This window comes from Pseudorca crassidens, chromosome 10 (assembly GCF_039906515.1).
Source record: "Pseudorca crassidens isolate mPseCra1 chromosome 10, mPseCra1.hap1, whole genome shotgun sequence".
Taxonomy (NCBI): Eukaryota; Metazoa; Chordata; class Mammalia; order Artiodactyla; family Delphinidae; genus Pseudorca; species Pseudorca crassidens.
The window spans coordinates 32,175,439-32,631,624 of NC_090305.1; the positions used below are offsets into that span (position 1 = coordinate 32,175,439).

General features: G+C 48.8%; 16 protein-coding genes, 1 long non-coding RNA gene, 2 other non-coding genes and 1 pseudogene across 58 annotated transcripts; 8 read left to right on the top strand and 12 right to left on the bottom strand.

Moving 5' to 3' along the window:
• Window positions 1–66,577: 66,577 nt before the first annotated feature.
• On the bottom strand, window positions 66,578–84,447 carry VEGFA (vascular endothelial growth factor A). The gene is made up of 9 exons (XM_067755754.1): window positions 84,439–84,447; window positions 81,573–82,349; window positions 78,516–78,564; window positions 75,143–75,339; window positions 74,248–74,324; window positions 73,844–73,873; window positions 71,916–71,987; window positions 70,662–70,793; window positions 66,578–68,518 (listed from the first exon to the last, which is right to left on the bottom strand). The coding sequence occupies exons 1-9, from the start codon at window positions 84,445–84,447 to the stop codon at window positions 68,497–68,499; spliced, it is 1,365 nt and encodes a 454-aa protein (XP_067611855.1). The 3' UTR covers window positions 66,578–68,496.
• Window positions 84,448–88,385: 3,938 nt separating this feature from the next.
• Window positions 88,386–163,845, bottom strand: LOC137231941 (uncharacterized). Of its 3 annotated transcripts, XR_010946822.1 has the most exons (5): window positions 163,644–163,845; window positions 161,372–161,502; window positions 150,996–151,053; window positions 96,473–96,575; window positions 88,386–88,914 (listed from the first exon to the last, which is right to left on the bottom strand). It is a non-coding gene; the product is annotated as an uncharacterized lncRNA (long non-coding RNA). The 3 variants fall into 3 exon arrangements; XR_010946823.1 differs by lacking the exons at window positions 88,386–88,914; window positions 96,473–96,575 and adding an exon at window positions 97,571–97,814; XR_010946824.1 differs by lacking the exons at window positions 88,386–88,914; window positions 96,473–96,575; window positions 150,996–151,053 and adding an exon at window positions 155,535–157,350.
• Window positions 163,846–163,903: 58 nt separating this feature from the next.
• Window positions 163,904–179,393, top strand: MRPS18A (mitochondrial ribosomal protein S18A). Of its 3 annotated transcripts, XM_067752842.1 has the most exons (6): window positions 163,904–164,029; window positions 170,817–170,848; window positions 173,270–173,377; window positions 175,771–175,894; window positions 176,126–176,195; window positions 178,973–179,393. In XM_067752842.1, the coding sequence occupies exons 1-6, from the start codon at window positions 163,918–163,920 to the stop codon at window positions 179,115–179,117; spliced, it is 591 nt and encodes a 196-aa protein (XP_067608943.1). In that variant the 5' UTR covers window positions 163,904–163,917; the 3' UTR covers window positions 179,118–179,393. The 3 variants fall into 3 exon arrangements, with proteins under 3 accessions (XP_067608943.1, XP_067608945.1, XP_067608944.1); XM_067752844.1 differs by lacking the exon at window positions 173,270–173,377; XM_067752843.1 differs by lacking the exon at window positions 170,817–170,848.
• RSPH9 (radial spoke head component 9) lies at window positions 174,991–194,761 on the bottom strand. 2 transcript variants are annotated; one of them, XM_067752839.1, is made up of 5 exons: window positions 193,293–194,761; window positions 189,896–190,061; window positions 187,283–187,412; window positions 186,658–186,804; window positions 174,991–175,322 (listed from the first exon to the last, which is right to left on the bottom strand). In XM_067752839.1, the coding sequence occupies exons 1-5, from the start codon at window positions 193,517–193,519 to the stop codon at window positions 175,195–175,197; spliced, it is 798 nt and encodes a 265-aa protein (XP_067608940.1). In that variant the 5' UTR covers window positions 193,520–194,761; the 3' UTR covers window positions 174,991–175,194. The 2 variants fall into 2 exon arrangements, with proteins under 2 accessions (XP_067608940.1, XP_067608939.1); XM_067752838.1 differs by lacking the exon at window positions 174,991–175,322 and adding an exon at window positions 179,830–180,037.
• Window positions 194,762–195,413: 652 nt separating this feature from the next.
• MAD2L1BP (MAD2L1 binding protein) lies at window positions 195,414–205,603 on the bottom strand. The gene is made up of 4 exons (XM_067752840.1): window positions 205,476–205,603; window positions 200,698–201,131; window positions 199,919–200,178; window positions 195,414–197,432 (listed from the first exon to the last, which is right to left on the bottom strand). The coding sequence occupies exons 2-4, from the start codon at window positions 200,744–200,746 to the stop codon at window positions 196,920–196,922; spliced, it is 822 nt and encodes a 273-aa protein (XP_067608941.1). The 5' UTR covers window positions 200,747–201,131; window positions 205,476–205,603; the 3' UTR covers window positions 195,414–196,919.
• Window positions 205,032–212,895, top strand: GTPBP2 (GTP binding protein 2). Of its 3 annotated transcripts, none has more exons than XM_067752830.1 (12): window positions 205,032–205,247; window positions 207,038–207,064; window positions 207,351–207,535; window positions 207,873–207,981; window positions 208,189–208,386; window positions 208,686–208,860; window positions 209,018–209,237; window positions 209,668–209,803; window positions 209,923–209,981; window positions 210,591–210,762; window positions 211,212–211,376; window positions 211,609–212,895. In XM_067752830.1, the coding sequence occupies exons 1-12, from the start codon at window positions 205,062–205,064 to the stop codon at window positions 211,783–211,785; spliced, it is 1,809 nt and encodes a 602-aa protein (XP_067608931.1). In that variant the 5' UTR covers window positions 205,032–205,061; the 3' UTR covers window positions 211,786–212,895. The 3 variants fall into 3 exon arrangements, with proteins under 3 accessions (XP_067608931.1, XP_067608932.1, XP_067608934.1); XM_067752831.1 differs by lacking the exon at window positions 205,032–205,247 and adding an exon at window positions 205,845–206,699; XM_067752833.1 differs by lacking the exon at window positions 205,032–205,247 and adding an exon at window positions 206,705–206,818.
• Window positions 212,896–214,325: 1,430 nt separating this feature from the next.
• On the bottom strand, window positions 214,326–243,897 carry POLH (DNA polymerase eta). Of its 4 annotated transcripts, XM_067752827.1 has the most exons (12): window positions 243,572–243,897; window positions 242,842–242,864; window positions 240,064–240,204; window positions 239,664–239,798; window positions 238,011–238,228; window positions 226,007–226,176; window positions 224,298–224,401; window positions 223,072–223,191; window positions 222,355–222,478; window positions 221,531–221,596; window positions 218,313–218,482; window positions 214,326–216,722 (listed from the first exon to the last, which is right to left on the bottom strand). In XM_067752827.1, the coding sequence occupies exons 3-12, from the start codon at window positions 240,198–240,200 to the stop codon at window positions 215,837–215,839; spliced, it is 2,130 nt and encodes a 709-aa protein (XP_067608928.1). In that variant the 5' UTR covers window positions 240,201–240,204; window positions 242,842–242,864; window positions 243,572–243,897; the 3' UTR covers window positions 214,326–215,836. The 4 variants fall into 4 exon arrangements, with proteins under 4 accessions (XP_067608928.1, XP_067608929.1, XP_067608927.1 ...); XM_067752828.1 differs by lacking the exon at window positions 242,842–242,864 and having other exon boundaries at window positions 238,101–238,228; XM_067752826.1 differs by lacking the exon at window positions 242,842–242,864 and having other exon boundaries at window positions 243,572–243,895.
• A 69-nt stretch (window positions 243,898–243,966) lies between these two features.
• Window positions 243,967–289,648, top strand: XPO5 (exportin 5). Of its 8 annotated transcripts, none has more exons than XM_067752819.1 (32): window positions 243,970–244,257; window positions 245,892–246,013; window positions 246,943–247,015; window positions 248,096–248,233; window positions 248,629–248,811; window positions 251,750–251,776; window positions 252,320–252,505; window positions 253,141–253,217; window positions 256,485–256,584; window positions 257,478–257,561; window positions 258,178–258,303; window positions 259,207–259,297; window positions 260,952–261,080; window positions 262,640–262,758; window positions 263,842–263,997; window positions 265,213–265,254; window positions 265,579–265,668; window positions 266,438–266,637; window positions 267,447–267,546; window positions 268,390–268,571; window positions 279,778–279,878; window positions 282,027–282,123; window positions 282,944–283,080; window positions 283,789–283,886; window positions 284,464–284,510; window positions 284,942–285,039; window positions 285,666–285,728; window positions 286,507–286,589; window positions 287,043–287,150; window positions 287,286–287,423; window positions 287,627–287,791; window positions 287,972–289,648. In XM_067752819.1, exons 1-32 carry the CDS (start codon window positions 244,153–244,155, stop codon window positions 288,107–288,109), a joined length of 3,603 nt encoding a protein of 1,200 aa, XP_067608920.1. In that variant the 5' UTR covers window positions 243,970–244,152; the 3' UTR covers window positions 288,110–289,648. The 8 variants fall into 8 exon arrangements, 6 of the variants coding, with proteins under 6 accessions (XP_067608926.1, XP_067608925.1, XP_067608923.1 ...); XM_067752820.1 differs by having other exon boundaries at window positions 251,753–251,776; XM_067752824.1 differs by lacking the exon at window positions 287,286–287,423 and having other exon boundaries at window positions 243,969–244,257.
• Window positions 262,036–262,107, bottom strand: TRNAD-GUC (transfer RNA aspartic acid (anticodon GUC)). The gene has a single exon. It is a non-coding gene; the product is annotated as a tRNA-Asp (tRNA).
• Window positions 289,649–290,202: 554 nt separating the features above from the next.
• Window positions 290,203–299,755, bottom strand: POLR1C (RNA polymerase I and III subunit C). Of its 2 annotated transcripts, XM_067752836.1 has the most exons (9): window positions 299,611–299,755; window positions 299,413–299,484; window positions 292,243–292,350; window positions 291,874–292,006; window positions 291,470–291,589; window positions 291,231–291,383; window positions 290,926–291,075; window positions 290,704–290,820; window positions 290,203–290,559 (listed from the first exon to the last, which is right to left on the bottom strand). In XM_067752836.1, the coding sequence occupies exons 1-9, from the start codon at window positions 299,677–299,679 to the stop codon at window positions 290,441–290,443; spliced, it is 1,041 nt and encodes a 346-aa protein (XP_067608937.1). In that variant the 5' UTR covers window positions 299,680–299,755; the 3' UTR covers window positions 290,203–290,440. The 2 variants fall into 2 exon arrangements, with proteins under 2 accessions (XP_067608937.1, XP_067608938.1); XM_067752837.1 differs by lacking the exon at window positions 290,926–291,075.
• Window positions 299,756–299,831: 76 nt separating this feature from the next.
• On the top strand, window positions 299,832–304,089 carry YIPF3 (Yip1 domain family member 3). 2 transcript variants are annotated; one of them, XM_067752834.1, is made up of 9 exons: window positions 299,833–300,070; window positions 300,538–300,735; window positions 300,923–301,029; window positions 302,318–302,363; window positions 302,501–302,593; window positions 302,745–302,876; window positions 303,074–303,187; window positions 303,386–303,509; window positions 303,604–304,089. In XM_067752834.1, exons 1-9 carry the CDS (start codon window positions 299,990–299,992, stop codon window positions 303,750–303,752), a joined length of 1,044 nt encoding a protein of 347 aa, XP_067608935.1. In that variant the 5' UTR covers window positions 299,833–299,989; the 3' UTR covers window positions 303,753–304,089. The 2 variants fall into 2 exon arrangements, with proteins under 2 accessions (XP_067608936.1, XP_067608935.1); XM_067752835.1 differs by lacking the exon at window positions 302,745–302,876 and having other exon boundaries at window positions 299,832–300,070.
• Window positions 304,090–305,649: 1,560 nt separating this feature from the next.
• LRRC73 (leucine rich repeat containing 73) lies at window positions 305,650–309,017 on the top strand. Of its 2 annotated transcripts, XM_067752854.1 has the most exons (6): window positions 305,654–306,445; window positions 307,067–307,227; window positions 307,574–307,696; window positions 308,078–308,178; window positions 308,319–308,541; window positions 308,686–309,017. In XM_067752854.1, the coding sequence occupies exons 1-6, from the start codon at window positions 306,174–306,176 to the stop codon at window positions 308,754–308,756; spliced, it is 951 nt and encodes a 316-aa protein (XP_067608955.1). In that variant the 5' UTR covers window positions 305,654–306,173; the 3' UTR covers window positions 308,757–309,017. The 2 variants fall into 2 exon arrangements, with proteins under 2 accessions (XP_067608956.1, XP_067608955.1); XM_067752855.1 differs by lacking the exon at window positions 307,574–307,696 and having other exon boundaries at window positions 305,650–306,445.
• Window positions 309,018–309,469: 452 nt separating this feature from the next.
• TJAP1 (tight junction associated protein 1) lies at window positions 309,470–333,536 on the bottom strand. 8 transcript variants are annotated; one of them, XM_067752850.1, is made up of 12 exons: window positions 333,437–333,536; window positions 332,832–332,923; window positions 323,779–323,908; window positions 316,961–317,058; window positions 316,171–316,296; window positions 314,539–314,567; window positions 313,636–313,797; window positions 313,361–313,427; window positions 313,100–313,129; window positions 312,211–312,318; window positions 312,026–312,109; window positions 309,470–311,261 (listed from the first exon to the last, which is right to left on the bottom strand). In XM_067752850.1, the coding sequence occupies exons 5-12, from the start codon at window positions 316,267–316,269 to the stop codon at window positions 310,161–310,163; spliced, it is 1,680 nt and encodes a 559-aa protein (XP_067608951.1). In that variant the 5' UTR covers window positions 316,270–316,296; window positions 316,961–317,058; window positions 323,779–323,908; window positions 332,832–332,923; window positions 333,437–333,536; the 3' UTR covers window positions 309,470–310,160. The 8 variants fall into 8 exon arrangements, with proteins under 8 accessions (XP_067608951.1, XP_067608953.1, XP_067608950.1 ...); XM_067752852.1 differs by having other exon boundaries at window positions 316,171–316,293; window positions 333,307–333,502; XM_067752849.1 differs by having other exon boundaries at window positions 333,307–333,502.
• A 14,248-nt stretch (window positions 333,537–347,784) lies between these two features.
• On the bottom strand, window positions 347,785–347,856 carry TRNAE-UUC (transfer RNA glutamic acid (anticodon UUC)). The gene has a single exon. It is a non-coding gene; the product is annotated as a tRNA-Glu (tRNA).
• A 1,508-nt stretch (window positions 347,857–349,364) lies between these two features.
• DLK2 (delta like non-canonical Notch ligand 2) lies at window positions 349,365–354,479 on the top strand. Of its 5 annotated transcripts, none has more exons than XM_067752865.1 (6): window positions 349,365–349,650; window positions 350,496–350,622; window positions 350,898–350,961; window positions 351,959–352,089; window positions 352,556–352,700; window positions 353,560–354,479. In XM_067752865.1, exons 2-6 carry the CDS (start codon window positions 350,547–350,549, stop codon window positions 354,293–354,295), a joined length of 1,152 nt encoding a protein of 383 aa, XP_067608966.1. In that variant the 5' UTR covers window positions 349,365–349,650; window positions 350,496–350,546; the 3' UTR covers window positions 354,296–354,479. The 5 variants fall into 5 exon arrangements, with proteins under 5 accessions (XP_067608966.1, XP_067608965.1, XP_067608963.1 ...); XM_067752864.1 differs by lacking the exon at window positions 349,365–349,650 and adding an exon at window positions 349,777–350,095; XM_067752862.1 differs by lacking the exon at window positions 349,365–349,650 and adding an exon at window positions 349,777–350,006 and having other exon boundaries at window positions 350,307–350,622.
• On the bottom strand, window positions 354,412–375,157 carry ABCC10 (ATP binding cassette subfamily C member 10). Of its 5 annotated transcripts, none has more exons than XM_067752857.1 (22): window positions 374,950–375,157; window positions 374,532–374,703; window positions 370,634–371,852; window positions 369,266–369,493; window positions 368,470–368,626; window positions 368,132–368,241; window positions 365,796–365,875; window positions 364,996–365,167; window positions 363,512–363,610; window positions 362,909–363,098; window positions 362,094–362,171; window positions 361,746–361,940; window positions 361,178–361,331; window positions 360,794–360,983; window positions 358,530–358,873; window positions 358,050–358,219; window positions 357,455–357,546; window positions 356,847–357,100; window positions 355,773–355,918; window positions 355,578–355,675; window positions 355,220–355,332; window positions 354,412–354,894 (listed from the first exon to the last, which is right to left on the bottom strand). In XM_067752857.1, the coding sequence occupies exons 2-22, from the start codon at window positions 374,690–374,692 to the stop codon at window positions 354,741–354,743; spliced, it is 4,404 nt and encodes a 1,467-aa protein (XP_067608958.1). In that variant the 5' UTR covers window positions 374,693–374,703; window positions 374,950–375,157; the 3' UTR covers window positions 354,412–354,740. The 5 variants fall into 5 exon arrangements, with proteins under 5 accessions (XP_067608958.1, XP_067608957.1, XP_067608959.1 ...); XM_067752856.1 differs by having other exon boundaries at window positions 357,386–357,546; window positions 374,950–375,156; XM_067752858.1 differs by lacking the exons at window positions 374,532–374,703; window positions 374,950–375,157 and adding an exon at window positions 374,704–374,815 and having other exon boundaries at window positions 357,386–357,546; window positions 370,634–370,762.
• A 16,136-nt stretch (window positions 375,158–391,293) lies between these two features.
• Window positions 391,294–391,720, bottom strand: LOC137232896 (RWD domain-containing protein 1 pseudogene; annotated as a pseudogene).
• Window positions 391,721–397,864: 6,144 nt separating this feature from the next.
• Window positions 397,865–425,127, top strand: ZNF318 (zinc finger protein 318). 4 transcript variants are annotated; one of them, XM_067752868.1, is made up of 10 exons: window positions 397,865–398,050; window positions 401,631–401,782; window positions 406,765–407,404; window positions 408,410–409,855; window positions 411,639–411,738; window positions 413,579–413,883; window positions 418,615–418,818; window positions 419,277–419,376; window positions 420,293–420,411; window positions 420,700–425,127. In XM_067752868.1, exons 1-10 carry the CDS (start codon window positions 398,015–398,017, stop codon window positions 424,018–424,020), a joined length of 6,423 nt encoding a protein of 2,140 aa, XP_067608969.1. In that variant the 5' UTR covers window positions 397,865–398,014; the 3' UTR covers window positions 424,021–425,127. The 4 variants fall into 4 exon arrangements, with proteins under 4 accessions (XP_067608969.1, XP_067608971.1, XP_067608970.1 ...); XM_067752870.1 differs by lacking the exons at window positions 397,865–398,050; window positions 420,700–425,127 and adding exons at window positions 398,621–399,183; window positions 418,928–419,025 and having other exon boundaries at window positions 420,293–420,307; XM_067752867.1 differs by lacking the exon at window positions 397,865–398,050 and adding an exon at window positions 398,628–399,183.
• Window positions 425,128–432,503: 7,376 nt separating this feature from the next.
• Window positions 432,504–445,661, top strand: CRIP3 (cysteine rich protein 3). Its single transcript, XM_067752874.1, has 9 exons — window positions 432,504–436,043; window positions 442,762–442,976; window positions 443,236–443,330; window positions 443,745–443,802; window positions 443,899–444,030; window positions 444,819–444,890; window positions 445,013–445,107; window positions 445,206–445,263; window positions 445,440–445,661. Exons 1-9 carry the CDS (start codon window positions 435,982–435,984, stop codon window positions 445,493–445,495), a joined length of 843 nt encoding a protein of 280 aa, XP_067608975.1. The 5' UTR covers window positions 432,504–435,981; the 3' UTR covers window positions 445,496–445,661.
• A 109-nt stretch (window positions 445,662–445,770) lies between these two features.
• SLC22A7 (solute carrier family 22 member 7) lies at window positions 445,771–452,369 on the bottom strand. 2 transcript variants are annotated; one of them, XM_067752873.1, is made up of 10 exons: window positions 451,974–452,369; window positions 451,226–451,329; window positions 450,937–451,091; window positions 450,645–450,813; window positions 449,652–449,775; window positions 449,214–449,323; window positions 448,505–448,719; window positions 448,190–448,298; window positions 447,033–447,239; window positions 445,771–446,624 (listed from the first exon to the last, which is right to left on the bottom strand). In XM_067752873.1, exons 1-10 carry the CDS (start codon window positions 452,367–452,369, stop codon window positions 446,570–446,572), a joined length of 1,644 nt encoding a protein of 547 aa, XP_067608974.1. In that variant the 3' UTR covers window positions 445,771–446,569. The 2 variants fall into 2 exon arrangements, with proteins under 2 accessions (XP_067608974.1, XP_067608973.1); XM_067752872.1 differs by having other exon boundaries at window positions 451,226–451,353.
• Window positions 452,370–456,186: the final 3,817 nt, after the last annotated feature.

Sequence of the window (456,186 nt, forward strand, 5' to 3'; positions counted from 1 at the left end):
TCTCGCATAAGGTGGAAGGAGCCGCTGCAGCCTCTTCCCCCTCAGCACCTCCCTCATCACTCAGCCCGGAGCCTCTGCTGGTGGCTGTGGCTGTACCTCCAGCCCCTCCCAGGGTCCCCAAGTCCTTTCCAGTAGAGGATAGTTAAGGCAGCTAACTGCTAGTAAAGACACACCTCTGAATCTGTCTCCCCTGACTTTGGGGAAGCCTGACATTGTACCCCACTGGCCCTCGTGCAGGCGGGATCCCCAAACTGGAGCTTTCACTCATCTTGGGAATAGGAAGGGCTTGGCTGGCTCAGAGACACATCCAGCTGCGAGGCACACGCCCTCCGACCTTCCAGGGGCAGTCTGGCTGGGGTCCCCACTCCTAGTGAACAGACGGACTCTGTGCTCTGTGAGTCGTGTCCTTGCACAAAGGCTCACATCTGGAAGGGTCGCACACTTGGTTTAACGCTCTGCTGTCACCATCTTGAAATCCTTAATAATTCTGAGCGAATGGTGTGGCATCTTCATTCTGCAGTGAACCCCATGAATTAGGCAGGCAGTCCCTCCTGGAGTTTTGGAGGACGTCCAGGAGGCAGCCAGACCGGGATCGTGAGGAAAACTGGGTTCTAGTCCCAGCACAGCCTGGATGATGTATGAGCCTGGGCAAGTCCTTGTCCTCCCTCTGGAACTCAGTTTCCCCAAGAGAACCTTGACTTGGAACACTAAACTAGTTTATCTAGCTTGAATACCAAACACGCTGTCTGGAACTATCCAAAAAGCCAAGCTCAACAGGGGCCTAAATAAATCAGAGATCGTTGGAAGATAAGAGACAGGGAGGGGACAGAAAAGAAGAAGGGGTCTGTCAGCACCCGTCTGGACAGAGCCTGGTGCGAGGAGTGTGAGGGAAGCAGAGCTAGGTGCCTGTCTTGGGCCTCTGCGTCCCTTCCCTGGGGGCTGGGAAGGCCAGGCAGGGAGAAGGGGTAGTCCAGTTGGCCATGGGCATGGAGGGAGGGCAGGCAGGGTCCCGGTGCCCATGACCCTAGTGGAAGGCACCCCCTGTGGGCAGAGCCCCCTCTGAGCCAATGCTCTGTTACCATCCTTGCCTTTGCTAGGTGGGAGGGCGGGCTCGTGCTTAGGGAACAACAAGGGGTCAGCTGCTCAGGTGATGCTGGCCAGGACAGCTCCTCTCCCTTCCCGGGTCTAGTAGGACCCAGAGTCTTCCCCAGGATGGTTCCCCCAGACCCAAAGCATGGCGGGGCCGTGTCCAGCTTCCATTCTCCGACCCCTTCTCACTGACCATTATATTAGCCCATATGCCAGGGAAGAGGCCCGGGAGGAAACAGTTCCACTCCTTGGGAGCTGCAGGCTGCCCTCTCTCAGGACCCTCAGGGCAGGGCCCGGCTTTATGCCTGCTGACACAGGGCTTCTGTGGGTCCCTGAGGTGTTGGCTGGCTTCCCCACTGGCTCCAGAGGCAGGGGCTGGGTATCTGCCCAGCATGGGGGCTTCATGGGGCAGGGATAGATTTGCTCTCCTCCGTTTCCCCTCAGTGGTTAGGACAGGGCCCCGCACGGTGAGCGTGGATGGGGTCCCACTGGGGCGCACGGCTCTCGGGGCTTACTCTCCAGACGTGACACGTGAGCCTGCTCTTCCCGATTTTCAGGAAAGAAAGGCCAGGCCAGCCTGTGAGCTCCAGGAAACTAGGGCCCTGCCCATCTGGTTCCCTAGTAAATCCCAGGTACCTGCCCCCTAGTAGGGGCCCGTTTATATTCATTAACCAAATGAATGAATGAATTCATTTTTCAATTTCATTGAATAAAAGAATGAAATAAAGAACGAATGAAGCAGCACCTGGAAGCTTCCAAGGAGATGTGCCTTTGCTCTTACACAGGCCCTGGGTAACCAGACAGAGTTCTTCTCTTCCCTGTGGTTTGCTCTTTGGATCTGGAGCTGAAACTGAATGAACGGAGAGGGGTGGGCATGGCCCTCGTCCAGGGTCTGGGGAGGCGCTGCCCAATCTCTCGGGGTCTCTAGGTCACAGGAACTCAGACTCACAGCACACCAGGATAGAAGGGACCCCGGATCCTCATCACCAAACTCCTCAGGCTCAGCTGAGGCCACTAAGGCCCAGAGAAGGGAAGGAACTTGCCCTAGGTCACACAGCGAGTTGGTGGGGAAATTAGTGCTAGGACCTAGAAGCCCTGACTCCCAGCCCGGAGCTCCTTCCATCTCACCGGCAACCCAGCTATGCCAGGCCTGGACACCGTGAGTCTAGGTTCATCCCTGGTCAGGCAGGCTTGGCCTGTGACCTGGGCCCTGGCTGTCCCCAGAAGTGGCAGCCTGGCCACCTGCTGGCCAGAATGCTTGGAATTGCCTGGGAAGCAGCAGGTTTACAGTTTGTTTGGAATCAGACAGCCTTGCACAACCACGAGGCCTGCAGGAAGCTGGGCAGACCCCTTTCTTTTCTACCGCTGCTCTGGAGCCAGAGGGCCAGCGGGCCACAGGGCACACAGGGCTGAGCCCAGATCAGGAAAAACTCAGGGCCCCACTGTTTATGGTGGGGATAGCTCCGGCTCTGTGATCAGACCTCATGCAGGGAGGGACGTCACAGACAGCTGCTCAGGCAGCAGTGGGAATGGTGGCCAGGACCCCAGGCTGGGAGATCAGGCTCTGCCCCCCACCCCAAGTTACAGGCTTGGGATGAGCTCCAGCCGCCCCCTCCCCTGTGCTGTACTCCCTGACAGTTTCCAGGTAGGTTCTGTCCCTCTCTCACCACCACTTGGCCGTCAGTATCAGATGGCCCCCATTCTACAGACGTGGCAGCTGAGGCTCCGTGAAGGATCCAAACCCAGGTCACTCTGGCTTGGAAGTCTTCTCCCTTCCCCGCATTCTGCAGTCGAGTGTCTCGTGACACTGTCCAGTTCTCGTGGCAGCCTGCCTTCCCAGACCTCTCTGTTAAGAAAGACCCATGGGACCCACAACCATGGGAAAGATACATTAGGCGCTGATGTTAATGGACCGTGTCAAGTCAGCAGACCTAACCAGCTCATTCTCTTCTAGCTGAAACCTTCCATGGCTCCCCAGTACCCACAGGGTACGGCCTTAGCTCCCCATCCTCTACTGTGATCTCACCCCTGCAGTCCTCTCCGGACTCAGCACCATGCTCTCCCTGCTTCAAACCTCATGATCTAGTCCCTAGAAGGTGACTTCTAAACCAGCCCTGGCCATGCTGTTTCCAGCCTCCAGACTTACATTCAGGGAGGGTACTCTCTCTGCCTGAACACCCTCCAGCCCCCTCCTCCCTTCTCATAATTTGAGATTCAGATAAACCATTATCTCCTTGCCTTCCACATGCCCCCCAAGGCTCAATCAGGTCCCCCTCCCATGCCCCCTTAATCCTTTGGCATACTTACACCTCACTAGAGAGGAATGATCTGCCTCTGTGCCTAGCCACCTGTCTACACTGTGAACCAGGCCTCCACCTCTCAAACCCAGTGCCTAGCACTGTATGGGGTATCTGATGGGTATGCGATGAATGCTTATTGAATGAATGAATAAAACGGAGCGATGCCCTGGGGAGGTGAGCCCCAGAAGTTATGGGAGTGTCCAGAGGGCTGGGAAAGTCCCTGGCCAGCCAGGAACCCTGTCCCTCCCTGGAAACACTGGCCTGAAATCAACAAGGTGAAATTTAACTGGAATAAATGAAAAAACTTCCTGGCGGTATCCAAGAAGGCTGTGACCAGGTGGCCCGCAGCCAGGCCAGGGGAATGGAAGGTCACCTCCTGCCCTCCCCACGGGAGGGTCTGCCATCCCAGTACCAGCCAGGGAGGGTGTGGCCTCCAGAAGCTCCTCGGACTCAGTCCAGCCCTCTCTCCCCTCTTGAGCAGCATAATACCTCCAGCTCTTGCTCCACAGGCAGGCCCAGAAGTCCATTCACTCTCAGAGGGAAGAATGGAAACTTTAAATAAAGAAAGGCTATGTAAGCTTCTAGAAACACGCCAATGGCAGTGAGCCAGGGAGCAGGGAGGCATCCCGTCCAGCCTTCCTGCCTTCGGCAAGGTCCTCAAAATGACTGAGCACTTCAGCACCAGATTCCTGACCAGGGAGCAGCTGGGGGAGAGAGAAATGTGCTGTCCGCAAAAGCATAATCAATATTGTGATTTAATATTGGGAACATAAAAACACACACCCTGTTGTTCCCATATACCAACTGTAGACAAGGTTCCTGGCCGATGGAACGAGGCAGGGGACAGTGGGGCAAACCACGGGGCCACAATTTAAACAAAGTTGACCTGTGCTGCCTGAGTCGTGTTTTTCAGGACGATTGTTTATAGAAATTGGTAAGTTATTAATATTAATGGTTGTCATGCATTGTTCCCTTCCTTAGCACTGTACCAAGACAGCATTTTTTATATGCATTCTTTTACTTTGCCTCATTTAATGCACTAATTATACTTTGCTTTATACTTCTTTGCTAAAGGTAATCTTCTGTGTGTTTGCCTGAATTCTCCTACCTTGCCAAGCACATGAAAATGCTTCGGGATGGATAAACAGCTAAGTTTTATACAATTCTTGCAATAAGACCAGTACAATTTTAGCTTACTGGTGGTCAGAGATGAGGGAGAAACTCCCTGACTTTCTTGCAACGCCTTCTTCTCTTCTCTGAAAATGGTCACACACCCTTTTATCCCAGAAATCCTTGGCACCCACTCTGCTCGCTGAACTCACCAGAAGGTGTTACAGGTGTTTTCCACAATCCTTATATTTTTAAAAAATATTTATTTATTTATCTGGTTGCGCCAGGTCTTAGTCGCTGAGGGCGTGCTCCTTAGTTGCGGGCGTGCTCCTTGGTTGCGGCTTGTGGGCTCCTCAGTTGTGGCACACAGGCTCCTTAGCTGTGGCATGCAGATTCCTTAGCTGTGGCATGCGAACTCTTCGTTGCGGCATGTGGGATCTAGCTCCCTGACCAGGGATCGAACCCGAGCCCCCTGCATTGGGAGTGTGGAGTCCTAACCACTGTGCCACCAGGGAAGAAGTTCCTTCCACAATCCTGTTTTAATCCAATGAGCCTTTTGAGGACAGGTCCCAAAAGTATGATCTTAAAACCACCACACCATGCCATTCTAACTGAAAGAGTTCATGTTGCTGCCTTTTCCTTGTTTTTCTTGAAGATACTTGTTAGTATTCTGATATTCTATTAAAAGTTTTATTAAAACTCTGGAAAAAAAAAACCAAAAACACCACAGCAGCTATTAAAAAAAAAAACCCACTGTAGCAGAATCGCCTGCGAACTTTACTGAAAGTACAGATTCCTGGGCAGCCCCCAGTATCTTCCTGCTCCAGAGTCCCTGGGGAGGGGCCCAGGAATCAGCCTTTTTTCATAAGCTTCCTGATTGATTCTTCTGTGCACTTAAGTTTGAGAACCTCTGGCCTAAAGCATGGTAGGTATTCAGGAAATGTGTGCGGAATGAGCTACTAGTGAATGAGTTTCAAGAGGTACAGTGTAAACAGAAGCGCCACATCCACGGAATCGCTTGGTATTCTTCCCGGCTGACCATGGCATTGGGCAATGTTGCCTCTGAGCCACTCACTGGACCTTGCCTGGACACCGTGCTCCATCCCCATGGGGCTTAGGTCGGTGTTCCTGGTGAAGGTTTCTCTGAGAGCGATGAGGTTCCTCACTCTGTCCCTAGTAACTCCTGTTGGTGGGTACCCAGAGGCGGATGGCCAAGGGATCAGTGAATCCCGCCCCTCCACACTGCAAACTGTATTCTCTGCTTTCTATGACCAACTGGGCCAGGGTCACCTTTTGTGGCCAAGCTGTAGGTTCAGTTCTAGTGCAAAACAAACACTTGCCCTTTGGTGCCCATCACCCCCTACTTCTGGGTATAGACCACTCTGTTTTTGAGTAAGCCATATCTTTGATCCTGTGTACAGACTGACTCCTAATCCTAGGTGTAGACTGACCCTTCGTCTTGGCTACAGCCTGACCCTTAATCCTACCTAGCCCAAATCGAATCCCCCTAAACCAGAAAACAGGCTGACTCCTAACCCTGGTCAGAGCTGATTCTAAACCCTGATCTCCGCCCCTGTAATTCTAACCACAGAGTGGCCCAACTCTACATAGATTCTCCATAACCCTGACCACAGACTGACCTGGGGCTGGTCTACGAGAGGGGGTGGGGGGAGCAGATGGGAAAGGGATGTGCTGTCAGTGGAGGCCAGAAAGTCATGGCCAGAAAAAAAGGGACGGGGTCTGATCAGTCAGAGTTTTGACGGCTTGTATCTTCCCTGCCACAGCCTGGCGGGGCCTGAGGGCACTGGTACCTTGTGACCTTGGCCGGGCACCAGCCTCCCCTATTGCTGCCTGGCTGCCCCAGGGCCCCTGCCCAGCCCCACCGCATCCACCGCAGGACCAGACGGGAAAGGGAAGATGACTGGCCCCGATGCAGGGCTCAGGAATGTGCAGGTATCATTAGTAGACAGAGGCCTGGCACGTGTTGGCCTGTCTGCTCCCACCCCCTCCACGGGGGCAGACCCCAGGGCACAAGTAGAGGGGGTGAGCCTGGAGTGTGGTGTGGGAAGGCCGAGTAGACTGTCCAGATGGGCGACTGGGTCTGACTTCTCCCTGCCTCACCTAGGTAGGGACCTCAGATGTCCCATGAATAGGGTGGGAGCAAAGGCTGTTAGGAGGCTGGTGTCTGGTCCACAAGACTCAGCTCACCCTTAAAGGTTTCCACTTTCCAGCCAGATTTGAAGAAAATTCAGTCTTGGATCTAAAGGAACAGGGGTGAAGAAGACTCACCTGTGGTTCCAGTTTCAGTGGTCACCCCATCCTGGCCGTAGGAAACATTTGGGTGCAGGGGTGACGCAGCCCTCCCCTCAGCATCATAGCCTCAGGCCTTAAGGAAACCCCCCAATCTGAAGGGAAAACAGAAACCCTGACTTCAGAAAGCTCCCCGTGTGAAGGAAGACACAGAGGCCCTACTTCAAGCCAAAACACAGCCCCCTCCCCTGCCAGTAGTGACGTTGTGTGTCCATGGTACTGCTGGCCACGTCGGGGCGGGGGCGGGGGGAAGACTAAAGGGGGTGAGACAGGTTTATCCAGGCAGCCTCCTTGGAGATGATCCCCACATCAAAAGGAAGGCCAGCTCGCCCCTCACACACACACCCTCTGCTGGGTCCTGAGAGCACCCCAGCCCCAGGAATGTTCAGGGCCCAAACCATTTCCTTCTGTGCAACCCAGTGCCCAGCCGGCTAGAAGCCTTGCTGCTTCCCCCTGGGGAGTTTAGGAGGGATGGGGGGCAGAAACAAGCCTCCCAGGCATTCCTCCCACATTCCTGGGGCCATGCCCTCCTTCCTCCCTGCCTCAGCCCAGCCATAAACTATTTCAGGCTTGCAAAATCTGGGCTGTAGCTCTCCTACTCACAGCCCCCAGCGAGGCTGAGGCCTGGGCCCCTGCCAGGAAACCCGCAGCACCCACAGAGCCCAGATGGTTCTGGTCAAGTGGGATGGAGGAAACCGGGTATCCTCTTGGGCCACCTACCATAGGGGTGGGGGAACAGAGAGGGTGGGGCAGAGCCCCAGAGCCACACTCCCCAGAGACTGTGTCCAGGAAAAAGGGAGAAGTGTTTAGGAGGACAATCCAGCATGTGTTTGGGGGTCCAACAGGGGCTGGGGGCATTCAGAGGGATGGTCTCATATAAGGCCCACCTCCCCTTCCCCCATCCCCAGGGTCAGGTCATCATTCCCATTTTATAGATGAGAAAACTGAGCCTTCAATCAAGTTTTTCTTTGGGTTTGTGTAATGTCTCCCCATCTGACCATATGCATTTCAAGAGCCTGGTCTTCTGTCTCTCCATGCTAGCCCCTACTCTCCAGCCCACCCAGATGTCAATAAATGTCATTGTCCTTTCTCCTCCACCCCAACTCCCACATACCCCTGCCCTAGATACCTCTGCAGCACCCCATTTGCCCTCCTTTCCCAGAACCCTCCTCCATGCTCCCTCCCCTCACCCCCTGTGGGTTGTTACTTCCTTTCCCCCTCCCTCTCTGGCCACGGGCTATCTGTGTTAACACCTCTGGTCCCCTCTGTGCCTTGGAGGCTGCTCTGGGACCTGACCTGCTTCTCAAGAAGAATTCTTTCCCCCAAGCCCCAGCTTTCCCCTCTCTCCCCAAGGCCCCCTTCCAGAGTCCCAGCCAGCGTACCTAGGCAACATGCTCCCATCTTCAGGCAGCTGGGGCCTGAAAAAAAGGGTCTGAAACCACCTGCTCCATGGGACAGAGGCCGGGTCTGACACCTCTCCGTATTATCAGGGTCTAGAATAGAGAAGGCCCACGAGAGAGGTAGCCAACAGATGAATAAATCAACAAACGAATGACTGAATGAATCCCACGATTCCACACCGAGCGACTACGTGTTCTAGATGCTGACAATATGGCGATAAATAAAATGGGGGGGGGAATTCTTGTCCCCACGGAGCCTCATTCTAGTGGGGCAAGGGAACAGAGGACAAAGAGAATCCACATATAATGTCAGGTACTTCCAGAAGCAAAATAAAGCTGGAGGCACCGCGGGAGGGATAGGCTGGGTGTGTCTGAAGGATGTTCACCAAAAGGGTGCTTTATGCGTATTAAGTCAAAGGATGAATATGGAAGATGCTGGGTGAGGTTCTGACCCTACACTGCCACTAACCGTGGCAAGTCAGGCCTCCTCCCTGAGCCTCAGTTTCCTTCTGTGTAAAGTGAGGCAGTTGGACTGGAAGGCCACCAAGGACGGGCCTCGGCTTTGACCTTCCAGGACTCCAACACATTATGCCTCTGTGAATGCGATGGGAACATTACAGGCAGCTTAGAAGCGGTTCTGAAGGAGACCGTCCCCTGCCCCAGCTATTCCCCAGGCTCCAGTTCTTCTGTTGATGTCACAAAATCTGCATGTTGAAGAGTAGATTTGCATTCTAGGTCCCCAAGCTCCTGGGGTGGCATGTGGTGCAAATGTCAACAATTAGCACAAATAACTAGACTCATATTCAGGGAGTGGGGGCAGGATCACCTTGGGCTGCAAGGAAGGTAGAATTCGCTGGAGGCCTGGGAGCCAGCCCTGCTTCTTCTCGCCTCTTCTGGTGCCCTCATTCTCTAATCCCTAGTCAGACAGCCCCGGCTGGGCTACCCTACAAATGCCCACAGGGACCTCCTCACAACTGACTCCTGACAGCAGGACCAATCTTTCATCCAGGGTTGGGGGATAACCTCACGTAAACCCCTAAGAGGAGCTGCGCAAACCTGAAACCAGCCCTGCCCCGCCCGATGAGCCTCCAGGGTTTGCAGCAGCCTGGGGGGTCCCGAGCACCTCCTCCTTCAGGCACCACCCCCCATGCCAGGCCAATCCTAGAGGCTCCAACCTCGAAAGCCTCCCCAGACCAGTGAACACTGTGGCTTCCGCTCGCTGTGGCTGCCAGGCCAGGATTTGCGAATCTCACACGCGTACACACACGTGCTCTGACCCAGAGTCTTGTGCGTGCTCTCACACACAAGCCCACGCTGAAGTACATAGAGAATTCCCAGTGGGACTGATGATTTGTGGAAGGAAGAAAACTGACATTCGTGGGGAGCTTTACTTTTGCCCGTCACATTTAACCCTTCTCCCACTGGTGGAGTAATATTTGAGCACTCCTGTTTTACAGAAGAAGAGACAGAGGGTCCAAGTCACACCCTCCCCCAAGGAAACAGCAGATCCAGGAGTGAGCCCGGCTCTGTCAGATGCCAGCCCCTGTGAGCTCGCTGCCCCACGCAGGATCCCAAATGGGCGCACATGGAGGGGCTGTTGCAGAAGGAGTCCAGAGCCAGTGGTCCAGAGCCCGAGGCGCTGAGCCTGGTTCTGCAGCTGCCTCTCCAAGGGGACCTGGGTGCAACTCTTCCCCTTCCAAGGCCTCAGTGTCCTCACCTGGGAAATGGGAATCAGAACACCTCTCTTTTCTCTGCATGGGATTAAACCAGATGGCCCTTAAAGGGCCCTTCCAATTCCCACGTCCAGGGTCCTCTGAGGCTAAGCTTGAGCGTCGGGCCACACAAGGCTGTGCGTGAACCTGGCAGGGCCTCCCCGGGTGGCCTCTTGCCTTGCCTCCCCATTGGGGTGGTGGTTAGAGGAGGCCGTGCCAGGCTGGGCCTTTTCTTCCATTGGCCCCTGAGCCCGAGCCCCTCTGGTGCTGACTTACAGTTTCGCCTGTTGCTGACATCAGCACCCATCTGTTTGTGGTGGGAAAAGAGGCCTCCTAGGGAAAGAGGTTTGCAAAATCTCAGCCAGGAAGGACCTCCCAGCTGGGCTGTTGGAGCAGGTTTGGTAAATACCCTGGGCAGGCGCCTCTGGAACCAGGATTGCGTGACCAGAAAGCAATGCTTCCCTCAGGTGACCTGCCCCTTCCCCAGGCACCCGAAACCATGATCAAATTTTCATCCCCGGCTTTGGGTCTTCCAGCTAGTTCCCTGAACTACTCAGCGCATTCTTCCTCAGCCCAGCCCATCTCCTGCACCACTGTCCCCCACCAGTGCTGTTTCCACCCTCTATCTGTCATCTTCAACCACCAAAAGTCCATCATCCCTCCTCCATCTTCATCCTCACCCCTACCTCCAGCAGCGCTCCCCCACCCCAACCCAAAGGTCACTATCTAATCCATAATCAATCTCACCCCCTGTCTAAATTCTTTACTGAGCGATAAACTTTGGCCGGAATGATATCCAGAACAGCTGCTCCAGGAGACAACAGCGTTCTGTCTGCTACTTGACTGGTGTCCCTTCCAGTGGGGTCTATTCATGTGGCCATCTACAAATCCTCAGAAGATGTGGACACTTCCCTTACTTAATAACCAGCTGTCCCAGGGTGAGCTGAGGGGGGCCCAGCTGGATGCGGCAGCATCTCTAATTCCTCTGAGCAAGCAGTAAGCAATGTACCTGGCTTGTTTAAACACAGATAGTCCAGGTGCTGAAGAACAATTAAAAGTGATCACAGTGGATCAGCCTCCCTGATCAGTCTTCCCTGTCTTAAGCTCAGATAAGCCTATAGAGGAATCTGTTTCCAAATCTATCATCTCTGACAGCAGATACGCTGGATTTCCCCTTGCAGAGCCAGCTGGGCTCGATGGAGTTCACACTGCAAGTAACAGCAGAAGAGTTGCCTGAGCCTTCATCCAGCCTGATGTGTCTGCAACTTAAGGGCTAGAAATTATTCCAGAGAATCTTAATTAACGTTCAGTTGTGGTGTAGGAAAAAAAAACAAACAGACTCACTTTGGGGTTCAAAGTCTAAGTTGGAGTCAAGAAAAGACTTGTGTTGGAATCCTGAATCTGTCATTTAACTAACGTGCCTCTGTTTCCTCATCTGTAAAATGAGAATGAGAACATCCTCATATTCGCCTCATAGGACTAGTTTGAGGGTTGGGTGTGTTGAAGAACTCTTAAGGACCTTTTTTCAAGCTCAGCCTGACTGCAAGATTGAACAAGAGCTGAATCTGAGTAGTCATTCTAGAACACTGCCAGAAAAGCTGCACTTACTATCTTGTCTGACCCATGTAATTTTAAGAGTTCTTTTTACGTGGGTCACTTCCAAAATCAAAATTAAGCCTATTACCGACAGTGCAGTTAAAACAGGACAGTGAGTTCCGATAATTTCTTTTATGAAACCACTTACTTATTTTTATACGCAGACACTCTCTCCAGCTTTGATCTGTTTTTATCTTTATGATACGTTGGAGACAAGACGTTGTATCTGCTCTTCCCTGTGTAAGTCTGGCCACGCCCTTTGGCCAAAGGCAGCTGGAGTGTGAAATTCTATCACTGTCATGGTCACTAGGATCTGAATGTTTCTTGGGACTTGTGCAGAAAAGGAAGCAGACGTCTCTCCCCCTGCCCTCCCCAACCTCCCACCAGGCAGGAGGAGGGTTCAAGCTAAGCCTGCAGAGGACAGACCAAAGCTCTAGGCCGCACTTCTCAAAGAGTGGTCCCCGGCCCGGCCCGGCAGCATAAGCCTCACTGAGGAACTTGTTAGTTGTGCAAAATTCTCGGGCCCCAGCCCACGTGTGCTGAATCAAAAACTCTGATTTATGCACTTGAGGATGCATCACCCGGGTTTGAAAACCACCACATTCGAGAACAGAAACCCTCAACCACAACATGCATGGACAGTAGGAAACGTTAAGGCACATCCAGGTCTGAGGAAGTCATTTTAGCGTGGTAAAGAAAGGAGGGAGGGCATGATGGGCGCAGGCCTGGGCGCCCAGCCCTTCAGCACTCCTGTCAGCATGCGGGGAGGGCAGCCTGGATCCAGAGAGACATCAGAAATCTTGGGAATTACGGGGCCGAGAGGGAAGTGGTAAAGGAGCAGCTTGCCTGGTGGCCTCTCACTGGCTGGGGGTCCCAGCAGCTTCCCACAGTTGCCTCTGTTGGCAGGAAACTCCTCCTTCCCCAGGCTCACCCTGAACTCATTAGTGATGCTGGCATTTCCAGCTGTGGTTTGGCACCAGGGTCTGGCACCCTCCCAGACCCGGCCCAGGGCTGTTTCCCCGATAGGGACCTCAACCAGAGGACCTGAGTTCGGGGTGCTCAGGCCTCGACTGTATAAGGCCCCCTGGCCCACTGCACTGTCACAGTCCCCCCTCCTCCCTCCCTGTGTGCCTGGCACTGCACCCGGCCTTGGAGCTAGGGTGAAGGGACACAAAAGCCATGACTTCTGCCCTCAAAGAGCCCACCAAGTAGGCCACTGTTCCCCAAGTTGTAAACCGTGTGCACATTGTGCCGAGTTCTTTGTAAACATTATAGAACTTAATGAGACCGTCACCCATGAAACAGATACCAACCCAGGGCAGTGAGCTATGAGCACCAGAAAAGTGTGGTTGGCCACGTGTGCAGAGTCCAGAGAGGGGTGTGGCTGAGAACAGGGGAGTGGGGAAGGTTCCCCAAAGGGAGGAGACCCCGTGCTGATTTGGAGAAAAAGGATGTGGAGGAAACAAAATATTGTCTCTCTGTCTCTAACCCTCTTTGTCTCTGTCTCTACCTCTCTCTACCTTTTCTTCTTCCCATACATAGACCCCTCTATAAATGAGCAAGCTCTTTTTATGACGGACTGTGATCCTGTCATTAAAACTCTATTGGGACGATTCACTGGAGACTGGGTAAACCAACGGTGGAATAGCCGTACACTGGAATACTGCTCAGTGAGGAAAAGGAGCTACTGTTGTAGCACGTCCTGTTGTCCATGCTACAACATGGGTGAATCTCAGAGGCCTGATGCTCCATGAAAGAAGCTGGATAGAAAAAACGACACACTAACAAGATGATCCCATTTAATATGAAATTTCTGGAAAAAGTAAAACTACAGGAAGAGAAAACAGATCAGCAGTTGCCTGAGGTTGAGAGGCGGAGTAGGGACTGAGACAAACAGCACAGGCAGCTTTGCCGGTGACAGAAGTTTTCTAAAACTGGATCGTGTTGATGGTTGCACAACTATGTAAATGCACTCAAATCACTGAATGTGTGCTTCAGATGAGTCAATGTGGGGATAGATAAGTTTTACCTTCTTAAAGGAACATGACAATTAAAACAAGAAGATAGGGCTTCCCTGGTGGCGCAGTGGTTGAGAGTCCGCCTGCCTGCCGATTCAGGGGACACGGGTTCGTGCCCCGGTCCAGGGAGGATCCCACATGTCCGCGGAGCGGCTGGGCCCGTGAGCCATGGCCGCTGAGCCGGCGCGTCCGGAGCCTGTGCTCCGCAATGGGAGGGGCCACAGCAGTGAGAGGCCCGCGTACCACAAAAAAAAAAAAAAAAAAAAAACAAGAAGATAGTGGATGGATGGTTCGACATGTGAAAAAAACGATTGTTGTAACATGTTGATCGTGTGTTTAGATCATGAGATTGTATTGCTACGGGTGCCCCCTGTATAATTTTTTCAGCTTTTCTGTATGTTTGAAAGTTTTCACTATAAAATGTTGGGGGATCTTATAAAAGGATCTATGATTTAAAAAGGTCACTCTGACCACCAGAATGGCAACATGAGCACCACGGATGGTGGTGGTGGAGAGGATGTGGAGAAACTGAAACTCTGACTCACTGCTGCTGGGAGCAGAAATTGATAGTCACTTTGGACAACAGGTAGTGTCTACCCTATGATAGTAATTCCTCTCCTAGGTATATGAGAGAAATGTGTACGCTTGTACACCAAAAGCCACAGATAAGAACGTTTATAGCAGCTTTATTCACCATCGCCCTAAACTGGAAACAACACAATAATTACCAGTGGAACAGATGAAAAGTTGTATATTTATATTATGGGACTCCACGCAGCGATGGGAATGAATGAACCACGCACAGACAACATGGTGAATTCACAACGTGTGATCACCGTGTTGAGCAAAAAAAGATCACACACAACCAAGTACATGTGATGTGATTCCACTTATATAACATTCCAAAGTCAGGCAATACTAACTGCCAGGAATAGAAGACGGAAGAGTGTCTGCCTTAGGTTGGGGCAGCAACTGGGAGGGGCATCGAGCAAGGGTTGTGGGAAGCTGGCAGTGCTGTTTATTAGATGATTAATTGCATGTAAAACTCATAAGCTGTGTGTAAAAAATGATCAAGCTAGGAACGGGATTTGTGTACTCTTTGGCATGAGTGTTTTAATTAGATAAAAATTAAGTTTATTAAACAGTTAAAAAAAAAAAGAAACCAATTTGACCTTCACTTAAGGAAGCTCTCACCTTGAACCTGACCCCTGAGGGGCTCCCAGAGACGTAGTCAGTTTGCTTCCGGCTACTCTGAGCAACCTGGGATGGTCCCCACACCATGTCTAGCAGAGGCACAGACCTTGGCATTTGTTAGATCTGCAAGGTCATTGGAGGGGAAAGAGGCATCAGATGCTTTGATGCCAGGCTAGCCCAGGGAACCCGCAAAGTCCTAGAAAGTTTGGCACTCCACCCTAAATCAGAGTGAATCATAAAGGAGCATTCCAGCCGGGGCCTGTGTGAGATCAGGGTACATGCAAACTGTGGGTGAGAAGAACGTGAAGAATTGGGGAGAGACGTAGCAGGTCCACTCTCCTGCGCAAAGTCGCCATCCTCAAATAATCCTCTGCCTTGCCAAAGTCGTCTCAAAGGGCTTTAACAAAAATCTGCTAAAACGTACTCAGTCGGAACTCCTTTTGTAAAAGGAATACTCACCCTTTAGATGTATTTGTGAGGTTTCAGTATTCAGATGACAGGTCTCGCAGCGCAAGATCTGCCTTTCTTTTTCTTTATAGCCAACTCCAATTTTCCGTGAAGGGAAAGGCGAGAGGTCGGTTTATAGGTTATCTATAACAGGAAATCTAATTCCAGGTAGAACAGTCAGGCTTCCCCATTATCACAGCTAATTTTGGACTGGCATTGTCCATCTGCCTCCATGTGTGTGATAAAACGCTAAGAATGTGACTGGAAATCCCAAGTCCCTGACACAGGAGTGAAATAGTGACAACACGCACAATCTAAAATATTATCAGATTTCACCGACAGTTTTGCTGTGTTAACAGACCCAGAAAAAAACAACCATCAACAATGTATAAACTCGTTGTGAACACCATAATATTTAAGAAAAATGTGGAGAATGAATGAATGAGCAGGGGCCTTGGCAGAGCGAAATTTTGGAGACTTTTGCTGGCCGATGACCTTTCTAGCCCGCATCATGAGCTGGCTTCTCCCAGCAAATACCCTGATAGAGTTGCTGGGTATTGGGGGAGGGGCTCTAAGGCCAGATGATCCCCTACAAGCACCATAACAGCCTTCTGTGCCCAAACAAGTTTGAGAAATGCTGTGTTCAAGCGAAACAAACTGTTGGCAAGGCTATGGGGTAACAGGCTCAAATACAGCTGGCAGCGATGCAACCGGGAGCATTCTTATGGAGGGCACCCTGGCAGTATCTTTTGAAATTAAAAATGCACATGGCCTTTGACCCAACAATTCTGCTCCCTTGGCATTTTTCCTACACTCCCACAAGTAGCAAGTGACATGTGGGCAAGGATATTTGTTTTGCAACATTGTTTATGATAATAAAAGCCTGGAAACAGCCCCACTCTCTGGAAGGGGGTCTGGCACACATCTTGGGAGCAGTGGCTCCCATTTATGGAGTGCTTACTGCACGTCAGGCAGGATCCTAAGCCCTTTACAAGCATTATCTCATTTAATCCACACAAAACGCTCAGGGGTAGACGCCCCTCTTCATCCTGGTCGACACATGAGGAAACTGAGTCCCTAAGAGATTAAGTAACTGGCTTGACTTGAAACAACTGGTTTGTAGTAGAGCAGCAATCTACACGCTGACATTCTGCTTCCAAAGTCAATGCTCTTCACCTCTCCATCACATTTTCCAAATGAAAATTTGAATCACCTCTTCGATGGACTGCACTGGAGCCATAAAAAAAGCCCAAGACAGCCCTACGTGTGCTGATACCAAATGGTTTCCAGATATATTGTTAAGTGAAAGAGGCAAAGTGCAGAGCAGTGTGGGGCAATGGGAGAAAAAGTTTATAAGTACATATATTTCAGACTATCTTTAGAAGGGTGTACAGGAAACTGGTAACTCGGATGCCTCCAAGAAAGGGAACTAAGAAGTGGCTGGAGGAAGAGACTTAACATTTCTGTTTGAATTTGTTTTCAGCTTTTTATTTTATTTTGAAGTGATTTCAAAATTATGGAAACGTTGCAAGGAGAATTGCCTATACCCTAGATTCATTCATTTTTACTGTGCTTGAACTTTTTTTTACCATGTCCATACAGTACCTCTTTGAAATAAAAATTAACAAGACAGAGTTAAACAAGCATTTTCTACCACAGAAATTCTGGAGACTCTAAGATGCTGGGTGTTCAAATCTCTCAGAAGCGAGTCGACTGCATAAGCCTTTTTAGGAAGTTGATCTTGAAACACTCTGCCCCCTGGAACAGATGCTTCCTCACCAATAAGGATGTGACTGAGCCTAGAGTTTTGGAGAAGGGGGCTAAGGACGCTTCCAGAACCATCAAGCTGAGGCCAGGAGCAGCCGAGCCTGACTCGGGGGATGAGGCAGGGCTGACACGGGCCACAGGGCTGCTGCCCTCGGGAGGTTCTCTCCACATGGTAAGGACCACAGCAGTCAGGGACAAAACAGAGGGGTGCCAGGTGTCCAGGCAATGCCAGCCAGCCCTCCCAGTCCTGCCTGGCCCCTTTTATTACCTGCTCAGACCCTGGTGCCTGTGGACTCGATGCCTGAGATGGGCTGAGGGCCCCTACCCTGTAAGCCAGACACTGGGGGGAAAATCTCGTGTCCAAACACATGGTCTAAATAGACAGAGGGCAGAGGGCAGGCTCCCTCTGCCACCTTAAAGGGCACTGCCTCCTCTGAGCACTTTTTACTTAATCTCCGAGCCTGTCACTTGCCCCCTTCCCGGCCCAGCCCCTGGGGCTCTGTTGCCCTATAATCATCTGCCCTAATTTTTCTAGAGCTTTGCAAGGGTCATCAGTCTGTTTCATGTGTGCGTCATTCTCTCCTGCCCCCACTATCACCTGGGATTTTTGTGATAACAGGGCTGTGTCTCCTCAGACTGGGGCTCCCTGAGGGCAATTCTGCATCTCCCCCTTCAGACTGGGGGTCCTCAAGTTGGGGACCTTGGCGAGCAATAGATTGGGCCCTGTCCCTCTCCTCCCACTGTCCCTTTTGGTTCCAAGGCCAAGGCTCTTTGCAGGCACACATGTCACACACCCCCAGTCTGGGTGCATGCACTCCCTGAGGCCCTTTGCCTGCCTGAAAGGGAGGCTGAAGGCCTGTAGCTGACACCAGCGGCCGGTGGTGGGGCCATTGCCTAACAGAGGCCCGGCCGCAGGTTTCCGATGATTCAGCACTATGGCCTGCACAGGACTTCTGTGGGGCTGGACCCAGGACAAGGCTTCTCAGAATCAAGAAGCAGGAGGCCCAAGGAGCCCAGCTCACCTGGGGACCCTACACTGTAGCCCTGACACACTGGGAAGGAGACACACTTCCTGGGCCCCTCCTGGCGGCCCCAGGCCTGGCCTCTCATAGCACCTGGGCCTGAGTGCCAATGCCTGGGCCTGGCTAGAGGTTCCAGGCCAGTGTTGGGCCAGGAGAGCCCACTGGTGGGGCTGTAGATCCCTCAAGCAAGGTCGTGGCCCCAGGGGAGAGGGGCCTGGTGGCCAGGGAAGGGGACCCAAGGGCCAGCCCAGGCCTGGGGGGCCGGCTTGGCAGTTCTTTTTCAAACCACTAGATGTCACTTCCATTTCAAAGGAACCCACTGGTTGGCATTTTCCCCAGTCAGGTCCCCCCCACTCCCCACACCCCCACCCCCACACCCCCCCCCATCCGTCTCCAAGTCTTAAAGACACAGGCCACAAAGGAAAACTCCACTTTCCCCTGTGGACCAAGACATTGGAAACCCAGCCAGGAGCTGCCTCCAAGCCTGAGCTGAAACTTCCAGGAGCTCCATCATACCCCACCCCACCCCTGCGAAGGGGTAGAACCCCCATCTCCCCGTCTCCCACCACCCTACAGCTTCTTATGGGGATGGTATTTTCTGAAACCAAAAATGAAACACATGGTCAAACTAATGTTGAATGTATTTAGGGGGACAATACTTAAAACAGGGGGAGGACTTCCCTGGTGGCGCAGTGGTTGAGAGTCCGCCTGCCGATGCAGGGGACGCGGGTTTGTGCCCCGGTCTGGGAGGATCCCACATGCCGTGGAGTGGCTGGGCCCATGAGCCATGGCCGCTAAGCCTGCGCATCCGGAGCCTGTGCTCCGCAACGGGAGAGGCCACAGCAGTGAGAGGCCCACGAACCACAAAAAAACAAAAAAAACAGGGGGACACATACGCCCAAAGATCCTACGCAGGACCAAGAGGTTCAAGATTCAGCAGAGGCCATGTGGTCCAACCCCTGGCTTCAGACCATCATCAGGAATTTCGGGGGGAGATCTGAAGGGAGTTTCCAGAGCTCTGCTCTTCTTAACCCACATCCCCAATATTCAGTCAACATCTCTAGGTTGACTGGTGCCAATATTACAGTTTACAATATGATTTATTCCACTTGAGTGCTCCACTAATCTCCATGAGATAAGTATAACTTAACCCCATTTTACAGATGAAGAAACAGAGGTGTGGAGAAGATCAAGTGAGAAAGTTCCTTGAGTCTCTTGCTGCTCTCACTTCATCTCCCTGAGCCAGGCCCTCACAGAGAGGGAGGCTGGAGCCAGCTAGTTGGTTTTATCTGCAGCTCAGGTGGCTGCTTAAAGACTTACTCTTTGGAGCTCATTAATTAGTCCTGTGGTTTCCAAACTTCGTTGCACATTAGAATCACCTGGGGAGCTTTTCAAACTCCTGCTGCCCAGGTCACCCCCCTACCAATTAATTCAGAATGTGGGAGGGCTGGAGTGAGAGCTGGATGTCTAGGTTTTCCAAATGTCCAGGTGGTTCCAATAAGTAGTCAAGTTTGAGGACCGCTGCTTCCATCACCCCACTCCCGGCCAACCACCAACCACTGAGGGTTTACTTATAAGCTTGTCCCGGTGAGGCATGTAGGCTGTATGCTATTACGTAGCTCATATTTCATAATAGGATACTTAGAAACAAAGGCCTCACACGCTAGGTACACATGTATTGTTACTTTTCTACAGAGAAGTGAGGCAACTTGCCCGGTCACCCAGCTCCTAAATTAGCAGAACCAGGACGAAAACCTAGTCTCGGGCGTTCTCAAACAAATGGTCTGGCCTCTGACAAGGTCAGCTTCTTCCAGAGCTGTTAGCTTAACACAAAGAAAACAGTTCCCAGTCAGTATCTGACCCCTCGCCCTGGCCACTGACTGACGGCCGTCATAACCACGACTGACCCTTAATCTCCACCACAAGCTCACTCCAACCTGACCACAGCTTGACCCCTAACCCTGACCATGACTGACCCCTAATTGAGATCCCCATTTTACAGATGAAGAAATGGGTGGAGAAGGTTGAGGAAGTTCTTCCTTGAATCCTTCCTGAGGGCCCAGGCTGTCCCTAATCCTGGCCACTGTCCCACACACATTTGTCACTTGTCAGAATGTGGAGGGCTCGGGCAGCCCGGTCACGACACTGGTAAATAACTCTGCATAGTGTCATAATTACTAACAATAATAAACACGTGGGGCCTGTGTGCCAGCCAGGAGGTTGCTGTTTTCATATCCATGATCTCTTCAAAGGATCTCCTGTACTACTCTATTAACTATCAGGTCAGGTGTAAAGACTTCCCAAAAGCTAGAAAACCTCCGGCCAGTCCTGTCACCTCTCACCTCCTCTCCTCCGTGTACCCAAGGCTTGCCCTTCCCCACTGTATGATCAAACACACACACACACACACACACACACCCCTCATACACACACACACCCCTCATACACACACACACACACACACACACCCCTCACACACACACACACACACCCCTCATATACACACACACACACCTCATACACACACACCTCATACACACACACCTCACACACACACACACACACCTCATACACACACACACACCTCATACACACACACACACCCCTCACACACACACACCCCTCATATACGCACACACACACCTCACACACACACACACACCTCACACACACACACACACCCCTCATACACACACACACCCCTCATACACACACACACACACCCCTCACACACACACACACACACCCCTCATATACACACACAGACACCTCATACACACACCTCATACACACACACCTCATACACACACACACCTCACACACACACACACACCTCATACACACACACACACCTCATACACACACACACACCTCATACACACACACACACACACCCTCACACACACACACCCCTCATATACACACACACACCTCACACACACACACACACCTCACACACACACACACCCCTCATACACACACACACACACCCTCACACACACACACCCCTCATATACACACACACACACACCTCACACACACACACACACCTCACACACACACACACACACACACACACACACCCCTCCTTGGCTGGAATGCCATTGCTCCGCCTCCCCAACACCCATGACCCAGGATCCCCCCAAGACCTTGCCTCCGCAGGAAGTCTACGGGGCACCGAGGGTCCCACGTTTTTCCTGATACTGACCCCCTCCAGGACATGTCACCAGGCCCAAGAGAGCGAACAGCCCCCCGGCTGAAGCATCTTCACCAGGTACGGGAGGTCAGGGCCAGCATATCCTTGGGGGTGAAGGTCACATGGCAGAGGTCACTCGTCTACACAGGCACTCACATACGCACACATTCACTAAGTGTTTATGGAGTTCTGAGCAAATGTAAACGTGGCTCCCTCAGGCTGCCCCCAGGAGAGGGAAAACCGTAAACACCTCCAGCTCTGGCCAGCTCCCCCAACAAGGCAGGTCACCTCCCAGGACTCGGGGACCTCATCATCACAGGGACTGGCTGTACTCATCTACCTTCTCTTTGGCGAACAACACCTAACCTCCTGTCCCCAACACAGGGGGAAGTCTCCCTCACAGGATCCTGCTTGTGCTTCTCCTGAGCCTTTGCCCAGCTGTACCTGCCCCGGGGAATGCCTCACCTCTCTTATTCCTTCCAAACTCACCACCCTGAAAGGCCCACATTAAGTCTCACCTCCTCTAAGACACTTCCACTGATCTCTGTCACATACAGGGAGTACCTTCTGGAAGAGGATTTAGAACCAAAAAAGCATCTGTGGAATAAGACCTACTATTTCACTGTTAGAAATTCATTCCTTTGGCTTGGATATTACTCTCTCCTCAGGAAGGGTCCTTGGGTATTTATGCAGATGTGCCCCATCAGAAGCAATCGGTACATAGGGGGCACTACACTGGAACATGCATTCTGGCTCTAACTCTTTCACTACCTGCTTGAGAGGATCATGGCCCTCTGAATGCACAGTGAGGAGGATGGGCCTGAAGATCTCTCGGGCCCCTCAGCTCCAGGAGACAGTGGTTTCTCCTTCCGATCAAGGCTTTTTATTGGGAAATCACACACTTGACCTTCCCACTTTGAAATGTCGCCATAACTTTAAAGGCGGAGAGAAATCCTACTGGGTCAGGCCTAAAGTGGGACAAAATTAAGTTAGCTCTAAGGAAGACTGTGCATCACAAAGCTTAGGGAATGGTCAAAGCAAAACCACAGAATGTTTCAAAATGCAAGAAAGATGCCCCTCAAAGTCTGAATCTGAATTTACTAGAGGTTAGGACCCTTTTACTATTTTATTTTATTTTTTTAAAAGGAGAGAGAGGGTGACCTCTCCTTGAGCAAGGGGGTGGGGGGCAGGCCTTGATAGAGTTTCCAGTGCCAAATGATAGAGTGCTGAATGGCCCAGGGCCTCACCCCCGCCTCCTCCATTGTCCCCCATTCTGCTTAATGAAGGCTCAAACCAGAACAGCCAATGAGGCTTGGAAAATCCGCCTGTTGTGAGAGAGGATTTTCCATAAATCTCCCTCATTCCGGCGGCGACAGCCCCGTGCCTACGGAGGGAGGGCTGCCTGGCTCCTGGGGACCCTCCTTAAGAACAGGTGCTTTCTGGCCAGCTCCTTGCTTCTTCGGGCCCCTTGGCTCCCTTGGGGGAGGGGGTTCGGGGGTAGGAAACCCACCCAGCTTCCCCAGAGCCATCTCCAAGGAAAATGACCTTGGGTCCCTTCCGGCCTGCCAGGGCGAGGACATGGGCTCTGACTCACCAACGGCATGGCAGTATGGAGGGTCGCTTGGCATCAATTTGCTTGCCACCCGTTCAAGTCCCACCTTGTGAAACTTTATAGACCTGCGTTATGAAGTATGGTAGCCACTAGCCACATGTGGCTATTTCATTTTAAATGAATGAAAATTAGGTTTTACAAATCCAGTGACTCAGAATTTAGTTTAAGTGCATAGATTAAGTGCTCTGAAGCCACATGTGCCCATCTAGAACCTTTTCACCATCTATTCTATTGGACAGCTCTGCCTATAACCACTACTAGGCAGAGTAGCCTCGCAGAGGTGAAGATGGGCCCATTCAGGGCAAAATTCTAGCATCAACAACAGGAACAGAAATCTGGCACTGACAATGGAGAAGGCCTCAAGGACTCAGGGAGCCCCATCTGGGGGGCAGACAGCCCCTGTCCTCAGGGAGCCCTCAGCCCAAAGAGGGTTAACTAATTCCTTGGCCAGATCTTGTTTTCCCCAAGCAGGTGAGGAGGAAAGGGTCCAGCTGTCACTTAGCAGGCTCATTAGTGATGTCTTCTGGGGCCTTGCCCTCCCCATGGGTAATTATTAACAGGCCTCAGGTGTGAGAGAGCATGCAGCCTTGTCCCCACCCTCCCATCCAGCTGACTGGGCCAGCTGGGCATCTTGGGGGGCCCAGAGCTGAGAGTCCCACCTGGAGACAGCCCCAGGCTGAGTGCATCGCCCCCCTGCCCCCCACTCTGAGCCAAGCCTTGCTTCATGTTGGTAAGATGAACCTCCATCCAGGGACGGGGCACTGACCAGGAAAGCTGCCGACCACTTCCTGATTAAACAATAGAAACTGTTCAGCAAAACTGTTCCACATTTGCTGAGACTTCTGTTTGCCTTCTCCATTAGCTTAACAAGCATGGATGGAAAGATGACTAAGGTTATTAGTGACTGAGTGTAGCTGGGACAGAAGGGCCAGGAGAGGATGGGGTGGCAGGGGCTGGAGCGTGGCTGAAGAAGCTGTGAGTCAGACAGAAATTGTGAGTACACGGGGCCTGCGCCAGGCTTGGGAGCCTCAGGCCTGAGGGGAGGGGGCCCAGGATCAGAGATGGCAAGTGATGGCTTTAGCCTTGTTACCGTGGAAACAGCGTGAAAGAGGGTGCAAGCCCCTGGGTGGGTCAGTGGGCCTGGGGAGGAAGAGGCCTATTCTGCAGCCACAAACGGTGGCCCAGCCCAAGCCCGGCCCTCAGAGGACCCATGTTCACACATACTGACAAGGGCCTGGGGATGCCACCAAGGAGCCCCACCTGGACCTCTTGCTGGTGGGTGGAAAGGGTGGCAGGAGGAGTGAGTTCTTAGAACCTTCTTCCTGTGGCAGATCCCAAGCAGGCCCCCGGCCATTATCCATTTCAGTAGGTTTCTGATTCTTTCAATCATACGCCTCTATCGATAAAAAATCTGTGACGTGTGCCCCAACAAATGTATATTTCTTTATAATTTACATGTACTCTCATACTAATAAATTATGTACATGATTGAAAAATACACAAAAACTAGACATTTTAAAAGGATGAAAGAAAAAATAAAGTCAGTTTCCAATTCCTTCCCAAACGTGGACGGATCAGTCCTGTTGCACCCTGTTTTGGAGACCACTGATCTACTTAAAGAGTGTGGGTGACACATTGCTAACTAAGCTCCTTAAACAAGCAAATCTTGTGTTTGCAAATTTGACATCAGCCGTGCCCCCCAGGTGAATGTTAAGATTAGTTGCTATCTTGAAATTAGTTTGAACGTGAGTGAACCCTTGTGCGAGGGTAGAGATGGTGGCAGAGCCGGTGTTGACAGCTGACGACAGGCTGAGAGGTTCTCCCACACACACCCCATCATCACTTTGCCTGTGTTCTTCCTTCTGTGTGGAAGGCCCTTCCACCTTTCTCCACCTTGACAATCACTCATCCTTCCAAACTCCAAATCTCTGCTCTCTTCCAGGATATCTTCCCTGAATCTCAGGCTGGACAAGGGTCCCACCTCTAAGATCCCACAGCCCAGTATGGACACCTCCATCCTGGCCTTTACTACATTCCCTCTGCTCTCCCTAGACTGTGAACTCCTACAGGGCACTGGGTTGCTATATTCATCTTTGTATCCCCGGCCACCAGCATACACAGACATGGACATACCCACCTATATGCACCCCTTGACTGGTGTTTCATGGGATCACCTCCTAAATCAGCTACTAGTGCTCAAATCCTTCTCTCGGGGGGAACCAGGCCAAGACACTGACATATATTAGGTGCTTAACAAATTCTAATTGAGGGTCTATTGAGCAACATCTATGTCCAAGACACGGAGGGTTCAAAGGGGGGGAAATCTCACTGGGCTGGGGCAGTAGCGGAAGGTTCCTGAGGAACCTGTGGATAGAGTTGGGCCATCCAGGATGGGCAGGGTGGAACAGGCAGACAGCAGTGGAGATGGAACTCCCAGGAGAAGGAAGAGCACGAGCAAAGGCGGGGATGCTGGAAAGAAGGCGACCAATCCAGAGAGCAATGAGGAAGTGTTGAGTGACACACCCCACCCTTGCCCCAAGGGGTTTCCCTGTTCCATGCCTAGGCCCTGGGTTCCTCCTTCTCCGAGTCCGGAGTCTCAGCAGCTAGACTTGGGGCTTGGCATCTCAGGGGAGGAGATTCTCAGGAATTCCACGCACTGGCAAGGAGCAAGCCCCCTCCCTGCCCCCACGCTTTGGAGCACTGCTCCCAAGAGCTTTCCCAAGACAGGCGAAGGGATTAGGCCGACTTCTGGGAAGGCTGATGCCTCCACCTGCCCCCTCTCCCCACGTCTGCAGAAGGGAGGGAGGCAGAAGGAGGGAGCCAGGGGTGCTCTCCGTTTCTCTGTTGATCATTAAATGCAATTAAAAGTAGGCAGGAAACAAATCTGGGCACGCCAAGAGTGCCCTGAAAATCCCCTCGTCCACCTTGGCCTCTGGGGTTCCTGCCTGAGCTGGCAGCCATCCAGGCAGTGGTGGCCACAGCAGCAGCAGTGACGTCCATCCTGGGCAGCCACACTCAGCCAGGAAAGGGGCGTCCAGGTTTGCTCTGAGGCTAAGTCCCCACCCCTTAGAATGAAACTCAGAGAGGGCTGGCCAAGGAGTCCAGATACCTCATGCCCAGGCTGACTCTGCCATCTGCTAGTTGGGGGACCTTGGATAAGTTCCTTAACCTACCCGTGACTCAGTTTCCCTAGCTGTACAATAAAGGAACTGAATACGGAGTCCCTTCAGCTCTGATGTGTTATGTTCTAAGTCTGAGCTGCATTCTGCCCAAGGTTCTTCAGCCCAGATATTCGAGGGACTGACCCACAAATCTCAAACTAAACTGCTCTGGGGTCCCAGGCTGGGGCCAGAGTGCTATTGTAAAGACCATGACAATTCGGGAGGAGGGAAGACCAGCATTTGAACGCTCAGGCAGGTTCCAGGGGGTGAGGATCCTCACTGGCCCCTCTCTGAGCCAACCAGGCCCCAGCAATACCAGGCCCACATATTTTAGGGTCAGATTGCCTCTAGTTTCTCTCCTCTCTTCTCTTTTCTGAGGAGAGAGTGGTCACCTGGAGCAAGAATATGGGGTCACAGAGAACAAATCACGAAGTTAACCTTCTTTTCTCCTTCAACAGGGTCTTGGGTCCTGAGAGACACCATGGATACTATGATTCCAGGGAAACCAGAAGGGGCTTAGCACCCCGTCATTCATTGGCGCCTCCCATCTTGTGATTCTCGCATGCCACAGAGGGCCAACATGGAAGCACAGCATGGTCTTTGGTGGAGGAGGTTGAACCTCAGGGAAACTTCCCCACCGATGTGAGGTCCCAGGGACCTGGCCACGTTCCCGGGAAAGCGCTCTAAATTAATACACACAAGGCCCCATCCCATCCATCCACAGGCAAGCCGATGTGGCTTCTCCAGGCACCTTCGGATATGAAGATGACTTGGGTGGGTCCTGCCATGGTTAGAATCTCTCCCTGGAGCCAGTTGTCCACAGGTTAAAGCAAATAAGGTCAGGGGCATGGGCCCTTCCTGGACCCCTTAGCCCTGGGAAATACTCCACTCTCTGACACTGCATCCATCTCACCCCAGCCAGACCTTGTAAATAAAAGCATGTCCAAATTAGAACTATAGTAGGATACAATTCTTCACCTAGGAGATTGGCAAAAATTCCAAAAAAAAAAAAATTGAGAGCACGCTTTGTTAGGCCAGGCTGTGGGGAAATAGTCACACTCATCCATTGCTGCAGGAAGTTTAATTGTTACAATCTCTGGAGAACAATTTGACAATATGTATCAAGATTACAAAAGCATATACCCTTTGACCAACAATTCCAGGTCTGGGAATTGATGCTACAGATATACCTAATAGTGTGAAATGACGCATGTAGAAGATTATTCACTGCCTCATTGTTTGTAAAAGCTAAAGATGGAAATGACCTAACTCAACAAGGGACTGGTTGAATAAATGACAGGTCAGCTGTGCAATGGAATACTATGCAGCTGTAAAGGGGTGGGGAGCGGCATCAAGACATTCCTTATGTACCGTGACCCAAATTCCTCGAAGATCAACTAAACTGGAGAGGTGAGGTACAGAACTATGTGTAAAGTATGCTACCTTTTGTGGAGGAAAGGGAGGAAATAAATAAGAATAGAAACTTAAAAATCCATGCCTTCCCTTGTGGAGACAGGGTAACAGCTTAAGAGCATTGGAACCAACTTGCCCTGCCCATGCCTCCACCTTGGACTGAGGAGTGAATGAGGTAACAGGAGAAAGTCAAGAGCTCTGGACCGACCAGGGGAAGGTACCCCAAGAGCCTGGCTGCAATTAGTCCTGTCCCCAGGCCTCCCCCTCATCCCCCAGGGTCTTCTCATTTACAAGCTAACCTCAGGAAGTAAGTTTGAGCACACTGCCCCTGGCCTCATTAGGGCCAATTGTCCTGGGCCAATGAGGAAAGAGCAGAGGTGGGGCTTAGTATGTAAATGAGGCATTGTATCTGGTAAAAGCAAGCCCTGCCCAGGGAACAAAACCTTAAACTATGTTGGTTGTCGCTGGCGCTCTTCACACCACAAGTGATGATTTGGCTTCAGCACTAAAGTGTCTGTCCTCCGTTTGAAATTGATTGCTTGTATTCTATTCTTTGTAGTTAAACTGCAAACTGATTCTGGTTTTTGAGTCGTGTAAAGGCTGCTAGTGAAAGGTGTTTTATATCTAGCTGTATGTCTGCCTATTTCTAAGCGAACCTGATTGAAGTTAATACTGGGGCCCCCTAAGGATATTTTCCCCTTGAAATGAGGCTCTAGTTGGGGAGGGGGGTATCCTCTTGGGAACACAGTAGGTGCTTAGAAAATGTTTGCTGAAATAATTATCTAATTTAAGTAGGAATCAGATGGAAGCCAGAAGGTCCTGTCCCCCGCCCCCCGCATTGATTGCAGTTGGTGAGGAAGCTAGGCTTTCATCAAGGGAAAGCAGGGGCCCACACCTGGCCTGTATCCTCCACACACCTGCCTGGGGCCTCCAGTTTTCTGCCTGATCTTGTGGTGGTGGCAGACCAGGGCAGACCACTGGCGACAAGGGGCGTGGTCCCCCCAAGTCGACTGGAGCGAGTTCCTGAGATAGGGATGCAATGGCAGGAATGTGAGGGGCCAGAGGCAGTGATGGACCCCGCCAGCCCAAGAGCTGAACAAATATTGACCCTAAGCAAGGCGGCCTCTTGAAAGCCCTCCACAGGATGCCTCTCGCTGTTCTCCTATCTCCAGCCACCCTCACCTAGTGCCTCCAGCAGCGGGGGAGGGGAGTAAAGGGCTGCTGCTCTCCCTTTGGGACCCAAGGCCCAGAAACCCTGGGCCGGGGACACTGTGTCAGCCTCGCTGGTCCTGGTATGAAGTTCTGGGAGCTTCCAGGCCCGGGTCTCACTGTCCTCTAGGCTCTCCAGCCTGGATGTGGGTGGTACCTGGAATAGGATGTGGGCTTCCCTGGAGCCAGGCTGTCCTTAAAATGCCCCAAGGAGGCCCTTGTCCCAGTGCGTTCATTTAAAAAAGAAACTCACTACAGGTCATGGACAACTGTGTAGCAGTCAACTGCCTTCCCAGTTACTAATAATAAGTAACATTTATTAAGAAACTTCTGCATACCAGGCACTAAATGCTTTACATGTATTAACACATTTAATCCTCACCATAACTTTAAGAAATGGGCATTATTTTTTTATCCCCATTTCACTGAAGCAGACACCAAGGCACAGGGAGAGTGACAAATGCCAAGTAGAGAAAAGTCTCTCAGAGATATCATTCGGCCATTCAGGGTGTGGATGTAGAAATGTGGAGATGGGAGGTACTTTGAGAAGGTTGGGTACCTGCCACCTTTTACAGATGTGGAGACTGAGGCCCTGAGGGGGGAATGACTTGCACATAATAACTCGGGCCGCAGAGCAAAGGCGCTGAATCAAAGGTGCTGCTGACTGGTTGACATTCCTAGGAAGCTGACCGCTGAGCCCTAGGGTTACCTGAGGTCTTGTCTTCCAAGAATCCCAAATGCTTTGTTTTCTTTTCCTGCAGGCCTGATACTCTGGGTAAACACCCCCAGCCCCTGTCCCCATTGGATCTCTTTCTCCTCTCCCACCTCACTCATCCTCACCCTGACATTTTCTCACATCACCCCAGCAAATTGCTTTCCGGGTCCCAGTCCCAGGGCCCTGTCTTCTGTGGCTTCTCCAGTATGTTTTGGAAAAACCTCTATGGGTCTCCCTGAGGGCATTGGGCTGGCTGATCCCCAAGAACATGCCCTCTGTACCTCTGAGGTTCTAGGAATCTCAGACTCTATTTCTATATTCCACAGAGTGGTTTCTGTCTCCACCTGGACCCTGCTTGGACCCTGCAGGGAGCTGGGGTCTGCTCTCAGTTTCACAGCCAGGTTGGGAGAAAGTCAAGAATGGGGACAGGAAGGGTGGGGAGCTCGGAGAGGTGTATTCAAGAAGGGGTTCACTCATCACCACCCCCTAGTCTCCTAACCAGATTTCATCACTCCATCCCCACATGGCTTGCCAGCCTCCAAGGCCTGGGCTGGACCCCTAGGACCCCTCTGCTGGTGGGGGAAGAATTCTAAGAGAATGTAAGCTGAGATGGGGTGAGGTGGGGTCTGCGGCTCACTGACCTCAGAGGCTGACCTCCCCTCAAGGACGCTGAGGAGCCCTGGCTGGGGATGGGGCTGGGCCCCTCCAGCTCTGCCAAGGGCAGCGCCTTCTGCTCAGAAGGAAACACAGCCTGTGTGTGTGTGTGCCCTGGCCTGCCCCTCCCCAGGCTCGCCCTTGCCTCCCAGGTCGGTGACCTCTGGAACTCTGAGAATACTCAGGAAATCTCCCATCCTTCTGCTTGTCTTTAGGTCAGAATCACTGCACGAGATCCCCAAGCAGGGAGAAGCCTCCTGGGTGCTCGCCTCAGCTCTCACTGCCCACACGCCATTTGGGAAAAGGGCAGGGCAGCCCCCCAGAGCCCCACGCAGACCTGCAGGTGGCCCACGCTCACCCCAGCCCAGCTGGGGCCTCAGTCTGTGTGGCGGTGTAGAGTCCACATCTTGCAGGGGAGGCTCTCAAAGAGGCACCAGGCTCCCCACGTCCCCAGGACATGCATTCCCAGGCTCCAGGAGAGCCTGGAGGCAAGAAAGGATGAGGCACAGATACCTTCCAGGGACCAGGGACAAGCAGTCAGAGGAAAACCATCTAGTGTTGACACACTGAGCAGGCTGGGAACTAAGGAGGTATCTTGGGATGGGAAGTGGAAGCCAGGCCCAGAGCATAAGTGGGTGCTTCAGAACACAGAGGAATCCCTCCATTTCTTCTACCTGATGCAGATGAGCTGGGCTTGAGAACTCCCTAGGGCAGAGCTGTGTCTCCCCTCAGACCGGGGGTTGTCTGAGTTTTTTTCCTCATCAGACTAGAAGTTTCTAGAACATGGACTAGGAGCCAAGAATAGAAGTTAAAGAAGACCAATTCCAAGCCATGACCAGAAAGAACTCACTTTTTTTTTCTTTGTCATTTCAATTATCTTTATGGAAAATAAAGCCCACACACATGCTGGATATCAAAAAATTTTCAGTTTGGTCATCAAGCTCACCTACTCTGAGAAACACATCTTCATCTACCAGAAGGAAAAGAGGAACAGCTAAAATTTCATCTCACTTGCTTTTTAAATTAGACAATATATCCAGATGGTTCTAATATCGAAATAATACACAAGGATATGCCTTGAGAATTCTTACCCCAATACCTCCATTCCTCCCCATTCCAGCCACCATATGTCATCACTCACAGCAGCCTCTATGTGTCCTTCCAGTGTCTGTTAATGTAAATACAAGTGAATATTCTTGCTTTCCCCTCCCCAGAGAGAAATTTCTGGTAGCTAGAACTAATCCAGTCAATAGCTCAGGTGTGATGCTCAGGTGTGACGCTGACCAGACTGACCTTCAGGCCCCTCGCCTGGGTGGGGGTAACCACCCGTAGCCCCACTTGCTGTGAGGAAGGTGACAGCCTAGGTAATGGCCCAGCATACAGCAAGTGCTCAATAAGTGAGTGCTTATTGTTGGGGGGGGTGGTTAAAGGAGAAATCATCTGAATTCAATCTGTTCCCTTACATTGGGCTAAGCTGGGCTTGTGGGCAAGTGGATTTGGAGAGAAGAGCTCTCCAAGTAAAGAGGACGGGGAGGGAGGGGGGACTGAGAAGTGGGGTGAGGCCAGCACAGATGTGGAGCAAGCGGCACTTCTGAGGTCTGCGTGTTCTGAGAATCTCCCCACCAGGCATCCTGGTCCTGGAACAGAAGTCATGCCCGTGTTTCCCTGGTAGCTGGGGCCCAGCAGCCTCGGAGGCCGGGTCTAAAGCCCTATCTAAGGTACACAGCGTTATCTCCATTCCCCTCGCCCGGGGAGCCCAGGCCTCCCAGTGGTCCTGGCTCCCACTGCTTCGTTAACGTTTACCGTCACTGGAGATCGGCAGGCACGCACAGAGCGGGCGCCCCCCCCCCGCCCCCACCTGGAAACGAACGCATCCCTGTGAGCCCCTCCCACAGCCAGGCGGGCACCAACGGCAAGCCCTTGCACCCCCCGCTGGCAGCCCCGGCTCCTTCAAGCACAGGGAGGGACAGTGAGACAGATCACCCAGATCTCACCGTCCAGCCCCCACGTGGCTGGTGCAAATCAAGACGCGCTGTAATAGGTGTAGAATGCGTTCAGATTGTGAAGGCTTAGCCTGAAAAACTAACATTGATTATCTCAATTAGTTTTCATCTATTGATTACCTGTCGATAATATTTGGGGATATATGAGGTTCAATCAATACATATAAGTATATAAAAGCTATTATTAAAATTAATTTCACCTGTTCATTTTACTTTTTTAATGTGGCTACTAGAAAAATTCAAAACACAGACATGACTCATTACAATTCTATTAAACAGTGCTGACCAAGAGCATTACAGGAAATATATCTTGGAGGCTGTACCCTTTCCCTCCTGTCAGAACCGGCATAGGGTCACACCACCTCTTCCGGCCCCTAGAGCCTGTCCCGCCTCCTGCCATCAGATTGGGGTCCTCTGAGGTCAGGGGCCAGGTCTCTGCTCTCTCCTCCTAGCTGTGCCTAGACAGCTGGGAGGAGCGCAAGGTGGCAACGTGGGAGCCGGCCATCCACACCCTCGGCCAAGTCAGTGAGGGCGTGGCCCAGGGAAGGCCCTGCCCCCAGCCCTGTGGCCTGCCATAATCACAAGTCGCTCATCTCATTCCGCTGGTCTTAAGAGGAGGCATCATTTTCCCAAGACTTTGGATGCAGTCATTCAGCAAGTTGTGGAACACACCTGGCTTAGAAACGGCTTGGAATGTTCACAAATGGCAAAATGTCACGGGGAATCCACAGATAAATGTAGGAGAGGTCATGGCACACAGTCTGTCTCCTTTCAGCCTCATTCCACCATTTTTTGACACACAAACCCTTCCCAGGAGGGCTCTTCTCGGAATGGATGATGTCCCCATGTCCACTCTCTCCCAAGCTCAACAGTTTAGCTCTTTACCCTCACAAAGCCTCTTTTCCAGGTCCTCACCCTCTATGCGCCCCCTGCACACGCTCACCATGTCTCCCCCTCCACCCTCCCCAGCTGAACCTGATTCACTTCGTGTGCTGTGCTCAGCGGGTCAGTCACCTCCCTCGCGCTGAATATGTCCATTAACCCAACCTATAACTGCCTTGCTTTTCAATCACTACACGTTACTGTTGACACATCATGAGTTGTCAACAAGTCTCCAAGTCTTTTCCACTAAGTCCCTCTGCTGCCTCCCACTTAGACAGTTGGTGTTGGGGACCCCAGTACAGGGCCTGGAAGATGCCATCTTGTACCACTGGATGCCTCGTGGCCACCTGCTGCGGCCCTTCTGGGTCCTGATTCCCTCACTGGTGCTTCACTGCTCTGGTCAATTCTAAGGTGAATCCTTCAGCCCGGTTGACTTCTCAGTACCATTTGGCACAGTTGGTCACCCTCTTATGAAAACCTTTTTTTCACTTGATTTTCCAACCGTCACACTCTCCTGGTTTTCCTCCTTCTCCCCTGGCTGCACCTTCTCAGCCTCCTCCACTGGCTCTTTCTCAGCTTCCCAGCTCTGTAACGTTGGAATTCCCCACGGCTATTCTTTGAACCCCTTCTTGCTTCTCGTCCTTATTTTCACACACTCCCCTGGTGAACTCATCTGGATCAGAAGCTTTAAATATTATTTATAAATTAATGCCTCCCAAATTTAAATCTCCTGCCCAGACCTCTCCTCTGAATCCCAGACTCACACATCCATCTGTACATTGTCATCTCCACCCGATGTCTAAGGGGCATCTCAGACTTAGCATTCCATACCTGACCTTCTGATCGCCCCACTCCCACCAACATGGCCACCCACAGGCCGCACCATCTCAGAATTTCGGTCCCGTCAACTCCATCCTTCCAATGGCTCAGACCAAAATCCTTGCAGTTACATTCAACTCCTCTCTCTCTCTCCCATCCCTATCCAATTTGGCAGCAAATCCTGTTGGCTCTATATTGAAAACATATCCAAATCCAACCATTTCTCTGTCACTTCCAATCTGGTTCAACCCACTATCATTTCTCGCTCGGATTTTTGCAAGAGCCTCATGACTTTTGCCCCCGCTCTTTGGATTACTACAGTTTCCCTGCTCTGCCCTCCCCCACTACAGTCTGTTCTCAACCCAGCAGCCAGAATCATCCTATTAAAATCTAATTCAGGGCTTCCCTGGTGGCGCAGTGGTTGAGAGTCCGCCTGCCGATGCGGGGGACACGGGTTCGTGCCCCGGTCCGGGAAGATCCCACATGCCGCGGAGCGGCTGGGCCCGTGAGCCATGGCCACTGAGCCTGCGCGTCCGGAGCCTGTTCTCTGCAACGGGAGAGGCCACAACAGTGAGAGGCCCGCGTACCGCCAAAAAAAAAAAAAAAATCTAATTCAGATTCTAGCCCTCCTCTGCTCAGACACTTCAAGGGCTCCTGCCTCACTTGGAGTAGACGCTGAAGGTCTTCACAGGGGCCCCCAGGCCCTACAGGACCCAGCTTCCCTTTCCGTTTCCTCCCCATCCCCTCCACACTCCCCCTCATTCTCTCTGCTGCAGCCATGCTGGCTACTTGCAGCTCCTCCAACACCTGAGCTTGCTTCAGCTTCCAGGGCTTTGCGACCGCCTCCCTCTCTGGATAGCCTCGCGCTCCCTCCCTCCTTCAGCTCTCCGCTCAAATGTCACCTTCTGAGGCCTCCCCTGACCACCGCATCTGGAACTGCCACCCCAGCCTCTGGCACTGTTTATCGTTCCTTCTCACTTAATTTTTCTCCCTAGCACATTTTTTTCTTTCTAATATACTATATACATTTCTTATTTTGTTACTGTCAGTCTCCTACCACTAGAATATAAGCTTCAGTGGCGCAGGGGTTTTTGTCTGTTTTGTTCACAGCTGTATCCTTGACTCCTAAAAGAAAACCTGGCACATACTACATGTTCAATCAATATTTGTTGAATGAACAAGACAGGACTAATAACAGATTCCCCTGCCCCGGTTGGCATCCATTGGAAACTGAAAACTGTCCTCTTCTAGACCTATGTGGGTTCATTAAGCAATACCCTTGGCATAAGGCCTTCTAACACGCTACATAATTCACTTAATTTTTCTGGTTTTCATTTATTGTTCATCTTTCCCTGTTGAACATAATCTCCGTGAAGGATTTTTTTTTTTTTTTTGGTCTGTTTTCTTCATTGATGTATACCAGTGTCTTAGAGGAAAGCCCAGCAAATAGTAGGCCCTCCAAGAATGTCTGCTGAATGAATGGATGACCATTTATCCAGCCACTGATCTGTAAAACCACTTCAGGATCCAGCTCTACTTCCCCATCTTGACCCTCAAAGTACTTGAGAGGCTTTATCAAGAACTCTGCGGAGGGGCTTCCCTGGTGGCGCAGTGGTTGAGAGTCTGCCTGCCGATGCAGGGGACACGGGTTCGTGCCCCGGTCCGGGAAGATCCCACATGCCGCAGAGCGGCTGGGCCCGTGAGCCATGGTCACTGGGCCTGCGCGTCCGGAGCCGGTGCGCCGCAACAGTGAGAGGTCCGCGTACTGCAAAAAAAAAAAAAAAAAAAAAAAAAAAGAACTCTGTGGAGTTCCCATACTTCCCACAATTCCCACATCTTCCAGTCTCCAATCTTCCTGAGAGTCAGAAAGTCCATTAGTCAGAAATCTTAATATGAGAAAAGTCTATGAAAACTAGAGTTTTCTTCTCTCTGATTACCCAACACCAGTAAGACCTGAATGTTTGAAAACACACTGTTAGCCAAAACACGGGGAAATTGACCCTCTCATATGTTCAAGATGGGGACACAAATCGGCACAACTCCTATGGAATGTGACAACTTGATGATATCTATCAAAAGTAAACATGCACGTATTCTTTGACCCAGCAATTCTACCTCTGAGTGTTCATTCTATAGAAACACATACGTATCACATATATCAAACATTCAGGAAGTGACATATATGCAAGGTTATTTGTTGTAGAGATGTTGACGAGAGAGAAAGTCTGGGGACTGTGGGGGACTGACTGAATAGATGATGGGGCATTTGGACCATGGTTACCCCCAGGGCGTTAAAAAAATGAGGTAGCTCCGTATGCACGGCTGTGTAAAAATCTCCAAGATATATTGTTAGAGGAAGAGAAAGATTTAAAAATGACAAGTGAAATATGCTACAATTTGTCTTTTTAAAAGGTTAAGTAGATAGGTAGGTGGATGGATGGATACATACATGGATAGATAGATAGATAGGTGAATAGATAGATCGATAGATAGGTGAATAGATAGATAGATCGATAGATAGGTGAATAGATAGATAGATAGGTGATAGATGGATAGATAATATGTATCACCAATGGTAACACTGGTTGCCTTTGAGGATGGGAACTGGGAGGCTAGGAGTCGGGGGTAAGAGAGAGACTTTTCACTGTATACCCTTTGGTACTTTTTGTATTTTATTCCATTTTATTCTGATCTATTTCTCAACACTCTTGTGTGGTTTTTTAAAATTTATTTATTTATTTTTGGCTGCATTGGGTCCTTGCTGCTGTGCGCGGGCTCTCTCCAGTTGTCGCGAGCGAGGGCCACCCTGTGCTGCGGTGCGCGGGCCCCTCACCACGGTGGCCCCTCTTGCTGTAGAGCACGGGCTCCAGGCACGCGGGCCTCAGCAGTTGCGGCACGCGGTCCCAGCAGCTGTGCCTTGCGGGCTCTAGAGCGCAGGCTCAGTAGTTGTGGTGCATGGGCCCAGCCACTCCACCGCATGTGGGACCCTCCTGGACCAGGGCCCGAACCCGTGTCCCCTGCATCGACAGGCAGACTCCCAACCACTGCGCCACCAGGGAAGCCCAACACTCTTGTTTTTAATTGGCCTGACACACTAGTCACGGTGAGCCCATGCTGGCTCCTGGAGACCCCTTCCTTTTCTAAGTGCCCACAGACCATTTATTTCCCAGTCTACAAGGATCCTGGCCCAGGACTGCCCTCCGCTGTGTAGCTGCATGTTCTGACCTCCTCCTCTTTTTGAAACTCAGAACCACATTTCCTCTTTACTGCATACCCATGCCTTAAACTTCTTCCGAAGGGGCCAAATGGACCCAGCAGTCCCGTTCACAAGCTTCCTTTGTGCCTGAAATGACATTTTATGCGGGGAGACCTCCGACACATCCCAGGAGAAGCTGGTAGGAAGAGCTTGTCCTGCCTCCAGGGCCCGCTGGCCTTCTCTTTCCTCTCCCAGTGTGTGATCCTGTCCTCTGGGTCTGAAGGCAGGTCTCCTGGTCTCTGGAAGAGGAGCAAAGCCCAGGAGCGCCACCCTCTAGCCACACCCCGCCCACATTCTGCCACCAGGCCCAGCTGCAGCCTCTTTCTCTCTTGGTCTCCCCCAGGCTCTGGTCCTGGCCAAAAAAGCTTGAATGGCCCCTAGTATCTTTCACAAAGTTCTGCCAGTTCTTGTCTTCCAGGCACCAGCTTTACAGGCCTGCAGTCCTGTCTCATATGTGCCCTTGTCTTTTCTGCTCAAGCCTTCCCCAAACAGGAATGTGGCAAAGCCCGTGCTGCCCGCTTTCTCTTTGGCCACGTCTCCTCTTCCTTCATCAGTGGAACATAAACCAGCCTGTGTGTGATTGCACCGTCTGATGTACATTTTTGGGAGCTTCCAAGCCCTCTTGAGATATCTTTCCCTCCCAGAGATTCATGCCATGGGATCCTGCCTATCTCATCGCTGAAATATTGTCAGGCTGACTTTGGAAAGTCTTACTACAGGCCCTCAGCAGCTCTCATCAGGATGTTTGCAAGAACGTTCTTGTTTCAGTCTGAGCTCCTCCCAATGTCTCTCATCCATTCTCCGCACCGGCACTGGGTGACCTTTCTGATGCACAGCTAACCAAGTCCCTCCACTGCTGAAAGCCATTCAAGACCCTACGGGATAAAATCCAAGGTTGCCGCATGACTTACAAAGCCCAGCATGGTGTGGTTTCTGGTCACCTCTCCACCTGCACCTCCCACCTCTCTCTCTCTCTCTAACTCCATCCTTTAACTAAATATTTAATTGTGCACACTTTCCTGGACTCACTATGTTATTTCACATCTTTACGCTTCTTCTCCTGCTGTCCCTTCAAAAGAGGATGACCTTCCAACTGTTCTCGATAGGGGTGCTCAAGACCTCGCTCAGGGGCCACCTTTTCCAGGGAACTTTCCCTGACCCTCCCCTCTCCAGGTAGGGCTAATGCTGCTCCTCTGGTTTCTCTTTGCTTCCTGGGCTTGAACTTGGCTCTTGTTACACATAGAAGACACTGCTCATTCTCCCTAACAGCCATACCCCCTACCCCTTCCTCCTTGCCACCAGAGCCCATACCTTTTCAGGTGACGATGTATCCAGGCCCAGAGGATGAATCAAGCTTCATCTAAACTATCATGAGCATCTTGTTCCCAGCCACCTGACCTTCACTTTCCCCGCCTCCCTTGCAGCATCCCCTCTCACTCCCAGCCAATGAGTCATGAGAGGTCGTTTTCTAAGGGGGCTTCTGGGGAACACTTTTCTTCCCTGATAAGAATACAGCCTCATTACCTAGAGATTGTCATACTGAGTGAAGTAAGTCAGACAAAGACAAATATCATAAGATATCTCTTATATGTGGAATCTAAAAACAAAAAGGTACAAATGAACTTATTTACAAAACAGAAATAGAGTCACAGATGTAGAAAACAAACCTATGGTTACTGGGGGGGAAGCAGGGGGGTGGGGGGGAAGAGGGATAAATTGGGAGACTGGGATTGACATATACACACTACTATACAGAAAACAGATAACTGATAAGGACCTACTGTATAGCACAGGGAACTCTTCTCAATACTGTGTAATGACCTATATGGGAATAGAATCTAAAAAAGAGTGGATATGTGTATACACATAAATGATTCACTTTGCTGTACAGCAGAAACTAGCACAACATTGTAAATCAACTATACTCCAAAAACAAATTTTTTAAAGAAGAATAAACCCTATTTTCTCCTTGGTCTTTTTTTCTGCTTTGAATGTAAATGTAAGAGGCACCATAGCCACCAACTTGCAAACATGAAGCAACAAGCATGTGGACAAAAAGTTAACATGTTGAGGACGGCAGAGCAGAAAGAAAAAGACAGAGGTTTTTTTTGGTTTTTGTTTTATTTATTTATTTATTTTTGGCTACGTTGGGTCTTTGTTGCTGTGTGCGGGCTTTCTCTGGTTGCAGCGAGCGGGGGGCTACTCTTCGTTGTGGTGTGCGGGCTTCTCATTGCGGTGGCTTCTCTTGTTGCGGGGCATGGGCTCTAGGTGCTCGGGCTTCAGTAGTTGTGGCACACAGGTTCAGTAGTTGTGGCTCGTGGTCTCTAGAGCACAGGCTCAGTCGTTGTGGCGCACGGGCTTAGTTGCTCCGTGGCACGTGGGATCTTCCCGGACCAGGGCTCAAACCCGTGTCCCCTACACTGGCAGGCGGATTCTTAACCACTGCGCCACCAGAGAAGTCCAAAGCCAGAGTTTTTTATAACATGGTTGAGTCCTTCCATCATGCCTGAAGTCACCTGCCCCCAGACTTCCTGCTGTGTGAGACTGATAAATGTCTTTTTTGCTCAAGTCACTATCCATTGTGAATTCTATTACTTGAGATCAAATGCACTCCAAATTGCTATAACATGGTATATGAAAATGCTCTTGTTGGACCCTGTCTCCATGACTAGATGGTATGCTTTTTTTTTTTAACATCTTTATTGGAGTATAATTGCTTTACAAGATGGTATGATTTTGAGGGCAGGAATGGTGTCTTATTCCTCTTGGTGTTCCCAGAGCCTAACACAATGACTCAAGAAATGATGGTTCAACTAAACTGAACCAACTTCCCTTCCCTATTAGGAGTAAGGGACAGGCTCACCTTTATCCCACATTTCCCGTGTCGCTGTCACTATGCCAACCCACTCTGTCAACCAATCCTCCTGCCCCCATTCACCTCCCCCAACGCTCTGAGAGATGAAATGGTCCCCAACACCCGTTAAGAGCTAGTCAGATGCCTGGCGAGTCCTGGCAGATGAGGTCCCCCTACCCCTGTGTCCCGCCCTGGGCCAGGTGGGCGCTGTGCATCAAGAAAGCACCATCGGGGCTTCCCTGGTGGCGCAGTGGTTGAGAGTCCGCCTGCCGATGCAGGGGACGCGGGTTCGTGCCCCGGTCTGGGAGGATCCCACGTGCCGCGGAGCGGCTGGGCCCGTGAGCCATGGCCGCTGAGCCTGCGCGTCCGGAGCCTGTGCTCCGCAACGGGAGAAGCCACGGCAATGAGAGGCCCGGGTACCGCCAGAAAAAAAAAAAAAAAAAAAGAAAGCACCATCCCATCCCTGTCCTTCTGCTGCCCCAGAAGCCCCACGGGCAGAACACACCCTGTTAGCCCAACCAGAAGGTTCCTCCTTCCCAGTGTCTGGATCCAGATTCCTACTGCTTCGGGGTATCTCACCTTCACTCTCTTTAGGAATAGACGTTCCTCAAAGGCAGAAACTTGGCCTTCAGGATGGAGCCCAGCCTAGCCAAGTACAGTAGACACCTCAGTAAAAAAGAGGGCACTGCATCAGCCACTCCCAGCGGAACTACCTACTGCTGCCTTTCCCAGGGCTTGGCGCGGGAAGATGAGACGTTCCAGAACGAAATGCCAGCCTTGCCAGCTCACTATTAACAGAGGCGCAAAACATACCTTTTAAACCTAATCGTGCCGAGCATTTAAACCACTGATGGCATTTCATATGGATTTCCAAGGGCTCGAAATATGTGTATCCAATACTGAACACAGAATTTACCTTCCGGTTAAATGTAACAGAGTGTCACCCTGGGGACAGCTCTCCCCCTTGCCCACATTCTCACCTGGTGACCAACCTCACCTGGGGCCTCAGCCGATAACCCTGCACGGCCTCCGTGAAGCCTGCAGACTGATGATGCCCATGGCAGGGAGGGCCCGAGACAGCCCCCACGCCCCGACCCTGGGGGAGCTCTCCAACATGCCCATCCCTTTCTGCTCCCACCAGCCAAGCCACATGTGTCCCAAGAACCGTTTTGTTAGTCCCTAAATCTGTCTGCCAGTTGTGCTTGTTATTGTAATTATGTAATTTAATCAACTATGACACAAAACAATGAAATATGACTGTGAAAAGAAAGAGTTTTCTTTTTTTATTAAAAAAATACAAGTTGAATGCTTTGGAAGTTTTGGTAATAGCAAACCACTGAAAAAATAGCCATTGAGTCAAATGGGAAAAAGACAGACTGTAAAGAGTGGGACTGGCAGGCTGGGAGGGAGTGGGGGGGAGTGGGGGGGGTCCAAACATCTGGAAGAATCCTGCCCTTGATTGGTTCTTTTTTTTTTTTTTTTTTAAGATGTGGACCATTTTTCAAGTCTTTATTGAATTTGTTACAATACTGCTTCTGTTGTTTATGGTTTTTTTAAGTTTATTTCTGCCACAAGGCATGTGGGATCTTAATTCCCTGACCAGGGATCGAACCCACACCCCCTGCATTGGAAGGCAAAGTCTTAACCACTGGACCACCAGGGAAGTCCCCTTGATTGGTTCTTAAGAGGTATGAAGTTCTCGCTCTACTTTAAATAAACCAGAACTGGAGCTCAGAGAAGACAAGAGTGTCAGGGGTAGTTTATGCAAGAAAGGCCATTCAGCACTCAGGAGAGCCTGGGCCCAGGGGAGGGGGCCTCAGCGACACACCTAAACGCAGGCAAATGTTAGCGCATCCATGAGTCTCCAGTTAAAATGACATATTTACCCTTCATACATCTAATTATTTTATGATCCCCGTGCTAACCAGCCAACTGCAAGCCTTGATGTTATTAGATAGGAGGGCTTCATTGTTCCAAGTATAAACCCTACAGCAGAGGGCTTATCACTCTGCACCTCCATTTCCTCATGGATTATATTTGACCTGTCTCGGAGGGCTGTGAAGATTAATTGGGAGAGTGAAATAGTTAGCAAATCGCCCAACACATAGGAAGCACTCAACTCACCAGCCAACCAATTAAGCAAGTCAGAAACTTTGTAACCACTTCCAGCACCTCCCTCTCCCTCACCTCCCAACTCCTTCTACCCAGCCCATCGTCGTAACCCTGCCAAGTCCACTGCTAAAAATCTCCTGACTCTGTCCTAGGAGCTCCAGCCTCATGGCAACCACCCCAGGCCAAGTCACCACCTTGCTAGAGGACAGCACCAGGTCCCTACCTAGTCCCACTGCTTGACCTCTCATCCCAACCCAGAGTCCAGCCTCCTCCAGCAATGAGGGATGTTTTAAAAACACAAATCCGGGGCTTCCCCGGTGGCACAGTTGTTGAGAGTCCGCCTGCCGATGCAGGGGACACGGGTTCGTGCCCTGGTCCGGGAAGATCCCACGTGCCGCGGAGCGGCTGGGCCCGTGACCCATGGCCGCTGAGCCTGCGCGTCCAGAGCCTGTGCTCCACAACAGGAGAGGACACGACAGTGAGAGGACCGCGTACCGCAAAAAAAAAAAAAAAAAAAAAAAAAAATCCCACACATCCGATCATGTCATTCCTTTGCTTAAAACTCTTCAACAACTTTTCAAATTCCTTCAAATGGCTGAAAAAGCCCTACACACACACACACACACACACACACACACACACACACACACACACGCATGCATGCACTCAGAGCATTCCAACTGTGCAAGCCACCTGTCAGCTCCTCAGAATGCACTCTGCCCCGCCTGTCTCAGGACCTTTGTACATACTGTGCCTGCCACCTAGAACAGTCCTTACCCCTTCTTGGCCTGGTAAATGGCTCCTCACCCTTCAGGCCTCTTAAATGCCATTTTCTCAGTAATGCTTTCCCTTTCACTTATACAAAACTTATTTATTCGGTACCTTCTACATGCCAGGCACAGTTCTAGAAACTGGGAATACAACAGCAAGCAAGACAGACAAAATCCCTGCCCTCCTCAAGATTATATTCTAGTGGGAGAGAAAGATAATATACAATTAAATACTATTTTCAGTTGGTGGTAATAAAAGCATCTAATCAAAATACAATTCATTTTATTATTAGAAGAAATAAATGATTAGAAGACATGATTTACGTTTTTAATTGTTTAAGAAAATTGTTTCAATAAGGCATTTATTTTGATATATATCAAATATATGATACATACATGTATACATATATATAACAGGGACTGTTAAAATTTAGTTCTAGAATGTTTTTTGTTTGTGTAATTTGGAAAGTATATGACTCCAGCATGTTCCCTCAATCAAAAGATAAAGTAAAATACAATGGCACTGCTCATGGCTATACACACATGAACACACATTCCTAAAAACTGAGATACAGAGCCCGTTACAGGACACAGGGTCACACAGGTACATACACAAAGATACACCAGACTTGAAACAACACACACACACACAAACTGACAGTCATAAACACACAGAGACCAGCCCCCAAAAGCCAGCCCTGCCTGCTGGAGGTGTGATTACCAAGGGTGACAAATTTCCCCCCCTCCTAAGTCATCATCATTCAGATGTTAATCAGCAGCTGGGGTGGCAACGGGAGGCCCTAAATTCTACCCCCATTCCCAACAGTTACCCAGAAACCCGACTCCCAGGCAGAGGCTGAGGTTAAATTAAAATGAAGAGAGATCAAGGTACCTTGTAATTTTGTGGTCACTCTCTACACTGACCTCTGCTCAGCCCCCAAGCCCAGCATCAATACCAGTCCCGTTCCCAACACAGACCACCCCACTCAAGGCACAGGCACCCATGAGCACACACTCTACCCACACTTCACACCATCCCCGTCCTCACGTCCCTGCACACACACTTACAAACCACACACTCCTACACAAGCCCATCCCACTCACATGGAGATGCAGGTCAGCCACCAGGCTTCTCGGAAGATGGGAACATCTGGGGTGTGAACCCAGGCTCCACGCCCTCACATACCCGGTGCCCATGACCTGCCTTCTCTCCTCACCATTGCCTGAAAGTTGTGACTCACTGCTCTTACACCCAGAGCCACCCAGGCAGGGCCCAAGCCAGTCTCCAAGCCTCCCCATCGTCCACTGGCACCTGACCCACCAGCCACACTGCTCGCGAGCATCAGAGGAAAGGCCAAAGTCTTCAGGGACAAGGTCCCTCCTGAGTGGGTCGGGGCAAGTCACAGGATCTGAGGTGACGTCAGGGGATTCGGGACATCAGGAGCCCAGGGAGGGCTGATCCCTGGGCAGAGGGCACAGCTGACTGCCCAGGTCCAAGTGGGCCTGGCACCCTGGGGCTCAGCTGGCCGTGACAGCAGGGCCCAGTGAATAGACGGCAGTGGGGCAGCCCACAGAGAAGCCTGTCCGATTGCCACTGGAGAATCATCAGGGATGTCCCTCCACCCTCGCACTAGGGCTTGGCTCCCAGGTGCCTCTGGAAGTAACAACAGTGCCAAGGAGATGACCGCAAGAGTCACCTCTTAGAGTCTCTGGAAGGAGACAAGACCAACACCCTTTCAGAACGTCTTCTCTCTGATTCCCTGGTTCCAAGAGAGAACCAGGCAGCTGGGAAGCCATAAGGAGAACAGGCACAGAATGGTTCAGGCCCTTCCATGGGAATAGAACAGCCCTGAGACTCTGATTCCAGGACTTGGGGCAGGGGATACAGAGGAGAAAGAAAATGGGGAGAAGCAGCCCTCTTCCAGCTCCCACTCTCCTGAACTGTCACCTATCCCACCCAGCCCCTGTGCCAGCCCAGCCCCAGGCTCCCCTTTAGGAAGTACTGAGAACCAGTAGTTTTCCTTCCTAGGGGTCCTTTCCAGAGCGACAGGAGACCAAGACCCAGCTGTACAGCAGGACAATGGAGAACAGGACCAAAAGTGTCAGGAAGATGCAGCAGGAGAAACTAAGGTCGGAGTAAGGAAGGACTGCCTGGTTGACAAAAGACAATTTAATTCAGTTAATAAATACTATACGAGCAACAGCTCTGCATCGGGCACTGTGCGAGGTGCTGGGGCCACAGTGATGTAGGGAGTGTGTTCTCTGCCCTCAAAGAACTGAGACAATAGTGAAGTAATAAGAACATCCAGCACCTATATAATGTGTATGATAGGCTAAGCGCTATTCTCAGGGTTTTTACACATCATATGACTCTCATAACCAGTCTTCTAAACTAGATACTATTTTTACTCCCATTTCAAAGATGGCAAAGAGGGGATTCCCTGGTGGCGCAGTGGTTGAGAGTCCGCCTGCCGATGCAGGGGACACGGGTTCGTGCCCCGGTCTGGGAAGATCCCACATGCCGCAGAGCGGCTGGTCCCGTGAGCCATGGCCGCTGAGCCTGTGCGTCTGGAGCCTGTGCTCCGCAATGGGAGAGGTCACGACAGTGAGAGGCCCGCGTACCACCAAAAAAAAAAAAAAAAAAAAAAAAAGATGGCAAAGAAACTGAAGCATAGAAGGGTTAAGTAACTTGCCCAAGGCTGCACAGGATTCGAACTGGGCACCCTGGCTCCAGGGTCTGTGCTCCTCGCCGTCTTGCTCTCCTCCTCCTGTTGGCAGTAGCAGGCTGTCTTGTGCCCATTTCCCCATAGTACTGGGGCCCCTCATCTTTCCCAACCCCACCCCAGCCTGAATCATCTGTCATCACACTTAGGTCATCTTCACCCAATCACCAAACACACACTGAGCACCTGCTAGGTGCCAGGCCTCGTGCTGGTGCTGGGAATGCAGCCCTCAACCAGGCTGGAGTCTGGCCCCGGGGAGCTCTCTGTCCCTGGGTGAGGTCAGCCAGGTAAACAGAGCATCAATGTGGGAAGACAGGTCTAGAGGCAGCGTAGATATGGGCCACTCTGGAACCCCGTGTGAAGGAACCACAATGACAGCAGCAAGAACTACCAGCATTTGTGGAAGTTTAAAATCCTTTGTGTATCAAAAGATACTATCAACAGAGTAAAAAGGTGACCCACAGAATGGGAAAAGATATCTGCAAGTCATATATCTGAGAAGGGATTAATAACCAGAATATATATACAGAACTCCCAAAACTCAACAACAACAACAAAAACAAACAACGCAATTAAAAAATGAGCGAAGGACTTGAACAGATATTTTTCTTCAAAGAAGATATACAAATGGCCAATAAGCACATGAAAAAGTGCTCAACATCACAGATCATTAGAGAAACACAGATCAAAACTACAATAAGATACCACCTCATACCCATTAGGATGGCTGCTATCCAAAAACCCCAGATCATAAGTGTTGGGGAGGATGTGGAGAAACTGGAAATTTCGTGCACCGTTGGTGAGAATGTAATATGGTGTAGCTGCTGTGGAAAGCAGTTTGGCGGTTCCTCAAAATGTTTTAAAAAAAGAATTACCATACGATCCAGCAATCGCACTTCTGTGTATATACCCAAAAGAATTGAAAGCAGGGTCTTCAAGAGATATTTGTACACCCATGTTCATAGCAACACTATTCATAAGAGCTAAATCATGGAGGCAACCCAAGTGTACACGGATGGATGAATAGATAAGCAAAATGTGGTCTATACATACAATGGAATATTATTCAGCCTTAAAACGAAAGGAAGTTCTAACATATGCTACAACAGGGATACACCTTGAGGACATTTTATTAAGTGAAATAAGCTAGTCACAAAAAGACAAACGCTGTATGATTCTACTGACTTGAGGTATTCAGCATAGTAAAAATCATAGAGATAGAAGGTAGAATGGTAGTTGCCAGGGGCTGGGGGAGGGGTAATGGAGAGTCGTTCATAGGGTCCTGAGTTTCAGTTGGAACAGATGAAAAGTTCTATAGATAGATGGGGGTGATAGTTGCGCAGCAATATGAACGTTCTTCATACCACTGAACTGTACACTTGAAAATGGTTAAGACAGTAAATTTTATGTACGTGTATCTTACCACAATAAAAATAATTAAGTAAAAGAACTAGAGGCAAACCATAACTGCAATGCCAGCCGGTCCGAGGTAAGAAAGTTTGCCCGAGGCATGGACAAGAGAGAGGCCACGGAAAAAGCAGCCAGAGGGAAACCTGGGTGTGGGTTAGGGCAGAGCTGGCCTCTGCCACCAAACCTCATTATGTCCTGTCACTTACTCGCTCGAGGGCTGTTTCCTCATCTGTCTAATGGGATTGAAAGAAACCTGCTCTGCTGAACCCATAGGAGATCGCATGTGCAAAGGGCTTGGGAAAGGATAAACAGGCAGCTTGCTGTATTTGAGACAGGGGACAACCGTTGAAAGCCACAGCCGGGGATCTAGTGGAAGTCATTAGATTTATACACCTGGAGAAAGCATTCCTGAAGAACTCTGTGAATAAATGTAGGACAGGTGCGCGAGCTTGAGACAGAGCCTTCCCAGAGGCAGGGACAGGCCTTTGCACAGAGGGCTTTCCCGTGAGGGTCTTCTTGTCCATCCCTCTGCCTCCTCCAGGCCTGTCCTAATCTACAAGCCCCTCAGAGCCCCTGCCCCTGCCCCTGGGGAGCCCCCGGGGCTGCAAGGAGGCCACAGTCACTTGCAGCCATGGAGCCCAAGGCAGTGACAGGAGGATCCAGCCAGGCTGAGCGCAGAGTTCCCCCCCTCCCCCGCCCCGGGGAGGACAAGAAGGAGAGACATGAGCTGGATGGGTAAATCTCGAAAGCTTTCCGGAAGCCTGGCTGAGCCAGCCTGGCGAGGAAATAGCAGGGCCACAGCCCATCACCCACAGTGGCAAAAAGCATGGAACGTTGACACAACCCAGGCCAGGGGTCAAGCCCCACTCTGCTCCTTGCTCTCTGTGCTATCTTAAGCTTTCTAGTTTTCATTTTCTACTCTGGTAAAAACGGGGGTGACATTTGTACCCTTCTCACGGGATTGTTGTAAGGAATACAGATGAATCTATATACTGTCCCCAGGGCCCCATGAAGTTATCATTATTATTACTTGTACGCTGCTTCCCAAGGCTGGGGGGTGGGGTGGAACAGAGATGAGAACGGAAGGACTTAGGGTGTTGCTGGGTCAGGACTGGGCGATGCTGGGGCACCGTCAAGTGTCTGCGGGTGAGGGTGAGGGGACCAGGGGCCTGCTCAGCTAAGGCCTGACCTCCTAAGTCCCAGACATGCCCCTCCCACCTATGGGAATCCCAAGCCCGGCATGTTTTTTCCTCTCCCCAAAAATTGCTCTCCTGTCAGTGCCTAGGGGCAGCACCCTGGACTTTACCCTCCCTTCGGGGCTCACAAGTTCCCTGGGCTGTTTGCCCTTAAAGACCCAGGTCCCTCCTCATGGCCCATGGCCAGCCAGGAAAGGAAGCAGCCCCAAGAGGAGGCATTCAAAGGAGCCATCACCTTCCTCTTTGGGTCTCTTCTTAGCCCCGCCCTGGGCCACCCCTCGGTCCCCACCTCCTACTCAACCCCACACATCTGGGTCTGTTGGTGACCCAACAGGTAATCATTAACCTCAGGGAGAAGTGCTGGCCCTTTAAGGCTGCCCTGGGAAGAGATGACAAAATCACCCCACTGGACTTTGTGCCCTGAGGCGGCTGTAGAAAACAAGGCCTGGGAGCTACGTGCAGCCTGCCCAGGCAGGCCCACAGCCGGGCAGTCCAGCCTGGAGAGCGGCTTTTCCTGGCCCCTTTCCCTTTCCCTCTCTCTCCCCCTGATAAGCTTGCCCTGCCAGTGAATAATGGAGCCAGGCTGTGCACTCGGGTCTCCAGGACTCATACTCTTGGAGATGGGCATCCCTCTGCCCGAATTGTGAGGCTTGGTTCATATCCCACCTTCTTCCAATAGGTGTCTCAGCCTGGATCACCCTTTTGATGTCCATCTGTCACTGTGCGAGAAGGGGAGCCCTGGTAAGGGCCACCCATCTGTGCCCAGCACCCAGCCCAGAGCCCAAGGTGCCGACCCAGCAAAGGCACCGGCCTAGCGAAGACAAGGGCAGGTGGTGATCGGTGGGGGAGGAGCCAGGACCCTTGGGTTCTGGACCCAGCTCTGCCCTGAGCCATCAGGGGCCTCGGGAGTGTCTCTGCCCATCTCTGAGCCCAGTGTGTCTGCCTGCAGGCGTTGGGACTTCTCATTGCCAGCCAGTGGCCGTGGCTCTGCAGCCCTCGGGTGGCGATGATGGAGCAGGTGGTGCTGATGCAGGGGGTGGCCTCCACCCTCCTCTTCCCTGTGAACCAGGACCACAGGTGGGTCACAGGCATATCTGGGGCTAAACAAGATGGGCAAAAGCTCTCTTAAATGGCTTACACCAGATGTATGGTTGTGTAAGAATCTTTCAGACTTCAGGGAAACTTTCTCTGACAGCCCCAGCATTCGGCCCCAACGCTGAGGCACTGCTCCGGTAAATATCTCACCTCCGTGAATGCTTTGTACCTCCTTGAGGCCGGGAACTGTATCACCTCTGACTCTGAGAGCCAGAGTAAGCCCAGCGCCTGGCACATCAAAGGCCCTGGGCAAATATCTTTTGAGTGAATAAATGAATAAGTGTCAATGGTTTTAAAATATAAGCACTGCATGCAGGGGGAGCCCCAGATCGGAGTGATGATGTGCAGGTTGGGCCAGGCTGGGCCCAAGCTCTTTCATCAAAAAGCTAGGTGAGCTTGAGAAATAATCTGAGCTTCCTGGCCCGACTTTGGCCCAGATTCTACAGGCCAGTTAGTTGGTGAGCATCCATTAGGGGCCACATGGGAGAATCCAAAGACATGGTCTCTGCCTTTGCAGAGCTCACTTGTGGTCGAATGCACCCCTCTGAAATAATCTGAGAGCAACAGCAAGGAGAAGGCAGGATGGGATAGATAGACCAAAGGTAGGAATGGGAGGGTGATAGAACAAGGTGGAAGCAATCCCAGGAGGCTTCCCAGAGGAAGTGAGTTTGGAACTACCGTACAGACCCAGGACATGAGTCTCATTCATCCATTCATCCAACCATTGAAACAGACATAGTTAATAGCCAGGCCCTGATGATATAATAGCAAATGAGCATAGCCCTTACCTCAAGGAGCTTACAGCCTCACTGGGAAGCTGGCATCTAAACTCAGATGACCACACAGTCTGAGATGTGACCTGAGATATAGAGACCATGTACCCGAAACTGGAGGAAGGGGGAGCCTCTTGGGAAGGTCAACTGTGAAGAAATCCCCACCAGTGGATCTGAGCTTCAAAGGGAGCAGGAGACGCAGGTAATGAGAAGGGGCAGGAGGAACCTCGTAAGGCAAGAGGTACCTGGCAGGTAAATGAGGTTAATGAGGACCTCCTGTTTCTCCAGGTTCTTGGCGACCCCACCTTTGACCAACAATTTCCTGGCACTGGCTCAGGCTGCCAAGGGGGACAGAGGGGGAGGAAGAGGATGGTAAACAGCAGGTGAGGTCAAAGGTGGCTCTGGAAGGCAAGGGGCACATTCCGAAAAGTCTCCCCAGCCTCAGGCCTGCAGCGGAGCCCAAAGTCCGATAGCAAACCCACACCTGCATTCCAGACATCCAAAGAGGCCATAAATACCTGAGAACCCACCAGAAAGGATGCTTTTGGCTGCCCGGGCATTCCTCCCTTTCCCCACTCCACAGCTCAGTTCCCCTAAGCCCCACTTTCTCCAGGAGGCCCTCTGGACTCACTGGAAGGAGCTGAGGATTCCCCCCCTCCCCGAGCATGACCACCGCCTCCTCTTCTCCCCTCTCTTCACTCCCCTTGGCCCAGACTGGCCGGTGGGAACCCTAGAGAGCTTACCGTATGCAACCCTCCTGGGCAGTGCAAGAAAGCCCTGACATTTCTCAGCCAGCAGCCAGATCTGGGGTCCACTTTGACCCTCACAGGCTGTGTGACCTTGGGCAAGTTACCAAACCTCACCAAACCTTGGTTTTATCATCCAGAAAATGGGGATGCTGACAGAAAACCCCTTCCCAGGGCTTTTGGAAAGAGTAAATGAGAGAAAGTATGTGAAATAAAATTAGGCATTATTGTTCTAAAGGCTGGATGTAACTAGAGTTCACCCAAACTTCTAATGTGACTGATGAAGAAACTGAGGTCCGGAAAAGACCTGAAAAAATGGAAGGACTGGGTATTCTCCCCTCCCCCTCTTTCTCCTATGATTCATCTTCTTAGTTCAGCCTGGCCTTCTAAACATGGGTTCCTAAACTTTAGGGGCACAAGTTCCTTAGAGAAAGCAACGAAAGCAAGGACTTTCTCTCCCCAAAAGGCATTCATCGACATACCCCCAACTCTGTGCAGGTAGTTACAGGGGATTCATTGCCCCAGATTGGAGATCCTTGCTCTATTACAGAGCAGAAAAAGAGAGGCTGTCACAGTCCCCAGGGAAGCAGGAAATGACAAGGGGCAAATCCTGAACTTTGGGGAGCAAACCTCACCCAAGGGTCCCCCAAAGCTGATCCTCAAGGCCCTGGGAAGAAAGTCCTGCCTGAGCCCCCCCTCCAAATCGCTCATCACCATGTCCCTTACCCCAACCCACTCATCCCCTCTCAATCCACTAAAACCTCCTGAACTGGTCAATTCTGGTCCTTGAAATTCAAGCCGAATCTCAGAGACCATCTGTGCAAACCTCTTTATCTCTCCAGTGAGGACTACAGACAACAAAATGTATACCCACTTGCTTGAAGTCACCCAGATAATCGGTACAGGGGCCAGGCTGCCTTAACCAACTCAGTCCCACAGGCAGGCGTCAAGGACCTACTCTGGGTTCTGTGCCCTGCTGGCAGGGGTGGGGCAGCCAAGAATTGATGAGTTGTGACTGGATTGGCCAAGCAGGCCTAAAATCCTTGGAATGAGAGGGCAAACAGGTTACCAGGCTCCTGATTGTGTAAGAGAGCTTGCAAAATCTCTAGCAGTTCAGCAGAGGCAGAGTTGGAGCATTCATCCATTCGACAAATATGTATTGGACCCCAAGCACTAGACATGAACGTACAGTGGTAAATCACCTGGACAACGTTCCTGTTTTCCTGGACTCCTAGAGAGGGACAAAGATGATAAACAAATAAACACATCAAATTAATTCAACTAGAGATAAATGCTATAGAGAAAGTAAATACAGTGAGAGTTGAACAGCTCAGCAATGTAATTTACATTGTGGGGGGAGAGGTGTTCAAGGAAGGCATCTTGGAGGAGGTGACATTGATCTGAGTCCCGAAAGGTGAGGAGAAGGCATCCACACAAAGGTGTGGAACCAGAATGTTCCAGAAGGAAGGAACAGCAAGAGCAAAGTCCCTAAGGCAGACATGAATCTGATATGTTCAGGAACAGAGAGGTCAGTGTGTGCAGGGGGTGAGGGGCCCTCTCGGGGAGGTTGTCAGGAGGCAGATGAGGAGGATAGACTTTATGGTGCACAGGGAGGGTTTAAGCAGAGACAGCATGATGCCATGTGTGTGGTGTCAAAGCTCATCCTGGCTGCTGGGAGGGACAAGAATTGGAGGGGCTGGAGGGGGACCAAGAAAGCCATGGAGCCAGGCCAGATGGTGGGAAAGGGGGAGCAAGGGATGGAAATATCTTTGAAGTAGAACAGGCCCCAGGGTTGCTGATGGATTTGGATGTGGGAGATAAAGCAAAAGCGCTGATCAAATATGAATGCCAGGCTTCAGGCCTGGGCAATGGCGGTGATGGAGACACCATTTACAGGTACAGAAAGACGTTCCAAGGGAACCAAGAGTTATGAGCTGTAGACCTGGGAAAAAGCTCAATGTCCTTTGCTCACAAAACCTGTCGTGTTTGCAGACGTAGAGAACAAACAAACGTATGGACACCAAGGAGGGAAAGTGGCAGGTGGGGTGGCGGTGGTGGGATGAATTGGGAGATTGGGATTAACATATATACACTAATATGTATAAAATAGCTAATAAGCACCTGCTGTATAAAAAATCAATAAAATTCAGAAAAAAACCTGTCCCGTTTGAATGTGCTTTATAACAGTGTGTCCACATGACAACAAAAGATAGAGCCTTTTAAAGGATTCAAAGGAGGTTGTGACAGATGGGGGAAGCAGAGGCCGGGCTCTGACAATGGCCAAAAATGTCCAGAAATGTATCAATCATGAGTAGAATTTCAAAATTCCTTTCCTTTTGGGTTTTCCACACAGCGAGGCAGACGGCCAGGCTTCTCCCCTGGGGCCAAAGGAGAGTGGTCAGGGACAGCGGGGCTGGCAGGGAGGCCTCGCACCCAGCGTTTGTGGTCCTTTAACTCTTGCTCACTCTCTCATCCCATCTTTATATTATGGGAACAGTGACATTGGATTGTGACTTTTTTTTTAAAATAAGAGTTCCTTTTTATTGGAAAAAAAAGTATCAGCTGGAATCATATACAAAACCACACTCTGTGTACCACGTTCTGAGGGAAACGTGGGCATGGACCCTGCAGCCAGAGCTCCCACTGGAAGCCTCCCGGACTACAGGGTTCCACTGACCACTGCCCCTGTGCCTATCACTGCAAACCCCAGAGAAAGACCCAGCAAATTCCTTCCTCCAGGGATTCTAGTTGGGAAACTCAGCCTCTTCCAACTGTGTATCCCGCAAGGCCCCACTGAACCCCAAACCCACAGTCTTACCCAGCCACAGTCTCAGGCCCAGGCTCATCCCGGCCTCTCTCCTGGGCCTCTGCTGACCTCGGCCACATCCTTCCTCTTTCTCCCCCATCCCAGTCCCTCCTCCATGTGGTCCTTCTTTCCTTCTGATGAAGCTGTCATATGTCTTCCCTCCTGGCTGGTCTAGCACCAGGCCACCTCCTCTAGAAAGCCCCCAGGGGTTAAGCCTGCTGCCACCACCATCCACCTAGATGTAGGGTTTCCAGCCTTCCTTTCCTTTCTGCTCTGTACGCTGGTGTGTGATGACCCTGGAGAGTGTGTGTGTGAGAGACAAGCCTGGAAGAACACATCCCCTACTCAGGATGGGGGATCTTAAGGGGTCTTGAAGCGACCAGTGAACCCCCTACCACTCTCTTCCTCCAGAATCCCCCCTTTATGAGCCTGCTCCTGGCCCTGCCTCTCACTCTCCCTAGGCTCTGCCTCAGGTCCCTTCCATCGAGCTGACAAATATTTACCAAGTGCCTATTCTTTGCCAAGCACGTGCTGGGAGGGCACCAATGCGTGGGGGCATGGGGAGTAGGTACGTAGTCGAGATGGAGAAAGACAAAATCTCTCCAACAGGGATGGGTGCTGTTCACTCACTCGACAAATTGAACACCTATGATGTTTTGGGTGCTGTTCCAGAAACTTAAGATATAGCAGTGATCAAAACAAAGATAACTGTCCTTGTGGAGCTTAAACCCTAGCGGGGGAGAGAGACAATAGACAAGGCACCTAACGAATAAATACCATTTTATACTGTGAGAAAATTAGAAAGTGGTTGTGCTTAGAAGAAAGAGAGTAGGGTAAGAGAGATGAGCGTGTGGGAAGCATGTTGCCCTTTTAAATAAGACACTCAGGGTAGGCCTCCGTGAGAAGGTGATGTCTGAGCAAAAACTTGAAGAATGTGAGGTAGGGAGTCCTGCAGATATCTGGAGAAAGACTATTCCAGGCAGAGGAGAAAAGCTGTGCAAGGTCCTGGGCAAGGAGCAGGCCTGATATGTTTGAAGAACAGCAAGGAGGCCAGTGGGGTTAAAGCAGTGAGGAGGAGAGGAGCTGAAGGTGGGGCCAGGGAGGAAACCAGACTGGAAAGGGATCCTGTAGCACCTTGAAGGCCATGGTGAGGAATTTGGTTTTTACTCTGAGGAAAATGAAGAGCCATTGCAGGGGTTTGACTCACACTTTCCACATTAAATGGTGTGATTGACAGACAGTGATTGGGGCGGGTGTGTGTGTGCTATTTATTTATTTATTTATTACCTAATGAGGTCAGGGAGTTCTCTCTGAGGAGCAGCATCTAAGCTGGGGGCTGAAGGGTAGAGCGTGGACACGCCCACCCTTCTATTCCCCTCCTCTTCCTCAGTCTGTCAACCAGGGAAAAGCCTTCTGTGGTCCAACTACCCCTCCCTCATCCTCTTTCCCTCCCTCCCTCTCCTCTCCCATCCCGTTGCTGACCCTCCTTCCCCTCACCTCTTTTTGTTTTCAGCTTCACCCCAAGGAGATAAGGGCCTCTTCCTTCCCACAGTTCTTAGAAGACAGTTGTAAAAAGCAGAAGGAAAGCCTGCAGCAGGCCCTTGGCAGAAGGGAGGGCAGCAGATTACAGTGTCTGGTGCTGGCCGCTCACCCTGTAATCATCAGGGTGTCTCGGGTGCACAGGGACCCTGGGGCATGCGCCTGCCCGGCCAGGACTCCCCAGCCTCAGCCAGCCCCTCCCCAGGCCCCCACCTCAAGCATGGGGGGGGGCATCTTTTGGGCCCTGGCCTCAGTCCAGCCTTCAAGCCCTGACAGGGCAGAAGCTAAGAGGAACCACCAAGCTTTCAAACAAAACCCCTCATGGTACAGAGGGTGAGAAGGAGGCCCTGAGAAAAAATTGTGCAGCTCTATGTCACATAGTAAGAGTCAAACCCAGGACACTGTCCACACCCCAGACTGTCTCATCCTGCAGCCCAGGCCTTGGGCTCAAGAAGCCAGTCTTTGGCACTCCCTGTCTCAGACAAAGAAGGGAGGGCTGTCATGGGCAGACATCGTGATCTAAGGGCAGGGCAGGGAGGCGCACTGCCGGACACCAGCTCCAAGTGGCTGGGAAAACTCTTTCCCATTGAGAGTGATGCTAACCCCGCAGTTCTGGGAGAACAGGGATGGCTCTGCCCAGCTCTGCTCCCACCCCACTGGAGGAACATGGCCAGCCAGTGGGTTAAAGGCTCAGGAGGAAAAGAAAGCCAATTGGCCCTCTTGTCATCCCCAGCACAGGGGCCTGGGTTCAAGGCCTGAATGAGAGCCTTCTGTCGTCTAGGAAAGGGGACTCGCAGTGTCAGCCTCCTGGGTCATCTGTCTGTCTGAGAACAGGCCCGGCTCTTCTTGGTTGTCACGTGCCACGCGTGGCTGTGGCCTCCAGCACCTGAGTCATCTGTAACTCATTGCCCTCTGCTCTTGGTCTCAAGAGGTCTGGGCCAAGTGGACTTGGCATGGGGATGGTAAGACCTGTCTGGTATCCCTGGTCCAGGCCTGTCCCTCCCCCTCCCTCCACCCTGTTCGGAGATACAGGAAGGGCCAGACCACAGGCAGAGGACACAGTGTGAACACACCTCTGCTCACAGAGGACCCAGAGTGGCTCCTACCAGATCCCTCCCCAGTTCACACACACAGACACACACGCGCACACACACACACGCGCGCGCGCGCGCACACACACACACACACACACACACACACACACACACACACACTCACGCACTCATGCTGGGTGGCCCCACATGCCCCAGAGCCTCCCTCTGGCTCAGAGCCTGGGCCTGGGACTTGGGCTCTGCTGTTACTCCCTAGGTGAACTCAGGAAGGATTCCTCCCCTTTCTAGGCCTCAGTTGCCTCCTTTGATTCTGGAACTCCCCGATCTCCAAGATCTCTTCCAGTCTGTAATCTAAGAAGGGACTTTCATGAAGTGATTTCAGACCTGTGGTCAGCCAGCAAAGGGAGAGCTGGGAGGGTGATGGTGGCCACCGCTAAGGGGGGGACTCCTTCCTGGTACCTTCCAGATCCCACCACACCTAAGGCTACAGGCAAGCAAGGGAAGGGATGGTAATGCCCTGGCAGACTCTTCCCGAACAAGCTGGCTGACGGCCTCCAGGGCCCCTCTGCAGCCGCCATCCCCAGGCCTGGGAAGGAGCCTTTCACAGGGCTCCCCCTCAGACCGGGGCTCCCTGAGGGCGGGGCCGCGCCTCCCCTCAGATCGGAGGCTCCCCGAGGGCGGGGCCGCGCCTCCCCTCAGACCGGGGCTCCCTGAAGAAAGTAAGGCTGTGTCTCCCCCTCAGTTGAGAGCCCCATAGGTCAAGAGCTTTTGGTTCCACTTTTTTTTTCCAAATCAAATCTTCCCCTTCTTGCGTGATCCTGACCCAACACCAGAGCCAGTTCCCCTTTCTGCCGGTTTTACGATACGTGACCTGGATCCCAGGGTGACAGCTCCCACAGGAACAGAGATGAGCAGTGATGTAGCAAATCTGAAGAGCGATCTACCAGGTCTTTTGCATCTTCCACCTGTTTTACCTCAAATCATCCCAGGAATGTGGGTCACACCTAGATCGCATTCCCCAGAGGAAAGACAGGGCAGAGTTTCAGAAAGCCAGGGATTTTCCAGGTCACACATGGGGTCCCTAGCTCCTCACCCTCTATCTGTGGTGTCCACGCACCCAGACCCTGCAACTCCTGCTGACGGCCACCTCTCCCACCCCCAGGAAGGGGTTAATGAGCACTAGGCCTCGCAGGGTGGAGGGCAGTTGGGAAAGTTAGGGAGGGAGCAGTGTTTCTCCACTTGGCCAGAGCTTCAGTTTCCCAACCCAGTGTTACTGTGGGGCAGAGACAGGAGCCAGGCAGGCGGGGCACCATCAGGCTGCAGATCCCAGCACTGTCTCCTGTCTGAGTGGCAGAGGAACCAGACTAGCCCCTGAGGGCTCTTGGCCCGGAGAGGCCTGGCCTCTGGGGATGGGGACCCAGGCCCAGCTGAGGCTTCTACTTAAGAGAGCAAAAAGGAGCCCCAGAGAGGAGGCTGCTGGCAGGGCTGGTATCCATGAGGTGGAGAAGTAGCGGACACCCTCTTCTGGGTCTCCAGTTGCCCATCCCACAGCCTCTAAGAAATTGCCTTCCCGACATTTTTGTTTTACCATAACCCATGTGAAAAAAGTACATCCTTCATGGGACTCCCTGAACACCTATGCACACACACATACCCCAAGAGTTTCAAGAAACAGTACTTAGCCTTATTACGTGCAAGCTTCTCTGAATATTTTCTACCCTGTTCTCTCTCATATTTTAGAAAAAGCATCCTGCTGGTTGCAAACCATCCCACTGACCTCATGACCCATTGATAGATGACAATTTGCAGTTTGGAAAACACTTCTGTAAGCTCACCAAGCTAGATCCATCGCCATTGCACAGATGGGGACACTGAGGCCCAGAGGGGAACCAAAGCCTTCCCAAGGTCACTGGGCTGGTCAATGACGGAGCCCCAGCTGGAGTTCAGGTGACTCCCAGGGAAAATTTTCCTCTGTAAGTTTCCAGAGCCTGGGGGACTTCTTGAGATAGCTGCCTGCAGAAACAAGGCCGGGGGCAGGCAGGATTCCCGCTGGCAGACCATCAGAAAAGATGAGATAGACGTTTGCTAACCAGCAGGCTCCCCTAGACCTCCCCCAGGTCACAGCGCTCAAGGCCATATTGAGCCTATGTAAAGGTCAGGCTTGCCGGGTTGAGGGGTGGGTGGCGGTGGGCAGAATTCAGTGCCTCCAGAAAGGTCCCGGCGATGAGGGAGAGGGGAAAGGGAGGCTCCCAGTCTGAGGAGGGAGACACAAAGCCCCTCCCTCTGGGAGCCCCCACCTGAGCGGGGAGACCCTATCTCTGCTGCGGGCAGAGACTGAGGACATATCCAGAATGAGGGCCCGAATTCCATGTCTACACTGGGAACCTCTCTGGCAAAGCAGCGAGAAGGGTGAGGAGGAAGAAGGGAAGCATCGAGGCACCTGAAGGAATCACCTGAATGCAAAGGCCAGCCACTCCCTCCAGGCAGCGTTGCCAGATTAAGTATAGGATGCCCAGTTACATCTGAATTTCAGATAAACAATGAAAGTGAAAATTTAACCTGTATTTTCATTTGCTGTATCTGGCAACCCGCCTCCAGGACTGTCCCTCCTCAGACCCAACGGATCAGGTTGACCAGGGGCCATGAGGCCCACCTGGGACTCACGGCAGGAGAAACTCAGGGTTCTAGGTACCCGGTACTGATCAGGGGATCCCGTCAGCCTCCGGCAGGCAGTCCTCGAAACCCACAGACACTCCCGGCCCGAGCAGCTGCCTCTCCCCGAGCACCCGCGCCCGGAAGTGTGGCTGGGATGGGGAAGGCCCTGGACAGCCTCTGGGGTGGGCATGTGGTGGTGGCCAAGCGAGAGCCAGCAGCTCCCTTTGCCCCTTCTCTGCAGCCCCACCAGGCCAGTCGAGATAAGACGGTCTTCAGGGAAACTTCCTGTTAGGCAAACGCCAACGGCCGGGCCTGGCACACCACCGGCATCTGGAGGCCGTTTCTCTGAAGTCATGGGCCCTGGGGTGCGGGGAGGGTTTTAGCAGCCCTGAGTCAAGTTCTCTCCCCCACCCTCCTTCCTCCCTGCACCCCCCAACACGCCACCCACACTTGTGGCTGTCAGTGTGGCCACTGGGGGCAGGCAGTGCCAAGGGTATGGCTGCGGTGGTCCCACTGGCCTCACCGGGAGGGCTTTCCCTGAGCTCCCATAGCCTTTGTGGCCAAAAACGTCCCTTTCCCCAGACCTAGGAGGGGAGCTAAGTGCTGGGTCCCAGGCCCTGCCTGCACCTTATTACTAGGAGGAAAGGAAAAGTTGTTTCTATTTCCCTGTGGGTTTTTACACTGGCTGTTTCCACATTCCACACCAACCAAGGGAATAAACTATCTAAACTGCTGAGCCTTCTTTGGGTACTATAGATCAGCCTCAAGAAAGCAAGCCCAGAGTGGCACCCCAGTCCTCAGGGAGCACCCAGGCTGAAAAGAGACAATCCATCCCTGCCCTTGGGGACACTGACAGAGTGACATGACTAATATCCCCTCATTCACTCATTCAACAAGCACTCTATTGATTGAGCCCCTCTTAAGTAGAAATTACTTTATATTCATTACGTAATTTAATCCACAGTAACACCTGGGAGATAGATTTTACCACGCCCACGTGACAGACCACGACAATGAGGCCCAGAGAGGTCAAGCAACTTGCACAGGGTCACAGAGCCAGAGAACACTATCGATGTCAAAAGTACAGCCCAGCTCTGTCTGATCCCAAATCCTCTTCTCCTACACCCTGTGGCCAGTCACAACAGCGACAATAGCTGACCCTTTGGGAGAACTCGCTACATGCCAGTCACCGCCCTCAGTCCGTCCACATTTCTCCAGGCCTCAGGTATCATGGTACCTGTTTAATAGACAACAGCTGAGTCTCAAAAAAGTAATTTTGCCCCAAAACACGTCTAGAAGTTGTCAGGGTTGGGCCTGTGTTTAGGGTTTGGGTTTTGGACATCAGGGACCCAGAATTACCCGTCGGGATTTGAACCCAGGCAGTCAGGCCAGGCTAGGCCAGAAGTGACCCAGTGTTATCATTTCTGTGGCTGCCAGATAGCAGGTTATTAATAGCTGCGAGGTGTTTATTATTGCTGAACAGTCAGCAGCTCCCGGAGGGGAGCGCAGGGTCATGGGACTCCAGCCAGGTCAGCCCCCCTCCCACCAGCCCCATGGGGGCTCATCCTGAGAAGCCGGATCGCTCAGCTGGGTCCCACAGCCCCGGGAGACCTTACCCAACCAGGCGGCCACCCCGTGACTGGGAATGGTGACCCCTGTCACACTTGTGAGTGTGCGAGCTGTGTGGATGGTTCGTGCGGAAGGAGACCTGTGACCTGGCGTCTTGCTCCGGGTGAGAGGAGGCGGCGAGGGTGTCTGCCAGGGGCTGGCCTCCCCACGGTTCCCAGCCTCAGGGGCCCAGCAGGCCCTGAATCCAAGCCCAGCATCCTCTCTCTTTCTCGAGCTGGACAGAGAGGAGCAAGGGTGGAGCAGCTGGGAGGGAAACCATGGGGAAGGAAGCAGAGACACCTGGGGTGGGGTTGGAGATTCTTCTGGAAGCCAAAAGCAAACAGATATGCAAACACCCTCTCTGAATTATTTCCCCGGAAGCCATCTTCCTGCTGCCTCCCTGGGAGATGGCAGCTCCCAGCTCTCAAAGTCCCAGGGAAAGCATTCTTCTCCCTGCCCCATCCCAGAGCCCCGCTCCCACCCCACCTGTACCACAAACCTTTCCCCCAGAGATCCTGGAGCCCTCCTGGGAGGGCTTCTGCGATGGACACTCCTGAGGGCCTGGGTTACCTGAGTCCTCAGCAGGGGAGCAAGGATGTACACTTGCAAAGATGGGTATAAAACCCAGTCATGGTATTTTCGTTTAAAAATTAAAAAGTGAGGAGGGAGAAAAACAACCAAATTATACTAAAGTAAGAGAAGAAAAAGGCATTGACGTGGGCACTAGAAATAACAACATAATTATAGTGACCATTGTGAGCACACCCTACATACCAGGCACTGTACTGGGTACCTTCACACGTCAACATCACTTCCTTCCCTCAAGCTCAAGGGCAGGTATGATTGTCCCCATTTTGGAGGTGAGAAAGTCGAGGCCCAGAGAAGTAATTTGGCCAGCGGCAGACCCAGGATTCCAACCTAGATCTGTCAGAAGTCCTGGTGGGGCTTAGGGCAGCCCAGATCAGGCTCTGCAGAGGCAGCAGGCAGGGTGTTTGAGGAGAAGTCCCTAAGGGCTGGCCTCAAAGGCTATCACCCCACCTCCTGGGGACTTCTGGCCTCCGGATGGCTGCACCCGCCGCAAATGGGGTGGGAAGTGGGGACACAGTATCCCCACAGGGAGCCCAAGGAGGTGATAGAATGGGGTTCTCAGAGGAGACAGGCAGAGCCCCAGGAGGGAGGTACGTGCTGGCATCTGCCCCACTTGGAGCCAGACCTATGGAGCACCAGGGGATGCGTGGGGAAACATCACGGCCCAGCCACCCTTGGCTCATAACACATAGAGAGAAAAGTCGGGCAGGGACTGCAAACGTGCACTGGGAGGTGAGGGAAGCTTGCAGGCCCCCAAAGGGCTCACCAGGCGCCAATATTCCACGATTCCAAACATCTACAGCAGCCGAGTGAAGGCGAGGGGGCGCCTTCCTGAGAATGGCGTCCGTCTTAATCAACAGAGAAATGTCTGGTGGCAGGGATTCTGTCTCCTCCCTCAAACGAGAAACTCTGGGAAGGCAGGAAGCACCCTGAAAGCAAGGACCATGTCAGCCGCCTCAGACTGTGAGCTCCCTGAGGGTAGTACTTATACTTTCTTCACTAACAGACTCACCACCCAAAGACAAATGCAACCTTTGAAAATCTGTTTCAGCTCTCGGTCCTCTGGTCCGGAGGGGACCCAGGCCCGGCCTTCCTCCTATAGGCCCCTAGGCCTGACGGGTCCTTTTCCTTTGAATCCCTGTTCCCCTCGGTTCTAGCTCATCCACCTTTGGAGTCACTCCCATCTCCTCCTCTGCAGATGCTCAGCCAGGCCCTATCTTTGCCTTGCATTTTCCCTTTCCAGGAAGATTATGAATATTCACTGATTCCTTCCCTGCCCTCCCCTGTTCCCCATGTCCTGATGGATAATGTCCTGTGGATGCAGCTGAATTATCTTCCTCCCAAGAACTCCGAGGCCAACCTGGTGGGGCCTCCCAGAGGTCATCTCGTCTGACCCCCATCTTTAGGCTAAAGCCAGCCCCGGTAAGTGAGAGCCCATTCTGCACCAGGGCATAGCCCATATGGCTGCTAGTCCATAAATTCTGGAGGTTGCGAGGGCGGAAGGAAGGAAGGAGAGGACAAGATTCCATAGCCCTTTCCTCCAAATCCCTTGTGCTTCTCTCTCTGCCAGCTCTTCTCAGCCTCTAGCCTCTCTCCCTCATGCTATAGATGAGGCCCACTTTCTTTTGGTGAGACTTCAATAAAACTGACTGGCTCTCCTCATTCTAGAAATTTGGACAATACTTTGTCCTGCCTGGGTCAGCCCTTGCCCTGAGTCTTCCCACCAAGGCAGACTGCTGCTGGTCTCTGACTGCTTTATAAATATCCTTCCTTCCTGGAACCTCCCTCCACCCGCTGAGACCATCATGCTAAGACTTATGGATGGGAAGGGACAAAGGTCCTAGCCCCAAAGAAATGGCCATTTAGTTAGATGGTTCAGATATGATTGGTGAGTAACAACTACCCCAAAACATCATAGTCTGAAACAACAACAGCCATATATTTACTCACAACCTTGTACATCTGGGCAGGAGATTGCTTCCCTCCTTTTTGTGTTGTGCAAGAGTGGCTCACCTGGGGCTAGAGAATCCAAAATGATCTCACTCACACGTCTGGGGCCTCAGCTTGGGGTGGTTGGAACAGTTGGGGGCAGCCTGAGCCCCTCTCTTTCTCTCTACATGGCCTCTCTCTCCAGCAGGGTAGTTGAACTTCCTTACAGCATGGCAGCCGCCGGCTAAGAGGGAAAAAATGGAAACTGCAAACTCCCTCAAGGCCGAGGCCCGAAAGTCCCAGAACATCTGTTCTGCCACATCCTCTTAGTCAAAGCAAGTCATAAGGCCAGCCCAGACTCAACAGAGGAAAAGTAGACTCTTTTTCTTGCAGCACGCAGACGTAGGGGTGGAAAGCGCTGCTGGCAGCCATATTTGGACCCAGGCCACCACAACGGCACTAACACGTGAAACTGATCCAGAATCACCAAGTTCTGTACGGATCCACCCAGCCTCCTTACAGGAGGAAAGAGTAGGCTGTCAGCTTCCTTGGAGAAGAAGTATACACAGACCTTTGGGGCTGTGGCCAGGGTAGGTTGCCCCTTAGGAAAAGGGGAAAGGGGCTCAGGCTGGGCAGAGCAGAGTTGAGAAGGAGCGCTATGTGTCCAGGGAAAACAGTGGCCAGACCAGAGGGGAGGGTGTGAGTCCCACAGAGGGGAAAAAGGCTGGGACAGCTTGGCACTGAGCCTTGAGAGGTCCTTTGGGAAGGCTGCAGGGGGTGTATGAGCAGGTCCTATACAACTGGGGGATGCAGCACGTTCGTTTTATCCTTCTTTTTCTCCAGAGTCTATTTAAAGACTGTTTCTGTCTTCCAAGGCTGCGTGTTGCAATCTCTTCCATCTTAGGTTTCAGATCTTCTACTGACGAGCCCAGGCCCTAGAGACATCTCTTGCCTCGCTGCGCTTGGGGAAATATGGATTTCAGCCCTGGGTTTGGCCACCACCACATCCTCCCCCGTCCCACTTTTCTTCTGCCTGTTTGTATTCAGTCTAGACGATTCATTTTTAGTTGTTGATGTTCTGCCCTAGCCTGGGGCAACTGTGGTGAGGTGGGAAGAGCACTGGAATCGGAGTCAGGAAAGCTGGTTTAAATTCTGGCTTGGCCATTTTACTGGCTGTGAGTCGATTCGGGCAAGTTATTTACCCTCTCTGACCCTCATCTACCAAGTAGAAATAATGAGCCCCGTCCCCAGGGTGGCTAAAAGGAGGAGACAGGGCCTGGCACAGGGGAAGAGGCCTCTCTGTCCCTCATCCCCACCACCGACTCTGAGTTCCCCTCTCCTCACCCAGCCCTGCTCGAGTCCCCACCTGTCAAAAAGCCTGTCTACCCACCACTCCCGCCAGTGCCAGCCATCACCTACCTCCATAGTCTTGGGATAAAACAAACCCTCAGTCACCAGGCTTCAGTTTCAACAATGTCAGTCAGATAACAAATGTTTATTGAGCATGTCCCAGGCACGTTCTAGGAGCTGGAGATACAATGTACAACATTGAACAAAACAGATAAAAATCTCTGCCCTCACATTGCTTGCATTCTAGTAGTGGGGGAAATAAGAGGAGGGGTAAATTTTAAAGCAACACGGTCCAAAACGGTAGGCACCAGCCTCATATGTATACTGCATACTTGACATGTTGCTACTCCCAATTGAGAAGTTTGATAAAAGCAAAATACACATCAGATTCGAAGACTTAATACCGAAAAACATAAACTCTCTCATTAATCATTTTTATATTGATTCGATGATATTTTAGATATGTTGGGGTTAAGTAAAATATATGATTAAATTAAACGTCACCTGTTTCTTTTTACCTTTCAACATCTGGCTCAGAGAACACTTTAAACTACATACATGGTTCATTCACATCATAGTTCTATTGGACAGACCTGTTCTAGGGTATGTTAGATGGTGGCATGTGCTATGGGAAAAAAAGGATGGTGAAAAGAGGACCCCAAGTGCAGAGGAGCCCGAGGGCAGGGTGTTGATTGTAAATGCAATAGTCAAGCAGCCTTGCTGAGATGGTAACAAAACTTAAAGGTGAGAGAGCCACGCATGCCACATCTGGGCGAAGAGGACTCTAGGAAGAGAGGACCGCACGTGCAAAGGCCCTGAGGCGGGAGCGCACCCGCGAGGAACAGAGAAGCCAGTGTGGCTGGAGCTGAGTGGTCAAGGTGGGGTCAGAGGTCATTGAGTTGGGGAGATCAAGGCAACACAGATGGTGCAGGGCCTTTTAAGGCCACCGTATGGACTTTGGCTTCTTTCGCCGAATAAAACGGAGTCTGCAGGGTTTTGAGCCAAAAGGTAATATGATTCAGCTCACATTTTAACAGGCTCACTCTGGCTGATGAGAATGCAGGGGAGAGAAGAATCTGGAAGGCCAGTTGGAGGCTCAGGCAAATATTCCCTTGGGATGACAAGAGCCCCGACCTCACAGGTCTTGTGGATCGTGTTAACCAGCGGAAGAGCCACAGGTGGAAAGCGCTTGGAAAATGAGCACTTAACTAGAACCAAAGCTGCACGAGGGCAGGAACCTCGCCTCCCTAGTCCCCCCTCACCCAGTGTGGCCAGGAGAGGCAGGGGGTGCCCTCCCTTTTCAGCCACCGAAGTCACCTCTACCCTCCTCAGGGTGTCTCCCACGGGAGGATTACAACCACCTCCCTGCAGAGGTGCTCCCTGTTTAAAACCCCTCATGTGCTGCTCATCCCCAGGTCATAGGCTCTTGGCACCATGGGTGCGGCAGGCAAGGGCTATTCCTGCCTCTCTCTCCCACCTTCATCCCCTCACCCACTCCCTGCCTGAGTCCTCCCTCCATGCCTTTGCCCACACTGCCCCTTCTGCCTGGGATGTCGGCTTCAACCCTTCCACCCGCCCCTCCATGTTCTGTCTTCTCCTTCACACTCTTTAAGGGGCAGCCTAAGGGTAACATAATGAGCAGACCTCCCAGACTCCACCACCCGCAATCCATCCCCACTCCCAAGCTGGATCAAATGCCCCCATCGTAATTTATGTATTTTTCTATTTGTGGATTTATAGTTCTGTGTCTCCTCACCCACCCTCACCAGATCCTTGAGGGGTGGAATTGTGTCTTATTCATAATGGCATCCCTTGCCCTGGCACGATGGCTGGTGGCCCAATAAATACGGTTTGAAGGAATAAAAGAGGCTAGAGAAGTGGATTTGGAAGCACTGTTCAAAAACGCCAAAGACCCAGACAGCTTCCACCTTCCCCGGGCCTGCAGGAGAGCTGGGCCTACGCAGCAAGGCAGGGCAGGGAGTCCCCTCAGGGGCAAGTGGAACCGTGGGCCCACCTTCCAGAGGCTCAAGGAACTCCAGGACTACTACGTAAAACTAATTTATACCCTGGGGGTACACGCCCCACACAAGCACCCCCTTCCCATTCCCAGCCCCCTCCTGTCCTCTGGGAAACAAGCTCAGAGACATGGCCAGTTCCTTCTCTGACGAGGGCCATTGCCTGGATCACACGACTCCTGAAGGCAGCTCTACTCATTGCAGGGCCCTTGGCTCCTATCTAAGGAGCTGTCTCTCCCTCCCCCACTTCCACAGATGGCAGAAGATGAACGAGCTCCCCCAGGACGGGCCCAGCCAGAATGGAAAGACTCTGGCCCCCGGCACAATGAGGTGGGTCACCCCGTATCCTACACGCTTGGAATCCCTTTCCCAGACCTCAGGCAAATGCCATGTTTCCCATGGGAGGAGGGAAAGGGGGCAGGAGGAAGTCTGGAACAAAGATTCAATGGAGAAGGAGAAACCAGGAGGAGCTTTGAGATCAGAATTAAATTCTTTAATACAAAATGCTTTTTTTTAAGATATATCTGTATTTCTTTGTTGTTGTTTAAAAATAAATATGTACTACGGAATATCTCGAAAAACTGCACTAGAGACAAAGATGTGATGTTAATATCTTTTTCCCCCACAATTATTACGGATAAACAGTAGCACCAATAAATAAATGATAACAAATATTAAAATTAAAAAAGGAGAGAGATTTAGTATGTAGAATTCTCTATTTTTTCTTGTTTTGTTTTTACATATAAAAAAACAGAATAGCAATGTCTATCAGAATCATATATACATAAACATATATATATATATTATATATATATACACAAACACAAGTTACCAAATATATATATAGTATGTAGATGTATATTGAAACCTTATTTCAAAGGAATGTGTGGTGGGGAGCCAAGGGAAAGGGGAGGGCAGAACTGAGTGTTAGCAAAATTAAATATCTGCTCAGGACAAGCTGGTGACTGTCACCGATCAGAGCAAGAGAGATTGGAAACAGGAATTTTATACACAAAGACCAGTACAAATAAGAGAGAGCGAGACAGCAAGAGATGGATCTCATAAATAGTTGAAATTAAATATTAACCAAGAATACTGAAAAAAACCCTACTCTTTAATTAAATTAACTGTTTTAATTTCTAATTAAAAGGGCATATTAAATAACTACCATATATAAAACACTTCTCTTTTCTCTGCCTCCAGGGTGGGCACCGGGACCCTGCCCTGTCTCTCTATGCCGCAGGAAGGGTCGGGTTGGGGGACGGAGGTGGGTTAACCACTCACACACACACAGCCAGGTCTCCTGGGGGGACAGAACTAGTGGTTTCAATGGTCTGAGGACATCGGGCCCTCCTGGGCTGCGCCCCGGGAAGCGAAGCTGGGAGAGGGCCAAGGCAGGAGGCCCTTCCCTCGGAGGATGAGCTGCCACTGGGCGGCCCTTCCTCCACCAACGTCTCTCTTCTCTTCGCCAAGGCATGTCAGTGGCCTCCTGGGCATCTCGGAAGCGGGTGAGAGGAGGTGAAGGCTGCCCAGACTCCTGAATCTTCCAGGCAAGTGCCCCTGGGGGCAAGATGCCCGTGCAGCACGTGGAGGGGTTCTCCAAAGCACAGCAGTGTCCCGAGGCTCCCCCAAACTCCTGGTCAGAGCCAGCGTCCTCGTGCCCTGCACCTGTTGCCTGTCTTTCTGTCCGTTTGACTCGGGATAGAGGCTCGGGGCCAGGGCTGGGTTTGTCGGTGTTTCCAAAAGCAGGCCAAATTTGCCCCCGTGCCCTGGCCTTGCGCGTCCCCCGGCAGGTGAGGGGACCCCGGCTTCCCTAAGAGGGATAAAAAGATGATGCCAGAGTCTCTGCTTCCATCCTCTTCCCTGTCAGGATCTGGGTGGGGGCGTTCTCCTCCCAACTCAAGTCCACAGCAGTCAAATACATCCAGTGAAGACACCAATAACATTAGCAATGTTAATTTAAAAAAAAAGAATATATATATTTTATATATATATATAAAATATATATATTTATTTTTATATATTTTATATATATATATAAACGCATGTATGTGGGTGGGTGTGTCTACAGGAATCCCAGAAATAAAACTCTCTAATCTTCCGGGCTCGGTGATTTAGCAGCAAGAGAAATAAAATGGCGATCCAATTCCAAGAGGGACCGTGCTGGGTCACCCGCCCGGGAATGCTTCTGCCGGAGTCTTGTGCTCCGGACCCAAAGTGCTCTGCGCACAGCCTCCTCTTCCTTCATGTCAGGTTTCTGGATTCAGGACTGTTCTGTTGATGGTGGTGGTGGTGCGGGGGCAGCGGCTATGGGTCATTCTGTGTCAGTCTTTCCTGGTGAGACGTCTCGTTCCTGAAACTCTGAGGGAGGCTCCTTCCTCCCACCCAGCTCACCGCCTTGGCTTGTCACATCTGCAGAGAACGGGAAACAGAGGCTGGGGGTTAGGGCCAGGGGAGGAGCCCCGGTGGGGAGGCCGCAGCCTCCCCTTCCTGCAGCCCGAGGCCAGCAGGGGAGAGGACAGAGAAAGCGCAGTCCTGCCTCTGGGAGAGTGGCAGCTACGTCCGGGGCTCCCAGTCTGCCCTCTGGAGATTACAATCTAGCTGAGACAAGACAAAGGCAGAATGACATCTCATCACAAGCAACAAATGAACACGTCCCAAAGAACAGTCCCTAGTTGACATTTAAGAGCTGATAGGTGAGCAAAGTTGGACCAAGTTAATCAGCAAAGCCTCCCTGCAGAAGGAGATGTTTCAGTGCAGTCCCTATGGTGCTGGTTTGGGGGAGTGAGTTGGGAGAGCAAAGGATAGGGCCTGTACAGAGGCCAAGCAGGCCAGGAAGCTGGGGAAGTGAGGCTCCCAAGAGAGGCGGAGCCAGCAGGGCTTGGGGCCCTGGGAAGGTGAGAGACACACCTCCCCTCACCATGCCCACCGTCCTGGCCTCAGCTGCAGGCCCCAGGTACCAGGCTGCCTTACCTTTCCAATATGCTATTTAACTTAGGGTCGGGGAGGCAGAGGGGACTCCTAGAACTTTCCCATCATGCCCCTGCACCTGGGCTGCTTGCCTTTTACCCTCCCCACTTGAAGAGAGGTCAGAGCAGGCCCTGCCCTTCTGAGAGCTTAGGAATGGGGATCCTAAGCCTCCTGTTTGAGGACTGAAATTCCCCCATACAGCCAGGTGAGAGGATGGGTTCGGGTAACTTCAGTTAGCCCCCAGGTCACTGCAGACATCCCCCTATCCCATCACTGCAGAATGATCACCGTGGTAACCCTAAAATGGCAAATCCCTTATCTTCTCGGAGGTCCCTGGGAGATGTGGAGACCCCTCAGCCAGCCCTGGGGTGAGGCAGAGCCCCCACCCCAGCACTAGTGTACACTTCCTGCCTTCACGTACCGCCAAGACAGACAGAACCCACAGTAACACCCCCAGGGCCTGGTCCCCAGCCTCCCTGACACGCACAAGCCACAGGAACACGGGAGACGGGGGAGAGAGCTACACTCCAAGGACCCTGTTAACCAATGAGGCATCTGGACTAGCCGGGGGCACCCTGGCCCTGCCCGGGAATCCCCATAAAAGCCTCTCCTTCCTGGGTGAAGCTTACGCTGGCCCAGAGGGCTCCCTGCCTTTGAGCACAGGCCAGATGAGTATAAACACCAGCGAGGCATCAAAAGATTGCCAGCCACCTGTCACGGCCCCGTGCTCTTGCCCTCACCCCTGAACTCGGTCATGTATTCACTCACGCACTTGACACTTCCTTGGTCCCTGGTGTGAACAAGGGACAGAGGCACAGATGCCTGGGGTGGGAGTGGGGGGTCACACAGATGAATAAAACCTAGGCCCAGGTGTGAGGAGCTCACGGCCTGACATTAGGAGAATGGGTGTGGCTCCACCCATCCCAGGGGCATCTGGAAATAGGTGGGCTGTTCGGGGTTGTCGCCATGATGACTGGAGTATTAAGCTATCTAGCGTCTCCTGATGTTAAATCTCCTATCTGCCCTAAACCAACAGGCAGAGCCCACGCCCTCCAGGACCCCAAGTCTGAGGATGAACTCAAGCCCTGTCCCCAAGGAGAGACACTGAGGGGATGAGAAACCCAGCGGTGCAGACCTCAGAGGCGGTGGCGAGGCCCCCAAGTGTTTGCGCTTTGTAGAGGCGCATCCCCCCACGCCGGGAAGGGCCCTTCCTATTAGCAGCAGAGGTAGGAATCACGACGTCAGAACCAACAGCCACTACGAGCAGGACCACAGGACACAACACTCAGCCTGCGTCCACACCACCACGGGAAGCCACACTGGCCTGCCCACTCACGCAACCAGGGCAAGCTCTGAACTGGCCCTGGCGGGCCGGCCAGCACCCGCTGCCCAGCGCAGGGGCCCCGCGAGCAGAGAAGGCGGCAGTCACCAGGCAAGCAGCTAGAAGCTGAGCAAGCAGCTGGCCCCTTTCAGGTGCACGTTCGCTCGCTCTCGCTCGCTCGCTCGCGCGCTCTCTCTCTCTCTCTCTCTCTCCCCATCTCTGTGCAAAGCCCCTCTCTGACTTGCTCGCCCTCTGGGAACCAACCTGCAAGTACGTTCGTTTAACTCAAGCTGCCTCGCCTTGCAACGCGAGTCTGTGTTTTTGCAGGAACATTTACACGTCTGCGGATCTTGTACAAACAAATGCTTTCTCCGCTCTGAGCAAGGCCCACAGGGACTGCAAAAGGCAAAAGGAAAGACATCTAAGCTAGAGCGTCAGCAGAGAGAGAGAAAAAAATCCATGCAACACCCCCGACCACGTCAGCAGCTGCACCCCACCCAGCTCACGGGCCCCACACCCTTCCACGCCCTGGAAGGGTCCGACGCCACAGCGGAAGACAAGAGAGAGCGGCGGAAAGAGGCAGCACTGGCTAGGAAGCCTGCCCGCAGGAAGAGGCGGACGTACACGGGCAGAATGCAAGGACGGGGTGCTGTAAGGGGCAGCGCTGTCCCACGGGCACAAGTGCAAGTCTCGGGCCACAGGGCCCCAACGGCTACCACCCCCGGAAAAGCACACCTTCACTCTCCACCTGCTGGGGATGGCAATCGGGGCCACCTCCTCCCTGTGTGAAGGCTCATGCCCAGGCCCCTCCACCAAAGTGGGGGCTGAAGCAGGGAGTGACGGCAGGCTAGGCCCAGAGGCAGGGTCCACAGGCCAGGCCGCTGTGGCCAAAGGGTCGCCCACAGCCTCAAACCCAGAGGAAGAGGCCACCCTACGGGAAGGCTTCTGTGGGTGCCATGGGTTGGGCTGGAATAGGGGGCTCTCCTCCAGAGGCCCCAAGTCCACAAGGAGGGGCCGCAGTGGTGTTTGACGCCACATCCTCCTTCAGCCAACAACGAGCTGCCCCACCTCATCCACGCCCCTTCCTCACGCCACATCTGCCCTCCCCACCCCCACCCCCCAGCTTCCAGAGAAGTGCGGAAGCCTAGAGCAGTGGAAACCAGTTGGGTGAGCAGGCATCAGCGCCCGGCACCCGTGCCAACATGGGCCCGCCACCAGTGCCCAGTGGGTGAGGGAAAGGCGGTGGGTGCCCAGCCAAGCCAGAGGCCCCTCCCTGAATCCTCCAGGCCCACTCTGCGCACCCGCCCACCCCCAGCCCTGGACCAGCAATGCCACCACCACATCTACCCATCGGTGCCAATTAGTGGAGTGAGAGTGAGAGAGAGTCACTAGGGGAGAAGGAGGATAGGAGCCAGGGAAGGGGAGCAGGAGGGAGGCAGGGTTCCAGGGTCCTGCAGGCGGGAGTTTGATTGGGGGCTGGGAGGCTCCAGGAAACGAGACAGCGGTGGCACCACGTACGCGCTCCAGGATTTATACCGGGATTTCTTGCGCTTTCTTTTTTGCCCCTTTCCCTTTCCTCGAACTGATTTTCTGGAAAATAAAAAAACAGAGACAGACAGAGAGAAAGCAAGGGGGTAGGGGAGAGGAAAGGAAGCAGTGAGGAGGGCAGGACACAGGACACGCTCCGAGGCACGAGGGAGAGCTTGCACACGTGCACGCACACGGGATGGGCCGGGGCGGCAGGCACTCAATGGCGCCTTCTTCTCACTTTACCCTTGGGCGGAGCGGGGGGTGGGGGGGGCAGCAAACCCAGCTCCTAGCAAGGCTGTGTGTGTGGCGGGGGGAGCAGAGGCTGGGTGGAGGGCACTGGACCCACAGGCCTCCACGCTCATGGTGTCTCCTGGTTCCAGGCAGGGGGCAAAGCCTAGGGGGCAGGCTCTCTGCCCAGCATCCCTGAACAAGTCTGACCCTGAAGGTCAGGGGCCATAAGAGGTAGGCCAGAGTTTGGGGAGAAGGTCAGAGACTTGACTCGATGGGGGGCGAGGGAAGGGGGTGCAGGCTGTACTCCAGGCACCTTCTGCCTTCATTTCCAAGTACCAGAGCGAGGGGTCCCTCCAGGGGCCCTGCCTCTGTGAATCTCAGTGTAGGGGAGCAGCTATCTTGGGAGCTGGCGCAAAACCAAGGGTGGCATACGAAAGGCGCCAGCCAGCCCGGCCATAACCTGGGCTGAGAGGCGGGGCCCCAGGCAGGCGGCAGGGTGGGGTGGGAGTTAGGGAGGCGTGGGGAGGGGGGCCTGGGCGGCATTTGGCGAAGCGTCCTCTCCCCAGCCTGTCAAAGCCTGCTACACCACCTCACCAGACTCTCTTCGGAGACCAGGCGAAAGCCCACTCTCCCTGTGGGCAAGGCAGGCATTTGGGGAACAGGCAAGGGCGGCAAGCTGAAGCCTGTCCCCCTCCAGGGAACCAGCCCTCTCCACACCCGCCCGGCCCCAGAGAATGCCCCTCAGGATGGCTGCCACGTGGGACAAATGAAGGGGAGGGGATGGAGGAGAGGGGCAAGTCTGTTCCCTCTCGGGAGAAAGCTCTGGAGGAAGGAAGGTCTTCATTCACACGCGCACAGACACACTCTCTCTCTCTCTGAGCCTCCTGTCCCCAGTCACTGCTTAGCAATCCTGAAGTTGGGGACTTAGGGAAGAGGCAAGGGGTTGAGGCCTAGGGGCTTCAATGTCACCAGAGCGTTGGGGGCAGACAGGACGATGGGTGGGGGAAGGGCAGAGGTGCTCTCTCTCAGTCTCTTCCCCTGCAGGCTCTCTCCCGTGCCAGCCGCTCGCCCTGTCTTGAAGGATCACCGCTGCCAGACCTCACCCCCTGCTCCATCCTGACCTGACCCTCCACACTGAGCAACTGAAAGCCTCAGGAAATGGCCAACATTCACCTCTTTCTCCCCGGCCGAGGCGGCTGAGCGTCTCTGGCCTGCCTCACTCCCGCAGGAGGGCACGCACCAAGAAAACACCCCAGCTGGCCCCAAATCCAACTGCACCACCACTGCAGCCACCAACGAGGCCATTTCCTCTAACACACAAAAGCTGGCCTCTCTGCCACCCACTCCCTCTCCCTGCCATGGGTGACAGGAGGCTAGAGCAGGCCCGGGAGCCAGCTTCCACGACAGCCCCCGACACGCCAAGACCGCAAGTCCTGGCCGGGAATGGCCCGGAGATGCATCGTCTCTTCCAAAGGAAGTTCCAGGCACCAGGCTGGGTTTTGTCAGTTGTTCTAGAGCCATAATCCTGGAGTTTGCTCCATCCCACTGCTGCCACCACAAGTCCCCATGAAACCAACTCTCAGACCCAGTGAAGCCATCAGATCCCCCTGAGAGAGGAAGCCAAGAGCCCCAAACCAAGACAACCACCAAGTAGAGGGAGAAGAGGGAAAGTCACGGCCACTTACTTTTCTTGCCTTGCTCTATCTTTCTTTGGTCTGCAGTGGGTAGAGAAAGAGAAAAGAACAAAACAGAGAGGAGTTCAGATGGTGATGGTAACGAGAATAATAATAATAATAATAAAAACTTAACATAGTATTTATGATACATCACTACAGTTTTAAACTCTTGACATATAAGGACTCATTTAATCCTTATAACAATGCTAAGCAGTACATACTATTACTGTGCCCATTTTACAGATGTGGAAACCGAGGCACATTGAAGTAATATCGAAATGCCCACAGTTACACAGCTGGAAGGTGGAAACGGGCTAACAAGTGGAACGTACTTAACCCTGGCCTAGAGTGGGCCCCCTGAATTCGTTCAGCAGCCATTCACTGAACAAATGACTCCGTGACTCCATCCTTACCTGCATTCACATTTGTTGTGCTGTAGGAAGCTCATCTCTCCTATGTGCTGGCCTTGGTGAGGTTTGATCCGCATAATCTGGAGGAAAAGGAAGCAGATCACAGCGGTTAGTGACCCAGCCAGCCATACCCAGGCGGGAGACCCCATGGCTCCTGCCACTCAGCACCCAGGGGTTCTACAGAGCAGGGAAGGGTGGCGGAAGTACGGGGGGACCAGGGGCTCTACCAGAAAGAGCCTCAGGCCCCCCCCAACTCCCCCCACCCCGCTGACCTCGAGGAGCCCCTGCTTCTCTTGAGGGCAGACATGGCTGCAGGGTTGGCCAGGCTGGGAATTTGGGTCCTGGGTTCTTGCCACTCCCCATCCCTCCCCTCCTCTTACCCCTCCAGGCCTCACCCTACCCCCAGTAACTACCCAAGAGCCACCCACCCCTCCCTGGGGTCTCAGAGTTCCCTCCAGCCCCATCCAGGCTGAGATGTGCCCCATCACCAGGCAGTACCAAACGACTGGCTTTTTAAACTCTCCACAGACCAGGCTCATCCAGCTTCCCAAACAGAGCCCCCAGGGAGGGAGGGCTCTCTCCCTCCTAGAGAGGAAGGGAGGGGCTCCTGTCACAGGTGTCATCCCCCTCCTGAGCTCAGGGGACAGAGGTCAGGGAGGAGGAGGAGGTGGTCGGGGCTTGCTGGAAACCTGGGCTCAGAAATGCGAGCATCTTTTTCTCCAAAGAGGGTAAGACCTCCACATCTCCCCTTGACTGACTCAGGGGCGAGAGGTGGGCAAGGCAAGCCTGGCTCCTCCCTTCAAGAGCTGCCCAGGAGAGGGCCGGGGACCACCTGTTGGCAAAGCCTAATGCCCCACCCACCCACGCGGCCCCTCCCCCGCTCCCCACAGGTGCCCACCTGCATGGTGATGTTGAACTCTTCGGTGGGCACACACTCCAGACCCTCGTCATTGCAGCAGCCCCCACACCGCATCAGGGGCACACAGGACGGCTTGAAGATGTACTCGATCTCATCGGGGTACTCCTGGAAGATGTCCACCAGGGTCTCAATTGGACGGCAGTAGCTGCGCTGGTAGACGTCCATGAACTTCACCACTGCATGGCAGGGGGTGACACATGAGCCTAGCAGGTCACGTTAGAGGTGGCCGGCCCCTCTCTCCACCCGCTCCTGTCTGGAAGAGGTACCCACTACCGTCCTTCTGAAAATCTAACTTAAGTCTCTTGGCTGTGGCTGAAGTCCTCTCCTAGCTTTCCACCACCAACACTGAGAAAGGCCTGTTTTTATTCCAAAGATCACATGGCACTGTCAGGTTCGAAGGGAGTCAGCCTGCACATCTGATCCCCTAGCCTCGCCAGGACAGCCAAGCCAATCCCTAGGTCAACCGTGATGCCAGAGGACAGTCTGAGTATGAGTATACCTGTTGGGGGTCTCTAAGCTTCCCGTGAAAGGAGGAGCAGCCAGCTTGGCAAGCCCACTCTCCATTTCCCTCCAACTCCCCACAGCGGCTGCCCTGCCGTTAACCGACAACCACTTACTGAGCACTTCTTACGTGCTGGGCACTGTGTACAGGAGTCCACAGATGCCACCCCAAACAATTCTCCCGTCCATGGTACTCTGAGGTTCTAGTAGGACCCCCCGTTTTACAAATGGGGAACTAGAGGCTTACAGAGGCTGAGTAACTGGCCCCAAGGCCACACTGCCAGTAAGTAACAGAGTTAAAGTCAACTCTGACATCAAAGCCTTCCCAAGCCAACATCCTGTGAAACAGAGGGGAAGCATCAGGGGGCACTTTGCCACCTGCCAGACCCCCTCCCCAGACTCGGGCTGAGGAGGTGGTGGGCACTGGCACAGGGGCTGGGTCTGCCTGGAAACAGCAGGTGGCTATGGGCGGGAACACTGTGCTGGCCCTGCCAGCCACCGATAACCCCACCCAGGAGGGCAAACTGCTTGCATCATGGAAAAAACGGTGCCGCCACTGCGGTCACGGAGCATTTCTAGAAGCTGATCTGGAGGGAGACCAGGGTAAAGACAACTTCCCAGGCTGGCCGTGGAGCCTGGGGTGCACCGGAGCATGAAGGGGTAATTCTGGGCCACAGAGGTAGGGCCCCTGAGAATAAATAAAGTCAGGACTCTGAATGACTACTCCAAATTGTGGCCTGGCCTGCCACTCCCCATCAGCCCTCCACCACCACCACAGAGCAATCCTGTCCCTGAAATGAGTTTCCCCTGAACAGAAGGGAAGCAGCAGCATCCAGCCAGCGAGGAAGCCTGGGCTCTGGCCAGGACTTGGTGTGACCTTGGGACAGTTCCTCCCTCTCTAGGCCTCAGACTCTGCACATCTGTGTAAGTGGGTTGGGCTGATCTCTAAAGACACTGAAACAGAGGTTGAAGTATAGGGTTCTGCCTTCCATCTCCAGCCCTAAGAACAAGCGCCCTTTTCTCAGCCCAGGAGACACAAGGTTAGAGCCCCACCAAGACATCTGAAGGGCATACCCCCAGCTGCCTCTTCCCAGAGGCCACAGCTGAGCCTCTCCTCACTCCTCCCTCCAGAAGGGTGAAGGAAGATGAGCCTGGGTGCTGGGGAGGGGGGTATATATAGTGGATTAGGGAGAATGTGAGGAGCTGAGGGGAAGTGGGGAGGCTGTACGTGTGAAAACAGGAAGGAAAACACTGGGGGCTCCCAAGCCAGTCCTTGGCCTTGCCTGAGGTCTCTGCTTCCCCATCCAGACAATGGGCACAGAATTCCCCACCGCTACAAGGGTTAGGACCAAGCATCACCAAAAAGAGTATAAACAAGACCAGGGATCTGAAGAAGTCCTTTTGTAAGCCAGGTCTATATTGAAGAAGATGACTAATCAAGAATTCTTGCCCTGACACTGCGTCCTGGCTGGGGCTAGAGGTGGCCAAGCCTTCAGGGCCACAAGGACAGGACGGCAGAACAGTCTGGCCTGGGTCATGGCAGTTGGTAGCTGATGGTAAAAAGATCCAGGGTGGGAATTCCTTGGAAAAGCTCCCTGGCATCCTCAGGGCCCACAGGAGGTAGAGGGGGGTGACTTCACCGCACCCTTCGCACCCCAGCCAACACCTCCAAGGAAAGCAGTCCTGCTTTTGCTCAGGCGTGGGTGCACATACACTCCAACTTCAGGCTTCGTGGTTTTCCTTATTTCTCTAAGACAACCTTTACCCCAGCAAACAAAGACCATTTGTCTTGCCTCTCCCAGACCTCAGAGAGAGACCAGTGGAGGCTGAGGCAGGGTGGGTGCACCCTGGGAGCGGAGGCCTGTCAGTGGCACAGGTGGGGAAGCCAGGCCCTGGGTCAAGGAAAGGGCTCCTGAGTGAGGAAGGAGGCAGAACTGGCCAGGCGTCACCACCAGCCTGGGGAGTAGAAACACTGCCCCTGGCCACCATCCGGGCCACTGGATTTGGGTCAGGGAAACTCGCCTGGAGGAAGACCCCAGGGTCGTCCCTTCTCAGAGGTGGGGAGCTGGGGGAGTGGCACATCGGGCTGGAGCAGAGGCCACATTCAGTAGTGGGGAGAGCCAGGGCATCCCTAGAGAAATGGGAGGATCTGTACTCCAAACCGCGGCAAACAAAAGGCAGGCAGACTCAGGCTGGGCAGAGGGGCGGGGCTCCTGGGAGCTACAGCCAGCCCTCTGCTGGACCAAGAGGGAAGTTCACAAGCACCCAAACCTACTCCCCAGGAGGGCAGCGGGAGGCTGTAGGGCTTTCTCTCTCCACCCACAAAGGAATGCCAAGTGGGGTGAGGGAGTTCCATGAGCCTGGGCCCTCTGCACCTCCAGCTCATACACAGCCAGCAATCTAGACAGCAGGGGTCACAGCCTCTGCCACACAGACCCCACAGGTGGAATCTGGCTGGGTTGGAAGTGACATGGAGTATCCATCCTCCCCTGGGAGCAGGGGCGACAAGGGACACCTCCCCTGACACCTGGGATCCTTGAACACTATTCGTCTTCCTGGTCTGTGCTCGCAACTCCCTCTCCAAACAAAATTTTACTGGAAAGAGCAGAAAAAAAAGACCGCAAGTCCTATTTCTAGCCGTGGTCTGAGTAGTACAGACAGAGTGCTCCAGAATGGAAGGGTTAATCTCCCGGAGCTCACCTTTTCCTTTCTAGATCCCCAGATTCCTGTGCCCCTTCCCCACCCAAACCCCAACAGACCTGAGAAGGAACTAGGCCTTCCCACCCATCCCCTGGGGGATCAAGGGACCCCCCCCATCCATGTGCAGGGGTGGGCGTGGGGGGGGACTTACCTTCGTGAGGTTTCTGCTCTCCTTCTGCCATGGGTGCAGCCTGGGACCACTGAAGACAAAACAAAGAACGAAGAATGGGCATGGGCAGAAGCAGGGATGCACAGACCCAGCCACCCCGCCCCTGCTCCCTCCTTAAGTCCCTCCCAACCCGCAGCCTCTGGCTTCCCCGGGGCTTCTCAATGGTGCAGGGCACCTCCGGGGGCTCTCCACAGCACAAAGCACCACCCCTGGACTGCTCCCGTTCTGAAGCCAAGGAAGATAAAGACTGACCAGATATTGGTGGGGGAGCTCAAAACACAGGAGGAAAACACCAGAATGCTGTGCTGCCCAGGTCCCCGCCCCTCCCCCACATTTCCCTTTCCCAGCCCTCACTGGCCCCTTGCTGAGCTAAAAGAAGTGAAGTCTCTCAGCCCCCCTGACTCCCTGGTCCAAAGCCACGGGTAAGTATTAAGGTCAAACAGGAGGACAAATTTGGACTGGGGCAGGAAGGAAGGACTGGGGGCGAGAAAAACAACATGGTGACCTTCTCCTGCTGACATAACAAATACCAGGGTGCGCTGTTGCTGTGGGGGGGGGCGGTACAGAGGACCGAAGGGCACCGAGCACCCTCCCCCATCCAAACACTTCTATCCTCAGGAATACTTAGCAAAGCCACAGGTTGCCTAGAGGGGAAAACATGGGAGGAAACCCTGGGGGAGGGGAGGGCCCCATTTTTCCCTGCGCACCCATCTCCCTAGAGCCTGAATTTATCTCCAAAGCCCCGAGCCTCGGGCTCCCACCTTGTTCCCTGGTTTCTTCTCCCTCCCGGATTGAGGGGGTTCCCAAGTCCCTCTCACCTGCTGGACACCTTCCTCAAAGGCAACCAGGGAAGCCTTTTATGCCTTAGCACTGCCCAACCCCTAGGGGGCCCCCTGCACTACCTAGGCCTGAGGCCTCTCATCCCTCCCCACCCCCACCAGATCATTCCTCCCCTCCCCAGAAGCTGTGAAGGTCAACTAGCCCAACCATGTGGACCTGACAGCACCCCGCAGGCAGAGGCTTCTCCCAGCCCTTCCAGAGGGTCTCCAGTTGTCACCAACTGCCCACCCCACCTCCCCTCTTTTGGGGCAGATCCCGAGCAGCAGAGCTGCGCTCTAGCCCACAGAACTGCAGACTCCGCAGAGACTCTGCCTGTCTGTCTGTCTCTCTCTTTCCCACACCCCCCCAATACACCCCAGATCCCCAGCCTTGCCTCCAGGGCCAAGTTTCCAGGATCCCAGCTGGAGCCTCCCCCTACAGTTCCCTCAGGGACCCCCCTGGAGTCTCTGCCTCAGCCCCTCACCCATCTCCATGGCACCCCCTGGCTTCCCTCTGCCAACATTCTGCCTATGCCCTCCACTCCTCCTGGGCCCCAAAGAGCAAAGGGATCAGAAACTTCATACCCCCTCCAAGTCCAGGGGGCACTGGGAGGGGCAGTTCTGGGCGGGGAGGGGCCAGGTGCCCTTCTCTGGGGGCCTCTGAAGGTCACACTGTGGCCAGGCGGCCTCTCCTCCCCCTCCCCCCCCCTTGGAGGCCTGGAGCCAAGGCCTTTGTGCCAGGGTCTGAGGAACTCCGGGTGGCAGCAGGGACCCCAGCCCATTTTCTTCCTTCTGCCACTCTCTAAGGGGATTCTGTAGCTAAAGGAAGAGCGGAAAAGGATCCCTTAGGTGGTTTTGGGAGGCAAGGTGGGTGGGCAAGTTTGGAGTTCCGAAAAAACCACCTGCTCCTGCTCCAACGCCCATTTCACCAGAACAAAGTGTGTTTGCACGGCTGGCAGGAGCTCCCTCCAAAGGTTCGGGGAGGGCTAGTCCCACACGGCCCATGTCACAGCAAATTTCAAACCATTTTTCCAAAAAGTGTAAAGTGGTCTGAGGACCCTCTTTAAACCCTCCCTTAGGCCACCCCCATAAAAGCTAAAGCACAGCTCACTCGGAAGTGTGGGGGAGGGGAGGGAAGCAGACTGTCACGAAGTCGGGACTTTAGGTTGAGTCTCGACAAAGCACCCGGCTGGGCCCAGGCAGCCCGACTCCTGACAGCGATCATTCTTTCCCGGACTCTGGGGCCGGAGAGAGGTTAGATGGGTCTTCTCAGCAGAGGGGAATAAAAAATAAAGAGGTGGCAGGGGCTTCTCTTCGAGCAGAGAGGAAATGGGGAAGGGACGTTAGGAAATTCCTCCTAGGAGGGAGTTAAGGGCTGGGGACAGCGGGAAGGAATAGGGGTGGTTCTCCGGGTCCTCTGCAAGGGACTACCTCGAGAGGTCACCTTCCCGCGGAGGGCAGGCGGGGGGAGGGGCGCCGCTCGCCACCCCGGGTTCCCCGCTCGGGCCGCCGCGGCTCCGGGAACACGCGGCCGGCCAGGCCCGGGCTGATGTAATCGGCTCCGCGCCGCGCGCGCCCGGCCGGGCGGGGGAGGGCGGGCACCGAGCGGGACGCGAGCTGGGACGGGCGGGGGTGTTGCGGCGCAGGTGGCCCGGCGGAGAGGGGGGGTCCCAGCAGCAATCCACCCCAAAACTTTTCCCCAACTCGAGGCGAGGGCCGCAGAGATCGAGCGGCAGTGACAGCAAGCCCCTCTCTCGCCTGCACCCTGCCGTCTCCACGCTCTCTGCCCTCCCCCGGTCCAAGGTCCGAGCACCCCCACCCCCGCCCGCTGGGCTCCGGCTCCCGCCCCCGCTGCCCGGACTTCCAGTTCGTCGGGGACCAGCGGCCGGGAGCAAACTTCAGCCGCCAGCGGCAGCGCAAGCCCAGCCCCCTCAGCTGCCTCCTCCGGCTCCCGCCCTCCGCTGGTCGGCCCAGATCCTACGTGCGGTAACTCTGGTGGGTGGGCAGGGCCCGCGTGGGCGGTGAGACTCTGTCCCGGTGTCCTCCCACCTAGCGCGCGCCCCCTCCCCCTACACGTATGAAGATAGAGGCGAAGCCGCGCGCCTGGTGCCCAAGGACCCGCGTGGGGCACTGAGCCCCCACGCGCGCACTCGCATGCACGTCCCCAGCCGGGAGAGGCGCTCGCAGCGGCCCGCGGCGCCAGGCGGGCACGGCGGCTTACCTTGGCATGGTGGAGGTAGAGCAGCAAGGCAAGGCTCCAATGCACCCAAGAGAGCAGAAAGTTCATGGTTTCGGAGGCCCGGCCGGGGCCGGCGCGGCTCGCGCTCCCTCTCCGGCTCGGGCTGCGGGGCGGCCCGCTCTCCTCGGCGCCCAGGCGGGCGCCTCTTCCTCCCGGAGCCGAGGCCCGGGCCAGGGCCTGAGGCGCGCGCGCGGCTGGAGCACTGTCTGTGCACACAGCCGCGTCACCCGTCCATGAGCCCGGCTTCCGAGAGCCGAGTCGCCACCGCGGCCCCCTCTCCTCTTCCTTCTCTTCTTCCTCCTCCCCCTCCTCGGACTGCGGCTCCTCCCGGCCCGAGCTAGCACTTCTCCCGGTTCCGCTCGGCTCGGCTGCCCCGGCGCGGACCACGGCTCCTCCGGAGCGAGAACAGCCCAGAAGTTGGACGAAAAGTTTCAGTGCAACGCCGCGAGCCCCGACCCCCTCCACCCCGCCTCCGGGCGCGGGCTCCGGCTCCTGCCCGCGGCTAGCCGCCGCGTCCACCGTCGGCCGCCGGCCGGGGAGGAGGTGGGCGCTGGGGCAGGGGGCGGTGTCTGTCTGTCTGTCCGTCAGCGCGGCTGGTCCGACGTGGGATCCTGAGGGGGAGGGCTCGCGCCGCGCTCTGGCGGTCACCCCCAAAATCAGGTCACTCACTTTGCCCCTGTCCCTCTCGTTTCTCGCTCGGCAGCGCGCGCTCTCTGACCCGGTCTCTCTATCTTCCTCCACTTCTCTTTGGAGCTCTTGCTATACCTCTGGCTTCTCTGCTGGTTTCCAAAATCCGAAGTGATTTGGGGGAGTAAAGGAGTAATCTCCCCAAACGGTCGGCCCGATTTAGCGGGGAATGGGAAGCAAAAATAAATTAAAAGGGGGAAAGAATACGGTTTTTTCCAAAAAAAATGTTTCAGAATAAAAGGAGGAGGGTAAACCCTGGATAAATGAATATCAAATTCCAGTGCGGAGACTCCTGGCTGGTGACCCCGCTGGTTCGTCCGCCTCGCCGATGCGTCTCCCGACCGAGCGCCGCTGCCGCCGGCTCCACTCGCCCCCCGCGCCGCGGCCTCCTTGCAGCCCGGCTGCCCCAAGCCTCTGCGCTCCTCACCGCTATGAGCAGACTAAAAAGAAGGCCTGGCCCCGCCCCGACACGCCCAGGGGCGGGAACAGGCCCTGCCTCGGCTCCTTGAGTCCGTCCCCTCCGCGCGTCTTCGGCCCCTGGCGCTGCCTTCGCCTGGGGACCCCAAGCTAAGCCTGGACCCCCACCCACACCAGCGAAGCGAAACCTCGACCCCCCCACCGAGGTTCACAGCCTGAAAATTACCTATGCGACCCCCTTTGCCCGGAGACACACACGCCCGCGCGGTATTTGGGGGGAGGGTACAGGAAAGTGAGGTTATGTGCGGACAGGACTCGAGAGCTATTCCCTCTATGCTGGGAATATTGGAGTGGGCAGGGGTTTGGGGGAGTCGGAAGGGGACTGGTGGAAAGAGGGACACACAGATCTACTGGAATCCTGGGGTGACCCCTGGCCTTCTCCCCCGCTCCAACACTCTCAGCTACCCCCCCAACACACTCACACGCGTCCTCACTCTCACGCAGATGCTGCTCTCCCTCTCCCAAGTTCACCCAGCTTCCCTGTGGTGGCTGAGCGCCCCCTAGTGACTACCATCTGCACACCCCAGCTCCGGTTCAAGAGGCCTCAGGAAGAGGGTTGAGGGAGATTACCCCTGGTATCCCCATTTGTGACCTCTCAAACAGTGGCATGTTTGGGACTCAAATGGCCCCATGTGCACAGAGCCCAGTGCTAGGCACAGAGGGCATGATGTATCCATCTGGACACTGTGCCCTTCTGGAGCCCTCATCTGGCCTGCTGCAGCCCACAGGCTGGGGTGACTGGGGTCCTTTGGGAAGTGTTCAGGGAGTCTCCCCTGGGGAGAAGTATTTGGCACCGTGTTCGTGGGGCTGAGAACAGGAAGCCGTGTGGTTCTGGGGTTAGTCAGTGGCCCAGAGGGAAGAGGACCTGTTGGAGCCCACGTATGCACTGTGGAGTCTGGCAGAGCCCAAAGGGAGAGGCAGCTGGGCAGACAGAGGCCCTTGTTCCTGCTTCCCGCCCCCCCCCTCCGAGATGCTGCCAGGGAACTGAGGCCAGGGGGCTGGTGGGGGCGGATGGAGGCCAGGGCCTCAGTGATGATTCAAACCTACTCACCAGCACTAAGGAACGTCTGTAGGCCAGCTGCCCAGAGCTCCCACCAGGCCGGAGGCCAAGGCCTCTATCAGCCCCAGAGTCCAGGCTCACAGCTCATCTTCCGAACAGAATTGGGGAGTCCTCCTCAGCAGCCCCCAGACCTCCGGGATCCCTTGCCCACTTCTCGCAGCTGGCAGTCTCTTCTCCCTTTACCTCAGTCACCCCCGTTCCTTCAAAGCCTCCCTCTCCCCCAACTCCTCATGTCTTCCCTAAGTGCTCCCCAAGGCCCCCCAACTCACCCTTGCATACAGGAACCAGCCTGGAAAAATTCCTGGTTGGGCTTTGACCCAGCAGCTCCCAGGCTCCCCCAGGGAACAAGGAGTGGGGGTGATACCTGTGGGAAGAGAGGGACTAACCGGTCTTATTATTCATCCAGATCTGGCCAGGGCCTGGCCTGGGGCTGATGTAGCCTCTGTGAAGGCCTGGGCTGAGAACGGGAGCTAGGCTGAGAACAGAACACAGCAACTCCTCAGCTCATGGCGCTGTGGTTTGGTGGGGGTGACAGGTTATCCCTTTAGTACCCCGGTTCCACAGGAGTGGTGTCCTGAGGCCCTAGCGAGCAGAGGGGCTGGCTCAGCCGCCACCCTATCGCACCCTCTCCATCGTTCATGCCTCCAGTCCCGTCTCCACCACCTGGCAGGCTCCCCAGCAGCAGGGACAAGGTCTTTTTACAGTTAGTCTCCACCTCCCAGGCAGGCCTCCTCACCAAGGCTCCACCCTCCAAGATGCCACGTGGGACATGGAAGCGAAGCCACTAGACTTCCTCCTTGCCCAACCTGGTCCTCGTCTAGCACCCCCAGAACACAAGATGTGGGCACCTTGGCAGGGATCCCCTGCCTTATCCCTACCCTGGGGCCGGCAGAGCCCAGGACAGAGGCTCCCCGCTTCACCACCGGGGGTCACTCTGGCCCCCTCCTCTGCATCCCTTCTCATCCCAGCCTTCCTTGGCCCCCGGAGAGGCCTGAAGAGGTCTTAATAAAGGACCCTGAAGTTGGGAGGAAGACGGAGGCGTTCCAAGGAGGGATGGCCATCAGTTGTCACTTAATAGCCACAAGTCTCTCCCCTACCTGAGCCAACCACTCCCCATTCAGCAAAGTGTGTTACAGCAACCTCTGTGAGCTCTGCTCAGGAAACCAGGGGGATGAGGGAGCAGAACTGCAGCCTTGCCTGAAGGGTCCTGAGCACCCTTCACTAGGGTGAGGAGGGGTCTCCCATCTCCACCCTTCATTTCACAGCCACAACCTGGTGGTGACTTGGGGGTGGGGGGTTGACTCTGGGTCCCATCCCCCAATATGATGTCACCAGCTTTCACATTAATACGCTGTCATGGATCCAACCCCATGGGTGATCATCAAACTGAGAGCCCCACGCTCCTGGGTCTTCAAAAATGGGGGCCAGAAACACACAGAACAAGAACACAAGTCAACAGCCATAAGACCACATCACATCTCTATAGCATCTTCTCCTTCCATGGACTTAATCCCCTCCAACAAACTTGATTCCACTTATCCTCCCTCTGCAGGCTGCTTCAGGACAGGGACTATCAGGGCAGACTTTCCCCCAGAGAATTCCAAGGGTACAGAGGGACCCAAGGTCACCCAGCAACATGGCAAGGAGGGGTGGGGGCGTGTGGAGCAGCGAGCAGCCCAGACAGAGGTCACGCTGGGCCCCCTCAGCAGCAACCTCAGCCCCACTCAGAGGGCCCCACCTCACAGCCAGGGCAGCCTCGGCCTGCGGCTCTGTAGTAGTTCAGAAGGAGCCAAAGAGGAAGGGGAAGGTGTTCCAGGTGAGGGTGAAGGGGAGAGAAGGGCAGAGGTGGGTGGAGAAGAGCATGAAAGGTGTCCAGAAGCCAGCAGTGGCCCCAGACAAAGGGAGTAGTGATCAGGCCCAAGGCACAACAGCTGTACTTTGTCCTGATGTCCTGACACCTCTGATGTTCAGGGTCGCTCTCCCTGTGTGGGTGGAGGCTGTTCCCTGCTTGGGTAAAGAGGCAGAGCCTCTCTGAAGCTAGAAGGGAGATGGGGGAGAGAGGCGCTGAGTCTCACTGTTGTCTAAACATTTCTCCAAGTGGTTTCTCTGTGATGGAAGAAAGGTGTCTCACTCACGCCATCCCCCAACCCCCAGGTGCCTAGCAGGACACAGAGCTGATCCACAGCAAGGGTAGGAATAGAATCTGTTGAATGGAAGGAGAGAGAATTGGTTTGGTTTCCCTCAATTCTCTCTCTCTCTCTGTCTCTCTCTCTCTGTCTCTCTCTCTCTCTGTCTCTCTCTCTCTGTCTCTCTGTCTCTCTCTCTCTCTCTCTCACTAGGTCTTTACAATAAAGCAATGGGAAGATGAAGCGAAAGCAAGGAAGAAGGCCCTCTTTCTCCAGTGCCAGTATCATGTTCCCATCTGGTTTTGGAGGTCTGACTTGGAGTAATGATGCCAACTGGGGAACAAGATTAGGGCAGAGGAAGCCCAGGAAGAGGAGCCAGTCAGGAAAAGGGGAGGGAAGAGGGAGAGGAAGCAGAAGGGGCAGGGTAGGGTCACTGTCTGAGGGAGCACCCCTACCCACAGCAGCCCCAGACCCATCAGCCACGTCTCTGCCCCTCCTTCACGGGCCTCAGTTTCATCCCCGAACACCAGGCTGTCTCTCTGGATCGCTTCTCCCCAACAGCCCCAGGCATGTCCACTTCCTGACACCCCAAATTTACCATCCCTCAAAGTCTGACCCCCATCCTGCCCACTGCTGCGTCTGTTCACACCCTCACCCAGTCTTGGAGGGAATCCCTCTGCTGGGAAGAAGGTGGTGGCAGAGGTGGCAGCTAAGGACCTAAAGCTGCATTCTCCCTCCCCACCTGGGCCATGCCTGGGAGCCGAGCTTTGTTCCAATTTGTGGATCCTTCCCAAAGCCTGACAGGCACCAGGCACTGTGCTAATATTATAGAAGATACAGGGGCACCTAAGTAGAGCAGTGGAAAGCACAAGGACTCTGGATCCAAATGGACCCAAGTGGTACTGCCACTCCTTAACTGTGTGACCTTAGGCAAGTTAATCAACCTCTCTAACCCACAGTTCCCCTCATCTGTAAAACAAGAGTGAAAATACCCGCCTTAGGGAGTTGTTGCACACAGACAGCTGCCCACAGCTACCCAAGAAGGTAGGATGGGAAGGAGACCCTGAGAGAGGACAAAGTGTCAGGAAGGTACTGAGGCGGAGCAGTCAGACCGGCTGGAATGGGCATCAGGAAGGGCTTTCTGTGGGCGGTAGCTCCGGACATTTATTCCACAAGCAAAAAAAAAAAAATTTTGGCCACACCTTGCAGCTTGCGGGATCTCAATTCCCCAACTAGTGGTCGAACTCAGGGCCCTGGCAGTGAGAGCGCCGAGTCCTAACCAGTGGACTGCCAGAGAGCTCCCTCCACAAGCAAATATTAAACTCAGCCTATGAGCCCTGTTTTGGGCTGGGCCCTGGGGCTACAACAATGTAGAAGGGGCTTCCTGTGTGCGGGAGAACCAAAGAGTACACTGAAAATAGAAACTCTCTGAAGGGGCACATGATTGCTGGGAGTGGGAGAAGGCTTCCTGGAGGAGGTGACACTAAAGTCTTGCAGGAAGAGCAGGAGCCTAGTTCACTGAGCGGAGTGGGGATTGGGAACGGCAGGGAAGTGAGGTCTGGGAAACGCTGCTGGCTCACCCAGCTCTCCCACTGCTCCTCTGGGTGACAGAGACTTTGAGGCTAGGCAGAGTAGGGAATTAGGGCTTCTTCAGAAACATTCCCAGCCGAAGTGCAAAGGGACAATGCTGCTCCCTCAGGGGGGTGAGCCCCACACTGGTTTCCCCGCCTTCTGGGACAGCACGCCTCTGCCAGAGTATTTAAACAAACAAGCAGACACTAGAGGTAGGTCCAGCTCGCACGCTGAGCACTGCTGTTGATGGCCCCGGGGGCGAGAGGAAGAGGGCAGAGGACACCAGCCTGTGACAAGCTCAGGGCCACTCAACTGGGGCAGAGCTCTAAGCACAAAGACCTTTCCTCCAGCTCTGCCCCCTTCCTATCCCCACCTGGTGCCCAGAGCTCTCCTGTCTGCCTGCCGCACACATGTGGAGACTGGAAACAGCCCTGGGCAAAAAACTCAAATGTGCTGCATGCTGTGTGACCTTGACCAAGTCAGTCCCCACTTCTGGACCTCAGGCTTCTCCTAGGTGAAAGAGTGAGGTTGCACTCCCTAAGCTTTAGGGCTCTGCAACAGCTCCATCAGACACTCCAACTGAGATCACTGATACAAAATGTCATATCTTCCAGGGGTCTGTGTGTTTTTAAAGGCTCCCAGGGAGGGCAATGCTTAACTCAAAGAAATCCAGCACGAATGGTGAAATCTGGAGCGCAGCACCAAGTGGTGGAGGGGAGATGTGATTCCAAGGACCCCCTCAAATCCTAGCAGGTAGGGAACTGCTTCCTCTCTCACCTGGCAGGCCAGGACCTCTGTCCTTTTGGAAAAGGCTTGGTGAACCCTCACTGTGAAACGCCCCCACCAGCTCCCCTGCCCCACCCTCCTCCCCCGTAGCATGCAGTGGAAAAAGCCAGACAGGCTGGGCTCAATCTTCATTCACCACATCCAAGCCATGAGACTTTGGACAAGTCACTTCATCTGCCTGAGCCGCAGTTTCCTCATCTGTAAAATGAGAGTTACTGCGCTTACCTCCCAGGGTTGTAGGGAGATATATGGAGACAGTGGATAGAAGCAAAGCTCCTGGCCTAGAGTTAAGCGTCACATAATGTTACTTCCCTTCCCCTTCTCCCGTCCCTACCCCCATGTGTGAGCAAACTCTCAGAGAATGCAAACCTACTATCATTTGGCTAAAGTCAAGCAGAAAGGAATAGGGAAAACGGGTTTATCCCATCCCTCTGTGGGGAGAGAGGGGGAAGAAAAGAAAGAAAGAAAGGAAAGAAAGAAATCACACAGTGCATGCCAAAGATGACTAGGGGTGGGGGATATGTTGGCTTAGTTCCTGCTCTAGCCTTTCTTTGGAGCAACTGTGTCACTAGGTTGTCACTGAGTTGGCCACAATGTAGGTTCCTTCAGGGAAATCCTAGGGAGAAAAAAAAAAAAACGAAAGCAAGGACTCAAGGTGGCCCCCACCTCTTAGCAAGAAGGGTCCCTTCTCTCCTCCCCCAGTGACCCCCTGGGCCTGGGCCGGAAGTCTGGCCCATGACCCAGGCCCCCCAGGACGGTTCACAAAGATAAAGCCGGTTAATGATTGGCCCCCTGAGAGGAGCCGCCCCACCATCCTGCCTGCCTTTGCAGACCCAGAAGTGCAGGGCGGGCCGTGGGGAGTGGGGGAGACTTCCCCTCAGCTTCCAGGAGCAGCCTGCCCTAGCATCCTCGAGATAATCAGTGAAACGCACAATTAGTCAAGGGGTATCCATGTCAGGAGAACATCGGACCGATTCCTGGAAGCCCTGGGCGTCCTTAGAGGTGGGGCAGCTGCGGGAGGGTGTGGGAGTGGGCAGATACAGCACACCCAGTTTTATCTGCCTCGTTGATTGGAATTTCGTTTGGGATTTCGTTTGAAGAAAAGGCTTCTCTGCTGAAGAAGTATGAAAATCCCTTCATTGGCCAGATGAGCAGGAGGCCAGGGCTGTCTGAAGCCAGCCAGATCTCTTGACTCATAGCTCAGCCTCATGGCTGCCTCTCCAAGGGCCACTTAAGCACTTAATCAGGACCCAGCCTTGAGCCAGGCACCTTTGGGATACATAGGGCTTCAGCCCTCTGGGGAGCCAGGCAGTGCCAGGGAAGGGTGCTGGCACTAGGTGTCTCGTGCATCTGCAGCAGGTCAGCTTCCGGGCCCAGGACTCCATCGTTTGCTCCCCCTTCCCACGTAGAGGGACTCGGCACTTCCTCATTCCATGTAGGGCCCTCCAGAGAGCACAGCCTGCGTGAACCATGCCCCACTGGGGTCCCCTGGAGAGATGGCTCTTTCCACATTTCCCCATATGCCAGCACACTCATTCAGACCCATCTCCTTCCAGAACACAGCTGGAAGCATCAGGAAAAGTAAAGTAGGGCAGCTCCAGGCTGCTGGGCCTGCCGCCAGTTTCCCCAGGTCCTAGGACCTGGCCCGGGTCTGCTCCAGCTTTGGGACACAAGCCCCCTCAGTTGAGGGTGATGGCCAAAATATTTAACACCCATTATGGCCCAGGCACAGTTTACATGGAGCTGGGGGCATATGCTGAGCCAGACATAAACCCCTCATTTCTGGATTGTGGGGAGGGGCAGGGGACTTAGGAAGGGACTAGGGTGGCCAGAGAGGCATATGGGGGACCCAGGGGCTGGAACAGCAGCTATTTACCAGTCAGGTGACCGTGCCGGGCTGTACCAGCTGAGCGCCTGCCCTGCCCCAGTCTCCTCTCAACTCTAGGCTGGAATGTGCAGTTCCCAGCCTAGAATGAGGACTGTCTGGGGCCCTGATCTGCATGCCTCCATATCTCCTCCGCTCCTGGGAAGATCAGGGCGCGGTTCCCCCCATGCTCCATCCACAAGTGTAGCCCACACGCAACATAGCAGGGACCTCACCATTCATGGGTTCCAGCCACTATCGAAAAAGGGCAGGTACGCCAGCCAGAATTCCCAAGTGCCCAGATTATGGACAGTTATGAGTAATCAGAGCATTTTCCTTTCCCTCCTTGTCTCTCTTTGCTTGCATAGCTCATCTCTCCTCATCTCCTTCTCTCTCCACCCTTTCCGCTCCCATTGTCCCAGGGGACCTCCTGGCCAGTTCTGTTAGCTGAGTGCTCCTCTGGTCTGTCAGAAGCCTCAGCTTCTCAGAGCCCCCTGGGAGGTGACCGTCCCCCACTTCCCATTCACTGTTGGGGGGCAGGCTGGGCAGTGGGGGACAAGCTAGGGGAAAGGATGGTCTTCACATCTCCCCAATTCCCACTGGCCCTCCAGGGACTATGGGAGAACTGCAGAAGGGACATTTCTGAGGAGATAGGATGTGCCCCTGCCCATCAGGCACCAGGGTTGGTGGGGTGGCAACTGTAGGGGCCAGACCCGCTCCGCCAAGCCCCCGGTGTGACCTGAGTCTTTAAAGAGGACAGCTGTAGGCACGGTGAGTCTGCCCTTCACCAGCCCCTGGCCATTGCCCTGGGGGAGCCGCCCCACCCCTCCCCCACCACGTGACCCTCTCCCCACCACTCATCTGCCAACCTCCTCCTCTCCATCTCCTCGGATCTCCAGGCTGAAGGCTGCAGGGACTAATAAACCGCGTGCAGGCACGCGCGTGCGTGCACACACACACACACACACACCCCACCGCCCATGACAGAGCCCCACAGAGAAGAGAGGAGTATTCCCGGAAATTCAGCTGTTCCAGGCAAGCCAACCTGGGTCACGGCGCCCTTCCTACAGGGGCTGTGGGGAGAGACTGGGCGTCCCCTGAGCAGCCCCTCTCAATACCACCGCAGGAATTACCTTGAAAGCCCCTCACACAGACAGTGTCTCTGAGGCCCTGCCAATAAATACCGCTGCTTTTCCAGAGCAGTTCCTCAGAGACCAGGTGTGGGGCTGCGACTGGAGGTCAGGACACCTGAGTTGAAAACCAGGAACGGTTGCTGCCTGGCTGGGTGACCTGGAGCAAGGCCCTGCCCACCCGTGACCTCAGTGTGTTCTCTGTAGAGTGAAGGCAAAGACTGATCTCTAAAGCCCGTTAGGGATCCCACGCCATGGCTGTGGGGAATGGAGAGGAAGCAGTAAGGATGAGAGCTGTGTACGCACTGGCGTGCGGCCTGGCAGACTGAAAGAGGGGGAGGGAGGGCCGGGGTCACCATGCCAGCGCCACCTCTTAGAGATGCCGTGCAGATCACAGGAGCATAGGCGGACGGGAGGAAGAGAAGGGCTTACTCTCTTCAGTCCACTGTCTGACCAGCAGCTGGGTTTGCCTGTTGCCATCAACCAGAGCAGGTGGTACTGCAGCCAGAAGGATTTGAGTTAGATACGCAGAAGCCTAGCACACTCATCTTCTCTGCAGGGACTTATGGGGTGATGGCAGCGGGATGTTTATCTAGAGACTTCTAGGCCCATTCGTGGCCTGGATGAAATGTCAGGGAGTGGGAGAGAAGGGGAGAGAAAGGAGAGGGAAAGACAAGGTGTTACCTCCCCCCCCACCCCCTTTTAGGGGAGGAGGTGGGTGGGGTGCCTGTGCCTCCAGTCTGGGAGCTGAAGTGGAGGAAGGAATTTGTCAGGGGTGTGGTGGGCCCGAGAGCGGGGCAGCAGGGGAATGGAATGAGAAGGCTGTCAAGTGGCGGAGCAAGTGTTTGCGGGAAATGGAGAGAAAGACCCTTCCCGGGTTGGAGGGGGTGAGACGGAGCCTCAGCCCAGGGCTCCCTGCCCTGGGCACCCCAGCCCCACTCTAGGCTCAACAGAACCTCACTGGGGCAGGGTCTGCGCCTCTGCTGTGACTTCAGCTTGGGCACGGGAGCCCAGAGCCACTGTCTGAGAGGTAGAGTGACACCTACCCAGCCTGGGCCCAGGCACTGGGGAGGGTAAGACTGGCAGTGCCCACAGGGCAGACTGAGGATAAGGGGCCTTCCCTCCCCCAAGACTGCAGGACACTCAGGCCAGTTCTGCTTTTCCTCTGGGTATCACCCCCACCTCTCACCTGGGGCCAGCTGGTAAGGCTCTAGGAGAGGGTCTGCCCTTGCTCTACTCCTGGCCTAGCCCTTGGGCAGGTGGGAAAATTCTGAGACTCATTCCATAGTCCCTCCTCCTCCTCTGTCCCAAACCCAGGAATCTCTGGTCTTCTGAGTGAACTGAGGCTGAAAAACCACCCAAGAAGTCCCTCTTTCCCTCTATCCACCTTCCTTTTTGCTGCAGTGAGGACCAGGTAAGGAGGAGTTTGAGCAAGAGAATGGGCCAAGCCCTGCAAATACCTCAGCCAAATAATGAGCAATCTGAGGTGAGGCCCGGGTACCTGGATGGGGGCCAGGCGAGCAGATGTGCTGCTATGCGTGTGTGTTACAAGGAAGCTGGTCGGCCACCCAGTTCCCTCTAGAAGCCCAGGTCCCCAGCTCCCAATCTTCCAGCCTGGAAAGAGTTATGAAGTGATTCCACGCCTCTGTCCGCTCTGCCCCATCCTCCCAGGCTCTCTCCGCATCACCATCCTCCTTCTTCTCTGTCTGTCCTACCTAAGCAGGAGTTGAAGGTTTCTCTCACTACCTTCCCGGGTCTGTCCTCACAAAGCCACCTTGGGACACATCCCTCACCTCTCCTCCTCTCCTGGCCTAAAGCTCTTCCAGAGATTCCTGGCTGTCAGAGGACAGGGCCGCAGTTGTCCCCACCCCAGGGCTGACAGGCGCAGCCTCCAACCTCCTTGAAGCCGCCCAAGGGCAAGGTGAGGAGCGGAGAGGAGCTGTCCTGCTGCGCTGGCTGGGTGCAGGCTAGGGAGCCTCATCGCTGACTGGCTGTAACCCAGGCAGAGGTGAAGGGCCTGGAACCCCCTTCTATCTGAAACTACAGCACAGCCTCACCGGGCACTTCCAGCAGCAGGGTTCAGATGAAGCTGTTGTCTGACTATGGACACCTTCTGGACATTCTTGGAAGCCCAGGGCCCCCTCCTCAATCAGGACCCCTCCTGGGTGTCTCACCCAGTGCCACCCCAAGCCTCTAGAGGGCGCGGGAGAGCAGTGCTTGACTTCCCTGCCCCTGGGGCATACCCCGGTGGCCCTCAGCACAGGCCCCTGCAACCAACCAGCTGCCCTACAGCCTGCCCCTGGGGGAAGGGCCCCATGCTGAAGGCTGCACAGCCAGACGCACTGTCTAGGGGCAGGAGTGTATGGGCCAGGCCTGGGAAGGGGACTGTTCAGAGGATGCAGGGACAAGTGGGCTACGGGCGATGCTAACAACCGGCGAGTGTGAACGGTGGAAAGATGATCTGAGACCAATCTGAGATTATTCTCCTGTTCATCTGGGAACAAAAAGGAGGGCTGTGGCCTGGGCCCTTGGAATTTCTGGCTGACCTGGGAGTAACGAGGGGCTTCTTGGCCCACAGAGCAAAGCTGCAAAGCTCCCCACCCCCATGCAGGATCAGAACTAGGGTGAGGCAAGTGAAGCAGCAGTTAGGGTACACAGTTTAAGGAGGTGCTCACGCTCAAGTGCAGGGTTGGCCCTGTCAGTGAGCGCCTCCATAAATACTGTACCCTCTCACCTCGTTCCCCTCATCTTAGTCCCAGCCCTGCGCTCTGGGCTGCCTGTCCTGGGGACTAAAGCCAAAGGCATATGGGAGGCAGAAGTGGGGTGGGGGAGCAGAACGGTCGCTTTTTCACACTGGACCCCTCAAAGGGAAGGACTAACCCCTAACTCAGCGAGAGGGGAGGGAATGAGGAGGGACACAGCTGTCTGTTGCCTAAGCCTAAGCCTCTGTGTCTGTCTGTCTGGTCAGTGTCTGCATGTGTATTTGTGCATCCAGATTGTGGGTCTGCCAGTTTCTAGCTCTGAGTCCTTGGGCAAGTTACCCAACCTCTCTGAGCCTCAGTTTCCTTGAAAACTTGTAATAATAATCCCTACACCACAGGGTTGTAGTGAGGATTGTAGTGAGATAATATACGGAAAGGATGTAGCGTAAGCACGTGGCCTGCACACGGTAGAAGCTAAATTAACACTGATCACTATTCCCATCGTTAATAATATAATTATTGTGTGTGGCTTCAGCTGACTTTGCAGCCTTATTTCCCACTGCCTCCCTACATATACGTCCCACTCCAGCCTGACAGGTCTCCTGATAGCCCCAGACACACATATTACTTGTTTCTTCCTCCTGGTTTATGCCCCATCAGCCATGAAGGTACAGCTCTTAAAACAAGACTCCCTGAACCGCTTCTGCTCAGTGGTCTCCCCCAAACTCCTACAGCATGAGCTGTCTATATCCCTCATGCCAGCCTCAGTTTGCTATTCCATGCATTTAGCTTTCTGAGGGTGTGTGTGTATGTGTGTTCTCTCTTCAAGCACGCTTACATAGGAAGGACTGTATTTTTCCGTGGTCTGTATCCCTCCACCCCAGCCTAAGGACTAACACAAGCCTGCAGGTGCAGAGAACCACATGTAGACTCTTCGTGGATGATGATGATAATAATGGTAAATACTGCCTTTGACTGTATTCCTCCTGTGTGCCTTTCATTATCTCATTAATCCCTTAGTATCTAATTGTAAAACTACAGTTGGGAGAGTTTAAGTAACTTGCCCAAGGTCATACCACAAGTAAACAGAGCTGGGATTTCAACTGTCTGGCCCCCAAACCTGTACTCTTAACCACTATGATTTGAATAAAAGAATAAACTGAAAACCAGAATTTCCTTTTCGTACTCTAAGAAGGAAATAACAAGAAAGCAAAGTGAACTTCAGTCCAATGCTTTCAGGGCTTCAAATCAGAGTCCATTGCCGAGGGCGGGGGGGGGGGGGGAGCGGGGGGGGGGGTGGGGGAGCGGGGGGGGGTGTGTGGTTCGCGATCCCACACGGTTCAGAGTGAGGCCAGAAACCTCAGTCGCTGCAGAAAGAGGCACCCAGGTAGTCTTTCCTTACTCATTAGGGTTCTAGAAAAAAATTAGCAAATGAAGTTGAAAAAATACTCATCCCAGAGTCAGAAAAATCACTTACCTTGATTGTTCAGTCACCAGAGTGTTCGAGTTGATCCTAGCTGTCTCTTAACTGTCTGTAGGAGAACCTTCTTTCCCTTTGCTGATCACCAATTTAGCTACTTTTTGATCATTAAATGGGCAACATTGGTCAGTCAGCAAATATTACATGGAGTGATCACCAGAAAACCCCTCGCTGACTGATTTTCACACGTACCCCCATCAATCCCCAGCTGTTATAGTAAAATTTGGCCATTGGGAATGTATCCCCTTCATGCCTCTGTCCTCCTTTGCTATCGTCCTTTTGTCATTCCAGGGCTGAACCACTTGGAATGTCCACGCTACATTCCTCTCCCTGTGACTCAGTTTTCTTATCTGGAAAATGGGGATAATAACGGTACTGACTCCACAGAGCTATGGCAAGCACCTAATGAGGTGACCTGTGTAAATAAAGCACAGGGGTTGGCGTGGAGTGAGTGTGTTATCAACATCTGAGGCTGTGGCGTTGTCACTTCGAGCTGGGTAGATGTGCCCAGATGCTGACCCCACTCTGGCCGCAGAGAAACAGCTTCTCCCAGCGCCCCTCCCCTCCTGCCTACTAGGATGGGTGTCCCTGGAAATCAGCCTTCTGCACTCTCTTGCCCCTCCAGTCACACCTCAGCCCCCAAGAGACTTAGACCCATCATCGAACTCCACGGCTAAGAGGTAGTGGGAGCTTATCCAGTTTAACTGTACTTTTCCTGACGTGGAAGGCAAAACCTTCTGCAACCTACATGGCTTGCCCCAAATCATGTACCATTTTCTTCCAGACTACCTGCAAAATCCTATGTATTCAAAACATGGAGCTTTACACACCTTGGCCAACAAATCCAAGTTTGCTCAAAACACTTCGGGACTTTATTTCTCTTTGTGAATTGACCTCAGATTTCATTGCACACCAAACAAGGAAATCAATCTCATAATTTGGTGCCACACCTTGTTTTGGACCAAAAACAAAAACAAAAAAAGAGGTGTTGTTATTACCTGCTCAGTTTGCTTACTCTTCTGGGTCACACATCTTGGCATTAAATAGCTTTTGGCTATTTCCACATACTATTCAGTTCCCAAGGATGAAATCTTGATATCGCTGAGGAAAAATTTGAATGTAATAAAGGTTCTGAAGGTAGTTCATTTGTTCATTTGCTGGTTCATAAAGTTAGTAAGTATTTCTTGATACTTTCTTATATACCAGCCCTTGTGCAGGAGGATGAAATACCATTGTAAACCAGACACACAATTTCTGCCCTTTTGGAATGGTCATGTTAGTTCCTGAGCAAAGCATACATGGTCTATGATTATGTGGAAGTGGTAATAATAAAAGCCTGTAATAATGGATTAAGGGACTTCCAGGAAAAGATGGCAGCCTGAACACCTGCATCCACTTTTGCTCTTTCCTGAAGCCACTAAAACAAAGTGAAAGGCTTTCTAAATTCTTCTTTCCTTTTGATTTTGTTTCTTAAGATATATACCCACGAGGACAGGGAGGATGGGAGAGGAGATAAAAGCAACAAAATGTTGGAAGCTGGAAAGCAGGTGGAAGAACAGTAAAGAACATGGAACAGGCGGTGGTGAAAGTCATTACCACCTAATCTATACCCCAGAATCCCCAAAAGGCTCAGGAATTGGTGACACCAGTTACCTCAGCAAGTGAGGGTAAAGGGAATTGAGTAAGTAAAGAGGACTGGGAAAGTGTTTTTAAAAAGCAGCCAGATCTGGACTTCCCTGGTGGTGCAGTGGTTAAGAATCTTCCTGCCAATGCAGGGGACATGGGTTCGAGCCTTGGTCTGGGAAGATCCTACGTGCCGCGAAGCGGCTGGGCCCGTGCGCCACAACTACTGACTGAGCCTGCACTCTAGAGCCTGCGAGCCACAACTGCTAAGCCCGCGTGCCACAACTACTGAAGCTCGTGAGCCTGGAGCCCGTGCTCCACAACAAGAGAAGCCACCACAATGAAGAGTACCGCGTACCACAATGAAGAGTAGCTCCCGCTCACCGCAACTAGAGAAAGCCCGCGTGCAGCAATGAAGACCCAACACAGCCATAAATAAATAAATAAATTTTATTTTAAAAAAAGCCATCAGATCCTCAGATTCTTCCCCTACCCCATACAGCCAGGCAAAAGCTAGAGGCTACTCGCTGGTGAGGGGAAAGCAGAGGGTCCCTGACAAGGAAACCCCAGGACACTGAAGGAAGGAGTATCTCATTGAAAATGTTCACATAGTGGATGCTGAGACCTGGGTCCTCTTACCCGCTGGAATCTCAGAACACTGGCCATTGTCCTCCAGGCTGGAACCTAGAGGGTGCATCTCTGAGGAATCTGACCAATCTGAAAGGAAGAAAAGACCAAAGATACTAATACTGGGGGCTTGAAAATGAAATATTCCAGCCAGATCACCGTCGCATGAGGCTCACAGACAAGGCACACACACTTGTGCACGCACGCACACACACACAGCTTCCCACCAGCTTTTCAGATCCCCACATTTAAAAATAAGCAAACAACCAAGGCTTATGAGACATCTGAGGCTTCTAACACAAAAGGCAGAGCAAAACAAAACAAAACAAAAATTGACTTGGGGGACTTCCCTGGTGGTGCTGTGGTTAAGAATCCGCCTGCCAATGCAGGGGACACGGGTTCAATCCCTGGTCTCGGAAGATCCCACATGCCACAAAGCAACTAAGCCCATGCACCACAACTACTGAGCCTGCGCTCTAGAGCCCATGCTCTGCAACAAGAGAAGCCACCGCAATGAGAAGCCCGCACACCATAATGGAAGAGTAGCCCCCGCTCGCCACACTAGAGAAAGTCTGCGTGCAGCAAAGAAGATCCAATGCCACCAAAAATAAACAAATAAATAAAATTGATTCTTTAAAAAAAAAAAGTGACTTGGAGGAAGCCATGATCACATACCAAGAAGAAAGCTTAAAAATGACAACATATTATTTTTATATCCTGAGCATGATAAGGAAAAATATTGCAAAAATGCAACAAAAGGGCTTCCCTGGTGGCGCAGTGGTTGAGAGTCTGCCTGCCGATGCAGGGGACATGGGTTCGTGCCCCGGTCTGGGAAGATCCCACATGCCGCGGAGCAGCTGGCTCCGTGAGCCATGGCCGCTGAGCCTGCGCGTCCGGAGCCTGTGCTCCGCAAAGGGAGAGGCCACAACAGTGAGAGGCCCGCGTACCGCAAAAAAAAAAAAAAAAAATGCAACAAAAGTCTAATAGTATTTTCTAAAAAGGGAACAAGAGAGAGCTTAAAAATCAAACATGTCAGCAGAAATAAAAACAACTCAGTAGAAGTTTGGAAGATAACGCTGAGGAAATGATCATAAAGCGGGGGGAAGATAACAAAAGGATGGAAATTTTTGAACGACTGTACAATAAAACTGGAAGACCAGTTCAGGCAATAGTAACCAAGTAGCAGGAGAACATCCAAATAGTTGGAGAAACAGAGAAACTAAGAGAAAGACACCATCAATGACATAATCTAAAAAAGAACTGAAGAACTTCTGAGATCCCAGTGCAATGGATAATTTTTTAAAATTTATTTATTTTTGGCTGCATTGGGTCTTCATTGCTGCGCGGGGCCTTTCTCTAGTTGCAGTGAGCAGGGGCTACTCTTCGTTGTGGTGCGCAGGCTTCTCATACCGGTGGCTTCTCTTGTTGCAGAGCATGGGCTCTAGGCACACGGGCTCAGTAGTTGTGGCTCGCAGGCTCAGCAGTTGTGGCGCACGGGCTTAGTTGCTCTGGGGCATGTGGGATCTTCCCGGACCAGGGCTCGAACCCGTGTCCCCTGCATTGGCAGGCAGATTCTTAACCACAGCGACATCAGGGAAGTCCCTGGATAATCATTTTTAAAAGTATTGTTTTTTCAATTTCTAATTGTTCATTACGAATATATAGGAATACAATTGATTTTTTAATATCTACCTTGCATCTTACAACCTTACTAAAACCATTTATTAGTTCTAGTAACTTCTTTGTATATTCCATCAGATTTTCTACATGGATAATAATGGTGTCAGCAAATAATGACAATTTTACTTCTTTCTTTTCCGTCTGAATGCTTTGTATTTTTTTTTCTTGCCTTGTTGCACTGTTAGAACCTCTGGTACAATGTTGAATAGAAACAGTAAGAATAAACGTCCTTGTCTTGTTCCTGATCTTAGAGAGAGAACATTCAATCTTTCACCATCACCGTTTTTTTGTAGAGGTTCTTTATCAGGTTGTGGAAGTTCCTTTCTACTCCTGATTTGTGGAAATTCTTTTATCAGGAATGGATATTGAATCTTGTCAAATGCTTCTTCTACATCTATTAAGATGAACATTTTTTTCTTTTTTAATTAGGTAGTATGATGAATTATGTTGATTGATCTTTTTTTTTTTAATGTTACCAACCTTCATTCCTAGGATAAATCCCACTTGGGCATGATGTGTCATCATAGAGATAGAGATAAAGATAGAGTTAGATTTGATTTACAAAAATTTTGTTGGGAATTTCTGCATCAACGCCCATGAGGGATATTGATCTATAGTTTTTCATTCTTGTAATATCTTTATCTGGTTTTGGTATCAGAGTAATGTTGGTCTCATACAATGAGTTGAGATTTCCCTCCTTTATAATTTTCTAGAAAATTTGTATAGAATTGATATTTTTTTCTTCCTTAAATGTTAAGCAAAGTTCATTAGTAAAGCTATCCAGGCCTGGAGTTTTCTTTGTGGGAAGGCTTTTAACTACAAATCCAATTTTTAAAAAATTGATATAGGTCTATTCAGGTTATCTATTTCTTTTCGAGTAAATTCCTACAGTTTGTGTCTTTCAAGGAATTTGTTTATTTCATCTAAGTTATGGGAATTATTAGAGTAAAATTATTTATAATAGTTTCTTATTATCTTTTAAGTATCTGTATAATCTATAGGGAAGTCACCACATTCATTCTTTTTTAAAAAATAAATTTATTTATTTATGGCTGCGTTGGGTCTTTGTTGCTGCATGTGGGCTTTCTCTAATTGTGTTGAGCGGGGGTGGGGGGCTACTCTTCACTGCAATGTGCGGGCTTCTTATTGCAGTGGCTTCTCTTGTTGTGGAGCATGGGTTCTAGGCGCACAGGCTTCAGTAGTTGTGGCACGTGGTCTCAGTAGTTGTGGCTCGCGGGCTCTAGAGCGCGCAGACTCAGTAGTTGTGGCACACAGGCTTAGTTGCTCTGCGGCATGTGGGATCTTCCTGGACCAGGGCTCAAACCCATGTCCCCTGCATTGGCAGGCGGGTTCTTAACCACTTCGCCACCCAGGAAGTCCCACCACTTTCATTCTTGATACTGGTAATTTGTGTCTTCTTTTTTTCCTGATCAATCTGGCTAGATGTTTATTAATTTTATTGATCTTAAAAGACAGTTTTTGGTTTCATTGATCTTCTCTAATATTTTTCTGTTTCTACTTCATTAATTTTTCTCTGATCTTTATTATTTCCTTTCTTCTGCTTACTTTGTGTTTAATTTGCTCCAGTTAAAAGTTTTTAGATTTGGGAATTCCCTGGCTGTCCAGTGGTTAGGACTCAGTGCTTTCACTACCGTGGCCCGGGTTCCATCCCTGGAGGTTCAATCCCTGGTCTGGGAACTAAGATCCCACAAGCTGTGAGTCACAGCCAAAAATAAAAATAAAAGTTTTTAAATTCATTAAAAAATTTTAAACTGTAAAACAAAAATAACACAGGAACAATTTTTCATCTATTTTGTGCTCTGGAATAAACTTTCCATTTCAAAAGCTCTCAGTAGGTACGAAAACACATCCAATCATTCATTCAGCAAATATTGAGCACCTGTAAGTGTTGGACACTATTCTAGGCACTGGAGGTAGAATAGCAAATAAAACAAAGTTAACGCCCTCACTGAGCTGACTTCTAGTTGAAGGACATAAGGCGATAAATAAGTAGGCAGATACATGTATAAGACGTCAGGTAGTAATAAATGCTATACAGAAAAATAAAGCAAGGTAAGAGGGGATAGAAACTGAGCAGGCTGGGTGGGACTATTTCTATTTCAAACGGGCTCAGCAAAGGGCTGGCTCTGAACAGAGACCTTGAGGAAATATGGGAGAAGGCCATAAAATGTCTGAGAGAGCAGCAAGCACAAAGTACCTAAAGTTGGAACATGCTTGTTTATCTGAGGAAAAGTGAGAATGTCTAAATGGCAGGTGAGAGAGGAAGCTAGGGGTCAGAACATGTAAAGTCTAATAGGTGCTGTAGAAACTTCGAAGGGCAGGCACCTTCATTCCAGGCACCTTTTCTGAGTGCGGCAGGGAGAATTCTGAGATGGCCTCCCAGGATTCCTCACCCGCTGTGTACACTCCCAAGACTGTGAATATGACAGCTTTCACTCCTGTGATTAGGTTATATTATATGGCACAGTTGATTCTAGAAATGAGAGACTGTCCCAATGGGTCAGACCTAGTCACGTGAACCTTTTTTTATTTTATTTTTTATTGGAGTACAGTTGTTTTAAAATGTTGTGTTAGTTTCTGCTGTACAGCAAAGTGAATCAGTTATACATATACATATATCCACTCTTTTTTATTCTTTTCCCATCTAGGTCATTACAGAGTATTGAGTAGAGTTCCCTGTGCTGTACAGTAGGTTCTTATTAGTTATCTATTTTATATATAGTAGTGTGCATATGTCAATCCAATTCTCCCAATTTATCCCTCCTCCCCCTTTCCCCCTTGGTAACCATACGTATATTTCTACATCTGTGGTTCTATTTCTGTTTTGCAAATAGGATCATTTGTAGCATTTTTTTTAGATCCCACATATAAGCGATATCATATGATATTTGTCTTTCTCTGTCTGACTTACTTCACTCAGTGTGAACATGAACCTTTTAAAAGTAGAGTTTTCTCAACAATGAAAAACATACAGCCAATTCAAAAATGGGCAAAGACCTAAAGAGACATTTCTCCAAAGATACACAAATGACCTATAAGCATATGAAAAGATGCTTAACACCACTATTCATTAGGGAAATGTAAATCAAAACTACAGTGAGATACCACTATACAGCCATTAGGATGGCTATTCAAAGAAAAAAAAAAAAACAGAAAATAAAAAGTGTTTGTGAGGGATGTAGAGAAATTGGAACACTTGTGCACTGTTGGTGGGAATGTAAAATGCTACAGCCACTGTGGAACACTGTATGGAGGTCTTCAAAAAATTAAAAAGAGAATTATTATATGATCCAGCAATTCTACTTCTGGGCATACACCCAAAAGAATTGAAAGCAGGATCTCAAAGAGATATTTGTACACCCATGGTTACAGCAGCATTATTCACAAGAGCTAAAACATGGAAGTAACCAAAGTGTCCATCAATAGATGAGTAAATAAGCAAAATGTGGTCTATACATACAACGCAATATCACTCAGCATATCAAAATTCTTTAATATGCTACAACATGGGTGCATCTTGAGGACATTATGCTAAGTGAAATAAGCATCAAAAAAGACAAGTACTATATGATTCCGCTTACATGAAGTACTTAGTGTAGTCAAAATCACAGAGACGAAAAGTAGAATGGTAGCGGCCAAGGGGCCAGGGTGACGGGAGGATGGGGAGTTATTGTTTAATGGGGATACAGTTTCAGTTTTACAAGATAAAAGAATTCTGGAACCGTATAGTGATGATGTTTGCACAACATTATGACTGTATTTAATACAGCTGAATTGTACACTTAAAAATGGTTAAGATGGTAAATTTTATGTTACGTGTCTTTTACCACAATAAAAAAAAATTGGAGGGCTTCCCTGGTGGCGCAGTGGTTGAGAGTCTGCCTGCTGATGCAGGGGACACGGGTTCGTGCCCTGGTCCGGGAAGATCCCACATGCCGCGGAGCGGCTGGGCCCGTGAGCCATGGCCGCTGAGCCTGTGCGTCCGGAGCCTGTGCTGCACAACGGGAGAGGCCACAGCAGTGAGAGGCCCGCGTACCGCAAAAAAAAAAAAAAAAGGAGAAAAAAACAGCAGAGTTTTCTTTGGCTGGTCAAAGAAGAACTCAGAGATTTAAAGCATGATGCGTTGATGTTCCACTGCTGGCTTCAGTATGGAGGGGACTGTGTGGCAAGGTATACAGGCAGCCTTTAGGAGCTGCAAGCAGCCAGCCCTGGCTGACAGCCAGCAAGGAAATGGAATCTCAATCCTACAGTCACAAAGAACCAAATTCTGCCAACAATAAGAATGAGCTTGGAAGTGGATTTTCCCCCCCAGAGCCTCCAGATAAAATCTCAGTCCGGCCAACACCTTGATTTCGAACTTGTGATACCCTAATCAGAGAACCCAGCCATCCATGCCAGACTTCTGACTTACAGAACTGTGAGCTAATAAATGGATGTTGCTTTGAGGTGCTAAATTGGTGGTCATTTATTATACCACAACAGACACCTAATACACTCAGTATGATGGGAAGCCATAGGTACACGTAGCCTTTTTTATGAGTCTTACTTTGTCGCCCCAATTAGATAATAAGCTCCCTGAAGGCAGAAACCCAACAGTCTCTGTGTGTCTCTGTGTCCTTCCACAAGACTGACCAGTTGCCACATGAACACCCAGGAACTATTCCACAAATGGGTAAAACATTTTGATCAAAGGCAAGCTACTTGGGAAAGCTGCCTAGGCTCTTGTACTAACCACTTTGGAGGACTGCTGATATATGTGTAAGCTCTTTAAGAAAAAGTTGCACATTGTAAACGTATGTTTTGCCCTCTTCTGGGGGGAATGACATCTTCAAATGCAACATGCTGAAATAGAACTCACCTACCGTCCAAACACAGCTCCACCAGACCTTCCCTTCCACTGCCAGTAACACCACCATCGCCCAGGTACCCAAGCTCTGAACCTTAAACTCACGCTCAATTCCTGCCTCTCCCATCCACCCCATAGTTGGAGTCCTAGAAATTCATTTTCCAAAATGCCTCTCCGTAAGTCCCAGCCATCATGTTCCCACCACTGTCAGCCTAACTGAGGCTTCTTCTGCTCTCACCAGCATGAGGGCAAGGGCTCCCAAAGAGCTTCACCATTCCCTCTTCCCTGCCTCAAATCCTCCTTGGTCCACCACCTGGCTAACCCCCTAAGATAACACTTGGCAATTTAAGCTCTTTCTCTAAGACGTCCATAGGCTCCTCACTGGTCACTTAGGTGAGCTGGTTGCCCCACACCAGGCTATGAGCATCTTGAGGGCAAGGGCCATGTGTTGAGCTTCTTTGTAGCATCATTGATATCCCATGCCTGTATGAAGCTATTGATGATAATGGTCATGACCATGGGAATTTGGAGGCTTCCTTTTCTTCTAGGTCAGAGAAGACCAGCCTGGGCTGTCATTCTCCCACGCTCTAAAGACTTAATCAGAAGCAGGAGAAAGCTGTGAAGCGTGTCTATTCTTCTCTATAAACCTACTACCCCCAACCCCTCCCCGCCCCTTGGAATCCTGGCCAGCATGCACCTCCCACCCCAGTTACTCCTTTATCTATATCAGCTGTCAGATCTTTTGTTCACAATAAAGGGGTTCCCTTCTGGAGGGTATATGCAATTTAACATGGAGATAGTCTTAAATGAAGCAAATGTTAATGGTAGGGGTTCAAGTATCAGCTGGTGGGTGGATTGAGATGTTTGGACCGGGACATAGAGTTTTACTCCAGCATCCAAAAACACACCCCCACCCGTGCAGCAGGACTGATGTCAATAAAAGAATAGCATTGAACACGCATATCCTCCCCCCACAGCTGGGAACAGAACAAGAATCCAGGAAATGGGCAGGATCCAGAGCAGGCTGCTGTTAAGAATCCCCAGTGAGGAGATGCAGAGAAAATTTGTGAGATGTCGAATGCCCAAAATAAAAAAATAGTTCCTCCCATCCACCCCACCTGAGACCCTTTTCCTACACCCCCAAAGGTCAGGCTGGGTTGGAGGGTTGGTCACTTAGTCAAGAAGTGCAGGGAAGGCTGCTATGACTTTGGTCATTTCCATGCCCCCAACCTTATTACCAACTCCAAAGAGAATGGACCCCCTTTCCACAAGTCCAACCCACCCCAGGAGTGAATGATGGAGAAGGCATCTTCTAGATCCATCACACTCTCCCTATTCCATCTGTCCCATTCCCCTGATTGAAGCCCAGAGAAGGGGACCCCTTTGCAATCCTTGCTTCCCTGTGATTATAGCCCACAGCTCAGGGCCTAGAGAGGGGCAGGCTCTATGTGTGTGCGCAGGCGCGGGGAGGGGTGGGCGGAGGGGAGACCCGGGAAGATGAGAGGCGCAACGCAAGAGGAGGAAGGGAGGAAGATGTGCACAGCTTTGGGGGGGTGCTGGCCCTCTGGCATCCTGGAGGAGTCTTCCTCCTTAATTGCTTGAGTTCTACAGCTGTCATGGCTAACGAGAAATTAAAAAGCACCCTGACCCCTGACCCCGCCCCTGCCCCCGTCCTCACAAGTGCTTTCTCAGCACGTTGCCCTGGGAGAAGCACCCAGCGGAGGATGCTACGGAGACCTGACCCGGGGATGGAGGCGGGAGGCAGGAGGCCACAGCAGGGAGGGGAGGTGGGAGTGGGTCCCCAGCTTCTCCACTCAGGCTCTGGTTTCCTGGACGGCCCTGATTATATCTCCTGCTTCATAATCTCCACAGCTCTTCTGGGACTTGTCAGACCTCAGGCCCAGATTTGGGGTTTGGGAAATAGGGTCCCTGGAACTGCAGTTTGAAGATCTAGACTCAGCTGGCCCGGGCACAGTGAGCAATTCTATAAAATGGAGGGAAATGAAGAAAAGATGGGTCAGAAACCACAGCAAGAAGGATCTCAGCTAGCACAGGGAAGAACTTCCCAGCTGTCTCTCACACCGCACCCAGAGAAACAGTCTCCTCTCTAAAGAGAAGAAGCCTCTGCTTAGCATCGCCCATGGGAGTCTGCATGATCTGGTGGGTGCCTGCCTCCTCTCCCCACCCCCATCCAGAACTAAAGGCCGGACACTAACTTATTTGCTCTCAGAATGGAATTCCAACACCTACAGATTTGAGACCATCAACGTAGCTCCTGCCACCCACCCTTCCCCCTGCTCCCCCCAAGGACCACTGAATTTTCACAAGCCAAACGCTATGTTCTAATGTCTTCCCTTCCCATTTTTCACCTGCACTGCCCCCCACAGTTCTGCACAGTACAGTTAAATAGTGGCATCGTGTACCCAGATTACCCGTCGTGTACCCAGTGGATCCTAGTTCTTTCACTTTAAATAGTAACACTGCAATCTGCAACGAACGTCTCCACATCTCACTTAATCAAGTGAATAGATTTCTGAATACATTTTTTTTGAATCAATGGGGTGACATTTTGCACTATTTTATTTTATTTTTTGACAAAGAGTTCTTTTTTCTTCTTTAAAAAAAATTTTTTTTATTTGGGTATAGTTGTCTTACAATGTTGTGTTAGTTTCTACTGTACAGCAAAGTGGAGTTCCCTGTGCTATACAGCAGGTTCTTACTAGTTATCGATTTTATACATGTTAGTGTATATATGTCAATCCCAATCTCCCAATTCATCCCACCCCCCCATACACTGATTCCCGAATACATCTGCTATTGTTCTTTCAAACTTGTGTAGATACTGTGGAGATTAATGACAGGCGATGTCATTTCAAATTGTTCCTAACTTCATCATAGATTGTTGCCGTCACAGATTTTCTCAAATGATGGATACCTTTCATACAGCAACTGTCCTTTGGAGTTCTGGGGTGTTTTGAAGGGTTTTTTTGGTGTTAAAATCGGGTTTTCCAGCTCAAGATGGTTGGGGATCTGCACACGAAGTCAACCAATGATCGCTGCACATGTGCGATCCCCAATCACATTAGTATTCCATTCTGGCAAACGTTACATAAGTCCGTTTTTACGTAAGTCAGAATCCGTTCAAATCAGGAGATAAATGAAGCAGGTATCTGCTTGGCAGCAATGTAAACACGGGAAAGGACGGAAACCTGCCTAGTGAGGGTGTCACAGCTCACCTTGCCCGTGAACAAGGGTTACTTCAGAGCGAAGGAGCAGAGAGCGTGACACACGTGTTTACACCCTGTCAGCCAGGGCTCTCTCTTGCCAAGGCTGCTGGAAAAGCTTGACTCAGGCTGAGTTTACATAAGTCAGCCTTACGTAAGTGTATACCTATAAAGACACTGGAAGGTACAAGGAGAAATGTAAATAGCCGGGATTATGGGTGTGAGTTTAGTTTGGGGGACCTGATATGACGAGACCACTTTAAAAATAATGCAAGCATGCTCAAGATGAAGCTTGGGCAGAATGCCTACTATGCGTCCAGCCCTGTGGAGGGGTTGTCAGGTAATTAAGAGATGTTATGAGACGGTCCCTGCCTTAATGAAGCCTATAATCAAGTTATGGAAAGCGCTAGAATCCACTAAAGCAGGCTTCCATCTCCCTCCCACTTGGCTGGCCCCGGGGCTCTGGCCACTGTCTGCTCACTCTTAATACCCCTTCCCCTCCCCCACATTACTCCCTAGCCAAGCTCTCCCCTCATCCTGTCCCCCAGCTTGTCCCCACAGAGGAGGAAACCTCTCCATGTACGGGACATTCCTTGGCATGTCACTGATATTCACAGCTATGACAATGTCAAAAGGCACGCCCCCCCCCCACGCCCGCCTCCCTCAGCTGCCTTTCTTGCCTCCCCAGTATCGTTGGGGGGACTCCAGTGTTCCTGCCTTCTCTCTGTCCCCAGCCTCCTCCCTAAACGCAGCTCAGGGGGACTCAGGATGGGGATGAGGGAGGGAGGGGCAGATAGGCCTCCACCATCTGCATGTTCTCAGCAATCAAATCGTCCTCCCCCGACGCCTGTCCGGGGCTGGAGTCGGGGGGTGGGCGAGTGCTGAGTCAGGATATTCCTCACATTCCCTCCCTTCTCCTGTGGCCCGCATGCCGCAAACCCTGCCTCCGAGTGACCAGCCTCAGCTGAGTGTCTGCTCCTGGGCACTGACCCCAGCCTCAGACCAGCCCTCGTCCCTCACACCCCGAGGGGGAGGCCACAGGAGGGAGATCATGCTGCCTACTCTCCTCTGGCCCCCTGCTGGGAAGAGGTTGGGGACCACGCTTCTGCCTCCTGCTGCTCCCATTTCCCTCCCTCACCCCTGGCTCCATCTCCCCCACCTGGCCCTACTCACAAAATCTGCTGCCACTGATCGGGAAAGGACAGCGAAGGTGGTGGAGAATGAGAAGCGGGATCCTCCACAAGGCACACAGCCAGTGGGGCACCACATGGGGCATGGTCCCCTCTTGAGTGCAATGTCTGGAGAGCCTCTGGTGTGCAGAAGCAAACCTGAGGGAAGCCCTGGGAAAGGCTTCCAACTCCAGGGAGCCCCCAGTCTGAAGGGAGGCCCTGCTTGTCCTCAGGGAGCCCAGAGTCTGATGAGGGAGACTCCCCACAAGGAGTGGGCAAGGGAGGAAGGAGGCTGTGCTCTCTAGCTAACTTATACTAACATATAAAGACTCAGAAGTTCAAGGGCAAAGCTATGTGAGTGAGCCTGGAAGGTGCAAGGAGCACAGGAACCATCAGCAGGTAAAACTGGTCTAGACAGGAAAGGAAGGCTTCCTGGAGGAAGAGACTTTATGGGACAGAGAACATTTCTGGAGGCTCAGAAATGAGCAAGGAGGACAAGGTGAGTGGGAGGGCCCAGGACAGAGAAAAGGCCTCCCTAGGGCAGCAGAGCCTGGGAATGGGCACTGGACAGGGATCAGGATCCCAGGCTCCTTTCAGGTGGCAGCGGCCAAGGCCCTGCCCCTCTCAGGCCACAGATGCCTCCTCAGCACAATGTGGAGCTCGGCCACAGGACTCCGAGGGCACCTCCAACAGGATGCGTGTCAGGCCCTCCTGCTCAGCTCAGTGCTCTGCTGTGAAACAAAGGACCTGCATTTTCATTTTCACTGGACCCACAGATTATATTCCCAGTCTTGCCCCCCAGCCCAGAAGGTCTATTTTCTTCCCTGTGTCTTCTCCTCTGGAGAAGCCCTGGTGGGGAGGAGAGCAGGAGGGCGGTCTGAGGGGCTTGGCTTCCTGGCTCCTAAAGGCTACGTGCAGGGAGGAGGTGGGCCCTGCTGAGGCTCCTGGCACATGCAGGCCCCAGGCCTGACCCTTGGCAGCCGGCAGCAGCCCATTCAGCCCACAAATGGCCTCATCCCTCGGAGGGCCCAGCAGGATCATTTCACAACATGTGTGCTCGATGGAGCCTGTTCTTGGAAAGCTGGGGACGGGACAGCTCAGTCCTGGGTGTGGGAAAGGCCTAGGCCCCTAGGGTCTGCGCTTGAACAATAAACAACCGAGGGCCCACTTGTGTAGGAGGGGGAGTGGGGACAGGGTTTAGCCAGTGCTCTGTGGCTGGGGGGAGACAAGGGTCCCTCCAAGAGCTTACCACACGGCCTTCCCCGCTCAAGGGGAATACTCCAATCAGAGGAGGGGCACGGGAGGAGGCTGGGATTCGAGGGTGTGAGGCAGAGGCATGCAGGGTGGCAGGGGAGGATGTCATAGCCCAGCAGGCTGAGAGGGCTCAGGGCAGGGCCCGTCACAGTGCCCGGTTCCCATGGACACGCCATATGGGTTTGGGAGGTGAGGATTCAGAATTACAGTCAGAGGCAGTATGTGCCCCGTCCTTGCACAGCTGGCATCTGGCCACCTGAGCTGGGACAGAGAAGCAAGAGAAAAGCCCAGACCATAGGAGGGTTCAATTTGCAGGGTACAGACGATGTCCTGAGTCCACTAAGAAGTAGGGCACGGGGGCTTCCCTGGTGGCGCAGTGGTTAAGAATCCGCCTGCCAATGCACGGGACACGGGTTCGAGCCATGGTCCGGGAAGATCCCACACACCGCAGAGCAACTAAGCCCGTGCGCCACAACTACTGAGCCTGCGCTCTAGAGCCCACGAGCCACAACTACTGAAGCCCGCACGCCTAGAGCCCGTGCTCTGCAACAAGAGAAGCGACCGCAATGAGAAGCTCGTGCACCACAACAAAGAGTAGCCCCCGCCCGCCACAACCAGAGAAAGCCCGCGCGCAGCAACAAAGACCCAACACAGCCATAAATAAATAAATAAATTTATCTTAAAAAGAAAAGAAAGAAAAAAGAAATAGGGCACAGAAGCTGAGCAGGACGGGGTGGGGGGCAGGGGCAGGCATTTTCAGAGAAGGCTTCCTGGAGAGGGGACTTGAAACAAACCTCTTTATGACAAAGGAGAAAGAGTGAGGCTTTGCACGGAACAGGGCTGAGGGTGTCCTGACGGAGAGAACAGCCTCTACAAAGGCCTAGAAGTGCCTGGGAAATGAAGATTACCCCACCTCACCCCCTTTGGGTGAAAGAGGGGGAGGAGCTGTGCTGATCCATGGGAAAAATCCCCAGATGACGGGTCAGGGCCAATCCGCCTTTGATGTGCCAGTTCAAATAACTGAGGCCTGGATGCTTCTAATAGGCAGGGGCCAGGCCAGCCGTGTGGGGGGGCTGCTGGAGGAGGGGACTTAGCACTGTGACTGTCATAGCTCAATGAACGTCTTAATGAATGCACTGATTGAATGATTGATTGATTGATAGGGCGGTGCTCTTCTGAGAGACTGGCAAATGCGGCCTCTGGGCTCAGCCCCCGTCTGATGCCTCCATGGGGTTTATAAATACACCGCAGATTTCACCCATGGACTAGTGCCCCCTCCAGGCTGCCTCCTCGGCTCTCCTGGCTCCTCTGCCTCTACTCAAAGACCTTAGCCTCTAAAACAATACAAAATTATCAAAAAGGATTTTCATGTGCAGATAAAATTCAAGTACGTATAATAGCAACTGCAATAATAATTAACATTTAGTGATCATTTACTGCATGCCAGGCTCTGTGCCAGTTGCTTTATATGTCTAATCTCATAAATCTCAGAACAGCCCTTCTAAGTAAACACTACTAGACGCACAAAAATTGTGTGTTCAAGAGAAATGTTTTTAACTTCGTTTTGGTTCTCTGGCACACATTTTAACATCTCTGAAATCAGGATGCGCCTTGCAGTCAATAACAAGAAGTCACTGTGTCAGAGTTTAATTAGCAGTATTCTTTCTTCTTAATAGTACGTCATTTGTTTGTTTTGCTTTTGATGAAATATAGTTGACTACGTCCATGGCCTACATAACTGACCACCTGCACCTTTTAATCAATAGTGGATGAGAGACAGTTCTTGTTTCTCTGTTTCCAGGTCTGTTCCTGGGGGTGGAGGTTGTGTCTCAACCCATCAGCCTGGGGGCTGCCTGAGAACAGGCTGTCTTCTCTCCCCAGAGCTCCCAGCAGCCCCCAGCCCAGCACCCCCAGCTAGGGAGGCCCACTAGACACGAGGGGATGAGGGGGCACGGAGTACCCTGGACCTTCCAAACAAACCCTTTTTAGGGAGCACAGAAAGAAGAGTGCTGGGAAGCTGATCTCAGCAGATCCCCAGAGGAATGGAGGTCAAAGGGAAGGAACAGGATTGCCCCACACTTCTCCAGGAAGCTCTAGGCCATTGGAAACAGCGTAGGCCAGCACTAGGCCAGCCAGACCAGGAGCCACTTGCAAACGCTGGGCCTGGCCTCCTCCAGCACTTGCTACGCTTACCTGCCAAAGTGTGTTCCCCTTGGCCTGCCCCTCTGCCCTCAGGCCGGGCCCAGGAGACAGGCAAGAGCAAGTGAGGGAGGAACCAGCCTCATCGGAGAGCCGAGGAAACTGAGACCCGAGGGCCCCCGACCTGGCTCTGCCCCAGCAGAGGTGCTGAGCTGGGTGCCCATGCCCACCCTCCAGGCTCCCCTCAGTGGGGGATCTCCGGGAGTCAAGGGGCGAGGGGAAGGGAGAAGTGTCTCTTGCCAGGGACTCTCCCACTTGGTCAGAACATTGCCACCACCTCCTCCTCCTTCCCTCTTTTCCCAGGACTCCTCCCCTCAGCGGCCCGTTCCTCTCCGTCCTCCACTTCCCGGAAGCGCCATCCTGGGATGCTGGTGGCCCCCAGAGGCCCACTGACCACTCAGTCAGGTGCCCAAGCCCCGCCTGGTTAGTGGGGGAGGGGGAAAGGGTTAGAGAAACCATTACTTGTTCCCTCCCCTCCAGACCTGGGGGCGGAGGCGTCTGAATCTGCAGCAGGGCTGGAGGATTAGGTCTTTAATGAGGACCAGGGACTTACGGGGTTAGGGAGGGGGCTTTCATCCTGGCCTGGGTCAGGGAGGGAGCCCAGTGTCCCGTGCTGGGCTTCCCAAGGCCCCTCTTTCAGCACCGCCTCCCTACTCCCCTGTCTTTGGAGGCTCACGGTTGGGTCCTGCTGGGGTGCATGTGGGAGGCCAAATAATGGCTGCCCCTCCTGTCCATGGCCCACCAGGACTCTGCAGTCAGAGCCTACCAGAGCCACACACGCTCAGAATCCCCGCTCACAGCTGTGGGCCTTCAGGACAGAGCCCATGCCTCCTGCCTGTCTCCTACCACGCACCCCTACAGGTGGATGTCAGAGGCTCCTTCCCTTCTCTCTGCGTCTCCTGGCCGTGGGCCATGGACCCAGTAAATGACCTCTGGAAAAGGGGTGGGGGTGGGAGGTGCATAGACACCGAGACCCACTGTGACTACTGCCTGGGGTGACACTGAGCTGAGCCCCACGTGCAAGTGGAGGTGGTAAAAGGGGAGCAGGTGGGGGGTTAGGCCGGGGACTGAGCAGTCGGGTCCCAAGACTAAAGCTTGGGGAACTGGGGCTGGGATCCCTCGGACTGAGTGCATAGTGACCCCATTTCTCAGGGAGAAAATGGCCCCCGGGGATGGAGAGGGCAAGGCCTACTTACCGGGGCTGGACCCCAGGGAGAGAATCTCAAGGCCCTTAGGGATGCGAGGAGCCTCGGAGCTCAGTACACACCCCTGCTTTCTTTTTTTTTTTACAATTTGAAAATTTTTTATTTATTTTTTTATTTTTATTTTTTTTACATCTTTATTGGAGTATAATTGCTTTACAATGGTGTGTTAGTTTCTGCTTTATAACAAAGTGAATCAGTTATACATATGTTCCCATATCTCTTCCCTCTTGCGTCTCCCTGCCTCCCACCCTCCCTATCCCACCCCTCTAGGTGGTCACAAAGCACCGAGCTGATCTCCCTGTGCTATGCGTCTGCTTCCCACTAGCTATCTATTTTACGTTTGGAAGTGTATGTATGTCCATGACACTGAGCCGGGAGCCTCAGACCCAGAAAGGGCAAAGGGCTAGTCCAAGGTCCCACAGGGAGTTAGGAGTGAGTCTGGAATCAACCCAGTGCTCCCACCAACCAGCCTAGTGCAACCAACCCACACTAGTGCTGAGACCTAGAAAGGTATTAACTCACCTAATTCCTCTTATGAAGAAACTGAGACTCAGAGAAGCCAAGTAACTTGCTGAAAGTCACACGAGGAGTCTGACTCTAAGGCTCGTAAATGTCTGGTTCACAGTGATCTCTCCAGATCGCTTCTTGGGCATGAGGCCTGAATCCTGAAGCTGAAGCAGAGTGTCTCTAGGGATGCAGGGGTGCAGGAACTGGGGGCTGACCCAGGAGGTGGGGGCTCTCTACTTGGCTGGGGCACAGAGCTCGTCCCTACCCTTCTAGGACCATCCCAGTCCCCGCCTGGAGGACCCAGGGCAGGCAGGGAGACCAGGTGCCCCCATGCCCAGCCTGCTCACTGTGTCTTTAGTGCCAGCTCAGCCCTGCCCTCCCAGCACACCGTGAGGAGAGCTGCCCCTCAGTGGTCAGCTGAGCCTGGGCTCTGCTGGGCCCCCACCCTTCCACCCCATTCCAGACCACTCCACAGTGATGCCAGGAGACACTGGGTAGCAAGAAGAAGGGGGCCTCTGCAAACACGAACACTAACCCAGGCATGGCGCCAAGTGTTATACGGGACATATCTTTTCACCAGCATATTTCCAGCCCCTTAGCACGGTGCCTGGCTTTTGAAAACACTCCGTAACTGCTGCATGAATGACTGACAAACACAAAGATCACTGAGGCGTGGACTTGCCCTCCAAGAGGTGACAAGCTGATGGAGGAATCAGTTATGTAGACTACTAATTATAACACGAGGCAAACAAAATACAGCAGGAACTCAGTGGAGGGAGAGGTTAATTCCAACTGCAGGACTGGAGGAGGCAGCATTTGAGCTATGTAATAATAACAATAATAGTGACGATGATGACGATGGCTTAGATTTATTGGATTTGTCTGGCACACTTCTCAGTACTTTTTATGCATTAACTTATTTATTCTTCATACTACCACCAGATGTAGATACTATTAATATGCCCATTTTACAGATGGTGAAACCAAGGCTCAAAGTAAGTTGCAGTAAGTCACACAGCTATAATAAATGAGCAGAGCCATGATTTGAGCCCAATTTTCACTGAAAAGGATGTTTGGTTTTTACATTTGTCCATTTGACATTCAACAATTATTTATTAACTACTGCTCTGTACCAGACAGTCAGAGGCTAACTGACCACAGAACTGACCTCTACGGGTGATCCAGCAGGACTATAAATAACCTTAACATAAAACAGGAAGTAATTTGGTTCAAAAAGATGTACAGACAGAGGATGGAGAAAGTACAAGGCAATGGTGACAGAGGCTTCATGGGGGAGGTGGCCTGTGAGCTGGACTTAGAAGGCTGGATAGAGTTTGGACACCTGGAGGTGGCAGGGGGTATTCTAGGCCAAGGGAACAGCTTAAGCAAAGGCACAGGGGCAGGAATGGGAGGGACCTATATAAGAAACAGTGAAAGGTGCAATTTGACCAGATAGGGAGGTTGCAAACGAGCACCCATGGGCCACATCCGGGCCTCAGACGTGTTCTGTTTGGCCCACCCGCACTGGCCTGCACAGTGTCCTTGAAAAAGGCGCAGTCCATCGCCAGAGCCAGAAGGTAAACAATGAGGTTGGGGGTGGAGGAAGGCGGGCTTTGTAGTCTTAAATTCCAGAAATGCAACAACCATTGAGAAGCGGAGTAGTACACCTCCCCCCTCAGTCCAGTCCACTTCCCTTGTCCCCAGCTACCTGTCTGGCCCCTGTAGGCATTTGAGTTTGAGGACCTGGATGAGAGCCCAGGGCACCGAAGAGAGCAACAGTGGATAACCATGGGAAGATACCTTGAGGTCTAGACACAAAGGGCCTTGAACACTGGGCTAAAGAATATGGGCTTTATGTTGGCAATAGCTGTGTAATTATAGCCCCTCCACCACCCGCAGCTGGGTGAGAAGGACATGCACGCGCACGGGCGCACACACACACACACACACACACACACACACACACACACACACACACACACACACGGGGTCTGGGGACAGTCTAAATTGATGTCAACCGAACCTGGGAAGCCCCAAGAGAAATCTTTACACACATTGTCCTGGCCTCAGCCTCAGATTTCACAGCTCTCCTGTCCCCATGCCCAGCCCCGAAGTTGTCCCAGCTGTGCCCTCAGCAAGCTTCTCTCTTCTTTATGCAGAAGGGAGTCCCAGAGGTGTCTCCTGACCCCAGAAGCTCCCAACCCCCAGTGCGGAGTTTGCTGGCCAGACTGAGAATTCCGGACAGGATTTAAAACTGGAATTTCCCTCTGGGTGGGTGGGGCTGATCAGGTGAGCTGTGTTACAGGGCTGGGGGCTGAGTGGAAAAATTTGGCCTGTCCCAGCCCCTTCTCCCAGTGACTCAGGCCCTGGGTGGTGGTGAGTCTGGGGAGGGGATGAGACAGGAACCCATAGAAAAAAGTTCTCTTGTCTCTGGCTCTGCCACTGCCCAGTTCCCCCTCCCCCATTCCACACACACCCAGCCTCGCTGCTCACCACAGCCACTGGCTGTATCTGTGGGCACAGACACAGCCAGCTCATCCCAGGGCCTTCCCAGCCTGGTTAGGAGCAGGGTGACCAGCCCACCGGAACTTGGGCCTAGCCCACTTCCGGGCAGCCTTGGGGAGACAGGTGTCCCCATGGTGGATATGGAGGCAGGCTTGCCAGGTTTAGCAAATAAAAATACAGGACATTCATTGTCCCATGCAATATACTGAAAATTATTTGTTATATTTTCTCTCTTCTTTATGCAAAAGGGAGTCCTGGAGCCAAGCACTCTGAAATTCAAATTTAACTGGGAATCTTCCATTTTATCTGGTGACTTTCTGTGAGGGACAGGGGTGAGGATAGCGAATAGAATACCCAAGGCACCTCCACCGCTCAGGCCCACCGACGGTCCAAGATCTCCTCTGCCCCACCCCCCCTTACCATGTGCCCCTGCTAGACCCCTTGGTCCCCTGCTAGACCTCAGGGAGCCCCACTTTGGCCTCAAGGCCTCTCTCAGATCTCCTAAGTCCCCAAGCACCAGGCCTTTTCTCCCAGAGAGTCCCAGGACCTCAACCCTCATGCCAGACAGGGAGCCTGCAAGGATGTAGGGGGTAGTTTTCTGGACAGGACTGTGTCTGAGGACACCCCATCTCCACAGCATTTTCTTCAAGTTAGGAGGATTGGAGGGAGGAGGGGGTCTGCAGCTCCAGGGGACCTCAGACACCCTGCCTTCCTCCCTCTTCTGACTTTCTCCCCTTCACCCAGGGTCTGGTTGAAACAGGGTTTCTTGTCCCCTCTCTTCTTCTGGACCCCACACCCCTCCCAAAACACACTTGCCCATGAACCTGTAATAGTCCCCATCACTGTAGAATTCAAGCCCAGGCCAGGGGTCTTGTACAGAGAACGGGGCAGCAGGTGGGGATTGGATTCCACCAGCATCCCTGCCTGCGTGGAATAAGCACCTCCGATGTGTGGGCACTGCACTAGGCCCCAGGACAGCAGTGGCCGAGGGCCTCAAGCCACTGCCAGCCCACTGGGAGACAGAGGACACTCATCAGACAGTGAGGGAGGGGCAGAGAGAGGTAAGGACAGAGGACATGGCTGCCTTGAGAACATCAGGAAGACCTTTTAGGTTTCATAAGGCAGACACACCTGGGCAGCCACTGCATCTAGGCTGTGGCTGTGGAGACTCCTCCTCCCACTCCTCCTCAGGTTTAAATCGGGCTTCTCTCTGCCCCCGCCTCTACGGGCTGACTGGCTCTGACAGTAAGCTCCCTGAGGGCAGGGCCACGTTGCTGTGTCAGATGTTCTCTGGAGATGGCGGTGTTTTGACTCAGGATTGGTTGACAGTTGTTTTTTTGGCAGCAGCTGCCTCAGGCCATGGGGTGAGGGATGCTGTAGATGCTGAAGGACTATCTTGTCCCAGAGACGCACCCTCTCTTTCCTGGAGATTCCCACACCCACCTGCGGTACAGAGAGGGTAGGGCAGGGACCCATTGTCCAGATGGAGAAGCCAAGTCCCAGTGACTCACCTAAAGTCACGCAGCCCATGGGAGGAGGGTGGAGCCGGGAGAAGAGCCCCAGGGGTCCCAGAGCATACCCCAGGACTCCCAACACCTCCCTCCCCGCATCCACCCACGACTTTGGTGATGCTGGCCAAAAGGGAAGACACTGGCTGTTATCATAGTGAAGCCCTCTCACTCCTTCACGCAGAGCCATCAGAAGTCAGAGGGGGAAGAGAAGCATTTCTCTCACCTTTGGGACCCCTGCACAGTCGGCCTAGGTCCTGAGCCTCAGAGGGGCTGGGGCAGGCCAGCACCAAATTCTGGATCCCCAGATGCCTGGTTCAGAATTAGGCTGAGCCAGCCTTCCCCTACCCACTCCGTTGGGGATCCTGACTCCCGACCCCCAGGGGTCCTGCCCCCGGTCGTTGCCTCCATATCCATCCACACCCTCCCCACACCTTGGGCTTGCCTTGAATAATCACATCCTGGCAGAAATCAACCATCAGGCATCTGTCAGTCTCCAGGCTAGATAGCACAGTGGGCAGAGCTCTGACTGAGCTGTGAACCCAGCAGAGCCAATCTGGCCACCACCCAAACCAGACACTCCCCATACAATAGCCTCTGATCTCTTAGTTGGCAGAGATGTTATGTTGTTGAAAACAGAGACTGAGTGGATCTTACAAGTTCTCATCACAAGAAAAAACATTGTAACTATGCATGGTGAGGAATATTAATTACACTTATTGTGGTGATCATTTCACAATATAGACAAATATCAGATCATTATGTTGTATATATGACTAATATAATGTTATGTGTCAATTATACATCAATAAAAATAATTTTCTGTTTAAAAAAAAAGAAAGAAAAAAGAAGACAGAGGCTGAATCTCCTGGAAGGGCCCCCTTCCCCCACCCCACCCCACCCCGTCCACCTCCACTAACAAACCTCGGCACCTCAACAGGGAGAAACAAGGAGGGGAAGAGGAAGGACCCTGAGAGGCCCACAGTGTCGGAGCCAGAAGGGAGTCAGGAGACCCACCAGGCAGTCCCTCAATACACAGATAGGGAAACTGAGGCTGTGGGATAAAGGAAAGAAAAATGGGCTTCCAAAGCTCTGGGTTCTAGTATTGGCTGAGCCACTGTATGACCCTGGGCGAGTGTCTTCCCCACTCTGTGCTCTGGGATCCCCCCACCCCCACCTTGCTGTTCCAGGGTTCTGGTTAAAGCATCTTGCCCAAGGAACTCAGGTCCAACCACGGTCAGCCTCTTGTGGACTCCTCTCCTGACTAGCGCTCCAGCCCCTACCCCAGCCAGGTCCTAGAGACTTAGGGCAGATGGGGTGGAGGGAGGGGGGGAGGGGGGTATCACCCTAGGGAGGGGCAGCAGGGAAGGGAAACTAAGTGTGTCCCTGGCTTGCCCCAGCCTGTCCCCTGCATCCGGGGAAGGGTGAGAGTGACTGTCAGCTGGGGAAGGGGGGCAAGAGGGGCAGGCTGGGGAAGGGCAGGGAACCCCCGTCTGGACTTGCTGGGGCAGCCGGGTGCAGCTGTTTCCAGCTAATGAAAGGGCCCTGATTGATATGGCAGCAGGGACTGACTCTAACCCTAACATTGGAGCCCTTCCCATCCTCCCCAACCTGGGCACACCCAGGGGCCCTCTTTAAGGATAGGCAAAAGCCAGGGAGAAGAGAAGAGAGGGGCTCCTGCTGCCACTGGGGACAATACCCCAAGGACCAGGAGAGGGAAGCTTGTCTAATCTTCCTGCCCCAGCCCAGCAGGGAGGGGAGTCTAGGGCTGGGCCGTGGGAGGTGGACCAAGCCAGAGCCCAGGAGGACAGGCGAGGGAAGAGGGGCAAGGGGTTTGCTCCCTCCTCTCCGCATCCTGGGGTGCATACACACATGTTTGAACATTCAAATATATACACACAGAAATAGATTTTATCTATCTAGCCCCCAGGGATGGCAGAGAGGAGAGCAGGGATTGTTGCTGAGCATTCATTTTACAAAGTGTATAGCCATCTACCTTTCGCCAGGCCCACATAATAATAGCTAACATTTATTGAGCATGTCCTGTGTATGGCTGGGCATCCTTCTAAGACCTCGAGGGGTATGAGCCCATTGACTCCTCACCACAGCCCTATGAGGTAGGTGCTATCATCACCCTTATTTTATAGATGAGGACATAGAAGCCCAGAGTGGTTAAGAACTTTCCAGTGGTCACACAGCGGTCACAGGCAGAGTCAAGATGTGAACTCAGTCTCCAGGGCTCGAGGCCTTAAACACTGTGCTACTGCCTGCAGGGAACTCATGGTGGGGTCAGGAAGACATGCCAAATTGTAAGCAATTTGTAAATAAATAATGACCTTATAAATGGGAAATAGAGATGTACAAGGTACAATGAGGGGCACTGTGGATGGGGGTAGGGGGGAAAGGGAGAACCATACAGTAAACTTTTGAATTGAAATTGAAGGGGTTTTTTCTACTTTAGTTGTTTTTTTTTTTAACTTTTTGTTTTTATGGTAAAATATACATAACATAAAATTTACCATTTTAACCATTTGAAGTGTACAATCTAGTGACAGTTTTTAGTTTTAATGAAGTTCAATTAATCTTTTCTTTTGTTCCCTGTGTTTTGGTGTCATTACTAAAGAAATCATTGCCAAATCCAAGGTCTTGAAGATTTTCCCCTATTTTCTTCTAAGAGTTTTAAAGTTTTAGCTGTTAAATTTAGATCACTAATCCATTTTGAAGCAATTTTTATATATAGTATAAGGTAAGGTAACATTATGAAATCTGCACACGGATCATTTTGGTTCTTCCATTCCAGCTGGATGTCTTTTCTTTTTCTTGCCTGGTTGCTCCAGCTAGAACTTCTGTTACTGTGTTGAATAGAAGTGACAAAAAGCAGGCATCCTTGTCTTGGTTCTGACTGTAGGGGAAAAGCTTTCTGTCTTTCACCATTAAAAATGAGGTTAGCTGTGGACTTTTCATGTATGGCCTCTGTCATGTTGAGGAAGTTCCCTTCTATGCCAGTTTTTTGAGAGATTTAATTATGAAATTTTTTGTATTTTGTCAAATGCTTTTTCCACATCAATTGTGATGATTTTCTATCTTTTTTTCCTTTGTTCTATTAATGTGCATTACATTGACTGATTTTCATATATTGAACCATCATTGAACCATCCCTCATATAGTAGACTATCCTTAGTCATGATGTATAATTCTTTCTAAACACTGCTGAATTTGGTTTGCTAGTATTTTGTTGAGGATTTTTGCATCTATGTGTATAAGGGATTTTGGCCTGTAATTTTCTTTCCTTGTAGTGTTTTTGTCTGGTTTTGGTATCAGGGTAATTCTCACCTCATAGAATGAGTTGGAAATGTTCCCTCCTCTTCAATGTTTTGGAAGATTTTGAGAAGGATTGGTGTTAATTCTTTACATGTTTGGTAGAATTCACCAGTGAAAGGTCCTTGACTTTTCTTTGCCCTGTTGAGAAAATTCCCTTCTGTAGGGGTTTCGTTACTGATTCAACCTTTTCCATTGTTATAGGTCTATTCAGAGCTTCCATTTCTGTTTCAGTCAGTTTTGGAATTCTGTGTGTTTCTAGGAATTGATTCATTTTATCTAAGCTATCCAATTTGTTGGCATATTATTGGTTGTAATATTCTCTTATAATCTATTTTATTTCTGTAAAATCAGTAGCCATGTACACACTTTCATTTCTGATTTTAGCAATTTGAGCATTTTCTCTTTTTTTCTTAGTCAGTCTAGTTAAAGATTGTGAATTTTGTTCATCTTTGCAAAGAATTTTTGGTTTTGTTTATTTTTCATGTTGCTTCTCTATTCTCTGTTTATCTCTGCTCGCATTTATTTGCCTTCTTCTGTTAGCTTTGGGATTACTTTGCTCCTCTTTTTCTAGTTCTTTAAGGTGCACACTTAGGTTATTGATTAGAGATCTTTCCTTTTTTTAATGTAGGAATTTACAGCTATAAAATTCTCTCTGAGCACTGCTTTCTCTGCGTCTCATAAGTTTTGGCATGTTGTGTTTTTATTTTCATTCATCTCTATGTATTTTCTAATTTTCCTTATGATTTCTTCTTTGACTCAATGGTTGTTTAAGAGTATATTGTTTGATTTCCACATTTTTGTGAATTTTTCGGTTTTCCTTCTGTTACTGATTTCTAGTTACATCTCACTGTGATCAGAAAAGACACTTTGTATGATTTCAATATTTTAAAATGTATTAAGACTTACTTTGTGGCTAAGATACAGTTGATCCTAGAGAATGTTTCCTGTGAACTTGAGAAGAATGTGTATTCTGTATATGTCTGTTATGTCTAATTGGTTCATAGTGTTGTTCAGTTACCCTATTTCTTTATTGATCTTCTGTCTAATTGTCCTATCCATTATTGGATGTGGTGTATTGAAGTGTCCAACTATTATTGTAGACTTGTCTATTTCTCCTTTCAGTCATGTCAATTTTTGCTTCATATATTTTGGGCCTCTGTTTTTAGGTATTTATAGATTTATAATTGTTATATCTTCTTGCTGAATTGAATCTTTCATTAATATATAATGGCCTTCTTTGTCTCTTTTTTTTTTTTTTTTTTTTTTTTGCGGTAGCGGGCCTCTCACTGCTGTGGCCTCTCCCGTTGTGGCACACAGGCTCCGGACGCGCAGGCTCAGCGGCCATGGCTCACGGGCCCAGCTGCTCTGCGGCATGTGGGATCCTCCCGGACAGGGGCACGAACCCGTCTCCCCTGCATCGGCAGGCGGACTCTCAACCACTGCGCCACCAGGGAAGCCCCTTTGTCTCTTTTAATATTTTTTGACTTACAGTCTATTTTGTATGACAATAATTTAACCGCTCCAGCTCTCTTTTGACTACTATTTGCATGGGATATCTTTTTCCATCCTTTTACTTTCAATCTCTTTATGCCATTATATCTAAAGTAAGCCTCTTGTAGACAGCAGATTGTGTGTTTTTTTAATCCAATCTTTGCCTTTTAATAGGAGAGTTTAATCCATTTACATTTACTGTGATTACTAATTAAAAATGATTTATTTCTGCCATTTAGCTGTTTTCTGTATGTCTTATCTGTTTGTTTGTTTTTTCCCAATTCCTTCATTACTGCCTATTTTGGTATTTAGTTGACTTTTTGTAATGTATCATTTGACACCCTTCTTTTTTCCTTTTTTGTATATTTTTTATAATTTTCTTAATTATTATCTTGGGATTATAATTAACATCTTAAACTTATAAGAACCTAGTTTTAATAATACCACCTTAGTTTCAATATATAAACATTCTGCTCCTTTACATCTCCATCTCTCCCCCTTTATATTATCATCACAGAAGATATCTTTATACATCATGTGCCCATTAACATAGATTTAGGGCTTCCCTGGAGGTACAGTGGTTAAGAATCCACCTGCCAATACAGGGGACATGGGTTCAAGCCCTGGTCCAGGAAGATCCCACATGCCGCGGAGCAACTGAGCTCATGTGCCACAACTACTGAGCCTGTGCTCTAGAGCCCATGAGCCACAACTACTGAGCCTGCATGCTGCAACTACTGAAGTCCACATGCCTAGAACCTGTGCTCCACAATGAGAGAAGCCACCACAATGAGAAGCCCACGCACTGCAACAAAGAGTAGCCCCCACTCGCCACAACTAGAGAAACCCCGCGCACAGCAACGAAGATCCAACACAGCCAAAAATAAATAAATAAAATAAATTTTTTACAAAATTAAAATAAAATAAACAAACCCCCCCACAGATTTATAATTATTGTTTTATGCATTTGCTTTTTAAATCAAATAATGATCTTACAAGAGGGAAAGGTTTCAAAGAAAGAAGTACAAGGTATGATGAGCCCTCAAAGGATGGGCACTGTGTATGGGGACTGGAGGAAAAGTAAAGAACCAGCAGAGCCTTCCAGGACAGTACACATTTGAATTAAAACTGAGTTTTAAAGAATAATAAAAAAAAAATTACTATGTAGAGCTGCTCACTCACAGGAAAAGATGTCCAAAATATTTCACTTAGTGCAAAAAGTTGGTTATCAAACAGCATGAATGGTTTCATTTTTGTCAGTATGTGTGTATTTATACATATTTCAAGATATATGTGTACATATGCATAGAAAAAATTCATGATTATACTCATAGTACTTTAACAGTGGTTATCTCCAATTGTTGGAACTATGGGAAGAGGAAACATTTCCTTTTTTTTTTTTCTAGTGCATTCTATATTGTTTGAATTATTTATAATGAGCATGCATCACTTTTATAACCAGGAAAAGCAACAATGTCTTTTTTGTTCTGAAGGGTAAAAAGAGTAAGTAGGCATTCATTGTGGAGACAAAGTGGGGAAGGACCTGTTAGGCAGAAGGAACAGCAAAGAGGCATGAAAACCATGCTCTATTACAGGAACTGCCAGCCATAGGCATGGCTGTAGGGCATTGGAGATGGCTGGAAAAGAAGTATTTCCAGGGACCATATTACCAAGGCCCTTTCATTTCATTTAAAAAAAAAAAAAAAGAGGGCTTCCCTGGTGGCGCAGTGGTTGAGGGTCCGCCTGCCGATGCAGGGGACATGGGTTCGTGCCCCGGTCCAGGAAGATCCCACACGCCACGGAGCGGCTGGGCCCGTGAGCCGTGGCCGCTGAGCCTGCGCGTCCGGAGCCTGTGCTCCGCAACGGGAGAGGCCACAGCAGTGAGAGGCCCGCATACCGCAAAAAAAAAAAAAAAAAAGAGGACTTCCCAGGTGGCGCAGTGGTTAAGAATCCACCTGCCAATGCAGGGGATATGGTTTCGAGCCCTGGTCCAGGAAGATCCCACATGCCGCAGAGCAACTAAACCCGTGTGCCACAACTACTGAGCCCACGTGCTGCAACTACTGAAGCCCACGCGCCTGGAGCCTGAGCTCCGCAGCAAGAGAAGCCACTGCAATGAGAAGCCCACGCACCGCAACGAAGGGTAGCCCCCGCTCACTGCAACTAGGGAAAGCCTCTGCACAGCAATGAAGACCCAACGCAGCCAAAGATAAATAAATAAATAAAATATATATTTTTTCAAAAAGAGTATGGAATTAGTTCTTGGCATGAGGGCAGGAGATAACAGGTTTTGATTTACATGTTAAGCAAATTAGTGAATGGGGATGGGGAAGAACCCAGAGGCTGGAAGGCCAGTGTGAAAGCTGTTGCACTAATTAAGGGAAAAGAAGATGGGACTGGAGGTGAGTCACGGCTTAGAGGGTAGAGAATAAAAATGGAAATACAAGGTAAGAGGAGGCCAAATCAGACAACAATTACCCATGGATGGGAAGTGGATTAGTCTGTCTCACCAGACCCCCCAGTGCTGTAGCCTAGCCTGGCATACTAATGGCAGGAGGCCAGGTCTAGAGGTGATCATGAAGGAGGGGGAGGAAAATTCCCATTAAAAGAATCCTGTAGCCCCTTTACAGCTGGCAAAGTCCTCTGACTTCCATCTCTTAGCACATCAGAATGTTGTTCCCATTCCACAGATGAAGAAACGGAGGCCTGGAGAGGTGATGCAGCCAGAGCAAGACCCAGAGAACATCATTTATTAGCCACATGGGCGGGAGCACAGCTATCCCCAGCAGAGCCTGAGCAATGACTGTGTGTTCACTTTCTAGTTGTGTGACGTTCACATTCACATAACCTCTCTGTGCCTCAGTCTCCTGCTCTATGAAATAGGGGAAATAGTACACTACCTCATATGGTTGCTGAAAGAATTCAATTACTTAGAGCTTAGAGCCTGGCACATAGTCAGTGCTCAGTAAATATGTGCTCTGATTATTTTTTATAATTATTATTAGTATCTACATAGTATCCCAGGCAGATCACCTGAAAAGAATGAATGGGTGGGAGCCAGGCTCCTAGCATTCACCAGACCCCTTCCTTACTTCTCAGACCCTGACTCCTATGATAAAGACCCAGGGGTTGGAATCTGCATCTGTGGTCTGGTCCACTAGGGCTCTGGGGCTCTCTGCAGCACCAACCCTTTCTGTTCATTCCCATGCTCCTTGGTACTAACGTTCATTCATTCATTTAGCAAATGTACCAAACTCTGGGCCTGTACTGGAGGCTGGGGCTACAAAGAAAATTATGGCCTGGGCCTGCCTTCAGGGAGTTCACTGTGTAGTCAGCTCAGCTTACCCACTCACTCACTCACCCACTCACTCATTTATTTATCATTTACTAGGAGCCTCCTCTGGGCCACACACATACACTCTGTTTATATCTCCTCCTGCCTTTGGACATTAAGCAATTATCCCAGGAGTCATTTCCCAGGGATTGTTTTGTTTCCAGTCTTTTTCTTATACTTTCCCCCCTGTGTACCCAGTCTGTGCCCACAAACAAAATCACACAGAAAACCAAAACAGAGATCCAGGAAGAATACATTCTTCCCCCACATTTCCTGTGGCTGAAGATCTTCCACTAGTTCTTGGAGTCTGGAGGGGACAGCAGCAACAACTGAATCTTCTGGATTTTCTTCCTTTCATTCATTCATTCATTTATTCATTTAACAAACTGCTTACTGAGCACTGTGTCTGGGCCAAGCCCCGTACTGGGCAGAGCAGGGAAAACAGAAATGAACAACCACAGAGCACACCCTCAAGGTGTCTCCACTGAGGTGGGTCAGTGGCTCCTTCTTTCCAGGAATATTTATTGAGCATCTTCCATGCGTCAGGCACCAGTCAAGGCTTTGGGATTGTGAATAAGAAAGATGAAATCCCTGCCCTCATGGAGCTTACCTTCTAGACAGAAAGACAGACAATGGGCAAACCAATGCATACATAGATGGGCAACTATCCATGATCAAGGCTCTAAAGAAAATAAAACAGATTGATATGGTAGTGACTGAGGTTGGACAGCGCAATCTATTCGAATCTCAGCGGGGCCTTCTCTGAGATAGCAATTACACCTACCTCTGCTGTGAGGAGGAAATGAGTTAACACACGTGAAGCCTAGCACATAGTAAGCACTATAAGTTATCTTTAAAAAAAAAAATAAATGCACAAACAGATCATCAAAACACCAGGCAGTCAGTGTAGGATAAAGTGATATAGACGTGAGGCATTCTGAGAGCACTGCGGAGGAGCTCCAGGGGGCCAGGCGTGGCCCAAACAGGGATGGAGGTGAGGACGCTGAACACAGATGCTCCTCTTCCCCACCCCACCCACAGCCCTGCAGCCCACTGGCCACCCCCAAGGATGTTGCTTCTCTAAGGGACTGGAGCGGGTGGGGTGGGGCAGAAGAAACACACATGCCTCACCTCCCTCTAGGACAAGAGAGGAGGGAGGGTTCACAGGTGTCCACTGAGGCCCTCGCCAGGCCCAGGGCAAGTGGGAGAGTGCCTGCTTTCACGGCCATCCCCTTCCAGGGCCCCTGGCTCTCCAAAGTGCCCATTGCCCCATTTGGTGATGGAGATGCAGGGTGTGAGGGTCCCCAGATGCTCAATCCATGTGAGATTGAATGAAAGAGCAACTTCCATTCCTGGAGTCCCTCCCTAGATCCTAGGATCCCTTCCAACAGCTCTGTGGTAGAAGTATCACTGCCCCCATCTTTCAGATGAGCACACAGAGGCTAAGGGAGAATACAGATCATTCTCGGTCACTCAGTTCAGAAATGGCAGAGGAATTTAAAATCTGGCCTGGCCACAAAGCGGCTGTTCTTTTTATCCTCCCCCACTCTGCTTCCCCTCAACAGCAGCAGGGAGTGTGCAGGAAAGACCATGGGGGTGGGTGGGGAGGGCTGGGAGACTCAGGAGGGTGGAGGGAGTGAGGCAGATGTTGCTGTGCAGAATGACCTGACGCTGAAGTGAGGGCTCCAGGACTGGGGGGTCGCGGGGGGTTTACAACCAGGAAGACATGGAAGAGATGGAACCACAGGGAGAAATCCCACCCGCCCCACCCCCAGCACAATAGGCATTCCGGCAAACAGGATGAGGATGGAGCAAGGCCCTCTGCTCCGCACCAACACCCCCTTGAGCATCAGCTGACCAGGCAGCCCCATTTCAAGCCTCATGCCCACAGGGACCAGGATGTGGGCACCCAGGGACAGACAAGCCCTGACGTAGACAAGTCTGCGACTCCCCATGCGCGGCCTCCGCAGCCAAAAGCCAAATACTCCTTGTGGTTTGGGTCCCAGCCAAGCGCCCACACCCCAGCTCACGGGACCACAACTTCCCTGTTGCATCAGGTTACCAAGCGCGTGCACACAGCCCAGAGCTGGTTACACAACTGTGGTGCGCGCATACGGCACCCACACACCCCGGGTGGCCGGGGTCCACAGCGGAAACCGCAGCCTTGCACGGAGGGCACAGGGCCCTCTACAAGCTCCTGGCGTGGAGAGCCGGGCGAGCAGTGGGGAGGACGCCTGGCCAGGAGCCAGGATTCTGCGGGCTCCGCCACCAGCTCACTGTGAAACCCCAGTAAGTCATGTCCCCAGAGCCTGTTTCCCCACCTATAAAGGAAGATCTCCTTCTACCTTCATGATCCAGATACCCCTTTCCCTCCATGCCACTCAGCACCCTCTGAACCACCACCAACATCCTCCTTTCCCCTAGGAAAGTCTACGAGAAGGGGAGGCGGGAATTATGCAGCGTGGAGACAGAGGGTTGGATGAGATGACCTCTAAAAGGGCCCTTCTCAGATGCGGCTTCTCCCCCAACAGAAGTGGGTGTGCCTTAGGCGGAATGCCATGGTCACCTCCTCCCTAGAAGAGGCAGGGCTGTGGCCAGAGCTTTTTGAGGTGGCTCTAAGGAGCAGGAGATAGGGGAGGTAACTTTCTTCTCTGCACTTGTTTTTTTCCATTGCTCTACAACAAACATGTGTTACATATTACTTTGCAATAGAAGGCGGGGATGAGCTTGACACATTAACCTTCCCTGGGGGCATTTGCCCTCCGCCCAGGATGATGCCTTAAGCCAGTGTTTCCTTAAGCGCCTTGTGGTGAAAGGAATCAGCGTAGGAAACCTGGGCTAAACAAAGTCTGACAGGTTTTCTTGCTCGAAGGACTGCTCGGAGCCTCCAACGTCTCTGGGCCGAGACCTTCCGTGAGGAAGAGTGAGACGAGGAAACACATTTGTTCTCAGGGCTCTTTATAGGGAAGCACCTCGAGAGACACTTTCTAGGTACTGTGGGAACTCAGGGTCCAGTGAGGCGGAGAGCCAGGCACACACCCAACCATGAAGGGCCGCCATGGGAGAAGAGATGGCAGGCCTCGGAGGGCAGCAAGGGCAGACGCCCTAGGCGGCCTCCTGGGACTGCATGAGTCAAACGCCAACCCCTTTGCCCAGAGCTGGCCAGAGCTCCGCATCCCGGTGAAGGCAGGTGGTAATGTGAGAGGGACCTTGGGTGGCCCGGCCACCTGCCTGAGGTTACTTAGATCTGCAGTGACCCCTGCTGGCTCTGCCCAAAATCACCCCTCGCCTTGTCCTCACCTTCCTGGTCTACCTCACCCTCCTCACCCACCTTCTCCTCCTCAACCCCTGACCCTCCAGCATCTTCCCCAATGCCTCCACGCAGCCCTATGGGGATCCACCCCTGACCACACCCTGCCACCAGGACCCCACTCATTTCCCCATCGCTGGGACTGGAATCTGGCTGGGCTGTGACAGAGCCCATTGGTGAATTCTGGGGCCTGAACTGGGGAGATTCTGATGGCACGAGGAAGGGGGCTCCAAAGATGGCCTGCCCGCCTCTCAAGGGCATGGGACACCCACAAGACCCCTCTAATAATAGCAGACATTCGCTGAGCACTATCTCCCAGGAACACAGCTAAACTTTTATATAGGTTATTCCATCTGATTCCCATAAGAATCCTAAGAAGTAGGCACTATTTCTACCTCTGTTATTAATCCAGTTTTCAGAAATGAAACTGAGACTCAGAAGTAAAAAAGTTAGGAAATGGCAAAGCTTGGATTCAAATCCAGCTCTCTGACTTCACAGCCCATCCACTTACCCACTAAGCTATTTCATTATTCTTGCATCTGCCCACCACCAGGGCCACCTTCATGTTCGATGCCTGCCCAGTACCCACTGCTTTGGGGAAATGTGCCTCCATGGGCCTTGCCCCCTGCCCTCCAGGGATGGCCCAGGGATCCAAATCTAGCCAGCTCTTGTACCCTTCCTCCTGGTAAACTGGGTTGCAGATTTGATTTCCATGCCCAGGACCCACTCCCTCTTCTGATCATTGCGTCTCGATTTCTTTGGGGCAATACCCAGGCCCTCCACAGAAATGGCTTGCATGGAGATGACTCACCCCACCCCCATCTCCAGGGGGAGACATGTGATTCAGGCCTGGCCACTCAAGCACCAAAACGTCCTGATTGGTTCAGGAAGTTACATATGACCGAAACCAGGCCAACAGAGCCAATGCCAGGATTTTACTAAAGCCAGTGGGAAGGAGAATAGTTTTCTGCTCTGGAGTTGCTAACTGGATGTGTGTCTGTCAGAAGCTGCCTGAGAAGGAAGCTGACACAGGGGAGCAGAGGCCAGTCCTGATGACTTTACGCATGCTGTGCCAAAGACAGGTCCATCCCTGGACTTTTCAGTGACCATAAGCCAATAAGTTACTTCTTTGTTGTTCTTGTCTTAAGCAAGTATAAGCTAGGTTCCTTCCTTCAAAACAAAGATCTATCAGAGCCTCCCCACCCCCATTGTTAATCATTGTTAACAGCTGTGTCTCCTTCTTGCCTGTTCCTCCTATGCTTACTTAGACATACTGGACATTTTTTAAATAAAAATTGACACCACTGGCTACTCCTTCCTTCAAAATATACCCTTTTGCTTATTTTTGTGAAAACTTCACTCCCCTAGTTTTCCTCTGGCCCTTTCAAAGTCCCTTCCGGCTCTTCTTCCTTTGCAGGTACCTCTTCATTTGCAAGTCACAGAAACCAACTCTGGCATTTGTTAAGCCCCCCAAAAATAGCATCTATTGGGAAAATATTGAGGAAGTAGCTCAGGGAATGGACTAGGAGGCTGGAGTACCTAGCTTGGAAATGAGATATAAATTACTTGGCTGAATTCCAAAGGCCTCTTCCACGCTAGTGTCAGGACTCTCAAGATACTCAGTCCCAAGGAAGAGTCTGGCCCAGCTGAGCCCAGTTCACATGGCCAGCCCTGGGCCATCCCATGCAGGTGAGAGGGAGGGGCTGATGGAACAGGTCTCTAGGGATCCTTCTAAACGCTAGAGCGGGTGAGCAGATCATCTGATTTATCGCCCCACGAGATGGCAGAAAGACCACGCTCCAAAGGGGAAACAAGGACCAGGAGGCCACACAATGAGGGTGAACATCTTCCCAGGGTTCTCAGTGCTGTGCCTTTAGTGTTTTCTCTTCGCACTTTTTACTGCTCCCACTCACATGCCTACAAGTCCCAACATAAACCTCCAGCCCAGACCTGTCTCCTGAGTCCATATCCGTATCTCCGTGAGCCTCGCTACATAGATGGCTCATAGGCCCTTCGACTCAATTAGTCCAACACTGAACTTGTGCTGATCACCAAACCTGCTCCTTCTTCAGGGTCCCTTAGCTCAAAACATGCAACCACCAGTCACTCAGCTGATCAGACTGAAAACTGGGAGTCATTGAGTCATTCTCAGTGTCCTGCCTGCCCGAGGGCCTCCACACATGCCAGTCCCTCTCCGGCACTCTCTCCAGTCTTCGCCACCCCGCCTCTCCCCCAGCTAAGTCCTTGTGTCATAGACTTCTATCCATCTCCTCTTCTTCTTTAGTAGTAGAAAGTGCTGATCTGTAGCTCAACCCATGGCAGTCTAGAAGAAAGACAAATTCCTCAGCCCAGCCAAGTTAGCCTTAACGGGTCTCAGAATTCCAGCTCAGCAAACAGGTTATTATCTTGTTGGGCATCTCCTCCAGCAAGGAGGAAGATGGTGCTCGCCATCCTCTTCCCACTCAGGCATTGGCTCAGGCAGCCACAAGAAGAAAGGGGTCCCAGGGCCAGATGTGCCCCTCCCGGGGCCTGCTGTCTCCAACTCCTGCAGCTTGCTCTGGTGCCCCAGATTTCCTCTGACCTCCAAACCCTAGAGAATCCCTCTCTCCACCTCTGTCCTCCACCTTTGGTGATCCCCCAAAAGCATGAGGATGTGCCTAAGAGATGAAGTATGGAGGGTAAGAGATGGGGGACTCGTTTGGCCTAAACCTCACCAGGCTGTGATCTCCTTAGGGCAGGGATCAAGCTCTTTCCGTCCCTGTCTTCCTATACCTGGCATGGTGCCTGGCACAGAGTGGGCACTTAGTAAATGTCTACTGGATAAATAGAAAGGCTGTCTAGGGGGTGGTTTGCTGGGGTGAGGAGGATAATTTGAGATGCTGCCCACTGGGTGCTCTGAGGACCAGAGGAGAAAATGAGATGGGAAGGTGGTGAGAGCCAATGGTCTGCCCCAACCCCTCCACTGCCTTTGATGGGGGAGGCGACACAGCTGGGGGAGACCAGGGGGAATCCAGAGCTGGTGGGAACCGGATTCCAGCAGACCCTCCTCTCGCCCCTACTCCCACACCCAGACGGGGTCTGTGTGTGAGCAAGCACCTTTGGCTATTGTCTCTGATCTGTGACACCCCTGCTCCTCTTGATAGAGCAGAATCAAAGAGGTATTGCCACAGGGCCACACAAGAGCTGTCCAGACACACAGGGGTCTTCCAGGCCAATGTCTTCCCCGCACCCCCAGCCACTCCCAGGAGCCAGGCTGATCCCAGGGAGACCCGAGAAACAGGAGTAGTTCCAAACGGGTAGCTCGACTACAAATGTCACCTGGAAAAGCCTTCGGGGTGCAGCCGGTTCAGTCTGATGCCTGCAAAGGGCAGATGAGGAAACAAAGGCCAGAGCGCAAGGGTTTGCCCCCAGCCACAGAGGATGCTATCTGTAAAATACGGATAGCAGTGATTGGACTAATCTTACAGTGATATTGAGGGAACTCAATCAGTTGACACATATAAAGTGCCTGGAAGGGGCCTGATATGTAGTAAGTGCTCAATAAACACCGGCTGTCACTACTGAATCAACATCAAAAGGTCTCCATGTACTGCCAAAGTTTTTCCTAACCCGGCAAAAGGCCTTCCCCTGAGGAGTGATTTGCAGGGGGCAAGTGGGAGGCAGCTCCGTCACACCCATTTCCCAGGGTGTGGGAAGAGCCTGGGCCCTTCCCCGAGCTCTCACTGACCTCACCCTCCAATCCCCGGCCTCTGGGATTCAGTGGCCCCTCAGCCTCTCCAGTCGCCAGCCTGTCTGGCGGGCTCTCACGCCTGATGCAGAGATAAACACATCCCGCGATAGTATTGTTTCCCACTTCCAGAAGCTCTCAAGTGCAATCCTAGAGGGTGGGATTAGCCAGGCATTTGAGCTGTTTAGGGGTTTGGAAGGATCGAGAGAGGCTGTTCCCAGAACTGGCCAGTCCCATCCTTGAGGCAGTTGGGGTGGCTGGGCCTGCAGGCAAGGGGTAAGGGGAGCAGCTGTGATCTGAGCTTCTGGAACACTCTGCTGTCCTCCCCTACCACCATACACACTCACTTGGCCTCATGTGGCAGGAGGGGCTGCCCAGCTGAGTGGAAAAATGGGATAACTCTCTCCGATAGTCAATTCTCTCCCTGCCCCCAGAACAGAGCCTTCCGGTCCCTGTATTCCCTCAAGTGGCTGAACCAGGTGACTAGCCAGGTGTCTCCTGGGAAAGCGAAACTCTGAGCCCATGGCAGAGAGTGCCCATAGCACCCAGAGCCAGTGAGGGGCAGGCAGAGGCACGGGGAGTCTGGAGGAATGGAGTGTCAAGGCTGCTTACATCATCATCTCTGGTAGGGTCAGCCCAGGGAGAGAGGCCTTCCTCTCCCAACCAGGGCGGGCCCTCCTTCCCTCCCCACCCCCCAGTACTCAGGGTACCGCTACTCGCATGACCTCACTGCTACGGCCAGGCCAGGCATGTGGCCAGGAGCCAGGCACCCGCCAAAACTCACATCCCCTAGAGACTAGCACGAGCCAGGCAGGGCCAGGACATGTCGCTCAGATAACCTCCACCTGCCCGAACACATGCCTGCAAAGACAGCCTGTCCCACTAAGTGTTTTCACCAGCCAGGCAGGCTCACCTCCCGTCTCAACAAGGCTGAACTTCGGGCACCCTCCTCTACTGCTCCCATCTGTCAGCCAGATACATCCCAACTCCGACTTCTCCCCTGCTAAGTTCTGCTCAGCTGTCCTGTCACAGGAAATCTCCCGAGTCCCCTTCCCGCCTCTGACCTGTCCGTTATTTCACACAGTGATGTCCATTGTGGTAGTGATGACGGAAGGGGCAGAGGGGAAGTGATGGAGGTGATGACGTGGACGTGGCTGTTGCACTCATTCTCGCAGTTTCGGTGGTGGTGATGGTGATGGAGGTGGTGTTCATGGTGGTAATGGTGAGGGTACTCACGGTGGTGGAGGTGACAGTGGTGGTGACAGAGGGCTGGCAGTGATAGCAGAGGTGGTGGCATTGCTGGGATGGTGACAACAGTGGAGGTAGCAACGGTGGTTGAAGCAGCGGGAATGAGGTGAACAGGGGGTGTCTCTCTCCCCTCCCTAAAGCTCAGGGACAAGACTAGACCCTCAGACATGTCCCTGAGGACTCCAGGAAGAGTGGGGAGTAAAAAGTAAGCAGGGCATTTAGTCACAGGAAGCCCCAGAGCAATGAGGTAATGACCCCTTGCCCAGTTCCCCAGTGAGGCATGATATGTTCCCCTCCCTGATCTTCAGTGACCTTCCCTCCGACTTGAAGCACGAATCATCTGGCCCAGAAACTGCTGAGGCTTCCCTTGAGAGAAGGTGGGAAGAGGCCAGGCTTAGGAGACGGAGGATCCAATATTGGAATCGCAACTAAATGGAACAAACTTAGGTCTGAATCTCCCTGTAGAATGGGAATCATAATTCTTACCGGCAGGGTCATTGTAAAGACTGAGATGCGTATCTTTAAAAGTGTCTGGCACAGAAGAGTAGCACGATGAATAATACATCTTTTTCATTCTGTTTTCCAAGGCTTTCTTATCAAGCCGTGGCCTCACCAACCCCTTTTGCCACATGCCTCCCTGTATTAGCTTTCTAGAAGCGCCATAACAAGTTACCACAAACTAGGTGGCTTAAAACCACAGAAATGTATTATCTTGCCGTTTTGGAGGCCAGAAGGTGTCAGCAGGGTCATGCTCCCTCCAAAGGCTCTAGGGAAGAATCTTCCCTTGTCTTTTCCAGTTTCCAGTGGCTTGAGGCGTTCCCTGGCTTGGGGCTCCCATCTGTGCCACCGTCTTCACATGGATCTTCACATGGCTTTCTCCCGTGGGTTTCTGTATGTTCTTTTCTGCTTCTAAAAGTACTCTCATCGGATTTAAGGCCCAGCCTAATCCAGCACTACCTCATCTCAATCCTCACCTTAATTACATCTGCAAAGACCCCATTTCCAAAGATCACACGGTGAGGTCTCAGGTGGATATAAATTTGCGGAGAAAACTATTCAAACCACCAGACCCCTCGCCAGCCTCTGAGTACGCCAAACCTAATTTGCTAACCCGCACACCACCTGGCACGGTCACGGGCCCTGTCCCTCTGAGCCTCCCAGGCCTGCTCCCAGACACCCCGCCCCATCCCCTCCTCCCACAGACTGCCAGGCCCTCAGCCCTGGACCCGGGCTCCCTGGTGCCATGCGTGCATGCCTGTGTGCATGTGCACAGACTCCCCTTTTCACTTGGCGGTGAGAAAGGGGGATTCTAGGCTTGAGTTGGAGCCCACAGGGGCCTCTCTGCTCGGAAATGCTTCTTCCTCTCCCCCTGGCAGCTGTTTGGCTTGGCAGGGTCCCAGCTGGTAGGCTCGCCGCCAAGGAGCCCTGGGGGGCAGGGGGAGGGAATGGCGAGGGGCAGGCAGTTCCCTCCTCGGGCCCAGGCCCTGGGAGCTGGGCCAATGGCAGGCCTCCCTGCTGGCCCGCTCCAGCCCCCTTGCTCTTGGTCCTCCTCCTCCTCCTGTCCTCCTCTCCATCCCACAAAGGGGAATTCTGGAGACCCCACCACCACCCCACCCCGGCCAAAGAGAAGACGTGCAGAAGGGGAGCAGCATTGGCAAAGCAAGAAACACACACCGGGAGAAAGAGCAGTTGGCAGACCCTGGGTCTTTGCTCAGGAGGCTTTGGGCACTCTGAGGGCACCCCAGGACAACCTAGACTCCTCCAACCTCTGGATCCCCTGTCCCCACCCTCCCACCCCGTCCACCCCGCTCCTCCCACATTCCTGAAATCTCCTGTTCTTAGCACCCCCTCTAGGGCACTTGGCTTCTCCTTCCAGGGCCCCTCTGAACCCCCAAGCTGTTGCCCATTTTTCTGAATCAGTCCTCCCTTCAGATAAGTAGGATTGAAAATCATGCCCCCCAGCCCCCAGCAGGTCTGGGACCTTTTACTACTGATGGAAAAATAGTAAAGAAACATGCAGGGAGGGGCCCAGTATAATGAGCCTGGGTTTTAGGGTCTAATAGGTCTGGGTTTATGTCACAGCCCTGCCACTTAAACACCCGTGTGACCCTGGACAGGTGATTTAGCCTCTCTGACCCTCAATTTCCTCTCATAAAAGTGGGGGTATTCATAGTTAATTTCCAGATTGCAAGGATAAAACGGCACAGCTTCTGAAACAAGGTAGGTGTTCTCTGAATAGTAAGAATGTACTACATGCCAAGTACTGCGTTAAGTGCTTTGTATAGATTAACTCATTCAACCCTAATAATAACGTCATGAAACAGAAACCGTTGCTTGGCCAAGAGAGCTGAGCAGTGTCCCATAGCTGGTAAGTGGCTGAGTTGGGATTTGATTCCAGGTGCTTTGAATGCAGCCCCTGCTCTGTGCCTACACCACTGGCAGTGTAGCCAAGGTCTATAGTATTAGGATTAATATTAATAGAGAAAAAGTGTGCTTACGTAAATTTTGGAAGGAAAAGGTATCAAGTATAGTTTTAAACTTACTTGGGCTTCATTTTAAAACTTTTTTTTTAACCCAGTTATTTTACTCGATTTGCCAGCTTTAGGGAAGAGATCCAAATTTGGGAGCAACCCTAAAGGTTCCATGTTCGTATTGCTTGTGCTGCCCATCACGGCAGTCTTGCTGGAGATGAACCACAGCACCAGAGCCCATGCTTCATTGTCAGTCTTGACCCAAAGATGTCACCAGTTCTAGTTATCTGTCACCACATAATTGGTGTTGATTGGAAACTTTTCCCAAAATGGGGTAGAACTTCTCAATTATCTCTTCCATGTAACTTAAGCATAGTAATATAAATAAAGTAATAGTTGGATGTTAATTAAAAGAAGAAAGGCATAGAGAGCAGATGGGCTGCAAGGGTTTTCCCAGGGGCCCCTGCAGGTGCAGCACGGAAGTCTCCCTTGCCCTGCACATATGGATTTGCATGCGGTTCTTGAGTAGGGATCTGCCCAGCTGCCTTGGCAGTTCTGGAAGTCCCAGACACGGGAGCCAGCTCATCCCAGCCTCCCAGCCACGGCAGGAGACCACTGGACCGGAGGCTCCTTCGGCTCTCTCATGCCCTGGCACATCTGGAAGCTGTTAGCCTCCATCCCCTCCCCCACCTCCGCCTCCGTGCTCCAGCTGTTCTTGGTGGCTAATTCTGGGAAGGACCCCTCAGCCATGGATGCTTGCAGAGGATGGGGTGGGGGAGGGGGTCCTCCCCACTGTGCTGGTGGGGGGGGGGATGGAGGCGGGCAGGCTGCAGAGGGTTCATATGCGTCACCCAGAAGAGCTGGTCTCCTCCTCCTCCAGCCTTGCAGACCGTCTGCCTGCCCTTGGGGTTACTAGGGGTTGAGTAATGAGGAGGGAAGAGAGAGGGAGGAGGCAGGGGAGAGTGTGAAGGGAGACCAGGGAACAGAGACTGAGAGAATGTTTCTGCTGGAAGAGATCTGCAAAAAGTCATCTGATATTGTCCATCCCCCTGTTGCCTGGGGGTCACGACAACAACCACATAGTGTAGTGGACAGAGGGTAGCCTTTGTGGTTGAGCAGAGCTGGGTCACAATCCTGGCTCCATTACTGTTGGTCTGTGTGACCTTGAACAAGGTCCTTACCCTCTCCAGGTCTGAGCAGCCTCATCTGTGCAATGGGAAGATGGTACCTCCCCTGCCAGAGGGTTCCCTGATTTGGTTCACACCCCAAATCATTGGCTTCCTCCTCTCTAAGAGCTGCAGGAAGCTGCGTGGGATGCCTTCCCCTCACTCCACACCCTGCCCCACTTTCTGGGGTCTCACTCACTAGTGACTGCATCCAGTTCATTCACCCCACACCTGGACCTGCTCTGAAAGCCATGCCCTACCCAGATGGAGCCTGACTCTCCCTCCTCTTTGCCCAGCTCTGCCCTCCTCACTTTCTAAACTTGCTGAAGACCCCCTGCTGAGGGAGACTGCCTCAAATCTCCCTCCACCTCATAGTAACTGTGGCCTTGGGGAGGTTATTGAACATCTCTGAGACTCAGTTTTCCCGGGGGTTCAATGTCATCACTGCTGCAAAGATGCTTACGTGCTGTCGCATGTCATCATCACAGCAATTCTGGAAAATATGGTTTCTTAGCCACCATTTTATAGCTATGGAGGGAAGGACAGATGCTTACATTCATTGAAGACTTGCTACACACCAAGCCCTGTGCTGGGCCTGAAAGAAAAGCTGAGAAAATCCTGGATTCTCCCCCTTAGAAGACGTAGGCTTTAAAAAGCCAAGGACTGGCTAATATCTCCTATGGGTACTACTGCAAAAGGGCGGTGTCCCCAGGCCACCACACAGCCTGCCCTGCCTGTTATCATCCTGGTTGGGACACTCAAAGCACTGGCTGCTCAGTCCCAAGCCAAGGAGCTGATCCAGCACCTGTACTTGGATGGCGCTACGCCCACACTTTCCTGCCGGTCAACAAGCTCCTGTCCCTCTGGAACAATGAAATCACGTCCCCCCTTCCCCCCTCCCCCCACCCCCCCTCCGGGCTCTGACCCCATTCTCAGCCTCTCCTCTCCCCACCCCTCATTCCACACCCCCTTAACCCATTTGATGACTGGTCCGCAGTAGCCAATCCAGGTTGACTCCTCGTTATTTTTTCACAACCATTCGAGGGCTCCTTTTATGCCAGGCACTGTGCTAAGTGCTTTACGTCTACTGTCTCATTTGACACACCCCCACAACAAGCCCCCAAATGAGTATTATTATACCAATCTTGCACAAGAGGAAACCAAGCCTCAGAAACAGGGCCACCCCATGCACTGGGCAGACCTAGTCTATGGGACCAGCACTCTCGGTGCTTGTCAGCAGCCTTGCGCTGGTGTTAAAGAGCCAAGTCCACGCAGAGCAAAGGATTCTAGACCTGAGCAATCAACTGCCTATGCGTCAGCGCTCCCTAGGTGCCCACTAGGGTCTCAAACTCAACGTGTCCAAAACCAAACCCCTGATTTTTCCCTCCAAATGCACTTCACTCACAGGTTCCCCATCACAGCTAATAGCAACTCCATCCTTCCAACAAATGGCTCAGGACATATATCTCAGTGCCACCATCAACACCTCTCCCCTACCTCTTGCTTTCAATCATCAGGAGGTCTTGTTGGCTCTACCTTCAAAATATATTCAAACCCCACGACTCCCAACCGCCAAGCTGCCATCTCCTCTCTCCTGGTTTAGTTCAGGGGCCTCTCACAGGTCTCTCTCCTCCTGCTTTTGGACCCTACAATCTACTCTCTACACAGTCACCAGAGTTAGAGTTGACCCTTTTCAAGCCAACCCCTTGCCTCCTCTGCTCAACACACCCCAGTGTTACTTCCCACTCGGCATAAAAGGCAGGCCCGTACCATGGCCTCCAGCACCCACACATCTGACCTCTGCCCCCTCCCTCCCCTCTTACCACCTTCCCTGTGCCCTCTGCTCCAGCCACACTAGCCTCAAACATTCAAGGCACTTTCCTGCCTCAGGGCCTTTGCTCCTGATGTTTTCTTTACCTGGAATGCTTTGCCCCCCAACATCCTCATGGCTCATTCCCTTACCTCCTTCAGGTTTTGATCCTAAATCTCACCTCTCAATTAGGCCTACTCTGACCAAACTATTTGTTTCTGTACCAACCTTTCCATCAACACTCTCAATCTTCTCCCCTTATCCTATTCAACTCTTAATTTCCAAAGCCCTTATAGGTCTCTTATATACCCTATAATTTACTTACTTTTGTTTCTTCTTTATCATCTCTCTCAACCACTAGAGTGCCAACTCCATGTGGGCAGGCAAATGTCTCTGTTTTGTTCACTGCCATATACCAAGGACCTAGAACTATGCTTGGCACATAGTAGGTGCTTAATAAATATTTCTTGAATGAATGAGATGACTGAGCTGGTATATATCCCAAAGACACCTATGGGACAGCACATCTTGGGGGATTCAGGTGAGCTATTTGAAAGGTAAATTCACTTTTTTGCTAAGCATTTTTGGAGGTCTGCCATGTATCAGGCCCTGTGCTGAGTCCGGGAAAGTGATCAGGGACAGACATGGTCCCTGCTCTGGAGACTCCTTACCCAGAGGAGGACACAAGTACCATGTCCAGGAGCGGGGTCACAGTGGAGGTCATTCAGCTTAATACAAACAGTAATCACGGAGCACATAGCATATATGAGGCCCCTTGCTAGGACACCAGTTTTATTTTGCCCTTAAAATAGGTTTCACGGTTGAAAACACCTTCCCATCCATATCTCCTGAGACTCCCACCATCACTGCCACCATATCACCTCCAAACCCTCCCTCCTTTCCTCCCTTCATCCCTCCCTCCCTCCCTTTCTTCTCTCCCTCTTTTCTTTCTTCTAGAACACTTACTGAGCATCTGTTCCTTTCATAACACAGCAAGCTGTGGGTTGTAGGGTACCAATGTGGTTTCAGAGTCCCAGGAAATTTAAAACTATTTCAGTAAAAAGACCAAGCTGTTAGATAAGGAACAAACAAGCCATAGCCCTCAGGAGAAGGTAGGCTCAACCAAAGATATAGGGAGTTCTCAGGAAGAGAGGAGATCTGAGCCAGATCTAAGACCAAAAGAAAAAAAAGAATTTTCAGATATTCCAAGGTAGAAAGGAAGAAGGAAAAGGATGCCAGGTGGAAGGAACAGCTTGAACAAAGGCTCAGAGAAGAGAATGAGCTGGCATGAAGGGCATCAATCTGGTTGGCACAGCAAGGTCATCTGAGGGGTGGTAGGATGTGCAGAGCGCCCAGCCCATGTGATGCGTGAGAAGGTCAGCAGTTGGACTGTGCAGCTGGACTTGACCACAGGCAGTAGAGCAAAGCACCAACTCTGGATTCACATGGACCTGGAACCAGATCCCGGCCAAGCCCCTTGGGCAAGTCACTTCCTCTCTGCCTTGGATTTCTCACATTTAAAATAGAGATAATTCCCAGCTCACAAAATGTTTATGAGGATTAAATGAGATGATGTATATGAAAACTTCTGGCATAGTACCTTGTAGATGCTTTTTAAAAAATGTTTATTGAATCTGAGAAAATGAAGGCAGAGGGTGTGAACCACTCATTCAGGTTTAGTCACAGAAAGAGGGAAACATATTGCACAATGGCCGGAGAGTGCAGAGCAGGGTCAAGGGAGACTTTTTTTTTTAATTGTGGAAGACTGTGGGTATTTGAAAGCTGAGGAGGATGGGTGCAGCCAAAAGAGAGGCAGACTAGTGATGAAAATGTTGTAAAACTGACTGTGGGGATGGTTGCACAACTCTGTGACTAGACTAAACCATTGAATTCTCACTTAAAGTGGGTGAATTGTATGGTATGTGAATTACACCTCAAGAAAGCTGCTTTTAAAAAAAAAAAAAGCAGGCTGGATAGAACTACAAGCTCCCAGGAAGGGGGTACTCAGCGAGGGCCAGACTTAGAGAAGAGACGAGGATACGGCGTTCCTCCAAGACAGCCTGGTGGGCTGGTGGGCTCACTCCTCTGTGCCATGGGCTTTAATAGGTGCCTACCAAGTACCAGGCACTGTACCAGGGACTGGGAGGCTGAGATGCCCTCGAGGTGCGCACAGTGCCTGGGCGAGGCCAACAGGAGCAGAGCCATGGGAGGGCATGCAGAGTGTGGTGGAAGCAGGGAGGACACTGCCCTGCTCCCAGTCTTCAGCTGGAGGGGGCTTGATGTCTCGATCTGAGATAGACCCACCTCAGTGGACTCAGTGCTGAGGCAGACAGACACCTGGGCTGTGACTGGGGGTCGAGGCATAGCAAGGTAGGGTGCTCCCTAGTCTAACTGGGACAGTTGTTGAAAGTGCCCCATCCTGGAAGAAGTCAGAGAGTCCTGAAGCCATCACCCTTGATCTCCAAATCGCTTCCATGAGACCTTGACAGGGGACCACCAGGAACATTTATGGAGTCCTCACTGCATACACAGCTCTAACCTGCATGTGGTGTCTTTGTTTTCTTGAGTAAATGCCTCCCACCCCAAAACACGGTGGGTCCTGCTCATGTGGTAAAGCCATGCTTTTGATGACAGGTGGAGGGAGAGACCTGGTGGGCTTGGGGACAGGGCAAGGAGTTCGTTTGGGCCACTTTCTGTGGACAAACCACAGCTGGAAGAGCACCAAGAGTCAGATAGATCTCGAGTCGACAGTACATGTCTTTGGGACACAGCCCAGACCAACCTGTAATGTCAGGCGTCCAGCATGTCCCCAGGCACCAGGCTGTCCCCACCACCACCACCACCACCGCCACCCAGAGCTAACCACAGCCTTGTCTTCGCCTCCCCCACCCCCAGAGCCACACCCCTGCTGGCCCCTCCCCCTACACCACCCCGCCCCACTCTGGGCTCATCAGGCAAACTGAGGCAGTGTGCTGGAGGGAGGGTCCTAAATGGGGTCCTGGCTTCTAGCCCCCCGGTTCTGCCATCAACCTGCTGTGTGACTGCCCCTCTGGACTCCGTCTCCTCACCTGTGAAGCGGGGGGACATGGCAAGGTTCAGAGCATAGGTTCCAGACCAGAAACTCCAGACTCCTGGGTTTTGATTCCCAGCTCTTCACCCAGCTGCTCTGTGAACCTGGGAAAATTATGTGTCCTCTTTGTGTCTCAACATCTTTAACTGACGTGGGGGTAGTGGTAGCATCCCCCTCAAATGTTAGTGTGAGGAGCAAACAGGTGGATCGATATAAAGCACTCAGGATGCTGCCTGGCTCATAACTGTTAACTGTCTGTATTATTACGACTATGAGGTAGGAGTGCCCAGTGGTCTCTGGGGTCCCTTCCGGCTCTGGCTGGAGTTCTGCCGGCACCATCATATTTGTCTGCGTTTCTAATTATGCACAATATGTTGCTGTTATTTGTAACCTGGGCATCGCAAATCTGATGACTCCTTGACCATGGACCTCGTTGACTTACCCTTTCCTGTAACATCCAATGCAAGGCTTGAGCCCCACCCGCAGAGCCCTTCCCCGAATCTCTGAGGGCTGGGGGATGGGGGGCTTCTCCCAAGTCTTTCCTCATGAAGCTCTCTGACATTTGGTGAGCTGCTCCTAAGCTTCACCAGGCCTACATCTATGTGGCAGACTTAAGTGAAGGTTCAAGTGTACGGTGGAAAAGTACAGCACAGAGCGGGAAGCACCTTCAACATTGAGGTGAAACAATGGGCATCTGGGTAAATAAGCCCCAGTACACACACAATGGAACACTGTGCAGCTGTCAAAAAATAATAATAATGCAAAAGCCCCTGCTGCCCAGAGAAGGATCACTAAGTAAATACCAAGCTGGGTGCAGGATACTGTGAAGGACACATTTGTGAAAGAAAGGGAAAGGACCATAGATTTATGTACATTTGCTGTGTGTGCACAGACTATCTCTGGGAAGCCACGTAAGAAACTGGTGGTCACCTTCGTGGCTGGGGGCAAGGCAGAGGGAGACTTTTCATTGTTTACACCTTCGTACACTTAAAATTTTGATATATGCAAATATATTACTTACTAAGAAAAAAATAATAATTTTTTAAAATCAAGATGAAACTTCATTGGGAGTTCCCTGGCGGTCCTGTGGTTAGGACTCGGTGCTCTCACTGCCGTGGCCTGGGTTCAATCCCTGGTTGGGGAACTGAGATCCCACAAGCCTCATGACACAGCTAAAATTAAAAATAAAAAATAGGGGCTTCCCTGGTGGCGCAGTGGTTGAGAGTCCGCCTGCTGATGCAGGGGACGTGGGTTCGTGCCCCGGTCCGGGAAGGTCCCACATGCCGCGGAGCGGCTGGGCCCGTGAGCCATGGCCGCTGAGCCTGCGCGTCCGGAGCCTGTGCTCCGCAACGGGAGAGGCCACAACAGTGAGAGGCCCGCATAACGCAAAAAATAATAATAATAAAATAAAATAAATAAATATATAATAAATAAATAAAAGATGAGACTTCATTCTGCCTAGAGATGTCTTTGCTGGTCCCCACCAACTGGCCCTCTTTAGAGGGCCCTACCCGCACCTCTCTCTGCCCAGCTGCCTCAGACATGCCAGTTTCCTCAACATCTTGTAATATGCAAAACTTTCTCTCTTGACCTCATCTTCACCTATTCAAGGCCAGGCCTGTCTCTCCCAAAGGGCCCATTGCTGTATCTTCCCCACAAAAGAACCACTTCCTCAAGACAAAACACAGTACATTCCTAGAAAGCAGAAAAAGTGGCAGCAGCTTCTGTATTAAATGGCCCTTTCGTTTTTCTGCCAGGTCTGTTTCCAAACCAGCCTCCCGTCTGGACTGTGAGTTTCTTGGGGGCAGAAACTTGTCTTATTCATCCTTTATCTCCAGCCTCATAGGTGCTTGCCGTGCACACCACGTCATTTGTCCAGGGGATTCACAGCATCCTAAGGGCAGGAACTCCAAATTATCACATCTGTTCCTCCCTCAATGCCTAGCACAGGACAGCTCAGACCTCACACATAGAGCACGGCTAGGAAATGTCTGTCTGAATTGGTTTGGTAAGGTAAGTGTGTGGATGTGGAAAGATAGACAGGGAGGGTGGAACTTGGGCCAGATCTGGAGCAGGAAAGGAGCTGCTGTATAATAATAACAGCTCATGTTAACTGAGCATTTTACTACCTGCCAGGTGCTCCTCTAAAAGCTTTTCATGTGTTACCTCATTTAATCTTCACAACAACCTTACCAACTAGCAACAACCCTGTATTATCCCCATTGTACCGATAAGGAAACTGAGGCATGGAGCGATGAAGGAACTTGGCCAACATCACTGCAAACAAGTGTCAAAGCTGGGATTTGAACACACTGTGAACCCAGAGCATATGTTCCCAACTTTATCTCACATGACCACAGTATAAAGCATATGCTCTCCAGAGAGAGCCTGGCCTGGCCACAGCACAAATGAGATGGAAGGGCTCAGCCCAGCCAGAGCCTGGGGCTGAGAGGTGGAGAAAAAGCCTTATAGCAGGGGTCTCCAATCCCCGGGGCCATGGAGTGGTCCGCGGCCTGTTAGGAGCTGGGCTGCACAGCAGGAGGTGAGCAGCAGCGGGAGAGCCAGCGAAGCTTCATCTGCAGCTCCCCATCGCTCTCATTACTGCCTGAACCACCCCCAGCACCCCACCCAGCCCCGTCCGTGGAAAAATTGTCTTCCACAAAACCGGTGCCAAAAAGGTGGGGGACCGCTGCCTTATAGAATCTCCCTCTGCAGAGATTTTTCCAGGAAAGGGAGGACCACTCTCGGTCCAGGCCTGCTTGGAGGGTGGGGGGCTGGACACAATCACCTTCCAAGGTGTTCAGCATCTTCTGACTCGCACCTGAGCTGAGAGCCCTAAGGGCAGAAGACTACGTTTGGGGGGTCCCTCATGGCTACAGCTTGGAGCGGCCACCCATGCCAGAGATTAAAGGTGGGAACAACACAGCTCCTGAAGAGAGACAAATGTCGATCTGACCCCAAATCCCTGCCTGGCAGGCAGAGGCCCCAGCAAGGCCACCAGGAAACAGTCAAGAGACAAGAAGGTTGGGCTTTCCAGCTCCCAGACTGCTAATCCCAGCCCAGAGTGGCCTGACCCCTCCCACTAACCGCCCGTGCTCCCAAGTGTGTCCCAGCCCACCAGAGGGGCCCTACACCCTCCCGGGGTACAACAACCCTCAGCTTTGATGTGTACCAGTAAATACACACCCAAAGAAATCCATTCATTCTTCTCCCATAAGTTTTCCCCGAGCTCACTACACTGGAAGCCCTGTGTTAGGCACCAGGGACGCTGGCCCACTCAGAAGTTACCCATCCATTGGGGAAAAGCGGTGCCTGAACAAGGAAGTACACTGAGGGTCCTCATCGGTTAGACGCTGGGAAGGACATATGTGAGCCCGATGGATGCAGAAGTCAGTCAAGGCTACTTAAAGGAGTTAGTTAATGTTCGAGCTGAACTTTGAAAAAAGTAATAAATGAGGTCAGGGGGAGCAGGGAAGGGGATGAGCTTTCCAGGCAGTGCTGAGGCCATCGCATTTGTGTGGCGGCCAGGCCAGCCTGTCTCTGGAGAGCATATGCTTTATATTTTGGGAGACTGCAGGCCAGCTGGGGAGGGTAGGTCGTCTGGGGTGACCGGCTTGCGGAGCCCAAGAGTATCAACCACAGGCAAGATGGAGAGGGGAGGGAAGCAGAGGGCTGGGAGCCACTCGGGCCCCTGCAGGGTCCTGGATTTATGCTGCAGGAGACAGAGAACCACGGAGGGGCAGTAAGCAAGGGCGTGACATGCTAGGGGGGAACCCTGGGCCTTGATGGTCAGCCTCATGGTCTGCGGGCCCCTGCTGCCCTTCACACAAAGCAGGATCCTGTCTATGTGTGTTTGAACCGTGTTTCACCCACAGGCATGTTAAGGGAAGAGAAAGGAAGAGAACGTCACACATGGCTGGTCTGGACGCTGTCCTAGGCCCCAAAGGTGGCTAATGCCAGGTCCAGCTGGTCCCCATTGCTATCGACCGTAACTCCAGCAGGGGCTCAGAGGAGAGCAAAGAGAGCCTTTCATGGGGGAGGAGAGACTGGAAATAAGGTGAGAGATTTAAGATGACAGCAAACACTTATTGAGTGTTTAGCATATACTGGGCACTGTCTCAAGGCTTTTTACATATTAATCCTATGAAGTAGATTCTATTACTGTCCTCGTTTTACAGAATGAAGCAAGTAAAGCACAGAGAAGTCCCACGGTATCTACCAAGGGGATTCAAATCCAGAGTCAGGCTCCTTTTGCTTATACTATAAATACTTACTGAACACCTACTATGTGCCAGGCACTGTCTGGGCACTTAGGACACAATGGTGAATAAACAGTGAAGTTACAAATAGTCCATGTTGTCAACAAGTACGCCGCACTACCTCCCTGAGGTGGGATGAACAGAAGCAAGGGTCAGTCCTCATGCCTGGAGAGGATGCTCAGTGCCCCAGGGCATTATTGGCCCAGTTGCCAAGGAGAAAGAGCAGCCCCTCTGCTAAGAAGCTGGTGGCATCTGGGGCTCATGACCCCCTCTCTGATAGCCAGGCTACTGGACGGAGGACCTAGGGCTCAGGCCCTGCAGCACCCACCCTCACCACTGGGAAGAGTGTCCCTCTCTCCGTCTCTCTGGGCTGTGCCCAATCTCTCGGCAGCCACTGAGGGGGGGGAGGGCAGTCTGCCAGGCAGACTTCACAGGAGAAACAGAGGAGACTCAGTTTCTCCTTCCCCAAGTCTCTTCTCGACCCTGCGGCACCGAGGGCTTCTGTCAGGCCTGGGGACTAGAGCCAATAGGTAGGAGGAAATAGTAGGGCACTGGGGCAACTGGGCTGCTCTCCTGCCTGGGTGGTCAGCAGCTACCTCTGCAATATGACTCAGCAGCAGCCACTGAAGCCAGGCAAGGGAGAGAGGGCTTTGGTGTTGCAATCTTGCGCCAGCTACTCCAGGCAGGCGGTCTGAGGGCCAGGTCAGCCTCAAGGGTGTGGACTAGGGTAGGAGTGTGTATTGGAGGGATCTTTGGGGAATTTTTAAAATTCATAGGCCAAGGGCAAGAAAGGCATTATCTGAGCTTATATTCCTGCTGCAAGCTCTACAGAGCCCTGCCATGCCCTTCTTCCAACCAGTTCCTTTCTTCCTCCCCTTTCCCCAAGAACCTCCCTGAAATTCTACCTCCTCCAGATAGCCTTCCTGAACTGTCAGAACTTAATGCTTCTCCTCGCCTCTGATTCATGTACCAATGCACAGACTGACTCAAGGCTTCTCCAGTGTTTTCCTCAAACTGTCATCCAAGTCAGGGAGTACAGCGCCCCCATGCCTCCTGACACAATGGTCAAATTCTTTTGACATCTGATCTTTTAGCTTCAAATATATGTGAGTTTTGCATTCTACTCCAGGATATAGCCATATATATCTGTTATTATATTGTGTTATTTTATTTTTTTACATCTTCATCGGATTATAATTGCTTTACAATGTTGTGTTAGTTTCTGCTGTACGATAAAGTGAATCAGCTATAAGTATACCTATATCCCCTCCCTCTTGAACCTGTATTTTTTTTTAATGTCTTAAGTTACTTACAAGGTGAATCATAATTTTTCTCCTAATATCTTCTAGGAAATTGATGCTGCAAGAAGATGCCCCACGTGTAACCTATAACTTTGTAAAGTGCCTGGGACTTCAGCACGAATATCATGTATGCCTCGATTGGAGGACCAATGAGGCAATAAACTTCAGCTGGAAGGACACAAGAGCTTCTTGTTGATACAGAGACACTGAGCCCTGCAGTCCTTAGGGACAGCCAGGCACGTGGGCAGCTGGAGCACCCTCTGTGATCACCTCTGGTAACATAGAACAAATACTACCTTGTTCTATGGATGCCATGATGGGGCCGTGGTCAGGAAGCAGTTATCTAGAGCAATGGTTCTCAAACTTGGCTATAAATTAGAATCCCCTGAGGATTTTCTAAAAATCCCAATGCTCAGACCACAACCTATACGAATTAAATCAGTGTCTCTGAGGATGAAATCTAGTCAAGGGTAGTTTTCAAGCCTCCCCCAAAGGATTCCAATGTGCAGTGAGTTTGAGAACCAAGGATCTGGGCCAACCCCTTTATAATGCAGATGGAGGTGCTGAAACCCAGGGAAGAGAACTGACTGCCCAAGGTCATGAAGCATGGCAGTGGCCGGACCCAAGTGTTCTAGTGCCCAAGGCAGCCCTCCTTCTGCTGTGCCCCTGCCCCCATCCTCCACGTTGTTGTGGGAACTGAGCTGGCCAACTGCTACTCCCACATGGACCTTGGGGTTCTTGGCTCAAAAGAAGAAATCCAGGACAGGCTGACAGATCCCCCTCACCCCAATATGCCCCCACCAAGCAGCCCCTGAGGCTGGACACCTTAGGGCAGAGCCCAACCCAGAAATTCTCCGGGCCCCGGACACCACCCTGGATTTAACAGGAGCTCAGGGAGACTGGGGGGACAGGTGGGTCTTGCTGCAGGGACACCAAAGGGAGATGTGCTACAGCCATGGTGAAAGGGCTGGGGGCAGGAATGGATGATGACTTCCCTGGCCCTGCCCTGTGAGGCCCCGTACTCCCCACTCCCTCCATTCCCCACCCTAATGATGTACTGACCCCTGCCCTCCACTTCACCACCCTCTCCCCCACCCCCCATGGGAGGTAACAAAAATGCCAGCAGCCTGCAGAGTGTCAGCAACTGTTTTCATTCTGGGGTCTGGATGGGCTTTATAGGTCCATCTGGGGCCCTGCAGGGCCCTGTATCCAGGCTATCCTGTCTGTGAGGCACACACACACTAAACAGAATTTCTGGAGGCAGAGGAGGAGGCATCTCAGGAGTTCTGAGCCATTGGACTTGGGTGGGTGGGCGGGGCCGCAGGGGAAGACAAAGAGGCTGAATTGTGGGGGGAGGGTGTCAATACTTCTGTCCCCTTCCTCTCCTATCTTCTAACCCAGTGCTTCTCAACCCTGGGAGCACCAAGAAGCATGTGGGGGGGGGGGGGTTTAAAATACTGATGCCTAGGTATTTGAAAGTTGCTAAGAGAACAGATCTTAAAAGTCTTCATTACAAGAAAAAAAATTTTTGTAACTATCTGTGGAGATGGATGTTAACTAGGCATATTGCGGCGATCATTTCACAATGTATACAAATATCAAATCATTATGTTGTACACCCGAAACTAATATAGTGTTATATGTCAATTATACCATAAAAAAATTTTTTTTCAATTAAAAAAGAAAAAACGACTGATGCCTGGGAACTTCCCCGGCGGTCCAGTAGTTAGGACTTGGTACTTTCAAAGCATGGGCCGAGGTTCGATCCCTGGTAGGGGAACTAAGATCCTGCTAAGCCCTGCGGTGTAGCCAAAAAATTTTTAAAAATAATAAAAAATAAAAACGACTGATGCCTGGGCTCCGGCCCTAGGGGCCGTCTGCTTTTAAATCTCCACACGTGATTCTTTTTTTTTTTAAATAACATTGAAACTTTTATTTTTTAATTAAAATTCAAGTTGCTAAAAGTGGATAGAGTAGACAGTTGGACAGCCTATTTGGCAGAGCTATGTCTGAATAAAAAAAAAAAAAAAAAAGATGTGCAGCCCGGGGGGAGACCCCTGCCTGACAGAATCATGCAGACAGGAGGATGGATTCTCAAACTGAGCAGTGGATCAGGGAAAGTGTCTGCCCTTTCTGGGGGGTGCAGGGCAGGTAATATACCCTGGCCTCCTTCTTCAAGTCCATCATCAACACGATGCAATAAAATGTCATGGCTGGAGCACACAGAGATGCTGGTCCTCTCACTCCCCTTTCCTCGCCTTGGGCAAATTACTTGGCTTCTCAGAGCCTCGTGGAGAGAATATTTGCCACCTGGGAGGTACCTGTGATAACTAAGTGATTAGGTCTACACGGTTCTGAGCACATAGTAAGCAATCAGGAATAGGTAACTTTTATTGTAAAAAAAATAATAAAAGCTAATTTGTACACCCATGCTCAAAGCAGTATTATTCACAAGAGCTAAAACATGGAAGTAACCCAAGTGTCCGTCGATAGAAGAATGGCTAAGCAAAATGTGGTCTATACATACAACGGAATATCATTCAGCCTTAAAAAGGAAGAAAATTCTGCAATATGCTACAATACGGATGCACATTAAGGACGTTATACTAAGTGAAATAAGACAAATGTTGTATGATTCCACTTACATGAGGTACTTGAAGTCAACATCAGAGAGACAGAAAGTAGAATGGTGGCTGCCAGGGGCTGGGGAGAGAGGGGGATGGGCAGTTAGTGTTTAATGCGTACAGAGTTTCAGCTTTACAAGACGAAGACAGTTCTGGGAAGGATGGTGGTGAAAGTTGCACATTACGAATGTATTTTACACAGCTGAGCTGTACACTTAAAAAATGGTTAGGATGGGGACTCCCCTGGTGGTCCAGTGGTTAAGACTCCGTGCTCCCAATGCAGGGGGCCCTGGTTCGATCCCTGGTCAGAGAACTAGATCCCGCACATGGCAATGAAGATCTTGCGTGCCGCAAGTAAGACCCGGAGCAGCCAAATAAATTTTTTAAAAAATGGTTAGGATGAGAAATTGTACATTATGCATATTTTACCACAGTTTTTTAAATGTGGAGAAAGTGAAACCACAGCCGGAATTGGTGATACAGCTGACCACAGGCCTGAGCAAGGCTGTTCCAGGGAAGGGTGGACACAGGCCCTGCCTTCAGGCCTTTCCTTCTGAGATGCTACAGGGAGACAGATGCACAATAAATGAACTCAGCATTTACACGGCTAATAAACAGGAAATAATAGATGGGTTTAAATATTTACACGGTATGCAGGCTTCAGGGTGAGGACATTACTGGGGAGGGCCAAGAGGAAGAGGGGAAGAAGGGGCAGGAGACAGACGGAGAATGTAAACCCTGATAGAAAATGCGGGGGTTGAAGCCACTCAAATACATGTTTCAGGCGTACCCAGGAGGAGGGGTAACCCCTGTCTAGGCCCCAGGGAGTGTGCCACAGCCTAAGCCGCGTGTCCCTTCCTTCCATGGGAGATCCTTGTTTACCCTTTGAGACTGGAAGAGAATGTAATCAAATTATGACTCGTTATTCTAAATTACCATCTCCAGTGGGGAAGGCAGGCAGGCAGGGAGCCTGGAAAGGGGAAGCAAGCTGTTTTCTAGGACATTGTTTGTTTGCTCATTCTCCAGCTCCCTCTGTCCCCAAGCCCTTTCCTCCCTTTCTGCCTTCTCCATCCTGGCTTCTCTCTCCCTCCTTCCTGGATTCTGCTCCCTCCCTCCACCAGCTCCCAGGGCAGATTTGGGGGGAAGAGGGGGAAAGGGCAAAGCAGGCACTTCTTAGGTGACCATGGGAACAACCACAAGGAATATTCTGCCCCACAGAACTACCTGACCAGCCAAAAAGAATTTTTCCAGCCCCTCCCCTCTCCCAGCAAGATAGAGCAAATATTGACACAATGTCTCTATTTCTAGATGTAGGGTCACTTGATTGACTAGGACTCTTTCTCTAACTTGCTGTGTCACTTTGGGCAAGTCACTAGTCCTCTCTTGAGCTGGGAGGTCATTCCAGAAAGAAGAACTTCCTCTGCTTGCCCTTTCCTGCTTCCCAGGACTGGTGTGAGAACAAGGGGTGAGTCCACTGGTCAGAGACCCTCAGATCTGGGAGCCTGGAGGCCTGAGGCAGGTGACATGCACAGGCCTTCAGGGACAGGGGCAGCTGGGCTTGTGGTATGGTCCCCATAGAGATCCCAGGACCAACCTGGCCTGGAAGTCTTGAGCTAGATGCCCCCCTAAGAGCATCCCATCCGTCCCCTGGCCTCCACTCAAGCCCACATGCAGCTTCTCAGAGAGGAGGGAAAGGTCAGATGGGCTAGATAGGGGAGAGCAAAGAAGGCCTCTTCCCTCACCCTGTGCCCGGGTACCTTCCAACCACCCACAGGACTGAGCAGAGGCTGGCTCCACTTCCTCGCCTGGGTTCTCATGCTCCAAGGCTTGGTAGCTTGTGGTGATAAATACAACCGAAAATCTTTCTCAGGGGTCAAAAGGAAACTGAGAAAAGGGAAAAGGTGGCATTTTTCCAAACATGACAGACATTCCCCCCTCCCCACAAACACACACACACACACACACACACACGAGCTGTGCATAGAGCACATACCACGTGGTCATGAGACCCGTGTCACTGAGAAAATCTAGTTTACATTCTTTTATTATTAATATCCTTAACTTTAATCAATTCACCCAGAAACTGTCAGATCCAAAGCTCACCCAGAGACTGCCACCAGCCCGGAAGGACAGTGCTGAGGGGATGCTGTGACTGCCCTTTCCTGGCCCTGCAGTCTTCTCACTGCCCACAGCACCTTCCAACCTCACTCCATTCCCCTCCACCCAAGGGCAGGCTTCCTGAGGGGCCTGCAGTGGCTTCTGTAGGGACAGCAGGGCCAACATGAAGGAAGAGAGGAGGAAGCTTAGCTCCCCTGGCTCCCAGCCTCTCCCCCGACCCATCGTAGCCCCGGGACGGAGGTGCAAAGGATGTACTTCATCTCTAGAAGGATGGGGCCATCAAGTCAGATATGACCTCAGAGACTCACACCCCACCTTTCACTCTCCAGTGAGGTCACTGGAGTCCAGAGCAGCTCAGGGACACGCCCCAGGTCCCACAGCCAGTCAGTAGTGGACCCAGCGCTGAGACCCAGGTCTCCTGACTCTCCTATCAGCAGTGACTCCCCAGGCTTTCTCAGCCGTCGCCCCCCCACCCCACTACCACTGTCCTACTCAGTGGGGGTTGCTGTGGCAAAATACTGTATACTGCTGTGTGGCTTAAAAACCAGACATTTAGTTCTCACGGTTCTGGAGGCTGGGCAGTCCAAGATCCAGGTGCCAACAGATTTGGTTCTTGGTGAGGGTCCACTTCCTGGTTGCAGATGGTCCTGCTCTCACAGTAGCCTCACAAGGCAGACGGAGGAAGCTCTGGTGTCTCCTCCTCTTCTTATAAAGCCACTAATTCCATCGCTGGGGCTTCACCCTCAGGACTCATCTAAATCTAATCAGCTCCCAAAGGCCTATCCTCCTAATACAATCACACTGGGGGTTAGGGCACACATGTGGGGTGGGGGGCACACAAACATTCAGTCTCTGACAACCACTGTGTGGCTTTTGCCCACCCCCCTACCAGTCCTCTCCAGGACTCTGAGGAAAATCATTCCAAATAGTAGAGCTCCCCAGGGGCCCCTGCCAGCTGTTCCTTAAAGTAGCCCCCTTCTCACCTAGATGCCCATCCCTGGCCTGGGACCCAAGTGATTCCCTGACCCTCTGATAATGTCCACAGCAAAAAAGATAAGGTCAGGGATTTACGTGGGACCTGAGGATCGCCTCTGGATTCAGATCAGGCTTTGAACAGAGCTCCTACCAACTCCGATCACTCTCAGCCCATCGCACCTGGTGACTCCCCAGACATCATTTTGTACAAGAGGAGAAACTGAGGCTCAGTGAGGTGAATGGACTGACCCCAGCTGACCCAGCTGGTTAGTGGCAACTTAGAGCCCCCAGGTCTTCCACTCTGTGGCAGACTCCATGAGGCACTGTTCAGACCCCCACTTCAGGAATAAAGGGCGTATTTTTCCAGTTGCTGAGTGTGCTGCAGGCAGAAGGCCTGAGCGGCCAACCCCTGTGGAGACTGCCTGGCTGAAGTGGGGGTGACCTGCCCACATCCTATGGCTGATTGTCATGTGGATATAAAGATCTGACCCTCCTGTCCCTGCTTGAGTCAACCCTGAAGGATCATCCTAGCATCAGAACTCCCTGTGAGAGGCTGCGGCAGCTCACTGAGCCCCACTGCAGCCTGACCCCTCCCTCTTCCCGATCCCCCTTCCTTCCCTTTAGCAGACTCCGATCCTGGAGCTCTCCTAGAACACCCACTGCATGCTAACCTCTGCCTCCGAGTCTACTTCTCAGGAGCCCAATCTGTGACATACTCTGAATCCAGGGTGTGGGTTTCCATTGCTCTGAGAGATCTGGCACCTTACTTAGGGAAATAAATTTACCCAAAGGAAGACAAAAAATAAACAGCTGCATGGGGCACATGGAAGATGAAGAGGGCATGGCCCCTGATGCTCACAGAAGTCGGAAGGGAAAACAGATCCACCAGCTGACAGTCAAGATATTAAATGAAGGGCCCGCAAGAGCAAGATGGCAATTGGCACAGATGCTTGTAAAGTCCCGCTTTGGGGTCAGTCTGGAAGAGGAGCAGATTACAGAGTGTGCGCTCTTTAGCACCAGGATGAGTGTGAGGTTAGAGGACAAGCCCATTGGGCCAGGCACATTCTCTCTCAATCTGGGGACCTTAACAGACGTAGGGTGTTGAAATGGGGGTGCCAAGAGCCCAAATTATATCCTGTACTGATCATACAACATCTGGGACACTGGGCCCAGCTTAGAGCATCACATTTTAAGGAGGATACTGACCAGCCCCAGCTGCACACCAGGGCGCTGAGGTCTGGAACTTATAAGAGAAAGACAGAAGTTAAGGATGATCAGACCAAAGACTTGGGTGCCAGTGTTGTCTTCCAACCATTTAAACACCATGGCGTAGAAAAGGGTCAGAGGGCAGAGCAAGGACCAGCAGGTATAAGCCACAGAGGGGCATGTTTGGGCTGTCCACAAACGGAGCAGGCCACCTTGATAGCACTATGTCCCCATTAGCGGGAAATGCCCCCTCAAAGCACCTCATGGATTAGGGTCATGGCACATCTACTGTCCTCCAACATCCATTCTTTCCTTCTTCCTTAGTGTGTAACAGCACCTCTGATTCTTAGCTGTGCACATGGCTGTCCAGAATTAAGACATTTCCCAGAAGCCCTTTCAGTTAGGGATAGCTATATAACTCAGTTCTGGCAATATAAGGGATATAAGCTAAAGCATGGACGACTTCCAGAAGGCGTCTTTCAAGGACGGCAGGTTGGGCCATTCTATTTTTTTTTCTCTTTATTTATTTTTGGCTGCACCATGCAGCTTGTGACATCTTAGTTCCCTAACCAGGGATTGAATCCGGGCCCTCGGCAGTGAGAGCTCAGAGTCTTAAACACTGGATTACCAGAGAGTTCCAGGGCCATTCTTTGTGTCTTTCTCCTTTCTCTTCCCTAGACCATAAGGGCAGAATGACTGGAGCTCAAGCCATCATCTAGGACTAAGAGATAGCACAGCAACCAGCTGAAAGGAGCTTGGGTCTCAGAGTCCTTTGACGTCTTATTGAAGTCGCTGCTGTTTGGAGTTTTCTGCCATGAAGAGTTGACATGACTCCTAACTAATACGGTGGTGGCCATTTGTTGGCTTTTCTGTCCAGCACTTTCTCTTTCTCTTGAAACAGTACTTCCCTTCTTTGGGGAAACTGCTCTTCTTTTTGCCTTTCCTGCAGCTTCTCCATCAAGTTCCACTGGGGACTGCCAATCTTAGTGACTCAGCCCCTGCCTCAAGGCTGGGAACTGCTGGCAGTCTCCTGAGGAGAGAACAAGGGAATAAAGGCAAAGTGCAGAGAGAAACAGAGACAAGAGGAGGAGGGGAAGAGCCCGGTGGTGGTTGAGTCTCTGGCTCCAGGTGTCCGGAGGCCCCACTGAACCCTGCCCATCCTAGGTTGGTTCTAAAAGGTAGCAAATGTCCTTCTACAAACTGGATGACTGTCAAAACTGAGAGAGTCCTGGCTAATGTGGAATAGCATGTAACTAAGGAGCCAGAGATAGAAGGCAGACAAGCACTGAAGTGGCAGGAAGGAAAGAGAGAGAGAGAATGCAGAAAGAGACAAAGGAGGTAAGGGATGGGCCAGGCCTTGAAAGAAGTGGGGGATTCCGACTAGGAGATGAGGGAGGGCACCCCTGAAGAGGAACATGATGGAGGTGGAGGAGGGAAGGAAAATGAGCAGGGGTGGGTTTTGAGAGTCTGTGCGGGAGAAGAGGGAGGAAAAGAGTAGGAAGGGTAGTGGGAGGCACGTCACGTCACTCACGTCAGGCCGCAGAGTTGGGACTTTATTCCCCTTAGTCAGCAGTTCTCAGACTTTAGTCTTCCAGTTCCTTAAAAATGCAAATTCAGACTCCAGCTGTGGGCGATGAGATGCCATGGAGCAGGAAAGTGATTGGGGTGTTTAGGAAAATCAGACAGAGACAGTAGAGTAGATTGGAGATGGGGAAACTGAAGACGATGGACAAATTGAGGTATTAGAAGATGGTGGAAATTTAAATGATAAGGAAGAGGGGGAAATCATGAGATAACTTTGAAATTCATGAAACTTATGAAAACTTTGGAAATTGGACGAGGGCAGTCAATGGTGACTCTGTAAGTGAGAGGGAGACCGACAACGCTGACAGCATTTATCAGGAAGGTGGTGGTGGCCTTACTTAGACATGGTGTGTACTTAAGCTCCTTCAGAAGAACCAAACAGAAACTTCTGTAGGTAGTCGGAGCCAGAGGCTGGAGCTCACAGAAGCACTGCTGTGGATGCTGCTCTTATCAGCCTGAAGGTGAAAGCTGAAGGGCAAGAGTGGCTGAGACCCTGAAAGAGAGCAGAGTGGGGAGGTGGGAGCTGAAGACTGAACTCTGCCATTCCAGGTTACAAGGATGGGAATGTTCACAGAACCAGAATTCTAGAACCACACAGAACTCCTCACAGATGGAGAAACTGAGGCCCAGAGAGCGTGAGTATCTGACTTCAGGTCGCCAGTTGGTTAAAGCAGAGCCTGATTTTCAGTCTGCAGCTCCTTCCTTTTGCTTTTGTAGGTGTCCCCATGTGCATGCAGGAGACAGCATCTCCCTAGGTGCCATTTTATACCCAGTAGCAAAAGTGTGCCAGCAATTCCAAAGTGTTCTAAAGGGTTAAAAACCTTCTCCTTATACAATAACTGAATTGAGGCACTGGGAAAAAGAAATCTGATGAGTTTCTCAGCCTGACAGGGACATGAAGGCCTTTTCTGAAAGGTCATCCAGCCCTCTGCAGAAATGCCCAGTCACAACCAGGGCTTGCCTGGTTTGGGAGGAAACTGAGTGGAGTGGGTCTCACTGGCCCCCACCACTGGGTGAAGCTGGGGTGAGGCAAATCCAGCCAAGCACTGGGGGGTCTGGACTAGGGTGCACTCACTTGGAGAGGCTTCTGGCCTGGGCCTGGGGAGTGCACACAAAGGGCACTGCAGGCTTTCTGTCCTCTGGCAGTTTTGTTTGGGGCCTCCTGCCTCTGGCCTCACTTTCCAGAAAGGTTCTGGGGTGCTGAAGGCCCCTAAAGCTGCTTCTCACCAATCCCACTTCTCTTTTGTATTTTCCCCCCTTATCCGTATCAGGGCAGCAGCATGCTGTAGTGATCCAGCATAGAAATGAATCACTTTTGCTTTACAATTAATCTGTTATATGGTACATTTAAACTTTATGTACTTTTCCTGATGTGTGGTTTTTTTTTTTAGTTTTCGAAGGGAAGAGCAGGGAGGGGAGAGAAAGCAAATAAACCCCAGGCTAATCATCTAGTTTACAAAATGTTTCTTTATCAACACCCTGGAGAGTGTTCCCCCAATACATGTAATCATTTGTTCACAAAAGGCACATAGTAGCTGCTCGATTGAAACGTGCTTTCAAAATGGATCAATGAAGAAATAAGGGGATAAGATGAGTAATTTGGACAGAGTAAAGTCCTGGTGAGGAAAAGAAACAACACTGAAAAGTTGCTGGAAAACACTGAATGAGCAAGGACTCTGGACACACCCTGATTGTTTCCAGGCCCATTGCATCAAACAGGGCACACATGTAGGTAGAAAGGCCCCCGCTGAGCAAGGGGTTCTTTGTCAAGGTCTCCTCACCCACCCCCACTCAAAGCTGTTTGGAGGCAGCAGCCCAAACAAGCAGGGAACTGCCCCTTTTTTAAAGGTCATGGGAAACCCAGGTGAGCAGCCAGGCAAGCCCAAAACCAGCAGTCCCTGGCTGTCACCTCAACCCTGACTGAAGTGCTGTCCCTTCCCTCATCTGCACAAAGCCAGTTGGGGAGGAGGGGCAGTGGGGGCAGAGGAAACCGGACCCTTGTTGGGAGGCGCCCAGCCTCAGCTCCTGGCCCTGGCCATCAGGCCACGTGTTGTTATGGTTTGAGTTGACCAGCTGGAATCAGCAGGAGGGTTGTAAGGAAACCACATTAATTAGGAGAAAGCAAACAGGACTGTCACTGGCTCTGCCAGCCCTTTCTCCCAGTTCTCCCGCAGCCCCCTCCCACCCTTGTCTCTACCCCATCAGCTCTCTCCTTCCCGTGCCTTTTTGCTGCCTCTGCTCATTCACAGCGAACATCTGAACATCTGTGTGGCTCTTGGCTCTGACCCACTCTTCCTGGGCGAGGTGGGAGGAAGGCTGGAAGAGCACACTCACCCACAGCTGGGACCAGAACTTCCTCAGCCCCGAAGCCACAGACAGGCTGATCCACCCATGGCTTCCTAACTCTTGCTTTTGCTCTGACCTGAGACGGCTGTCCTGTTGGCCAGCAGCAAGTCACTTAGACCAGATCATCTCTGCTGCGAGTTTAAGTTTTTCTTGGCTAAATGAACACTTCTGGGTTCATCTGTTATGAATGTTTCCCTGAACGTCTTCATTAGGACGGTTTACTTGGGACTTGAGTTCTCTCAAGGGTCCAGGACAAGGGGTGGGGAAAAGAAGGAAGATTTCCTTGGAAAATGGGGTGGAAACAAGGGGGCTGGGCTCCTGGGAGGAGGAGGTGGACAGAAGATTGTGTCAGGATAAGAAATGGTTCATCAGCCTCCCTTCTCTCATACATGTTCACACAGTGTCATTGCTGCCCTTCAAGGCCCAGGATTACTATTGCAGCTGGAAATAGTTCTTCCCGTGCATGAGAGTGACTCTGCCAACAGTCCCAGAAACTCTGGCTCCTGAAAAGACCTCTCCTTTGGGTGGCAACTACCACTTTGCAGCCCCCCAGAGAAGGGCCCTCACTCCCTTATATCCCACAGTACAGTTGTACTTGAAAATACAACAACAAAAACCACAACATACCCAACTGGGGACAGCGGTATATAAGACTCACTAATGAAAAGATGCTGTTTTGGGAGTAGGAAGATAGGTCTTAGAAAATGTTTGAATTAAAAGCAACCTAAATGCCTAGTAATTGGGGATTGGTTAAGTAAGTTAGGGCACTTGCAGACAATCAAATAGTATACAGCCATTTAAAACAGTGCTAAAGGGGATGTTGTGCTTCCACTGCAGGGGGTGCAGGTTTGATCCCTGGTCAGGGAACTAAGACCTTGCATGCTGCATGGCTCGGCCAAAATTTTTTAAATAAAAAACAAAAACAGTGCTAAAGAACAGAAAACGAGATCAAACAGAGATTCCAGAAATAGATCTATACCAGATAAAATGCAATGGGTGGAAGTATGACATTTTGTTTTTGTCTTTGTTTTGTGTGGTACGCGGGCCTCTCACCGCTGCGGCCTCTCCTGCCGTGGAGCACAGGCTCCGGATGCGCAGGCCCAGCAGCCATGGCCCATGGGCCCAGCCGCTCCGCAGCATGCGGGATCCTCCCGGACTGGGGCACGAACCCGCGTCCCCTGCATCAGCAGGCGGACTCCCAACCACTGCGCCACCAGGGAAGCCCATGGAAGTATGACATTTTTAATAAATGATGCTGGGTCAGTTAAATTTCGCTATGGGGGAAAAAAATGAATCTTAATCCCAATCTCAGACCACATAATAAAACAATTCCAGATGAGTTCAGATCTAATGTGAAAGTTAAACAATAAAGTTTTTGGAAGAAAACAGAGGAGAACATCTTCATGACCCTGACAAGGAAAAAACTTTAAATAAGAAACCAAACAAGCCAACCAAAAAGGAAAGAAACCTGATAAATTACACTATGTTAAAATTAAAAACAATGCTTATCGAAAAATATACAGTTGACCCTTGAATGACACAGGCTTGAATTGCACGGGTCCATTCATATGTAGATTTTTTTTCAATAGTAAATACTACAGTACCATTTGATCCTTGGTTGGTTGGTTCCCCGATTGTGGAACCATGAATACAAAAGAACCCTGGATATGGGGGAACCCTGTACACAGAGGGCTGACTACAAGTTATACTCGGATTTCTGACTACGTGGAGATCAGTGCCTTGACCCCCACGTTGTTCAAGGGTCAACTGTAATACAGAAGAATGAAAAGGCAACCCACAGAGAGGCAGATGACATTTGCCATACACACATCCAATGAAGGACAAGTATCCAGAATATATAAAGAACTTCTACAAATCAATAAGAAAGGCAACCCAATATAAAATGGGTCAGAACTTGAAAAGGCATTTTACAAAAGAGGAGATCGAGATGGCTTATAAACATATGAAAAGTGACTCATCCTCATTTAGGCATCAGAGAAATCTAAATTAAAAACACAATGAGATCCTACTAGGTACTCACCAGAATGGCCAAGATGAAAAATCACAAAAAATATCAATTATTGATAAGGAGGTGGAACACTGGGAACTGGTACAACTACTATGGAAAACTGTTTGGCAGAATCTACTTAAGCTGAGTATATACATACCCTATAACCGAACGGTTTCACTCCTAGATATAGTCCCAAGAGAAGTTTGCTCTTGTCTTCACAAAAATCATGTAGAAGAATGTACATCACAGCACTATTTGTAACAGTCCCAACTGGACATTATCTAAATCCTATCAACAAAAGAAAGGATAAGTAAATTGTAGTATAATCACAATGGAACATTATACGACAATGAGAATGACTGATGACAACAATATGTAACAATACGGGTGAATCTCACAAACATGATGTTGGTGAGCAGATGAAAGCAGACAGAAAAGAGTACATGCTACATGAGATTCTGTTTATATAACATTCAAATGCAGGAAAAAGTAATTTATGGTGCTAAAAGTCAGGATAATGATTACCCTTGAGGGGGTAGTGTCTGGAAGGGGACACCAGGGGGTGTTCTGGTGTGCTAGGAATGTTCTACTTGTTGGTGTGAGTAATGTGTTCCCTTTGTGAAATTTTATCAAGTTGTATACTGATAATGTGTATACTTTCTTATATAGGTTATTCTTCAATAACAAGTTTATTTTTAAAGTAAAGGCTAGTCTCTGGAGCAAAATCTGGCCTCAGAGAGTTCTTTTTTCATGTAAGGGCTAATTACGCAAGGATTCAGAAAAATAAGATATTACAAAACAAAGAATATACACAGTATTATTTCATGTTGCTGAATGCAAATAATGCTTATCTATGGATTATGGATATTTCTTTTCTCTTTATTGTCATATTTTTTCTACTATGATCACGTTACTTGTCATTGTAGAAAATATAAGTTGCTTTTTAAAATAAAATTTGATTAAATTAGGATATAACAAAGGGAGGGTTAGCACTCAAATACTTTGGCTCACTATGTCCAAAACAAACCCCGGGTGGGGCTCTGTTACTGCCGTGGTCCCAGTCATCCCCAGAAGTTGGGGACTTGTAAAGAAACAAGGGGTATGGCACAAGCAGGAAGGGCTCAAGGTCAACTGTACAAAAGGAAAGTATATAGAAGCTACAAGAACAGCCAAGGATTTCCTTATCCTGGCCAGAACACCTGGACCTATATACCACCAAAACCCTCTGCTCCACTCCTAATCCATGTGTCCATCTCACTCACTGAGATTGACCTTTCTCTGGGTTTCCCCTTCCCAGGACCTGGTAAGTTTCCCCTTCCCAGGACCTGTTTTTGCTGAATTTGATGTTTTAAGGAAAACCAATGCCACGTTTCTCCCACTCTCCTCACCTCTGGTGACACCACTCAAGCTCCCCATGCAGCAGCTGCTCTGCATCCTCTTAGTCCACAAGCGTGGCAGTCCCAACTGTCAGATGGACTCCTTCCCTCCCCTTCATCAGGGAATGTGCTCTGCCATTTAATGAGCCTGATTTTCCCATCCTTGAATTAGAGTAGGATAACTAGAAAATCCCCCTTCCGGTGTGGAAAAGAACATCCTAACCACAATGTGGAAGAATTGAGCTGTGAATGGCTTTCCTTTCTTATGCAGCTCTAGGGGAATATCCTATACACCCCGCAAATCCAAAAGACAGAAAACTGGGCAGCTGTGTTTTCTTTCTGGTACTACAAGCTTCTTTATTAGGCAAGTATGTCAAACTTATGAAAAGCACCTAGCACAAAGGCCATTTCAGTAACTGTGCTATTAATAAATTACGTTTATTGAGCACTTATGTTTTATCCCATCTAATCTTCACAAAAACGGTAATAAAATAGGTTCTACCCATTCACTCAACAAGTATATAACGCACTCATTATGTGTCAAGCGCATAATGGATGCTGGAGCTATGAGAGTCAACCAAAAAAAACAATGTCCTTGCCGTCAAGGAGCTTACAGTCTGGTGAGGAGACACATACTACACAAACAGATGCAAAATTGCAGTTGAGTGGGGCACTAAGATGGAGAGGTATCTGGTGCTGAGAACAAGTAACAGGGAGGTTAAGGAAGACTCTAATGTGGAAGTGAAGTTTGAGCTGAGCCCTGAGAAATAAGTTTACCAGTAGCCACAGAGCAGGCAAATAGCTGAGCAAAGGCCCTGGGGCCAAAGGGAAGCGCCAAGTTATGAGAATGAAAGACGCGCGGGGGTTGGGGTGGGGGTGGTATTAACTCTATCCCAGGTCTGCGGGATACCTGATGTTCCAGAACCATTGTTTCTAACCATTTCAACTGCTCTGGTACAGACTTAAGCCCAGCCTCAAGAAGCTGAAAATCCACATCTCACTTGAAGAGAAGAAAAAGTTTTAAAGAAATAGGAGCAGTGCATGTGATTTTACCGAAGAAGCCCGCCAGGGAACGAAAGCGACCTTGGGAACTTCGAGGACTGGCAGACAGGAGCTAAAGATCCCCCTAGACTCTCGGAACAAAGCACAGGCTTCACACAACGCCGCACCGTTTTGCTCAAAGCGGGAGAGGTGAGGAAATGGAAGTAACGGACAAGAATAACGGAGCTAGAAGCCCACAGGGCGCAAGCTTCCGGCCCACCACTGCGGCTGCGCGCGCGCCGTTCCGGAAGCGGAAGTGCACAAGAGGTCAGCGTTGGTTTTCAAGATGGTGGCCCTCAATGTGCTGGTGTCCGGCTGCGGACGGGTGCTCAGAGGGCTCCTGGCAGGCCAGGCCGCGACCAGCCGGGCCCGGCCTCCAGCTCGCGGGTTCAGGGAAGGTGAGTCCTGGGTCCTGGTGACCTCCCAGCGTTGAAGAGGAGAAGCAAAGGTTGCTTCCTTCTGCCCCCGTGCTCCCCTCCCTCCCTTTCCTTCAGGCGGTTCCGAAACGCCGGAGATGCTTGGGCTCCGAGAGTGCTTGCAGTTCCCTTCCAGACCCTGATGCTGTTACTTTGACCTCCCACCCATCGTGATTGTCCTCATGCGTGGGGACGGGGGAGGGGGATGGAGATCGGAGAGAAAAGCCTACTTAGTTAGCAGGGGCAGAAGAGAAACCTGTCTCAGGGTTCAGGAAAGTTTTTGGTTAGGGTCTGCGTGTTAATTCTCCGTTCCGTATTCGCCGAATCGCCGCCTCCTTCATTAAAGAATTCCTGCGCCATCGGGGAAGGACATCTGGATAACCTCCCCCGGGCCTCCCTTTCCAGTTTCTCATCTGAAAATGCTGTAATCTGATGGCAGCTTTTTCTGCCTGGGCCGCTAGTCTGAGAAGTGGAAGCTAAGGTGGAAAGACCATTGAACAGTTGAAACAGAGGCATATGCTGGATGGTGGTTTTGCTTTTCATTAATCTTAAGTATGGAAAAGCAGTCTGATTCTAGTATTGCACCGAGAGCTTACTGAAGGCCAAGTGCTGTACTTCAAGCTGTTAAGGGATTCTGGAGAAAAAAAAATACAACCCTTTTCCTGAGAATTTAGGTTCTAATAAGATGATATGATACACTCCAATAAATGCAAGTTAGGTATTAGGTATTTACATGCGGAAGTACAGGGAGATTAGGTTACCGGCAACAGCAAACCGAATTGGAAGTTTTCATGAAGGGGGCGTGTCTTTAACAGGCTCATAAAAGGATGGAATCTGGCAGAGTGAAGAGGTCTTTCAGGACATAGTCTTTGTGCACTGCTGGAAGCAGGAAAGGATGAGTGATGTGCAATAGAAGTGAAGTGGTTTTGTGTGTGTGTGAGTGTGTGTTTTTAAGATCTGGTGCAGTATTGACCAGCATATCCTTTAACTAAAGCTGAGAAGAATCCAGAGGAAAATAGAGATCATTTTTGCCAGGGGGACCATAAAAGTCCAAAAAGAAGAGCCTAATGAAGAGAGCATTGGATTTGTCTCAGAAAAGGTGTCTTTTTTTAGCTTTCAAACAGCAATTTCAATAGAGTGGCATACAAGGAACCCAGTTTGGGAAAATGAGAGAGATGGTTCATGAAGAAATGAATAGGTGTGTTTGAAAAATTTAGCTATGAAGGGAAGATGGAACATTTGCTAGAAAGAACAACAAAATCCAGATACTGCCTGGTTAGCATAAGATAAACTAATTCATTGATAAAGAAAGACAACAAAGAGGTGTCTTGGATAAGGTGTTCCATCTGTTCCCATGCTGCAAAACAGGCATACGCCCATAACATTTTTGAGGGCGTCTACCAAGTGTCAAACACTAACGGCTGCAATTTACTTATCCTTTATGAAATCAAAAGTTGAAAACAGTTTTTTGCTATGTCCCCAGAGGATAAGCAAGCGGAAGAGTTTTGATTTTTTACAAAGGAATATTTGAGATTAGAATTTTTCAGTTGGAGAGTTTGTGAAATGCTGGGCTGTATGATGAGATGGGTGTTTGAAGTCTTCCTTGCCATAAATACCTGGTAGCTTCTCTGTGTTACTGTCAGACCTAAAGGCTAAATAATTGAATTTATGTGATCTTACATGAAGGCATTACCATATTTTATATTTTTCTTGAGAACCATCTATCTCCAAAGCCTTTAAATGAAAAAAAAAAACAAAAAAAACTTGATATTCTATCCATTATGTGTAAGGCATAAAGAATTACACATAAAGCTAATTTTGACTGGTCCCAGCTGGTATATTTGACACACAAATAATATTGTACACATAGAATTTAAAGTCATGGAGAGGAAAGTGGGTGTCTTGCTGAAAATATTCAAGCATTCTACTTTTCAGAGTATCAGATAGTACTTCCTTAATTTTAGTCAGAGTTCATGGGCACTCAGCACCACTCCTCCTGCCTATAGAATCTCTCTGTCTGAAGCAGTGATTCTCAATTGGGGGCAGTTTTGTCCCTCAGGGAACATTTGGCAATGTCCAGAGACATTTTTGGTTGTCACAGCTGGTGCTCATGGCATGTGGTGGGTAGAAGCCAGGGGTGCTGCTAAGCATCTTCCAGTGCACAGGATAGCCCTCCACCACAAAGAACCACCTGGCCTGAAATACTGATCCTGCTGCTGTTGAGAAAGCCTGGTCTGAAGTTTGACAGAGGGACACACAAAACCAAAAAAGATAATTACAGAAGAAGCAAGACTAAAGGAAGACAAAAAATGGAAGTTGTGGTTTACTAAGTGCCTGCTGCAAACACTGCTAGGTTTCCCACGTACACTTATTCAGTCTTCTCAACAATCCTTAAAGGTGAATATTACAGGCATTTTTACAAATGAGGAAATCCGGTCCAGAGGTGTTGGGTAGCTGCCCAATATCACACAACTAGTAAGTAGTAGAGTTGGAAGAACAGCCAGCACTTTTCCCTCCAATACCATCACCTTGGTATTCCATAGCAGGGCTTCTGCATGGTTCCCTCCCTTCCCTGAAAGCTCTTGTCAGTTAACTTGCTGGAGACCATTTAGTTTCATGATTGACACTGTCAGACCTAGCAAAGGTTAGACCTTGTTCCTGCCTTGTCACTCTTAGAGCCCTTGTGAAGGAATGCATTTAAAACAAGAAAAATAAACACATATGACTATCTGAATTAACAGTAATGATCTATCAGACCCTCAGAGCAGAGTGTGTTGAAAAGGAATAAAGGCTGAAGGGAATTTTCTTCATCTTTTCCTAAGGGAGGTTTCTGGAGGACTTAGCATTTCAGACAAGGATATGCCTGGCAGGATGGGCATTCTTATAGGTAAAAGCTTTGAGAGAGGAGTGAACAAATTGGGGCCTTTAAAGAATTCAAAAGACGTAGTCCAGGGACTTCCCTGGTGGCGCAGTGGTTAGGACTGTTCCAAGTGCAGGGGGCCCGGGTTCGATCCCTGGCCAGGGAACTAGATCTCACATGCATGCTGCAACCAAGAGTTCACATGCCACAACTAAGGTGCCCACGTGCCGCAACTAAGGAGCTGGTGAGCCGCAACTAAGGAGCCCACCTGCCGCAACTAAGACCCAGTGCAACCAAATAAATAAATAAATATTTAAAAAAAAAAAAAGACATAGTCCAGAGTAACCTCTAGTGGAAGGAGATTTTTATGTAGCAGTAAGACTCCTCATTTGAAGGATAGTGCAGAGAGACATTCCCTCAGAGGTCCAAGGGAAAAGGAAGGGGTAGGTGATGAGAGAATCAGAAAACTTTAGTGGCAGAATTAAAGATGAACAGAAGGGAGCAGAGCTTGAGCGAGGAAGGAGTTTGAGAGAAGTAGTCAATGGCCATACTTCCCAAACATGCGCTCTACTCCCTGACCCTACATAAGATTGTTGAAGATTGTTGGTGCTACCGTTTAGCCACGTTGCCATTCGGTTACTCCGTCCCTTCATACTCTACTTGGGACTTGGTTTCCATGGATCCTTTCCAAGAAGGACCTTGGTCTCTGGGCACTTCCTGCAGCAGTGCCCTCCACTCCTCGTCATTCTGCTCTCCTCACTTCCTCCTTTACTAAACAGCTGGGTCTTTATCCTGCTGCAGTTCACTGTGTCTGTGTTTATGTGGCCATTGAGGTCTTTTTGCGTTCACTGCAATCTCACCTCGATGCTGTTTGCTCTAGACACACTTCAGTTATCTTGGACTCCATCCTAGGTGAGTATTTACTGAAGTACTCAAAGGACCTCTTTATGAGGCATGGACTTTGTTAGAGTGAGATTCCCTTGCTTGGTTTAGTTCTCTTTTCTCCTCTAGGGCAAAGACTGTGTCTCCTAGTAGGCTGGAGCTCTCCATAGTGGGTGGAGCCCGGCTGTACACTCCATGGGTACTCAGCAAATGTGTTGCCTCCTATGGCACAGATTATTTGATGTGTATGAGAAGTGCCTATCTTAGAAGATTTTGGCCCTTAATTCTAGTTTAGGAAACTGCTTCGTATCTTTCCTTAGTTTACTTGATACAGCCATATCTCAGAACACAAGAGCAATTCCATCTTTTCCTAAACAAGTTTTCAGTTAGTGACTAACAGTTTTTTAGTCCAGCTTTTCTTAGCCACCCCCACTTCTGTTGAATGGAGAGGAGGCCAGGAACAAATGGATATCAGGTTTTGTTTGGTTTTGACATGTTTTTGTATGCATGCTGAAAAGCAATACTATTTTGATTCCTAACTCCTGTTTTCAGAGACTTGAAATCTCCTAGGGCCTCTTCAGGCTCCTGTGGGCCCTCTGCCCCTGCACTGAGACACCGCCCTGACCAATCTCTGTCCTGTATGAGTTCTCCAGTCATTCCTTCTCATTTGACGAATTGTCTCTATTAGATAAGCATCTGCCTATTGTTTTACCCACTGACTTATAGTGAGATGATTCACTGGCTCAGAGTTGCTGTGTGGGGAGCTCATTAACAGTGGAGCTTGCTACGGGCTTTGATCTCTCTTCCAGGGGCCAGTGGAATGACTTCAGGGTTTGGTTCTTTGCCGGGAGTGATGTGTGTTTTGCTAGACTTGTTTACTTGATGGTTAGGACCCAAGTGCCTCCACCTAGAGGGGAAGCACATGTTTGTCCGCTTCGTTTCAGGGCACTGTTCTCACGCTGACTTGAGTGGTACCAGAGTGGGTCTCTCCTTTTGTTTCCTATCCGGATTCTTAAAAACTCGCCCCCCACCTGTTGTTGCTCAGATTGGGTCACCCTCCGTCCCTCTTCCAACTTGGTTTTTGCAAATTTGCAAAGTTTCCGGGGTGCCTGGCAGCCCTGCTGGGCTAGGGCTGCGTCCTTCTGCCTCCCTACTTTTGTAGCTGACACAGTGCAGTGACCATCTCCCTGCAGCTGTGCTGGCCACCAGACTGAGTACCAGTTTGAGTCTCACCCACATCCCATTTAGGCTGGTCTCTCTTCGAAGCAAGTTGATCTTTGCGGTGACACATTTTCTCTTAGGGAGAGAAACCTAGTTTGTCTTTGAATTGATTAGTATACAGTGTTCTCTGGAGAAAGCCTCGGGGCCTTTCTGGCCATTGTTACTCCTTTGTGTGTGTGGAGTTGAAGTTGAGAGGCTCTCAGGTTGGTTGGTTGAAGTAATGAGTCTTTATGAATGGCCTTGCCCAGAAAACAAACGGGGGACAATTCCAGGCAATCTGTGTCCAGTTTGGTGTCAGTCACAAAGCTCAGTGATCACAGATGCTGCTGTGGGCCTCCGGGTGGGTTAGAATTGCCTCACTTTTTTTTCTTAGACATTTTCGTTCTCTCTTTTTACTGTTTATTTTTTATTGCAAAGGCAGTACATGTTTATTTTAGAAACTTCAGAAAATCACCTCCTCCCATCCCTGAGGGAAAACCAGTATTACCATTTAGGTGTGTAGCTGTAGGGGTGTGTGAGCTTCCTGTAATCCATGTCTAATTGTGTGTACACTTATGGAAGCGTTTCCAGGGCAAGGTCCGTAACTTTCATTAGATTCACAAAGTTAACCTTAGGCTCTTTCTAATCTGGCTAGGGCTGAGTAGAACGAATTGTGGTAGCCAAGCTACTGTTAAAATATGGTTTTACTATTTGGGGAGACAGTTTGCAGCCTAGTATGTGCACTCATGTTTTCTGTTACAGTAGTTAGCAGTCAGAAGGGCATTATGAGAAGTATTTTGCTCCCTAGCCTTTATGGAGCATCTGTGGTATGCGTTCCTATGCTAAAAGCCATGGCTTCTTTCTCTAAAGAAACTGGGAGACCAGGGAGAATCTCCAAGAACTTTCTATTTGATTCTATTTGCCGAATGTGGGTTATTAGCTTGGTTCTTCCTTTGGATATTGTTGAAGTTGTCTTTCTGCATCCTGGTTAAGTAAGAGGAAATATGTACAGCCTGGCTTGCGTGCCTGTGTGCGTGCGGCTTAATTGTCTTGCCCTCGGGTTCTCTTCTGACTGCCTCAGCGAAGAGCTGAGGGAGGCCCTCTCAGTGCGGAACTGCAGCACTCTCTGCAGTTCTGCCTGGACCCCATATCTGCAGGCCCCTCATTCCCACCTCTCCCATCACCCCTCTCCGGTGTGGATAACAAAATGCACCCCTACAGGGAGAGGATTTGACTCGCACAGCTGCCCTTGTACAGCTTGTACACAAGGCTCTCAGGATGTTTTAGGAGTGAACTGGTCTCATTACCTAGCCACCGTGGGACCCCTGGAGCAGTGTTAGCTCAGTGCTGTATCTTAGATTGCAAACTCGTCAAGGTCAGGAACCATATTTGTCTGGTTCTCCTAATGAAAGAACATATGCGATGGGTATTTTTGAAGGTCTTTTAGCGGCTTCTGCCCACTTCCCACCCCCCACCTTCAACCCTCATCTCTTAGGCCATTGTTGCTAGCCACAGTAGGGCAAGGTCTTGCCAAGTACCTTGGATGGAACCAAGATTAATCTCAGAAAGGCAGAAACAGTGTGGAGACCCTTAATCCCAGACAGATAATATGATGTGGGCATCTGGGCTTGCCCCCGCCCATCCTCCAGGGCACAGAGCCTTGGCACTGGGAGGTGAACCCTGCATACTTCCTTTTCCAGGTCAGGGCTGTGGGAGAGTGCAGAGAGAGGGCTCCGTTTTTCTGCATGTGTAAAGTTTGGGCTGTTACTTGAAACTCCCTGTTCCTTATTAAATGGCTGACCTAGTTTTTCCCCTTTATCTCTGTAGTGGTGGAGATCCAAGCAGGGAAGACAACTATAGTAAGTATCGTCGAGTTGGCCACTTCTAACATCTTTAATGCTTGGAGCTGCCTGGCTGCTCCTCTGAGGGAGGGTGGGAGGCCCCAACTGGACTCCTGGCTTCAGGATCTGCTCCCTCTGTGACCATAAATCCCACAGTCTACTATTTTCAACCTGTGTGTGAGAGTGTGGTTAATCAGGAACAGTTGCTGTGCCTGGACTAAGACATCTGTTACTTGGTTAAAGTGGCCCTTTGTATGACAAGAGCTCATAGGTATTTGCTGATATGTTCTTTGGCGGGTGATAAGTCAGTTTTCCAAAGGGGAAAACTAAGGTAATGACAAGACTAGAGAGAGTAGACCCCGGGCGAGGAGCCTGGATCTTTCCTTTCTGCCTAGAATGACTAAGCTACTACTCCTTAAGTGATGTAGTTAGAAGGTGACACTCTCTGGGCCCTGGGCTCATAGCTGGCACCCTGTCTTCTCTGTTGGTGAGAAAGCTAGCACAGTTCTTCACCCACCTACTCCCCCCTCCCTCACTGGGCCTATCTCACCTCCCTTCCTCTGGGAGTCATGGGGCCTAGATTATCCTATAATCCCTAAAAGACAACGTTGTTTTCACACGGCCTTCCACGCCTCCAAGAAATCCTCAACCACTCCACCGAGTTCCCAGAAGCCTCTGTAGCTTCCATGTCAAGCAGGGATTTAACCCTCTGGCGGCCAGTCAAGACCAGTCCTCCCTAAGGCCTTCTTATCCCCAGGACAAGCCTTAGGGTTCCGTCTTTGGGTCTTCCCCAGAACACGCCCTCAGCCTTTTTACTGCTTAGCCCCAAAACAGTTCTTTCTAGGGGGATCCCATTCCCTTAGGGCACCTTTTTTGGTTCCCTTATCTAAAGCCAAAACAAGTATTCACCCTTTAAACTCCATGCTGGTGGACAGAAGCACGTCTGGCTTTTGCGTGTGAAGAGTGTTTTTCCTGTGGGGCATGAATTTGCTATTTGTGGAATGAACACAGAAGTATGTGGCCCCATGAGAGCCCTTGGGGGAGGTAACCCAGCCATGCCTGGAGAGGCGCTGCCATGGCTGACTTTGGGTATTACTCTCCGGGGTCTCACTTTCTTCATCAGTAAAATAAGATCATGATTCTGCCCTCACTAGGTTGTGGGGTTAAATGAGATGATACATGTGGACCATTATTAGCACAGAGCCAGGCCTATAGTGGGGAGTCAATAAGTGTTAGCTCTCCCCCACCAGGCCCACCTTGACCCCCTCCCAAGTCCTTCCATGTACCTGCACATTTTCCCTAGCGCACTTTCCCCTTTCTGGCATAGCTGTGTAGTAACAGCACCCTGCACGGCCAAGCCTTGCTTCTGGCCCCCTTTGCCTTCTGCCAGTTCTTCCCTGGGAGACAGTGTTGCTTCCCTCCCAGAGTCTCTCAGACCTGTCCCAACATCACACAATCTGTGGCCTCAATCAGCAAGGCTTTCTAAACTCCCCTTCTTGCAATTGGAGCTGATGCCCAGATCATTGGTTTATTGAGCTTAGTAATTCCAAGGCTGTGTCACAGGATACAGCAGCCATGGAGGAGGTCACTTCACATGTGGCCTCAGCACGGTTTGAGAGGTGGAATCCAGAGTGATAAGAGGAGGAGGGCAGGGGAATGTATCCTCCCCTCTGTGTTTTTAGAGAGAGGGGGGAGGAGGAGAGCGCACACAGTTGTCTGCTTGTATAGGCCTAGACCAGCTTTCTCAGCCTGGTGCTGCTGGCGTTTTAGACTGGCTGGTTCTGTGTTGTGAGTGAGGGCTGTCCTGTGCATGTAGGGTGGTGAGCACCTTCCCTGCTAGAGGCCAGTAGCACTCCATCCCCCCGTGGGGATGATCAGAAATGTCTCAGACATTGTCCAGTGTCCCCTGGACCCTGTTTTTAGGCAACCCTGCCTGGTTGAGAACCACTGGCAAAAACTTACCTCTGTCAGATAAAACTGGAAACTGCAGTTTCCTCTGAGAAGGACACGCAGGATGGGAGGGAGACTTCCTTTCGACTCCACATCCCTGCACAGTTTGAAACTTTCTACCATGTGCATTTATTGCTTTTTCCCAAAGGAGAGAGAGGGAAGCATAATGTTCTGGAGTTTTTGTCTTTTTGAGGAAGGAAAGGTAGCATTCAGCTGATAGAGCAAACCCCTCCCTCTTGCCACCAGCATTAAGTTCAGTTTCTACTACCCTTGCAGACCATCAAACCCATCTCTGTGGCTACTCCAAGGTCCATTGTCCAGCAGCTATGGAATCAGCACCACAATTCAGGCAGAGAGACCCATTAGCTACTCGCCTGAGGCCCCCAGAGATGAAGTCTCACCAGCACTCCTACCACTCGGGGGGTTGTTTGAGGATGAGAGGCTCTGCACAGCCCTCTCCCTCACAGGCTCTCTTTCTCTGCCTTCTAGATTGAAGGCCGAATCACAGGGACTCCCAAGGAAAGTCCAAATCCCCCCAACCCCTCCGGCCAGTGCCCTATCTGCCGCTGGAACCTGAAACACAAGTATAACTACGAGGTGAGTCTGGGCACAGACACACATGTCTGCGCGTCTTGGAGCTCGTGTTCCCTGTGGGCTTAAGCAGCATCTCATGGAACCACCAAGACAGAAGCATTTTGTCCAGTTTTAAAAATGCTCAGGCTCCACCTCCAGATGTTTCTGTTGGCCTGGGGTGGAGCCCAGCCATCATTATATTTTAAAGCTCCCCAGGTGATTCTAATGTGCAGCGAGGGTGGAGAGTCACTGACTTAGTTCATGGTCTGGTTGCGGTCGATTCAGACCACCAGGGCCCTGGAGCCCAGTCTCGTAGGGCTGTGTTCCCAGGGGGGTGGAATCAGAATCTGAGCTTGGCTTTCCTCCTTTTATAATGAGGACATCTCTGGAGAGTCCTTACTATGATCTGGGGATATATCATTCTCTTTCCATATTGGAGCTACAGAGACCCCTGTTTGCTGTAGGTCTTCTAGAGCTGTTGTTTCACAGAGAGATGACAAGAGTGAACAACAATAGGTGAGTTGTACGGGGTGCTGCTCTGTGTGTAAGCACCTATGGGGCATAATTCACTTAGTTTTCCCAATATCCCTGTGAAGTAGGTACTATTTTCATCCTTGTTTTACAGATGAGGAAATTTGAGGCATGACCTTGTTAATGAACAAGTTAATGAACTTGCCTCAGATCACCCACCCAGCTAGTAAGTATCAGAGCTGGGATGCACACTCTGGGGCTACAAAACCCAGGCAGAGCCTATGATCCCAGCTACTACTCTATATCATGTCTAGAGATGGGGCGGGCCTGGGGGAAAGGACGCAGCCCTAGAGAAATCCATACTTGTCCTTTAGCATTCTATTGGTGACATTAAGCAACCCTGTTTTTAGGTTTCAGGTGATTCAGACTCTGGGCCAGTTTGACCTGCAGGTTGTCCCTATGCCCCTCTGTGGAATGGGATGACTAAGGGCAGAGATCCCGGTCAGGTGGTCAGAGCAGGAGAGGCCACATGTCCACGGGATCTGAACAGAATGACCCAACTAATCTCCTGGGCTGGGAGCCTTGGCTTCAGGCCACCCCGGGGTGGGGGTGGGGGTATTCTTTTGACCTGTCCCGGCCCTTCCGCTGATGGCCACCTGGAGTAACAGGGAACTTGCAGGCCACGGGGCACTGCTCTCAGCTTCTTGTGACATGGAAGTTAGTGGGGTCCTGGCCATACTTAGAATCCCAGCTGTGAATAGAGAGGTGAACCCCACACCTGCCTGATCACCATGGGGCACTCTTCCTACGAGCCATTTCCAGGAAATGGACTTGGCTCTGTTTATCAAGCAGAAGAAATCCAGTCCCCTCCAAGGTAAAGGCTGAAGAAGTTGTTTTCCTTTTACCCCTTTCCGCTCAGGGCACTGCCACTTTGAGCTGCACAAAGCTGTCAGCCTTTTTGGCAGCCTGCAGTGGGGGCACTGGGGCTGTGAGACCAGTGTATTATCCCTGGATAATCCAATCCAAGTTCTTTTCATCAGAGTCTGGAGATTACAGGGGTGGCATTTGGGGGCCTGGGTCCCCCGGGAGCTTTCCAGTGATTAAAACAAACCTGCCGTTATACAGCGAGGTACCTGCCAGGGCAGCGAGTCAGTTTGAGGACCAGGACCATGGAGATAGGCATGCCAGGCCCCTCCGGGTCAGGTGGGCGACTTTTCTTTAACCCTCTCAGCCATGCTGTGAGAGTTGGGAGGGGACGTGGTCTCTCTTGATTCTGATTCTTAATTCTTGACTCTCTCCTTGACTCATCCAAAGCGGTCTGATGGTTCAAAGGAAGCCCAAGAATCCATTTACATCTGGTCACAGGGGGCTTAGAAGATGTGGGATTTAACCTTGCAACCTGGCCCCATCCTCAGCTCGTTGCTGCCTGGGGCTTCAGAGGGCATGGCACAAGGTCGAGGGGCTCTCTGTGGGTCTTCTGGGCTGTGGCATGTAGACTCTGGGGGCGGAAATGGTACAGGTTTTCCCTGTTGTGCAGAAGTACATGACATACCCCCTACGCCACCCAAGGAGGAGAACACACCTTTCATCACCAGGAAAGATACCGTGGGTGCATGAAATCTTGTTAACCTTCTTGAAGAGTTCCTGTTCTCTAACCTAGTCTATCGGAAGACTTATCTCATGGAGGAGCTGAGAGGACTCTTGGGGTTGGTAATGGGGTCAGGAAATCTTGCTAAGTTGGGATTGAACCTTTGTTAGGGTGGAGATAGCAGGCCCGCGTGCAGAGCTCTGTGGGGAGGGAGTGGCCTCAGGTCTGTTCCGGGGGAGCCTCAGCCTCTGGCAGTGCCAGGGTACAGCAGCCTCCCCTGGAGGCCACTTAGCCCTGGCTCCCCAGCAGCAAGTGCCTGTCCAGAGGACCCTCATGTCCTGTTTTCCGTTTCCACTAGGATGTTCTGCTGCTCAGTCAGTTCATCCGGCCACACGGGGGCATGCTGCCCCGAAGGGTCACGGGCCTGTGCCAGGAAGAGCACCGCAAGATTGAGGAGTGTGTGAAGATGGCCCACCGAGCAGGTAGAAAGCACCTTGGGCTAAGAGGGGCAGAAGCGGGCTGTGGGCACCATTTCCACCCTCCAGCTGCCCCGTGTTCCAGCCCCTCCTGAAAGGGCAATGGGTATCCAGAGGCTTCATTATACTCACCCCCTAGTGCCAACCTCCCACCCCCTTGGGCTTTCCCTCCAGCCCCCAAGAGCTACACAGGGAGCTGCAGAGACCATCCCCTTAAATGCTTTTCTCTCCACTCAGGTCTGCTCCCAAATCACAGACCTAAGCTTCCAGAAGGATTTGTTCCAAAGAGCAAACCCCGACTCAACAGGTAAGCAGGTAACCTGGGCTGGGGAGGCTCTCTCCTGGAGTTCGTTCCACAGTTCAGGAAAGCTGGAGCATTCCATCCCTTCCAGCCTAAGCACCCACCCCATCAGTCCGACCACTGTGTACGCTTCTGTTACTCTCCCCTGCCGGCCTCAGCCTCTTTCCTTGTCCCTCCCCAGTAGGGCACTTAGCACAGGGGTAAGAAGGGTAAGAAGGTCGTTGTTGGGCATTAGAATGTGCTAATCTTCTGTTTATGACATCATACTGAGTTGCTATGGGAATGTCAGAGCACTTCTGCAAACTTTCTGTAATAGCACTGGGGTTATTAAAGGGCAAAATGAGGCCTTAGAAATAGAAATGGGAAGGCTGTCTGGGGCAGGGCCACTGTACATAGCTGCGCAAATCGTACACTGCAAAACTTTAAGGCAGCATCCAGGTAGACTAGATTGTGAATGGTGCTCCCTAGAGTTGTGCAGTTAACGACCTGCACAGCTGCACATGGTATCCCATGAGGTCCTGAGGTTTTATAGAGGAGGAGAGGAAGTCCCCTAGGTCCTAGAATCAGTCAGTCTGCCTTTCAGCCTAAGCAGGGTGGCCCCCTCTGGTGTAGAAATAGATTCCTGTCTAACACTTAAACAGCTGTCTCTGACATTACCACACTCACATACTCCTAGAACTATAATACCCCCTGGTTGAGAGTAGATCCAGGTCTGTAAAATCGATGTTGGTATTTCTTCTTGTTCTCCCGTATCGTATCAATAAACCCCCTGCCTTCAGCCTGTCCCGCTGCCACTGGAATTGCACTCTGTGGTTAAAGCAAAGCAAGATCCCCCACCCCCAGCAAATCTCCTAGGCTGATCCCCAACAGAACCCAGGCATGGAGGATGAGAGGCCAGGCAAATACTAGCCATGGATTGCTGGGCTGGGGGTGCAGGGCCAGAGCTGGGTCTTCACTGACGCCTCGCCAACACCCTGGCCCCTTGCCCATCTCCACCTGCACCTCCCACACTGCTAGCTGGGCCATCTGCCAGCAGCCCCGGAGGAACGGGACATATTAACCTCTTCCTGTCTTTCCCAAATGTGCTGCGGACCTTTTGGGGGTTGAGCCGCCCCCTACCCTGACTCGTTAAGAGACAAGCAGCAGGCCTAAGGACACAATCCATCCTTCCCTCAGGCCTTTGAAGCAAAGCCAGGCTCCCTCCCGTATATCCGGTGTCCTTTAACGTGACACCGGATTGATGATGCGTGGGGGCTCTTGGGTTGCAAAGGCCACCCTGGGGAGGAGAGGGAGTCCTGGCTACATGGGAGGCTGATTCCTTACAAGGGACTTTATGATTCCATCCAGAGGTCCTTGAGCTGCCATGCACCGGCCGGGCCCGGGGGAGCCATGCGTCCTCCTTCCCCACTCCTTCAGGAGAGGTAGGAGGAAGGAGCCTTGGTTCTTAGAGCTGGAGTGTTCCCAGAGAGCCATCCGGAGGCCCTCAGCCCCCTCCCCTGCCAGGTGGCTGCTCCTTGTGGCACAAGCATCAGGCCCAGGGCCAGCTGAATCCCAGCTTCCCTGGGGTCTCTCCAGGGTGGGAGGGGCAGGGAGCCTTTAGGGCAGCAACTATGGAGAGCCTGGTGAGCCTCGGGATCTGGGGTCTTCAAACCCAAGGAGCAACCCTTTGGGGGAGGCTGCTTCCACACCCCACCTCTTCACCCACCCTTCTGAAGCCTGGGAAATGCCAGCACAGGGGCCTGCCAGGTCCCAGCACCACCAAAGGCATCCCTGGGGCCAGCCTACTGCACAGAGGCCTCCCTGCTGGGGCACTGACAGCCACAGTGGACATGGGGAAGCCCTCTCCTGCTGGCCCACCTCGCACGTGGCATGGAGGCCAATACCACCCACAGCTTTTACCTCCTCTCAAAGCTCAGAGCAGAAGACACAGGTCCAGGGGAGCTCAGTTGAAGTGTATAAATCAGCAGTCATTTTTTCACTCTTAGCTAAAAATTTTCAGCCATGGTTATTAATTTTTTTAATTAAAACCTCTCATTTGAGGGTCTCTAGAGGCGGCTGGGTTGAGCCCTAACCTCGTGTGGAAGCAGGGGAGGATCCTGGCCTCTGCCATGGCTGAGCTTTCAGGACGAAGGGTGGGCCTCTCTGGACAGGATCCAAGTTTCGTTCTGGACGGAGTAAACCCCAGTCCCAGCCGGCATGAGCCACTTTTCCGGGAACTATCAGGGCCCTGCTGCCATCCCCAAAGGAGGCAAAAGGACTATGGGTGGCAGCCATCTTTCCCCACCCCACCCCCTCCTACTTACAAGAATCTTCCTGGCCCCCATCATGGGTTGGGTGAGGGGCAGGGATCCTCTACGAGTTATGGCTGCCTAGGCTTGTTCCCTGAAGGCTGGGGTGGCAGAGTGAGCCAAGTGGGGGAGAGGGAAGGATTCCTCCAGGCCCTTACATCAGCCTCTCCTCTCCCCGTGACTGGGCCACAGAGGGATGATCTGCTCTCTGAGCAGCCTCTTCCTCCACCTCCTCCCCCAGCAAATACACACAAACACTGACGACTCATAAAGATCTAGGAAGCGTGTGGCCTTGTGCTGCCTGACCCTGGCCACACACACCTGCGGCAGCAGGAGCCCAGCCCATCTGTTTACAGCATATTCAGCAGTTGCTCCCAGGAAAAGCCCTTCTCAAGAAAGGAAAACTGGTGAAAGGGTTTGGTTGGCCAAGCGCGGCTTGGGCCTGAGGAGGCCATGCCCACGGTCCCACAGCCACCTCTCATCCTCGCTCCACAGGTACCTCACCCGCTGGTCTCCCCGCTCCGTCAAGCCCATCTACAACAAAGGCCACCGCTGGAACAAGGTGCGCATGGCTGTGGGGTCCCCCCTCCTGAAGGACAACGTCTCCTACACGAGCAGGCCTTTGGTGCTGTATCACTGACTGAGAGCACGGCCTCCCGAGAGCCGGCCGTGAGCTCATCCTGCACTCCCGCCCCATCCCACCAGGGTGGCCCGGCTCCTCCAACGTGGATGGCACGAGGGCTAGCAGGTCCAACACTAGTGCCCTGGGCCTGCTCTGCAACAGAGCTGGGCGCTGGGTGCAGGTGGGGCAGTCAAGTCCCCAGGCAGCTGCTGTGGTCTTGTGACTGGCCTGGGCTCATTGCTGGTGGACAGGAGCTTTGCCCACAGGAATGTTATAAACCAGGCTTGTACTCACCCACTGGGTGTGCGCCCACTGCTTGGGAAGTGCGGGGGGCTCAACCCGTTTCCGGCCAGTTACTGAGCATTAAGTCACTGATCTCTTGTGATGGGCCACGTGAATGCAACAGGGGAGTTCACGGGCCAGACAGGTTCCCTTCCTCTCTATTGACAGCTGTTAGCTTTTTGGCCAGGGGGGCTGCAAGGAGGAGGTAAGTTAGGCTGCCTGGCCCATGTGCAGCTCTCATCTGAGTCCAGGAAGCTGCCCTCCTCAGAGGGCTCCTGGCTGTCACCTCCCCCCTGCCATTTCCTCCCACCTTTCTCTCTCGTTAGCACATTCCAACCCTCTGCCACTTGCTCTATTTGAGCTGGGCCTCTCCTCAGCCTGGACACCAGATGGAGGTGGAGATGAGGGGAGGCAGCAGCGCAGAACAAACAGACCAAATTCACTGGACTTTATGAAAATGCTGTTTAGACTCTCCAGACTCCCCAGGCAGCCCTCCTACAGCATGAACGGCAGGTCGATGTTCTTCTCGCCAGTGCCCACGTAGATGTAGCCATAGTTCTTGGTGCGAGGAGCGTGGTAGAAGGTGAGACCTGGCCAGAGCAGGCTGCGCAGCACCACCAGGGTGTTGCCTCTCTCCATCTGGATGCTCCAGGACCCTGAGGAGGAGCAGGAGGCAAGGCCTGGGCACTGTGGAGGCAGAGCCCTGCCGGCCATGCAGAGGCCCCAGGCTCCGGGCAGCCAGGCCCGAGCATTAAGGTCCAATGGGAAAAGGGAAGACAGTTTAATTATCCCGACACTTTACTCCTTCTGATTGCTTTTGAGCCGTTTCACTGCTCATTAAAACCACTTCCAGAGGGAGGGCAAAGGAAATGAAAAGAGGTAAAACTCAAAGCAGTCAGTTTTGTTCCTGTCAGCAAGTCTAGTGAAAGGTTGCGTGGGGGAGGAAGCTGAATCCACAGTGCACAGGCAGAGGGGAGCTGGGGCTGGGCTAGGAGAGGCTCCAGGCTCCCTCTCACCCTGCGCTAGGGGTGCTCACTGGTGGCCTTCAGTCCTGGTGCGCTTCACTGCTGTTTGCCATTTGCGCTCTCTTCCCCAGCCCAGAAGCCTCTGCTCTGAGATGGATGAGACCTGACCAGGCTCACATAGAAGTGGGGCCGTTTCAGGCCTCCCAGCTCAGTAGCCCTTTCTAGCAGCCGGTAGACTGGGAGCCATCCTTGGCTGCAGGGTACTTGAGCTGCAACTAATAAGCCTTTGTCTGTCCTGGGTTCTGCCCGGGTTTCTGCTCCCCAGACGGGAGCAGCCCAGCCTGGGGCTGAGCTGTGCAGCCGTGAGGACTTGGCGGGAAGGGCCTGATCCAGCTCCAGAACCAAGGGAGGGAGCCGTTGTGTGGGAGGAAGGAGCCTGGGAAAATCGCCTCTGGATGCAGATCTGGAACTTCTATTCCCCTGCGCACTGAGGCCTCTCCCGGCCCAGCCGCAGCTCTGCCCCAGGCCCTGCCAGAAAGGCAAATGCTTTGACGGTTTTGGTGCTGGACCAGCCAGTGATGCGCTGAGAACTGCGCCTAGGCCTTCATCAGCTGCCAGGTCAGCCCGGCTGCCTAGCTTCCACTGCCCCTCTGCCCCCAGGCCTCCTCCAGCCACAGCCCACCATGGTCACTCCACACCCAGCAGCCTCGGAGCTCAGGTCCCACCCTCCCACCCTGAATCCAAGAGACCTGACCACCAGGCACCCCTGGCTCTGATGGCAGCTCAGCCCTACTCAGGGTGCCAGCGCCTGCCCAGGTCAAAGCCAGAGCTTTTGGGGGGTGTGTAGGTCAGCTGGCCTTGGGCTGCTTAGGGAGAGGCCACCTGGAGGCCACCTCAGCACTGTGCAGTGGCCTGCACCGAGTGCCACCACCCATGCAGTGAGATGATGAAGCAGAAAGCAGTGTGGGCTTGACCCCGCTCCCCCAGGCCCGCTCAGTGCTGGCCAGACAGCATTAAGAAGAAAGGTGTTCCTGGGTTCCCAGAGCTCTGGGTGGGGCACTGCCTAGGTTGGGAATGGGGGCAGTATCTTTCCTGGTCAGAGAAGTGGAGAGTATTTCCCCTAGCTCGCAGCTTTCCTCTGCATATCTCCAACTCATAGACCTGCCCACAGAGTTCTAGAGGCCTTAAAGGCCTGTTGCTTTCCCAGTCACTCGTTTCAGAAAACAGATGGCCTAGGGGTAACCGGAGAGGGGGTGTGACAGAACAAAGTGTTCCCAGTGCACTGCATTCAGCGTCTGGCCAGAAGCACAGGCCCCCCCCCCCCAGAAGACAGCCCCTGTTAGCCCCCCCTGCCAGTTCCCAGAGCATCGTCTGGGGTGTCCCTCCCCACCCTTGGAGACCAGGGCCACACAGCCCCCCTTGAACTGAAAAAGGTCAGGCTCTGCCCACCTGGGGAGGGCAGCTTGCAGCCAGATGCTGCCCTGGAGAAAGAACTGGAATCCTGGAGTCCCCCGGCCCAGACCACTGTCAGCAGTTCCCTGTTGCTGGCGCCTTGGCACACCCTGGGCAAGGGCTGGGTCCTGGCCTCCCCTGGCACCAGCCTGCCCACCTAGGGTTTGGCCACCGGGGGGCCCAGGCTCATCAGCAGGGGCTCTCCCCACCCCACCCAAGAGCAAAGAGAAACTGATGGGGATGCTAGAGAAATACATTGCTGCCTCCAGGGTGGGGGCCGGTGCTGAGCAGGCCCAGGGTGCCGGCCGAGTACAGGAGCGGCATGGGAAGTGGCCGGCCAGCCAATGACACTACCTCCTCCCTCCCTTGCATTCCTGTCACACTCCTTTCCTTGTCCCTGGCGCAGCTTGTCGCCCAGGAAACACACACTCAACATGCCAGGAGTCACGTAGTGTCTACCTGGGAAGCCAGGTGCTTGCTGTCACCTTCACCCACTTTTCTCACTGCAACTGCTGGAAAGGCTGGGCCCAGCCAGCCACCACTTGTGGGACTCCAGGGAAAGCAGCCTCCTGCGGCCCTGGTGTTTCCATTCACAGCCCCTGGTCTCTCCCAAGTCTCCCCAGACCTCCCCTCCGGTCCCCTGGCAACCACTCTTCTCCACAAGCGCTCTTCTTCGAGGGTGTGGTGGGAGGGATATAAGCTGGTAAATCAGGAATGGGCCCTCCTGCACCAGCAGGAAGTTCCAGGGCCTCACCCGCCTTGCCAATATGGAAACCTCCGGCTGGGGTAGGCTCCTCATAGTTACATTCTCCTGCCTGCCAGGAAGGAAGGCAGCAAAGCTCTGAGATTAAGTTTGAGGAGTAGAGTGGACCAGGCTGGGGTTCAGGGCTGTCCAGGGGCAGCAGATGGCTTAAACCGGTCCTCAGACCAGCACCACACAACTTGTCACACACACAGAAATGGCCATGGGCCCCTTCTCAGAGCAGCCACTCCCGTGACACCAGGGCCACAGTGCATGGGAAGGGGGTGGGGGCGGGGTGGGGAACCAGGCGGAAGAGTTCCCAGTCTTATTGATGAGCAAGGCCAGGCCCCCCGGTCCAGAAGACCGAGCACCTGTCACCCAGGCTTCCACAGGGCTGGAAGGGAGGTGCCACCTGCACACACCCCAAGAGAAGGCTGATCCCGGACACCGTGTTCCCCGGCCCTCTTCGATGCTGTCCCCCTGGTCCCCCGCTGCTTTCCAGGGAAGCAGGCCCCTTGCTGCCCTCTGCTGCCTGAACTGGGCATTGTGCTGGAGCCTCAGCGGCCCTGTGCTGAGCAGTTCCTGAGATCTGTCAGCTCCGGCCCAGAGTGGAGCAAGGAGAGGCGCTCTGCCCTCTACCCAGCTCGCTCTGCTTCCCAGGACACCTGCGACTTCGCTTGTGAGGCACCTTGTATTTTACTTTTCTGTTTCATTTGATCTTTCCAAACCTCTGTGAGGCAAAGATGGTGTCGTGTTCCCGGCGGCGTCTCTGGTGCCTGGTACATAGTAGCTGCTCAGTGGCTATTCTTTGCTGATAGAGTGGAAGATTAAGGAGCATTGAATGGCAAGAGTACTGCCTAGAAATCTGGCGTCCTGACCTGGTACTTCATGTGTCATCTGGCAAGAGCCCAAGCTCAGAGAACTCTTAGCTGTTGCCCTGTATCCACCAGGAGGATGGTTCCGCTCCCAAAGCCCTACTCCCACACAACTCCGCAGACCCCAAGGCACAGTTAGGAGGGCATTAGTGGCCCCAGGCAGGGCCAATCTAAGCCATACCTGCTCACAGATGACATGAAGTTCCCCTGAACAATTGCCTCAGACCCAGAAAGGAAACTGATCCTACCTGGGCAGAAAACACGGCTCCCAAATTCCACCCCTCCAGCCAGTGCTGGTGTCCCGGGGAACTCGGGGTTTTGGCCTCACTTAGCAGCCCAGCCATTCTGGCTGCTGTCTGCCTGATGGGGCAGCCTCCCAGCCGCTCCTTTTGCTCTTTCACTGGAAGATAAGGAAGGGAGTCTGGGAGCAAAGTCAGAGTGTCTGCTCTCCCCCGACCATCCACACTTTTACCCCCACACCATGGCCCCCATCAAGACATCATGAGAAAAAGCTGGGCCCGAATTCCTGGAGGCTTTCTGGTGTTGGCTCTGGGAGGAAGGGAGCTGGAGGCCCAGAAGCTGTGGAGTTTCCCAAGGTCAGGTCAGGAGCATCCCTCCCCTCAGGCCCACACACACAGGAGATGTCAGGAGCCCTCAGCCCCTAAGGCTCCAGGACTATGGCAAAGTGCGGGGGTGGACTGGGGTGTTGAATCATTGGTTGACGCTTCAGCCCTAAGGCCCACCATTAGGGCAAGAAGTCTAGGCGCAAGGGGGAGGAGGCGCTCTTGTGTTACACCCCCCCCCCCCCCCCCCCCCGCCAGTCACCCAGCGCTGTGGAGGGAGTGCCTCATCCGCTGGCCCTGGAGCAGTCTGCTGCAGGTGAGAAGGCTGAGAAGTCAGCACCAGACAGAGCTTTCCAGCCACATACTGAATCAGGAAGGAGGGGCTGCTGCCGCCAGATTAGGGGCTCTAAGAGGACTTTTCTCCATCCACCATTCAGCCCATGGCGCCAGGTCCCACCACCAGTGTTCCTGGCTCCCTGTATCAACCAGGGATGTGCAGCCCCCTCCGGCCTTGCCAGGCGGGGAGCAAAGAATTGGAGGAGGGAGTCTGGGAAGTATGTCTGGTGGTTGAGAAATGCCCATCCCCAGTAAACCTTTTTCATCTCCCCCAGAGTTCCAGGACCCCCTTTTCCATGCTCAAGGAGGGTTCACTCTGGAGCCCCCATGTGGTAGAGGCCAGAGTAGCCACTCTTTGCTGGCAGTCCTTACCCACCTGGGACCCACGGCCCAGCCCCTGGGGCACTGCAGTACCCCTGAAACAGCCTCCAGATCCCTGGCTTGCCCCTTTCCATCCATCCATGCACCACTGCCTTGTTATCACAGACCTGCTCACAAGCCACCAGCAGCTCCTACTGCCTTGGTCTACGTCTCCTACCCCTTGGCCTTCTAGGCTCTCCTAGGCCTGCCCAACCCACCTCTAAGGCCTTTTTGCTACCGACAACAAGATCAGTAATAATTATTAATTTTTACTTGAGTCCTTAATGTGTTAAGCACTATTATAAATGTTTTCTATATGTGTTAACTCATTTAATTCTCATAACAACCCAATGAGGTAGGAAGTATTATTCCCCTTTTACAAATTGAGGCACAAGGAAATTGAGGGACTTGCCTGAGGTCACCCAGCTAGTATGCAGTAGATTCAGGATTCCAACGCAGGCTTTCTGGTTCTAAAGCCCTTTCCTTTAACAACTACTGCCGTCCCACCCCTACCCTGAGTTCCAGCCCGACTGGGTTGCTCATTGCTCCTCAGAAGCGTTTCCCCTTAGTGGTGGGGGTGACTATTGTCCTGCCATTCCCAATGTCCACTTAAAATGAAACACCATCTACTTGACACCATAGTTAAGGCCAGAGCCTTGGAGTCTAATGCTCTAACACTTAACTATGTCCTTGGGTTTAACTCTCTGAGCCTCTGTTTCTTCATCTATAAAATGGGGGTAATAGTATCTACCTCATAGGTCAGCTGTGAAGATTAAAATGAGATAACGCATGGGAAGGACAGTACAATGTCTGGCACACGGTAAGCAGTGTCATTGCTTTTATGAGTAGTTACTAGTATCATTATCTTTGCCATCATCAACAACAGATCCCTCCAGTTCTCAGAACACCAAGCATGGGGAGGGAAAGAAGCAGGGGTGCTGAGTCAGTGCCTTGGGTCTGGCCCCCGAATGCCCAGAGCCTGGCACCTGTCCTGGGATGCAGCATCCAAGCAAGAACATCTTCCAAGGACATGCCCGTCTCTACTGGTGGACCCCAGGAAGGAAATGGGGTCTCTGTGACTCCACCAACTGCTGGCTGTATGCCTGGGCCAGGTGGGACCTGAAGCACAATAAGGCCTCTGGAGACCTCCCTGGTGGCACGGTGGTTAAGAATCCACCTACCAATGCAGGGGACAAGGGTTCAATCCCTGGACCGAGAAGATCCCACGTGCCGTGGAGCAACTAAACTCGTGCACCACAACTCCTAAGCCTGCGCTCTAGAGCCCACGAGCCACAACTACTGAGCCCGCGCACCTAGAGCCTGTGCTCTGCAGCAAGAGAAGCCACCGCAATGAGAAGCCCACGCACCGCAACGGAGAGTAGCCCCCGCTCGCTGCAACTAGAGAAAGACCACACGCAGCAATGAAGACCCAACACAGCCAAATACTTTTTTTAAAAAGGCCTCTGAAGTTGTATGTTTTATGATTAAAAAGTACAACCACTTAACAGGAGGCAAATGTATAGAACTCATTTCCTTAGCAGGTGACCTCAGCAGGTCGGTCAGCACCCACTCACTGAGCACCAGCTGTGTGCCAAGCATTGGATCTAACCCTGAAACTAACCATTGCGATGTATGTATGGCTAGTATTTTCAGGGGTGTTTTCAGAGATGTTTTGGGTCGGGGGGAGATTCCCAATTTGCCTCCATTCAAGATTGGTATGAAAATCAAAAGAAACACTGAGAGACTTCCTGTCTGTGGAAGCACATGGAAGACAATCCTTTCATCTGCAAACACTTACCAGCTGTTTACTAGGAGCTGAGCCCTGTATTGAGCCCTGGGGAAGCCCCATCCTCAAGGCCCCACAGTGAACCCCCAGTTCCCACCCAGGCCCTAGGTCCCACTCTTAGGGGAGAATTGCAGGTGGCACGGCCCACTGCTCTGACCTGGGGCAAATCCAATGTCCTCCAAGTAACAGGCTGTTACCTTTGGGGATGTCATGCTCCAAGGAGTCCATGAAGTCCAGGGAGGGGTCCAGGTCAGCCTTCTCAAGCAAGGTCTTGTTCTTCAGCTCAGCAGGCTCCCTGAAGTGGAAGTAGGAACTGAGCTTCTTGGCTTCAGACAAGGACAGTCCTACAAAAGGGGCAGCAGGTAGGAAGTGAAGGTCATTCCCAAACCCCACAGCCCCCTTCCTCTATGATTGGGGACCACGTGGAGGGGGTTGCAGAGGAGTCAGTCAGCTACTGACGGGGGACTGAAGGGTGAAAAGGGAGCAGGGTTCTCTCAGCCCGAACTTGGCTCAGATCCTGCAATGAGGACAGACCATGGAGGAGGAGGGTAGGAAAAAGCGGGGAGCCCAGCACCACACAAAGCCCCAGACCCAGGTGGCCAGATGCTCCCCCACCCTCAGGCATAAAAGAGTCAGGGTCCAGTGACTGGGTACCCCTGCCAGGCACAGATACCAGGTCATTGGGCACATCCTCCCAAGTGATGTGGCCACAGCTATTCTTTCTCTGAGAAAGTGGGCAGTCTCCCCTGGACTCCCAGGCACGTGTCCAACTATGCTCAAGAAGAGATGCCTTCTGGCCCTAAGAGATGCCTGAGAATTCACCTTCAAAGGTCCGATTGACACGGATGGGTCCAAAAGGGGTCTTAAAGAGGGCACCTCGGGGGATGACAGCCACAGCCTTGTCGATCTGGTCAATGATGGACACCAAGCGGGTCTCTTCCTTGATCTGGACCTGAGGAGACAGGAGACAAGCCACCCTGCCAGGGCGCTGTGCCCAGTCACCCCTGGTGCAAGGGCCTCAGCATGACCATCTGATCTGGGTCACCACAGTGTAGATGCCAGGGCCATGGAAAATCACGATGGTGAGTCCTCGCCTTCCCGCCCTCCGTTCCTTTCTTAAATTGGTGATGAGTGCAATATTTAAAACTTAAAAAAAAAAAAAAAAAGCAGTCTCTCTCATTTCATCCTTGGCCCCCTAATTGCCCTCACTGGGGGCAGACATCGTTAATGGTTTTTTATGTACCTTTGCAGAAACAAACCATTCTATCATATTTTAATGTTGCTTATTTTGCCTTTTTAAAATATAAAAGCTATCATGCTCACTGTAGACTATCTGGGTAATAGAGAAATATTTTATAATATACCTAAGAAAATGAAAACCACTCATAATCCCACCTTCTAAAGGTAATCGCTGATAACATATTGGTATACTTCCTTCTATTCTTTTTTTCTATGCCTATATTCAAAGGAAAATTAGAGTTACAGTTTATATAGTTTCATGCCCTGCCCTTTGACTTAACATTATTTCTCAAGCATCACCCCATACTATTTTTACGCAGATGAAATTTGGTTATAATCAATATCAAGGGCAGCCCTGAACAAAAGGACTTCATAGAGATGTTTGGGAAAAAGCAGCACTTGACAGGGAAAACATGTCACTGGGAGCCCCCAAAGTCACTCAACCACCTGTTTCCCACGGGCTGCTGACTAGAATTGATTACGAAGGAGGAGACTGAAACTAAATAAGTGTCTAGGCCAGGGGCTTTAAATATGTCACCTCATTTAATCTGCACAAGCCTGCAAAGTAAACATAATGATCCCAACTCTACAGAAAATAAAACTGAGGGGAGGTTAAGTTTGTCAGGCGGGCACGGGGTTGCAGCTGAAGCATCATAGACCTAGACCCAGAGTTTCGGCATCACCTGGGTTCCAGTGCAGAGGCTGGGTTTTGAATCCCAGGTTTCTCTAGTTTCAGAACTTGGGCTGGTTATTTTTTTACTGCACAATCCCATTTCTAGGAGTTGATCCTTCAAATCGAGTGCACGCATGGGAAATGACGCATGCACAAGCTTATTCACTGTGGCATCGCTTGTCAGAGTGAAAACTTGGAAACCGACATTTCCATGAATGAGACGCCGGTTAAATATGGTACGTTCACACAATGGTAAAAAGAATGGAGAGGTTCTTCAAGGCACTGATGTAGAAAAATCTCCAAAATATATTGTTAGGAGAAAAAAGCAAGGTGCAGAACTGTGTGCATAACATGTTGCCATTTGTTTTGTTTTGTTTTTTAAGATAAAAAGAGAATATGTCGGGGTGAGGTATTGGCTGAGGTTTGTACTTGCATAAAATGTCTCTGGAAGCAGAGCTTCTCAAACTTAAATGCATATTTAAATCCCCTTGGAGGGACTTCCCTGGCGGCACAGTGGTTAAGAATCCGCCTGCCAATGCAGGGGACACAGGTTCGAGCCCTGGTCCAGGAAGATCCCCCATGCCGAGGAGCAACTAAGCCCGTGCTCCACAACTACCGATCCTGTGTGCTAGAGCCCACGAGCCACAACTACTGAGCCTGCACGCCTAGTGCCCATGCTCTACAGCAAGAGAAGCCACCGCAATGAGAAGCCCCCAATTGCCGCAACTAGAGAAAGCCCGCTTGCATTAACGAAGACCCAATGCGGCCAAAAATAAATAAATAAACTTATTTTAAAAATAATAAAAATTAAAAATAAATCCCCTTGGAACATGTTAAAATTCAGATCCTGATGCCAGCCCAAGAGTCTGCATTTCTAACTCCCAGGGCATGGTGATGCTTCTGATACAGACTGCACTTTGAGTGGCAAGACTTGGACACACACACACACACACACACACACACACACACACACACGCAACACGGTTATATTAATGACCCCCAGAAAGACGACCTGAGTGACTGGTGAATAGGGTAGGAGGGAAACTTTACTATATTCCTTTTTGTGAATTGTGAACCAAGTGAATGTATTACCTAGTACAATACACATTTATACAAAAATATAAGCACCTGCGCACACCCCTTGCCCCAGAGCAAAGCACACACCCCTTCTTCCCAGCCCCAGCCCCATAGCACGGCTCCCTCGAGAGCAGCCCAGCCACTTTAACACCCTGTCATCACTCAGGAGTGGTGTTACCCTGGGCAAGTCACTTAACCTCTCTATGTTTCAGTTTCCTCCTCTCTACCACCTGGAAAGTAAGGTACCAACTTCCCAGAGCTGTGAGGATGAAGCAATGGGACTGATACAGTGGCACAGGGCCTTACACACCCAGCACCCCAGGCCCAGCTCGCCCCAGTGGCAGTGACTATAAACGTTGTTTCTGCCGCAGTGTGCATTGGGCTGGGGTTTGGATGGCCCAGGTCCCTTTCATTTGGGTCCTCCTCCTCCTCTTGTCTTCACTCACCACTACTTCTTCTTCAAAGACCTTTTCGCCCTCATTCACCTTCTGCAGCTCGGTGTGTTCATACGCATGTGAGGGGTCCCCCATGAAGCGGCCCTTCACCACAGACGTCTGCATCTCCATCTCCTCTGTGGCAGGGGGCAGGAGGCTCCACTCCATGCAGTTCAGGCTGCCAACAACATCTCCATCACCCCGATTCTAACTCCCCTCTCACTCCAGCTTCCTGCCCCCGCCCCTTCTCAAGAGAGGTGAGGCCCAAGAAGAGCTGTTGGGAGTCATATCTTTCCCCTATGAAGCACTAAGTGCCTGTGGTGCACCCCACCCCACACGTGATGAAATTCAGCATGCCAAGATTCCAAGAGCTTCTTCCTAGATAGATATCTGGACTGTGAGGTCCTGAATGAGTTTCTGGAAGCTGAACTTTCCTCAGTTGCAGGTGCCTCTGCTCCTGTAGGCCCCAAATTCATGCTCAGCCTGCCTGCTGAGCTGACAGCATGGCCATCTCCCCCCACTTCTCAGGAAAGCCCAGCCCAGGCCCAAGAAGCTCTCCTCCTCCGAGGTCTTCCCTTCTTTCTCACATCCTGCCAGGAGGGGATATCCTCCCACTCCTCCCTCATCCATGTAAGGCCTGCGTCCCCAGCCTGCTCTCTGATCACGTTTCCTCCCTTCACTCTCCACTGGCTCCTTCACAACGTGAAAATGCCCCAGCTTTATAAAACAACAGCCCTCAAATCCATGCCCCTCTAGAAAATTCCCCTTTCCTGTCCCGCCCACTTCTTCCCCAATTCTGAATCATAAGCGAGAACAATTTGCTCTGTGGCAGCCCTTGCTCTCCCTCACTTTCACTCTCTGACCACTGCACCATGATTCTGCCCCTGGCACCCCAAGAAACTGCTCCAAAGAAGGTCATCCATGGGACCTAAAAGCCAACAAACGCGGGCTTCCCTGGTGGCGCAGTGGTTGAGAGTCCGCCTGCTGATGCAGGGGACACGGGTTCGTGCCCCGGTCCGGGAAGATTCCACATGCCACGGAGCGGCTGGGCCCGTGAGCCATGGCCGCTGAGCCTGCGCGTCCAGAGCCTGTGCTCCGCAACGGGAGAGGCCACAACAGTGAGAGGCCCGCGTATAGAAAAAAAAAAAAAGCCAACAAACGCATCTCCATTTCTATCTCCTTTGACATCTCCCTTCTCCCTCCTCCAGTGCCTTAAGTACTTCCAAGGATCTATTCTCACTGCTCTTTTCTCTCCACAGTCTCACCTACCTGACCCCTAGAACGCCAGCTACTCCCTAGTTGACATCCAGGATCCAGCCACCTCTCACCACCTCCACTGCTTCCACCCTTGTCCAAGCCACCATCTACTCTTGCCCAGATATTGCAGTAGCTTCCTAACTGGTCTCCCCATGTCCATACCTGCTCCCCTTTCAGTCTAGTCCCCACCCCGCTGTTAAAATCTAAGCCAGATCGTGTCTCTGTGCAGAACCTTCCAGTGACTTCCCATTTAGCCAAGTCCTTACAGTGTCCCACAGGGCCCTGCACAATTGTCTCGGCCCCTCTCTGACCTCATGTCCTGCAATGGTCCCCCTCACTCACTCCTCTCTAGCCACACTAGCCTCTTCAGGGTTCCACACTACACTAAGCACACACCTGCCTCAGGGCCTTTGCACTTGCCTGGAATGCTTTTCCCTGAGATAAACACACAGCTTACTCTCTCAAGTTGCTTCAGGTCTCTTCTCAAATGTTACTATTTATAATAGTACCCCATCCTGTATTCTCTGTCTCCTTTAGCACCAATGCTAAGTGTATGCAGTATATGTGTATGTTTATTTATCGTCTGTCTCCCCTCCCCCACATACACACTAAAATGTAAACTCCATGAAGACAAGGACTTTGTCTCTTTTCGCAGTGGATTCCCCATGCCTAGATCAATGCCTGGCACATACTACGTGCCAAAGAAATAAAAACTGATTGGAATAGGGTGAGTCTCAAATCTCTATCTTCAGTCCAAATTTTTCTTCTGTACTCCAGATCTGTACTTTAATATGCCTCCTTACCACCCTGCCCCATAGGCACGTCACACCAAATTCACTAGGCCTTCCCTAGTACCTCCTGAATTCTCTCCCAGTGGGGGGCACCAGCACTTACCCAGCTGCCTAAGCTGAAAGGAAGGGTCAACCTTGACCTCCTCTTCACCTTTCCCCATTTAGTCACAAGTCCTGCCACTTCTACCACTTAAATCTTTCCAATCCCTCCCCTCTATTCCCTCAGCTACCTCCTCCTTTCAGTCCCCCTTCATCTGGACACTGCAACACACTTCCAAATGCTCACCCACTTCCAGACCATTCTACCCACTCAGGTCTGAGCAGGCTCTTCTTGACTAAAGGCCCTCAGTGGCTCCCCATAGCCTGTGGACAAAGTTCAAACCGCTTGGCCTCTCCATCCAGTTCAACATAACACCCTAGGCTGCCACTGCCATGTTGGTCTTCCCACTATTCTCCCAAAAAACCCAAAGCCAGCCCAAGCCAATAAGCTTGCAGTTGTTCCCTCTAACTGGCATGCCTGTCCCCGACACTTTCCTAGAGAACTCCAGATCATCTCTCAGATCTCAGTAATCTTATCTAATTACTCTCTAGGAGAATGTCCCACCCTGGCACCCCTTTGTGTACACCTCTGTCCCAGGTTTAAGACACTTTGTTGTACTTGCTGGGTTACCCATTGGTCTCCCTTCCTAGGATGTGAATAACTTGGAGATAGGGGTGAGTCTTAGCCATCTTTTTAACCCCAAGTCTAGCACAGGATACATCCAATCAATGTTGGATTGATGCATGGATAGATAAATGAAGTCTCCAACTTCCTGCAGCCTCAACGGAATGCTTGTAAGATGATGAGCTCCCCATCGTCGGGGGTAGTCAAAAAGAGGCTGGATGGTCCTGTATGGCACTGTCCAGGGAAATTTCTTCAGTTCTAAATCCCTTCTCTCCCATTCCACATTCGTTCACTACTTCCTAGAGTGCCTCCTGTGAGCCAACACCTCCACCAAAGATGCTTCAGGACCCACTTCCAAACAGCTCCCCACCCCCCTCAAGGCTTCTGACCCTTCTCCAAACTGGACTCTTTGAAAACGCAGGTCCACCACCTGACGTCTACTCTGGGTCTTCATTCTCCAGAAACTTTCACCTTGCCCAGCCTCCGTTCTTGCCACACGTCCATTGTAAACCCACCAAGTCTCTAAGTTTCTCTGGCGCCCCTCCCCACGTATCCTCCCAGGGAGGACCTCGCCCACTCGCTTCCTGGACCTCTCCCCTTTCGATCCTACCTCGCACCCACCCCTTCCTGGCCCTCGCTAGCCCCCGGCTCCTCAGTATCCCCCTGTGGCCTCAGCCAGCCCGGGCGCCGCCTCCACCTGTACAGGGTCTTGCGCGGTGCGAGCTGGTCCTCGCTCAGGCCCTGCGCGATGTAGTAATCGTCGACGAGGCCGAGGATGCGGCCCCAGAAAAGGACCCGATCGAAACGGTAGTCGCGTTTAACCAGCATAAGGGAAGTGAGCAGTGAGGCCCGACGGTCCGGGCTGAGGCCCTGCCCACTACCGGACGCCAGCTCCAGAGACAATAGGAGGCTCTCTTCGTCCATTCCTCCGGCGGCTCTGCTCAACGCCTGCCCCGTTGCTAGGAGAAGCCGGTGTCCACTGAGACCCAAAGCTCCGCCCTTCCATCCGACCGGAAGCGGGATTTCACGCACGCGACCTCCTGCAGCTCAACCTTCTAGGGCCTCCTGCCAGCCCTTCTTCCCATGGAGCCCTTCCGAAAAGCCTGGGGGTACACTAGCTCCCTCCCGCTTCCTTTCCCGAGTAAGTGTCTGGAGGTGTTCACTTGTCAGGGCAACGGCGTGGTTTTCCCCCCAAATAGGCAGGATACAGTCGATAGGTTGGAGGTCCCAATAAGCCAAATTCTGGGGATATTTTTGTTTTCCCTAAGCCCTTTCACACGGTCGACATTTACTGAGTCCTCACTGTATATGCAGTGGGGGTTTGGGAAGAAAAATGCAACAGCGACACTAGCTATATTATTTCACTCCAGTCGTGTCCTTTCTTGGCCTCAGAATTATCTATGCAGAAAAGAATTTGAGATCCTCTTGGCTCTAGGATACCAAGGCAATTAATCCCCCGCAAAGCCAGGTCTTACAAAGACCTAGGCAAGGTGATGGGGGGGGCGGTGAAGTTCCCCAGTGGCCCAGTGGTTGGTTAGGACTCCCCGCTTTCACTGCCTGAACACCTGAGCCAATCCCTGGTGGGGGAATTAAGATCCCACTAGCCCTGCGGCACGGGTAGCTGGGGCCTAGGCAATGGGGCAAGGTATAGGGCCATACCTTGGGAAAGGAGGGTGCGAAGAGGGGTACAAAATGGGTGATTTTATAGACTACACTCTCCCATCAACATTTTCATTTACATTAACAACTACATGTTCCCTACCACCTACATTTACCTACCTCAAGCCCCACAACTGTTGCTTTTAGGCAAAAGTGGTGGCAACAGATGGAAGGCCAGAACCCCACTGAAGCTGGGGCTCTTCACTCCCTGGGCCAGATACTATTTCTTCACATCCATCTCTGGAGTGCCCAGCCAAGGTTAAGAGGTAAACAGGGACTTGCATAGTGGCGCAGTGGTTAAGGATCCGCCTGTCAATGCAGGGTACACGGGTTTGATCCCTGGTCCAGGAGGATCCCACATGCCAGAGAGCAACTAAGCCCGTGCGCCACAACTACTGAGCCTGCGCAATAGAGCCCGTGAGCCACAACTACTGAAGCCCGTGTGCCACAACTACTGAAGCCCGTGCACCTAGAGCCCATGCTCTGCAACAGAGAAGGCCCCGCGATGAGAAGCCCGCACACCACAACGAGGAGTAGCCCTGCTTGCCACAACTAGAGAAAACCCGTGCTCAGCAACGAAGACCCAATGCAGCCAAAAATAAATAAATTTTTAAAAAGAGATAAACAGGTGCCTCAGCAGGCCTGTTGTCAGAGAAGGAGATGGGATTTATTGATAAAATTATTAACTGATATTTTAATTTCTGGATTCCTTTGGAGGACTCATGAAATCAGAATGACCTGTCCCCAATGCCAACCCGACAGAGAACTGTCTAAATTACCTGAATAATTACTTTGTTTTGATTGCCTAGACATTGTTTATGAAGGCTTTTAAAAGTAGTACTTGAGGGATCTGACTTGGCTTAATGTGTCTTACATCTCAAAACAATTTATAACTTGTTCAAAACTCTCCCTCCCTTTAGGCAGACCCCTTAGCCTGTCCCTTCCCAAGTGGGAGATATGGCCCTGCTCCTCTTCTGTAAGGTAATATCAGACACAAAACCAGCAAAGTCCAGCTGGTGGAATATGCTTCAAGTGGACACAGCACAGAAAAGATCTCAAACCTTTTGTTTGCATTGATTCCATACTTACTCCGCACCAATAAATGGCAGGTTCCATGTCACGAAACACAATCTGAAGCCAGAGACGGAAGTCCTGCTGCTTTCCAATTCTACCACCTTCAGTAGGGCAAACCCTGTTTAATTAGCTCAGAGTAAAATCACACAGGGTGTACAGCAGTGTAAAGCAGTGAGCCTCGAGCCAGCTGGACTGGGTTTGAATCCAGGTTTTGACACTTATGCAAGATATTCAAACTCATGAATCCAGGTTTCGACACTTATCTTATGCAAGTTATTCAACCTCCCCAATCTCCCCAAGCATCATCTATAAAACGGGGACTATAATATGAACTTTTCAAGGTTATTAGATTAGATAATGTATGTAAAGTGCTTAAAATCTACTATAAAATATAAACTATTTTCTTAAAATATAAAACATAAAACATTCTTCTTAAAACGTAAAAAATAGTATATATTGCCCCCATTTACACATACATACACACACACACACACTCTCAAACACACACCCCTATCTCCAACACCAGCAGGATGAGGATTCTGTCTTCAACTTGCTTCCAAGAAATAAGCAGGTGTTCGCAGAGACAAAGGGCCTCAGTGCTTAGTGGACAGGACAGCATCAGGCTGGAGAGGATAACAGTAAGGCTCAGGATGGCCAAGCCAGAAATGTAGCCGAGGAAGGACAGCCACAGGCAGGAGAGCAGGGTTTGCCTGAGGACAATACTGCCAACAGTAACTGCCGGCAGCCACCACGCAACTGCAATGGAGAGAGGCAGGGCAGAATTCCAGAAGGGACATCTGGCCTCAGGGAAGTGAGCCTGCAGGGCAGCCTTGGTGCCTTAGCCTACGGTTCAATCAGGCTTTGCAAAGACTCTCTCGGTTTTCTTTTCTCAGCTCCCTTCCCCCATGTGACCTCTGCTCTGGGTACACATACTCACGTGGCAAGCAAAGAACATCGGGCTAGGAGTTAGCTGATGAGAACTCTTGCCCCAGCTCTGATATCGAACTGTTATAGAACCTTGGCCAAGTCACTTAACTTCCCAGATTGGCCTGGGGCTGATGAAGAGAAAGAATCATTAGTAAAAAAAAAAATCATGGAAGCCCAAAGCACAAGAGGCCAAGGGGGAAGATAAAATACTCTAACCTCAAGCCTGGAAAGTCTCTTTAAGCTAAAAGAGTTTCAGGAAAATGTAACATTAATCCATACATTTTATATTTAAGTTCATGAGTCATATCCACATTATGTCCCTGGTAAAAATTCTGAAAGGCCACAGCAAAAAGCAGAAAAGGGTGACCTCCATAGGGGTGTCCGTCTATGGGCCCATGTTTGCTTTCCAACCCCCAAAAGAAACACCTGACCCAGAACCCTCTGGGAAAATCAGCCTTTGATTCAAAGAGATGCTTGTTCAGTGATGATTATTACAGCCCTAACCATACCATCAGCCCCCCGGGAAGTCTAAGGGAGGCAGGCAGCCAGAAGGAGAGAACCTTCCTCTCGCCAGGAATTAACTAGCTCCAAGCAAGAGATGGGTGACTTGGTGCCACAGGGGGAAAGATAATTTAGCCATTGTGTTCACGATGAGCATTCCCATTCACTCGTGGAAGCCCTTCAGTGTCACTGGTGCCTGGAACCAAATGTAATCCTCCCAGGCTGTAGCTGGGATGGCGGGTCGGCCACAGGACAGGGTCACAGTCAATTTGTGGCCCCGGCTGGGCACTCTATAGTTGAGCTTGGGTCGAAACCAGTCTTCTCCACAGTCGCGGTGACCCTGTGCCATGACAATGGTGCCCATGAGTGGAGGAACCTGCAGCTCACTGAAGGCATCAGCCATGAAAATGGCTCGGAAGAGGCGGCGCAAACAAGCTGCTGTGCTCAGGCTCGGGTCCATGCTGTTGGGGACCAAGCGGGACAAGTCAAGTTCATAGAACTCCTTGGGACTGAGGGCATTGCCCCCAAGGAGGATCAGCACTCGTGGTACTAGTGTCCTGGCAAAGAGACCCTCCAGGTGGCTGAGGACGCTCTCCAGTTCTGCCAGGGTTTGTTGGCATTTCCTGCTGCTCACCTCGGCAGTGGCCCGAGGTTTCTTCTTCACCACTTCCTCTGCCTGTGAGGACAAAGAATGGTGACAGAGAAGTTCTGCAAGGTAGGGGAAAGCTAATGACCTTTGAAGAACCCTCTGGGATGGAGCAGATTTATGGGACTGGATTTCCAGTTCAGTGAACTGCCACAGGCAAGACACTGGGTTTTATCAGAGGGTAATGTATCAAAAAGGAAACTACGTTCTTTGTACAAAATCATAATTCTTCCACACTTAGAACAGCAAAGACAGTGTTCTGAAGCAGGAGGCATCCAGAAATTAGCAACTAAAATACTCAAGGAGATGTGGTGGCAAATTTTTGCTGTGCTGAGAGTGATAACAAGACTGAGGATTATTTGGTCTAATAAATTCTGGAGTTCATCCTCCAGTTAAACATGGCAAATGGAAGGAAGGGAGGGATGGAGGGAGGGAGGGAGGAAGGAAGGAAGGCAGGAAGGAAAGAGGGAATGGAGGGAGACAGGAAGGGAGGGAAGGAGGGGAGAGAAAGAGGACTCCCAAGGGCAAAAAGAACTGGAAGGGACTTCCCTGGTGGCACAGTGGTTAAGAATCTGCCTGCCAACGCAGGGAACACGGGTTCAAGCCCTGGCCCAGGAAGATCCCACATGCCGCGGAGCAACTAAGCCTGTGCACCACAACTACTGGGCCTGCACTCTAGAGCCCAAAGCCACAACTACTGAGACCGCGTGCCACAACTACTGAAGTCTTCACGCCTAGAGTCAGTGCTCCGCAAAAAGAGAAGCCACTGCAATGAGAAGCCCGCGCACCGCAACAAACAGCAGCCCCCACTCGCCGCAACTAGAGAAAGCCGGCGCACAGCAACAAAGACTCAACACAGCCAAAAATAAATAAATAAATAAATTGCAAAAAAAAGAACTGGAAAATAGACAACAGTGTCCAAAGGCAGCAACAAATTTCTGGAAGAGAGAAAGCAGACGGAAGAGTTCGAAAGAGCTGAATACCAAGTACTGACAGAGGGGACTCCCCTGAGAAGTTTGAAATGATTCACAATGCAGAAGCCCATAAAGGCCCAGGAATTGTCCACTTAAGCACCACAGAAGACAAAAGTGAACACATGGGGACTGAGGGAACACCTGTGCAAGGACCCTTAGATCACCTGCCAATTTCCTCCACCCAGACAGAATGTTTTGGAAGTCCTCTTTCTCTCTTTCTTTCCTTCCTTCCTATTTCTCTGATTTAGTAGTATTTCAGATGGGAGCACAGATAAGCATGTGTTCAATTTGCCATGTTTATCTGGAAGACCACTCCAGAATCACCTTTATTAGACCAATCTTCTTTCCTGTTATCACTACCATTACTTTCTCACCCAATATCCTTCAAGGCTATCAGCTAGCTCAGAGGCCCAGCCATGCACACAGAACTTTCAATGACTTATTCTTAAATATTTATCAGACACCAAATAAAAGCCTCTAACATGAAAGAGACAAAAACAAATAAATAGGAAAAGGAATCTGGAAGAAACGGAGACACTGCAAGCGACAGAGAAAAGCTTCAAAAATACAATTAACGTCCACAGGTAAGAGAAGTTCATACAGACAGGAAACAACAGGATGCAATTTAAAAGGAACATGTAAAAATTAAGAAAAAGCTCTTAAGACTATGACTGCCAAAAAAGAAAAAAAAACTGATATAAGTGTTAGAATATAAACTCAAGGAAGTTTATATAAATTTATATAAACATAATATAAACCCACAGAAAATATAACATAGAAACAAAGAGATGAGGATATGGACAGAAAAGACACTAAAATTAAAGGATCAGGGCTTCCCTGGTGGTGCAGTGGTTGAGTCCACCTGCCGATGCAAGGGACACGGGTTTGTGCCCCGGTCCGGGAAGATCCCACATGCCGCGGAGCGGCTGGGCCCGTGAGCCATGGCCGCTGAGCCTGCGCGTCCGGAGCCTGTGCTCCGCAACGGGAGAGGCCACAACAGTGAGAGGCCCGCATACCGCAAAAAAATAAATTAATTAATTAATTTAATTAAATTAAAGGACCAGTTCATTAAGTCCAAATGCAACACACAATAGAAGTTTCAGAAAAAGAAAACAAGAGGAAAAGCAGGAAGGGTTAGACTATCAAGACTAGAGTGGGTAGAAAGGGGGCTTCCCTGGTGGCGCAGTGGTTGAGAGTCTGCCTGCCGATGCAGGGGACATGGGTTCGTGCCCCGGTCCGGGAGGATCCCATATGCCGCGGAGCGGCTAGGCCCGTTAGCCATGGCCGCTGGGCCTGCGCGTCTGGAGCCTGTGCTCTGCAACGGGAGAGGCCACAACAGTGAGAGGCCGGCGCACCGCAAAAAAAAAAAAAAAAAAAAAAGACCAGAGTGGGTAGAAAGGGACAGAAGCCATAGGGCTGAAACATCCCTTACAGCTGCTTAGGCTGACAGGCCTGAAGATTCCTTAGACGCCCTTTTTACCTGCCCACCATCTAATAGCCACAAAGTCTCCCCACCAATTTTCTCCCAAAGCCTGTGCCCACCTGGGGAGGTTTTCGGTAGAAGTGCTTAAGCTGTTCGTAGGGCAGAGGGAGTTGCTGGCGTTGGTACATGATATGCTTCAGAAGTTCACAAGTAAACCGACAGCACCCTTCCTGGCTGACAGGCCCGGGAAACACCACTGGCACCACGCAGACTCTGGGGCGAAGGGGCTCCGAAGGGTTGGGAGGTTCCTGGGGGGAGGTGGTCTCAAGTTCTATCTGGGGGTCGTGGGTTTCCTCCGACTTCTCACACCACTCCAAATCTGGTAGGTGCACAGGGGGACAAGAGAGAAAAATGAAAAACTTAAAAGGCCAAAGCCAGTCTTCTCATTCCCTTGTGGCGACATCGGCCACCACTGCGGAGGCGACACCCCGACACATGCAGATTCCCTCCGCAAACTCCCCTGTGGGCGGTGGCGCGGAGGTTCCGGATCCCAGTTGCCTAAGGTGAAGTGACGGCGGGATTTGTGGGGAACGGGTGGAGGATTTCGGAGGCAGCGACTGGGGCTCTGCTCAGAAAGTGGAGGCCCTGATCTGGGAAAACGAGTTGAGAGAAAGTGTAGTCAAGCAGGGCCCAGAACCCGTCGCGAAAAGGGGGGTGAACCAATGGAATCCAGGGCCTTGGGGGCGATGGAGTCAACGGCGCCGAGTCAGAACTGGGAGGGACGCCGGGAAATGGGGACAAGGAAGACAGGCCAGAGAAGGGGCCAGGGGCTAAGTGACTGGAAGGAGCAGCGGTAGGGAGGAAACAGACTCCTCGAGCTCCGGACCCCACGCCTTACCAGAGACTGCGGCCGGGGCCTGCACTTCCCGCTCTGGGGCCGCCATCATGACCTCCTCCCCACTCTCCGTGCGGTTTGAATAGGCGCCCCGCGCAGCCTCATGGGAAACCCGGCCTCCACTTCCGGTTCCGTTGCCGGAAAGTGGGCGGGGCGCCGCGTCAGTGTGGCGGAGGCTGGGCTGGGTGGGGAATTGAGCTCTGCGCTCTCCTTCTTAACACCGTCCGGCAAGTCCGCTGAACCCTTCTCCTACAGGGAAACCATGGGTTCTCAGCCACTTAGCGCTGCCTTCCAAAGGACACCCGCCCGCATGCATCCGTTCTCTACTGCGTTCCGTATTCGCTGCGCACCTACTTCGTGCCAGGCCCTGTCCTAGGTGCTGGAGACTCTGCAGCGAAGAAGCCAGAGGCAGGCGCTGTCCGCAAAGTGTTCAATGCCTAATGGATTCAATGCAATGTGATGAATTATATAGTAAGGCATACATGGGCAGCGGACGCGAAGAACAGGAGCGCCTAACCTAGAGGGGGTGGGAGTGAGGGGTGGTCCCGGAGGAAACTGAGACCTGTAGGATGAGTAAAGGTAAAGAGGAGGGCCTGGTGGTCCTGGAGACTGTTAGAAAGAAACAACCCCCAAACGGATTCACTTGTGCTAAATCTCACCAAGACTCATTTCCTAACCTAGTAGCAGTTTCAACTTCTCCTGGAGTGGAATTTTAAACTAACCAGTCTGGAATTTCCTAGTCAGCGCTAGTGAGGTAATCTGCAAGATAAGTCCCCCAACATTCCCCCTAATCCTTTCTTTCCTTTTGCTTACAACCTCCTTATCCTACCCCCCCTTCTATAAAAGTCTTGCATTTTGAACAGCCCCTCAGAGTGCCTTCGTAGTTACTAGATAGGATGCTGCCTGATTCATGAACTGTTAAATAAAGCCAATTAGATCTTCAAATCTTCAGTTGAACTTTGTTTTTTAACAAGACCTTGAGATACAAGAGCATCCTCTATTCAAGGAATTAAAAAGAGTTCAGCTTATGGAGAGTTAAGGCTGTGATGGACAAACAGGAGCCAGATCATGGCAGGGCTTTATAAGCCACATTAAAGCGTTTGAACTTGATCCCGTAGGGGAGTGGGGGAAACTTTGAAAGATTTAAGTAGGGGAGTGACATAATTACATTTACATTTTATAAATTTAATCTCTACACTGGGTCTAGATTACAGACAGGATAAAGGAGGAGGCAGGGATACCAGTTAGAGCTAGCAACTGGAATTACCCAACGATTGGGTTGGCCAAAAAGTTCGTTCGGGTTTTTTCCATAATATCTCACAGAAAAGATGGTGAAAGAGGCCTGAACTAGGGTAGTCACAGTGGGTTGGAGAGAACTGGGTGAACCCCAGAGATATTTAGGAGGTCCAGTGAGCATGGTGGTTGAGCCCAGGAAGAGGAGGAGGGGTAGAGAGAGACTGTCAAGAAGACAAGCAGGTTTTTTACTTCAGCAACTCTATGACCAGTTGTGCCATTCAGTGAAGGAGGGAACACCAGAGAAGGACCAGCTTTACTGGGGTATAGGTAAGGAGAAAAGATGAGTTCAGTTTTTGATAGGTTTGCTGTTCCATTGGACAGTGAAGAGATATTTAGGAACACCATTGGGAACAGAAATATGTATTTGAGAGTCATCAGCATGGGAGTGGATAAGATCACCCAGGGAAGCTGTATAGAATGAAAATGAGCAAGGATCCTGAAGACACTAATGTTTAGGGGATGAGCAGAAAGAGAGAATCTGTGGAGGAGACTGAGGAGTAGCCAGAGAAGTAGAAAGAAAAATAGACAAGTATTAGGTGATAGAGGCCAAGAAAAAAGTGTGCTTCAGGAAGCAGGGACCAGAGATCAAAACATACCATAAAAGTATAATGATTAAAATACTGTGGTGTTGGCTCAGGAATAAACAGATAATAAAACAGAAGACAGTCCAGAAACAGATCAATGTATATGTAGATCTTAGTATGTGATGAGGGTGACTTCTCAAAGCAAATAACTTGAAACAACTCCCTATCCATTCAGGAGGGGAAAAAAATCAAGTTAGTTCCTATTACACATCCTACATAAAGATACATTCCAAATCGATTAAACATCTACTGGAGAATAATCCATAATTTAGGAGTGGGGTTGGCTTAGACATGACAAAAACCAAGAAAATATAAAGGGGAATATTGCTAAGTCTAACTTTAAAACGTATGTAAATGTACTATACACAAAGAATGAATGACTAATAATTACATACCAGGAAAAAAGTCTGTATGTATACATCCATTATTTACCTCACAGGCAACCACATCATAAACACCTCATAAGCAACCCCTCCAGGAAACTAAACACATATAACACCTTCCATCTCCCAGGACCCTGATCTCCTCCTGGACAGACATCCCTGTTCAGCCTACTCCTCTGCCAGCCTTCACTCCTGTCTGTGGTAAGCCAGGTTGTTTAAGAATGGATATCAGAATGGGTTATCCCTTCCCTTCTCTTAAAAGTTCTCCACTTAGGAGACAAGGGAATTGGAAAGAATGAAGTGAAATTGTGTGTGTTGGGGTGGTTGAAAGATCTATGATGATGAGAGGACAAGTGTTATCAGGCAAGTGCAGCAGGCCCTGGTTATCAAGAAACCCCAGAGTTGGTGGTGGTGATAATGTTGGGGGAATAGTCTTAGCTCTCGCTTCCAATCCCCAACCTTCTTGAGATCTCTCACTCAGCCCCTAAGTAGCAGCTTCTTTGGTGGGGTTGTGTCCCTGGCTACGGTTGACCTCTGCAGCAAAACCTTCCTTTAGCTGAACAGGGTTGAGAAGTCACGTGTGCTTTCAACCACTGAAGACCACATAATTGGCCAGGTCTGCTAGGCCCTTTTACAGATTTTGGTCCTTCTGCTCTCACCAGTTTCGGGAGCTATATGTGGACAGCAACTACGTGATCAGTAACTTGCCTTTCTCCTTGTGGTCCTGGGGGGAAGCCATGGACTCCACCAAGTCTGAACCCCTGAAAGGATCACCAGAGGTAAGCCACTGTTGCTGCTTCTAGTTTTCCAAGGAAAACTGAGGTCTGGCGGGAAAGGCTGTTTTATTTCTGGGCCGGGTATGAGGATCTCGCTGTTTGTGAAGAGAGCGGAAGTGGACATACAATGGGTGAGTGGTGCGTAAGAGACAGCCGCGGGGCTGGGAATTGAACTCCGCGTCCTGAATCCCAGGTCAGCAACACTAACTGCTTCTCCACTCTGCCTTTCTAGTGTCTCGTACACTGGTTTACGTCACTGAATGTGTTTACTCTTTGCTGACTGCAAGAGCCCTAAAGAGCAAGAGAGACGACAGCTTGGCAATAAAGTCAGAAGTCAGCAGTCCCCTGGGCCCTTGGCCAAGTTTCTATTCCAGGCAACTTCTCCCTCCCTCGCCTTGGTTGACGTAACCTGAGCCCCAGCCCCGCCCACAGCCCTGGCGGTTTTAAAGCCAAACTCGGTTCTCCCGGATTGGTTCCGCTTCAAAACAAAGGGGAGGGGTAATACTCGCTGTGGGCCCTCGCTGCAAGGCTGGTTTATGGGCTCGGGCCTCGTGTCGGGACCACCGCGGTATCTCGGGCTGCTAAAACCAGCCCGCGGAGAGTGCCAGCCTGGTAATAAACCAGTGACTACTGTGTAAAGGTGGCATAATCATCGTAAAAATAAAAGCCGTAATTAGGCTAACCACCATCCGCCTCCGCCCTGGCATTGGTCCTGACTCACCCAAACGGCACCCCGGCCGTCGAGGGAGAAACTGAGGCACGGGCGGAGCCAGTAGGCTGGAGGGACCAGTCGCCCTGAGTTCTGCAGCTCTCCAATCCAAAACCCGTTGTCTGGGATCGCGGTAAGGGGCTAAACCCAGAAGCGCCTACAAAGTTTGATTCTGATATAAGCCCCCCCGCCTCTGATGACTGCCCCACAACCAGGCCCCAGGAAAAGACCCGCTCAGCGCTTGGAGACTGGGAACTGGACTACAGCTCCCTTAGGCCTTTGCGGGCAAAGGCGCGCTCCTTGCCTACGCCCCGAAGCCACCCGCGGCTCCTTGCGCCGCGATGCCGCCCGGGAGTTGTAGGGCGGCGTCGAGCTCTTTCCAGGGAGCTCGCAGGCTTGAGGACTCTATATCCCTTGGTGCCCTGCGGCTGTTTCTGACGCGACCCGGTGGCCAGGGAAGGTGGGGGTGTGGCCTGCGCAGGGCCCCACCCAGCCCTCCTCTGGCTGGCTCGACTCGGCCGTGGCAGTAGGCGCGGCGGCGGCGGCGGCGGCGGCGGCGGCGGCGGCGGCGGCAGCGGCGGGGGGGAGGGGCCGGGCGGGGGGCTGGCGGCAGCGGCGGATGGACTCGCGGGTATCGGAGCTGTTCGGCGGCTGCTGCCGGCCCGGAGGGGGCCCGGCCGTGGGCGGAACCCTCAAGGCTAGGGGCGCCGGCGGCAGCAGTAGCTGCGGTGGCCCGAAGGGGAAGAAGAAGAACGGAAGGAACAGAGGGAGCAAAGCCAACAACCCCCCGTACCTGCCCCCCGAGGTAAGCACATGAGAAGTGGCGGGGTGAGAGGAAACCACTCTTTCCGGTCCCAGGACTACAGGAAGGCGGGTCAGAGAGAATTAGTACCCCCTTCCGGTGTCAAGACCCCCAGGAGAGGAGAACCCTTCTTTCCGGTCCTAGGACCCTAGGGAGGAGGGACAGAGAGACTGGGCCTCCCCCTCCGGTGTTAGGACCCCAGGGAGGAAGAGTGGGGAAAGGGGATCCCACCTGCATCCCTTTGGGAAGAGCAGAGTAAAATGCCCCGGTCCCCTCCCTGCTGCAACAGGAGAAGGGAGACTGCATCCTGGGATGAGGAGTTAGAGTTTTCTGAACTTGTTCCACGGGGAGGAGGGGAGTACCCGGGAAAAGAGCAATATGTTCCGTCCTTACACACACACACACACACACACACACACACACACGCGCGCGCGCGCGACAGTCAGGCTTAGTCCTCCCGCCCTTTCCCTGTCCTATGAGGGAGTGGGGACAGCCTCCACCTTCCTGCTCCATCTGTCCCTAAGGCAGATAATAACTGCTACTTTGTCCCTCTTAGAAAAGGAGGACCCAGGGGAAAAGCCTCATCAAGTGGTTATAAAACTTTAGCATGTATGAGAACCACCTGGATTGCTGCTCCACCCCTAGAATTTCTGATTCAGTAGGTCAAAGGTGGCCCTGATAGTCTGCGTTTCTTATAAGTTCCCAGGTGATATGAATGCTGCTGGCCCTGGGACCACACTTTGATAACCATTAGCCTAGACCATTATCTTGTACCACTTTTTGAAACCATCCTAATTCTTCATCTCCAGCAAAATGACAAAAAGGAAGGTCTTTACTGATGGGAAAAGATCTCCTTTATACTCCATGAGGTGGAGATTATGGGTGAAGACCTGTAAGAGCCTGGGAGTCAAAGGGCCTTGAAGAGATGGAATCATGACAGGAAGGGGAAAAGAAAAATAAAATGGTCAGGGAGGAGGAGTGCAGAAATGCAGGACAGGCAGAACAGGCAAATCTCATATCCTTTTGTACCCAAGAGGTGCAGGCTCAGGCAACAGGATCCTTCTGTGTTGGGTCACCTGATGTAGGGAAGAGGAGGAGATTGTGGGATGGACTCAAGATTTCACCTCAACTGAGGCATGAGAGTTAGGGGACAGGAGGGGAAAAGCCACAGTGAGTCTAGTTTGTGGCCTCTGTCTTCTTCATTATATTTTGAGTTTCTTCTCTTCATCTCAACCCCAACTTTGGAGCCCTGCCTCTCTTTCACCTGGACTCCTTTCTTATCAGGCTTGTAGTGACCAGTGCTGAGCTCACCCTTTGGCCGTGCTCCAGAACCTCTTGCAACCTCTTATTCTTGATGTCATCAGCTGAGAGGGGCGGGCAGGAAGGAAATGGTGTCTCTCAGATGAGTGGCAAAGAATGGCCTCAGCAGCCTGGACACGGAGAAGACATAGACTTGTGGGGACAACAGTTTGAGGCCCTGGGGGAAGGGAGGGGGAGAATCTTGCATCCAGGAAGAGCGTGCTGCCAGTGATCAAAAAAGGAGGGAATCCGGGTTCTGTTCCTGGCTTAGATGGGTGACTGACTGTGTTCTCAGAGGCCTTTCCTTCAGAGGGGTCACACTGGGACTGAGTATAGGGCTGGTCTGCCATGACCTTTGACAGACACCTGCCTAAGCAGGTGCAGCCGAGGCTTCCTGCTCTCTTAAGTTAGCTGCCTGGACCGCAGGGGGAATCAAGGGGAAGTAGGGGTTAGGTCTGGACAGTGTGTGGTAACTGCTCCCTGTTTCTTTTCAGGCTGAAGATGGAAACATCGAATATAAAGTGAGTCTTAGGTTGGGGAGGGTCAGGCTGTCCTTGCTGGCGTGGGATGATTTCTTTGAGATCCTTCTAACTTCATAATCTGTAGTAATTTAAAGATGTGGTACAGGGTAAGGGCTCTGTACCTCATTCTGTTGGAAGAGGACTCACTGTTAGAGGAGGTCAGGGATGAGGGTAGTTAAGAGGGAAGGGAAGGTCCTGGTCCTTTCGGCAGGACAGATGGGGAGCATGTGGGTTCAGGAGGAGCATCTCTGACTTTACCTTCTCATGATACCTCACCTGCCCTAAGCTGAAGCTGGTGAATCCATCCCAGTATCGTTTTGAGCACCTGGTGACACAGATGAAGTGGCGGCTCCAGGAGGGCCGCGGTGAGGCTGTCTACCAGATTGGAGTAGAAGACAATGGGCTGCTGGTGGGGCTGGCTGAGGAGGAGATGCGGGCCTCCCTCAAGACCCTGCACCGGATGGCGGAGAAGTATGCTTCCCCTTCCCCTTGGTTCTCCTTTCCCTAAATCTGGACCCACGCATGCCCAGTCACCTAGGGCCTGCCTCCTCTTGACAAAGGGCTGAAGTGGGGAGGGTTAGTTTTCTGGGATCCTCTGCATTGGATCCAGGCTTTTTTGCTCCTTTACTTAAGGTTTGTTTGTGTAAAGGGAGCTGTGTATATGGGATAGACTGGAGGGTGGGTAGGAAGTGAAGAAAGGTGTTGGGAGCTCTGTGGGAGGTATGAGAAGGCCATTGGTCCAGAGCAGGGATGGAAGGGGGAAGGGGAGTACAGGTGAGATGTGGCAGCTGTGGCCTTGCTGTGACAGGGTCGGGGCAGACATCACTGTTCTCCGGGAGCGAGAAGTGGACTATGATAGTGACATGCCCCGGAAGATCACCGAGGTGCTGGTACGAAAGGTCCCTGACAACCAACAGGTGGGCCCACACCCTTCCCTGCCTCTCACGCCTATGCTCCCTGGGAGGACCCCGTGGTGGCAGACTCTCCCCTGGCCTGGGACCCTGGGGTGGGGGTGGGGTCCAGTTCATCGTTTGGTCCCCAGAAAGTGCCACTGCCTTTGACCTTAACTCTCAGTGGAGAGAGGTGAAGGGTTGGAGCCCTGACCTCTGACAATTCATCCACAGTTCCTGGACCTCCGTGTGGCTGTCCTGGGGAATGTGGACTCAGGGAAGTCGACTCTGCTTGGAGTCCTGACCCAAGGAGAGCTGGACAATGGGCGGGGCCGGGCTCGGCTGAACCTTTTCCGCCACCTGCATGAGATTCAGTCCGGCCGAACCTCCAGCATCAGCTTCGAGATCCTGGGCTTTAACAGCAAGGGAGAGGTGCATGCAATCAACGGGACCCAGTGGGACCAGACTCTAAGGATGGGATGGTAGTGGTGAAGGACAGAGTCTGAGGTCAGAGTGTGGAGCCTTTCTGGAATAGTGTAGACGAAGGCCCTGAGGGCACTGAACCAGCTCTGACCTCCTTAGAAAACAAATGGGGAATGAACTGAACTAGATCTGAAATGGGGCTCAGGGTTAACAGGCAGGGTCACCCAGGGACTGGTTTAGGTCCTGGCAACTCTTGAAGGGTTGGGGAGGCTGGCAGGGGGCACTGAGAGCCCTGGGCTCTGGGCCAGGTGGTGAATTACAGTGACTCACGGACGGCAGAAGAGATCTGTGAGAGCAGCTCCAAGATGATCACCTTCATCGACCTGGCAGGCCACCACAAGTACCTGCACACCACCATCTTTGGCCTAACGTCCTACTGCCCTGACTGTGCCCTGCTCCTCGTCAGTGCTAACACTGGGATTGGTACGAGGCATTGGGGCAGGGATGGGGCTGGAGGGGGGTGCTGACTCTCCTACCCTGGGCCTCCTTAAATCTGGGAGCCAGACTAACTCCCCTCTTGCTCTCTCCTCCTTCCCTCATTCTAACTCTTCTTTTGCTGCCTGCCTGCTTCTCTGAGCAGCCGGCACCACAAGGGAACATCTGGGGCTGGCACTGGCCCTGAAAGTGCCCTTCTTCATCGTGGTCAGCAAGGTGGACCTGTGTGCCAAGACCACAGTGGAGAGGACGGTACGCCAGCTAGAGCGGGTCCTCAAGCAGCCTGGCTGCCACAAGGTCCCCATGCTGGTCACCTCTGAGGACGATGCCGTCACTGCTGCCCAGCAGTTTGCCCAGTCCCCCAAGTAAGCCTTTCTCACTCCAGAGCCCTGATCCACAGGGATGGCTCCACAGGGCCCCAGAGCATGGGGTACCCCTCCCTCTAGGGCCAGACCAGTTCTGGTTCAGTTCTGTGGTTTTTCAGGTTGGGATTGTAGGAGGGAGTCTTTGCTGAAGGCTGGACCCTTCCCCCAAGCCGGCTTTGCTGATGCCTGGGAGCCTGGAGACGAAGTGCTGTGCCAGGCATTTCGATCTCCCTGGGCTCTGGGATGGGCCTCACGTGCCACACTCCATGGCTCACAGAGAGAGGGCCCCAAGCTCCTGAGAACCTTAGCAGACAACAGAGAGGAGCCCCTCGCCACTCCAGGAGAAGCTCACCTTTCCATGTATAGGGCTCCAGCCTCTGCTTCCTGTTGGAACTTTCCTCATCTGCCCATTCCGTGCCTCCCTCTACAGTGTCACCCCCATCTTCACACTGTCCAGCGTGTCTGGAGAGAGTCTGGACCTGCTCAAAGTCTTTCTGAATATTCTGCCGCCACTCACCAACAGCAAAGAGCAGGAGGAACTCATGCAGCAGCTGACGGAGTTCCAGGTAACTGGCCATCTGAACAGGCAGTGAGCTGGGGATCTGGGAGGGACAAATTCCAAGCCCCGAGTCTGTTTAGAGGTTTTGGACCTGCCAGCCCTTGATAGAATCTTCTTTGGCTTCAGGTGGATGAAATCTACACAGTACCAGAGGTGGGGACAGTTGTTGGAGGGACACTTTCCAGGTGAATTGCCTTTCTTACTACCCACCCTACTCAGCCCTCACATACCCAAACTCTGGAAGACATCATAGCCCAAAGGAGACCCTGGAGTTGAACAGAGCCCATCTAAAGGATGTGCTTGTTTGTAAATTAGGCTTTCACCATCAGAGGAGCTGGAGAAAGCTTGTGTATTGGCTTATAAGGGAAGAAACAGTATTGCTGCTTATTAGGACTCTCCAGGCCCCTGGGGGAGAAGTGTGGGTCTTGGCCCCAGGAAGAAAACTAGAGTGCATCAACTGACTTCATCTCCAACTAGGGAAATGAGAGGTCCCTTAAGACTCTTTCCAAAGCAGAGGATGAAACCCAAGGGGATAACTGCTTTTTCAGGGATCAGGTGCTCAGTGTCGAATCAACAGGTACCTGTCTGCCAGCGTCACTGCCAGCCTTTCCTGGTGTTAGCCTTCAGTCTGAATTCTGGACTGGGGCAAGGCAGTCATCTCCCCTACCTTCCAGTTGGAATTTAGGGTCTCTTTCTCCCACCCGAGGGACTCAGTCTTAGAAGGGAAGGACCTAGTAGAGAAGCAGGTAGGGGGGCTTAGGCTGACGCTGTGCCACCTGCCCTGTGGGCTGCAGTGGGATTTGCCGTGAGGGGGACCAGCTGGTGGTGGGCCCCACGGACGATGGCTGCTTCCTGGAGCTGAGAGTATGCAGCATCCAACGCAACCGCTCTGCCTGTCGTGTGCTGCGAGCTGGTCAGGCCGCTACGCTGGCCCTCGGGGACTTTGACCGAGCACTCCTTCGCAAGGTGAGGTGGGAGGGGGGGTTGGAGAACACAAAGAGAAATGCCTGGGAGGCTGGCTCCTTGAATGAGAAGCATCTGTCTAAGGTGCTTCAGGGGAACTTGAAGAGAACCTAGTCCCTAAGCCAAGAAGCTGGTTACACAGACTGTCTGTGTATGGAAAAGGCTTAGGGTACTCACAAAGCGCAGATCACGAAATGTGAATTACTGTGGTGCAACCCGAATGTCCAGGACTCTGAAAGCACTAAGCGTTAGAAGGGTTAGAGGACATGAAAGGTGGGTAAGGAAGGGCTCCCTCAAAAAGAATAGTTTTCCGTATTGTCTTCTGAGGTCTTTGTGTTGGAAGTCCTAGAGGAGGAGGAAGTTGAGGAGCTGTAAGGGGTGTGAGGGTGGCCGGGGAGGAGAGGCTAATGTGAGGTCTGCCCTTCCTGGGTCTGGGGGCTATGCCTCCCCAGGGCATGGTGATGGTGAGCCCAGAGATGAATCCCACCATCTGCTCAGTGTTCGAGGCAGAGATAGTCCTGCTGTTCCACGCCACCACCTTCCGGCGAGGCTTCCAGGTGACAGTACACGTGGGCAACGTACGTCAGACAGCAGTGGTAGAAAAGATCCATGCCAAGGTGAGAGGGGCCCAGCCATGCCCCTGTTTTCCTAGGGAAAAGTCAGAATTCTGCTTCCAGAAAGGAGGAAAGCCTGTCCCCATATTCGTAGAGAGCTCCCTTATCCCACAAAGAGGACAAAGCCCCACTTGGGGGGTGGGGCAGACACCTGCTAGGCCCCCGAGGGTGGAGAGCCAAGGCTGGTAGAGACAGGAGGTGCTTTCCAGGGCCAGTGACCATGTATCTGCTGCAGGACAAGCTGCGGACAGGGGAGAAAGCAGTGGTACGTTTCCGCTTCCTGAAACACCCAGAGTACCTGAAGGTGGGCGCCAAGCTGCTGTTCCGGGAGGGTGTCACCAAGGGCATCGGCCATGTCACCGATGTGCAAGCCATTGCAGCGGGAGAGGCCCAGGCCAACATGGGCTTCTGAACTCCTCCAGGCAGGCACAGCTCTACTGCTGTCTCTACAGTACATAAGGTGACTTCCGGCCATGCTGCCCCCTGTTAGCGGCTCTGCGTGTTAGTAGGCTAGGGAGTGAGGGGTGCTTTCTACTGCTTGCTCCCTGCCAGCTCTTCTGGAGAGACGCCAAGCTTGGTGTGACCAGGGAGGGGCAGTCCTGAGGGAGAGGACAGGAGAATTCAGGGCAGTGCTCAGCAGCCGTGTGTCCGCCTGGTTGGCTCATCAAGCCTGGCATCCCTAACGGCCTGTCTACCGGAGGGAGCTGATCACCGCCACGTTGGCCCCACTGTCAGGACTGGGCATGATTCGCCGGTGTGGTCCCTGCACGTCAGGAATTGTCACAACAACTGGGGGTGGTCCTCGAAAGCACTCCTTTTTTCTATACCTCTTCTCAAGGTCATGTAAGTTGCCCATCTCTACTTGACTGTGGACAAAAGACATCTGCTCCTGGCCCTCTGGTGGCCCAGGGTCTGAAGAAGTGGCACAGGGACAGTGAATGGCAGTGCTCCCGCCCTGTGCTGAGACATGAGGTCTGCTCTTCAGCTTTGTCTCCCTTCCCTTCTTCAGTCAAGGGCCATGTCCCCAGTTCCTCCTCTCAAAGGCCCCACAGGTGCTATTTGTTGTGCTGGCCCAGGTGTGGGGCCGCCAAGCTAAGACTTGGCGTACCGAAGGTCAGCTGCATGTCAATCAGTCTTGTCCCCTCCTCTGCAGCGATCTGCTAGTTTTAATGCTGGATCAAACAGGTTGTTTTGCCACAGTCCCCAGACTGGTGGCTGGGGACCTGACTCACAGCTCCCCATCCTGCCCCCATGTAAGTCCTCTCTTATTTTAGTAATTTGTAGTGATCATCCCTTTCCCACTGTTGCAGGGAACCTGGAGGAAAGGGAAAGATGTTGCCATACTTGCTATTCTTTAGAGCATGGATTCCCTCTTTCCCTTTGTTAGTGTCCTGGGTTCCCATGGACTCAGGGATTTGGTTGAGGTTTCTCTGCATATATATATACATATATATTATATATATATATATATATATTTAAATACACATATATATATTGTACAGAATAAAAATGTTTTATTGAACACACTGTGCTTATGCTTAAGACCCAGGCGCATCTTCCAGAGCTGGATTCCTCTCCAGGATCAGAGACGAGTGAAACCCTTACACTGCTGAGCCCTGAATGGGGGAAGAACACATTTGGTATCTCATTCACCCTGCCTCCTTTCCTCTCCCCCACTTGGCTATCAGTATTCCAGTGCTGTGACTCAAGGATTCTGGCCTGTTTTGCATAGTTCTTTGAGTGAGCAGAATAGAAAGTGAAACTGCCGCCTTTTCAGCTAAGATAGGTGTCCACCCTGTACTTGAGGAGTTGGCCACTTGCTAATGGTCACAGGGGTAAGGAGGCTGATGACTATGCCCTGTCAGAGATTTGGAGATAAGCGTGCCAGCTACTTAATGACAAGTAGAACTTAGAGACATGGCAGTCTGGTCCTCACGCTTTTCCTAGCAATGCAAGGTAGCCTGAAGTGAGGTTTATATAATCTAAACTGGCTTTTTGGAGCCGAAAGCCAGCTGGCGAAACCTTTGTCCCTTCCTCCTGTTTGTGTTCAGAGTACCTGACTACCACATTTTATGGGTGAAGAAATACGGCCCAAGGTTAAAGTCAACTGTAAAAAGCAGGGACTACAGGGACTTCCCTGGCAGCCAGTGGTTAAGACTCCACGCTTCCACTGCAGCGGGGCGAGGGTTTGATCCTGGTAGGGGAACTGAGATCCCGCATGCTGCGCAGTGTGGCCAAAAAAAAAATAAAAAAAAGCAGGGACTACATTTTCAGTACTGATCCTTGCAAAAGAAATTTAATGATAAATGTGGGCCATGGTCCCACGGGTATTCTGCCTCCAGGGTATTAAAGTGATAGCCTCCCCACCATTCAGGCTCAGCTGCTTTTTATATATCACTGGTTTAACTTGCTACTAAGAAGCCTGTGGTTGAAGAACTTCCTCTTGGTGTTGGGAACTAAGAACCATTTACTTCCTTCTGTACAGTTGCTGATAAACCGCTATGAGGGAAGGTTATAGTCAGCAAAAAGGTACTATAGCCTTCTCCCAACACTGACGTTTGCATGTCTGTCTGCTGCCCCCTCCACAGGCTCACTGCCAGTATGCTGGGGCAGGGCTGGCATTCCCAAGAAAACAACGTGTGCTGCTGGTATTGTCTTTATTGGTTATTCACTAGTGCTCCCCCTACCTCCCCCCACTACCTGTCTTGGCCTCTAGAAGGTCAATGAAACCAAGGTTTCTACCACATTACTTTTCTATTTGACTCCTTCCAGTCAACTGAAGTGCTAAAAATTTGTTCAACTTGATCTGTACAGCACCCAGAGGAGATTTTTTTTTTAAACTTCTCCCTAGATTAGGAAAGGAAGTTTTGGAAAATGATACCCAGACATCTCCACAAACTAATGAGGCACTTTGCTACGTTAATGCAACATTGAGGAGTATAAAAAGGTGTATAAGTAGTATGTACATTTTTATTGTTACAGTTCTGGTGATCTTAAAATTTTCAGTATATACATTTCATCCAGTGACTATCAAGCACCTGTTGTGTGCAAGGCACTGTGAATTCTTGCCTTTAAGAAATCTACAAATCTAGTAGGGAAAGAGCCATATATACAGTAAGCACTATCTTTTATTAGATATTTAACTGCCACAAAAGTGGAAGGTCTTTCTGGAAGAAGAAATAATTTGCTAGACACAGTGGTTTTCAAATGTTCCCCCTTCAAATTACAGACCCCCAATTTATAAATAAGCTAAAATAAGCCTAAAAGTACTGGTTTGAGTACATGTATGGGAAGGGGGACTATGTATTCCGTTCTCCCTACCCTCTTATCTCCCCCCTCCACTGCCACCACTCAGTTCATCTTTGATTGGGTTCTCTGTGTAATCAACATTTCCCATATCAGAAAAGCCAAAACTGACTTTCCACACATAAGAATGGAGATTAAGAATACAGTACTATAAACATGGACTAGTGCAAAAAGCTACAGTAATTCATTTAAAACTCTAAACTAAAGATTCACACTTCAGTAGGGAAGAGATGAACGTGCCAGTGACCCTGAAGGCCCAAGCATTTACCTCTTACATTTGTCTTTAGGGTTTAAGGAAATGACCTTGCCCTCTACAAACCTGGTGGGCTGTTATTATCTTCTAGATGGGTATTTCTCAAATTTGTTAATATACAAATTCAGTAGGGGTGGGGGTAAGGCTGAGACTATTTCTAACAAGTTCTCTGGTGGTGGAGCTGCTGCCCCTCAAAATCACACTTGGAGTAACAAGGTCCTAGAGATGATCTAGTTCTGATCATGACTTAGCCAATCTAAACAGAGTTCCTGAGCTGGTCCAGTAACAGTCTCACTGCAAGAGGTAGAAGGGCCAATGGCTAAAATTGTGGCTATGATAGGGTTTACTTGAATGAAATTCAGTATTTATTGAGTAGCTTCTCTGTACACAGTCCTGCCCTAAATTAGTTACCACTTTAGGGTTTCAGGTCTTCACCTCACATAAAAAAATTTTTTTAACTTTTTTTCACTCAGTTCCTTTTATGTGCCAATGTTAAGCTACATACTTTAAGTACATTTTTCTTAATCTTCAGTAATCTAAGGCATTATCTCAGTTTTACACATGAGGAAAGTGACTTGCTCAAGGCCGTATTCCAAGAGGCAAAGCCAGGTTTGGAACCAGATCTCTTAACTTCCGAGGCCCAGGCATTTTAAACTGTATGACACTGCTTCCCTAAAGACTAACAATTAAAGATTCAATACAGTTGTATCTCTGGAAGATGAGTTTTTACATCCCTGTCAACAATAGAATTAGAATCCCTGAGGTGGAAGCCTTAACTCAGCATCTAACCAGATTATTTTCCTTATTAAAAATTTTATAAAGTTATAAATTTCCTTGAGAAGTGAACATATTTCCATCTCCCAGTTACAAATAAAAAAACCCTGCGGCAAGCCTGAGGGCAGCACTAGTGTGTTAATGGCTTAAAAAATGATTCCAATGTCTGCATGCCCTCAGGCCTAGGGCGTTTATTCCTGGAGGCCAAAGGGCTCTTGGGATTTCTTTTGCCTTGAGGAGAACTGGCAGGAGCAACCCGGGGGTTGGAGTGGGGCTGCAAAAAGGATTTCTGCAAGTCCAACGCAAAGTGATAGTCTGTATGCTCTGGCATCTCCCATACAGGTACCAGAGAGCCACACTTCTCACAGGGCACTTGGTCCTCAGCAGCCAGAAGACTGGAGGTAGTAGGTGCCTTCTGAGCCACCTCCAGAGCAGACTTGGAAGTTAAAGAAGCAAGGCTGCTTAGGCTGTTCTGGGCCAAATCCATCTCTGCAGGAGTTGCTTTGAAGGATCCTAGCTTCAACACCTTTTCACAGACAGGGGCACAATCTGGACACTCTGTTGGAAAACAATTTGGTAACTCTTTAGGACTGGACTGTGGTTTTTGTGGAGGGAAGAAAACATTAGTAAGCTGTTTCTGCTTTAGAAGCAGACTCTTCTGTTTAAAGAAGGGCTCAGTTCCTGAAGTACGACTGGTTTGGAAAGGTAATGAGGGCTTGGAGGGTGAATTGCTTATGGGGGCCTGCGTAGTGGCAGTAAGAGAAGAAAGTGAAGCTTCTTTGACTTTCTGCTTTTCTGCAGCTTTCTGGAAGAATGATTCCAGAGAAGTGGTTGCTTTCTTAGTGGTTGTCACCGCTGGGCCATTTTCCTGGGTCTTATCTTCTGAACGGGTAATTGGCACCTTTGACGGAGAACTTGGGTCACTGCTCAAGAAGATGGTGATGTCTGTGCCAGGTGAAGGGGCAGAGGCAGAGAATTTGGTAGCACAGAGGAAAACCATTGTAAGGGGAGGGGACCTGAATAGAAAGTAAAAGAATAAGATTAGCACCAGGTCACAGGTTCAGTTTGTAAATGATTGGGATTCTGGTTCTGCCACAAAAGGAAACTGTTACTGCAGTGGTTCTCAGACTTTAGGGTATATTGGATTAATAGATTCAATAGACCTGGGATGGGCAGAGAATTTGCCATTCTAACAAGTTCTCGGGTGATGCTGATGTTGCTGGTCTAGGACCACACCTTGAGAACCACTGACTTTGGTGAACACCTACCAAGTCAGATGTGTAAGTTGGATCCCCTGACAGCTGGGTTTATTGTTTTCATAAGATAACTTCTGCAGAGCTGCTGAAATTCAGGGTTGAGGCAAGAAACCATTCAGGGCAATAAAAAAGCTTTAGAATATTTAGAGTGGAAAGACTTTTGAAAAAATCCTCTTACGCACTCTTCTGTTTTTAAACAGAACCGGAACTCTGACAGACTTTGAACTCTGGAATTTTTAGAGAATGAAATTTCACAGCTGCTTTGGTTATCTGGTCTCAGAAATATTTCGAGAAATTCCTGTCATAAAGTTCCTCATGTCTAATTACCCAAATAAATTTTCACATGAGTTGAATTTTGGAAGATGAAATGTGCTTTTATATACAGATTAGTCCCTTGATGAGGTAAATTTAAAAGTTATCATGACAGTATCTCACTATTCTCCTCTTTCATGCTCAGGGACAGTCTTATAATCAGACAACGTTATGCTTCCCTGTCAATATTTGACACTCTTGGTGAGTAGTATTTGTTATAGTCTGTCAATTTACAAGGTTTAATGTGAACATAGTATCACAATTATCATTTGGTTCAGTAAAACCATTCAATATTTGAAAATAAATATACCAGGAAGTAAAAGTAAATTATTCTAAGAACAAAGACTCTAACTTTAGAGACCCATACATGTAGTACCCTTATATTCAGATATGCAGTAACTTAGGTGCCTAACTAAACTTTTTTTTATAATCTCCAATGTAGATCTATAAATAAGCAACCAATTTATCTTCCTCACATAATTATATTTACATTGTGAATCTGGAATACTTTTTTCAATTTAAGAGGCTATGTTAAATAAATAATTATGGTATTCCAATACTGAAATCATTAATATCTGGACAGTAAATGAACATACTCCAGTATACACTTGGTTATCTTTAATGGCCAGATGAAGTGAAGTTTATTATTATGACATTTGGTATTACACCAGTGGAGCTTGTAACTGAGTTGGGATGTGAGAGAGAGATTACTGGTGAATAGGTCACTTTCATTATCAAGGAAGATGATTTTAAGATAGAACCATCAAGCAGTTGAGAGAAAAGTTCCCTGAAACTTGAGTTCTGTACTCCTAAGTACAATTGGTCATTCCCCTGACTATAGCAAATTGATATAGGCAGGGATAGTATTGGTTCACTCTGCCTCTCAAACCAAATGTAGGCAAAGAGGCTGCAACTGAGCTGCCTTGTTTCTGGTGCTTCTACTGTGTCCTACCCCAGCTGGAATGCTTATATACCCACTAATTTTAAATAAAGACAGGGTTTAAGTCTCAAAAGAAGGTGAGTTAGAAGGAAACTCACCATTCAGTTTGGGTTCCTGAAGTGTTACAGTTCCTGATGAGAGCAAATGCATCATGGCTCATCTTGTGAGCATCATAGCGAGGAAGGGCACAGCAGCGGCGCAGGCTGCTGAGACGTCTGTCTCCTTGGACGCGAATGCTCACGACCAACTGAGTGGCCACCCTGTCATTCTGTGGGTGTAAATGGATTGAGACAGAACTGAAGTTACCTTGAGCATGTGGATTCTATATAGTGATGTCTGTGAGAGGAAAAAACCAGGGTGACAGAATGGTTTGGGAATAGGTTTAATTTTTTAAAATTTTGTTCTGTTTCTGAGTATAAATAATTGGAGAAGACATAATTTAGATGATGGAATATTAGAATATCTAGGATATTTTGACAGGTAATGGGAACAGGACAGAATAAATGAAAATGGATTCTCCTGAATGTTTTGTTTTCTTTTTGGTGGTGTCCGTGCAGGAAGATTATACTAAATACTTGTAATACTATATTCTAGTTTATGACTGAAGGAGGGTTCATGTAAGTCATTGAAAGGGTGTCAGGATTGAGTAGTGGATCTATTCTTTAATCTGCTCTGATGCTCTTATGCTTAAGAGCAGAAGTGGACTTACCTGGTGGCACAAGTGGTTAAGAATCCGCCTGCCAATGCAGGGGACACAGATTCGATCCCTGGTCCGGGAAGATTCCACATGCCACAGAGCAACTAAGCCCATGTGCCACAACTACTGAGCCTGCGCTCTAGAGCCCGTGAGCCACAACTACTGAGCCCGTGTTCCACAACTACTGAAGCCCATGCACCTAGAGCCCGTGCTCCTCAACAAGAGAAGCCACCGCAATGAGAAGCCCACACACTGCTATGAAGAGTAGCCCCTGCTCGATGCAACTAGAGAAAGCCCATGCGCAGTAACGAAGATCCAACGCAGCCAAAAATTAATTAATTAATTAAAAAATACGTGTTTGTTAAATGCATAAATATTTCAATCTTAACAACAACAAAAAAACAGCAGTAGTTTCCACTAGCGCCTCCTTACAGCCCATCTATAGAAGATAAAGTGTAGTGAGCCTGCCTCTAGAGAGCATGATCATTGATACACTTTTCAGTGACGTCTAAGCACCTGAATACTGTTGATGCAAAGCAAACTAAGAAATAAAGGTCGAGGCAAGAAGGTAAAAAGTATACATAGGGATCCCCTCAAAATCGAAAGATTCTAGTGAGAAGAAACACCCCTAAGACAAACCAAGAGCAGCAACCAACTTCTAGGTAAAAATACATTTTGTATTTTTGTGCATTTTGTAAATACAGTTTATACAGATTTGTATATCTCGAGAGAATACAAATAGGCAATTACAAACAAGTCCTTGTTGACTAAAACCGTTCAACTATAACTGACTGCCTACTATGTATCAGGCACTATCTAGAGATACAGGAGAGAACAAAAAGTCCAGGCCCTTCTGGATCTTACCTTGTAGTAGGAGCTGCATATAATAAACAAGTAGGCATGTAATAGGAATGACCACAAAGTGCCATGGAAAAAAGCAGAGTAAGGCAGGGAGTGATGGAGGCTGCTGATATGACAGGGGAGTTGGGGAGAAGGGGAAGGTGAAATTTACTTGGTGTGTTAAATAAATGGGGAGGAGGCCAGCAAGTGGAGTCTAGAGGGGAGTGAGCTAGGGGGAGATGATAGGACATAAGGTCATTGACTGTTAGAGAATAAAGAGATGAGAACGGAGCGACACCTAGTGGGAAAAGTCAAATAGACCCATAACACAACCTCTTTACGATGCCTCCCAAAGAACATTTACCACCACCTCAGCTAAAAAGGGGCAAACAGGTAATTATAGATGATTCCTGATAGTATACAGTTGATGTCTCAACTGGAGAGGACACATCAAAAAATACCATCAGGAAAATGGAAATAAAATCCACAGAATGGGAGAAAATATTTGCAAATTATATATTTGACAAGGGACTTATACCCAGAATACACACAGAACTTTTAAAACTCAATATAAAGAGACAACCCACTTCAAAAATGGGCAAAGGATCTTGACAGACATTTCTCCAAAGAAAATAAAATAGCCAATAAGCACCTGAAAACCATGAGATACCACTTCACACCCACTAAAAATTTTTTAAAAGACAATAACAAAGATATAGAGAAATTAGAACCCTCTTACATTGCTGGGAGTGTAAAATAGTGCAGCAACAGTCTGGTATGCTAACATAGAGTTGCCATGTGACTCAGCAATTCTACTCCTAGGTATATATACAAGGGAAATGAAAACATGACTACACAAAAATCTGTACATGAATGTTCACAGCAACATTATTCATAATAGCCAAAAAGTGGAAATATCCATTCACTGATGAATTGATAAATAAAATATGGTATATCCATTCAATAGAATGTTGTGATAAAAAGGAATAAAGTACTGATAGATGCTACAATATGGGTAAACCTTGAAAATATTATGTTAATTGAAAGATTTAAAGCCAGTCACACAAAAAGCCACATATTATATTATTCCATAGATATGAAATGTCCAGAATAATTAAGTCTATAGAGACAGAAAGCAGACTAGTGGTTGCGTAGGGCTGGGGGAGTAACTATTAGTGGGTATAGGATTTCTTTTCTGGGTTATGAAATGTTCTTAAATTGATTATGGAATAGTTGAACAACTCTGAAATATACTAAAACTACTGAACTGTATACTATAAATGGGTGAATTTCATGGTATGTAAATATATATATATATGTATCAATAGAGCTTTTTTTTTGAAAGAGAGAAGATAAACCAATCAGATGTTTCATCTTTGACCTACGACTCTGTCTCTAAAACTGAGTACTTCTTTGTCACATGGACTATGTTAAAGCCGAATAATTTACAGTCCAAACCCTAAATGTCCTGCTTAATGGTTCTGTACTCTGATGAAGATCCACTGTATATTCAGAGTTGCAGTAACATTTAGATAATATACAAAAAAGTAAAAGCAAATGGTAATGAGGGAGACAGGGGTAGTCAGGTCTTACGTTCACAGATCCAGGCTTTTGAGAATCATACTGAGTTTTATGGCAGTTTTATGGGAAAAGATAAAAGATTTCTTAAAATTTTCCAGCTGGTATCTTTTTGTATCTTTGTTTCTACTCCATAAGGTAAGGAGCAACTTGTATTTAAATCCCAAACCTCACCCCAGGAATAAAGAAAGAAAATCTTACATCATTTCGGTCCTTGATTAGTCTCTCCTCTAGTTCCTGGGCTAATTGCAAAAGCCACCATTGTACCTAAAAAAAGTATTGAGACTTTAATCTTTCATTTAAAGACTCTAGGTTTATTATAGAACTAAATGGTGGTTTTGTTCAGTTCTCCCCAAAATGGAAGTGTGTAACAAAGTCTCCCCTGTAACAATCCCCAGATCATAGAAATCTTCAGTACTCTGACCTGCCCTAGCTCAAGAGCTTTCATTCTTTTCCTGCTGGCATGCCATCAGGTGAATTTCAGGCATGTTCCAGCTCTGAGAAAAAAAGACACAGTGGGCTTCCCTGGTGGCGCAGTGGTTGAGAGTCTGCCTGCCGATGCAGGGGATACGGGTTCGTGCCCCGGTCTGGGAAGATCCAACATGCTGCGAAGCGGCTGGGCCCGTGAGCCATGGCCGCTGAGCCTCTGCGTCCGGAGCCTGTGCTCTGCGACGGGAGAAGCCACCACAGTGAGAGGCCCGCGTACCACACACACACACAAAAAAAAGACACAAACTTGAGGCACAATATCCTGGCCTCCTAAGATTTCACCTAACAAAAAATGAGTAATTCCATTTCAAACTTCAATCAGCTCCATTCTATTTCTTTTCAGATGGAAGAAAGGGAAAAAATAATAATAAAAAAAAAAATCCCAAGTTAAACTAATCAATTTTCAGCACACAAAAAACCTTCTATTTCCTTCATATTTTACAGCATAAAGGTCCCATCTAACTTTCCACAGCTACCAAAACCTACCCACCAACTCCCTTAAAAGAGTCAATGTTCTGTCAAGAATGTCTGCCTACCTGTTCCCGAGCAGCCAGAGCTGTTTTTCCTGGGAAGTTCTTGCTGCAGGCAATGGTTTTGGGTATTTGCCTGGGTCTAACTGGATCATGTTCAATCCCCCGGCACATGGCATATAGCCAAGATCTAATGAAACCAGCAAAAGAGTTTAAGGTGAAAGCAAATGATTATTCTTGTTAAAACAAAATACCTATATTATACTACCTTTTATCCCTTTCATGAAAAAGGAAAAATTTGTTCAAAATTAAGTACACCTCACCCGTAACAGAATCCTTGCCCTTCCCAATGAATTCCAGTAATGATAAATTGCCGAGGAGAACACATTATGCTTTCTAAAGCCAAGTCATCATTTGTGTTTTGGGAAAAGTGCCAACTAAGCCACATATTTCATATCCCCAAGTATTTTTGGTACTTAGTAAGCAAAAATACAAGGATTTTTAAGAGAACAACAGCATCTTAGCACACATAAATATTGTGCATGTGTATATCAGAGCTTCAGAATAACAGCTCCTATCTACCAACCTATTTAGGCACGTGAAAAAAACTAGACTAATAGGTTATAATGATTTAATATTTTAAAGCAAAAGGACGAATGCAATTACCTCGAGGAGCAAATATTAACCTAAAGATAGGTCTAGATTTTACCTGATGCTCTTGTCTACATTTGAATTTAGCATATCCATAAAGGTTATGATTGAAAAGTATTAGGAATCACTTACCCATTCTTCTCCCCAAAATGACTCTGGAGCTGGGATTCAGTGAACTGGGTCAGTTCTCCCATGTATTCTACCCCCAGGGTTTCAATGACAGAAGCCCCTAGCTTTCCTCCAAGATTACGGCTAACAACAACCAAAAAAAGACAAAAGATTTATAGGTCACATCATAAATATCTAGTTAGCAGGGAAAATGAGAACACACATTGGTCCTGTAAACTATTGATTTTCTAGCATAAGACTAGACGACTCTGGGAATTCAGTACTCTGGAAGTTAGGGCCTGGGAAGAAGACTAACCATAGCATAAACACAAGGGTAAAGTCATTAATTAGTTATCAAGTCAACTGTGTATAAAACTTTCAATTGTACAGGATCTACTGTCCCATTTAGGGATTAAAATTCCACCTCCAAAACAAACCCCTTCCATAGCTAAAACATTTTATATTTAAGAATATAGTAAAAAAAAAAAAAAAAAACAACTCTTCAGCTTGGCCTTTGAGATGTCTAATAATCTGTCCTCAACCTCTCTGTTCAGTCCTTTTTCCATCACTTATCTTCCTCAATATGGTCCCAGTTCACTGGAAATATATTTTCTCCCTCTTGGTGCTCAAAACAGTCTCCAAATTGGTATTTCTCTTCTATTCTCATCTGACTCTCCCATGCCTTTTTCATAAGTCCTTCTCAGATGACTTTTATGAACTTTGGTAACTACCTGTACAATTCATTTAGCAGTTACTCACATATAGTCTTGATGATAGCACTTTCACTATTGCTTTGAACAGATATATCTTGTCCCTTCAACAATATTATAAGCCCTTGTCAAGGACACACTATTGGTATGCACAACCTAGTTATTAATTTTATTTGGGAGCAATTCAGTAGCCCTGAACAGCTTGATACGCTACTAGAACAAAGAAAAGAAGTAAAATTCCTATTTGTTATTTAGTAACAGGCTTGAGTAAAAAACCTAGAAGGAAGTTAAACATATAGCTAAAAAACAGTTCATTCTTTTAAAATTCAGGATTAAGTATCTTCCACAGATAATCCGGAATTGAAAGTTCATTAAGAAAAAAATCTCAGCATGTTTGTAAAATTTTCTGTGTCATCTCCCTCCTGTCCCCATGGTACCTATTTTCCCTGGCTCCAATCCTTAAGGAACAGAAGAAACTACAACCAGAGAGGGCCTTCACATATATAGAAGTGAAATTTAAGGTGCTCCCTGAATACTTACATTTTGCTAATAGGCACTTGGCTGAAGAGCTGTGGGACTGACCCATGTGAGACCAGGGTCTGCCGGTTGGGCTTGTTTAGTCCACAGGCCAGCTTTGCCAGAACCTGGAGCATGGAAAGTATAAAAACCCCATGACTGTCAACACCCACACACAGAGTTGGTGAATATTAACACACACATATACACGCATACACACGGCACAGCTTAAGGGCTGTAACTAATGGTTTCCACGTTAAAAACAAAACCAAAACCAGAAACTCAAGACATCTCCAAAGCTTGGTGTCCCACAATATCCACAGTGGAAAACATGACCCACTATCATTATCCTCATTGTCCTTTCCACATCTTCCATTCTCAGTCTTTCTTTAGTCATTTATTCCACCCTCATCTATTCCTTAAGGTTTTCCTATTTCAAGAGGGTGAAAAAGTAGAGAAGCTACAGAAGAGACTTAAGATGCATTTCTTAGTATGTCCATGTGAAAATGCTAAAACAAACTCATTTTACCCTACTCCATTTATATACATTTCCTGATTAATGGTTAGTCCATTTTGAGTCCCGGATTTAATACAGATTACCATCATTTAGCATCTGTGATAAAGACTGGGCTCGAAGTCATTGTCCAATAGCAAACATCTTCTTATATTAAATAAGACTTCAAAATGAAAAAACCCTTGAGAAGTCTTTTCAAAGAATAAGGTACTTCAGTGGTATCATTTAACAACTTATAATTGGTAGGAAAAATATAAAATCACTCTTCAGATTCATTGGAGATTCCCTGAAACTTCTACTAGGCCACATTTAGTCTAGTTTAAATTATTACATTAAGACTTTTGTTTCCCCTCCCTCCACCTAACCAGAAAAAAAAAAACCCCAAAACTCTACTGAGTAGTTTGGCAACTTTCCTCTTCTTGGGAGTTCCCTGGTGCTCCAGTGGTTAGGACTCGGTGCTCTCACTGCCGTGGGCTGGGGTTTAATCCCTGGTTGGGGAACTAAGATCCCACAAGCTGAGCAGTGCAGAACTTTCCTCTTCTTGAGTGAGGGAGAGAAGGTAGTAACTAGAAATAATCAGCCACTGCCCAACTACTGAGTCTACACCAAAGGGGATGAAGATCCCAGGGCCACACTGCAGTTTAATCAAAAAGCACAGAACAAAAGCATAGAACACCCAGAACTCCACATAAGAAGTGAGATAATACTAGAAAATTCAGCAACGGAAAAGGAAAGAAATAGGTTCCTACTGGCCTCCTCCTTTCTTTGTTTGCTTGCAGGATCTTAGTCCCCTGACCAGGGATTGAACCCAGGGCCCCTGGCAGTGAAAGCGCCGAGTCCTAACCACTGGACCACCAGGGAAGTCCTGCCTCCTCCTTTCTTTGGATAGTTCAGTCATTAAGGAAATACTGTGGATACAACTATGTAAATAACCATTTCCAGCAAAATTTTCAGCCTGCTTCTTAGGAAAGTACATGTGTAATGTCAATCCCCATGATAAAGAATTACTTAGGTTTTTATTTGGTCTTCACCATGAAGTTTAAGTAGAAACCCATTTCAAAGTATATGTGTAATGATTTAAATGCCCCACTCATACCTATCCTGGCTGTTTGTTTTTTGTTTTGTTTTTGTTTTTCTTTTTTTTTTGTTTGTTTCTATGCCCGCTGTGTTTAACTACAGATATCTGTGTTTCTCTTTGAAATCTACTATTAGCCTTCACCTTATTGTGTGAAATCCCGGCTGAACACTGAAAACCAGTCTGCCTCTCTATGGCTGCTCTCATTTCCTCCACGATCACTGCTCCCACAGTGAGCTGTAGGTCTGGAGAGGTGGTGTTATCAGTCTGAAGAGAATCAAGCCATTGCAATAAGCCTTGTTTTCGCATTTCCTCTGAAAAGTTGAGAGGTAACAGTTAGACTTCTTTTTTAAAAAATCAGGGTTTTATTTGTGTTATCTAATGCAGAAATGCTTAGATTTCAGGTACTTTACATATGTAGGTTTTCACCAAAAATGGCAGCCATTTTAGAAGACTATTCAGTATCACAACAGAGATAAATTTCTCCTTCATACCAATTCTAGCAGCCTTATCTCCCAGCATAGGCTGAACCTTATAAGCTCTAATAAGCAACAAATATTTTGTATTGTCTTTCATGAGTAATGATTTAAAAGTACATCTGTTTTCTCTCTCCAGTTTTTGAACTTTCTTCTTCCAACTTCCCTTGCACATCACCAAAAATTCTATTAAGTTACTCAATTAGAAAATATTCAGAATTATCGCACGCTTCAGTATAAACTTAAGTTAGCATTTATGTATTTTTAGAGACTGGTTCCAGTTGAATACCTTAAGTCCAATCAGAGGCACTAGAAGATTTATTCTCTTGACAAACTATTTAAATTAGAAGTAGCTTTGTACCTTAGGGCTTTGAAAATACCTTACTATCCAATTTAGAACTAGTCATAGTTTTGAAAAACATTTTAAAAGTATTATATAACAAGGAAGTTAGGAAATATACATGCTGTTTTAAAGAGGCTGTAATGAGGTATGAACAAGGCAAGAAAATTCAAAATATCTTGGAGAGGCAGAGTGAAGGGTCACATATATGGAGAAGAGGAGGAAGATGAGCACATAAAAGGAAGTATTTTCCAGCTATTGAGGGCTGCTGTTTCTCTCCTTTGCTGGTCTATCTCCCTCCTCTAACACTGTAACTGCAGATACAGAGCAACGTTCTCCTCTTCTCTGTATATATGCTTTTTCTCTTGGTGAACTGGTACTGACTTATGTTTCAATTTGTTTATGCTAAGTACATGCAAATCTTAATCTCTATCCCCAAACTCTTAACTTTAATCCCTTATTTCTACCTCCCTACAGAAAAAGTCTTCTTGAATTTTTCATTACAGTATCAAACAAAATACTACTAAAGTCAACCTTTATTATATCTTCCTCCCCAAAGGTTCTCTTTCCCAAACAACTCCCTATTTCTCTTAAAGGTTTAAAATCTAATATTGGCTTCTTTTTTTTAAAAATTAATTAATTTATTTATTTTTATTTTTGGCTGCCTTGGGTCTTCGTTGCTGCCCACGGTCTTTCTCTAGTTACAGCAAGCGGGTGCTACTCTTCGTTGCGGTGTGCGGGCTTCTCATTGCGGTGGCTTCTCTTGTTGCAGAGCGCGGGCTCTAGTAGTTGCAGTACGCAGGCTTAGTTGCTCCTTGGCATGTGGGATCTTCATGGACCAGGGCTCGAACCCATGTCCTCATCGATGGCAGGAGGATTCTTAACCACTGCACCACCAGGTAAGTCCCTTGGCTTCTTTTCTTTTATTCCCCTTTATTATAGTTACTTAGTTACCAAAGCCCACTTCAAAATATTTCACATATCCATTGCAACCCACTGTATTTTATTCAGCTTTTCTTCATTCTTGCCTAGGCCACCTCAAACTTCTTTGTTTGTGGTTTTTGTTTGTTTGTTTTTGGCTGCACCGTGCGGCACGTAGGATCTTAGTTCCCCTACCAGGGATCAAACCCATGCCCCTAGCAGTGGAAGCGCAAAATCTTAACCACTGGACCACCAGGGAAGTCCCCATAAATTTATAGTTAACTCTTAAAAATCACGTAGTGTTAAGTCTTCCAACTTAGTTCGTTTTCAAAATTGTTTGCCTATTCCACATCCTTTGCATTCCCATACAAATTTTAGAATCCGTTTATCAATTTCTATAAAATCCTGCTGGGATTTTGGAGAGAATGCAATGAATCTGTAGGTCAATTTGGGGAGATTTGAACTCTAATATTATTTAATCTTTCAGTCCATGAGCATGGTCTCTTCATTGATTTCATCTTTAATTTGTCAGTGATGTTTTGTAGTTTTCACTGAACTAGTTTTTCCATATATATTGTTAAATATATCTCTAATAATTTTATGGTTTTAATGCTATTCCTTTTTAAATGTCAACTTCCCATTTTAAATTTTAATATATAGAAATACAATCAATTTTTGCATATTGACTTTGTCCCCTGCAACCTTGCTAATCTCACTTATTCTAGGTTCTTTTTTTTGGGGGGGGAGTAGATTCCCTAGGATTTTCTATAAACATGGGCATGTCACCTGCATTTGACTAGAACTGTTCTAAGAGTGAGCACTGGTAATTTATGCCAAAACTTCGGAATTAAACTGATAAACCTCTAGCTATGGCCCACAACTCTAGGGACCATAACTACAAAAGAGAAGTCCCTATACTGGTAACAGGTGTACCTTCCTCTGTGCTATGAGCTGATTAGTGCCTTCCAAGCTCCCTCTGGTTGTTGGCAGAATTTATCATCTTGGGGACTTCCCTGGTGGCAAAGTGGTTAAGAGTCCACCTGCCAAGGCAGGGGATGTGGGTTTGATCCCTGGTCCGGGAAGATCCCACATGCCACAGAGCAGCTAAGTCTGTGCGCTACAGCTACTGAGCCTACGCTCTAGAGCCGGTGAGCCACAACTACTGAGCCCGTGAGCCACAACTACTGAGCCCGTGAGCCACAACAACTACTGAGCCCACGCCCCAGAGCCCGTGCTCCACAGCAAGAGAAGCCACCGCAATGAGAAGCCCACGCACAGCAACAAAGAGTAGACCCATTCGCCACATCTAGAGAAAGCCCGTGCACAGCAACGAAGGCCCAATGCAGCCAAAAATAAATAAATTAATTAAAATAAATAAATTTATCATCTTGTGGCTGTAGGATTGAGGTCCCCATTTTCTTGCTGGCTGTCAGCAGAGGGCAGCTCTCAGAGCATAGCCATGGGGGCTTCTCCAAAGGCCCTCTTACAATATGGCGGCTTACTTCGTCAAAGCCTGCAAGCAGTCTAGCCAACTCTTACAGCTCTCAACTTTGGCAGTTAATTGATTTATTTTTTTAATTTTTAATTTTATTTTTATTATTATTATCATCTTTTTTTTGGCTGCTCCGGGTGGTATGTGGGGATCTTAGTTCCCTGACCAGGGATCAAATTCATGCCCACTGCAGTATAAGTGCGGAGTCTTAACCACTGGACCTCCAGGGAAATCCCTGATAGTTGATTTATATTTTTTTATACCACTACACAACTGTTTCTTATTATATGCATTCACATGTTTAATACTTGCTTAGAAATAAATGAATTAAGAGGAAGCAAACGGAGAACAAATGAATTCTTTAGCTAACACAAACCAGTTACAAAATGGCCCCGAAGGGTAAGTTTTCACTCTGACAATTTTTGAGTTATTTTTAATTAATCTTACTACTTAAACTTTCCACACACATAACTATTTCAGAAACAGAAAAAACGAAGTTGCAAATGCAGCATGGCTGAGTAGGACCCATTAAGAGGCACCATGGTAAAGTTGAATGGGAACTTCAGTATAAAAACATCACAAATACCTCGACCCTTTTCCCTAGCTTTGAAATATGTCACATCCACGAAAAACAATTTCTGGGAGGGTATATGCACTTAGATCAGCTAATTTCTGTTATGAGGTTTTTTTTTTTTATATTACACACATCATATGAAGACTCAGGAGTATGATATATCATCATAAATCATTTCCTAGACATTGTACTGTTCTGAGCACTCTAAATAATAAGATATCACTGCATCTCGAAGCTTAATATTTAAACTAGACACAATAAAGCAACTTTTTCCTTCATATATGAATACCTTTTATTTCCTCATACAGAAATAAGATTTCTTTAAAACACTGGCATTTTATATAAAAATGTAAGAAAGATAGGTATAGAAGAGGCGCATGTCCATTTGAAGTAACATTTGACCTCCAACAAAGGTATGTACCATCATCTTCACCAGAGAGCTCTTCAACAATGAGTTGCCCTCCAAAACCAACGTAACGTGTAATAATAGTTCTTATATGAGGTGTGTAGGTTTCAGTGGGTCTGTGAATCTCCTGAAAACTACATGCAAAACTGTTTTACATGTAGATATGTATTTTTCTGAGGCAAGCAAGGGTCCACAGCTTTCAACAGATTTTCAAAAGGGCATATAGCCTTCAAAAAACCCTTAAACAGCAAATAATTTAATGTACTATAAAACCAAACACAACCACACAAAATCTATGGGATGCAGCAAAAGCAGTCCTAAGAGGGAAGTCCATAGAGATACAGGCCTTCCTCAAAAAAACAAGAAAAATCTCAGGGACTTGCCTGGCGGTCCAGTGGTTAAGATTCTGCGCTTCCACTGCAGGGGGCATGGATTCAATCCCTGGTTGGGAACGAAGATTCCATATACTGTGTGGCGCAGCCAAAAAAAAAAAAAAAACCAAAGAAAAACCCAGAAAAATCTCAAATAAACAATCTAACCTACTACCTATGAGAATTAGAAAAAGAAGAACAAACAAAACCTAAAGTCAGCAGAAGGAAGGAAATAATAAAGTATTATAAAACCAATTCCAAATGTTTATTTAAAAAAATTAGCTACACAGTAAAATGTAGTACACAAAACTAAGCCCCCTGACAAAAAAGAAAGAAAAAAAACAATAACAGGACTTCCCTGGTGGTGCAGTGGTTAAGAATCCACCTGCCAGTGCAGGGGACACGGGTTCGTGCCCTGGTCTGGGAAGATCCCACATGCTGCGGAGCAACTAAGCCCGTGAGCCACAACTACTAAGCCTGCGCATCTGGAGCCTGTGCTCCACAACGGGAGAGGCCGTGACAGTGAAAGGCCCGCGCACCGCGATGAAGAGTGGCCCCCGCTCGCCGCAACTGGAGAAAGCCCTCGCACAGCAACGAAGACCCAACACAGCCAAAAAAAACAAACAACAACCCCCCCCAAAACCCAACAACAACAAAAACACAACACAAAAAACAAAACCAAAAAACCCTTCCTTACTCTGATCCCAGAATAATAATAATAAATCAATAAAGGCAAATGTACCATAACTTTGCCTCCTTTAAGTGGCACATTACATTGTCCATTGTATTCTCCCTAAAGAACTAAAAGCTCTGCAGCCTCCACCTTGATAAACTCAGCTATCAGGATCAGAGAATAAAATAATTCCTCAATGGTCCTTCCCGTAAGTTTCCCTGGGTAGTTCCACCTCTACCCTTCAATACAACATATTAAAAGGCATCATACAACTGTTGACAGCAAAACTAAACTTTAATATCTTACATCTTACTTTAAAACATGGAACCCATGGAAAATTCACCACTGTAACTAGAAATAAACTAAACACTCTTGGAGCTTTTTCTGAACAAATCTGTATAGTTTCTACAAGTAATAACATATGCCCTGACAAGTCCCCCAAGAAGTTAACTTGCTATAGATTTGTATCCTTTTGGTTAACGTCCAACATTCAAAGATTTTCACTAAAAGAGCTCTTCTAAATAAGAATAATGTTGGGATTTCCCTGGTGGCATAATGGTCAAGAATCTGCCTGCCAGAGAAGGGGACACGGGTTCGATCCCTGGTCTGGGAAGATTCCACATGCCGCGGAGCAACTAAGCCCATGTGCCACAACTACTGAGCCTGTGCTCTACAGCCCATGTGCCTAGAGCCTGTGCTCCGTAACGAGAAGCCTGCGCACTGCAATGAAGAGTCGCCCCTGCTCACCCCAGCTAGACAAACCCCATGCACAGCAATGAAGACCCAGTGTAGCCAAAAGTAAATAAATAAAAAATAAATTAATTTTAAAAATAAATAAATAAGAATAATGTTACAAAATAAAGCTAAAGTACATGTTACAAGTGAAGGGGAGAATAGATACATTGTTTTGAATATAGCCATTATCATAAGTACTAGAAAATGTGTATGAAAAGGTGTTAAAAAGCTTCTAGATGCAGAATCTTTGCTCTGTGAACTCCAGCTGAATTCCACTTTTGTAATATTTTGATTAAAAAAAATAATAAGACCCGGATTAAAAGCAAGTTTTAATTGCCCTAATTTAATTCTAGTCTAAGAAAAATTTTTGTTTTGGCCACACCACACAGCATGCAGAACTTCCCCCACCAGAGATTGAACCCGTGACCCCTGCAGTAGTCTTAACCACTGAACTGCCAGGGAAATCCCTAAGAAAATATTTTTAACCATCAAGTACATTTTATTAAAGCACTTTCATGAGATTATATCTCAAGTTTTTATCAGGCAGATAAAGTAAACAAAGATAAGCTTACCAAAAAAAAATCACTTATCATTCTCCTACACATCAATAACCAAGTGGAGAATATAATAGAAAAAAACACAAAATCGTAATGGCAATTAAAAAAAATTAAAGCATCTAGGAACTAACATAATGAATGCACAAGACCTTTATAGAAAAAAGTAAAGCTTTAATAAGGATATTATAATTGGATACTCATGTAATAAAAAAAGGAATCTTGATCCCTACCTCACATCCTGCAGACACACACATAATGGATAGTAAATCTAAATGTAAAAGGCAAAACAATAAAGCTTCTAAAACAATATAGGAGAGTTTCTTCATGATCTTGAATAGGTAAAGAAGACCTTAAAAAATACTATCCATAAAGAAAAAAAAAGACAAACTGGACCAAATTAAAATTAAGAGCCTCTATTCATCAAAATCCACCATTAAGAGAGTAAAAAACAAGGGAATTCCCTGGCTGCCCAATGGTTAGGGCTCCACGCTTCCACTGCAGGGGGCACAGGTTCAATCCCTGGTTGGGGAACTGGAACCCCACATGCCGCACGGCGTGGCCAAAAAATTTTAAAAAAAAGAGTGAAATACAAGCCACAAACCAGAAGATGCTGCAATACATATAGTTGATAATGACTCATATCCAGAATACATAAAGAAGTCCTATAGATGAATAAGACAATTAAACCAAAAAAATGGGCAAATACTTAAACAGGCACTTCATGAAAGAAGAATGGTCATCAACTTACAAAAAGGTGCTCAATTTCATTAACACCAGGAACATGCAGACTAAAACCATAATATGATATCACTATACACTCATCAAAATGGCTAAAAAGCAAAAGAGAAAAAAGCAAGTGTTGAAAAAGATGTGGAACAACTAGAACTCTCATATACCGCTAGTGGAATTATAAATCAGTATACCCTTTTTGGAAACCTTTCGGTAGTATCTACTAACGCTGAGTACAGGCAAACTAAAGCTGAATACAGACAAACCACATAACTGAGCACTTCTAGTCATATGCTCAACAGAAATGCACACACTAAAAGATATTTACAAAAATGTTCATAGCAGCACTATTCTTAGTGGTCCAAAACTGGAAGAAACCCAAATATCCATGAAGAGTAGAATGGGTAAATTGTAGTATATTCATACAATGGAATACTACAGAAACTCAACTATATACAACAGAATGGATGAATCTCACAAAGACAATGTTGAGTGAATGAAGCCAGACTCAAGTATATACTGCATAATTTCAATTTTATAAAGTTCAAAAATAAGCTAAATAGAAATCAGGACAGTGGTTATATAGGAGAGAGGGGAGAGGAATAGATAACGACTGGGAGGGTAGGCAAGGGTGGCTTCTAGAATTCTGACATTTTTTGATCTGGGTGCTGCTTACAGAAGTGGGTTTACTTTGTGAAATCACTCAAGGTGTACACGTACAATTTATATACTTTATGTATATTACATCAGTTAAAAGTTTAGAGGAGAAAGAAAAAGGAAAACATACTGGATTCTAGATTTCAGAAGAAGCAGAAAATATAAATCAAAAATTTTAATTTAAAAAGTCACTAGAGCTTCCCTGGTGGCGCAGTGGTTGAGAGTCCGCCTGCCGATGCAGGGGGCACAGGTTCGTGCCCCGGTCCGGGAAGATCCCACATGCCGCGGAGTGACTAGGCCCGTGAGCCATGGACACTGAGCCTGCGCGTCCGGAGCCTGTTGCTCCGCAACGGGAGAGGCCACAACAGTGAAAGGCCCGCGTACCGCAAAAAAAAAAAAAAAAAAAAAAAGTTAATGGATGACAGACTTGGGAAAAGATATTTGAAGAGTCAAAAATAGACAAGGGACCAACAACTAGGATACACAAGGAGCTCTTCCAAAAAAAAAAAAAAAAAACAACGGCAGAAATCCAATGGAAAATTGAATGAAGATTATAAATAAACAATTCACAAAAGTAGAAACTCAATAGGCTAACAAGTATATGAAGAGAAGCTCAACCTCAATTAGTAAAGAGAAGTATAAATTAAAACAAACCCCAAAATATAAAATACCCCTTTATAGCCATCACATTGGCAGGTACTTTAAAATATTAGATAATACCAATTGCTGGTGAGGATATGGAGGAAACAGGAATTCTTGTGTACTGTCAGAGGTAGGGCAAATTGTTACAGTTATTCTGGGGAGCAATTTGGCAGTATTTAGTGAAACTAAGTATATGTGTATACCCTATAATCTAGCAGTCCACTCCTGAAGATACTTCCCAGAGAAACCCTTGCATATGTCCAAGAGGATTAATGAGGACATTCATCATATAAACAGAAGGACGTGAGAAGCAACCAATGAGCTCATCAGTAGGAAAAGGGTCTGTAAACATGGTAGATCCATACCACGGATTATGCTGCAATTAAAAGAAATCAATTACATATAAATACAGCTACATGAATAGATGTATAAAATCAGCAATGAAAGAAAATTAAGAATGAGACCTATAATAACAGTGCTATCATGTAATTAAAAAGCACAATTTTTTTTAAACATTGTTTCACAGCAAATTAATGCAGTTTATACTCAACTGCATCTTTTTTTTTTTAATTTTTATTGGAGTATAGTTAATTTACAATGTTGTATCAGTTTCAGGTGTACAGCAAAGTGAATCAGTCACACATATACATACAACCACTCTTTTTTTTAGATTCTTTTCCCATGTCATTACAGAGTATTGAGTAGAGTTCCCTGTGCTATACAGCAGGTTCTTATTAGTTATCTATTTCATATATAGTAGTGTGTATATGTCAGTCCCAATCTCCCAATTTATCCCTCCCCCACCACCTTATCCCCTGGTAACCATAAGTTTGTTTTCTACATTCGTGATGCTACTTCTGTTTTGTACATAAGTTCATTTGTACCTTTTTTTTTTCAGATTCCACATATAAGCGATATCATATGTTTGTCTTTCTGTGTCTTACTTCACAGAGTATGACAATCTCTAGGTCCATCCATGTTGCTACAAACGGCATTATTTTTGTTCTTTATGGCTGAGTTATATTCCATTGTATATATGTAACACATCTTCTTTACCCATTCCTCTGTCGATGGACATTTAGGTTGCTTCCATGTCCTGGCTATTGTAAATAGTGCTGCAATGAACACTAGGGTGCATGTATATTTTTGAATTATGGTTTTCTCTGGGTATATGCCCAGGAGTGAGATTACTGGGTCATATGGTAGTTCTTTTTTTTTTAACAACTTTTTTTTTTTTTTAAAGATGTTGGGGGTAGGAGTTTATTAATTAATTTATTTATTTTTGCTGTGTTGGGTCTTCGTTTCTGTGCGAGGGCTTTCTCTAGTTGTGGCAAGCGGGGGCCACTCTTCATCACGGTGTGCGGGCCTCTTACTATTGCGGCCTCTCTTGTTGTGGCTCACAGGCTCCAGACGCGCAGGCTCAGTAGCTGTAGCGCACAGGCTTAGTTGCTCCGCGGCATGTGGGATCCTTCCAGACCAGGGCTCGAACCCGTGTCCCCTGCATTAGCAGGCAGATTCTCAACCACTGCGCCACCAGGGAAGCCCAACAACTTTTTTTTTTTTTAACTTTATTTATTTTATTTATTTTTGGCTGTGTTGGGTCTTCATTGCTGCACATGGGCTTTCTCTAGTTGCAGCGAGCGGGGACTACTCTTCGTTGTGGTGCACAGCTTCTTACTGTGGTGGCTTCTCTTGTTGTGGAGCATGGGCTCTAGGTGCATGGGCTTCAGTAGTTGCAGCGCGCAGGATCAGTAATTGTGGCTCGTGGGCTCCAGAGCACAGGCTCAGTAGTTGTGGCACACAGGCTTAGTTGCTCCAGGGTATGTGGGATCTTCCCCGACCAGGGATCAAACCCGTGTCCCCTGCATTGGCAGGCGGATTCTCAACCACTGCACCACCAGGGAAGCCCCGATATCGTAGCTCTATTTTTAGTTTTTTAAGAAACCTCCATACTGTTCTCCATAGTGGTTGTACCAATTTACATTCCCACCAACAGTGTAGGAGGGTTCCCTTTTCTCCACACCCTCTCCAGCATTTGTTGTTTGTAGATTTTTTTTTTTTTGCGGTAGGTGGGCCTCTCACCGCTGTTGTCTCTCCCGTTGTGGAGCACAGCCTCCGGACGCACAGCCTCAGCGGCCATGGCTCACAGGCCTAGCCGCTCCGTGGCGTGTGGGATCCTCCCGGACTGGGGCACGAACCCGTGTCCCCTGCATCGGCAGGCGGACTCCAAACCACTGAGCCACCAGGGAAGCCCTGTTTGTAGATTTTTTGATGATGGCCATTCTGACCAGTGTGAGGTGATACCTCATTGTAGTTTTGATTTGCATTTCTCTAATAATTAGTGATGTTGAGTACCTTTTCACGTGCTTAAAAAGCACAAGTTTTAAAAGCACACGTTATATAAGTCAGAGAAAGACAAATACTGTGTTATCACTTATATGTGGAATCTAAAAAATAAATAAATTAATACAACAAAACCGGAACAGACTCACAGATAGAGAGAACAAACTAGTGGTTACCAGTGAGGAGAGGGGAGGGGAAGGGGCAAGATAGGGGTAGGCGTTTTAGAGATACAAAATACTGTGCATAAAATAAATAAGCAATAAGGATACATTATGCAGCAATTATTTTATAGTAACTTTAAATGGAGTATAATCTATAAAAATAATGAATCACTATGTTGTACCCCTGAAAGTAATATAATAGTAAATCAACTATATTTCAATAAATAAATAAAAAATAAATGAAAAATGATAACAGCAGACAAATAAAAATAATTAAAAGCACATGTACAAAGCAACACTGTACAATTTATAAAGACATATACATATTTAAGAAGATATACATCAGTGAGTGCCAGAGGGTTTGTGGGGTAGGAAGGGAGAAGGGGGAATCACTATGAAGGGGAAAAGAAGTAAAATAAGTAAAGTAAAATGAGAGAGGCCTTGAACAGCCCATCGATGACATTATCCTGATAACTGATTAGAAATTTTGAGTAATTCAACTCCCTGTTGTTTAGGTCCCCTTAAAAAAAGCTCACTCTTCGGGCTTCCCTGGTGGCGCAGTGGTTGAGAGTCCGCCTGCCAATGCAGGGGACATGGGTTCGTGCCCCCGTCCAGGAAGATCCCACAGGCCGCGGAGCAGCTGGGCTCGTGAGCCGTGGCTGCTGAGCCTGCGCGTCCGGAGCGTCTGCTCCGCAACAGGAGAGGCCACAACAGTGAGAGGCCCGCGTAACGCAAAAAAAAAAAAAAAAGCTCACTCTTCTTATGAACCAAGTTACAATAATATAAATTAACCTACAAATAATGGAAGTGTGCAGTCAGCCTTCTACTGATAACTTTAACCTGCCCTAGTTATGTCTCAAGAGAAACTTGATGTTAATACAGATTTTACAGCTTCTCAACATCTCAACCTGGAAAGATAAAAGAATTTGTATATCCTTCCATGTGAGTCCTTGTGATTCATTCATGTTGTAGTTTAAGTTTCCTTTCAATCAATCCAAGAAGGAGCAGTGTGACCAAGCAAAGCAGGTTCCAAAGGCAGGAAGCAGAAGCAATATGATGCTATGCAAGTACCTTTCCGAACAGTCCCTTCTGCTGTTGTAGGGCTTTGGGGCAACCCTTCAATGTAGGTGGTTGGCAATAAGTCTGCTGAGAGAGGCTGACCTTGGAGCTTTTGCAGTCTCTCTTGTACAGCACTGGTCAGGTCTACATAAGCCTCATCAATGCTGGCACGTTCAATCACAGCAAAACGAGACATTACCTCCATCACTTCCACACTGGCTTCCCGGTACCTAAGAGCATGAGAGCACAATATACTCACACACATACAGAGCAAGGAAAGGATGCTCTATTGCAGTAGTTGGTGTTCTTTCACAGACTCTTAAGTATAATCACTCCAAGGTATTTTTAAGAATAGTTGATAAACTAAGTATATATATGTTTTTGCAAATCATATTTTTATTTTTATAACCTGGCATCTCAGGTTAATTATTAAAATAATAATTTTAAATTACCAGGTCTTTATTAATAACTCTCTGGTCTACAAACTTATTCCTAAATTTTCTAAAACTGCCTTTGTTCATTATTTGATGAAGATTTTAAGAGTAAAATAAATGATCCAGTTTTAAGTTGGTGGCATGTGGCTTTTCAAAATCACACTCTGAAGTCAACTATATTTCTGGGAAGTTACACTGTCTTTCCCAGCATAAAATTCTATTCAATGCAACGTAGCATATGTCCATTAGCTGAATTAATTCTACTTTAGGGTTACAGTATTAATCTTCAGTCAAATCTGTCTTCTTTTCTGGCAATAATCCCAATGTGAGGTTGGCTATGACACTCCACCTTTAGACTTCTAATTGATAGGTGAATTCAGGGGTATCTCAAGTCCCAAGTCAAAGCATGATCCCTACACACACCACCCCACACAGTATAGTGTACTGTGAGAACGTGGAGATCTGAAAATGAATCCTCAGTCTTCCACTTCCTAACTGTGCGAACTTAAATTATTTAACCTCTCTAAATTGGTCCCTCATTTGTGTGTGCGGGTGGGGGTGGGGGGGATAATACTAGAACCTTCCTTATAACAATGTGAGATTTAAGAGACACTGCCAATGAAGAATTTAACACAGTGCCTGGCATATGACATATGTTCACTATACACTAGCTATTAGGATTATTATAATGACTGGGGCTTGTATCTACCTCTAACTTGGCTATGCCTATACTAATGCCTCCCATTCCAAGGCTAACTTTCTAAAATCTGGGCAGAGATCGCTCAGTTCAAAAACAGAAAAATTAAGCTTCTTTGGGACTGTTCAGTTCTGGCAAATAATTCTAGATATTGCACTAGAATGTGAGTTTGACTCAGTCTTCTCTGGAAAAACTCTTATTAGTTTCACAGTCAATTTAATTACTTCAAACACTTCAGACTTTTGGCCTGAGAACATGGGAAGTGGAATTAAGTTTTAATTATAACAACCAATTGTTAAATAATTAAGGAACTGAAAGGGTATTAAGGGTGGCAATTATTATAGGTAATAATGATTCCGAACTGTTCCTAAAACGCAATATTAAAATCTGTTTTCATTCCACACTGAAAATTTAGCTGACTAAAGGGAATTTTTTCAGATGTTATTTACATAAAACGAATTAGAAACATGAGTTCCTAGCCTCATGAAATGCTTCCAACTCTTCCATTCCCCTTAAACAAGCTTTTCTTCTTACTTGGTGAGGTTAGCTTTTCCATGGGACTCACGAACTTGTGCCAGTAGAAGATCTGGACATAACTTCTTAGCATCTTCTGCCCACATGTATCTAGTGACCCCAAATGCACGAGCTTCATAACTTACTGAAATGATTCTAAGGTTAGGAAAAAAAGGGGAACAGAAAAATATTACATGATCACAAGCAAAAATAATTAAAATTTAACATGATGAATAGGTTATAAACATAATAGTATAAACTTTTTGGTCACTGATGCTACTATTCATTCTCAAACATAGCAGTTCAGAATCCCCCAAAACAGGACCTAGCATAGTGCCACGTATTCTTTTTTTTTTTTTGCCATGTATTCTTATAGATTAAAACAGTAGTTGAGAGTTACAACAATAACTATGATACATACCCACCACCCTTCCATGATTTGTACTGTGCAACTGCACAAGGTTTATTCTTCAAATGAGGATTTTGCCGCTGTTCCACTTGAACAAAAAAACAGTCCATGTCCACTAGAGTAATTACCCGGTCTTGTCCATTAGCCATTTTTCTGTAAGACAATATTTTATGGACAGTTAGAAAGGATATTGAATAAAAAGTGCCAAAGAAAATTATACTTCCATTCTTCCATTGTTGAATTACCATAAGCATGGGAACATGGAAACTAACAATAATGAAACAGGCATTTTCATATACTGCTGGCAGGAAAATAATAAACTGATACAACTTTAGAAAGGTAATAAATATTGAAAGCTTTAAAGAATACCCATCCCCCCAAAGAATTGAACACTTCACAAAAGAAGATATACAAATAGTCAACAGTCACATGAAAATGGCTCAACATCATTAGTCATAGGGAAATGCAAATCAAAACCACAATGCAGGCTTCCCTGGTGGCGCAGTGGTTGAGAGTCCGCCTGCCGATGCAGGGGACACGGGTTCGTGCCCCGGTCCGGGAAGATCCCACATGCCGTGGAGCGGCTGGGCCCGTGAGCCATGGCCGCTGAGCCTGCGCGTCCAGAGCCTGTGCTCCGCAACGGGAGAGGCCACAACAGTGAGAGGCCCACGTACCGCAAAAAAAAAAAAAAACCACAATGCACGTCAATGGAGGGATAAAGTCAACAGTTAATCTAGTTGACAGACAAATCTCAAATATAAGTTCAGGGAAAAGAGAAGCAGAAAATGATATATAACATCAAAGCATTCATGTGAATTTTTAAAACTTTTTATTTTGAAATACTTTTACACTTACAGAAAAGTTGCAAATATAGTAGGGTTCTCCTATACCCAGTTTCCCCTAAAGCTAACATTTTATACAGCACAATTATCAAAACTAAAGAATGAACATTAGTATAATATTCACACTACAAACTTTACTTGAATTTTACCAGTTATTCCACTAATGTTCATTTTTGGTTCCAGGATCCAGCTTAGGATCCAGTCTTAGTCTTCACGTCTCCTTAGTCTTCTCCAATCTGTGACATTTCATGTTTTTCATGACCTTGACACTTTTGAAGGGAACTACTCAGTTGCTTTGAGAATGTCTCTCAGTTTAGGTTTGTCTGATGTTTTCTCTTGATTAGACTGAGGTTATGCATTTTTAGCAAGAATATTATGGAAGGGTTCTGCTTTTCTCAGTGTATCATGTTGGGAGGTACATGATGTCACTGTGTGTTAATACTGGTGATGTTAAGCATATCATTTAGTTGAGATAGTGTTTGCTAGGTTTCTCACTGTAAAGTTACTATTTTTTCCTTTCTTAGGAGAGATACTTTGAGACTATGCAAATACCCTGTTTCTCCTCAAACTTTCAACCACTAAGCACCCATCAGTGGATCTGGCCTGTCACAATTTGTGATGTTCTAAAGGTGATTTTCTACCCATTCATGTAAATTTTTGAAGACAAAAAGAAAACAATACTACATACTATTTGTAGACAGACATATATAAAGGTATGGATGCTAGACTGAAAGAACAAACCTTATACACAATGAATACAGACTAACGTTTTCATTTAACATTGTTAGAAATCTAAAAGGATTCAGTAAACTAAAGCAGTGGCTCTGCAAACTTTGCTACAGATTAGAATCACCTAGGAACCTTTAATACTATTGATTTCTGGCTTCTACCACCAGACATGTAACTTAATTGGTATGGGTGTGACCTGGCCATCATGATTTCTAAAAGCTCTCTCTAATAAGCTCTCTCTTATGATTTTTATTTTTATTTATTTATTTAATTTTGAAAGAAGGCATCAGGGATTAGAAGTTGGGTGCAGAATGGCTTCATTTAAAGAAAAAGAGAAAAAGGAAGACAATAATCTTTGGTTTATTATTAAAGAAAGAATTCGTGTGTGTGTGTGTGTGTGTGTGTGTGTGTGTGTGTGTGTGTGTGTGTGTGTGTGTGTGTGTGTGTGTGTGTGGTACGCGGGCCTCTCACTGTTGTGGCCTCTCCCGTTGCCCAGCACAGGATCCGGATGCGCAGGCTCAGCGGCCATGGCTCACGGGCCCAGCCGCTCCGCGGCATATGGGATCTTCCCGGACCGGGGCCACGAACTTGTGTCCCCTGCATGGGCAGGCGGACTCTCAACCACTATGCCACCAGGGAAGCCCTCTCTCATGATTTTTAAAAGCAGAGATTGAAAACCACTGACTTAAAGTAAATAAGATATTTGTGGAAACACAGTAATTCATGATTTAAATATGAGAGAACACAGGTTATACAGTTGAGTAAGCACTCAACTGTATTCTTTTTTTTTTTTTTTTTTTTTGCGGTACGCGGGCCTCTCACCGCTGTGGCCTCTCCCGTTGCGGAGCACAGGCTCCAGACAAGCAGGCTCAGCGGCCATGGCTCACGGGCCCAGCCGCTCCACGGCATGTGGGATCTTCCCGGACCGGGGCACGAACCCGTGTCCCCTGCATCAGCAGGCGGACTCTCAACCACTGAGCCACCAGGGAAGCCCAACTGTATTCTTTTTTTAAAAAAGTATCAAAAATTAACATTCACCTTGAAAAAAGTGTCATGCAACTACAAAGCTGGAAGATTAGGGAAAAGAAAATGATGAATTCAAAAAATCAGAGTATTCAAGGCATTAATTCCTTACAAATTCCACTCACCTAAAACAGGCAGAAAGTAATACTTTAAACATTTATAAGTTAAAACCATAACATGCCAGAAATCACTTTACCTTGAAGTGGCTTTTGTACAGTCCTGGAACAGATAACGCCAAAGTAAAAATAGTAAATGCATTGTCACACACACACACCCAGGTAAGTACATTAGATGCAAACACTAGAAGTGGAGTATGAACAGGGAGCAGTGATTTAAGTAGAGCAAACATTTCCTAAATATACAACACCAAAACGGATATTCAGATTTTAACTGTTTTAGTTTTCAGTTTATGTATTTTGCTGGAGAAAGCAAGAGTTTTTTAAAGATGAAAAATGAAACATACTCTCTGCCAAAACCCTCCTTTGGGAATAAGGATTACACTATTTTGAAGTCATATAAATATTATATACATATATGATATACATATATATTTCATATATATGATATATGTAGCACTTCAAATGATCAAAACTGTACAAACCTTCGGTATTTGCAATTATTCATCATTAACGATCTCGATTTACCCCAATCTTTAAAAACAAGTTTGGTGCCAATCAGGTGATAACACACCCAAGGAAAATACGTACAGGTGAAGAGGGAGGTTTAAGAGCTACCATTTTCTTTCCACAAGAAAAATCCTCTTAAGAGGCAATACCAGGGCCTTTTCTCTCTGTGAGCAAGTATTTCTATTTCATGTAATTTCGGCCCAATGTTGTCCCCAGTCACTGCTATATTATACAACCAATAGCCAAGGCAACATGAAAAGTCTAAAAACAGAGATACAGAACTGTTCTAAATTCTCTTACCAATGTGACAACACTTGGCAAAACCGCCACCAGCGGACGCCACCGATGCTGGACTCGGTGTCCACTGGAAGGACGATGAAGTGGTCTTGAATATCCGTCTCCTTTCCGGGAACGGATCAGTCGGTTTCGAGAGAGATTTATTCCCGGCAACGACGGAGAAAAGGACCTAAGCGCGCTGACGATCCTCGCCCTGGCAGCAGCCGGCACAGCCGGGCGGGTCCAGCCTTAGCCACCGAGATCTGCTCACAGCCTTTCCGACAGTTATTCGCCGCGCGCGCCGCCGAGGGCCGTTGACGCGCCTGCGCACCGTGGCCCCTAAGTCTCTCGCTCCGCCCACCAAGGAGCAACAGTCAAAAGGAAGTCGCCACTTCCGCGGGCGCATGCGTACTGGAGGGTCGGGCGCGTGCGCAGCGCTGGCTTTTTCCCGGCTGGGTCTTGCTCGCGCTCCTCCTCCCGCTCCCCACCGTCCCCCTTAAGCCCGCCGCGGCCGGGTACCAGCGTGTGGTCCCGCCAACGGAGCGATCCGTGCCTCGTGCTTCCGGGACGTCCGTTGTGCGCGCTTGCGGCGCGTGGCACTAGTCATGTCGGTGGATCAAGTGAACGCGCTGTGCGAGCAGCTGGTGAAAGCGGTGACGATCATGATGGACCCCAGCTCCACCCAGCGCTACCGGCTAGAAGCCCTCAAGGTAGCTGGAGTCTGTCGCCCCGGGCCTGCTCCGAGACCCTCCCCCAGCCCCAGCAGTACCGGCGCAGCCCAAGACCCTGGCCGTCTCCCGCCCACGCGGCCCCTGGACCTCGGTCCCCAACCCCCGGGGGCCCTCCCCTCGCCGCTTTCCGCGCCTCTTCCCACTCCCCGCCTTCTGTGCTCGCCGCTCCTGCCCTTCTCCCGGGACGCTGTCGTCCCTAGCTCTCTGTGGCCGTCTCATCTCACCACCACTTCCCACTGCCCTCTCCTCCCCCCTCGCCACTTCTGTTTGCTCTTCTCCGTACCACGACTCCCTCCACAGCCTGCTGCACCCACTTTATTCCCTCAAACCCCACATCCCTGCATCCCCTCGCTTTCCCGTGGCGCACGTGTCCAGCCCATGTCCAACCCGTCCCCAACACCGGCCACATTCTTTATAGTCTCCGCTGCACTAAACGTTTCCTTGCTGACCCACTCCTGACCCGCCCTAACCGAGCTCCAGCCCCTCTAGTGCCCCTTAACACCCTTACACCTCTCCATAACCCACTTCTGTGTCTTGGGTATTTCTGGCCTAATTCTCACCCCACCCCTCCATGTTTTTTATTGTGTGATATTCTTAGGCTTTGCGCAAAGATGAACTTCTACCACTTACTTTGCATTTTCACAAGGGTCTTTTGGTTTCCTGAAAGTAGTTTTCTTGAGTGTCGGATGCTCTGCTACCGGGACTGACTCTTGTAGTGTAATTTGGGAATGCTAATACAAAACCAATGGGGATGCTAATACAATTCGAGTTTATTCCCCCATCAAACAATGTATGTGGGCTGTGAGAAATGACCTCTAGGAAGAAATATTTGTGCCGTGTGTATTTTAAGAGATGTAACTTCATAAAGTGGAGTGAGCATCACTTGGAGGAAACTTTACAATATATAGATGTATGCCACAGGATTTGGAATCAGAAATATTTGGGTTCTATTAGTTTCTCTTTTACTATGAAATATTAAAGATAGACACAAAAGTAGAATACTGCAACGGTCTTGTGTATACCCATCACCTGAACTCAGCAGCTGTAAAGATTTTACCACATTTGCTTTATCCCTCCCCCCACCAAAGGTTTTTAAAGCAAATCCTAGAAATTGTCATTTTACCTGTGTACTTCAGGGGTATATCTCTAACAATTTTTTACTCATTTATGTCAAATTTATTTTTTCTAACACTAATTGGCCATTGCATGGGAAATCTGGAACTATCAAAGTGAAAGGAATGTTTATCAGTTCTTTATTCATATAATATTGATATAGATTTTGCAGCTTAAAAATATAGCTCAGGGGCTTCCCTGGTGGCGCAGTGGTTGAGAGTCCGCCTGCCGATGCAGGGGACACGGGTTCGTGCCCCGGTCCGGGAAGATCCCACATGCCGCGGAGCGGCTAGGCCCGTGAGCCATGGCCACTGAGCCTGCGCTTCCGGAGCCTGTGCTCCGCAATGGGAGAGGCCACAACAGTGAGACGCCCGCGTACCGCAAAAATATATATATATATATATATATAGCTCAGGTTGGAGTTGAAGATGAAGTTTTCTGTTTTTAGTCCACACTCTCTCTTGGCTCCTAAGGGAAACGCTAACTTTTCTTCTTTTCAGTTTTGTGAGGAGTTTAAAGAAAAGTGCCCTATATGTGTCCCTTGTGGCTTGCGGTTGGCTGAGAAAACACAAATTGCCATCGTCAGACATTTTGGCCTTCAGATCCTGGAACACGTTGTCAAGTAAGGAGCTTTTGGACCTTACCACTGAAGTGTGTGAGAGAGCAAATCTTTATTTAGTGTATAACTCATAGAGGTACTGTTTAGGTGAGTAGAAAAGAGCAATCCCCAGGGAGAAAGGAATGATTCCTGAGAGGTTATCACAACCTCACGGGAGCTCTCATTCAGAACTTAACCTTTCTCAAGTTTCTTCATCTGTGTAAAGTGCATAGTACATACTAAGCATTCTGCAAGTATTAGCTCATAGTCATTTAGCATTTATTGAGCTCCTAATATATGCCAGCAGACCTCAGATTTTTTTAGAATAATGCAGTGTATAGGTAAATGAATCTCTGATTAGGCAACACGCCTTTAATTTCTTTTCTTTTCTTCTTTTCTTTTTTAAGTTTGAGTGTGAATGGCAAATTCTAAGCAAGATTATATGAGAATAACTGAAAACCCTTCCTAACTTGAGTCTCCTACTCCCAGTGCCTATCAGAAGCATCAGCTTTTAAGATTTAGCCACAGTTTTTCTGGAATTGTGCTATTACTTTCCAGTAATTTGGGAATTACTGAACTGAAACCAGTTCAGAAAGGAAGTTAGTGTTTTCAAATTCTATTTTCTTCTGAAAATCAGCTACATTTTCGCAGTTGTCCCAGGTACATATTTGCTTTTGGTCTGTCAATAAAATCAAGGAGAAAAGCTCATCTGTGCACAGATCCTGTGTGGATTCTAATTAATGGACTGCTGCGTATATAAAACTCTTTTTTTCTGTTAGCATTTTGGTTAAATGTGGACTGTTTCTGTCCATTCTTTGAAGGATACCAAAATCCAAAGTATAGTTTCTTAGTGAAATCACCAGCATTATTTTAACACAGGAATCAAAGCTAATCTGTTCTGAAGAGAAGACTTCTAATTTAGTTCTGTTGACTTTATGCATTTTGGTGGCCAGGTTTCGGTGGAACAGCATGTCTCGATTGGAGAAGGTCTATCTGAAGAACAGTGTCATGGAGCTGATTGCAAATGTAAGGAATGGTTGGTTGGAAGTCCTGTGTTTCCGAGGTAGTTTAGACAAACTGTAACTTTTCCAATGTAGCATTTGTGTAAAAATTCACTGCTTCTACATAGGTCAAACAGCATGCTTTATATACTATTAAATGTTACCTTCAAGATAAAAAGAACCACCGTCACTAGAAATCACAGTTCATCACGTTTCTCTTACTGGATTTAATTAATCCCTTATGTGTTGACTTCTGTTTTTAAAATTATGAAGACAGGGCAGAGAGATTAAACATTTTCAGCAAATGAGTAAGAGTCTTAGATTAATCAATTCTAAATTAGATTACACTTTGCTATTTGTTTCCTTTTATTCTAAAGTGAATTACTTTATGATATTAGCAATAAAAAATATGCTGAATGAGTTTGACTCAGGAGTTAGAATATGACTTTGAACATGTTTAGAATCCATAGCCTTTTATGTTCTGTTTCACAAAGGGCATGAAAATGGGAATTCACACCCCTTTACGTCCCCAAAGTCTAGTGTTGTTAATAGAAAAAAAAAATTCCCTTCAAAATTATTAACTTAGCTAGCTAAGGATTTGTATTTTATTAATTCTGGGGAAACTTGATAGAAGTCATAATTCATTAGTCTTGATATCAAACTTCAGAAGAGAGTCCCAGTAATGGTCTTTCTGTATCTTCTAATACTAGAACTATTGGTAAAATATTCAGTTACTCCTTATTGTCCCACTTTATCAGCCTTTCCATGTGTTCCTTATTTCCATACTTTTCCACCCTGGCCCTCTTACAAAATGAAAACAATCAATATGAGAGTCTCTTCAGTTTGTAAAGGAGAAGAGCAGTGATGTCTTCCTTGCTCCATGAGACAGCCATTTTATTAGCTGATGCAACCCTCTGTTAAGCTTTAAGTGGGAAGGATGATTAGTGAGAATTCAGGACAGGTGACTCAGATATGGAGAACAGGTTTGTTTATTCTGTTTAGTTTAAAAGTAGGCCTGCTCATGAGTTTCAGACACTTTTACAGCCCAATTTTTTCCCTTGAATTCAGTCTTGCAGACCTCTTAATATCTCTTATTCTTTTTCAGGGAACACTGAACATTTTGGAAGAGGAGAACCATATTAAAGATGTTCTGTCTCGAATTGTAGTAGAAATGATCAAGCGGGAGTGGCCACAGCACTGGCCTGACATGCTAATAGAATTGGACATTCTTTCCAAACAAGGGGTATGTAGTACAGCTGTATCAATTCAGGGTTTTTTTTATTTTTTTTTTGTTTTTTTTTTGCGGTACGCGGGCCTCTCACTGTTGTGGCCTCTGCCGTTGCGGAGCACAGGCTCCGGACGCGCAGGCTCAGCGGCCATGGCTCACGGGCCCAGCCACTCCGCAGCATGTGGGATCTTCCCGGACCAGGGCACGAACCCGTGTCCCCTGCATCAGCAGGTGGACTTTCAACCACTGCGCCACCAGGGAAGCCCCAATTCAGGTTTTTGTTTTTGTTTGCTCTTCAGGATGTTTTTGGTTGGTTTGTTTGTCTTGTCAGCAGAAAAGAGCCTTTGGTCATATTTATAATGAAAAACATATTTCAGTTTCATTTAACTACCTTCTCTCTATTGGTATAGGAAACACAGACAGAATTAGTGATGTTCATCCTTTTGCGACTGGCAGAGGACGTAGTGACCTTTCAGACTCTACCCCCTCAAAGACGAAGGGATATCCAGCAAACGTTAACCCAGAACATGGAAAGAATCTTCACTTTTCTACTTAACACACTTCAAGAAAATGTAAACAAGTACCAACAAGTGGTAAGGGATAAATACCACCTCCCTAAAGTTCTGTTTTCTAATATGAGTGGGTTTGTTTGTTTTTTAAAGTTAATCCTTTAGCAAGAAACTAGGGTGTTCAGTTTAGTAAACGGAACGGCTATTTTATAAGCAAAAAAGAAACAAAGATGACAGGAAAAACTGGAATTAATTTTCTAAGAAGCTCAATTCAGTGAGTTTCCATACCTACCAGAAAAAAATAATTCCTTTTATAGTAAGAAAATTCCTAAGAAAATAGTATAAAAATGAAGATTAATTTCTTTTTTTGTTGTTTAATTTATTTTTAAAATTTTGGCCATGCCGTGCAGCTTGTGCGATCTCAGTTCCCTGACCAAGGATTGAACCCGGGTCATGGCAGTGAAAGCACCGAATCCTAACCACTAGACCACCAAGGAACTCCCTGTAGGTTAATTCTTAATATTTGAAACCCAGATTCCTGATAGGTCAGGATAGTATCCCTGTTAAATTTCGATGTCCCATTTAGTCTTGGTCCCTTTTGCAGTGGAAACTGTGCCAAGTTTTATTAATCTTGATTACATGATTCCTGGTATTTCTTCCTGATGAGGTTTTTCTTCTGCAGAAAAAGGCAAACCAGATACTGTCTTTCCAATCATTGTCAGTTTTAGCAGAGAGCCTTTAGAAGAAGGCTGTGTGAAAGTTAATCTAGTACCATGGTTCTCAAAAGGAGGGGCGATTTTGCCCCCCAGGTTGTCACAACTAGGGGTTGCTACTGGCCTCTAATGGGTAGCCAGGCACGATGCTAAACATTCTATAATGCCCAGAACAGTCTTCCAAAATAATTTTCTGACCCAAAATGTCAATAGCATTGAGGTTTCAGAACCCTAATCTGGAATCCTCATACATGCTTATTTCACACAAAAAAAATCATTAAAATTTGGGTTGCCAGGGGTTTTCTGCCCCTGACATCTTCCTTAAGTCTATTTTCAGGGAAGCACTAGATACTAACACAAATGATGACAAGGTACTATTGGTGTCAGGGTAGGGAGAAACTCACAATGAATACCTAATATATGCTATATACTTTTTTTTTTTTAACATCTTTATTGGAGTATAATTGCTTTACAATGGTTATATACTTTTTCTTGCTTTACATGTTATTTAATCCTCAAAACAACCCTAAGAGAAAGTATTATCTCCATATTATGGATGAGGAAACTGAATTTCAGAGAATAATTATTGAAGATCCTCTAATAAATGATTATAGTGGAATTCACACCCCATTCTTTTTAGCAGAATGGACTCTTTCCCCCCACATATCTCCCTGGGATTTTACAAAAGAAAATATCAAAGTATTTGCATTTAAAAACCTATGTGTATTGAGGGTGAAAGAAGTTGGGTTTTTTTTTTGGCCGCGTTGGGTCTTCGTTGCTGCACGGGCTTTCTCTAGTGGCGGCGAGTGGGGGCTACTCTTTGTTGCGGTGCTCGGGCTTCTTATTGCGGTGGCTTCTCTTGTTGCAAAGCATGGGCTCTAGGCGTGCGGACCTCAGTAGTTGTGGCTTGCGGGCTCTAGAGTGCAGGTTCAGTAGCTGTGGCGCCCAGGCTTAGTTGCTCCGCGGCATGTGGGATCTTCCCGGACCAGGGCTTGAACCCGTGTCCCCTGCACTGGCAGGCAGATTCTTAACCACTGTGCCACCAGGGAAGTCCAAAGAGGTATTCTTTCCATTTTCCCCTAGGAGATTTAATCCCTAAGAGACATGAACAAATTATGAATGCTTCAGTGCCCTAGAAATCTAGCCAACATGCCAGAGCAGGGCCGATTGATGATGGTCTGACACAAGTTAGAAATACATCCGCTGGTGTTTTTCTTTAGCCTTGGTGTCCATTATCTCCATCTATTAAACCAGGCTACCAGGACCAGAGCACACCAAGGGACATCTCTTGTACCTGAAACTTCTCAGTTTCCTCATAGTTCCTTCTCTGCTTCCATCCCTTCACCTTCCCACCTAGGGAGTAGGCTGAATGGTAAACAAGGATGGGATGAGTAGGCTTACTCTCCCTGTCCATCACCTGGCGCCTGTACTGGTCCCAGGGGGCAGGAGGATAGGATCCGGATGGGAATGCAGGATTTGTTGGAGGAGATGGTGAAGGCTGGACTTGGCTGTTGTTGCCTGGATCCCTTTCCTTCTTGGGCAGCATCAGTAGATGCTGGTGAGAGGGTTCTACTCATCTCTGCCCCATTAACACCGCTCTTTGACCACTGATGGTGAGGGCTTAATACTTGTTCTTTGTTAGAAAAATTACTTTTTGAAAGTTGAGAAAAGGAATTATAAAACAAATCCTTTATGATGCTAATGGTGGTAAGTTTTTAAGTACGTCAGGAGTTGTTATTCCTGCTTGTAAAATTATAAATTGTATAATTTACTGAACAGACATTATTTTGGTCTACTTAGCATTTAATATTTTTGTGTTTGTGGTTTTCCTACAGTTATGTCCCTGCATACACGGTCATAAATTGTACTCATTTTAATTTTGTTTCTTTTTTCCATTAACATTACATCATTTCAGTATACCTTTGCTAGTTATAATTTGTCTCTATTTTAATATAGAAAAAATACTAATACTTTGATTTAAACTATATTTCTTTCATCACTAGCAATGTTGAGCCTGCTTCATTGTTCATCTGTTAGTTGTATTTCTTTGTAAACTGTGTGCGTTGAAACTGTCTTTGTGGATCTTAATGTTCTAGTAGATTTTGTCATATTGCTGAAACTAAAATAACCTGTCCTTCTTTGGGAGAATATCAGTTTTGTATTCTTAGTAAAGTTGTATTCTTTTCCAAGATTAAAAGTTGAGTATTGGAAAATCATTGTTCAAGGGCCTAGATTATGGGGGTGGAAAGTTATTACATAGCCTTTTGCTCTTTAAAAACATTTAGATCCTTATACTTCTTTTCTTTCAGAAGACAGATAATTCTCAGGAGTCAAAGGTAAGAGCTCTTGGTGGAGTTGGAAGGAGGCTTCTTTGAGGCTTTCAGGTACAGGGATGCATATATCTAGTGGAGGGTGACCTCGGCCTTGGTTTTTTTTCGTTTTGCTTCTTTTTTTGGCTGTGCCGTGCGGCTTGTAGGAGCTTTAGTTCCCCGACCAGGGATCAGACCCATGCTCTCAGCAGTGAAAGCAAGAAGTCCTGTCACAGGACCGCCAGGGAATTCCCTCAGCCTTGGTTTATTTGATCACTGAGCTATGGTGGAAGGGAGTTAAAATGATAATATCTGAGATTTGTTGAAGGATGTAAAATGGCCACACATGCCAATATAGTTGTACTGATGGGCATCAAGAATGCCATCATTTGATAAGTGTGTGTATCAGAAGAAAACCTTTGAGTTGCCTATCAGTAACAGTTGCATGAGTACATTTTATTGTTTGTTTTTCTTTTTAGAATTAGAAAGTAGAAGGAGCTTGGGTATAATCACAGCTTTCTTGTCTGTTAGTGAGGACTTAATGGCTAAAAGTTACTTCTTTTCATGCAGGCCCAAGCAAACTGTCGAGTAGGAATTGCAGCACTGAATACTCTAGCGGGCTACATTGACTGGGTGTCCATGAGTCACATTACTGCTGAAAACTGTAAACTCCTGGAGATGCTGTGCCTGCTTCTGAACGAACAGGAACTTCAGCTGGGAGCAGCTGAGTGTCTTCTCATTGCAGTCAGCAGGAAAGTAAGTTACCACTTCACACTGACTTTGACAGTCTCTGAGTGACGCATATGTGTGTTTAATTCTATGTTGTGGTGAAAGACATTTAAAGGTTTGGGTTTTTTTGTTTGTTTTTTTGTTTTACTTGACACCAACTTAATTACCTGCCTCCAATCTTTTGGACAACAGTTTGCCGATATCCTAGGAATCCATTGTCAGGATATATAGAGATTTGTAGGGCTACTTGGTTCTTGAAAGAGCTGTGAATCTTGGTACTTCATGCTTAAGAAACTATATAAGCGTAATGTTAAAGTTTAAAACTCACATCGTGTTACGTCAAAGCATTGTAGAAGGTGACTCTACTGGCTTTATAGCTGTCTTGGCTAACAAATGGGATTGTGACTCTTCTCCATAAGAGTGTTATTTTCAGATGTAATTTATTTTGCTTTCATATCATCATTATTGCCCAACACATTTTAAAATATAAGTCTTATCCAGGTTTGGATTTAAAGAGTTTTTTTTCAGTGTTCAGTTAGCCCCAGGGCTATGTGAGAAATTAGGAAGTCAGTATATTTGATTTTATAGGTATAGAAATTGTTAGTACTTGGAGGTTTTTAATAACATAGTTATTACCTGTGTTTCCCTAAAATCGGGTCTAGGGCAAGTTGGAAGACCGGAAGCCCTTGATGGTCTTATTTGGAGATGTTGCCATGCATTATATACTCTCCGCTGCGCAGTGAGTACCTTCTTTTCTATGTGTTTTCTAATTTCTTTGTCATTTTTGTATCTCATTTGGATGTATCTGAAGTTCCTGTTTGACTGTTAGCAGTCAGTTGACTGTGTTTTTAATAGGAAAATCAGGCACTCTTAAAGGGACTTTTTCACCTTTTTGAAGATCTTATGCTGGAAGTAAGTTGTGGCTGTTGACTCAGCATCCACTCACATTCACAGTTTTCCACATTCTCCCCAGACAGCTCATCTCCTTGGTTCTCTTTGTGTGCTTTTGATGATCCCTGAGCCTCCTAGTAGCCTTGGTGACTAGGCCAGAGAATGCTCTGATCTGACCAGAGTATGTCCCAGGGCCTTCCTTGATTGCAGAACTCGAGACACTCCTCCCTCTCTCCTTGTCAAAGTAATCAATGCCTGAAGTGCTGAGGCTCTAGGAAGCAGCAGGAACAATGTGGTCAGTGTGGAATATGTGTATAAATCCTGTAAAAACATTCTATGTCCTGAAATAGTGGCTTCTGCTTATTTTCTTCTAATCGCTCTGAAAAATGTTAAAGCATTTCCTGATATGTTTTTCTTACCAGGGAGTCAGGTAGAACTGTGTATTACAGTAGTTGAAACTGTCACAGCACCCATTTTTCTTCAATACTCTTTCTTCACTTTTGGTGCCAGGGACAAATGAAAAGATGTGAGACACAGATATATTACTTAAAATTTCTTACTGTCCATTCTAACATAGCTTTTATGATGGCTCTTTCCTATGGATACTACAGGTCTGTTTTTAAGGAGTCCTGTTAATTAAATTAATAACATATCTTTTGGGTGGCCACTGTAGTTACTGTTTTCAGGGCCCATTTCTTAGTTCCCTAGAGACTATGACATTCACACTGAGGTGGCCTATCTCCATTTGTGCTACTGGTACTGGTTAGTAAAGCTGTGATTCAAACTCAGACTTCAGAGCCTGCACTAGAAACCATGATGCCACTCTGTCCTTCAACATCACTAGAGCCTAGGTCTTTCTTACCCTGAGGCCCATGCTTTTTCTGTTATACTGCACGCCTCCAGAACACGCTAATATGGCTGCTGTCTACACCAGTCCTTATTAATTCTTTTTTTTTTTTTTTTTTTTTGCGGTACGTGGGCCTCTCACTGTTGTGGCCTCTCCCGCTGCGGAGCACAGGCTCCGGACGCGCAGGCTCAGCGGCCATGGCTCACGGGCCCAGCCGCTCCGCGGCATGTGGGATCTTCCTGGACCGGGGCACGAACCCGCGTCCCCTGCATCAGCAGGCGGACTCTCAACCACTGCGCCACCAGGGAAGCCCCCTTATTAATTCTTGTTAGTGCAAATCGTCCTACATCATTGTAGGTCAGGTTTTTCCACCAAATAATCTTTTTTTTTAATTTAAAGGGGTATTTGCATTCTAAAATAGCACATAGGTGATTACTGATCTGAACTAAATGACTTGGAGAAATGAGATACCAAGTTACGTTTTTAATACCATCTTTAAAAAAAGATTTTGTTTTTTTAGAGCACATTAAGGTTCACAGCAAAATTCAGGGGAAGGTACAGAGATTTCCCATATATTCCCTGCCCCCACACATGCATAGCCTCCCCCATTATAGCCATCCCCTGTCAGAGTGGTACATTTGTTAGAGCTGTTGAACTTACATTGACACATCATAATCATCCAAAGGCCATAGTTTACCTTAGGGTTAACCTTGCTGTTTTACATTTTATGGGTACGTTCTCTGAGTTTCAACAAACTTGTAATAACATATATTCATCATAATAGTATCTTACAGGTTTTTCACTGCCCTAAAAATGCTCTGTGCTCTGCCTGTTTATCCCTCCTCTCCCACCCAAACTCCTGGCAACCGCTGATCTTTTTACTTTCTCCATAGTTTTGCCTTTTCCAGAATGTTGTATAGTTGTAATCATATAGTATGTAACCTTTTCAGATTGTTTCCTTTCACTTAGTATCATGCATTTATAGTTCCTACACGTCTTTTCATGGCTTGGTTAGCTCATTCCTTTTTACCACTGAATAATATTCTGTTGTCTGGATGTACCAAAGTTTATTTATCCATTTACTTACTGAAGGACGTCTTGGTTGCTTCCAGATTTTTGCAGTTATGAATAAAACTGCTATAAACATCCGTGTGTAGGTTTTTGTATGTTCAGCTCCTTTGGGTAATTACCAAGGAGTGTGATTACTAAATCATATGGAAGAGTATGTTTAGTTTTGTAAGAAACTGTCAAACTGTCTTCCAGAGGGGCTGTACCATTTTGCATTCCCACCAACAATGAATGAGAGTTCCTGTTGCTCCACATCCTCACCAGCATTTGGTGTTGTCAGTGTTCTGGATTTTGGCTATTCTAATAGGTGTATAGTGCTATCTCGTTTTAATTTGCAATTCCCTGATGACATTTGATGTGGAGCTTGTTTTCATATGTTTATTTCCCATCTGTGTGTCTTCTTTAGTGAGGTGTCTATTAAGGTCTTTGGCCCATTTTTTTTTTTTTTTTTTTTTTTTTGCGGTACGCGGGCCTCTCACTGTTGTGGCCTCTCCCGTTGCGGAGACGCGCAGGCTCAGCGGCCATGGCTCACGGGCCCAGCCGCTCCGCGGCATGTGGGATCTTCCTGGACCGGGGCACAAACCCGTGTCCCCTGCATCGGCAGGCGGACTCTCAACCACTGCGCCACCAGGGAAGCCCTGGCCCATTTTTTAATCAGATTTTTTTCTTATTGAGTTTTAAGAGTTCTTGTATATTTTGGATAACGGTCTTTTATCAGATGTGTCTTTTGCAAATATTTTCTCCTAGTCTGCCACTTGTCTTTTCATTCTCTTGATTATAGTCCTTTTGATTTTGTCAGTGGTGTAAGGAATTACTGCATGCTCCCCTAGAGATCTCTCTAAGTCCTTCCTCAGTATCAACCAATGTCTTTTTGTGCAGTTTTTATGCATATAAGTGTATATATTGCTTTGTGGAGTCATGCTCAGAGTTTACAATATTATCCCAAAGTACTCAAGGACTGCATTACCCCAAATTAGTGTGTCTCTTGAAGGATGAGATGGCATTGAACCCTATTCCTCATCGATCTTTCAGTGTTTGGTTGGAGGTTTTTGGGTTGGTTTGTTTTTTGATTTTTTTTTTTAACTTTAATAATCAACTGAAATTTGAATGTTGGAGCACAGACCACATACAGCTCCATTCCAGGGGACTCTCTTTGGTGCTCTTGATGTGCTGCTAATCACACTGTTTTCTCCTCTTCAGGACTGCTGACGGAGGAGGCTTGGTAGAAAAACACTATGTCTTCCTGAAAAGACTCTGTCAGGTGTTGTGTGCGCTGGGCAATCAGCTGTGTGCATTGCTGGTGAGCACTTTCTGGAGAGTTTCAGGGCCATTTGAGGAGAGGATTTAGAAAGTTATATTTGTGGAAGGGGTGACACATGCCGTTGATTTTAGCCTGAGGGGGCATTTCCCTACAGATTATTTCTTATAATTCTATAGATTAAATTATTTTAATTGAGTTTGAATGATATAGATTTTTTTTAACAAATCAATTATTAATGTCAGTAGTAAACATTCACATCTGTTATTCCATCTGTTATAACATCTGACTAAAGTCAATGTTGCTACTCCTGTTCATTTTGGTACTTGTAAAACTTCAGTCTGCCGAGTGCATTACCCTTTAAAGTCCTATTAGGTCATGAAACATTATGGATTTGAATAAAGAACACTTTTCCCAAATCTAAAGGATGTATTATTAGATCATAAAAGAAAACTTTAGTCTGATTGACCTGGAATTAACTGTCTTTAGGGAAATGTTTAATACTCAGTCTTATGTGTTAAAAGGATATTGGTACAGACATCTGCGCTTGATGTTATGCCTTTTTGTGGTGGCTTGAATGGCTAGAGAGGATGGAGCTTCAGATATAAGATGTGTACCGTCAAGTGGTTATTTACTAGGTTAGGTCACAGAGATGTGATTAGAGTAGATCTGAAGAAATATACGGATTTCTGAAATCAATACTCTTGTTTTACTATTTGACCACAGAATAGGTTTTAATGATGATGGTTAGGGAGATAAAACAGCTTTCCTGTGTTTTAGCCCTTGAAAGGATGCCTTCCTTAGGCCACAAGGAAGTATAAAGTCCTTTCAAACCTGAAATTTTTGAGGGTATAAGTTGTCAGTATTTGTTACTCCACTCTCTACCCTGACCTCCCCATCAACATCGTTAATGTAGTGGTCTTTTTGTCCTACAGGGTGTGGATTCTGATGTAGAAACACCAGCAAACTTTGGAAAATACCTGGAATCTTTTCTGGCTTTCACAACTCATCCAAGTCAGGTAAACTTTATGGAGGTGACTTCTCAAAATTTTAGTTAGATAAATTAAAATCAAGCACTATGGCCTGAAGTAATTAGCAGCTGAAGTATAAAATGTGACTCTTAAGATCCTAGGGAATAACTGTAGTAGCATTTCATTTAGAAAATTGCTGAGTCTTCTTCCTGAGCTAAGCATTACAGTCTAGGTCAGCAGTTACCCCTCAGGTAGTGTCATTCTGATAAGGCTTAATCAGATATGAGGTATGTCCCAGGTGATTTACCACTAAAGACGTTTTAAATACAAAGTCTGATTAATTGTGTTATTATAAAATTAATTTTATCCAGTCCAAGATTTTCCTTGTAATATCATCCTGAGGTTCCTATATCATTTCTTGCATAAAACAGAAAGTGGTAGAATTCAGCTCATACTCCGGGAATTGCACGTGACCCAGTCTGTCTTATTAACGTACGGTCCATAGTGAGCAGTCATTACTGCTGTACTACAGTATGGGCAGTTTCAAAGTATTACAGATATTTATTTCCATGGAAAAATATAGTGGATAATTGCTGAGCTAAGTAATAGTCTTGGTATATAAAACCCAAATCCTTAAACTGAGTTTTTTCTTTTTTCCCTTTAGTTTTTGCGCTCTTCAACTCAGATGACTTGGGGAGCCCTCTTCCGCCATGAGATCCTATCCCGTGACCCTTTGCTATTAGCAATAATACCAAAATATCTTCGTGCTTCTATGACTAACTTGGTCAAGGTATGCAGTGGAATGTAAAACGTGGAATGTCGGTGAATACACATCATAAGACTTAGATGGCATCATTGACAGCCCTGTCTTGGTCACTAAGATCCTTTCCTTGGGCATATTAGTCTTTTATTCCTCAAGAAGAAATATCTACTCTTTCATATTTTGGAGCACTTATATGCCAAGCGTTGGGCTAAGTGCTAGGAAAAAGAGTGATAGGATGAGAGCAGTGACCATGACCATACAATATGATCATTGCTTTTCAGAGGTTAAAAATAGAAAGGATGGTGGAGTCAGGGAGATTCCAAGAGGAAGTAATGTCTGACTTTCTGAAGGCCAAGTGAGGGTCAGGAAGGTGAATGAGAAGGGGACAATGGAAGCAGATTGCTCATTACCTCAATAGAGAGTTGCTTATGAACACTGAGATCTGTTCAAGGCTCTTGCAGCTGACAGATGCTTCATCTTGATTTGTAAAATCAGAGAATAGGACCCATTCAAGGGTCCCCTTATTTCCTCAAGGAATTCACCTAGCACGTTGCACACCGTCCTCTAGTTCTCTGCCGTCATGGTCTTCAGTACTTTTTGAATGAAATATAAAAAGTTACATGCTTATTTCCAGGGTTCAGCATTTAAGAAGACAAATTGTTTCAATTCTTTTACTTATTGCAAGCTGTATCAGCACTTTGTTTTGGGACATCTTTATAATCAAAGACCTTAAACTAATTCCAGAATTTAATTTTTCCTGAGGAACCTGGAAGAGAGTATCAAATAAAAAACGTTGTCCTTCTACCACTCCCAGGATTATTCCTGCTGGAAGCAAATTGTAGACTTAGGGGTAGACCAGAAGCAGTTATTTATCATCATATATCTCATGAAAACCCTCACCCCCTACCCCAATTATGTTTCTCTTTCCAGATGGGCTTTCCTTCTAAAACAGACAGCCCTAGCTGTGAATACTCTCGATTTGATTTTGATAGCGACGAGGACTTCAATGCTTTCTTCAACTGTGAGTGAATTGGCCTGGAATTTCTTCCAGTCTCAGAATGGCATCTAGTGTTATGAGTCATGGTGCATGGCCCTTCAGGTTCTGTATTAAAGAGCCCCAAGTCTGGACAGCAGCCTGTTTAATCTCCATTTGCACATTGCAGAGAGTGCTGGGATTGTACTTATTCCATGCATTGTTTTATCTCTTACACACACACCCCCACAAACATATACACACATACACCGCCTTTGGACATTGAAGTTTAGAGATAGTAACTTAAGGTAAGGCACTCTCATTTTTTTTTATATTCATATATTAGAATTAAATACCATCTTACAATATGGGTCTTTTTTCTAAAAAAGAGAGGAAAACCCCACTATTCCTAATTCTGTTCTGGGTTTTCTGTAACTTGGTTCCCCCCCCCCCCTTTTTTAATAACAACTTTATTGATGTAATTTCTTTGTCATACAGTTCATTCATTTATAGCATATAATACAGTGGGGTTTTTTTGTATTTTCAGAGTTGTACAACCACAACCACAGTCAATGTTAGGATATTTTCATGACCCCAAGAAACCCTGTAACCATTAGCAGTCATCTCCCAATCCCCTTATCCCTCTCAGCCCTGGAAAAGCACTAATCTACTTTCTATTTCTATCTTTCACCTATTCCGAACATTTCATATAAATGGAATCATACAGTGTGTTGTCTTTGGTAACTGCCTTCTTTTTCTTAGCGTAGTGTTTTAAAAATTCGTCCATGTTGTAGTATGTATCAGTACTTCATTTCTTTTTATTGCCAATAATACTTCATTGTATGGATATACCACATTTTATTCATCTATTGATAAGTTGATAAATACTTGAGTTGTTTCCACATCTTGACTATTAAGAATAATGCTATTATAACATTTGGGTACAAGATTTTTTGTTATTTTTTTAAAATAAATTTATTTACTTATTATTTATTTTGGCTGTGTTGGGTCTTTGTTTCTGTTCACGGGCTTTCTCTAGTTGCAGCAAGCGGGGGCTACTCTTCATTGTGGTATGCGGGCTTCTCATTGCGGTGGCTTCTTTTGTTGTGGAGCGCAGGCTTCAGTAGTTGTGGTTCACGGGCTGTAGAGTGCAGGCTCAGTAGGTTTGGTGCACGGGCTTAGCCGCTCCGCAGCACGTGGGATCTTCCCGGAGCAGGGCTCGAACCCATGTCCCCTGCATCGGCAGGCGGACTCTCAACCACTGCGCCACCAGGGAAGCCCAGTACAAGTTTTTGAGTGGACATATGTTTTTATTTTTCTTGCGCATATGCGTAGGAAGAGAATTACTAGATCATATGGTAATTCCATGTTTAATGTTTTGAGGAGCTGCCAGACCATTTTCTTCAGCAGCCATACCATTTTACATCTGTACCAACCTGATCTCCTCTTAATTCCAACAGAAAGAGGAGACCACTTTTGGTTTGCCGCTTATAGCATCTAGCTGGTATGGTGGCTTCTTAGAATTTAGTTTTGAAAATTGCTAGATTTGTTAACAAAGCTTTACTGAACATTTGTTAGATTCAGAGCATAAGTCTGCAAAACAAAATCTCTTGAATGTTTTCCTCCTGGGATGGATAAATGAATAAACATTAACTAAGTATCTGTTATATGCGGTTATTGATTCATGTCTTTCTCTTGGCAGCCTCTCGGGCTCAACAAGGAGAAGTAATGAGGTTAGCATGTCGCTTGGATCCCAAGACTAGCTTCCAGATGGCTGGGGAGTGGCTAAAGTATCAACTCTCAACTTCTGTTGATACTGGATCCATGAACTGTAAGACTTCTTTTGTTCTTTTTCCAACTGAACATTAGTGAAGTATTTCTATGTATCAAAACTGTACATAGAAATAAACCTCTGAGCCACATTTCAAAACAGTATGCTAATAGTGTTCAAAAACAGCTTTGCTCACTGCCCCGTTCCATCCTAGAGAGTGAGCCTTTTCACTTGCACGTACAGGCAGAGAAAGCAGATATAATACCAGATTTTAACTCTGTTTAAATTAGGGTAAAACCATGACCCTATCGGTTTTGCCTTCATTTTTCTTTTCTAACAGAGTCAACAATTGTTTATTGTTGATTTTATTACTTCACCTCAGGCAACATCTAACAAACATGTCTAGACCTAACTTTTTAAAGCTGTTCAACCAAGTTCTTGCATGGCATTTCTCTTAAACTCGGAAAAAATGACTTGTTAGTCGGGCACAACAAGCAGTGCAGGGGTTTCCCATATCGCTCAGCCCCCTCAGAGCCTTTGGGAAATGCCACTTTATTTAAAATCAAAATAACCCCCCTCTACCCAAAAGCATAAGCTAGGTAACTTCTCAGTGCTCTGTATCTTCTGTCTGTCATCTTATTAACGCAGGCAGTGGGTGAGAGGATTGTAAGGAAAGGGTGTAAGTCACTGCTTTGGAAAAAGTCCACACTATGGTCAGTTACCAAGTACACTAGTTACTTGACATTCATGGGATTTAACATTCAGTTTTATGTGTTCACAGTTGACTGTAAAGGTCCCTGGTATCTAGTAACTTGAAGGTTTGCAGAGGCCCAAATATGTTGTACCAAGATGAAGCGAGTAAATGTGGGCACTGTATGGAAGCAAGAAAAGTAATTTGTAATTCGTTTCGCGGGGGCCTTGCTGTCTAAGCGACGGGCTTTGATGATACTTGTGGGGCTTTTTCTTTTCTTTGTTTTCATATTTTGGTCGCGCCATGTGGCTTGCGGGATCTCAGTTCCCTGACCAGGGATCGAACCTGGGTCATGGCAGTGACAGCACCAAATCCTAACCACTAGGCCACCAGGGAACTTGATGATACTTGTGAACTTGGAGGGTGGCACAGTTCTCTGCACAGGGCCCTTGCAGTTGTCATGAGGCTACTGGGTGTGAACAGCATTTTGTATCTTACAGCAATTCCTTGTTGGAAAGATTCTTTATGGTCTTAGATATCATAATTATTTAGATTCCCATGGACAGATTATGAAAGGGGGGGGAAATTAATTAATATTTCTCAATTGGCCAGGCACTGGTTTTGATGCTTACATGTATATTCTCATTCAGTACTTAAACTGGCTTTACAGACAAGGCTCACAAAGGTGAATTTAGACAGTTTGTTTTTAGAGGTAGAGGCAGGATAGGGATCCCTTTCTGCTTCCTTTTCTTTTCCCAGGCTGAGAAGGGTTAGATTACCTTGTTCCTTCAACTGTGAAATTACCTAGTGGTTTCTACAGCCCCGTGGTCTCTGTGTCTTCTGTGATCCTACAGTGTTTATAAGTGCGTGCGTGCGTGTGTGTGTGTGTGTGTGTGTGTGTGTGTTTTAAAACCCTGTTCCCCTGCAGCTGGAACTGGAGAAGGCAGCCTCTGCTCCATCTTCTCACCTTCATTTGTGCAGTGGGAAGCCATGACCTTTTTTTTGGAAAGTGTGATCAACCAGATGTTTCGAACATTAGATAAAGAAGTAAGTAATTGTTTATTGTGCTGATTGCATAACAATTTTGATCTTTTTAAAATTATTATTCATTTATTTATTTGGTTGCGCCAGGTCTTAGTTGCAGCAGGCGGGCTCCATAGTTGCGGCTCGCCGGTTTCTTAGTTGTGGCATGCGAACTCTTGGTAGCAGCATGCATCTGGGATCTAGTTCCCTGAACAGGGGTCGAACCTGGGCCCCCTGCATTGGGAGCGCAGAGTCTTAACCACTGTGCCACCAGGGAAGTCCCCAGTTTTGATCTTCTTAAAATTGGCAGTGGGATAGGAAAATATGTGAGTGTGCATCTTACAGAAGAGGAAACTGAGATTCAGAGAGGGTAAATAACATGCTCAAGGTCAAATAGCTAATAATTAGAGCTGGGACCCAAATTAGGTCTCTCTGACTTTAAGCCCCGCAGTGTTTAGTATTCGTTTTAGGGGATAATAAGATGAGCCTGATAGTACAGTGAACCACAGGTAGGGTAACTATTATAGGGAGGACAGTGATGGAAGCCTTGAATTGGAAAATCTAAAAGATACCTGCCAATTGATGGCAAATTGACCAGAATATTCATGATGGCTGATCTGTGTCCCTCTTTCCTGAATAATCTGATTAAACCAGATAACAGCATATACTATATTAACTGTGTTAATTAGATTAAAAATAATTGGATCACTTATTTTGGGGTAATTCGTCTTAACTCATTCTAGGTTAGTTGTAGAAAGAATCTAAGTCCCTTGAAGATAAGTGAAATACAGTGCTTTTTCTCATAAATGGCTTATTAACAAATTAGATCTTAGGATCATTAACTCCATCTGTTTTTATATTCACTTCAGTTTGAAATGATGGCATTCTGAGTTTGTTCAATTTCTAGTCGTAGGTAATGCTACATCCCTAATAATGCAGCATCATTTGTGAAAAATTTTAATAACATGGGGTAATGCTTAGAATTTTAAGGGTTAAGAAGCACTATATAAAACCATATGTGACAACCATATTTATATAGAGTGTGAAGGAAATTTAGCAAAAGTGGTTTTCAGTTATGTCAACCTCCTTTTCATGTCTGTATCACAGGAAATTCCTATTAATGATGGAGTAGAGCTATTGCAGATGGTCCTGAACTTTGACACCAAGGATCCCCTCATCCTGTCCTGTGTCCTCACTAATGTCTCAGCACTCTTTCCATTTGTCACCTACAGACCAGAGTTCCTGCCCCAGGTCTTCTCTAAGGTAAACTCCCTCTCCTTTGTAAACTTTATTTTGGCATTTCTAAGCTAATTATTTTTTGTAACTGTTCTTGTAAGTATATGAGACAAGCTAATAAACAGTTCTTTATTCATTTATCAGATATTTACTCAGTACTTAATGTGGAGCAGGCACCATGCTAGTAGGAATGCCTTGTCCTTTGCTACCTCTCTGTTTGGGGAGAAAGGCACATAGACAGATGCGGTACCTACGTGGCATTGCAGTTAGTAGACATGTACACTGAGATGGAAAAGAGTACCTGAAGGAGGAGGTATCAATGTGTGCTGTCAGGTTGGGAGGTGATTTGTAAGAGGAAAGGTTTTGGAGTCCAGTTGAGGTGACTAGTGAGAGGTGAAGCACCACCTGAGTGAGAATATTGGACCAGGAGGAGGGAAGGAGTAAGGCAGAGAAGGGGTGAGTTCTGTTTTGCAGGACTAGGTTTGAAGTATACATATAATATCTCAGTGGAGACATCTCGTGCTAAACTGGCTATTGGAGGTTAAAGGTCTAGATTCAGAAAATTACGAGAGAAAATTAAGGCATCGCCATCATAGAAATGCCAATAGTAGAGGTGAAGCCCTAGCAAAAAGGAGTTTTATGTAGCGTTGGACATGTAGCTCAAGCAGAGAAGCCCGACAGTCACCATAATTGAGGAAGAAGCCCTCAAAGAACAAGAAACGGGATGGCCAGAGAGATGGAGAAAATGTTGTGTTACAAAGTCCAGGAGAACTTCAAAAATGTGGACTCATTTGTTGCCACAGAAATTCTTTAAGAATTGGAGAGTGTCCATTGGGTTCCTCTAGACCTTTGTCAGCGTGTTATTCCATCATAGTGGCTAGGGCAGCAGTCACATTGCATTGGGTTAAGGAGTAAGTGGGAAGTTATGAAATGGAATCAGGGAGAGTAGACCACTCAACTTTTAACAAAAAGTGGGGAGATGTGACCATGGCTGAGTTCTTGGGTGATAGCCTAGATTGTTCTGGGATTCTGTGGCCTTTATCTTCGTAAAGTGTTTGCTGGTAAAATCGTGAATCTCAAGCCTCTTGCAGTTATCCGAGAAAATGAACATCTGAAACTTTGTAATGCCAGTTGAAAACCTTTTTGTTACCGTATTGTTTGCACTTTAGGGATTTTGTTAGAAACTTTGTAAAATACTTTATGCATTTGGTACTGATGAGTGACCTTTTTTCTTCCCCTTAGCTATTTTCATCTGTCACTTTTGAAACTGTTGAGGAAAGTAAGGTAAGATCATTAATTCAGCCTACCAATTCTAACTTCTTAAGAACAAAAATGTGAATACCCAACACTTAGTGTAGATTTTTCTAATACGCAAACGGGGTTAATAAAGGCAGGAGATAGTCATATGATGGGCTGTTTTGCACTAGAGATACTCTAGGACAAACAGTCAACATGTGGATTCTTGCTAACTATAAATATCACTTGATTATACTCCCCTAGCTGTGAAAATTGTGAATTTACCTCTGAAGGAGATATTTACATGATTCTCTGCAGCATCTGTTAGTTATATTAAAAGTAGCTTTAAGTTTATCGAATATCTCTTCCCAGGCACCCAGGACCCGGGCGGTGAGGAATGTGAGGAGACATGCTTGTTCCTCCATCATCAAGATGTGTCGTGACTACCCCCAGCTCGTGCTGGTAAGCCCTGGACTCTGTTCAGGTAGCCACTGAGACATGCCGAGTTTGGGTACATTTCTCTATAAATCCACACCTAATTATACCTCACATAAGGTTGGTCTTCCCCAACTCCAGAGTTACTCAGTGAAGTTTAGAAATGCAAATATATTGCCTCAGAATGAATTTTTCTCTTCCACGTGGATGACCACGTTTTCCCTGTCAGTGTACACCTCTTTACCGTGCTATGTGTGTTGTTCTTAACCACCACTGCCAAGTGATGTGCCTAGTCTTGAGAGAAGCCAGCTGCAAACCCCAACCTTTTTTGGAGGGTTTCTGTAAGAAGTTTAGCACTACTCCAGATAACAAATTAACCAAAGATTTCTTCTCTGAATACACAGCAGTTATTTGTGTGTGTCTGTCTGTCTCTCTCCCCATCTCCCTCCTTTTCTCTCTCTCTCTCTATAAAATATATATACATAAGTATATATGTATAGAAAACAAACTGATCTTTGTCCATGAAGATACTGTAAAAGTTGATATAGAAATAAAAGACAGATGTTTTTCACAGTTGGAGAGTCGGAAAGCGCAGTTACCCAAATACTCAAACCTAAATTGCCTTGCCTGTTCAGCCACAAGAAGAGTGTTGTAATTAAATTATTAAGTGACAGTCTTATTGGCCTGACTGTCCTGGAAGTGTCTTCATCCTCTTTTTTACCTTCCTTGAGTGACCCACCACGCCTTGAAGCTCAGACCTTCACCACCTCTGGGTTTTTTTCTTTGTGAAATGCAGCCCAATTTTGACATGCTGTATAACCATGTGAAGCAGCTCCTCTCCAATGAGCTGCTCCTGACACAGATGGAGAAGTGTGCCCTCATGGAAGCCCTGGTTCTCATTAGTAACCAGTTCAAGAACTACGAGCGTCAGAAGGTGTTTCTGGAGGAGCTGATGGCACCCGTGGCCAGCATCTGGCTTTCTGAAGACATGCACAGGTAGGGGAGATCCTCTGCCCTTGACCTTGACTGCACTTGAGTACCCATTCTCTTCTAAGACTATGTCCGGGGTCGGGGTGTAAGGATATCGAGGTGTAGTGGCACTATCAGTGATAGCTGAAGGCCTCTAAAGCAGGGGTCCCCACCCCCCCGGGCCACAGACCGGTACTGGTCCGCTGCCTGTTAGCAACTGGGCTGCACAGCAGGAGGTGAGCAGCAGAGGAGAGCTTCATCACCGCTCCCCATCGCTCGCATTACCGCCTGAACCATCCCCCATACGCCCCCGACCCCGGGTCTGTGGAAAAATTGTCTTCCACGAAACCAGTCCCTGTGGTGCCAAAGAGGTGGCACCGCTGCTCTAAAAGCAGTCTTGTAAGTGAAGTGCCGAAAACATCACCTTGCTCTGCAGAGGCGTAGGAACAGAGACGAAATGAGTAAGATGGATAGTGTGGGTTGGAACGCCAGAGTGAGGTCTGCTGTGGTGTCTAGTTGCAGCTTCAGCACATGTAAAGAAGTGAGAACAGCCAGTAGGGCCGTACAAAGTAGGAGCTGCACAGACACCCCTCTGTGCCCACACAGCCTTCTCAAGCTCGTACCCTTTTTGATTCTTAAAGTGTCACTAATAACATTTAGAAGTGGGAAGAGAAGTTAATAAATCTTCATATGACAGCTGACAGTTTGATTAGATTCCTCTCACTGTAACAACTGCTCTTTGGGGGTCAAATAATCACAGCTTATTAGCTCTTGAGGAAGAAACTATCCTTGCTTAAAATCATGCTGTAACTTGTCTTTCCCCCACCAACCTTTAGAGTGCTGTCAGATGTTGATGCTTTTATTGCCTATGTGGGTGCAGATCGGACAAGCTGTGACCCAGGCCTGGAGGATCCCTGTGGCTTAAACCGTGCACGAGTGAGTAAGCCTCTCCTGGGATAGGGAGGGTGCGTAGGCCACAGGTAGGAGTAGGGTGTTGTCATTTGTCCAGGTTCTCGTAGACTTACGTTTTTTTGTGTACGAGCAAGAAATCTGGGAGTCTCCACTTCTGTTAGTGTCTCCTTTCTTTTCTTCTTTAGTCTTAAATTCTTGAGTTAGTTCTCACAGCAGAGCAGGTGGTCTTTTCTATGAAATCATCATTTTGGCTTTAAGGATCTGTAAATAGCTTGGAGGACTGAAGGTGTAATGAGGAAGTAGGTCAGAACTTGGTCAGCAGGGTGGGTTCTCCCTGCCTTTGCTCTCTGGGAAGTAAAGTCCTAAATGGTGGCCTAACTTGCAAACCTGAGATTTTCCAGTTCTTTGCTTGCTATTCAAATAATCATTGTTCCTGGCTCCATAACGGCAAAAGTCTTATTAATTAACCTGGCAAGTAGTCAATTGGTAGAAAGTACTATGAGTGAGGATTAGGGCAAAATCTTTGAAGGCCCAAACAACTCAAAAACAAGATGAAATGTTGGCAGGGTGAATACTGTTTTGAAGTATGTCCAAGCCACCTTCTAATTGGGGTCCTGTAAGCCTCTGGAAGGATATCCTCATGAAAGGGAAGCTTTTAGAGCCTACCACTGGTCCTGAAGATGGCATTGAAAGGATCCCTTTTGGACTTGACCTTAAAGGAAGGGACAGGGATGGGGGTGGGGGGGGCGTCTTTTCCTTTTGTCCAACTTCTATGTCATCTTTGCCATAATCTTGCAAATATCTAATAGCACTTTTGTCTTTTCTTCCCCTTTTATATTTACCTTTCATTTTTATGTTTTTCTGTAGATGAGCTTTTGTGTGTATAGCATTCTGGGTGTTGTGAAACGAACTTGCTGGCCCACTGACCTAGAAGAGGCCAAAGCTGGGGGATTTGTGGTGGGTTATACATCGCCTGGAAATCCAATCTTCCGTAACCCCTGCACAGAACAGATTCTGAAACTTCTTGACAATTTGCTTGCCCTTATAAGGTGAGTCAGAATAATGGTTTTTCTCTGTTGTATTTTTGCCTTAAAAATCTCAAAAGCTTAATCTGTTTATACTTCTTCAGATCATATGGTGGTAAATAAGAGATTAGGTCTTGTTTCGTTCTAGAGGGACTCTCCTTTTTAAAAGTAACATGGACTCTCACTTTTTTTGTTGTTGTTGTTGTTATAATTTTATTTTATTTATTTTTGGCTGCGTTGGGTCTTCGTTTCTGTGCGCGGGCTTTCTCTAGTTGTGGCAAGCGGGGGCTACTCTTCGTTGCGGTGCGCAGGCTTCTCATTGCGGTGGCTTCTTGTTGCAGAGCATGGGCTCTAGGTGCACAGGCTTCAGTAGTTGTGGCTCACAGACTCTAGAGCATGGGCTCAGTAGTTGTGGCACATTGGCTTAGTTGCTTAGTGGGATATTCCCAGACAGGGCTCGAACCCGAGCCAATGTCCCCTGCATTGGCAGGCGGATTCTTAACCACTGTGCCACCAGGGAAGCACCGGCTCTCACTTTTATAAGTCTTGCATCCCAAGTGAGCACGTGGGGGCTAATCTCAAAATGGCTTTTCTCATTTTGAGCCTCCTCTGTGTTCTTTTACTTCTTTATACTTCATTTCTACTTTTTACTTTGTTTCATTTGGTCTAAAGTTTTGCCACTAAAGGAATTGTTCATTGGGAGCAGGGCAGTTGCTTTCTGTAGTGGTGCTTTTCTGGGTCAGGTATTCAGACGAGCTAATCTGAATTTATCGGTAGTGACTGTGTTCTCAAATGGACCAAACATCCAGTGGCTGAACATGCCAAAGGAAGGCATGATACGTGCTGCACATCAGAGTCCTAGGTTTTTACTTCTCAAAGCTGAGTCCTCAGACCAGCAGCATCAGCAGTCACCTGAGAGCTTGTTTAAAATGCAGTATTAGGGCTTCACCCCAGACATACTAAATCGGAATCTGCATTTTAACAAGATCCCCAGGTTGTTTGTGTGCACATTAAAGGTTCAGAACCACTGTTATACATCACATGAGCTAATATAATCAAGCGGAAGTAGGCCAAGTCTAGGCTTGTTGGTTACTCACTATATGTTTGATGATTCAGGGATAGATGCTGTCTACAGTGAAAGAAAGCCTTTGGAGAGAATCAGTTTTTTACTGGCCAAAGCAAAATTTGATTGCTTTTTACATCTCCTAGTGTTTCTGGGTTCAGGTTAGAGCTCTGCTCCACTGTTTTTTGGCCTCTTACCCAGGGTGTTAGAGCGGAGTCTCAACTGAGTAAACCAAATTTACTCAACATAAGTAAATCAAATTGCTCATGTCTCAGGGATGCTCTGCTGACAACAGACACCCTGGACCATATGCTTAAGAATCCAAGGTTTTAAGTTAATGTTGACCAAATTGGAGGGCTGGAGTGTCTGAACAAGTTGTCATTGTGGACATGTCTATGGAAATAGACAATACTTTGCTCTGATTTCAAAAGGAGGAAAAAGATTTGAAAAAGAAGTATGGGTTACATGTTGAGAGGGTAGTAAAATATTTAGTCAAGGAAAAGTTTGTCTCCATATTGATGTTTTTAAGACCAAAAGGATCTTCTGTAGTTTAGAGAAATGTGAAAGTGATGAAGTCAGATAGCAACAGACTCACTGACTTTTTAGGCCTGTGGCCAGAGTCCCTGTGGTGGGAACCTAGACCTGGAAACAAGGTTCATCCCTGGTTAGGTGAGGAGACAAGAGATTGTCATCTTGATATTTTCCTAAGAGTACAACACTTTTGGAAAATCCCAGAGTCAATCGAAAGGTATTTTGAAAAATGCTGACCGTAGTTAATGGAGTAGTTAGATTCCCTGAGTAGTGTGCAGCTGGAGCTGTTAGAGTTTTGTCTGGTTTTCGTAGTAAGTTTTATCTTGAAGTATAGTGTTAGGGGTACAAATATACATAAGAAAAGGACACAAATTGTGAGTGCAGGTAGATGAATTTTGACAAAGTGGACACCTCCATGTAATCAGCATCCAGGTCAAGAAACGACCTTGCCAGCACGTCTTTTCAGGCCTGCGCGCCCCCCAAGGGTAACCACTATTCTAACTTACCTTCCCAGCACCTCTTTTCAGTCCTGCGCACCCCTCAGGGGTAACCACTCTTCTAACTTTAACATTTTGCCTGGTTTTTTGAGCTTTAATAAATGGAGTCAAAAGCATGCACTCTTTTGTGCCTTGGCTTCTCTTGTGTAATATTATGTTTGTGAGCTCATCCGTGTTATTGCATGTAGTTGTGGCTTGTTCATTCTCATTGGTGGGATGGTATTCCGTTGTGTGAGTGTGCTGTAACTCATTTATCCATTTAGTGTTGATGGACTTTTGGTAGTTTCCAGCATTTTTTTATCACTGCGAGTGCTGCTGTTAACATTCTTACAAATGTTTTTTGGTGTATGCATGATTTCTGTTGGGTAGGAGCAGAATCCTACACGTAGAGGTAGAATTCCTGTTTATAAGGTATGCACACTTCCAGTTTTCATGGATGGAATCAAATAGTGTTCTAAAGTGGTGTACTAGTTTACATTCCTACCAGTTTGTGTATTAACTCCTTGTTATAAAACTCCTGTTTTAACTCCTTGTCAAACAAAGTCTGATAATCGAAGGTGTTAGAGCTGTACTGTCTAGTATGGTAGCCACTAGCCACATGTGGCTGGCTACTGAGCGCTTGAAATATGGCTAGTCTGAGTTGAGATAAACTGTAGGTGTAAAACACACACTATATTTTGAAAACTTAGTACGAAAAATGTAAAAATAGCTCTAATTTTTATATTGCTAACATACTGAAATGATTTTTTGATGTGTTGGGTTAAATAAAAAGATAATTTAACCTGTTTCTTTTCACTTTTTAAGTTTGGCTGGTTAGAAAATTTTAAATGGCTTATGTGGCTTACATTTTATTTCTATTGCACGGTGTGTTCTTAGTGGGTTAGGGTGGAAGATAGTTGTGGGGAGCAGAATTCTCTGGTTCTCAGAAGGTTCATTATTATCATTCATTATCTGTTTAGAATAACACCTTTTCTGTTAACTTAAAGTTTGTTACATTGTTTCCAGATATCTTCTATATGTTTTATTGAAATCTTTGTATGTGGGAAGTCTTGTTTAGCATAGCGATTATACTTTTTTTTTTTGGTTTGATATATGTATATATTGTGAAATGATTACCACAGTAGGTTTAGTTAACACCCATCAGGTCACATAGTTACACATATTTTTTCTTGTGATGAGAACTTTTAAGATCTCTCTTAGCAACTTTCAAATACACAATACAGTATTAACTATAGTCAGTGTGCTGTATATATTACATCTCCAGAACTTACTTACCTTTTTAACTGAAGTCTGTACCTTTGACCGCCTTCGCCCATTTCCCCCACCCTCATCTCCCTCCTCGGGCAACCATCAAACTGTTCTGTTTCTATGCGTTTGTTTTTTTTGATTCAACGTACAAGTAAGATCATACTGTATTTGTCTTTCAGTGTCTGATGTGTTTCACTTAGCATGATGCCCTCAAGGTCCATCACATTATCACAAATAGCAAGATTTTCTCCTCTGTTATGGCTGAATAATATAATATATACCTGTGTGTATGGCAATTACACTCTTAGTTTGTGATACTAAGAATATTTCAGATAGGTACAGACTGCAGAACTTAAAACTTTTATCACTTGATTGTCTTTTTCTTTGCCAATGCAATAACTAGTTCCTCTTAATGTGGAATCATAGTGCTCTAACTTGCAAGTATGTCAGGAAAGGTGATATTTCAGGAACCTGAATGTTACTAGGGCTTGTAGGACTCCCTGGAGCCATAGATAGGAGAGCAGTATGTACTGAGTCCTTCCATTACTTGTGAGTTACAGGTGCAGCCACCATGGTGCCACCTCCTTGGCGAAGGGGAGGAGGAGGAGAGGAGACTATACAGAATACAAGATTTTGTTGTACCATCAGGGACATTTGACATATGATGTGTTATATTTTTTAAATTATATCTTGGGATCACAGTCACACTTAATTAAAGAATAAAAATAAAAAACATCTCATCTGTTCCCCATCAAATTTAAGACTATGAATTTCTTTTCAAGAAGAACTGATTTGGGGTTTCCCTGATGATGCAGTGGATAAGAATCTGCCTGCCAGTGCAGAGGACACGGGTTCGATCCCTGGTCCGGGAAGATCCCACATGCTGCGGAGCAACTAAGCCTGTGCACCACAACTACTGAGCCTGAGCTCTAGAGCCCATGAGCCACGACTACTGAAGCCTGCGTGCCTAGAGCCCGTGCTGCACAACAAGAGAGGCCACCGCAATGAGAAGCCCGCTCACCACAATGAAGAGTAGCCCCCGCTCGCAGCAACTAGATGAATCCTGCATGCAGCAACGAAGACCCAACACAGCCAGTAAATAAATAAATAAATAAATAGGAAAAAAGCTCTATTTTTAAAAAAAAGGACTGATTTTATCAGAGATCATTTCATAGTATTAGACATGTTCCCAAACAACCAAGAAAAACTTAATTCAGAAACTAAAAAGTTGGCAAATTGCAGTTTTTAAAAGTAAATGGCACCACTTACCAACCCTTGAGCTCCACACAGCAGGAGGTAAGGGCTAAGGCAGAGTTATGGATAGCCTCACAGAATACAAGCAGATTGAATCCAACAGCATGTTATAAGGATTATACACTATGACCAAGTGGGATTTATCTCAAGGATATAAGAGTGGTTCAACATACAAAAATAAATCAGCATAGTACACCGTATTAATAGAACAAAGGAAAAAAACCCACTTGACCATCTTAATTGACACAGAAAAAGCATTTGACAGAATCCAGCACCCTCTCATGATAAAAACACTCAGCAAACTAGGACTAGAAGGGAGTTCAAAAACTACTCCTGCTAATAAATAAATTCAACGAAGTTATAGGATACAAGATCATCATACAAAAATCAGTTGTGTTCTTATACACCAGCAATGAATGATCCCAAAAGGAAATTAAGAAAATAATTCCATATACAATAGCATTCAAAAGAATAAAGTACCCAGGAATAAATTTAACCAAGGATATGAAAGACTTATACACTGAAAACTAAAAAACACTCTGGAATTAAAGATGACCTAAATGAAAAGGCATCCTGTATTCATGAATTGAAAGACTTACGTTCGTTAAGATGGAAACATTACTCAAAGCAATCTACAGATTGAATGCAGCCCCTGTTAAAATTCCAACAGTGGGGATTCCCTAGTGGTCCAGTGGTTAGGATTCCAAGCATTTCCACTGCAGGGGGCACAGGTTCAATCCATGGTCAGGGAACTAAGATCCCTCATGCTGTGCAGCACAGCAGATACATACACACATACGTACATACATTTAAAAAAAACAATTTCCAACAGTGTTTTTTGCACAAAGCTTATCCTCAGATTCATATGGAATTGCAAGGGGCCCCTAAACAGTCTTGAAAAAGAAAGTTGGGAGACTCAAACTCCTTTTCAGAACTTACTGCAAAGCTACAGAAATCAAAATAGTTTGGTACTGAGAAGGATAGACATATAGAAAAAGATAATCTAATCAAAATAGGCAAAAGGCTTGAATAGATATACAAATGGCCAACAAGGCCATGAAAAGATGCTCAACATCTATAGTCATTAGGGAAATGCAAATCAAAACCATAATGAGATACCACTTCATACCCAATAGGATGGTTACAATAAAAAATGTTGAGGTAGCTTCAAGATGGCAGAGGAGTAAGACGTGGAGATCGCCTTCCTCCCCACAAATATATAAAAAATACATCGACATGAGGAACAGCTCCTACAGAACACCTACTGAACGCTAGCAGAAGACCTCAGACTTTCCAAAAGGCAAGAAACTCCCCACGTACCTGACCATGTGGGTGACAGGGTCTTGGTGCTCTGGCCAGGTGTCAGGCCTGAGTCTCTGAGGTGGGAGAGCTGAGTTCAGGACATTGGTCCACCAGAGACCTCCCGGCCCCACGTAATATTAAACGGCAAAAGCTCTCTCAGAGATCTCCGTCTAAACGCGAAGACCCAGCTCCACTCAACGACCAGCAAGCTACAGTGCTGGACACCTTATGCCAAACAACTAGCAAGACAGGAACACCACCCCACCCATTAGCAGAGAGGCTACCTAAAATCATAAGTTCACAGCACCCCAAAATACACCACCAAATGTGGTCCTGCCCACCAGAAAGACAAGATCCAGCCTCATCCACCAGAAAATAGGCACCAGTCCCCTCCACCAGGAACCCTACACAACCCACTGAACCAACCTGAGCCACTGGGGGCAGACACCAAAAACAACGGGAACTACGAACCTGCAGCCTGCAAAAAGGAGACCCCAAACACAGTAAGTTAAGCAAAATGAGAAGACAGAGAAATACACAGCAGATGAAGGAGCAAGGTAAAAACGCACCAGGCCAAACAAGTGAAGAGGAAATAGGCAGTCTACCTGAAAAAGAATTCAGAGTAATAAGTAAAGATGATCCAAAATCTTGGAAATAGAATGGAGAAAATACAAGAAACGTTTAACAAGGGCCTAGAAGAAGTAAAGAGCAAACAAACAATGATGAACAACACAGTAAACGAGATATAAAATTCTCTAGAAGGAATCAATAGCAGAATAACTGAGGCAGAAGAACGGATAAGTGACCTGGAAGATAAAATAGTGGAAATAACTACCACAGGGCAGAATAAAGAAAAAAGAACGAAAAGAATTGAGGGCAGTCTCAGAGACCTCTGGGACAACATTAAACGCACCAACATTTGAATTATAGGGGTCCCAGAAGAAGAAGAGGAAAAAAAAAGGGACTGAGAAAATATTTGAGGAAGTTGTAGTTGAAAACTTCCCTAATACGGGAAAGGATATAGTCAATCAAGTCCAGGAAGCACAGAGTGTCCCATACAGGATAAATCCAAGGAGAAACTCACCAAGACACATATTAATCAAACTATCAAAAGTTAAATACAGAGAAAAAATATTGAAAGCAGCAAGGGAAAAGCAACAAGTAACATACAAGGGAATCCCCATAAGGTTAACAGCTGATCTTTCAGCAGAAACTCTGCAAGCCAGAAGGGACTGGCAGGACATATTTAAAGTGATTAAAGAGAAAAACCTACAACCAACATTACTCTACACAGCAAGGATCTCATTGAGATTCGATGGAGAAATTAAAACCTTTACAGACAAGCAAAAGCTAAGAGAATTCAGCACCACCAAACCAGCTTTACAACAAATGCTAAAGGAACTTCTCTAGGCAAGAAACACAAGAGAAGGAAGACACCATCAATAACAAACCCAAAACAATTAAGAAAATGGTAATAGGAACACACATATCGATAACTGCCTTAAATGTAAATGGATTAAATGCTCCAACCAAAAGACATAGACTGGCTGAATGGATACAAAAACAAGACCTGTATATATGCTGTCTACGAGAGACCCACTTCAGACCTAGGGACACATACAGACTGAAAGTGAGGGGATGGAAAAAGATAACTCGATGCAAATTGAAATCAATAGAAAGCTGGAGTAGCAATTCTCGTATCAGACAAAATAGACTTTGTGGTCTATTTACAATATTGTGTTGGTTTCAAAATAGTTACAATATTGTGTTAGTTTCAAAATAGACTTTGCTGAGCCCCAGCAATCAGAGAAGAAAAAGAAAGGAATCCAAATCGGAAAAGAAGAAGTAAAACTGTCACTGTTTGCATTTGACATGATACTACACATAGAGAATCCCAAAGATGCTACCAGAAAACTACTAGAGCTAATCAATGGATTGGGTGAAGTAGCAGGGTATAAAATTAATGCACAGAAATCTCTTGCATTCCTGTACACTAATGATGAAAAATCTGAAGGAGAAATTAAGGAAACACTCCCATTTACCATTGCAACAAAAAGAATAAAATACCTAGGAATAAACCTACCTAAGGAGACAAAAGACCTGTATGCAGAAAACTATAAGACACTGGTGAAAGAAATTAAAGATGATACAGACAGATGGAGAGATGTACCATGTTCTTGGATTGGAAGAATCAACATTGTGAAAATGACTGTAGTACCCAAAGCAATCTACAGATTCAATGCAATCCCTATCAAACTACCAATGGCATTTTTCACAGAACTAGAATAAAAAATTTCACAATTTGTATGGAAACACAAAAGACCCCGAATAGCCATAGCAATCTTGAGAAAGAAAAACGGAGCTGGAGGAATCAGTCTCCCTGCCTTCAAACTATACTACAAAGCTACAGTAATCAAGACAGTGTGGTACTGACACAAAACAGAAATTAGATCAATGGAACAGGATAGAAAGCCCAGAGATAAACCCACACACATATGGTCACCTTATCTTTGATAAAGGAGGCAGGAATATACAATGGAGAAAAGACAGCCTCTTCAATAAGTGGTGCTGGGAAAACTGGACAGCTACATGTAAAAGAATGAAATTAGAACACTCCCTAACACCATACACAAAAATAAACTCAAATGGATTAAAGACCTAAATGTAAGGCTAGACACTATAAAACTCTTAGAGGAAAACATAGGCAGAACACTCTGTGACATACATCACAGCAAGATCCTTTTTGACCCACCTCCTAGAGAAATGGAAATAAAAACAAAAATAAACAAGTGGGACCTAATGAAATCTAAAAGCTTTTGCACAGCAAAGGAAACCATAAATGAGACAAAAAGACAACCCTCAGAATGGGAGAAAGTATTTTCAAACAAAGCAACTGACAAAGGATTAATCTCCAAAATATACAGGCAAGTCATGCAGCTTAATATCAAAAAAACAAAGAATCCAAAAATGGGCAGAAGACCTAAATAAGACATTTCTCCAAAGAAGATATACAGATTGCCAACAAACACATGAAAGGATGGTCAACATTACTAATCATTAGAGAAATGCAAATCAAAACTACAATGAGGTATCACCTCACACCAGTCAGAATGGCCATCATCAAAAAATCTACAAACAATAAATGCTGGAGAGGGTGTGGAGAAAAGGGAACCCTCTTGCACTGCTGGTGGGAATGTAAATTGATACACCCACTATGGAGAACAGTATGGAGGTTCCTTAAAAACCTAAAAATAGAACTACCGTATGACCCAGCAATCCCACTACTGGGCATATACCCTGAGAAAACCGTAATTCAAAAAGAGTCATGTACCACAATGTTCATTGCAGCTCTATTTACAATAGCCAAGACATGGAAGCAACCTAAATGTCCATCGACAGATGAATGGATAAAGAAGATGTGGCACGAATATACAATGGAATATTACTCAGCCATAAAATGAAATGGAGTTACTTGTAGTGAGGTGGATGGACCTAGAGTCTGTCATACAGAGTGAAGTAAGTCAGAAAGAGAAAAACAAATACCATATGCTAACACATATATATGGAATCTAAAATAAAAAAAAAAAGTGGTTCTGATGAACCTAGGGGCAGGACAGGAATAAAGACACAGAGGTAGAGAATGGACTTGAGGACATGGGGAAGGGAAAGGGTAAGCTGGGATTAAGTGAGAGAGTGGCATGGACATATATACACTACCAAATGTAAAATAGATAGATAGCTAGTGGGAAGCAGCCACATAGCACAGGGAGATCAGCTCGGTGCTTTGTGTCCACCTAGAGGGGTGGGATAGGGAGGGTGGGAGGGAGACGCAAGAGGGAGGAGTTATGGGGATGTATGTATATGTATAACTGATTCACTTTGTTATACAACAGAAACTAACACAATATTGTAAAGCAGTTATACTCCAATAAAGATGTTAAAAAAAGATATTATACATTAAAAAAATGTTGAAAAAAGAAAGTAATAGGTGTTAGCAAGGGTGTGGAGAAATTGGAACTCTGGTACACTGTTGGTAGGAATGTAAAATGGTACAGCCACTCTGGAAAACAGTTTGGCGGTTCCTCAAAAAATTAAAAATAGTGGGAATTCCCTGGTGGTCCAGTGGTTAGGACTCCGTGCTTCCACTGCAGGGGGCCCGGATTCTATCCCTGGTTGAGGAGCTAAGATCCTGCACGCCGTGCAGCACGGCCAAGAGCATAAAAATAAATTTAAAAATTAAAAGTAGAATTACCATGTTAAGCAGCAAGTCCAGCTTGAGGTACATACTCAAAAGAATTGAAAGTGGGTCTTAAAGAGGTATTTATACACCTGTGTTCATGGCAGCATTACTCACAATAGCTAAAACGTGGAAGCAACCAGTGTCCATCAGTGGATGAATGGATAAGCAAAATGTGGTCTATACAAACCGTGGAATATCATTCAGCCTTAAAAAGGAAGGAATTTCTGCAACATACTACAACATGGGTGAACCCTGACTATGCTAAGTGGAATAAGCCAGTCATAAAAAGGCAGCTTAAACGTGGGTACTAATGAATGCACATGGTTAGACTTAAAAAACATTATTGAGGGTTTTTAAAAAATAAGCATGGTCTAAAATGATCTTTTCATTGTTCATCTTAAATATTTAATCTTGCTGGTCCATGTTCTGTAATTTTCTATACATTTGAAATGTTTTATAGTTAACTTTTAAAAGAGAAATAGGTAGTTATGCCCTCTGGCTATAGATTGTTCCGTGGTGCCATTGCTGTGGAAGGCAGGTAGATCAGGTCTGTAGTCTTACAAAGGTAAGTCATTTTGGTGGGGAAGAGATGCTCATGCTGGGAATTGCAAATGTGCCTCTAGGAGACTAAACAGCTGCCAGAGCATTGTTGGGTCCATGCTCTTGATTCAGAGACAAAACATCCTAAAAATGGGGGCATGTTACTACCTGCTCTGTGTTCCTGCCTGTGAACCATGATGCCTCTGACATTTCATCCTCTATCACGGGCAGTCAGAAAACTGGGAGTGCCTTGGCATTGTCTCAGGTTTGAAAGAATTTTGCTTTCCAGCTTTAGACTGTGATGTTGTCCGGCTCTCTCAGAATTCAGTTCTTGTGGTTGATTGCTATTAGGTGTTGTATACTGTACAAATAAACTTAATAGCATCAAGTCTATCCCCTCCTCCAGGGAAACGTTTAAATTCCCCTGCCAAGAGTAGTGTTGACAGAGAGGTATCTATGTGGAAATGTAGTATCACTGAATTACAAGATGGAAACCCACTCTTTCCTTCTCCAGCAGACTAAGAAAAGTTCACATAGCATTCCTATTTTTTTCAGAACTCACAATACTTTATATGCACCAGAAATGCTAGCCAAAATGGCAGAACCTTTTACGAGGGTTCTAGATATGCTTGAAGTGGAAAAATCTGCTATTTTAGGTAAGAAATGTAACCTTTTTTTTTTCTTGAAGTTTTCTATACCTTTGTATGCCTTTATATTTCTATACCTTACGTCTAATGCAGCTTCAGTGTGCCTTGTGTCACCTTCTCCTCACCTGGCACTACCTTGACCACCTGTTTGTTCAGAAATGCATGTATGGAGTTCCTACAGGCTCTCTAGGAACAAGTTTGTTTACTTCATTATCTTATCATGCAGAGAAGGTCTTCAGAAGCACACACACCCCATGTTAACCCACTCCTTCACTTCAGCTGCCAGCTGGTAGTATGTGTTAGAGCCTTTAGATTATAAATAAACCATGCTTTTTGACCTGAAGGATATTAGCGTACTTTCCTGCCTTTTGTGTATGGGGGGGAAAGTATTCAAACAATTAAGCTTAAATAGGTTTAATCAGTAAAATATTATGTATGTTATCACTTTTCTAAGGAATAGTTTCTGAGCCAAGTTTCCCAGTTTTTACCTTGATCAGAATGTTGCTTTAACTCATTTCTCCCATTAGCAAATAATTCACGATCATAACTGTGATACGTGCTGTGAAGGCAAGTGACTGTGGGAGTGTTTATTGGGAGACCTGACCCAGTCTTGGAGTGGAGTCACAAGACTGCCTCCCAGTGGAGACTTGAAGGATGAACAGGGACCAGCCAGGCTGGGGGCAAAAGGAGATGCTGAGCATTCTAGGCAGACAGAATGGCAGGTGCAAGATTCCGAGGCATGCAGCAAAGAGCTTGATATGTCCAGGGAATAGGAAGGTGACTTGTGTGGCTGGAACACAGAGGGCAAGGCAGTTGGTTAGAAGTTAGAGCTAGAGGACTTCCCTGGTGGTGCAGCGGTTAAGAATCCGCCTGCCAATGCAGGGGACACAGGTTCGAGCCCTGGTCTGGGAAGATCCCACATGCCGCAGAGCAACGAAGCCCATGCACCACAACTACTGAGCCTGCACAGCACAACTACTGAGGCTGCGTGCCACAACAACTGAAGCCCGCACACCTAGAGCCTGTGCTCTACAACAAGAGAAGCCACAGCAACAAGAAGCCCGCGCACCACAAAGAGCAGCACCCGCTCACTGCAACTAGAGAAAGCCCGCGCGCAGCAACGAAGACCCAGCGCAGCCAAAAATAAAAAATAAATAAGTAAATAAATTTATTAAAAAAAAAAAAAAAAGAAGAAGAAGTTAGAGCTAGAGACACCAGAGATGTCTAAACCTTGTGCCTATCTCTGGATAGGCTGGCTTACCATCACAACCCTGACAGTGTGTTTTTGCCCCGGCTATCACCTCTGCCTGGGCCTGGCCATGGTTAAGCAATCTAGTGAGCATGCCTCAGCTATGACTTAATGAAAAGAAGACTGTTAGCTTGTCTTTCCAGGGCCCGTGGCCATCTCTCTTGGCCTAAATGGTCCTGGGCCATTTCCTTTGGCACCACTACACTTAAGCTCCCTTTTGGAGACACCAGTAAAAATGAAACGTCCAAAAAATGTCTTGTTATTAATATAAAAATCAGGTGTTGCTTCACCACCTGTTACCCTCCTGCCCCCCTTCAGTTATTCGTATTAAGCCAGGAACTGCTGCTATAGAAATGTATGACCAACCAAAATATACTAGAATGGACAAACAGTTCCTTCTGGCAGCTTCCGACCAGGAGCAAGATTGGAAACAAAATTGCCTCTGATTAGAAGTATAGATCTTTTAAGGCAATTGTTATACTGAGATAAGTGGGTTTCATTTTTATCTGCTATACACCTTGGGCTTTTGCATAAAATTTTGCTTGAAAAAGAGGTTCTGTGACTTTAAAAGGAAGGGGGGGACATTCCCAGTACTTTATGGAGAGATCATTTGGGGCTGTCATTGTGTGTTTTGGTACAAGTTCCATCTGGAGAAACCCAGGCAAAAGTTAGAGTACTCAAACCTGGACACTTAAATAGCTTTCGCCTTTCCCTGCAAGTACAGTGTAGCAGTCACTTTAGGGAAGCTGTTAGCACTTCCAGCTGGTAGAAGACTTGGTCAGCTGCTTTGCATTTATAGCACCCCGCCCCCCCCCGCCCCCCAAACCACCTCTGCCTACGGGAGGGTGTTGGCAGGTTGAGACCCTCAGCAGAGGAGCAGCAGGTTCCTGATCCATCTTTGTCTGTAGGATTACCTCAGCCTCTCTTGGAACTGAATGACTCTCCTGTCTACAAAACGGTCTTAGAAAGAATGCAGCGTTTCTTCTGCACCCTCTATGAAAACTGGTAAGGAACCAATGCTGCCTTTTCATATTCTCCTCCTAGACATGCATTGTATAGGATGGCCTTGGGTTGGACATCTGATCTAGAATTCTAGTGTACAGGTAATGTGAGGAAAGAATTTGACAGGAAACTAACGATTCTAGTGTCAAATCAAAATGAACAGGCTGGTTTCCTGCAATTTTTATTTTAATTGTCACATGTGCCTTTAAGTCCTAGCCATGACTTGATATTTTAACGCCCAACTTGTCTGTTTCCAGTGCATAAAGTGATGAGACCAAAGTAGACGTTACAGTGATGGGGATGCATTTTCTCAGACCCCTCACTCTCATAGCCCACTATTCATGGGCACTGGGAGATAGCTGGCCATATTTTGTCTTGGGGTCCTGGTTGTGGCGTGGGGGGGTGTAACTGGCCCTTCTGTACACCATCTTCCCCAGGGCGCTGATCTCGCTAACACAGTGCTCTAGTCAGCGAACTAACAAAAGATTCTCCATCGTAAATCCATATTACTTACAAAGTAATGAAAGCCTACTGTTGATCTTGGGTACCGACATCTGTCTTTTAAAAGATGCTGAATCTGGTTTCAAGATGTTTCCTTAAACGTTGGGGCGGGGGCGGGGGTGGCTGTTCTTTTCCCTTCTGAAAGAAGATTAAGTCCACATCTTCAAAGTATACTGATTAAGCTAAAGTTCTCTTAAAAAGAAAATACAATTAATTGCTTTTCTAGCTGAGAAGTCTTCTTGTAGACTAGAAATTCCCAAGGCAGTCAGGGCTGGCGATAACAGATAATGGATTTGATGTTGTTCATGATTTTCCCTTGCAGTTTCCATATCCTAGGGAAGGCAGGCCCTTCCATGCAGCAGGACTTCTACACCGTGGAGCACCTGGCCACCCAGCTCCTCAGCTCTGCCTTCGTCAACTTGAACAATATTCCTGACTACCGACTCAGACCCATGCTTCATATCCTTTCAAAACTCCCTAGATGGGCTTCCCTGGTGGCGCAGTGGTTGAGAGTCCACCTGCCGATGCAGGGGACGCGGGTTCGTGCCCCGGTCCGGGAGGATCCCACATGCCGCGGGGTGGCTGGGCCCATGAGCCATGGCCACTGAGCCTGCGCATCTGGAGCCTATGCTCCGCAACAGGAGAGGCCAAAACAGTGAGAGGCCCGCATACCGTAAAAAAAAAAAAAAAAAAAACTCCCTAGATAACCCAAAGGGCCAGAAGATTGAAGACAGGAATAGTTTAGAAGCACCAGAGGAGGCAGAGCTGAGCTATATGAAATAGATGGAAACATTTCTGACAGTATATAGTAGCCACATTAGAAGGACAAGAAGATTGAAGTAAATAAAAGGAAAAACCTGAAAGCAGTCCAGGGGGTGTTGAAAGCTCTTTCTCCTTAGGGGAAATTCTTACCATCCCATTTCTTGGAAAGATGAGAAATGAAGGTTTTATCCCTTTTCTGTACTTTGTCAGGTGCTTCTCTTGGAAGAAGCACTCCCATGCTGCATGTTCATTCAGACTCTTTGTTTTTGTTTGGGGGAGTATGGTTCTTCCCTGCGAGTTATATTGTAAGGAGAGTTTATTACAGTTCCAGCCTGGCAGGGGAGTGGTGCCTTAGAACGACGGGTGTGCGCTCGTGTGCTAAAGCTTCTTAACCTGCCGCGGCATGGGTCTTTGTGAAGCCTCTGGTGCTCTTCTGTCCCCCGGAGCACTACGAAGCCCTGGTGTCTCCCATCCTTGGACCTCTTTTCACCTACCTTCACATGGTAAGAGATTGGCCAGGAAGGGGTGGCAAAGAGGCCTCTTAGAGTGGGTGGCCTCTCGTGAGTCTCACAAGTCAAGAGCTCCTGAAAGCATCGTCTCCTGGCCCTGCCAGGCTGGCTGCACAGCCGCTCCACCCTTGCTGCCCAGGGTAGAGCAGCCCCTCTGAAGAACTAAACTGGTTCCATTGCCTGCAAAGCACCTGCAGACTCAGATTCTACTCCTGTCCTCCTGTTAACTGAGGAGAGGTGATCAGGGGAGTGCTCTTCCTGGGTCTGTTTCCCTGACTCTGGAATTAAGCAGGGAGACCAGCTGGGCAGAGAATAGGTGTGTCCAGAGAGACTCAGGAGTTCTGAAATGTCATTGATCCTTTCCAAGCAAAGAAGTGTTTGATATGCTGCCCTTGTCGTGGGTGTGGGAGAGGTTACAGAAACCGTATCTGGTTTTTTAACCTTGTGGAGTCTCCCAAGGCCCTGTCATTGTTACCTGGACTCATCTTCAGCTAATTCTAACCATGAAGTGGCCCTTAGATATTATCTTTTCTCCCTAGTGTAGCACTGATTTCTTTTTTTGTTTTCCCAGAGGCTTTCCCAAAAATGGCAAGTCATCAACCAGAGGAGCCTGCTGTGGTAAGGGACCTTCTCTTCTCCGTGACGGATGAGCTGGCAGCCAGGCTTGGGGTGGGAGAAGGTAGACATGGAGGAAGGACTCTGCCATCCCAGGGCTAGAACAGCAGTGGGTTATAGTCATCCTCAGCCCAGATGGTAGATCGCTTTTCTGTGACCATTAGGCAGACTCAGCTCAAGCCTTCATAGGGGGTACCTTCAGCTGCCTTAGGTGAATGCTGAGACATTCTTAGGATTTTGATCCATTCCCCTCAAGCCAACTGGGTACAGTCACAAGTAATAATGCCCCTCAGTGGATCACTGCTGCCCATTCCTAACTTTTGAGTGGAATGTAGACCAGAGGAAGTCAGGAGAAGGAAGTGGGCACAGAAGGTCTAGCTAGGGTCACTGCTTCTTTTGCATTCCCATGGAACTTGGCCCCTGGTTTTCTGCAGTGGAGAAGATGAGACAACAGATGAAAACCCAGAGTCTCAAGAGATGCTGGAGGAACAACTGGTGAGGATGTTAACCCGAGAAGTCATGGACCTGATCAGTAAGTGGCGTGGGAACCAGGGGTAGAAGACAAGCCTTTTTCTGGAAAAAAAGCTGGTCACTCACCTAACATGTTTGCAGCAACACTGACATGTTGATAAGAAATAATTAACTGAATAGAAACTGTGTAATTCTTAAGTCAATTTAAGGACGCTTTATGAATTGTGAACTGCATTGTAGTTGTTCATACTAAGGGCAGATTATGAGGAAATGGTTTAAAATAGCAGGAGGAAGTTGGATTAATGGTAGGAATAACTTCTAGCTTTGTCAAAATAGGGAAATTTTTTAATTCTTAGACATGAAGGTGGTTATATTTCATTTTTATTTTTTGGTCAGTTCATTTGTTTGAGATCCAAAGTAGACCAAGTATACATATCAGGCATCCTCTCCTGGTCATTTACTCTCAGATAATTCTGTAATTTCCCGCCAGTTGACTGAACTTGAAGAGGGACCAGAACACAGTCTGGTCAAATGCCTCTATTTCTGTTGGTGAAGCTGACTTTGTGCCTGGATGGTATCCCACCTTCCCCCACTCCTCACCTGCCCAGAGACAGTTTGGGATCCATTGGCCTGAGACGGCTGTCGTCTGGTGGTAATAAGCCTAGTAACCCTGCTTTCTTGCTTTAGCTGTGTGCTGTGTTTCAAAGAAAGGTGCTGACCATGGTACTGCTCCCGCTGCGGATGGAGACGGTAAGTGAGCCTGTTGCAGCCCTTGGAGGTCAGCCATTAAGCTCCTAAATATTGTTACTTCTGTAACCAGGTCAGTTCCCATAGAAACTGTGTCCCTAGCAGTCTGGTGTGGAGGAGACTTTGTACACCTAGCTTTCGTCCATGCTGGCCCCCTTGCTGTATTCCCCAGCAGTCCCTCCTCAGAGCCTCTGTGCTTGGTGATTCCTCTACCTAGAATGATTGTTCTCCCCACTATATACCTGGCCCATCCCCTTGCTTTTTATTCAGGTCTCTGCTCAGATGTCACTTCTGAGAGGTCTTCCATGACCAGCTTATCAAAAATAGCAACACCGGCCTCTGGGTTCTTCCTCTGCTCTGTCTTCCAGCACTGATCACTACCTGACGTGTTTTATTTGTGTTATTAATTACTTCTCTCCCTCACTAGAATTTAACTCCTAGCAGGGAAGGGACTTTGTCGTATTCCTCTTATATCCCCAGTAACTGCTGTAGTGGGTCCTCAAATATTTGTTTAACGACAAAAGATCCTCAGCATTTGCAGCTTTTTAGGTAACTGTCCAGAAAAATTCCTTGTTTTGCAAACGTATGGCTAGATGCATCTCTAGATCTGCCATGGGCAGAGGCTTCTACACCCTCTTATGAGGCTGGGGCGCTGTCCTAGTACCTTTAACCACCAGTCAGCCCAGGATACTCACCTCTCCTTTACTCTGTGGGCTTCTGTCAGAAAGGACGGTCTCTGTTCTGAAAGGATGGAGCTTAACATTTTGGTCTCTACTTACAGATGAAGAGATGATGGCCACAGAGGTAACCCCCTCGGCCATGGCAGAGCTTACAGACCTGGGAAAATGTCTAATGAAGCATGAGGTGGGTGGAGGGGCAGGCGAGATTTTTTTCCTTGCCCAGCCAGGGAGCTCGCTTCCACTTTTCTCATTTTCTGATGCCATCAGGAGGGTTTTTTGGTAATACGCCTTTATATGATTTAAAGAAAACAGTGGGAAAGGCACAAGGCCACTGTGTTCCCATGCTGGCATGGGCAAAGGCTCAGAAAAACACCCAGGCACATTGCCACCAGTCCCTGGTGTTCAGCCTCCCCCAGGCCTGAGCTCTCTTTCCTGCACGTAGGTTTTCTCTTCTGTATTGGTTAGTTTTTCTTTTTTGGATGGCCTGATAGACATAGAGGAAACAAACTCCCATCTCTTCAGTAGCTGCGTTTATCATTTTCCTGCTTACCTATTAAAACTCTAGCTCCTGATGCATCAGAATTCAGGGAACATTGTACTTGTCTTCCCATTGTAATTCTCCATCCTTTTCTGTTAGGATGTTTGTACAGCGCTGTTAATTACAGCCTTCAATTCCCTGGCCTGGAAGGATACTCTGTCGTGCCAGAGGACGACCACACAGCTCTGCTGGCCTCTCCTCAAACAAGTATGGTTACTCACCCTTTCTCCTCTCCCCTCATGAAACGTTTGGGTCATGAGGATTGACTGAATCAGTTGGAAGAACTAGGGTGCTGAGGCCTTCAGAGTCCCGCTTTGGCCCTGAGCACAGCTGTCTCCCCAGGTGCTGTCAGGGACACTGCTCGCAGATGCTGTTACATGGCTGTTCACCAGTGTGCTGAAGGGCTTACAGACGCATGGGCAGCACGATGGCTGCATGGCTTCCCTGGTCCACCTGGCCTTCCAGATATATGAGGCGCTGGTGAGTGGAGAAAGCCTGGGGGCAGGATGGCTGCGGCTTCATCCCTCACAGCCTGCCTGCTCCTGGTCACTTGGGCCTTAATCCTAAACGTAGGCAGCTGCCAAGTTGCTAGTGCTGCCCCTGAGGAGTGGGTGTGGCAAGGGATAGGGAAGGTGACGGGGCCCAAAACTGTGCCATTGAGTGGGTTTACCCCTACTTCTCAGCGTCCCAGGTACCTGGAGATAAGAGCTGTGATGGAGCAGATCCCTGAAATTCAGAAGGACTCACTGGACCAGTTTGATTGCAAGCTTTTGAACCCCTCTCTGCAGAAAGTGGCTGACAAGCGCCGGAAGGACCAATTCAAACGCCTCATTGCTGGGTGCATTGGGGTAGGTCACACCCTTCACACCCTTTCCTTAGTGCTCCCAACCACCTTTGCAGTCTTCTTGGACCATGTGTACAGGCAAACCAGAAACCAGCTGTAGCCACGACCATTATGGTGAGATGATCTTTAAAACAACCCACCACTCGAGACCCAGCATTAGTTCTTTCTCGTTTGTCTTCCACAGAAACCCTTGGGCGAGCAGTTCCGAAAAGAAGTTCACATTAAGAATCTCCCCTCACTTTTCAAAAAGACAAAGCCAATGCTGGAAGCGGAGGTGCTGGACAATGAGGAGGGAAGCCTGGCCGCCATCTTTGAACCCTGAGTCAAGCTTTTGGGCATTCTTCCTCGACCTTTATTGTCATCTCTTCTTCCCCTTTGTAGCTATTCTCTAGGCCCCTCTCCACTGCCACCTCACTTTACACCGTCGTCAGCCTGGAGAGAGATCCAGGTCTGGAGCTGGAGAGAGTGGGCCCTGTACAGGGCCGGAAGCCACGCTAAAGCATCAAGAATGGGAGTTAGGGCTTCACCGTTCTGTCTAGGTTACCCAGGCATCTCCCATCCTGCTTGGAGCTTTGCCTTTTCCAAGAGAGAAAAGCTAGAGCAGAGCGGCCCTTCTCCCCAGGCCCTCCCGCCCCCAGGCAGCCATACACCTGTGCAGAGTGGTAACTAGGGGCGCTACACCCAATGCTGCGACAAGCCAGGCTTGCGGCGGGGGCTCAGCCCTGAACTACTTGTGCCAGAGTTTCTCCTGGATCGTTGAAAGTCCCACTGAGCCCCCTTGCTGCTGGGCTGACAGGGACCTTCCCCATCCCCCAGGGGCATATCTGGGTCAGGTGCTGAGTGCTGAACTGAATTTGGCCAGTTCCTGCTTTGTTTTGAGCAAGAATCTGGTCACCTGATGGGATCCATGGTACAGGCCACTGCTAAGCTCTGGGCACAGTATCAAATGTTAGTACCTTCAGGGGCCAGGGCTGGGCCAGGGTCTGCAGCGCTCTGTAACATCCCTTAGAGCTCACACATTTTGTCCCTCCATGAATGACCCCTCAGTGTGGTTTCCCCAGTCCCCAGGGTCCACTCAGGCACAAGAGCCACAGTACCCTATCTAGTGTCACATGATGTCATTGGCATTTAAGGATAACCCAGACCAACTAGGCTACATCTGTGACAAGCAGCTGGCAAAGCCACTGGTCTCTCCTAGGACTAGCTCAGTCCAGGTGCCTTCAAAAATCTCGTGGTCTTTCAGGTCCCTGGTCACTTCCCTCATGGGCCATTTCCAAAAGAAAAAAATATGCCTTCCCATCACAACCTGTGAGTCTCCAGTCTGTTCTGAACATCACTGGACGGCCCTATAAGCACAGGGGACGTGGATGCACGACTAGTTAATCTGTACAGAAGGACACACACTTAGAGTGTGTGTCCATGTGTTCCCCACAGAGGCCTGGCATTGATCCAGTCCCCTGAGCAGGGTTTTGGCGATGCTGAAGCTGCAGCTTTTAGCTGGTGTGGCCCCCCCAGGTAGGGTAAGGTCAGGAAGAGGCAAAGCTGGGGAAACGGACTTGGGAGCCCCACATTGCGCTTTCTATGGCACAGACTTGGTCCATCCCCTCTTCCTGGGTGGTGCTTTGGGCTTCTTGTCCACTGTGAAGGCCATCTCAGCATGTTTCCCTCCAAACTTGTTAGCTGCCTACTCTTCTCTGTGGTGGGGCTGTGGAGGGTATAGTTGTATTTATTGTGTTGTAATATTTTTAACATCCTGTGACTTCATGTTAGAAGTTTTCTATTGTTTATAGAACCTTTTTGTAGAAACATTAACTCTAAAGCACATCTGCATGTCAGTAAAAATCTCAATTTCATATAGAAAGGGCCCCATCTCCCTTTTTCAAACTAGTAACATACACCAGGGTCACTGTTCCTCATGAGCATCTTGCTTGCTAAGGGGGCTGGACAGGAAGAACTGTGACTGACAGCCCTGCTCTGTCAAACCCTCTGAAATAGCATGCCAGCCAGGAGCAGCTTTCTATTCCTGACACATAGACCAGGCGGCCCTTCCGTTCTCTCAGTGTCGTCATTGGTGGCCACTGGACCTAACCCAGAGGGGCTGCCCAAGGGGACTGTTACTCTTCCTTGTGTGGCTCTTGATGTGACTTGACTGCCATGGACCACCCTTTTTTCTCTCAGGAACTTCCTCTGGTATCCAGGAAATGGGTTAAGCAGCACACGGTGTTTTCCTGTGGTCTGGCTGTGCCCCCAGAAACCATCACACTTGGCATTTCTCAAGGGGCTTCAGAGGGACTTGGTCCTGACTTGCAGTGATGTCTGAGCCCAATGCTCTTAACTGCTAAATAACGCCAGATCTCTTCTGAGGTGCCCCATATTTTTGCACGAAAACTGAAAAAGTGGTCTCCAACAAAAGGATTTTTGTCTGGATGTGAATTTATTTACATTAAGACCTTACAAAGGCATAAAAGTCACATTTTGTGGCACATTTAACAAAGTGTATTGACTGAAAATAAAGCTGGAATTGTCCCCAGAAAACTCAGGACCCCTAGTCTCTGGGCTCTCTACAGCAGTCCTGTGGGGGCAGGTCAGAACCTAAAATCTTCAGCTTGCCTCAGGAGCATCCAGTCCCAGCCGTGCCAGGTCCAGCGCAGCCTCAATCCATCTGAACCGCATCCAGTTCATCCAAGAACCGCCGGCACTTCCCCATCAGTACCTTGATGGCTTCACTCACCAGCACGTCTGGTGGCAACACCCCTGTTGACTCCACAGAGACTGGGGACCAAAGAGACACTTTAGCCCAGGCAGGGCTTACAAAAGCTCCTTATACGTATTGCTAGATTCCACATCTGAGCTCTGCAAGGAAGCTGCAGCACCAAAGAACTCCACCCCCACCCCACCCTCCAACTTGAAACTCACAGATGTAATGGTTCCGAACACGAGCAAGCCGTACAACCTTCTTTAGCTTCTCATTCCGGAAGACTTCCCTGCTGAAGGTATCTAGCCGGGGATTGGCAACTCTGGCCACCTTTTTACCTAATGAAAACAAACCGTATTATAAATACATGAGCCCAGAGCTTTGATTTCTCTGCTACCTTCAAAGAAAATATACTTCAGGGCCTGGCATCCCAAATCCCACACCTTGGATTTCTTGCACCTCAATAACACCAGGTGAGAAGCACCGGCTCAGCTCCTCAGCCGCATCCCCTTCCACGGGCTCAAGCAGGGTGATGTCCGGCAGGAGCCGGTAACTGGCTGTTGCCACAGGTGAAAACTTGGCATGATCTTTGCCTGGAGGGAAGAGGGAACTCAGAGCCTGGGAGGAGACCCTTCCTCACATTCCCTAAGCTCCTGACATCAAAGGCCCATTGGCGCTCTGCCTGTCGGGGACATCTCAGCCGAGTCCCTTAGTCATACCTCACCCCAGGGTAATCAAAGGGTCTCACCAATGCCCTTGACGCAGTGCATGAGCAGGTCAATCTCCTGGCCAGGCCGCAGCTGAGCGATGAGGATATCATCGTGTACCGGTCGGATGGTGCCCTCCGGGAAGAGGTCAGCCTGGTTCCCCAGGGGGACCCATGTCATGTGCCTGGTGTACACTGCGGGAGGAAGCACATCAGACCGAAGTCCCTAAAACTGGCACCCACCAACAGGGGGCCCTCTTCCTCACCCCACCGGTACCTACCTTTGTGGTTGACATAGAGCTCATTGGGGTCAGAGGAATCTTTAGCGGCGTGGGGGTTCCGAGTGCACCTGACCTGCAGCCGAAACTGCAGGGTATCTATCTCTGTGCCTTCTTCATCTCCTACACAAAGGGAGGAGGTGGGGACTGTTAAAGAGCTAGTGGACGTCGGTGCCAGGCACTACGCTGAATGCCTTGCATGTTTCTCTCATCCTCTTGGCAACCCTGGTAAGGCAAGGGCAGGTGTCCTCACAGACAACAGCACTGATGTACCAAAAGATTGGTACCGGGCCCAAGGTCATACAGTAGCCAATCAAGGGTTCGAACACAGGCAGTCTGATTCCAGAATCAACTTCAGAGGAGAGCTGCCCACCTTCCCCCAAAATTTCATTTTCTCAAACCCTCACCTTGGTTCCGGTATTCAAAAAGGCGGGGATCAGCATGAATGGGGATGAGCCCCAAGCGGTGAGCGAGGATCTCATCCTGGACAATGGAAGTGTTGTTGTACACCAGGACCTTCTCCACAGCCATGGTTGGCACCTGCCCAAGAAAAGAAAGCCACTCATCTACAAAGACCCCTTAGATTCCCCATCTACTCCCTGCCTCCTGACATAGGGAGATGGAGACTTCCTCCTAGAAGAACGCTTGATGAAAAGTTTACAAAGAATGAGCAGGAGGAACGCTCAGCAAAACAGCAGGAAAAACACCACTTGAGACAATTCTACAAATGAGGATTCCCCACACGACTCCACCGTTGCCATCGTGCCCACCTATACCTCAGCTAATAGAATGCGTCGAAAAGCATTGGCGATGGCTGCGTCGATTCCCACCATGTCAAACTCCAATGAGTTTTCATCCGTGTGCACCACATCCACGCGGAAATCCTAAAGGAACAGGAAAAGCACAAAATGAAGCCTGCTCTCTGCACAGTCAATACCGCCCCCCAGATATTCCCCTCAAGAACCGCCCTTTGCCCAGATGCCCCTCTCGCTTCCAATCATTAGTTTCTAGAAAAGTCTTCATTTTTATCTTCATTCATTTAAAATCCTCTGCCATATGGCTTCCAGCCAGGCCATCCACAGAGGCTATTTTACTAAGAATAGGCTCACATATTGCTCAGTCCAGTTGATACTACTCAATCCTTATCTTACTAGACACCTCCCCTGGACCTGGCATTGAGAGAATCCCATTTCCAAACTACTGCCTTGATTTCTGAGCACCAATCTTCCTTGTCTGATCAGTCCTTCTACTAAACTCACAGTCTTCCACCTACCGTATACATGTTACCATTTCCCAAGTGTTTGTGTCTCTCCAGGGTGACCTCAACCCCACTCATGGTTTTAGCAACTATCTGTACGGACAACTCCCCAAATTGTATCTCACTTCTGATCTCATATATATCTCCTGCTAGCCTGCTAGACTTCTCCATCTACAGGAAACTGAATGCGTCAACATTCCCTTTCCCCAGACCCATTTCTCATCAGTAAATGACACCACCATCCATCAAAGTAGTTCCCCAACAAGCGAATTTTACACTCCCCCCTCACAGCCCATATCCAAGCAACCACCAAATTTACCTTCTGTCTCCCGTGCTCTGTTTCCATGATCACAATCTTAGTTTCTGCCTTCAGCCTCAGCTCCCCTATGCAATTCTGTCACAAATCTGCACACGCCACATGACAATCCTCAAATTCATTCTCTCCCAACCATTAAGCTTGCAGCTATGATAATATCTGCTTAAGAGCTCTTCAAAAGCTCCCTATCACCTACAGTGCCTAAAATGCACTTCAGTCTTGCCTAACACTCATGCTGACCCACTTCATATTCTAGCAACAATGAACTGCTTGGACACTCCTCACCCTTCGCTGTTCTCAGCTTCTGCTCATCGTTCAGGGCTGAACTGAGATGTCATCTCCTTCAGGAAATCTTCCATACTTCTGCCCCCCCTTCTCATTCTGGATTAAGTGCCTGTGCAGGATACACCCGCCCCAACCCCATCACCTTTTTTGCTTTCAACCGCCTTTACCGCATTACTCTGGACTCATTTGTCTACGCATGCTCTTCTACAACAAGACTGAACATCTTATTTGCAAAGCAGGGCAGAAGTTGTGTCTACCGAGCACCTAGCATGTTGCTCGATATACGGAGCAAACCCCAAGTGAGGCAGGAAAGACAGGGCCCAACCCAAGGACAGCCTCCTCATACACAGACATTAGGCAACAGGCAAAGCCACCTCTCCTTGTGTTGCACTTAATGAGATTATGAAGCATGGAGGAATGGCATCAGCAACAAGAACATACATTAAACCTTGATTAAACTTTGTGACACCTGAACAGGGAACCCTGCCCAGAAAACCCACAGAGCTCAGCCCAGCATGAGCAATAAACATGCACAGGCTGCAGCTGCCTGCTATACAGCCTTCCACACCTGGCGCTTGACTGCTAAGGGAAAAATGGCTCTTAGAGCACATGTGCAGTGGCTTCAGGAGACAGACTCACAAGAGAAGCGGATGTAACCAGGCGCAATTAAGATCCCACCAATGAATATTCTGCCCCTAATCAAAGAAACCTGCATCCATTCAAGGAATTGAAATAAAAGGTGGGGGGGGGGTCAGAAAACTCCTCAGATGCCCTCCTCACTGGCGAGGACGCCCGAGTTCTTTTCCAAGTGCGTTTGCTTCTGCCCCTTAATACACTGCTTCTTTGTTTCTCTCTACACCTCAGTCTGTGTGACTTTTTTTGCGTTCCCTGTCCGAATTCTTTTGGACAGGTAGAACAAGAACCTGGACCTTTAATTTAGCCTGTCTGGCATCAGTCTTTGGCAAGCAAGCCCGGAGATTTATTGGAAGTTAATTACCCTTCATCTTGGTCTCTGGTAAGTCTTAGCCTCCCACCTCCCTTGCACTTGAGTGGTGCTACCTGACTTCCTATCATTACTTTTCTCTTTCGCTCTTTGTCGCGCCTCTGCGGCCCATCTCACTCATATTTTCGTGTCTTGCTCTCCCGGAAGTGCAGGGAAGAGGAATTTGTCAGGTGCTTTCCAAGCTTGCTGCTAGGTCTTGCACTTCTCATTGTTGCAAGGCATGTCAGGCCAGCCTCTGCTCACAGGCAGTCAGGGACCTGAACCACAGGAGCTTTGCCCTCTGGGTTTATCTTATCCACCATTTGATTAACTATTGTCAGGTTCAAATTAGCAAAAATATAAAATACAGCCTTACTTGGACAGACTGTAAGTTGAAGAAAGCTGAGGTTTTCTTAGATTTTTTTTTAACATAATTACACATACTGCCTCCCTTAGTGGCTGGTACCCATTTTCAGATACTTACCACCCTTTCAGAGAATGAAAACTAGAACCTAAATAGGTCCTGGAACTATAAGGATGTCCATTTTAAGGGAATGCACCCCAGGAACACAAGAATTAATCACTGGCTATAGAATCTACAGAGAAGCCTTGAAGTCTTCAGGAAGGTCGCTCACCCTGGGTATCGCAGACACCAGGGGAGGACACGGGCCTCAGGACGGGCTGGCAGGGTTGCCATATGATGGGGTCGCTACCCTCACACAGGCTACAGTCAGCAGGAGTGAGAAAAACAGGGACACCCATAGCCAGACCTGACCGACAATGCTCCTCCTTTTGGCAGGAGCTTGGTTCCCCTGAAGGATCACAGGTAATCTTTACTCCCAGGGACATACCCTTTGGGAGTATTCAGAGACACCAAGGACATTTTCTCTTTTGGGCTTTTGTGCACCCCATGCTGCCTGGGGACCCTGACCATTGAGGGCTATATTTCAGAACTAGTTAAAGTCTAAAGGCACGTAAAACCAGTGAACTCATTAAGAGCAGTACTTACTTAATTTGGGACAAGTCCAGGCAGTTGAATTCCTTCTCTGACCAAATGAGCCTCATCTAGGATTAAACTTGTGAAAGTTTTTAGAGAATGCACTAACACAGACTCCTCCACCCCAAGAACTAGTCCCTACTGGGACAACATTTTTATCAGCTAGTCTGTCCCTGGTATTAGGTGAAAGCTCCAAAAGTTACAGTTGGGCCCTCAGGCTCTGATGCCTTAGCTGCTAGATATGGCCTATGGGGTATTTAATAACCGTGACCAGGCAGAAGAAGCCCTGAGGGACTGGCAGGAAGGGGAACAAACTAAGAAACAGGCTCAACTGACAGCTCTTGCTGTCAGCAGTGCCTTGCAACCTCAGGGACAAAGAGAAGACACGACACCAGAACAACAGAGACTCCACAAGGGGTCTGCTTCAAATGTGGTAAGCCAGGCCACTGCACCCGTTCCTGCTGAGGGCAAAAGGCGAAACTGCTTGCCCCATGTCCAAACTGTGGAAAGTCAGGCCATCAGACGTGAGAATGTCCCATGTCCGATTTGGACAAAGGGGTTTCGAAACTCCAAATGGTAGCTGCAGATAGCTGACAGGGCCGGGGGTCCTTGGCTCGCATGGAAAAATTCACCATCTCAACAGAAGAGCCCCAGGTGATCCTTAACAAGGCAGGTAAGAGGGTCTAATTTTTTAATCAATACAGGAGCCACTTGCTCTGTCTTTAAACAATTATGCTGGGCTCTCAAATGTTAAAAGCTGCCTGGTATTGATAAAAATCAAGTATTGATAAAAATCCCCACAGCTGGTATTTCATTAAGCCACTCAATTGCCAATCTGAACAATATTTGGTCTCACATGCCTTCTCGGTAGTCCCTGAATGCCCCCATCCTTTAACGGGACAATACGTTATAAAAGCTTGGGAGACACTTCAGCGACTAGGAACAGGCCCCAACTTTTAAATTGCTCTGGCTGAAACCTAACATTTGGGTGAAACCTAACACCCATAAATTTTCAAGCCTGAGACAGAGACATCCCAGGAAGGGCCCCCCAGGCCAAGCTGATTATTACCAGGTGCAGGTTACTAGTCTTTTGTCAGTCACACACAATACTCCTATTCTGCCTGTTATCAAACCCAACAGGACCAAATAAGTATTTTGGGGACACCAAGAATGGATGACCAACTATTAGCTAAGCGGGGAACCTGTCTAGAGTTAAACCTATCCCTCCTCCCAAGTCTTCACAGGACATCGAGGACCACAGACAACCAGAAGAGTACAGACAGGCGAGTGAGCCCCCTTCCAAACCTAAAGTTCTTATTAAAGAAGGACAAAAAAACTTCATAAATCCAAGGCTAAGTACCTCTGGCCGCTATTTTCCTTCTGCCCCGTTACACCAGTCCGCCCACGAACTAATTACTATGCTTTGGTGAACCTGGATGCCTGTTATCCTCCTCGTGCTCCTTCTCGCCGCTCTGGAAATCCTTTCCGAGTGCTGTCTTGATTCAGCACCTTTACCGGAGAGGGCTCTGCTCTGCCCATGCTGGGTTTAAAAAGGACTGTTTGTTTTTAGCTCACCACTGCCGCTGCCACCACAAAATCGTTATTCATCCTAACCTTTCTCTCCCTCCTTGGGGTGTCTGCATTAGGGGAATAGGAACTTAATGCAACTGTAAATTTTTCAAAAATTACTCATGGCTTAATTCCTTGGGTCTCACTTTTAGGAAAGATCTGCTTACTCTGGCAATATCCAAAGCTTCCAAGGCAGGCTTTCTCTCCGCCTCTCTCTCTCTCTCTCTCTGAGGAGTCCTCTTCCATTAATGTCTTTAAATATAGAAGTTTTATTTAAAATCTTAGATTCCCGAGCTAGGTGGCAATTCCACCACTATGAAGGATTCTTAGATTCATAAGAAAAGTGGATACATCTGGGCACCACAGGCAGACACATTACTGGTCATGCCCTATATCAAAAAGAAGGATAGAAAAAGAAAAGGCAATCCCCCTACCTGGCCAACGGGGACGAATGGGCAGGGTCCCAGACCCTCTCACCTTGGAGACATCCAAGGACTAGTAAGGTCACTGAGGGGGACGCCTCCAAGGCCTAGGAAGTAGGTAACTGGTAGAAGGCGACGCCCTTGCTGTTACCAAAGCCGAGAGCAAAACTCACAGGATGTCCTGATTTTTGTGCTGTTTTCTTTTCTGTCCACTTTAGGTATAAACACCATAGGAGGTGCCCCTTCAATACCCGAGCAGTCCCTCTTAGGACGCATCCTGAAAAACTGGAAGGAATTCAACGTTGATGAGCTAAAACACAAGAAACTCATCTTTTTCTGCAACACGTTTTGGCCTCAATACAAGTAAGGGTCAGGGAAACCTGGCTCCAAAATGGCTCTTCAAATTATGACACTATTTCACAACTGGATTTATTTTGCAGGAAACTAGAGAAATAGACTGAGGATCCTTACATGCAGGCTTTTATGATGCTATACCAAAACGCTTCATTGAAGGAATCATGTCAGATTTGTTTCACTGAACCAAAGAAAAGAGACCAAAATACCCCAGATATTTTAGATGACAACCCCAACTCCTCCTTCCCTTCCCTGGGATTGGCTAAGGCCTCTCCTTATCTAGATAATGCCCTGATAGTGGGACAATGCATGCTAGGCCAACTAAGTAATCACAGGGACCTCAGTATAACCATTTATAATCCCATTCCTGAAATAAGAGGACAACTGGACTCATCCTGGCAAAAAAAGGAGTTGCTATTGGTTTGGCAGCTCCACGGGGCAGGGGGGAGGGGGCTTTGCCTACCACGAGGCAACACTTTATAACCTGTCAGATACTCTGTCTACCCTGGCCAGGACCAGAGGGGACTCACTCTCTAGACTCTCAACATCTCTTAATTCCCTAGCTAATGTGGTGATGGATAATAGACTGGTCTTGGATTATCTCCTAGCTGAGCAGGTAAGGATATGTGCAGTTATCAACAAAACATGTTACACCTACATCAACACCCCTGGCCAGGTGTTACAGTTTTGGAAAGGATAACCCCAGTGCCCACTCCACATGGACTGCAGTCAAAAGGATAATAACCAAAGGCACCCTTGGACCTCTGGTTGCATTAATACTTTTGCTGATTTCTGGCCCCTGCCTTTTTACTTGCTTGTTAAATTTGTTTCCTCCAGGTTGCAACAATTTGACATAAACATGATGGTCATACAGGGACTCCAGCCACTGCCTACTGCTGAGGCCTCTATGGAAATCTTGGGACTCCTTGACCAGAAAGGAGGAAAGTTTCATTCCCAGGGTCAGACAAGGGAAGACTGCCCCTGCCAGCTTGAAGAAGTTACAGAAGAATGAGACTTTTGGCCCTGAATAACCCCAAAAGATTTTGGAAAGGAACTCTTTCAGGGTGGAATTGAGGCAGGAAAGACAGGGCTGGACCCAAGGACAGCCTCCTCAAACACAGACTTTAGGCAACAGGCAAAGCCACCTCTCCTTGTTTTGCACTTAATGAGACTGTGAAGCATGGAGGAATGGCCATCAGCAACAGGAACATAAATTAAACCTTGATTAAACTTCGTGATACCTAAACAGAGAACCCTAACCAGAAAACCCACAGAGCTAGAGCTTGGCGGAGCATGAGCAATAAAAATGCACAGGCTGCGGGTGGCTGCTACACAGCCTTCCACACCTGGCGCTACGGAAAAATTTAAGGGAAAACAGCTTTCAGAAGAGCGGTGGCTTTAAAAGACCAATGGGCAAGAGAAGCTGACGTAACCAGGTGCAATCAAGATCCCACCCCAGGGGTGGTGGTCACAAAACTCCTCGGGTGCGCCCCTCACTCGCGAGGACGCCCTCATTCTTCTCTGAGTACGTACTTTCCCTTCTGCCCCTTAATAAATTGCTTCTTTGTTTCTCTCTACGCCTTAGTCTCTGTGTGTGACCTTTCTTGCGTTCCCTGTCCAGATTCTTTTGGACAGGTAGAACAAGAACCTGGACCTTTAATTTAGCCTGAACAGCATCACAAGGACAGCTTCTGAGGCACAGGCTACTCAGACTACAAGGTCCGATCCCCGTACTCTCTCCGGGCACCTCCAGCTCCACCCACCTTTTCGAAGCGGTCCTGGTCCCAGGCATCATCGTAGCCCGAATAGTTACCGGGAAAGTCGGTTGTATGAACCTAGAGCAAAGAGAGACGAGCCTGTCCGCGAAGGGGCAGCGAGGCCAAGCCTGTCCCCACTCTGACCCCAAGTCATCCCTGTTCCGCTCCCATTTCTCCTCCCGAGCTCAAGGCCACAAGGCTTACATTGCGAACCCCGAACTCCCCTAAAACCACGCGCCTCCGCATTTCCTCCACTGCCTGGGCCGCCGCCATCTTCAACTCCTCCACGTGACTAGGGCACCTAACTGGTGCGTGCGTCCTAGCGGCCCTCCTCCGTCTCCGTGGCAACGCATCACCTCCTGGAATCTTAGCTATCGCGAGACTCTGCCCCGCCTCCGTCCACGTCTCCAGCTACCGGAAGTCAGTTTGGGCCAAACATCCGGGTTTCTCTTTTTTGCGTTCCGACGGATCCTCCTTTTTTTCTCGTCCGTGGACCTGTCCCTGCGTTAGGCCCACGTCTCTCCCACTCCTCTTCCGTGCGCGGGACTAGCGCGGGCTTCAGCGACGGGAGCCCTCGAGGGACATGGCAACTCCGGCGGCGCCGGCCGGCGGCGCCCGAAATGGGGCTGGCCCGGAATGGGGAGGGTTCGAAGAAAACATCCAGGTAATAATAGCCCCACGGCTCCGACCAGGGGCCTCAGATTTCTGGGCCCGCTTGCTCTTGCTTTCCTCACAAGTTAGAAGGTCGGTCGGGGTCAGGCATGGCACGGGGCTGGAGTGGGCTTGGGGGTGGGCGGGATTCACTGGCCAAAACCACACTGTGTGCGCACAGCCTTGTATTGGGGTTGGGAAAGACAAAGGAAATGGGCACTTTTGTAGCCCTTTGGGGGCTTTGGTAGGGAAGGTAGGAGAAAGACGTGTATGGAAGACAGGGAATAGGTTTCCCAGTCTAGAAAAGACAACCAAGGGTTCTGAGAGCAAATGAGGGGGAGAGAATGGCGTGATCTACGGTAATGCCAAGCCATATCCCCGGCAGTGTAAGAACAGAGACCCAAACTCTGTGGTGAACAGAGAAGGACTTAACGGATGGAGCAGAAAGGCACTGCACTTTAGGATCTGTTGTCTTCACAGGGTGGGGGCTCAGCTGTGATTGACATGGAGAACATGGATGATACCTCAGGCTCCAGCTTCGAGGACATGGGTGAGTTGCATCAGCGCCTGCGTGAGGAAGAAGTGGATGCTGATGCAGCTGCTGCTGAAGAAGAGGATGGGGAGTTCCTGGGCATGAAGGGCTTTAAGGGACAATTGAGCCGGCAGGTGGCTGATCAGGTAAGCAAGACTGGCTCCCTGACAGGTGGAAAAGTATACCTAGGAGGCCCCTGGTTCTGGAGTTGGTGTTGGTGAAGTTCATCCCGGGTTGTCCAGTTAGAACCATGTGGACATCCAACAAAAAAATAAGCAATAGAGCCAAGAGTCTCACAGTACCCTCTCACCCCACCCGTCTTCCTTGCTTCAGATGTGGCAGGCAGGGAAGAGACAAGCCTCCAGGGCCTTCAGCTTGTATGCCAACATCGACATCCTGAGACCCTACTTTGATGTGGAGCCTGCCCAGGTGCGAAGCAGGTGAGGATCCTCCTCCTGACAGAAGCTGCCCCCCTAACACCTAGTCCTTCATCCAAACTACAACCGGACACCAAACCCTTAGACTCCCCTCTTCATGACCCCAGCCACATTATACGTCTTACCAGTCACGGAACAGGGTATGGCGATAACACATTGCCTTCCTCCTCTTCTCCATCTAGCAAACTACTCATGTTCCCTCGAAGCTTAGCTCAGATGTCACTTCCTTGGCTCCTCATTGCCAGTTTGTCCTTTCCTGGTGCTCCAATAGAGCTCTGCGCTTTCCTCTAACAGATAACACTTCAGCAGTGCTGTACTTTCTTATTTCTGGGTCTGTCTCCCCAGAGACCTCCTTTTCAAAAGCAGGCACTGTTTCACATTTTTATTCCCAGCACCGGAACAGTCTCTGAACTAGAATATCGGTACCTAGTTGTTGAATGACTTTTCAAGAGCTGGATTTAACCTTGGTTTTGTTCTTTGCTCATCCTTTAATTCAACCAATGCTTATCAAATACCTGTACCACTCAGCAAGTATTTACTGAGCTTTTGCTCTGCGTCAGGCACTACAGTAGTTGTGTCTGATTCAGTGGTGAAGATAGATGGGAGCCTTACCCTGGAGTGCAGCCCTCGAGCACTCATTTGCCATGAAGGGACACGCAGGAGGGACACCTGCCCCAGGGTTGGTTGGAGGATTGGACAGGGCAGCTTTCTCAGAGGAAGTAAAATTTAGTCAAGATCCAGGGTATTATTTGGAGCTAGCTAGTCACTTAAGAAGTGGGGAAGTTATTGGTACTTTTATTCCTTCTGCCTGGAATTTTCATACCACTTCAAATATATTTTTCAAGAAAATGCTCAGTGGTGCCTGGAGGAATGATAAGCAGGACGAGGCAGGAGGCACGCTGGTTCCCTCAAGTAACAACTTTCCCTCTAAACCTTTCTCAGGGCTTTACTATCACAGCCTTGAATTTGGGGCATTCTCTGCTGAGGTTTAAAGGGGAGCAGGTCACATAGGTAATGGGGTCCAAGCCCTCTCCCAGGGCCCAGCAGGGCTTTCTAAATTCTCCATGTTGCTGCTGCATCAGTCAGCACAGCATCAGAAGGCTGTTGTTCTTCCTGGAAGCATTCAGGGGCAAAAAAGTGATTTCCTCATTCCTTGTCTGTCTTTACCACCCTCTTCTCCCTTTACCATCCAGCATGTTCTCTTCAGTTAGCAAGATGACTAAGATTCAGGCTTTCCAGAACCTCACAGCCTAGTGCTGCCTCTGCTCTCATCTCTCCTCTCCCCTCCCAGGCTCCTGGAGTCCATGATCCCTATCAAGATGGTCAACTTCCCCCAGGTGAATAGTGGGTAGCATGTCTGGAAGAGCCGGGGGAGGCACTAGGGCAGAGGGTGGGGCCACCACACAAAGCCTGGGAAGGCATAAACGGAAGAGCCACTGTACCCTCCAGCCTGAATGAGTTGGTATATTGACAGAAAATCGCAGGTGAGCTTTACGGACCTCTCATGCTTGTCTTCACGCTGGTGGCCATCCTTCTCCATGGGATGAAGACGTCTGACACCATTATCGTAAGCAGGACAGAGGACTTTGGGGGGTGGCTGATATGAGTTGAAAGCTGCCCAAGGAGACGATGGTGGAGTAAGATAGAAGCAGCCCCTGAGGAAGGCCCTGAGTGAGCTAAGAGGCCTCCCAGGACTAATTAAAGCCTTCATCCCACAGCGGGAGGGCACCCTGATGGGCACAGCCATTGGCACCTGCTTCGGCTACTGGCTGGGTGTCTCGTCCTTCATTTACTTCCTCGCCTACCTGTGCAATGCCCAGATCACCATGCTCCAGATGCTGGCACTGCTGGTAAGGAGTCCAGCATGCTGGTGGGCAAGGGTGATCTTAAAAGAGTAACCAGGCTTTGGTCTGCATCTGTCCTAGGGGCCCCAGGGCCTGGAATGGGGTGAGCTGGCCAATGGACCATTTATTTCTCAGGGTCCCCATGAGGGTCCAGAGGCCAGCCCAGCCTGAGTGATTTTCCTCTCCGCCATCCTCTTTCCTAGGGCTATGGCCTCTTTGGGCACTGCATTGTCCTGTTTATCACCTATAACATCCACCTCCATGCCCTCTTCTACCTCTTCTGGCTGCTGGTGGGTGGGCTGTCCACGCTGCGTATGGTAAGCTCGGCAGGAGGTTTCCAGGGGTGGGCTGTCCTCCGAAGGAGTAGGGAAAACAGCCCAGAGCTCAGGCCCAGTCCCACAAGGGGCTCTGAATGGGAGGGAAGAGCCCAAAGACGGTTCTGCTCTGGGTAAGAGTGGCTTCTCTACACTAGTCACTTGGATCAGGCCCTCTGAACTGTATTCCTGTTGCCCTAGGTGGCAGTGTTGGTGTCACGGACTGTGGGCCCCACACAGCGGCTGCTTCTCTGTGGCACCCTGGCTACCCTGCACATGCTTTTCCTGCTCTATCTGCATTTTGCCTACCACAAGGTGGTAGAGGGTAAGTGACAGGAGGGGTGCGGGGGAGAGGGAGGACAGCTGCCTAGGGCAGGGCCCTACCAACCCTCACTTACTTTCCATCCTCCTCCTTTCAGGGATCCTGGACACGCTGGAAGGCCCCAACATCCCACCCATGCAGAGGGTCCCCAGAGACATCCCCGCTGTGCTCCCTGCTGCTAGGCTTCCCACCACTGCGCTCAACGCCACAGCCAAGGCTGTCGCGGTGACCCTGCAGTCACACTGACCCCACCTGAGATCCTTGGCCGGCCCCCTTTCCCCCAGCTGCAACGTGGAGGAAGACTGAAGGACAGTACTGATGACATGTGTCTCTTTGAGGGGTCTGCAGCTGCCACAGAGCTATAGCCACTTAAGCACCTCCTTGATGCCTGTCGAGCTTCTGAAGGGCACAAGGCCAGGAAGTCCTGGCCGGGACTGCAGGGCTCTGCAGCCAGTGCAGAAAGTGGGTCAGCTCCTCCGAGGTCCTCTCACCACCTACCCCTTCCTTCCTCTTTATCTCTTCCACATTGTCTTGCTAAATATAGACTTGGTAATTAAAATGTTGATTGAAGTCTGGAACTACAGCTACCCGTTCCAGTGGTCCTCCCTGCCACCCTACTTCCTGTACACTTTCCTGTTCTGTCAGTGGTGGTAATGTCACATGCTCACTTCATTATACCCTTATCCAAGCAGAATGAAAGTGGGACAGCCCAGACTGCATTGAAAGACTGAATATGGAACCTGCCCCCAGGGCAGGGAGCACAAGATCCATGCAGCATCAGGGAGGCCTCAATCTCAAGAACCATAATAAGTCTGATGGAACAGTGCACCCGGCTTAGGTCTGGGCTCAGCCTCACTCTTGGGATCCCTGTGGAGCAGTGACAACTGGACAAAAACTTCCAGACTCAACACCATGTCATTACAAGGCCCTTATGCACCTGGGCCATTGTGTAGGGATACTTTTTCTGTGGAGGTGCACATTTGAAGCCAAAGTTGGCTTTGCCCTGGTTATGCTGGGGCCAGGGGAACAAAGCTTTCTTTAGGAGTTCCCTCAGTCCTTTCTCTTCAAGAGTGCTATTTACTCTTAAAAGCGATAACCACCCCAAGCACAGCACCATCCTCTCCCACTACCCATTTAATCTGTTCCACTTAAGTCAGGTGGTTAATGGAGGGAACAGAATCTTTGACCTCCCTTCACTATGTTTATATTATTCATTTTTTTAAAATTCATTACCCTAGTAAATCTGGGTTAGCGTTTTTCCCTTCTAATAAAGGGACTAAGAAAGATGTGCCCTTCATTCACGCTATGTGATCCTATGTGATGTGAGGCCCCTACACTATCACCAGTGGACAACGTTCTAAGGGCACTGCCTGTATTGTGCAGTGTGCCCTTACTGAAAGCTCCGGCCCACTTTTCACGGCCCCACAGCCACTGCAGCCTGCTCTCCTGGTGCCACCCCCCTTCATTTTGGCTACTCCAGTCCCACGGATACTGAGGACGTCAGAGCATCAGCAGTGCCCTAATCACCTGGGAAAGGAACGGCACCAGCGCGTTGCATCTACCTGCGGCTCACCTGCTTCAAGGACCTTTTGGGGTTCCACTGGGCCTGGCAGCTGAGGCCGCCTCCACGGGGCAGGGGTTCCCGCCGCCGCCACTGCGAGGCAGCCATCTTGGCGAGGGGCACGCGAGGAATTCCTCGCGCCTGGAATGCCCGCGCACGCGGCGCCTCTTGTCGCGGGGGCGGGGCGAGGCGCGAATTAAAGGGCCCTTGGGACTTCCAAACTGGACGGGGGTGGGGGGGTGGCGGGCGTCCCTGGGATCCAGGCGAAGGCACCGAGGGGTCTGGCCCTTAGGAACGGGGAACGACGAGAAAATGAGCAAAAGAACCGTGTAACTGTCTCAAATGCCGTCTCCACCTGATGTGTCTCTATTCTCCCCTCCCTACCCCCTGCCCGTCCCAGGCTTCCACCTGGCCACCTGTTGTCTGGCCCTACACCCAGGGGAAGAGCGCCCCCACTGCTCCTGAACATCGGGTGTGCGCAAACCTCGTGTGCCCGCGTGGTCTAGGCCGGGCAGGAGGCGGGGCGAGCGGCGATGACGATACCGTTGCCATGGGAACCCGCCGCCCGCTCCTGCGCAGCAGCCTGAGCCCGAGCTGCCGCCCGCCACCCGCTGCCCGCCTGCCGGCCCGCCCGCCTGCCCGCCTCGGGCTGTCCCTGCGGGGCGGTAGGGGGAGTGGGGCTGGAGGAAGGGAGGGAACAGATGCGGCCTCCGAGCGGAGACCGGTTCCGCGCGTCCTAAGCCGAGGCCCCTGAGCCGGCGCCGTAACCGCGAGGGACGAAGACCAGCGCGGAGCAGCGCCCGCCCGGCCCCGGAACGCGCGCCCCGGCTCGCCGCCCAGACACGGACGGCACGGTCCGCCCCGGCCCGGGTGCCGCGCGGTCTCAGCCCGGCCGGCGACCTCGGCGCCTCCGCAATCCCGGCCGGCTCCCGCGCGGGCCCCGGCGCTCCTCTCCGCCGCCGCCGCCGCTGCCTGTGCCTCTGCCTCCCCCTCTACTCCGCTGCGTCGGCGACCCCACCCCGGACCCCGGACCCGACCCCGCCCGCGGCCCCGCCAAACTCGGCCGCGGCCCGGGCCTTGGCCCCGGAGGCCCAGCCGTGGGTACGATGTTGCCCAGCTCCATCCAGATATCGGGGGAGCCGCTGTCAGGCGCCGAAGTGCGGGACATCTGCCGCGGCCTGCGCGACAACGCCGTGCGCCTGCTCTCACTGCGCGGCTGCCGTCTTTGCGACCGCGACTTCGGCCGCATCTGCCGGGCCCTGGCCGGGGCCACGTCCCTGGCGCAGCTCAACCTTAACCTGGGCGTCGTGTCTAGCCCCAGCCGCATCAAGCAGCTGGCGGAGGCGCTGCGGACCAACCGCTCCATCCAGTCCCTCTTGTGAGTGCGCTCCCTCTAAAAGGGGTCCCGGGCACCGCACCCCTCCTCGCACTCCCCCTGCCATCTCCTGTTCCTCCGCACACCTTCTGGTACCTGTGCTTGCACCAGCCTACCTTCTCACCCCTATTCACGCACCTCATTCCTCTGCCCATGCCTCCACAACACCCTCCAAGCCCCTGCCTCACCTCCAGACTTTGAACACCAGACCCACCCCAAATGATATAGGATACCCACCCCTTCCTGGCAGGACCCGTGTACCTCCCAACCTAATCACCCGCATTGACTTCTCCGGGGTAGCTTGCTCAGTACCCAAAAAGGAATACTCCCCTGAGGACTAGATCCCTGCCCCTATGTTCTGTCCAGAACACCACCCACACACCCTTTCTCTGTGTTCTCATCTGGATCCCAGTCCCTGCCCCAGAAAAGAAACCGAATTTTCCCCTTCTAACTGCATTTTTAAGAGTCTAGAATTTTCTTTTTTCCTTCCCAAGGCCTCTCCCAAGTGCTGTGACTGAATGTCCCCCTCAGCTCTACAGCTCACCATAAGGGAGGGCGCCCCTTCCCCCTTACAGTAAGGACTGATGATTGCAGTAACCTCTGCTCTCTGGTTTCACCCCCCAGCCTGCATGGGAGCCCTCTGACAGATGCGGGGCTGGCCTTGCTGAATCCAGCTCTGGCCCTCCACCCTGCCCTCGTGGCTCTGGACCTGGGGGACTGCATGCTGGGTGATGAAGCCATCAACCTCATCTGTGGCCTTCTCCCCCCTGATGGGGCCAAGTCTGGTGAGCAGGGCCCTGCTGAGGGCATGGGCTAGTGTGGCCTTCATGAAAAGCTCAGTGCAGAGGGCAGGGGGCATGGCCTAGAGATGAGGGCTCTGACTGTGTGGGTGAGAATGTTTTTCGAATCCTCTTAGGAGGGAGAAGGATTGGGAGCTGAGCAGGATGGAGGCTCAGGAATCCAGGCTGCAGCGGGCAGGAAAGGCATGGGTCGCTAATGTCTCTGGAGCTCTGTGGAGGAGGTGGGGTAGCTCTCAGTCACTAGGGATACCCCAGAGATCCCCAGGTGGGGAATGGGCTTGAGAAAGGCCTGACCCTCTCCATCCTGGCTTCTCGCTATGATGCTGCCCAGGCTTGAAGGAGCTGACGCTGAGCGCCAACCCTGGCATCACCCCTAAGGGCTGGAGCCGCCTCGCCATTGCCGTGGCCCACAGCTCCCAGGTCCGCGTCCTCAATCTGGACTACAACCCTCTGGGTGAGGCTCAAGAAAGCCCCCTTTGATTCTCACCACCCCTCACCCCTGTCCAAGAACCTGGGACCATCAGTTGCCATGGTAACCAGCACACTGGCGGAGGAAAGAAGGGAGGTTCTGGGTGGAAGTAGAGGAGCCGCCTGTGTTGAGGACCAGATGACCAACAGGTAGATCAGAGCATCCATCACCACCCCTGGGCCTGGCTTGCTTCATCCATTCACTCATCAGTCACAATGCTCCCCTCCTGGCCACCTACCAGTTGCCAGCGTTTCCTGGCCTGGGGGTGGATTCTGAGGTTGTCAGGGCAATGGGGATGCTGTGGGGAGAAAGGGTTAGCAGGCCTGTGAATGCCGGTGAGTGTGTGCACGTGTACTATCTCCCCAGGTGACCATGTGGCAGCGATGCTGGCTGTAGCTGTGGCCTCCAGCCGCACCTTAGAGGTCCTAGACTTGGAGGGTACAGGGCTCACCAACCAGTCAGCTCAGGTGAGAAGTCTTCATGTTTGGGGATGGGCCAGGGGTTGAGGTTAGCCAGTGTGTCTGTGGACATACTGAAGGGGTGGCAGGTTGGAGTCCGGAGCTGCCTTAACTGTGTTCATCATTTTCCATACTCTTCCCCACCGCAGACCCTGCTGGACATGGTGGAAAATTACCCCACAGCTTTGCGGAGTCTGGTGTTGGCTGAGAACAGCATTAGCCCGGAGCTGCAGCAGCAGATCTGTGACCTCCTCTCTGAGGGGGAGGAGGAGGAGGAGGTGGCAGGAGGGGCTGGCGACACCCAGGAACGAGAGAGAGGGCGGGAGCCTGCTGCCCACCAGAGGGGCAGTAGCTCCTGGATATGCCCCAGTGGTAAGAGCCGCAAGGGTTGATCAGAGTCAGGTCTGAAAGAGGCTTGGGACCAGGGAGAGTGGGTGTGAGAAACAGGCCACTTCTATTTGTGGTCCCCAGCGGAGGAATGCCTGGTGGTCTGAACACCTCTCTGCCCTTCCACAGATCCCAGCTCTCAGATGGTGCTAATGACGTCAGGACTAGGGGACAGTCTGTTGGCTGAGACGGAGATGTGACTCTCCATTCAGGCTTCTGCGCGTCATTACATTTGCATCTCCAGCACTTTGCCCCAGATGTCAGGGTCAGGCCCTGGGGCTTAGGAGGGTGGGGGGTTGGTGTGCCTGGGGCTCTGGCAGCTCCTGGCAGCATGGTGGGAGGCTCTGGAAGCTGTGACTAAACAAAATCGTTGGGGGCACTGGAACCCAAGGCAATGCTGGACTTGTTGGCAGCTTTGGCTGCAGCCCGCTGGCTCGGAAGAGATTTTATGAACTCGACAACCTGACGTGTGGCTCTGGTCACTGGGGGCTGGCAGCGAGGGAGGAATTGGAATTACCACTAGACATCACTAGGGGGCAGTGCCACCCCACGGCCCAAGCTCCAGGCAGCGTCCACTGGCCCCAAATGTCTCAAACAGGTCTGGCTCAGGTCTCTGACTTACAGGACCTGGGGTTCTGGGGTGACACCTTACACAGGCCCTGTAAGGATCGTAACTGAGGTAAAGAGCCCCCCCGAGCTGGGCTGGACCCTACCTCAAGGAGAGACTCAGGGGCCCTGCCAGGGTTACTTGAGGTACACCCTCTCCCTCCACCTGATGCTCTGTGCCCAGGGAAGCCCCAGGCAGAACAGTGGTAGGGGTCAGTCAGCAGCAAAAAGACTAGGACGTGATTAGGACTGGGAATACTCAAGAATGGGGAGAATAAGGGCAGAAGGAAGGTCATTAATAGACAAATTAGGCCATACCAGTAAAATAGTTTTATTTAATTTTAAAATAGTTATTGATGTGAAAATTTCCCAAAGCTGGGAGTTAACAGTCTAGAGCCAAGGTTGGGAGTGGGACCAGGATTCACCTAGAACCCAGCTTGAGGGCCCTGAATCCCACCCTCTACTCCCTTCCAGAGGGAGGAAGGAAACAGCTGAGGGGAGCCCTGAGTCAGTCCTCTCTATCATCCCCCCGAGGGCCTGCTGTGCCAGGCCCTTGAAGGCAACAGCTCGTGCAGAGGATTTGGGGGGAGAGGGCAACAGGTGAAAACTGAAATTAGAGGTTAATAATCCCAATGACCCTCCTCCCCCCAACCCCTGCCAGATAAAAATAGAAAACTGGAGAATATGAAGGGAGGATGGAGGATAAACACTGATGTAATAACCCCCTCAGCTCCCCAGAACAGACCAATTTGGGCTGACTGGAAGAAAGGTCATGAGCCCCAGCTGCATGTTACCTTTGGAGAATATTCCAGGAGGGAAAAACCATGAGGCAAGCTGGTACCAGTTACAGTCAGTGCAGCGAAAGGCCTGGTGTAGCCTGACCCTATCTGCACAGGGAGCAGAGGCCAAGGGCTTGGGCTAGGTGGGGACCCTGAGCTGCGAGGGTTGGGGCACCTTTGCAGTCCCCGTGCAGCAGTGGCAGGAAGGCAAGCAGGGCCCTAGTTGAGCAGGTTGCCCTGCTCCTGGGCCTGGGTCAGGCTGTCCTTGCGGTGCAGGTGGTGCACCCCCATCCTCTTCGGGCTGCGCTGGGGACGGCTGGAGCTGGGGAGTGCCCAGGCCCTGCCCTCAGTGCGAGGAGTGCCAGGCCCCTCCTCTGTGCCACCATCACTGGGCAGCAGGCTCTGGCGCTCTTCCTCGGGGCTGATGGGCAGGTTCAGCTGTTCCTCTTCCTCCTCTCTGGGAAAGCCAGGGTCAGCTTCTGTTGGCAGCAAAAGCCCACTTTCACCGGGTGGGGAAGAAGGTGCCTGCACCTCCTCATCTCCGCCAGCGGGACCAAAAGCAAAGTGGCGCTGCAGTTCAGGGAGCGCATCACGTCCAAAGGCTGTGCGCTGGGTCACAGCGGCTGGGGGCGGAGTGCGGTCCACAAATGCCCGCTGCCAGCTGGCCAGCAGGTCCTCCTCGGAGCTGGCGGAGCTGGCTGGGGCACTGAGCCCCGGGGGGGCGGGGCTGGGCTGGTGCTGCGGGGAGGCCTGGGCCGAGGCAGGGCTGCTGGGCACTGGGCTGGGGCGGGCTCGCTCACTGCCCTCCTCCACCAGGCTCAGGGAGATGGCCTGGCGGGTGGCGTAAGTGCAGTTGGGCAGGGGGCTGTTGCGGGGAATCCGCACCTTATCCTCAGAGAATTCTATCACCTTGCGGCCAGGATACAGCGGGTGGGGTGGAGACGGGGTGGGGTAGGGACTCAGCTTCTCAAAGGCCGGCAGGGACATCTCCTCCTCTGGGGAGCCCCCCACGGTGCCCAGAGAGCAGCACTCCCCATTGGGTTGGGGGACGGGGCTTCCCGGAGCTGGGCAGCTGGCTGGGTCACCTGGGTCACTCCCACTCATATCCACGTGCACAAAGACATCCTCAGCCAGGGGGTGCCCGGCGCTGCCTGACTGGGCCGAATTGAGCAGAAGAGACTCCGGCTTCTCCAACACGCGGGCAATGACCGAGGTGGGCACCACAGCCCCTGGGGCCAGGCTGGGGGCAGGCCCCGGGCTGGTAGCCTCCTGACCAGTGTGCAGATGTTTCCGAACCATGTCCTGTAGCTCACAGGGCAGCTGGGGTAAAGGAGCGAGAGAAGGAAAGAGAGACGTGAATGAGCCCAGCCTAAGACAGCTTGCTTCAGGGCAAATATGACGGCTGCCACATATAAGGTCCCCCGTGTGCTGGGCACTTTGCTATCACCTGTTCCGCAGCACACAAAGGTATATCCTCATTTCGCAGATAAATTGAGGCTCGGTAGTGATAAAATAAGTTGAAGCTTTTGATTAACACAGCCAGGATCTGAACCCAGAACTGGTGCTAAGGCCCACATGCTCTCAAACGTCTAACTTCCCCATCTCAGTGGTAGATTCTGCCCAAACCAGACACAAGCTTGAGAATCAGTATTGACCAGAAGCCTTAGAAATACCTCCACTCCTTCTGTAGGCCCCATCAACCTTGAGCCTGAGCGCTGGGGTCTAGGGTTTGCCCCTTGGAGCAAGGGCCCCTCTCAATTATTCTTATGGCCCATACCTCTGGCAACCCCCTCCTTCCTGCATGGGATCCGGAAATTGAGATCCTCTCTCCCTGTCTCTGTTCCAGAAATACCAACAGGGCCAGTCCCCACTCTGCCCCTAGTGACGGGCCCTTGACAGCATGCAGGACACCAACCAGCGGCTGAGCTGACTGGCTTCAGAGGACACAGGGAGGCGAGGAGAAGGCAAAGCAGAAAGCAGGGAGCTGAAGGTATGAGGAGAGGACAGAGAGAGGTGTAGAAACTGGAGTTGGAGGCATCCTAACAAGGGCAGACGGGCATTGGCAGGGAGAGTACCCCACTCACATCAGCGAACTTGTGGTTACGGAAGTGAGACTTGTTGCACTTCAGGAGCTGCACAGCCAGGTTGCAGTCCAGCCGGTACCGCTCCTGTGGACACAGACGCAGTTCAGAGCCCGGCATAGCCCAGGGGAGCAGGGCAGGGCCAGGACATGGCAGCACAGGCAGGGAGGCCCCCGAGGTGACCGTACATTGAGCTCCTCCAGCTTGTTGATGGTGTTCCTGGCATCCAGCAGCTTGTTGGTCAGCTCCACGATCTCCCAGTCCAGTGTCTTCCTGTCCATCTCAGCCTTCTTGATCTGAGGCACAAGACTCACAGTGAACCCAGCCCACACCCCAGCCAGCCCTTTCTCCCCTCCCCTCCCCCCTCTTCCCGGCCCAGAGACACAGGAAGCCACAGGTGCTAGGGCAGCCAAGGCACACAGAGACAGACGATGGACAGACAGAAGGAGACCAGACACCTCTCCTGTAGTCCAGGCTGGCTGTGGGGAGGGGGCTCTCTGAGCATGACTGACAGCTGCCCAGGCCGGGACAGAGCAGTCTAAGAGCTGCCCGGCCCTGGAGGGCACTCAAGGGGCTCTACACACCAGGCGAGGCAGCTGGTACCTGAGAGGCAAGAACTGTGCAAACCCAGGGGCTGAAGCCGATGCTGCCTGTGGCTGTTTCCAGGATCAGGTTGGGAAGCGGGAGGAGGTGGGGAGTGGGGCTGCGTGGCGGCTGGGGGTGCCTGTGAGATTATCTAGTTGAGAGGGAGGGAGCTGCAGGCTCAGAAGCAGTCTTCTGATCTTCAGCTCATGGACTGGGTCCACAGGCCCGCTTCCCGCAAATGGCCAGGGCTTGCTGCCCACTGCAGCCAAGAAGCTGTGAGCATTCAGTGGTGACATCAATCAGTAACTCTGCCCAAGCCAAGAACAGGCTCCCCAGCTGTCCCCCAGGAGGGAGGCACTGACTGCTGAACAGGCCTCACATGAGGAAGAGGAAAGGAGTGGCCAGAGGGCAATGGCCGGGCCCCAGCAATCCCAGATCTCAGCTGAGGAGGAGGCGAGGGCAAGGGAGAAAACACACAAACTCAGACGCAACTGCAAAAATCCAGCTGTGGCTAAGAGAGGCCTGAGAGGAGAGTGCGGCAGCAACGGTGGCAGCATGAGGGAAGACGAGGAGAGAAGAGAAACAGTGTGAGCATTAAGACAGTCCTGACTCTCACAGCACACTGCGGGCCCCTCCCCACTACGGCCCACCCCCTCCCCGAGCCCAGGGCAGGATGGCAGTCCCCTGGCAAGTCCCAGCCCCTGCTATCCTGTGAGCACAGCGCCAGCCAAGCTGCCCTCCTGGACAGATTACCAGCGTATGCAGCTTGTCCTCTAGCTCCTGGTTGGTCCTCTGGGAAGCTGTGTAACTGTGCTGCAGCCTGTAGAGGGACACAAGGCAGACCCCTGGATCAAGATCCTGTTCTTCAGACCCTGCTCATCCCCTCCTTCATAAGGGATCTTGGGCAAGTGCCCCTCCCAGAACTTCAGTTTTCGCATCAGAATCAGATGATCTCTGAAGCCTCTCCGGGCTCCCTCCTATGAACAGGGAGATGCGTGCATGTGTGTCCCGGCCCCTCGTTCCCACACCTGCGGAACTTGTCCTTAAATTTGTCCAGCTCCTCACGGCTCTGGCCCAGCTCCAGCTCCAGGCAGTCCTGCCCAATCTCCAGCTCGCGCTCCAGGGCCTCAGTGCGCCTGGTGGCCGAGGCCAGGCGCCGGCGAAGCTCCTCATTCTCCTGCTGCAAAAGCCTGGTAGGGTGAGGGGTCAAGGGCAGAGGGGCATCAGAGATAGAAGGGCCACCCTAGAGTTCCAGGATGGATTCAGGAAGGAAGGAGTAGGGGTGACGTGAGAACAGGTAGCTGTGGGCAGGGAACTCCTTGAGATTCAGCCTGAGTCTGGGGCAGCGTATCCCATAGGCCTGCTGGCCCTGAGATCACAGCTTGGCTGGGAGGGGCAGAGGGGATGGGAGAGGACAGTCTGCCCCCCTCACTGCAGAAGAACGAGAAGACAGAATTGCAGGGGCTACAGTTCCCAGTCTGTCTCTGGTTACAGCCCAAGCCAGCTGGCCAGCAAGCCACCAGCTCCAGTTTCCCCACTGCACAATCAGGCTGCTCCATTATTCATCTTTTAGAAACCCAGCCCAGTGCTGCCCTCCTCTGCAGAGGCCTCATGTAGCTGACAGAAAGGGCTGCGGGGAGGCAGCTGGCACAGGAGGGCCAGGAGCTGGGGAAGGGAGCTTTGGCAAGAGCAGGCCTCTCAGAGCCATCCACCTCCTTGATGCCAGGTCCTCTTGGAGCCCATGGAATAAACCTCTTTTTCCAGAAGGAATATCCCAAACTTCAAGCCTCCTCCCAGAGTCCCTAAAACACCCCACCCCAACCTTTACCTCTACCTAATCCAAGGAAAAGCCCAAATGAAACAACAGCCTCGCCTGCAGCTAAGAGAGGCAGAGTTGAGGCAGGGCAGGCTCTCGGGCAGCAGATACTCACTTCATCCTCTCCGTGTCAGTCAGGGGCTCCTGGGCACAAAAGAACAGAAGCTTGAGGCTCAGCTCTGGACCACTGGCCTCCTGCTTGTTCCCCACCCCCTCCAAATAGCCCTGGAAACGGCCATGTCTGAAGCCCAGAGACACTCACAGCAGAAGTGGGCTGCGGGGCCCCACAGATAGAGGCAATCCAGTAACACCTGGACCAGCCTACTCTCTCCCATGCCAACCAGATTCCAACCCTCACCCTTATCCATACTAGCTCCAACCCCTCTTAATACTAGAGCCAACTGCAAATGAGCCCTGGTACCCATGCTACCTCTCCCAGGGCTAAAGAGAGCCTCTCAGCTGTTCACTGGGCTCCTAGTGGGCCCTGCAGGCACAGCCAAGACTTTCCAGAGAAGTGATGAAGCCAGGTGAGCTAGAGTAGGGTTCTGAGCTCTGCCAAAGCCCTTCTGGTCCCCAGGGCAGAATCAGGCCCTCACAGAGGCTTGGGAAATACAAGCACGTGGGGGAAGGAGAGCCTCTGGGCTAAACCTGACTGAGACAAGTAAAGCGTCCTCTGCTTTCACCCTCCTGCCGCATCCTCCTCAAGCCTCCACGTTGGTCACGAGCCAGAGCTCCGCCAAGCGCAAAGCAGAGCAGACCCGTGCTATGACAGGAGGGAAACATCAAGCAGCATCTGATTGGCCTGACTGCCTCAGGATGCCAATCACAGGCAGGACAACGAGGTGGGTGGCCCAGACCATGGACTTGGGAGCTACTGACACCTGGATTGATCCTGTTGTACCATACCCTGGTTATGTTAATCTTGCTGAACCCTAGTGGCCTCATCTACAAAACCAGGGGAATGCCCAGTGGGTGGCACCTAGCACAATATCTGGCCTTTTAATTTAATGTTTCCTGAACTGAAAATGGGCAAGTCATGGGTGGCATTTCTGCCGTGAATGTGACCAGAGTGGGCCATGGTATGCCTGATGCTCGGCACGTGCTGGCCATCTCTCAAGTTCTTTAAATGTGTTTCACGCACTGCAACAGGATAGAGACATGGAAGCAAGATGAATAAACTGCAGCACTCGTTTCCTCCTGCAGTAAGCTGAACGAGGGAGGAAAACCGACCTGGAGAATGCTTTGCAGTTGCCTGAAGAAGCCCTCCTAAGAATCTAATGCAGTTCCGAGCAGGGAGCACGTATTTGATAAGTGTCAGCCAGAAAAAGGAAAGCTGGAGGAGGGCCTGACTTTCAGGGACAGCAAAGAACAGCTAGTCTTGGGGAAGTCGCTGGAGCACTGCTTCCTAATGGCCCCCAGAGGGGCTGCAGTGGAGGACCAGAGTCCTGGCCTCCGGGCAGGTTAGCACCCCTCTATCGGGTGGGCTGCCTCTTGCACGAAAAACAATACTGCATGGGATCACTTCTGCTGAGCTACATGTCCTGGACACATGGACGTGTGTCACAGCTGTCCCCTATGAGTCTACATGGCTGCCACCAGCACTGCTGCAACTGAGAGCCCAAGTGTGTACCAGGAATGCCACACCCTCACCCCAACTGGTGGGACCAGATGTGCCCTCAGGACAGCCAGAACCCCGCCTCAGGGGCCTGCATCTGCCAGCCAGGGCAGGGGCACCACTCTTGCTGACCTCCTGCTCGAGCTGGGAGCCAGGAACTTCCAGCCGCAGCTCCCGATGCTCAGGTGGTGCCTTCCGGTAGGGTTTCTTAGCAGGGGCTGCACTGGTCATTCTGGGAGGTGAGAGCTCCTCAACCTGCTGAGGGGAACAAGGAAGGAGGCTCAGAGATGTGGCAAGAGGCCTCTGAACTGAGAAAAAAAGAGGACATGTAGGAGCCACCAGGCAGGCAGACAGGCCTGGGCTGCTGCTGGGGTCATTCGAAGGGCTGGACTCTGGTGTGTCAGTGCCCATGGGTCAGGGGCGTGCTGGATGGGGGCCCAGGTCCAGGGGGAACAGATGAGAGGAAGCCAGGGTCCAGGGACTGGGTGCAGGGAGTATGGATTGGGCCCGAGGAGCAGCCGACCCCTCGCCCCTGTGGGCTCGGAAAGCAGCCTCAGAGAAAAAGCTGCTCTCCAAGCACCAGTTTCCTCAACTCTAAACTGGGTTGAGAATGCCACCAATTTCACAGGGTTGTTTTAACGATTATGTAAAGCACTAACAACGGTAGCTGGCACTCAGGAAATGTTCGATAAATGTTAGCTTTAAAAAAAATCGTAACCAGAAAGTAAGGGTTTGAGATGCGTTCCCAACCTGAGCTCCTCCAGGGGGTCACCAAGCTTAAGGGCCTTCAAGGTCAAGCCTCTCTGGCCTCCACCACTCTTTTCACCAGCCCCCACCAAGAAGGGCTGCCTGCTGCCGCCTCACCTGCCAGCCTCCCCAGGAGGGAACCCAGTGGGGGGTGCAGGCCTCAGCAGGAACATACCGTCCGTCTGTCAGCAGCTCTCTCTGTTCCGCTGTCCAGGAGTCAGCCCTCGGCTCTCCGCATCCCACAGCCCCGCCACTTCCTCTAGCCAATAGCTCCTGAAACCAGAGAAGGGAAGAAAGTGGAAACCAGGTGTCAGCCACCTGTCTGTCAGTACCCGCCAGGGAGAGCTGGACAAGAGTGGAAGCACTGGGCTCCCCATGAAAGCTCTGTCCAGGCCCAGAGGAGACACATGTGTGTCTGTGTGTGTGTTCATGGTCTCAGCTTATCACATGCCTGATTCCGGGATAGGTCTGGTCCTGTCTTGTCCCTATCCTACCTCACATCTGTCCTGTTCATCTCCCGGGCCTCTCAGAGTCTAGAAACAGCTAAGAGATTTGGGGGACAAGGGTTGCAGAAGAGAACACCAGGAAAAAGCCTAATAGAGGCTCAAGAAGATGCTGGGGGAAAAAGCTCCTGGCAATGTTTCCAGAAGGAGCCCAAACACCTAGTTCTGTGAACAATGGTGGCGAACAGACTGTGTGATGAGGAGGGGTAGGTCCAGGAGAAAAGCAGAAAAAGGAGCATTTTAGCGCAATGATGGTTCTCGACCAGGGTGATTTTGGTCTCCCCCGCCCCCTCCTCCCCCGACCCCTGATATCTGGCAAACGTCTGAAGACATTTTTGGTTGTCACACCAGGGGTGGGTGGTACTGGCATCTAGTGGGTAGAGGCCAGGGGTGCTCCTAAACATCCTATAAGGCACAATACAGCCTCCCACGACAAAGAATTTTCAGCACAAAATGTCAATAGTGCCTAGGCTGCAAAACCCTGTGTAGAAAGCCCCAGTCTGGGGAGCTGAGACGCCTGGCTTCCACTGGGCTCAGTGGTGTGTCTGACACACAGTGTGGCCCTGGGTAAGTCCTTTCCTCACTGGATAAATCTGTCATCTGCACAGAGGTGGCTGGACTGAGTGACCTCTGAGGTCCCCTCCAGGTTCTTGGGGTTCTGACCTCTCCCCCACCTGTAATGAGCTGGGCTGCAGCATGGGGGCAGCAGCCACCACAGGGACCAATGGAGGCAGTAACCTCAGGTGGCCTTCTGGGCATAAACAATCTCGTGGCCGCCATCCACCTCACCAGAGCTGGGGCTGAGGGAAGCCTTGCGGGCTAAAGCGTGTGTTCCTGCTGCTGGGACATGCCCTGGCCACGACTCCTGTCATATTCCAACAGGGCCTGAGGCAGGAAGCACCGTGAGGGGGCGGGGAGGGCGGGAAGCAGGAGTGGCCTCCCTCCTCTGTCTGGGCAGCCTGGCCTCTGGTGTGGGGTTGTGGGGCTTGGCAGCAGGCACGAGCCACCACCCCAGCCCTTTGATAGTGAGGCAGAGTGGGTCCCCACAGGGCACTTGCAGCAGGCCGTGTCGGGCTGACTCCACGCGCAGGAATCCGGGCAGGCCTGAAGGGACAGCACATTCCTGAGGTGTAGTCACCCCTACAGGTTCCCCAGGGCTACCCTTCCGGTGGGACCCTGGGTGGGAGCTCCTCCAGCCCAGGGGAAAGGCCCAAAAAGTCCCAAGCCAGCCTGGGCACCTGGGTTCTGATCGTCAGGGGGTCTCAGCGTGGGGGTGTATATGAGTTACAAAAGAGGAAAGAGCCAGAGCTGCAGGAGTAAGAGATACAGGTAGCCAAGAGCTCCCGGGAAATCCAGAGCTGGCTTCTGCCTTCTCCCCTTCTCTGCGGAGAAGTCAGGTCCCTCCTCCCTTCCCCACCTGCTCCCCACTCAGCTCAGTAGCCCTTTCTCCTTGCAGGCCCCTTTATATATACCCCCTCTATTCTCAGCTTCTTGTCTTCCCTATTCCTGCCAATGCCCACACTGTCCTCTAGGTACTGGGACACCTGTGTGGGCGGTGGGTGGGCAGGGAGGACACTGACAGGCCCAGGTAACTGGTCATTCTACCTGTGAGGAGAGAGCGGTCTCACTCCATACCCTACTGGCCCAGCTCTAACCATCACATGTCCTACAAGCTCATCCTGCCTCATCTTGACCTCACGGCCCCACAGCACATATTCCCAGGCTTTCACGGCAAGATAATCTGGCTTGCTGAGGGGACAGACAGTGTGGATGTGGCTGGCAGTGAGATGGATCGTTAAGTGCAGGCTCGGACTATGGGATGAATGATAGTGGTGATGCGAGGTTCTCTCTCCCAGCCAGAGAATACTCTTTTCGTATGTGTCAGAGTCACAGGGAGGGAAACGACTCCCAACTGGGGAAGCAGAAGACAATGCCCACTAGCGAGACAGTCGACCAGGGAGCCTGCAGTGACCCCAACACAAGTCCATGAGGAAAAGTCCGTGCCGCCCCCTGCCCCATGTCCATAAATTCCAGTGCTTGTTGGGGCCCTGGCTCCAACTCCTGAGATCTGCTAAGCACCCCAGATCCAGCCCATAGGGGACCACAATTCCAGTACTGAACAGGGACTCGATGCGCCTGGCAGGCTGTTGTCCCTGACTGGAAGCACTGCAGGGAAGGTCAGACCCAGGAGTGAGAGCAATGCCAGGTGCACTGCAGAACAAAGTAAGAAGCAGCTGAACAGCAGGTCCACAAGCTGGGAGAAGAGGAAAGATGAGCTGGAAGGCAGCAGAGTGGTCCCTCCAGGAAGACCCAGCTACTAGATGCAGCCTCCACTGGCCAGATCTCCTTCACCTCAAGATTCCCAGGTTGCTTTGGAGTGCTGCAGCCCAAGGAGGACTCCCAATGCCATGTCAAGAAGAAGAGGCCCCCAGGGAAAGCTGGACAACTCAGAATGTGCCATGCGCCACAAGGAGCAAACAAGGCCTTTTGGGTCCTCTTGGCCTCTGGATGCTGAGCTGGCTCCAGGGCACCTCCGAGAAAAGAGTCTTCTAGAAGTTCTAGAAATTGACAGGGAAGAATCCCACTCCCATCCCTCACCACAAACTACCTGAGCTTCAAGGAATTGGACGCAGATGACTCAGGATGTGGGGTACCAGATCACATGCTGGGTTTGTACTACAAGAACAGCTGTGCTCTGGGAGAAAGGCTGAAGCCTAAGTTAAAACCCCTGGCTGACCCAGTCTGGTCTGCAGCTCCTCGGGCTGGACCTGCAGGCACGACTGAGGAAGACACCCAGAGCAGCAGTAAACCCTCCCATCTCGTGGAGGTGAGGTGAGAAAGGAAAGCAGCTCTCCTCACTGCCCCCACCCCACCTAACTCCTCCTCCTCCTTCCTCTCCTGCATAGTATTCATTCTTCAGTTACTCAGAATCAGTTCAGAGGACAGACTCAACCCCCTATCTGCTGGGGCGGAGGCGTGGGGGGGTGTTGATAGCTTCGTAATTGTCATGTTGCAATCTGCCAGTCAGCTCAGGCCGCCTGTTACCGCCTGCCCTGCATGAAATACCTTCTCTCTGATTACAGCCCACGGGGCATGATTAGCTACCTCCAGAGAACAAAGTCTACTTTCATTAGAAATGGGACTCGGCTCGCACAGGGAACCTGCACTGTGAACCCACTGAACAGCTGAGCAGAGCATGTATCAGAGACAGATACAAGGAGCAATGTGTGCCAGGAGCTGGCTGAGCAGTGTCCTTTAATCAAAGGACAAAACATCTGCCAAGCATCTCTCTCAAACCAGGAGATGGGACTCCTACCCACTCCCCTTCGTGGATACGGAGAGTGTGGGTATGTGACCTGGGGCCTCCATCGAGGTCAGGGACGCTGCTGTAGGCGGAGTAGGATAAGGAGAAACCTCTTCAGAATTCAGATTATCTCCAAACCACTACCCTCTCTCCCATTCCCTGCAAACACCCACAGAGGCAACAGCAAAAGGTTCAATTCCAAGAGCCAAGGATGCCCTGTTACTTCCCTCTGCCATCCTTTCTGTGGGTCTGCCCAAGGGCAAAGTCACCAGTGCAGGAGAGGAAGGGAGGTCCCAGCATCCAGCTTTCTCTCTGCTCAGGGCTCAGAGGCTACCCCCTCAACACTGGCCCAGCAGAGGGAGACAGGATTGAATCCAAAATAGGTCTGGCTCTTTGGCTTTTCAAACTCTGCCCTCCCCCACTGGAGGTCTCCTCTAGCTCCCAAGCTCTGCACTACCCTGTCCACCGGCCCAGTTCAGCTGCCTGCCCAGAGACACCGCCTGCTTCCCCAGCTCCCCACATCACCCACACTCTCTTCAAGAAATTAGGGTCCCAACAGTTCCTCTGGGCTCAGACCATTTCTGAACTTACTAATGTCTCTCTGCTCCCAGCCGTCACTGAATCAAGCAAGTGAAGGACCTCAAGGGGCCAATGAACCCAACCTTCTGCATCAGGGAAGGCACACACCTCACCACAAAAACCATTAAAGCTCTTCTTTCGTAATTCACCCAAAGAAAGTCAAATGGACGTTAGCAATCACTGCTGCTTTTAAAATGAAAGGAAAACGGCCCCTTTTCTGAATACTCCAGCTGTGCTGTATGGTACCTTAACCCAGCAGGATATAAATAAATAATAAAAACAAATATGGGCCCTTCCTGAAGCCCCTAATCAACCGCTAAACAGGAACATCTGATCACAGGGACTAGCGCCTCCCCTGCGGAAATCGTCCTCAGCTGTGAGCCCTGATGTAGTCTCTGAACACTACAGGCCTGGAGGAAGTTGCACCTCTCAGGGCAGGACATACTCCTGCCATACATATCTAGCTGCTTCTCAAGCCTCTGAAATCCACGCTCTGCCTCCAGCTGAGGCCCAAGAAACACAAACCACCACCCTACAAGGGCCAGCCCTATAACCAGCAGGGGCCCCTGAGATTGCCCACAAGGACCACCCCCCCTCCCAGTCAGTATGGCTCCTCTCCACCTCGACTGTCAGTGAACAGCCGCACAGTGAGCCGATCCGACCAAAGCAGGCTAGGTTCAGCCTTCCCCACACCAGGCCCCCAGTTTCCGGCACAGCTGTTCCTGAGATACCTAAGCAAAGCCCTCAGCGATGCTGGGCGCGTGGCAGGCAAGCAGCCAGCAGAGCACAGGTGGGGCCCAGGCAGGCTCTGCTCTGGGCTGATGACAAGGCTGGAAGATGCCAGTCTGTGCCCAGACCAGCCCTGCTGCCCCTCCCCCAGGCAGGCCTGTCACCCCTCGGGGCAAGTTCAACCTCACCCTCTTGGGGCATGCTGCCTGCGGCCCTGACCTGGCCCCCCCGCCCGCTCTAAGCAGAACAGACTGACAGGTTTTTAAAAGCCAGAATGGGTGGGAATTATTGTGCCCCAAAGTCATCCTGAGGCCTCCGAACTAGTGCTGGTGACCTGTGAGAGCTCACCTGGATCCCCACCTGAGCAAATACCTCAAGTCTATCCACCTGGCCTCTCATTCAAGAAAACACTTGACAGGAACAAAGGGGCTGAAGACTACTGATGATGATGATCCAAGCAAACCAACCCCCACCCAAAGGGAGGGCCAAAAAATCCCCAGGATCATAAGCAGCACTTGACCTTAGTCCCCATGCCCTCTCCTAAGGAAGCGCAAAGCGAGGGTGGCCCTGAATCAGCCCTCCACTCCACGCTCCTTCTGCTCTCCTGGTCACAGCCAAGCCATAAAGCCCTCCAGCTTGCTCCCTCCCTACTCAGGGTCCCTACACATCCACGCAGCACCTACCCCCTCTCTCATTTACACACTTACACCTCATGGTCACAGGCAGCTCCCTGCCATCTCCCTCCTGGCTCAAGGGAAACAGAATCCACTTAGAGGACCTCCAGGTCTCAAGTTCCCCCATCCAGCCCACCCCACCCTGCACTGCCTCCAGAGGCTGGAGACGGTGTCTGTCTACAGAGTTACCCGTGCAGAACACCAGGGAGCCCCGAGCAATCAGCCTTCCTGCTACCTCTGGAACCCCCTTCTCCTTTCCAAGCCTGGAGGGAGGTGGGAGCTTGTCGGGGGCTTCTCCATGGCAAGCTGAGGCCAAGGCCTCTCCTAGGCCCACTGTGGAGTCCAAAGCCAGGTCCTTCCCCCTCTGGCTGAGCTGCCCTTCCCAGCTCTTTTAGGTTAAAGTCCCCGTGAAGCTCCAGACGTGGAAGGCGGTGGGCGGACTAACTCCACCCACTCCACCTCCCAGAGCCACGGTCACCAATGGGAGCTACATCTCTGGTTCTGGGCTCCAGCTTTCAGTTTAAGTAGTTTCACTCTTCTGCCCAGGCAATTTCCCACAGGCAGGCCAAGGTTTTTCTCAACTTCCCCACCCCCAAGAAGAACCTGCAATTGATCCTAAATTCAATTCGTACCCTGGGATGAGAATAATGGCGACAGCATCTTCCCCTCTTTTTTTTTTTTTGGCCCCGCCGCAGGCCTTGTAGGATCTTAGTCCCCGGACCAGGGAATAAACCCAGGCCACGGCAGGGAAAGCGCCGAGTCCTAACCACTGAACCACCAGGGAATCCCCACCATCTTCCCCTGTTGATAAAGGGAGGAAACTATCCGGTCTAGCAGAAAATTCCCTTCCTACTCTCGTTCCATCTGTCTCTGAGGCGTGAAACCAACAGTATGGTAACTGAGGGATGTTCTCAAACTCCACGGTGCTAAAAGCAGATTAAACAGAAATGCTAACCATTCTGTTTTAAGGGAGAACTGATAGCCATGGTACTAACTAAAGGGAGAAGGAGGGGCAGAGTCCAGCAGCAGATGGGCAGGTGCCCATGCACAGCCCCACCCACAGCAAGGAGACTGGGAAAATGGAGGGAACTCAGTAGTAAGGACAAGCGAGCAGAGGAGATGGCATGATGTAAGCAACGGGGAGAAGGCACAGGCCGGGGGAGGAAGGGAGAAGAGAGGCATGGCTGGCCCAGGTCAGACTCACAGGGTTAGTGTCTTCTCCCCAACCAGCCAGCTCTCCTGGTTAGCACGGTTAGCGACAGACTCATGGCAGACGCCCTCCAGGCACTCCATACAAACAGACAGCTTGGTTTGTGAGCAGCCCAACTCCGGAGCTGCAAAGAGAGAGCAGAAGGATTGCCAAGCTGCAGGATGCCTGAGAGTACACACTGCACTCTCCTGACAGGGACACTCCCCCAGACTTACCACCAGACCCTCAGGGGCTTTCTCCACTCTAGAAAGCATGCCTCCTGAAAGTATAGCAGTGAGCCCAGCTCATGACCCCAGGGATGGTCAACAGAAAGAGGACTGCCGTTTTGGAACGGGGCACTGCTACCAGGGGGAAGCTCCCCTGTCTCACCTATTCCCGGAACATTGCTGCCAGGCTGCACTAGAGCCCTGAAAGCTGCTTGTAAGAACAAAGCCACCCACAGCTGCAGCTGCCACCTAGCCCAGGCCTGTGCCAGTAGAGTTCACCCCACCACCTCCCACGGGCTCCAAGGAAAGGGGCTGGGAGAGAACTGGCCCAGGGACCGGAGGCTGCAACAAGAGCTGCATGGAAAGCCCAGTACAATGGGGCAGTGTGCACCCCAGCCAGCTGAGCCAGTCAAAGGAACGGGTGACACACTGCCACCTTTCAGTTTCTGAAAGGGCCAGGGAATGATGCTTCCCAGTGAGCTGGCGCCAGGGGGACCCAAAGAGCAAGGATAAGGGCTATGCTACAGCCAGGCTCCCCAGACCCCCAGAGGGACTACCTCACCCCCTCAGAATGAGCAATGCCCAGAAAGGCTAGCGTTCCCACACAGCTAGCCCAAGGAACACTCTTTCCTGAAAGCCTCCAGAACCACCTAGGGGAAGCGACACACCCCGGCTTTGAGATCTCAAGGCAAATGTGCCACAGCAGTGGAGTCCCAGAGACCCCCACCCAAGATGTGACCCCTGGGTCAGCAGGACAGGAAAGCCCTTCTGTCTGAAAGGCCTGCAGATGATGAGATGACTCGGGGAAGGAAGGGGAGAACAGAGACCACCCTGGCCCCACATATGGGCCTGGCCTTCTCCCAAGCCCAGGCCAACAATAAACACAGGCAGGAGAAGCCTCCGACAGGCTTCCCAACTGCCTCCTCACTGGGCTCCCCGCATCGCTCTGACAGCCCCAGAGGTCAAAAGGCCATGAAGGGAGAGATAACCATCTAGCAGAGAAGCAGAGAAGATGACAACTCTTCCTGTGGGCTCTGACCTCTTCGCTGGACTGGCAAGGAAGCATGGCCACGGGCAGGCTACCTTCCGAATCCTCACCACACACACACACAAATAAATAAATAAACACCAGCTGGGTCTGGTTTGCTTTTGAAAGGTAGAGCAGCAAGTGACCTGGCTAATCCAAGGTTTCAGGAACTAGAGGAGACTCTCTGCACTAAAACAGGGGTTGAGAAATCAGGTAATTCTACTCCCTTCCCAGCCAAAGATGAAAGAGGAGTGAAGGAGAGAAACACGTGAGGCGAGAGTGTTGATGCCCGCATCACGCTTGCACCCATCCTGGTTCCCACTCAAGGGCACTCCTGCCAGAAAATTTCATCCCAGAATAAAAGACAATCCCTCAGAGATAAGCAGGGTGCCCGCTGTGGCAAGAGCCTCCAGGAAAGTTGGTCCATCCTCCCAAGGAGCCAGCCCCCAGGAATGCACCAGGCTGGGCAGGAGGCTGCAACCAGGCTCCTCAAAGGCTCCAACAGGGAGGGACTCACTCCCACCCTCACCCCCCGGGGGTTAACTGTTAGGAGGGCAGAGCAAGCTAGAGAACAGTATGTATTACTATCGAGTTTTGTTTATTTTACAGGCGATACACGATGGGGAATGTCTGGAAGGACACAAAAATGATTAGAAAGATACATGATAAATGGTTAACAGTAGTTCCCTATCTTTGGGAAAAGGCTTAGACAGGAGCAGTGGGGGAAGAAAGGAAAGGTGTTTTTACTTTACTTTTAATTTTGTATACTTTTCTGTATGGTTGGTATTTTAAACGAGGACATACATTATGTTTATGATGAAAACATACAGCTCCTCAACAAACGGACAAAATCCCTCCATCTGTACTGTGCTTTACCATTCTGGAAGTGCTGTCCCTTCCATTATATTTCCTTTGATCCTTATAGCCTAGTGAGGCCCACGGAACAAGTGGAGTTCTCCCATTTTGAAGCGACAGAGAGGACAAGTGACCTGCCCAAGGCCACAGACACACTGGGACAGAACCCTCCATATCCAATTCCAGTGCAAAGCCTGGAAAGCTGTCTTCTCCAGGGAGCCACAGGAAAGCGACTACAATTCTGCCCTAATTAAAGACCCTCAAAGACTTCTGAGATTGAATTCCCCACTTGGCTTACCTGGGAAGGTGCAAAGAGGCCACTGCTCAGTACCCAAGGCGATAAGCACAGAGTTCTATCTCTCTGGTTGGCTGAGTGGAAGCACAGGGCTCTCGGGTCTAGGCTGACTTCCCAAAAAGCAGTCCCTACCCTCAGGGAGATCCCTGCCACAGTTTACTGTGAGAGCACAGAAGCTCTTCACAAATAGGAGGCCATGTCCTTTATAGATTCCAAATGTCACCTAGTAGACAGTTGGCACTTACGAGATAGACCAAGCAAAGTTCTCACTCTTCTACTCATGGACTCAGTCCCTCTGAAGCCTAAAAGCACACAACACAATCCAGTCCAGCTGGCTCACCCAATCTCCTCTCAAATCTGCTTAACATACAATGCAGCTTATTACTCCTGCCAAGATGCCATCAGGAAGATATGCCACATTGCAGTGTGCACCCCACACCGAGGGATGAGGGGTAGAGCCTGGGGAAAACTCCTTCAATCCACTTCTGCCTGCTGGTTTCATCCTTTTAGTTCATCTAGACACTAACAAGGCTGTAGTAAGTCCTGGTTGTGAGCATGGAGCCCACCAAGACAGGACCAGTGATACAACAGAAAAGCAAGCAGGTTACAGTGGGCACTAAAAGGAGCTTAATGAATAACAAAGAGGATGCCAGCAACCAAAGACCTTTTAGAAGATGCTAATTAAGCAAGAAAATACACCTGTGTGTACTTCGATTCCTCTTTTAACTCCTTCCTGCTGGCTTAGGGATGTGTGATTAGAACATAAGGCTGAAAAGGGAGACAGCTGAAGCCAAGCACCTGGAAGATCATTTAACCACATTAACTCAACCCTGGAAAATAATTAGTAATGCGATTGTTAATACTATCACCGTTTGTTTATGCAGGACCTTCCTTCCTGAGGGTTCAAAAAGCTTTGCCAGATAGATCTTATCTGCTTTAGTCTGAGGAAGGACTGGGTTGGGTCACACAGGAACCAGAGCTGCTCAGCACCTACTATGTACAGTCTAACTTAAACGCTCAGCCTTCAATAAATGACCTTGCCCCTAAGAAGCTTCAAAGAAAGATCTTGCCCCTAGATGGGGAGAGACAGGTTAACTGCCCCCCTGCATCATAGTGTGATGAGTGCTCTCAGAGCAAAGAGGAGAGGCACCTGGCTGGGGCAGGGGTTTTAGGACCAGACAAAAAGGTTGCCCTCCCGAGAACCCAGACAAATCTTCCTCTGATTGTAAACTCACACTGGAGCACCACCTGGCATTATACAATTAAGAGGTCTAGACTTCTGGAAACAAATTCCTTTGGTGTTTGTTCAGAACTGGTGCCCGAAGAACTACTCCCATCAACGATACCAAAAACAAAAAGGCAAAGAATGGACAGCGACCCTTAGCTTCCACCCCATTTCTGGGGAGCACCTGAGTTAAGCCTGTTCTGTGGCACAAGAAGATCATCGAAGCCGTAAGAAAACTGGGACAAGAAGTCTGGCTTCCTCAATGCCTAGATGTGTTCCATCAGCTTCACCCAACATTTTTCAGTCTACAAAACACCGGGGAATATGGATCATCAAACATGCCATCCAGTCATCCCCAGCCTTAACTATTGGATTGACCAAAAAGTGCGTTCGGGTTTTTCTGTACCATCTTACAAATCCACCACCTACCCACCCCCACCTGTACCCACCAAGGTCATCATCAATCTCGCATGCATGTCACAGTCCATCAAAGGAGTTGTTTCAACATAACAGATGGGGAGAAGGCTCAACAATCTTATTTTGCACACTGATGCTGTACCCAATCTCACCTCTTTTGTTGCTTCATCACAAAAAAGGAGACTCTCTCAATTTTACTCCCATCTCAGAAATGTTCCTGGCTACCTGGCAAAAATCAAAAGGCTTACTCTACCTTGAATAAAAACAAAGCCTTTTCTTATCCACTGAGTTTTCCAAAGTGGGATTCATTCATTTAACAAATATTTACTGAGTATCCTTCATATGCCAGGCACCTTGCTACAGGCTGTGTACTCATTATCTCTAATGCTCAATACTCTTGCAAAAAAGGTAATGTCACCTTCACTTTATAGGGGACAAGACCAGTGATCCTACTGGTTAAGCAACTTGCCCAAAGTCGCACAGCTGGTAAGGGGCAGAGTCGGGATTAAAACCCAGCTCCAAAATCAGACTCTATCTACCATATTGCTCACCCCACTTCCAACTCCCCTCACCCCCACCCTCCCAGTCTCCCCTATCTCCCCACCCCCACCCCATGATCAGGGAGGGTGCCTCCTCTACAGGGTCAGCTCAGTGAAAGAGACAGACAGGTAAACAGAGGACTCACCACACAACACGGTAAGTGCCAGGACAGAGGTTCAAAGTGCTGTGGGGACCAAGAGGCAGAAAGGAAAGCAGGGAAGTCTTCTCATCGGAGGAGACAGAGAAGCTGGGTCTCAGGGGATGAGCAGAGCTTCAGAGACAGAGGTGAGCATTATGGAGAGTGAAGTGCACAAGCAAGAAGAAAAAAGTAAGCGGATGTCTAGAAAAGGTTCAGGAGCAGTAGGAAACTCAGGAGCAAGGAAATACAGGACAAATGAAGCAGAGTGACAGCAACTCAGGCCAGAGGGTTGAATTTAATTTGGGCCAGAGTGCTTTTTGCATACCACGTTAAAGAGTGTGGACTTTATCCCAAACAAGGGAGAAACCATGGCCTTTCTAAGGGAAGAGACATTGGTTTTTTGTTGTGGGTTTTTTTTTTTTTTTTTTTTTTTGCAGTACGCGGGCCTCTCACTGTTGTGGCCTCTCCCGTTGCAGAGCACAGGCTCCGGATGCGCAGGCTCAGCGGCCATGGCTCACGGGCCCAGCTGCTCCGCGTCATGTGGGATCTTCCCGGACCGGGGCACGAACCCGCGTCCCCTGCATCGGCAGGTGGACTCTCAACCACTGCGCCACCAGGGAAGCCGCAGAGACATTGGTTTTTTTCCTAGGAAAATAATTTTTAGAGCAGTAGGGTAGAGTAGGGAGAGACTGCCCACATTTCATTCATCTGTATGCACCACAGCATTATAAAGCACCTCTTCTGTGCCCTGCACTATCCTAAATGCTAGAATACAATAGTAAGACAGTATCTGTTCTCAAGGCACTTAGAGTCTTGTGAGAGTCAGACAAGTAAACAGGCAATTACAATGCAGCCTAAGTGCCAAAATAGAAGTAAGCACAGAAGGACAGTAAAGGGCGGTGGGATCCCAAAGGAAGTGACATTTAAACTGAGACCACAAGAGCAATAAGGAAGGTAAAGGGAGTCTGGAATGTCTGCATTCCAGACAGCACGACCAGCTTGTGCAAAGGCCCAGAAGCTACAGAGAATGAGATAAATTTAGAGAGCTGTTAAGAGGCTGAATCCAGGTGAAGAAATGAAGGCCCAGTTTACCCACAGGTCCTCGGCACTCAAAATATGGTGGTGAGAAGGAGGTGAAGGGATTCGATTCAAAGATAATACATGAATATGGGGTGTTATGAGAAGAAACTGATTTAGACAACAACAAAAAGAAAATGCTAAAGGGAGAGAATCGGCTCAAAATCTATCAGGCTTCACCCTGAAGATCAATCATTTGCTAAAATGTGACCTGAATCTAGAAAGTCTGAGGACTTCTACCAAAACACAAAGGTGTACTCTATGGAGATAACACGTTTCAGCATGCTGACCGAAGCACGAGTCAAGATAAAGCACATTATCCTGAGATACGTGGCTCCTCTATTGATGGAGGAGGGGAGCAGAGACTCACAGATGCTAACTCTCAAAATCACACATGCCACAACAGACAGAAAAGCTCATCACAGGGCTGCGGCAGAATTCCCAGGGCAAGTCCTGAGCCCCCGACACCAGGCGCGTGCCAACCCTGATGGCAGAATGGAGAGTCATTTACTGAAGAAAAAGATGGACCCCGAGGGTGTGTTAAATAGACAGGACATGACTCAGAAGGAGGGGAAGAGTAAGTCATAAATACAGGGCAAAGGAAAGCCAGTCAATCAACCCTTGGGTACACCTCTGCCCCAAGGCTGCACACGGGTCTCCTGCCTGTTAAAAGGAAAGAGACTGGGCTCGGCAACAGGGCCTTCCTCAACAACATAAGCTTCAGCAGAAGCACATTTACTTTCCATTTTCCTCTCACGTTAGACGGAGGGAGCTGTCTAAAATGCCACATTTTCCCCCCTGTGTAGTTTGCTACTTTTTATTTTTAAAAGAAAGATGTACCCAGACCGTCTATGAGTTTAACACTATGGCTACTTCAACTGCTCATGTCAGTAATCATAGTCAGATTGAGCCTTATATTTACATCTACATTAACTAACACCCACACCCACACCTTTAATGCATGCTAAGAATGGATCCCAATGTAACTGTCTGCTCACCCAACCCAGCCCAAGGTTTTCCAAAGCACAGTCACCAAGTTGAATCACAAAGAGAGAGTCCAGATTTGGCTAACATGGCACAGGGCGCTCCCTCACCAATCCCTGCATCAGTTATTATCTCTGAGAGGAAGGAGAGAGCTGAGATGAAGAGCTCAGCTCCTAAAACATTTTTTAAACAAAAAATATTTTACTACAATATGGGTATACATCTAACCATCATTACAAGCAAACGAGACACACATTGCCAGTAGGCATATTTAAAAGTTAATTTCATACCAGATGCAAAAAAAAAGGCTCAACTGCTGAAGCCAGATTGCCTGGGTTCAAATCCCAGCTCTGCCACTTACTAGCTAGGTGACATTGAGCAAATTACTTAACCACTCTGCACCTCTATTTACTCATCTGTAAGATGGGGATACTAACAGTATTAAATTACTTCATACAGGTAAGGCACTTACAATAGTGCCAAGCACAAAGAATGTGCTCAATAAGCACTATTATTATTATTATCACTCAACTGCAAATTAGATAATTCTGCAGCCTCACAGCTTCAAACAGGAAATCACTGGCATTTAAACATCACTTTAAATAGCTTAACGAGGATATTCTCACTACACACAAAATCTATACTATCCAAAAGCTGTGCCTCTTCTCCTTAACATCAGGATAGCAGCTCAAACCAGTACAGGTCCTCCACAGAGAGACACCAAGTTCAATCATGAAGCAGAAATTAGTGCTGAGATCTGACTAGTATAACAACAACAAATACATATTGCGTGTCAGGCACTGTTCTAAATACATTAATATACTGACTTATTTGACCCTCACACAACCCTATGAGATAGGTAATCTTACCATCCCCATTTGATTGATAAGAAAGCTGAGGCATAGTGAGCTGGGCAATTTCTAAAGGTCACAGAGCTACACATGGCAAAGTGCAGATTTGAATAGGCAATCTGGCTCCAGAGTCAGTGCTCTTAATCTCTATGTGCGCTCACCACACTGTCCCTGCTGATCGCAATTTCCTAGGGACATCCACAAATTGTTCGCAGAAAGAGAAGTTTCTCAACCTTCTAGAAATGAAGTCACAGCTAAATAACACCAGTTCTTCAGATACTTGAAGGCACTGAAGCTAGTCTAGTGACAGTGATTCGGATTGGTCTGCCTGGAGTAAGCCTTTTGCAGGCAGGGATGGGGTGAGAGTGGGGAGCAGGAGATGGTTAGTGCGGAGTCCTAGATCAAACCAGACTTGCCAGTCCAATCATGGAGCAGATGCTGGCCCTGAAACAGGCTCCAGTAAGAAGCATGCTCCCAACTCTGGCTTGGGCATAACCACAGGGCATCAAAGGAAGTGAGGACCATACTCACAGCACTCTGTAGCTCCAGACCCCTTCTCTTTTCTCCAACCCTAAGTCCACTATCTCTCAAGCCATGCTTAGCTTTGCTAATGAAACTGATTTTTTTTAAATGTGGTTTGATGGGAAGAATATAAAGGAAGAGAAGAAAACTACCAGAGGAGAAAGGGGCAAGTTTTACAATCCTTTCCTTCCATCACCACACTGGTCCAGGTTGTAAAGCAGCTCTCCAAAATCAGGTGTCTCAGGGACAGAATCATGTGAAAAATGTTCGCAGAGCTTTACCCCAGTCAGCTTGACCTCTTACCATAAACTGACCTGGGTTTCTCCTCCCTAATCCCAACCTGCCTCCCGCCCTTCTCTGACCCCACCTACCCACCAAATCCACACTCCCAAAGAACACTAACAAGCCCTTCTTACCAAAAGAAACGATCAAAAGAGACAGACATGCTGCAAGAGTGAATTCAGGAACTGGTGACAGCAGGTACCTAAATGGTTAGCGAACACCACCAGAAATTTGTTTTCTTATGACTCCCCACCATCTGACACCCACAAGTCTCCACTTCCGGCAGGATACCAAACTGAAGATGTGATGGGGAGATCAAAGAAAATACAGTGAGCATGAATGCACTGCTTGTGACAGGGATGTGTTCAAATACTTTCAGCCTGATCTCTATGCTCTTGCCCACGTTCGCCTGCACAGGTGAAGGCATACACGGCTCAATTCTACACCCAACTCTCAAAAATCAGCGTGAGATCTAAGGAGAACATTAACTTAGGGACCACAGGCAAAGGGCAGCCTCTATAGAAGAGTGCCCTTCTCAGATTAAATAATTTTCAGCATCACTCGTAGCCCATGCATCCTGCTCCGCTCCCAGGGAGCATGCCAGCCTGTCACCGGAAGCCACCTTACCCGCTCTGGGGTTGAGCTGGGGCAAGTCGCTACCTCTTCTTCTTTCCAAGTATTGTGATTTCTTCCAGTCCCTGGGGCCCCTGAGTCTTCAGCTGAAATTGGGGCAGATGCTGCTATAAGAACTGTGAAAAGGCTGATCTAAGTCTAGAAGATGGTCATTTGATTGGCTTTAGTTCCCTCTTTACCAAACCTGCCCAACATCCTTAAGTCTCTCTTCCCCCCTTCCCTACTCTCCTCCTCCACGGAAAAGACCCCTTTCCGCTCCCACCGGCCTGGTACGGTCGGGCCTCCGCCCCACACTCCAGGCTTTTTACTCTCCGCTAAGAAGTTCCGCTCCAGTTCGTGACTCTGCTTCTCCGGGGCTGCGTACCTACTTCTGGTTAACCCGCCTCGGATCCCCTGCCCCAGGGCTACCACTGGAATCTAGGCCCCCTCCCGTCCATTCCTATCGCCTTTTTTTCTGTCCGCCTCCAACCTTCCACCACTCCATTTCCTCTTCTTAACCCCGGTGCTAGTCCTTCCTCCGTCCCAACTCCATGTTGGTGTCCCCATGATCTCCTACAAGTCTAAACTCCCGGCCCGACTACTCCAATCCCACAACAAACTTTCTGCCGCTGCCCACTCCCTTCAGACCGCCATCTTGCCGCAGGGCAGGCCGGGTAGTGGTCACGGCCGCGGGAATCCCCACGCACTAGGCGCCGTGCGTCATCGGGGGCGTGGTCATGGGGGCGTGGCTTCCAACTGGGGAATAGTGGGGCGCCAGACAAGGTGGAAAGACGGGGAACTCGTAAGAGCAGGCTTTGGTGGCCTGGCAGCAGAAGAAGGAAGGAGGTATCAGGAGCAGGGCGATAGCGAGAAAAGTGGGGAAAGATTCTGGTATTCAAAAAACAAAACCAAAAAAGACTGGGGGGAAACAGCACAAAAATATAGTGAGGGAGTTGCAGCACTGGTTCCCCATCACCCAAAGGATAAAAGGCAGTTTCTTAACTTGCCACATGGAAATCTCTAAGACCCAGCTTCTTTGCCCCTTCATCAGCCTCATTTTCCACCTCTCCGGGGGACTTCATGTTCCCCATTGTCCTCTTTTCAGGCCATTAGGCCTGAAAACGTCCAAGCCCTCTCCTCCCCTTGCATTATGAATTCCTACTCCTCCTTCAGCCCTCAACTCAAATTATCACCTCCTCCAGGAAGCCTTTCCCAATATCCTAGATTGGATTTGGTGCTCCTTTTGCTGGGTATCTCTAGCCACTTGCACATAACTTCATTGTAGCTACCTGTGCTGTAATTATTTATTTACATGTTGTGTCTCTCACTAAACTGCTGCTCCTTCAGGGCAAAAACTACATCTGATTACATCTTCATATTCCCTAGCAGGTGCCTGGCACACAATAAATACTTAAGAAATAAATAGCATAGCATTCTGCCACTCACTAAGAATACTCCTGCCTCAGGGCTTTTAGGTTTGCTCTTCCCTGTGCCTGGGATGTGCTTCCTCCAGATATTTCCTCTCATTGTGTCTCTGCTCAAATGTTACCACCTCAGAGAAGCCTTCCCTGGCCAAACTATCTAAAACAACATCCCCAATCACTCTCCCTTACCCTGCTTTAATGTTTTCTTTCACAGCACTTATCACTATCTGACATATTATTTTTGTTTGTTTGTTGACCATCTCCCACTATAATGCAAACTCCAGAGCTCTGGGACCTTTTCTCATTCATTACTGTATCTAAAGCAATGCCTGGTATAGTAGGTACTCAATAAATGTTTATTGAATGAATAAGTGGCATGGAGATAAGTGATAGAGGGATTTTGGAATGTAGTGATGGGGAGAAGAAATTGAAAATACTGTAAAATAGGGAAATGCATAAATGGAAGGTACAGGTCCCTAAGGCCAAACTTGGCCATATCAAGAATGGGAACAAAGACAGAAGCCAAATGCAGCAAGGGAGGGAGGGAGTAGGATGAGGGCCAGGTGGAACTCTGGAGCAGGGTCCTCAGGGAGCAGAGCTCTCCTGGGAAAGCCCCAGTTCAGGTAGAGGAAATGGGATGGGCAGGAGGCTGAGGAGTTTACTCAGATCTAAAGACGAAATCCACCCCGAGCCCAGGCCTCTTTTGGCCAGATGGTTCCGGAGGAGCCTTAGCATCTGTTCCTCTGTAAATTATCCAGTGCTCCCTCCTGCCTGTCTTCTCTGGTGACAGCCGGAACAATTGTCCAGGAATTCCATCTGCTCCCCTGTTCTTCTCCCCTCTACAGCTCATCAACATTTTAGAGTGGAGAGGTGTCCCATTTCCCTGGGCCGAGGGTTGGGAGCCCAGTTTGTCCCTTGGTGGAGCTGGCCTCAAGCACTCACTCCTCCAACAGCACAACAAATAAAACCTCAGCAAAGATCCCCAGGCCCTTGGAAGGAGGGGTCAGTCATCTTTATTTCTCATCCTGTCCACGTTTTTCAATCCCATTCAACTGTTTATTATTATTAATTTAATAAAATTATACTAAATGAATCAATTATATTGGTTCTTGCAGAGCTTTATCAAATAAGGGTTCCCGGTCATTGTACGTTTCCACATGGTTCCCTTTAAATTGTCCATACACTACTTTCAAAATGTGACATTCATTGCGATATAAGACCACAAACTCAGATTTTTTTGAGATGACTTTTACTCTTTGCTAAAGGAATCTGACTGAAAGAAGAAAGAGAAAAGAAAGATCGTCTCTCTACTTTTCCCTAAACTGTTTTGGGATCCAGAGGAGGAGGGAGGCCCATGAACTGTCAGGTAAACAAACTTAGGGTATATAAGTCTGCAAAACGATTTAAGTTTATATTTTGTAAACAGGGAAAGTGTCAGTAAACATAAATATACCTTTGAAAAGAAAGGGAGTCACAGTCCTCCAGAGTTTTTAACTTTTAGAATATGTAAGATAAAGTTCTTTTTACTGTGAGGAGGCTGGCTGACCTCATCACTCCTTTCTCCATGGACGTACAAATGCACACGTGCGTGTGTACCTATACATTCATTAGACCACAATTACATACTTGTTCGCTCTCACTGTAAAAGAACTATGAGGAAGGCGGTAAAGATTAAAGATCTCTTCTAGGCTTTCAGGGTTTTACGAAGTAGCTGCAATTTGTGGTAGAGTCAAGCTAACTACCTTTTGATGGTAGTTTTCATGACTGTACCTTGGTGTCCACAGGGCTACAGGGGCTGTAGGGCCCACCTGAGTAAGCATGGGCAAGTATTTCCCAGGTCACAATCCACCCAGGTCCGAGACAGTTCTTTCTCCTGATTTCACTCATGTAGATCCAGTCTCCCCATTGCAATGAATGTTTGTGTGGTGTCCACACTTAGCAGAAGAGAGCTTCGGAATGGAAGTGGGTCTTAGGATACATTCGCCCCTATGTTCATAGCAGCATTATTTACAATAGCCAAGACATGGAAACAACCTAAATGTCCATCAACAGATGAGTGGATAAAGAACCTATGGCATATATATATATATATTACTCAGCCATAAAAAGGAATGAAATAATGCCATTTGCAGCAACATGGATGGACCTAGAGATTATCATACGAAGTGAAGTAAGTCAGAAAGAGAAAGACAAATACCATATATCACTTATATATGGAATCTAAAATATGACACAAAGGAACATATCTACGAAACAGAAACATACAAACATAGAGAACAGACTTGTGGTTGCCAAGGGGTAGGGGGGTTAGGGGAGGGAAAGATTGGGAATTTGGGATTGGCAGGTGCAAACTATTATATATAGGATGGATAAACAACAAGGTCATATTGTATAGCACAGGGAACTATATTCAATATCCTGTGATTAACCATGATGGAAAAGAATATGAAGGAGAACATACATATATGTATAACTGAATCACTGTGCTGTGCAGCAGAAATTAACACAACATTGTAAATCAACTCTACTTCAATAAAAATTTTAAAAAGGAAGAAGAAGTGGGTCTTAGAATAAGACAGCAATTTGAGCTGCAGGTATTGGAGGAAACTGCTGGGAAAAGAGCTGAAACCATCCTGGGTTCAGCCCCATAGTCCTTTGAACTGTTCATCATGTTAGCTTGAAGGGCCTTAAACCATATTCAGCCATTCTGGTTGCAACTGACATTATCTACTAATAGTTTGAAGCCGAAAGGCTACCTATCTTCTCATTTATGACCTGATTAGACAAGCGGAACCCTATTTACCTGGTTGTTTTGACAATGTTTTCAAAACCTCAAGAGGTGAAAACTCAGTCTGCTTCCCTAGATTTAAGTTGTACACATTTCCTAATTCTTCTGTCTATTAATAGAAGTCCATGACTGCCACACTGCTGGATAAGCTTTTATTATGTATAAATGTCTTTTTCCTAACTTGGGATGTTGAATTTGATGGGAGTCTAAGAAATGTAATTTTTTAAATTTATTTATTTTTAGTTATTTATATTTTTGGCTGCATTGGGTCTTCATTGCTGTGCACAGGCTTTCTCTAGCTGCGGCAAGCAGGGGCTACTCTTCGTTGCAGTGCGTGGGCTTCTCATTGCGGCGGCTTCTCTTGTTGCCGAGCACAGGCTCTAGGCGCATGGGCTTCAGTAGTTGTGGCACACGGGCTCAGTAGTTGTGGCTCACAGGCTCTAGAGCTCAGGCTCAGTAGTTGTGGCACATGAGCTTAGCTGCTCCTCGGCATGTGAGATCTTCCCGGACCAGGGCTCAAACCCGTGTCTCCTGCATTGGCAGGCGGATTCTTAACCACTGGGCCACCAGGGAAGTCCCTAAGAAATGTAATTTTAAAGACCATAAATAAATAAATAAATAGGGACTTCCCTGGTGGTCCAGTGGTTAAGACTCTGCACTCCCAATGCATGGGGCCCAGATAAGAGCCCACATGCTGCAACTAAGACCCGACGCAGCCAAATAAATAAATATTTTTAAAAATAAATAAATCAAGACCTTGAATCTTTGCAGGATCTTGTATTCTTAAATATTCTTAAACCCACTTAACTCTTAACAGATACTTAATAAAGGCAGGAACTCAAATAAATATTTCTTCACTGATATATATGAAATAATGCTATGCACAGCAGCACTATTACAATAGCCAAAAGGTGGAAGCAACCCAACTGTAAAGCACAAATGGACTAACAAAATGTGGTATATACACATAATATAATATTTTTCAGCCGTAAAAAGGAAATTCTGACACATGCTACAGCATGGATGCACTTTGAAGGCACCATGCTATGTACATTAAGCCAGTCACAAATACTCCACGATTCCACTTATACGAGGTTCCTAGAGTAATCACATTCTTAGAGACAGAAAATAGAATGGTGGTTGCCAGGTGCTGGGGAATGGGGGATGGGGAGTTAGTATTTAATGGGTGTAGAGTTTCAGTTTGGGAAGATGAAAAATTCTGGAACCGGATACTGGTGATCGTTGTACAACAATGTGAATGTTGGCAATCAATGTTAATGCCACTGAATTGTACACTTAAAGTTGGCTACAATGGAAAATATTTATATATTTTACCACAATAAAAATATTTCCAGTAAAAAAAACCAACTTTAAAATATACATCCCACGTATCTTTTTATGATACTGAGTCTTGTCTTCTGGCTTCTGGTGGGCTCCCTGAGGGCAGGGCTTGTCTCCCCACTCAGACTTCGGGCAGGTGCCTCCCTTCTCCGACTTCAATTTTGAGTCCTGGGGAAGCTCAGAAAGTGCAGAAGCACCAGCTTACCTCCCTTTTCTGGACGGCACTGGGGCCTGTTTGGCAGGTCCAACTTCACTCTGACCCAGTAGCATCTGGGTTGTTCTGCCATCCCCTGTCTCTTTGCCGAATCAAGAGGGCTTCCCTCCATCCCAGGTCTGTACCTGAAACTTGGCCTTGAATGTTTGTGCTGTCCCATACACCAAGTAACTGTTCATACATGAAATGTTAAAAGAGGAGGCCCAGCTCCCAGAAGCTTCAGGTAAACCTCCTGGGATGGCTCCTTTAGCGGCTGCTGGAGAGGCTGGAGCAGGACCTGCCTGGGCTGTCTCCTCCACCACCCCCTCATGGGCACTGGTAGTGCTATGCTTTACACTCATAGTTCTGGATATGGGTGAACCTCTTGCCCTTTCAGACCTGTGCACAGGAATCTGCAAACTCTCATGATTCCAAATGGATGCATCCCCTCTCTTGACATTTGGACACTAACTGCGCGACTGCACACTTAGCACATCAGCGGGCAAAGTGTCCCCCTCTGCCACTTCTCAGCTAACCCAAGGCCCACAGTCAGCATCTACCCTCATCCAGCTTCCTTCCTTTCCCTGAGCAGGTATCTCCAGATACCCCAAGTGTGGCATCCAGGGCCTGAGACTTGCAACTCCTCAGGGAGCCCCTAAGGCACATAATAAGCCCTCTCCCCCCACAACACCCATAGTCACACAAAGCCAAAAGGAGGGGACAATAGTTGGTTTAGATTTCAGGCCTTGAGCAGCTGCCTCCAACTCCTGCTATGAGGGAGAGGTGGGGGTGGAGGACAGGAAACAACCAGTGGGGGAGGGCATTTGTGTCAGGGCCCTGTGCTGGCAGAAAGGCCCAGCGAAGTGTGGGATGACATGGATACACCTGACTCCCTCCCTGCACCAATTCAGTGCCCACCTGCAGCCCCTACTTGTTGGACTGGTCAGAACTGGCTTGGAGGGGCAGTGGCAGGACAAAACAAGCAGGCAGATGATTGTCCCTTACCTGGTGAGGACAAGGGCCAGGCCTGCATGCCCCTGGATCTCCGTGAGGTCCAGGCCCCACAGGTGCATCTGGTCCCCTGTTTACTTGGGGTGTGTGGGTAGTGAATGGGTGTGCCTGCCCTACTAGACTGTAAGCTGCTTGAGGTCAAGGCCCAGTACCTGTTTTCATTCGTATTAATTGTTGCACTCATTTGACTAATGCTTACTGAGCATCTGTGTTCCCTTCCCAGCTCCTGACCATACGTGAGGCTCTGATGGGGAGAAAGAGAAATATCTGTGGGTGGGTCAATGAATATGCAAATGAATGAGGAGCTCCTCTTGCTCCCTGTTCTCTTGTCTCTGCACCCTTATTTGGTGTTGGTAATACACAAAACTTTTGGTTTGAAAGGAGATTAGGGAGAGAGGAAGGGAACCTGGGAACCCGCCCCCAAGGTGATGGGTGGGAAGGCCAAAAGGATGAATCCACGTGGCTGGGGGCCCTGGAGGAAGGGTTGATTGGCAGGTACTCAGAAAGGAAATGCTCAGGGAAGTGGGAAATCCAGAGGGTTGGGAATCTGGGGTATTCTAGAGCAGTAGTTACTGGTAGGGTCTGGGATCAAAGCCAGAAATGAGTCTCAGATGTCTACTGGCACCCCTCCAAAAGAGGCCACTATTCAGGTAGGTTTAGAAGGATCCCAAAGTCATCAGGCTTCTAGCCCAACCTGTTCCCAAAGTCCTCCGAAGAGTAGCCACTAAGTTGTATTGTGAAGCAGAAATTAAAGACAAGAATTGATTAGCACCAGACAGCCCATACCAGTCACTTTTCCCAAGGATAAGAGCAGGGTCTTTGATGGACTTCCCTGGTGGTCCAGTGGTTAGGACTCCTTGCTTCCACTGCAGGGGGTGAGGGTGTGATCCCTGGTCAGGGAACTAAGATTCCACATGCAAGGCGCGGCAGGGTGTCTGAAACAGACTGCCTGGGTTGCTATCCTGCAGTTAACTAGCTGCAAAACATGGGCAAATGACTGAAGTGCTCTGTGCCTCAGTTTCCCCATCTGTAAAATAGGGTTAAGCATCGTACCTACCTCACAGAGTTGTAATGCTCAGATGAGTTCATGCATGTAAAGTGCTTAGAACAGTGCCTGGTACATAGGGTGTTCCTCTCTTTTATCAGCGAGGACCTTGAGGCTCAGAGAAGTTAGTTATCTCCTGAAGGTCAGTCAGCTGCGGATGATGGAGCCAGGATTTGAAGCAGCTTCTGGTACTCTTGCCTTGACATCACATGGCCTGAAGAGTAATAGGAGCAATCTCAGGCTGCTGAGCCAGGGAGGGAGGTGACAAGGATGGTGATGCGGAGTGTTTAACCTCAAGGCATGCTGCAGAACAGGTGCGTGGGAGGAAGAAGAAGTTCTGAAGCTGAGAGACCAGGTAGGAAATGCTTGTCTTGAGTCTGGTGTGGTGAGGAAGGTGGACAAGGACTGAGACAGTGAGACCGAATGGACCCAGGGTCCCAGGAGAAAGAGGACTGGACAACGTTTGGTGAGCATCCTGAACAAGGGAATAGAGGAGAGAGAGGAGGTGAGGATGGCTTTAAGGTTTGAAGCCTCAGTTACCCGGAGAATAGAAAGTTCTCTGCCAGAAATAGGTTTGTTTCAGGGGATTCTTGGAAATCCAAGCAGTGAGACAAGCCCTCTTTCCTGGGTGACTGTTAAATAGGCGAGGGGTGTGTGTGTTAGAAAGTTTTGCAGAGGCCGAAGCCTGGACTTAGTGGTGTCCTTTACGTCAACGTGCTTCCACCCCTAGTAGTGGATTCTCAAAGATACTGGAACGGGGGACTTCCGTGGTGGCACAGTGGTTAAGACTCCACGCTCCCAGTGCAGGGGGCCTGGGTTCGATCCCCGGTCAGGGAACTAGATCCCACATGCATGTCACAAATAAAGAGCTGGTGAGCCGCAATTAAGAAGCCCACGAGCCGCAACTAAGGAGCCCCCCTGCCACAACTAAGGAGGCTGCCTGCCACAACTAAGACCCAGTGCTACCAAAAAAAAAAAAAAAAGATAGTGGAACAGAAACAGATGCTGAGATAGAAGCCCCAGCACAGCCCAGAACAGCCCAGTTCAACTTCCCATTATTGCTCTCATCACTAACCCCTTCTCCTACTCCAGGGCAGGAAACTGACTTTACCAGGGACCACCCCCTCCCCAAAGCCTCAGCAACCACTCACCCCAGCCTCCACTCTCCCACCTCCTATACACATATCTTCGCTTGTACACACACTATCTCATCCTGCCCTCGCAGCAACCCCGTTAGAGAGGAAGGCTGGTACTATTCTCCCTATTTTACAAACGAGGAGACTGAGGCCCAAAAAGGTTATGAGACTTTCTCAGAGGTCACACAGCCAATGCCAATCAGTGGCCAGATTCCAAATCCTGTTCATTTTACTTCACTACACCACACCTCCACTTCAAGACATCTCAAGCAGATTAGGGCCAGAGGCGCCCATCTCCTTTCCCCAGCAGATCCACAGACATTCCTTGATGTTGGAGGGCATTCGTTTTCTCTCTGGGAATAATGGTGTGGTGGGATAATGACTGGGTATTAAGGAGGCAGCAAAAAATGGACAATGAGGGATGTGGCATCATTACGGATAAGCACCAACCATTAGGGCTGAAACCATCTTTAGAGGCCACTGAGTTAATGCCCACTGTTTACAAGGGAAACTTAGGGCCAGAAAGAAGGGACTTGCCCACTGAATGCTTCTGACATTTTGTTACTTCCTTTGTTCCAGGTATCTATCACCGAATATAACAAATCACCTCAAAACTTAGTGGCTTAAGACAACAATCATTGTATTATCTCTCAGATTCCTGTGGATGATTCAGGAAGGGCTCAGCTGGGCGGTTCTGACTTTGTCTCTCATGCAACTGTCAGTTGGAACTGAAACAGCAGGAGCTGGAGCAGCTGGGCTCTCCGGGCCTCTCTGTTTAGCCATGTGTCTCAGGTCCTCTCCATGTGGCCTCTCCACTGGGGCTAGTTTGGGTTCCTCACAGCATGGTGACCTCAGGGCAATCAGACTGATTATACAGCAACTCAGGTCTCCAAAGGCAAGTGTCCCAAGAGAATCAGGTCAAACCTGAATCATATTTTGTGATCTAACCTCAGAAGTCACATAGCATCACTTCCACCATAGCTACAAGCTTGTCTAAAGGCAAGGGGAGGGAACGTAGACCCTATCTCTCAATGGGAGGAATGTCAAAGTCACATAAGAAGAGCATGTGGGGTGGGAGATCTTGTGGCAGCAGCTTTTGGAGACCACAATCTGCTATACCCTTGTACAATTGCCTAGATCGGTAGCTTGGCACAGGGCAAAGGCCAGCCTGGGTCAAAGCCCTGGCTTCATCACTCACTAGCTCTGTGACCTTGGGGGAGTCACCTAACCCCTTGTATCTCCTCCTTCCTCATCCACGAAACCAGAATAATAGTAACGCCTGTCAAAAAAAAAGTAGTAATGCCTGTCTTGCAGGGTTGGGGTAAGGATTAAATGGAAGGGCCTAGCCCACAGAAAATTCATCTTTTTTTCTTCTTCCAACTTATGAGAAAGCAGTGAACACACCATCAACCTAATCTTGCACCCTGACCATGAAACAAACCCAAGTCTCAATAAAGACAGAAAAACAAATTCAGTGCTACACAGTACAAGATGTGATATGATAAATCAAGAGCTGGGTTACAGCAGTAAAGAAAAATAAAGTCCTTCCCCTCACGGAGTTTATAATCTAGTAGAGGCAGCAAGTCTATATATCAATATGCTAATACATACACATGTCAGGTGGAAAAAGTGTTCTGGGGAAAAATAAAGTAGGGTAATGGAAATATGCCAGGGGTGGGAATGGGGTTATTATATAGGATAACCAGGGAGGGCCTCTTTACTAAAATGAAATTTGAACAGAAGACTGAATGAAATGGGGGGAGTGAACTGCAAAAATATCTGAGTAAGAGCATTTCAGGAAGAGGGAACAGCTAGTGCAAAGTTCCTGAGGCAGGGAATATGCTTGATGTGTTCGAGGATCAACACAGAGGCCAATTTAGCTGGAGCAGAGCAAGGCAGGGGGAGTGTAGGGAACAAGGTCAGATGGGATCCACTGGAAGGTTTTGGGCAGAGATGTGACTTAATTATGACCTCTATCTCTTAAATAAACATTTTATTTTGAATAATTTTCCTTTTTAAAAAAATATTTATTTAGGCTCTGCCAGGTCTTAGTTGTGGCACACCGGATCTTCGTTGAGGCATGCGGGCTCTTTTAGTTGTGACATGCATGTGGGATCTAGTTCCCTGACCAGGGATCGAACCTGGGACTCCTGCATTGGGAGCGCCGAGTCTTACCCACTGGACCACCAGGGAAGTCCCCGAATAATTTTCAACTTACAGGAAGTTTGTAAAGATAGTAAAGACAGTTCCCATATACCATTCACCCAGTTTGCCCCAGTGTTAACATTATACATTACCGTGGTACATTTGTCAGAACTATGAAGCCAGTATTGGTACCTTGTGTAAACTAAACTCCAGACTTTACGCAGACTTCACCAGTTTTTCCGCTAATGATTTTTTTTTTTCTGTTTCAGGATTCAGTTTAGAATATCACATGGCATTTAGCTGCCTTCCACTTTATCAGGATCACCTCAGCTGCTTCATGATAATAGAAGATCCGTTAGGAAGCTGTTGCAGTAGTCCAGGAAGGAGATAGTGGGGCTTGGACCCAAGTGTTAGAGGTCAGATTGTGGAAAGTGGACAAATTGTCGGTTGGAGGCAGAGTCAACAGGATTTGCAGGACATGGGATGTGAGAGAAAGAGGAGAGTTAAGTATGATGCCAAGGATTTTAGCCTAAAACACTTGGCCGTTCACTGATATGGGTGAGGCTGACATAGGAAGACTACTGGGGGCTGGAAATCAGGAGTTTGCATTTGAACATGCTAGGTCTCAGTTGCTTATTGGTCAGTGGTTAAGTGGAGACGTCAAGCAGGCAGTTGGGTACACGAGGCTGGATTTCAAGGATACATCTTAGCTGGAAATATAAACTTGGGAGTCATTAGCTTAGAGGTAGTATTTAAAGTGATTAGGCTGGATGAGATCACGAAGGGAGTGGGTGAAGGTAGAAAAGAGAAGAGGGGGATTTCCCTGGTGGCGCAGTGGTTAAGAGTCCATGCCCCCAGTGCAGGGGGCCCGGGTTTGATCCCTGGTCAGGGAACTAGATCCCACATGCATGCTGCAACTAAGCGTTCACATGCCACAACTAAGGAGCCGGCAAGCTGCAACTAAGGGGCCTGCCTGCCACAACTAAGACCCAGTGCAACCAAATAAGTAAATAAATGAAAAGAGAAGAGGTCTGAGGATTGAGCCCTGGGGCTGTGAAAGAAATTGGAAGGATGAGGAGGAAGCAAAGGAGACTGAAGAGGGGCGGCCATTGTGGTAGGTAGAGAAGCTCCTGAGATTGAGCCTAGAAGCCCAGGGAACCACTGTGTCCAGTGCAGCTTACAGAGCCATCAAGATGAAGACTGAGAAGCAACTGTTGGATTTGGTAATGGTGAGGACACTGGTGACCTTGACAAGAGTAAATCTCGTGGAGTGGTGGGGCAAGAGTGGGTTCCACAGAAAATGAGAGGAGACGAGGCGAAGACAGCAGGTATAGACAAATGTTTCTGAAGAGTTTTCAGTAAAGAGAAGCAGAAAAATGTAGCTGGAAGAGAATACGGGATTGAGGGAAGTTATTTTAAGATGGGAGACAGGATGATGAAAATGATCTCATAGAGAGCAAACTGATGATGCAGAGGGGATGTGGAGAACCGCTGGGGCCCCATAGTAACACAGGTGAGAAGGGATGGGAACTAGTGCCCAGGAGGAGGGAGGGCTTCACCTGTGTAAGAACACTGGCATCGCATCAATGGTAACAGATGCGAGTGTATGGAGACAGATGTAGGTAGGCGGAGGAAGCACGTGGAAATTCTCTTCAGACTGCTTCTATTTTCTTCGTGAAGCTGGAAACAAGACCACCAGCAGAGGGAGGAGGAACAGGAGGGGCTGGAGGTTTGGAGGAGAGAGGAGGAAGCAAAAATAGCCGTCGAGGGGGCTGAGAGAGTGCACAGAACTGGGGAAAGGCAGGAGCATGGATGGTCAACACAAAGGGTGTTTGAGGGCATGAATTTAAGGGAGACCAGTCAGCCTAGGTATGTGTTATTTCCGGCCACGTTCAGCTGCTTGGGTGCAGGCTGGAGAAGTCACTGCAGTGGGGTCTTCCCAGATGAATATGATGGGAGAGAAGGGCCGGGGAGTTGGTATATGCAAGGAGCTGATGATAATGATAGATCATTGAATCAAAGCTGGGTAAGGAGGGAAGGGTGGATGTGATGGGGGTCGGTGTTGCTGAAAAGGGGGTAGGATCAATGGATGAGAGACAGGGCTGTCTCATCCCTGGAGGCATAGTGCCGAAGGCCCACAATAGTTTTAGGGGCCCACAAAATATTTTAATTTTAATGTTTAAAATCAAAAGAAAAAAGTGAATATAATAAAAATGAATATATAATAATGGATCCAGCCTGGATTATATTCATCCTGATACCAAGGTAATCATAAAATATAACTTTTAATATTCTCTCATAGAGGGAGGGGCCCATGAAGGCGAAGTGTCTGGTGAGCCTTATGAGTGATCCCAGTGGATCCAAGTTCAATATTTGTTGAATTCATTTATAATGGCAAAAAAGTAAACATACTTAAGTATCCAGAATTGTTTGAGTCCAGGTACGACGGGCTGAAAAGATAGGAGTTGGTAATAGGAAAGTGTGATACTTAAAACTGAGATTATGGACTGTGTGAAGCAATTGGTAGTAACAAGGTTTGGGTGGGAACATCCTTCTCATTGGTGGAGAAGAAACCAAGGCGATGGGAAGCTGGTTTTATTGGTTATCTACTGCCATATTAACAACATCCCAAAACATAGTGGCTTAAAACACTCACCATTTATCTGTTTACCGACGATTTATCTGCTCATCCACCGTTGATCTGGTAATATGGCTGCGCTCTGCTGAGCGGTTCTTCTCTTGGTCTTGCCAGGGCTCTCTCATGAGGCTGCAGTCAGCTGGAAGCTTGACTGGGGCTGGGTAACAGGACCTCATATGGGGTGGATGTTGCTCAGGGCATCTCAGCTCTCCTTCATGTGGCGTCTCATCTTCCAGCAGGCCAGACTGGACTTCTCTACATGATGTTGGAAGTTTTCTAAGAGGGCAAAGGGGAAGCTGCAAGAGCTCTTGAAGCCCAGACTCTGGGGACTTACACAGTGTCATTTCTGCCACATTCTGTTAGTCAAAACAAGTCCTAGGACCAGCCCAGATGCAAGGGGTTGAGAAACAGACTCCACCTCTTGTTGCAAGGAGCAGCAAAATCACTGCAAAGTGTCATGTGGGACAAGAGGAACTGGCGTGGTCATCTTTGCAAACAAACTATCGCACATGTTGGAAAAATTGTCTATGTGGTACCAAATCAGGCATCACCAAGAATTTGACAGAAGTGAGAGTGAAGAGAGTGACAAGCCAGGTGCTAAAATCTTCAAAGCATGAGGGAGTAGTAAGTGATACAATCTGATGGTATCAACTTCTAAAGCTTCAAGTATCTTTATTGTTTCATCAGTGAATGCGAGTGAATTTCATTAATGAAAAGGAACTCTTCATTTTTCACAACTTTGAGTCAGTCACTCATCAATTCAGACTCTATCTTAAGGAAGGAACCTAAAACATGGGGAAAAAATCTATATGCATGAAAATTTGTAGCACTTTTATTTATCTGGGAGCTGTAGCCCCAGTGCCTGCCCCAGTGCCTAGGATGATGTCTGGCATGGAGTAGTAACACATAGGTGCTCAGTAAATATTTGTTGAATGAATTTATAATGGCAAAAAGTAAATACAACCTAAGTATCCAATAATGAGGGCTAGGTTAAATTTGGGTGTATCTATTTCATAGACTATCATGCAGCCATAACAAAAATTATGATTTTAAGGACTATCAATATATGATGAGGAGTAAAAAAAAAGCAGGATATAACATTACAGGTTCTGTGTAAAAACAGCTGGATAGGAAAAGGAGTCAAACAACAGCAGTGGTTTTATGAAGCAAATAGAATCATGAGTGATTTTTAACATTTTACTTTTTTTTTTTTTTTTGGCCGCACCACGAGGCTTGTGGGATCTTAGTTCCCCAACCAGGGATTGAACCCGGGCCACGGCAGTGAAAGTGCCGAGTCCTAACCACTGGACCACCAGGGAACTCCCCAAATTTTTAGTTTATTCTAAAAGTTCTTTAATGTTACTGAATTTCTTTTATGGTAAGAAAAAGTTGAACACATTCATTTTGGAAGGATGAGAAATGTTGAAAAGCAGCAATAAGAAAAAATAACCTATAACTCCATCATCCAGGAAAAAAAAATCACTGCCAACATTGAGACACATTCTGTTTTGCTTCTTGCTTTTTTTTCCCTTCACCTGACGTATTCTTAGCTTTTAAAAAAATATATCTTTAGACTTCCAAGAGGTGACTTTTAATAGTCACATAGGGTTGATATACCATAATCTATTTGACTCACAGTAATTTTGGACATGATAGGTTCTTTGCAATTTTTCAGTGAAAAAAATTAAAATAAATGGTCAGAGCTGTGGCATTACTCAACTCAAATTTAGAAAGCTCTTGAGGAAAGAGGTGATCAGAGTTCCAGGGAAGGTGGCTAAGAAGATAGGGTGGGTGTGGCTGTTCTGTCCAATGGAGAATGCAAGAAAAATTAGTCCAGCGGCTCCAACTTGTTGGGGGGTGTCTGTGGGAAGCTGCTCTGCACGGGCTAGGACTCCTCCTTCCCATGTTTTGAACTTAAAGATCGTGAAATCTTTTTTTTAAATTATTTTTTACATTTTTGGCTGCGTTGGGCCTTCGTCGCTGCATGCGGGCTTTCTCTAGTTGTGGCGAGCAGGGACTACTCTTCGTTGCAGTGCGCAGGTGTCTCATTGCGGTGGCTTCCCTTGTGGAACATGGGCTCTAGGCGTGCGGGCTTCAGTAGTTGTGGCATGCGGGCTCAGTAGTTGTGGCTCGCAGGCTCTAGAGCGCAGGCTCAGTAGTTGTGGCACACGGGCTTAGTTGCTCCATGGCATGTGGGATCTTCCCGGACCAGGGTTTGAACCCGTGTCCCCCCGCACCGCCAGGCGGATTCTCAACCACTGAACCACCAGGGAAGTCCAAAGTTGGTGAAATCTTGATTTGAAGGACTAGAGATGGACAATGGTGGTCCTGATCTCTGCCCTCTTGCCTTGTGCAAACAAGAAACGGTTTCCTGCCCTTGCCTCTGCCTTGAACAGATATCTCTGAGCCATTAGCCTGGAGGGATAGAGCTCCCTCACTCCCCCTGCATAACTCTCTCAGTCTGAGCTCTGAGTTTGGGGCAGTCGACGATCAGCCTGAGGTCAAGAATGGATGTTTTCCGGGGCACACAGGTGGGAACTTGCGGGGGCACATTTACAAAGTCAGGGGCGTTCCCAGTTCAGAGAAGCTTCCCAGTAGTGGTCACGAAAGTAGTGGGGTAGGAAAGACAGACGTGACGGAAGGAGGGATGGAGGGGGTGGGTGAGTGGGCCAGGCTAATACTTAGGCACGGATCGATCCTGGAAGGTTGTGGTTGGCAATGAGGGCGGCAAGAAGCGGACGGGGCGGAGGAGGAGGGGAGCAGACAGATTAAGTAGGTGATGTAGGATTTACAAATGGAGGAGGCGTGGGCTGGTGACAGGAGGAGGGCCAGGAGCGGCAAGTGTGCCCTGAACGTGCATGGGATATATATGAGAAGCGTGATGGGAAGCGGGCTGGTGAGAGCAGAGGTGGGGCGTGGGGTGAGCAGTGCGGGTCACGAAAGCGGAGATGTGAGATGGAGAATAACGGCTGTGCACATTTGGCCGACCCTTTACAGTCCGCTCCCATTTAGACTCCCATAATTTCCTCCTCCCATCAGGGAGAGCGAGGTGCGGAGAGGTCGGGCGGCTGCGGAGGGTGGGGTCCCAGAAGAGCGCGCGGCCCAGAGGAAGGGTGAGCGCCGGGGCGGGGGTGCGCGGTGCGTCGCCGGGGGTGGGCGCCGGGCGCGGGCGGGTGTGGGGCGGGCCGGCTACGGGCCGGGAGGGGAGGGGGGAGGCGGGCTCCGCCGGCACACGCCGCGCCTGGCAGGCGGCCTGAGCGCGTGCGAAGAGCCGCCGCCGCCGCCGCCGCCGCCGCTCGGGGTCGCCTTGAGCCCCAGATTCCCCAGCGCTGGCTCGCATGGCAGCCGCCTGGGCGCCCGGCCCCGCGACCCGCTAAGGGCGGTCCAGCGCCCCGGCCCAGCCCTTCAGCTGAGTCCGTCGGATCCGGCCTCGCTCTGCGCCCCGGGGCGCACCGCCTCCCAGCCCGAGGTGAGGACCGCGAGGGCAGGGGCGCGCTGGGCTGGGGGCGTTCTGGGGTGCCCAGGCCCCGCGCCGCGGCCGAGCCGAGTGCCGTGGAGGTAGGAAGGGGATGCGGGAGCAAGTCCTGCGGGGAGTCGGAGGTGGGGGGCAGAGACTGCTCGCTGCCGGGAACCAGCCCCCTAGTCGCCCCCGTGCTCGAGGACGCCCCTCGGCGCTGTTCCCTGTCCCTCTCCGTCCGACTGCGTTCCCCGGCCCTTCCAGTGTCCTGACCTCGCTCTGCGCTGCCCATCTTTCAACTCCTTCCTACAGAGCCCCCTCCCGGTTCCTGTCTCCAATCCCCTCGTCCGCTCAGACCTTCCCAGCCCCCTCCCTCCGCTGCCCCCACCGCTTTTTTCTGTCTGGATGCCCCTCTCCCCTCTCGGCTCGTTATCACTCGGAACCGGAATCTGTGCCGCTATCTCCGCGTCCGGCCGCCTCCCAGCCTGTGCCGTCCCACAGGTGTCCGCACGTCTGGCGGTCCGTCTGTCCCTCCCGGGGCCGGGGCTGACCATGCCCAGCGGCTGCCGCTGCCTACATCTCGTGTGCCTGTTGTGCATCCTGGGGGCACCCGTAAAGCCTGCCCGAGGTGAGCGCTCCCCTGGGCTCAGGTCACGGCCCTGTCCGGCTGTCCCTCGCTTGCACGTTGACCTCTGCCGGCCAGAGATGGCACTGCAGGCGCTCCGACCCGCGGGGTTGGCGACACCCAGGACATCCCTTTGGAATGGGTTGAGTCTCTGTTCTGCCCTGTCCCAGAGCTGAGTCCACCCAATTACTGGGACCCTGCATCCTCTCCCTAGCCCCGCATCTCAGGCAGCTGAGCGCTGACCCCGGGCTCACCCCTCTCACATCAATCTCTTTCAGCTGATGACTGCAGCGCCCACTGTGACCTGGCCCACGGCTGCTGTGCGCCTGATGGCTCCTGCAGGTACCTCTCCGAGCACGTGCTCCCAAACGGTGTGCTCCACATTTCCCGGGCCTCCACACCCACAACCAGCTCAAGCCCCAGAGCAGAATGTCTAGGGGCTTAAGACTCTACTGCTCTCTCCCCATCCCCTCGTGCACATGGCACACAGGGCAGAAGGCCAGCCCTTCACCCTGTGCTTACTCCTCCCCAGTTCCCCTTTGCCTTGCCTCTCCTTTGCTTCTTCTAGCTCACGGCTCCCCACTTCACTCTCCCAGCCAGGCATTCTGCAACATTCCTCTTCAAGATACCAGGAGAAAGACCCGAAGCTTGAGGGAGTGTGGAGAGTGGGAGCCATAAGGAAAAGGGGAGATAAAGGAAAGACATAAATAGAATTGGTTTAGCCTGGAAAAGAAAGGCTGTTGCAAGCGTTGCTGCGGAGAAGCGCTTACAAGAGTCTTTTCTGATGAATTTGAGTAATTGACTCACTGGGGTGGGGCTGGGCAAATTCTGCAGCAGGAGGAAAAGAGTGTCTGGTCATAAGGAAATGAGCTGACAGGGCAAGGTCCTGAGGGTGCTTGGGACTCTCTGAAGTAGAGCAGGCCTTTGCCCTGGAATCAGGGTAGGAAGATAGTCCTGATGACCTTTCAAGGTCACTCTTTTTAGAAAAAAATGTTTCTAAGCACCTCAGACATGCCAGGAGTTGTGCTGGGGGCACTTAGACATCATCGTAATTTCCTCCTCCACACATCCCTGCCAGGTGTATCCCTAGTTTACAGGTGAAAAAAACTGAGGCTCAGAAAGGTTAGACAAAGTGCAGAACCAGGACTTGAATGCTGGTGTCCGATGGTCTGATACCATATATGTGTCCCGTGACCTTGCACAGCCCTATATCAACCCGGGATAGGCCTGCTTTCACTTGGGGGCTGTCATATTTGTTTCCTAGAAGCTCTGATCTTGCCTCCTCCATTTCTTCACATCCTTCTACCCAGAGCCCTGACCCTGTGCTTCTCCCCATCAGGTGTGACCCGGGCTGGGAGGGGCTGCACTGTGAGCGCTGTGTGAGGATGCCTGGCTGCCAGCATGGTACCTGCCACCAGCCCTGGCAGTGCATCTGTCACAGTGGCTGGGCAGGCAAGTTCTGTGACAAAGGTAGGGGAGTAGAGAGGGTAGCTGTTGTTTGGGGACCCCATGTGTCTTGGGAGAACGTCCATCCTTATTTATTGAGCGCCTCTTGTGTCTGGCTCAAACCCGAAAATACATGGTAGCTTATAATTTTAGACTTTATACCTATCTGTTGTCTGAACTGGTCCTAAACACAACCCTATGTGGTAGGCAAGACACCTGCGGAAAACTGTACTCATATCACAGATGAGGAAACTGAGATCTACAGGCAAGATACAACTTGCCCAAAGGCACTTTGAGACAGACTAACAGGGCCAGGGCTGAGTGCCTCCCGACTCCAAATTCAGTGTTGTTGTTTTCCCCCACTACACTGTACCAGCCCAGGCTGGGATTGTAGTATGAGCCACGCCCACAGAACTTTGGGTGGGGCCTGGGCAGGTCTGGGTGCCAGACATGAGGGGCTAACCCCGAGCCCTCCTGGTCTCCTCTCCAGATGAGCACATCTGTACCACACAGTCCCCCTGCCGGAACGGAGGCCAGTGCGTATATGACGGGGGCGGCAAGTACCACTGTGTGTGCCCACCGGGCTTCCACGGGCGTGACTGTGAGCGCAAGGCCGGACCCTGTGAGCAGGCAGGGTGAGTGCTGGCCCCAGGTTAGATGAGGATCTGGTGATGGAGGAGAGAGGACTGTTGAGAGGATGGTGGGGCAGCGTTAGGGCTGACGGTCAGAAGTCCCACACGGGGGTACTCGAAGATAAAACCCGGTCTGTCAGAGTATCTGTAGGGTTTCTCAACTTTTTTGGTACCATGTGAACCATTTCTCCAACAACAAAAATCTACAGGGGCTGGAGGTGTAACACATCAGTGTGTGACTCCCCTGGGTGGGGAGGCTGAGGGCCTAGGACTCCCCTCATCCTCCCAGGAAGGGTGGCACGCAGCCCCTAAAGTTGTTCCACACAGCAGCCTTATGCCTCGTGGTGAATGGGGAAATGGCCTACAGGTCTGGACTCTTCCTCATTTCCAGGTCAAGCCTGAGAGCCTGCGTGGATAATAACTGTACACTTGCCTTGAGCCTTGCTTTGGGGCCAGGCCCTCTGCTACTTGCTTGACCCTGGATTATCTCATCTAACCCTTACCATTTGGGAAGCTGGGTACTGCTCTTATCCCATTTTTATTTTTTTAAAAAACTTATTTAAAATTTCTTTAACACTTTTATTTATTTATTTGTTGGCCGTGCTGTGCAGCTTGTGGTATCTTAGTTCCTCAACCAGGGATCGAACGCAGGCCCTTGGCAGTGAAAGCACAGTCCTAACCACTGGATCGCCAGGGAATTCCCCTAATCCTAGTTTTAAAATGAGGCATTTGAGTCTCACAGAAAAGTGGCTCAAGGTGACATAGCTAGAAGGGGGGTGGTAGTGGTGGCAGTGATCAGGATGTCCACCCGGGCTACCCTGCAGATGGCCGTCGGTAAAATGCCCTCTCCCACCCCACTCAGCTCCCCGTGCCGGAATGGCGGGCAGTGCCAGGACGACCAGGGCTTCGCCCTCAACTTCACATGCCGCTGCTTGGCGGGCTTTGTGGGTGCCCGCTGTGAGGTGAACGTGGACGACTGTCTGATGCGGCCTTGTGCTAACGGCGCCACCTGCCTGGACGGCATCAACCGCTTCTCCTGCCTCTGCCCTGAGGGCTTTGCTGGGCGCTTCTGCACCATCAACCTGGATGACTGTGCCAGCCACCCATGCCAGAGAGGGGCCCGCTGTCGGGACCGGGTCCACGACTTTGACTGTCTCTGCCCAAGTGGCTATGGTGGCAAGACTTGTGAGCTAGTCTTACCCGTCCCAGATCCCGCCACCATAGCGGACATCCCCCCGGGGCCCACCTTGGCTGTGGTGGTACCTGCCACGGGGCCTGTTCCCCACAGCGGGGGCGCCGGTCTGCTGCGCATCTCCGTGAAGGAGGTAGTGCGGAGGCAAGAGGCCAGGCTGGGCGAATCCAGCCTGGTGGCCGTGGTGCTGTTTGGGGCTGTCACTGCCGCTCTGGTCCTGTCCACGGTGTTGCTGACCCTGAGGGCCTGGCGCCGGGGTGTCTGCCCCCCTGGACCCTGTTGCTACTCTGCCCCACACTATGCCCCGGCGCACCAGGACCAGGAGTGTCAGGTTAGCATGCTGTCGGCAGGGCTCCCCCTGCCGCCTGACTTGCCCCCTGAGCCTGGGAAGACCACAGCACTGTGATGGAGGTGGGGGTTTTCCTGCCCCCTCCTTCGTCTCCTCTGCCGCTCAGAGTGGATTGGCCCTTTCTCGCCACCCCTCAGCTGGGATACCCAACACTGAGGGACCTCAGCCTCATGCCAGAAATATTATTTTTTTAATACAGAGTGTAAGATGGAACTTTATCAAATAAAACTATGGAAGTGCACGTGGGCTCCTTTGTCAGAAAAAACCCGCCTGGAGTCCCAGATGCAAGAGGGCCAGAGCAGAGGCCTGCTTCTGGGGAAGCCGCGGGACTCTGCCCCCGAGAAGGAGTGGTTTGTAAAGAGGAGCCCAGGGTACCCTTTTCCCCTCTGCGGAGGTGAGAGAGAGGTAGAGCCACAGAAGGGTGTAAACAGCGGCAGGCCCCCCGTACCAGGCAGCAGTGGGTAGCACAGAGGGAGGCCCTGTGGGCAGGGACGCGGGGCCCTCAGGGAGAGGAGCGGGCTCCCTGCTGGCTGCTCTGCAGCAGCTGCTGGAACAGCGAGTGGGGCTGGCTGCGCAGGACGGCGGGGGAGTCCAGCTCCGCCACCCTCCCGGCTTGCAGCACCAACACCCGGTCTGAGTTCAGGATCGTGTTGAGCCTGCGTGGGAGAGGGTGGTCAGCGTGGGGATGGAGGACGACGCCCTAGAGAAAGTTGACCTGCTTTCCCTCCTCTTCTCCTCTGGACAGCACCAGCCTGCCCCACAGGCTTCAGCCCCTGGCTCTGTGCCAGGGGAGGGGCTGCAGGCTCCCTCAGACAATGCGCTACAAAGGGCCTGGGTTGGTGCCTGGAGAACACGGAGCTGAGATTCATGGAGGTGGGAATCTCTGGAGCCCTGACTCCTGGGGTTTCTGAAAGGAAGGGAGGCTATGGGTCCATGACACCTTAGCCCCTGGTTAGATTCTCACTCTGGATGCCTACACACCTGTGGGCGATGGTCAGCACTGTCTTGCTGGCAAAGCGTTTACAGATGGTCTGCTGGAGCAGCTGGTCTGTCTTCTGGTCCACGCTTGCTGTGGCCTCGTCGATACACAAGATCTGGACCATGTGGAGAGGATGAGCAGGGAGGAGGGAGAAGAGGGTCAGCCGTGGCTGCTACATAAGCCCCAGCCCCCGCCTCCCGGTCTGGCGCAGGCCAGCCCACAGCTCCCCACCTCCAGCTCTAAAAGAAACGCTAACTAGGTCCCTTGAGACCTCTCCCAGTGCACTTCCTCACCCCCCACCCCTCACAAGTCCCCTGCCTTCTTCCTGGCCCTCTCGAATGTCCCTTCCTCTTGTCTTACCTTGGCATCTGTGAGGAGAGCCCTGGCCAGACACAGCAGCTGCCTCTGCCCCAGAGATAAGCTCCGGCCCCCCTCGCCCAGCTCGCCATCCAGACCACCTGCAAAGCGCAGCATCTTCATCCCTGAGTTCTGAGCCTCCCTCAACCCCCTCCCTGCTCACTCCTGCCACCATGCAGGACAGGACCTAGAACTCACCCATAGACATGATCACCTCACTCAGGTGGCACTGCTCCAGGGCCTGCCACAGGGCCCTGTCCTCGTACAGACCCCGGGGGTCCAGGTTTTCCCGAACACTTCCACTGAACAAAAAGGGCTCCTGGGGGATGATTGCCAGCTGGGATCTGGGGGATGAGGACGGGACAGGACATGGGGGTCTTGGCTGGAGATGTGGCCACTTCTGCTCCCAGCACAGGTTTTAGCTATAGGTCCAGCCCTTCAGAAAAGCTTGCGGATAAGACCTGAACGTAACCCCCATCCTGTTCCCCGCTTGGTCAGCCATGTACCTAGAACTGTGCCAGTGCTATGAGGAATACCAAAGGAACCAAAGGCCTAGACTCTGCCCTTAAGGAGCTTACATCTCACTGAGGGGCAAAACAGAACAAGCACGAGCTAAACCGTATGGTACTGACTCCCATCATGGGACAGCAGTGGATGGCAAAGAATGACCAGAGGGGACCAAGGAATGACTGGATAGGGGATGCTTCAAGGTTGGAAGCGGGCCTGAAATCGGGTCCTGAGGAGCCATATGGTCAACCTATGGCCACCACAGGTTAGAAGAGAAGGCAGGAAGGCCAGGGCCAGGGCCTGGGATCAGTAATGGGCTTTAGGACAGAGCATCCCTACCTTTTTCCGCATCATGGAACTCAGAAAAAATGATACTAGGGCAACGTGGTTGGGAGGCGTGTTTAGCTCCAGGTGAGACCCCTTGTGGCCAGAGGAAACTGGCCCAGGTCTCCAGCTGTCCCAAGCACCGCCTGCCAAGCCCGAGGTCACAGCACCTGGGAGGCTCTGACTCAGGAGGCAGTGACTGGTGGTCTAGAGCGGAAGGTGTATGCTGGGAAGTACAAGGTGAACCTGGGAAGGTGAAAACCTTAGGACCACAGCTGTGAACCCCGACCTGAGCACTGGCAGCTCACTATCCTCGCCTGCTTGTCCCATCCTCCGTCTCACCTGATCAACCCTGTCTGCCCTGAGTTTATATAAAGCCTTCCTAACTGGGCCTTCCTCTAAGTGCCAGTAGTCTGGTCCCCTCTCCTCCCTCCCCCAGACCTGAGCTCGGCCAGCTCCAGCTGGCTGGTGTCCACGCCGTCCAGCAGCACTCGCCCAGAACTGGGTTCTAGCAGCCGAAAGAGCACCAACAACAGGGAAGACTTGCCAGAGCCCGTGCGGCCCACGATGCCCAGCTTCTCTCCAGGCTGCACGTAGAAGGTCACCCCATCCAGGGCATTGGGCAGCCCTGGCCGGTACACCAACACCACATCCTGGAACTCCACGCTCCCCTGGCTCAGCCAGCCAATGCCCAGCTGGTGGGGTCCGTGGGTGGGAGAGGGAGGGAGATGGGTGAGATGGGGAGGAATGAGGAGAGTGGAAGGGAGAGGAATGAGGGATGGATGCCCTGAGAGGAGAGGTGGGGGAAACGAGGAGTGATGGGGGGATGGACACAAAAATCAGGGAGATCACAGGGGACGGTACAGGAGCAGAGAAAAAATGGTGGGGGGCACAAGGAAAGGAACTGGGGGAGAGACTGGGGCCGTCAGGAGGATCCTTCAGGGTTCTAGCACCCAGGCTGGGGTGAGGGCGCAGGCTACCTGCGGCCGCTGGCCCTGGGGCTCCTGGGGCAGGTCACAGGAGTATTCCTCCAGCCGCTCGACGCTCACCATCATGGCTTCTGTCTGTGTGAAGCTGCTCACCAAGCCGGAGAGCAGGCCCGTCAGGGACAGGGCGTAGGACAGTGACAGGCCCACGAGTCCTGGGGGAAGGGAACACAATTGCCAGGGGAGGCTTGGACGCTGGGATGTGTGTGGGGATGGCTGGGAAGAACGGGCGAACCCTGAGCTGTGGACCGTGGGCATTTAGAGGAAGCTGGCATTGATGCAAGAAGATGCAGGAGCCAGCCCAGGCCCACAGGAGGCTGGCTGCAGCAGAGTGGAAAGGCTACGAGGGAGGACGGGTGGAAGGCAGGTGGGCTAGGGCCAGTTGCTAAGTACTGAGGACGGGTGAGCAGGGAGGGGCGGAGATCAGAAGACTTGACTAGTCCCAGATCCACGACCACCAGGGTGAGTGACTCCTCGAGACTCAGTTTCCTCAACTCTAAAATGCGCGGGTGATGAGAATGACAACATATCCTCACAGGGAACCCTGGCTGGGAGGTGAAAATGCTTGGGGCTGTAGGGGCAGTGCAGGGAGAGGTCTGGGGCAGGTGCTGGGAAGAACACACTTCTGCGGTGAGAGTGAAGGGTCCCGGGGCGGCACCTGGGTTGGCGAGGCCCTGCTGGTGCTGCACCAGGGCGATGCCTGCGATGGCGCTGACCACTGCAGCCCCCATTAACTGTAGCCGAATGTCCAGCCACTGCATCGTGGCGCTGGCAGCAAACTGGCACCTCTGGTTTAGCTCCAGGAGTCTCTGGTTCTCCTCCTCAAACCTGGGGGAAGCCACGCCACAGCTGCACGGACCTGCCCAGACGCCCTGCCCGTAGGATGCCTCCTGCTCGGAGCTGACCTGCACGCCCACAGGCTGCACCTCAGTGGTACGGAGGAGCCAATGTGCTCTCTCGTAGGGGTCTGCTCAGCGTCACTCTCCCCCTTTTCTGTTTCTTTCCTCTTCCCCCTATGCCCTCACCCACCCTTCCCTTCTCAGGAGACTGAGACCCGACCCCCTTCTTCTCAGGGGTGCCCCCTCCCCCAAGCACCTCACCCCCCTCGCACTGGTTGGAGGAGGCGGACCTCACACACCTGTAGGTGGTCCCAGTGGCCCGGAGCACAGGGAGGCCCGCCAAGGTGTCAGCCAGGTGGGTGTAGAGAGGAGACAGGGTGAGGCTGCCCAGGCGCCGCAGCTCCCTCGAGGAGGCCCTGTAGTGGCGCTGCACGCGATAGTGGATGAGGCTCAAAGGCGGCAGCAGCAGCAGCAGCCAGGGCAGGCCAGAGCCCAGCACAGCCAGGAGGCCCAGCAGGCCTGCCGCGTTGGCCAGGAGGATGTTGAGGATGAAGGGCAGGCTGTCATCCGCACAGGCCACGTCGGAGGAAAAGCGGTTGAGGACCCGGCCCGTGGGCGTGGAGTCGAAGAAAGTCACCGGTGCCTGGGAGGAGGGGTGTGGGTGGGCCAGGGCAGGGGTCAGCAGAGAAGCCATGGAGGCAGCCCCTGGGGGAGGTGGGCTGGGGGGAAAGGCCCAAGGTAGAGAAGAGGAAAGGAGTAAAGTGTCCCCAGAGTTTGGGGGCACTGAGGCGGGGCTGGAGGAGCTTAGAGGAAGAATACCCCAGGTGGGAAAGAGACAGTCTCTCCCATCCCTCTGGCTAGCGGGGGCCCTGAGAGGCCAGGCGGGCCACCCCTCTACTTCTGTGCTAGGCGTGCCTACCCCCCTTTCAAGGGCAGGTAGCTAATCTCTTTCCAGAAGATGGAGTCTTCAGGCCATGAGCGAGACTTAGTTAGACGTTAGGAGGAACATTCTGATTGCCTGTGGCGGGACAGAGTGGTGAGGGCGGCAGTCAAAGTCCACACTGTCCCATGGTCAAGCGCTCAGGCTCCGGAGTCAGACTGCTTCTTGGATTCCAGCCCTGCCACTTACCAGATGTGAGACCCCACGTAAGAGGGCTTCATCTCCTCAAGGCCCCTGTCCCTCATCTCAAAAAGGGGGATAGTAATGAAACTGTACCTCCCGGGGCTGACAGCAGGACTGAAGCCACAGACAGCAGTCAGGAGCTTAGGAGGGTCTGCCTGCCACAGAGCAGGTGCTTGGTAACTGCTAGCTATTCAGACTACTTACTACTGGGAGGTACGGTCTCAAAGACCCTTTCCCTTTCTCTACCTTCCCTGTCCCCCAACTCTCTGCCTTTACTTGGGGATCAGTCCTATCTTAAGGCAGGGCACTAGGTCAAAAGGCTTGCTGAGGGCTTCCCTGGTGGCGCAGTGGTTGAGAGTCTGCCTGTCGATGCAGGGGACATGGGTTCGTGCCCCGGTCTGGGAAGATCCCACATGCCGCGGAGCGGCTGGGCCCGTGAGCCATGGCCGCTGAGCCTGCGCATCCGGAGCCTGTGCTCCGCAACAGGAGAGAGACCACAACAGTGAGAGGCCCGAGTACCGCAAAAAAAAAAAAAAAAAAAAAAAAAAGGCTTGCTGAAGCATTTCCTAAAGCCAGCTTATGAGAAATTAATTCCTTCACAGCCTGAAGATGTGGGCAGACAGTGGGCAGCTGCTCCTGGAGAGGCAAGGGAAAGACCCACGTGTCCTGGGTTCACGGCCACAGAACTAGCCTTGCCCAGGTTGCACACACTCTCAGAGCCTGTTTCCTCATCTGTAAAATGAGGATAATAGTACCCACCTCACAGGGTTATAATGAGACCCTAATAAGATAACAGACAAAAAAAGAGCTTCGTAATAATAACAACATCGTTAATAATAATTGTAATTGGGCACTTAGTATATGCCAGGTACTATATCCTAAGCACTTTCGATGTACTGATTAATCCTCATGATGACCTATGGGGCAAGCAACAGACTATATATACACACAGCAACAGGGATGGACCTTAGAAAGACTCTAAATAAAAACTGTGAGAAAAGGAAAGTCATTTATGAAACTATGTGCACACAAAACACAGGCATTTTGCAAAAAGCCAAAAAGATACATATTAAACACACCTAGGACGGCTGCTTATCAAGGGAAGGAGAGGAAATGAAAACAGGGTTTGCAGATAAATAGGAATGGATTAATACATAAAATTAAAGAGGGATCTCACGTGAACTAAGGGGTCCTCTGCGCCGGAAGTAAATCTGAGGAAGATTCTCTTCTCCCCGCTTTATAGATGAGGAAGCTATAGGCCTAAGTAATTGGGTTTGAACCCAGGCAGCTGCTCTGCGCTTGGCCTCTCCAGGTCTCAAGTGCTGCACCCATCTGTGAGGGGCTGTTTTCTCCTGAGGACCAGGAGGGGGGACGGGCCCCTGATGGAGCCCAGGTACCGGAAGGGCCCCCCATGCCACCCCCACCCTCCCATCCCCTCACCATGAGGACTCGACTCAGCAGGCAGCGGTGCAGGGTGGCGGCTGCTCGGAGGGTACCCGCTGCAAAGAGCACTGCCCGGAGAAGGGTGCAGAGGGAGTTGACGCCAGCAATGGTCGCATACACGGTGAGGTAAAAACGGATGTCTGAGGAGCCATTGGGGGCAGCTTTGGGCAGTGGGAACACTGAGGTGCTGGGTGGTGGGGAGGGGGCTGTGGGTAACCAAAAGTGGGGCCACTCAGGGGTCCCTTCCCCACGGCCCCTCCCAACGCCACTGCTCCCCACCCTCCAGGAGACACAGGCCCTGGAACACCAGCCCCCCAACTCACTCCCTGCCTGGCAACCACTCTGAGAGCCCCAGGCCTGCTCCTGGCCCCAGCCACTCACTAGAGGCTTCCGGGGAAGAAGAAGAGCAACTGGGCAGACAGGGGCCCTGCGGAGCCCAGGCTGGTGGGAGCTGGCGCCTCCTGGGAGCTATTCTTGGCTGCCTTCAGCTGAGCGATCCAGTGGGCGAGCCACCAGTCAGCCGAATTCCTGGTTGCTGGGTGGGGATGGGAAGGAGAAAGCTGCCAGACAGCTCATCTTCTTCCTTCTATTCAGACAGCCCCGTTTCCACCCTCCTCCCCAGCCGTCCCCACCTTATGTCCTCCCCAGTGTCCACTTCTTTCCTGGGCCCATCACCCTTCAACTCTGGGGAGAGCGTGATCTTGAATCTGCAGAACGGGAGTCAGCCTTGGGGGCAGATCAGAAGAAGGCTACGGAGCATCCCCGCCCCCCCCCCCGGCTCCCGGTCCCTGGGACCCTCAGAACTGGGGACATGTCTCTAGTCCCAGCTGTCGCCCACACATGGTCGAGTGTCTGGGCTTTGTAGTGATTAGTACAAGGTGATGGATGTGATGGGGACCTAGGCGACAGGGCTGGGGGTGTGATGAAGGCCTGCAGGGTTTACTCCTACCTTGCATGAGGAGCAGAGAGAAGAGGATGGCGAGGGCCAGGCCCCAGCCCACGGCCCTCCAGTATGCACGGTACACGTGGAAGGCCACGGCGCCCTCCTTCTTGCTTTCTTCCTGCAGCAGGCGGCCAGACGTGCTCTCCTCCACCTCCAGCCCCTCCTTTGTTTTCTCTGGGTTCTGTACTGATTGGGCTGTGACTGTGAATCAGAGAGGTGGGCGGGGGGGTATTAAGCTTACAGGATGACAGTTGAAAACCTTAGTGTTTTCAGGGGCAGGCAAGCTTCCTAGAAACATCTCCCTACAAGTGTGGTGGCGAAGAGCAGGCTCTTTCCTCTCACCCCGGGCCGTACCTGGGTCAGACTCTTGTCCATCCTCAGCCCAGGCTTTGGGGGCAGCTTGTACCAATGGCAGGATCTCAGAAGGGGGCCCTGGAAGGCAGCAGGGGAGATTAGGAGGGGACTCTTCTGGGTATATTCTATGCCTTTCTAGACATGTGAGCCAATCCACCTCCCATGCTCTTTGGACCCCCTCCCTGACCTACCCTAGCAGGGCTGTGCCCTGGACCCGCAGACCCTGAGCAGGACCATCAAGTCCATCCCTCTCTGTCTGGAGTCCGATCAGCACAGACAGAAAATGTTCACCCCTGGGAGGAGAGTCACGGCCACCTGTGAGAACCCTGTCCAGAGGCACCTCTCACTACCGCTGGGCTTTCTCCTCATGCTTCCTGGAACTCCTAACCCGCTGGTGGAGCCTCATCTGCTCCTGTTTCTCTCCACTGAACGTGCCAATGGTCATGTCCCTCTGGATAATAATCCACCAGAGTTTCTGTTTATTTGTTTTTAAATAAAATGATTGTTCTAAACCTGACTGCTTGCCTTTCTCCGAGGACATCAAACTGTTTTCTGAGATCCTGGGCCTCTAAGTTCCCAAAGCTCCCAGTCACAAAGCCTGCGTCACAAAGCCACAGGCTCCTTTCCCTCCTGCTCTCTGTTCCTCACACCAGTTTTGTGAAGGCAGAAGAGGGTCTCCCATTAGACAGAAGTATGACGGGGCCCAGATCACACACAGAGGGGGTGGCAGAGTCTGCACTTGACAATCCATCTGTCGCACCCGAGCAGATGGCTCCCTCGCTCAGCCGGGCTCCCACCCTGGTGGCCCACATTACCAGCCTGGATGAGGCGCCCGGCCTCCATCAGCAGCACCACGTCAGCCCTCTCCAGGTACTCGGTGCGGTGGGTGCACAGCAGCCGCGTGGTGTGGCTCAGCACTCCCAGGATGCACCTGTGCAGCAGGTGGTTGGCCACGTCCGCATCCACGGCGGCCAGAGGGTCATCAAGGAGATAGAGCTCCTTCTCCTAGGGAGAGGTGGGGGCATCATGGATATCAAGTCCTCTGGCCAGAACCCAGACCTCTCCTAGGACGTGATCTTGAGGCCATCCCGGAATATGGTTGAGAGGAACTCTGGGGCTACAGCAGTAAAGAAGGTGGTGAGACCAGAGGGTGGACTTCCCTCCAGTTATGCAAGGCCAGTGCCCCAGGGCCAGTGTTCAGCTTTGCTGGGTCCCAGTGCCTCAAGCCACATAATGCTTTTTAAAGAGCCTTTAATTCTGCCTTCAATCTACAAAAGGGGGCTGGGATGGCCAAGGGACCAACACCTTAGGAGTATGCAGGGGAGAGGGAAGAAACCGGATGCCTATGAAAATATCCCCACACTGCCCCCTCCCCAGCAAAGCTCCCGAGGCTCCGGGCTCCCCCAACTTCAACTTACCTGGTAGACGGCACGAGCAAGGGCAATCCGGGCCCGCTGTCCTCCGCTGAGGGTCACACCCTTCTCCCCCACCTCTGTCTGGTCCCCAGCAGGCAGGATCTGACAGGACAGGCACCGCAGTGTTGGTCAGCGAGCCCCCCAATACTTTCCACCCCATTTCCTATCCCTCTGCAGGGAAGAGATGGAGGGGGTCAGAGAGCCAGGGAACTTGAGGAGACTGGACTTGACTTTGGGGTATGTGAGCCAGAGGGGACAAACCACAACTCCAACAAAAAGGAGCATTTGTTGAACACGTTTTTCTTCTTTTTTTTTCTTAAGGAATTTTTAATAAGCTTTCCTTTTTTTGTTTTTTGTTTTTCTGGCTGCGCCACGCAGCATGCTGAATCTTAGTTCCCCAACCTGGGATCGAACCCGTGGCTCCTGCAGTGGAAGCGCGGAGTCTTAACAACTGGACTGCCAGGGAAGTCCCCTGTTGAACACTTTCTATGTGCTGAGCACATTACAGGCATCATCTCATCTGACCCCCACGGAAACCTTATGAAGTTGACGTTATTTCATTTTCACAGATGAGACCAAAGTTCAGAGTAAGTACCCTGCCCAAGGTCATTCCACAGCTAGCAAAGGGCAGGACACGAATGTAGATCCTTAACCACTCTGTCACACTCACTACCCTGCCTTTTCAACAGGCAAGGATGAAGATGGCCAAATTCAAAGTGAAACTTTCCTAGGTTTTTAGAGAAGGAAGGTATCCCGAGCCTTGGAAGAGGTATCCTGTGGCCTTGGGAGAGGTCTCCTTAGCTAAGGGGTCCCCATACCAGAGGAAGCACCTGTGGTCGACCAGATGGTGGCTCCCCTGAGGGAAAAGCTTTGTGATTCATTTTTCTTAGTACCCAGAACAGCTCCCTGTACCCAGGAGGCATTTGGGAAATGCCTGATGTAGAAACAAATGATAAGTGGACATAAGATGCTCCATGGTTGGAGTCAAAGGTCCTCCTTTCCAGGGAAGTTCCACATCTACCTGGACAGGGTTGTGCTGATGACAGTCCTGCAGGGGATATGGGGGTTGGGTGGGAAAGTCACGGGAGAAAGCTGGACTCTCATCCCCCTTAAATTTAGCATTCTGGATGTGGGGGGTCTGATGGGCTTGCCAGACTTCTCTAGAATAACCTTGACTCTTCCAGTGGGAGGTGGGAGAAGGCCTCTTGAATCAGACCATTAGCCAGATGTACAGAGAGCTAAGCCTCATAGGAAACCCTCCCCTAGTCCCAAAGGCTGCAGGGTTCCCTCGGCTGCTGTGTGGAACACCCAGTCTCCCCCCCACCCCCACCCAGGCCCTGTGCAGAAGCTGGACACTCTGGGAGGATCAAAGCCTGATGGCCAGTCCTGGGTAAATGATGCCTGAGTACAAGCAACCCCTTCCCAGAGAAGCAAGTCTCTGACCTGCGGTGTTAGGGACGCGGGGAAGCGGGTGGCCAGGCACTCACGCTGAGGTCATCGTTGAGGGCGCAGGCTTCCAGCACTTCCTTATACAGCTGGGCATCAAACGTCTTCCCAAAGAGGATGTTGTCTCGGATGGTGGCAAACTGGATCCAGGGTTCCTGGGTGGCCAGGCCAAAGCCTTTGGACAGCCTCCACACTGCCACCCGCCCCCGCAGCCTGCAGAGAGCCAGGCCAGCAGCATGGGAGGCTGGCGCCCCGCTGGTCCCCTTTCTGCCCAGCCCCTGCCTCTCAGAAGCCTCTCCAGATTGCTGTCTTTTACACGGGGTCCCGCTCCATGTCACATGGCTCTCTAGATGGGCAGCCACTGAGGTCGAGGGATCCTAATGAGGCTGGAGGCTCACTCTGGACGGGGAAGGGAAGAAATTGCTCTTCGGCTGCAGCCAAGCAGCTGTCATATGTCGATGTGCTCAGAAGAGAGTGTAGCCACCACCCTGCACTCATTCATTCTCACCATGAAATAAGAAGGCCCTCCCTCACACCTCTGCTCCTCTCTGGATCCCTCCCGTGCACAAGCACACTTTCTGAAAGAGTAGCTGATGCCGGCTGTTTCCATTTATTTCTTCACTCACTATTACAGCACTTCTAACACTCTGTGGTGATGGTTTTGAGAACCCACTTTCACTTCCTTCCCCTTTACAGACTGAAAACTCTCCCAAGAAAGGGACCATGTCTTGCTCATCCTGGCATCCTGTGGCCTCTAAAAAGGTGTCCACCATGTAGCAGGGGCCAGGAAAGTGCTGACGAAGGGCAGAGCTGAGGACACGGGGCGCTGGAAGTTGCTTACCTGTGCAGCTCTCCCGCGATGGCAGCCAGCAGTGAGCTCTTCCCGCAGCCCACCTTCCCCACGATGCCCACCAGCATACCCTGCAAGGAAGCCACACAAGTGTCAGGTCTCCCTCCTGAGGCCCTGGGATAGCAATCATCCCATGGAGGCTTCTCTCTAGGCCCCAGTTAGCCTGGAGGGAAAGAATTCTCCACCCCACAGGCTGAGCTGTGCCTCAGTGACAGATGCCGTGTGGCCCCAGGGGAGTAGGGTGTTTTATTCTCCACTCAGAGAAGCATCAGTTTCACTGTGTGAAGGGCCTTTGGAGAGCAGCAGTGTGCCAGAGAGCACGGGAGGAAAACTGCCCGAGAACTTCCAAGGAAAGGTCTGAGGCAGGCGACCCAGGATGGGGTGAGGGGAAGGAAGGACTCCAGGCTTTGGGGCCCGGATGCTGGGCTGGCTAACTCCACCTGCAGCTAGATTTCTTTTTTTTTCTTTTTTATAATAAGTTTATTTATATATTTTGGCTGCGTTGGGTCTTCATCGCTGTGCTTGCGCCTTCTCTAGTTGCGGTGAGAGGGGGCTACTCTTCGTTGTGCTGTGCGGGCTTCTCATTGCGGTGTCTTCTCTTGTTGCGGAGCATGGGCTCTAGGCGTGCGGGCTTCTGTAGTTGTGGCTCACAGGCTCAGTAGTTGTGGCTCGCGGGCTGTAGAGAGCAGGCTCAGTAGTTGTGGCGCACGGGCTTAGTTGCTCCGCCACATGCGGGATCTTCCTGGACCAGGGCTCGAACCTGTGTCCCCTGCACTGGCAGGCAGAGTCTTAGCCACTGCGCCACCTGGGAAGTCCCTGCAGCTAGATTTCTAATAGCTCAGGGCAAAAACAATGTTTTGCACAGGTACCCATTTCTGTGATTTGCAGTTTAAAATTCTCTGTGCTCCCTTCCTTGCTTAGTTGTAACATACATTCATGGAGCTATACTCTTTGTACACAATGGAAAAAAATTCCTTCCACAGAAACAGGTGGGGGCTTCCCTGGTGGTGCAGTGGTTGAGAGTCTGCCTGCCGATGCAGGGGACGCGGGTTCGTACCCCGGTCCGGGAAGATCCCACGTGCCGTGGAGCGGCTGGGCCTGTGAGCCATGTGCCGCTGAGCCTACGCGTCCGGAGCTGTGCTCCGCAACCGGAGAGGCCACAACAGTGAGAGGCCCGTGTACCGCAAAAAAAAAAAAAGAAAGAAACAGGTGGGGCTCCTAGCAGCTCTGTCTGTGATGTCCCACACTGCCAGCCAGGGTTAGCCTATCTTCGAGTGGACACCAGACCAACCTGAGACCCTTCCCTGGGAAGCCTCCCTCTTTCTGGCTGTGGCCTGTAAGTGGAAGGGCTCTCTGCAGGCCTGTCTTCTGCTCGTGGAGAGCAGGTCCACAGAGAGAGAAGAATGAGGCAGATACAGAAAGAGAAGCAGACGGAAGGAGCTGCTCGGCGAGTCGAGGCCTGGCTCTGGGCTGCTGCTGAGATCTGCCCACGTGCTTGCCTGTGGATCCCGCAATTCATCTCTATATCCTTCTTACAAATTCTTGTTGGCTTAAGCTAGCTCCAGTGGGTTTCTATGACTTATATCCAAAAAAGCCCCAACTGACACATTAGTAAAATTCCTTTCAAAAATTCCAGCCTTGTCTTGCCTGAACTAAGAGGAAAAACAAAACATTCAGTGCAAGCCAGAAACATGAGCCAAATGCGGCAGAGGCAGTTCAGGCTCCACTGGAGGACGCTGGGTTGAGCTGTGGGGCAAAGGGTTGGACACGGGTCAGGGGAGAGTGAAAACTCAGGACTCGGTGAAGAGGAGTTGCCGTCCTGCCAGGAATGTTCTTTCAAGTGCTTCTTTGATGATGTATGCCAGAGTGTGAGTCACAGGGTGTGATTCCTTTTCACCAGGCTAAATAGAGGATTATCTATACCATTTTCAAAATCCTTCTGAGCAGATGCTGCTGGGCCTCTCCCGGAGGTCCCTACCCCAGGGAAGATGCTGGATAAGTTCTGGAGTCTGTTCTGAACTCAACAGCCCCTGAGGGACACGGAGAGAAAAATGCAATTGTTGGACTGGACTGGTGAATGGTCTGGTGACCAGGGAGAGATGTGACTGCTCTGAAGTGGTTGTGTGTTAGAAAACTGACATTCAGAGATAAGGTATCATCTCCTCTCCAATGAGAACCTGCTCACCAAAACCTCTCTGGTCCTTCCCTCAGTAATTAGAGCCACTGGGCCATCTTGCTATGATTGGCTCTGTCCTTGTTTATCCATCACTGAGCTTGCATGTCCCTCGTCAGTCCGGGGATTCTACTAGGGTGTCTGACCAACCAACCTTCTTCACTTCGAGGTGACTGATGAAGGTGTCCTGGCTGGTTCCAACTGGGTCCCAGGAGAAGAGGGCTTCATGTAGCTCCAAGGCTGTAGATGGCTCTGTCGGAGGATCTGAACAAGGAAGAAGCCACTCAGCTTGGGCTTCTAATCCACAATCTACCCGCCCAGGGCTAATTCAGCCTCAGTCTTGGTCTGAGGATTCTCCCCCAGGAAATGGCCACCTGTCCCGCCTAAATTCTGCTGCCTCTGGCTCCTCTTGGCAGCATCTGTGTACAGCAACCAAGGGGCTACAGTTCCCTCCTCCCCTGTGCCAGGTTCTGCCCTCCAGCTTCCCCTTACCTGGGCTGTAGCAGGCCTGGGGGTTGTGGTTGGGAAGGTCGAGGAAACGCTGGATCCGGTCCAGGGACACTTTGGCCTCCAGGAGGCCATTGATCACCCAAGGGAAGTTGTTGAGGGGAAGAATAAGCATGTGCACCAGTGCCAGGGCCGTGAACACCTAAGTGGGGTCGAAGGTAGGGGGAAGGGTTGGAGCATCACCTGAAGCTTGGGAATTATCTGAAGGCCTGCTCTATGGGTGGCCCTGCAGACAGGTCTGTGGAGGGGAAAACAGTGCAGCAGCAAAACTGAGGAGCTTGCTGGACAATCTTGGGTTAGAGGTGGCAGAGGTGGCCAGTCCAAGAATCCCAGAAATTCCAGATACTCCTCCAGGGATCCAGGTTGCTCCCTGATAAGCACACACACCTAGCTCACTCTGAGACCTTCTCAGAATTTCCAAGTACAACATCACCTGGCTATACCCAGCACTGGATCCACCCTGCACTGGATCATGAACTTTTCCTCCAAGGCCATCAGAATGAGGATAAGGGGACCTAACCAGAAGTAGGACAGAAAGAGGAGAGGAAAGAAAGGAATTCCTTCGCAGAGGGAAGGGTTATATATCCGAGGCTCCAGATGAAAGGTCCCTTCAGAGAATTTCTCCTTGGTTGGGAAAGGATAAGGCAGCCAGGGACCCTCCATCCCTCCTTCCCAGCCAGCACTGAGGGCCCCAGTCCACCCCTCACTCCACTGCAGTCTCCTTGCTGCTGCTTCTCTCCCATGCATTCCTACAGCCGTCCCCTCCCCTCCTGGTCCTCACCTTGGTGGCAGTGAGCTGGTGCCCCATGAGGACGTAGGTGATGAAGATGATGATGGAGATGACGACTGGCAGGGCAGCCCACAGGTACACACAGGCTGCATCCAGGTACTTGATGACCCAGAGTCGCCCCAGCTCTTGAGCTCGGCAGGCCTCTACACGGGCCCCCAGCGCCTGCTCCCACCCGAAGAACTTGATGACACGAATGCCACTCAGCAGCTCTGTCACGAGCTAGGGGTGGGGACAAGAGAGCAGTACAAAGTGGAGACACTGCTCACGTGTGTTCTCCTCTGCTCAGTCTCCCCCAGGATCCTGGCACAAGATGTCAGGTATTCTGAGCCCCCATATGCTCCAGCTGGGGGCAGGCTGGAGCTGGAATCCTCCCACCTTCCTAGATGAAGCGGCGGAAAGTAAAGGGGGGGTCGGGTGGTATGGGAACTATTTCTACCGGAGTATACAGGTGTAGGAGGGCACACCACAGCCCAGAGTCAGGCAGATGACAGGGCCAGGCAAGACAGGCAAGGGCCAGAGGAACTCCTTGAATCCTAACATTCAAACATCCCCAGCCTGCAAGCCAGGGAGGCACTGGGAGCCTTCCCAGGTGGCCCCGGAGACTAGTCAATAGCTGTCATGGGTAGGGGAAAAGGCCTCATGCCATAACCAGCTTTCAGAGACACCACCCTCCCCATTAGCACTCGGAGCTACAGCAGTAAGAGGTTGACAACCACGCTGTATGGATTCCCTAAGCCCATCATCCCCTCTGGAAAGGTACTACAATCACTGCACAACCCAGAACGACTCAGCCAGACCCTCACACCTAGAGTTGGCCCAGGCAGGAGAGAGGCCTACTCCTTTCCCCACAGCCCACCCCTAAGAGGTAGCTGGGGTGCTCCTAGGCCTCTTCACATGCGGTTGTGGGGTGCTCTGTGCCTGAGATGAGGAGGTGGGAGATTGGGTCCTGGCTCTAACACTAAAATCCCATTTGGCCCCAGACAGGTTACCTCCTACCTCCTAGGGTTGCTCTTAGGGCTGCACGAGCTAATACTATAATATTCCTAACAGGCTACACTTACTTAGTGCTTACTTTGGGACTGGTACTTGCCAAGCAGTATCTCATACGATCCTCCAACTATGTTATGAGGCAAGCTATTATTATCCTCGTTTTACAGATGAGGAAACGAAGTCCCAAAGAGGTTAAGTGACTTGTCTGAAGTGATTAAACTAGTAAGTGGTAGAGTTGGGATGTGAACCCATGTCTGTCTTTCTCCAGTCTGAGCTCTCAACTTCTAGATCACACTCACTCTCTCAGGCACAGTGCATGGGAGGACCTGGGGACTCTGGATAACTGAGGGACCCCAAACGGCCCCTCACCTTAACCCGTGCATCCTTGTGCTGTAGCATCTCCTGGTTGCTGGCCATGATTCGGGTGGCAATCACTTTGTTGACGGGAACCAGCAGCAGTGCCAGGATCAGACCACCCACGAAGGCCACATCCACCTGCTGATGCAGCAGGTAGAGGGTAATGGCCAGCTGCAGGGGCAGGCCCCAGGCCTCATGGAAGCTCCCAGCAAAGTTGAGCAGCCGCTCAGAGTCGGTGCCTAGTAGGTTCAGGATCTCCCCAGTGGGAGGGCGTCCGGGCCCCAGCTGTAAAGCCTTTCGGTACAAGATGTTCAGCACAGCCCCCCGTGCCTGAAGTGTCACCTTTCGCACCTCATACCCATACTGATTCTGCAGCACAGCGCCCAGAACGGCCCCACCGGCCAGCCCCAGGGCATAGAGCAGGCCATTGCTTAGTGGCTCCTGCCCCTCCTCCAGGAAGCCCACCAGTAGGGACAGTAGCAAGGGTCCTGAGAATCCCAGCATGGTTCCCACCAGCTTCAGCAGTCCAAGTGCCAGGTAGCGCTGCCCCAAGGCCCCATACAGGGCCCTCCACATTCGGGTCCCCTCCTGCCATTGTGCTTGGAAGACACGGGCTAGGTAGGTTGGGTGCAGCCTGTCGGGGAGGCGGCAAGTGTCCTGGGGCTGCCGGAGCTCTCCACGGGCCCCACGGGCCAGCAATGGTGCCAGCCAGGCATAGGAAAAGCGTGACAGCCAGCTCTCCCCATCTTCAGCTACCTCGGGTTCCTGTCCCTCGGAGAGAAGGGGCTCCTGGGCCCAGGGTTCCTGTGGCCGCCCAGGGACTGCCCAGCCCAGTCCATAGGCCAAGAGTGCAGCCAGCTGCAGGATGAGAAGGCATAGGCGGGAGAGGGGCCCTGGGAGAAGTGGAGGCAGAAGTGTGCCTCGCTGGCAGTGCCATAGCAGGGTCAGCACTAGGGCTGGGGCTGGCAGGAAGGCAGTCAGAGTCAAGGCCAAGGGCCCCCGGGAGCGGCCATGAGGGGAGTGAGCCAACACCCACAGGGCCAGGCTGTGGCTGATCCAGGCCACAGCTGCCACGCCCCCGGCCAGCACCTCTAGCCCTGTGGGCCCTGGGCCTGCCCCCGGTGGCAAAACGACTGGAAAGAGGTCTAGCAGTGGAAAAATGGAGAGCAGGAAGGAGGCTGCAAGTCGGACCCGCCAGCCAGGACTGCAGTGCGGGATGTAACCTGGATTCCTGGGGACAAGGGGGAAAAGAGAAAAGGAGGCATATCGCGGCTGACTCAGGGTCCAGACATACCTCCAGTAACTCACTTACCTAGAGGGAATCAACTCACTTTCCTGCCTGTGTACCTTATTTCCATCCCATTTTACTCTGGAACTCAGGGTCTTTTCTCCCAGGAAATCTTCCTGGATTAACCTAACCCATTTTTCTAATCTACCTATACCGTTTCTTGTCATTCTTTTGCCACAGAAATAAAAAATTCTGAGTTAATGTTGTACGGAACATGAAGACCCTAATTACAAAAAACACCAAAGAACAAACAAAAAAACCCCAAAAAACCTGAATTTTCTTACAGATAACAACTAAGAGATGAGTTTTCATTTTTACAAAAGTACCTACATAAAATAACCCTTAAATTCATCCGAAGCACTATTAGATGGATAAAAATTTGACTTACATACAGCTTCTATACACTAACACTATAGCCTAAATTTTCTGAAGCCTCAGAATATTCTACTCTCTGTTTCTCCAATGGCTGTAGAAGATGGTGTGGATCATTTTTGTGACTCCATTAGCTGAAGAAAAACCTCTTTTCAGTTTTGTTTGTATCATCTTGGCTTGCAAAAAACGTTTTTAATAAACAAAAGGGTTATCTGCCTGCATTAAAAATCAAGTACAGGGGGGCTTCCCTGGTGGCGCAGTGGTTAAGAATCCACCTGCCCATGCAGGGGACACGGGTTCGAGCCCTGCTCTGGGAAGATCCCACATGCCACGGAGCAACTAAGCCCGTGCACCACAACTACTGAGCCTGTGTTCTAGAGCCCGCGAGCCACAACTACTGAGTCCGCGTGCCACAACTACTGAAGCCTGCGCGCCTAGAGCCTGTGCTCCGCAACAAGAGAAGCCACTGCAATGAGAAGCCCGCGCACCACAACAAAGAGTAGACCCTGCTCGCCGCAATTAGAGAAAGCCTGCGCACAGCAATGAAGACCCAATGCAGCCAATAATTAATTAATTAATTTTTAAAAAACTCAAGTGCAGGAAAACACACCTGCAACAGTACATATCAGAACACCTTGAAGGTTCATATAAGAAGAGGTTCATCTAAAAACATATAAATCTGTATTCCCTTTGTTGTTGGTAGGGCTGGGTTACTGAAAACTTTAATTGTAGGTTAAAATGTTTTGGGTTTCTTTTAAAAAATTCAGGGATCACAGTTATATGGAGGGGTTTATATTCAGATAAAAGTCAACCTTTAATAATTCTTTTTTCTAAGATGTGGGGACAGAAGAACATTGTGAGCCCTTGGAGGCTGGTACACTGGCTCCAAGCTGGCCATTAACCAGTCTTATGAACTCAGGCAAGATTCTTTCCTTCTCTGCATCTCATTTTCCTCATCAGCACAGTGAGCAGTGAGGAGTCTGGACCCAAAGCCCTCTGAGGTCCTTTCCTGTCTGAGATTCTGGATCTCTCTAAACCTTTTCAGCAACTTGCAAAAATCTGTTAAATGAAGTGAGATAACCACAATTTCTGTGGATTACATGTTGATCTTTCTTGCCTTCTCCTTACACTGTGGGTTCCCAAAGGACTAGGCCAACTTTTTTTTTTTCGGTACTCGGGCCTCTCACTGCTGTGGCCTCTCCCGTTGCGGAGCACAGGCTCTGGATGCGCTGGCTCAGCGGCCATGGCTCACGGGCCCAGCCGCTCCGTGGCATGTGGGATCCTCCCGGACTGGGGCACGAACCCGTGTCCCCTACATCGGCAGGCGGACTCTCAACCACTGCGCCACCAGGGAAGCCCTAGGCCAACTTTTAAAAGATACTCCTCTGAGCACAGATAATCCTTCTGAGTTAGTCAGTGTCACTCTGTGCTGACTGACTAATCCTCTCCAGACTTTTGTCTCTGCATAGGAGACAAATCAGGATTACTCCCAGACCAAGCAATTCTGAAGCCTCTCCTACACAAGGAAGGGATTCATCATCCTCTAACTCATCTTAGGTAAGGACATAGTCTGTCCATTGGACTAGGGACTCCCAAAGACAGACCAGACATCCCTCCTGCCTTATCAGTAGCCAGAGTGAGATTAACTTTAGCCATATCTAGACATACAGGAACTAAGTACAAAATCAAGGTGAGTTTAGCACCTACACCTTATAGCCCCAAATTCAGGAAGGATTAAGGTTCTGATTTTGCTCTTCTCTTCTACCGACTGCTTCCTCTCCAACGAGTACATATGCTTTTCTTAGCCTAGAAACACTGAGGTTTCCTAGATGGAAGTGGTGAGAAACTGGTCCAACATCTTCGGCACACGTTAACCTTTTTGACTTAAAAACATTGCTCACCCACTTTTGCCTCCAATTCATGACAACTGTGTTTGCGCATCTGAAAATCTACAAAAGTGATGATTTCTACCATGCATCAGGCCTTTAAAAATGTGCCAAGCACTGCACTATATGCTTAAATGCATTATCTAAGTTAAATCTCCCAACAATGTTAATGAGGCTCAGGGAAGCCAGGTAACTTGCCCCAAACAGCCACAATGCTGCAGAGTGGTTGTGCCCACGTTTTATTCTACTTTTGCCCCCTACTCCAGAGATCTCACTATTTCGGTTACACTTCCGCGGAGATGTGGGTTTCGAGTGAGGTCTGCAAGAACACAAGGACAGATCTCTTGCACCCGTCTCTACCCACCTCGGGTTGCCCCAGTGGCAGGCACTGAGCACAGCGAGGAGCGCGTGGGGCAGGGCGCTGAGCACCAGCTGGGTGAAGCAGTGGCCGGTGGTGTCTCCCTCCCACACAGGGAGCGGCTGCGACGCGCTGGTGCCGCACAACTGGGCCAGGAACCGCTCCATGGAGGCCTCACCTGAGAGGAAAGCAGAGGGTGGAGGGAGGGAAGGACCCTCCCAGAGAGAGAGGAATCCGCGTTCCCAAGTGCTAAGCGCAGGCAGGGAGCAGGCACCCGAGGGGGCGGGACGCTGACCAGGAAGCGGGGATGGAGCAGAGTGACAGCGCGTCCCCTGCCGGACCTCCCCGCCTTCAACCCCGCCCACAAAGCGGGACCTTCCCTTGCTGCCGCCCCGAAACCAGACACCGCCCGTTCTTGCGTTACCTCAGCGGTAGAAAGAGAGTTGGCTTGGCTCCCAGGAGCAGGCGGCTTTCTGGACTGGTCACCTGGCCGGGCTCCGCTTTTCCCACTCCCTGCGTCCCCGCCCCCAGAGATCTGGAACCTATCACCTGAAGGAGCTGTTTTTCCACCGGATCCCGAGATCCTCAGCACTGGTGGAAGCAAAAGAGCGTGCTGCCGGCTTGGGACCCTGACCAGGCTCGCATGGCACCCCCTAGAGGCGGGATGACCTCCCAAATTTTGCAGGGCTTCTGTGCGCCTGCGCATCTCTCCCTCCCCCCCACCTCCGCCTCCCCCTCCCCCTCCCCCTCCCCCTCCCTCTCTCTCTCTATGGAGGCGAGCCCCTTGTATTATGGCGCGCTTATGCTGCCTCTCAGGACACTTGCAAATGCACTGATCTCAGCTCCTCTAATGCAGCGTCAGCCATACACTCTCACGTAGAGTACTCGCTCCCATCTGTTTACTGTTTACTAGCAGGCACATGCATTGCACTCTAATTCTTACAGCTTAACAGCGATGGGAAGCCAAACATGCGAGCCTCGTGCCGCTTACGGACACTTGAACCATTTCCTTCCTTACTCCAAGGCTGTATGGCCTTGGGGAAGTTGCCTAACGTCTAGGAACCTTAGCTTCTTTGTCATTACAGAGGGGGCAATAACACCACTACCGAAGTAGTGTTGAGAGAGTTGAATAATTAATTTACAGTGCTAAGTGCAAGTGCCTTGCTTAGAGTAGTAACGCAATAAATAAATCTTTTAGGAAAGCAGTGGAAGAACATAAGCTTTTAGTTCAATGGACCTCAGTTTGAATCCTGACCCCACCAATTTTTAGCAGTGTGATCTTGGGCAAGTCACTTCTGCATCTTAGTTTTATTATTTGTTTAAGGGGCATGGTATTGGTATAGATCTGACACAAGTATGTGCAGCGCCCAAAGAAAATGGCTCAGCAAATAACTATGATAATCCCATTTAATCTCAGTAAGAAGCCTCTCATTATATTCTCTAATGTCAGAAGTTAATGTTCCTAACACAGCATTGTAAGTCAACTATACTTCAATAAAAATATTTAAATGAAATTAATGGTCCTATTTTTACAAATTTAGAAGTGTAGGTGTACATTTCACACCCCCTAATAATTAATGGATCATTTAGGCATTAATCATCAATGGCTGCTAACTCACAAAAAGAGAGACAACCAAAAGTTGTGTGCCTCCTTATGAAAAATAAAATATTCTTGCCAAAAAAATCTAACTTGAATTGATCGAGCCACTATATCTAATTATCTAGTTGCAAGAAACACAGGACACAGTTAAACAATACAGAGCTACTTGCAAGTTTATATTAGCCACTATAAACAAGTACATCGTCCTATACAAAGCTAAAATGTGTTTCACTGCATGTGTATGAGCAGGATGGGGTGAAGTTAATTGTGGGGAATCTAAGAACCAGAGGACAGGAGGGCTCTTTAGAGAGACCACTTCTGAAGAGAGGGTCAGTTAATGGTTCTGTTAAAGGTTACTCCTCCTTTACCACCTTCCACCCCCACCTATGGCCAACTTGGTGCTCAGGCACACCGGGAGGGCCCAAGTTCCCACTGACCACCTGAAGAAAGTGGTGCAGGGGGTGATCCCCTCATTTTCATAATAACCCAGTGTCCTAATTTTCAATAAGAATTTTGGCAAAGGAGTCATACTACCGATAGGATCCTTTCTGACAGCCACAAACAACCAATTTACATTTTCCCAGACAGAGGAGGAAACACAATTTGAAACAAATAATTCCTGCATTCAATATCATTTGGCCCCTTAGTTTCACCAAGTTTCCCGGAGAAATTTTATACCATGGTTTCGAAAAATGAAGCCAAAGCTACAAGTTTGTCTCCTTCCTTCCACTTTGGGGAACGGTTGGAGTAACAGCTAGGTAGCAAGAGGAGAGCGGAAGAGGGAGAGGAGGAAATCATTGGTCACTAGATGATTCACAATCCATAGAGCAGAAGGATGGCCAACCTCTCCAAAACCTGAATGTCCAAAGGAAGTTTCTACAACTTTGTAAACTTACTTCAGTTTTCAGACTGGTGTGAACTGAGCATATCAGGCACCCGTGGAGCTGGTGGGAGTGGGGGTGGGCACATTCAGCTGAGTGCCCAGGAGGGGGTGGGATCGAAGGGAGGGCAGTGGAGGTACCTCTGAAATGAAGAAGAACTCTCCTTGGTGGTGGTTTTCCAAGGCAGTAGGTTCTGTCTAGCTGCTCCCGTCTTGGCTTACTTCCCCCTTTCTGCCTGCACTTTACTCCATAATTATCAGCAAGGTGATTTGCTGGAGGGCAAGGGGGCAAGTGTGGCTAGGACTGAAACTGGGCAAAGCCCCTGCCACACCCAGGCTTCGTCCTGCCCACATCATCTCCCTGCCAGGTCACCGCAAGCTGCTGCACAGCGCATCTAAAAAAAAAAAAAAAAAAAAAGGAAAAGAAAGAAAAGAAACCCTGTACCTTAGCTATCCATCTTTTATTCCCCCTCGATCCCCTCCATCCCCAGCCTTAGTCTATCTGTCTCTATCGATTTCCCTATTTTAGACTTTTATGTGAATGGAATCATATAATATGTGGGCTTTGGGGGTTTTTTGGGCCATGTGGCTTGCGGGATCTTAGTTCCCAGAGCAGGGATTGAACCTGGGGCCACAGCAGTGAAAGCGCCAAGTGCTAACCACTGGACCGCCAGGGAACTCCCTATGTGGGCTTTTGTGATTGGCTTCTTTCACTTGGCATAATGTTTGCAAGTTTCACCCAAGTTGGAGCATGTGTCAGTACTTCATTCCTTTTTTCTTTTTATTGTGGTAACATAAAATTTACCATTTTAAACATTTAAAGTGCACAGTTCAGTGGTATTAAATACATTCACATTCATAACCACTACCCATCTACAGTACTTTTTCCATCTTCCCAAACTGAAACTCTAGACCCATTAAATACTACCTCTCCATTCCCCCCTCTCTCCAGACGCTGGCAACCACCATTCTGCTTTCTGTCTCTATGAATTTAACTCGTCTAGGTATTTCATGTAAGTGGAATCATACAATATTTGTCTTTTTGAGACTGGCTTATTTCACTGGCTTATATATTTACTTTCATTCTGGATTGTTTACAGGAGTATAAAAATAAAATAGATTTTTTATATTGATCTTGGGTCCTGTAACCTTGCTGAATTTGTTTATTAGTTGTAATAATTTCTAGTGGATTCCTTGGATTTCTTATATACAAGATCATGTCACCTATAAACAGAAATAGTTTTGCTTCTTCCTTTCCAACTTGGATGCCTTTTATTTCTTTTTCTTGCCTAACCAGCCTGGCTAGAACCTCCACTACGATATTAAATAGAAGTGGTGAGATTAGACATCTTGTCTTGTTCCTGATCTTCAAGGGAAAGCATCCAGTCTTTTTTTGAATTTTTTTATACAGCAGGCTCTTATTAGTTATCTATTTTATACATATTAGTGCATATATGTTGATCCCAATCTCTCAATTCATCCCACCACCACAATCCCCTGAGCATTCAGTCTTTCACCATTAAGTATGATGCTAGCCATTTGTTTTTCATAGATGACCTTTATCAGGTTGAGGAAGTTCCCTTCTACTCCTAATTTGTTGAGCGTTTTTATCGTGAAAGGGTATTGGGTTTTGTAAAATTATTCTTTGTCTACTGAGATGAACATGTAATTTTTGTTTTCTTTTCTATTGATAGAATGGATCACATTCATTGATTTTCAGATATTGAACCAATCTTGCATTCCATTTCTTTCCTTTGTATTCCTGAATAGTATTATACTGTATGAATACATCATATTTTGTATATCCATTCATCCACTGGTGGAAATCTGGGTTGTCTCCAGTTTTGGCTATTATGAATAATACTGATATAAACATTCCTGTAAAAGTCTTTGTGTGGACATAGGTTTTCATTTCTCTAAGGCAGATACCTAATTGTGAAATTGCTAGGTCTTATGGTAAATTTATGTTTATCTTTTTAAGAAACTGACAAACTGTTTTCCAAAGTTGCTGGTACCATTTTACCTTCCCAATGTGTAAGATTTCCTGTTTCTTCACATCCTGGCCAACATTTGTTATTGTCTATCTTTTTTATTTTAGCCATTCTAATGGGTGTCAGATGGTATCTCATTGTGGTTTTAATTTGCATTTCCCTGATGGATAATAATGTTGAACAGGAGGTAGGGCAAAGCATAGTCCATGGCCCTTATAGGGGTTTCCATGGGAAAGACAAGGAAGAGCAAGAGAAACAGTTTAGGATTGGCTACTTTGAATAACTATGGTGGGCTATAAGCTGTAGGGGTAGTCCCTAGTTAGCTGGCACGTAGACCTAGCATGATTTAGGGTAAGGGAAATATAGGTTTGGTGTGTGAGAGTTAGATAAGAAGGTAGCTGGGGATATAAACCCTGGATTGGTTGGTTTACATATGAAAGGTATGCTTGTAGATAAGTTATTATCTTTACGAATTACCTACCTTGGGAGGGGCAGTCTCTCCCCAGACAGAAAGGTTTTTTTAAAGATGTCAAACCATTATAATATATGGAAAATTTACAATGTGTTTATGATATATTTTTTTTCTTTTTATGGCCACGCCGCACAGCTTGTGGGATCTTAGTTCTCCAACCAGGGATCAAACCCGGGCCCTTGGCAGTGAAAGCATGATGAGTCCTAACCACTGGACCTCCAGGAAATTCCCTTATATATTTTAAATATACATTTCTAATCCAAATCTTGTGGTGTACTTTTTTTAAATAAATTTATTTATTTATATTTATTTATTATTTTTGGCTGCGTTGGATCCTTATTGCTGCGTGAGGGCTTTCTCTAGTTGCGGCGAGTGGGGGCTACTCTTCGTTGCAGTGCGTGGGCTTCTCTTGTTGCCGAGCACAGACTCTAGAGCGCACAGGCTTCAGTAGATGTGGCGCGTGGGCTCTAGGCGCGCAGGCTCAGTAGTTGTGGCACACGGGCTTAGTTGCTCCACGGCATGTGGGATCCTCCCAGACTAGGGCTCGAACCTGTGTCCCCTGCATTAGCAAGCAGATTCTTAACCACTGCACCACCAGGGAAGCCCCTTGTAGTGTCTTTTTAACTCATTCAAGAGTACTGGCAAAGTCAGTCCCTTTTGTCAAATACTTCATCTTTCAATTAAAATAAACAGGTTAATAATGGCCCTGTGATGACAACATCTCACTCTGAAGTTTAATGCTAAATAAATTGAGAATATATGGCATCTTGCCATGAATTTATCCTTGAATGAAATAAGGTGGCATCACCTGCTGTGTTTCTTACCTACATTCTCTTTGTTTTGTTCTCACAGGGCCTTCCCTCAGGAGAGTCTTTGATAGTAATCAGGGAGCATAAGAGGGGAGGTGGCTAGGTAAAAATTACCATCACTCCAGCCACACTCCACAACATATCTGAATTCAGGACACCCCATCATGGGCCAAAATACCCCATTCTTAATCATGCTTGCCCAAGACAGAAACATATACAGCCACCCCTCTCACCTGCAGGGCATTGGTTCCAGGAGCTCCATGGATACTAAAACTCGAGTATGCTCAAGTCCCTTGTATAAAATGGCATTGTGCAGTTGGCCCTCTGTATCTGTGGTTTGACATATGTGGATACATAGTGTCTGCTGTATAAGACAGAAAGAGACAGCAAGTCCTACCACAGAACCCTGAGGAAAGAGGACCCTTTTGCCCTTGTTCCACAAATTTTTACACACTAGGGAATTAATCCATGCTTTTTTGTTGAATTTTTTTCAACTTTTTATTTTGAAGTAATTATAGATTCACAGGAAGCTGCAAAGGTAGTACAGAGGACTCCTCTGTATCCTTCACTTCACCGCATCCCCGCATTGGTTACATTTTACATAACTGTAGTACATTATCAAAACCAGAAAACAGATTGGTGCAATATGTGTATAAAGTTTTATATCATTTTATCATGTATAGATTTGTGTAACCAGCTCTGCAATGAAGATACAAAACTATTCAATTACCACAAAGATCTCCTGATACCCTTTAGAGTCACAACACCCCTCCCCCAACTCCTGTCCTTAATCACCAGCAACCCCTCATCAGTTTTCTATCTCTGTAATTTTGTCATTTTGAGAATGTTATATAAATGAAATCGTGCGACATTTTGAGGCTTTTTTTTCACTCAGCATAACGCCCTTGAAATCCATCCAGGTTGTTGTATGTATCAAGTTTGTTCCTTTTTAATGCTGAGTAGTACTCCATGATGTGGATGTACCACAGTTTGTGTTACCATTCACCTACTGGGGGACATTTCAGTTTTTTTCAGTTTGGGGCTACTACAAATAAGCTGCTATGAACATTCATGCATCAGTTTTTATGTGGATGCAAATTGTTATTTGGTGGGGATAAATGTAGAGGAGTGGGACTGCTGTGTTACATGGTAAATGTATGCTTTGTTTTTTAAAATAACTGCCAAACTATTTTCCAGAGTGACTATACCATTTTACTTTCTCATCAACAATGCATGAGAGATCTAGAGATTCAGTTTCTCTGCATCCACACTAGCATTTGGTACTGTCACTTTTTTTTTTTTAATTTTAACTGATCTAATAGACCTAATATCTAATGGTAGTCTTAATTTGCATTTCCTTTTTTTTTTCTTTTCTTTTTGCCGTGCCTCACAGCTTGCAGGATCAACCCTGTGCCCCCTGCAGTGGAAGCTCAGAGCTCTAACCACTGGACCAGCCAAGGAACTCCCCTTAATTTGCATTTCCTTGATGGCTAGTGATGTTGAAAATTTTAATCATGTATTTATTTTCCATTTGTATCTTCTCTTTGGTGAAATGTCTCTTCATGCTTTTTGCCCATTTTCTAGTGGGTTATTTGTTTTTTTGTGTTTTTTTTGCGGTACGCGGGCCTCTCACTGTTGTGGCCTCTCCTGTTGCAGAGCACAGGCTCCGGACGTGCAGGCTCAGCGGCCATGGCTCACGGGCCTAGCCGCTCCTCGGCATGTGGGATCCTCCCGGACCGGGCACGAACCCGCGTCCCCTGCATCGGCAGGCGGACTCTCAACCACCGTGCCACCAGGGAAGCCCGGTTATTTGTTTTTTACTGTAGAGTTTTGAGAGTTAGTTATATATTCCAGATAGTAGTATTTGTCAGATATGTGGTTTGCAAATATTTCCTCCCAGTCTATATCATGTTTTTTCATTCTCTCAACAGTTTTTCACATAGCAAAAGTTTTTGAATTGATGGATTCCAATTTATGGGGTTTTTTTCTTTTATGGGTCATGTTTTTGGTATCAATTTTAAGAGCTCTTTGCCAGGCCCTAGGATCCAAAGATTTTCTCTTATGTTTTCTTCTAAAAGTTTATTAATTTTATGTTCTATATTTAAAACTGTGATTTAAATCTATTTCATTTTTCTGAGTGATTGTAAGTGGTATTGTATTTAAAATTTTTGTTTCCATGTGTGCGTTGCTAATGATAGAAGTACAACAGAATTTTGTGTATTTACCTTGTATCTTAAAACTCCACTGAATTCACTTTTTAGTTCTAGGAGTTTTTGTAGATTCCCTGAGATCTTCTATGTAGACTATCATGCCATCTGAAATTGGAACAGTTTTTATTTCTTCCTTTCCTATCTGTATAAATTTTATTTCCTTTTCTTGCCTTACTGCACTATCTAGATCTCCCAGTACAGTAGTGCTGTGTTGAATAGATCACATTTATTTTTATTTAACAAATTCATACTTTTTACTTTTCTTTTCTAAGCACTTTACAAATATTAACTCATTTAACCCTCATAACAATCCTGATTCAGGTACTATTGTGTTATCATTCTTATTTTACACATGAGGAAACTGAGGCTCAAAGAGGTTAAGCAATCTGCCCTACAGTTACCTACAGCTGTGTAAAAATTACCGCCAAGGACTTCCCTGGTGGTCCAGTAGTTAAGACTGTGCTTACACAGCAGGGGGTGTGGGCTTGATCCCTGGGCAGTGCGGCCAAAAAAAAAAAAAAAAAAAAATTACCACCAAATGTAGTGACTTAAAACAACAAGAACCGTTTATTATCTTTCACAGTTTCTATGAATCAGGAATTCAGGAATGGCTTGGCTGGGAGATTCTGGGAGATTCTGGCTAGGGGTCTTTCATGAGATATCAGGAAGATATCATCTGGGACTCTTGTCATTAAATGCTCTATTGGGATAGGAGAATCTGTTTGCAGGTGGTTCTGTTTGCAGGGCAGTTCACCCACATCATGGGTGAGTGGGTGCTGCCTGTTTGGGGAGGTCTCAGTTTGTCTCCATGTGGACCTCTCCTAGGGCTGCTTGAGTGACCTTATGACGTGGTAGTCGGCGTTCCCAAGAGCAAGCAATACAAAAGAGCAAGGTGGAGGATGCAATGCCCTTTATGGCATAGCCTCAATAGTCATACATTAATCACATAGACCAGACCTGATTCAGTGAGGTACAGGACAACTCAAGGATATGAATATCAGGAATCAAGCCATCTTGGAGACTGGCTACCATCATAATCACTGTGCTACACTGCCTAACTATAGTGAGATTTGGGCTGAGTGAGAGGTATGACTTATGTAAAGTGGGAGAAAGGCAATTGAGGAAGGGCAGCTGGCATCTATTTTGAGAAAATAGATCAATTTTAGGAAAAGAACATTTGGAAATTGAGTATCTGGAAACTGAGTCTCTTAAAATTATCTATACTGTGAACATCTTGGAAAGTTGCCTTATTCCCCAAACTGCTGTCCTGAATGACTGTTCTGTGCCTTCTCCAACCTCCTACACTTTCTCCCCTTCTCATTCTCTACTGATGACATTGCTTCCTAATCTACAGAGAAAATTAAGGCATCCACCACCACAGCTACCCACTGGTAGCATCTGTACCTAGCATCTGCCTGCCCTCCTCCTGCTATAGGTGGACTGTCTCTGCTCCCAAGGCCAACTCCTTGACTTGGGCACTAGATCTCTTTTTGGGAATTCCCTGGTAGTCCAGTGGTTAGGATTCTGTGCTTTCACTGCCAAGGGCATGGGTTCAATCCCTGGTCCGGGGCGGGGAGGGGGGAGGGGCGGGGCGACTAAGATCCCACAAGTCCCGAGGCACGGCCAGAAAAAAAAACAGATCTCCTTTCCTCTTAACGACTCAAGGACATTGGTCCTGTCAGCCGTTCACCCCTCTATCTTCAGTTTGTCCCATTCCCATCATTCCCATCAGCAAATATATAAGGCTATATTATCATCCTTTTTTTGTGTGTGTGTGTGTGTGTGTGTGGTATGCGGGCCTCTCACTGTCGTGGCTTCTCCCGTTGCGGAGCACAGGCTCCGGACCTGCAGGCTCAGCGGCCATGGCTCACGGGCCTAGCCGCTCCGCGGCATATGGGATCTTCCCGGACCGGGGCACGAACCCCTGTCTCCTGCATCGGCAGGCGGACTCTCAACCACTGCGCCACCAGGGAAGCCCTATCGTCTATTTTTAATTGTTTTCATGGTTCACGGTGTTGTTGGAGAGACAATTTACAGGCCCAACAAGGCCCATAAATAAACATAAACAACATATGAAAATGAAAATTTTAAGTATAAGGTAACAAATGATAATGTGCTAAGTTGCACCGATTCTTTATAATGCATTAGAGACTTAGAAAATATAGAGAAAAGTGTGGTTTTAGGTGGTATAGAGAGAGAGCTGAGGACAGCTTTCTAAAAAGCTATATTTGTCAGAGTTCTCAGTCTCAAGCAATGGAAATAGATTCTGATTTTAAGTTAAGCTAAAATAGCACACAGAATCACTGGGAAAGCTGGAGAACCAGGCTCAGAGCCTAAACAGCTACCACCATGGCCCAAACCACTCTATAAATAGTGTCTAGTGAGGACACTGTTGTCCACTAGATGTCACACCTCACACTGTTGACACCATCAGGCAGCGACCTGAGCTCGGCACTGCTGCCACAGCTGCCATGGAAACTGGAAGTTGCTGGTGCCAGAAACACTCTTCCATTGACTCTGCTTCTTTTCGCCAATAACTCCAGAGTCAAAGTCTAAAATAGCTGCATCAGATTGACCCAGCCTAGGTCAGTGCCAGCACCCAGCTTCAAAAGCGGGTCGGGAAAACAAATATCTGGCATTTTCAGCTTCTATAGTGAGAAGTGGGGTCTGCTTCATAAAATATTCATAAGGTGGGACATTCTTAGATGCTGAACAGCCTCCATCCCCCCGCCGCAAGAGAAGTGTCCACCTACAATTGGCCAAAGCTAGAGGGCAGGAAAAGAAAGGGAATGGTCAGTCAAGAGATCAAGTAGTGGTCCAAGGTAGTGGGAATGAGCCTTGAAGAGCCTGGAAGGAGCATTCGAGGAAGGAAAGGTTAGAGGTCAAGAGCCTTGGAGAGTTCCAGGGAGAGTAGGAGTGGTCTTCGTATTTGGATTGAGAGGGGTGTCTTGTGACCAAGGGCAATTTCAGGCAAGTGTGGAGGTAGAAGCCAATTACAGGGAATTATGGAGAAAATGAGTACAAAGACAGGAAGGAATCTGGTATTGAAAATATTGAAAGTGTTTGCCTCTTTTAATCATCACAAAACCACAATGTGATGTGTGTTGATTACTTTATGAAGATGATCATCTTTTAGTGGTTTAATTTATTTATTAGACATTTATATTCCTCTTTTGTGAACTGTCCGTTCATATATTTTGGTTATTTTTTTATTAAGGTCTTTGTTTTTCTCCCAACAAATTGTAGGTGCTTTTCATAGACTACAGGACTGGATTGAGGGTATGAATTTTGAGGAAAGGAACTTTTTCTTCTGTTCAGCAGTAAGAGTCAAAACAGGCAATTTTCCTTACAATCCTCTGTGAAAAAGGCAGATTTATTTCATTTTTAAAAATAACAGGGGGGCTTCCCTGGTGGCGCAGTGGTTAAGAATCTGCCTGCCAATGCAGGTGACACAGGTTTGAGCCCTGGTCCGGGAAGATACCACATGCTGCGAGCAACTAAGCCCATGCGCCACAACTACTGAGCCTGCACTCTAGAGCCTGCGAGCCAAAACTACTGAGCCCGTGTGCCACAACTACTGAAGCCCGCACGGCTAGAGCCTGTGCTCTGCAACGAGAGAAGCCACCGCAATGAGAAATCCACACACCACAATGAATAGTCCCCGCTTGCCGCAACTAGAGGAAGCCCAGGCGCAGCAATGAAGACCCAAAGCAGCCAAAAATAAATTAAAAATAATAATAACAGGGACTTCCCTGGTGGCCCAGTGGTTAAGAATCCATTTTCCAATGCAGAGGACGCAGGTTCGATCCCTCCCTGGTTGGGGAACTAAGGCCCCACATACCGCGGGGCAACTAAGCCCCTTGCGCCACAACTACTGAGGCTGCGTGCTACAACTACTGAAGCCCACGTGCTGCAACTACCAAAACCTGCATGCCTAGAGCCAGTGCTCTGCAACAAGAGAAGCCCCCGCTCACTACAACTAGAGAAGGCCCAGGCACAGCAACGAAGACCCAATGCAGCCCCCAAAAAATAAAATAAATAAATAAATTTATTTTAAATATATATATATAACTCACATACCATAAAATTCACCTGTTTTAAAGTTCGCAATCCAATGGTTTTAGTATATCCACCGGGTTGTGCAAACATCACCGCTATCTAATTCCAGACAATTTTCAGTCCCCTAAAAAGAAACCATAAACCTAACAGTGGTCACTCACAATTTCTCCTTCTCCCCAGCCTCTGGTGATCAGTAATCCTCTTTATGTTTCTGTTGATTAACTTACTCTGGACATTTAATATAAATGGAATCATACAATATGTGTCCTTTTGTGTCTGGGTTCTTTCACTTAAAATAATGTTTTCAAGGTTTATCCCTGTTGTGGCATGTATCGAAACTTCATTCCTGGGACTTCCCTGGTGGCGCAGTGGTTAAGAATCCGCCTGCCAATGCAGGGGACATGGGTTCCAGCCCTGGTCCAGGAAGATCTCACATGCTGCAGAGCAACTAAGCTCGCAAGGCACAACTATTGAGCCCACACGCCACAACTACTGAAGCCCGTGCACCTAGAGCCTGTTCTCCGCAGCAAGAGAAGCCACCGCAATGGGAAGTCCACCCACCGCAACGAAGAGTAGCCCCCCACTTGCCGCAACTGGAGAAAGCCCGCGCACAGAAAAGAAGACCCAAAGCAGTCAAAAATAAATAAATAAATTTATATATAAAAAAAAACTTCACTCCTTTTTATTGCCAAATAACATTCCACTGTATGGGTATACTACATTTTGTTTATCCATTCATGAGTTAATGGAGATAACGATAATTACTGATTACTATTCATTGACTAGAATAGGAAACCACAAGTCTATAGTGACATAAATGAATTGAATGTACAGTGAGGAATGAGATATTTACAATTTCATATACCTCCCACAAAATATTTATTAATTACTAAAGAAAAAAGTAACTTCACAGCCTGGCAGACACTACCTTCATCAAGTGACGAAAGTGGACATTATCAGTACTGGGAGGGAACGTTTGAAACCTTGCACCACCTGAGAGGATGCAATGAGAGTAAGGTATCATCCCTTCTATACTATTCCTATCAAAGCTGCATAATCTGAATCCAATCATGAGGAAACCCCAGCAAACCCAAGCTGAGGGACATGAAATAACTGGTCTGTAATCTTTAAAAATGTCAAGGTTATGAATGTCAAGCAAAGAGTGAAGAACTGTTCTTGATGAATAAGACTAAAGAGATATGACAATGAAATGCAATGTATGATTATTTATGATTACGATCTGGATCTTTTGGGGACGACTAGAGACTCTTGAAAGGAGTCTGAGAATTACATGGTAGTTATGTATCAATGTTGGTTTGTATTGTATTGGAGTTATGTAGGAGAATGTCCTTATTTTGGAAAATACCTGCTAAAGTACTCAGGAGCAGTGGGTAACAGGTAGCAATTTACTCTCAACTCAAAAACAGGAAAAGCTCTACAATTTGTACAATTTGCACTTTTTTTTCAAAATAAAAATATGTAAGAAATACAAAATAAAAAAATGAGAAGAAAAGAAGCACGTGCCTACAGCAACTTTGGATCAAGAGGAAATAAAAAATTGAAATGGGGATTAATTAGGAAACCAGGTTAGCCTCAGATAATACCTATCTGTTAATAGGCTAGATAGCTGGTCTATTATTGGGATAGATACCAACTGTACTAAGAAAGAGCTAGATTAGCTCAGGTGTACAGCCTTAAATTAAGGTTTATTTAAATCACCAAATAAAACTTTCAATTGGAATTTCTATAGGAAAATTATCTTTGTTATTGCAAGGGTGAAATCCTGTAGGCCTAGTTTCCCCCATTTATACAATTTTTTTAATGTTGCTGTTCTTAATAAATCAAGGTTTCTGAGGTATTACAGGAAAGATGGTTAGGTCTATAGATTATTTTGTGTGTGTGTGTGTGTGTGTGTGTATAAATCAAGTTAATTACTTTAGGGAAGAGCTAAAATTATAATGAGTGATTAATTTGTCTTGTTTTGAAATGAAATTATGTCAGAGTATAACTACTTAGAATTAAGGTTCCTGGTTCTTTTTAATTTAATAATTATTTTGTTTGTAAAACTTTTTAAAATGAAGTGATAAACCATCTAGAAAGGAATGAAGAAAAGCATTGTATGTAAAATCCTACAGGACACAGCGGAAGAAAATGCATAGCCTTAAATATTTCACTATGAAATAATTTTTTTTTAAGAATTCATTGCCCATTTTATGAAACTAAGAAAAGAATGACAAAATGAACCCCAAGTGGAGAGAAATAATATAGACAACAACAGAAAATAATGAATTAGAAAACAAAAACAATAGTAGAAAGGAAAAAAATAAGTTCAAGTGTTAATTATTTGAAAAGACCAATAAAATATATCAACATTTCATGAATCTGGTTAGGGAAAAAAGAGAGCAAAAATATCAAGGTTAGGGGCTTACCTGGTGGCGCAGTGGTTGGGAGTCCGCCTGCCGATGCAGGGGACACGGGTTCGTGCCCTGGTTCGGGAAGATCCTGCGTGCCACGGAGCGGCTGGGCCTGTGAGCCATGGCCGCTGGGCCTGCGCGTCCGGATCCTGTGCTCTGCAACCGGAGAGGCCGCAGCGGTGAGAGGCCTGTGTACAGCAAAAAAAAAAAAGAAAAATCAAGGTTAGGAATAAGAAAGGAGATACATTCACAGACACAAAAGAGGCTGAGAGAATTATGTGCAGCTCTACAGCAACAAATGTGAAAAACTAGAGGAAATGGATATTCTCAAAGGAAAAAAATTACCGAAACTGACCTATGAAGAAATAGAAAACTTGAAAAGACGAGTTATCACAAAAAAAGATCAGGAAGATGAATACAGATTTACCCTTAAAGAAAGCACCAGAACCACATGGTTTCACAGCTGTATTTTATTTCTTTTAGCAAACAGATGATTCCAATGGTGTTTAATTATGCTAGACTATAGGAAAAAAATAAGAATTTTCATGCTTTTTTAAAGTAGATCTTGTAACTACTTATTTGATTTCTTTAATGGTTATAGGTTTATTCAGGTTGTCTATGTCTCCTTGATATAGTTGGGTAAATTGTAGTTTTAAAGGGAACCAATCATTTGTGCAAATTATCAAATTAATTGGCACAAGGTTGTTCATATTGTCTCATAACTTTTTAAACTATGCTGATCCACGACTGCCAATATGGTGGTTTAAGCACAAGCTTGTCTGGACAAGGAGTGAGTGGGAGCAGCCTGTACCCGGCTTTCCAAGTAACAAGCCCTAGGTATTAGGGCTGTGGCCACCCACAGGGGAAACATTTTCCTAGTTCACACAAAGGTACTGTAAGGGCTAGTGGTAGCCTAGCTATAACTTATCTGTAGCCCTCTTTTCTAAGATTATTTATTTGCTCTCTCTCTTTTTTCTCTTGATCAATGAATTCTGCCAGAGTTTTGCTTATTTTATTAGTTTATTTCAAAGAATAAAATAAATATTTATTTTTATTTTATTTGTCTTTTTACCATCTCTGCATATCTCTGTCGTGGCCTCTCCCGTTGTGGAGCACAGCCTCCGGACGCGCAGGCTCAGCGGCCATGGCTCACGGGCCCAGCCGCTCTGCGGCACGTGGGATCTTCCCGGACCGGGGCACGAACCCTTGTCCCCTGCATCGGCAGGCGGACTCTCAACCACTGCGCCACCAGGGAAGCCCTCTGCTTTCATTTTTTATTACTGCCACTCTTCCTCTTTCTTCAAGATTACTGTGCTTGTTTTCTTCTTAAGTTTTTGAACTGGAAATTTAGATGAATAATTTTTAACTTTTCTTTTGTAATATAAGTATTTAGGACTACACATTTCTCTTTATGAATCACTTTATCTGCATCCAATGAAGGTTTTTTTTTGGGGGGGGTTGTTTCTACACTTATTTTTTTATTGAAGTATAGTTGATGTACAATATTATATAAGTACAATATAGTGATTCACAATCTGATGAGGTTTTTATTTAATTCTGAAAATGTTCACAAAGTTGCAAGAATTGTAGTGATGCCCAAATACCCAGCACCTAATTTCTACAGTTAAGATTTTACTATACTATATTTGCCTTATCACAGAACTTTCCATTTATCCATCCCTTCTTCTACCAATTTCAAGGATCTTATTTTTGATTCATTTCGAAGGAAGTTACAGACATTAGTACATTTGCTCTTAAACACTTCAGCACACATATCACTACCTGGAGTTCAATATTTTTTTAAAATTTAATTTATTTATTTTTGGCTGCATTTGGTCTTTGTTGCTGCGCACAGGTTTTCTCTAGTTGTGGCGAGCGGGGGTTGCTATTTGTTGTGGTGCGTGGGCTTCTCATTGTGGTGGATTCTCTTGCTGTGGAGCACAGGCTCTAGGCACGTGGGCTTCAGTAGTTGTGGCTCAAGAGCTCTAGAGTGCAGGCTCAGTAGTTGTGGCTCATGGGATTAGTCGCTTGGTGGCACGTGGGATCTTCCCAGACCAGGGCTCGAACCCGTGTCACCTGCATTGGCAGGTGGATTCTTAACCACTGTGCCACCAGGGAAGCCCCTGGAGTTCAATATTTTTATTTATTGATCGATTGATTGAAATGTTAAGGTCAGTTTATTAAATTTAATGATGAAAGCTGTCAGAAAATTGTTCTCCTGAAAATTATTTTTTCTTATGACTAAAGAAAAGAAAATCAACACACACTCTCAGCATAGACACAGATGCTGTGGCAGTCAAGCCTCTCTAAGATGAGGATAGTTCACTAGTTGGTCAAGTCGCTCTGTGGTCAGCAGGATGGTAGTCTGGATCATCCACCTCATCCTGTAGCTCCAAATGATTCATTTCCTGGACCAACGACTCATCTACCTCCACGCTGTATCCAGCATCCTCCAAGAACTGGATATTACATGTGTCAAGATTATGATCTGTTTCAAACAGCTGTTTCCCACTTAATTTAGCTTTTCCTGCTTGTTCTTTTTAATTCATTTCTTTTTAACTTCCAAGAGTTCTGCATCAAACTTGGCCTTCCAACTTAAGAAATTCTTAATGGTAACAGGAGTGTCTTCAAATAATTCCTTTTCTGCTTTGCTTCTTTTGTTTCTTTTCTCCTTCTCTTCCAGTTTTTAGTTGATCTACCATTTCACTTAAATTTTCTTGCACAGCTGTAACTAAAGTAAAGATCGTCACCATACCAAGGTTTTCTCTGTTTGTAATACTAATAATTTTTAAACGTCTGAGACATCATTATCTTCTAGGTTTTCCTGGGAGAGAATTTCCTAGAAGGGAGCTTCATCTGGGTGCTTTTCCCTATATGTAAACTTGAGGATAGTCTGGAAAGTTTCATCATTTTCTCCAGCCTCAGATGTCACAGTAATGGTGAAGCTGGTTGGGTTTTCTGATAATACTTAGCTAAAACACTACTGAAGGAGAAAGTGGTATCAGGAGAGTTCATTTCTATTTTGGAAGACCAGTTGTTAGGAGGGTTGGATCAATGTATAATCAAGCTCTGAAGGAGTCAGGATAGATGGACTCCAGAGCCTCCAGTTGCTCTGTTCCTCTTGATAATCTGTCACTGTGGCCCTCACTGCTGCCCATGGATTGTGCAGACACCCAGGTTGCCAGGCAGGGACAGGTGCAAAGTCCCTAGCTGGGAGGCCTGGGGCCCAAAGCCAGGCCAGGCCTGCTGAGCAATGTATGGTTATTTTTTAAGGTAAAATTTATATACAATGAAATAAACAAATCTTAAATGTACCATTTGATGAATTTTGACAAATGTCATCCCATGAGTTTCAATATATAGTATACTCTCTGTCATTCAGTTCTTGTGCTTTCTAATTTTCACTATGATTTCTTCTTTGATCTACCAGTTTTTATTTTGTTAATGACTGATTTCTTTATACGGCCAATACAATAGTAGGCTTATACTGATGAAAAAACAGATGCAATCACTACATGGGTCTTTGCATCTGAGTTTAGTTATTTGAAGGATAGAGGAGGATGTCAGCACAAGCAGGAAGCATAGCATATAGACCAATTCTAACAATTTCCTGGACAGAAGGAAGAGTGGGTTTCCAGACCCCCAAATCCTAATAGATAGGGTTGCCAGATTTAGTAAATAAAAATACAGTATTTTATCTGATAATCCTACAAACAAGAAACAACAATTCTAGATAATAACTCTTAAATGAGTGAACATCATATCATTCTTTCTGGATGGCTAACTGCCCCTCTCCTGGCCCAGCGTAATGTGTGCAAGGCTGGAGTCATTGCACACTGGAGCTAGTCTGGATATGCGCCAGCAATTCCGTCATCTATGCCAGTTGCCCTCGTTAATATCAGACTTAAAAAATATACAACAGGATTAAGCAGTTGAGTCAAGTATAGTATGTACACAGGCATGAACACAGATTAATATTAAAAATATAGTGGACATAATCAACCTTCACCTACATCTTCAGCTCCCTTTCTCACTTTTCTTCTTTTTCTCTGCCCTCCAGTCACACTGGCCTTCTGTGTGGTCCTTGAAATCACTATGGTTTCTCCTGCCACAGGGCCTTTGCATATGGCAGAGCTTCCCAAACCTTATGTCAGGAATGGGTTACAGGTGTGTCAAGAAATGATTCCTCTCAGCCCTGGAGCAAGGATGGGTGGAGACTGAGTAGGTGGTTGGAGTGGACAGAGCCAAAGACAATGAAAAAGGTAAATGTAGGGAAACACTGGATGGGGGTTCCCTGTGCCTAGAAGGCTTTACTCTCCACTTCTACCTCCTACTTACCTTCAGATCTCAGTCAAACATCACTTCTCGGGGAAGCCCCCCTAACCCCTCTGACCATGTCAGATCTCCTTACTATACGTTCTCAGGCCATCCTGTGCCCTTTCTTCATTGTACTTATCACAGTTGTAATTTTGTATTTATTTATGTCTTCTCAGCTTGACCTTAAGTTTTATGAGAGCAGGGACTGTGTTTTCATATAGTTGTTGCATCTAGCGATAGTCTATTCTTTTTCATTGTTATAAGGTATTCCACTGTATGAATCTACTATAATGTATTCATCCTACAGCTGAAATTTTTACTTTTATAAATAATGCCATGAGAACATTTTTGTATATCTTTTTTATCATGCTAAAACATACATAATATTTACCCTTTTAACCATTTTTAAGTGTACAATTCAGTGGCATTAAGTACATTCACGATGTTGTACAACTATCACCACTATCCATTTCCAGAACTTTTTCTGTACGTATCTTTTTGATGCACATATGGGCATATTTCTGATAAGCATACATTTAGGAAATGCTGGATCATAGTGCATATATTCAACTTTAAAAAATATTGCCAAACAGTTTTCCAGAGTGGTAGTAATAATTTACATGAGCCCTGTATGACAGTTCCCATGGCTCTATGCCCTTGCTTACACCTGGTACTAGCGATCATTTAAATTTTAATTATTCTAGTAAACGTGCAGCGTGTATTTTTCCATTTCTCTGATAACTAAGACAGTTTAGCATCTTATCACATACTTAATGATCATTTAGACAATAAAAAGGGCTAAAGAAACAGAAAGAAGACAACCTATAACTTATGAAATTTGAAGCTCAAGTAGTAGTATTTGTGTGCTAGCAAGCAATTTACGTTTCTAAACATATGTCTCTCATTGATCAAATTCCACCCCACAGGGCAATATCTCTCTCACACTTCCACATTGCACATATGAATTTATGTCTTAAAAGACAAACAAAACCCTTTACTGGCACTTTAGTGGGGTTTAGGGACTTAATAGTGACAAATGTATGGATCGAATCCACCATGTTTAACATAATATCATATTTTCTAATTGGTTATTACTGGTGTATAGGGTATCACACTATTGCCATTCCACTCACCGAGCAGGGAGTGCCTAGGCTCAATTCTCATCTACAGACTGTCAACATTTTTGTCCCACGCTCTTGGCACACAGCTTTCCATAAGGCTATAACCCCAAGCAGAAGGTTGACAATAGTTTTGTTCGAATGTATGTAGGGGCAGGGGTGTCCTTGGCTTCAAGCTGAAAACCTGGCCCTTGTCCCCACCTCCTAGGAGGCACTTATATCTCCATCTACAGGAGCCAAATCTCTGACTGCTACCCTTGCTTCCAGACTTCTTTCAAAGCCCGGGGGGTCTGTGGCTTCAGCAAATTCACAGGGGTGTTCATGTTTTAAAGCTTAGATATCTTTACCCTTTTCAAGTTTTATCTGTCATTGCTGTATGTCTGCTACATGGGGTGTGTGTGTGTGTGTGTGTGTGTGTGTGTGTGTGTCTGTGAGTGAAAGCCTTAAGCCATTTTACCATTTTCATCAGTCTAGTAAGAGTTTCTTGAATTGATGACAGACAAGAGTTGTGACAGGATGTTTAATTAGATTCTCCCTGTTTTCTGTGAGGTTTCTGCAAAGGCCTAAAAAGCAGAAAGCAAACAATAGATGCCAGGTAACCTCTTCCCCCATCCACCTCAAAGGGAGATGGGAAGAGATTGTGAACCAGTCTGCCAGTATTACTAATTATCCACACTGAGTCAATACAAGAGAATGAGAATTGTGTTGGGGAGTTAACTGTGAGCTCTATATTTCCTCTCTCGCCATTCTAGGGAGGGACAAGTGAGATAGAGGCCTCCACTAGCACCTCTCAGAATGTTTGGCTTATATCTCCTGGGGTTTGGAAGTCCATAGGGACTAATGTTCTAACTCTCACCTGAGGTAGTCCAGATGCAAGGTGCTGGCTGACCGGCTTCCCTGGGATGGTGAGTAAGGTGGGTGGCATGGAGAGCGAGCTGCACTGCCCTTGCCAGCAAGGCAAAGACGCATGAGTTGTCCTGTGGGCCAAGTGTACCTAGAAGGAAACCAACTTGGAGTCATTTAAAAAGGGTCCTTCCCATGAGGGATATCCAGAGAGGAAAGGGACCTCAGGAGAATATGTTTTACATGGGATGAGCCTCCAGAAGGCCAAGAAGTTGGGGGGAGAGGAGTCATAGGCAGTCAACCAGAGGAGCGGCATTGCCTAGTCCCCAGCAAGAGGGTCATAAAAAAGCCCACAGAGGTGACACACACAAGAGAGAAAGAGCCAACATTTGTGAGTCCTCCACGTCCATAGGGAACCAACTTCCAAAGATAATAGTATCCTGCACCAATTGGAAAAAACTGTACCCCTTTCCTTTAATCCCTTCTTCTCCTCACTAAACCCTGGGGGAGAGGGGTTCATAAATAGCAGCTGGCCAGCAGGAGAGGAGGAGTAAACTCTGAGCAGTAAAGGCAGGGATGTGGAGAAGCTCGGCACACCTTCCTTTATCACAGCAAGCATAACACCTGAAGCAGGCAAGAGATGGGCGAAGGGAGATCCTTTAGCCTGAATGAAGTTTAGAGTTGAGTTATGTTTAGGGCAGGTGTGAAGGGGAAGCAAGACAGTTTTCCAATTATATACCATGGAGTCCAGCTCCCTTGATAAAAATAGTTATTGAATATTAGAGAAGGATTGAGGAGGAAAAGTTGATACAGAGTATAACTAACCCTGATTTAGAATGTATGTACTCCAAGTATCTACACATACCTATTCACATTTTCTTCATATTTACTTAGATCCCACCAAAAGCATGGGTAACCAAAACTCATATACAGGTTAATAAAGACAGGGTATACACCTCTGGCAGAGTTTTAATTGGTACTCTGCTCTACACAGTCACTCAGGACCCAGGCTGATAGGCTGCACCATCTGGAACACGTAGCTTCCTCTGTTGCCACAGCAAGAGAAGAGCATCTTATAACTCGTCTTTCCTGATTGCCTGGAAGTGATACAAGGTGCTTCCATTCACAGCTTGTAGTGATTAGAAATAGTCATAAGACTCCCCTTTCTGAAATGGGGAAGGAAGCGTTGTCCTTGTGCCCAGCATGAGAGGAGCCCCAGATATCGGTGAGCCCTGGTAATGTCTCCTAGATCTCCTAATCCCACCAACCCAGAGATGACTAAAATCAACTTCCATGACATTTTACATGGCAGCTTCACTTACAGAGGCTGTCACCTTTCTCTGACAGACCTTTTATGCTGCTGAGCTGGTGTATCCGAATCTCTGATTGCAGGTCTCTGCTGCACAGGACACGTTATGAAATACGTTTTTAGACTGTTTGGAAACCTTGTACATAACTCATATTTTCTGGTTAAGAGCTATCACTTTCTCAGATTGTTTACTTTCTTCTACTTTTACCATCAATCCTGGTAGTTTTCTTTTCCCAAAGAAATCACATTAAACATTTTTTTCTTTACTGTCAAATTACACAGTCAAAAGAAAACAATGGAATTGGATTGAGATGTGGACAATGGGCATTTAGCAGTGTTCATTCATTAGCTGATAATTCATTTCCTCACGATGACTTCCCAGTATACAGATAATCCCAATTCATGTTTCAAATAAAATTGGCTATCCATCTGTAAAAAATAATCTCAGATCTTAATTTAATGGATTATGTGAGGATTCACACAAAGAACTCCTTGTAAACTGAATATGGGTTAACAAAATATATGGAAGAATATATTAAGAAACTTGACACGATGGCCTTCTTAAGCGACAAAATCCAAAAGTCAGGAATTCGTAATTCAAATGCCTGGAGGGAGCAAGCAAGTAATGTTGAGTGAAGAAAGCTGAGTGTGAGACCAATCAAATTGTAAAAAATTTATTTTTACTGAGCTATGACATAAGCAAAAGCCATTATACAAACATGTGACACTGGATACTTTTTAAATTTAATATGAAAAATGTAAATTAGGAAATGGAAATCTTGGGGAATTCCCTGGAGGTCCAGTGGTTAGGACTCCGTGCTTTCACTGCCAGGCCGGGGTTCAATCCCTGGTCTGGGAACTAAGATTCTGCAAGCTCAGGAGAGGCCAAAAAAAAAAAAAGAAAAACAAAATGGAAACTTTTTATAATTAATATTTTCTTTGTCCTGCCTTTGCTTTGCAATCCCAAACCTGATTTTCATACCAATTTTGGGTTTTGTGTTTCTAGTTGATACATGAAAACTGTCAAGCCATTACTTTATTTTGAAGTTTCACTTGGTCAGGGTCAGCATTTTTTTTTTTCAGGTTTTGACCATTGCTTTTCTTCTTTTACGTGTTATCTTTTTTTTTTTTTTTTTTTGACTTTTGTACTTAGCATGCAGGACCCTGAGACTGGGGACCACCACTACAGCCAGGCGTCCAGTAAAATTCTAGTCACAGACTGGGGGCTCCAAATCGCTCGCAAAAACTATCCAGGCCTCCTATCTGTCACGATGTGGACCCCTAGCGGTGAGTGACCTTCCCCGTAAGTACTCTGGGTTAGACAGCGACAATTCTACTCGGATGCCTGCTTTGAGTTTGATTCTCGCTCCCGAAACCGCCCCCATTCCGCACTTCCCCATCCTCAATTTCAGCCTCTAAGAAAACAGGCAAACTGGAAAGTAAACTGTTGGCCGTCGTGCGGCTTCTATGGGATCCGGGACTTCTTTGGTCGCTCTTGCCGAGGTGCGTAACTTCCAACATAACCTAACGCTTTGCGGGTTATTTATATTCCCATCATTTATAACCATTTATTGTCCCCACGTAAATTAATACCGTTGCGGGTAGGGAAAAGGCAAAGATGCTTCCGCTCCCTCGAAGCCCACAGCGTCCCAAGGCCTGGAGCATCCCCGGAAGACCCGGCTCCACTCCCGCTAATCCCTTCCCTTCCGCCAGGGCCAACCGGCGCGGAGCTCTCGGGGTCACGTGGTCGCCGGAGGAGGGGAAGTGGGCGGCTCGGCGGCCGCCATCTTGCCGCCTTGGAGGCGGAGCGTGAGGAGAGCAGGTCGCGCGCTTTCCCGCGCCTTCCCTCGCCCAGCCCCGCGCCGCCCTCCGTGCTCCTCCCCACTTCTGGCTCCTGTGGCCGCTCCCTGAGTGGAGGAGCGGGGAGCCCCGGAGGGCGGGGGGGGGTGTGTCGGGCGCGTGCTCGCGCCCTCCAACCGCCAGCCGCGGCCGCGGAGGCGCGCTTGGCCGGGCCCCAGGGGCGGCGCGGGGCGGCGGGGAGGGGGCTGCTCTGGGTGCGGGGGCGGTGCGCGGCGGCTGTGGCGGCCCGGGCTGCAGCTGCGGTGGCGCGCTGGGGGCCCGCGTCCAGCGCGCCCCCGGTCGGAGCTGCCGCCGTGGCCGCGGCTGCCGGAGCCATGTACCGCAGCGGCGCCCGCTCCTCCGTCTCTTCGCACCGGCCTAAAGAGAGCGGCGGGGGCGGCCCGCGCACCGGCCGCAGCTCCGGCTCCTCTTCAGGCCCGTCTCGCCGTACATCGCCGCCGTCCTCCGGCTCCTCCTCGTCGCGGACACCGGCTCGCCGACCCCGCTCGCCCTCAGGGCACCGCGGCCGCCGGGCCTCGCCGTCCCCTCCGCGGGGTCGCCGCGGCTCCCCGTCTCCGCCCCGCGGCCGCCGGGCCTCGCCGTCCCCGCCGCGGGGTCGTCGCCTCTCCCCGTCCCCGCCGCGGGCCCGTCGCGGCTCCCCGTCTCCGCCGCCGCCGCGGGGCCGACGACTCTTCCCGCCAGGCTCGGCCGGTTTCCGAGGGAGCAGCCGGGGGGAGTCTCGCGCCGATTTCGCCCGGGACGGCCGCGGAGACCATCCAGGCGACAGCGGCAGCCGGGTAATCCCACCCCCTCGACCCGGACTCCCTTTCTACTGCAGTCCTCTCGCCCGGGGTTCCCGCTTCCAGAAACGCCCTCAGCCCGGGCGACCCGAGGCCTCCAGGCCGGGGTCCCCACATCGAAGGCCATCCATCCCCCCCGGCCTCCTCAGCGACGCCCAAACCAGGAGGTTCCCGGTCAGCCCATGGAGCTTCATTTGCACAATAACGGACTCGGGACGCGCCCGGGCGCCGGGTCGGGAGGCAGTGCTGCATTTCCTGGCAATAGGTTGATTCTCTCACTCTGGGTGAGGTGTGGAAAAGTTTGCCGGGGCAAGGGGAATCTCCTCCAAGCCGTGTGCCTGATACTTTTTCAATAGTTGGTGTCCTCAGAGTTCCGTGGTTTTGTATCCCCTAGACCTGAGCTGCGCCCTGGACCTTGGAATGGCTGAAATGTCTTTGTGGCGAGTTAGGGTGGCTTACACAGTTCCAGGGTAGACACCGAGAGTGTAAACTGTTAGCTCTCTAAGTTAGAGCTGTGCCTCCGAAATCGAAGTGTGGGTACCCACAGTTATTGTAATAGCTGTTGCTGTAATAGCTACCTAGTTATGTGGCAGGAATGATGCTTAGCCCTTCACTTTACACGTTCTCTTTGAACATTAACGACCGTTTGAGGTGAGGGTTCCTCATCTAACAACTGAGGAACTCAGAGAGGTTTAAGTAACTTGATCAAGGCCACGCAGCTAAGAAGTGGTGGAGTGTGATTCAGTTCATCTCTGCCTGGTTCCCAACACCCTGATTTTAACTGTTATGTTTCCCTGCTAAAGGGACAGAGCATGAGGTTAAGAAGTTTAGTTTAGACGTAATATTGACTTCTCACCATAACCACCTTGCTAGTAGAGCCTCCTGGCAGAATCTGGTGTTTTGGAATTTGTTTTTATTATCAGTTCACCAATCTTTAAAAAACAAACCAAAAAAAACCCACCCCATGACAAAGTTTCTGTCTTACTGAGTGGCTTTCTAACAGTATCTGGGTACTCTGGTCATAGATGAGTTGACTTGTCACTGTGTTAAGATTTTCATAGCTGAGCATGTATAGTCTGAATGTTAGTCACTACAGAGAAAGTAAGGAAGACAGAAAACTACTAGTTTGTATAACCTCCCCTTTCTTCTCCAACGCAAAACCTATTTGCTCCAGTCTTTTCCGTCTCAGTAAATGACATCACCCATTGCTCAGCCAGAAACAGTGAACATCTCCCTTCTCCCAATCCGTAAGAATAACTTCATCTATCTAACCTGTCAGCTGTACCTCCAAAATACATCCTCCAAACTGTCCTGCTGCCATCACTCTAGTCTAAACCCTATGACCTCTTGCCCAGGTTATTACATTAGTCTCCTTTACACTCTTGTTACCATCCAGTTTTTTCTGTACCCAGCAATCAAAATGATTTTTAAAGACCTTCATTTTATACATTTGAGAAGTATTTATTGAACATTTACCATGCTGTTCTGGGCACTGGGGATACAATACTGAACAAACCTGTCAAAAACCCCTGCCCTCATAGAACTTATATTGTAACAGCAGGAGTCGGATAATAAATAAGAGAAGTAAAAAGTTTTGGCATGTTAAATATGATTAAGTGCTAAGAGAAAAAAAACAGAAGGGAGTTATAATTTTTGATAGGGTAGCCAGAGAAGGCCTTCTGGGAAGGTGACTTTTTAATAAAGACCTGAAGAAGATGAGGGTTATGGACAATATGAGCATCTGGAGGAAGTAATGTAGTTAGATCATATCACTCCCCTGCTTGAAACCCTTCTGTGGCTTGTTATACTAGGAATAAAAACCAAGTTCCCTAACTGTGACTTCTGACTCTCTTCTCCTATCACTTTGCTGCAGTCACACTGGCCACCTTTCTGTTGCCCAAAACATGCTAAGCTCATTACAGAGCATGTTCTTTTTGCCTGAAACATCTTCCATCTGTTCTTTGCAAGGCTGACATCTCATCATTCAGGCTTCAAATTAAGTAGTATCACCTCAGAAAGCCTCCTCTAACCAGCTTATCTGAAATAGCTCCTTTTCCCCAATCTCTTTCATGTTATTGTGTTTTAATGACTTTATACTGCTATCAGAAGTGCTTTATTTTTTTTTTAAACCTGTTTTTGGCTTGCCTCCTTTACTGGAAATGTATAGGTTCTGGCAGCAGGCTTAATTCACTCCTCTAGCCCCATGCCTGGTACCAGGAAATTAAAGAATAAGAGGTCACTGATTAGGAGGGTTGGAAGCATGGACTTTCATCTAAGAAAAATGATAATTTTTTTAAAGTCCTTTATTTTTGGAGTAGAATCTTACCGTAGCCATTTCACACCTTGTAGGACCACAACTTTGTGACTAGGGAGGAGAACATTTTTGAATGTAGAGATATCTTGACCTTATTGACTACTTATTGTGTTATTTTTTACTTTTGTAGAGACGCTCTCCTGGTCTGCGTTCTGACTCTTCTTTGGAACAGAGCTTAAGGATCACTGTTGGCAATGACCACTTCTGTGTTGGCATACCAGAACGGCGGCGGCTTAGTGATCGACTGGGGTCACCAGCGGATAATCTGGAGGATGTGGACAGGTAGGCTTCATCGGAGACAGGGCACACCATAGTAGTGCTTGAAGTTAGAAATGTTGCTGTTTTCTGAATGATGTATTTGAAAGGGTGGCGACAGCACTGAAGTTATACCCTGCATCCAGTACAAAGTATAACATTGGAAAAGGGTTTTTCAATGGGGTAGACTCTGAAAGAATTATGTAGGACTTCCCTGGTGGTGCAGAGGTTAAGAATCCGCCTACCAATGCAGGGGACACGGGTTCGAGCCCTGGCCCGGGAAGATTCCACATGCTGCGGAGCAACTAAGCCCATGTGCCACAACTACTGAGCCTGTGCTCTAGAGCTCGCAAGCCACAACTACTGAGCCCATGTGCTGCAACTGCTGAAGTCTGTGCGCCTAGAGCCCTGCTCCGCAACAAGAGAAGCCACTGCAATGAGAAGCCTGCACACCGCAACAAAGAGTAGCCCCCGCTCGACGCAACCGGAGAAAACCCGCATGTAGCAACAAAGACCCAACACAGCCAAAAATAAATAAATTAATGAATGAAAAAGAAAAGGTTTAGCTAAATTCATGATATATCTATATCTATCTATCTATATATGAAACATATACACATTAATAGAAAGTGAGAGATCTTTTAAAATGTGTGTTTTCTTTTTTATATTTTCTCGGCTGCGTCGTGTGGTATGTGGGATCTTAGTTTCCCCGACCAAGGATCGAACCCGTGCCCCTTGCATTGGAAACGCAGAGTCTTAACCACTGGACCTCCAGGGAAGTCCCTAAAATGTTTAATTTTAGTTACTACTTTACAACCACTGAGGGCTGAGGAAGGGCATTTAATACTCCATAGTATTAAATATAGATCTCAGGTACTAGGAACTTAGGTATATCTGGGAAGTAAATAATCACATTAGGTGTTTTTCACCTCATAAAAGAGTAAGGATGGGAGTACAGGGAAGGCACTCTTTCTGAGAGCTGAGAACCATGTCTATTAATGGTCTCTGCCCAGTACACTAGGAGTTTTCACAAATGTTTAGCAGTACCAATAAATCAATATAATGTTCTTTCAAACTGAGATTGTCCATGCAGTAGTGCACAGAGTATAGGCAGGCAGGTTGGGGACAGCTGGGCAGGAAATCTGAGGACCACTGCTGCCCTTTGGTAATATTTACTTCAAAGCTTCAGTGGCTATTCAATGTAGTGAAGCAAAGCGGGACAGTCACATAACAGTGAAACTTCTGAGTTTCAAGGTGTGTAACTATTAATTGAGGCAACAGCTCTTGCGTTTCTGGCTGCTTCTATTTTGGGAGATGATTGAGTAGGTGGTGCATGGTGTGATTCTCTTCCTTCCTTGCTGAGGTTTTGAGGTAACTTTAGCATTTCCTCTTGTTAGTTCTGGGTATCACCTCACTTTCCCATAAACTTTGTTATGCATGTGTGCTTCAGATAGCCAATTGTCTGTTTAAGTTATAAAAATTAAAAATTTCCTCTTAGGATGTTTGAGGTTGTAATCTTCTTTCACGAATACTGTTTCAGAGAGACAAATTTATTTTAGAGAAAGTGAGATTAAGACTCTAAAAGGAGGTCCCAGGCCATTCTTTGGACTTTTTGCCCCCAGCACTCTTGCTCAATATAGTTTGTGTGGATAATAACTGTCGGCTAAAACCAGGCCATAGGAATGTTGGCACTCTCAAGATGTCTTCTCGACTGTGAGTCCACTGTTCAGTTGATGAAATGAGCCATTTCCATCCTTTGTATGTAGGTGTGTGTTTATTTTTTTCCTGAGACCCTCTATTCTTTCTCTTCCCATATTGAATTTGTTAAATTTTAATACCTGGTTTGGGTTATAGCCAAATCAAGGGTTGTCAGTCTCCTCACCATGGCAGCTCTGTGTGTACGATTGTAACTTACTCTGAAAAGGGAACGTGAACATGTTGTATGAAGACTCTTAGCTTCTAAAAACTTGTGGATGTGAGGTTGATTTCCCTTGTTTATCAAAGTACTACGCACATTATACGTTCCATTCATGGAATTCTCATCTCCTAACTCCTCCTTGCCCTGACGTAGGTTGAGGGAGTAGAATTTTTTCCCTCTGATTTGCCTTAGGGAACAGACAGAAGCAAACAACTTTCTTCAGGCATTTTGGGGATTCAGCAGAGGAAAATAATGGGAAGTTTGGGTTCTGGAGGACCTTTTTTTTTCCTCATATACATTTTAAGCAGCTTTATTTAGCCATAATTCACGTACCATACAATTCACTCATTTAGAGTGTACAGTTCAGTGACTTTTAGTATATTCATAGAGTTGTACATCTACCACTGTGATCAGTTTTATTTTTATTACCTTATCCTTAGCTATTAGTCTCACCGCCCGCCCCAAGCCTATTACTAATCCACTTTCTATCTCTATAGATTTACCTATGCTGGCCATTTCATAGAAATAGAATCATACAACGTGTGGTCCTTTGGTGACTGGCTTCTTTCACTTAACATATGTTTTCAAGATTCACGTTTTTTCATATAACAGTGCGTCATTCCTTTTTTTCTTTCATATAACAGTGCGTCATTCCTTTTTTATTGCTGATAATAATTTCATTTTATGTGTTTTGTTTATTCATCAGTGATGGATGGATAACATTTTAGTTGTTTCTGCTTTTTAGCTATTATGAATAATGCTTCTATGAACATTGGTGTACAAACTTATGTGGATGTATATTATATGTTTTTTTAATTTCTTTAATGGAATTTGTAAACACAGAAAAAGTAGAATAGTACACTGAGCCTCCATGTACCCATCCCTACATTGAACAATCAATTTTTTAAGTAGATTTTATTTTAGAAAAGAGTTGGACTTAACCAAAGCTTTCAGAGAGAGTTTGTCAGTGGACTATTCTGAGCTGCAGGGGATCGGGGCCCTTTTTAGGACTTACTTTTATTGCAGCCAATTCTCTTTCTTATCCTTTGGGAGAACTGGGGAAGGAGGACGTGAGCTTCTAATCAACCTGATTTCTGCCTGTATTTACATGATAGCTCATTCTTTTAACTGTTTCTATTCCTTCTTTCATTGTTTTTTGCCTCCTTTTGCTGGAGATTGCAAGTTTAAAGTGAGTCTTTCTGAGAGCCATTTCATTATTTCTAGCTTCTTGATATTTAATGTTGGATTAGATCTTGGGCTAGTATGTTGCTTGGTGGAGACATGTAAGAGTTCTGGTGAGGAGCAGAATGTGGGAGCATGGATGCACTTTCCACTACCCATGGAGCCTGTGATTTTCCTCTACACTAATGTGATCAGAGACTATGTATGGTAGATGGTGTTTTGGCAGTGCAGTGACTCAACTCATGGATGTTCCTCCCTGGAAATAGATGTCTTCGTGGCTGACAAACCTACAGAGTAAAATGTTTTACTCTAGTTACGTTCGATTTTGGAGATCATCCTTGGTCATTCTCATTCTTTCCTATTATTTCATAGTACATTGGGACCTCAGAATTCCCCAAATTCTTAGGGAGGAGGTGAATAACAGGAACCTCAATTCCCATATGTGGCATGCTTATAGAGGAGGTGATAAAGTTTATCCTTTATAGTCTTTCATAAAGTTATTTATAGCTGTTACCCAGGTCTAAAACTGAACAAAGACTGGGCTGGCGAATGAGAAAAAGCAACTCTTTGATGTTCTACTTAGTCCCAGAAATAGGAAAACAACTATAAAAAAAAAGAAAAGTCATTTCTCAAAACTCACAAAAAAACAGAAGTAGCTACTAGCATGTAGAAGACAGCAATAATTACCATCCTCTGAACAGTAATTCACTCTGAAGTGTGAGTGACATGTAAGTTTTTCAAAGTGGTATGCTTAAAGTGCTAGGGGATCTTTATTTCTATCTGTGATTTAAGTCAGAAGCTTTTAGGGGGCAATAGAAACTCTGACCATAGTGCCCAAAAAGATTAGGATATTGTGTGTGATATAGAGATCTGCGCTAAAAGGACAGATGTCCAATCCTGTATTTTTACCTTCATGCCATGAAAGTCTAAGACCTTTTTATTTCTATAAAATAAAAATATATAGTGAGATAAACCATCACATACTCTTTCTGGGCCAAAGATTAGCAGAGTGCTTGTGGATATCCAGGCAAGGCAGGAAAGAGGGTAACAAACAGGCTGTGAGGGAGTTTTATGGTTTTTAATATATGAGCCAGCAAAACAAAGCATTGGAGAACCTTCTAAAACTTATGAGAAAATCATGCCAATTGGATAGATCAATGGTTAAAAAAAATTTTTTCCCCACAGTGAAACTCTTTTTTCCCAAAGGAAATATTATATAGAACTTTATTATATAAACAGATAAAGTTGGGACCAGTATGATTTCAGTGAGGTGGAAGGCCCAGAGCCATGCAGGCTCTTAACCTCCTTCCTTTAGGCAGCTCCTGAGCACTCTTCAGAATCTCTGTGGAACACAGCTTGAAAATCATTGATCTGAACTGGTGTTTCTCAAATTTTAAAGTGCATACAGATCACCGGGAGGGCTTGTTAAAATGCAGATTCTGATTCAGTAGGCCTGAGTGGAACCTGAGAACCTGCATTTCTAAAAACTTCCTGGGTAATACTGATGTTGCTGATTCAGACCACAGTTTCAGTAGCAAAGAGCTAGAATTTAGCTAGTGTGAAGTTGGGTAACCCATGTCTCTTTGTAGTCTGGTAGTGGTGTTTTTGCGTCTCCCAGACCCTAGCATGATACTATGCATCCCCAAAGTCTAATCAGAGAGATTAGCCTAAGAATTCTGTCTAGATACATTAGTAGTATCTTTGGTTAGAGGCTCCAGCTGCTTGTGCCCTGGGGAAAGGGAGAAGAAGTATTCCATGTATATACATAGATTTGTTCTTGGACTTCATGATTATTGTCTTTTGTTCTAAGCATTCTACAGCCCCCTTGCCAGATGTCAGTCTCTTAGCCTTGTCTGGTCTTGCTCTTTCCAAGTCCATTATATTCAGTGATGCTTGTCTCTTTTCTCAGGGATGACCTGACTGATGATTCTGTCTTCACTCGAAGCTCCCAGTGCTCTCGAGGTCTTGAACGATATATTTCCCGGGAGGAGGCACCTCTCAGTCCCTTCTTGGGACAACTTGACGAGGACTACCGAGCAAGAGAAACTTTCCTGCATCGGTCTGATTATAGTCCCCATGTCAGTTGTCATGATGAGCTGTTGCGGGGAACAGAACGGAATAGAGACAAACTCAAAGGCTCCTACTCTATACGACCTGAGGAAAGGAGCCGGGAGGCCAAACGGCCCCGTTATGATGACACAGAGAAGATACACAGCATGGGAGGTGATCACACAAGTTTTACATCGGGGGCCCGCAACTATCGACAGCGTAGACGGAGCCCGAGTCCTAGGTTTTTAGACCCTGAGTTTCGAGAGCTGGACCTTGCCAGGCGAAAACGAGAGGAAGAGGAGGAACGAAGTAGGAGCTTGAGTCAGGAACTGGTGGGAGTTGATGGTGGTGGCACTAGCTGTCCCATCCCTGGATTGTCAGGTGTCCTAACAGCATCGGAGCCAGGATATTCTTTACATCGGCCAGAGGAAGTATCTGTGATGCCCAAGAAGTCAATTCTGAAAAAGCGGATTGAGGTGGACATGGAGCCTTCCATGCAGGTCTATGCTGCATTTCTTCTAGGGTCTCTTGCTAGTCCCTGTAATATTTTAAAGCCTAGTTACTTTCCTGGGGGCTGTGTCCCTAAGGTATCTTTGGAATATGTGTTGGACCAACATTGTTATGCCTATGAGCCGTACCTTCCAGGACTCTCCAAAGGAAACTGTAGGCTTCATAATGCAACAGTAGAGGGCTTCTACTGTCATGTATTAGGCTTTCTAAACAGACATTTTGGAGAGTATCTATTAAAGGTTTTTTTTTTCCGCCTCTAAATTGGATAGTCCTTTAGGATCTTTGAATATGGGTTTCTTGGAAATGAAGCTTGAAGAGCAAAGGGAGGAGCTGATCTGAATTTTCCTCATCTCTCTTTAAAGAGAAGAAAAAATGTATGAGTGGTAGGACAGTAGACCAGAAATCAGATGATTCTGATTCTGGACCCGTCTCTACCACCAACTTGCTGTGTGATTTTTAAATAAGTCACCTAACCATTCTGGACCTTGATATTTTTTTCTCACTTATGAAAAGATGGTCAGGCATGAGCACTTGTTTTTACCTGTCCTTTTAGGAGCTAAATGTTTCTGAAGAAGTGCCTGAGGGCACTTAGGGAAGTAAGGGAAGGCGATCAGTTAGGGTTAACAGAGTTTCCTGACCCTACTTCAACCAAAGTAGCTCTGCTTTTATGTTTTTTTCAGGGATCCATAAAAAAGAAAGCAAGTAAGCTAGGGCATCTCTAAAGTCCTTTTGAATTCAAATTCCTTGATAAAGACTACAACAAATGGGCAAAAATGCAGACTCAATCTGCCTTCTTTTCTGTTTCCCCCTGCTATGGCAGAACCATCTGGAGAAACGGGAACCCAAATCTTGAACCTGGCTAAGGACCTCCCTTTCATCCACATTTATCTTTTCCCTATTAATTCAAGAAGAGCAAAGTATTTATGCATTTATCTCAATTACTAGTTTTCTGAGATTCTGCATAGAGGCTAATTCAGTTATGTTTGTCTTTGCAGCTTGAGAGTTTTTCCAGCAGTACCAGCTCCAGCCAGGATCACTCCCTTTACTCTGGACACTCATCTCTTCCACTAAGTGGTGCTATTGCTGCTTTTGCCTCAGAGGTTGAAAACAACAAGGGAACTGTGGTAGAGACTACCCTGAAGGAATCTCAGGGCAACCTCTACCAATGGGGCCCCCTCTCTGGGATACCCAAAGACAGCAGTCCCCTCAGAGAGCAGTTTGGAAGTTTTCTGTGCCACAAGGAAAAATTGGATATGAAGGCTGAGGGACCAGAGCGACACACAGACTTCTTGCTTCCTCATGAGAGAGCTAGCCAGGATGGCAGTGGTTTCTCCTGCATTCTGAGCATGTTAGCAGATTCTACCAGTACACAGGAAAAGAGGCGACGTAGCTTCCCTGACATTGAGGATGAGGAGAAATTTCTCTATGGGGATGAAGAAGAGGATTTAAAGGCAGAATCTCCACCAAAGCCCCTTGGGGGCTCTGAAAGTGAAGTTATGAGGCAGAAGGGAAGCTCCCTACCCTCTTCAGCTCCAGCTGTAAAGCTAGAATCAATAGAAGAGACCAGTCCAGAATATGCAAAGATTCATGACTTGCTCAAGACCATAGGGCTGGATATTGGAGTAGCAGAGATTAGTAAACTGGCTGCACGCACCCAGGAACGACTTCATGGCAAGAAGCCATCACGTTCCTCTGCTGACCGCCGTTCCTCTGTTGACCGGCACTTTTCAGCAGACCGCTGTTCCTCAGTTGACCGCCGTTTCTCAGCTGATCGGCGCTCTGCAGATCCTCACAGACTGGAGAGTGGAGAGGCACACCATAGCAATACCCACTCCCCAGAGGTATCCCATCCACACCCAGTCTCCCCTGTGGATCCTTACCTGCTCACAAAAAACAGCCCCCCGTTCCTAAAGTCTGACCATCCAATGGGTCATATTGCAGGACCTGAGGTGGTTGGCAGTGGGTTTCAGTCATCTGTTGCAGTCAGGTGCATGTTGCCATCAGCCCCATCTGCCCCAATTAGACTTCCACACCCTGCTTCTTTATCTCAGTTTCATATGCCAAGGGCCTCTCAGTTTGCTGCAGCTCGGATACCTCCAAACTACCAGGGACCTGCCATTCCCCCTGCTTCCTTTGATGCCTATAGGCACTACATGGCATATGCAGCCTCTAGGTGGCCCATGTACCCTGCCTCCCAACCTTCAAACCACCCTCTACCTGAACCACACAGGATAATGCCAGTTACCAAACAAGCTACCCGTAGCCGTCCCAATCTCCGTGTGATCCCCACTGTGACTCCTGATGAGCCCAAGCAGGAGGAGTCAGTGCTGGGCTCAATTCCTCCTGCCCAAGTGCCTGTCCATGTGTCCATCCCATCACTCATAAGATATAATCCAGAGAAGATCTCGGATGAGAAGAACCGTGCTTCCCAGAAACAGAAGGTGAATATTAGCTTTGGGCATCCTGTGCCTGAATCTTCTATTTTAACATAAATTTTTATCTTTTAGAGGGAGCTGAAAATTTGCAAGGCCCAAGGCAGTCTTTAGAGACTGCTGTCTTACCATAATTTTTTCTTTTATGTTTTCTCATTTGGACTAAAGTCTGGCCGTAGGTCCCACTGTGATTGCTAGACTTCTTTTTTAAGTTTATTTCTCTATTGGAATTATCAGCCTTAGGACTCTATGGGTAGGAGCTGGGAACCTTGAAGTCTTTAATATGACCTCATCAGGGAGAGAGGAACCAAAATTGGGCTGGGTGAAAGAGAAATCAGGAAATCTATGTTTCATCCCAGTGAGTTTTGGATCTTTTTCCTGTAGTGATTATGGGGTTTAAAAACTAATAACTAGTTGTTGCTTGGTAATTAAACCAAGAAGTAAGCTTTGCTTATTCTGGTTTAACTTAGAGTCCAGGAATAATAATATTTTTTGATACTTTTTTTTTAAAGTAGTTTTTATAGTGTCAAAAATAGTTTTTATACTTTTTTTTAAAAAAGTAGTTTTTATACTGTTCATCGGGTTCCCAGGCTATAGAAAGGGAGCAGTGGCTGGGGTAAAGATATAATAATTCTAGATGCTTTAGAGCAGTAGGTAAAAATTATGTAGGGATGAGGAATACAGAATAGAAGAATTTTGAATAGAAAAATTAATATGTACTGTTAATTTTACAGGTCCTTAATAACTAAAAACTCATTTTGTTAAACAAGGTGACCTAAGGATGATAAAATTGTAATATGTGTAAATTTGGTTTGCTAATAAAATTAGAAGAATTTCGAATAGAAAAATTAATATGTACTGTTAATTTTACAGGTCCTTAATAACTAAAAACTCATTTTGTTAAACAAGGTGACCTAAGGATGATAAAATTGTAATATGTGTAAATTTGGTTTGCTAATAAAATAATTAAGACCTGAGGAGAAAAGGCAAAATTGTAGGCCTAATCTCATTTTTTTTCCAGTTGAACAGAAATTTAGCTAATCCTTGAGAAGACAAAAAACACCTCTTAATTTTCCATGGTACTTGGGTGCCCTGAACCTCAGTCTTTTGGTTTTTTTTTTTTTAAGTCTTTTGGTAAATAGGAAGATACGTTCCATACAACAAAACCTAAGACTGCAGAAACACTGTCTGGAGACTAGTGCTTTCCCTTTACGTTTAAAAACCTAGTACTTAAGTCAGGGCTGACAATACACAGATTTTTCACATGAGCTCCTTATATAGACAAGCCATATTTGTTTTTCCATTTGGTGATAGTAATACAGTTGAAAGATCAGGGCTTTAGGGCATGCGTAGCTGGATTTTAAATCATCTTACTATATGATCTTTTGGTATGTTACTTAGTCTTTTGCAACCTCAATTTTCTTACCGTGAAACAGATAGTTTCATGACTAAATAAGATGATATATGTAATGCAGCTAACACAGTGCTTCATCCGGTAACACATATTAGTTCCCTTCTTGATGGCTCCTTTTGGGCTCAGAACTACTATCTAATAGTGTAGTGCTTCCTGTATGAAAAAAGTACTTTCCGGTCAGTACAGTTCTGGAAAGGATAATTCTATTCTGGCACTTGGATTGGAATGAAATATCACCTTCACTATAAAGTCAGCCTCTGTGTGCAGGCATTTGGATTCTTGCATTCAGATATTATCTAGTGTGAAGGTTTATGGAAAAGAACAATAGAAAAGGGATGTTGGAGGCTAAAGGATCTCTTACCATTTTGTACTTTGCAGGTTATTGAAGAGAGGGAAAAGCTGAAGAGTGACCGGGAAGCTCGCCAGAAGAAGATGTACTATCTCAGGACCGAGTTGGAGCGGCTTCATAAACAACAAGGTATCAGACACTTCTTTGCATGACTGCCTTTTGTAACTTTAGTAGGAGACCCAAATGGAGAGCTTTGGGGATTCTCAGACAGTTCATTGACACTGAAGCTTCACTTTCAAACAATTTTTGATATAATTAGACTTATAGAAAAGTTGCGTTAATGGTGTAAAGAATTCTCAGGTTCCATGATTATTAACATTTTACTATATTTGCCTTATCCATTTTTCTCTCTCAGTTGTGTTTGTGCATATGTGTATATTTTTCCTGAACTGTTTAAGAGTAAGTTGTAGATATGTATTCCTTTACTCCTAAACACTTAAGTGTGTGTCTTCTAACAACAAAGAATTCCCTTGGATAACCACAGTATGCTTATCAAAATTAGAAAATTAACAGTAATATACTAGTCTACTGATCTTACTCATATTTCATCAGTTGTCCCAATGATGTCCTGAAGCAAAAGAAAATGAAAGATTACACATTGCATTCAGTTGTCATGTTCTTTTAGTCTCCTTTAATCTGTAGTAGTTCGCGAATCTCCAGAAGAGGTCACATGTTTTGTAGAATGTCCTTTAATTTTGGTTTGTCTGATGTGTCCTTATGATTAAATTCAGGTTATGCATTTTTGGCAGGAACATCACAGAAGTGATGCTAAGTTCATATCAGGTGTTGATTTGTCCCATACTGGTGTTGTCAACTTTGATCATTTGGTTAAGGTGGCGTCTGCCAAGTTTCTCCACTGTAAGGTTACTATTTTACCCTTTTCAGTTAATAAGTATCTTATAGGGAAGATACTTTGAGACTATGTAAATATTCAGTTACTCCTCAAATTTTGGCCCACTAGTTTTAGCATTCATTGATGATCCTTGCCCAAATCAGTTATTATTATGATGGTTGTTAAATAGTAATTTTCTAATTTCATCATTCCATCTTTGTTAATTAGTTGGCTTTCTACTATGAGGAGGAGCTTTCCACCCACACCTCCTCCCCCATTTATCTGTCCATTTATAACAGTATGAACTCATGGATTCTTAATAGGTAATAATATTTTACTATTATTATTTATCTTCATGCTCAAATTGCCCCAGATTTGGTCAGTAAGACCCCCTTTAAGTTGACTCCTGTGTCCATCATTTTTTGAGTACTTCCTTTTTGGCACAAGAAGATGCCCCATGATGCCTCTGTTGATTCCACCTCTTCATCTATGCTTTTAGGAATTCACATACACTAAGAACATAGCAAGGCTTCTATATTACAGCTTGGTGATAGCATGGAAGAGTAGAAGTGGGAGAATATATAATTTCTTCTGTTTGGGTTTGGGCTGTTTAGGGATGAGAAACTTAGTTATTAATCCTGTGAGGATTAATTCATGAGGACCTGCAATTTGTAATAGGAGATAACATTAGGTGAGCTTGAGGCAAAACCTAAAACTCAATGGAGGTATTGGTGAAGGGTCGTTAAATCAGATAAAGTCAAATATGTGACTGAATGTTTTTTGCCCTCTGAGTAATTCTTTAGTTCTCTGAAGAGGACAGCCACAGGATTCATAGTCACACATGCACACAAACTTGTATATACCCTTTTAGGGATTCATGCAGTGCCTCCCTGAAACCTATCCATAGGTGCTTAGTTAATAACCCTTACATAAGAAATAATGTAATCACTCAATCACTTTACCTCCATAGGAGCTTCAACTAAACCAGCCCATGTGGAAGGCAAGTCTCACCTGCTTTTAGAATGTTTTATGGAGAAAGATTTTGTGACCATAAAGTCTTGAGAATTAGTACTTATGACTGAAATATGACTTGTTAACTTTCCTTGTGCTTCTTTCTGTTGACATTTGACTACTCAGGGGAAATGCTGCGTAAGAAACGAAGGGAGAAGGATGGTCACAAAGACCCACTCCTGGTAGAGGTGAGTCGGCTTCAGGATAACATTATGAAGGACATTGCAGAACTTCGACAAGAAGCAGAAGAGGCAGAAAAAAAGCAGTCTGAACTGGACAAAGTGGCTCAGATCTTGGGAATTAACATTTTGGATAAATCTCAGAAGTCTTCAAATGACAGTAGGGATCCTACAGAGAAGACTGGGAAAGCAGAAAAATCCAGGAGCCCAGAAAAAGTGTCATCATCCTCAAACTCCTTTTCCAACAGCAAGGTAACAACTCAACTTTTCCTTTTTTATTGTATCTTTTATTTCCATGGACTCCTAAAGAAGCCTTCTAACTAACCATTTTCTTAGCATCCTTTTCCAATCTGTTCTTAGTCTTGCTAGAGTTATCTTTGTAAAGCATAGTTCAGATCATGGTATTCTCCTTCAGAATTTTCGCAGTTCCCCATTGCCCACAAAGTAGAATCCTGGGCCCTCCATGTTCTAGTTCTAGCATTTACTCCTTAACTCACTCCAGTTTGGCTTCTAGTTTTCTCATAACTCGTAATGCCATTTTGTAGGTTCATATTTAGCAACAAGGTCACCACTATGTTGTACAGCCTCAAATTCAGTTCTCAAATCAGTATTTGATATAGGGAACCACTGTCCCCTAAAAAAATGTTTTCTTCCCTTGGCTCCTATCACATTTCTTTTCCTCCTATATGCTGGTTGCTCCTGTTTAATCTCCTGATCTTTAAATATTTTAGTTCTTCAGGGCTCAGTTCTAGCCTAATTCTCTAGAATTCTGCTTTCTCCCTAGGTCATTTCATTCAGTCCTATGCTGAAATACCATACTGACAACTTTCAGTTTTATACTCTAGCTCAGGTGATTCTTCTAAGGTTCAAATCTGAGTGTCCAACAGACTACTCACTATTTCCACTTCATTGTCTATAAACACCTCAAAATCAATATATCCTAAAGTAAACTAAGATTGTGCTCAACCTCCCTCTAACCTTTTCTTCCTCTGTTGTTACCCATCTCAGTGAATGATACTACTATCCAACAGTTTTCATGCCAACAACCTGAAGAGCATGCTTAGTGCTTCCCCCCCGCAAACTGCTCCACACACCAAGTCAATTACAGATTCTGCCAATTTTCCCTCCAAAGTAAATCTCAATTCCGTTCATCTCATCATCTCTATTGCCATCCAAGTTCAAGCCACCTTCAGTTCTTGCTTGTGCTGCTACACTCTTAATTCTTTCTCCATATTCAGCTGGTGATTGAGATACTTCCTTGCCTACCTCTTCAGCCTCATTTCACGCCTCTTTTTTCCTTTGCTCTCTGTAATTTCGTTACTGGCATTTTCATTCCTTAAATGTTTCATCATTAATGTCTTTGTGTCTTCTCCTCCTTCTGGTTACCATGTGAAACCCACTCTTCTTATCCTGTCTTCTAACTAACTCATATTCATCTTCAGATCACAGATTAAATTATTTCCCTGACTCCCTTCCTTCATTTTCCAGGTTGTTAAATTTGCCTGATATACACTATCATAATACCTGACATTTTCCTTCTTAGCATTTATGGCAGTTGTAATTATATAATTACATGTGTCCCCCAATTAGATTTTAAGGTTCAAGGGATCAGGGACCATATCTGTCTCATTCTCCTATATAGTCCCCAGTACATAGCTCAGTGCCTGGCATGTAGCAAATGGGTAGTGCTCAAGAAATATGACACTACACTTTATACTCCTGCCACCTTAGAATGCTTGCACTTTTCCAGATGTGCCTCTCTAATTTTGCATTAATAATCTTCTTAGCCTGTCTCCCAACCCTACTCATCCACTAAGGTCCAACTTGAATACTACCACCTCCGTGAAGAATTCCTGAATTCCATACAGATTGAGTCAGCCCTTTTTTAGCACTCCCGTAGTATGTTACTTTGTTTCTTTATAAGATTTATTTCATTCTGTCTTATTGAAAACATGATTAAGGTCATGCCTGGGGGCTTCCCTGGTGGCGCAGTGGTTGAGCGTCCGCCTGCAGATGCAGGGGACACGGGTTCGTGCCCCGGTCCGGGAAAATCCCACATGATGGGCCCGTGAGCCATGGCCACTGAGCCTGCACGTCCAGAGCCTGTGCTCCGCAACAGGAGAGGCCACAACAGTGAGAGGCCTGCGTAGCGCAAAAAAAAAAATAAAAAAAAAATAATGCCTGTTCTCATGCCTGTGTCTTCCACTAAATGAGAGCTTCTTGAGAATAACAGAATATAACTTATTTATTTTTGTGTGTCCCATGGCATCTGGTATATCTAGTACATAGTAGATGGTCAGTTAATGTTGGGGGTTAGAGAAGAAGATATTCTGTATTCTCTGTCAGCCAAGCTCTAATTTTTTCATGTCTTCCTGGGAGAGTTCTTTTTCTCAACCAGGTAAGACTGTATTCTTATATCAGGATCACTGAGTTCAGGGCCTTTGATGGGAGAAGAGCTTGAAAGTTCTGACCCTTTGTAGCTGACTTACACGTTGTTTGGGGTTCCATTTATGCACCAACCCCATGATAATCTATCATCTTGACTTGAGTGAGCCTTCATGCTCTCTGAAGCTAACAAGGATATGTTGCAATTGGATTTTCATTTCAGCAGTAAGGAATATTCTCTTTACAAGCTCTGTTTCCTACCTGTCCTTGGTATTTCTTCTTTCTTTGCCTCTTTTTATTTTATTATTTATTTATTTATTTTTTGCGGTACGCGGGCTTCTCACTGTTGTGGCCTCTCCCGCTGCGGAGCACAGGCTCCGGATGCGCAGGCTCAGCAGCCGTGGCTCACGGGCCCAGCCGCTCCATGGCATGTGGGATCTTCCTGGACCGGGGCACGAACCCGTGTCCCCTGCATCGGCAGGCGGACTCCCAACCACTGGGCCGCCAGGGAAGCCCTGCCTCTTTTTAAAATGCATAGTTGGTTTGAGATTTTCTTTCTCTTGAATAGGTCATTTCATAAAAATAAACACATACACACAATTCCACAGTTCCGTTCACCTAGACACAATTGTTACTAATACCTTGGTGTTTATTATTCCAAATTCCGTTCTTCCGTTCGTTCATTTAACAAATATTTCTTGATCTCCAAAAAAGTGCCAGACACTGTTCTAGATATGGGAAGTATAGCAGGGAACTATATAGACAAGGTCCTTATTCTAATGAAATGGGAGAAGATAGTCAATAAGTAAACAAGTGCAGGTTAGGTAATGACAAGTGCCTAAAAAAAAGAAAACAGGATAAGGGATATAGAGTAGTTAGGGAAAGTCTTTTGGATAAGGTGACATTTGACATTCTGTGCCTATTTACATATCTGTATTGATTATTCAGATGTATTTTGTTACTTACTTTCCTAGTCTATCATGAACATCTTTCCATGTCAATAAACAGACTTTTATAATATCATTTTTAGTGACCTTATTTTTGTTGTATGGATACCAAAATTTATTTAACCAACGAAATCACCTGTAGTTTGACATAATTTTCTAAGGATAAATGTCAAGGAGTAGAATTGCTGGGTCAAGGGTATAAAGAATTTTGAGGTATGTAATATGTATTCCTAGGTTATCTTCTGGAAAGATGGTGCCCGTTAGTACTCACCAGCAGTGTATGCATGTGCCCATCCCTTACCTGCTGGGTGCGATCTCTTTAGTGACTCTTGAATAGGACTCTAATAGGGGAAGATTATCTTTGAAGTCTTAATTGTTTCCCTTTCTCCATATTGTCTTCCTCTCCCCACCAGCCAGTATTCAGAATGCCCAGTTCCCTGATCTTGTCTACTGTGGAACCTCATTCATACTTACCTTCTCTGTGTTCCAAAATTTACCGTTTGTCTGTGCCTCACTCCCCAATGTTATTGGGGAAATTCTCATTTCCTGAATTATCTTGTTCCCAGCTTGCTGACAAATGATTTCATATTAAAGTATTTTTTTAATTTATTTATTTATTTATTTATTTATTTTTTGGCTGCATTGGGTCTTTGTTGCTATGCGCAGGCCTTCTCTAGTTGAGGTGTGCGGGCTTCTCATTGCGGTGGCTTCTCTTGTTGCCGAGCACGGGCCCTAGATGTGTGGGCTTCAGTAGTTGCGGCACACAAGGCCCAGTAGTTGTGGCTCACAGGCTCTAGAGTGCAGGCTCAGCAGCTGTGGCGCACAGGCCTAGCTGCTCCGCGGCATGTGGGATCCTCCCGGACCAGGGCTCGAACCCGTGTCCCCTGTATTGGCAGGCAGACTCTTAACCACTGTGCCACCAGGGAAGCCTTAAAGTGTTTATTATTGATACTTAATGTTGGGGAGTTGATATGTTTTAAAAGAGGATTCATGTTAACTCAAAGGTGTTAAATTCTAATGGTGATACTTTAGGCAGGTAGAAATATTTTACCCAGATCCTTTTAAGTCATCCCACATAGATGACTATCCCCTTTGTCTATGCCAGCCTTACTCTCTAGTTATCTGTATCAGGATGTGTCTGTGATAAGAGAGTTCACTATCATCTGTTTTTTGCACTTGCTTAATCTGTCAGTTACCTTTTCCATTTTGGTTTTTCTTCCCTCCCTAGTTGTCATTACAGTTGATAAATTTAATGTATTTAATCGCATAGGTAGCACATTTAACATCTACCAAAGGGTATACGGTAAAAGACTCCTATCCATTTCTGTTCTGTATTACCCCTTCCCAGAGGCAACCAGTGTTTCCATAATCTTGAGTATTCTTCTAGATATTTTAGGATATATAAGTAAATATATTGCCATTATGATTTATTCTCCACGATGACATGGCACTATGGAATCTAATTAGTTCTGTTTGAGCCTTGCAGGAAGATTTCTCATGGGGTTATTCCTAGTTTGTGCAGTTTTAGGCACTGGAAATATGGTCATATGGTCCTATTTCTGTTATTGTGGTAGGCTATTTGCTTTTTCTGAGAGAAGACAGATCTAGACTACTTTGAATTCCTTCTTAGTGCAGGTTTTTCCCCCTCTAGGAATCAAAGGTAAACAATGAGAATTCCCACACTAAGAGCCCCAAGCCTGCCGAGAGCCCCCAGCCAGCTGCTAAGCAGTCTGATCAGCCCATTGCTACCTATGAGTATTATGATGCTGGCAATCACTGGTGCAAAGACTGCAACACCATCTGTGGGACCATGTTTGACTTCTTCACTCATATGCACAATAAGAAGCACACACAGGTAGGTATCCTGCCCTCTGTTATTTCCATTCTTGCCCTCCTTCCCCTCAAACTCCTATACCCCCATCTGCATTACAAAGCTGGAAAATGAAACATTCTCATATGGGCAGGAGCCCCAATCTGAAGAGCCAAGAGATACCAACAAAGGAGACACCATCCCCAGGGCTCAGTCCAGGGGACCTGCCTGTAACTAAACACCATGACAAGTGTAAGTGAGGCTTCTGCCTCTTTTGATTCCTTGAGTACCTGATTATTTGTTTCATTTTATCCATTGCTAGTACTTGCTCTAACATATGTTTACCTTTTCCACAGGTGATTTCCGTTTAAACAGTTGGCAGAGTGGGTGGGGGTGGTTAGCTGGGGGCTTCTTGTCCCCCTGGTGTGGGGGAGAGAAAGAGAGAGAAGTGGGTCATTGAGTTTTTAGTGCTGTGTGTGAGCACCTCTGCCTCTTGCAAATAGACACTGGATCCCTACAACAGACCTTGGGCTTCAAAGACCCAGAGTGAAGCCAAGCAAGATGCTGTAAAGCGCATTGACAAGATAACTGTTCCTGCAAAAGGTGTGTTTCCTCCCTGCCTTTTCTGTGGTTTCCTTACATTCAGTCAGGGAAGAGGTATCCTTGAACTAAGGTACAAGGAAGCAGCATAGAGTGAGACCTAACCATTACTTCTAACAAAGCTGTAAGATTGCCTTCTATATGCAAAACTAGTTCCTAAAGAAATAAAGAGAGCTATAAGACAAGAATGATCTCTACCCATATGGCTAAAAATCTAACAGATGTTAAACATACACATTCCACTGAAAAATATAACTTCCTTTGTGCTTGCTTTGGCAGCATATAGACTAAAGTACGGCTTTCTTCGTCACTGGCTTATGCACCAAAATCTTATTTATTTGAAATCTAGGTAAAAAAGAACAGTCAGAGGTGCAATAAGACTGCCTTTTCAACTAAGAACTATAAAATATTTTTGAATAGTTGTTATTAGGGGCTAAGTTGAGAAATAGAAAGTTTCTTTGTCTTTAAACTTCTTAATTTTTTACCTTTATAAGTAGTCAGTGCTGCTACATCCTTTACATCTGTAGAAGATAGATTCTTAAGTAATTAATACCAACATGAGAGATCCTCATACCAATAGTACTGGGCTATTTGGGAGTATAATTTTTAAATCTCCTAAGATGCTTAGTGCTAGTTGGAGTTTGAGGAGAATCAGCAACAGAATTGAGTCTGGCACAGAAAACTCCTGAATTAACCAGTTAGTGTTCCCAAAACGTAGAAGGGGTAGAGGTCCTGAGTACAAGCTTTAAGTTGGGAAGACATACCACTGGGATTCATCTAAATGCTCCTGACTTGAAAGTGAGTAAGGTCCTCTATACCATTAACCATTTTACTACAAAAGGGAAGTGGGATTTCCTTTGGTTTCTGTCATCTTGGGTAGAAATGACTTATTTTCTTGACTTTCTTCCACTTCTTCCAGGCTCTGAGTTTCTGATTCCCATCACTGGATATTACTGCCAGCTCTGTGAGGAATTTTTGGGGGATCCAATTTCTGGAGAGCAACATGTGAAGGGTTATCAACACAATGAGAAATATAAGGTTGGTCTTTGTAGTAGCTTATGGAGTTTCCTACTTTCTGCAGTAATCCTTTTGATGTTGTCAAACAAACTCAGAGCCAGAAAAAGTCATTAATATTTCAAATTCCATATAATCACTGGGATGTTCTCCTCAATCCTAGTAAGCAATGCTGACCTGAGAGAACCATTTATCCTTGAGGAAGGTGACTCTGAGGATTTCCACTAAATGAATTCTAACAGTGGTAGGGCCAACTTTTCTCTCTTATAGTATTTTGACCAGTTATTGAGCCTTTATCTTTTCTCTTCCTAGAAATATGTGGTTGAAAACCCATTGTATGAGGAGCGGCGGAATCTGGACCGCCAAGCTGGCTTGGCTGTGGTCCTAGAGACAGAACGGCGACGGCAGAGTGAGCTAAAGCGCAAACTCAGTGAGAAACCAAAGGAAGAGAAGAAAGAAAAAAAGGCAAAGATCATGAAGGAAGTAAAGGAGGATGACAGGGTGTCTGAGGAATTAGAGGACCAAGTGTCTGAAGGTGGGAACTCCCCTGAAAAGGCTGAAAATAAAAGGAAGGCTAGCATCAAACTCCAATTAAAAGAAGAAGTAAAGAAAGAACCACCAACATCTTCCTCTTTTGGGAAATTCAGCTGGAAGAAGCCAGAAAAAGAGGAGGAAAAAAGTTCAGTGGCCCCAAGTATTCCCAAAGAAGAGACTGTGGAAAATAGTAAGGACAAAGAGGATGGCAGAGCTGAAGCTGGGAAGGCAAAGCCCATCAAAATCAAACTCTCTGGGAAAACTGTTGTTGCACATACAAGCCCTTGGATGCCTGTAGTGACAACTTCAACCCAGACTAAGATCCGACCCAACCTGCCTATCCCATCCACAGTCCTCCGCAAGTCAAGTTCAGCCACAGTAAGCAAGCCAGCTCCTCTTAACACCTTTCTATCCATCAAGTCCTCTGGAACCACTGCTAAGCCTCTGCCAGTGGTTAAAGAGTCTTCAGCTGATCTCCTCTTGCCTCCCGACATCATCTCTAAAGCATTTGGAGGGGAAGAGGTGATTCTAAAAGGGTCTCCAGAGGAAAAAATGGTGCTGGCTGAAAAGAATGAGCCATCACATGTACCTGAACAAATGCTACCACCTCCACCACCACCACCTCCACCGCCACCTCCACCACCCCCAGTTATACCTCATCCAGCTGCCCCATCTCCTGCTCAAGCAAATGCTATTTTGGCTCCAGTAAAATCAAACCCAACTATATCTCACACTGTCAGCCCTGGCTTCCTGGGTCCTAACATTTTGAACCCAGTATTACCGGTAGCCATCATGGCCTCAGCACAGCCAGCTGCCATTCCTTCTGATGAGACGGCTCCTGGGGTGAGTGAGAGTGACCGGGACCAGACCCTATTCTCTGTGTTAGTGCGTCCTCCACCTCCCCTCTCAAGTGTGTTCAGTGAACAAGCCAAAAAATTGGAAAAGCGAAATTCATGCTTAGCCACAGCCAATGCTAAGGATCTGTATGACATATTCTACAGTAGTGGTGGAAAAGGGGCCCCTGAGACTAAGCTGAGTGGTGGTCCATTGGCTAATGGGGAAAATAGAGCTGAAAGTTCAGACATCTCTTCCACTTCTACTTTGAACAGCAGTGCATCCCAAGAGGAGTTGCCTCCAGATAGAAATTTGGTCTCTGCTCCTTTAGTCAGCAGCCCTGAAAAGCCCATTTCAAAACCTCTGGTGTCCCTAGGGAAATGGTCGGTTGTAGAAAATGTAGACTCAAAAAGCAGAGGCAGCAGCTATGGCTTCTTACAGCCTCTGACAAGGTTGTGCCAAAACAGGCCTTATGAAACTGTTACCCCAAAGACAGAGACTTTGGCCATGTGGACTTCTAGTTCCTTCCAGAGTGATGCTAATAGGGATGTATCTCCAGAGGGGAAAATTGAACTTGACCTGGGAGACCCTGGGCCACCAGGTGTCAAGCCAGCCCCTGAGCTGTCACATGTACACTGTCATACCATGGAATCTCAGAAGCTGTTAGAAACCCACCTTGTGGAATCTAGTAACCAGGATGAGGAAAGCCAAGAGCTCCACCAATCTAAGGATTGTGGAAAAAGTGAAGTAGAGACAAGCGCTGAACTAAAAGAAGGGGGAGTGAAGCTCTCTGAGAGGACAGTGGGAGAGGGAACAGATACCAATGTTGGGCCCAATCGTGTAGAGGATTCTAATTTGAACCATGGGAACAGATACATGTGGGAAGGAGAAGTAGAACAGCCCAACATGCAAATGACTGACAAAAAGGCTAAACAGTCCAAGAAATTGATAACAGGAAGTAAAACTCAAAGTAAAGTAGTGACTGAATTGAACGCACAGGCGCTCTCTTCCACAAAGGCAAAAATAGACTCATTTCCGTCAGAAGCTAGGTCTTTACTCCAGAACCCACAAGATATACCTGTGAAAATTTCTGCCCCAGAATTGCTCCTTCAGTCCCCAGCCAGATCAGATATGTGTTTGAAAGATAGTGAACAGGAGCAAGGAGTTTCAACTGCTAGTGAGGAGTGGCTAGAAAATTCAGCTCCAGGATCAGCTTCTAGAGCCTCTAGGTACAGAAGCCTTAAACTGAAGAGAGAACGATCAAAAGAGTTTCAGGGTAAAATGATCTATGAACTGACTGTTTGGGATGAGAACAAGAAGCCAGAGACCTGGGAGAGCCCAGAGAAACCCAAAGCAGAAGCCCTGGATCTTCGAGATGTCCATCCAGAACTAACACTGACAATAGAAAGCAAGACCTTAGAAAACTTTGAAGTTACAAACTTAAAAGTAGAAGAGCTTGCTGCCCTGGGGAACCTGGGGGATATAGGTGTTGATTTCTGCAATACTCGGGTAGACCCAGCACATAGATCCGCAACTGCCCTGTCTCAGAAAGTACGTGAAGAGAAGTCTATGTCACCTATAGGAAGTAATCCCTCCACTCTCCCTGACTTTGAACCAATACCATCCTTTTCTGAGTTTCCATTAGATTCTCCCAAAACCCTGGTGCTTAACTTCGGAGCAGAGGGTGAACAAAACTCATCTAATCCCGGAACTGGGAGGATCACTCCTAACATTTTGAAAACTGGACTTTCTATAGGAAATGTTGGCCTTGGCTTGGGGAGCCTAGAGGGAACACACCAGGCCCTTGACCTGTTAGCAGGAGGAATGATGCCTGAGGAAATAGAAGAAACTTCTCAGTTAGAGAAACAAGATTCACTCAGATTGGAATCAGAAACAATTAATCCTTTAGGCCTTGGGCCATCTCCTTGCCTTCCGGACCTTGTTGACTTTGTCACACGGACATCTGGAGTTCAAAAAGAGAAGATATGTTCTCCTCTCTCTGAGCCAAGTGACCCTCCTGAGTGTAGTTCCCTGGAGATGGGACCACTACAGTTAGAAATACCGAATGCATCCGTCACGGAGGTAGCAATTCCTCAAGTAGCTGAGTACAATGACAGCCCTTTGAATATGGTAAAATCTATGGCTTCAGGGTCCCATACAAGGGAGCAGGTAGTTGGAGGCAATACAGTCCCTCAGGAAATAGCTGCACAAGAAGCTGCAGTTGATGACATCCAGGACCACACAGAATCCAGTGTTCACAACTGAGAATACAAATTCAGAGCTACTTGTGGATGAATCAAATTGGCTTCTAGAAATCAGGTGCCCAGATGATCCAGGACTAGTTGGCTCTCTCATCTGGAACCTACATCAAGAGATGCAGTCAGCATCTTAGAGTAAATGTTCGTGGAAGCTAAAAAATTTACCTCCTTTCCTTTTTTCCGTTTTCCTTAAGATACCAGACAAATCAATCATAATTTCTATACATATCTGTAAAAAAGTATTTTCTGTTAATTATTATTATTATTATTTTTGCCAATTTATTTTCTTCTACTTTGTCATTAAAATCAAATGTCTATCTGGCTCACCATATAGTGTGCTTTGATTGTATTTTGGCTTTGACTCTGCCATTTCTGGAATGTGGGGGAGGAGGGAGACAGAGCTGACTTCTCCAATTGCTGTGTTGTATTCCCACCCAATTTTTTGGGCAGCTGATGGATCTCTGGGAGAAACACAAGAAAACCTGCTGAAGTGGAAAACTACTGCTGAAGGAAGGATTGTTCATCTCTTAGGCTTCCATTTGGATGGGCCTGCCTTAACATTGTTTGAAATGCAGCGTGAGTAGCTCTTTTGTTTACTGTTTACTTCCTTGTGGCATGTCAACCCCCCACACTTCCCTCATTCTGTTGCCTTTGCTTGAGATGGTCCTGCTAATCCACAAACCTGTTTGGAAATGGCCTCAGTAAACGTGGAAGAAAATCTAGCAGGCTCACTTTTCGAAGACGACAAATCGGTAAGGCTTATTCATGCCTCAGTGCCAGGAGCAGATATGCTTTTTGGGTCAGTTATATTTTCGAAATGGCCTTTGTTCACTGTATTGTGATCCACTGACACTTTGTGTGAAATTGTTTAGCAGCCATTTCTGTTCTAAAGAGGTAGAAGATCTGAAACTTGCTTTGGGATTGGACTCATTTTCTCTTCCCACACTCATATGTATTTCTTCCTCTGCCTCTCCCTTTCCCAAGTTATTTCCACCATAGTGTGATGTTTTGGGTTGTACATTTTGTTCAAAAGATTAAAGATTTATGAGTGGCTTGGACAAGTTTAACTTTATTTTTAATGTATTAATTACTTGGAATAAATGCATTAATCTCATGTTTCTTTCTGGATTTTTGTTTTGAAACCACACACATTTGAACTCCACAGGGAAACTAGAACAATGCTGCTGCCCTATTGCCTGTCTCCCCCTCCCACCCTTCTTTCCCCAGTTGTTAGGGCTACTTTTGTTAGCTTATATAGTCTGTGCCCCAGTGCTTCCTGGTTGGGTAGTGAGTAGGCACCAGTGGTCTGGTTTTGGCATCTTTCTATTGTGAAGTTTTGTATATACCCTTATGTTGGCTCTCCCGATGCTCCTCTGGGAACTGAGCTCCCCAAGAATACTCATGTTCTTGCTGAGGGTGCTCTTGGGATCAGGGAGCTTGGTCCTTATATTTCTAATCTCTGCCCCAGTTTCCTCTTGATACCCTTGTTGTCAGCAATTCATAACCTGGCTCAACAGAGGCTTCAGAGTCTTGTTCTCCCACTCCTCAAACATAATGCAAAGTTGCTGATCTTTTTTCCTAAGAACTCTAGTTTTCCTGTTTCCTTGTGTGCAGAGCTACAGAATCCCTAGGTTGAGTGCGAGGAGGCTATTTTTCTTGACTAATTTAGAAGTTTAGAAGTTGTACAGGCCTCCCTTCTTCATCTTGTGGAAAGGGCACAGATTTGGAATAGTTAGGTCCTTGGATGTTCCTCGGCCATTTGCCTTGCTGTGATTTTAGACAAGTTACTTTGCCTCACTGTGCCATAGGGTTTTTTTTTTTTCTTTAATATGGAGGATCATTATCTCCATCTCGCACCAAATGTGTACAGGGTCAGGCCATCCTGAGCAGTCTTCTTAGGTCTGCTTTTTAGGCTGAAGCCTGAGTTCAATGCATCTTTCTGACCTGGAAACCATAGACAGACTCAGAAGATGCCCTTTAGCAGAACGTAAACCCAGGTGAGCTTCAGAGATATATTTGTTTCTCCAGAGAACTACTCCCTCTCCATTCTAGGAGCCTATCTACAGGAATTTAGAGAACATAAAAGAGTTTTAAAATGCCAGTTATTACTCATTTTCAGGCCTGTTCACTTAGTAAGTTCCACCTCCCTTTGGGGAGAGATGGGTGGGTTTAGGGTAAGCATGGAGAGGGGTTAATCCTATCCAGATCTCAGTCCTAAACTCACTCTGTCTCAGAAGGAGTCAGAATCTTACTCTCTAGGTTAGGAGAGGGCCACTTGAGAAGGGTGGAGAAGGGAAAAGAGGCAAAATCTAGGAAGGGCAGAACTAATTCAAGTAACTGGGTCTGGAGTACTTAGAGCCGCTCCTCTTGTACTCTCTTGATAACTCAAAGGCACCTACCCATCTTAGGCTTTTTCTAGAATAATGCCCACTTCTAAGAGTTGAAGCAACAGTGTTCTTCATATTTGCCTTGAACCAGCAGAGGGAGAGCTTTTAGGATTCTGTAGTTTGGGTGGGAAGTGTTGCTAGCTTCCTCTTTGATCAGTGGGATCAGGTTTTGGAGCCTATCTAGAGAAGCCATGTGAAAGGAAGGGCAGAACTCTAATCCAGTTGCCAGCGCCTAGAGGTAGGGCCTGTTTCTTTTTATTCAGTACTATCACAGTGCTGAATAAATTTTCGTCTTAGGAGACAAAGGCACATGCAAAGAGTGGGCCCTAATCTTCTCATGTGGCCTTTGGTGTCATATAACTATGGTTTAAATTTCTGCAAACATCAGAAGCAGTTTTTATTTGACTCCCTCAATTGTGAGAACAGGTGATCAGCAGTTAGTTTTAAATTTAGGCAAACACCAAGTTTTACCTAAGTTATGTAGATAACCCCCTAAAACTTCCCCTTGGCTTTGTGAATGGAGGCCTCTTGCTTTATAAACCTCTTTCTTCACAGCTAGCTTCAGGACACATAATACTCTTAGTGACCTTTCTGCTAAGTATACCCATTTTACGCTATGCCACTCCATCTCTCTAAAACAAGTCAAAAAGTTAGCTAATGTTTTGGTAGTAAAGCATGCCAGAGCATATGTCCATTTATCAGACTGCCAGGTTAAGGGACTGAAAAAGAATGGGGAAGTGGGAATGGGGGGTTTGGATGTATAGGATACAGGAATCCAGTAGGGACATTAAGTGTGTTATAAAAAAAAAAAGCTGGAGGTGGGATCATGGAGACAGCATATAAATTATGGAACTAAGTGAGGTGGGGTTTTTAGAAAATACATATTCCAAAGCCCTGGTTCTCACTTTCACAGCGCTTACCTACCAAGCCCGGAATGAGAACCTAAGCAAGCTCTTCATTCATTGACAATTCTGTGAGAATATGGACAAATGAAAATAGTTTGGGATTGTGAGCACATTTCTTCTTTTAGAGTTTAATTTTACAATAATGTCTAATTTTTAACGAAAAAACCCTTATACACTTTCAAAGGACCATGTGCATTTTCATTGTAGCACTTAATGTGGTTGTACTTTTACATTTATGTGTTTCTTTGATTAATATGTGCGTCCTTCCCACCCATCCCCCCCCAACTAGATTATAAACTCTCGAAAGCAGGAAGTCTGTCTTTGCTTACTGTTTTTTCATCATTGTATTCACAGTGCACTGTTGCCTGGCACATTAAGAGTGCTCAATAAAAATTCATTAAAAGAATCAGTGTGGTAATAGTAGCTATTTTTTTAATTAACTGTGAATACTTAGCAATTTATAAGTGAGTAAAAGCTGTAAATTGCTGATTGTATTTGCTGGGTGCTTAATACTGCAGAAGCCAACTGTCCTCTTGCTTCTGTCCTAGATCTTTGTATACAAGGCACTGTCTATAGCAGTGAGTGCATATCAAGGCTGCCTGTGGCCCCTTCATTTCAACAGCATTTGGAATAGTGGTGCCAGGCCAGGAGGGGGACACATTGCCCCTGAAGCTCCTAGAAGAAAAACAGGATAGGAAGGGTAGGGGTACACTGACTTTAGAGTTAGCAGTAAAAGGCTTTGGGGACTCTGATTTTCAGATGGCTCCCTTTCTCCTTCCAGCCAGATTTCATAGGCATGTTGAAGTAAATTAAACCCCAAATCCCTCTGATGTAGCTGAAGGAGTAATTCAACTTTTCATGGCCCAGCATCCTCGTCATGTCATCAAAACTGTAAATCAAGCCATCAGTTTTATTTCTGGAAGGAAACCAAAAAATTAACCAAAAAAAGTTGCCTTTGGAAGAGGAAGGAGTGATGCTTTCACTCTTTATTTTTTATCCTTTTTGTTTGAATATTCAGACCATGAAAATGCATTTTATATAAAATACAAATATTTTATACACATAAAATATGTACACACACATATAGGAAATTTTTATGTCAGTAGGGGTTATCTGGTGATGTGGAATTACAGACCAGGTTTTTTTTCTCTTCTGTATACTTTTATGTATTAAAAAACAGTGTTTTTTTTTAAAGTTGTGTCTCTTCCCACTCTGCATCTCTGTCTCCACTCCTCACATCAGTTTTCCATTATTACAAATAGGTCTTGCTGCTTTTCCCTCAAGATTTCCTAAATTCCTCTACTCCCATCAAGGCTAGGTTACATACATTCAAGAATACCACTCATCTTCCTCTCCTCCTCTTCCCTTTCTCTGGCTCCTACCTCTGTGGAGCTGGTTATGCATTTCCATTCATGCTGTACAAGCACTTGGACATTATATAAATCAAGATACCTGTCTTCACAAAGCTTACTTTAATGCAGGTACACAAAAGATACCACAAAGTCTTTGTTGCATGCAGAAAGACAGAAGATAACTCGTATCTAGATGTATTGATTGAAAGCTTTACAGGCTTTTACTCCTTCCACTCATGGAGCATCAGGCAAGAAAAGTGTTTTGTAGAAAACAAGGGAAATGAGCATGTTTAAGAGAAGTGAAAGAGCAGAGTAAAAAAAGAGACAGAGGGACTTCCCTGGCGGTCCAGGGGTTAGGACTCCGCGCTTCCACTGCAGGGGGCAGGGGTTCTATCCCTGGTTGGGGAACTAGGATCCCGCATGCCACACAGCGCGGCCAAATATAGAGACAGAGTTACGTTACAGTAGAAGAAGATAGCAAAAAAATTAAATCAAGCATATTCTGGTACTGTTTTCTTTCATCTCTCCGATACTTTGCCCCTCCTAAAGTTCAATCCAGCCCTCCCATAGCCGGTATACCTACATAAGGATGATTATGATGACATTTACCGACTCTAACCCACCTATCTTCCTTTCTTTTCAGGAGCAATTGCAGAAGTCTTCATATTTCTAGAAGGAAGGACTGCAGAAGACATTTTTGCCCCAGGGAGACAGGGATAGAAGCCACAGAAATGATGAGTACCCTTGGGGCCAATGGGCAGTCACCTCTAGGGTCTGACTTCCAGAAGGTGGGTATGGTTGCTGGGGCAGGAATGGGTTATGGAGAAGGCTCTGTTATTTTAGCTGCCAGGAAATGGTGAGTTGGGTGAGCGAATATGTTATTTATGTATGTCTATATCTTTGTACCGGTAGAGGAGGAACAAGATGAGGATAGGCATAGAGGTGTATATTTTAAACTTTCCACTCCTCATCTCAAATTATCTCCTAACTTCCATCTCTCATTTTGTGCCACGATACTCACGTTAAAGCTGTGGAATTCAGATCTTCTCATCCCTCCTGGGCCCTGAGCCCAATGCTCCCAGCTAGTAGAACATCTCCTATCTTGGCTTTAGCCTTCCTACCTGGTCCATACAAGAATCAGGGTAAAAATTGGGTATGTCCTTAGAGGAGTGGGGTATAAATAGACAAAGGAGTCTCAGGGAAGGGGGGACAATCACAAAGGATGTGTTTGAAAAATTCTGGGATTTCAGACTTCAAGACAGCTGTCTTGCAGTTTCCATTCAGTCTTACTACCTCTTCTACACACAGTAGAACTTTTGGTACACAGAAACAGGCAAGCATTTCAAAATACCAAGGAAACACCTTACTCTCTGTTCATCTAAAAAGCCAGTAGGTGTTTCTTTTACGCCCTTTTGTGCTTTGGAACTGGGCTCGGGAACACAGTGAGGATGAGAACCTGACCTTTAAGTCCTTTAAACTCTGAGATTTATTTAAATCTGAGCTGCCCCAACTCCAAATTTACCCTTAAAACTGTTAACCTAGTTTTATTTCTGATTTGTAAATGCTGGCACTTTTAGAGTCCTGGAGGTCTGCTTTACTGCCCAAATAAATCTGTGGTTTGGGTAACTTTTGGGACTACTCATAACACTATAAATATAAAGAACTGCATAATATACAATCAAAGCCATCGATAGAATAAGAAGGAAGAAGTAAGGGGTAAAAAGTATCTCAGGACCTCTTTTTGCTGAGCTTATATCAGTTAATGACTACTTATTCCTCAGGCATGACACTGTGGATGAAGCAATGGAAAGCAGCCTGGTGCCAGGGCTGCCAACACTTTGTCACCACTACTTTCTCTCCCTTGCTCCAGTCCAAGATCTGTTTCTCATCAGCTACCACATTCCTCTGCTCAGGGACAATCAAGGGTGTTGGTCACAGCTTTTATTCCTAAATGTGACTCACCTACCTACCAGCCTGTGGTTTGCTGCTTACACCTCCCTTCTTCAGTAATGTCTGGAGTCCACCTTTGAGATGTGCTGATCTAGGGCATGGGCAGAGGGAAAGGAAATATTTTTTAGAATAATATTTTTCCCCTTGGACTTTTAAAATTTGATATGCTAGAGTTCACATACATTATGAATGATTAAATATTTAAAATCTACTTTTTTATTGAAATATAATTCATATAACATTAAATTTCACATAAGATTAATCATTTTAAAGTGTGTACAAGAAGATCGTGTTGAAGATTGTGCAACAATCACTGTTATCTAATTCCAGAATATTTCCATCACCCCACTTAAAAACCGCAATTAGCAGACATTCCCAATTACCCCAAAGCCACCAGCAATCATCAGTCTGCTTTATGTCTCTATGAATTTACCTATTCTGGACAATTCTGGGGTCATATAATATGTGGTCTTTCGTGTTTGGCTTCTTTCACTTAACATTTTCAAGATTCATCCATGTTGTACCATGTATCAGTACTTCATTGTTTGTAGTTGAATAATATTCCACTGTATAGATATAAACACATTTTGTTTATCCATTGGTTGGTAAACATTTGGATTATTTCCACTTTTTTGCTATTATGCTGCTGTGAACATTTGTGTACAAGTATTTGTGTGGACATACTTTTCAATTCTCTTGGGTATGTACTGGGTCATGACAACTCTAACTTTTTTAAAAATATAATTTTGTATTAAAGTATAAGGTACATATTACAAAACAAAAGCACACACAAGTGTTAAGCTCAATACTTTTCACACAGTGAACAGTTTGTGTAACACTTCGGGTAACCAACACCCAAATCAAAAAATGGAATGTGACCAACAGCCCTGAAGCCCCTCTCCTGTTCTCTTGCAGTCACTACTTTCCTGAAATATAACTGCTATCTCAGGTGCTTTTTGTTTTTGTTTTATGGAGCTGAAATTCACATAACATAAAGTTAGCCACTTTAAAGTGAACAGTTCAGTGGCATTTAGTACATTCACAGTGTTGTGCCACCGAAACCTTTGTCTAGTTGTAAAACATTTTCACCACCACAAAATAAAACCCTGTGTCCCTTATGCAGTTAGTTCCCATTCCTACCTCCCCACAGACCCTGGCAATCACCAGTCTTCCTTCTGTCTCTGTGGATTTACATATTCTGGATATTTCATATAAATGGAGTCATACAATCAGTGACCTTTTCTATCTGCTTTCACTTAGAAGAATGTTTCTGAGGTTCATCCGTGCTATAGCAAGTATAGGTATTCCATTACTTTTTATGGCTAAGTAATATTCCATTGTCTGTGTATACCACAATTTATTGATCCATTAATTCATTGATAGACATTTGGGTTGTTTCCACCTTTTGGATATTATGCCTAGTATGCTATGAACATTCATGCATAAGTATTTGTTTGAGTACTTGTTTTCAGTTCTTTTCAGTATATACCTAGAAGTGGAATTTCTGGGTCATATGGTTATTCTATGTTTAACATTTTGAGGAACCACCAAACTGTTTTCCACAGCACCAGAATCATTTTACATCCCTTCCAGTAAAATGTATGATGGTTCCAGTTTCTCCATATTCATAATACTTAATTTCCTTTTTCATATATTATAACCATCCCAATATTTCATTGTGGTTTTGATTTACTAATGTGGTTCTGATGACTAATGATATTGAGCATCTCTTCATGTGCTTTTTGGCCATTTTGTATCTTTTTTGGAAAAATGTCTAGTGAAGTCCTTTTCCATTTTTTAATTGGGTTGTTTACCTTTTTGTTGTAGAATTATAAGAATTCTTTTTTTTTTTTTTTTTTTTTTTGCGGTACGTGGGCCTCTCACCATTGTGGCCTCTCCCGTTGCGGAGCACAGGCTCCAGACGCGCAGGCTCAGCAGCCATGGCTCATGAGCCAAGCCGCTCCACGGCACGTGCGATCTTCCCAGACCGGGGCACGAACCCGTGTCCCCTGCATCGGCAGGCGGACTCTCAACCACTGCACCACCAGGGAAGCCCCAAGAATTCTTTATATATTCTAGATACTAGATCTTTACCAGATATTTTCAAATATTTTCTCCCATTCTGTAGGTTGTCTTTTCACTTGCTTTTGTTAGCTCCGTTTTTTTCTAGTTCCTCAAGGTGTAAAAGTTAGGTTGTTGATTTGAGATCTTCTTTTTAAAAATGTTTACAGCTATAGTTTCCCTCTGAGCACTGTTTTCACTGCACCCCATACATTTTGATATATTGTGTTTTTATTTTCACACATCTCAAAGTATTTTATAATTTCTCTCTTGAATCTTTCTTTGACCCATTGGTTCTTTAAGAGTGTGTTGTTTAATTTCCACATTTTGTGAATTTTCCAGTTTTCCTCCTGTTATTGATTTTTAGCTTTATTCCATTGTGGTTGGAGACGATCCTTTGTGTGATTTTAATCTTTTTAAATGTACAAAGACTTGCTTTGTGGCCTAACATATGATCTATCCTGGAGAATGTTTTATGTGAGCTTAAGAAGATTGTGTATTCTGCTGTTTGGGGATAAAGTATTCTGTATGTCTGTTAGATCTAGTTAATTTAGTATTGTTCAAGTCGTCTATTTCCTTAGTGAACTTCTGTCTAGATGTTCTATTCATTATTGGAGTATTGGAATCTCCAACTGTTATCGTAGAACTGTCTATTTCCCCTTCAATTATGTCAATATTTGATTTAAAATATTTGTCTAATAAGTCCAGTGTCTGGGCTTCCTTGGTGATGGTTTCTATAAAATTCTTTTTTCCTGTGAATGAACAATACTTTATTCTTTTTATACCTTGTGATTTTTTGTTTAAAACTGGACATTTTGAATATTATGATGTGTCAATCTGGGAGTCAGATCCCCCTCCCAAGTTTTGCTGTTGTTGATTATTGAAGTCTGTAGTCATCATTTGTTTACTGACTTTTCCAAACTATTTTTGCTAAGACTGTATGCTTGTGTTTGGTCCTTAAATCTCTGTTCCAGTATCTCAGCAGTCAGTGACCTGACAGAGATTTCCTTAAATGCCTGGAATGAAAAAATGAACAAAAACAAACAGACAAAAACCCCACTTCTCTTGGTCTTTGCAGACACTGACCTGGGGCACCACTTTAATGCTAAGCCAATCTGCCTAAAACTCTGCCTTGGCCTTCACCTCCTGGCTGCCTGGAACCCAAAGTTCAGCCAAAGGTGCAAGCCTAGGGTCCTCTCAGGTCTTTTCTGAACTCTCATCTGTCTCTGGGCATATACTTTACATGCTGGATTTCCCCATACACATGGTAGCCCTTCAGAGTTCTTATTTCCCCATGTATCTTCCTCCTCAGACTCCTCCTTTCCAGACTTTTAGATCCGTCTGATGCTTGTTCCATTTGCTGTTTCTTTCTGTATGCAGCCACTGGTAGTATATGTCTTTAAATGCTTTCAATGGATGCTTTGAAAGCTGCTTCAGCTTGAGGGGGGCAAAACAAGGTCAGCCTCAGCACAGATTCCTCAGGGAACCGCTAGACAGGGCAAGATTCACAGCTACAATCTTTTGAGAACAAGGTGCATATTATCTTCCCCTGGCACCCGCAAGCCACACCAGGAATATGGGCTGCTGTCCCAATGGCCACCTCCAAGCTGCGGAATGGGGGATGTTAGATGGGTAAGCAAAAATGCTACAATGCTTTGTTACTGAAATTTTGCAGCTGCTTTTTTCATTAAGCACACCACTGGTTGGACTCCATTGTAAGTTTTTTATTAGATTCCAGAGTTCTGAAAAAGTTGATTCTGTCAGTTTTTGCCAGCTTAATGATAGCTTTAGTGGAGGAACTGATTCTTGGAGATCTCTGCGGTGCCATTTCTGTGACATTACAATATGTTGCTTTTTGAGGAGCTGTCAAACAAACTGTTTTCCACAGCAGCTGTACCACTTTATATTCCTACCAGGAATGTGAGGGTTTCATTTTTTCCACATCTTTCCAACACTTGTTATTTTCTGTTTTTCTTTTTTAATTATAGCCATCCTAGTGGGTATGAAGTGGTATCTCCTTATGGTTTTAATTTGCATTTCTTTAATGACTAATGATGTCAAGCATCTCTTCATGTGCTTATTGGCCATTTGTATATCTTCTTTGGAGAACTGTCCAAATCCTTTGCCCATTTTTAATTGGATTACTTGTCTAAGATCCATTTCTTACATATTATTTTCTAGTCTTTTTCTTACAACGTTATCCTGAAAATCATGCATTAAGAAAATGTGTGTATATTGGGCTTCCCTGGTGGCGCAGTGGTTGAGAGTCCGCCTGCCGATGCAGGGGACGTGGGTTCGTGCCCTGGTCCGGGAAGATCCCACGTGCCGCGGAGTGGCTGGGCCCGTGAGCCATGGCCGCTGAGCCTGCGTGTCCGGAGCCTGTGCTCCGCAATGGGAGAGGCCACAACAGTGAGAGGCCCGCGTACTGAAAAAAAAAAAAAAAAAGAAAATGTGTGTATAAAACTACCTACGGTTTCAGAACTTTACACAACGTGATGTAATTCTTAAACACAAGAAGAAGCACTTCTGTCTGTATAAAGATACATATTGTATTAATTAGGATTCTTTTGGTTGTAACAGAAACTAAACTCACACAAGCTTAAGAAAAAAAATGAATAGGTGGTAATTTGTGGTTTGGTAATTGGGAAACCGAGTCAGAATTAGATCCAGGAGGTCAGAGATGTCATCAGCACTCTTTGTTCCCCATTTCCTCAGCTCTGCTTAACTTCTTATTTTCTCTCCACTCAGATGCAAGTTAGCACCTGCAGGCTCAAGCTGCCATGGTTCTTATAGGCCTCTGTCTAGAAAATGAGGTGTATCTTTCCTTATAGCACCAAAAAAATCTCGGAGTATGTTGATTAGTGTGACTTGGGCCACATTTCTCTCTCTGAACAATTACTGTGACCAGGTGGATGAAGTATCCAGACCAGGCCCTGGTCATAAGCTCACCCTGGGAAGACAGGGTCTACCCTAAAGAGGAATCTAGACTAAGTTGAATTAATGTGCAGTGGGGGAAGATGAAGTTCTCCAAAGGAAATGCTTTCTAAGTAGAAAATAAAATGTCCCCTATAGAGCTGCGAAGATTCAGTGCCGCCTTTGTTTGTAGCCTTCCCTCTTTGTGGCTTTTTATCAAAAGATGGTGCTCAGGTTCTTATCCCCACTAAGATACTAGTAATTGCTGCCCTTTTTTGGTGGTGAGGGTATGGGGTAGTAAGAGATTAGAAATAAAGATCTTACAGTTCTGCCTGTTCCAAAAGCTCAGGAGAAGAAGAGAAAAAGCCCAATCGTTTTGGAGTTGGGAAGAGGCTAGAACATGGCTTCTGATTCTGTGACCTTGAGCTTCATAGAGGAACCGAAAGACTCCTCTATAAAAAGGTAAGCATTTGCATTTGTCTGAATTCATAAGATTAAACTGTTTTTAGTCTTATTACATAGTCTCGTGACATGGAAGGACTATTCTTGTATATTGTAAAAAAAAATTACCCCCCAGACCTTAGTAAGAAGATGAGGAAGTTGCTGGTAGTTTCCACCAAGGAGCACTGTCACCATCTATCAGATTTATAAGTAAGCTGACCACCAAGTTTCACTCTTATTCTTCTCTCAGTTTCCAGAATATGGATACATTTTTCATGCTGCAAATTATTTGGAGGTCATTTTCTAAAATATACTTTCAGATGAAATACACATTCCCAAGTGATACTTGAGAGCCCAAATCCATCTTTGCATGGAAAACCATCATTTAAAGCTGTTGTTGATATCTTCACAAGCATAGGTTGAAGGCACACATGGTGAAGGGGCAAAAAGTCCTTTCCAGCAGTCTTGATTCTGAATTAGTCCAGCTGATACCACTGAATCACAAAATGTAGCTCACTCAATAGCCCTAAGCAGCTAACCACAAGTAGCTAATACAGAGTGCTCTCAACAGGTTCATATGATGGCAAGTTGATGCTGGGAAACAAGGGAAATATCGGACAGACTCTTGCAAGAGCCATAAATAGTGTGTGATTATACAGCAGCAATTATCTACAGGTGGGAGGATTAGTGTATTTTAAGAAAGCATTTCAGTCTGGTTTTGTTTTGTGTGTATGTTTCTATTTTTATTTTTTGTTCATAAACTATAGAAAGTAAAACTTACTAGTTGTAGGGGATATTCAAAACATGGAGTGAGAAAGCACAAGGGTTATGGGTAATAAAGGTTGAGAAACACAACAATAAAGAGGTAAGACTGATTTTTCATTAACATACAGAACTGAGTGAAACCTTTTAAGAGTCATCCATAGATACAAATTTTGATAATGCCTTAAAGTGACAAGCATATGGCCATGTACTTGAACAAATCTACAAAGGTATAAAATGAGTGGAATTTATAGTTATAATCAAAACTCACTGCAGTGCCAACCTGACACATGATAGCAGCCATATTTGTAAGGTGCTTTACAGTTTACACAACACTTTTCCCTCATTCTCTCTTTTGCCATATATTTAATGATAGGCATAATTGTGCTACATGCTAATTAGGCTTAATTAGTAAGTTCTTGTGAATGGCTGTAAAGTGGGACTGATTTGCTGCCAAAGCAAATTTTCAGTTCTTTTTACTGTATTAGTCTCCTAGTATTTATAATCAGGATCAGTTTAAAGCGTATTCCATTTTGCATCATACATGCTGATCCTCATGTATATTAAGAAACAAACTCCTGAGTCTACTCCTAGACAACTGAGCTCCCCTTGCTCCAGGGCTTTTGTTATAACAAAACTCTCAACCCCTACCAGTCCACTCGTAATCGCACATCTCTCCCACTGGTCCTCATCTACTCACACTTGAGGGAGACTTGTGTGCAAAATTTAACATTCATTCACCAACAAATTTTTATTGAGCACCATGTGCTAGAGATTGAGCAAGGCATTGGAAGCATATGCAGTGGTTGGCAGAATAGTCCTGGTCCCTGCCCTCATAGGGCTCACAGAGTAATGAGGTACACAAAGCCTAGAATGTGGCGGGGGAGGTGGGTGGGAAGTTGGCAGACCTATTTTACCCTCCCACTAAGCTACAAACTCAGCTTTTATCATGGGGTCTCCATTTGACTTTTTCCCTCATTTGGTTCAGCACTCAGGCAGGGAAAACACAGCTGTCATAGATTGTACCCCCTTTACCCCCAGCACAAGATGCTATAGGAGGGAGTGCCTGGGGCCAATAACCTGGTATTGAATAGGTTAGGGGAGGGAGCAGAATTAGTGAGGTGAAGATATTGCAGAAGCAAGTTCCCAGAAAAAAGATAGCTTTTGCAAAGGCCCCGAGGCAGGAAAGAACTTGGCAGATTTAAGAAGCTCATTTACTGTAATTACAGAGGTTGAGGCAACAGGAGAAATGACTTAGAAGTCTGGAAAGGTGGAGGGTCCTAGAGCCAAGTTAAAAACTTTATCTTGAGGGTACCGAGAAGCCATGGAAAAGTTTTAATGACATTTCCCTGCCTCTTGTATCTCAACCCATTATTTACATGGATAGGCCTTCTTATCAATTAGTACAGAGATGCTGTACAGACAAGAGTAGTATCCTTTCAGACTGAAACACATGGGTAGCTTAGCAGAAACCATGCTTAGGAACATCAAGTAGAAAAAGTATGAGTTCAAGAGTCACAACGCATGAGGGTCTGTATGGTGTTGAACCATTTCTTAACCTCTCCAAGCCACTTTCCTTTTCTGTACAGTTGGTAATGTAATGTTTAAATCCTTCATCAGGTTTTGTAGGATCAGAAATAATAAGTATAACGCCTACGACTGGCATTCCATAGGTGGTAGCTGTCACTATTTTAGCAATGCTCTCTTGCTAACACAGATTTCAAACTCTCTTGGGGAATGGAATCACAAAATAATACATCGTCAAGTTGTGAAGAAACCTTAAAGATCTGTCTGTATATGCTGCTTGCATTCCTTCTGCAACAATGACAATTAGTTGGTTTGTTCTCCGGCATTACTTATAACATCCAGAGACAGGAAGCTCACTACTTTCTGAAGCAGTCACTGCATATTTGGCTCTATTAGAAGGTTCTTTTTGTGGACTGAATCCAAATCTGCTTCCCTGTGGCTTCTATCCAGGGGTCTCGGTAGTACCCCTAATGCCTCTTCCATGTGACAGTCCTCCAGGTATTTAAGGCCATTATCTCCCACTACCACTCACCTAGAGTTGAAAAGCTTGTTTCTTCAGCCTAAGAACAACAATAAAAGGGTCAATTCATCAAGAAAATACAACAATCTAAAACATATATGTACCTGACAATAAAAACATGAAGAGTGTTAGTGGAAGATTTTAATAATAGTAGTAGTAGTAGTAACTATCATTTACTGAGCACCGCCACTATACTTGATACTATAGATACACAGATAAGTAAGTCTCAGTCAATCCTGTTAACTGAAGAAAGTTAGAAAAGTAAATAAGTGTAACACAACATTACAGATACCGTGACAGAGGTCTGTGCAGGAAAAAAGTGGGGTGGGGCACCAAGGGAATAGTTATCTTTATGAAAGAGGGGTCTGCCTCTTATAAGAGATAATATAAACTACACCCTCTCAACTGAGTAGGCAATACTTACACTCAACTGGACTTATCCATTTGTGGTATTTGTTAAAACATCATTTTAGAAGTTTTAGTCACACAAAGTATTCAAAACAGCCACTGTTAGTGACTGCAAACACATTCCTACAAAGATGTTAATTCTCCCTGTTAACATTCTTTTTTTTTTTGGTACGCGGGCCTCTCACTGTTGTGGCCTCTCCCGTTGCGAAGCACAGGCTCCGGACGCGCAGGCTCAGCGGCCATGGCTCAGGGGCCCAGCCGCTCCGCGGCATGTGGGATCTTCCCGGACCGGGGCACGAACCCGTGTCCCCTGAATCGGCAGGCAGACTCTCGACCACTGCGCCACCAAGGAAGCCCCTTGTTAACATTCTTTACAAAGACTTTTGGGTTAGGGGCTTCCCTGGTGGCGCACTGGTCGAGAGTCTGCCTGCCGATTCAGGGGACACGGGTTCGTGCCCTGGTCCACATGCCGCGGAGCGGCTGGGCCCGTGAGCCATGGCCGCTGAGCCTGCGCGTCCGGAGCCTGTTGCTCCGCCACGGGAGAGGCCACAACAGTGAGAAGCCCGCGTACCGCAAAAAAAAAAAAAAAAGACTCTTGGGTTAGAGTCAGAATAATGGAAGCCAGGCAAGGAAGAAGACTGGAATACTGTGATTTGTTGTACCTGTAAATGGATGGCAAATATTTGAAAACGAGGAACCTCAACTAGTCTTTCATAAGCACTGAAATAGAAAAGATGAGGCATACTGTGTTTGTTGTGGCCATGCAATATTGGAAGGCCACAGAAGATGGAGAGGAGTAAAGCACTTCAGTCCTTGTTTCTTTATATGGGGCCCTGTGCTGGATGCCAGGGTAAAGATGACCCAACTAAGAGGCTGAGGCATGGGCACAAGGCGATTGAATGCAGATAGAGGTGGGGAACCTTAGAAAAGGATTATTTGATGTGGCCTGGAAATTCTGAGGATAGATCCTTGGACAGATGAAGTTAGCCTTCCTAAAGGAGGCAGCTTGTCCAAGAATAAATACAACAGTGAAGTCCTCCCAGCCTCCTAATGTGGACCTTCTTCGTGTGAGCCTTAGAGAGCAAAAGGCAGTGAAACTTGAGCTGCCGTCTTGAAGAAGAAACACATGAGAGGCGGAAACACGAGAGTAAAATAACAGTGGAAACTAAAACTAGTACTTTTCAAGTTCGTTAAAGAAGAATCCCTTCCAGAAACAGTTATAACACTAAGGATCTTGAAATGTTCCCGAAAACAAACAAACAATGAGAAAGTGTAGAAAAGTTCATTTCACAATGTGCAAGCCTTCCACCTTCAGAAGTCATCAAGGAGGATAAAGCAAGTGTTGTTAGAAGCAAAAAGTACTCATGGAGACAAGTGAGGAAACAGGAGTGTTAAGCAGAAGTTCAGAGACACCAGTCCCATCCCCATTGCCCATCTGAGGGGATTGAAGTCCAGAGAGGATCTCCAACTCCTAAGACAGATAGGACTCCTTTCACCTAGCAGGGCACAGCGCTGCAACCCAGTGATGGGGTTAGTGCACGCCTCATTCAGCCATTTCTGAACTGACTTGACAAAACACAGGAACTTATTCCCGGAAAACTCTTCATTTCACCATGATACTTCATCGAGGAATTTTCTCCTCTGCTGGGGCCCTGGCACAAAGTAATCAAGGCCTCTCTTCTGCCCCTCATTTGCTGAGCTACCTTTTCTTGTTGTCGTTTTTTTATTTTGGGGGGTGGGGGGGGCCACACCTCACAGCATGAGGAACTTCCCTGACCAGGGATTGAACTGATGGCGCATGCATTGGAAGTGTGGAGTCTTAACCACTGGACCACCAGGGAAGTCCACTGAGCTACATTTTTTTAAAAAAAGTTCCCTTCAGGCATAATTATTAAAACATTATCCACATACCATAAGTTTCACCTTTTTAAAGTGTACAAAGCTATGATTTTTAGTATATTCACAAGGTTGTGCAAATATCACCACTAATGCCAGATCATTTTCATTTCTCCTGTAAGGAGACTTGGTCCTCATTAGTAGATACTCCCAATTGTCCCTCCCCTAAACCCCTAGCAACCACTAATCTACTTTCTGTCATTATGGATTTACCTTTTTTGGACATTTCATATAAATGGAATCATACAATATGTGGTGTTATGTGTCCGGCTTCTTTCACTTAATGAAATGTTTTTGTGATCCATTCATGTTGTAGCATGCATCAGTGCTTCATTCCTTTTTATGGCCAAATAATACGTTATTATAGATAGACCACATTTTATTCATCCATTCATCAGTTGATGGGCTTTGGGTTTTTCCATCTTTTGGCTGTTGTGAATAACAATACTATGAATATTCATGTCAAGTTTTTGTGCGGACATATGCTGTGTGTGTGTGTGTGTGGACAGTTGCACCCAGGAGTGCAACTGCTTGGTCATATGGTAACTCTAAGTTTTAACTCTTTGAGGACTTGCCGGACTATTTTTCGAAGGGCTACACATCTTACATTCTCATCAGCATCGTATGAGGGATCCAACTTTGCCACGTCCTCACTAACACTCTTTTTTTATTATAGCCATTCTAGTAGGTGTATAATATTACCTCATTGTGTTACTGATTTTCATTTCCCTAATGACAAATGATGCTGAGCATCTTTTCATGTGTTTGTTGACCTTTGTATATCTTCTTTGGAAAAATCTCTATTCAAATTCTTTTCCCATTTTTTAATTGGGTTGTCTTTTTATTGTTGAGTTGTAAAAATCCTTTCTATATTCTGATTACTAGACCCTTATCAGATATATGTTTGCAAATATTTTCTTTCATTCTGTGGGTTTATGTTTCTTGAAGTGTCCTTTGAAGCATTGCTGAGCTACTTTTAACAAATATTAAAACATCTTAAACCAAATTAGGAATATGTAATTGGTGTCTGAATTATACTTTTAAATTTAATAAATAAGCATTATAATTTTATGAGCAAACCATAGCATGCAGACCCCGTTTGGGGGCTTCCAAACTGAGTCTTGGGTTCACTATGGGATCCATCATAATGATAGTTACTGCTTTTATAGCATTTAGGTGCCACGTGCTGTTTGGGCACTTTGCAAGTATTAACTTATCTAATTCTCACCACAGTCCTATGAGGGAGAAACTTATTACTTTACTCATTGTACAGATGAGAAAACGGAGGCAGAGGGAGGTTAAGTAATTTGCCTGAAGCCAAAGAATGAGTAAGTAACAGAGATGGGCTCCAGATTCCGTAGCTCTTAACTATCTGCCACGGAGAAGGCGGAATGAAACCATTTCAAAGAATGCCTAACTCCTCGCTTTGGGGAAATAATGGTGTTTTCATGGCGTCTACACTCTGAACAGTTTTCCTCTCTGTACCAAGCCAGGAACTAGTGCCACCCTTCCAGGCGTCTTCATTACTCCCTCCCCTCCCAGTCTAGCTTCAGGATCTTCTCTCCTGTCCACCGGTCCGATACTTCAGTGTTTGGAAGTAACAGCAAATTTGCCTGCGTTCCCCAGGTGGAGTGGTTCTAAATTTCTGGCAGCCAGTGGGAACAGAGGAGCAGCGGATTCAGCCCAAAGAGGCTCAAGGCTGAGCCATGGGAGGGGCCAGCGAAGGGGGCGGGAACTGAACCCCGGAGGACTTGACCACAGTGTGCAGTGTGCGGCGCCGGCTGCTCAGAGCGGAGCCATGAGCTGGACCTGCCCACGTTGCCAGCAACCCGTTTTCTTTGGTGAGGCCTGGGCGGAGGAAGGGGAGAAGACGGGGCGAGTGAGAGCCTTTGGGCTCCATGAGGACGCAAGGAGCTGGCCACGGTGTGGTCCCAGCCCCCTTTTCCACCTATGGGGCGCACAGCACTCGGGCGGGATGGAACTGGCCTCCCGGAGACACTCTCCATCGTCTCTAGGAATCACGGTGGGGGGGAACAGGGGGGAAAGGAGGGCGCCTTGTGCTTGGACTGGCTCTGCCCGGTTGCACCTTGTCCCCCACAGCAGAGAAGGTGAGCTCCCTGGGCAAGAACTGGCACCCATTCTGTCTGAAATGTGAGCACTGCCACAGCGTCCTGTCCCCAGGAGGGCATGCAGAGGTGAGGCCGGGCTGGGGTGCACAGCCTTGTGTCTGTCACTGTCGCCGAGTCACCAGCCCCCGGTTTCAGCCCCATTGGCCCACCAAAGGCAACCTCAGCAGCCAACTCCCAAGATCACCTACCCAATAGGCACCACACCAGCCAGCATGTGGGGAGCCGGAATTGTGCTGGTGGATCCCATGCCTTTCGTCAGGTGGGGGAGGGAAGCAGCACTGCTTCCTGAGCTGCTCTTTCCCTGTCTCCCTGACCACAATGGCAGTTCTGGCATGCCAGCCCACCCATCACTGCTCCCAGCCCCCGCAGCCCAGGCCAGTAGACAGACACACCTGGCAGCCTGTCCTGGGGAAAAGCCTGTGGGGCACAGGAGAGCCCCCTTGGGCCCTAAGCAGTCCTCTTCCCTCTGCTTGTGCCTAGCACAACGGAAGGCCGTATTGCCACAAGCCATGCTATGGGGCTCTCTTTGGACCCAGGGGTAAGTACCAGCCTGGAAGGGGCCAGGGGACAGCAGAACCCTCCGTGTGGCTGAGAGCTGGAGGCTCAAGCCTGACCTCCCCTCTTCTCTCTGCAGGGGTGAACATTGGTGGTGTGGGCTCCTACCTCTACAATTGCCCCACCCCCACCCCTGCCAGCGCTACTCCTCTTAGCCCCAGCAGCTTCAGCCCCCCCAGGCCCAGGACTGGCCTCCCCCAGGGCAAGAAAAGTAAGTGAGATCGAGCCCCAGCTACTCCTCCTCCTGACCCTTCCCCAGGATGGAACAGGGGATGGGGACCAGGTGGCAGTATCCCACCTAGTCCTTTGCTTCACATTCCTACAACTTTGTTCATGGCAAAGACTTCTTCTCTGTGGCCCCTTTTTTGATGTTTCCTCCTGTCAGCTGCTGAGTAAGAGGTAAATCGGGCAGGTGGCATTATCACCCCCATTTTACGGGTGAGAAAACTGAGGTCTGTAGAGGGCAAATGACCTTGTGCAGTCACACAGCTAGTCAGAGGCAAAGCTGGCCTGGAACTCAGGCCCCTCCCAGGCCAGGGCCATGGAAGGAATGACCTAGAGTAAGGGGTCATTGAGATGGGCCAGCCCCTCACATTCTTCCACTTCTCCCCTCTCCCTGTTCCTTCCTCCATCCCCTGGAGAGGGCAGTGACATTGTGCTCCCCAACACCTGACACCCCTGCCCTGGCCAGCTCCTATATCAGCTCAGGTTTCCTGAGGATTGAGTTGCTGACGGGGTTGGGCTGGTGGGCACCTGAGCCCCTGGGAGGATGAGAAGGAAGCAGGTGGTCCCTCCTGCAGGTAGGGATGGGGCAGGAAGTGGAGTCAGAGGGGACTCAGCTCTGCCTGAGGAAGGCAGGCTCATGTCCATGAGGGTGGGAGGCTCTGGGATGAGCATGGCTTTTGGAAGAGGACAGTGCCATATGCAGGGCAGGGCTGATGGGTCCTGTTTAGGCCTGGCCTCCACCTCAGCCCTAGCGGGGGCCTCTTCCCCTTAAAGGCCCTCCCCACACGAAGACGTTCACTGGGGAGACCTCGCTGTGCCCTGGCTGTAAGGAACCCGTCTATTTCGGTAAGTGACAACAGAAAGCTAGGAGAGAGGGGTGCAGGATGGGCATCAAAGGGCAGGGAGGTGGTACAAGGCAAGTGGGTCTCCCTGCCCTGCCCCTTGAACTACCATCTCTCCCCCACCAGCTGAGAAGGTGATGTCTTTGGGCAGAAATTGGCACCGACCCTGTCTGAGGTGCCAGCGGTGCCGGAAGACCCTGACTGCTGGGAGTCACGCTGAGGTGAGCAGGGCAGGGGTGGGTGATTATGCTGGGAGGAGGGAGGCTGGAGATGGGAAAAGAGCCAAGCTGAGATGTCTCTCTTTCTCTCTGTGTCCCAGCATGACGGCGTCCCCTACTGCCACATCCCCTGCTATGGCTACCTGTTTGGCCCCAAAGGTGGGCAGCCCCACCCCAGACAATGGGCCTAAAGTATGGCATGTGGGTCTGTGGGGATGTGTGGACAACTTCCCCTGTGGTCAAACACACCCCAGACCCCTCCCAATTCCCTCCAGCCTTCAGCCCAGCACCCTCCCCAGCCCCAAGGCCCTTGGTGATGCGGCTCTCTCCCTCAGGTGTGAACATTGGTGATGTGGGCTGCTACATCTATGACCCCGTGGAGATCAAATGAGATGCTCATAGCAGAGGTCACCCTAACTCAGGCCTCTCATCATCCTCTCCATGGTCCAATGGAAGCTACAGAATTCTCTAGTCCCACGAGGGTGGGAGAAGGTGTGATTCTGGCAGCCTGGGCCTAGGCTCCATGGTAGACCAGAGTCTACACTTTCTCTGCCAACTCCTCCCTTTCCCATTCCTATCTGGTCAGGCAACATAGGCCACCCCATTTGAAGGTTAGTGTCTTGGTCTTCCCAATCCCTTGACCCAGCAAATTCTGTAACTTCAAGGTACTCATAAAACTTGTGTTTATTTTGGCTTCTCCAATAAAATGTTGGCTCCCATGCCTTCAACTCTTCTTTGGGCATGAGGCCTAGACAGTGGGTTGGAGGGTGGGGAGTGTAGGGGTGTGGGGATGCATTACCCTGCAAAGTGACTGGGAGGTAGCAAAGCCAGCCATGGGAACAAAGAGCTCTGTTCTCCTGGTCCCCTGGCTCTGGCACTGGGCAGCTCCCAGCACCACGCAGTGGACAGCATGCCCACCAGCCCTGTTGGTACCAGAAGTCGTTATAGGACAGTTCTTTCTTTAGCACCATCTCTAGAGGAAGCACCTTATTCAGCATCTCATTTGAGCATGAGAGCAGATAGATCCTGCAGCGAGGTCTGCTAAGAGGCTTCATTATCCATTTGAGAGATGACCAGACAGACCCAGAGAGGGAAAGCCACATGCCCAAGGTCACCCAGAAATCAGTGACAAAGCTGGGACCAGAACCCAGGGCCAGACTCAGTGGCTTCCCATCCAGGGCTCATCCCACAGCTCCTCACTGTTGCCCTAACCCAAGGGGCACCTTTATTTACAGAATCCCCCCAGCCATGAGAGGGGTGCCAGAATTCTCAGCAGCCCACTGCATTCTGGGAAGTTGCTCTGTTGCTGGAGGCCAAATAGTCAAGGCTGGATGAGCACAGAGAGGGGGCAACTCCAGCCCTGGACAGGGGGCTCACTGCCCCCAGCCCTGGTCAGAGGGCCTGCCCTTCTGTTCTCCCAGCCCCTGCTGCAGAACTTCCATGGAGGGCCTGCCCCTGATTCCATTCAGTCCTGGACCTGCTTCATGGGCATCTCTTCCTCCTGAGGGCTGGATGGGGCACTGAGGAGGAAGGAGTCATGAGCAATGGTGGGGTTTATCCTCCCAGCCTACCACCCCAGCCTGCCCCATAGGGCTGGCCTAGGGCTCCCCCCAGCTCTTGATATACAAACACATGTACTCCCACAAGTGACTCCCACACATGCTTGACACATCCCTGACATGTAGGCATACCTGAGTGTGTGTACACATCCTCTTCTTCCTGGACACACACACAGGTATGGACTCATTTACACCTCTATACACGCAGTTTACATACCTCAGGTCACACACCCATGCACACGTGCATACATGCACCAGACACACATGTGCAGACATGTCTTCCTCTCTGAATCTTACCTAAGGTGTCAGGTACCTCAGCACCCATACCCACATGCATGTGCTCACACAGATACAGTCCTGTGCACACACCTCTTCCTCTCCACGTCTTGGATGGTCTCTGGTAGTTGTGCCTGCTTTGTCTCTGGTAGCAGGAGGGCAGTGCAGGCAGCCAGCAGGGCGATCCCCCCATAAGCGAGCTTGGGCAGTGACAGCCATACTCCGTCCAGCAAGGCTGCCAGTGGGGCCAAAGAGCCCCCCAGTCGGCCCACCAGTGCAGTCAGCCCCATCCCTGTCTGTCTGCTCAGAGAGAGAGGATGGAGGAGGGGGTTGGTGCTCACACCTACTTGCGGTCATGCCTCATGGGGCTCCCTTTCTGGGCTGGCAGGGCCTGGTGCCCCCTTCTCCCCAGACAGCTAAGAAAGCTGAGTCTTCTTTCAGGTGGTCTTCCCACCCACCCCTAGGCCAGGGGCCCCCAAGCCAGCACCCACCAGAGGATGGGCCCCCATTCTGATAGTACCAATCAGGTATTGCTGAAGGAAAAAAAAAAGTCATCAGAAAGAGGATGGGGAAAGGGTAGCGTGAAAGGAAGGGGTCAGCAGCTGGAACAGACCCTGCCATGTTACAGGAGACACAAGGCTTTCTAAACATGCCCAGCTGCCTACCCATCTCCTCCCCACCTGTCAATAGCTACCTGAAAGGGCCAGGGCCTTATGTCCAGAGACAACCCCCAAGGGCAGTTCTGCTTAGGCTGTGTTGAGTAGGATGGGATGGACAGATGGGGCCTTTTTTTTTTTTTTTTTTTTGCGGTATGCGGGCCTCTCACTGTTGTGGCCTCTCCCCTTGCGGAGCACAGGCTCCAGACGCGCAGGCTCAGCGGCCATGGCTCACGGGCCCAGCCGTTCCGCGGCCTGTGGGATCTTCCCGGACTGGGGCACGAACCCGTGTCCCCTGCATCGGCAGGCGGACTCTCAACCACTGCGCCACCAGAGAAGCCCCAGATGGGGCCTTTTGCGACTGTTTTCTTTTAAAGGAGGCCCAGAAAAGTTGTCTGACCTTGCTCAAGGTCACTTAGTAAAGAAGATTAAATGCCCCACCTCCTCCCAGACTTAGGCAAACACAAACAGCTCTGATTAGCTCTGTAAGGAATGGGCGACAGGGACTGGGGTGCAGTGTGTGTATGTAGGCGTGTTGATAAAAGTTGTGACTAACAAGCCCTCCCTCCAGGTGGCTTGCCTGGGACCCCTCACCTGAGCACGGTAGGGTACAACTCCGACGTGAAAAGGTAGGCAGTGGTGAAGGCAGCTTCAGAAAAACCTTTCCCCATCACCGCCAGGGCGGTGCTCCAGGACTTTACCTCTGGAGGAAAAGGGGTTCAGGCAGTGAGGAGGCCTTGCAGAACAGAGGTTCTCCCAGGATAGGAGGTGGAGCCTCCGGAGAGGGCCAGACTTAACCGGCCTTGAGTCGGGGCTTCCGGGAAAGAGCCGGGTGGCGGTGGGGGGCGGGGTTTTCTCGGCCAGAAGGCGGGGCCTACGGGAATGGGCGGGGCTTGGGGCGGGGCTCACCGGAGGACACCAACAGCCTGAAGCCCAAGGCGAGGGCGGCGCCGAGCAGCGTTCCTGCCAGCGTGAGGCGGCGTCCGGCGTGGCGCACCGACAGGTAGACCAGCAGCTTGGAGGGCAGCTCCACGGCCCCGAAGAGCAGCTGCGTCTGGTACACGTTCAGCCCCAGTCCCGACACATCCAGGCTCACGCCGTAATAGGAAAAGTTCACTCCAAACCTGAGGGGGGTCGCGATGCCACTCAGGGGTCCTCCTTCGCGCCCCCTTGTCCTCTCTTCTCAGGAGCCTTGGCCTTTTAGAGGGACCGTCTCCCCCACCTTCGGAGCCCGCTGCCCACGGTCTTCCGTGTCCCCATAATCCCTTCTGAGTGTGCAGCACATGCCAGTAGCCCAAGCACCTTTACCTAATCTTCACAGCAACCCTGTGAGATAGGAACTAATAGCGTCCGGTTGTACAGAAGAGGCACTGAGGCTCAGAGTGTTAAGTGACCTGTCATAGGGCTCACAGTAAGGAGGTGGCAGAGCCTGAATTTAACCCCACGTGTCTCTGATGCCTGCTCCATCCTGACCTCCCAGAGCCCCCTTCCCCCGTAGAGGCGGATCCTCCTGCCATCCGCAGTTACAGTTTCACTTGTCCCTTGTCCTCTCACACTCAGCACCAGTGGAGTGTGCCCCTCCCCCACCCCACCAGGCCCAGGTCAGCCCCCGCCTCACCACACCACCATGCAGCACAATGAGATGTGTCGCAGCCTTGGAGTCCGGAACAGGTCTAGGTATGAGGGTGTTCGGACCACCCGCTCCGCAGCAGCCACTTTGCTCAGAGCCTGGTGGGGAAGGAGGAGAGTTTGTGACCTCGGAGTTGGCTATGTGGCCTGAACAAGGCACCTTGTTCTCCCTGGGTTTCCATCCTTCTCTTCTGCAGTAGTGGGGGAGGGGATGCACGTGGGAGCTGAGTAGGGTGGGTCCTGAGTCAAGGGTGTGGCCCACCAGGGCCAGTAGGACATCCTGAAGAGTTTGGAACACTCCATTGGGGGCCAGGAGCTTTTCTTGCACACAGAGTGGATCCCAGGAAGGGGACCCTTGACACAGGGCACACACACACACACACACACACACACACGTACTTGCATGCACTCACACATTCACTCTCACCTCCTGGCTCAGGCCGTCCTCACCCAGAGGCCGCCCATTGAGCCTGGCACAGCGGAGCAGGTACCTGTGGGCCTCTTCCACACGGCCCTGGGTCAGAAGCCAGCGTGCAGACTCAGGCACCCACCTGGGGGGCAGGAGGAGGCCCTTCAGTCAGAGCACCCTAAGCCACATCTCCCTCCTGGGCACACCACAGGCTGTCAGTTTCCAGGCTCTTCCCCACACAGTCCCCTCAGCCTGGAATGTGTTCTCTTCCCAAGCCCTCCTCACCTGTTCTCAACAGAGAACAGGGCTTGTTCTCTGTTCAAGCCCTGATGAACTATTTATTATTCATCCCTTAAGGCCCAATTTCAAAGCCACCTCTTCCCACTCTTCCTTGCCCAGGCCTAGGTCCTCCACAGCCTGGGAGTCCCTTCTCTACTCAACTGAATTGGTCTTGCTCCCAAAACCTCAGCCCCCAGGACCAGCTACCCACGTCACCCACAGGTGACAAGAGGGCATAGGATGGAAGAGAGACAGACATACAGACATACCCACAGGGATCATCCAAAACCAGTTCACTTTGGGGAGGCAATTAAATGCCCACCTCACTCAGCCCCCCACCTCCTGCTTGGACTCCCTACCCCTGTGCTGGCTTGGCCGCCACCCCCACCCCTCCAGGGCGCCAGCCTGTCTGTGCTTGGCTCTGTCTCTTCTGTCACTCATGTGTTCATCTCTATCTGTGCCTCTGAGTCTGCCTTTCGGTCCTGGTTTCTCACTGTCTCTCAGTGGTTCTGTCTCTGTCATTCCATTTCTATCTCTCTATATTTTGTTCCCTGTTTCTCTGCTTCACATGCCTGGTGCCATCTTCTTTGTATTGATCTCTGTCTCTCTTTCTCTCTGTTGGTCACTGACAGTTTCTCTTCATCTCTCAGTCTGTCTTCGAATCTCAGCCTCTGATTAATTCTGTCTCTGGCCTCCTGTATCTCCCACTCCCCAGCTACCCCCAGGTCTCACCAGATGCTGAGGATGCCTGGGGCACAAGGCAGGGTGACAGCCAGCAGAAGCCATCGCCAGTCCCGTATCAGGTAGCCGACCAGTGCCAACAGCATCACACCCCCTGTCCAGAAGGTGCTGCTCAGGACACCTGCCACAGTACGGTGTCCCACGTCCAGCCACTCCAGCTCTGGACCCAGGGCGCAGTTGGAGACAGGAAGACAGTTAGCAAGGGCCAGAGGGGCTCAGTCTCACCCTTGACAGCTGCCTCCCTGCAGTCTTCTAGGCCCTACCCGTCCTTTGCCTGCCTCACCCAGTGGCATCACGATGATGGTGAAGCCAGCCAGAGCCGTGCCAGTGAGGGTGCGAGTGATGGCAAACATGGTATAGCTGACTGAGGCTGCAGATGCCAGGCCCAGCACCAGGGAACTCACATAGGCCACGAGCAGCAGACGGCGCCGCCCAAACCTGCACAGGGGTCACGCAGGGTCAGCGCCCTGTAGAAGGGAAGTCCCAAGACAGAGGTATACTAGGCCCATACCCCAGCTAGTGGAAAGGGTTCCCCACCCCACACCCTTGTTGGCCCCCCTACCTCACCCCACCTGTCAGACAGGTATCCGAAGGCCACGGCCCCCACCAGCACACCGGCGAAGAAGAAGGTGGAAGTGGCTCTGTTCAGGCCTTTCTGCTCACACACCAGGTCCCACTGCAGGGACAGGCAGGGAGGGGCCTCCTATGGGCACAGGGCCCTCTCCAGCTGGTACCAATCCCTCTTCTCCTAGACCCCAGGTTCTTCTGAGGTCAACTGTGCCATCCTGGTACCTCCATGTCAGATAGCCCCCAACTATTCACCCCAGCTTGGGAGGGGTGGTGGAAAACTTTGCCCCTCCCCAATTCTGCAGCCTCAGTGTCTTCCCATAGAAGGCCTTGACCCTGACAACAGTTCTGCTCCTTCCCAGAGAGACTCTGCCCCCACCTGCACTCCTCTAGATGGATTATGCAAATCCTAGACCTGGGGCCCGGAAAAAAGGAAGAGGGAGGAGTCCTCTATTGTTTCTCCACCTCTTAGTACAGAGACACCCTTCTCAAATCTCTGCCCCAGCTCCCTAGAGCCATCTTAGCCCTCACCTGCCCTAATCACCTCCCAGTTAATGATAGCAGCTCTCACACAGGGGCTTTACTACAAGCCAGGAACGAAGCTCAGTACTTTGAATTTATAGATCCCATCTACAGATTGGTAAACTGAGACTCTAAACGGTAAAGTAATGTGTCTAATGCCCACATGGTAATCACCCAAGGCAATGGCAGGCCCATCCACTCGCATGTCCCCCAACCTCCCAGCTCGGGTACCTCAGTTGCAATGGTGGAGGAGAATTCCGAGTGGTCGTACTCCCAGCCCTGAGGGCAGGGCACTGTGGAGGGCTCACCCTCCAGCTGCTCCCCAGGGCTCTGCCCCCCTCCCCACAGCGTGGTGTTGGGGAGGGCCTGGAGATGGGTGAAGAGGAGGCAGGAGCTGAGCCTGCCATCAGGCTCCCGGGGCAGGTGGGCCTCCAGCCACTCGTCCTGGTGACTGAAGTTGGCAGGGACTCCAGGCAGGGCACAGCGGTGGGCTGGCACAGCAGCCAGGAAGATGGGCAGGAGGAAGTGCATGGGCAGCAGCACACGGGGAAGGGCCAGCAGTGCCACGTTCCGCAGCTGGAAGGGCCCAAAGCCTCCCACCTTGTGTAGCAGCTCCTCGAATCCCATGCTGCCCACCTACCAACCTTCTCCAGCACGGACTCCCTCTGTAGTGCCCAGCACAGCTCAAACTGCCCACCACTTGGACCCTTGGACTCTGGAGGCGGGAGTAGACTGACTGATGAGCAGAGAGCCTGCAGCCAGAATCCAGCCCTCAGGGGCTGGCCCAGGATTGGGCCCTCCCAGGCCACCCAGGTCTCCAGGGATCCCTGCCTGTCTGGCCCAGTGCCTGGGGGGAGGGGCTGCCATCCATTCAGAGGTCACTGACTCCGTGGCTCTGGGACTTACATATTGGTGCTCAAGGACCAAGTGGGGCAACCTTGTGCTGCCATGATGGGGTAGCTGGGTATGTAGGAGGTGAGGCCCTAGCCCCTTGGTCAGCAGAGCTTCCAAGGGTCCCTAAAAGGGGAGGTCCCCTGGAGCATAGTGCCAGCTCTCCCTGGTTGCCCTTTGTCCTGTGAAGCCTTAGTTCAGCTTGGTCTTTTTGCAGCCACAGCCTGACCAGCAGCTCAGGATGCAGGACTGACAGCCAGGCCCTAACCAGGTGAAGGGTTCTTCCTGCTGAGCCAAAAGGCCTCCTTGTACCCCTACCTGGAGCTTATGCCCTGGCCTGAGACACACCTGGAACCACACTGGACAGCCTGGCTGATCTGGGGGTCTGAGACCTATCACCCTCCCACTTCTTCACTCAGGGGCTCTTCTCATATACACAGTCCCTTCTGCCTGCCCTCTGCCCCTATTTCAGGAGCTTCCTAGATTACCCCGTGGTGTCTGGGGGGTGGGTGGTGGTGGTAGGGAAGGAAAGGGTTTGCCAAGGTCCTGGCATAGTTGCCTGCAATGAATGCCTAAGACTCAGAATTTGTCTGACTCCCCACTCAGTTCTCATTCGTGTCCCCCTGCCACGAAAGCACAGAGAAAGCCAGCAATGTCAGATTTATTCTGATCTGATTCTCCAAACACCAGGTTGGCAAATAAGCTTCTAAAGAGCCTAAGCGACAAAAACATTTGAAAACCTCTTATTTAATCTAGCCCCCACTTTGAAGAGTTAAGATAAACTGTTTGGGAGGCTGGGAACACGGCTTGCTGGGTTCACACAGTGACTCAGCAGCAGAGCTGGAGAGAGGACCAGGACCCCTGACTCTTGCCCAGGCCTTTGACCCAAGCTGCTGAGCTGGAGATGTTCCAGTTTGCCCTAAGCTGGGCTCACTGAGAAAGCTCTGGGAAAAGAGCTAAATTGTTGACATGGTGTGTGTTAATGGTGATGCTAATAGGCTTGGGAGTGAGGGCAGTGATTTGGTGGTGGTGACAGAAGGTGATAATAGTAAAAGATATTGAGCCTCTTGTGCAACCTCAGCATTCTGTAAGGTACAAAGATGCCTTGGCCACAGTCCCTGCCCCCAGTGAGCATGCAGTCTGGTGAGAGGGTTAAAATAAGTGATACAACCCCCCTGCTTCCAGTCTCACCCCTCTCAACACACCCACCACAATGAACATTTTAAAACACAAATCTGACAGGGTAATATCTCTGTTTAAAACACTTCACCGTGGTACTTCCCTGGCGGTCCAGTGATTAAGACTCCGCCTTGCAATGAAGGGAGTGCGGGTTCAATCCCTGGTCAGGGAGCTAGGATACCACATGCCTCGTGGCCAAAAAACCAAATCATAAAACAGAAGCAATATTGTAACAAATTCAATAGACTTTTTAAATGGTCCACATCAAAAGCAAACAAACAAAAAAACTCCTCACCAGCTCCCTCTGCTGGAGGGTGAAAGTCCAGCTCCCTAGCTTGGCCCATATGACCCTCCATATGACTCCTCTCCCCAAGCCTGTCTCTGACCCCTCCCCACCATGCCCCATTCCCTCCAGTACCCTGGGTGCGGTCCTGAAGGCAGCCCTGGCCTCCCTCCTATTCACCTGGTGCGTGCCCCAGCCACTCTGGAGACCAGCTCAAGAGTGAGAAACTCCTTCCCTCTTGCTCTCACCCATATGTGACCCCCACATGGTTGGTTCCTCCCTCATTTGATACTATGTAATCATTTCTATAAAAATATAAAATACCATAACTGTTTGCGGTTCCTGAGAGGTAAGTTTTGCAGCCATCTCATCACCATGGTCCCTCCAGCGACTCCACAGGGGAATACTCTGAGGTTTTTCCACAGCCAGAGAGAACAGCCAGTGAGGCCAACCCTGGGCATTGGCTGTGGTGCCTTCGTTTTCACAGTGGAGGGTTCTCTCCTGCCTTAACATGAGACGTAGCTAATAGTCACCTCTCTCTCTTTGCATTGGCTTCTAGGCAACTCAGATATAAATCTGAAGCCCCTTTCTACAGAGAGTAATTTGACATTAACTGTACCACCAGCTTCATCTTATTCCCTGCCTCCACCCCATATGGCAGCTCTCCTCTCTGATGTCATCAAGGAATGGTGGTGATAATGACCATGATGTTTGGAGGCTGGAAAAGCAAGGACAAGCAAGGTAGGAAATGCCAGGAGTCTAACCAGAGTACTGATCAGCTCTGAATCACCAGTCAAGAGCTGGTTTTGATTAAATTTTTAACCATCCCCATGTCCCTCCAACCTGGGAATCCAAACTTGGGCTCAGAGGCCAAGATAGAAGGAGACCCTCATTTATACCAGACTAGATGAGAAGGAGCCTTGTGCATGGGAAAAACAACTCCTTACTTGAAATTACACTAGAACTGTTGGAGGGTTTGGGAAAGAATAAGTTCCTGGGGTAAACAATTCCCTATTTGGGATTGCCTGCAATAGAGACTTCTTACACTTTAGTGTTTCTTACTCTTTTTCCTCTCTCTCCACTGAGTGACCTCCCTATCTTACTTGGGGCTTCACTGACCATTAATCATTGCTACAACCCAAGTAATCATTTCCTACATTGATATGGTGGTAATGACAGAATCCATTGTAGTGGGAAATATGGTGATGGGATGGATGGTATACCAGTGATGGAGGTGGGCATACTGATGGCAGAAATGATGGTGACTGGAATAGGGATGAAGGGTAGGGGGCTAGGGATAGTGGTAATAGTGATGTGGTTATGAGGGCAGTGGTGGTGATGATGGTGATAATGGTGGTGGTGGTCATGTTGAAGATATATAAGCTCCTGGAGAACAAGAATTTTGTCTCTCTTGTTAATCGTGTCATCAGAGCCTAGTAGTGGTGATGGTGATGGTGGTGGTGACTGCAGCTGATGGAGAAGGGTATCTGTGATTTGAGTGATAAGGGTGCTGGTAGTGGTGGGTAATAGAGTTAGAAGCAGGTAATGGAGATAGAGGTGGTGATTGTGGTAAAATTGATGGTGGTGACAATGGGTGATGTTACACTACTTCGGGCTTAATTGTACATGGGATGGAGAGGAATGCAGAAGATGCCACCTGGAATGGATGAAAATGTGCTTGTCTCATATTTCCCTCTGACTAATGGCCAAATTCCAATGACCATGCAGATTCTCCTCCCCCATCAGCACATCACCATGGGCAAGACTAGGCTCCTGCATCGGCTGAGGACTTAGAAGTTCATCTTGACCACCCTTCAGTCTTGGCTTGGTCTCAGCTCTTATCCTGGCCTTGACTCCTGAGTAGACAGTGGGAAAATCTCAGCAGGCCCCAGTGTATGACAATCAGAGACATGACACCCTCCACGTTCCCACTCTGGTCTCTTTTTTCCAGAGTGTCCCCCATGGACCTCTCTTTACTAACAAAGTCCCCTCCAGTGTCCTGGGTCTTTTGGCCCCTATCAAGCCCCTGATTGAGGAACCTTGCTCAAGCCACTCATTCCTCTGTGCCGCTGTCCTCAGAGCTCTCTTGGC

What these genes read in the sequence shown, in the direction of transcription:
- VEGFA (XM_067755754.1), bottom strand. An exon ending in AGAGCAGAAACCTCACGAAG is followed by an intron (nt 75,340 to 78,515) that starts GTAAGTCCCCCC and finishes CCTGCCATGCAG; the next exon opens with TGGTGAAGTTCATGGACGTC. An exon ending in CGGTATAAATCCTGGAGCGC is followed by an intron (nt 70,794 to 71,915) that starts GTACGTGGTGCC and finishes TGCCTTTTGCAG; the next exon opens with TCCCTGTGGGCCTTGCTCAG.
- MRPS18A (XM_067752842.1), top strand. Translation starts at nt 163,918, where the DNA reads ATGGTGGCCCTCAATGTGCTGGTGTCCGGCTGCGGACGGGTGCTCAGA. An exon ending in AGCTCGCGGGTTCAGGGAAG is followed by an intron (nt 164,030 to 170,816) that starts GTGAGTCCTGGG and finishes TTATCTCTGTAG; the next exon opens with TGGTGGAGATCCAAGCAGGG. An exon ending in AGCAAACCCCGACTCAACAG is followed by an intron (nt 176,196 to 178,972) that starts GTAAGCAGGTAA and finishes CTCGCTCCACAG; the next exon opens with GTACCTCACCCGCTGGTCTC.
- RSPH9 (XM_067752838.1), bottom strand. Translation starts at nt 193,519, where the DNA reads ATGGACGAAGAGAGCCTCCTATTGTCTCTGGAGCTGGCGTCCGGTAGT. An exon ending in CCGCGCAAGACCCTGTACAG is followed by an intron (nt 190,062 to 193,292) that starts GTGGAGGCGGCG and finishes TGTTGTTGGCAG; the next exon opens with CCTGAACTGCATGGAGTGGA. An exon ending in TCTTTGAAGAAGAAGTAGTG is followed by an intron (nt 187,413 to 189,895) that starts GTGAGTGAAGAC and finishes CTGTCTCCTCAG; the next exon opens with GTCCAGATCAAGGAAGAGAC.
- MAD2L1BP (XM_067752840.1), bottom strand. Translation starts at nt 200,746, where the DNA reads ATGATGGCGGCCCCAGAGCGGGAAGTGCAGGCCCCGGCCGCAGTCTCT. An exon ending in GGCCCCGGCCGCAGTCTCTG is followed by an intron (nt 200,179 to 200,697) that starts GTAAGGCGTGGG and finishes TGCACCTACCAG; the next exon opens with ATTTGGAGTGGTGTGAGAAG. An exon ending in TCTACCGAAAACCTCCCCAG is followed by an intron (nt 197,433 to 199,918) that starts GTGGGCACAGGC and finishes TTGTCCTCACAG; the next exon opens with GCAGAGGAAGTGGTGAAGAA.
- GTPBP2 (XM_067752830.1), top strand. Translation starts at nt 205,062, where the DNA reads ATGGACTCGCGGGTATCGGAGCTGTTCGGCGGCTGCTGCCGGCCCGGA. An exon ending in GTTGGAGGGACACTTTCCAG is followed by an intron (nt 209,982 to 210,590) that starts GTGAATTGCCTT and finishes TGTGGGCTGCAG; the next exon opens with TGGGATTTGCCGTGAGGGGG. An exon ending in ACCGAGCACTCCTTCGCAAG is followed by an intron (nt 210,763 to 211,211) that starts GTGAGGTGGGAG and finishes ATGCCTCCCCAG; the next exon opens with GGCATGGTGATGGTGAGCCC.
- POLH (XM_067752827.1), bottom strand. Translation starts at nt 240,200, where the DNA reads ATGGCTAATGGACAAGACCGGGTAATTACTCTAGTGGACATGGACTGT. An exon ending in AAATCATGGAAGGGTGGTGG is followed by an intron (nt 239,799 to 240,063) that starts GTATGTATCATA and finishes TCCTAACCTTAG; the next exon opens with AATCATTTCAGTAAGTTATG. An exon ending in TAATCAAGGACCGAAATGAT is followed by an intron (nt 218,483 to 221,530) that starts GTAAGATTTTCT and finishes TTACACCCACAG; the next exon opens with AATGACAGGGTGGCCACTCA.
- XPO5 (XM_067752819.1), top strand. Translation starts at nt 244,153, where the DNA reads ATGTCGGTGGATCAAGTGAACGCGCTGTGCGAGCAGCTGGTGAAAGCG. An exon ending in AATTTGCTTGCCCTTATAAG is followed by an intron (nt 268,572 to 279,777) that starts GTGAGTCAGAAT and finishes TATTTTTTTCAG; the next exon opens with AACTCACAATACTTTATATG. An exon ending in AGAAGTCATGGACCTGATCA is followed by an intron (nt 285,040 to 285,665) that starts GTAAGTGGCGTG and finishes TTCTTGCTTTAG; the next exon opens with CTGTGTGCTGTGTTTCAAAG.
- POLR1C (XM_067752836.1), bottom strand. Translation starts at nt 299,679, where the DNA reads ATGGCGGCGGCCCAGGCAGTGGAGGAAATGCGGAGGCGCGTGGTTTTA. An exon ending in GCACTGCGTCAAGGGCATTG is followed by an intron (nt 291,076 to 291,230) that starts GTGAGACCCTTT and finishes TCTTCCCTCCAG; the next exon opens with GCAAAGATCATGCCAAGTTT. An exon ending in TGAGGTGCAAGAAATCCAAG is followed by an intron (nt 290,821 to 290,925) that starts GTGTGGGATTTG and finishes TGTTTTCATTAG; the next exon opens with GTAAAAAGGTGGCCAGAGTT.
- YIPF3 (XM_067752834.1), top strand. Translation starts at nt 299,990, where the DNA reads ATGGCAACTCCGGCGGCGCCGGCCGGCGGCGCCCGAAATGGGGCTGGC. An exon ending in GGTTCGAAGAAAACATCCAG is followed by an intron (nt 300,071 to 300,537) that starts GTAATAATAGCC and finishes TTGTCTTCACAG; the next exon opens with GGTGGGGGCTCAGCTGTGAT. An exon ending in AGACGTCTGACACCATTATC is followed by an intron (nt 302,594 to 302,744) that starts GTAAGCAGGACA and finishes TTCATCCCACAG; the next exon opens with CGGGAGGGCACCCTGATGGG.
- LRRC73 (XM_067752854.1), top strand. Translation starts at nt 306,174, where the DNA reads ATGTTGCCCAGCTCCATCCAGATATCGGGGGAGCCGCTGTCAGGCGCC. An exon ending in CGCTCCATCCAGTCCCTCTT is followed by an intron (nt 306,446 to 307,066) that starts GTGAGTGCGCTC and finishes TTCACCCCCCAG; the next exon opens with CCTGCATGGGAGCCCTCTGA. An exon ending in TCTGGACTACAACCCTCTGG is followed by an intron (nt 307,697 to 308,077) that starts GTGAGGCTCAAG and finishes CTATCTCCCCAG; the next exon opens with GTGACCATGTGGCAGCGATG.
- TJAP1 (XM_067752846.1), bottom strand. Translation starts at nt 316,269, where the DNA reads ATGACCAGTGCAGCCCCTGCTAAGAAACCCTACCGGAAGGCACCACCT. An exon ending in GCCACAGCTGGATTTTTGCA is followed by an intron (nt 312,319 to 313,099) that starts GTTGCGTCTGAG and finishes CTTGTGCCTCAG; the next exon opens with ATCAAGAAGGCTGAGATGGA. An exon ending in ACAAGCTGGAGGAGCTCAAT is followed by an intron (nt 312,110 to 312,210) that starts GTACGGTCACCT and finishes CTGTGTCCACAG; the next exon opens with GAGCGGTACCGGCTGGACTG.
- DLK2 (XM_067752862.1), top strand. Translation starts at nt 350,400, where the DNA reads ATGCCCCTCTCCCCTCTCGGCTCGTTATCACTCGGAACCGGAATCTGT. An exon ending in GCGCCTGATGGCTCCTGCAG is followed by an intron (nt 350,962 to 351,958) that starts GTACCTCTCCGA and finishes TCTCCCCATCAG; the next exon opens with GTGTGACCCGGGCTGGGAGG. An exon ending in GGACCCTGTGAGCAGGCAGG is followed by an intron (nt 352,701 to 353,559) that starts GTGAGTGCTGGC and finishes CACCCCACTCAG; the next exon opens with CTCCCCGTGCCGGAATGGCG.
- ABCC10 (XM_067752856.1), bottom strand. Translation starts at nt 374,692, where the DNA reads ATGGAGCGGTTCCTGGCCCAGTTGTGCGGCACCAGCGCGTCGCAGCCG. An exon ending in TTGCTCGTGCCGTCTACCAG is followed by an intron (nt 363,099 to 363,511) that starts GTAAGTTGAAGT and finishes ACCTCTCCCTAG; the next exon opens with GAGAAGGAGCTCTATCTCCT. An exon ending in CTGGAGCTGGCCGAGCTCAG is followed by an intron (nt 355,919 to 356,846) that starts GTCTGGGGGAGG and finishes CTCATCCCCCAG; the next exon opens with ATCCCAGCTGGCAATCATCC.
- ZNF318 (XM_067752867.1), top strand. Translation starts at nt 398,722, where the DNA reads ATGTACCGCAGCGGCGCCCGCTCCTCCGTCTCTTCGCACCGGCCTAAA. An exon ending in AATCTGGAGGATGTGGACAG is followed by an intron (nt 401,783 to 406,764) that starts GTAGGCTTCATC and finishes CTCTTTTCTCAG; the next exon opens with GGATGACCTGACTGATGATT. An exon ending in ACAATAAGAAGCACACACAG is followed by an intron (nt 418,819 to 419,276) that starts GTAGGTATCCTG and finishes TCTTGCAAATAG; the next exon opens with ACACTGGATCCCTACAACAG.
- CRIP3 (XM_067752874.1), top strand. Translation starts at nt 435,982, where the DNA reads ATGGCTTCTGATTCTGTGACCTTGAGCTTCATAGAGGAACCGAAAGAC. An exon ending in TAAGGAACCCGTCTATTTCG is followed by an intron (nt 444,891 to 445,012) that starts GTAAGTGACAAC and finishes CTCCCCCACCAG; the next exon opens with CTGAGAAGGTGATGTCTTTG. An exon ending in CTGCTGGGAGTCACGCTGAG is followed by an intron (nt 445,108 to 445,205) that starts GTGAGCAGGGCA and finishes TCTGTGTCCCAG; the next exon opens with CATGACGGCGTCCCCTACTG.
- SLC22A7 (XM_067752872.1), bottom strand. Translation starts at nt 452,369, where the DNA reads ATGGGATTCGAGGAGCTGCTACACAAGGTGGGAGGCTTTGGGCCCTTC. An exon ending in CCTCCACCATTGCAACTGAG is followed by an intron (nt 451,354 to 451,973) that starts GTACCCGAGCTG and finishes TGCCCATAGGAG; the next exon opens with GCCCCTCCCTGCCTGTCCCT. An exon ending in CATCATCGTGATGCCACTGG is followed by an intron (nt 450,814 to 450,936) that starts GTGAGGCAGGCA and finishes CCCTGGGTCCAG; the next exon opens with AGCTGGAGTGGCTGGACGTG.